Here is a 576,716-nt window from a genome sequence, read left to right on the forward strand (position 1 = left end):
AACTTGGTGGCTACAAATACCAGACAGATTTAGAAGGGGCATGGGGTTTTCTTCCTCCTTTCCATTGGAGGCCTTAAATTGGCTCTCAGATGTAGTCACAACTCCTTTTGGGGTTCATATCTGTTAACATTCCCCAGGCAGGCCTGGAACACATCTCCACATTATGTGTATTGAAATTGAATCACTCAGGCTTTTCTAGGTATCCTGACCTAACACAGCTAGACAAATATTTATTTATTTAGTAATCCCAGAAGGTAGAAGATAATCCAGCTATCAGAAAGCCATCTTAAGGAGCCAGCCAGTTGGGTCATTGTGGAAAGGAAGTCATAATAAGCACAGGGCCAAGTCAGGGAAGGCTTTATCTAACTTAGTAAAGGATTGTTTGAAAGCTGACCTTATATGTAAGCAGAAATGGTAAGTAACCTGCTCTGTGGTCACCTTTGGAGAATGATTTGAGGGTCATCAGGAAGGATCCTCCCACCCTTATTCCTTAGTAAGATCTTGTTTTACACCCAAACTATGTTCTTGGTTGTTCTGTTCCCCTAGACTAACCTTCCTTTTTTCTTTCAGCCTCATTAAATCTTAGTTATCTGCGGCGAGCCGCTTCTGACCAGCAGAATGACGAATCACCACACGCTAGATTCTTCTCGCATCACACTTTATTGGAGTACAGCTTGGTTTCAGGCGGATGGAAGGAAGACCCCGAGCCTTGTTTACTCTGGCTTTTTATAATGCACTATAACCCGTGGCAACCTGTGGTTGGCTGGTTAACTCGACAAGATATGTGCTGTTCACAATTTATTGGTTGCAATTCTGATCCTTCATTAGCATATTGGCTCGTCGTGGCGCATGTGTGGCACATAGCCTTTGGGCTACTCCCTGATAAGCGTTATCTGCGACATGGCAGAACAACGGCTTCCCACATCTCCCCCTTTTTGTTTTCTTAGACCCAGGAGCTGAACTCGAACAATGCCCGCACAAGCGCTCACCCCATGGGATGCTCGCTGAGCAAGGGTTGGTTCGAGAAGCTGGCTCATCACCCTCCCCGTCGTGCAATGTCCACACAGACCGCGGAGTGCAGGGGCTGATGTTCCTCGTGATTCCCATCAAAAGTGCAATGGTCATAAACCTTTTTGTGCAAGGGCAATCACTACGGGTCGTTCAAGATGGAGATCCAGGCGCCAGGGGAGTCGCCTTTACTAATGGCCACCAATGCCTGCGTGAACAACATCTTATCTCGCTTTGTCCGAGTTCGCAGACGACATATCAACCACAGGCACACCACAAGTCCCGCCATGCAACACACTGCAAACATCCCTACACCGACCCACTCCTTAAAGAAGGTAAAGGTAGAGGACAGCCAGGTAGTAAAGTCCCTGGGTATAGCCTAGTAGCATTTAAAGTCTTAATCTGTATCTTCTGGTTTAACAGCATCAATTCAGCCTCTCGGGACCAATTTCCTCTCAGGAAAGTGCCAATCTCCCTGCTCCGGTTCAGGGCATCTGAAACAGGAAGAGGCGTGATACAGAAATGTTCCAGCTTTTGTACACATCCTACTTGTAGGATGCTGTAAACATCCTCCACGGTTTCTTCCAGCAAGTCTACTCGCTGATTAAGTGATAAAATCCCATTCATCAGATGGTTATTAAATTTATTTTGATCCTCCAAGATCCGGGAGGTTTGGGAGACTATAGTATTTACCGCCTGTGCAGTTTGTACTTGATTAGCCATGGTCACTCCAGCGGTGACCGCTGCAGCAGCAGATATCGCGACCGCGGTGACTATGGCAGCTGTTACGCCAAAGTCTCGCTTTTCGCGCAGTAAATTCAAAAGAGGAAAATTATTGGGGTCTGCCTGGACTGGGATGGGCACAAAGGTAGGTACCCTGACCAATAAGGCAGTCTGCGCCACAGAGCCATTCCAACATTGTGATAGCCAGCATACACTGTCGTTACCACAGTCCTGACTATCATTAGTTAATAAAAACATAAATGGCGACTGTACACAAACCGAAGCTGCTGCTCTGGAATAATTATATAACCCAGATGCATAAGAGGTCACATTAAGCTTGTATCATGTCCCATTGGACGTTTTTGCCACTCCACTAACATTAAAAAGGGTGCCATTACTATCTTGTAACATAGCAAAAGGGGAAATGTCTGTACTTGCCCCTACTTGATTTCTCAATAGCCAAGAAAAGAAAGGCCACCCTTCATAGTACCAGACCGTCTTATTATCATCTGTCTCCTTTCTCCCTACATACGACTTTAAACCTGGGAAAAACTGAAATCCAGAGGTAAGCTGACACGTAGCATAAGTTTGTTCCTGGCAAGGGGTAAAAATTGGAGGCGTATTGACAATGGCAGCGCAGTAAGGAGCAATCCTGGTCCGGTTAGACTCAGTACAATTTTTCGTATTGTTCGGTAGGGGGACCACGCCCTCATGTTTCAAAAGTAAGGTGGTAACATTCACTGCATCCTGGCTAGAGCTCCCTGTACCAGAGCCAGAATGGTGACCCTGTGATATTTTGGTCAAGGCTTCATTTAGCATAGCCAGAGGGACCTGATTTCCCGTAAGTGGGTTATTCCAGGCAGTCAAGGTTTTTCGAGCTAAATGAATGCAGTCCACAGAGGCATTCCAACTAAAACAAAGGGTATTATTTAAAACAAAATTTGTAGCATTATATTGCACCCATTCATCGTCTAACGATACAGTGCAGGCTGTATTCATCTCACAACTGGTGGAATAAAATATTGGGAGCACTCTGCTATGGGAATGGACCGGTAGAGGAACTGGCCAGGACCGGCTAATTCCCCAAAACATCTTGTCCTCCGCCTTGAGTAGGGAAAGGCCCGTCAACACCATCCAGCCCAGCATCATCTCTTGAGCGCCCTGCATCACCCTTGGGATCCTCTTCCACGACTCTTGTTAATCTTGTTGGGACCCAAATTGGATCTTGATCCTGCGGAAAAACACAAAGAGATCCCCTGGACCGCGCAACAACGCGATCCGGGCCTTTCCATCGATTGGTCAATACATCTTTCCACATCACTATACCATGTTCCTTTTGTTCATGTATAGTATGGCGTTCAGCAGAAGTTTCTTTCTCATCATGTAAATTTAAAAAATTAAGAGTAAATAAGGCAAGCGACAATTTCTGCTTCGGGGTGCAATTCTCCGCTATTCCCCCTTTTTGTTTTAAAAGCAATTCTTTAAGCGTGCGATTAGTTCGCTCTATTATACCTTGGCCTTGTGGATTGTAAGGCAGGCCCGTAACATGTTCTATTTGCATTTTTTGACAAAAGAGAGCAAAGCTCTTGGAACTATAAGCTGGGCCGTTATCTGTCTTTAGTGTAGCAGGCTTGCCCCAGGCTGCCCAGGCTTCAAGGCAATGAGTAATAACATGTTGAACCCGTTCTCCAGAGAGACGGGTAGCATGTACCACCCCGGAATAGGTATCCACAGACACATGAACATACTGGAGCTTCCCAAAGGAGGGAACATGAGTGACATCCATCTGCCACAGCTCGTTTGGGGACAAACCTCTGGGATTTACACCAGTCTTTTGGGCCGGCAAAAATTGGGCACAAGTGGAACAAGACTTAATAATATGTCTGGCCTCGGCTCTAGTAATGAAAAACTTCTTTCTCAACACAGCAGATGATACATGATATAGCTCATGAAATTCTTGTGCTTGCTGCTTTTGATCCAAGGATAAGAAAACACGTGTTGCCATATCAACTTGTTCATTGGCTTTTGCCATTGGACCAGGCAACAGGGAATGAGCCCGTATATGGGTAACATAAAAGGGGTGTTGGCGGCGCAATATCTGAAACCTTATCCCGGCCAACAAGGATGCCACTGTGCTGGATGATCGAATATGGGGGGTCACTTCGAGATGTTTCACTGCATTAACCACATACAATGAATCAGAGATCAAATTAAAAGGTTCTTGAAATCGTTGAAAAACTTCCAAAACCACATGACATTCCACCACTTGGGGAGCATCAGGTCGATAGTCTATAACGACAGGATGCTGACCCTGAACCATATAAGCCCCTTTTCCGGATTTTGATCCGTCCGTATAAATGGTCAGGGCATCATTTAGTGGTCGCTCTACAGTGACCCTTGGAAAAATGACAGGTTGCTGGATAATGAATTTCAAAATTTCACTCTTGGGCAAATGGTTATCAATAATTCCAGAAAAGGTATACATAAGTATAGACCACTCAGAGGTAGTGGCAGTTAATATTTCTATTTGATCCTTAGTATAGGGGACTACAAGTTTCTCCGGCACTAGTGCAAAGACGGAAACACACTGTTTAATACCCAAAAAGGCAACCTCAGCAACCATAGATGGATAGTGAGACAGCGTCTTCATCCCCAGAGACTTGGTATGAATCCAAAGCAAAGGCCCACCTTGCCAAAGAACACCTGTTGGAAATCCTAAGGTTGGAAGAACACACATCCAAATAGGCAAGGCATTGTTATAACGCTGTAATTGTGCTTTCATAAGAGCCTGTTCCACCTTCTGAAGAGCTGTTTGGGCCTCGGGGGTCATCTGACGCGGGGAATTAAGATCAGGATTACCTTCCAATACAGCAAACAAAGGCTGTAATTCAAAGCGAGTCAGACTCAAATACGGTCGAAGCCAATTAATATCCCCAAGCAATTTCTGAAAATCATTCAAAGTTGTTAAATGATTAGTTCTAATTTCAATTTTCTGAGGTATTATTGTGGTCTTATTTATAACGGCTCCCAAAAAACTAATAGAATCTCCCTTTTGAATTTTTTCAGGGGCCAAATATAAACCTCTAGTCTCCAAATTCATTGATAAATCTCCTAAAACCTGCTCAAGCAGTGTCATGCTAGGGGCTGACAGCAAAACATCATCCATATAATGAATGATTTTAACACCCGAGAACTTCTCCCGTACTGGCTGTAAGGCAGTGTCAACATAGAGCTGGCACATGGTGGGGCTATTGGCCATACCCTGAGGAAGCACGACCCATTGATACCTTTTATCAGGTCTTTCATGATTAATTGAGGGTAATGTAAAGGCAAATCTCTCCTTGTCTTTCTTATTCAATGGGATAGAGAAAAAACAATCTTTTATATCAACAGCTATAACAGGCCACCCTTGCGGGATGGCTGTCAAGGCCGGTAGACCGCGCTGTATGGGTCCCATAACTTGCATTTGTTGATTTATTGCTCTCAAATCATGGAGCAAGCGCCACTTCCCCGACTTCTTTTTAATAACAAAAATAGGAGTATTCCAGGGTGATTGAGAGGGTTCCAAGTGTCCCAATTGTAATTGTTCCTCCACAAGTTGTGACGCTGCTTCCAATTTCTCCTTAGACAACGGCCACTGAGGAATCCACACGGGCATCGTGGTCTTCCATGTAATAGGAATCATAAACTCAGTGACCCCTGAGAAAAACCCAACCCCCTGCGATTGGGGTTTCCCTGAGCTTCTATAGGAGTAGCAATACCTTGTAAATTTCTTCCTATCCCTCTGCCCGGTATAAAACCAGACCTAAGCAGCATTTGCTGTGCAGTCTCGGAATAATCATTAGTAAGTTTTAATTTCATCTGGCTTTGCACATCCCTTCCCCACAGATTAAGTGGCAATCCTTCAACCACAAAGGGTTGAAATGTCCCCTTCTGATCTTCAAAATGCCAAGTCAGTGTTTTTGAGCTAATTTGGGGTGCTTTGGCATATCCTAAACCCTGTAAGGTCTGAGAGGAGGTCTGTAAAGGCCAGGATTTTGGCCAATAGGCGGCAGTAAGAATACTGCGGTCGGCTCCGGTATCAACCAGACCGGAAAATACCTTTCCTTCTATAATTAAATCCATCATAGGACGATCATCAAGAGACAATGATAAACAGGCCAGATCAACCCCAGTAGATCCAAATCCGTGATCTCCTCGGTCCTTGGAGCGAGCAGGGTATTTTTCATGAAGAGATGGCAACACCAACAATTGGGCAATTCGATCACCGGGATTTATAATAGCTACTCCTTTTGGGGATTGGCATATGACCTTAATTATCCCAGTATAATCAGAATCAATTACCCCGGGTAAGACTATGAGCCCTTTTAGAGCAGAGGAGGATCGGCCCAACACCAATCCGACCGTCCCTTTAGGTAGTGGTCCTTTCATATCGGTCTCCACGGGCTGTACACCCATAGTCATTGTTAGTACCATTCTGGAGGCGGCACGGAGGTCCAACCCTGCGGATCCTGACGTGGCTCGCCTCGGGGTTTGGGTGGTTGGAAACTCACATTCTCGTGGGCCCCAAAAATTTTCGGGCCCTGAGACCGGGGGCCCTTCATCCCGTTTTTTGAACTGGAGGCATAAGCATTCCCTGAGTCTGCAAACGCTGTAGCGGACGGGATGGGTTGTCCATTAATATCCTTAACGGATCTACATTCATTTGCCCAATGCTTCCCTTTTTTACATCTAGGACAGGTCCCTGGAATCTTTTGAAGTGGCATATTTGGTTTTTTGCTCATTTCTCTACATTGTCTCTTAATGTGTCCAGGCCTCCCACACTGGAAACAAACCCCTGATTTTCCAGAGGGCTTTGCATTATTGGTGGCAGCCATTACTGCTGCCGCTAACCCAGCATTAGATAAAGGCCCTCCAATTTCTCTACACATCTTCATCCATGCTTCCAAAGACTTTCCTTTAATAGGCGTTATTGCCCTGCGGCACTCCTTTGTGCTTTGTTCATAAAGTAACTGTTTTACTAGAGGCAAAGCATCATCTACACTTCCAAAAATCCTGCCCGCAGCTTCCATCATCCTAGCTACAAAATCAGAAAATGGCTCGGTGCTTCCCTGTATAATCTTAGTCAAATTCCCTGTAACTTCTCCTTTATTTGGGAGGGCACGCCACGCTTGCATGCCAATCTGGTTTATTTGGCCATAAACCTCTACCGGAAACACCGTCTGATTATTTAACCACTGGCCCTGTCCTAGCAGCATCTCGGCATTCCAGGCAGGTTGCCCATTGGCGGCATTCTCTCTCGCCTGGCTGTACGCCAAGTCAGCCACAATTGATTTCCAATCTAAATATTGCCCCATGGACAGGCAAGCACGAGCAATATCATGCCAATCTGTGGGCGTCAATGCATTTCGCGTAAGGCGCTGCAATAGCATCAAGGTATAATTAGCAGTAACCCCATATCCCCTGGCAGCCTCTGCAAGATCCTTAAGTATTCTATGATCCACCATCTCATAATATCTTTGACGCGTGGCTGGGTCTTCAAACACCGGAAAAGCTGTGGGTACCTGAGACCAGACTTCTCTGGGTATGAATGTACACTTTGAAGTCTGAGTACATGTTAAAGCTTTTGATTTAGCAGAAGCACAAAATGGCGGACGAGCACCCGCAGAGGCACAAAATGGCGGACGAGCACATGGGGAACTGCCATATCGTCCTCTTTCATATTCGGCAGCTGCTTCTTCCAGATCCGCCTCCTCCTTGGGATTCAACTCATCCTGAGACAAATAAAGCGCTTTAAATTCATCTAAAAGTGGATACAATCCTGGCGTTGCATCCGATTTTTCTATTTGTTTTTCTCTCTTTTTCCTAGGATTCTTAGGCCTATCTACCGTAGTCCCTATATTTTCACTTTCTGACGCACTATCTTGATATATGCTAAGAGCTTTACGGCCCATCTGTACAATATCCTCGCATTTCCCGTCTCTTAAACACGAATGTATCATCCTCCATAACGGAAACGTGCCTCGAGAGAGCTCCCCCATTTTATGACGATCAGCTAAGTCCTTCCCCAATTTTTCCCAAGATGGAACAGTCAGGCTTCCGGATACCGCAAACCATGGAGCGGCACCATCAATATCCTGCAATAACTTACTAATAGTTTTGTGCGAAAGCTTAAGTCCTCAGCTGTTCAAAAGAGCTTGAATGGGTTCATGAAATCCAGCAGACGGTTCCGTAGATAAACTGTTCCCCATAGTTCACTCTCCTAAACAAACAACTTACTAAAGTGGGAAAATCTCTGACCTGGAGACACACTCGGTCAGGCTGATGGACCCGCAGCTACACGCAGACAAAAAATGCGAGAACCACAAAAGGACAAAAGCGACAATAAAAATCTTGAGCATACCTGGACTACTCACCGACGGTCCACTCCGTGTGTCGAGTTCTGAATCGGTCACCCAGGCGGGGTGCGAAGTTCCCGGGTTTCGGCACCACTTGCGGCGAGCCGCTTCTGACCAGCAGAATGACGAATCACCACACGCTAGATTCTTCTCGCATCACACTTTATTGGAGTACAGCTTGGTTTCAGGCGGATGGAAGGAAGACCCCGAGCCTTGTTTACTCTGGCTTTTTATAATGCACTATAACCCGTGGCAACCTGTGGTTGGCTGGTTAACTCGACAAGATATGTGCTGTTCACAATTTATTGGTTGCAATTCTGATCCTTCATTAGCATATTGGCTCGTCGTGGCGCATGTGTGGCACATAGCCTTTGGGCTACTCCCTGATAAGCGTTATCTGCGACATGGCAGAACAACGGCTTCCCACAGTTATCATTCAAGGCCCTGCTCCTCCAAGAAGTTTCACTGGACGTTAGGTCTCAGTGCCCTCACTGTCAGACTGTCTGGGCATCCTAGGACTTCTTTGCATGTACTGACTGCCTTTATCAGTGATAAACAGTGATGCAACTAACACTGTATGGCTCTGTTGACATGTTTTCCTGAAGGATGTTATACACTATTGGAAGACAGGGAAAATGTCCAACATTTCCTCTGTATTCCCAACATTTCCTAGCACAATCTTCTGTACATTTTGGTCTTTAGTAAAGATTTGTTCAAAAATGGAGTCAAGCAATTGAACTTCGTAAAGCCTTCTGTGTCCACCTTACCTGGAAGGGACCTCTCCTTCCCCAGAGAACTATATTGCTTTGAGAGTTTACTATATTCCAGGGACAACTCTGGATAAAGAAAGTTTGGGTGGTAGGGTCTGATACAAATATGATCATGACCTGGGATTTACCTTCTCCACTGACCAAGCAAGAGTTGGTTTTGGCATGTGGGACCAGCCCAAACACATTTGGAATGCAGGTAGAGATGGTCTTTAGTGTCCTTAAATCCCTGTTTGGTCCCTTCTCCCTCTGAGATTCAGCACCCTCTTGCTTATGATCCCGCTACCCCCACCCCTATCCATTCCATTTAGTTGTGTTTACACAGTCCAAATACATGCAGGTTGCTATCATTTCCCTCCTCACACTTGCTCCAGTCCAGATTTAGTTTCTTTCACCGGTCTTCACCAATCATCCTGGCTGATTCTCCAGGATCATATTTCAAGATCTTCTCTAGGCCTCCCACTGCCAGTCTGCCCAGGTCAGGGTATTTTTCCTAATGACTAGAACCCTGGCTAGAGAACCAGATCTCCCTGTGCCCCAGTTGGACCTTGGGACAGTCCAGGCATCACCAGAATGACCTCTGCAACTCGCCACAAGTTAAGGCCAACCCCTGGCTCATTGGTTAGCAAGGCCAGACATCTCTCAGCCCTGGCGTTCTTCAGCTTCCTCCTACCTCAGAAACATGTCTTTCTTAGATTAATTTTTTCCCAGTTACATGATTTATTTTGTGAGTATCCAAGTAGAATCTCTTTTGGCTATTTCCTGTGCATATTCTGAAGCTTGTTCTCTCTGTATGCTGCCCATGTCTCTATTTCTGTTTCTCTGCTTTTTTTCTCCATGTCCCTTTCTGCTGTCTTCTCTCCTTTGTGAGGGTAAGTTACTCTCACTCATAGTAGTGTGAACTGTTCTAAAACTGATGGGAACTGTGGTTCTAAAGACCCCTTTCAAAAGTTCCAGACAAAAGGAGAATTGGTGCATCACTTTTAGGACTCTTTAGCAAAAGATCTCCACAGTATATCTGAGACCCCTTTGGCCAGGGGCTGGGCATTGCAGTGCCTGGGCTCTGGCCTTATTTTCTACCTTATTTCTACCTCATTTCTACCTTATTCTCTATTTTTAGCTAAAATAAGCATATTACCCCATCTTCGACCATTTTCTTACACTCTAGGCCAAGGTTTCATTGGCACTCTTGACGTTTTAGGCCAGATAATTCATTGGTGTGCATATGTGTATATAGGGGGGGCTGCCCTGTGCACTATAGGAAGTCTAGCAGCATCCTTTGCCTCTACTCATTAGGTGCCAATAGCACCCCCTACCCAGTTGCAGACTCTGACCCAGTTGTGACAATTTAAAATGTCTCCAGACATTACCAAATGTCCCCTGGGGGGCAAAAAACATCCCAGATTGAGGACCACTTCCCTAGGTTCCCTTGCCTTGGTCCCTAGACCCTGCCTGATATTCCCTTGTACTTCAGCCCTTTCCCCAGTCTCACTGGGAAGTCACCATCACTTGGCTAATAAAGTCATCAGGGAAGTAGCAAAAGGAGCAATAGACTTAGGAGAACTTTCTTTCCATTGCTCAGTCCACCACTTATCTATGTGACCCTGAACAAGTTGCTGAATCCTCAGTTTCCTCATCTATAAAATGGAAACAATAATACTCCCACACCACAGTTTTGTGAGGATTAAATATCTTTCTAAAATCATTATTGCTAACCATTGCTTTTACCATTCATGGCTTCAAAAAGTAATATGACAGTGAATGGAGCCCAGGGTAGAGCTGACAGCCTTTGACAGTGCTGCAACTCACAGTGGTATAGAAGAAGAATGCCACATATCTGGAAGGAAGAAGAATAGAAGCATTGGTTTGCAAAGCTAGTTGAGCGTCAGAATCATCTGGAAACATTTTTGAAAGGACAGAGTCTTGAACTGTACACTAGGTGTCCTGAATGCTGACATCTGGGTGTGGGACACAGGATCTGTACCAAACAAACTTCCCAGTGTATTCTCTTGACAAGCCATGTTTGGATACCACAGAGTTAGATGCTCTCTAATGTCCCTTCTAGCTCTGAAATTTGGTGATTGTACATTGCTATTTATCCTGGAAAATATTATACAAACTGGAATTGTACCTTCTGAGCATGATCTTAGGGAATTTTCATGGAATTTTTTTCAGAGACTGGAGTTGAAGAATGTCACCTTGTTCCAAGAGAATAAAGCAGCTTCTAGAGGCACGTTTGATCTTATAAGTAGGGAATAAGGAGGCAGCTCCATGAAGCTTCAATTGGCAGTTGTTTCCACTTCAGTAAAGAGCACAAATCTACAAACTGGCTGATGAATAAGCTTCAGTCAATGGTCCACAGACCAGAGTGCAGACTAGGCCAGAATAGAAGGTAAGATTTCCAGTGGCAAGAGTCCTGAAAATCTCTCTGACTGGCTGGAGAGGTGACTGCAACTTTGGTGCAGGAAGGTATGTAACCCCAAAGACAGGGTTCAGAAACCTCCAGGACAAAAACAGAAAGGGCCTTTCTGTTCAAGAAGACTAGGTAGTTTGATAGGGATTGCATTGAATCTGTAGATTGCTTTGGGTAGTATAGTCATTTTCACAATGTTGATTCTTCCAATCCAAGAACATGGTATATCTCTCCATCTGTTTGCATTGTCTTTGATTTCTTTCATCAGTCTCTTATAATTTTCTGCATACAGGTCTTTTGTCTCCTTAGGTAGGTAGGTTTATTCCTAGGTATTTTATTCTTTTTGTTGCAATGGTGAATGGGAGTGTTTCCTTAATTTCTCTTTCAGATTTTTCATCATTAATGTACAGGAATGCAAGAGATTTCTGTGCATTAATTTTGCATCCTGCTACTTTACCAAATTCATTGATTAGCTCTAGTGCTTTTCTGGTACGATTCTCTATGTATAGTATCATGTCACCTGCAAACAGTGACAGTTTTACTTCTTCTTTTCCGATTTGGATTCCTTTTATTTCTTTTTCTTCTGTGATTGCCATGGCTAAAACTTCCAGGACTATGTTCAATAATAGTGGTAGAGTGGGCAACCTTGTCTTGTTCCTGATCTTAGTGGAAATGGTTTCAGTTTTTCACCATTGAGAATGATGTTGGCTGTAGGTTTGTCATATATGGTGTTTATTATGTTGAGGTAGGTTCCTTCTATGCCCAGTTTTTTGAACCACCTCCTAGAGAAATGGAAAAAAAAAAAGCAAAATAAACAATGGGACTTAATGAAACTTAAAAGCTTTTGCACAGCAAAGGAAACCATAAACAAGACGAAAAGACAGCTCTCTGAATGGGAGAAAATATTTGCAAACAAAGCAACTGACAAAGGATTAATCTCCAAAATACACAAGCAGCTCATGCAGCTTAATGTCAAAGAAAGAAACAACCCAATCCAAAAATGGGCAGAAGACCACAGACATTTCCCAAAGAAGATATACAGATTGCCAACAAACACATGAAAGATTGCTCAACATCATTAATCATTAGAGAAATGCAAATCAAAACTACAATGAGGTATCACCTCATACCAGTCAGAATGACCATCATCAAAAAATCTAGAAATGATAAATGTTGGAAAGGGTGTGGAGAAAAGGGAACCCTCTTGCACTGTTGGTGGGAATGTAAATTGATACAGCCACTATGGAGAACAGTATGGAAGTTCCTTAAAAAACTAAAAATAGAACTACCATATGACCCAGCAATCCCACTACTGGGCATATACCCTGAGAAAACCGTAATTCAAAAAGAGTCATGTACCACAATGTTCATTGCAACACTATTTACAATAGCCAGGACATGGAAGCAACCTAAGTGTCCATCGACAGATGAATGGATAAAGAAGATGAGGCACATATATACAATGGAATATTACTCAGCCATAAAAAGAAACAAAATTGAGTTATTTGTAGTGAGGTGGATGGACCTAGAGTCTGTCTGTATGACAGACAGAGTGAGGTAAATCAGAAAGAGAAAACAAATACTGTATGCTAACACATATATATGGTATCTAAAAAAAAATGGTTCTCATGAACCTAGGGGCAGGACAGAAATAAAGACACAGATGTAGAGAATGGACTTGAGGACACAGGGAGGGGGAAGGGTAAGCTGAAACAAAGTGAGACAGTAACATTGACATATATACACTACCAAATGTAAAATAGATAGCTAGTGGGAAGCAGCTGCATAGCACAGGGAGATCAGCTTGATGCTTTGTGACCACCTAGAGGAGTGGGATAGGGAGGGTGGGAGGGAGACGCAAGAGGGAGGGGATATGGAGATATATGTATACATATAGCTGATTCACTTTTTTATACAGCAGAAACTAACACAACATTGTAAAGAAATTATACTCCAATAGAGATGTTAAAAAAAAAAAGCATCCTGACAAACCACATAACTGTGTACTTACTTTCTTGTTTTCTTCCTTCTTTACAAACCTGATGAATGATTGAGGAGCTGAACCACAAACAACAGGGTATTGGCTTTGAGTTGTAGTACAACAAAAGACATATTTGGTTTAAAAACTGTGAATCACTAAGTTGTACAGCTGAAATTTATATAATATTGTACATCAACTACACCTCAATAAAAATAAATAAAGCAATAAAAGAAAAGACTAGGTAGACTTTGGAAGTGAAAAAGGACATAGCCCAGAACCTGAGGTTCTGTGTCTCAGTGGCTTGCTTTAGCACTGACTCTTTCACCCCAGGAATTGCTGAGGTATAAGAAGAAAGAACTGGGATGTTATGTTCCATTAGCTATGTCAGACAGACCAACTTGTCTGAGTTACTCTTCGGTCAGAGTTCAATGTTATATAAAATTACCTGGATCTGTGTTGTTTTGTTTGCCCTTGGTTTCCTGGTAAAAACTCTTTGTGACAAATTCCAAACTTGTCTTCACTGACCTAAGGGAAAAGAAGGAATTTCCACACTGTATTAGTTTTCTATTGTTGTGTAACAAATTACCACAAATTCAGTGACTTAAAACAACTGTTTTAAGTAAAACACAAACTGATTATCCCACAGCTTCCATGGGTCAGGATCCAAGTACAGATTATCTGGGTCCTCTGTTCAGGGTATCACCAGGCTGACATCAAGGCTGCAGTTTCATTTGAGGCCTTGTGTCCTCTTCTAAGGTCACTGATTTTGGAAAGAATGTATTTCCTTGTGGTTGTAGGACTGAGGTCTCCATTTTCTTTCTGGCTGTTGGTTGGGGACCACTCTCAGTTACTATAAGTTGCCTCCCATGTCTTTGCCATGTGGCCTCCTCCACAGGCAGTTCACAACATAACTGTTTGCCTCTCCAAGACCAATAGGATAACCTATGCTGATTTGAATGTCTCTGACTTATTTTAAGTGCTCACTTGCTTAGGTCAGGCCCACTCAGGATAATCTCCCTAAAATAAAGTCAACTGATTAGGGACTTTAATTGAATCTGCAAAATCTCTTCACAGCAACACCTAAATTAATGTTTGACTGAATAAGTGGGAGATGTGTATACCAGGAGCGGGAAATCTTGGCAGACCATCTTAGAATTCAGCTTGCTTGGTCAAGAAGTGTGGCAACGGGGCCCAGAGAGAAAACTGTTCAGGGAATTAGGTGGATTGTGTGATTGTATTGTTAGGCAAGTCTCTTTAGCAACATGGCTCCTCTTGGAGAGGGGAGGAATGCCTTTGGTCATAATCTTTACCCCACCTCCTTGCTACCCTAAGTTGCTTATTTGGCTTACAGGGCAAATATTCCAGTCAGTTTTTTCCTCTTTTTTCAAGTTAGATTGGACTGTGATTTGAAACAGAATCAAGGGCAGTATGGTGTAGAAGAAAGACACTTCCTTTGACAAAGACTGCTCTAGCCCTTTGCAAGTGTTCTGTCCAAGTGACCCTAACCATGATTCAGCAAAGACAGATGAAAAAGGAGTCACACAGGCAAGAGGAAGCTCTATGGCTTCAGGCCACTGTGACTGAGTGCTTAGGGGTGTGAAGGTTGAAGGAAGTTGTCTCTTTGGGGGAAAAGTATAAACTCCTATTGGTGTGGAGACCTCAGAAGACCTAGAAGACAATTCATGAATTTGTGTGCATGTGGCAATAAGGGGGGAAGGAGGAGATGCAATACTGGCACACTGACCTGCTTCTCTTAGGAGCAATTGAATAAGTGGGATTTGTTGGGGTAAAACAGTAATAACATTTTTTTTAATTAATTAATTTATTTTGGCTGCATTGGATCTTCGTTGCTGCACATGGGCTTTCTCTAGTTGCGGCAAGCGGGGGCTACTCTTCATTGTGGTGCGCAGGCTTCTCGTTGCAGTGGCTTCTCCTGTTGCAGAGTACGGGCTCTAGGCACATGAGCTTCAGTAGTGTGGCACATGGGCTCAGTAGTTGTGGCTCATGGGCTCTAGAGCACAGGCTCAGTAGTTGTGGCACACGGGCTTAGTTGTTCTACTGCATGTGGGATCTTCCCGAACCAGGGCTCGAACCTGTGTCCCCTACATTGGCTGGCGGATTCTTAACCACTGCACCACCAGGGAAGTCTCAAAACAGTAATAACTTTTTTGACTACTTTCTATATGCAGGCACTATTCTAAGTGTTTACTTGTATTAACCCTCCCCCAAAGTTTTTGAAGTAGCTACTAATATTATCCCCGTTTTTTATAGATGAGGAAACTTGCACAGAGAAGTTAAATACAAATTATTCTAAATTCTAGTTAATAACATGCATGCTACAGTGTTTAGGAGCAAGTGTGCTGATGTCTGCAACCAGTAAAATATTAATGGTAGAATCTAGAGGTAGATATATGGGTATTCACTATAAAATTCTTTCAACTTTTGTATATGTTTGGAAATTTGAAAAAAGTGAATTGTCCAAGATCACACAGTTAGTAATGATGGAAACAGGATTCTAACACAAGTAATCTGGCTCAGAAGTATGTGCTCTTAACAACTATACTAAACTGCTTCTCAGAAGCTGGTTTTCCAAGGATTTGTAATGTATTGAATGCTTGAAATCAGGTTGCTCTCTCAAGTCATTTGTTCTTTATAAGCTTTGCTGTGGAAGCTACGGAACAGTGTAACAGTCTCTGATGCAAGGAGCTCAGAGTTTTTTTGGGGAGACAAGATGCACACACTTAAATCAACCTGAGAAGGGATAAAATGAGGGAGCAGAGCTCTGGAGGGAGACTAGGGGGAACTGAATTGAAGGCATTGATTTGGGCACTGGTGTTCTCCTCAAAGACAGGAGGAAAGAAAAGAGTGAGAACAAGGGTATAAAGTTTGAGATACCTGAGGTAGAGTGGAAGGAGTTTGGGTCTGATAAGACTATCTTGTAGGTACATATAGCAGATGAGATCATCTGCCAAGAAAGAATAGGTGAAGGCCAATGAGTTAAGGAAAGTGGACAAGAATTGAAACCATTGTTTTGGGGAGAGAACATAAAATGCCTAGAAAATGTGTTGGACAGTAGGGAGATCCCAGCTTGTATCAGAGGGCAAATATTTGCTATGGTTCTATATTTCTTCAGTCAAGTTCAATGTAATCTATTAGAAACAGGATAGAACAGGGCAGGAAGTGGGATAAGATTGGAAGAAAACAGGAAGGAGACCAAGGAGTCTAAGGTGACTTTGATATCTCCCTCTCCTTGAAAGTCCTCTGCTTGATGTTGCTATTCATGTAAGAATCTGACTGTTCCCTCCATCCTGTCATTGGTCTGCAAATCTTTCAAACCTGGATGCCAGCTCTGACAACCCTACCTCTCAGATAATAGTTCTCTGCTGCCTAGATTTTGCCCTTAAGGTTTAATTCTTTCAAAGCTCACCAAATCAAGTAGTTTTTATTCTAGCTCACCAAATCAAGTAGTTTTTATTCTGTGCTCATTTCCTTGACCACTTTTCTCTGTGCTTACCTTCTTTCTAAGAACTGTCTTCCCTAGATTTTCATGATGACATTCTCTTGGTTCTCCTTCTGCTTTCTGACTGTTCTTTCTCAGTCTCCTTGGTTGAACTATCCGACTTCTTCCTCTCATTTCTCACAATAACTGGGCCCAGGAGCCCTTTCTTGACCCTCTTCCATTCTTGCTCTAGAAGGTATCCCTCATATCTCTGACAAATCCTATTTACTCCCTTGGTTTAACAATGATCTCTTTCAAGATGAGTCTCAAATCTCTACCTCCAGACTTTACCTTTTTCTGGAGCTTCAGATATTCCATTGGTTGGTGAAACCTCCACTTAGATGTCCCTTACGTAGCTCAGATCAAACATGTCTTAAACAGCGAGTCACGTCTTCAAGTCTGTGAGTGTCTCTTTCCCCCATTATAGGTATGAGCTCCTGGAGGACAGAACTTGGGCTCCTTGGCTGTCTTTGTAGACTGGCGCTAAGCCAGCATCACAATGAGAGGGGATCTTTTCCTTGCACAAGCCTCAGCAAATGTGTCTTGATGGAGGAGTGAGTTAATAGCAGGTAGAAAAGAGGGCTGGGTGAGGGAGTGAGGATGGGCACTGCTGTGCTTTGTACATGGATGTGACTCATACACTTTAGGCACATTAGTCATTATGCCTCTTGGCATCCCTAGTCCCCCTACTCCAATGATTGCTCATACACATATGGACTCATGCCCAGACCATTCTCGTGTCTGCTTGGGAAGCACTCCACACACACAGTCTTCACATGCCACGTGCAACAGCATCAATTTAAATAACCTTCAGATTCAGGGAACAGAGTGGAAGGTTCTGGGAAGGCAGTGCATGCTTTAACTGCTCCATTGTCCTTCTTGGAGCACTCTTATCTCCAGTCCCAGGGGTTGACTGTGCCCTGGGACTGGGGCTGAGGGATTGTGGGCTTAACAAATTTGTTCCATACTTTCTGTCATTTTTTTAAAAGGATTTTTCATTTTCTGTGTAACACCCTATAGAGGCAGGCTAGGAAGACACTATTACCTTTGCTTTCTAGATTAGAAAACTTAGGCCTCACAAGGAGTGATTTGAGATAGAGGTGGACCTAGGAGTCTTGGGCTGCTCATTTCCAGCCCAAGGCACTTACCACTGCCCCACAAAGCTAAGCTCAATCAGTTCCTGGTGGCCCTGGTTCCTAATTCAGGTAAGCAGTCAGCAATTAAGGGGGACGCTGCTGGGGCCAGGCTGAGCTAAGATTCTTTTTGCTTTCCTTAGGAGATGTTGGGGCATTTGGAGAGCAGGGGCCTGTGAGTTTCTGTGAGAAGGGAAGGAGGGGTTAGGATTTGGGCCCAGGAATTCCCATCAGGAATGAAACACTTTCCACCTGCTAGCGCCTAAAGCGCCTAACTGTCATGGAATTTGCGTGCAGACAGTTAGATCGGACTTTGGAAAGAAAGGATGAAAAACGAGTTTCCTTCTTTCTGTTCACAGAGGCCAGCCAAGAGCCAGAGCTGGAGCCAGGTCTCTAGTCATGAACTAAACAACAGAACCAGTTATCGGTTTCAAGTCTGACTGCCTCCTCTTGTAAGGACTTTGGAACTTGGAGAGGCTCCCTGACCCTTTATAAACCAGCAGAAAGAAGTATGATTGTCAAGACCCCAGATAGAATGGCAGGTATGCTCAAAGGTGAAGTGGGAGGTTGAAAATGCTGCTTAGAATATATTTAATAATTTTATTATTTTAATTCTCTATGTAAAATTTTCTGGGAAAGACCAGATTTAGGGGTGTGGGAGAAGTGTGGGTTAAGTAGGCAATATCAAGGCACTGGGTGCCTTGGAATTCGGGGCTGGGAGCATAAAAAGATATAACTTCCTGGGGCCCAGGGAGCCCATAGCTAACCATCACAAGACTACCAGGAGACTAATCCTCTAGTCAAGTCTTAACAGGATGGGAGTTGAATATTTAACACGTGTCCCCGTCAAGACACCTGTCTTTGACTCTTGGCTCTTCCACCTAACTGTGGGACAAAAAAAAAATTTCTTGTCACTCCTCTGGGTCTTGATTGCCTTTTATGTTAAATGAGGATGATGTTCTATGAAACAGAAACAGACTCACAGACATAGAGAACAGACTTGTGATTGCCAAGGGGGAGGGGGTTGAGGGAGGGAAGGATTGAGAGTTTGGGATTAGCAGATGCAAACTATAATATATAGGGTGGATAAACAACAAGGTCCTACTGTATAGTACTGGGAACTATATTCAATATTCTGTGATAAACCATAATGGAAAAGAATATGAAATGGAATACACCTGTGTATAACTGAGTCACTTTGCTGTACAGCAGAAATTAACACAACATCGTAAATCAACTATACTTCAATAAAATAATTTTTTTTAAATGGGGATGATGTTAATCTACCTCACAGGGTCATTAAGAGGATTACAAAGCCACACAAAGCCTGGTGCAGATATGAGGGTCCAATGTCATTATTACCACATGGTCTGGCTTCTCCTACTTAACACCTCTAGGAGGGAATAAGGAAATCCCAGGATTAAGGGGGAAATATAAGTGAGTATATTTTAGTATGGGTGACCTCTAAAGAGGAGAAATGTATGGTTGGTGAGACTAGAGCTCTTCCAATTATATCTATTCCCCTGCGTATATGTTCCCCTTGTCCTCAGGGTGGAGGTGCCAAGTTGGGCCTTCAGTTTGGGCTATAACTCCCTTTTGGGTGTCATCCTCAGTTGCCTCTCTACCTGGTTGGAGTTTGAGAAGGCAAATAACACTAAGCTCAGGAGTTATAGTCCTATCAGAAGTCAATCAACTTTATATCGAAATGAAGATTGACTCTATAAACACTGGCTAGGCCAACAATCAGCCCAGCCAGAGAGGCAGCATAAAGTCAAGGAAGAGAATTTGACTAGGAGTCAAGCCAGAGATTCTGCTCTGGCTCTGCTCTTGACCAGCTGTGAGACCTTGCATGAGTCTGAGAGTTGTATGAGAGAGGGAGTATGTGAGAACCCCTTCTAGGCTGTAAAGCAGCATATAAGTAGAAGCAGTTAATACTATTGCTTATATTATGTAATGTAGGAAATCGTTATTTTTGTTATTCTACCCTCAAATGTGAGCTCTTTAGTTGCAAAGGGGACCCAACATGTTGGATTGATATATCCCATTTCCATTTATTAGATAAACAATTGAAAATGCAGAAACTATTGTTTTTATCATTATTATCACATTTGAAGAACAGGTTTATTCAATAGTGGAGGGAGACCTTAAAGATCTCTTCCCACATACAGGGTTTATTTGAGGGGTAATGGAAATGGTCTGGAATGAGAAGGAGTGATGGTTGTACAACACTGTGAATATACTAAAAAAAAAAAAACTGAAATCACTTTTAAATGGCAAATTTTTCTCAGTTTTTAAAATTACAACAATAAAAAATCCCTGCCCAGAAGTCATAAAGGCCATAAAGCCTAGATCTGAAGCAGTGAGAACAGACCCAGAGCAGATAAGTCAAACATTGCTTCTTACTCTGTGAATTGTGTACTTGTGAGAAATAGGGGAGTCTTTTGGGTGGTGTGTGTGTGAGAGAGAGGCAGACTACTTAGATATAAAAACAGTACATCCCAGAAATAGTTAAGATGCAGTAGTATTGATAATGGGTAAAGAAATGGTGTTCCCAGAACAATTTGAGGGATCTTGACTGGAGGATCCCTATTGGCTTCAGGGATTAGTAGCTCAAATTTACTTATCTGAGGGGTAAGGTAAATGCAAACTTAGATTGGCCAACCATTCTGATTTGCCCAGAATTGAGGGGTTTCCTGAGATGTGGCAACTTAATTTCTTTCTTTCTTTTTTCAATTTTCTAAAAGACTTTACCAGCTTTAGTGAGGTATGACTGCAAATAAAAATTGTATATATTAGCTTGTCCAATGTGATTTTTAAGGAGTATAATGTGATGATTTAATATATGTATACATTGTGAAATTATTACCACAACACATCCATCACCTCACATAGTTACCATTATTTTTGTGTGTGGTGAGAACACTTAAGATCCTCTCATAGCAAATTTCAAGTATACAATACAGTATTATTAACTATAGGGACACCTCATAGATATTACGGGATTCCAGACCACTGCAATAAATTGAATATCATAATAAAGTGAGTCACGTGACATTTTTGGCGTTCTAGTATATATAAAAGATATGTCTACACTATTCTGTAGTTTATTAAGTGTACAATAGCGCTCTGTCTTAAAAAACAATGTACATACCTTAATTTAAAAATACTTTATTACTAAAATAATTCTTGCATCGTCTCGTCATAACCTTTTTGCTGGTGGAGGGTCTTGCCTCCATGTTGATGGCTGCTGACTGGTCAGGGTGGTGGTTGCTGATGACTAGGGTGGCTGTGGCAATTTCTTAACATAAGACAACAATGAAGTTTGCTGAATCGATAATTGCTCTTCCTTTCATGAACGATCTCTCTGTAGCATGCAATGCTGTGTGACAGCATTTTACCCACAGTAGAATTTCTTTCAAAATGGGAGTCAATCCTCTCACACCCTGAAATTGATTTATCAACTAAGTTTATGAAATGTTCTAAATCCTCTGTTGTCATTTCCACCATCTTCACAGCACCTTCGCCAGGAGCAGATTCCATCTCAAGAAACCACTCTCTTTGCTCATCTATAAGAAGCAACTCTTCATCCATTAAAGTTTTACCATGAGATTGCAGCAATTCAGTCACATCTTCAGGCTCCACTTCTAATTCTAGTTCTCTTGCTATTTCCACCACATCAGCAGTGACTTCCTACCCTGAAGACTTGAACCCCTCAAAGTCATCCATGAGGGTTGGAATCAACTGCTTCCCAACTCCTGTTAATGTTGATATTTTGACCTCTTCCCATGAATCACGAATGTTCTTAATGGCATCTAAAATGGTGAATCCTTTCCAGGAGGTTTTCAATTGACTCCGCCCAGATCCATCAGTGGAATCACTATCTATGGCAGCTATAGCCTTACAAAGTGTACTTAAATAATAAGACCTGAGAGTCAAAATGACTCTTTGATCCATGGGCTGCATAATGGACAATGTGTTATCAGGCATGAAAATATAATCTCGTGGTACATCTCCATCAGAGCTCTTGAGTGATCAGGTGCAGTAATATTTTAAAAGGAATCTTTTTTTCTGACCAGTACGTCTCAACAGTGAGCTTAAAATACTCAGTAAACCGTGTTGTAAACAGATGTGAAGTCATCCAGGCTTTGTTGTTCCATTTATAAAGCACAGGCAGAGTATATTTAGCATAATTCTTAAGGGCCCTAGAATTTTCAGAATGGTAAATGAGCACCGGCTTCAACTTCAAGTCACCAGATGCATTAGCCCCCAACAAGAGTCAGCCTGTTGGGCTTCCCTGTGGCGCAGTGGTTGAGGGTCCGCCTGCCGATGTGGGGGACGGGGGTTCGTGCCCCGGTCCGAGAGGATCACACATGCTACGGTGTGGCTGGGCCCGTGAGCCATGGCCGCTGGCCTGTGCGTCCGGAGCCTGTGCTCTGCAACGGGAGAGGCCACAGAGGTAAGAGACCCGCGTACCGCAAAAAAAAAAAGAGTCAGCCTGTCCTCTGAGGCTTTGAAGCCCGGCACTGGCTTTCTCCTCTCTGGCTGTGAAAGTCCTAGATGGCATCTTCCTCCAATAGAAGTCTGTTTTGAAATTCTATTGTTTAGCATGCCCTCCTTTATTAATTATTTTAGCTACATCTGCTGGATATTTGGCTGCAGCTTCTACATTAGCACTTGCTGCTTCACCTTGCACTTTTATGTTATAGAGATGACTTCCTTCCTTAAACCTCATGAATCGACTTCTGCTTGCTTCAAACTTTTCTTCTGCAGCTTCCTTACCTCTCTCACCTTTTATAGAATTGAAGACAATTAGCACCCTGCTCTGGATTAAGCTTTGGCTTAAGAGAATGTTGTGGCTGGTTTGATCTTCTATCCAGACCATGACAACTTTCTCCAAATCAGAAATAAGGCTGTTTCACTTTCTTATCATTCGTGTGTTCACTGGCATAGCACTTTTAATTTCCTTCAAGAATTTTTCCTTTGAATTCACAACTTGGCTAACTGTTGCAAGAGGCCTAGTTTTGGCCTATCTTGGCTTTCGACATGCCTTCCTCAAGAAGCTTAATCATCTCTAGCTTCAGATTTAAACTGAGAGACAAACGAGTCTTGCTTTCACTTGAACACTTAGAGACCATTGTAAGGTTATTAACTGGCCTAATTTCAATATTGTTGCCTCTCAGGGAATAGGGAGGCCCAAGGTGAGGGAGAAAGATGGGGGAATGGACAGTCAGTTGAGCAGTCAGAACACACACAACATTTGTCAATTAAGTTCACCATCATATATGGGCATGTTCTGTGGTGCCCCAAAACAATTACAAGAGTAACATCAAAGATCACTGATCACAGATCACCATAAGAAATATAATAATGAAAATTTTCAAATATTGGGAGAATAAACAAAATGTGACACAGAGACACAAAGTGTGCAAATGCTTTTGGGAAAATGGTGCCACCAGACTTGCTCAACACAGGGTTACCATTAACCTTCAATCTGTGAAAAAAAGGAAAAAAAAACAATATCTGTGAAGCACAATAAAGTGAAGCACAAGAAAATGAGGTGTGCCTGGATTGTAATCATAGTGATTTTTACTACTTTTGTCTTTTAACCTTCACACCAGCTTTATAATTAATTAATCTGCTACCTTTACTATGTATTTACTTTCCCAGTGAGGTTCATTCTTTCATTATGTGTTCTTGTTAACCGAATTAGCACCCTTTCTTTTCAGTTTAAAGAAGTCCCTTCAACATTTTAGTGGTCATGAACTCCTTTAGCTTTTGCTTGTCTTAGAAACTCTATTTCTCCTTCGACTCTGAATGATAATTTTTCCAGGCACAGTAATCTTGGTTGGAAGCCTTTTTTTTCTTTTTCCAGCACTTTGAATATATTATGCCACTCCCTTCTGGACTGCAAATATTGTGCCGAAAATATCTGCTAGTAGTCTTATTGGGGTTCCATTGCATGTAACAAGTTGTTTTGCTGATTTTAACATTCTTTCCTCATCTTTAACTTTTGACATTTTAATTATAATGTGTCTTGGTGTGGGTCTCTTTGATTCATCTTTTTTGGAACTCTCTGGACCTCCTGCATCTGGATGTATGTTTATTTCCCCAAGTTGGGAAAGCATTCAACCACTATCTCTTCAAATAATATTTTTGTCCCTTTCTCTCTTTTCCTTCTGGGAGCCCTATAATGCAAATATTCGTCTATTTGATGTTGTCATATAAGTCTTTTAAGCAATCTTCACTTTTTTCCTTTCTCTTTTTCTTTTTGATGCTCTGATTAGGTGAGTTCTACTGCCTTGTCTTTGAGCGGAGTAATCCTTTCTTTTGCTTCATCTAGTCTGCTGTTGAACCCCACTAGTGTATTTTTTAGTTCAGTTATTTTATTCTTCAGTTCTTTGACTTTTACTTGGTACTTTATTATATTTTCCATCTCTTTGTTGAAGTTCTCACTGTTTTCATCCATTCTTCTCTGCAGTTCAGTGAACATCTTTGTTACCATTACTTTGAACTTTTTATCAGGTAAATTACTTATCTCCATTTTATTAATGTTTTTTCCTGATATTTTTATCTTATTCTTTCATTTGGAACATACTGCTATGTTTCTTCACTTTTCTTGACTCTCTGTGTGGGTTTCTATGCAGTAGATGAAACAACCCCCTCTGCCAGTCTTGAAGGAGTGTTCTCATGTAGAAGATGAAACTCTTTATTCAGCCCTGCCCAAGCCCTTTGTCGTCTCTCAGATCTCTGTGCTTGTCCAAGCATTAGATTATATTTTTAATAGCTTCCAGTAGTTGAGGATGTGCCAAGACCTGTCAGTGTCCCAAAGGGAGGATCTCAGCACCTAGATTCAGGCTAACTGGAAGCCAGACCCTCAGGCAGCGGCTTTTAGAAGTATGCAAATATATACAGTCCTGAGGGACCACAAGCATAAGACTCACTGGCTGCCAGAACCAGGTGATCTTGGAGATGTCCCCTGGGTGGCAGTCACAAAACTTGGGGCTCCAGAGAGGTGTATAAGTTCCTTTCTGGGAGATACTGGAAAGCTGGAGCAAGGCAGAGGGAAAGCGCAAAGATGGTGTCCACAGCTTATGTTCCTTGAAAACAGCTCCATAGGCCACTAAATATGCGCCACACTTGAAGACTACCATCAGTCCAAATCTCCAGGAGAAGCAAAGTGGCCTCCTTCACAGAAAGACTGGGTGGAGGGGGTGGGGCGTGCCTTAGTCCACTGTTTGTGCAGTGCCCTGGGTGTGGTAGCCTGCCAAGAACCACATCTCCGATTGCAACAGTTCTGTGAGACCCAGGAACACAAACCCCTCTGGCCACCAGAGCCCGATATTCAAGGAGTGTCCCGTGGGCATCAGCCGCAAAATGCTGGCATCAGATGCATATAAAACTTTCCTCCAGGAGACACTGGCTCTGTGGAGCATACCAGAGGGTTAGGGTAAAGATAGCATCCACCCTCTGAGGTCTCTGGGAAGAGTTACAGTCAGCCCCTAGATACATGTTTAATTAGAAGCCTACCACTCAGGCCACAGTCATGATGATTAGCTAATAGGTCTACTTCACAGAAAGATTGAGCTCTTGGGTCTGTTGCCTCTTGCTATGCCTGTGGGTGGTAACTGTTTAAGAATTCTTTCTCCATTGGTTACAGTCCTGAGGGACCCACAAGTGCAAGCCCCACTGGCCACCAGAGCCAGACAATGTATAGGTGTCCCCTGCTAGGAGTCAAAAAAACTGGGGTACCAGACAGGGGTATAAACTCCTTTCTGGGTGATACTGATTATTACAGTCCCATATGACCAGGAATGCAAGTTACCCTGGCCTCCAGAGCCAGGTGATCAAGAGGCATCCCCTGGGTGGCAGCCACAAAAGTTGGGGCACCATACATGTGTAAATGCTTCTTTCCAGGAGCACAGCAAAGGGAGAGTGTGAAGATGTCACCCATAAGTCTCCATCCCCAGAGAGTTTTCCAGCAGGATCCTAGTGTGTGCCAAATTACATGTCTGCCCCTCAGGCTGAAGTTTTAATGTAAGCAGGTGAGCCTCCTTCATTTTAAGTCTATGCATGATCAGCTCCCTCTGATCTGGTAGAGCTGGACTTTAGGGTGGGTGAGCCCAAGTGTTTGAACCCTTTAGGAGGCATTTCTCAGATCACTACCATCTTGTGGGTCTTGGAACACGAGCCTTGCTGGTTTTCAAAATTAGATGTTTTAGGGGCTTATCTCTCAAGTGCCTGTCTTAGAAGTTGGGGTGACTGATGTGAGGTTTGAACCCTTCACTCCTCAGGGAGAAGCTCCAGGTTTTGAGTTCTCTCTCAGTTATGGGTCACTGAGCCAGGGGTGGGGTTTATGGTGAGATTTTATCCCAGCCTCTCCTACCTGCTTTGATGTGGTTTCCTTCTCGTTTGCCCAATATGTAGTCATCACTCAGCCAGACTTTAGGATTTTTAAGAGGAAATTTTTCCATATGTAGCTGTAGACTCAGTGTGTTCATGGGAGGAAGTGAATTCAGGATCATCCTACATCACCACTTTGAACCGGAACCCCACCATGAGTATTGAGTTTGAGGTTAGAAACAAATTTTATCAAGTAAGCTAATTCACAAATACAGAACCCACAAATAATGAAGATCAACTGTACTATGAGAAACAATAATGGAGGGGGGCACTCTGACCTATCTGAAGAAGTAACATCTGAGCTGAGCTGGATGAGAGGGAGGGGTGAAAAAGAACATTCCAGTAGAGGGAACAGCATGTTCACAGGCTCTAAATCAGAGAGAAGTTAGGCCTGCTCTAGGGACAAAAAGGCCAGTGTGGTTTGATTATAGTGAACAAGGGAGAGAGAGTTAGGTGATAAGCCTGGAAAGAAAGGTAGGGGCCTATAAAAGACAAAATGCACTGGACAATTAAGGAGATAATTTTATACAATCTACTGCAATAAGAAGCATATTCGTAAATGAGGAACATCTCAAAAAAGGAAGGAAACAAGGTTTTTTATAAAAGAGGGAAGTCATTGAGGAAGGGTAGAGGTGGGTCTTAAAAGGATAGACGAGTTCTTACCTATCATTGCTTTCCAGGAGCACAGGGTTCAGATAAAATTCAACATCATCAGTTCCACCCTTTTGTTATAAATAAATAAATATCATTCATTGCTGAACCACTCAGAGGCAGCCACAGACCTCCTGAATGGGGTAAAACAGGGCCTGAGAAGTAGTCTCTCAGGCTATTTTATGCAATTTTGCATAATTTTATGCAAAATTGTTGAACCATCTGTTGAGGAGTGGTGGCAAAGATCAGTTGTTTTAGGATTCTAAAGATTAGGCATCCTTAAAGAGGTATATGTAAAATGAAAAAAAGAGAAATATTAATATAAAAGGTTGTATAAAGGAGTTGAATTCTTAGGGTAACCAGACCAGTAGATTCTAAGAGGCCAGTAGAGAAAGATCTCGGTTATACAGCACCACTCATTGAGTTTTTTGAAACTAGAATGTTGCTACTCTTGGTGATGTTGCCCACAATCTTAGTTACTTCTCATATAAGGGTGTACATGACTCAAACATTTCATTCAAATTCTTTAATGGTCCAGGCAGTGGCTTGTTCAGGGAGAAAATGGACCTATGCATTGTCTGCAGCAGTGATGTCTTCTTCCAAGTTTGTATCAAGTTACTAGGCTTTAGCTTGAAGATCTGCTTCAGATCTTAGATAAAAGGGCAAGCTGCAAGGCAAGCTACAGTTTCAATAGCAGTCTAAACTGTCAGGTTTTAGTTCTCAGTGTACCAAGCCAAGGGGAGGAAGAAAAATTAGAAAGTTAATTTGGAGGGTTGTAGTCAGATATTGAAGGAAGCTAGAAGAATTGAAAATTTGGTAAGGATTGACAATTAACATGATCCAGTCCAGTTTGCAGATAGGTGTCAAAACTGGTTTACCATGGTTGAGGAAAAGTCAATTAAATCTCCACCAGACAAGACAGAGTTTTCATAGTCATCAGTTGCTTGCAATTTACAAAGAGATGCAAAGTAGCTCAAAGACAATAAACAGGACCAGGAATTGATAACCCAGAAGGATTTGATAGTTTCCTATTGAAACACAAAATTTACCTCTACCATCTCCCCATTTTGCATGAAAGATAATCTCAGAGAAAGATTATTCTTGATCACACAAATAGGCTGTTCTCATTAGATTTGATCTAATTATTTACATAGTTGCAGAAAGAATAAGTTACTATTTAGGGCTTCTTAAACTGGCTTTGCTAGAAGTTTTCATAAGGAAACTCAGATTGGAATTTTAAAAGCCCTGAGTCTGGGAGGCCAAATCAAGAACTTCACCACCAGATTTCACCTTAGTACCTATAAATTTAGGCAAATTCCTCTCTTTCCAAGGTCTCCAAAATATCCCATTTTCCTGGTCTGCCAGGAAATGACTTTCCTTACTCACCTGGAAGACTGGGAACCCTGTAAACCAGGTACCAAACGAGTTTCCCCAAGAGAGCTGTGTAATCATTGGTTCCATAAAGTCAATCCAAGTTCCTAAAAAGCGTCTGGTCATATCTGATTCAGTGAGCATCATTCTCAAATATAGCATTTGGGCAAGGCCTTTGTTGTATGGGCAAGACCTTGGTTGCAATAAGCAATGTTTCCAATCACCTCGTGTTAAACAAGACAACAGATTCTTACTGAGCCTATGCAAATTATCATATTGCCATGAAAATTAAAATACTGAATAAAAGTTTCAGGATTCTGGAGTGTTTAAACAGGATGAATAAGATATCATTTATAAATATTTCCTTTCTGTTTACAAAAGCATAGTCTACTAAATTGTCATGTGTTATAGATAACTTAAGACAAAAGAAAAGAGGGTTCCTTATATATCTGGGAAAGAGAACATTAAAACATTAGTAGTATTCCAAACAAAACCCACAATCTGGGAGTTCCCTGGTTGCCTAGTGGTTAAGATTCTGGGCTTTCACTGCCATGGCCTGGGTTCAATCCCTGGTCAGGGAACTGAGATTCCACAAGCCGCACGGCATGGCAAAAAACCCCACAATAACCCACAATCATCCCTCATCTGTTCATTCAGATTTATGTATTTGTTCTTAGTCCATGTAATCTTGATTAGTGATCTCATAGACCCATCTGTTTTCTGACTGGAGTTCTGGAAATTCAAACTCAGTATATTGGTACATCTCAAAGTTGTTTAAATGATGCCATCAGAACTCTGTACCCAGTAGTACCTGGAATAGTCCTTTTCAAAGGAACTTTGAGACAGTCCTCTGTTGAAGATGAAGCACTCTGGCCTGTAGCTGATTGCAAATGCTTTCAGGGAAGCATCAAATTAAAACATTTTTTTAAAGTATCTGTAGATTACAAAAGACTTACATTAGCTGTGGTTTACTACTGATCATTCTCAAAAGTGAAAGATCTAATGAGAGTTCATTACAAAAATAAAATAACTGTCAAGGAAATTTGGTTGTTTCTGTGGCATGCAAAACAAGACAATAAAGTCAATCCCCCAAAAAGTTTAAAAACATCTATAAACATAATGATTAACACAATTTTCAAAGAAGAGTGTCTGTTGCATCTAAGTTATAAAAAAAATGGATTAACATAATCTTTACAAAGAAAAATTACTCAAACATAGTAATCCTAACATAACATGCATGAATATGTTAAGGATATTGTTGGAATATACCAAGAATATATGAAGAATATCAAGTAAAGAGTTTCTACAAGTCTAGAGTAGGTCCTAAACAGGCTTATATTAATAAAACTCCATGGCTAAGTGACATGAATCCCCAATTAACAATCATTGGCTTAGAAGATGCTATATTCAAATTAAATAAGCAAAGTTACAACCAAATTAACATTTTTAAAAAACTGAAATTATGACTGATAATACTATACTGTTGATTTCTATTATCAGGCAAAGCAACACTAGGACTCTGACAAATAGAAACATTTCATGGACAGCAAGGACATTGACGATTCTCTAGGAATTTCCCCTACAGCATACAATTTCTGAAATATTTAAATTAATAACATTTACCTATACCACTTTAACCTAGAGAAGGCTGAGGATCTCCTCTGATTTAACCACTCTTCTCATGCAACTCATCAATAGTAATATATCAAAGAAACCCAATTATTTCTAGCAATTCTATTTTACAAGATAAAAGAACAAATTCTTTTTTTCCCCCAGGGGCCCTTTGGGAAATCTGAAAGACAATTGTAGGTGCAAAAGATATCATTTAGGATTAGATTTGGGGAATCCAAAATATCAAAAGTTGTCAGGATATTTGAACACTTAAAATAGGATCATGGGTTACTGAAAAACAGTACTTGGATGCCTATTTGACCAACTAGACAATAAAAGATTTGGAAAGTAAACATAGGAGGTAACATGATTGTAAAGAACCATAGCTCTTTCCTAAGAAGGGAAATACTTTGCTTTCTTAAATAATCAAGGACATCAAAAAGTCAATATAAACCATAGAAGGTTACTCTAGCAAGACACAGAATCTTTGACTTCTAGGCAGATTACACAGAAAATAAAGAATAATCTTTTACAACCTCTTATTAAGAGCAGACCAATAATGGCTTCCCTGGTGGCACAGTGGTTAAGAATCCACCTGCCAATGCTGGTGACACGGGTTCGAGCCCTGGTCTGGGAAGATCCCACATGCCACAGAGCAACTAAGCCCATGCTCCACAACTACTGAGCCTGTGTTCTAGAGCCAGTGAGCCACAACTACTGAGTCCATGCACCACAACTACTGAAGCCCGCGTGCCTAGAGCCCGTGCTCCACGACAAGAGAAGCCACCACAGTGAGAAGCCTGTGCACCACAATGAAGAGTAGCCCCCACTCACTGCAACTAGAGTAAGCCTGCACGCAGCAACGATGACCCAACACAGCCAAAAAAAATTTTTTAATAAATAAATTTTTAAAAAAAGAGCAGACCAATAATCCAAGAAAAAATTGATGTTTTAACAGAGAGAAAATCCAATTCTACTTTTGCCTCAGTAAGATATTTAACACTAAAGCTCTTTTTGAAAATCTTATAAACAAGCACATCAAGCCTTAGCCAGCTTTGAACTCAACAAAATAAATTCCCTTTCCACAAACCTTCTACAACTGTCTATATCCATATACAACCCTTACATTACTTTTCAAAGTAGCAAAAACCAACACATTTATTAAATTTGCAAAGTATATATAGCCTCTCTGTAGTATGTATAAATAAGAAACAAAGGTATATAAACTTAAAATTATGCTTAGTAATTAATATTTCAGTATTCTATCTTGGAAATGATCTAAGGTATTTAATGAATATCCATTAATCAAGTCGATTTAGTATCAGTTCAAGGTTTTAAGTTACCTAAATATTTTGGAAATTATCTTCAAGCTAACATGCTACAAAACATAATTACTCTTGAAATAGAGTTTGTCAGAATAATGATTTGATTTGGCTAAACACAAATTTATAGTTTTCATAATCTTAAACACTTAATAGAAGTAATACTAGCTTATTTGATTAGTAAACTTATATAAATTTAGGAAGAACATACCCAAGTAGAATAATTATGTATGCTTGTAGCATATTCAACACTGATAAATAAGAAAAAGCATAGCTCTTTTTATTAAATCAAAATATTAAACTACTCTCATTTGCTATATTTATCTAAATTATGTGAACTTGAATTCTTAAAATATTTGAATTATTTTCTGTAAAAACACTTCTGTTTAGCATATTGAAAGTGTCTAATACAATACAATTCCTTAATTTCTGGGAATTCTAGGAACATTCAATTTATACAAGCACTTATTTATCTCTAAGCCAATCAGAATAGAGCTCCTTTAAGAGATTTTACAATCTAATTTGGTAATACCATCCAGAAGTAGAAAAATATTACATGATCACACAATGAAAGGTAAAGGCCTTTCTGAATTACATATAAACATACAGACAGACATAGATAGAAAGACAGCTTATTGCTTTAATTCTAAAATTTTGTCATGGGTCAAGTGTAAACACAGATTACAAAACTCCCTGATCCATATTAAACAGCCATTCTCTTCCTGATGGGCATGGAATTCTTAATTGATTTGAGCTCAAAATAGAAAGGACTAACCATCATCTTTCACCCAACAGAGATAAGATCTCTATAAACCATTACAGATGGTCCCGGACTTATGATGGTTCGACTTACGTTTTTTGGCGTTATGATGGTATGAAAACAATATGCATTCAGAAGAATCCATACTTTGAATTTTGATTTTTGATCTTTTCCTGAGTTAGCAATATGTGGTGCAATACCCTTTCATGTGCGGCACTGAGCCACAGCTCCCAGTCAGCCACACAATCACAAGGGTAAACAACTGATACACTTATAAGCATTCTGTTGTTCATTTTCAGTACAGTATTCAATAAATTACATGAGATATTCAACACTTTATTATAAAATAGGCTCTATTAGATGATTTTGCCCAAATGTAGTTTGTAAGTGTTCTGAGCATGTTTTTAAGGTAAGCTAAGCTATGATGTTTGGAAGGTTAGGTGTATTGAATGCATAATTGACTTACAATATTTTCAACTTACAGTGGGTTTATCAGAATATAACCCCATCATAAGTCAAGAGTTGTAATCCACTTACAGAGATCACTGAATGGTCAGACAATGAAACCAAAAGAAACCAGAGATCAAGCAAACACTCAAAAATAATCAAAATCAAATCCTTAGAGTGCTAACAGTAGACAAGAGTCTGAAACCGAGGATCTGGAGCTGGACTCACTGTTGGGTCCTCTGATCACCCACCAGTCAGGAGAGGAGCACAAGCAGTTCTGAGAGGCCTTGTTACCTGGGTGGAGTAAATATGAATCTGAAGGTGAGGTCCAATCCCATTCAAATCATGGCACCAAAACCCTGAAAGACAAAATGCAACAGACAATTAAGGAGATGATTTTATTCAGGCTATTGCAATAGGGAGAATGTTCATGAATGAGGACTATATCAAAATAAATGGAGAAAACTTGGGGTGGAGCTTATCTGAGTCATTTAGAAAGGGTTAAGGAGGGTCTTGTCTTATAATTTGTGAGGGTGGGGTGGTCCTTTGCTGTTAGTCATTTCTCCTAACACAAAAGAGTCACAAAAGGATAAGGGGTTTTCTAGAAGTATGGGGCTCAAGATAAACTTCAGCATCATCAGGCCAAACCATGCAGCACCTTGCTGACCATAGTAAGGCTGTTTGTCTTTATCCTTAGAACAAAGGGAAGTCATCGAGAGTTTATGTAGGACTATGGTGGAGTCACTTGACCTCAAACCGTCTGGCTCTATCCTCCTACTTGCAGAATATTCCTTCCCTCGATGTTTCCTGCCCGGGTCTTCACAAGATGCTAGATTCTGGGCTCCCTTTTGCTGTGATCCCTCTGCCTGACAGGATACCACATCATGATCTCCAGCTGACCCTTTCAGGCTTTCAGGCTTTCTCATTATTTTCCAGCCCTACTACTCATCTGGTCTCCCATCCCCTGCAGCAGAATCTCCCCCTAAGGCCTATTCCACCATGGTGAGTGTTCAAAGTTCAGGGATCACAAACTGGTCTATAGGAGCCAGACAGATAGTCTAAGTGAGAGAAGCACACAGGGTATAATGCAACTGATAAGGAAATGGGGGACTATGGCAAACTGGAAAGTACAGATCTTGCCCAAATGTGGTAGCCACTACTCAGTATAACTGAGTACTATTAAGCAGGCAACTTGCCCAGTGTTATGTGATCCTATTACTTTCAAGTTTCTGAATTTTTAAATGGGGGAAACAATTCAAATGTTCTAAAACACTGTTCAAGTCACAATGGGGTGTGAATGCTGGATTTGGCCTTCAGATTCCCACTTGGCAGCTAGTACCCTCATCAGGAGATCCTGTCCCTCTTAGCCTGCTCCCAGCCCCCACCCCAGCTGCCAATAGAGCTCTGAGCTCCTGTTCTGATGCCCTTGGCCCAAGAAGGAATTAACCTACAATCCCACTGCACTGAAAGCAAATCACCTGTCAATCCCCTCCTGGCCCATCAAAAACATTAGTATCCATATTTATATATTAAGCCTGCCCCATTCAGAGAAAAGATCTATCTGAATCTGCCACAGAGAGAGGGTACAATTCCAATACACAAATATGGGTGGAGGTTTCATCAGCGCTCCTGGCAGGGGCTGGAGTGTGGGGCAACCTGCTGACCACTGACCCTACAAAGACTGGGAAATGAGACATTTTCCAACTGAAGGGAGGTGATGCTCACCTCTTTCCCTCTTCAGTCTTCCTCTGGAGAAGTGAGCAAGAGGATGACAAGTAGAAATGGAAGGCAAGCCCTGTGATAACCTACCAGCCACAAGACAAACAGCCCCTGGCAAATTCAGGTCCTCTGATCCAACCTCTCCTGGGTCACTTTCCCCAAATTTATCCAAGGTCCCCACATTCTGAATGGAGAACATTGATACCTAGAGTGGCAACCTATCATGCCCTGGGTATTGTCAGACCTCAACACAATCAGGAACAATGCTCTAAGAAGAGTAGGTGGTGATTTTACTTACATATAAGGCAGCAAGGAAGAACCATTTCTTTTCATAGCAAACTCTTAAAGTAGAGAATCCTGAAAATAACCAAAGGGCAAATTCACAGAGCATGAATACAGCGCATGCACGCTCAAAATACACACTTATGCCCACAACCCACAAAAGAACATTCCACCACCCCTTCACCCTGTACGTACCTACAAACTAGCCTCAGCCAGTAACCCCCTCACCTTCACCCCCACCCCGGTCCTCAACACACATGAGATCCTTGGCATTGATATTTCAGGCACAAAACTTATTTCTGTTCAACATTAATAGCACCAGAGGAACTTTTAACTAGGAATTACACCTCTCTCCAAAGGAGTTTAACACTAGGCCCCAGGCTATTCTGTGAGCATGTGAAAAGCCTCAGGAGCTGCTTAGGGGGATTAGCAGAAATAATCTTTCCAGACTAATGGCTTTTCTGAGCCCCAGGTCTGATCTCCAAGCCTGGAACAGAGCTCATCAGGCCTCTTGAGTCAGTGTGACTCAAAACTCAGGGAAGGAGCAGGTAAATTGCTAGAAATTGGTTCTTTGTGCTCTCAGAGGCCTCACACAAGTGAAGACCCCAAGGTGGTCCTAGACACCTCAGGCATTTTCTGCACACAAACCACAGTGTGTGCTGCAGAGCAAGTCCTATGCAGAGGAAAAGTAAGTGGCCCCCTACCAGGGCAATCTGAGAAATGCCTTAAGAGGCCCCCTAACAACAGCAACTAAACCTAGCCCTCCCCTGAATGAGCACCTGGAATCCACCATTACTCATTCCTCCTGAAGCAGGGAAATCTCCCTGTTGAAATGTAAATATATCGTCCAATTAACAGCCCTTAACACACTAGCATGGAATCCTTTTCCAGATTTGGAGATAAAATAGCCTAGAGAACAGAAAGTAGAGTCCTAAAGCAATGGTAAATAGGTTTAGGTAAAGGTCAGCAGGGCTGGGAGGGAAGGGGCAGGTAAGAGGCCTGAAAAGCAGTAACTGTGATTCTCTTACAGGTTACAAAGTGCTTGGGCCTCACAATAACCCTGGTAAATTGTTTATCCATCCTCCTCTTATAGGCTTAAAGAGGTTAATTAATTTGCCCAAAGCTAATCAATGGCTAAACTCAACAGTACATCAGCTCATCACTTGAATTGAGCTCTATAAACATTTCCTGCACATCTGCTCCACTCAGGCAATATGCTGTTTGTCCAGGATACAGAGATGGTCAAGACATTGTCCTCACTCTCAAAGAGCTCAGTCTACTGTGGATGACAGTTGGAAGGTAGTGACAACAGAAGCAAATACCATGATAAGGGAAATAGTAGGCACTGTGAGGAGGAAGAGACAAGGCACCTGACCCAGATAGGGAGGTGGGATACCGCAAGGTCAAGGAACACTTCCTGCAAAAACTAAGACTTGAACCCAAATGTTCTCACTCCAAAACCCATACTCTCTCCATATCACTGATGATAAACATCATGATGCTTTGACACTCCAGTTTTCCCAGCCCACGGATAAGGTACGTGGATAAAGTATAGCATGTTCCAAGATCCCAGACCATCGTTCCCAAGTTCTAAGTCAGGTCCTCACAGCTATGGCTGTCAGATCAGCCAGGCTGCCAGCCCCTGCCCTCATAGTCAGGCCTCTGTGAGCTTCCCAAAACATTGATTTTCTTCCCCTTTAACTTGTGGGCCAGTGGGAAAGGGGGAGACCTGAGGAGTATAGGATATGGTTGAAGTTCACATTCTGCCTCATTGGAAATCAATCATTTGATCCTCATTGGGATGACCTAATTAAAAACAAAGGTATTTTTAAAAAAGGTATTGTTTATTATGTGCCAGACACTGTGCTAAGCTTTAAGCTTTTTGTAGACATTATCTCATTTCATCCTCCAACAGCCCTATACAGTAGGTAATATTAACACCTCCAATTTACAGATGAGAAAATGGAGAGTTGGAGAGATCACATGACTTGGCAGAGACTGGGATTCTAACACAGGCCTGTAATGTGGTTCACTACACTATTGTCCCTGAATTGTCATAATGCCCCCCTCTCCTGCCTTCCAGCCACTCACTCCATTCAGTCACTCATCGGCTTTTATTAAGCACCTCCTACATTTAAGGTACTACACTTGAATATGCTGTAATTAAGATTCTAAGATATGTAAGCCAAGGAATTTACCTTCCAAGAGTTCACAGAATATAAACTTGCTGATTTTTAAAACTGAAAGGTCATATTGCCCAACCCCTTCATCCTACAATGAGGAAATAAAAGCCCAGAGAGGACAAGTGAGTCACCCAAAGTCACATAGCTGGTTAGTGACTGAGCCAGGATGAAGATGAGTCTCCCTAAATCACAGGCACTCAAACTTTGTGCATCAGAAGGATCTTCTTTCAAATGCAGATTCCAGAGTCCCACCCCAGACTACACATTTTGAACCTTTGGAGATAGTACCTGGGAGTCTGCATTTAAAGAAGGGCTGCTTGGATGTAGAGAATGGACTTGAGGACACGGGGAGGGGGAAGGGTAAGCTGGGACGAAGTGAGAGAGTGGCATGGACATATATACACTACCAAATGTAAAACCGATAGCTAGTGGGAAGCAGCCACATAGCACAGGGAGATCAGCTCAGTGCTTTGTGACCACCTAGAGGGGTGGGATAGGGAGGGTGGGAGGGAGATGCAAGAGGGAGGGGATATGGGGATATATGTATACATATAGCTGATTCACTTTGTTGTACAGCAGAAACACACAACATTGTAAAGCAGTTATACTCCAATAAAGATGTTAAAAAGAAAGAAAGAAAGAAGGGCTGCTTGTCTTCCTTGGACCGCACATAGATAAACTGTTTCCTGTGTCCTGATGCATCCTTTGTATCACTGAATAAGAGCAAACTCATTTTTATTCCAAAGTAAGACAGAAGAGCTAGACCAGATCAAAAGCACAAAGTACTGTGGACACTATCTACTTGGAGAGGTAAGACCAATGCAAAGGAAACAACTGGGAAGGAATACATGACAGTAAAGAAAGAATTAGCAAAATACATAGCAAAGACAGGGTTATAGCAGTCAGAGAAGGAAAAGCTCTCTGTGAGCTGAGGTGATCAAGGGGGCCTTTTGGGAAGAGGTGGGACTTGAGTCCAGCATTGCAGGACAAGAAGGATTGGACAAACAGGGAGAAATACATTCCAGAGATGGGAAATACTTTGAGCAAAGGTACAAAGTGAGCACATGTATGTTGTATTCAGGAGACAGAGAAGAGGCCTGCTCAATTCTGGGGACGAAGTGGGGACCAAACACAGTCAGTGCCTGCTCTCATGGAGCGTACACGGGACAGGAGGATGGGGAGGGACAAGAAACAACCAAATAACCAAATGGCAATTTGAGGTAGTAATAGGTGCTATGAAGACAATAAACAGAGTGATATGGCTATAGGTGTTGGAGGAGCTATCAAAATAGTGAAGTGATGGAAAGCCTCTGAGGAGGTGTCACTTTTGCCACAAGCCAAATGAAGGTAGATGTAGGAGAGCAGTGAAGACTATGATAGGAAAAATGTTTGTTGAGACCATAACTGGAGACTCTGCACACTAGCTTTCATCTAAGCCCAGGTGAAAGACACATAGGGTAGCACTGAGCCTGTTTTGTTCTGTTTTTAATATACAGCAGGTTCTTATTAGTTATCCATTTTGTACATATTAGTGTATATATGTCAATCCCAATCTCCCAATTCATCACACCACCACCCCCTCCCCTGCCACTTGAGCCTGTTTTTTTTGATTTGTTCAAGATAGAGTGGGGTCCAGAAAAAGGGAGAATGTATTTCTGGGTCAGTGGATAAAATCAGGCTTGGAGGGGGGTCTAGCCTGGCAGAATGGGCTACATCTAAGGGCACACTTTTCTCTAACATTCCGGTCTGTCACTCAGCCCAAGTCTTCACACACTCTCCTCCTCCCCTCAAATACCTAGAAGTTCCCAAGCTGGTTCAGCTCTCTCAACTCAGTGGGAACCAGAGGTCCTACAGCCAAAGTGTGACCCACAGAAGTTGCCCAGTGCCCAGGGGCTCAGCCTAAACTGGCCCAAATGCATGAGCAGGCAGTCGTCTCCCTCCTTTTTTTGAGGCCAGGGTCTGTCACTCTAGAACCAGGGCCTGAGGCCCATGCTGGGAAAATGGCTCATTAAACTTAAGTGCATCTTCTTTTTACCTCCCTCCCCTTACCATCCCTCTACCTCCCAACCCCCACCCCAGGAACAGAACCCCTGCAGTGGTAGCCATGACCTCTGTTTACAAATAGTTTGTGGAAAAACCATAAGGTTGGTGATTTGTTTGCAGTGCTCCAACATCCCCTTTGTATGCCTTTCTCTTCCCTTGAGGGTGATCTCTCCCTGGCCAGGTGTCTAGTACCCTCATGGTCTCTCCTTTCAGCCCATCTCCTTCTCTCAGGAAACAATAGTAAAAGCCCATTAATATTAAAAATCGAAGTAACTAATGAGGCATTTGAATTTTGACAGAGTGGAATTGTAGGTCTTAGTAAATAGATGTGGAGTTTTTTTTTTTAATTAGGTACTTTACTGCATCCCTAAAAATGATATTAGGAAGACAGTGGCCTAGTCTGGCAATATGGAGTTAAACTCTGGTTCCCTAAGGCAGGAGCTAAAAGAAAGACAATGCAGGGGCAAGAAAGAGCCAAGACACAGATTTGTCATAACTTCAGGATGAGTTTATTTGTTTTTAACCATAATAATGATTAATATTATGGCAACACCCTGTATTGCGGGTATAAAAACACAATCCTCTCCCAAAATATGACTCAGCCTCTGTGCTCCCAGATACACTGAAATTCCTTGGAAGGCAGCTGCAGGCCTTTGTGGAGACTCCCATTCTTGCTTCTTTCACAGTTGGACAAACCAAAGACCCACAACCCTGCTGCTAGGTGCCCAGTCATAAGGAAAGAGGCACTGGGCCCACAGATCCCCACACAGTACAGTCAAGTATGTTTTGTTCAGACTGACAGTTCCCTACCCCCAACTACCACCCAAAACCAGCCTGCTTCCAGGCCTAACTCTGGGTTTAACAGCAATCCAAACACTTCATCCTGGACCTCTGAGTGGAGGGGCTTGGGAAAGGTCAGGGGGTTAACTGTTTGCCTTTATCCACAAAATTCCTACACTTCTAGAACCTTACCCCTGCCCTCTTCTTGCTTGGTAACTCTCTGTGATTATATCTTTTACACTAAGAAGTGAAAAATAACTCAGTCCCTCTACTCAGACCATACCCTTGGGTGTGGCTTTTCGGTTAAGTAACTGCTTCCTGGGAGGAGGAGAGATAGTAAGGAGGGGGTGGGGCAAGGGCTAGGAAGATCTTAGAAGCCCCAGTATTCTAATTAGCATCACTTTTGAGTGTGGGCTCCAAAGGTTTTCCTTTCCGTTTATCAAATTTATTGAAAGGGAAGCTAAGGCCCCAAAGAGGGTAGGAACTTGCTCAAGGTCACACCAAAAGTATAGAGTAGAGCTTGGGAATGGGAGCCAGGTCCTCTGCCTCCAGCCAAGTGCTCCATCCAAAAAGATGTGTGATTCTCCCCAGTGAGTCAGGGAAAAATGCAGTGAAACAGGGTTATCAGAGGAGAAGGTTGCAGCTCATGTGCTTTCATTCAGCCTCACAAAATGAACGGGAAAGAGAGACACAGAAAAGGCCTGAATGGATGCACTAGAAATCCTGAACTGTAGAGGAAAAGGGCAGTGTGATTACAGTCTCCTATTTTCAAAGATGCTGCTCCAGCATTGGGCCACTTCGAGTGTCCAGATGTCCTTCATTATCCTGGAGAGAGGGAAGGAGGGGAGTGAGAAAAGAGTGGAAAAGGAGACAAGGAGGGGAAGAAGTGGGGAAGAAAAGGAAGGAAAGAAGCTGAGGGAAAGATGTGGAAGAAAAAAGGTTGGCTGAAAGAATGTTTGAAAAAGAACAACATGCCATCCCAGGATGCTTTGGGACCCTAAGTTATAGGGCCCTTTCTCCTCTCTCCCTTTCTCCTCTCTCCTTTCCCTCATTCTGCACTGTCTTAGGTGCATGAACACACACACACACACACACACACACACACACACACACACACATTCATTCTCATTGGTCTCCCTTGGGCCTGCCCCTCTTTCTTTCCCAGACGTGCTGGCCCAGGCTCTGTAGCCTCGGGCTTCAACGGTTGTGAAGGAATTGCTGGGCCAGCCCAGCCTGTATGCTGCTTGACCCATGTATTTCACAGATGTTAGTTCCCTCTGCCATTCCCCAGGGGACTTGAACAGAGACAGTTTAGCAGGAAAATGTCTATACCAAATGGTCTCATTATATTCAAAAGAAAGATGCCACATTTCCTAACCTCCATTTACTACCAAAACAAAAAGGCCCCTTCCTGATGGCCCTAGAGACTACCCCCTTGGGGCAGGTCCACCTAGACAGTTGGGCTAAAACTACATCTACAGCTCTACAACCTGACAGCTGCCTTTGACCCATAGCAGTGGGGATTCACTGGCCCCAGAGGAGAAGGGGGTCAAAGACAACAATAAAACTGCTGAAGCAAGGCAAGACCCACTCTCCAGAACCAAACAGACTAACACCTGACTCATCTGGAGGTCACTTCTTTGGCAACCTCATATATCTGGAACAAAGCAGAGAATAAAGAAGTGAGAAGGGAAAAAAAGCCTCGAGGAAGTCAAAATAGATGTCAGCATCCATACAGTGAAGTTTTCAGGCTTTACTCATAAAACAATCTTTCTAGGAGCCAATTTACTTTACTTCAGACTAAATCCTTACAAGGATGTTTATTGTTTTCATAGCCACAACAAATGAGAGACACAGCAAATTGTGAGGAAGCAGAAATATTGATAATAGCAAAAGTGACAGTTGAATATAGATGTAGATGATGAATCAAGGTCTTCAGGTTTTGTCCTCTTAATAATACACCATGACTGACTCCTGTTGTCAGATGTCAAAGAGCAACTTGCTGAGTGATGAGAAATTTGTCAAGTCTTGCTGGCCAATCTTACCCAGCTATCCACTTTAGGGATAAAGTTAGTTGTCTCTAGACTGTCCTTTCAGCCTAACCATTTGCTTGAGGGTGATGAGTTATGATGATGACAGCTCAGCTAAGTTTCCTTCTTTAAAAAAAAAATCACTTCACCTAATAAATAAACCAGTAAATCAATAAATACAATGTTGTGTTAGTTTCAGGTGTACAGCGAAGTGATTCAGTTATACATATACGTACATAGATATATTTTTTCAAATTCTTTTCCCTTATACGTTATAAAATATTGAGTGTAGTTCCCTGTGGTATACAGTATGTCATTGTTTCTTATCTATTTTATATATAGATATATAAATATATATAGAGAGAGAATATATAGATATATCCTTTTCCCCCTTCCCCTTTGGTAACCATAAGTTTGTTTTCTATGTCTGTAGGTTTATTTCAATAAAAAAATTAAGTTTTTTAAAATAAAAATTATAAATAAATAAACTCCTTAAGCCCAGCTAAGGTAAACCCAAGCTCATTGTCAGAAATTATGGAGCTCAGAGGTGTGATTGCAGGACGTCTGGGATGGGACTCAGAGCATCAGGCTCTCTTTAGAAAAGGAGCTACCACCGACAGGACACAAGTCTCTTCCCTGGAATGGTCCTGCCAAATCATTGTAGCTGATTTGTAGCTTTCCACAGAGATTTCCTCTGGAAAGAGAGGTGCTGGGCTGAAGGCTGGACCAAGCAGCTCCACCTGCTCTACACTCCTCTGTCCATGTTGCTTTTAGCATTAGAATCTCGCCCAGGGCAGCTAGTATCAACAGTTCCTGGGTATGCTCTTTGCAGAATGGGCAAGATAACAAGATTACACTTTACTGTCACTTGAGTGGGTTTAGGTGTGAGACATGCAATATGGACCAGTGGAGAGGAGGAAGACATTAGAACCGGGTGAGAGGAGAACTAGGAGTCACCACCCTGACTACTGAGGCTGGATCCTGAGGGAGGAAGCAGTGGAACAGGACAACGCAACTTGGCTAAAGGGCATGTGGATATCTGGGGTCCATTAGGGACAGAATGTGGGGTCCCAGAGGGAAGGCAGGACCAGGAGCACCTCCCTCCCAATCACAGCCAGAGAACTTAGGTAGCAGGCCGCAACCCTCCAAATTAGACAGATGGTAGCATTGAATTCATTCACAGCTGAACCTCAGCCACTGGCAGGAGAGGACAGGAAAAAGCATTTAGCCTCCAGGGGAGGAACTTGGCCAGAGCCAGGTGGGGAATCAAGGTCCCAACCAAGTGGGCCTTAGTCCAAGCAGAGAACCAAAATCCAGGCAGATGAACCGAGCCACACAGTGGGGAATAGAAAAAGGCTGTCACAAGAGGGCTGCAAGGTACTTGGGACTTTCTTGTGGCTCACTCCAGTCACCAGTGGGCTGAGGCAGCTGAGGCGTCCCCATACCCCATTCAGGACTGGCTCAGTGCAGGGGCGGGGAACTGGGAAAGGCTGGGAAGGCAGAGGCTTGTAGTTTTCTTGAACAAAATAACAACTCCACCGTCAGGGTCATCCTTTGTGGGCCAGTAATTTACCTTGGACTCCTTAGCTTCCCTGATGATCCTTGCACCCACTTTAACAGCTTTATTGAGATATACTTCACATATCATACAATTCACCCATTTAAAATGTACAATTCAATGTGTTTTAATATATGCCCAGGGCTGTCCAACCATTGCCACAAATCTCCTGATTTTTTAATTAAATTTTTTATTTTAAGATAATTGTAGATTCACATATAGTTGTAAGAAATAACACAGAGGTCTCTTGTACACTTTATCCAGTTTCCCCCAACAGCAACACCTCGTAAAACTGTAGAACCATATCACAACCAGAACATTGACATTGATACAATCTACCCATCTTTTTCAGATTTCTCCAGTTTTACTTGTATTTATTTGTGTGTGTATGTGTGTGTTTCGTTCTATGCTATTTTATGACCTGTGTAGGTTTGTGTATCTACCACCAGAGTCCAGACACTGAATAGTTCCATTGCCACAAGGATTCCTCATGTTGCCCTCATCCCTCACACCTGCCTCACTCCCTCTTCCTTCCCTAAACCCTGGCCACCACTAATCTGTTCTCTATTTTTATAATTTTGTCATTGCAAGAATGTTATATAAACAGAATCATACAACATGCAACCATTTGAGAATGATTTTTTTTACTCAGCCTAACACCCTTGAGATTCATCCAAGTTGTTGCATGTTTCAATAGTTCATTCCTTTTTATCTTGCACTCACTTTTAAGTTAGGGAAATCTGCCAGTGGCTTAATACACTGAAGGAAAGGTCCTGGAGATGGCATTGCAGCCCAGTGAAGGAACTATAGAAGCAGAGGGCATGTGCCTCAGTGGAATTCTTCCTTCCTTGAAGACATGCCTGGAATCCTGAACTGAACATAATCATGTGGCTCCCTCTTTTAGTTGAAAAGTACACAGCCCTGTTCTTTAGCAATCAGCCACCAGCAATTGTCACCACAAGACATCTGGCATTTGGGGGTTCCACCCAGATCAGACTCCACTCTCTAGAGGAGAAGCCTCAGAGGTAAGAAATCTTTAGCAGAGCCCAACTATTGAGTGCTTAACATTCCAGAAACTGTCCACACACTGAGCAACAGTTACCTTTTGGGGAAGAAAAAAACATGGCAGAAGCCAAGGAGCCTCAGGAAAGCCAAAGACAAGAGCTGGAATTCTCGAAGTATTTTGAGGAAGATATTCTCCAGCAGTCTTCATGGTACTGATTTCGTATTTCTCTTCTTTCACTCATATTGAAACCCTAAAGACTTTCTGCTTCTTCAACTTCTATTGATTCCAGGATCATCAGAATGAGGCACCTGCTATGGTGTCTGTAATTTACTTTAAAATACTAAAGCAGAGACAGTGTGATGTTCTGTGTGATTAGTTTAAATATATACTCTATGTAGGGTTACCTTAATCAAGACCTCTCACTCAAAAGCCGCGCTCCAGAGATGGCTACTACAGCTATCTGCTTCAACTATCATTACTTCCTAGTAATACCAGAGGCTATGATAATTAGCATAATAAATGTTAGAAATAAGTTTTCATTGGAAAAAACAGAGGCATGTTAACTAATATTGAATACAATGGTTGTTAAAATTGGGTTCATATTGGTGAAATTAGTGGTATTCAAAATATGTGGACAGACTAGAATGTTTTGCTTGAACAGGGTATTAAAATCTAGTAGTCTCTACTTTTTAGGGAGGGTACTCTTTTTTTTTTTTTTTTTTTTTTTTGCGGTACGTGGGCCTCTCACTGTTGTGGCCTCTCCCATTGCAGAGCACAGGCTCCGGACGCACAGGCTCAGCGGCCATGGCTCATGGGCCCAGCCACTCTGCGGCATGTGGGATCTTCCCGGACCGGGGCACGAACCCGTGTCCCCTGCATCAACAGGCGGACTCTCAACCACTGCGCCACCAGGGAAGCCCCGGGAGGGTACTCTTGACCTGATTCCCAAAGGGTCCTGGGTCCTGCTGCTGTTTCCAGATAATTCTTGGTCCCCTGACCCCACTAAATGATTAATTGAATCTGTGGCTGGGATATTATCACATTTACCTCAGGTGAACCTTTCATACAAGAAGAACCAAAAAGGACAGAGATATGAAGTATCACTGAGCTTCTAGAACAGGTTTTATGACTGTTTTGTACCTGCTTGCTAATAAATATTTACATGTGTGGCAGATTTGGGTGTGATGCTTGCTTTTATTCTAAACCAGCAGCAAGGTTATGGGGAGGTAGCTAAACCCTTCACCTTCTTCCCACTATTGGTGACTACCGAGATCTACTCACAAAACCTAATAATTGTACAGGACCAAATTTGTTTACGTCGGTTCACCACAGGACCTTAAGAATACAAAGAGGGACTTCTCTGGTGGCGCAGTGGTTAAGAATCTGCCTGCCAATGCAGGGGACACGGGTTCAATCCCTGGTCCGGGAAGATCCCACATGACGCAGAACAACTAAGCCCGTGCACCACACTACTGAGCCTGTGCTGTAGAGCCCGCGAGCCACAACTACTGAGCCCGTGCACCTAGAGCCCGTACTCCGCAACAGGAGAAGCCACTGCAGTGAGAAGCCCGCGTACCACAACGACGAGTAGCCCCCGCTCGCCGCAACTAGAGAAAGTCCATGCACAGCAACGAAGACCCAACACAGCCATAAATAAATAAATGGGAAAATAAAGAATACAAAGAAGGAGCCCTGGGCTTTCCTGGTGGCGCAGTGGTTGAGAGTCCGCCTGCCGATGCAGGGGACACGGGTTCATGCCCCGGTCCGGGAGGATCCCACATGCCACGGAGCGGCTGGGCCCGTGAGCCATGGCCGCTGAGCCTGCGCATCTGCAGCCTGTGCTCCGCAACGAGAGAGGCCACAACAGTGAGAGGCTCACATACCGCAAAAAAAAAAAAAAAAAAGAAGAAGAAGAAGAAGAAGGAGCCCTTATGGTAGGACCTCCAGAAAGTTCTGAAAAATCCCAAGAGCCACAAAACTTCTGAAGGGAAGATACTGAACTCAGTAGCAAACAGCAGTCTTTGTCACGTGAGCAAACTAGGTATCTAGATGTCAGGTGAGGAGACCTGCAACTTGTGAGTCTGCATATTCATTGGGAAGGATGTTTCTGTGGCATAATTTCTCAAAGTGGATCTTCTTGAAAAGTCAGTATTTCAAATCCTTGAAACCGTGGAGTATGAATAAGCCTTTCACAGCCTTAGCTAACCCACACATCTTTAAAAATCTAAAATCTCTGAACAATGAGAGAATAAAAACTTCTCTGTATATTTAAGTGCCAAGCATGTTACACGCATTATCTCTTTTGATTCTTAAAAAAAAAAATCCTTCAAAGAAAGTGAAGTTCAGGGACATTAACATGACTTATCTGGAGTTCTATGGCCTGTAAGTGGCACAGTTGGGGTTCAATCCCCATCCGTCTGACTCTTTCTGCTCCACACCATGCTGCTTCTCATCCTTTAAAAAGATAATGGGTGGATAGAAGGGGGAAAGTCAAACAAGCAAGAAGCATGCATTCATAAAACAGTCCTCTATTGCTTCAAAGTCACTCTAACCCACCTCTCAAAAACTTCACTATAATCAACAATCATGGAAATAAAAAAGAATCAAAAGACCCAATAATGTAGAACCACAGGGTCCCTGGCATACATAACCCCGTATAACTGTGTTACTAACTCACTGTCAGAGCTTCAGATAAATATGTATAGTCATATTTTAGTCTCAAAATCACCTAAGAGGTAGCTTCAGTTATTGTTTCAATTTTACAGCAAGAGGCAGAATTGGAGAGGACTCACTGCCTTGCCTAAAGCCACACAGCCAAGGATGGAACCAGGAGTCAAACTCAGATCTGATTCTATATCCAGTACACTCCACTGCTTATCAATGCTTTACCTGATATTTCACACCTTCCACAAATTCACTCTTGGACTCAGAGAGAGCCTGAGACCCACCAGTTATTGTGTGTATCTAATTTTAAGACCATCAGCTGGCCCAGCCTCAAACCCTTGCTGGAGGGCAAGACATCTTGCCCCATGCAAGCAGCCAGTTGGCCCCAGTTATGGTTTAGGAAGCTAAGCAATTCCTGCTAGGATTTTCTCTTTCTCTCTTACTATTTTTTTCCAGGTTGGGGTCAGTAGGTTAAGCACCCTCTGCTTTGGAAATCTTCAAGGCACTTGAAAAGACAAAGCTTTTTATATCTCCAGAAGAGGAGACCCCTATCACATTAAGAGAAACCATGAGTGTTGGTCTCACCCTTGAACTATCTGGGCCTTGCTTGTCTCCCCAGCTCTCAGCTCTTCCATCCCCCACACTGCCATAACCATCCCCTAATCCACACTTGGTTCAGAAGAAAGTCAGAATTTTACAAATAGCTTCATGGTCATTGCTTTGAATTACACAACCCCTTGGGTAAACTATGAGATTACAAAATTTAGCTTTAAAAGCAGTTGTTTTATGGCCAGCCAAGTCATGATACTGTCATTTCATCTCACACCAGGGTGACCTCATCCTCCACTATGGGCCTGAAATGCTAATCAAGAAAGGCCTGGTTTTGGGGAGGTCCAGACAGTCAAGAGCCAATGAAGTTAACGCCCTGAAACGACAATTCGGTGCTCCATTCTTGGGGTGGTGTCAAGGGGGACAGGGGCAGGGGGTGATGAGGAAACATATGTCTCTGGATCCTGCGGCAGAGATTTTGAACAGTAGTATGGCTATGGGAGCTTGCCTGGGTGGCACTGTGATGACCTGTCCAGCTCCATGGCCCTTCTAAGGCCACCTAACCCTCACTGGTAGGTTTTTCCCCCATTTCTACAAAACCTGGACTCTGGGATTCATTCTGTCCTGAACCAGGGGGAAGTATAAGATATCTCCATCCATACCTTACCAGCTGAGGCTCAAGTGAGTGGCATTTGGCCCTGCTCTGAGCTCATAATTTCAGTTCCAGTAACAGGGGTCTTGTCCCTTCCTGTGTGTCCCTTCCTGCAGGTACGTGCTTTGTACCCAGTTCCTGCAATTGGGCTGCTGTCTTATTTCCTCTATATCCGAGGCCCTGTAGTTTCCCTAGGTCTCCAAATTCATCCAACACTGAGGGGAGAGGGTTTTTTTTTTTGCCAATCCTTCCAATGCCTACCCAACCTGGGTCCTTTATGGCAATTGAAGTACTTTGGAATTTTTAAATTTATACATTTCAATTTTAGATGTTATAAATTGGCTCCCTGGTAGGAAAGATTAAGGACTCCACATTCAGTTATGCTAGATGAATAAGTCCTAGAGAGCTACTCTACAGGGTAGCACCTATGGTTAATAATACTATATTGTATACTTAAAATTCTGTTAAGAGAGTAGATCTTATGTTAAGTGTTCCTATGACAAAAAAATAATAGCAATAATAATAAAGAAATCAAGAGGATAGGAAGACACTTTTGCAGGCGATGGATAGGTTTATTGCATAGATTGTAGTGATGGTTTCATGGGTATATATTTATCCCCAAACACACTAAAGTTGTATATATTTACATATGTACAGGTTTTTGTATGTCAATCATGCCTCAATATTTTTAAAAAATCAGCACTTATTCATTTCTGCTTATTTTCTCTTCCTTCACCTCCTTAATTCTGTTAGTCACGTTAATATTTTTACTTTTTCTGGATTTGTAACCTATTGGTAATGTGTCCCTGCCACTTGCAACTGCACTTGCTTGACACCAGCTTGCTCCCTAGACCTTATCTGAACCCCGCCACCAGGCTCCCAGGATGCTGGCTGTGCCCCCTTCAGGGCCACCTGTGACTGCCTGTTGCCTGGCTCCCTGGTCCTGTGACCACTGGCCTACAACCTCGTTCTACCTGGGCCTATTGGTGAAACCTCCCCTTGTCACCAACTCTGCTCCCCTTGGGTGTGTTTCTCCTTAGGCTCTGAGGCAATGCTGGCATCGCCAACCCCAGCCACCAGCAGGTCCTAGGCAGGTTCCTTCACTCTGGCCCTCACACTCTGCTCTGAGGTGGTGCAGACAGGGGCTGGGAGCTCCCCTGCACCCTAGGCTGCCCTGAGCCACATGTGCTGTGCAGGTACTATCCAGCCTCCCTTGAAGGGAATTTTTACCAGTAAATTAAAGAAAACCAGAGGAAATAGCATGCACCCCAAAGAACAGAAATCAAATGGCTTACAGAATAAGCATACAACTAATCACAGATTGGATTGGATGACAGTATATGAGGTCATGTAGATATCTTTTTATCCTCTACTCTCTCCCCCAAATCCCTTTTGGAAGGTTGTTTTGTTTTTTTCCAGGGATTTCCTACTCCCTACAGGAGAGGGGATCAGCCCTAGTCACAACCTCCTTAAAAAGAAGACAGTGAACTGATAAGTAGCTAATAATTCATGCCCAGGAGGAGAAAGACCCCATTTCAGCTTTCTGTGTCTCCTGCCACTGAGCAAGACTCTGGCCCCAACCTAAGCAGGCCATGATCCTGACAGCCTCCAGACCTTTACTCTTGCCCTCCTCCCAGCTGGATTGTCCCTCTCCCTCTACTCCATTTACCTGAACTATCATCCTATCACCTCCTCCAAGAAGCACATCTATGTTCTACTTCTCAAACTCTTGCTGCACTTAAAATCCACAGCCCACAGTTTACTACTTAACTCACCAAACTCTTAACCGCTGTTGCTTCATGGAAGCTAGATTAAGCGCCACAGTAGTGCCATAAGAATCCCCAGGACAACTTAGCATAAGCCTGAGCCTGTACTTGGGGCTCAGCAAAGACATATTGGAGATGCTTGTTCTAGAAACAAAATCAGAGGTTTCCATTCCTTTTGCATAACTGTCTAGAAAATGGAGTGCTCAGATGGAGCCATTAAAAAAAACTCTCTAGCATCCTGGGGAGCAGTTACAAAAGACACCACAGGTATTCCCAGGTCATTGAGCCAGAGTGTTAGAGCAGAAAGGAATCTTAATCATTTACTTCCAAACTTTTAAACCAGAGTATGCATACTCCTGGGGATCCATGGCAGTGTGCCAAGGGGGTCCACAGAGTCACAGGATAAACATGGCATGTTCTTAGAGTGTCAATTTTACTTGAGTATAAGAAATTTAAAAATTTTCTTTATCGGACTTCCCTGGTGGCACAGTGGTTGAGAATCTGCCTGCTAATGCAGGGGACACGGGTTCGAGCCCTGGTCTGGGAGGATCCCACATGCCGTGGAACAACTAGGCCCGTGAGCCACAACTACTGAGCCTGCGCGTCTGGAGCCAGTGCTCCACAACAAGAGAGGCCGCGATAGTGAGAGGCCCACGCACCACGATGAAGAGTGGTCCCGGCTTGCCACAACTAGAGAAAGCCCTTGCACAGAAACAAAGACCCAACACAGCAAAAATAAATAAATAAAATTAGTAAACTCCTACCCCCAACATCTTCTAAAAAAAAATTTCTTTATCAAAACAAATATGGCTATATCATGGAAGGGAATGCAAATTTTGAACACATTTTTAGGATAAAACATGACACTTCAAGCTCACTTTGACCTTGCAGTAGGCTGCTTTGGATTACCCCCATCCACCCCTCTCCTCCACCCATGCTCCTCTGCCATTAGGGTTACTTCAGTTAAGAAATAAACGAAAGTTTGAGAAGACGGATCTAGTCCAGCTCCCTCTTTTCATACTTAGGAAAACGGAGGCCCACAGATGAGAAATAATCTGGCCAAAGCCCCAGACAGTGAGTTGAGCGAGAGCTAGGACCACAATCCACCCCCCTCGGAATGTACATTTCTCCTTAGTGACTTGCTCAGGTGACCACTGACTGAACTACACTTCCTTGCTAACTCTGTTCCACGCTTTGTACCCTTCAACATTTTTTTTTAATTTGCCAAGGGTTCTGTAACCTGTGCTTGTGGCACCAGCAGCTCTGAGAGCAGGACAGAACTGTTAGTCCCTTTCTAAATCTTCAAATGCAGTGAATAATGCTCCATTTCCAAGAAATCAGAGTGTAACTGATGAGATTCAAATCCCTTGCAGAAACAAGATGAAGTCCATAGCTTTAGGGAGAAAGAGGAAAAGCAGGGAGGAGGTCCTGCTAATCAGAGGCCAGGAAGCAAAGATCTGATCTTAAGACTCTGCTTTGTTCCTTGGTTTATGTAAGAAAGAGATTCTATAAGGCCACCTCAACAAGGCTCCAAGGAAACTGGGCCCTCAGAGGAGTCCCCCAACTGGTTTTCCTATCTCCTGATGTGAATGAATGTGCCCTCAGGCTGTGCGACCAAAACAATCACCTTGGGTTTAAAAAAAGGGGGGGGCGGGGGGGGGCTTGCCTGGTGGCGCAGTGGTTGAGAGTCCGCCTGCTGATGCAGGGGACACGGGTTCGTGCCCCGTTCCGGGAAGATCCCACATGCCGCGGAGCAGCTGGGCCCGTGAGCCGAGGTCGCTGAGCCTGTGCGTCCAGAGCCTGTGCTCTGCAACGGGACATTCCACAACAGTGAGAGGCCTGCGTACCACAAAAAAAAAAGGAAATGACTTTAGATTCAAATGAACTCAGCTTCACAGCCATCATATATCTTCTTCATGCAAATTAACAGAGGCTGCCGGTAGATTCACATACTTAAATCCACTTACTCACACCGTAAACCCACAACTCTTGCTGTTACACAGACATATGGAAACTCTTCTGCATCCAGTCACAAACACAAACATAAGCACACATTTGTATTGAGAAAACCGGTACAGTCACGCTCTCTGCCCATATTTCTCCCCCAACATCCAGCCCCAGACACACACAGCCACCATTGTACCCACATTCACAGTCACATACACCAGGTTGAGAAGTGACCCAGATTGCCAGGGTTAGAGCCACATTCCACAGTGTCCCATTCTTCTCAGAGAACTAACAGATCATTTCACAAAGATGTCATCACCTGCCGACTAATGGCAAGTTACAGCCAGAATAAATGGTCCATTACCCACCCCCATTACAGGTAGGCCCAGAGAATAATGACAGCAGAGACAAAGGAGACTTGTGGCTCAGTGTCACTGCAGGAGACTGACCGGAAAGGTAAGAAGGGGGCTCATTCAAACCAAAGAGATTGCCTTTCCTCTCTGGACCCTAGAGTCGGGGGTGGGGAGATTGGAAGGTGGTCTGACTTTTTGCAGATTTTGCAAACTCTAGCTACAAATCACCTGGGCGGGGAGTGGGAGTGGTATTGCTCTTTTAACCTAGGTTTTCCCTGTCCAGAAGAGGATTGTGTCATGATATACTTTCTCTTTTGAACAAGGCCCCAACGCTCTTCAGAGTAGTGTAGTGACCAACAGCATGGTCTCTGGAGTTACTCTCCAGGTTTGAATTTTAGCCCCACCATATACAAGCTGTGTGACCTTAAGCAAGTTACTTAACCTCTCAAGCCCTCAGTTTTGTCATCTGTTAAAAATCGGAATGATAATATCTACCTTGTGGGGGTGTGATGTGAGTTAAATGTAAGGCAATCAGATAATGCCTGGTACTTAGGATGCTCAATAAATGAAACTCTACAGGTGAGCAATTTCCTGTTTCTCTCAGACCTCCACTCCCTCACTACCTGCTTGCCCACACAGAGGTGACAGTTTGGTGACCCCATTTCTGAGACAGGCCTTCTAAAACCCAGAGAGAACAAGACTGACCCAATATCACACAGAAAGAGTAATAGGATTGGAATTGATTGCTTTGGGGTGACTAGGCCAGTGTTCTCATTCAGTTCATTTCTCCCTTAGGAAAATATGAGCATAGTTTGAGGGAACCTGGGGAATAAATATGACTGGGGCCAGATAGGATGTAAATAATATTAAGAACAATGACCACTTAATATGTGCCAGGCACCGTATTAAGTATATTCTGTATATTATTTCACTTAAACCTCATAGCATCTCTATGAGGTTATGAGGACCATCATCATCTGCATTGTACAGAAGAGGAAACTGAGGCTCCAACACCTAGAATGGCTTTAAGCTGGGATTTGAACCCAGGTTGTCTGACACCGGAGATGGAATGTGCAACTGCTGCATTATACTGCTGCCTACAAGGAAAGCAGGAGAGGGGAGACAGGAACAAAAGACAAAGAAGAAATACAAATTCTTTTTGAAGTAAATAGATTGAGGCAGTGTAGTGTCATGGTTAGGTTCAAACTTAAGATCAAAAATTTATCCCTTAAGATCAGAGGTCCTACCTCTGCTACTAGTTATTGAATATCTCTGGACCTCAGTTTCCTCCTCTGCAAAATGGGAAGAAAACTACTCCTTAGAGCAGGTGTCCCCAAATGGTACTGGTCCGTGGCCCGTTAAGAACTGGGCTGCAGGGCTTCCCTGGTGGCTCAGTGGTTGAGAGTCCGCCTTCCGATGCAGGGGACACGGGTTCATGCCCCGGTCCGGGAAGATCCCACATGCCGCGGAGCGGCTGGGCCCGTGAGCCATGGCCGCTGAGCCTGCACGTCAGGAGCCTGTGCTCTGCAACGGGAGAGGCCACAACAGTGAGAGGCCCGCGTACCGCAAAAAAAAAAAAAAAAAGAACTGGGCTGCACAGCAGGAGGTGAGCGGTAGACGAGTGAGTGAAGCTTCATTTGTATTTACAGCCACTCTCCATTGCTCGCATTACCACTTGAGCTCCGCCTCCTGTCAGATTAGAGGCGGCATTAGACTTTCATAGGAGCGCGGGCCCTACTGTGAACTGCACATGCGAGAGATCTAGGTTGCGCGCTCCTTATGGGAATCTAATGCCTGATGATATGAGGTGGAGCTGAGGCAGTGGTGCTAGTGCTGGGGAGTGGCTGCAAATACAGGTTAACATTAGCAGAGAGGTTTGACTGCACAGAGACCATAATAAATCAATTGCTTGCAGACTCATGTCACTTGAGTAGCAAGTGACAAGCTGCATCTGGTGGCAGCATTTTTAGTGGCAAGTGAGTTGATGTACTTCAATTATACAGCTGCATCTGGTGGCAGGCTTTAAGTCAGAATCCAACACTTAATTTAGTCCGTGCCAGCTACATGTAAAAGAATGAAATTAGAACACTTCCTAACACCATATACAAAAATAAACTCAAAATGGATTAAAGACCTAAATATAAGGTTGGATACTATAAAACTCTTAAAGGAAAACATAGGCAGAACACTCTTTGACATAAATCACAGCAAGATCCTTTTTGAACCACCTCCTAGAGAAATGGAAATAAAAACAAAAATAAACAAATGGGACCTAATGAAACTTAAAAGATTTTGCACAACAAAGGAAACCATAAACAAGATGAAAAGACAACCCTCAGGGCTTCCCTGGTGGCGCAGTGGTTGAGAGTCCCCCTGCCGATGCAGGGGACACAGGTTCGTGCCCCGGTCCAGGAAGATCCCACATGCCACGGAGCGGCTGGGCCCGTGAGCCATGGCTGCTGAGTTTGCGCGTCCGCAGCCTGTGCTCCACAGAGGGAGAGGCCACAACAGTGAGAGGCCCATGTACCACCAAAAAAAAAAAAAAAAGACAACCCTCAGAATGGGAGAAAATATTTGCAAACAAAGCAACTGACAAAGGACTAATCTCCAAAATTTGCAAGCAGCACATGCAGCTCAATATCAAAAAACAAACAACCTAATCCAAAAATGGGCAGAAGACCTAAACAGACATTTCTCCAAAGAAGATATACAGATTGCCAACAAACACATGAAAGGATGCTCAACATCACTAATCATTAGAGAAATGCAAATCAAAATTCCATGAGGTATCACCTCACACCGGTCAGAATGGCCATCATCAAAAAATCTAGAAACAATAAATGCTGGAGAGGGTGTGGAGAAAAGGAACCCTCTTGCACTGTTGGTGGGAATGTAAATTGATACAGTCACTATGGAGAACAATATGGAGGTTCCTTAAAAAACTAAAAATAGAATGACCATATGACCCAGCAATCCCACTATTGGGCATATACCCTGAGAAAACCATAATTCAAAAAGAGTCATGTACCACAATGTTCATTGCAGCTCTATTTACAATAGCCAGGACATGGGAGCAACCTAAGTGTCCATCGACAGATGAATGGATAAAGAAGATGTGGCACATATATACAATGGAATGTTACTCAGCCAGAAAAAGAAACGAAATTGAGTTATTTGTAGTGAGGTGGATGGACCTAGAGTCTGTCATACAGAGTGAAGTAAGTCAGAAAGAGTAAAATAAATACCCTATGCTAACACATATATATGGAATCTAAAAAAAAAATTGTTCTAATAAACCTAGGGGCAGGAAGAATAAAGACAGAGATGTAGAGAATGGACTTGAGGACCCGGGGAGGGGGAAGGGTGAGCTGGGACGAAGTGAGAGAGTAGCATGGGCATATATACACTACCAAATGTAAAATAGATAGCTAGTGGGAAGCAGCTGCATTAGCACCGGGATATCAGCTCTGTGCTTTGTGACCACCTAGAGGGGTGCGATAGGGAGGGTGGGAGGGAGACGCAAGAGGGAGGAGATACGGGGATATATGTATATGTATAGCTGATTAACTTTGTTATAGAACAGAAACTAACACAGCATTGTAAAGTAATTATACTCCAATAAAGCTGTTTAAAAAATGAAATTTAGTCCGCGCGTGGCCCGCCCATTATTTTATTTACCACTTCCGTCCGCGCCTCTTTCCCACACTGCGCGCTTGTCTCAGTCACAGTCTTGGTAAGCCCACAAGCTAACCCTAGCCAAAATGAGTAAAAAATAGACGTCGCTGGAGGGATTCTTTGAAAAGGGGGAAAGACCAAATGATGAGACAGCAGAAGACTCTAAGACTGCCAACAAAAGGAAAGCTGCATTTAAAAGAAAATACGAAGAGTCCTACTTAAATTACGGGTCCGTTGCAACAGGTGATTCACATTCTCCAAGCCCACTTTGTATAATGTGAGACCAAGAACCCTGCATTAAAAGACAAGCCTTTGGAGTTTTTCCAAAGAAAAAACACGAAGAACAGAAGCAATTATTGAAGGCCACCACTTCATCAAATGTGTCTGCTCTGAGAGCATCATTCTTAGTGGCTAACCACATTGCTAAAGCTAGGAAGTCCTTTACTATTGGTGAAGAGTTGATCCTGCCTGCTGCTAAGGACTTTTGTCGTGAACTTTTAGAAGAGGCTACAGTTCAAAAGGTGGCACGTGTTCCTCTTTCGGCTAGCACCATAACTAGACGAATTGATGAAATAGCAGAGGATATTGAGGCACAATTGTTAGAGAGGATTAATGACTCACCGTGGTACGCAATCCAGGTTGACTAGTCTACTGATGTTGACAACAAGGCAACAATGCTTGTTTGTGTGATATATTTTTCAGGAGGATGTGCATGCGGATATGTTACGTGCACTTTTGTTGCCAACCAACACCACAGCTGGAGAGCTATTCAAGTCTTTGAATGAAAACATATCAGGAAAACTGAATTTGTCATTTTGTGTCAGTATACGCACGGACGGAGCAGCTGCCATGACTGGACGGCTTTCTGGTTTCACTACTCGGGTCAAAGAGGTCTCTTCTGAATGTGAGTCTACGCACTGTGTCATCCATAGGGAAATGCTGGCTAGACGAAAAATGTCACCTGAACTTAACGTTTTGCAGGATGTGATTAAAATTATTAACCACATTAAAGTACATGCTCTTAACTCACCTCTGTTTGCGCAGCTCTGTGAGGAAATGGACATATAAGAGCACACACGTCTTCTCTTTTACACAGAAGTGAGATGGCTTTCTAAAGGTAGATCACTGGCCAGAGTTTTTGAGTTATGAGAGCCGCTCCAGAGATTTCTTTTAAAAAAAACAGTCACCACTGGCAGCACATTTCAGTGACACAGAATGGGTCGCAAAATTTGCTTACTCGTGTGACATATTCAATCTGCTCAACGAACTCAATCTGTCACTTCAGGGGAGAATGACAACTGTGTTCAAGTGGGCAGATAAAGTGGCTGCATTCCAAGCCAAACTGGAATTATGGGGGCAACAAATGAACATTGGGATTTCTGACATGTTTCAAACATGAGCAGATATTTTGAAAGAGACTGAGCCAGGGCCTTCTTTCTCCCAGCTGGTGCATGATCACCTATCTCAGCTTTCAAAAGAGTTTGAGCATTACTTCCCAACAACAAAAGACCTCTGAACTGGGAAGGAATGGGTCCGCAACCCATTTGTGAATAAGCCGGGTAAATCAACTTTGTCCATGCTAGAAGAGGATCAACTGCTTGAGATCGCAAATGACGGTGGCCTTAAAAGTATGTTTGAGGCAACTTCAATTCTCCATACATTCTGGATTAAAGTCAAGGCGGAATATCCCAAGATTGCCGCAAAAGCAGTGAAAAGCCTGCTTCCATTTCCAGCATCCTATCTTTGTGAAGCAGGGTTTTCTGCAGTGACAGCAACCAAAACGAGATCACGGAACAGACTGGACATACGCAACACACCTCTGGTGTCACTGTCTCCCATCACCCCCAGATGGGACCATCTAGTTGCAGGAAAACAAGCTCAGGGCTCCCACTGATTCTGCATTATGGTGAGTTGTATAATTATTTCAGTATATATTACAGTGTAATAATAATAATAAAAATAAAGTGCACAATAAATGTAATGCACTTGAATCATCCCGAAACCATCTCTCCCCACCCCCGCCCGGTCCGTGGTAAAATTGTCTTCCACAAAACCGGTCCCTGGTGCCCAAAAGATTGGGGACCACTGCCTTAGAGAATTCCCTGGTGGTCCAGTGGTTAGGACTCCACGCTTTCACCGCCGAGGGCCCGGGTTCAATCCCTTGGGGAACTAAGGTCCCACAAGCTGCATGGTGTGGCCAAAAAACAAAACAAAACTCTTCCTTAGAGTTTTTATAAGGCTTAGGGAGATAATGCATGTAAAGCGCCCAGGGCAATGCTTAACCCAAAGTAAGTACTAAATAAACTGGAGCAAGTGATGGAGTTAACTGCACTTCCTGCTGGATTTGCCAAGCAATACAGCTCCTGCTGTCCGTTATCAGGGAAAATGTATTAGGAAGGAAAAAACATTTATAAGCTGTTGGGAAAACGAAGAACCAGGCAGAGCAACAATTCCAGACATCTTTTCCCCTCTCCAAGGTGTACTGTTGTGGCAGGGGGAGGGGGAGGTGAGCATCAGAAGTATTAGCTTCACCATCTCCTTCCTCAAGGAACAGATCCCAGCAGGTTGCCCTCAGCCTCTGGTCACTTACAGCCTGAGTCAGAACTCCCATTTTTTTAATGGAGTTTTATTTTTCCATGTCCTTTCCACATAGGTTGCTTAATTTTTCACATTAGCCCTGTGAGATATTGGGAAAGGAGGATGGAACCTCAGATGTGTTGAGTTATCTTCCGTGTGCTGGACAGAATGCTGGGCACTTTCCATCAGTTTTTTTCTCTTTTTTTTTTGCGGTACACGGGCCTCTCACTGTTGTGGCCTCTCCCATTGCGGAGCACAGGCTCCGGACGCGCAGGCTCAGCGGCCATGGCTCACAGGCCCAGCCGTTCCACAGCATGTGGGATCTTCCTGGACCGGGGCCCGAACCCGTGTCCCCTGCATCGGGGACAGTTATTTTATTTCATCTTCGTAATACCACTGTGAAGGGGTACAGTTATCTTCACTTTACAAGTGACATCCCGAATCCAGAGGGTCGCTTCTTTTTCTAGGTACATTTTCCTCTCATCCCATGCATCCAGCACAATGCTGCCCTGGGGTTGTGTCCTGCTGAGGATATTCGATAAACAAAAATATTCTGAAATCTCACTGTCCTTCACATGCCAATCTTTGCATAATCCCAAGGCCCATAAATTGAGAGTAAATTGCCCCTAGTGGAGCTGAGATTAAATGACGACTCTGCTCCTTATTAGCTATATGATTCTGTGCTAGTCACTTAACTTCACCTCTAAAATAGGGATAATGGTACCGCCTACTCCACAAGGTTGTGAAAATTAAATAACTTTCATGAAAGTGCTCTGTCAATTGGGATACTTCATGGAAACATTACTTAAACAGAATTATCAGTCAGCTTAATCTCAAAAGAGGGAGGCGCAAGAGGGAGGAGATATGGGGATATATGTATAGCTGATTCACTTTGTTATAAAGCAGAAACTGACACATCATTGTAAAGCAATTGTACTCCAACAAAAATGTTTTAAAAAATAAAAAGAACCCAAGAAGGGCAATGGGATGCTTATATCTCTAACATTTGGACAAGTAGGACTCCAGATATGCAACTGCAATTGGTGACTTTGGGAATATTGGGGGACAAAGAATGTAGAAATTCCCTGAAGCGACTGTTGAAGAAATGGGCTTTGACCATTATCAATGTGTAATTTATATAATCATAGAGACATCTAACTCCTTCACACCACATACTTCTCAAAGCAGTTTCATCAACATTATTTCCTTTGACATTCACCAAAACCCCCAGGAATTAGTCTTTACCAATTAAAATTTTTCCACTTGCTTCATTACTATTTTCCCCTTCCTGGAAGTGGCCCATCTGAATTTGCAAGATCTTCCCCATCTTCCCTTCAAGGCCCATCCATCACAAAGGCCACTTTGGTCCAGAACCCGGCTCTAAACCCCCAGATCAAACTTCTCTGTGCTTTCTGAATCCACACAGTACTATGCACCTTAAACTGCCTGCATTCTAGTCATTTATACACTTAGCTAACCTCTGCTCCACCTTCCCCACCTCTTCACTAAATCCACAAACTCTTTGAAGGGAAGAATGAAGAAGGAAAGAAGGATTTCTTTGTTGTTTCATGTCAGTCCCATTTTTTAAAGCTTTTATTATGGAAATTTCACGTTTGTGTGTTTATAGAGAGATTAGAGGACATATATAATGAACACCCATGTACCCATCACCCAGCTTCAATAATTAGTAACATGAACAATGTTATTTTCTCATCTAAACCTCCATTCCTCCTGCTTTCTCACTCTAGATTATTTTAAAGCAAATCGTTGATAGCCTGCCATTTCATCTGTAAATACTCCAATACAGACACCATCTTTTGCATTTCTGTCCTGTAGAGTCGGAAGATTACTTGCATCTGTGTTCCCCACTACTGGGTGCACACCAGAAGATGATTTCTGAGCACCTACCACGTGCCAGACCTTGTGCTTGGTTCTGGAGGTTCTGTCTGAGCTAGGGAGGCACACCAGAACCAAGCCACGATGTTCCAAACCAAGAACTGCTACAGTTCTGGAGACTGAGCACAGGGTGCCCGTGTGAGCTGAGGAGCAGGACCTCAAATTGCACTAACTGAATTGAGCTGAGTCAGTTTTCTCCTCTCCTGGAGACTGAATTCCAACTCGCCGCGAGACACGGGTTCTCCAGCAGGAGGCGCTGCAAAGGAGTGGCGGGGTTGGGGTGCTCGCTCTTTCAGTTTCTCCTGATGGAGCCGGAGCCAGGGAAGGTAGCCAGAGCCCCCATGCGGGTGCAAACTGCAGACAACGTAGTTTAATAGGCAGGCGAGCAGGACGCTGAGCGCGAGGCCCCAAGAGGGGCCCCAGGGTTCTGGTGCCGGGTAGGGGCGCGGGGCGCGAGGCAGGCCGGGCACCTGCTCCCCAGGTCTTCTCAACGCTGTCCGTTGCCCTGGCTGCCTCCAGTTCCCGCCCCAACTGCCGCTCTTCCTGATAGAATATCTCCGAGGAGGGCACAGGACAGAGCGAGGAAACACCTGTTTCCAACAAGAAAAGAGGTGGGGGAAAACCCCCACCAGACTTCCAATGGTCTCTCATCAAGCTTGCTCTCGAGAGCCTAGTAAAAGCGCGCCCAGAAAGCCAGAGGAGATCATTTTTCAAAAAGATCGCTTTCTATTTCTTACTCCCCCCCTCCTTTTCCTAAGCTGTAACGTCCCTTTTTAAAAAAATGCCTTCTTTCCTCCGTGGGGCTTCCCGCTCCTCCCAGGCCCCTTAAGGCCCCCAGCCTGGGTGCCTACAGGAACCACCTACACCCCCAATCCCACGCTTTGCAACTGCATGCGTTTCCGAATTCTTCACTTCCTCAGCCCCCTGCCGACCTACAGGTGGGGAGTGGGACTAGGGGGCAACAGAACAAAGAAACCAGGGAGCCACTGACCCAGGCCAGGCGCCCCTTCTGCAGCCTCCGACCGGCCGGGGAGCGAGAGGCTCACGAACGCGTGAACCCCCCAGCCTGGGTCTCACGCCACTTTCCAAAGGCGAGCAGCCGCAGGCCGCGTGGGAGGTGGGTGCTGCCCCAGCGCAACAGGCCTGAGTGGCAGTGGACGCCAACAGCCTCCACGCACTGGGCTCCGTTATTTCATCAGCAGTTTCAGAAAAACCTGCCAAAAGCAGTTATGCCTCACTGCAATGTGTAGCTTTTTCCTGCCATTTTTTCATAATAAAAGAGGGAGTGAAGCTCGCTCGCTCTCTCCCACTCCACCCCCCTCTCCTAAAAAGAGCCAAAAGGATACGAGGAGGAAAAAAAAAAAAAGAACCCACACACCAATCTCCGAGGGGATGCCATTGAGGTGTGGCTTGTATTTAAATATCCAATATGTCAATGTAAGGGGAGTGGGTATGTATATAAAGTGCCGTTTGCATCTGATAGCTCGACGAAGCCAGCTATGAGAGGCCTGGGGAGATGGATGCGGAGGGGAAGCGGCACTTTAACTGAGCGCAAGGTCAGGAGCGCGCTGCCCCACGCTCCCCGCCGCTGAGAAGTTCCTTGGACAAGAACAGACGTCGACTGCAGCTCGGCAGAGCGCGGAGCGAGCTAGCAAGCGAGCGCCGCCGAGTCGCCCGCGCCCGCGGCGGGGAGAGGCAGTTCGCGCCCCACGGCCCGGACTCGGCCCCGCGCACCCCGCCATGGCTGAGGTGGGGGGAGTCTTCTCTTCCTTGGACTGGGATCTGCACGGCTTCTCCTCGTCTCTGGGGAACGTGCCTTTAGCTGACTCCCCAGGTTTCCTGAACGAGCGTCTGGGCCAGATCGAAGGGAAGCTGCAGCGCGGCTCGCCCACCGACTTCGCCCACTTGAAGGGGATCCTGCGACGCCGCCAGCTCTACTGCCGCACCGGCTTCCACCTGGAGATCTTCCCCAACGGCACGGTGCACGGCACCCGCCACGACCACAGCCGCTTCGGTGAGGACGCGGCCGGGAGGGACGGGAGGCGAGCAGACGGCGCACTGGGGAGCCGACGGCTCGAGGCTCCGGCTTGGGGCCCGCGGACCGCCCCCCCCCCCCGCCCCTCGGCTCGGCGCCGTCTGAGCCCTTCGAGGCGGGAGGCCGACGGGGACGCGGGGCAGGCGGGACGCGACGGTGCGGACTTGAGCCGCGCAGCGGCGTCGGGGCGCCTGACACCCTCAGACACTCTCGGGAGGAGGCGGGGGCGCCTTGAGGTGCGGCTTCTCCTTTCCCCACTCCACCTTCCCTCCCCCGGGAGCTAGGGGATTGTTCTGGGACCTGGACGCTGCAGGTGGAGCTGGGAGAGGGGTAGGAGCATCCGCCGAGGAGGTCGGGGACCGTGGCTACAGCGTGAGGCTGAGCCTCCAGGGCAGCTGGGTTGTCGCGGCAGATTACCTGAAGCTGGAGCCTTCGTGGGCCGTGGATACGGCGTGTGGACGGTCCGCGCCCGAGTCGATTTTGGCCCGCGGGGACGCGGCAGCCGTGGCACCTGCCTACCTCTGTGTTGCTCTGCCCGCGTTGAGGTACAACCCAGACAGCACGCCGGGATCTGGGTATTAGAGAAACTAGGAAAGCCTCCCGGTGGCTACTGTGTAAGGGCACAAGCCCTGGGGCAGCTTTTGCCGGAGCTACCTCTGGACTCCTTGCCTCAGTGAGGAAACCGTTCTGGGCCCACTCCCAGCCCCCAAAACAGGTGTATTCTGGGCCCAGCGCAGAAGACACCCAGCCTCCATCCAGGATTTTCTCTGCCTGCCACTTTGCAGATTGTTCAAAGGGCACAGCTGCCTGTCTCACATACAGAACACAATTAGTATAAACCTTGACCTGGGACAGAGATCATTGGGTTTCTAAGCAAGTGTGTTCACTCCTCAATAATTTGGCCATTTTCAGTTTCAATTTCCTATCCTCTACTAAACTGTTATTTTGATGCTGTGACAGCTACCCTTCTTTGGGTCCCCGCATCTCCCAATGCCCTCTGCTTCCTCCCAAGGACCCTAGGGGCCAAAGACACCATCTAAGCCAGTGAGAGGCTTTGCCTACCATCAGGCGTGATACTCTTCCCTTCTTTTTCCCATCCTCCCTCACTTCCCCCAAACCTCCCTATCCTCCTATTCCCCGTGCCTTGCTAGAGCTGCACCCCAGTGCACCATAAAAAGTCTGGGGTGGATGGGGAGAGGGGCAGAGGCCTGTTCCTGGGCAAGTCTAAGTCTAGCAAACAACTTGGGGCCAGGGCTGGTCTTCCTTGCTGGGAGCAAGCAGGAACCCTAATGAGGTCTATGTCATCTTGGAAAAATGCACTTGGAGAGCTGGAGTACAGTAGGTTGTGTGTGGGATGGGGGTAATGGAGGAGTGCAGGTGTCTGTATAAACTTGCAGCAGGTCCTCAAAAGGGTGACAAGGTGGGGTGGGGTGAGGGGAGAGGGAGGGTTAACTTAGCTCCTTTCCCTTCCATCACTAGTGACTTTGCAGTCCCCTTTTGTTCCTCTTCAGAAGGAATGCGACTCCCACCCTAGCCTCAGAGCCTACCAAAACTCCCAGAAATGGCCTAAAGATATTGGGGTAGCTCATTCCTGAGATGTAGAATAAAAATTCTGAAATGATGGAGAAATGTGAGGTGGGGGCAGCAGAGGTGGAGAAACTGTGAGCTTGACTCCCAGCAGCTCCAAGTGTTCGTCTGATTCTGTGCCTAAACTGAGCCCAGTAACCTACAAGGTCAACATAAAGCAGTAATAGGCTCTTGGGATAAGTGGTCTTTAATTACCTCCCTAAGGACACATCTTGATTTCTTTTCATCTCCCAGGTCTGCTAAGGGTGTTAAGTTTAAGGAGAAACCAAAGGAAATAAAACTGGCGGGAGGAAGGGGTGTTTTCACTGCTGCTTAACTGTTTCATTTTGGGTTTTGCCTTAAGCGCATGCGCACACACACACATACTGACTGAGACCACCTCTGCATCACCTTTTCCCTTTCCTCCTTCCCTGGCTTCCTGGCAGTTCCGTGTATTTCCTGTAAAGGAAATGATAACTGGTCAAAGCTGTGTCTTTGTAACGTCCCCTGCCAACTTGCAAGCACACATTTACTCTTTCTCAGTTTAGCTTTTGGCAGAGAAAGAGGTGGCGTTTGAGTTTGCTAACTCTCTCCTCCCTCCACATTTGAGTTAATCAGCCAGGGTATTCAATAAATCGAAACTTTAACATTCCATAAGTGCTTTAGCAGTCAACATTCCAGCAGGGTAAAGTAGGCCAGACTTAAGATATAAAATATTATAGATTTCTGCTTGGGGGGAGGAGGTAGTCTCCAAAGGCCATGTAAAGTAAATAGCTATTTGTTGTAATTGGAGAGCAGGGCCCCCAAGGATTACCCTGGAATCCATGTGTTCGGAATGAGTCAGGCTGAGCCCAAGAGCAGCCTCGACTCCAAATAATAACCTGTTGGCACAGCCTATGCTCCCCTCCCCTCCCTCCCCTCCCCCACACCCCTCCCCCACCCCACCCCCATTCTGCAATGAGTAGCCAGGAGTATTTCAATCTCCGCCTGGCTGGCTGGTGGCATTTACATAAGGTTCACAGGGATCCTGACATTCCTGAGGGGCACCTGTGGGCTGGCAGAGCGGAGCTTGGGAGCCAGACTGGAGGAGAGGCCTCCCGCCAGGTGGGATGGAACAGGCTCGTGCAGCTGCTTTGGTTTGTGAGCGATATGGTTCTTATTTGGCAAGGTGCCAAAACAGCACTGTCTTGGCCCTGAAAGGCTGAAAGGATGGCTGAGGGCATTCGGGTGAGTTATGGAGCCAGATTAAATGACATACTAGGCCAGTCATCTAGCTAGGTTCTGAAGCAGTGGGACCCAGAACAGATCTGTTTTCACTGAAGCCGTGGGGCAAAAGGTGTAAGAAGAGAAGAGTCTGGAAACTGTCGAACACAGGCCAGAACCTGAGGTGGACAGGTCAAATGAGTCAGGGGAGAGGGAGGTACTGGGCTTTGAAGGGGGTGAAAGTACTGAGGACAAACTTTGTCTACTTAATACTTTGCTTCAACGTTTTGCTATTAACACCCCTCTCCAGCTGTAGTTGGGAAAATGTGAAAATGGCTTGTTTTCTCTCTCCCTTCATGCTGGCTGGAATTCAGGAGAAGGTTTAGGAATATCTGTTCCATCATCATGTGCCACTGGGTTCCCACAGATTGAATCCAGCTAATAGGAAAGTTGGCAAAGGGAAATGATGCCCAAAGACAGCTGGGCAGGGATGATTCCAGCTGTTGGAGACCCTGTTACTGGACACAACCCAAGTGACTTCCTCTATGATCTGTCCTTTGGCATCAGGGTTAACAGAGAGCTGGAGAAAAACGGTGGTGACTCAAATGGCCACACCTCTTGGGTTTCATGATTTGTTCTCATACCAGGTTTTGGATGGTGAGATCACAAGCTGCCCTCTGCTACTTAATGAGCTCAGGGTGGTCAGAGACATGAGATAGAGAATGAGGGAACTAAGACTCAGAAGCTCAGAAGTAAGCTGCCTAAGCAAAGAACCGAAGGCTTCAGCGGGTTGGTATCCCTCAAAGTTTAGCACCCAGAACTGAATCATGACCTGGCTTCTTGTTTCCTGGCCATACTGGCCACTCTCCTTTGAACACCCTCCTGTGTTTCCATAGCCCTCTTTAAACACAGTAGAACTAAAAACGGCACTCTTGTGATCTGAGGCAGAGCAGAATGGGGCAATCCCCTCCTTTATGCCAGTTACTAAATCTTGATCAATACAGCCTTAGATCACATTAGTTTTTTTTCTATTTTTTTACATTAGCTTTTAGCAATTTTTAATTTTTACATGACTAGCTTCACATTAGCTTTTTAATAATCTCGTGAATCAGCCATACTGAGGTTACCTTGTTCAATCAAATTCTGTACTCCATTGTTGTGCATGTTTTGCTAAGCCACGTCTCCCCATTCCAAAGCTGAGCAGACTTGCATTTAGTAAAAATGCATGAGGGCTTCCCTGGTGGCGCGGTGGTTGAGAGTCTGCCTGCCGATGCGGGGGACGCGGGTTCGTGCCCCGGTCCGGGAAGATCCCGCGTGCCGCGGAGCGGCTGGGCCCGTGAGCCATGGCCGCTGAGCCTGCACGTCCGGAGCCTGTGCTCCGCAATGGGAGAGGCCACGACAGTGAGAGGCCCGCGTACTGCAAAAAAAAAAAAAAAAAAAAAAAAGTCCCTAAAAATAAAATGCATGAAAACACAAAAGAACAGTCCATGTTTTCAAGAAAATATACGTGGTTGCCTGAAGGGGGGAGGAGAGGGGAAGAAGCTTATGGAAATAAAAAGAAAGAGATAGATAAATAAAAAAGCCTTTACGCAGACCAATTATGATAATAGGCCATGAAATAAGGAGTATGATTGACTCATACTGTACTTGAGGCTTGCCCTCCCCCAACAAAACCCCAAACACAAAACATCTTGGGTAACTGGTTTGGGGACCAAAGTGCAGGACTTTACATTTATTCTAATTAAAGCTTATTTTGTTGGAGTCAGCCCATTTTTCCATTCTCTTGAAATCTCTTCGGATTTTTATTGTCATCCTCTCAGGTGTATGTCTTCTGGAACTAGGGTAAACAGTCCCCCTATGTCCTTTTATAAGTCATTTATTAAAATGTTAAACAGGGCAGAACCAAAATCAGAACCCTGTGCAGTGTAACTAAAGGTTTTGGTCCACTAAATCAGTATCTGCTTAAGCCCTACTTGGCACCAGGTATTTTCCCTTCCCCTCTTACCATCTTGTGTCAATATCCTTTCCCAAAACTCTTTTTTTGTACTACAAGAGTTAGTAACAACCAGACTGAGACTAAAGCTTGGAGGATGTCAATGCTAGAGGACAAAGGCCACGTTCTGAGTGTTCTATACAATGGCAGCAGAAGAGCGTTACATTCTCCAAATAGGTCCGAGTGTGCCCTAAAAGATTCCATACGTGAATGCCCACCCACCAGCCCAAGTCACTGGGGCTCTTCAGGAGACTTCCCACTGGAGTTCTGAACCTGATTTCACAATTGCCCACTTAATTTTTTAAAGTGATCTTTAAGGAATCAGTCCCACTCCCTGTGAAGATTACATAGAATATTATTACCCTTAAGAATTACATTTTTGGATGAGAAAGACAGCCAGATATGAGCTCATTTCATACCTTTGGATGCCTGTGTGAGTCAATAGTATCACGTTTTGGTCTGTATGTTGAAAAACATGGTTAGAGAAAATCAAAGAGAAATCTAGTTGACCATTACATCTGTATCCAAATAATAGATGTGCTATCTTAGAACAAAACTGTGAAGTCTTCAGTATCACCAGGATTTCAGTTCTGTTTCTTTTTTCCCTCTTAGTAGTCAATTTCTTTTTTCCCCCGTACTGCTCCTGGGTAAATGAAAACTTTTTCAAATCCTCACCTATAACTTTGTCAGCTAGAGGGACATTTCTGAGTATCTTCCCTTTTCCCTTAAAGCTGCAACATCTCACATCAGTATTAAGTCTAATACTACCTGCCAACTCTTTGCCATAGATAAATTTAAAATCCTCAGGAGGTAAGGGGAGAATGACAGGCTTGTCAGCCTGAGGCTGCACTGGCCAAGAGTACTTTTGAGGAGAAAGCTCTCACCAGGCCAAGTTTTGCTTCCTGCCATAGGCTGGAGGAACAAACTTTGTGAGTGGCCTGTGTGGCCTTTGTTAGAGTCAGTTACAGGCAGTTGACAGCCTCATGTGGCTTTAAGGACATGGGAGCTAAGAGGCTGCAAAACAAGTTCAGCCTAGAGGACAGCAAGGTAATGCTGTGTGCTCTGGGGAGGAGGGAAGTGACTTTGGGAAGATACAGAAACCTGGCCACATTCTTTCATTTTGAAAGCTGCCCTCCCAGTTCTTGAAATGGTGGTATTTAACAGCAATAGTACCTTGTAATTATGGAGCTTCTGTAGCCAAACCCTTCTCATGGTCTTTTCCTTATAATATGCCTAAGAGTGTTGAACAGAGGCAGAGATTGTGTCCCCCATTTTACATATGGACAAGCCGAGGCCCAGAGAGACTCAGTGTCTTCTCTGAGGTTCCATTCTTGCTGCAAAAGATGGTTTCATCAGGTAATTCACCAAAGGCACACAGAGCTGGCCTCCAGTTGGGCATAAAGGACTAGTAGCTCATGTCACCTGAACAGTTTCCTCTTAGCTTGATATCAGTGATGGAAATGGCATTCACTTTTTTGCTCTAGGAATTCTGGAGTTTATCAGCCTGGCTGTGGGGCTGATCAGCATCCGGGGAGTGGACTCTGGCCTGTATTTAGGAATGAACGAGCGAGGAGAACTCTATGGGTCGGTAAGTTTAAGGTTTTTTGTCCTCGGAAGCTGTTACCACAAGTGTTTGGACAATGTAAGGCAAAACATTCATCTAGCACTTGAAAGCACTTTTGTCAACTTTAAAGGATTAGTGTCTTCTAGTCAGTTCTTGACTGCCCAGGAACTTGCTACATAACACTTTCACTCATTCAGCCTCCATCAAAACAGAAGGTTTTCTGTAGTACATTTGCTTTCACCTTCTCCATTAGAGGGCCAGCTCATCTGATAATAATAGGAAGCTGTACTGGTTTGTCAGTAGATGGTAAGGGTTTGGGGCATTAACTCTCCCAAGGAGCACATCTTATTTGTGATGAGTACCCAGAGGAGTAGCCAACTGGCTGGCACAAAAATAGGCAATGGTAAAGCTGGCCTTCAGATTGAGGATTCTGAGATTAACGACACAGTCCTTGATGTCCAGATTGCTTCAGCTGAATCCCAAAGGCCAAACAAAATAAACAAACAAATGAAGAGTGAGGGTTCCAGGGTCTGGTGACAGCCCTAAAGTCCCCAGCTGGAACTGGGTTGGCTGCAGTGCATGTTCACTATTTTGGAAGCCAGCCCAGAGCTGGGGAATGGTGACTTTGCTGATCTTAACCCTTTCAGAGGATCCCAACTCCTGGCTTTGGCTTTTGAGTCACAGAGCATACTTTCTGGCTGCGTGCACCCCATGAAATCAGAGCACATTCTTCCCTGACACCTAAGAGATAGGCCTGTCCCCAGCACTCAGTATCGGCAAAACCCCAGCAAGTAGTATGGTGGTTGGATCAAGTGTGAGAAGGGACAGAGGCAAGAGACCCAGGAGCTGCCAGCTTGAAGTAGCCAGATTTGGAGGAACTTTTCAAGGAGATCTTTTCTGAGCTTTCCAACTGACAGGCCTGAGACCCTTCATTAGGAGAGATCACAGCTCACCTCCCATGGAGCTTTATATAGATCTGAGGCCTTTGCCTGTCAGTTGACATAGTTGACTGCAATCTCAGTGGATTTGAACATCATTAGCCCTAAATAGGGAGAAAACTCAGGGGTGCCAGCAGGGCATTGGAAGGCCATAGCAGAAATTCTCAGGCTCAAAGTGCCAGGTGAGCCCATCTCTTTCAGTCTCCTGCCTTCAGAAAAAAATATCACTGGAAACATTTTTGCGTGGCTCACAAAAGAGGGTGAAAGTGATACCGACAGGGCTGTTTTGTGCTGTTTGGAAAGAAGATGCCTCAGGAATACCGGGAGATAGGACTGAAATATTCTAATATCAATGTGCTATTACTATTTTAGTTTCCCCACCAGCAAGCTGGGATGGGAGAAATAGTCATATAATGGGCTCTGCTTTATTTTCTTACCCTCACAGAAGAAACTCACACGTGAATGTGTTTTCCGGGAACAGTTTGAAGAAAACTGGTACAACACCTATGCCTCCACCTTGTACAAACACTCGGACTCGGAGAGACAGTATTATGTGGCCCTGAATAAAGACGGCTCACCCCGGGAGGGGTACAGGACTAAACGACACCAGAAATTCACTCACTTTTTACCCAGGCCAGTAGATCCTTCTAAGTTGCCCTCCATGTCCAGAGACCTTTTCCGCTATAGGTAACGGACCCCTAGTGTGACCTCTGTGACCTGTATACTCTGGGGCCACAGTTGTCTCTGGAAGCACTATATTCATAGCTTTTCAATCTTCTTTCCTATCAATTTAGATAACAGAGAAGCACTTACTGTTCAACTCGACCCAGCTGTTCCCTTGTTGTTCAAAGTGTATATCAAGGTTGGGTTATTTTGGGGAGGGATGTGGGGGGAGGGGGAGGTCTAGAGGGAATCTTGTATATACTTTTTTCTTTACTCATGTTCTTTCCCCTGAGGTGGCACAAGAAAGAATGGGGTCCCCGCCAAGGGCCAGAGGTGTCTTGCCCCACAATCTACCCAAATACCTTGACAGTGGGTAAATGAAAGACCAAGGAATCTGCCATAGATGCTACCTACAGAGCTTTGGAGAAGTCTCATTAAGAAAATCCTTGGGGCTACAGCCCTGCTGCAAGCCATCCCTGCACTGGCTCTGCAGATTTCTCATCTGTCCTGACATGCAGTTTCCCTGCCATTGGAAGTGGGAGATGGGGCAGGCTGTAAGAAAATGATATTAAAATGTAAGCATGGATACTGTGCATAAGGACAAACTATTTATGAAATGTATATGCTATTTATTTTATATATTTATTTATTTCAAAATAATTTTATTTTTAATGAGAGATGCTATGACTGGATTTTCATCAGAAAGAATAAGGTCCTACTGAAACAGGATAAATGAGTTAGTAAAGGCTTTTATTGGCAATAAAATTGTCTTTATATTGTAACCACTGTCTAATTCTATTCATTTGTACACTTAGAATTAGAAGGTTGGTTAGCTTCTTTCACTAATTAGAATCTCTTGATGTTGGCATCACACTGCCTAGGCTAGGTGACCCACTATCTATCTACAATATTAGCATTATCTAGGGGCCCTATCTGAAGTTCCTTCTGGTTCTATGACTTTAACTTTAGTGGTGAATCAAAGCTTCAGGAAGGCCCGGACCAACAGCCCTTATGGAAGCACCCATTTGTGCTTAGGACTAAGCATAGAGAAACCCTCCTTTGGGATTTGGTTAGGGCCCAAAGCCTGAAGGTCAGAAACCCTAATAATTGGTGGCTTCTTACTTAACATATGAAGATGACGGGATTCGAAAAAAACAACAATCAATAGGGAGAATGATTTTTTTTGAACCAGTCAACTTCCCTTCTGGAGGTGTTCTCCCACTCCCTCTCCAAACCCCCAGCCCCCTCCTTTGCCAGTGTTTCTCCTAGAGAGCAAAAGTTCTTAGAGTATATGGTCTCTTCACCAGCAGCAGCATCTGAGCACTTGTTAGAAATGTAAGAGATCAGGTCGTATCCCAGACCTGCCAAATCAGAATCACTGGGTGTGGGGCCCGACAATCTGCACGTTAACAAGCCTTCCAGAGGATTCCTATGCACAATAAAGTTTGAAATCTAGTGCCCTAAAAGAATGGTTTTCAAGAAGAATTCTTTTTGCATCTGAATTGTCTATAAAGAAAGTTTTAGGATAAGTTCAGTCCATAAAATAAGAGTGGCTGTAGTTGAAGTGGGGAAGGCATTCTTGGAGCTCCGTCTTCTCCAGAGCAGCCTCTGAGATATCTTGCTTTGAAATCCCTGGCCTCTTGACTGATATTTACTGAGGTGGGAGTATAGGGTTATTTACATTTTCAAAGCAAATGCTGTCTGGAAACAAGAACCAAAGGAATAAAAGTCTCATTGAGTACTCAGGCACCATGAAGTACTGGTGGGAGAAGTTTTTGGGTTTAGGATCGTTCCTCCTGGTGCTCCTCAGTCACATCCACTATTTCCCCAACTGATTGGTAAAACAAATAGCTTAGGTAGCGGCTCACTTAAAAATCAAAACCAAAAACTCTATAAAAGTTCATCCAAATCTAAGTACCCAACAGAGAAACCACACGTATGAGCATACACACATCAAAGAGCAAATACGACTGTATGATTGATTGATAGAAAGTGCTAAGTTGCACAGTGTATGTGATCACAGACTAGAATGCTTGCCCACGGAACCACCAAGGCAGAGATCACACAGGGCTGGGGTGAGCAGGGAAAGCTTCCTGAAAGGGATAATGCCTGCTGCGGAGAACCAACAGGCTGATGGCAATGTCTGTGTTGGGCTACAGGGAAGAACTACCACCTCTAGAGGTCTCTGGGAGGAGGGTAAAAATCAGCCGTGTGACATTTTTTATCACATTTTGAATGTGCATCACACCTTTATTTTAAAACCAAAATTTTACCTATATTCTCTATGGTCAGCTACCTAGAACTTCTGATACACAGCCCCAACTTCTGAGGGCTTGTGAGATAAGTGAGATCTGTTTTAACCAATAGGAAGCTGGCACTTCCCTGTGAGTAGGGCCAGTGTTACTCTAGTGAGGCAGTTGACATGGGCCTGGCAATGCCACGAGCACCATACTACACAGGGTAGGATTTACAATGAAAATGCCAATGTAATGAAAAGGCAAAGATTCCAAATCCTAGGGTCAGGCCTTACCTTTTTCCTCTGGGTAGAAGTAGAGGGGAAAAGAACAGAAGAAGGGTCCCAAGATGCAGAAGGGGTTCATAGGGGAGGCAGTCTTGTACTGAGCTTTAGGAATAACAATGAATGGGGCACATTGCCAGCAAATGTCAGTGGGCATCTGTTGTCACAGTCAAAAAGAGGGAAAAGATAAATTCTGGAAATTAAAATGTAAGAAACCTAGTACCACTAGAGCAATCAGCAACTGATTGACACTGTATCCCCAAAGTGCTAAAGTAATGGATTTTGTGCCAACCTAGAGGCAATTGTAGAGTAGTAAGCTCTGGACCTCTGGTTTTGAATGAAAACATGCACAGAGACTGTTTACTAGTCATCTTTTCATCCCCTCCCAGTGTTTAGGGTGTTCCTGGAACAAAACAAACACTTAGGAAATGGTTGCTGAATAAATGAATGCTGGTTGAAAGAAAGAATGAGTAAATGAATGAATGGACATAGACACCTTTAGCAAATATGTATATGATGCAAATGCCGGGCTAGAGAAAGCAAATGCATTACATACAAGCATCATCTGAACTATTAAGTTCCCAGTACACTTAAATATACACAATGACAAACTAGGCTGTATCTTAAGAAAGATACTCAGTTCCCTGTCGCTGGAAGTGTTTAAGCAGAGGCTAGACAAAGTCTTGAGAAGGATATTGCATCATTTGGATGGAACAGGGTGAATGCTAAATAAAAGTGACCGAATGTGGTGGCATTATTTACTAATTACATACTCCACGGGACCCCCAGATTTCTTCTGGGCACCTATCGTGTCCTAGGAGAAAGAGGATATAAGACCTAGGAGTGCTACACAACTGCTATTCCAGGCCAAGAAAAACACTGTACACCAGAGTTTCCAAACTTGGGGTTCACAAGGTCCTTAATGGTCCATGGAAGGCCCTTTGGACCTGAACTCCCAAAACAGTATGCAAAATTTTATGTGTGTGTACATTTGATCTTCCATTGGTTCTCAGAGGATCCCCCAACATGTTAGGAACCACTACCCTAGGAGTTTCCACAGCCTCAAAACATTTGGCATAAGAACTGGTGGCCACTGCGATCCTGTGTGAAACCTTGACAGAGTTTTAGTTTAGTTTTGTTTTTCTCAAAGACATAGATTTTATGTGTGAAATCTCTGACTCCTATCATCTAAGAGATAGCTGTAAGTTTGGCAACAGTGAGGTAGGAGTGAGGGGAGGGAAGAGCTGGGCTGGCTTCACTGCTCAGTGGTTCTGCACAAAGCTCAACCCAGGGCCAACCCTGACAGCAGTTCTGATGGCAACAAGACTCTCCTTCCCCTCCCTTCCAGCCCTCTTTTCACCCCTACTGCCACAGCCAAATGTTGTTCATGCTGAAAAAACAATCAGAGACTGAACCCACCAGGCCCAGACACAAGGAGCTTATCAGAACCATCAGAGCAGACTCCCTCCCCAGAGGACTTTAATCAAAGGCTTAAGATAATAAAAGAACCCAAGTTTATCTTACCTTCAAGTCACTGTGGTGCTCAGCCACTGAATCCCTGGCTACATAGTCAGAAATCCATCAGGCTTAGGGCTCTAGTGGGGCCTCAAGTCACACAGGCTTTGTCCAAGTTGCCTAAAGCAACTTGGTTTAGCCTTCCTCTCCCTGACTCTTCAGCTGACTTTCGGGGACTGCTGCTTTCCTTCTCTCTGGAGTAGTTGGAGCTGCATTGCCTTTTCCCAGCACTTCATGAACAGGGAGCTGCTGAGGAGGAATGTGGGATGTTAGGGAGAAAGCGATCAGTGAGGAAGGACACTTTCTTTTGGAAAGACACGTTCACGGTCAGTCATCTAACTAACTTCCTTGCTCAGCAGGAGGAACAGAACATAATTTAGTTTGTCATTCCTAGAGCTCCCTCTGTTCTCAAAAGAGAAAATGGAAGACCTTTCTAATAGGCCTCTACGCCAGGGCTCTGGTGTCAACTGCAGAGATACCCAACTCTTGCAACCCAGCACAGGCTGTTGCTCCTCTAAATCTCTTTCCAATTCCCAGACGAAGTATGGGCTCAGCTCTGTTCCTTATCGTTGCAATGTAGCACAAGACATGCAGATAACATGTTCTTCAGGTCCTGACATCAGACCAACCTTGTTTTATATCCAGATTCCTTTACTTCCTCTTTGACCCTGAACAAATTCATTAATTAATTCATTAATTCAACGAGTATTTGTTGAGCATATTTTCATCTTTAGAGACATAACAGTAAATAGGACAGGTGTAGTTCCTCTCCTCCTGATATGGTCTAGTCAGGAAGACAGACATAAACAAGTAAACCTACAAATTGTAACATGTGCCATAAAGAAAGAGTGCAAGGTGCTATGAGAGTATATAGCAAGGCAGGCATAACCTTTTAAGGGGATTAGGGGAAGGCTTCCTGAAAAAGTGATTCTTACAGTGAGACCTGAAGGGTGACTAGGAGGGTAGGAATAGCTTTCCAGGGATAGAGAACAAGAATATGTAAAAGTCCAGAGGCAGGAAGGAGTTAGGCATGATCAAAAAACTATGAGAATGTGATGTGGCTCAATTGTAGTAAGCCACAGGGTCTTCACCTGTAAGGTGAAAATAAAAACAGAACCTACCTCAAGGGCAATTGCTATGAAGACTAAATCAGATAATGTATTGAAAGTGTAAAGTGCTTAGCACAGTTCCTGGTGCATAGTAAGCGCTCAATAAATGTTTGCTATCGCTATTACATTTAGTTCATTATTTATTAGTAGCAGTATTAATTTGAAGAAATATCTCAGAAAGAACATATGCATCACTCCACCCCCTCTCCATATGTATGATTTTGCTGGGGTTTTACAAAGGACAGGTACCAGAAGGTAAGGTGGTACATGAGACAGCCATGCCATACACATGCCAACCTCTTACTAAGAACACATAATGAGAGTACCCACTTGGAAACTCCACTGTCTAATGTACCTAATGAAGCAAACCAACAGAATCTGTCAGCCCTCATCCAACTTCTATTTTAGTTATATTTTAGCAGTGCATCCTATGGTCACAGGAGACACCCTTCTGCAGGCTCCCATGACCGCACCATGAATAGACAGCCTCACCCGGGTCCCACATATCCAGAACCCTCCTTCTTCATTTCTCTTCCTTATAGTCATGCACTCTGAGCCCCATCCCAGTCCTCTTTAACATGCCACACACTAGACTCCTAGTAAACTCGTGGTGGCAGATGCATACTTGCCCTGTTTCCAATTTCCCTGTGTCCCACCAGTTGTAAATGTTCCAAGTTTCCAAAACCCATCATACCATCCTAACCTCACCTAACACTATATCCTATAGGTTTCTCCATGCTTGCCCCTTAAGCTATTATACCCACACCCAATAGATCCCACAATTCTTCTCCAATATAAACCCAGGGCACAGCCTCCTCAATGTACAATCTGAATGTCATGTATATATACAGGACAGAATAACTTGGAGAGCCCACATCCAAAGCTCCATCCAACTCAGTTTAAAGTGCCCACTTTCTCTGCTTCTGCTTCTGGATTGCCAACATTGCTAGGTAAAGCTATGAAAATTGGGTCATCAAATGACTCCACTACAAATACAGTCACATCAGTCTCAAACAGACCAGGCTTTTCCCACTTAACAGGCCTTTTATTCATTTAGTTTTGAGTCTGTCTGGCATTCACCGTAGCCTATCATAAAAATCCCTAACATCTAAACAGCTTTATATTGGCTTAGTATTAACCAAACTTTTCTTCTAAGCATCTGGTAAAATTGTCTAAAAATAGACTCTGGGCTCTGTTGGGACTTCCTAAATCAGAATTTCCAGCTGAAAGGCTTGGTTATCTATATCAATGTTTCTCAAACTTTTTGATCTGAGGAGCCCTTACAAACTTAAAAACTATGTAGGACCTCAAAGAGCTTTTATTTATTTGGATCATAGCTATTGGTATTTAACATATTAGAAATTAAAATTCAGCAATTTTAATTATCTAATAATTCATTTAAAATAACAAACCCATTAACATTAACATAAATTACATTTTTATGAAAAAAGTAACTCTATTCTCAAAAATTTAATGAGTGGAATTATTTTACATTTTTCCAAACCTCTTTGATGTCTGCCTTAATAGCAGACAGATGAATTCTTATATCTGCTTCTGCATTCAATTTGTTGCTATATGTTCTTGTGGCTGAAATATGGGGAGAAAATCTAGCCTCTCCTAGATCTGTAATTAGGAAAGAAAGGACCTCATGGACCCCCAAGAATCCTTAGACTACTCTTTGAGAATCACTGATCTGTATATTTAAGTCCCCAAGGAATTCTTATCAAGAAAATAGGTGGCAAACACTGCATTTTTCATGTGAGATATTACAAATCTCCATTCGTCTCTAGCTCTCAGCTCCAGACTGTTCCAGATCAGGCATTCTCCGGTCTCTCTCTGTAGATGAAACCTCCCTCATGTTTTACTAAGACCTAAGCCATCTAGTAGTGGCTTCCTAGCATTCATTTTTTGGTATTGTTTAGTTTGGCCTCTTTCTTTCTTCCTTTCTTTTTTTCTTTTATTGGCCATTTGTATATTTTCTTTTTTTAAATTTTCTTAATTTTTTTGGCTGCATTGGGCCTTAGTTGCGGCTCACAGGATATTTCGCTGTGGCACACGGGCTTCTCTCTACTTGTGGCGTGCGGGTTTTCTCTCTCTAGTTGTGGCGCAGGGCTCCAGAGCACGTGGGCTCTGTAGTTTGCGGCATGCGGGCTCTCTTGTTGAGGTGCGTGAGCTCAGTAGTTGTGGCATGCGGGCTTAGTTGTCCACGCATGTGGAATCTTAGTTCCCTGACCAGGGATTGAACCCACGTCCCCTGCATTGGAAGGTGGATTCTTAACCACTGGACCACCAGGGAAGTCCTGGCCTTTTAAAGAAAACAGTTTTTTGAATTTTTTATGGTGGTAAAATATATATAACAAAATTTGCCATTTAAACCATTTTCAAGTGTACAATTCAGGGCCATTAATTACATTCACAGTGTTATGTAACCATCATCACTTTCTATTTCCAAAATTTTTCATCACCCCAAACAAAAACTCTGAAACCTCATTACTTCCTCCTCCCAGCCTCTGGTGACCCCCTAATCTACTTTGTCTCTATGGATTTTCCTATTTTGAACATTTCATATAAATGGAATCATAGAATATGTGGTGTTTTGTGACTGGCTTCTTTCATGTAACATAATGTTTTGAAGGTTCATCCATATTGCAGCATGTGTTAATACTGCATTTCTTTTTATAGGAATAGAATTGCTAGGAATAGCATTGCTGAGTTATATGGTACTTCTATGGTCAACCAATTGAGAAACTGCCAACCAAACACTTTTTCAAAGAGGCTGTACCATTTTCCATTCCCACCAACAATGTAAGAGGGTTCCAATTTCTTCATATCTTCACTATCACTTGTTATTTTCCATCTTTTTTTATTGTAGCAATCCTAGTGGATGTGAAATGGCATCCCACTGTCGTTTTGATTTGCATTTTCCTGTTGAGCATCTTTTCATGTGCTTATTGGCCATTTGTATATTTTTCTTGGAGAAATGTCTATTCAGATTATCTGTCCATCTTTAATAGAGTTTTATGTCTTTTTATTATTGAATTATAAAATCTCTTTATATGTGGGGAACCTGGTGCTAAACCATTCGTAGACAACCTGCTTCTGGGTCAGGGTTTCGTATGTAGCAGAGCAGCTCCCTTGCCGCAATCTATTGAAAGTCAGCCCTCGACACAAGGGTTTGTAAAATAAATTTTTAAAAAGAGTATAAGATGAAATAGAAACAAATAAAAGACTTAAAAAGAAAAAAATGATTTCTTTATATATTCTGGACACAGTATATGGGATGAGGTAGAGACCCAACTTCATTCTTTTGCATGTGTATACTAAATGTCATGGCACCGTATGTTGAAAAGACTATTCTTTCCCCACTGGATAGTCTTGGCACTCTTGTGGATAATCAATTGACCATAGATGTATGGGTTTACTTCTCCATTCTCAATTCTATCCATATATGTATGTGTCTATCCTTATGCTAGTACCACACAATCAAAATTACTATAGATTTTTTGTAAGTTTTGAAATCATGATGTAGGAGTCCTCCACTTTGTTCTTCTTTTTCAAGACTGTTTTGGCTATTCTGGGCCCCTTGCAATTCCATATGAATTTTAGGATCAGCTTGTAAATTTTTTACAAAGAAACCATCTGGGATTTTGATAGAGATTGTGATGAATCTGTAGATCAATTTGGGGGGTGTTGCCATCTTAATAATATTAAATATTCCAGTCCCTGACCATGGGACGTCTTTCCATTTATTTAGGTCTCCTTTAATCTTTTTCAAGCAGGCTTTAGACTCATTTTTCCTTTCTTCCTCTTTCAGATAGTGTTCCTCCATCTCTGAAAGTTATGTCCTTCCTCTGCACGCTTGATTCCAACTCCTCCACATAGCCTTTCCCTTTCAATATGTCCAAATTTCTCTAGTTCTTAAAGAACTTCCTAAACGTACAAGTAAAGGATGGAATCATTAAGGAAAAAAATCAAGAAGTTTGTAAACTGCTAAATATAAAAATAATTAATAAAATTAAAAGCTTAAAAAAACTGGGGAAACATTTGCCACAAAATTTTAAAAAGTTATTATCATTAACATACTGACTATAGGACCCATACAAATATATAACAAAAACACTAAGCTTCCAATAGAATATGGGTAAAGAAAATATATAGACAATTCACAAAAGAAGATATACAACTTGTAAAAATCATAAGCAACATACTTCAACCTCACAAGTAACTAATGAAATGCAAAATAATGAAATATATTTTTCTTATGAAATTAAGAAAGTTTTTTAAAATATAATAATACTTAAAACCAGCAAGGGTGCAGAGAACTAGTTTCAATCATATACTGCTGTTGAGAAAATACTGATGATGCAACTTGATAATATAAATCCAGAACTTTACATTTTTCATGTTTTTTGACCCAGTAATTCTTCTAAAATGCAATCGATGTTCTTTGCAACATTATTTATAAAAGAAAAAGAAAACTAACTTTCCAACAATAGAAGAATAGCTATAAATTACAGTACATTATGTGATCAATCATTCTGCAGTCCATGATAAATATTTTAATGACATAGAGATATTCTCTCAGGATAATTTAAAGGGAAAAGCAGAATATGGAATTGTATTACACTATGATCTCAATTATGTAAATATACCATACATACATAATATGAATAGAAAAAATAATAGAGGTAAAGGAGACAAAATGTTGAGCGCTTGTCTCTGAGCAGTAGGTTTTTATGATCTTTATCTTCTATATTTTTCTAACTTTTCTACAGTGGGCATGTGTAATTATCTATAGTGCCTTGAGGCCATTACAGTATTTAATCAGTCCCCCATCAATGGGCATTTAGGTTGTTTCTAGTCTTCTGTCACTATGACCAACATTCAAGTGAATATAGTTAAACATATATCTTTGTGCACATATGTGAGTATATCTGTAAGACAAATTTCTAAAAGTGAAATGTTCTGGGACAAATGTGATGAGCATTTTAAATTTCAGTAGATAGTGCCAAATTATCCTTCAGTGAGGTTGTACCAATTTATACGACCACCAATAGTTTATGAGGGTGCCTGTTTCCCCATGATCTTGTCAACAAAATAAACAATTGTTTTATCTTTGCCAATGAAACATAGATGAAAACTGTATTTGTTTTAGCTCATTTGCATTTTATGACTGAGATTAAGCATCTTCCTATTTGTTTAAAAACCATTTGCATTTCTTCAAATGGGGAGACTGACACCCAAAGAGGGTAATATATTTAAAGGCACATACCTAATTAGTGACAGAATCAAAACTGGCTCCATAGTTTACTGAACATCAATCCTAGACTCTTTGTATCACATCATTTTGTTTTTACCTATACCACACATTACCATGTGATCGTATACTGCTCCAGTGTGCTGTCTTCATATCAAGATCATCAGCTCTATCTTTCCAAGCAGGTTGCAAGAAGTGCCATAAAAGAAAAAGAAGGGGCTTTGCAGGTGGCAGACTTGGATTTGAAACCCGTGTGTTCCACGTTCTTCTTCTGTGACCTTTGGCAAGGCTCAGTTTTCTCATCTATAAAAAGGTGGCAATAATACAGGACTAAATGACATTATGGGTGTAAATAACCTAGGATAGTGCCTGGCACAAAGATACTTCATAAACGGGACATAAACACACACATCATAGGCTTCTTAATGCCGGGATCCAGACCAGCAAGTTCTCTATAACTTTTTATCATATCCAACACAGTGCAGGGTACTGAGTAGGTGCTAACAAATTTTCTTTGACTTGACTTGACTTGACGGGGTGGGGGCTTACAGTGTAATAGTGTAATATGGTGATTGCACAGTAATGACTCAAATCCCTGAGGCTAACTGACAGAGAAAACAATCACGAGTCCCCACCCCAACGCCCGCCCCACACTCCCGACCCCGCACCCACACTGCTCCTCAAGGCAAATCTGGATGGGAAGGGCAGAACTCCTAGGCTAATGAGGCCGAGCCCTCTAGCAGTTTTGATCACTTTTAGTTTAGTGGCGAATGTACTATATGAGCTATATGGTGGGAAGCAACCTAAGGAAATGTAACATGGTCAGATTTGTGTTTTAATAAGAACGTTCTGACTGCAGTGTGGTAGATGGATTGTATGGGTGGGGAGACCAACCAAGAGGCTACTGCAGTTATCGCATCAGGAAGAGATCAGAGTTGGGGAGCTGGAGGTTGAAGGAAGGTATAGGAGAAAGAGGGGATGATGGATGGAGCCAAATCTCTAAGGAAGAGGGAGGAACTTGGCTCCATAGCACAGGTGGAAGAATTCATTTATTGACAGAAGGGAGACACTGAAACACGAGAGAAGGGAAAAGGAAAGGTAAGTTTTTGAAGGAGACTGGGTGGAAAGGTGGTCAAGAAGTTCTGACTTGATGCTCTTGTCATTCAAAGTGAACTGGGAGGCACCATCTCCTGAGCATGGAGAGGAAGGTAGTAGGCAGCTGATTAGGGACACAGAAGGGTTTCTAGACAGCTGAATTTAGAGATCATGACTTTGTTGTGGCTCCAGTCCATAGAGTTGTGGGCTTTTCTTTTTGAGAAAAAGTTATATGGTTATGGTGATTAGAATATCATGGGTTCCTGTCAAGAAAGTATTGATATCTTCTGTGGAGGAGTAGGAGTAGAAGGCATATTGCTGGACCTGAGGAATGAAGAGAATGATGAGGGGAACTGTAGGCAGCAAGTACAGACCACGCTTTCAAGAGGTTTAGCAGAAAAGAGAAGAAGGGAGATAGGGCCATGGCTTGAGGAAGAAGTAAATAAAAAACACTTTGTGTTTATTTTTAGGGTAGCAGAGACTTCGAGGTCTAAAAAAGATGCTATGTATGTACTCTAATGGAGGTCATATAAAGTAATGTTTAAGAGCACAGGCTCTGTACCCATCAGTGCCTGGGTTCAAATTCTGGCTTTGCCATTTTTATTTAAAATTAATTAAAGTCACTTAACCTCTTTGTGCCTCAATTTTCTCAATGGAAAAATGGGAAAAATTACGGTACCTACCTCAGGATTCTTGCAAGTAATAAATGAGATAATATTTCTAAAACACTTAGAACAGTAACTAGAGTATGGTAAGTACTTGATAAGTATTAGATTATTATTATTATTTAAGCAAAAGGCACATGCAGGACATGATTGGGTTTGTTTTGCTTTTGGCAACCCTTTTTCCTTATTGTAAAAGTGATAGATGTGCCCTTTTTTAAAAGTAGCTTTTCAAAATTATACAAGTATTTTTTTGCTACAGAAAAATCAGAAAATAAAGATTAGCAAAAAAATAAGAAAACAAAATTCCCTATCATCTTTAACATTCTGGTGTATATCACTCTGGACATTTTTCTATTCATTCAATAATGGTTTTCAAATTGTCTTTCAGTATGTGTGCCCGCATACAGCAAGGGGTCAGGCAAGTACTTTGGCTGAACTTTTGAGCTTTGTCTCTGTGGCAGCTAGGGTTAAATACCGTAATACACGTGCTTGCCTCACTTTCCTTAACCCCCTACACACACACACAGGGAAGGCCAGACTCGCTGTACTCTGCCTCAGCCCCTGATTCTGGGGGCCCAGCATATGAGAGACCTAAGCCCTCCATCTGCTTGAAAGGAGAGGGGCTCTCAGACACCTTCTGTGAGGCTCTGGTTCTAGAAATGACCACCTTCTGGTTCCCCTATGCAGAATGCAGATACTCTAGCTCTGATTGTCCTAGATCCGCTGTCCTCTTGCTCCTCAAAGTGTGGTCCCTGGACCAGAAGAATCAACATCACCTGATAGCTTGTTAGAAATGCAAATTCTTGGACCCTACCTCAGACCTACTGTATCAGAATCTAAAGTTTAATGAGCTCCCTGGGTGATTTGCACATACGTTAAAATTTGAGAAGCTCTGGACTAGCACAGGTCCTTTCAATTCTAGGAATGAAGATTTTCCTAAATGTTCTTGAACATTAGAAATTTCAAGAACTTTCCCACCAAAAGTTTTACCTTTCCGTAGGCCATTCTACTTCATGGAACAGGCTGAGCTTTGTGGATTAACAATAGGCCCAATGCTTTCCTCAGGATTCCAAGTGCATACCATTCAAACATTAAACATCTTTATGATCAAACTCAGTAGCCGGCAGATGGAACCAGGGAAAAGACTAAATAATTCTGATCCTAAGGGGGGATCCAATTTCTTCTAAGTACACAAGGTCAAACAATTTCCTCTCAGAAGAGAGGAAATTATGTTATCTAGCTAATGTGGGCCATGCAATCAGGGAATGAGTTCCCACCATCAGGTACAAAGGCATAGCTTCTGTGGGATGTTTCTGCCCCTGGTTTCTATACACCCTCCTAAGTTAGAAATGAGAAACTTCTATCAAGGGTCACTCACCCACTGATGTTGATTAAACAGGTAATAAATGAAGGGGGCCCTTGAGTAGAAAGCAATTTTTTCAGTGCAATGAACTATATAACTTATTTCTTTTTAAAAACCATGAACAGATAATATGACCTTATTCCATAAACATAATAGAGAATTACAAGATGTACTGCAGTTCTTTGTTATGGCCAATTAAGAAATAGGGACAGAAGTCAGGAAGAGGGGCTTCCCTGGTGGTGCAGTGGTTAAGAATCCGCCTGCCAACGCAGGGGACATGGGTTCGAGCCCTGGCCCAGGAAGATCCCACATGCCGCGGAGCAACTAAGCTCATGTGCCACAAGTACTGAGCCTGCGCTCTAGAGCCCGTGAGCCACAATTACTGAGCTCACGCACCACAACTACTGAAGCCCGCATGCCTAGAGCCCAGGCTCCGCAACAAGAGAAGCCCAAGCACTGCAATGGAGAGTAGCCCCTGCTCACTGCAACTAGAGAAAGCCCATGCACAGCAACAAAGACACAACGCAGCCAAAAATAAATAAATAAATTTACGTTAAAAAAAAAAAGAAGTCAGGAAGAGAGAAGGGCGACTAAAGAAGGGGAAGGAGAAAGACAAAGAGACCCAAAGAAAAAGGCAGAGAAACAGACATACATATACATTTAGGGACACAGAAACAGACATTGATGGTATTGACATTGCCATAATTTTCTCAGGTAATATATGACCACCAAGACATTCACACACCAATTCATCAAACTATCTCATACTTTTTCTGTGTCAGGTGCTGAGGATATTAAAGTGAGCAAAATAGACAGGGTTCTGCCCTTAAAGAGCTCACATATCTAGCAGGGGAGCAAGACATTAATCAAGTAATCACACAAATAACCATTTGATTAGTTTCTTGTTTCTGTTGTAACAAATCACCACTAATTTAGTGGCTTACAACAACACCTGTTTATTATCTTACAGTTCGGCAGGTAGGATAGAAGTCTGATGCAGGTCTCACTGGGCTAAAATCAAGGTGTTGGCAGAGCTGCATTCCCTTTTGGAAATTCTAGGTGAGAATTCTTCTCCTTGGCCTTTCCCAGCACCACCAGGAAAAAGGCCACACACATTCCTTGCCTCATGACCCTTTCCAACCACCTTCAAAGCCAGCAGCATTGCATCTCTCTGAACCTCTCGTTCCTTGTCACACCTGCCTGTAACTCTACCTCTGCCTCCCTCTTCCACTTTTAAGGACCCTTTTGATTACTTTGGACCCACCAGATAATCCAGGGGGTGCTCCCATTTCAAGATCAGTTGATTAGCAACCTTAATTCCTGTAATCTTAATTCTCCTTTGCCAAGTAACTTAACATTCACAGGTTCTGTGATTAGGAGGTGGATATCTTTGGGGGATCATTATTCAGCCTACCATGCCATTTAATTACAATTTGTGTATTCCAGAAACTATTGGCTTAAATGGGGCTTTGACCTTCTGTGCACAAGTACAGAAGCATGGCATTTCCTAGAACTACCCTGAGTTCTGTTCTTTGCTGCCTACATGTGTTTGTGTTTGCTGTTTCCTCTGAGATGCCCTTCTCCTCAATCTCTGCATGTCCATATTCTAGCTCTTTTAAGGCCTTGCTTGAATGGTACCTAGACTTTACCAGGTGGAAAAATGAAAAATAAACTTAGTTCAGAATAGTTCTATCTTTAGGATTCTCAATTGGTGCCTAATTGGACTTGTGAGGAAGCCACTGTATTAAAAATGAGTTCTGATATCTTAAAACAAGAATTTCAAAGTACTCACACTGGATTTTTCAGACACTTCTATTTGGATCACAGAAGGAAATGAAAGGATAAAGCTAAACCCTCTAGGCACCACCGAAGAGAGACAGAAGGAAGTGCCCTGAAAACAAGCTTGTTCAATGGCAAAAACAGAATCCTGCCTCTTCCAGTTAGTCATGTGACATTGAGTGAATAATTTAATTATTTTAAACCTATTTCCTCATCTGTAAAACACAATTATAAAAGTGACTAGTCATAGTGCCTGACACATAATAGGCATTCAATAAATATTGCTATGCGAGAGAAGATTCAGAGAGGTGAAGTAACTTGTCCAAGTTTATAAAAATAGAACCTGGCTCCCAAATTCTAGCATATTAAGATCATTTTGCTGTTTCTTAGTTCTTTGGAAATATGACTATTCATGATCCTTCTGGCACATCTCTATAACTCAAGAATAGTTAGTTGCCCCTATCCTGACAGATGTCACTACACTAACACAGAGCTTTCTGTTTTGTTCCCTTGTGAATACAGCAGCATTTCTCATTTGAAATAGAGGATTTTGAAGTACTTGGTACATCAATCTACCTCATCTGAGGAAGGCTGAATTATTCCATCCTTGGCTCTGAAGGACACTGAGATCCAGAAAGTAGAACAGTGCTTCCAGATCCTATTGGTCTAAACTGTGCTGAGTGTGGTGAAAGAAGAAACAAATAAAGATCCCATTGTACAGTTATCACACAGGAATTTGTTTCCGTCATCTTGGTTCACATACCCCTCTACTTCCTACAAACAGTTCCCAGTTATTCTGAAAATTCGCTTAACGTGGTCTGACAGATGATTGAAAAAAAATTGAATTGGAATACAAGTGTAATAGGAAGCATCTGAACAGAGTGGAATGAGAAGTGGAATAGAGGCTAGAAGACGTGGGTGCCCTTGGGCATCTCTTCCCCTCTCTGGACATTTGTTTTTCCCGACTATAAAGAGAGGGATAGGCTACAGGGTCTCTAAGACCCCTACCATCTTTAGCACCGTATGATTCTATAATTATAGAATTATAATTATAAATTATAATTCTAATGTATAATTTATAATAAAGTATAATTTATTATAATAAAGTATAATTTATAAATTACAATTCTATTATAGAATAATTATCCCATAATTATTCTATAATTATAGAATATTCTATAATTACAATTATAAATTATAATTCTAAATGATAATTTATAAATTATAATTCTATAATTCCCCTACACAGACACTGAGGTATTAGAATATAAAGGGGTGTGTGTGTGGTGAGGGGTGGGGAGATGATAGTTTGGAGAAAGAGAAAAAAATTGTAGGCAGGTACTTCATTTGAGCTTAGCACATACGGTGGAGTGTGCAAGATATGGGAAGAGAGGACAGAATCACTTGCTAATAGAAAAATAGTTTTACTTTGCTAAGGATAGGGTCCAAGCAAGCCTGTATCACTAAAGCCTTTGAAGGCCAACCTCTATGCTGTATATTATTGAAAACCTACCAAGAGCTGGTAATGAACGAACAATACCTCAAATGATTTATATTAACCATGTTTCTTTTTCTTTTTTGTTTGGTTTTGTTTTCATTGAAATGTATTCAGCGGGCCAGACACAAGCTTCTACCTGCTTTGCTACTGGCAGGTGGGGACAAGCAGCTACAGAAAAAAATGATCACTATTTCACTCTTCTATTAGTTTTTGTCACAAGATTTGACTATTATAAAACCTACATCTCAAAAACTATGCCATATGCGTTGTTATGTAAGAGTCAATATAAACAAATATTGCCTCCTACTCACTATAAACTTTGTCCAGACCAGACAATTTAAATATCGGCCTAATTTGGGCTTTACAGTTATGAACAATCAAACGGGAAGTTACCAATTATTTGCTTAAAAGCTGACTTTACAAAAGCGGATTTATATTTACCTTGGTGTTTTGTCATGTATAATATATAACCCAATCAGGTGACAAAGCTATAAGAATCAGATCCTTAAACATGTTTTTTCATTTTCTGCGGAGTTCCAGAAGCAGTAAGAAACACAGCTCTGAAAGTGCCCCTGGGCAAAAGATAAAGGAGGTTACAGCTTGTGGAAGTGGTAATTAGAGCCAATTACAACTTGACTTACCTGCTTTGTCATTAAAATGCTTGTCAGACCTCTCATTTTTCTAAGCAGAGGAAAAGAAAAGGTATAGCTTAGTAGGGGAGAGGGTTAGCTAAAGGGAAGGGATTTCTAATTGTTCACAAACTTACTGTGTAACTTTAGATAAACATTGCCTTTTGGCTTCAAACTGTGCTTTGCTCACAGCTAAACCCTAACTCTTGGAGCTGAAAAGGACCTCAAGAAATCACCTGGTCCAGCCTCCTGCCTTCAAGAAAGTAAGGTATTATTATAGTCCCATTTTCCAAATGAGACATGAAAGGCTCAGATAAATTGACTAGAATATGTCTTCTGCATCCTAAGTGCCAATAGATTTGATTTTGGTCTTTTAGCTTAACTGTCACGAGGAAAATGTAACTATTCTCCTCACTTTTCTCACAGATATGTTGTACACAGGCTAACACGTAATAAGCACAAAGCACTTTGAAAATAACAAGGGAAGATTATAAATATAACATTACCAACTGAGATACTAGCCCTTGGAATGGATGGGTCTCAAGGAAAAGTAACAGGAATGGATTTAGCCCTTTGAAGAGTTAGCTTGAGGAAAGATGTAGAATTACACTCGACTTAAATGGACCAAACTCACTTTCTGCAAATAATGTATACGGGTTAATTAGAGTAACGAAAAATTGTGAAAGAACATGAATGCCACTAATGCATTTATCACTGTTTGAGAGGGTAAACAAAGAGTAAGTGAACTTTTGCATGTAAAATCAGAAATCCTAAACAAATTGGGCTCCTTGGGGAAGGGTAAAAGGAAATAAGGTTTTTCTTACAATTTAAGAAGTTCACTATCCTATACAAGCTCTGATGACTGTGCCTTTTGTCCTTAAAATTGTCAGTAGTCTGGTCACTGAATGCCTAATTATCCATCTTCCTGTCTGCAATCTTTCTTCACCTAACCATTCAAATTACCCCTGCCCAAATCACTGTCTTTACCTGCTACTTTGAACACATCTGCTCCCTCACAAACCCTTGTTATCCTCCGTATTGAATTACTCATTCAGGATTTCAAGGTCCTCCATCAATCCACTCCAATCTAGTCTGTCTTTTCCGATCCTTCTCTAACCTTTGTTCTTTTTCTTTCAATACTACACTTTCTCCTCATATACCTGAAACAAATCCCGTCCTTGCATCTGATAAGTCATCTCTCGTCACCTTTCTTGAAAACCAGCACATATCTGATGTGAGAACTATAGGCAGGGGGCTGAGTCTACTTAATAGGTAGAAGTCTCTCAGTAGTTATCTGATATGATTACCCAAAGGAGATTGGAGCCAAGCTCCCCCTCCCTTAACGTGTTTCTATCAGGGAGGAGAAGTGAGGGCATAATGTTCAGGAATAGAATGCGGAAGAGTGCTGCTGGGTAGACTGCTTGGAAAATGTGGCAGTTCTGAGTATTAAAAGGAGTATTTTAGGATTTGTCTCACCCTTTCATTCCTTTAAAGCTTTATCTTTATTGTTTTTAATAAAGGTGTCAATTTATATGCTGCCTTCCTTGTCACACCTCCCTTGGTGAAGGTATGCAGTGGTCACTATCAGAAAGACAGATCCCTAGAGTGGGGGGAGGAAGAGTGATTTCCATAGTCAGCCAAGTAGGCACAATGGTTTCAGGAAGGTTATTCCAAAGAGAGGGTGGCAGTATATATTGTATAGAAATTTTATGGTAGTACGTACTCTAGGGAGTAAAACTAGGGGCTGCAAAGGCCATTCTCTTATTAGATCCAACATGAGTGATGTGTGCAGTTTGGTTACCTGGCAGATATTGAGCTTAGAAACAGTATATATTTTGGATTTTAAATTTTTATTCACTTCCATATAACCGCATATATAAAATGTTGCACAGACAAAAAGCATTTCTGGTCACTCCTTTGAGATTGGCAAAGATTACATACTTTTGAAAAAAAAAGTCAACGGTGGAAGAATTTTCATCTCTAAGGGTAGATTTTATTTGGAGATAGCCAAAAGTCACTTGAGATTAAGTCTGGTGAACTAAGGTGGGGAATAACCTGAACATAATTTTTAGTGAAATAAGCATGTAAAAGGATGACCTATTTTACTGTTAAAATATCTCACAACATGCCACCCTCAAAGGAAACAATTTTTACTGGGGTATGTAATTAATTGTCTTTAAAGTTTTGTTTAGGGTACAGAAATATGTATCTGATTTTATGATACTAGAGGGAGAATGGGCATAGCTAAGGGAAGACTACAAAATATTCACCTTCTTTGGAGGTCAGGTAACAAGGTTTCCATCAACCTGCTATTGCTCCGGGATAGTAAGCAGCTTTTGTATCAAGTGTGGAGTTGTAGCTCTGCTTGACTTAAATGAGTGACGCAGCAGTTGGGAAGCAGGAAATGGTACTGGATTACACACAGACAACCAAAACTAACACAAACACACATAGACTTCCTGGGATGTAAATTATTTTTGAGGTTTGAGATCTCCTTTTACAGAATTTAGTATATAACAGATTTAAAAACCAAACTTCTTGACCTCCCAATATTAAATAACTAAATGTGCAAAAGAACCACCATTAAATAGCACATAAAAAGCTATACATTTTCTATGAAACAGTATGTGCACAGATTTTCAAAGCTGTGAAAATGCAATAAAGAGCACAACACATTTTGGTCACTTTATTAAATGACATTAAATAGTTTAAGTTTCAACTACTAAACAGCACTTTGAATGGTGAAAACACAGATAGTATTATTGTCATACTTGAATGCTTTTCTTTAAAAACACAATTCCAGTCCTTATATATATTACAAAACAGCCTTAAAGGAAGAAGTGACATCTTTTCTACAGTACTTAAGATACTCAATACGGAACTGAAAAGCAGTCTAACAGAAACAAAGGCAAGTCTTCACAGCTGTATGATTTCAGCAGCCAAAGCTGGATGATGGACTGAAACATTACTATACAACTGGGACAAAACATATACAATATCACAATACTAAGCAAAAACGCTTTACACCCAAAGAAATAAAACAGGTTACAAAATGTGGAGAATTTAGCAGGCAAAACTGTATTACAAGCAACATTTTAAATCGTCATTTTTTTAAGCCATTGCAACTATTTAAAACATCTAAAACAAATATAAAAATGAGCCTTTTAGTATCTTATTGATGTGATTTTGTCTTTAAATATTTGTTAAAGCTTGATGTTATACTCAAAGTACATATTATGTAGCTAAAATGTCAAGTGAAGAAGAGTATGCAAAGTGGTCCAAGTTTTATCTCAAACTTTCTTATTTCCAAATCATTCTTCTATGTATTATCCTTTAAGTCATAGTTTCATTAATGATGAAAAAGGTTTAGAAGGTTGCCTAAAATTTTGACACCTACGTCTTTGAGCAAGCAATCAGACCATGATGAAAGTTCACAGGTCTAGTAAATCAGGTTTAAAGTATTCTGGACTTGTAGAAATACCAACTGATAACAGTTGGCCAAAGTATACTGTCTTCAAATATTTATCTCATAAATCTTGTCTCTTTCATTTCTTCTAAAGTAAAAACACCCCCCCCCCCACACCAACTGAATGAACTTGATTATATGGCTGGCATAATATCCAAATACATGGAATTTGTTAGTGATAACTCACCACGGGAAGGTGGAGGGTGGATCCACCAAACCTCAAAATTCTATATGACAAACTTAGTACTCTTGGATGTTTACCACTAGTTTTTCATGATCAAAGTGGAAATCTCTTAATCATCCTAACAATTCAAAACAGTTTTAGCTAATGTTAAACTCATTCCTCATTCTAATCCAGTGATAACTAGAGCAAATCCTCAACCCACCTTTCTCTTTTTTGGAATTCATTGGCCATTTCCACTACATGTTACGTCACCATCTCAAAAATAGTTTTGCCATGTTGAGTTGACTCTCATAGTCTTAACAATCTTTTTCTTTAAGAAACTCAAGCAACCAAATTGTACATGAATAAGCTTATAAGTCATTTTTACAGGCCTGGATTAAGAAAAATGACAATGTAATGACTTTCTAGTAAAACCTCATAAAAGGGCATTAGAGATGAATTAATTTTGATCAGAAAATTGCCTCACAGACCTAAACTAAAAAAAAAAAAATCGAGCTTTGAAACATAATTTATGTAAGAAAATGTAGTTGGGAAAAAAGAACATACTGATGAGAGAAAAGAAGAAGAGCATAGAAGCCAGTGAACCTTATCTTTAGGAGGAATTATTTCACAATACTGACAGTACTGGGAATTGTTTTAAAGCACATTCCTCATGTGAACTTAAAGTCAGCAATGGTTCTGCCATTTTGATGTTGTTTATAAAACAGGGTGTGAAGCTAACAACCACAACATCATCCTTAACCTCCTAAAATGCTAGAACTTGATTTTGTTAGTCCACATCCCACTGCCAGCAACAGGATGAAGCACTAGCACTGACACCAAGCAGTTAAGAGATGTGCTTTATATTAGTGCCAGGAGAGAGAAAATTCTTGTGTGGAAGATAATCCACAACCCTGAAATTTTACCAGTAATTATTTCAGCACGTATAACTGAAAATAAAAAATGGCAGAAAGACTACAGAAGAAAAAGGAATTCTCTTCTTAAGCTGTACTTAAGGCTGTTTATACAATGCTAAGATAACTGCAAGACTCCTCCAAGTTTTAGAGCAGTAGTATTTAATAATATTGCACACAATTCTGTGTCAAAGATAACCCTTAGTTTCTAATTTTCAGTCACAGATATGATAAAGTAGGAGCCTAGTTTCAGACTTCAGTCAAAAGAACATTAAAACCATTTCAATCACTTTAATCAAGAAATGGATTAATACAAAAGTATTTCGTAACTTGAGGAATCAACTCTAAGAACTCAGCTGTGTGTTTTTATATGTAAAGAATGAATATATAAATCTGTATTCTTTCATAAATCCATTAATTTATGACAATTTTATGGTCGCTAAAAGCAGGCATAAAAATTTAGAGAGGAAATCTGTGGAGTTGTTACTGTTATGGAAGGACTTGTTTTCACTGAAAACAATTTGAAAGATCTTCTGTACTCAGTGTGTGTAAGAAGATTCTAGGCAACATCACTGACAAATGTCAGGAAGAAATGGTATGCCCTATTAAAAAAATTTAAAACTAATATGGAAGATTGCCATTTAAGGGGAACAAACTATTTATACAGTTGAGTTCTGTTAAGTCATTGATTCCTAAAAAAATAAAAGATCTTTCTATGATTTTAGCAATCTTTTAATCTTTTAGTGCAAAATCACATTGATTTCCCTTGGGAAGGTCCCGGATTTTTGCTTCTCATTGGGGGTGGTGCACGCTGTAATGGTGGTGGCTGCATACCACCAGCCACTGACTGATACATTCCTCTCATATCAATCTGCTGGTAGTTAGAAGGATTCATGATTAAATTTGGAGGCTTTGGCATCATGAGGTGACCCAGTGTTGCTTGTTGATAAGTCATTTGCTGCTGTTGCTGCTGATTGTACTGCTGCTGGAGCCTTCGGTTCATAAGTATTCGCTGAACACAGCTGATTAACTAAAGAGAGAAAAGAGAGCTGTTACAAGTGCATGACCTGTCTCAAAGAGGCAGTATCAAGTTTTGAGTTAAAATCAATTTGTTAAGGGGGTACCATACCAAAAGGGAAACACATTATTGTTATCACCATTACTAATTTGATGGCATTCACAGGACCATTACTGTAGAAACTGGTTAGTAACACCATTTAGGGCTAAATTCTCTTAATGACTTGACTATTGTAGTGCAAGCAGCATTTAGGTTAGTTGCCATAGTAACCCATCCTGCACTGTGATTAGTCTCAAGTATTAGTTACAGCACTTTTTTGTCAAGTCTCCTTTCTTTGTCATTCTTTTGAATATTTCACCTGATGACAGACAAACAGTTTTAGTGACAAACACCCAAGGGAAAAGGCACTTGCAGTGGGAATAACTCCTACTTGGAATGGCTCAAATTTCCTAAGATAATTTAAAACCACATAATTCTACAGTGCTTTCTAAGTAAAATTCATGCCACAGAAAATGATTCCCTGGTGTCAAGAGTTGAAATTTCCCAGTGCAAGGCAGATAGATGGCTGGCAAAGACCATGCTAGGAAAGATGATCAAGGATCCTGGAATATGCTAGTCTTTTAAAGAATTACATAATTTAGTAGGAACCTGTGTCATGTATCATTTATAGCTCCACTTTTTATCTCAAATTAAATATATTAAAAAGTATACATATTTGTGGAAGTTGTTTTAAAATAGTAAATGTGGTAAAAAGTCTGGCAAAAATCCCTTTTTAGATGTCCAGAATATACAAAAATAAAATTATAGGGAAGAGAGTCTATGTAAACTTCAAGGACACCCATTTGGGAAGTTGTTGCTCCTTTGCAACAAAAGACATTACCTTTATTTGACATTACTAGGTTTTTGGATAAAGTTTCTCTGGGAATAACCAATGACCATCCATCCGTCCATATGAGGGAATGGTTATTGACACAGATGTCACACAAACCGATTATTATAAATTCAAGAAAATTAAACATAACCTAGAGATAGTCCAAATTCTTACCATCTGTTGTTTTGTCAATACGTCATTGTAGATTGCTTCTCTTCGTTTAACATCAAGCTCCTGGCTGGCTTGTCTACTTAATGCTAACGCCTGTACCTGGGCCTCTGAGAGATTCATGTTTTCCTTCCACTAAAAGAAAAGTTTCTATTTACTCCTTATTGCAGTAGAGTTGAGAAAAAATAATTAAGGTACTTAAAGATACTGAGGATTTTTTAAGTTTTTTTTTCCTTTTCCTTTACTCTTTTCTAAAGAAGACAATGATGTAAAAACTGGGTACTAAGTTGTCCACTATTGTACAAGGGTTACCTATGTCTGGAATAAAACTATTTGGATTTAATTCATGCAACTGGTAATTAAAGTACATTTATGTAAACAATGCACACATTTCTATGATTAACTGATTTCCAAATTCTTAGATTTTACATTTCTCTTTTGTGCCAACATCCAGGTAAAACTGAATTACATATAGCTTGGCACTATTATCCAGTTTATTAGTATTTTACTGTTGCAAATCAAGTTATAAGGATTACGCTCTTTTCCCCATGGAAGTAGTGAATCAAACAACAATTAAAAATTAAAACAAATGGGGGGGAGAACACAAACTGCAAGTTGGAATAAACAATTGCCAATTAACTTACTACAGCTGAAATTATATCTTCAAGAGGCTGAATCCTCACTGCTGTCACACTGTTTGTTGCTTCCACAACTTTTTCTCTTCCCTGATTAATGAGGTCCTAGAAGAATGCAAGAAATAACTTTATAAGGGCATGTAAAAGACAGCATAGTTTTAAAGTATAGGGATCCTTTCTCTTGCCAATTTATAGCATTCGGTCTTAAAACTCTTTAAATAATTGAAAAGAACAGCAAAATTCAGCATCAATAAAATGGAGTAAAACTCATCAGTGAGGGTCTTGTTAGGAAGATAAAAGTTTGGGTTCTATTGCACCAATATTTTAATAATTTAAATGACTCCATAAGCACATTTTAAAAAGAAAACCACAGATTAAATTATTAAATTATTGGTATATTAAAACCTAGTCCTTCTTATTTAAATCATAACTGATTCTAGTTTTCAATTACTTATTTCAAAATACTGTGCATTATCGTATACTTAATGTTGCATCTACACTGCATTAGAATATAAATCAATGTGTGTATTTATCCTGTTTATTCAAAATATTTTATAACTGAAGAAAGTGCTATTTCCCCAGCCAGTCAGCTGCTCTATTGTTCCTTAATTAAAATTATTCAAACTACATTAATTCAAGGCCTGATTCCCTTGTGCTCTGAACAAACCACATTTTATTATACTATGCTGGTTCAAAAAGGTCAACAAATAAAAGAAAATTTTCTTGGTCTCTTCAGAGGTAATCTTTTGGAGAATGTGATATTCCAGCATAGGGAACCTTCAACAACAGGGCATTTGAAATTGCCTTTAATTCAAGTTAAACTACTTTTGTACTTCACAACATACCTCCAGCTGTTGATTACTCATTGCTGACAGGGCTCCCAAATTGAAAGGAATATAAGGAGTTTGAGAGTTGAAACTGACAGGGGGTAAATTGGTCCCAGTTGGTATGTTGAAACGCATGGTCAGTCCCTAAAAACAAAAAATTATGCACTTTCCACATTGTGATTTAAAACTTGAAATTCTACATCACCTACTGGTTTAGAAAAAAATCCACATTCTCAGATCTAGGAAATTATTAACACTCTTTCACACACAAACAAAACACCCTTTTCACCCGAAACCAAGATCTTCTTACATAGAAAGCTTTAACCCCTAACGGTGTACTCTTTTTCTGATAATTCCCACAGAATGGGGCAACTCAGAGAATTCTGATGAGACTACTAAAATCACAACGTTAAAGAAGTTTGGTACAATGAGTTTAAAAAGGATTCAGGCATTAGGATAAGGTTTCCCATATGCTCAGGCATATTTTTGCTCAAGTGGGGGTGGTGTTTAAAACAGATGTGGAACTATTTTAAATAAAGTTGCTGCTGGAGATTGACACTAATGTCTAATAATGGAGTCTTTTTGTGTTCTGATAATCAGTCAAAACTTAGATTTCATGGTACACATGCTAAAAGCAACATTTACTCCTACCTCCAAACTCTAAGCTCCTATATGTCTGTTACTACTGTGAGGGTGTTGATGGAAGTTAAGTGATGCTAAATATATAGCTTCCCACTAATCTCAATTTAGCAAGTGCTAATCAGAAATGAGGTTACTACTCTTTAAGGGGAAAATATTTTCTTCTCTCCTCTCCTCCCACTCTATCACCAAAGGTACCGGAAAGCCCATAAACAGAGTCTCCTACTTGGAGACTCTGTTCCTGAAGATTCACTACATTACTACCTGTTCCAAATGTGACGTTTTTCTTCCCCCACTGTTCTTTTAAATGACTAACAAAAAAAAAAAAGCATTTCAAATGAACTACCTTCTTCTCTGCTTCATACTCAGCCCAAGCTGCTTTTCTCTCTTCTTCAGTCAACTCTTCTTCTTCTTTGTGGTCCAAAAGAGAATCATGTTCATGATATCCTACAATGTGTTCTTTATGTATTTGAAGAAGTTCTGCAAGTATGGTGTCCTGTTTAGAGGGGTTGAAATAATAATTATTTTCTCCCTCTGGATCATATCTCCATAGTTCTTTGGTCTACTGTTAGACTAGAAGCTAGAAACTGGCTGCTATACATATTTCTGATATATATGATAAATTACCTAGAAAACATTCACAATACATGCAACACCAGCCTCTTACGTAAGAATGTTATGTTTATATAGCATGTTTTAGGGGCTCAATTTTTTAATGACTACTTTTCATCTTTCAAGGTTTTTTCCTCCAACTCTTTTCTAACTTTTTCATATGCATTTTGTTTTGTGCTTTGTTCTGAGCTGATAAAAAAATGCTAACAGAAGTCTGCTTAACTCAGAGATTACACTGAATGAATGACTGTGCTAAAAATCATGGCTACTCCTGTTCATACATGTTTAACAACTTTATTTTCATAATCACTTCAGCTACCAACCACTATACTAACAAAAACTAAATTTAATCAAAACAGCTACAGAACTGGAACATACAATCCTTATATTTCAATTGTAAGAAGGTCAAATATAAATTACACTGTAAGGACACATGGTTCAAATTTAAACTGATATACACTGTTTATCAATTTATTATCATAGTGTCTTTTTTAAAAGTCATAATGTCTTAAGCCAGTCTTTTAAGGATAAAAAAACTAAAAGCTTAAAAATTGGGATCATTTATATACTCAGTAAGAACACCAAACTCCTGCTCTGTGTGATTATGATTATGAGAGAGACACACACAAACGGAGATTTGGGGGGCAGGGGGTTAAAGTGAACCATGGGTATGTTACTTGCTAATAAAAAATTAAAATATTCACAAGTTGTTTATTAAGAAATAAAAGATGAAAACCTGGATATATAAAAGGCAAATTAATTCACTTTACAAAAGGATTTTCCATAGCTTCTAACAGCAAGTTTCCTTAGAACACACTTTCTAAATTGAGTGTGAACTTAGTGAAAGAACGTAAATAATATTTGACTGGCCAAAGGAAGGTACAGCGAGGTATATAGCACATTAAATTTAAACTCAATCTGCATCTAATAATGCTTAATGCCTCCATAAGTTTAGCATAGACAAAGCCCACACTTGAAAAGAATTTTGTCTTTACATCTTCAACCATACCTAGAGTATAGCGTCCAACACAGGGTAGGGGCTCAAATGTTTGTTAAATAACTCAAGATGAAAAATTCAGCTCATGAGGCCCTAAGTTTTTTTCTGTACAAGAGCAAATGCTGACACCAATTCCAAACATTCTGATATTTGGCATCATGTTAACAAACTTTTTATCTTGCTACCTCAATAAATAATCACTTCATAATTTCACGAAAGAAAAGGAACTGATTTTTCTTAATGGATACAGCTGTAATTGAGATTTTATAATTCATTTTGAAGGCATGTGCTATTTCTTTCGTTGAAAACATTAAAAGACCATACAAGCAAGAGGGCTCAAGAAAGTCTACTGGTAGAACACATATATGTTAATAAGTTTATTCTTTTAAAATGTTAAGTAAACATTTCTCTCCTGCACCAGTGTAGAAGTCTTCCATCAAAGCTGACTTCTCTGGCCTATGACATATAGAACAGGTTTATCATCACTAGATAGATCTCCAAAGTTCAGAGTTACTGACCAGGCAGGCAGGGAGATAGGGCAGTCTGAATTAAATTCTGTTAAAAGATAATGCTTTCTTAGATGTGTGTCTCCCATGCTTACCCCCCAAGCATGACTCAGGAGAGAGGTATGTAATAAAACCAGATAACATTGACTAATATTTTTAGCAAGTGACCATGCCAAGTACAATTAGGAAAGTCAGCTGTTCTACAAAATACCAAATAAATTACAAGGTAGAAATGTTCTACAGATAGTCCCTAATTTTACTTCTGTCTGACAATAGGTGATGTTCTTAACCATAGTCAAAAATCACTTCATTTCTCTAAGACATCAACCTAAGGGAAAGACCAGGAGAACTGTGTGCTAGGAACTGAATTTATTTTTCAGCTGTGTGGTTTCTCCGTAATACTGGATAATAACTTAATCTAGTTATGACTATAAGTTAAACATGGATGAAATATTCTACCATCACATATGTAATAGGATGAGATAAGAATAGCAGGAATAAATGAAATACCCAATTATTTGGAAATAAACACTATGTCAATCAAGTGTAACGTTTATTTCTCAATTATAAATACAACGATCCATACATTAACTACTTTTTATGGTTAGAGAAAAACCTTTCCAGAAATGCATGTATGCAGTATGCATACATGCACACACATACACACAAACACACCCATATACACCCTTTCAAAAAGTGTCTGTGATTTCAGGGAGCTTTATCAAGTTAGTCCTTAGCATCCTGTAATTTCAAAGTCCAAACTTATCATCTTGAAATTGGTAGAAACTGATGTCCAGAGAGGCAAAGTAACCTTTTTCCAATCACAGAGCTAAGGACTAGCTGGGACTAGAAGATAAATGTCCTGACTCCTATCCAGTGATCATTCTATCACACTGTAAAGAATGACTGTTTTCTTGAGGTATAGTGCCCTCTATTTCCCAGATCTATTCTCTTAAAAAAAGAAAATTCCCGGGCTTCCCTGGTGGCGCAGTGGTTGAAAGTCTGCCTGGCGATGCAGGGGACGCAGGTTCGTGCCCCGGTCCGGGAGGATCCCACATGCTGCGGAGCGGCTGGGCCCGTAAGCCATGGCTGCTGAGTCTGCGCGTCAGAGCCTGTGCTCCACAACGGGAGAGGCCACAACAGTGAGAGGCCCGCGAACCGCAAAAAAAAAAAAAAAAAAAAAAAAAAGAAAAAAAAAAAAAGAAAATTCCCTAAAGGATTCCAGGGGAAGGAAAAACTTAAGTAGGTCTATTTTTTCTCTTTTTAACACCTTTGTTCTTTCTGAAGTTTTTAAAAACAAGTATGTGTTAATTTTTTAATAAAAGAAAATATAAAAACTGAAACAAACACAATTCTTAGACAAAAACTTGTGAAAGGCCAGTTCATGCTTAGCCTGAACCTGACATGAACTATTTTTACTATTTTCATCTTCAGGAGATATTCATTTCAGGAAATCCCATTCTAAAACCTTTAAATATCTTCTCCCCACCAATTCCAGATTTAAGATCTATGCTATCAAGTCAAACATGATTGCCTAATTTTATGGTCAGATTATGATAGAGGTTCAGCTTCTGCCCATGCAATAACTTTCATTTTGACCCACAGTCAACTAAAATGTCAACAAGTCAGAGGAAAAGTGCATGTGACTTAGCTTTTTATCATTAAAAAAATTTGGACCCTTTTCCTAAAACATTACCTCCCTGCTAACATCAAGCCAAAAAATCAATCATATTGCTACTACTGGCTACAGCACTCCCTTCTTTTCAAAGAATTTTTAAAAATTTTAATGGAAACGATGTTAATATCTATTATAAAAACTAGAGATAACTACTGGTAACATTTGTTGTATATCCCTCCACACATTTACACTTAACACACATGCGTGCACACATTTTCACATAAAAATGGGATTGTACTATATTTAAAACCTACCTTTCTGCCTTAATATCTTTCCATGAACATTATTTTACATTAAATACAAACTTTCATTGTTTTTAATGGCTGCAAGGTGTGAACATTATATAGATACACTTTATCATCTATTTAATTATTCTCTTCAGAGTTTATCAAGACATTTATGCCACTTCTAGTTTTTAATTATTACCAAATCTACAATGAAATAGGTTAATGGATAAATTTTAGGGACTTCCCTGGTGGCACAGTGGTTAAGAATCTGCCTGCCAATGCAGGGGACACAGGTTCAAGCCCTGGTCCGGGAAGATCCCACATGCCGCGGAGTAACTAAGCCCGTGAGCCTCTGCTCTAGAGCCCATGAGCCACAACTACTGAAGCCCACGCGCCTAGAGCCCGTGCTCCGCGACAAGAGAAGCCACCACAAAAAGAAGCCCGTGCACTGCAACGAAGAGTAGCCTCCACTCACCGCAACTAGAGAAAAGCCTGCCGCAGCAGCAAAGACCCAATGCAGCCAAAAATAAATTAATTAATTTAAAAAAATTTAATGTATTATTATATGAACCACTTGTTCATACAATAATATGCCGACAATACTCAAGGACTCAGACGAGTATGTTTACCACTATCTTCATTTTAACAAAGAAAAGACATTACATAAAAGTTAACTGACTTTTATAGGAACAAGATTCATTTATACATTTCAGAAGCATGAAAGCAGAAATCTTTCTTTCTTCCAGAGTGTTGTGTAAGACACAAATAACAGAAAGAAGATACAGGATTTCTGATACAAACTGTTTCTACATCTTTCCCATTTAAATTAATTGCAGCATACTGTCAATACAAGAAACTTGATGGGATTAAGAGGGCAAAGAAGTATTTGTAACAAGATCTTCAGAATATTTCTTTGGGAAAAAGTTTTGCAAAATCTAGAGCAAGTTATAAAAGTTAATAAAGAAAAATTTCATCCCAATATACAATATAATTGTGGAGAGGTTTTTTGTTTTTTCCCCTTGAAGCATGCATTTATATTAGTTGCTATAGTAACACTATTATTGAAAACAATACTGGAACAGAATCTATAATCACTAGGCCAACAGTCATCAAAATGAGGTTTAAATTACATCCAAATGTGTACCTTTACTTTTCTTTGTCTAAACTTTATTTTTCCTTAAATAAGTGAAAAAGCTTACAAGCTGGGAAAAGCATGGTCTATATTCTAGCTAACAACCTAAATTAGTTTGAGCTTCAAAATGACTAGTTCAATTAGTAAAATAAAATTAATGATAAACTACAAGTTTAAGTTAATCTATTTAGAAGTTTAAAGTATTTGGTAAGCTGACAAAAATTTCCATTTCATTAATTCTGAAATTCAACCTTGAAAATAAAATTTTTAAAAAACAATCAAGACTTTGCCTAGAGGTGGGAGCAAGGATTTGCCATGTTTCAAAATATTTTGCTTGCCATCACTTTGAACTTGAGTTTCATAATATCTGGAAATAAAATGTCACTAGAATACTTAAGTGTCACAGGACCCACTCAAAAAGCTATGAAAAAATTCCTTTTATTACTTAAATAAGTCTAGATTCTTAATAAACAAACAATATTCCTGGTCAAAAAAGTTTCTATTTTCAAATTTAAAGCCCCTTTCTTCCCAAACTACACAAGAAAAAAATGCAACATATTTGATGAGTAACTAGAGAGCTATTGAATGAAGTTCACATACCACCTCATATCAGATTTTTAGGTCAAGAGCACATAACCCTTGCCAAAGAGCATTTATAAATATATTCAGATTCTCAAATTGTAGGTATGAATAAGATAGTGACAACTACAGAACTTGTAACTTTCAAGGAAAGAAAAGGCAGGCCTGCCAAACTGACACTGGTGGAGGGTAAAAGCCAGAATCTCCTTTGATAAAAATGTTTTATACTCAATTTAACATTTAAAGAACTAGATACTATATTTAGCATTTAACCTTTAAAAACTGGTGATCCATTACAATTCTTATACATGACATATGCCATTCACTGCGAGGTAAAGAGTGTCATTCTGCATTTTATATGACTGTAGTAACTTTCTAGAGGTTGCAGCTTTCCAAGTAGAGCCTGAATTCAACTCAATTCTTATGCTATACAATCTAGAGTTCACATCATCTCTTTAATTTATTAACACTGTTACATCCTCTAACTCAACCATAGGTGTGCTCTAAAAAATATATGAAAATAAGAGGGAAAGCAGTTATTTAGCAGTTCAAATTACATTTAAAGAAAGAAAACATCAGGGACTTCCCTGGTGGTCCAGTGGCTAAGACTCCACGCTCCCAATGCAGGGGGCCTGGGTTCAATTCCTGGTCAGGGAACTAGATCCTACATGCTGCAACTAGGAGTCCGCATGCTGCAACTAAAGATCCCATGTGCCGCAACTAAGACCCGACCTGGTGCAACCAAATAAGTAATAAAGTAAATAAATAATGTTTTTAAAAAAAGTATGATTGATAAAAAAGAGAAAGAAAACATTAAAATATAAAATGGTTTTAAAAATGACATAAATAAGGCCATCTAATGATTCTTATATTGACCAAATCTCTCCCACAATTTATATTCTTTGAAGGGTCCAAAGTAATAAATTTGATGTAAAAAGCTCAGTCATGAAAACATTAGTAATTGAAGAGACAGAAGTGAGACATTCACCTACTTAATTCCCCTAAAAGCATCACAGCTTCAATTTTCCACTGTCCCTACTCCTGGAAGTTTTACAAGACACATTTGAACCAGCCAACCTCAGTTACGCACTTTAGGATATTAATACACAGATACTGTGGCACTCAAGTACCTATACTAATTCAGAATCACCGTCACTTCAACATATTAGTTATGTCCTCTGAACTCCCCTAAATGAAAATGGAAAAAACTGAAAGGACATATAGCCATGCTTACCATGTTTCTCTTGACAACAATTTTATGTATGACCAGACTGCATGAAATATAAACATCAGTATAATTTTGTGGGAATCAACTGATTTGATAACAAAAGAAGACCTGTACCAGCCTTTTGATTTTCAGAGGAAAGTTTACTGGCAGAATTTAAATGAAAGAATATATATATACATATATATGTATATAAATCACAGTGGTTAAAATCACAGGCTCTAGAGTACTGCTCCAACAGTACTCTGGGCAATGATAGAAACGTTCTGAGTCTGCACTATCCAATATGGTACCTACTGAGCACTTGAAATGTGACTAGTGTGACTGATGAACTAAAACTTTAATTTATTTAAATGTAAATAGCCACATGTAGCTAGTGGCTTTTGTACTGGGCCGTGCAGATCTAGAGTCTTACTGGGTTTAAATCCTAGCACTAACACTTATTAGCCCTATGTCCTTGAGCAAGTTATCTCTCTGGATCTAAGTTTCCTGGTCTGCAAAATGGGCCTAATAAGTATCTACTTCACAGGATTACTATGGAGACTAACTATTACACAGGAAGTATTTAGCAAAGTGCCTGGTTTACCAATGACCTCTGCATTGCTAAATCTAATGGTCACTTCTCAGACCTGATCCGATCCATCTACCAGTAGCATCTAACAGCATTTTATCACTTTCTTCACCAAAATATTTTCTTCTCTTGGACAGCTAACTGGGACCAAGAAAAGACTCTACTAGGTGTTAATTTACCACTTACTCTTACTTTCAACACCTTTTCTAAAGGTCTAAAGCAGACCCTCACTTTAAAAAACAATGTATTCCCATACAGAGAGTAGTTTTTACACCTTAACCAAGTCTTCCTATTGAAAAATTCATAAAACAAATTTGACAGGACAAATTATCTGATATCAGAATTGTCCTAGAAAATTCTAGATATATGGCCATCATAATTATAGAAGGACCAATAAGTTATTACTTGTCCTGAGAATGTACATATTTAAAAAAAAATTTAGCTGATGCTCATAGGATACCTCTCATTACCTAAATGAAAGCATGATAAGCCAAAGTAATTTATATATGTGAAGATCAGTTTGTTGGGTTGACCAAAAAGTTCCTTCGTTTTTTTTTTTTTGTTTTTTTTGCAGTACGCAGGCCTCTCACTGTTGTGGCCTCTCCCGTTGCGGAGCACAGCCTCCGGACGCGCAGGCTCAGCGGCCATGGCTCACGGGCCCAGCCGCTCTGCAGCATGTGGGATCTTCCCGGACCAGGGCACGAACCCGTGTCCTCTGCATCGGCAGGCGGATCCTCAACCACTGCGCCACCAGGAAAGCCCCCTTCGGTTTTTAAGTAAAAATAAAAGACATATTTTTCATTTTCAACAAGACCTTTATTGAACAACATAGTCACCGTTTTGTTCCACTACCTTCTGCCATTTTTCAGGCAACTTCATAATTCCATCTTCCCAAAACTTTGTCTTTTGAGCAAAGAACTGTTCCACGTGCCTTTTACAGTCTTCCAGGGAACTGAAATTTTTTCCATGAGAATTTTGTAAAGACTGAAATAAATGGAAATCCGAAGGTGCAATATCTGGTGAATACAGCAGGTGAATCAGAACTTCCCAGCCAAGTTGTAACAGTTTTTGCCTGGTCATCAAAAAATCATGCTGTTTTGCGTTATCCTGATAGAAGATAACACGTCTTCTGTTGACTAATTCCAGACGCTTTTCATCAAGTGCTGTTTTCAGTTGGTCTAACTGGGAGCAGTACTTGTTGGAATGAATCATTTGGTTTGCCAGAAGGAGCTCATAATAGAGGACTACCTTCCAATTCCACCATATACACAACATTACCTTCTCTGGATGAAGACGGGTCTTTGGTGTGGTTGGTGGTGGTTCATTTTGCTTGCCCCATGATCTCTTCCATTCCACATTATTGTACGGTATTTACTTTTCATCGCTCATCACAATTTGTTTTCAAAATGGAACGTTTTCGTTATGTTTAAGTAGAGAATCGCACACAAAAATATGGTGAAGAAAGTCTTTTTCACTTAACTTATGTAGAACACAAACATAAAAGCGATTAACATAACCAAGCTGGTGCAAAGATTTTCAACGCTTGATTTGGACATTTTGAGTATGTCAGCTATCTTCCGTATGGTATAACACTGATTGTTCTCAATTAAGGTCTCAATTTGATCACTATCAACTTCAACTAGTCTACTCGACCGTGGAGCATTGTACAGTGAGAAATCTCCAGCACGAAATTTCACAAACCACTTCTGACATGTTCGATCACTCACAGCATCTTCTCCATACACTACACAAATCTTTTTTGCGTTTCAGTTGCGTTTTTACCTTTCTTGAAATAATAAAGCATAATATGCTGAAAATGTTGCTTTTTTTCTTCCATCTTCAATATTAAAATGGCTACACAGGGACTTCCCTGGTGGCGCAGTGGTTAAGAATCCACCTGCCAATGCAAGGGACATGGGTTTGAGCCCTGGTCCGGGAAGATCCCACATGCCGTGGAGCAACTAAGCCCGTGCACCACAACTACTGAGCCTGCACTCTAGAGCCTACGAGCCACAAACACTGAGCCCGCACGCCACAACTACTGAAGTCTGTATGCTCTAGGGTCCGCGTGCTGCAACTACTGAAGCCCACGCGCCTAGAGCCCATGCTCTGCAACAAGAGAAGCCACTGCAATGAGAAGCCCGCCCACTGCAATGAAGAGGAGCCCCCGCTTGCCACAGCTAGAGAAAGCCCGCACGCAGCAGCGAAGAGCCAACACAGCCCAAAACAAATAAAATTTTAAAAATAAATAAATTAATTAAAACAAAACAAAACAAATGGCTACACAAAAATTCACCAATTTTGATAAGTTTTCTTTAAATGTGAGCTGATATGATAGCTGTCACTATACAATCTAACAAAATTGTTTCAAATGAAGTTAAAGACAACTAAGCACTACTAGAGCCATCTTATGGAAAACACTGAACCTTTTGGCCCACCCAATATTTTACCAGAGACTGAAGCACAAAGAGCAGTAAAATTAGTAAAAATTTTTGTCTATGTAAAGATAAAGTGTCTTGTTTGACTTTTTCCCCGTTCTCTCTTTTAAAGAATTTTTATCTTATTATATTTAATTGAGGTATAGCTGATATACAATATAAGTTTCAAGTGTGCAACATAGCGATTCACAATTTTTAAAGGTTATACTCCACTTTTACTTATTATAAAATATTGGCTATATTCTCTGTGCTATACAATACATCCTTGTAGCTTTATTTTATACATAGTAGTTTGTACCTCTTAATCCCTTACCCTTATCTTGCTCCTCCCCACATCCCTCTCCCCACTGGTAACCACTAGTTGGTTCTGTATATCTGTGAGTCTGTTTCTTTTTTGTTATATTCACTAGTTTGTTGTATTTTTTAGATTCCACATATAAGTGACATCATACAGTATTTGTCTTTCTCTGGCTGACTTATTTCAATAAGCATAATACCCTCCAAGTTCATCCACGTTGTTGCAAATGGCAAAATTTCATTCTTTTTTTATGGCTGAGTAGTTTTCCATTGTGCATATGTTACCACATCTCCTTTATCCACTCATCTGTTGAAGGACACTTAGGTTGCTTCCATATCTTGGCTATTGTAAGTAATGCTGCTATGAACATTGGGGTGCACATACCTTTTTGAATTAACATTTTCATTTCTTTCAGATATACACCCAGAAGTAGAATTGCTGTGTCATATGGTAGTACTATTTTTAGTTTTCTGAGAAACCTTTTTTGGAATTCTAAGTTTGCTCTTTAATAATTGGGTAATCTCTCAGAACCAATTCCCTTACTACAAAGGCAAAGGGGTAATACCACCTGTAACTAATAGGACCATTGTAAGGATAAAAAGAGATAATGGGGGCTTCCCTGGTGGCACAGTGGTTGAGAGTCCGCCTGCCAATGCAGGGGACACAGGTTCGTGCCCCGGTCCGGGAAGATCCCACGTGCCGCAGAGCAGCTGGGCCCGTGAGCCATGGCCACTGAGCCTGCGCGTCCGGAGCCTGTGCTCTGCAACGGGAGAGGCCACAGCAGTGAGAGGCCCGCGTACCGCAAAACAAACAAACAAAAATAAACATACTGTCTTTATGATAAGGGAAACAGACAACACAAGACTATATGGCAGAATTCTGGGACAGACCAAAGTCTAAAAGATGGGTCGATACCCTTTTTAGCCCAAGTTAGCTCTCTATTTTAGCATATCAAAACAGTTTTCTTAAGCTGGAGTCTGAATCCGAGTCACCTTTTTACAGATTTTTTTTTTTTTTTTTTTTGCAGTACGTGGGCCTCTCACTGCTGTGGCCTCTCCCGTTGCAGAGCACACACTCCGAACGCGCAGACTCAGCGGCCATGGCTCATGGGCCCAGCCACTCCGTGGCATGTGGGATCTTCCCTGACCGGGGCACTAACCCATGTCCCCTGCATCGGCAGGTGGACTCTCAACCACTGCGCCACCAGAGAAGCCCTTTACAGATTTTTTAAAATGCTAAACTGGGACTTCCCTGGTGGCGCGATGGTTAAGAATCTGCCTGCCAATGCAGGGGACACGGGCTCAATCCCTGGTCTGGGAAGATCCAACATGCCACAGAGCAACTAAGCCCATGTGCCACAACGACTGAGCCCACACGCCACAACTACTGAAGTCCACGTGCTGAAACTACTGAAGCTCGTGCGCCTAGAGCCCATGCTCTGCAACAAAAGAAGCCACAGCAATGAGAAGCCTGCGCAGCGAAACTAAGAGTAGCCCACGCTTGCCGCAGCTGGAGAAGCCCACGCGCAGCAATGAAGACGCAATGCAGCCTAAAATAATTACAACTAAAAAAAACAGACGGCTAAAACACTGTCATATAAAATAATGAGGAGGAGACCTTTAAGATGGTGGCGGAGTAAGATGTGGAGATCACCTTCCTCCACACAAATACATCAGAAATACATCTACATGTGGAACAACTCCTACAGAACACCTACTGAACACTGGCAGAAGACCTCAGACTTCCTGAAAGATATATACATTATTTTCCTTTTGCTCTATTTGTGAGTATGTGTATGCTTCTTTGTGTGATTTTGTCTGTACAGCTTTGCTTTTACCATTTGTCTGAGGGTACTGTCTGTCCTTTTTTTTTTTTTTAGTAAAGTTTTTAGCACTTGTTAGCATTGGTGGATTTGTTTCTTGGTTTGGTTGCTCTCTTCTTTCTTTCTCTTTTCTTATTTTTAATTACTTTTTTTAAAATTTTAATACTTTTTAATTTTAATAACTTTATTTCTTTTTATTTGATTATTTCTTTCTTCCTTTCTTTCTTTCTCCCTTTTCCTCTAAGCCATGTGGCTGACAGGGTCTTGGTGCTCTGGAGGGGTGTCAGGCCTGTGCCTCTGAAGTGCAAGAGCCGAGTTCAGGACACTGGTCCACCAGAGACCTCCCGTCTCCACGTAATATGAACTGGCGAAAGCTCTCCCAGAGATCTCCATCTCAACACTAAGACCCAGCTTCACTCAAAAACTAACAAGTTACAGTGCTGGGCACCCTATGCCAAACAACTAGCAAGACAGGAACACAACCCCACCCATTAGCAGAGAGGCTGCCGAAAATCATAATAAGGTCACAGACACCACAAAATACACCACTGGATGTGGTCCCGCCCACCAGAAAGACAAGATCCAGCCACATCCACCAGAACATAGGCACTACTCCGATCCACCAGGAAGCCTACAGAACCCACTGAACCAACCTTAGCTACGGGGGGCAGACACCAAAAACAACGGGAACTATGAACTTGCAGCCTGTGAAAAGGAGACCCCAAACACAGTGAGTTAAGAAAAATGAGATAACAGAGAAACACACAGAAGATGAAGAAGCAAGGTAAAAACCCACCACACCAAACAAATGAAGAGGAAACAAGGAGTCTACCTGAAAAACAATTCAGAGTAATGGTAGTAAAGATGGTCCAAACTCTTGGAAATAGAATGGAGAAAATACAAGAAATGTTTAACAAGGAACTAGAAGAACTAAAGAGCAAACAAACACTGATAAACAACACAATAAATGAAATTAAAAAACTCTAAAGGAATCAACAGCAGAATAACTGAGGCAGAAGAATGGATAAGTGACCTGGAAGATAAAACAGTGGAAATAACTACTGCAGAGCAGAATAAAGAATGAAAAGAATTGAGACAGTCTCAGAGACCTCTGGGACAATATTAAACACACCGGCATTCAAATTATAGGGGTCCCAGAAGAAGAGAAAAAGAAAGTGACTGAGAAAATATTACAAGAGATTATAGTTGAAAACTTCCCTAATAAGGGAAAAGAAATAGTCAATCAAGTCCAGGAAGTGCAGGCAGTCCCATACAGGATAAATCCAAGAAGAAACACACCAAGACAGATATCAATCAAACTATCAAAAATTAAATACAAAGAAAAACATTAAAAGGAGCAAACGAAAAACAACAGGTAACATACAAGGGAATGCCCATAAGGTTAACAGCTGATCTTTCAGCAGAAACTCTGCAAGCCAGAAGGGAGTGGCAAGGCATATTTAAAATAATGAAAGGGAAAAATCTACAAGATTACTCTACCCAGCAAGGATCTCATTCAGACTCAACTGAGAAATTAAAATCTTTACAGACAAGCAAAAGCTAAGAGAGTACAGCACCACCAAAGCAGCTTTACAACAAGTGCTAAAGGAACTTCTCTAGGCAGGAAACACAAGAGAAGGAAAAGATCTACAATAATAAACCCAAAACAATTAAGAAAATGGGAACAGGAACATACATATTGATAAATAGTTTAAATGTAAATGGATTAAATGCTCCAACCAAAAGACACAGACTGGTTGAATGGATACAAAAAAAGACCTGTATATATGCTGTCTACAAAAGACCCACTTCAGACCTAGGGACACATAAAGACAAAGTGAGGGGATGGAAAAAGATATTCCATGCAAATGGAAATCAAAATAAAGCTGGAGTAGCAATTCTCATATGAGACAAAATAGACTTTAAAATAAAGACTACTACAAAAGACAAAGAAGGACACTACATAATGATCAAGGGATCAATCCAAGAAGAAGATATAACAATTGTAAATATGCACCCAACATCGGATCACCTCAATACATAAGGCAAATGCTAACAGCCATATAAGGGGAAATCAAAAGTAACACAATCATAGTAGGGGACTTTAGCACCCCACTTTCACCAATGGACAGATCATCCAAAATGAAAATAAACAAGGATAAAAAGCTTTAAATGATACATTAAACAAAATGGACTTAACTAATATTTAGAGGATATTCCACCCAAAAACAAAAGAATACACTTTCTTCTCAAGTGCACATGGAACATTCTCCAGGATATATCATATCTTGGGTCACAAATCAAGTCTTGGTAAAGTTAAGAAAATTGAAATCGTATCAAGTATCTTTTTCAACCACAATGCTATGAGCCTAGATATCAATTACATGAAAAAATCTGTAAAGAATACAAACACATTCAGGCTAAACAATACACTACTTAATAACCAAGAGATCACTGAAGAAATCAAAGAGGAAATTAAAAAATACCTAGAAACAAATGACAATGAAAACACGACGACCCAACAGATATGGGATGCAGCAAAAGTTCTAAGAGGGAAATTTATAGCAATACAATCCTACCTCAATAAACAAGAAACAGCTCAAATAAACAACCTACGCTTACACCTAAAGCAATTACAGAAAGAAGAACAAAAAAACCCCCAAAGTTAGCAGAAGGAAGGAAATTATAAAGTCAGATCACAAATAAACTAAAAATAAATGAAGGAAACAACAGCAAAGATCAATAAAACTAAAAGCTGGTTCTTTAAGATAAACAAAATTGACAAACCATTAGACAGATTCATCAAGAAAAAAAGGGAGAAGACTCAAATCAATAGAATTAGAAATGAAAAAGGAGAAGTCACAACAGACGCTGCAGAAATAACAAAGGATCATGAGAGATTACTACAAGCAACTATATGTCAATAAAATGGACAACTGGGAGGAAATGGACAAATTCTTAGGAAAAAGCACAACTTTCCAAGACTGAACTAGGAAGAAATAGAAAATATAAACAGACCAATCACAAACACTGAAATTGAGACTGTGATTAAAAATCTTCCAACAAACAAAAGCCCAGTACCAGATGGCTTCACGGGTGAATTCTACCAAACATTTAGAGCTAACACCTATCCTTCTCAAACTCTTCCAAAATATAGCAGAGGGAGGAGCAGTCCCAAACTCATTTGCAGAGGCCACCATCACCCTGATACCAAAACCAGACAAAGATGTCACAAAGAAAGAAAACTACAGACCAATATCACTGATGAACATAGATACAAAAATCCTCAACAAAATACTAGCAAACAGAATCCAAGAGCACATTAAAAGGATCATACACCATGATCAAGTGGGGTTTAACCCCTAAGTGCAAGGATTCTTCAATATACACAAATCAATCATTGTGATACACCATACTAACCAATTGAAGGATAAAAACCATATGATCATCTCAATAGATGCAGAAAAAGCTTTCAAAAATATTCAACACCCATTTATGATAAAAACTCTCCAGAAAGTAGGCATTGAGGGAACTTACCTCAACATAATAAAGGCCATATATGACAAACCCACAGCCAACATCGTCCTCAATGGTGAAAAACTGAAACATTTCCACTAAGATCAGGAACAAGACAAGGTTGCCCACTCTCACCACTATTATTCAACATAGTTCTGGAAGTTTTAGCCATGGCAATTAGAGAAGAAAAAGAAATAAAAGGAATCCTAATTGGAAAAGAAGTAAAGCTGTCACTGTTTGCAGATGACATGATACTGTACATAGAAAAACCTAAAGACTCTACCAGAAAACTACTAGAGCTAATCAATGAATCTGGTAAAGTAGCAGGACACAAAATTAATGCACAAAAATCTGCATTCCTATACACTAATGATGAAAAATCTGAAAGAGAAATTAAGGAAACATTCCCATATACCACTGCAATAAAAAGAATAAAAAAACCTAGGAATAAATCTACCTAAGGAGAAAAAAGACCTGTATGCAGAAAACTATAAGACACTGATGAAAGAAATTAAAGATGATACAAACAAATGGAGAGATATACCATGTTCTTGGACTGGAAGAATCAACACTGTAAAAATGACTCTACTACCCAAAGCAGTCTACAGATTCAATGCAATCCCTATCAAACTACCAATGGCATTTTTCACAGAACTAGAACAAAATTTTCACAATTTGTATGGAAACACAAAAAACCCCAAATAGTGAAAGCGATCTTGAGAAAGAAAAACGGAGCTGGAGGAATCAGGCTCCCTGACTTCAGACTATACTAGAAAGCTACAGTAATCACGACAGCATGGTACTGGCACAAAAGCAGAAATATACATCAATGGAACAGGATAGAAAGCCCAGAGATAAACCCACGCACCTATGGTCAACTAATCTATGAGAAAGGAGGCAAGGATATACAATGGAGAAAGACAGCCTCTTCAATAAGTGGTGCTGGGAAAACTGGACAGCTACATGGAAAAGAATGAAATTAGAACATTCCCCAACACCATACACAAAAATAAACTCAAAATGGATTAAATACCTAAATGTAATACAAGACACTATAAAAGTCTTAGAGGTAAACATAGACAGAACATTCTATAACATATATCACAGCAAGATCCTTTTTGAACCATCTCCTAGAGAAACGTAAACAAAACAAAAATAAACAAATGGGACGTTAAGAACTTAAAAGCTTTTGCACAGCAAAGGAAACCATAAACAAGACAAAAAGACAACCCACTGAATAGGAGAAAATATTTGCAAATGAAGCAACTGACAAACGACTAATCTCCAAAATTTACAAGCAGCTCATGCAGCTCAATACCAAAAAAACAACTAACCCAATCCAAAAATGGGCAGAAGACCAAAACAGACATTTCTCCAAAGAAGATTTACAGATTGCCAAAAAGCACATGAAAGGATGCTCAACATCACTTATCATTAGAGAAATGCAAATCAAAACTACGATGAGGTATCACTTCACACCGGTCAGAATGGCCATCATCTAAAAGATCTACAAACAATAAATGCTGGAGAGGGTGTGGAGAAAAGGGAACCCTCTTGCACTGTTGGTAGGAATGTAAATTGATACAGCCACTATGGAGAATAGTATGGAGGTTCCTTAAAAAAACAAAATAGAACTACCATATGACCCAGCAATCCCACTATTGGGCATTATACCCTGATAAAACCATAATTCAAGAAGAGTCATGTACCACAATGTTCACTGCAGCAATATTTACAATATCCAGGAGATGGAAGCAACCTAGGTGTCCATCAACAGATGAATGGATAAAGAAGATGTGGCACATATATACAATGGAATATTACTCAGCCATAAAATGAAACGAAATTGAGTTATTTGTAGTGAGGTGGATGGACCTAGAGACTGTCATACAGAGTGAAGTAAGTCAGAAAGAGAAAAATAAATACCCTATGCTAACACATATATATGGAATCTTAAAAAAAAATGGTTCTGACGAACATAGGGGCAGGACAGGAATAAAGACACAGACAAAAGAATGGATTTGAGGACACAGGGAGGGGGAAGGGTAAGCTGGGACGAAGTGAGAAAGTGGCATGGACTTATATACACTACCAAATGTGAAATAGATAGCTAGTGGGAAGCAGCCACATGGCACAGGGTGATCAGCTCGGTGCTTTGTGACCACCTAGAAGGGTGGGATAGGGAGGGTTGGGAGGTAGACACAAGAGGGAGGAGATGCAGAAGGGAATAGATATGGGAACATATGTATAGCTGATTCACTTTGTTATAAAGCAGAAACTAACACACCATTGTAAAGCAGTTATACTCAAATAAAGATGTTAAAAATAAATAAAATAATGATAATAAAAAGGACATTTTTTTTAAAAAGCTAAACTGAATGCATAAATGCATGGTGACACTGTTCTAAGAACTTCAAATGAAATATCAAATTTGTCATAATAACTGTCTGAAGTACATACTATTTTTAACCCCCATGTTACTGATGAGATCTCTAAGATTGCGAATCAGAATGGGCTGCTGGTCCCCTCTCTGAAAATCAACCTGCAGAAAAACTACAGAAGGGAAAAGGAAACATGAAGTCCAGGAACTTATAGACACAGACATGTGTGTACAATATCACTGGGGTGACACAACGGGCATCATATGCCATATAAAGCACAGTTACGGGAAAAATAATTCAAATTAATAAGCATGATAGGTGTACTTAAGGAAATAAGGGAAGGCATTACCAATATGAAATTCAAATAAAAATTATCTTAAAAGTGTCAAAATGAAATATTTTGGATAAAAATAATCATTGAAATAAATAATGGATAGTATAAATAGCAGGAGAGGTACAGCTGAAGAATAACTTAGTAAAGGATAAAGAAATAGGAAATGCAAAAGAAAAGCTAAAAGATATGGAAGCTAAAAGCAGATGGGCAGGCATTCAGTAATAATAGTCTCAGAAGGAAATGAAAATAAAAATGGAGAGGATGAGATTTTTGAGGAGTAATGGACACCAATTTCCCAGAACAACAGATCAAGAAACTGAGGCACAGAAAAGTAAAATAACTTGATATGGTCAAGATTCAAACCCAGGTCATCTTGTCTGAGTGCTCTTGCCCTTAACCACCATGCTATACTGACTCAGGACTGAAGATCAATAAATTCAACATCAAAGATAATTAAGGAGGACTGGAATCAGCTTTGTCACTCTAGGATTTTGTGGTAACTAAAAGATGAAATCTATACTCTCCAGTATTACACACCTTGATAACATTTCAAATGCCTTTCCATAAACTCACAGCACTGATTAAAAAGGAAGTGTGAAGAAGTAAAGAAAAGGGAACTTGTGCACTGTTGGTGAAAATGTAAATTGGTGCAGCCACTATGGAGAACAGTATGGAGCTTCCTGAAAAAAATAAAAATAGAACTACCGTATGATCCAGCAATTCCACTCTTGGGTATTTATCCAAAGGAAACTAAAACACTGACTCAAAAAGATATCTGTGAGATTGGGATTGACATGTATACACTGATGTGTATAAAATGGATGACTAATAAGAACCTGCTGTATAAAAAAATAAACAAAATTCAAATATCCAAAAAGAAAAAGATATCTGCACCACTATGTTCAACGCAGCATTGCTTACAATAGCCAAGACATGGAAACAACCGACGTGTCATCCATGGATGAATGGATAAAGAAAATGTGGTACATACAATGGAATATTACTGAGCCATAAAAAAGGAAATCCTGCCATTTGTAACATGGATGGATGGTGAGGGCTTATGCTAAGTGAAGTAAGTCATACTGAGAAAGACAAATATCATATGATCTCACTTATATGTGGAATATAAAAAAGCTGAAATTATAGAAACAGAGTAGAGTGATGGTTTACAGGAGCTGGTGTGTGTGTGAGAGATGGAGAGATATCTGTCAAAGGGTACAAATTTCCAATTATAAGATAAGTAAGTTCTGGTGATATAATGTACAGGGTGTTGGCTATAGTTAATACTGTATTGTATATTTGAAAGTTGCTAGAGAACAGATCTTAAAAGTTCTCATCAAAAAAAAATTGTAACTATGTATGGTGATGGATGTTAACTCGACATTGTGGTGCAACATACATTTTGCAACATACACATATATCAAATCATTATGTTGTACATCTGAAACTAACATAATGTTATATGTCAATTATATCTGAATGGAAAAAAGTTGGATATAAAAAGAAGAAAGTGTCAAGTCCTAGCAAAGGAGACTGCCTCATTTTACTATTTTCACAAGTTTATTCACATAACATATTAATGGCAGCATAGTAGAGCGTAGTAGTTAAAGAGCATGGGGTCTGGAATCATTGCACTAAGATCAAATGCAGGTGACACCACTTCTCTCTGTCATAATTTTATCACCTATAAAATAGAAATAAACTCTACTGGCTTTGTAAGGTGGCTATAAGGATTACATGATTCAGTGCTAATAAAGTCCTTAATACAGTACCTGGCTGCTGGGAAAACTGGACAGCTACATGTAAAAGAATGAAATTAGAACATTCTCTAACACCATGCACAGAAATAAACTCAAAATGGATTAAAGGCCTAAATGTAAGATTGCATACTATAAAACTCTTCGAGGAAACCATAGGCAGGACACTCTTTGACATACATCACAGCAATATCTTTTTGGATCCGTCTCCTAGAGCAATGAAAATAAGAACAAAAATAAACAAATGGGACCTAATTAAACTTAAAAGCTTTTGCATAGCAAAGGAAACCATAAATAAAACAAAAGGACAATGTACGGAATGGGAGAAAATATTTGCAAATGAAGTGACTGACAAGGGATTAATCTCCAAAATATACAAACAGCTCATACAGCTCAATATCAAAAAGCCAAACAATCCAATCAAAACCTGGGCAGAAGACCTAAATAGAAACTTCTCCAAAGAAGAGATACAAGTGGCCAAAAAGCACATGAAAAGATGCTCAACACTGCTAATTATCAGAGAAATGGAAATCAAAACTACAATGAGGTATCACCTCACACTGGTCAGAATGGCCAACATCGAAATGTCTACAAATAATAAATGCTGGAGAGGGTGGTGGAGAAAAAGGAAGCCTCCTACATTGTTGATGGGAATGTAAATTGGTATAACCACTATGAAGAACAGGATGGAGGTTCCTTAAAAAACTAAAAGTAGAGCTACCACATGATCCTGCAGTCTCACTCCCAGGCATATATTCAGAGAAAACCACGGGCATATATCCAGAGAAAACCATAATTCAAAAAGGTACATGCACCCCAATGTTCACTGCAGCACTATTTACAATAGCCAAGACATGGAAGCAACCTAAATATCCATCGACAGATGAATGGATAAAGAAGACGTGACACACACACACACACACACACACACACATACACACTGGAATTATTACTCAGTCACAAAAAGGAATGAAATAATGCCATTTGCAGCAACATGGATGGACCTAGAGATTATCATACTAAGTTAACTAAGCCAGGCAGAGAAAGACAAATACCATATATCACTTATATGTGGAATCTAAAAAAATAAAAAAATGATACAAATGAACTTATTTACAAAACAGAAAGAAACTCATGGACTTAGAAAACAAACTTATGGTTACCAAAGGGGAAATGGGGGGGGGAGGGATAATTTATGACGTTGGGATTAACATATACACACAACTGTATATAAAATAGATAACCAACAAGGACCTACTGTATATCACAGGGAACTATACTCAATATTTTATAATAACCTATAAGGGAAAAGAATCTGAAAAGGAATATATAAGACTTATGGAAAAACCCGAAGGAACATTTTTGCCAACCCAAACATTTACATATATCTGAATCACTGTTCTGTACACCTGAAACTAACACAATATTGTAAATCAACTATACTTCAGTAAAAGTAAATAAAATCTCCGAAATGCACTCAATACACACATTTCAGAACCACATGCCTGTTTTTCTTCTCATAGCATTGGTTTAACTGTCACACTCTATATTTTATGTATTTACCTTGTTTATCATCTGTCTCTCCCCACCCCCACTGCAATGGAAGCTTCACAAGAGCAGGGATTTTTGTCTGCTTTATACATTGCTATAGCCCCAGGATCTTGAACAGTGACTGGCACACAGCAGGTACAGAATACATTTTTGTGAAGTGAATGAAAGTCGGTTTCCTCCCTCCCTCCCTCCTCTTCCTCTTACCCTATGAATAGAGGGTTTGAACTCTGTTTTCACTCCCTTCTTTTTTCATAATTTCCAAGAGCTAGAAATAACTTTCAGGATCTTTAAGACAGATTAAATGTCACACACACTCACCTTCTGCCTAATTCCTTAAAACTCCAGCCCAGGTCCAGGCATAAAATAGTTACCAGCTTGCTTCACATCCTTGTTTGGAATTAAGGAAACATAAATTAATTTGTTCTCACTTTCAACTAAATTAAGGGCAGAAGTCACAGGTTCAGAAACACTGCTTCTGATTTGGTAGCATGAAGACGTTTTCCTTAGTGGGTAGGAGGAGAAGGAATGCCTTTTAAAAATGCCAGCAGTCAGATAAAAATACCTTTGTCTTTGGTGAGTTAGGTAAAAATTGTGTTCAATCTATGTCCAAAATTTCCATGTTTAATTGACTTTGGAAGCAATAATAAAAGTCAAATTTTTATCAAAAAATACAGTACCTAGCATAAAAAGCACTCAAACATTAGCTACTGTTCATTATTTTTCTTAATTCAAAGATTTAGCTGATAATAATTAGAAAGGCGAATCATACTCCTATATACCTTGTACTCACAGCAGTGGTAGAGCTTGTTAAAAATACAGATTCCTAGGTCCCACATCAAGAAATTGATTCAGTAGGTCTTGGATGAAGCCAGGAATCTGCATTTTTTATCAAGCTGTCAGGTAAATATTAATGCAGGTTAGTCCAAGGCATGTCAACCATTGTCTTAGCTTGCAATTTTAGGACAAAAATTTATTTGTTCATTGTCACTTTTATTGACTATTTGCTATGTGCTAGGTATTATACCAGGAGCTGGGGATACAGTGATGAAGATATACTAATACAATCCCTGCCCGCATAGGCTAGTAAGAAGCATATAACCTAGAGAGAACAGATACATCTTTGGATTTGTATATAAAACCAAAAAGTTTCTACTACTTAATTCATTTATTCAATGAGCATTTACTAAATATAAACCTGGTATTTTCAATTTCAGAATTTCCATGATCCATAGTAGTAGCTATTTCTAGTGCTTCAAAAGGAGACACATTTCCTTAAGTCTATCTCCAACTGCCTCCACTCCCCCAACCCCTCTCCACCCCCGCAATGGAATCTCACATTCCACCCCCAACTCTGCCAGCAAGACAATTCATTTGTGTTGATGTTTCCATTAGCAGTGATTTGTAAAACAGCTTGCCTGAGTTAGGGAGGTTGCCATTTAGGGCCATCATTGGTACCCTGACCTCTTTAACCCAAATGTTCTCCCTAAAATACTTGTTGACTTTGGCTCCTTAGTTTTTCCTGTGTTATAAGGTGATACAATCAAAGTTAAGACACAAAACAGCACTGTTAAAAATCATGTCAGTCTATTAACATGTATTTATTTTGTAGTTTGAGAAAGCATACTAGAAGCAACCCTTCAGTTTTAAAAATTACTACACTGGTATCACAGCTGGCTGTGAGGCAGACAATTCCTTTAAAGTTTTATGTATTATTTAAGGGGGAAAATTCTTGAATGTTAGAAAAAGTAACAGTTTGTAGTCAAATGCATGCTAACATCACTGGAAGTGATTATCAATGTCTAGTAATTAAATATTATCATATTCCCTCTTCTTGATTATAATTGATCTCTAAGGGAGTTAAAGCCTCAAATACCTATCTCTTCTGCAGCCTAGCTGGGATTATTGCCTCTGGCCTCTAAATGATTTTAGTCTTCTACTGATCTGTCATATGTCAAGCTAAACCTTCTAAGGATCAGGACCTCATATGACTCCTCTGAAATTCCACAAATTTAAGTCTATACTGGTTTCAGAGAAATGAACCAAGTATAATGGCAATATTAATGACGATTATGGAAACAAAAATAGCAGCTAACATTTGAGCACTTACTATGTGCTAGGCAGTGTGCTCTACATGGATTATCTCTTCTGTGAGGTAGGTACTACTGTTTTCTTATCTTCTTAAGGGAAGTGGGGCTTGGAAAGCTTATGTGGCTTGTCTAAAATTACACCCAAAAAAGGGTGATTGGTAGGTTACTTGCAAAAGGGACAGGGCTTAAACCATTTGCTCATTTTACTGGGCATCAACCATCCCAGCAAATACTGAATAGGAGACTTTTACAACCTACAAAGAAATGGTAGAATTAAAACAATTTTTCTAGAGTTTAGCATGATTTCTGGTGGTCTGTTCTTATTCAGATGAATAATAATCATTTTTATGCCAGTGAATACAAATATAGAAACAATACTAAAACTTGTAGTAAATAATAAATGTACTAAACTTGTGATAAAAGAGGCAGAGAAGTAGGAGATAATGACATCAAACCTCAAATATGCTTCAATTATGAGCATAGCTCCTTAGAGGTACATGTCAACAAAAATTGGGTTCATGTGCCACCATGCGGTTAATATGCTATAGGTTATTAATACTCACCCGACAATTAAATGGGTCCTTTCGAACCTTTTGATTAGCTATTTTACACTTCACATCAAATTATTTTAATGGAGTATATTTCTCTCTAATGTTAAGAATGACAAAGGTAAAACCTTATACTACCATCTGCTGGCTAATAAAACTGCACAATAACACCTCTGTTCAGTAAACTATGCTATGAGGTATTAAAACTTGAATGAAGGATTAAAGACAAAGGGACAAAATTGTACACAACATCAGGGTAGAGGAAGTAAAGCCTCACTTTAGGTACTTTAATTTAAATCCCCATTTTGTTTTCCCTATAATTATCAACATGCAGTCCATATTTAAAAAGACATAGGTAGTAAATGCTGGAAAAGGGAAGTGCAAAAAAAATGTCTATGCCAATTTTACTGACTTTTGTTTTCTTACTAAAGGGTACAGAGCTTAGGCTGTATACCCACTGAAGCATATTATGAAACATGACCTTGACCAAGATTTTTATCTCTGATATCTATATAATTCATAAGTTTATTACCAGAAGAGGTACTTTCCCCTAACATAATTTACATAAACGTTAACAGAGGTCAGATATTACTTTAATATTAAAAAAACAAACAGTTAAGAATCAGTCACCAAACCTTTATCACTAGAAACTTGTGTTAAAGTATTTATCAGTTTAGGTCATGTTGAAGTTTCAAAATGTCTGAGGAACATTATTACCCTGAACAACTGAAGAAATGCATAGACATTTGGTACCCATGATACAGGAGACCCTAAAACCAATATATTTTAAAATACGGTTCCACAGAACTACAAGACCATTATATTTCAAAAAGGAAAAAGCAACAACACCAACAACAGCAAGAAACCAATGAGGGGATATAACAATATAATTCACGGGGTGTAGTGATGAATAGAGCTAAGATAGCTGATTGAATATAGAACTGAAGACATGAATTAAAGCTCCAATTCTCTTCCTTTTACATACCTGATTCATTTCAATTTTACTGCTTGCAAAAGTAAGTCAAATTCTAACACCGATTTTCAATGATATATGGATCAATATGGAACAATAAAAAATACAGTTAAATATCACTATAAAGGTGACTAAAAAGGCCATATAAAAGTGTTAATACTGCTTTATTCACTATGGATGAAAGAAAAGGAGCAAATACAGTTCTTGCCTTTAAAGAACTTCAGAGATAAAAAGACAAGAAAAAGTCAAGTGGTTAATAAACTGAGATAGTAAATCTAATTAGAAAGTGAAGAAGTAAAAGAAAGTAAACAAGAACAGAAATACAGAAGAGGAGTTATATAATAATGACTTTAAGAGGAAGTGATGAGGCAGAAAGAGATAATAATCACATATCAAGTAAGTTGAAAATGAATACTTTTTCAAAGGACAAAGAAAAGTTAACTCAAAAAGGCATGCAACTTAATCATTAATTAGATAATAGCAAGTTAAGGGGGAAGTGAAAATGTACCATTTTTAGCAGTCTTTCATCTTAAAAAATATGTATAAAAGGGCAGGTGTTTGCAATTGTACTATAACATAGTAGGAACCAACTTTGAAATGTCTTTAAATAAGAGCAGGTTCAAACACCAAGAAATCCTTCACTGCAAATATAAAAAACATCTACTTGTACCCATTTCAGAGAGAACTAATTTTCAAAATCCCATTAAAGGAAATGAAAATCAAATAGTATTGGGCAAAGTTAAATGAAATTCTAAATACAAGCCCAGGGAACAAAATTAACATTTATTGAGTACCTACATCATGCCTGGTACTTCTCTATCCCCATTGCTACCACCTTACTCCAGGCCTGCATTACCTCTCTCATGCGGATCATTTTAATAGCATATTAACAAGTATCTTATCCATTTTCTTTTCTCCAATCCATCCTGCACACTGACACCCAAAGTGATTTTTCTAAAATGAAAATTTGATGTTGGTCTTTTGTTTAAAATCATTAAATAGATCCCACAGCCTGTAACACAATGTCCAAGCTCTCTAACTTCTACGATCTGATTCCCATCTACCTTTCTAGTCTTTCTCTCGCCTCTTCCCATGCCCACCCTTATACTCTACACCCCTATCTCCTTACACGCCATTATTTATTTTTAACTACCTGAGGTTCCTAAAACTTGCAATGCTGTTTTATGCACATGTTTCTTTTTTTCTGCTCCTCCCCTTGAAGGGCCTTCATCTTTTGCCCTCATAGCGATGCATAGAGCTACCATGTCTATTTTCAACATTAGTTCAAGTCCCCTAATGTCAGCTCCCCATCCCCAACTTTTCCAAGAAAGAACTGAATATTCCTTCCTGTACAGGGTGCCTATACAGATTTCTATTACAGGACCCATAATTTTTATTGTTACGGTATGTTTATTTAGACTGTAGGCTCCTTGTGAGCAGGAACCTAGTCTTATTTACCAAAGTATCCTTACTAACCAGCACAATAATTGGCACATCACAGGTACCTACAAAGTTTTTAACCAATTAATAAATAACTAAGCTTCATTACTTAGGTTAAAGGTTTTTCACTGCCTACCAAAAGGTATAGTCTATCATCAGTGATTGAGTTCCATCATTTATTTCCTTGAAATGTCTGTTTCACTCCACAATCATCACCTTATTATATGTCCTCATCCTGCATTTTAATGCCACACTAATTTTCCAAAAGCCCACATTCATCATAAAAGAGCCCCATTCATGAACTTACAGTGAATACTATTTTACATCCAAATGCTTCCATTTACCTTTAATGTCTCTCCAAAAGCTGGTCCTACCTTTACCTATCCAATTTCAACTCATCATCTGGCCAATTTCTTCATCATACCTTGAGTCTGGTACATAAATTCTTACCCTTTCCTTTCACCCAAACTGTTTCATTCTATATTCACACCTTATTCTTACCTAATCCAATCAAATACTAACCATCACTTATGGGCCAGTCTGATTTTTTTCCATTAAAACTGTACCTGAATGCACCCCCTCCATTTTTTAACCATATGCTATAGCGAATACATTCAGTACCAGTCACATCAGCACTTCATTCTTTTGTTTTTAAGAATGTTACTTTTTTCTCTCCAAGTGGAGAGAAAAATTTACTCCTTCAGGTAAATCTCATATACATCCTATTGTATTTTCTTTTAGATCCCTAACAATTCTTAGTTACTATGATAGTAAGCCATCATTATATGGTACAGTGTTTTAAAAACTTTTTAAAACTAAAAAAGTCCTCTTTTTAAATAAAATATTATGTTGCAGCCCAATACATAAAATTGATAAAAGGAGAGGGACTCTGATCGAAATGAGATGCAGAGCTTGGAGTGCTGCCCATCTGGCCTTCCCCAACTTGCTTAGCCACATGGTAGCCCTGGAGCACCCCTGAAAATCTCCTGAGGATCTTTGGAATACAATTTGAAAACTACTGTGTTCAAGTTCTAGCTCTAACACTTATTGGCCATGTACCCTTGGGTAATCACAAACTCTCTAAGTTTCAATTTCCTGAGATAATGAGTATACGTGAGAAAGGCCTTTGTAAACTTTAAAGCTTTCTATAAATTTGAGGAATTTACAACTTCACAAGCCGTGAGCTAAACTGGTTATATTATACAATCTTAACAATAGTTACATCACCCAATGGTACCGACTGTGAAAGCATTCTATATTTTAAAATCCACCTTTATTTAAAATAAAATAAAGCATTCTAAATATCATCAAATTCTGGGAATCCCAAGTCCTCTGCCTTGTTTCTTGTACTTAGAATTAACTTTCTAATCTCCATTTGGGGGCAATAACGTATAATGATTAAGAGGACATGCTTTTGAGTTGGGCAGACTTGGTTTGAAAGCCAGCTTTACCACTAATTAGGTGTGTAAACTTGGATAAGTTACATAAACCTCCCCAAGCCTTAATTTCCTCATCTCAAAAATGAGAACAGCACTAACAGCTTTTCAGTTGCTGCTAGATTAAGGAAAATAACCTGAACTAATTATTTAGCACAGAGTATGAAACCCAGTAAGAAATCAGTAAGTTAACTATTATTTTCCTCTTGGGAAGAGGCATGGGAGAGTTGAAGCACTTTGCATTAAAGTAGCATTCAATATTCCTTTTCCTTTTTTTCATGGGCAAAGGGTCATAGCACCAAAACCAAAATACAGTAAGTAAAGTCTATAAATGAAAAAACATGACACTTTTGACAACTCAGAGTGCCAAGTTATAAAACAGATGGTTTCTTTCCAGATATCCTGTAACAATTAAACAGCATTTCTTTACTGCTGGATTTTTAAAATCTTCTTTAAAGCTTAGGTAATGTCTTGTTCTTCTTAATACACCTTCACAATACACCTCAAAGTCAGCAAACAATCAGTAAATGTTTATTAAATTAAACAGATTTCCTACAATCAGACATTTACCATATAACAAATAACTTCAAAGCAACTATCTCTCTCTTTTTTTTTTTTTTTTTTTTTTTTTTTGCAGTACGCGGGCCTCTCACTATTGTGGCCTCTCCCATTGTGGAGCACAGGCTCCGGACGCACAGGCTCAGCGGCTATGGCTCACGGGCCCAGCCGCTCCGCAGCATGTGGGATCTTCCCAGACCGGGGCACGAACCCGTGTCCCCTGCATTGGCAGGCGGACTCTCAACCACTGCGCCACCAGGGAAGCCCAACAATTATCTCTATTCAACTTGGAATGGTAGCTTCCTATGAGAAATATTACTAATCATGGGCTATTTCTCATGAAAATTGAAGTTTAAAGTTAAGTTTAATTTTAGGAAAGAGGCTAATTAAATATAAAATCAGTCTCAATTTGAAAAAGGAAACTTCACTATCTTTAAAATTATAAACATAAATGTGTGCAAGTCTTTAAAGAATACTCTTTGCCATACAAAATTAAGTACCTGATAGGAAAGGTGTTAGGGATATAAGAGTTAAATAAAACAAGGCAAGTATACACTACGAAGTTTTTATTTTAAAGTAGAGATATATGTACCAATATGGAAAGATGTTCAAGAAACATCTAGGTGAAAAGAGCAAGTTGTAAAAGAGTATGTATGGTATGAGCCCATTTGTGTTTGTCTGCTTTTAAAGATACACAAACAAATCTGTTTGCACACAGAAAATTTTCTGAAGACTATTCAAGACCCCTACTCACATTCTATAATAATATAATTAAGAAAGGAAGCCAAATCACTATCAATTTAGTATTTCATAACATGGAAAGTGAAATGACAATTCTTTAAAAAGTATTATAAAAACGATAGACTTTAACCTTCATGTGGCCCTAAGCCATTATCAAAGAGATTTGATAGAGACTGTCACAAAACCTCTTTCCTAAATGCTCTATCAGTAAACTTTAAATGGAAGAAAAGTTCATTGATTACAAAAACAAAATATTTGCTTATATAGACAAAGGACGTTTAAAAAATTTTCCCAAATGCTAAATATTCATGTTACTTTAATTGACTTATATACATTGAAAAATAATTAGAGAAATCACTGGTTTATATTAATGTTAGAAATATATTTATTTATATTACCTTTTGTTTTAATTAAATGTTCCAACCATATGAAGAACTAAGATACTGTTGAATTTTCTTTACAAATGACTGAAGTTTGGTAAAGTGACACTGTAACCCAGTAGTTGCTTTCCCAATTCTCTTAACAGCTACATGGAACATTAAGTGCTTAAATTTGAAACCAAGACAACAGGAACAGCACCTCCCCCAATAATCTCCCCCCAAAATTACATTTTAAATAATCAGAATAGGTTTAAATATATAAACTCTTTATTTAGATCAGAGAACATACAGTTTTCTCGCATGTTCAGTAGGGTCAAAATGGTATCTACCATATTAAATTTCTTTATTAATATTAAATACTGTTTTCTTATCCAAGAACAATGGACCAGAAGACAGATGTATTCCTATGGCTATAGGAATAGACTATTCCTGTCTCTGCCACTTATTAGGTAAAAACTGGGCAAGTCATCGAATGCCTCTAACCCTAAGTTTCCCCATCTATAAAATGAGAGGACTTTCACACTTGGAAATGTGAAAGTCCTACTTACTTTATGACAGTGAAAAATATCAAGTAGGAGACACTTTTATTTGCTGATTCTTAATTGCTATATGACAACAAAAAATGTTAAGGAAGAGACAATTAAATCTCATATATAATTATTAAAATTATGTATGCCCTCTACTGGAGATTATTAAAAGAGAACCATACTATTTCCTTTAAGGTTTCTACTCAGAAACCCTTTTCTGCAGGGCTGAATTTTTTATTGGCATAAAATATGTGTTTCAGATTACACTATCTTTTGTGGTGTTATGTGGAGAATTGACCTCTCATTTAAATACAGTTTTATTCTCTTTGAAAAATTCTGAAATATAGCCTTAGATGAATAACTTTCATAGTAGGAATAAAATTTCCTTGGTCCACGTTAGTTTCTTTTTTTAAGCTAACAATTTAAAGATGTTTACCTTTGGCAGCATGGGAGTATCCCTTTTCTTCTTCTTTTCTGAATTAGGGTCATCTAACAAGTCTGGCTCAAAGGTATAAAGTTCAGTAAGCTCATTCATGGTAAAATGACGTTCAACTTGCTGTTGATCAACAACTCGAAAAGACAGTGACTGCTTAGTTACTTGCCGATCATAAATCTTATCTTCCATGGTTCCCTTTGCAAAAAAGAATGAACAATATGCAAATAAATAAATTTTGTAAACATGAAACTTAAACACGAAGAAATATAGGTTATTGGTTACTACAAAACAGCAGAACTTCATAGTGATATACTGCCATGAAGCAAATTTTATGTACAATGCTGTTTAATTCATGAGAGATTTTTATGTTCAAAGTAGTTTACATTGGCAAAAAAGAAAAATTCTAAATTTTTCACCAATATGCATTCATTTGTTGCTTTAAATAATTCTGTACTTGGTGGAAGCAGGAGAGCAGTCAGATACCAAGGTAAACAGAATAAAAGAGTACATGAAATAAGATTTTAGGAGGTTACTGATGTAAGAATGCAAGAGAACAGTTTAATTCCTTTCCAATGGAATACAATAAGCTCTCAACAATCACTATAAACTGTCTTTATGTAATTTAAGTCTTACTTTCCATAACTTCAGGACAAAAAGTTAATAACTAAAATGCCAATATATTATATATGACATTCATATAGAAATATGATCAGTTCCACCCAATCTTTCAATATTAAAAAGAGAATGTAGGGCTTCCCTGGTGGCACAGTGGTTGAGAGTCCACCTGCCGATGCAGGGGACAAGGGTTTGTGCCCCGGTCCGGAAGGATCCCACATGCCGTGAAGCGGCTGGGCCTGTGAGCCATGACCACTGAGCCTCCGCGTCCGGAGCCTGTGCTCCACAACGGGAGAGGCCACAACAGTGAGAGGCCCGTGTACTGCAAAAAAAAAAAAAAAAAGAGAGAGAGAGAGAATGTAAATGATAAACCTACCTGAGCTAAGAACCTATATACATACACAGGTTTAGTTTGCCCAAAGCGATAAACTCTGAATATACTTTGGATGTCATAAGACGGATTCCAAGAAGCATCAAATATAATCACTCGATTAGCAGCTACCAGATTAATTCCAAGAGATCCTGCTTTGGTTGAAATGATAAACAAGCGCCCTCTGAAAATGAAAATACAAAATAAATGTTTAGTAATGAGTGCTACACATATATCTTATTTATGATATGACTTCTTTATTCTAAGGCAGTTTTATGAACAATCAAGAGTTCAGAGAATTCATTACTCACTCACTGAAAAATAGACATGTCTAAGGAGTCAGGTTGATGATTTACATGCACAAGAAGAATCTTACTGCAGTAAAACGAAACAGTCTATTTAGGAATAAAGATAAATATGGAAACCACATGTTTAAAATGTATTCAACGTATTTATAGATTTCTCAGTAAATGTAGAAAATTTATGTACAACTCAAAAAAATATATTCTGTTCACTACTGTTATGAGCACTAACTGCATCAAAATGAAGGGCACTGCCCAAGGAGCTGAGTGTAGTAGCGGAGACTGATATGCAATTACAATATAATGTAACAAATGTAAGAAGAGAAGTTAGATAGATGCTAGGTACTGAGGTAAGAAAAATATGATCAAGTAGACAGAGGGCACCAGGAAGAATGTATTCAAGAAAAAAAAAACTGATAGATAACCTGCTACGTTGGAACACAAGAATTTATATTTCTCGTTTTTCTAACATCTTTATTGGAATATAATAGCTTTACAAAGTTGTGTTAGTTGGTGCTGTGTAACAAAGTGAATCAGCTAAATGTACACATATATCTCCATATCCCCTCCCTCTTGCTTCTCCCTCCCACCCTCCCTATCCCACTCCTCTAGGTGGTCACAAAGCACCAAGGTGATCTCCTGGTGCTATACGGCTGCTTCCCACTAGCTATCTATTTTACATTTGGTAGTGTATATATGTCAAGGCCACTCGCTCACTTCGTCTCAGCTTACCCTTCCCCCTCCCCGTGTCCTCAAGTCCATTCTCTACATCTGCATCTTGATTCCTGCCATGTCACTAAGTTCATCAGTACTGTTTTCTACATTCCATATATATATCTTAGCATACAGTATTTGTTTTTCTCTTTCTGACTTACTTCACTCTGTATGACAGACTCTAGATCAATCCACCTCATTATAAATAACTCAATTTCATTTCTTTTGATGGCTGCTAACATTCCATTGTGTATATGCGCCACATCTTCTCTATCCATTCGTCTGTCGCTGGGCACTTATGTTGCTTCCATGTCCTGGCTACAGTAAACAGCGCTGAAATGAACATTGTGGTACATGACTCTTTTTGAATTATGGTTTTCTCAGGGTATATGCCTAGTAATGGGATTGTTGGGTCATACAGTAGTTCTACGTTTAGTTTCTTAAGGAACCTCCATACTGTTCTCCATAGTGGCTGTATCAATTTATATTCACACCAACAGTGCAAGAGGGTTCCCTTTTCTCCACACCCTCTCCAGCATTTACTGTTTGTAGATTTTTTGATGATGGCCATTCTGACTGGTGTGAGGTAATACCTCATTGTAGTTTTGACTTGCATTTCTCTAATGATTAGTGATGTTGAGCATCCTTTCATGTGCTTTTTGGCAATCTGTATATCTTCTTTGGAGAAATGGTTATTTAGGTCTTCTGCCCATTTTTGGATTGGGCTGTTTTTTTGATATTGAGCTGCATAAGCTGCTTATAAATTTTGGAGATTAGTCCTTTGTCAGTTGCTTCATTTGCAAATATTTTCTCCCATTCTGAGGGTTGACTTTTTGACTTGTTTATGGTTTCCTTTGATGTGCAAAGATTTTAAATTTCATTAGGTCCCATTTGTTTATTTCCATGTCTCTAGGAGGTGGGTCAAAAAGGATCTTGCTGTGATTTATGTCATACAGTGTTCTGCCTATGTTTTCCCCTAAGAGTTTTATAGTGTCTGGCCTTACATTTAGCTCTTTAATCCATGGTGAGTTTAATTTTTGTGTATGGTGATAGGAAGTGTTCTAATTTCATTCTTTTACATGTAGCTGTCCAGTTTTCCCCAAACCACTTATGGAAGAGGCTGTCTTTTCTCCATTGTATATTCTGGCCTCCTCTATCAAAGATAACGTGACCATATGTGCGTGGGTTTACCCCTGGGCTTTCTATCCTGTTCCATTGATCCATATGTCTGTTTTTGTGTCAGTACCATACTGTCTTGATTACTGTAGCTTTGTAGTACAGTCTGAAGTCAGAGAGCCTGATTCCTCCAGCTCCGTTTTTCTTTCTCAAGATTGTTTTGGCTATTCGGTGTCTTTTGTGTTTCCAAAAAAATTGTGAAATTTTTTGTTCTAGTTCTGTGAAAAATGCCATTGGTAGTCTGAAAGGGATTGCACAAATCTGTAGATTGCTTTGGATTATATACTCATTTTCACAATGTTGATTCTTCCAATCCAAGAACGTGGTATATCTCTCCATCTGTTTGTATCATCTTTAATTTCTTTCATCAGTGTCTTATAGTTTTCTGTCTTATAGTTTTCTGCTACAGGTCTTTTTTCTCCTTAGGTAGGTTTATTCCTAGGTGTTTTACTCTTTTGGTTGCAATGGTAAATGGGAATGTTTCCTTAATTTCACTTTCAGATATTTCATCATTAATGTATAGGAATGCCAGAGATTTCCGTGCATTAATTTTGTATCCTGCTACTTTACCAAATTCGTTGATTAGCTCTAGATTTCTGGTAGCATATTTCGGATTCTCTATGTATAGTATCATGTCATCCGCAAACACTGAACAGTTTTACTTCTTCTTTTCCGATTTGGATTCCTTTTATTTTTTTTTCTTCTCTGAACGCTGTGCCTAAAGCTTCCAAAACTATATTAAATAAAAGTGGTGAGGATGGGCAACTTTGTCTTGTTCCTGATCTTAGTGGAAATGGTTTCAGTTTTTCACCATTGAGAACGATGTTGGCCCTGGGTCTGTCATACATGGCCTTTACTATGTTGAGGTAGGATCCCTCTATGCCTACTTTCTGGAGAGTTTTTATGATAAATAGGTGTTGAATTTTGCAGAAAGCTTTTTCTGCATCTGTTGAGATGATCATATGGTTTTTATCCTTCAATTTGTTAATATGGTGTATCACAATGATTGAGTTGCATATATTGAAGAATCTTTGCATTCCTGGGATAAACCCCACTTGATCATGGTGTATGATCCTTTTAATGTGCTGCTGGAATCTGTTTGCTAGTATTTTGTTGAGAATTTTTGCATCTATGTTCATTAGCGATACTGGCCTGTAGTTTTCTTTTTTTGTGACGTCTTTGTCTGGTATTGGTATCAGGGTGATGATGGCCTCCTCAAACGCGTTTGGGAGTGTTCCTCCCTCTGCTATATTTTGGAAGAGTTTGAAAAGGATAGGTGTTATCTCTTCTCTAAATGTTTGAGAGAATTCGCCTGTGAAGCCATCTGGTCCTGGGCTTTTGTTTGTTGCAAGATTTTTAATCACAGTCTCAATTTCAGTGCTTGTGATTCGTCTGTTTATACTTCCTATTTCTTCCTGGGTCAGTCTCAGAAGGTTGTGCTTTCCTTAGAATTTGTCTGTTTCTTCCAGGTTGTCCATTTTATTGGCATATAGTTGCCTGCAGTAATCTCTCATGATCCTTCGTATTTCTGCAGTGTCATTGTGACTTCTCCTTTTGACTTCTAATCCTGTTGATTTGAGTCTTCTCCCTTTTTTTCTTGATGAGTCTGGCTAATGGTTTGTCAATCTGTTTAGCTTCTCAAACAACTACCTTTTAGTTTTATTTATCTTTGCTGCTGTTTCCTTCATTTCTTTTTCATTTATTTCTGATCTGATTTTTATGATTTCTTTCCTTCTGATAACTTTGGGTTTTTCTTGTTCTTCTTTCTCTAATTGCTTTAGGTGTACGGTTAGGTTATTTATTTGAGATGTTTCTTGTTTCTTGAGGTAGGATTGTATTGCTATAAACTTCACTCTTAGAACTGCTTTTGCTGCATCCCATAGGTGTTGGGTCAACGTGTTTTCATTGCCATTTGTTTCTAGGTACTTTCTGATTTCCTCTTTGATTTTTTCAGTGATCTCTTGGTTATTTAGTAGTGTACTGTTTAGCCTCCAGGCATTTGTATTTTTTCCAGTTTTTTCCCTATAATTGATACCTAATCTCATAGCGTGGTGGTTGGAAAAGATACTTTATATGATTTCAATTTTCTTAAATTTACCAAGGCTAGATTTGTGCCCCAAGATATGGTCTATCCTGGAGAATGTTCCATGCGCACTTGAGAAGAAAACGTATTCTGTTCTTTTGGGGTGGAATGTCCTATAAATATCAATTAAGTCCATCTTGTTTAATGTATCATTTAAAGCTTGTGTTTTGTTATTGATTTTCATTTTGGATGATCTATCCATTGGTGAAAGTGGGGTGTTAAAGTCCCCTACTATGATTGTGTTACTGTCGATTTCCCCTTTTATGTCCGTTAGCATCTGCCTTATGTATTGAGATGCTCCTATGCTGGGTGCATAAATATTTACAATTGTTATATCTTATTCTTGGATTGATCCCTTGATCATTATGTAGTGTCCTTTTTGTCTCTTGTAGTAGTCTTTATTTTAAAGTCTATTTTGTCTCATATGAGAATTGTTACTCCAGCTTTCTTGTGATTTCCATTTGCATGGAATATCTTTTTCCATACCCTCATTTTCAGTCTGTATGTGTCCCTAGGTCTGAAGTGGGTCTCTTGTAGATAGCATATATATGGGTCTTGTTTTTTAATCCATTCAGCCAGTCTATGTCCTTTGGTGGGAGCATTTAATCCATTTACATTTAAGATAATTACCAATATGTATGTTCCTATTACCATTTTCTTAATTGTTTTCGGTTTGTTATTGTAGGTCTTTTCCTTCTCTTATGTTTCCTGCCTAGGGAAGTTCCTTTAGCATTTGTTGTAAAGCTGGTTTGGTGGTGCTGAACTCTCTCAGCTTTTGCTTGTCTGTAAAGGTTTTAATTTCTCTGTCAAATCTGAATGAGATCCTTGCTGGGTAGAGTAATCCTGGTTGTAGGTTTTTCCCTCTCATCACTTTAAATATGTCCTGCCAGTCCCTTCTGGCTTGCAGAGTTTCTGCTGAAAGATCAGCTGTTAACCTTACAGGCATTCCCATTTATGTTATTTGTTGCTTTTCCCTTGCTGCTTTTAAGATTTTTTCTTTGTATTTAATTTTTTTTTTTTTTTGCAGTACGCGTGCCTCTCACTGCTGTGGCCTTTCCCGTTGCGGAGCACAGGATCCGGACGCGCAGGCTCAGCGGCCATGGCTCATGGGCCCAGCCGCTCCGCGGCATGTGGGATCTTCCCGGACCGGGGCACGAACCCGTGTCCCCTGCATCGGCAGGCGGACTCTCAACCACTGCGCCACCAGGGAAGCCCTGTATTTAATTTTTGATAGTTTGATTAATATGTGTCTTGGCGTATTTCTCCTTGGATTTATCCTGCATTGGACTCCCTGCACTTCCTCGACTTGATTGACAATTTCCTTTCCCATATTAGGGAAGTTTTCAACTATAATCTCGCCAAATATTTTCTCAGTCCCTTTCTTTTTCTCTTCTTCTTCTGGGACCCCTATAATTTGAATGTTGGTATATTTAATGTTATCCCAGAGGTCTCTGAGACTGTTCTCAATTCTTTTCATTCCTTTTTTCTTTTTCAATTTATTTATTTTTGGCTGCATCGGGTCTTCATTGCACTGTGTGGGCTTCTCATTGAGGTGGCTTCTCTTGTTGTGGAACACGGGCTCTAGGCACACAGGCTTCAGTAGTTGTGCCTTGCGGGCTCTAGAGCGCAGGCTCAGTAGTTGTGGCCCACGGGCTTAGTTGCTCCGTGGCCTGTGGGATCTTCCCAGACCAGGGCTCAACCCATGTCCCCTGCATTGGCAGGTGGATTCTTAACCGCTGCGCCAAAAGCAAAGCCCCATTCTTTTTTTCTTTATTCTGATCTGCAGTAGTTATTACCACTATTTTATCTTCCAGGTCACTTATCTGCTCTTCTGCCTCAGTTATCCTGCTATTGATTCCTTCTAGAGAATTTTTAATTTCATTTATTGTGTTGTTCATCATTGTTTGCTCTTTAGTTTTTCTACGTCCTTGTTAAACGTTTCTTGTATTTTCTCATTCTGTTTCCCAGATTTTGGATCATCCTTCCTATCATTACTCTGAATTCTTTTTCAGGTAGACTGCCTATTTCCTCTTCATTTGTTTGGTCTGGTGGGTTTTTACCTTGCTCCTTCACCTGATGCATATTTCTCTGTCATCTCTAACTAACTGTGTTTGGGGTCTCCTTTTTGAAGGCTGCAGGTGCATAGTTCCTGTTGTTTTTGGTGTCTGTCCCCAGTGGCTACGGTTGGTTCAGTGGCTTGTGTAGGCTGCCTGGTGGAGGGGACTGGTGCCTGTGTTCCGGTGAATGAGGCTGGATCTTGTCTTTCTGGTGGGCAGGACTGTGTCTGGTGGTGTGTTTTGGGGTGTCTGTGACCTTATTATGATTTTAGGCAGCCTCTCTGCTAATGGGTGGGGCTGTGTTCCTGTCTTTCTAGTTATTTGGAATGCGGTGTCCAGCACTGGAGCTTGCTGGTTGCTGAGTGGAGCTGGGTCTTAGCGTTGAGATGGAGATCTCTGGGAGAGCTCTCACCGATTCATATTATGTGGGGCTGGGAGGTCTCTTGTGGTCCAATGTCCTGAACTTGGCTCTCCCACCTCAGAGGCACAGGCCTGACACCCAGCCGGGGCACGAAGACCCTGTCAGCCACACAGCTTTTTTCTCTTTTCCTTTGTGCTTCGTCTAGTTTCACTTGCTCGTAGACTGTGGCGTGCAGAAGCCTTGCCCTGGGTGCTGCAGACCAGAGTTCCTAGTGCGAAAATCTGAACAGAAGTTCTTAATTTTAATGAAGCTCACCTTATCAATCTTTCCTTTTATTGTTAGTAGTTTGTGTGCCCTGTTTATGAAAAATTTCCCACTACAGATCAGGAGAATACTCCATGCTGTTTGCCTTCTAAAACCTTTATGTTTTAGCTTCAACACTGACATCTATGAGCTACTGTGAATTAGTTATCAGGAAAATACAGATTAAGACTATGAAGCCTTATTGCTACATATCTATGACAATGGCTTAAAGAAACAGACATCAGGGGCTTCCCTGGTGGCGCAGTGGTTGGGAGTCCACCTGCCGATGCGGGAGACACAGGTTCGTGCCCCAGACAGGGAGGATCCCACATGCCGCGGAGCAGCTGGGCCCATGAGCCATGGCCACTGAGCCTGCGCGTCCAGAGCCTGTGCTCCGCAATGGGAAAGGCCACAACAGTGAGAGGCCCACGTACCGCAAAAAAAAAAAAAAAAAAAAAAAAGGAAAGAAAAAACAGACATCATCAATTGATAGTGAGGACAGATAACAAATGAAACAGGTACTCTACTAGCTGGAGTGCAAATTGGTACTACCATTTTGGAAAAATGTTTTGGCAGTGTAAGCTAAAGCTGAATATGCACATACCTATTATGTAGCAATCCCACTTCTAGACATACATACACAACACAAGCACATGCATATGTTTACTCTAAGACAGATATAATTCTTTAAAAGTGTAATGTTGGGACTTCCAATTCTGGAAAGATGGAACAGACATGCTGTTCCCTATTCCTCACCATAAGTACAGCTAAAATGCCTGGATATTATATATAAAGTGAACATAAGATTTTTCTGAAAAGTGAGGAGAAGGAAGCATACTGGCTTGGGACCTAAGACAGAACATGGCAGTGAGTTCCACAGGCTTTCTTTTTGCCTCATATATTCCAGACTGAGTGTTGAAGAGCCCAGCAATCTGGAAATATCAGTGTGTGCTGTCAAAATAAATCTCCAAGAAAAGTCTTCTCTCTCTAGCAAAAGGACCAAATGAAAGGCAGACTAGTAAGACAGAGAGCTTTAAAACAACAACCGTTTGACTCCAGTCAAATGGTACAGAAAAAATGCAGTGTACCTCCACTCCTGTCACTAAAGGCTGAGTGGGAAGCCCAAACTTCTACCCTCATGTAGTTGTAACAAGGCATACTGCCAGACAGTGCTGTCAGATAAGTTTGAGTTAACCAAGTCCTCCCACCAGCCCAGCAGTGTCAGATAAGACCACACAGGGATCCAGGATATCCACCCCCACCCAGTGGTTATAAGAAAAATCCTCTCCCCCACTACTGGGTTGGTATCAAAGGAGGTCTATTGGAGAATCAGGAGTTATAACACAACCCATACAGAAGAACAAAATGGAAATTTTAGAACTGAAAAGTACAGTAACAAAAAACTCAATAGATAGGCTCAACAGTAGAATGTAGAGAAGATTCAATGAACTTTGAAAACAGAAGAACAGAAATGACCCAATCTGAATAACAAAAATCAAAAAAAAAAAAGAAAAGAAAGAAATAACAGAGACTCTGGGACCTATAGGACTATAATAAAGATCTAACAGTCTTGTCATCAGAGTCCTAAAAGGAGAAGAGAAAAAAAGAACAGGCTATAAAGGTATTCAAAGAAATAACAGCTGAAAATTACCAAAATTTAGCAAGAAACACAAACGTAGAAATTTAAGAAGCTGAATGAAACACAACGTAAAACCAAAGAAATCCATGCCAGGACACACCACAGTCAAACTTCTAAAATCTAAGATAAAGAAAAACTCTTGAAAGAAGTGAGAGAGAAACAAGACCTTAATGACAGGAGAAAAAGCCAATTTGAAAAACAGCAGGTTTTTTAAAAATTAAAATATATCTGACATAATAACTTTGTATAAAATTAAGGTATACAACATGTTAATTTCATACATTTATATATTGTAATATGATTGCCATTGTAGTGACAATTAGATTCCGAGGTTACATAATTATTTCTTTTTAGTGGTTGGAATAATTAAGTTCTAGCCTCTTAGCAAGTTTGATGATTATAATAAAATATTCTCTGTATCACTAATTAGTTCAGCCACTATGGAAAACAACATGGAGGTTCCTCAAAAAATTAAAAATAGAACTACCACATTATCCAGCAATTCCACTTCTGGGTATATATGCAAAAGAAATTAATACAGGATGTCAAAGAAATACCTGCACAGTCATGTTTACTGCAGCATTATTCACAACAGCCAAGATACCAAAACAACCTAAGTGCCCATCAGTGGATGAATGAATGAAAAAGATGTGGGATATATATACCATGGAATATTATTCAGCCAAGAAGGATATCTTGCCATATGTGACAACAGATAAACCATGAGTACATTATGCTAAGTGAGATAAGTGAGACAAAGACAAGGATTTTATGGTATCACTTACATGTAGAATCTAAAAAAGCCAAACTTGTAAAAATAGCCAGTTTTAAGAAATCATGGAGGCTAGGAGGAAGTGGCACATTTTTCAAGTGCTAAAAGAAGAGAACTGCCAACTCAGAATTCTATACCCAGTTAAGATATTCTTCAAAAATGATGGGAAAATCAACAAATTGTCAAATGAGGGTAATCAGAAAATTTGTTGCCAGTAGATCTGCCCTAAAAGAATGGCTAAAGGAAGTTCTCTTCTTTTTTTTTTTTAAAAAGGAAATTATAAAAGAAATATGAAACATTAGGAAGGAGGAAACAAAAATGAAAAGAACAAAAATTATGAGTGAATAAAATAGATTTTCCTTCTCTTAAGTTTTCTAAATTATATTTGATGGTTGAAGAAAAAATTATTATGGTTCCTAATCTATTTATGTAAAGAAAACATTTAAGATAATTATAAAGGGAAAAAAAGGAGCAAAGGTTTCTACACTTCAATCAAAATGGTAAAATGATGACACCGGTAGACTATGATCAGTTATGTACGTATAATACTTAGAACAACCACTATAAAAGTTATACAAAGATACACTAAAAAACATTATAGAGGAATCAAAATGGAATTCCAGAAATTGTAAAAGTAACCCACAGGAAGGGTAGGAAAAGAAATCAGAAGCAAAAGAAAACAGAATGAAATAGAACAAACTGAACAAAAACTAAAATGGCAGCCTCAGGCTCTGTATTAAATGTACATGGTTGTACACCTGAAACTAATATAATGTTATATGCCAATTATACCTCAGTAAAAAAAATTGTAAATGGTCTATATGCACCATTTAAAAGAAAGAGATTAACAGAATGGGTAAAAAAAAAAATAACGCAACCATACGCTGTCTACAAGAAACTCACTTCAAATATAACAAAATAGGTAGGTTGAAAGTAAAAGGATGAAAAAAGATATAACAAGTAAACATCAATCAAAATAAAGGAGTGGCTATATTAGCATGAAATAAAGTATGTTTCAGACCAAAGAAAATTATAAGTAATAGTGAGGGACATAAATGTGTATACAGTAAACAACAGAGCTGAAAATATGAGAAGTAAAAACCTTGAGAAACAGACAAATCCACAATTATAGTTGGAGGTTTCAAACCTCCTCTCTCAAAAATCAATAACCAACTGGACATAAAGAAGAATACAACCACCCCATTAAATAACAGGATCTGATCAACATTTATAGGAAACTCTGGTCAACAACTGCAAAAAATGCATTGTTTTCAAGGGCCCATGTATGATATACCAAGATGTTCTATATCTTGATCCATTAAGCAAAAAATAACAAAGTTAAAAACTGAAATCATAGAGTATATTCTCTGAACAGAACTGAATCAAACTAGAAATCAATAACAGAAAAATAACAGAAATCTCCAAATGCTTGGAAATTAACAGTATACTTCTAGCTATGACTCAAAATAGAAGTCTCAAAAGAAAAAATACACTGAACTGAATGGAAATGAAAATAAAACACATCAAAATTTGTATGCCAGCTAAAGCAGTGCTGAAAGGGAAATTTACAGCACTAAATGCTTATATTAGAAAAGAGGAAAAGTCTTAAATGAGTAATTTGAGGTTCCACCTCAAGGAAGTAGAAAACGAGCAAACTAAGTCAAAACAAGTTGAAACTGAAAACAGAAAGAAAAAATAGAGAAAATCAATTAAATAAAAAGCTGGTTCTTTGAAAAGATCAATAAAATTGACAAACCTCTAGCAAGACTGACAAAAACAAGAGAATACACAATTACCAATACCATGAATGAAACAGAAGCTATCACTATAGATCCTAAAGCCATCAAAAGGATAATAAGGGAATGCTATGAGCAGTTCTATACATAAATTTGAAATGAACCAATTCCTCAAAAAACACAAACTATCACAACTCATTCAATATGAAATAGATAATTTGAATAGTCCTATAACAATTAAGGAAATTGAATTAATGATTTAAAAACTCACAAAAAAAGAAATTTCCAAGGTCTGAAAGTTTCACTGGCAAATTCTACCAAAAATTTAAGATTAATTAACACAAATTCTACACATCTCTTTCAGAAAACAGAAGGGGGAACACTTCTCAACACATTTTATGAGGCCAATACCATCCTGATACCAAAATTAGACAAAGACAGTATAAAAACAACTGGATACAGACCAATATCTCATAAATATTCCCCAACAAAATATCAGCAAATAGAAGCCAGCACTATGTAAAAAGAATTATACATCATGACCAAATGGGTTTTATTCCAGGGATGCAAGGATGTTCAGCTTGAAAATCAAGCTATGTAATATACCATGTTAACAGGCTAAAGGAAAAAAAAATATTTATCAAATTAAATGAGAAAGAAAAAGCATGTGACAAAATTATACATCCATTCATAGTAAAAACTCTTAGCAAACTACGAATAGAGATGAATAGCAGGGAACTTCAACTTAATAAAGAGTATCTACAAAAAATCTACAGCTATATCACAGTTATCAACACTGAATGCTCTTCTCTTAAGATCAAGAAGGCAAGGATATCCACTCTCATCACTGCTATTCAACATGTTACTGAAGTTCTAGCCAGTGCAACAAGGCAAGAAAAGGAAACAAACTACATTCAGATCGGAAAGGAAGAAATAAAACTATCCTTACTTGCAGATGACATAATGGTCTAGGAGAAAATCTCAAGGAATCTATAAAACAAACTCCTAGAACAAATAAATGAGTTCAGCAAGATCACAGGTAAAACATCAACACAAAAATCAACTGCATTTCTACATACTACCAACGAACATGTGAAAAGTAAAATTAAAAATACAATATCACTTACAATTCCCCAAAAATGAAATATTTAAGTGTAAATCTAACAAAACATATATAGGACTTACATGCTGAAAATTATAAAACAGTGATTAAAAACATCAAAGATCTACATAAACAGAGATACTATGTTCATGGGAGACTCAATATAGTAAAGATATCAATTCTCCCCAAACTGATGACAGGTGTAATGCAATTTCTAATAATTCTTGCAAGATTTTTATAGATTAGACAAGAGGATTCTAAAGTTTATATATAAAGGCAAAGATATTAGACTAGCTAAAACAACTTGGAAAAAGTAGAATAAAGTGGGAGATATTGACTTGATACTAAGGCCTATTACATAGCTACAATAATCAAGACTATGTGGTAATGGCAGAAGGACAGATATATGGACCAATGGACTAGAACCAAAAAATAGTCCCACAGAAGTATAGCCAAATGATTTTTCACAAAAATGCAAAAGCAATTTGGTAGAGAAAGGATGGCTTTTTCAACAAATGGTGCTGGAGCAATTAGACATCCACAGGCAAAAAAAAAAGAAAGAAAAAGAAAAGTGAACTCAACCGAAATCTCACATCTTATACAAAAATTAATTTAAAATGTACCTTATACTTAAATATAAAAGGTAAAGCCATAAACCTTTTAGAAAATAACATAGGAGAAAATCTTCAGGACCTAGGGCTTAGGGAACAATTCTTAGACTTGACAACAAAAGCATGACTAAAACAAAAACTGACAAACTAGATTTCACCAAAATTAAAAAGTTTTGCTCTGTGAAAGACCTTGTGAAGGAAATGAAAAGACAACCCATAGACTGGGAGAAAATATTTGCAAACCACATATGAAAAATTACTCATACCTAAATTATACAAAGGATTTTCAACATTCAACAATAAAAAAGCAAACAATCCAGTTAGAAAATGGGCAAAAGATGTGAAGAAACATTTCACCAAAGAGCATATACAGATGATAAATAAACACATGAAAAAAATGTTCAAAATAACCAGCCACCAGGGAAATGCAAATTAAGACCACAAGATACCACTACACACCTATGAAAACAGCCAAGATAAAAAACAGTGATAAAATCAAACGTTGGTGAGGATGCAGAGAAACTTGATCTCTCACACTTTACTGAAGGGAAGGTAAAACGGTGCAGCCACTCTGTAAAACAGTTTGGTAGTTTCTTAAAAAATGAAATAATCACTTACCATGTAAACTAGAAATCGCACTCCTGGGCATTTATCCTAGAGAAATGAAAACTTAGGTCCACACAAAACCTGTACACAATGTTCATAGCAGCTTTATTTGTAATAGCCAAACCTGGAAATGAACAAAATGCCCTGCAGTAGACATTCAGTTTGTATTATACAAGCTGGTACATCCAATCCATTGAATACGACTATGTAGTAAAAAGGAATGAACTATTGATATACACAACAACTTGAATGAAACTAAAGGGCATTATGCTGAGTGAAAAAGGCCAATCTCAAATGGTCACATATACTATGATATAATTTATATAACAGTCTTGATATGACAATTATAAAGATGGAGAACAAATGAGTTATTGCCAGGAGTTAGGGATTGTGGCAACGTTGGTGGTCAGAATGGGTATGACTGTAAAAGGTCAGAAAGAGAGGATTCTCTGTGGTGATAGAATATTTCTGTACCTTGACTGCAGTCATGCTTACAGGAATCTCTACATATGTGATTAAAAAAAACATAGATATACACACACATTGAAACAGTGCCAATTTCTTGGTTTTGATATCATAGGTAAGATGTAACCATTAGGAGAAATTAGGTGAAAGGGTCACAGTACCTCTCTATACTGTCTCTGTAAGTTCCTTTGACTCTAAATAAAATAAACATATAAATAAATATAAATAAAATAAAGTAAAAAAAAAAGGGCCCTGAGACTGTTAAAACTGCTTCCTCGCCACATAAGACAACATTAAGTCACTATCTTAAAACTTATTTTAATGTGTCTTTCTAACTGGTTAACAATAAACAGAATTATATTCTATTTCTGAACATTACTGAGTCATGAGAAAACAGAAGATAGGTAGAAAAACAGACATAATCTCTCACATTTGTGAATTTAATCCAGACAAGTTTACAGATTTAGCTACTCAAGAGTAACCCCTCAAATCCATGGAGCGTGTGTGTGTGTGTGTGTGTGTGTGTGTGTGTGTGTGTGTGTGTGAGTGATATGTGTATGTGTGTGTATATATATATATACATGATGAATCTGAATCAGAGACACTTTCTGGCATATGTTTAGGAGGCTTAATTTGTTAGTGAAAAAGCCAAGCTGACAGCTCAACATCCACATTTCAATGTTGTTCCCTATTAGTTATCAAATATGACTATTATGGGACAAATCATATGCTATCACGATATTTACAAATTTGGGAAACTGAGCAAGCCAAACGTTTGGATTAAATTTGACAAATTAGACTAGGATAACTCAATAAAATTACTTCTTCACACTCATGCACAAATAATAATTGTTTAAAACATGGCAAACAAAATATAAAAATGTACTTATTCTTTAAAAAGTTATGTAATCATTTTTAAAGTAACTTTACTGTACTCGAACAATCCCTTTGTAAGCTCTCCCAGACTCTACAGATTTTAAATACCTAATAAGAATATACTCCTCCTATGGTCTAACTGGAATTTCCCTAGTTTTAACCCTAGGTGTAGTTCAGGACTCTGTTAGAATTAAAACACATTTTACACACAAAATATAATACCTTTCATACTTTAGAACATTTAGTAAGTCATATCTTAGCCATCTTTGCATTAAACTCACCCCATCTCTTCATCACTTTCTTAAAGGCAATGCTTTCAACGTGTATGTGTGTGTGCAAATGTTTATATGTATGTATACACATAAATTTTTCTCTTCCAAATGCAGTTCAAGTATGTAATTGCTGATAGTTAAAAGCAACATCAACATCACCTATATAACACAACCTCTACCTGCAGTTGTTTAAAGTATATTATTCAAATTATTAGAATAAGTAAAGAGATCAAGAATACCTCGTTAACCTTAAGACACTCTAACAGATGTATCACCAAAGATGATATTAAAATGGCCAATAAGCACATAAAATGATGCTTGACATCAACTAACATTAGGGAAATGCAAATTAAAATCACATGAGATTCCATTACATACCTATTAGAATGGGTAAATTTTTTTATTTTTAAATATGATAATACCAAGGACACAGAACAACTGAAACCCTCATAACATTGCTGGTGGGAATGCAAAATTGTACAACCACTTTGGAAAACAGTTTGGCAATTTCCTACAAAGCTAAACATAAATTTACCATATAACCCGGCAATTGCACTCCTGGATTTTCATTTCACTTGGATAAATATCTATGGTCACACAAAACTTATACATGAATGTTTAAAGCACCTTCAATTTTCATTTCAAAACCTGGAAACGATTCCAATGTCTCTCAAATGGAAATGGTTAAACAAACTACTCATTCACACAACGAATATGTCCATATAATGAAAACAAACCATACATCCATACAATGGACACAACCATACAAGGGAATACTACTCAACAATAAAAAGGAGCAAGCTATTGACATATGCAACAATGTGGATGAATCTCAAATGCATTTTGCCATGTGAAAAAAGTGAGACTGAAAAGGCTACAAATTGTATGATTCCATAAGTGAATTTCCTAAGGGGTGATGAAACCATTTTATATCTTGACTACATCTTGCATTTGTCAAAAATTATAGTAGTAGACACTAAAAAGAGTAAATTTTACTATATGTAGATTTAATATGATTTTTAAAAAACTATCTATCCATTCAGAAATGCTTCCTACCTCACATTAGTTTCATCATTAAATTCTTCAGCCCATTTTTTCCTTGATTGAGCAGTTGTAGAACCATCTAAACGGTAATAGTCTATGTTTCGGAGCCACTTCCCTTCACCTGAAAATTCAAAAAGAAAAGAAAAAAGAGACATATATTGTTATCCTAGTACTAAAAGGTTTTCTTTCTTGCTTGCCATTTAAAAGCTGGTCATAGGCCTTCCCTGGTGGCACAGTGGTTAAGAATCCACCTGCCAATGCAGGGGACACGGGTTTGAGCCCTGGTCCAGGAAGATCCCACATGCCGCAGAGAAACTAAGCCTGTGCACCACAACTATTGAGCCTGCGCTCCAGAGCCCATGAGCCACAACTCCTGAAGCCCGGGTGCCTAGAGCCCATGCTCTGCAACAAGAGAAGCCACCACAATGAGAAGCCCGTGCACCGCAATGAAGAGTAGCCCCCACTCACTGCAACTAGAGAAAGCCTGCGCACAGCAACAAAGACCCAACACAGCCAAAAATTTTTTAAAAATTAAAAAAAAAAAAGCTGGTCATATATAGTCAATTTGCATAGCAAGACAAATTTTTAAAATCAAGGGATAATTCATTGTATTACAAATAAATTCACTACAGATTTCCTTCCAACAGATATTGAATAGCAAAGGTACTTTTCAAAAGTATTTCATCTACATGTAAATGTCTGAAAATATTTCCTTGATTAGAATCCTATAAAACTTTCAAAAGTATGATTAAGCTGTATTATGCTCATGAAGCTTCTTTTTAATTAAATCTATAAATGACCAGGTTTCCCACCTAGTTATCAACAAGTTGATACTAAACAGATAAAAACCAGAGACATAGAACACGTTTATTCATTTACTGAACAAATATTTACAGAATGCCTATTTATGTGCCAAAAATATTCTATGATTTAGCCACAAATATCAGCATATGTTCCTATTTCATGACAATTACATATTTGTGAGCATGTATGTACAAGTAAAGAACTGTGATTTTATAAGTTAAACACTGATCAGACATGTCAACATTTGCACAGTGCGGTAAAATTTTACCCAAGCCTGACATTCATACTAAAACACCAATGGATAAAGTACTTATGACACTTTTATATTTTATCATACATAATTTCCACTCTAATTTTTTTTCTTTCTAATTCTGTAACTGCAAACATAATACTACTACTTCCACTCCAAGCAAAATTCATATCATCACACCCTAGAGTCTTAATATAAAACAAGTTGACAACACTGAGATTTATGTCTTTCAGCAAACTTTTTAGTTAAATTCAGTACGTTAGTTTAAAAGATGCTTCTTGGTAGTATGGTCATTTTAGTAATGGTAATTCTTCTGATCCAATGGCCATACTACCCAAAGCAATCTACAGACTTAATGCAATCCCCATCAAAATACTCAGGACATTTTTCACAGAACTAGAATAGATAATCCCTAAAATTCATATGGAACCACAGGACCCCAAATTGCCAAAGCAATCCTGAGAAAAAAAAGAACAAAACTGGAGGTATCACCCTTTCAGACTTCAGACTATACTACAAAGCTACACAGTAATCAAAACAGTGTGGTACTGGCAGAAAAACAGATGCATAGATCAATGGAACAGAATAGAGAGCCCAGAAATAAATCCACATACCTATGGTAAATTAATCTACAACAAGGGAAGCAAGAATATATATGGAGAAAAGTCAGTCTCTTTGGTAAGTGGGGCTGGGAAAACTGGACAGCTACATGTACAATGAGATTAGAACATTTCCTCACACTGTATAAAAAAATCAACTTTAAATGGATTAAAGACCTAAATGTAAGACCTGAAACCATACAACTTCTAGAAGAGAACACAGGCAGAACACTCTTTGACATAAAGTGTAAAAATATTTTCTTGGATCTATTTCCTAAGGCAAAATAAATAAAAGCAAAAATAAACAAATCAGACTTAGTTAAACTTAAAAGCTTTTGCACAGCAAAGGAAACCATTGACAAAACGAAAAGAAAACCCACAGAATGGGAGAAAATATTAGCAAACAATATGACCAACAAGGGGTTAATATCCAAAATATACACACAGTTCATACAACTAAATATCAACAAACAAACAACAGTATCAAAAAATGGGTGGAAGACCTGAACAGACATTTTTCCAAAGAGGACAAAGAGATGGCTGACAGGGACATGAAAAGATGTTCAACATAGCTAATTATTAGAGAAATGCATATCAAACTCACAATGAGATATCACCTCTCACCTGCCAGAATGGCTATCATCAAAAAATCTACAAATAACAAATGTTGGCGAGGATGTGAAGAAAAGGAAACCCTTTGTATACTGTTGGTGGGAATGTAAACTGGTGCAACCACTATGGAAAACAGTATGGAGGTTCCTCAAAAAACTAAAAATAGAACCACCATATCATCCAGCGATTCCACTCCTGGGTATATATCAGAAAACCTGAAAACACTAATTCAAACACATACAGGTAGACACATACATGTACACAGCAGTAGTCAAGATATGGAAGCAGCCCAAGTGTCCATCAATGGACAAATGGATAAAGAAGATGTGGCGCGTGCGCGCGCGCACACACACACACACACACACACACACACACACAGAGGAATATTACTCAGCCATAAGTAAAAGAATGAAATTCTGCCATTTTCAGCAACATGGATGGACCTAGGGAATATTATGCTTAGTGAAATAATTCAGAGAGAGAAAGACAGATACTGTATAATATCACTTATATGTAAAATATAAAAAATAACACATACAAAGGTATATTGCAAAACAGAAACAGACTCAGAGATATAGAAAACAAACTAGTGGTTACCAGTGGGGAGAAGCAAGAGAGGAGGCGTAAGGGAGGCATAAGGGATTAAAAGATACCAACTACTATGTATAAAATAAATAAGCGACAGGGGTATTGTATAGCACAGGGAATTACAGCCATTATTTTATAAAACTTTTAATGAAGTATAATCTGCAAAAATACTGAATCACTATGCTATACACCTGAAACTAATATAATATTATAAATCAACTATACTTCAATTAAAAAAATCTACTCCTTTGAGAATTTGGACTAAAACAAACAAACAAAACAGCAAAAGTAAGTATGTCTCATCAAGTCAAATTTTGTTTATGTCCTAAGGACTGTAATATCCTACAAGATTCAAATATTAAGGATTTCTGGAATAAATGATCTAGTTTTATTAATGATATTCCTACAAACAGGATGTGTTTCAATTGTTTTCCTTTTAAATAATATTAAAAGTTTAGGGCTTCCCTGGTGGCGCAGTGGTTGAGAGTCTGCCTGCTGATGCAGGGGACGCGGGTTTGTGCCCCAGTCTGGGAGGATCCCACGTGCCGCGGAGCAGCTGGGCCCGTGAGCCATGGCCGCTGAGCCTGCACGTCTGGAGCCTGTGCTCTGCAATGGGAGGGGCCACAGCGCTGAGAGCCCGCGTACCGCAAAAAAAAAAAAAAAAAACATTTAAAAGTCTTAGGATACATCTTAAAGTATATAAGAATAAATTATTCCTGAAAAAAATCTAAAACTAACGAATTAATAAAAATAAAACCCCCACATGATCATCTCAGTAGACACAAAGAAACCATTTGACAATGTTCAATACACATTCATGATAAGAAAAACACACTCAAAAAACTGGAAATACTGATACAAGGAACTTCCACAACATGATAAATGATATTTATGAAAAAAATACAAATAACACCATACAGAATGGTGAAAGATCAGATGCTTTCCCTCTAAGATTAGGAAAAAGAAAAGGATCTCTGGTTTTGTCACTTTATTTTTATTTTTTTTTTTTTGCGGTACGCGGGCCTCTCACTGTTGTGGCCTCTCCCATTGCGGAGCACAGGCTCCGGACGCGCAGGCTCAGTGGCCATGGCTCACGGGCCCAGCCGCTTTGCGGCATGTGGGATCTTCCCGGACCGGGGCACGAACCCGTGTCCCCTGCATCGGCAGGCAGACTCTCAACCACTGCACCACCAGGGAAGCCCTGGTTTTGTCACTTTAATTCAACACCATACTAAAGGTTCTAAGGACGGAAATGGTCAAGAAAAACAAATAAAAGTAATCCACATTGTAAAGGAAAAAGTAAATTATCTCTATCTGCAGATGACATGATCTTGTATAAGGAAAATCCTTTAAAAATCCACAAAACACTATTTGAACTAATAAATGAGTTATTATGAAAGACTTAATTTATACATTTGCAATGAAGAATCTAAAACTAAAAGAGCACAATTCCATTTACAATACTATCAAAAAGAATAAAATAAATTTAACATAAGAAATGCAAAATGCATACACTGAAAACTATAAAACATCAGTGAAAGAAATTAAAGACCTAAATAAATGGTAAAACATCCCATGTTCATAGATCAGAAGACTTAACATTGTTAAGAAGGCAATACTTCCTAAAATGAACTACAGATTCAATGCAATCACTATCAGAATCCAAGCTGACTTCTCTGTAAAATTTACAAGCTAATTCTAGAATTCATATGGAATTGCAAGGGACCCAGAATAGCCAAAAAAATCTTGAAGAGGAACAAAGTAGGAGGATGCACACTTTCAAAACTTATGTTCAAAGTAAAGGTAATCAAGACTGCTACTAGCATGAGGAATGACATACAGATCAATGGAATAAAACTCAGTCAAGAAATAAACCTGTCTCTTTGGTCAACTAATTTTTAGCAAGGGTACCATGAACAGTGAATGGGGAAAGAACAGTCTTCTCAACTGGTAGACTGAAGTTGGACCTTTACCTCATACCAAATGTAAAAATTAACTCAAAATGCATGAAAGAACTAACTGTAAGAGCTAAAACTATATAATTCTTTGAAGGAAACATAGGGGTAAATAGTCATAGACTTGGATTTGGCAATGGTTTCTTAGATATAACACTAAAGGCATAAGTAACAAAAGAAAAAAAATAAAATTGGTCTTCATCAAACTGAAAATCTTTTCCGCATCAAAGAATACTACCAAGAGAATGAAAAGACAACGAAAAGAATGAGAAAATATTTATAAGGCATGTATCTGATAAGGGCCTGGTATGCAGAAAAAATTTTTTTAATTAAAAATAATTTTTTTAAGTCTTTCAACTCAATAACAAAAAGACAAATGGGCAAAGGACCTGAATAAACATTTTTCCAAAGATATACAAATGGCCATGAAAAAATGGTCAACATTATTAGTCATTAGAGAAATACAAATCAAAATCAAAATGAGATACCATTTCACACTCACTAGGATGGCTATAATTCAACAACAGCAGCAACAAAAACAAGTGTTGGTGAAGATGTGGGGAAATCAGAACCCTTGAACACTACTTCTTGAGAATGTAAAATAGTGCAGCCAGTGTAGAAAAGAGTTTGGTGGATCCTCAATACATTAAACTTAGAATTGCCAAATGGCCCAATAATTCCATTCCTAACTAAATATTCAAAAGAATTAAAAACAGATGTTTAAAGAAATGAAAACTTGTATATGAATGTTCATAGCAGCACTATTCACAATAGCCAAAAGGAGAAAACAACTCAAATATCTATGAATTAATGAATAATCAAAATGTGGGTATTATCCATGAAATGGAATATTATTAGGCCACAAAAAGGAATACAGCACTGACACTTGCTACAACTTGGATGAACCTTAAAAACATGCTATGCGAATGAAGCCAGTCACAAAAGACCACATATTATATGACTCTGTTTATATGAAAGATCCAGAATAGGTCAATCATACAAACAAAGTAGATTAGTGATTGCTTAGGGGTAAAGAGGTAGAAAGGGGGTTAGCAGAGTGACAGCTAAAGGGTACAGGGTTTCTTTGGTGTTGATTAATATGTTCGAAAATTGACTATGGTGATAGTTACACAACTCTGAAAATGTACTAAAAACCATTTAATTGTACACTTTAAATGGGTAAACTGCATGATATGTGAATCATAACTCAATAATGCTGTTTAAAAAAACAAAAAAAATTTTGCTACAACTGCAGCAACAAACACCACATTTATATGGATAAGGACAAAAAGAAAGGACAGAAAAAATAGGTATATTAGGGTTGTGGGTCTGGGTAATATTGTTTTCTTCTATTGTTAAAATGTGTATACAATATGTTTAAATGAATGTTTTTAAAATTATGATATACAAATGTTAACTCACCCTTATAAATAAGAGGTTTATCTTTATCTTCTGTCTTCTCCCTACTAGCCAATTCAAGAAAATCTTCAATCAGGTCCAGAGATATGAGAGACTGGCTGAAAACAAGGCTAAAAAGACAAGTTAGTATTCATGGATTAGAAGATTCACAAACAACATGATTCTAATCTAAACCTCAGTAAATATCCAAAAGAATTAAAAATTAGAAATTTGTAGAAATTAAGAAGCTGATTCTAAAGTTTATATGGGTATGCCAAGTACATAGAGTAGCCAAAACAATTTTGAAAGGAAAAAAGTTGGAGGCCTAACTCTACATGATTTCAACACAAAGCTGGTGTAATCAAAATAGTGTAGTACTGAGGAGACCAACACAAATCAGTGGAACAGAATATAGTCCCGATATAAAGCTACACTATAGTTAATTGGTTTTTGACAAATAGGCAAAAGCAATTCAATGGAAAAAATTAGTATTTTTAACAATGGTCTTGGCAAAATTGGATATTCATATGCTAAAAAAATGAATTTCCACCTAAGCTTCAGCTGCACAAATAGGGAATAGAAGAATCTGATTTGACAAAAGTTCTTCTTAAAAAAAAAAGTCTTAGTTGACCACAAGTCAATATGAACCAATAGTGTTATTTGGATGTTGGAAAACTGCTCCATCAGACTGCAGGAATGGAAAGATAGGGTCCAGAATAAACAAGAACCAGCGTCACTATAATTCTGTGTTAATAAAAATTCAGCTGAAGTGTTTGTGACCATATTTTGAGATAAGTGCTAAAAAAATGAAGTATATTCAAGACCATGTCAGGACTGAAATTATGCCATATAAAGAACAGATAAAACAACTGAGAAGAAAAAGCTAAAAGTGACGAGAGATAAACCCACCATTATCTGAAGAGACAATTGAAATAGTAGTAGTGATGTCTGCAACCTACTTTGAAAGGCATCAGGAAAATAAGATGGATGATGGATAGATATGTAATAAATGAAGTATGATAAAATACAGAATATAGTATAGATTCTAGGTGACAGGTATATAGGTATTCACTCTAAAAATTCTTTCTACTTTTTGTTATGTTTGAAAATTTCCATAATGAAATGTTGGACAAATAAAGAATAGTGGTAATAATCACAATTCCAGAAATGCAGTTTTATAGTCTTAACGTTGATAACACCTATCAGTTGGGTTAATAACTAAAAATGATCATTATAATAGTATTTTTAAAAAGCAGTAGATATATTCTATTTTAGACCAGGGGAGAAATAGCTATAGGAAGAGTATAAACTAAAGGTAAGGATCCATTTTCTAACACTTTGAAGTATTCAACTATAGGGAGCCTTCTGAGATGCAAAATATTCTACCCAGGAGAGATCAGGAGAACATCCATGATGAACATGGTAGAAGAGATTCTTGAACTGGTTAGGAAATTAAAAGACTACTAAAATTTCCCCTATACTCATAAAATTCTTGTATGGTATCCAATAAAAATTAACTTTAAATTACAGAAGTTAATAGATAAAAAAGCATAAGCATGTCTAGAGCATTAATCTCTCTTGGTCTTTCAGGAACTCTGAGCTCAAATATCCACTTTCTACTTGACATCTCTCACGGACATCTAATAGGCCTTGGAAACTTAACAAAGCCAGAGCAGGACTCCTTACTACCTCTAATAAACTTACTTCTCCCTTAATCTTCTCCATTTTAGTAAATAACACCATAATCTACCAGCCACTTAGGGGGAAAGCCTGAGGGTCATCTTTGACTACTCTCTCCTTACTGCCTTGCATTCAATCTACCAAGTGCTGTTGTTTCTACTCCAAAACATACCCTTCATCTCCACTACTACTACTCCATTCCAAGCCAACATCACCCCTTATCTGAACCACTTGTTTCTGTATAAGTGGCAATATGTAACAAAAATAAGTTATAGTGAGTACTTATTAGATGCCAGGTGAAGGAGTTAATTAAAAAGGAATAAAACAGTTTGTGTCTTCAAACAACTCACTATCCAGCGAAAAGACACAAGTACATCAGAATGTGTTAAGTGTAGAGTAGAGGTATATTAAAAGGTGGTATGAAAATATAACAGAGCTACCTCTTTCCAGGAAAGTTAAAGAAACCAAATTTGACATTTTTTAAGATAGAAGATTGTTTTATTTTAGCCTTATGTTAACGTGCTTAAATTTTTTAACAAATAAATGGTTATATTAAAAGCATTATATTTTTAAAATATTTTATAACCAGAACTTGGGATCTTATAAAAGCCTAAACAGTAGGTCTGGTTCAAAACTCTGAAAGTATGTTTTTTAAATAATAAAATGAAGGATAAGATTGGGGGTTGGAATCCAGGGAAGGGAAAGGGGGCACAAATGCTAGAAGTAAAATAAACAGGAACAAAAAACAAAGGAGAAATAATAGAGTAGTCAAAGAGGTGAAATAAAGTTTGAGAGGTGTCCACTAGATTTGGAAATTAGAAGGTCATTAAGTGACTTTAGGGGGGAAAACTCAGTAAAGTAATAGGGTAGAAGCCACACCGCATGGATTGAAAAATGATTCTGAAAGTGATGAAATACAAACATCAACTAGAGACTTGGCTCAAGGAAATAAGTTCAAGATACTATAGCCAGAAGGGGAAAACAGCACTGAAGAAATAACCAGAATATGCACTCAGAAACAGTGACTTAGAAGGAAGATAGCTGTCACGACACTAACCATGAAATTACATCTTTAGAAAAGAAGAAAACAAAACAGATTGCTTTAAATAGTTTAAACAATAAAAATGTTATCAAAATGTTCATATAATAAAAATAGGAAAAGAACTTACACTTTATCCCCAATTTCCTCTGCCATTCGAAGAATTTCAAACAGAAGTACCATTTTTCCAGAATGCTCTAAAACCTCAGCATCAGCATCTGTAACAAAATCTTTGTACCAGTCTGGAGCTGGGCTGCTTGGATTAGAAGAGGAAGTAGCTTTACCTAAACAAAATAAATGAAACATAAATAAGTAGGCAAATAAGGGAAGAAGCTGAAAGACTCCAGAGAGGGATTAAGACAGAGATTAAGAGAAAGACATATAGACCAACCAACCCAGGGAGAGAGTGAGAAAGAAAGAGACTGGTAAGGATGTGGGAGATGGGTGCAAAACACACACACACACACACACACACACACACACACACACACACACACAGAAGGAGAGAGAGAAAAAAGACAACCCTAGGAAAGAAAGAGCTCTATACTCTGAAAGACACAGGAGGTAAGGTAGAGGGGACCCTGGAAGAGGGAGGTAAAGAGACAGAGAATCAGAAAGACACACAAAGGCACATATAAACATACACATATGTACACAGAGGAAGAAAGACATGGGGGAGGGGCACCAAGTGAGACAGTAAGCAAGAGACAGACCCTGAGAAAGTGCAAGTATGAGAAACAGAACGTGGGGGCAGGAGGGCTCAGAAAGACAGAGACCCAAAGAGATGAAGCCTCTCAGGTCCTGAGACAGTATAACCCCCAAAGCATACCCCAAGAGATAGGGACCAGGAGAGAAAGACCTAGAGACCCAAAGAGAGAGGAAGAGAGGAAAAGAAGAAGGGAAGGGAGTCTGACTCACGTAGAGATCAAGGGAGAAAAGATCTTAGGGGCAGGCAACATTTCACTGTGCTACTAGAATTCTGGAAAACTCAAACAAGGATTGATCCCGGCATCACCATATCATGTTAAATCATTTCGCTCTTACTTTCCCCACAAACTTTGATTATAAAAGGTGTAAACAGATTGCCAACAGACACATGAAAGAATATTCAACATCATTAATCATTAGAGAAATGCAAATCAAAACTACAATGAGGTATCATCTCACACTGGTTGGAATGGCCATCATCAAAAAATCTACAAAAAATAAATGCTGGAGAGGGTGTGGAGAAAAGGGAACCCTCTTGCACTGTTGGTGGGAATGTAAATTGATACAGCCACTATGGAGAACAGTTTGGACGCGCCTTAAAAAACTAAAAATAGAACTACCATATGACCCATTAATCCCACTACTGGGCATATACCCTGAGAAAACCATAATTCAAAATAGCCAGGACATGGAAGCAACCTAAGTGTCCATCAACAGATGAATGGATAAAGAAGATGTGGCACATATATACAATGGAATATTACTCAGCCATAAAAAGGAACAAAACTGAGTTATTTGTAGTGAGGTGGATGGACCTAGAGTCTGTCATACAGAGTGAAGTAAGTCAGAAAAAGAAAAACAAATACTGTATGCTAACACATATATATGGAATATTAAAAAAATGGTCATGAAGAACCTAGGGGCAAGATGGGAATAAAGACGCAGACCTACTAGAGAATGGACTTGAGGGTATGGGGAGGGGGAAGGGTAAACTGGGACAAAGTGAGAGAGTGCCATGGACATATATACACTACCAAACGTAAAACAGATAGCTAGTGGGAAGCAGCCACATAGCACAGGGAGATCAACTCAGTGTTTTGTGACCACCTAGAGGGGTGGGATAGGGAGGGTGGGAGGGAGGGAGATGCAAGAGGGAAGAGATATGGGGACATATGTACATGTATAACTGATTCACTTTGTTATAAAGCAGAAACTAACACACCATTGTAAAGCAATTATACTCCAATAAAGATGTTAAAAAAAAGGTGTAAGAAGAGAATAACAAAATAATCTATGAAAGATATAAACAGTTCAGTTTAAAATAAGGAATGTACAGGTTTAACCTGTTTCTGTATCTTCTCTCAATTGCCTTTTAATGCAAAGTACTTTAAATTTTTATATATTTTGTTATAAAATATTTTACATATTCAGAAAAGTATATAGAATATAAAGAACAGCAGTGTTCCCATATCCCACCTTCATCGAATTTTAAAACGCGTTAAATCTACTTCTGATGCAACTGAGGCCTAATATGTGACCCTAACCAATACTGTTCTCTTCTTTCCCCCCTTCTTTTGGAAAAGTAATAAAACCCTAAACTTTATATTTATGTTGTTTTTATATTTTCACTACATTTGTATTAGTAAACTGTAATTATGTATCATGTTTTTAAACTGTATGTAAATGGTACCATACTGTTTGCATAATTTTACAACCTACTTTTTCACTGAATGGAGTTTTTCATTTTCCACTCAAAGTGAGACTTATTCAATAATTCTAACTGCCATATAGTATTCCACTGCATGAATATACCATAATTTATTAGTTCTCCTGTTCATAGACATTTAGATTATTTCTCATTTTTGGCTACTGTGAAATAACTGCAATGAAGACTCAGTGTTGTATTTTTCTAGAATGTTGTCTACTTCATCTAAGTTTAAAATTTTCTGTTATAAAATTATGCTCATGACTCATAACATATTAAACATACCTACTTTATATTCTTATCAAATAGTTCTAATATCTGTGGTTCTTGACAATCTGATCATGTTGTTTGTTTTTTGTGCTAACTTTGTCAGGTTGACTGATAACTTATTTTGTTGCTAACCTTTCCTAATGTTGATTGCTTCTTTAGGTACTCTATAACTTTTTCTTGTCATTTCACTTTCAGTGTAGCTGTAATATGAGAGAATCCTCGGTAGCCTGGGTTGACATCATACAACTCCACAGTGATTCTGCATCTGCTTCTGTCAGATGCTCCAGGGGATCACCAACCCAGAATTACTTTTGAGGTTAGTATTTCAGCTTGAGATTTTTAGACTATGTAAATAATGTAAATTCAAACCATAAACCATGTGAGGGAAAGCCCATGATTATGAATCCAAGAAAACTATTTTTGAAACCCACAGCCCAGGGTGACACAGATAAGCTTCCTTGTCATCTCCTTATCATCTCCCTGGATTGATGGGAAATTTTTTTTCTATCCTATTCTTCTATGGAGTATGTACCTATGTTAAACAGATTCAGCTTAAATCTGAGTTCTAAGAACTCTCCACCTTATAGAGCGCTCAAGGCCTTGAATCTTACCCCTGAGTAGGTGAAAACCAAAGCTGCTACTCTCAAGACTAGCCTATCCCTAGAGCTTCCATAGCATACTTTCTTGAACTTACTGTTTATCAGTTCCTTTTTAGTCTGGGTCCTGGTGATTTCCATTACTTTTACAGAGCTCATTATGCATTTGTATTTAAACCACAATAAACTATTGCCTAAATGTACCGCACATTTTCACGATTCCATGCCTTTCCTTGAATGTCTTATATTATGTTCTCCCCCTCTTTTCTTGACCAACTTCCAGGCATATTTTACTATCCTTCAAGAGTCAACAAAAATTTCATCTTAGAAGAGCCTTCTTAAGAGGGTGAGCCTTGGCTGTTGTCTGGGAACTTGAATGGTAAACCGTTCCCTGTACTGATTTTAAACTTTCCCTGAGAAGAAGGGATTGCTGCACCTCATCTAGGCACCTAGAAAGAAAACACCTGTTTTCGTTCTGGGAGTCTGGAATTTGGTAAGAGCCAGGCAGAAAGTGCCTATGTCACCAGTCCCCAGTAAAAACCTTGGGTACTTAGTCTCTAATGAGCTCCTCTGGTAGACAACACTTCACATATGTAGCCATAACTTGCTGCTGCAGAAATTAGTACATCCTGTGTGACTCCACTGCGATAGGACTCTTGGAAGGTTATGCCTGGTTTCCTCTGGACTTTGACCAATATGTGCCTTTTCCCTTTCCTGATTTTGCTTTGTACTCTTCTGTTGTAATAAACCATAGTCCTGAATATGACTATATGCTGAGTCCTATGAATCACCAAACCAGGGGGTAGCTTTGAGGAATCCTGACACGTAGCTTATCAAGCATATGCTAACTAAAATTCCTTTCTACAATTAGTCAACTGGCAAATAATCAGTGCCTTTGGGAATTTTGCAGTTCCACAGACTGAACACAACTTCAGCAATGGTTACCCAATTTAATTAAGGTAATTTATATACGGTAAAAGTGTAAGCAATTATAAAAAAAGCTGGCAGATAGTACAAATGTGGCAGCTAAGTAAGAAGTGTAAAAGCTTAGCACAGGTGACAATTTCTGTGCAAATACAATACATTCATTCTAACTGTAATCCTGTTGGATATAATCACAACAGAGTAATCTCTAAAAAAATAAAAAGTGACCCAGAGGGCTTCCCTGGTGGCGCAGTGGTTGACAGTCCGCTGCCGATGCAGGGGACACAGGTTTGTGCCCCGGTCCGGGAAGATCCCACATGCCGCGGAGAGGCTAGGCCTGTGAGCCATGGCTGCTGAGCCTGCGCGTCCGGAGCCTGTGCTGCTCAACGGGAGAGGCCACAACAGTGAGAGGCCCGTGTACCGAAAAAAAAAAAAAAAAAAAAAGTGACCCAGAAAAATATGGGCTACTCCAGTTCATAAATATCCTGAATAAATAATTAAAACCTACAAATAGATATTTCATGCTGAATATTCTTACTTCATCATCGACATGGATTAATCATTCCTCCTGTTATAACTTTGTATTGTGTACGCATACATGACAAGTAACAGTGAATTAATAAATCAAAGCCACTTCTAAATATCCACTCTGGATATCAAAAAATGCTTACAAGGCACAAAGGAAATACAAACAAATAGAAAGCAACATTTTTACCCCTAATTTCTTCAAGCAATTTAAATATATATTTAAACAACGTATTTGCAGCAAGATACACTGTAGTTTTTTTTCTTATAATAACGAACTTTATTTTATACCAGAATTCTACTACACAAGAATATTGGGAGGAGTCATTGGAAATGCAGATTATTGTTAAATGCAACTTAAAAAATACTCTTCCCATCCCATTTAGGTAGCACAGATGTTTCTACGCTTACTAAACTCACTGGTGCTATTGGAAATGCAACATATTTGCCAGTCTAGTGAAGAACATTCCCCACCAGACCAAGCACCTCTGAAGACCAGGCCCCTTTGCTTTTCCTTTGATTTCTGGTGTCAGCATATTGATATGCACCAGGTATTTTTGAATCAATAGAATGACTGAAAGAATTAGGCTATAAATTCATCTATCAATCAATCAATCACCATCATCAATGTCTTCAAAATGTATCCCAAAGTAAAAGACCAGCAGAACCAAAGAATCAAAGATACTTCTTACCACCTCCTAAAACTGAAACTCTTTCCTGACTCCACCCCCTTTTCAGGCTACCACCTCACCCCTTAACTCTTCTTACCTTTTCTTAAATTGAAGTGCAGTTAATTTACTATGTTGTATTAGTTTCAGATGTACAGTAAAGTGATTCAGTTACATATATATATACTCTTTTTCTGATTCTTTTCCCTTATAGTTATTACAAAATATTGAGTATAGCTCCCAGTGTCATACAGTAGGTCCTTGTTGATCATCTATTTCATATATAGTAGTGTGTATATGTTAATCCCAAACTAATTTATCCCTCCTCCCCTTTCCCCTTTGGTAACCATAAGTTTGTTTTCTGTCTGTGGGTCTATTTCTGTTTTGTACATAAGTTCATTTGCATCATTTTTCTTTTTTGATCTTCCACATATAAATGATATCGTATGGTATTTGTCTTTCTCTTTCTGACTTACTTCACTTAGTATGATAATCTCTAAGTCCATCCATGTTGCTGCAAATGGCATTATTTCATTCTTTTCTATGGCTGAGTAATATTCCACTGTATACATATGTGTGTGTTTATGTATACACACACACACACATGCACGCACACATACACACACACACCCCACACATCTTCTTTATCCATTCATTTGTTGATGGACATTTAGGTTCCTTTCATGTCTTGGTTATTGTAAATAGTGCTGCAATGAACACTGGGGTGCATGTATCTTTTCAAATTATGTTTTTCTCTGGACATATGCCCAGGACTGGGATTGCAGGATCATATGGTATCTCTATTTTTTAGTTTTTTAAGGAACCTCCATCACCTCACACCAGTCAGAATGGCCATCATAAAAAAGTCTACAAATAATAAATGCTGGAGAGGGTGTGGAGAAAAAGGAACTCTCCTACACTATTGGTGGGAATGTAAATTCATACAGCAACCATGGAGAACAGTATGGAGATTCCTTAAAAAACTACACTGTAGGGCTTCCCTGGTGGTGCAGTGGTTAAGAATCCACCTGCCAATTCAGGGGACATGGGTTCAAGCCCTGGTCTGGGAAGATCCCACATGTTGCAAAGCAACTAAGCCCGTGCGCTATAACTACTGAGCCTGCACTCTAGAGCCCACAGGCCACAACTACTGAGCCCATGTGCCACAACTACTGAAGCCCACATGCCTAGAGCCTGTGCTCCGCAACAAGAGAAACCACCGCAACTAGAGCCCCGCCCACTGCAACTAGAGAAAGCCTGTGCGCAGCAATGAAGACCCAACACAAACAAAAATAAATAAATAAAATTTTAAAAGCCTACACTGTAGTTTTAGAAATAAAGGTAGAATATCATTAAAATATTATATGTATAAATAGTAGTACTAGTAGAATGGTAAACTCTGTAAGTGTATTTTGCACATTGATATAACCCAAGCTTCTTGAGCTGTCCCAGGCACATAGTAAGAACACAATAAACATTTGTTGAATGAATAAATATGGTATGTTAATGCTAATATTATGGTCCTATATAATATACCAAGATTCTATCACAAAAGATTATATCCATACAATAAATTATATACATTTTGTTTTTCAATTGCGTTACAATTAACATACAATATATTAGCTTCAGGTGCACTACATAGTGATTAGATGTTTTTATACAGTATGCAATGATAACCACAATAAGACCAGTTATCATCCATCACCATATTTTTCAATATTACTGACTACATTCCCTATGTGCACATTAAATGCCTGTGACTTATTAATTTTATAGCTGGAAGTTTGTACCACTTAACTCCCTTTACCTATTTCATCCATCCCCCCAAGATGCACCCCCTTCTGCCAACCACCAGTTTGCTCTAGATATCAACGAGTCTGCTCCTATTTAGTTTAGTTTGTTTGTTTTGTTTTTTACATTCCACATATAAGTTAAATCATACAGTCTTTGTTTTTCTTGGTCTGACATTTCACTTACCATAATACCCTGCAGGTTGATCCACGTTGCCATAAAGGCAAGATTTCATTCTTTCTTATGGCTGAGTAGTATTCCATTACACACACACACACACACACACACACCCCTTCTTTATCCATTCATCTACTGATGGACACTTATGTTGCTTCCATATCTTGGCTACTGTAAACAGTGCTGCAATGAACATGGGAGTACACATATATTTTCAAATTAGTGTGTTTGTATTTTTCAGATAAATACCCAGAAGTGGAAATGCTGCATCATATGGCATATGGTAGTTCTACTTTTAATTTTCTGAGGAACCTCCATGGTTTTCATAATAGCTGCAACAATTAACATTCCCACCAACAGTGCACAACAGTACCCTTTTCTCCACAACTTCACCAACACTTGTTGTTTCTTGCTTTTTGATAACAGCCATTCTGACAGGTGTGAGGTTGTATCTCACTGTGCTTTTGATTTGCATTCTGCTGATGATTAGTGATGTTGAAAGCCTTCCCATGTTCCTGTTGACCATCTGTATGTCTTTGGAAAAATGTCTATTCAGGTTCTCTGCCCAGTTTTTAATCTGGTTGTTTTTTGATATTGAGTTGTATGAGTTATTTATATATTTTGGATATCAACCCCTTATGGGATATATCACATGTAAATATATTCTTCATTTAGTCCCATTAAACAAATGGGACTACTTTGATGTAGTCCCATTTGTTTAATTTTACTTTTGTTGCCCTTGCCTGAGGAAACAGATTCAAAAAAAAATATTTCTAAGACCCATGTCAAATTCTCTTCTTCCATTTCTGATTTTATTTATTTGGGCTCTCTCTCGATGGGTCTGGCTAAATATTTGATTTTGTTTATCTTTTCAAAGAAACAACACTTATTAGTTTCATTGAATTTTCCTTTTTTTTAAAGACTCAACTTCAGTTATTTCCACTCTGATCTTCATTATTTCGTTCCTTTCACAAACTTTGGGTTTTGCCTGTACTTCTTCTTCTTGTTCCTTTAAATGTACGTTTACATGGTTTATTTGACATTTTTCTTATTTCTTCTAGTAGGCCTGTACCACTATGAATTTTCCTCTTAGAACTGCTTTTGCTGCATCCCATAGATTTTGTAATGGTGTTTCCATTTTCATTTGTCTCAAAGTATTTTTTTATTTCCTCTTTCATTCCTTCGTTGATCTATTGCTTGTTTAGTAGCATGATTTTTAGCCTCCCCATATTATTGCTTTTTCCAGTTTTTTCTTGTACTTGATTTCTAGTTTCATATCACTGTGATCTGAAAAGATGCTTGATATGATTCCAATCTTCTTAAATTTATTAAGACTTGTTTTGTGACCTAACATGTGATCTATCCTGGAGAATGTTCCATTTTGTGACCTAACATGATCTATCCTGGAGAATGTTTCATGTGCAATTGAAAAGAATATGTATTCTGCTGCTTTTGGATAAAATGTTCTATATTTATCTATTAAATGCATCCGGTCAAACACCAGATTTAAGGCCAGTGTTTCCTTACCGATTTAGTGTCTAGATGATCTATCCACTGATGTAAGTGGGGTATTAAAGTCCCCTATTATTACTGTATCACTGTCAATTTCTCCCTTTATTTCCATTGATACTTTCTTTATATATTTAGACACTCCTATGTTGGGTGCATGAATATTTACAAATGTTATATCCTCTTGTTTGGATTGACCCCATTAACACTATGGCATGCACTTCCTTGTCTTTTGTTATAGTTTTTGTTTTAAAGTCTATTTTGTCTGACATGAGTATTGCCACCCCAGCATTCTTTACTTTTCAATCTGCATGGAATATCTTTTTCTATCCCCTCACTTTCAGTTTATGTGTGTCTTTAGATCTGAGGTGAGTCTCCTACAGGCAGCATATAGATGGGTCATGCTTTTTTATCCATTCAGCTACCCTATGTCTTTTGATTGGAGCATTTAGTCCATTCACAATCAAAATAATTATTGGCAGGTATATACTTATTGCCATTTTTTTTACTTGTTTTCTGGTTGTGTTTTTAGTTCTTCTCTGTTCCAGTCTTTACTCTCTTCATTTCTTCCCTTATCGTTTGATGGATTCCTTTAGTTTTATGTTTGGATCCCTTTCTCTTTATTTTTTTGTGTATCCATTGTAGGTGTTTTTGATTTGTGGTTATGAGGTGTGTGTATGGCTATGTATGTATGTGTATATACATCAACCTGTATATATACCCAATTATTTTAAGCTGACAGTCACTTTAAGTTTGAAGGCATTCTAAAAGCACTATGTTTTGCTCTTTCCCTTCATCATGCCTCTGAAAATCCTGTTGTCACCATGGGCTGCTGCCATGCCTGGTATTACTAGTATTGTAAGAACAATCTGTACCCAGAGTCTTGCTTCTGCCAAGGTGACCCTAATGCCAAGATCCACATCTTTTACCTGGGGTAGAAGGCAGAAGTTCCCACTCTGTGGCTACATGGTGTCAAATGAGTATGAGCATTCTCCACTGGAGGCTGCCCATATTTCTGACAACAAGTACACGGTGAAAAGCTGTGGCAAAGATGGTTTTCACATCCAAACACATCTCCACCCCTTCTACATCATCCACATCAACAAGACATTCTCCTGTGCTGAGGCTGACAAGCTCTGGGTAGGTAGGTAGGGTGCCTCTGGAAAGCCCCAGGGCACAGTGGCCACAGTACACACTTGTCAAGTCATCATGTCCATCCCCACCAAGCTGAAGAACAAGGAGCATGTGGTTGAGGCCCCTATACAGGGCCAAGTTCAAGTTCCCTGGCCACCAGAAGATTCACATGTCCAAGAGTGGGGATTTACTAAGTTTAAAGTCAATGAATTTGAACATGTGGTGGCAGAAAAGTGACTTAACCCAGTTGGCTGTGGGGTTAAATACATCCTTAATCATGGCCCCTTGGACAAATGGCAGGCCCTGCACTCACAAGAGCCTTGGTGTTGCTGTCCATTCCTTGCTCATGCCCACCAATAAATCCTACTTTCCTGTCTGTCAATCAATCAAAAAAAGCACTCCATTTTCACTTGCCTGTCACATTTTATTTTTTGTTGTTATATTTTACTTCTTTTTATTTTGTGTATCCCTTAACTACTTACTTCAGTTACAGCTGATTTTTTTTACTACTTGTCTTTAAACCTTCATACTAGCTTTTTAAAGTGACTGATTCAATTCCTCTACTATATATTCTCCTTCACCAGTGATTTTTTTTCCTTTCATATATTTTCTTATTTTTAGTTGTGATCTTTTCTTTTCCCCTTAAAGATAACCCTTTAGTATTTCTTGTAAGGCCAGTTTATTGGTGATGAACTGCTTTCGTCTTTGCTTGTCTGAAAAACTCCTTATCTCCCCTTCAAGTCTGAATGATAACCTTGCCAGGTACAGTGTTCTTGACTGTAAGTTTTTATCCTCTCAGCACTTTAAATACATCATGGCACTCCTATCTGGCCCACAAAGTTTCTGCTTTAAAATTAGCTGATAGGCTTATGTGGTTTCGCTTGTATATGACTAGCTGTTTTTCTCTTGCTGTCTTTAAAATTCTCTTTTATTCTTAAATTTCTGCCATTTTAATTATGATGTATCTTGGTATGGGTCTCTTTGGGTTCATCTTGTTTAGGATCTCTATGCTTCCTGTACCTGGGTGTCTGTTTCCTTCCCTAGGTACGGATGTTTTCCACCATTATTTCTTCAAATAAGTTTTCTGTCCCTTTCTCTCTTCTCCTTCTGGGACCCCTACAATATAAATATTAGTATGGTTGAAGTTTCACAGAGGTCCCTTAAACTCTCATTTTTAAAAATTCTTCCTTCTTGTTGCTATTCTTATGGGGTGATTTCTACTATTTTATCTACCAGATTACTTATCCCTTCTGTATCATCTCATCTGCTTCTGATTCCCTCTAGTGTATTTTTTATTTCAGTTACTGTATTGAGTTCTGACTCTTTCTTACATTTTCTAAGTCTTTGTTAAAGTTCTCACTGAGTTCCTCCAATCGTTCCCTGAGTTTGGTGAGCATGCTTATGACTGTTTCTTTGAACTCTTTTATCAGGTAAACTACTTATCTGTTTCATTAGGGTTTATTTTTTCCCGGGGTTTTATTTTGTTATTTTGTTTGGACCATATTCCTCTATCTCGTTACTTTGATCTTCTTTTGTGTTTCTATAAATTAGGTGAAACAGCTACCTTCCCTGATCTTGAAGAATAGGCCTTGTGTGGGAACATTCCCTGTGTAGACTACTTGTGCCTAGAGACTTTGCCAGGCCAGATGGGGCTGCAGTGGGCACCAGTTGGGGTTAATCCCTGGGGACCACTATGCCTGAGGCTGCCTTGGTGGGACCACAGAACCTGGAGGAGGGCCCAGTCCAGAGGCAGCCCCCTGGGAAGTACTGCACCCAAGGCTGCCTTAGGAGGATAGCTGGAGCTGGAGAGGACCTGGTCCAGGGGCAGTCCCTGAAGAGTGCTGGGCCATAGGCTGCCTTGATGGGGCGGCTGGAGCTGGAGCAGATATGGGGCAGGAGGAGTCTGGGGAGGGAACTCCAAACAATAGTGATCACCAGTGCCTCCTACCCAGGCAAGGGCTCCAACAGTTCCCTGTCATTTTGGCAGAAACTCTAGGGTTAGGAAACAGATTTCCTTTACATATACTGTAGGTGCCTTTAAAGTTTTTTCACTGTGTCCCAGGGTGAGTGTGTCTGCATTTGGATCCCTCAGCAATCCATCTCCCTACTGTAGATCACTGCGAAAGAGGAGGGGTTCCCATGGATACCATGTCTCTGACTTTCCTACCAGTTTCTATGTGGTTCTTCTATTGGCAGCAACAGTTCATTCAGCCCCCAGATCTTCTTCAAGAGGATATGCATTGTGTTTAGGTATAGATCACTGTGCTCAGGGGAGGAGGTGAGCATAGGGTCTTCCTGTGCCGCAACCTATCCAAGTCCACTCTATGTTTGTTTTCAAATATAATGCTCACTGATAAAGCTTACTCTGAAAACACAGGCACACCTCAGAGATGTTGCAGGTTTGGTTCCAGACCATCACAATAAAGCGAATTATCACAATAAAGCGAGTCACACAATTTTTTTGGTTTCCCACTACATATAAAAGTCAGGTCTACACTATTCTGTAGTCTATTAAGTGTACAATAGCATTATGTCTTAAAAAAACAATGTACATACCTTAATTTAAAAATACTTTATTACTAAACAAATGCTTGCATCATCTCGCTGAAGCAAGTCATAATCTTTTTGCTGGTGAGGGGTCTTGCCTCCATGTTGCTGGCTGCTGACTGGTCAGGGTGGTGGCTGCTGATGACTGGGGTGGCTGTGGCAATTTCTTAACATAAGACAACAATGAAGTTTGCTGAATCGATAATGGCTCTTCCTTTCATGAACGATCTCTCCGTAGCATGCAATGCTGTGTGACAGCATTTTACCCACAGTAGAATTTCTTTCAAAATGGGAGTCAATCTTCTCACACCCTGCAATGGATTTATCAACTAAGTTTATGAAATGTCCTAAATCCTCTGTAGTCATTTCCACCATCTTCACAGCATCTTCGCCAGGAGCAGATTCCATCTCAAGAAACCACTCTCTTTGCTCATCCATAAGAAGCAACTCTTCATCCATTAAAGTTTTATCATGAGATTGCAGCAATTCAGTCACATCTTCAGGCTCTTCTAACTCTAGTTCTCTTGCTATTTCCACCACATCAGCAGTGACTTCCTACCCTGAAGACTTGAACCCCTCAAAGTAATCCATGAGGGTTGGAATTCACTTCTTCCGAACTCCTGTTAATGCTGATATTTTGACCTCTTCCCATGAATCATGAATGTTCTTAATGATACCTAGAATGGTGAACCTTTTCCATGAGGTTTTCAATTGACTCTTCCCAGATCCATCAGTGGAATCACTGTCTATGGCAGCTATAGCCTTACAAAGTGTACTTCTTAAATAATGAGACTTGAAAGTTGAAATGACTCCTTGATCCATAGGCTGCAGAATGGATGTTGTGTTAGCAGGCTTGAAAACAACATTAATCTTGTTTTACATCTCCATCAGAGCTCTTGGGTGACCAAGAGCAGTAACATTTTAGAATTACAGTCAATGAGCAGAAATATTTTGAAAGGAATCTTTTTTTTTCTGACCAGTCAGTCTTAACAGTGAGCTTAAAACACTCAGTAAACCATGCTGTAAACAGATGTGAGGCCATCCAGGCTTTGTTGTTCCATTTATAGAGCACAGGCAGAGCAGATTTAGCATAATTCTTAAGGGCCCTGGGATTTTCCAAATGGTAAATGAGCAGTGGCTTCAACTTGAAGTCACCAACTACATTAGCTCCTAATAAGAGACTTAGCCTGTTCTTTGAAGCTTCAAAGCTAGGCATCGACTTCTCTCCAGCTATGAAAGCCCTAGATGGCATCTTCTTCCAACAGAAGGCTGTTTTGTCTACACTGAAAACCTGTTGTTTAGTGTAGCCACCTTCATGAAATATCTTAGCTAGATCCTCTGGATGACGTGCTGCAGCTTCTACATCACCACATGCTGCTTCACCTTGCACTTTTATGTTATGGAGATGGCTTCTTTCCTTAAACCTCATGGAACCAACCTCCATTAGCTTCAAACTTTTCTTCTGCAGCTTCCCCACCTCTCTCAGCCTTCATACAACTGAAGAGAGCTAAGCCTTACTCTGGATTAGGCTTTGGCTTAAGAGAATGTTGTGGTTGGTTTGATCTTCTATCCAGACCACAACAACTTTCTCCATTATCAGAAATAAGGCTCTTTCACTTTCTTATCATTTGTGTGTTCACTGGAATAGCACTTTTAACTTCCTTCAAGAACTTTTCCTTTGAATTCACAACTTGGCTAACTGTTCGGCAAAGAGGCCTAGTTTTGGCCTATCTTGGCTTTTGACATGCCTTCTTCACTAAGCTTAATCATTTCTAGCTTTTGATTTAAAGTGAGAGACAAGCAAGTCTTCCTTTCACTTGAATACTTAGAGGCCACTGTAGTGTTAATTGGCCTGATTTCAATACTGTGTGTCTTAGGGGACAGGGAGGCCTGAAGAGAGGGAGAGAGACAGGGGAAAGGCCAGTCGGTGGATCAGTCAGAACCCACACAACACAAAATTTATCAATTAAGTTGCCTGTCTAACATGGGTGTAGTTCATGGCTCCCCAAAACAATTACAATAGTAACATCAAAGATGACTGATCACAGATCACCATAACAAACATAATAATAACAAAAAAGTTTCAAATACTGTGAGAATTACAAAATGTGACACACAGATATGGAGTGAACAACTGCTGTTGGAAAAATGGTGCTGATAGACTTGCTTAACACAGGGTTGCCACAAACCTTCAATTTGTGAAAAACACAGTATCTGTGAAGTGCAATAAAACAAGGTATGCTTATGCTGAAATAATAAATCAAATATTTTGAAGTAGTTAATATACAGTCATTTCCTCATCATAAGATGTCCTAATACGATACTAAACTAAAACACAGAGATGTGGATGCTGTAAGGTAAACTTAAATGACTTATTCAAGGTGTTGCTTCTCAAAAAGTTCAGAAAGCTACTGCAAAAGAATTAAGCATAAACTCTTTGAAGTGAAAGTGGAGTATGCAGTGAAAATCATAGCTCAGTTATAGCCATCTACTTATTTAATATCCATTTCAATTTCCAGGTGCAACATTTTGGCTCTCTAATACTTCCTATTTAGGTTTTCTTACATTTACTGTAAGAAAGTGATTTGCAAGGGGAATTCCCTCGCGATCCAGCAGTTAGGACTCGGAGCTTTCACTGCCGGGTCCCAGGCTGGATCTCTGGTCAGGGAACTAAGATCCCACAAGCCACGCAGCACGGCAAAAAAAAAAAAAAAAAAAAAAAAAAAAAAAAAAAAAAAAAAAAAAAAAAAAAAAAAAAAAAAAAAAGAAAAGGTGATTTATTTTTTAACACTTACATAGTACCAGGTATATATGATCATGTATTATGATCTACTCAGCCTTATATAGAGTTAATCTAGATGTAAAGAACAAAAATAGATTTTTATCATCTATTTGTTCTAGAAAATGTTTCTGATCAACTATACATGTAGATAGCTACAATAAATAAAAAATATATCCATCTATGAATGACTTCTATTTGACTGCACAGAGCTAAAATGAAACAAACACAATAGAAAAGTAGGCAAAGTTTGTCATTTGGAACCCACAGCCTTCCCTGTCTGCTTTTAAGTTCATAACAGGTAGCAACCTACTCTCTGCTCCAGTTCTTTTCAAATTTTTTCATATTATGGCATATATGGAAAGCAATAGAACTTATAATAGCACACCAGGAAAACTGGAAGATGCTATTCATTTCTGAAGGTGACCCAGCTGCATAAGACCCCATCTATAGTTCCAAGTGATGAACACATCAATACCTCAGCATACTTTTATGTAATCCATTTAGAGCACAGTATGAGATACGCTGGTTAGTCTACTCTCTCTTTTCTCTTAACCATAAGTTATGAGAAAAAAGAATATTTTAAGAAAATCATTCCCAGGAACACATAAACTTTAAGCTATTTATTTCTAATTATGAGATGAGAGACTGAGGAGAACTTAAGTGAAAATGCAGGTCAGGAGACCAGGGGAAGAGATAACAGGAGCTTCCCACTACCTTAAATTAAACTATAACCATTCCTTTACTATTCTTAGAAAAGCATACTTTAAATCTAGTTGGAAGATGAATGCTGATAATAAACTGCCTTTATGGGGTAACAGAAGAGAAAAACAAGAAAAGAAATTTTGTAGTTTAAGTTTTACTATTCCCCTGATTTCTTAGAGAAGTTAGCCAGGGTCTGTGGTTAGGCTGCCATCTGTCTATTCCAAGGAGATACTGAAGAGAGAAATGTTTATCAAGGAATCACCAAATTTGTTCAGCTGCAGGCCTGAGACCAGCTAAGCTTGTCTGTGCACAGGATCATTCACCTAGCTGGCATTCACATCTCTTCTCAGATGGTCTCTACTGCTTTGCTCCATGATTCGCAAATGCCACATATTTAGAGTTACTTACACTGTTCTGTTTTCAGATATTTGATATTTCAAATATTCAGATATCTGTTCCCAGCACGGGAGTTCCTAAACACCCAGTCAGGCTGCACTAGGAGCATACAGAGCCTGAACACTAAACCTTCAAATGTAGATATGAGTAAAGATAACTTTAGCCATTGGGAAGTTCAATGGAAGACTTTCACTGAGTATACACTCATGCACAAGAGAAAGAAAGAAAGAGAAAGCGAAACATATGACAAACTGTACCTGACACAGGGGAAAACTAGAGACAATAAATATAGATTATGAAGAATTAAAAAGGAAAAAGACTAAACCAATGAAACTAGTTTTACTGTATAAAATGAATTGTAATCATAGTTTATCATCTGAAATGCTGCCACTTATTTATATAGTAGTTAAGTGAAATTACCCTGGTGGGTTTGAAATGGGCTATATCTGGTGGGTTTTAAATGGGCTATATCTAGGTCTGAATCCCACTTCTACCAATCATTTATAAAAATAAAGATAACAGCATTGCGAGGCTGCTCAAGAATTAAGTTAGCTAACACATGGAGTGAAAATAATACAGAGTTTAGGAATATACATGTAAATAAATGTTAGTTTTTCTTTTTTCCCTTCCTCTTAAATACCAGAGAGAGCACAATGGCTTGCTTGTAATTCAACATTCATCAAATATTTGTTATTACTTGTATCTGATTATCCTAGATGCTTACCAATTGAGGAAAGATATTCCTTTGAGCCAACCAGTGAGGATAATTAATAACTGAAAAAAGCACTGACATTACAATGACATGATATTTTCTAAATCAATGTTCCATGATAAACATAACATTTATCAGACTCACTTTCTTCCAGCTTTAAAGAAACTGAGGGATTGTTTCCTGTTTCATCCACATTTCCTTCACCACCTCCTCGAGATCTTGAATTCCAGACTTTAATCACTTCAACATCATTGTCACTGCCACTTCCACTTGAGCTACTATCTTTTTTCCCCTTTTTCCCCTTTGTTTTCTTCTTTCTAAAAAAAAGGAACAAATTCAAAGTATTAGGAAAACACAGGAAAGATACAAGTGCCAATTATTAGAGGATGATCAGCAAGTAGGGATTTTAAACATGTCAACACAGGGCACAAAGGTATTCAATTTACTTTGTATAATCATCAGAGCTTAAACTCATGGAGGTTTCTTCAGAATCTGAAGCTATAAATTCATCCATACTGTCTTCATCAAAATATCCCTAGAGAAAAAAAAAGATGAATGTTTTAAGAATTTATATCAATTTATACTGGAAATTATAATAATGTTTATTTCATTTAAGGATAAGTTAATTGTTATGAGATAAGGAAGAACTGAAGAACTATCATAGATTAGAAAAAATAAAGGAGACGTCACAGATATGAATAATAAACAAAATGTGAAATCTTGGATTGAATCAAGGAAAAGAAAAAGGATGTAAGTACAAAAACTGATGAAATCCAATTAACATCTATTGTTTAGTTAATAGTACTAACCCAATGTTAATTTCTTAATTTTGACTATTTTACTATGGTTATGCAAGATGTTAATCTATAACAAAGGAGGCAAGAATATACAATGGAGAAAAGACAGCCTCTTCAATAAGTAGTGCTGGGAAAACTGTACAGATACATGTAAAAGAATGAAATTACAACACTCTCTAACACCATACACAAAAGATAAACTAAAAATGGATTAAAGACTTAAGTGTAAGGCCAGATACTATAAAAATTCTTAGAGGAAAACATAGGCAGAACACTCTGACATAAATCGCAGCAAGATCTTCTTTGACCCACCTCCTACAGTAATGAAAATAAAAACAAAAATAAACAAATGAGATCTAATGAAACTTAAAACCTTTTGCACAGCACAGGAAACCATACAAAAAACAGAAAGACAACCCACAAAATGGGAGAAAATATTTGCAAACGAAGAGACTGACAAGGGATTAATCCCCAAAATATACAAACAGCTCATGCAACTCAATATCAAAAAAACAAACAAACCAATCAAAAAATGCATGGAAGATCTAAATAGACATTTCTCCAAAGAACACATACAGATGGTCAAAAAGCATATGAATATATGTTCAACATCACTAATTATTAGATAAATGCAAATCAAAACTACAGTGAGGTATCGCCTCACACTAGTCAGAATGGCCATCATCAAAAAATCTACAAACAATAAAGACTGAAGAGGGTGTGGAGAAAAGGGAACCCCCTTCTACACTGTTGGTGGGAATGTAAACTGGTACAGCCACTATGGAGAACAGTATGGAGGTTCCTTAAAAAACTAAAAATAGAGCTACCATATGAGCCAGCAATCCCACTCCTGGGTATATACCCGAAGAAAACCATAATTCAAAAAGATACATGCATCCCAATGTTTACTGCAGCACTATTTACAATAGCCAGGACATGGAAGCAACCTAAACGTCCGTCGACAGACGAATGGAAAAAGAAGATGTGACACATATATACAATGGAATATTACTCAGCCATAAAAAAGAATGAAACAATGCCATTTGCAGCAACATGGACGGACCTAGATTGTCATACTGAGTAAAGTAAGTTAGAGGACATATATCACATGATATCACTTATATGTGGAATCTAAAAACAGGGTACAAATGAACTTATTTACAAAACAGAAATAGAGTTACAGATATAGAAAACAATCTTATGGTTACCATGGGGAAGGGTGGGGAGGGATAAATTGGGAGATTGGGATTGACATATACACACTACTATATATAAAATAGATAGCTAATAAGGACTTGCTGCATAGCACAGGGAACTCTACTCAGTACTCTGTAATGACCTATATGGTAAAAGAATCTAAAAAAGAGTGGATATCTGTATACATATAACTGATTCATTTTGCTGTACACCTGAAACTAATACAACATTGTAAATCAGCTATATTTCAATAAAATTTTTTAAAAAGATTAACATTTAACACTCCTTCCATAATCACAATGCATTCAAACATACAGTAATTAACTAGAAATAAAATAAGTTGAATTACTGTACCAAAAAGAAATAAATTTTTGAATATACAGTACGTCTATACAGATCAACCTTTTTCCTAAAGTTATCCTGCTTCCAACAGATACCTTTTGATCAACTTTAGGTTAGTTGATTTACCTTATTTTCTTTGCTAATGTAGTCCAGCTGCAAACACCAAGGATGAGTCCAGATTCTACTTAACATCTGAAAATCTTGGAAAAGTTTTGCACCTGCCTTTCCTCTTCCACCTTCACTGCTATTACCTACACCTGATCAAAAGAAAAAAAGAGTTAATGTTAAGACATAAGAATTCTCTAATTCATCCAAGGTGTTTCTAAATTAGGGCCTTAACTTTATCTGTGCCTCGGACTCCTTTGCCCATGTAGAGAATCTTATAGGCCCTCTTTCTCAGAAAATTTCAAAACATACAAAATAAACAGGATAACAAAAGAAACCCATTATACAGAAATTATCAAGATGTTTAAAAACAAACTTTTGATATAGTGGTATGTGTACCTTATTAATGCATTAAATAACAAACTATAGCAGTAATTTTAACAACTGCCTGAAATTCTGAAGCATTGATAAAGGTAAATTTGAGATATCGGTAATGACAATAATATATAGAAATATTTCTGATTTCTATTGGTAACAAAGTCACAATTAACACTAACACTACTTTGGTTTGTTGCCTATATTAATAATTGGAAAAATGCTGTATTTTTGATAGAGGTTAGTGAAAACGTAATTTTTTTCTTATTCAGGTTTTTCTTATTCAGGTCCTAGATTCTAACCATAGACCCTAGATTACAAACTTCGGCTTTAGATAAAGCCACTCTCTGTATACAGTATTTTTGCAACTCTCTCCAATTATTCTTACACCAAAAAAAACTACTTCTAAAACTTACGTTTTTCCTGTTGAAGAAAATAGATTTCTTTTGCCCAGAGTAATTTCAACAAAATTATATTTTTCATATGAAAATGAAGTGAAAATTAAATGAATGCACATTTCATTAATATGACAAAATCATCAAGAGGGTAAAACAGAAGAACAAAGCTGACTTTTTTTTTTACTAAATTTATTTTTGGCTGTATTGGGTCTCCGTTGCTGCGCATGGGCTTTCTCTAGTTGCGGCAAGCGGGGCCTACTCTTCATTGCAGTGCACAGGCTTCCATTGTGGCAGCTTCTCTTGCTGTGGAGAATGGGCTAGGCGCATGGGCTCCAACAGCTGTGGCACGTAGGCTCAGTAGTTGTGGCTCACGGGGTCTAGAGCGCAGGCTCAGTAGTTGTGGCGCATGGGCTTAGTTGCTCCATGGTATGCTGGACCTTCCCTGACCAGGGCTCGAACCCGTGTCCCCTGCATTGGCAGGTGGATTCTTAACCACTGCACCACCAGGGAAGACCAAAGCTGACTTTTTTAAAAAACAGCATTTAAGCAATAACATTTTTCTGTCCACAGCTTTAAAAGATGTAAATTCACTGATAATTAATGTCTTGTCTCCATGAGGGACAAGAGTATATTCAGTAATGATATGAAACATGAATAAAAATGCATAAAAGCCTGGTACTGATTATTTTGCCTGATAGAGGTATTTCCACTGTGTATGATAGAAATCATTGCTGTGAAAATGAGGTATCTAATTACTTGATATACAACTGTTCATAGCATTCCCTTATAATTCTTTTATTTCTGTAAGGTCAGTAGTAATGCTCTTTCATTCTTGATTTTAGTTATTTGTATCTGCTCTATTTATTACTTTGTAAGTACAACTAAAGAGTTATCAATTATCTTGATTATTTCAAAAAACCAAGTTTTGGTTTCAATAATTTTCTCTACTGTTTTCCTTTTCTCCTTTATACTTATTTCTGATTAGTCTTCATTATCTCCTTCTTTTTGCTTTGGGTTCAGTTTGCTCTTATTTTAGTTTCTTAAGGTAGAAAGTTAGTTATAAATTTGAGATCTTCTTTCTTGATATAGGCATTTACAGCCATAAACTTCCCTGGAAGCATTGCTTTACCTGCATCCCCTATTTTAGTATCTTATGTTTTCATTCTCATTTACCTCTAAATGTTTTCTAATTTCCTTTGTGATTTCTTCTTTTGACTCACTGGTTACTTAAGAGCATGTTATTTACACATATTTGTGAATTTTCTCACTTTCCTTCAGTTATTGGTTTGTAATTTCATTCTAATGTGGTTAAAGAAAATATTTTGTGTGAATTTTATCCTTTTATATTAAATGAGGCTTGTGTTATGCTCTAAAATATGGTCTATCTTGGAGAATGTTCCATGTGCACTCGAGAGGAATGTGTATTCTGCTCCTATTGGACAGACTGTTCTACAGATGCCAGTTAGGCCTAGTTGATTCATAAGTGTTTTTCAAGTCTTCTATTTCCTTGCTGATCTTCTGCCTAGCTGTTCTATCCAATATTGAAAGCCTTATGAGTTTTTTAAATTAATGTGAAGAAATGAGAGATTTCAAAAAAAAGTAAGCTAAACAACTACCATTTATTCTCCAAGAAAGGCTGATTAAAAAGTCAATTTTTATTTTGGTGGGTGGGAACTACTCTTGTATATACCATAAACATCTTCTATTATAAAAAAATTTCATAAGACTTTCAGGCCTAACTGGCTAGTGTAGAATGTTAAAGGGGAAAAACTGAAGTCTCCTCTACCTACAGTACTGATACGTGTTAGAGCTGTTATTCTTTGTGAGGAATGGGAACCACATAAAAAGAATATATTAATGTTAGCCAAATAAACATCCACAGAAAAATGTTCTCTATACAAAAGAGAATTGACAATTATTATTGAATCATTCTATCCTAAAAAAAAATGTTTTGACGCCAAATGGCTTTATTTGGAAATACAAGCACAAAAAAGGGCAAGTAAATACATAATGACAAGTGAGTCTTCCTTTCACTTGAACACTTAAGAAGCTGAGGTATGCCTGTATCTTGTTCTGGTTTTGATTTACATTTCCCTGATGGCCAATCATACTGAGCATCAGTTAGAGCAGTGATACTCAAGCAGAGGGTACATCAAAATCACCTAGAGGGCTTATAAAAATGCAGCTGCCTGAGCCCTACTCCAGAACCACTGACTCAACCTCTAATGTGTGGCACTTAGACCCATTCATTTTTAGAGACAAAAGGATATTACTGTTCTCTATTTTTAAAAGTACAGTTCAGTGGCATTAAGTATAACTGAAATGTTGTGCAACCATCAGCACTCTCCATTTCTAAGACTTTTTTCCATCATCCTAAACAGAAACTCTGTACCCATTAAATGAATCTGACTATTCCAGTCACCTCTAAGTGTAATCACACAGGATTTGTCCTTTTGTGTCTGGCTTATTTCATTTAACATGATGTCTTCAGGATCCGTTCATGTCAGGATTTCTTTCTAGACTGTAATATTCCATTGTTTGCATATATCATATTTTGTTCATCTATTCATTACTTGATGAAGACTTGGATTGCTTCCATCTTTTTGGCTATTATGAAATAATGCTATGTAAACATGAATGGGTAAGTATCTATTAGAGTTCTTGCTTTCAATTATTTTGAAAGTGGAATTCTACCTAGAAGTGGAATTGCTGGATCATATGGTAACTCTCTGTTTAACTCTTTGAGGAACTGCCACACTACTTTCTCCACAGGAGCTGTACCATTTTATATTCCTAGCAGCAATGCACCAGGGTTCTAATTTTTCCTTATCATTGCCAACACTTATTATCTTTCTTTATCTGATAGTCATCCTATTGGGTGTGAAGTGGTATCTCTTGGTTTCAATTTACGTTTCCTGAATAACTAATGACGATGTAGAGCATCTTTTAATGTGCTTATCAGTCATTTGTATATCTTTTTTGGAGAAATGTCTATTGAAAACTTTGCCCATTTTTGAATCGGCTTGTTTGGTTTTTTGTTGTTGTTGTTAGGTTGTAAGAGTTCTTTATATATTCTGGATATTATTCCCCTTTTAGGAAAGTGACTTACAAATATTTTCTTCCAATTTGTGGGCTGTCTTTTTATGTGCTCCATTTTTGCATTCCTTAAGACAGTGTATGGATTTTAATACTGATTTAAGCTTAAAATCAGGCTGTTTGAAAACTAAGTATTCACACTTGTAAAACCTAAAGTTGTTTACCGAAGGCAGAGGCTTACATGTAAATATAAACTTCTGACACTTGATAGTAAAAAGGAAGACTGCAGGATTGTACTTTTTAGAGAACAAAGGAAAATTAAGAGGATGTTAATTTTCTTGAAATTCATTAAATTTAGCCTCTCATGACTTTAATTCTGTAAATATTAAATATATTATAAATTATCACTACTAAAATTAACATCAAATTGTTGCTAGTATCAAAAGCAAAATTTATGTGAACTTTTAAAAGCCAAGTCAAATATAAAAAGAGTCAAATATAGAAACAAAAGAATTTCTGGAATATGTAACGGAAAAAATACCAAACATTTTAAATGCAAGTGAGATAGGTGAATGACATTTTGGGAGAAACACTTTGATGGTTTGTAGTGAGAATCAAGATAAAGTAACCTTTAATATAATCCATTTAGCCTTTTATGGAAGTTTTTTTAAGGGGGCTATTAACTCAGGTTAACTTTAAGGAAAATAAAACATCACATTTAGTAGGGGGAAAACCCAAGACATTCTCATGACTGAAAGCTTCATGGCATCAGATAATAATTTAGCAATTATACCTTTCTGAGTTTAGAAGCGTTGGCAATTAGTACTTTAGATATATACTCCTATCAAGTGAAGTCACAAAGAATGAGGTCCCTTTAATTCTTAAATACTGCATTGCTCTCAAAAAGAGTACATTTTAATATCTATACATGAGCTATTAACATTTTGCTGTTGGTTATTAGAGACAACTGATTCTTTAATAATTGAAAACATCTAGTACATTCCTCACAAAACAAAATTTCAAATGGAGAAAATATTAAATGACCAAATTTAGTACCCTTTATTACTCAGAGATTAATGAAAGATAGGTCTGTAATCCCTCTCTTTCTCTCTCTCATTGGAATTTCTACATTTGGTTACTTAATCATGTCTGCAATTTTTGTCATTCAAAACAGAATGGTACTGATACAATAAATCTAATAGCTTATGATTACTATACAAATGAAATTGTATGCCTTGCTGGAAATGACCTCCTTCCAAAAGTCAGTCAGAAAATTCTGTTTTTATAATACAGCAAAACAACATTTCTATAAAATACAAACATTCAAATCCTCTTTTCCCCAAAGCAGAACAACTGTTGAGGACTATCATCATTATTCTACTTTCTAAAATGCACTGCTGTCACAAAGAGTATTACTTTAACTATTGATAGGATATGAAGTATCATTCTAATATGTGTGTATACACCTCCACCCTCCATTATTTTTTGATCAACTATTGTATCCACAATGGCTGAAGGGTGCCTTCTAACCTGTAGCTCCTAAATAAATCTGGCACATCACCTGGGGAAAGGTACCAGAATAAAGTGACTAACAAGTAAAAAAAAATCAATCCAGATCAAACAGAAACTAAAGTTTTGCTCTGTGAACAGTGACAACCTTGGGCACACAGACACACACAAACACACGAGTTTACTGATGATGAAACAATATCTATTCGTTGTATTTTTAAAAAGCACATAGAAAATAGTACAAAATAAAGTTCTGCATAATGTCATCACCCAGAAAATAACCTATTATTAACATTTTTGTGTATTTTAGGCATTTGTGCATATTTTTACTGTAACATTGGGACATAATATGTGCGCTGCTTTGTATTTTGCCTTTTTTTCCCTTCAAACTTTGTCAATTTGATACCTAAGAAATGATTTCATAAATTTAATTTACAGGTTTTTTATTATTAATGTGGTTGGATATTTTTTAATAATACACCGGAATTTTATTTATCTTGGATATTAGTTTTTTTAATTAGAAATATTTTGTGCTTTTACAATATAAACATACCCATTTTATGCAAATGCAAAATTGCAAAAGAACAACTGACATGGTGAAATTATCAAGACAGCATTCTTCAGAAAAAGAATGCTTTAAGAGAGAAAACAATAAGCTAAGTGTATTTGTTACCTGTCAAGTGATCTAAGTAGTACTGATAGAGTTTGCACTGAATAGGAGTCATTCTCACAGCTAACACGTATTCATGTTTTGGAGGCAAGAACTTTGTTAATGCTGTATAATCTTTCCTCTGCAATTAATAAAAAGAGAATGAAAATTAGTTAAATATATGACAGTAACTAACTGTTCTAAGAATTATCATTGCTTGCAACTAAAAAAATGTACATAAATAAATAGGTACCAGACATATAAGAAAACATTTACTTAAACATATTTACCCTCTTTAATCACACAATGATCCCATATAATTGTAGTTAATGTATTTCATGTGACTATACAATATGACGCACTGGTAAAAAGATACTGCAACACACCAGGCAGGTTTTAAATTGAAGTGGCCATATTACCAAGTGAGCAATTTAGGTTTTCAAATGGTCTCCTCTATATAGAAAAAAAGAAAAGAAAAAAAGGTGGGGAGGGGATATAGTAGGTAGTGCTAGCAAAAAGACTTGCTTTAATCATACAGTAAAACCGTTGAATCAAAGTTTGATGCAGTCTGGGTTATCCTTTGGGTAAGATGTGCCAACATGCTGGAGGATAACACATAATGTCAGGGGGAATGTTTGCCCAACTGAGAGAACAAGCCAAGTATAGGCACCCTTGAAACCATTTAACATAGGAACAGGAAAGAAAGAACACTAATGTGCTAGATACAAATGACTACCTAAACAAGAAAAACGCTGCCTAAGTAGCAGCAGTAATACAGAAATACAGTACCTGCTAGTACCTCTGGCTAACCTGAACAAACAGGATGATTTCACCTTATGTAATGGTAGTATATTCAGTCAAAATGATAGCCTGTCTCATCTGTTGCATCTTTTTTGCTACCATTAATATCTAGTGTCTTAAGAAAAATACAGAACTAAGATAAAATGCAGACTGACCAACTGGTCAGTCTCTACATGCTTATCTACTCATTTTAACAAAGGTTTACTGAAGATCTGTGTGTAAACAACACTATTAGCCCATTAAGGTTACTGTATGTACTTGGAATTAATAAAACTGTTTCTTCAGGATTACATTAATATGGCTTCACTCATAATTCATAATTGCCTTTCCTAAAACCATTTCAAACAAATGAGGCTTGGAATACTATACTATAGAATTAGGTGAGCACAGAAATTTCTTAATCATAATAGCTGTGTTCCTTTTACATACTCCCTATCTTAAGGATGAGAAAATCTAAACATGAACATATTAACACATGAAGTTACACACCCAGCAAATGAATTAATCAATTATGTTCTAAACCTCTCAAGGCAATTTTTTTAAAGTTCAATGCTGCATAAACTTTGGAAGAGACTGCAAAGAGATTTAACTATAAAACTATTGATACATGCTGAAAGGAGAAAGAAAACACAAAGTTTGAATTCAGAAAACATTTTGAGATTGCAATATACCAAAGTAACAATATTTTATTACTGTGGAATGTACTTGTACCTGAACACATCCAGCTAACATTTCATAGAGAATGTGAGCACGTTTTTTCATTACTCTGACATCTACCATGGTAGAATCTGCACACTGACCATTTTGGATTGGATTTATAAATCGATTCCTGAACTCCTTAATGGATCCAAGCAAATTTTCTTTGATAAAGTTAACCATGCAATGATCTAAGAAAGAAGATATTAGTTCATTAACAACAGTAATGGCTAAAAGAACTGAGAACAATTCTCTGATAAAATGCTCATGTCTAAAAGGCATGCCATGGAAGCATTACAATTAAGCTACAAAGAAAGAACACCAAACTGAGTGTAGACTAATACTGGTTATCAGTACAATTTAGAACTGGATTACCTAAATCAGATGAGAAACTCAAATAAAACCCATCCCAAAATTCTAGACATCATTGTTTAAGAAAACACCAAAGAACATTTTATTTGAACTCACTAGTCTTTTTAATAGATACTGAGTATAAAACAACTGCTCTATAATTCTAACCATGATTTTATGGTCAGCAAGGGAATCTTGTGAAAAAAACATAGATACTGAATCAAAATAATAAAATCAGGTAATAAACGACTATATCAAATTTTGTATTAACTGATTTAGTTCCAGAAATCCTTAACAGAGTAATCAGTTGCCCTATACTATACAGGACCACAATGTGAAACAGGGCAACAGTCTATAAATGGGGCAACAGAAAAGCGGGAAACTGGAACAGACAAAAATAAAGATAAAATATAGATACATATTATAGATAAATATAAACAAGGACAAAGTGAGACAATAACCAGTATTACAAATAATAAAATAGAAAACAGTAATTATAAATACACCAAAAGAATATAAATAACATAAAAATAACAAAAAGCCATTAGAACAGATTACAATGGGAAATTTCAATTTGTTATTTGCTGAGTAACTCATGTTCCCTCTTTAGTGTTACCGCACACATATGAAAATAAGGCAAATTCACAAGTCACTTCCCTGGGTTCACATCATCTATCCTCAGCCTCAGCAAACTGTATCTTGACATCAATTCAACATAGCTCTCCTCCAATCTCCACCTTCCTAAAACTTTCATGCTTAGCATTTCTTTTCAATTTCCTATCAGTACCTCCTCCAAAACTGGATATATTTTATTACAATATCTCCTGAATAGTCACAAATGCATTTGTATTTTTTAAGCAATCATTAAGACTTCTGATACCTTGCATATACTTTAAATTCTATATTTGTATTTGAACACTCATAATGGCACACCTCTTGATTGTGGTTTACCATTTATATTTATAAAACATTCCACTTGATGGGCTTCCCTGGTGGTGCAGTGGTTGAGAGTCCGCCTGCCAATGCAGGGGACACGGGTTCGTGCCCCAGTCCGGGAGGATCCCACATGCCGTGGAGCAGCTGGGCCCGTGAGCTATGGCCACTGAGCCTGCGCGTCCAGAGCCTGTGCTCCACAATGCGAGAGGCCACAGCAGTGAGAGGCCCGCGTACCGCAAAAAAAAAAAAAAAACACAAAAAAACCCCATTCCACTTGAAATGAATGGTATACTTTCACAGTAGACTAAGAATGGCCTACGTAGTTCATGGTCAGAGACTATACTAGAATAAACTAAAGATAGGCAGATGGCGATGTGGCAAAAATATATCTGAGGCAATGCCAATACTCTATAGCATAACTACAGATATTGACTCACACTCAATTAGGTTATTTTGAAGTGGGGTTCCCGTTAAAATAATCCTCCTCCTTGATCGTATAGAATTCATAGCTTTTGAAACAGCAGATGCTTCATTTTTTAGAATATGGCCTTCATCACAGACAACAAAGTCAGGGCCTAGAAAAAACAACATTTAACATATAATAAAACTAAAAATATAATCCATTTAAGTTAAGTTAATCGTTTTACAGTGCTGCTCTTGTGGAAAGATAAAACAACATCCTGATAAGTTATATTTTATCTGTATATGGTTAATGTGGCTCTCACTAGTATTAATTTTATTAGAGTATTAAAGTACTACTATGGATGGTACTTAAGGTTCTCTGAGAGTACAAAAATAGGCAAGAATAGAAATAATCACACAGATGAAAAGATCCCAAGAGATCTGGGGTATCTGAAAAAAATAGTATCTTTTACAAATGAAAAACAGTATCTAAAGATACATTTCAGCACTAATGTATCAAGTTAAAACTATCAACTGATATGTTTATGTACAGCTGATTCACTTTGTTGTGGAGAAGCTAACACACCATTGTAAAGCAATTATACTCCAATAAAGATGTAAAAAAAATTTTTAAAAACCTGTCAACTGAGACTAAGAGCAATTTATATATACATGAAATGACAAATTTCAAAAGTTACATTTTAAGAAATAATATGTAAATCACAATAGGCCAAGTAGTATTTCCCATTTGACTTATTCCTAATAACTAATACCCATTGTTGGCGAAAAATTTAACTGATAAAGGACCGCTAAACCGATTGTTACATGGGTATTGGGGTTGGGGGGAAAACACTTTCCAAGCTGTAAAAGATCTCTTAGCTGAGAGTGACTCTTTCAAAAGAAATACATATTATTATTTTATGAAAATAACCATATGTATTCTTTGCTAAAGTATCCTATAAACACAATTTGCTTGCTGCTTAACGTACACACAAATTACTTAAATATTGATTTAAACAATAGCAGTTGTCAAATTATCCCCTATATGTTAGGCATTATAGAAAATGCATCTTCTACATGATTTCAAAAGTAACTGCTTCAGCATGCCTGATCAAATAACACAATTGCTATTCAGTATTTAGATGGGGCTACATGAACAGTAAGACATTTTTAAATTACTAATTGACTTTCTAAAAACTAAAATATGTATCTTGCTTTGTAAATTACCTTTTACACAAGTGATTTAAATGATTTCTACCACCTAATATTCAGTGTTCATGAGGGTGTGGTGAAGCAGGTACTCTCATATACTCTTTGTGGAAGTCTAAATTAGTATCAAACATTTTGGAAGACAATTTTACAGTATCTCTTAAAATGTAAAATATGTGCACCCTTGACCCAAATTTCAATTTCTAGGAATTTATGCTTAAGATATACTTCCACGAGTACCCCCAAGATACATAAAATATTCTCTGAAGTATTGTTTGTTTACGGTGGAAAATTGGAAACAACTTAGAAGATTGGCAAAGGGGGTTAATAAAACTATGCTATAATGGAATGTCACAGAACTAAAATTAATGATGTAGATTTCTATGTAATAACCTTGAAAGATATGCCAAATATGTTCTTTATATTATTAAACAAAAAGAAGAGTTTCAATATCTATATTATGATCCCATTTGTATTTAAACAACCACCTCAAACAGGGTGATTTTTATCTACATATACATATATGCAGTAAAGTAAAGGATTAATCTGGCCCAAAGAAAAGTTTAGCCTTTGCCTCCACCTCTAGGGAGGTAACCTAAACTCCTGGAATGTCTGACCTGATAAAAATATCTCTGTTCACCTGGATGGCTTGGGACACATTAGATAGTCTATGCTAACATGATGTGGGGTGAAGGGAGAGCAGCTTTGGTCATGTGGCATCTTCTCAACTTCTGGAGGAGCTAGAGACTAAGATCACCTACATGGGTGGTCAACCAAGTCTATGTGACCAAGCCCAAACTCTAGACACCAAGGCTCAGATGAGTGTGCCTGGTTGGCAATACTCCACGTGTATTGTCACACATCACTTCTGGGAGAAGTAAGTGCTGCCTGCATGATTCCACTAACAAACTGGGTGTGGAACTCTCCTGGGCCCTGTCCTATGTGCCTTTTCCTGTGGCAGATTCTAATCTGTATCCTTTCACTGTAATAAACCATAACCATGAGTATAAAGGCTTTTCTGAGTTCTGTGAGTCCTAGTGAATTACTGAACCTGAGAGTGGCCTTGGGAACATCCAAATATTGCAATATAAAATACATGCTTGCAAAAAAATATATAATTTAAAAATGGGCAGAGGATCTGAAGAGACATTTTTCCAAAGAAGACATACAAATGAGCAACAGGTACATAAAAAGCTCCTCAACATCACTAATCATCAGGAAAATGCAAGTTAAAACCACAATGAGATATCACCTCCCACCTATCAGAATGGCTATGATAAAACAAACAAAAAAAAACGAGAAATAACAAGTGTTGGTAAGGATGTGGAGAGAAGGGCACCCTTGTGCACTGTTGGTGAGAATATAAATTGTTACAGCCACTATGGAAAACAGTAAGGAGGTTCCTCAATAAACTAAAAATAGAACTACCATATGATCCAGCAATTCCACTACTGGGGATATAACTGGAAAAACTGAAAACAATAATTTGAAAAGATACACACCCCAAGGTTCACGGTGCCACTAATTGCAAGAGCCAAGATATGGAAGCAGACCAACTGTCGACAGATGAAAGGATAAAGAAGATGTCTCTCTCTCTCTCTCTCTCTCACAAACACACACACACACACACACACACACACAGAGAAATGTTACTCAGCTATAAAAAAGAATGAAATTCTGCCCTTTGCAGCAATATGAATGGATCTAGAGAATACTATGCTTAGTGATATAAGTCAAACAGAGAAAGACAAATACTGTATGATAACACTTACATGTGGAATCTAAAAAACAAAACAAACAAATGTATATAGCAAAACAGAAAATGACTCACAGATATGGAAAACAAACTAGTGGTTACCAGTGGGGAGAGAGAAGGGGGGAGGGGCAAGATAGGGATATGAGACTGAAAGATACAAACCACTATGTATAGAACACATAAGCAACAAGGATATATTGTATAGCACAGGGAATTATAGTCATTATCTTGTAATAATTTTTAATAGAGTATAATCTGTAAAAATAATGAATCACTATGCTGAACACCTGAAACTAACATAATGTTGTAAATGAAGTATACCTCAATTTTTTAAAAAAAACATTAAACTCTACATTACAAAGAATAAACTTTAATGTATGCAAATAAAATGAAGGAACTGACCTATGTAACTTTAGAAATGATGCTTGGAAATTATAAAGCTACAGACAAAAGCAATCATACATAAGCACTGTACTCTAGTTGGTAAATTTGTTTCTCACGAGGGTATAGGTTAATAATTCTAAAACTACTTTACATATAAGATGAGGCTGAATAAATAAGTAAATGGATAGTGGATGGTTGAAGCCAAGAGTCTCACTGTTGAAAAAGACAAGTAACAGAATAACAAAAAAAGACTAAAATGAACCCTATGATACTGAATTAGAGTCAAATATATCATTATGACATCAAGTTTATGTTTATACACACACACACACACACACACACACACACACACACACACAGATAGATTTGTGTATATACCTGGATTCGTAGACCTATCACCTAGTTCTGTCTGCTGAGTGAACCTAGAAGCAATGACACTGCACTAGCAACAAACACACCCAGTGCCCAGATCTTGGTTCGTAAACACCATTTTTCAGTGAAAGGAACCACGCATGGTTCCTTGTTGAAATGATGGACTCCGGGGCAAGGACAAATTAACATGATCCTAGAGCATACTACCAGAAAGTAATGAAGTGCTCAAAAAAATCAAAAGGATGAAACATCAAAGGGATATAGGAATCAATCTGAAAGAGCTCCCAGTGGACAAACTGGAACAATCTGAGCAACAAAATAAATAATACAGTGCTAGTTCTAACATATAAACTAATAATAGATGATTAATCTATCCTGATATAAATGACTGATTAAATAAATGGGTAAGAAATGACAAATCTTTCTTAAAGAAAAATTCCAAATTTAAGTGTAGCCCACTATAAGAGATGGAGCTTAATTTTTGCCCTCCCCCCACTTGGATGGGCTAGACTTAGTGACTGGCAAAGAACAGACACAGGTGAAAACAGTAACTCTACAGCAGAGAAACCTGGCAAACACTACCTTAACCAAGTGATGAAAATTAACATCACTAGTGATGTCATGTGGATCTAATTTACCCTTGATATAATGTGAGGAGAAGGATACTACACCTCTAGTACATTATTTCAAAAACCTATAACCCCAGTCTAATTACAAGAAAAACAACAGATACTAGTGAACATCCTACAGGATACTTTAACAGTACTCCACAAGACTGACAAGATAACAGAAAATAAAAGAAAGACTAGGAAACTGTCACAGACCAGAGGAGACTGTGGAGACATTACAATTAAATGCAATGTGGTACCCTGGATGAGATCCTGGAACAGAAGGTGAACAGTAATATTAAACTGGTAGAATTCAAATAGAGTTTGGAGTTTAGTTAATAATACACAAATTTCTTAGTTTTGACAAATCTGCCATGGCAATGTAAGATGAACAGTGCGGGATTTGGGTTCAAGGTAAATGGGAGTGTTCTTTACTATCATTCAACTTTTCTGTAAACAAAGAAAACACAAAACTTTCCAAAATAATTTTTTTAAATGTCACTAAATGACTTACATGGAAATAACAAACATTACTCTTCATGTTATGAGCTTTAATTTCTTTTTAATTCATTTCCTCATGATCACCATATTAAGCATCTGAAACTTGTTTAAACTGTTCCAAGGAAACCTTCTGAAAAACATGCTATTCACTAGCTCATAGCTCTCTGACAACAAAACAACCACAGGACTTCTAGACGACTATTTTAATCATGAGAAAATGATAAACTTATTATTAGGCCTTAACACTTACAATGGCAATTAGTTTGGTACATGCTAATTACATCATTATCTAAAAAAAAGAGGCAAAAGTGTACGAACTTTCAGTGATAAGATTTATAAGGTCTGAGGACCTAATGTATAAATAACATCGTAATAACATGGCAACTGAAAGCAATGTATTGTAACTGAAATCTGCTAAATGAGTAGAGCATAAATGTTCTAAACAAAAAAGAAAAAGAAAACTAAGTGAGGTAATGATGTGTAAACTCAAAGGGGGTTATTCTTTCACAGTGTATACATATATCAAATCATCACATTGTACACTTTAATTATGTTACAATTTTACTTCTCAATTAAACCTCAATAAAGCTGAAAAAATAAATTAAAAGTAGAATTATAAAGGGGCAAAGCCAAGGATTCTTGGATTAAATAATTCTAAATTATTTTGGCAGTGAAAAATTGGACTTTCTCAACAAACATCTAAAGCCTCAACAGGGCTTCCCTGGTGGCGCAGTGGTTGAGAGTCCGCCTGCCGATGCAGGAGACACGGGTTCGTGCCCCAGTCCGGGAAGATCCCACATGCCGGGGAGCGGCTGGGCCCGTGAGCCATGGCCACTGAGCCTGCGCGTCCGGAGCCTGTGCTCCGCAACGGGAGAGGCCACAACAGTGAGAGGCCTGCGTACCGCAAAAAAAAAAAAAAAAAAAAAAAAAAAAAAATCTTAAAGCCTCAACAGTGTCTTAAAGTAATTAGATATGACAAACTGAAGTTTGATAAGGAAAAAATATAGAATACAAACAACTAAATATTAATTGGTTCTGTGGATCGTACAACTTGCTGCTTTTACAAGTCGCAAGTAAGAATCAAATATTTGGATCTTGCATCATGAAGATTACTATTAGAAGGAATGACAACATTGCAAATATTAACCTTCCACAGTGATGACTATTTAAAAGACAGAAAAAATGCAGCCAATTCTTCTAATGACATAAAGTTGGGAAAGAAACGTAAAGAACTGTTTTCAGAGTATGGAGAGAGCTCTAGTAATCATCTAATATTCAGAAAGTCAGAAGAATCTGCGATTGTGACACAGGTACCTGGTGAATTTTTAATCATTTACAAGGTCTCCCCTGAAAACCTCAAACACTTCCAGACTTAGCAAATGAATTCTGAACATCTGGCAATATTAAGGGTGATTTCATCTTAATGAAATTATACTAAGAAACAAACAGAAGGCAAAAACCTGAATGATACACAAAAACCAGCTACTCAGTAGTTGGTCAATTAGTATTTGTTAAATATAAGCATATTTTTCATTCAACTTGTTTCTTTATCTCAGTGCCTGTTAATATCTTACCTGGATCAACCAAAGCTTTGTTAAATATTTCTTTAAGTTTCCTACTCTTCACATTCCTTCCTTGAGCAAGATTTCTGTACATCTCATAGCCTATGATCATAACACCACCATCTTCTTGCCATCTCTGCAGCATGTAGCTTCTCTCCTGAGGACGTTTCACAGTTGCTAATTCAGAGACCTTTTGTGAGGAAATAAAGATTTTTTAAGGTAGGAATGTATGAATACTAAATATCCCCACTGAAATATGCATCATTGGTAATTAAAAATCTTTTTATTTTACTATATGAATTTCATGCAGTTATTCTGATAATAGAAAACATTCTAAATATGATACCTCAAGCTTCTCATCATCTTTTAATCCCTCTTGCCACTTCTCAAATTCATTCATCCAATTCAAAGCAGTATTAAGAGGACAAACCACTAAAGCTGTGCTGAAATCCAATTTGTCGCACAAAAGAACCGTATGAAGAAAGCTTACCACCTACAAGAAAACAAATTAAGTTGCCACCTTCATTTAAATATCTGCAAAAAAAGTTAATAAATCGAGCAAACTTACAATAGCTGAGTTTTTGGATTTTGTTTTGTTTTAAACAATAAAGCAACCAACCAAAGGTCAACAGGGAAAGAGATAGGTACAATAAGGGACTTCAACTAGATGATATATAAGATCCTTCCAACTCTAAAGCTCCATGATTCTATGATCGGTAATAATAATATGAATATAAAAAGTAACCACACCAAAACAGCTACTAAGTCCCTAGTCCCCAGAGAACATCCCTACGATCTTCAGAAAATACCACTGCCCATTTAGAAGAGAATTATGTTACCGAGTATTTTTCTATGTAGTGTTCTGACTCACTGAATCTATAGTAATTGTCTTATGGCTTGAAATTTTATATATATATATAAACTAATTCCACATCTCTGCTACAACTCCTGCAGTCTTCCTGCAACTTCCTGCATTCAGAAATGTAGTATTTTAATAGTGAAAAATATATTATGTTCTCATTACTATAGGATCACAGACTGTTAAAAAGTCGGGAATTCCCTGGCGGTCCAGTGGTTAGGACTCAGTGCTTTCACTGCCAAGGGCGCGGGTTCAATCCCTGGTTGGGGAACTAAGATCCCGCAAAACCACGCAGCACGGCCAAAAAAAAAAAAAAACACAGTGTTGTAAAGGAACTCCATTTCCGCCTCAGACTCTTTGCAGTTTTACTGGCTATGCCTGTAACCCTACACATTCACTTCATTAGGATCTCTGCTCAAAGATCACTTCCTAAAAGATGCTTTCCCTCTCTATTCTTCCTTAACATTTATTATCTGAAAGTACATATTTCTTATTTTATTTGATTAAAATCTCTCTCCCCCACCAGAATATAAGCTTCTTGAGGGAGAAATCTTGTTATTCTTGTTCATTGCTTTATCTCCAGCTCCTACAACTGTGCTGGAACATAAAAGAATACATATTCTTAAATTAATGAATGCACAAGAACAGAACACCTTCATGTTCTTACCTGTAAAGTCTTACCAAGGCCCATGCAGTGGGCGAGAATGCATCCTGAACCTGGAGATTTCTTTGTTTTTTTTACAGACTCACAGCAGCAATCCCACATAAACTGAACACCTAAAAATGACAGCTTCGTTATGCTCAATGTAAAGGCTCAAGTTAAAAAAAAAAATCTTCCGTCGAGACTTCCCTGGTGGCACAGTGGTTACGAGTCACACTCCTAATGCATGGGGCCCCAGTTCGATCCCTAGTCAGGGAACTAGATCCTGCATGCATGCCACAACCAAAGTTTGCATGCCACAACTAAAGAGCCAAAGAGCCGCAACTAAGGAGCACGCCTGCCACAACTAACACCTGGCACAACCAAATAAATATATAAAATAAAATAAGATAAAATAAAATAAATCTTCCATCATAAACACATCAAAAACATAACCAAAACTTCTAAGAAATAGAATTTTTTAAAAAGAGAGATTAAAATCTCTTAAATGTAAATGAGATTTGTTTTACGCCCCCCCCCACACTAAGGTTAAATAGAAAAAAATGTGAACACAAGCACACAAGAGGGTAACTTTCACTCCTCTATCACAGAAGACCTTCTCCATTCCCTGGGATGGTCCAAAGAGACATATGAATAATCTAAAATAGAAACTTTATCCAAAGGGAGAATAGATTCCTATCAAATATACTTTCAGGTTTACTGAGTCAATCAGGAAAAAAAAAATCCAGGAGATAATTCATCATTTCTCCCTTTATTCAACATTAAAAACTGAACAATAAAGGGGCTTGCTACCTAAGGAGTAGGAACTATAGAACTTCCCTTATGAATTCATTCATATACACAATCAAAACTGACTTACTGATTCCACTCTGACAAAGCAGAGGATAGGGATAATTTGGTATCTTTCCAAAACCAATGTAGGAATATTATTAACAAACATACTTGAAAAAGCATTTCCTGAAGAAGGCTTTTAGCTAACTGTACCTCTCCCTACCCCACAGCTGCCTTTACCCAACCACTGTAGATTAGGTGAAATTCACTTGCTATATATACCCATTTGTGAGGGGCATACTTCCCCTTTCATAATACTCATTTTCTTTGCAATTGTCCAGTTTTGTTCTTCATTTGCTTATGCACTCCATAAGGGCAGGGATCATATCTGTTTTGCTCACCAGTAGAAGTAACTCCAGTACTTAGCAGAATGTGAGGCACACAGGGGACACCAAATATTGGTAAAATTTAACTAAAAATGCTTTAATCATCTAATAGTTTCTTACCATCTACTTGATGGGGTTTCAATTTGATAACCATATTTCTATGAACCTGCACTAAAGGTTCTTTGGTTTCTTCATCTTCATCTAAAACCAACTTGGTTGTTATTGGACACTTAGTGGGTGAAGCATCTTCAATTTCTATCACCTACAAGAAAGACAATTATAGTTAAGCTCAAAGAAATCTTTCAAGCAATGGTGGAGTATGAGGCTTACTAAGGGAAATTTTGCAAAATACAGACACATCTACTTCCATACCATACATCCAATATTCTGGTTCAGTAAGACCAGGACAGATCACAGGTTTATATGTTGTCCAAAATCAAAAACCTCCACAAGACTTAGAATCACTGTGGTAATGTCGCTGATTTAGCTCATTGGTTCTCACCTTGAACATCTCAACACGTTTTAGGTAGAGATGTGACAAAAGTAGCACTCTAAATTAATCCATGGCACCACCATTAAGATTTGGCTCCCCAAAAGGGATTTTTCTATTCTTCTACAGGACATGTGAAAATGTGCAAGGGCACTTATGATTATCACAATGACTGGTTAGGACTGGTATTTAATGTAGGCAGAGGGGAAGGTAAATATAAATGTTCTACAATGTGAAAGACAGTCCCAAACAAGAACTGTCCCACCCAAGATTCCAGAAGACTCCCATTGAAAAACACTGTAAATATGTGTTGTGAAAGGGAAAAACTTTCAGAAACACCGGTTTGAGAACCTCAGGCTCGAAAGCATGACAAGAACATATAATAATCTCTAAATGCAAAAGGGAAACAATTACCTCAAGTTTCTTATTTGAAAGAAAACTTAAATACATATAAATACATATGAATACATGTATCTGTATATATTTTTTGCTTTCTTATCCCAATGTCTATCCATTACATAGTATACTCAAGAACTATATAAGCTAGGTACAAGTGTTGCCATTTTACATATGAAAAAAAAATGAGAGACTGAGAAGTTAAATAACTTACACGAGGTCATACAACTATAAAGTATCACAACACTAAGATTTATACCCAAAGGGTTAGGCTCCAGAGTCCATGCTCTTAACCACTATGCATTACTACTTTAATAAATTAAATACTTGTATAAACAGGTTTATGGTTCCATGGCAATCAATAAAGATTCATGATTTTAAACTGTACACAATGTGCTGCTTAAGGATAAAATATTAGCTGGTATTCTTTCCCTTATTTAGAACCGTAACTAGAAACGAATGGATTATTTGATACTCACTACTGAAATTTTCAAACATAAGCAAAAGTAGACAGTAGCATAATGAACCCTGTTACCCATTATTCAACCTCAAAAATTATCAACTTCTGGCCAGTTCTGTTTCACTGACAGCCTCGCACCCATTCTACAACTCCTTTGATTCCATAACTGATTTTGAAGCAAACCCAAGCAAGCATGTTATTTCATCTGTAAGTGTTTTAGAATGTCTCTTTAAAATGACACTCTCGAGAGGTGCTCCCGCTCTCGGCTTGCATGTATCCCCAGGGTGTTTTGCCCTCCAGAGGGTACTTTTGGTCTCATGTCCCTTCTCTGTGCTGTGCCCATCTGAGAGGTCGGGAGAGAGGCAAGGAAACACCCAAGACTGTAGCCGAGGGGTGGGGAAGGGGGATGAGAAGGAAGAGGAGACGCTCCCCCTCACATCTGCCTGCAACGGTGGCAACCGGGCAGCGTTTTTCCCGGAGATGAAGCTCCCCAAGAAGTCAGCTTAGTATCCCAACCTTGGGGACTCTAGGATAAAAGAGACTGGATCCACAGATGGAGACTTTCTTACTGTCCTTCCGTCCCTGAAATTGCGTTACTGTGAGATTTTATAAACGTCCTGCACCAACTCACAGAACGTCTCAGGAACCTAAATGACCAATACACTTCAAACTCCCTGTCTGAGCCGTGTGAATGAAAGGCTCTTGGTGCTGCAGCCAGGAGTCAGTGCTGTGCCTCTGAGGTGGGAGAGCCAAATTCAGGACACTGGTCCACAAGAGACCTCCCAGCTACACGTAACATCAAATGGCGAAAATCTCCCAGAGATCTCCATCTCAACACCAGCATCCAGCTTCACTCAACGACCAGCAAGATACACTGCTGGACAACCTATGCCAAACAATTAGCAAGACAGGAACACAACCCCATCCATTAGAAGAAAGGCTGCCTAACATCATAATAAGTCCACAGACACCCCAAAACACACCACCAGACGTGGACCTGCCCACCAGAAACACAAGATCCAGCCTCATCCACCACAACATGGGCACTAGTCGCCTCCACCAGGAAGCCTACACAACCCACTGAACCAACCTTAGCCACTGGGGACAGAAGCCAAAAACAAGGGGAACTACGAAAATACAGCCTGCAAAAAGGAGACCCAAAACACAGTAAGATAAGCAAAAGAAGAAGACAGAAAAACACACAGCAGATGAAGGAACAAGATACAATCCCAACAGACCTAACAAATGAAGAGGAAATAGGCACTCTACCTGAAAAAGAATTCAGAATAATGATAGTTAAGATGATCCAAAATCTTGGAAAGAGAATGGACAAAATGAAAGAAACATTTCACAAGGACCTAGAAGAACTAAAGATGAAACAAAAAACAATGAACAACACAATAAATGAAATTAAAACTACTCTAGATGGGATCAATAGCAGAATAACTGAGGCAAAAGAATGGATAAGTGACCTGGAAGACAAAATAGTGGAAATAACTACTGCAGAGCAGAATAAAGAAAAAAGAATGAAAAGAACTGAGGACAGTTTCAGAGACCTCTGGGACAACATTAAACGCACCAACATTCGAATTATAGGGGTTCCAGAAGAAGAAGAGAAAAAGAAAGGGACTGAGAAAATATTTGAAGAGATTATAGTTGAACACTTCCCTAATATGGGAAAGGAAATAGTTAATCAAGTCCAGGAAGCACAGAGAGTCCCATGCAGGATAAATCCAAGGAGAAATACGCCAAGACACATATTAATCAAAGTGTCAAAAATTAAATACAAAGAAAACATATTAAAAGCAACAAGGGAAAAACAACAAATAACACACAACGGAATCCCCATAAGGTTAACAGCTGATCGTTCAGCAGAAACTCTGCAAGCCAGAAGGGAGTGTCAGGACATATTTAAAGTGATGAAGGAGAAAAACCTGCAACCAAGATTACTCTACCCAGCAAGGATCTCGTTCAGATTTGATGGAGAAATTAAAACATTTACAGACAAGCAAAAGCTGAGAGAGTTCAGCACCACCAAACCAGCTTTACAACAAATGCTAAAGGAACTTCTCTAGGCAAGAAACACAAGAGAAGGAAAAGACCTACAATAACGAACCCAAAACAATAAAGAAAATGGGAATAGGAACATACATATCGATAATTACCTTAAATGTAAATGGACTAAATGCTCCCACCAAAAGATAGAGATTGCCTGAATGGATACAAAAACAAGACCCATATATATGCTGTCTAAAAGAGACCCACTTCAGACCTACAGACACATACAGACTGAAAGCAAGGGGATGGAAAAACATATTCCATGCAAATGGAAACCAGAAGAAAACTGGAGTAGCAATTCTCATATCAGACAAAATAGACTTTAAAATAAAGACTATTAGAAGAGACAAAGAAGGACACGACAGAATGATCAAGGGATTGATCCAAGAAGAAGATATAACAATTGTAAATATTTATGCACGCAACATAGGAGCACCTCAATACATAAGGCAAATACTAAGAGTCATAAAAGGGGAAATTGACAGTAACACATTCAGAGTAGTGGACTTTAACACCCCACTTTCACCAATGGACAGATCATCCAAAATGAAAATAAACAAGTAAACACAAGCTTTAAATGATACATTAAACAAGATGGTTTTAATAGATATTAATAGGACATTCCATCCAAAATAACCAGAATATACATTTTTCTCAAGTGCTCATGGAACACTCTCCAGGATAGATCACACCTTGGGTCACAAAACAAGCCTTGGTAAATTTAAGAAAATTGAACTTGTATCAAGTATCTTTTCCGACCACAACACTATGAGACTAGATATCAATTACAGAAAAAGATCTGTAAAAAATACAAACACATGGAGGCTAAACAATACACTACTTAATAACGAAGTGATCACTGAAGAAATCAAAGAGGAAATCGAAAAATACCTAGAAACAAATGACAATGGAGACACGACGACCCAAAATCTATGGGATGCAGCAAAAGCAGTTCTAAGAGGGAAGTTTATAGCAATACATTCCTACCTTAAGAAACAGGAAACATCTCGAATAAACAACCTAACCTTGCACCTTAAGCAATTAGAGAAAGAAAAAGAAAAAAGCCCCAAAGTTAGCAGAAGGAAAGAAATCAGATCAGAAATAAATGAAAAAGAAATGAAGGAAATGATAGTAAAGATCAATGAAACTAAAAGCTGGTTCTTTGAGGAGATAAAAAAAATTGATACACCATTAGCCAGATTCATCACGAAAAAAAGGGAGAAGACTCAAATCAATAGAATTAGAAATGAAAAAGGAGAAGTAACAACTGACACTGCAGAAATACAAAAGATCATGAGAGATAACTACAAGCAACTCTATGCCAATAAAATGGACAACCTGGAAAAAAAGGACAAATTCTTAGAAATGCACAACCTGCCAAGACTGAATCAGGAAGAAATAGAAAATACGAACAGACCAATCACAAGCAAGGGCATTGAAACTGTGGTTAAAAATCTTCCAACAAACAAAAGCCCAGAACCAGATGGCTTCACAGGCGAATTCTATCAAACATTTAGAGAAGAGCTAACACCTATCCTTCTCAAACTCTTCCAAAACATAGCAGAGAGAGGAACACTCCCAAATTCATTCTACGAGGCCACCATCACCTTGATACCAAAACCAGTCAAGGATGTCACAAAGAAAGAAAACAACAGACCAATATCACTGATGAACATAGATGCAAAAATCCTCAACAAAATACTAGCAAACAGAATCGAACAGCACATTAAAAGGATCATACACCATGATCAAAGTGGGGTTTATTCCAGGATTGCAAGGATTCTTCAATATACGCAAATCAATCAATGTGATAAACCACATTAACAAATTGAAGGAGAAAAACCATATGATCATCTCAATAGATGCAGAGAAAGCTTTCGACAAAATTCAACACCCATTTATGACAAAAACCCTGCAGAAAGTAGGCACAGACGGAACTTTCCTCAACATAATAAAGGCCATATATGACAAACCCACAGCCAACATCGTACTCAATGGTGAAAAACTGAAAACATTTCCACTAAGATCAGGAACAAGACTAGGTTGCCCACTCTCACCACTCTTATTCAACATAGTATTGGAAGTTTTAGCCACAGCAATCAGAGAAGAAATGGAAATAAAAGGAATCCAAATTGGGAAAGAAGAAGTAAAACTGTCACTGTTTGCACATGACATGACACTATACATAGAGAATCCTAAAGATGCTACCAGAAAACTACTAGAGCTAATCAATGAATTTGGTAAAGTTGCAGGATAAAAAATTAATGCACAGAAATCTCTGGCACTCCTATATACTAATGATGAAAAATCAGAAAGTGAAATCAAGAAAACACTCCCATTTACCATTGCAACAAAAAGAATAAAATATCTGGGAATAAAACTACCTAAGAAGACAAAAGACCTGCATGCAGAAAATTATAAGACACTGATGAAAGAAATTAAAGATGATACAAATAGATGGAGAGATATACCATGCTCTTGGATTGGAAAATGACTCTACTACCCAAAGCAGTCTACAGATTCCATGCAATCCCTATCAAACTACCAGTGGCATCTTTCACAGAAGTAGAACAAAAAATTTCACAATTTGTATGGAAACACAAAAGACCCCAAATAGCCAAAGCAATCTTGAGAACGAAAAACGGAGCTGGAGGAATCAGGCCACCTGACTTCAGGCTATACTACAAAGCTACAGTAATCAAGACAGTATGGTACTGGCACAAAAACAGAACGATAGATCAATGGAACAGGATAGAAAGCCCAGAGATAAACCCACGCACATACGGTCACCTTATCTTTGATAAAGGAGGCAGGAATGTACAGTGGAGAAGGACAGCCTCTTCAATAAATGGTGCTCAGAAAACTAGACAGGTACATGTAAAAGTATGAGATTAGATCACTCCCTAACACCATACACGAAACTAAGCTCAAAATGGATTAAATACTTAATGTAAGGCCAGACACTATCAAACTCTTAGAGGAAAACATAGGCAGGACACTCTATGACATAAATCACAGCAAGATCCTTTTTGACCCACCTCCTAGGCAAATGGAAATAAAAACAAAAATAAACAAATGGGACCTAATGAATCTTCAAAGCTTTTGCACAGCAAAGGAAACCATAAACAAGACAAAAAGACAGCCCTCAGAATGGGAGAAAATATTTGCAAATGAAGCAACTGACAAAGGATTAATTGCAAAAATTTACAAGCAGCTCATGCAGCTCAATAACAGAAAAACAAACAACCCAATCCAAAAATGGGCAGAAGACCTAAACAGACATTTCTCCAAAGAAGATATACAGACTGCCAACAAACACATGAAAGAATGCTCAACATCATTAATCATTAGAGAAATGCAAATCAAAACTACAATGAGATATCATCTCACACCCGTCAGAATGGCCATCATCAAAAAATCTAGAAACAATAAATGCTGGAGAGGGTGTGGAGAAAAGGGAACACTCCTGCACTGCTGGTGGGAATGTGAATTGGTACAGCCACTATGGAGAACAGTATGGAGGTCCCTCAAAAAACTACAAATACAACTACCATATGACCCAGCAATCCCACTACTGGGCATATACCCTGAGAAAACCAAAATTCAAAAAGAGTCATGTATCAAAATGTTCATTGCAGCTCTATTTATGATAGCCCGGAGAAGGAGACAACCTAAGTGCCCATCATCGGATGAATGGGTAAATAAGATGTGGCACATATATACAATGGAATATTACTCAGCCATAAAAAGAAACGAAATTGAGCTATTTGTAATGAGGTGGATAGACCTAGAGTCTGTCATACAGAGTGAAGTAAGTCAGAAATAGAGAGACAAATACTGTATGCTAACATGTATATATGGAATTTAAGAAAAAAATGTCATGAAGAACCTAGGGGTAAGATAGGAATAAAGACACAGACCTACTGGAGAACGGACTTGAGGATATGGGGAGGGGGAAGAGTGAGCTGTGACAAAGCGAGAGAGAGGCATGGACATATACACACTACCAAACGTAAGGTAGATAGCTAGTGGGAAGCAGCCGCATAGCACAGGGATATCAGCTCGGGGCTTTGTGACCGCCTGGTGGAGTGGGATAGGGAGGGTGGGAGGGAGAGAGAAGCAAGAGGGAAGAGATATGGGAACATATGTATATGTATAACTGATTCACTTTGTTTTAAAGCAGAAATTAACACACCATTGTAAAGCAATTATACCCCAAGAAAGATGTTAAAAAGTATATCTGGAAACAAATGCTGGAGAGGGTGTGGAGAAAAGGTAACCCTCTTGCACTGTTGGTGGGAATGTAAATTGATACAGCCACTATGGAGAACAGTATGGAGGTTCCTTAAAAAACTACAAATAGAACTACCATATGACCCAGCAATCCCACTACTGGGTATATACCCTGAGAAAACCATAATTCAAAAAGAGTCATGTATCAAAATGTTCATTGCAGCTCTATTTACAATAGCCTGGAGATGGAAACAACCTAAGTGTCCATCATCGGATGAATGGATAAAGAAGATGTGGCACATATATACAATGGAATATTACTCAGTCATAAAAAGAAACGAAATTGAACTATTTGTAATGAGGTAGATAGACCTAGAGTCTGTCATGGAGAGTGAAGTAAGTCAGAAAGAGAAAGACAAATACCGTATGCTAACACATATATATGGAATTTAAGAAAAAATAAATGTCATGAAGAACCTAGGGGTAAGACAGGAATAAAGACACACAGACCTACTAGAGAATGGACTTGAGGATATGGGGAGGGGGGAAGGGTAAGCTGTGAGAAAACGAGAGAGAAGCATGGACATATATACACTACCAAACGTAAGGTAGATAGCTAGTGGGAAGCAGCTGCATAGCACAGGGAGATCAGCTGGGTGCTTTGTGACTGCCTGGAGGGGTGGGATAGGGAGGGTGGGAGGGAGGGAGATGCAAGAGGGAAGAGATATGGCAACATATGTATATGTATAACTGATTCACTTTGTTATAAAGCAGAAACTAACACACCATTGTAAAGCAATTATACTCCAATAAAGATGTAAAAAAATAAAATAAAATAAAAAAGTCAATAAATGAAGCTAAATAGTAGTCTTCTTAAAACAAAGGACACTCTCTTTTTAAAATCATAACTACTGTACCATTATTGCATGTAAAAAATGTTAAATAAGTCACAAATTTGTAATAAATCACCTGGATAGATACTTCACTTATATAAAACTGAAATTATATACAAATCAAGATGAATACTAGGATAAAGTGTGGTGGAGTATAAATAGCACAGGCCATCTAGATCCCAGCTCCATTTCAACAAGTTACTTAAACCCTCTTAGCTTCAGTTTCTCCATGTGCAAAGTAGGAAAGATTATAAACAACCCACATGGGGTTGTTACAGAAATTAGATAAGGCAAAGAATAAAAAATATTAGGCATAGACTAAGTATTCACTAAATTTTTATTGTTTTCTAGCTTGGATGTGTTCCAGCTTCATATTGCTGGGGCAAAGCCTTTAGCCAAAATGTAAAATTCTCTGAATGTCTTGTCCTATTTGCAAGGTGTGGTAGGCAGAATCCTAAAATGGCCTCCAAGTTTCCCACCCTCTGGTATAATCCCATCCCCTTTAGTGTGACTGAGATCTGTAACTATGATGAGATATCATCCCCATAATTGGGCCACTAATCAGCTGGGTTTGGTTTAATCAAAAGGGACATTCTCCTAGGTGAGCCAGACCTGATCAAGGTAAGCTTTTTAAAAGACTGAAGGGTAAGAGATGGTCTCTTCTGGTCTCCAAGACAAGCACACTGCCATACTGTGAGAAGTCTCTAGTAGCTAAGGACCTCACTGCTACAATCACAAGGAACTGGATTCTGCCAATATGTGAGCTAGAAAACAACAAAGTCTTAGATGAAAATTGCAGCTTTGGCTAACATCTTAATTTCAACTTGGTGAGACACTGAGCAGATGACCCAGTAGACCACGCTCAGCTAAGCCACTCTCAAATTCCTGACTTATAGAACTGTGAGATAATAACTTTGTCTTGTTTTAAGCTAAGCTTGTGGTATTTTTTAATGCACAGTAGTAAACTAATATACAAGGCTTTAAGAATTTTGAACCATATATTCATAAGTGATATTTTAGCTATTAAGCACTATCTTCAGGATTGGAGATTAGTGAATCTTCATCCTGAATGGAGGAGAAGACAACTTATAAAAAAACTGTCTACTTATTAGTGACTAAGTGCATGTGTTTATGCACTCAAGGTACAATTTAAGTAAAGTTTATATAACTAATAATAGTAATGAAATGGGAGAATTTAGGAGAAATGATAAATTAAGCTATAGCAAGGAATAATAAATAAGGACATGAAATGTATCCCATGTCTGAATTGAAAAAGGAAAAGAAAAAATGAAAGCAAAACCATTTAAGCAACATACTGAAAAGGCTGAGCCCCATTTCTGCTGATGGAGATTCAGGATCACAATGAATGATGGAGCACTAGGGACCAAATTTACCCTCCTGCTGTAATCAATTAGGAAAGTAGACAAAATATACAAAACTAACATTTTTGGACTTTGAATAACAGGCACCAGCAGGACACTGATACCTGAGAGAAGCAAAACCAATAAGGAGGGCCCTATTCCCCCTTGACTGCTGCCTGAAGGCACATTCCAGAATCGAGGGTATCCAAAGCAGAACACCGGAGTTGTGCTGAGCTGGGGAGACAGAAGTCAAGCTGAGATGGCTAGAAAAACTACAGAGAGAAACTACAGAGAACTACAGAGAGAAAAGGACTATACAAAAAGACCTCCAGAAATCAAAATGGGAGTCACTGTCTTAACTGAATATTAAAATGCACATGAGGAGTAAAACTCCACAAAGTCAGACAAAGTGTGACCAAGAAGTTGTGAGCTAAATAGTTCCCAATTATCATATAGGTCTGGAAGGCATTCAGTTTCAAACAAGGTAGAGTATACTCTTCATGCATAACACAGGGCATTCAGTAGAGACCAGAGAAAGGCCATCTTTAAAATGGTAGGAAAGTTTTATGGTATTTTTACTTACCCTTATCCCACTACCTCCTAGTGAGGTGATGGTCTTATTCTTGAAGCAGCAGCAGCAGCCTGGTTGACAGTTTCCTCCCTCAAAATAGAGGGAGCACAGCAGAAATTATTTGCAAATTATGGTATATATCTATTATAACCTGCCTGGGGATAACCAAATGAATGACATAAAACTCTTATCATTGTTTCACCTAAGTTGAAATTCTGATGGGAAAAAGCAGAAAAATATGCTTAAAAAAAAAAGCTACAAGGCAACTATAAACCCACAGTTGTCAGGGCCAAGACATTATAGGTGGAGACATATAACTGACCACCTAAGGCCCAGAGACGAAGCTAGGATGAGACTCTTGGAATTTAGGACATTCAAAACCAGCAAAATAGACAGAAGAATTATAAAACCAAGTGTATGCCCAGGTAAGAAACATGCTCAGAAAATACCTGAAAAGCCCTTAAGTTTTAACCTCAGAGTGATCCTTTAGCTTCATTGCAAGTCTTGTTAAGTACTGAAGGAGTGCCCCAGTACAGAGCCAATCTACAAAGACTGGAAAAGATCAGGCATTCAAGGAAATCTCTTTCAAAACATTAACAGAACATTAGTGAAAGGAAAAGAGCATTCAGTAATGATGCAAAACAATGAACAAACTTTGCAAAAATAAATGGGGAGAGTCTCATATCAATCAGACTATGACAACTAAAGAAAAAAAATACAGCAAATCCTTGGGAAGGAAGAGAACTTAATTTCCAGAGTTACTGCATTATAATAGCCAAATGCCCAATATGCAATTAAAAAAACCCCACAAACCAAACAATGAAACAGGAAAACATGGCTCATTCAAAAAAACAAAATAAGACAACAGAAACCATTCCTGAGAAGTCCCCAACAATGGACTTATTAGACAAAGACATTAAACTGTCTTAAAATATGTTCAAAAACCCAAAGGAAACTGGACAATCTAAAGGAAATCAGGAAAACAATGTAGGCACAAAATGGGACTATCAACAAAGCAGCAGAAATTATAAAAAGGAGTCTAAAGAACTGAAAAAGGCAACAAGTAAAATTCAAAAAGGATTCAGATATGAGCAGGCAGAAAATTATCAAACATGAAGATGTCAACTGAAATTATCAAGTCTAAGGAGCAGAAAGAAAAAAGAATTGAAAAAACTGAGAGACCAAGGGACTTGTAGGACATCATCAAGCAGATCAATATATACATTATGAGAGTCTAAGAAGGAGAAGAAAAATAGGGGCAGAAAGGTTATTTGAGGAAATAATGGCCAAAACTCCCCAAATTTGAGTAAAGACCAGGATCTAGAAATCCAAGAAGCACAACAAACTTGAAGTGAGATAAACTAAGAGACCCAGACTAAGCACTTTATAATCAGAACTTCAAAGTACAAAGAAAGAGAGAATCTTGAAAGTAGCAAAAGAGAAGTGACTTGTCACATACAGGGATCATAAATAACATGATCAGCTTATTTCTCATCAGAAACTTGAAGGCCAAAAGGCAGTGCAATAATATATTTTAAAGTATTGAAAGAAAACAACTGTCAGCTGAGAATTTTATATCAAACAAAAGTATCCTTCAAAATAGAGGGAGAAATCAAGACATTCCTTAACTGAGAGAATTCGTTAAAAATAGACCTACCCTACAAGAAATACTAAAGGGAAGCCTTCAGGTTGAAATGAAAAAAATGCTTTATACTCAAAGATGTATAAAAGAACTAGAGATGTATGGAAAAGATACACAGTCAAATATAAAACCCAGTATTATTGTAATTTTGGTTTGTAACTCCAGGTTTACTTTCTATAGGATTTAAAAGACAAAACCATAAAAAGTAATTATAAATATATGTTATTGTGGCATAAAATGTATAAAAACAAAATCTGTGACATGAATTATATACGGGGGGAATGGGGCTCTAAAAGACTACGATTTATGTGCATGACTGAGGTCAAGTTCATTCAATTTAAACTACATCATTATGATGTTAGGATCTTATATGTAATCCCATGTTAACCACAAAGAAAATATCTACATATGATTACACAAAAGAAAATGAGATGGGAATCAAAATGTGTCACTGCAAAAAATGAAATAAACAAACCAAAAAAAAGGGAAGCAATGGAGGAAATGATGAGCAAAAAAGCAGTAAGACATATAAAATATAGCATAATGGAAGAAGTAAATCCTTACTCATCAGTACTTACTGAAAATGTAACGGATTAAACTGCCAATCAAAAGGCACAGAATGCTAAAATTCATTAAAAAATGATCCAAATATTGGTTGTCTACAAAAGACTCACTTTAGATCAAAAGACACAAATAGGTTGAAAATGAAAGAATGGTAAAAGATATTCCATGTAAACAGCAACTAAGAAGGCTGGGATGGCTATATAAACATCAGACAAATAGACTTTAAGTCAAAAACAATTACAAAAGGCAATATATATATATATATATAAACAGATGAGTAAATTAATCAAAAAGATATAACAATCATAAACATAAATGCACCCAAAACAGAGTCCCACATTATATGAAGCAAACACTGACAGAATTGAAAGGAGAAATAGGCTGTTCTACAATAATAGTTTGGAGACATCACACCCTACTTTCAATAATGCATAGAACAAGCCAACTAAAGATCAACAGGGAAACACAGAACTTGAACAACCCTGTAAACCAATTAGCCCTAACACACAGAACACTCTGCTCAACAACAGCAGAGTACGAATTTTCTCAAGTGCACATGGAACTTCTCAAGGACAGACCACATGTTAGGGCACAAAACAAGCCTTAATAAATTTTAGAAGATTAAAATCATAAAAATCAACTATACTTCAATAAAAAATAAATAAAATGAAAGGTTTTACTGACCACTTAAAAATAAGTAAATAAATAAAATCATAAAAAACTATCTTCTCCAATCACAGTGGAATGAAACTAGAAATCAATAACAAAAGGACAATGGGAAAAATGCAAATATGCATAAATTAAACAAGATACTCTTAAATAACCAATAGGTCAAATAAGAAACCACAAGGGACATTAGAAAATACCTTCAGACAAATTAAAATGAAAACACAAAATACTAAAACCTGTGGGATTCAGCAAAAGAAGTGCTAAGTGGGGAATGTATAGTGGTAAACACACACATTAAAAAGGAAATAAGATCACAAATTGAGAACTTAACTTTACACCTTAAAGAAGTAGAAAAAGAGGAGCAAACTAAACCCAAGCTAGCAGGTGGAAGGAAATAATATGGATTAGAGCAGACAGAAATAAAACAGACACTAGAAAAAGAGAAAATCAACAAAATCAAAAGTTGGTTCTTTGAAAAGAATAAAATTCACAAATCTTTAGTTAGAATGAGTAAGACAAAAAGACAGAGGATTCAAATTATTAAAATCTGAAATAAAGGTGATGACATTACTAGCAATTTTACAGAAATAAAAATAATTATGAAAGAATACTATGAACAACTATACAACAAAATGGATAACATAGATGAAATGGAAAAATTCTTAGAAACACAAACCACCAGATCAGACCCATGAAAAAAACAAAATCTGAACAGACTGCTAAACTAGTTAAGAACACTGAATCAGTAATCAAACTTCCAACAAAGAACAAAGCCTAGGGCCAGATGGGCTTCCCTGGTGAATTTTACCAAACATTTAAAAAATAATGACAATTTTTCTCAAACTCTTCTAGAAAACTGAAGATGAGGGAATATTTTCTAATTCATTCAATGAGACCAGCATTACCCTGATTCAAAATTCAGACAAATAAACTATATGAAAGCTACAGATTCTCTATTAATATAGATTCAAAACTCCTCAACAAAGTACTAGCAAACCAAATTCAATAGCATATTAACAGGATTATACAAAATGGCAAAGAAAGAAACTGTCATGACAAAGGATTTGGCAATGATGTCTTAAATAAAACAACAATAGCACAGGCAATGAAAAAAAAATTGATAAACTGGACTTCATCAAAATTTCAAACTTTTATGCAAAGGATACTTATCAATAGAATTAAAGATAATCCACAAAATGGGGGAATATATTTGCAAATTACATGTATGATAAGAGACTGATATCCAGAATATATAAAGAACCCCTACAATACAACAATAACAAAAAAAGCACAATTTTAAAATGTGCTAAGGATTTCAATAGACATTTCTCCAAAAATATACAAATGGTCAATATGCACATGAAAAGATGATCAACATCATTAGTCATTAAGGAAATGCAAATCAAAACCACAATGAGGGCTTCCCTGGTGGCGCAGTGGTTGAGAGTTTGCCTGCCGATGCAGGGGACACGGGTTCGTGCCCCGGTCCGGGAGGATCCCACATGCCACAGAGTGGCTGGGCCCGTGAGCCATGGCCGCTGAGCCTGTGCGTCCGGAGCCTGTGCTCTGTGGCAGGAGAGGCCACAGCAGTGATAGGCCCGCATACCGCAAAAAAAAAAAAAAAAAAAAAAAAAAAAACATAATGAAATACCACTTCACAATCATTAGGTTGGCTATTACAAAAGACGGGAGGGGCAGAGAAGAAAGAAGAGAAAAGAAAGAAAAGAAATATTGTAAAGATGTAGAGAAATTGGAACCTGTATGCATTGCTGGTGGAAATATAAAATGGTGCAGCTGTTGTGGAAAACACTGTGGTGATTCCTCAAAAAATACATCAAGAATTACCATATCTTCCACCATTCCACTTCTGTATATATACCCAGAAGACTGGAAAGCAGGAACTTGAAGAGATACTTGTACATCCATGTTCAAAGCACCATTATTCACAATAGCCAAAAAGTGGAAGAAACCTAAGTATCCATCAACAGATAAATGAATAAACAAAATGTTGTATATGCATAGAATATACTGTTCATCCTTAAAAAGAAATTAAATTCTGATAGTTGATATAACATGAATGAATCTTGAAAACATTCTGCCATGTGAAATAAGACAGACAGAAAAGGACAAATACTGAATGATTCCACTCATATGAGGTACCTAGAATAGCCAAATTCATAGAGACAGAAAGTAGAAGAGGGGTTACAAGAGACTAGGGAGAAGGGGGAATGGGAATTTATTGTTAAATGGGTACACAGTTTCTGCTTAGGATGATAAAAAAGTCATGAAAAAGGATGGTGATGATGGTTACACAACATGTATTTCACTGAACTGTGTACTTAAAAATAGTTAAAATAGTAAGAAATTTTTTTAAAAAACCCAAAGAAGCACAAACAAAAATAGTCATGCCAATATGTAACAGGATACTCCAATTTAGTGAAAACGTTGGAACAACCTAACTGTACCTCAAAAGAAGATTTGGGGAGGGGAGGATTGACAGTGGTACATCCATTCAACAGATAAGCTGTTTCACAGTTAAGAGCAGACACAACCTAGGGAGGACAGAACACTCTCGAAACATTAAGTAAAAGGAAAAAAGGCAAGCTGAAGAAAAACACAAAAATACGTAGATGTGTGCATTCCATGGTATGTCAAAAGCAAATGTACACTTAAGATTGGTACATTTCACTCAAAATAAATTTTACATAAAAAGAAAAATTTTTAATAAATATGAATTCTAGCTAATGACATGCAAGCTAAAGCATTAAGGTTAAGTGAAATGATGTCTGCAATTGACATTGAAATGCATAAAAAATATAATGATCGATAGAGAGATTAGTAAATAAATAGCAATGTAACAAACCAAGTAGAGTAAAATGTTAACAGAAAATCTAGGACCTGAGTTTATGGGAAATCACTGGGAAATTCTGTAAACCTTGCAGTACGGTGGAACTTTTCATAGTAAAATGCTTGAAAAGAAAGATGGTGTGACTATACTATCATCACACAGAGTAGATTTCAGATGGTGAAAAATCACCAGAGGTAAAAGGGGACATTACTCATTGATAATGGGTCAATTCACAAGAAAGGAATAACAATCATACATGTACATGTACCTAATAACAAACTATAAGCAAAAAACTGAGAGAAGTGCAATGAGAAAATGACAAATTAACAATTATAGTTGGAGACCTCAACACTGCTCTCTCAATATGAGACAAAATATCATTAAGGATAAACAGGACCTGGGACTTCCCTGGTGGTCCAGTGGATAAGATTCCATGCTCCCAATGCAGGGGGCCTGGGTTCGACCCCTGGTCGGGGAAGTAGATCCCACATGCATGCTACAACTAAGAGTTCGCCTGCTGCAACTAAGACTCTGCATACCATAACTAAGAAGTCCACGTGCTGCAAATTGAGAGTCCGCATGCTGCAACTAGGAAAAAATAAAAAAGATCCCACATGCCACAACTGAGACCTGGTGCAGCCTAAATAAACACTTTTTTAAGTGTTAACTTAAAAAAAAAAAAAAAGGATACACAGGACCTGAATGTAATAAACCATCATAACCTAATTGAAATTTATAGAATATTTCACCCCACAATGGCAGAATATATACATGGAACGTTCAGAAAGATACATCATTTTCTGGGTCATAAGAAAAATAGGAAAGAGCTGAACAGAGTAAAAGGAAAACACAAAACATCAAAATTCATACACTGCAGCATTTAAAACAGTATGCAGAGTGGGGAACTTTATACCTTTAAATGTATATATTAAAAAAGGAGCAAGATCCAAAATTCACCTTAAGTAGCTGGTAAAAAAGCAAATTAAACCCAAAGAAAGAGTGATAACATAAAAATAGAATGGAAACCAATGAATTAGAAAAAGGTGAAAACAATAAAGGAAATTAAATCCAAAGCTGGTGTTTTTGAAAAGATAGTAAAATTGCTAAACCTCTAGAGAGACTAATCAAGAAAAAAAAAGACAAATTATCAATAACACAAATGAAAGATGAGATATCATGACAGTGCCTACAAAAAACAAAAAACTTAATAAGGGAATACTGTGAACAAATTTACATCAATAAATTAGACTACATAAATGAAATGGACAAATTCCTTAAAGACAAAATTGACCAAAACAGGCCTAAGGAGAAACAGATAAGTCTAAATAGCCCAACATTTATTAAAGTAACTGAATCTGTTTAAAATTTTCTAAAAACTCAGAAAACATCAGACCAATAGCTTCACTGGAGAATTCTATCAAACATTTAAGAATGAAATAATATCTATCTTACAAACATCCTTTTAAGAAGACAGAGGAGGGCTTCCCTAGTGGCACAGTGGTTGAGAGTCCGCCTGCCGATGCAGGGGACACGGGTTCGTGCCCCAGTCCAGGAAGATCCCACATGCCATGGAGCAGCTAGGCCCGTGAGCCATGGCCACTGAGCCTGCACATCCGGAGCCTGTGCTCCGCAATGGGAGAAGCCACAACAGTGAGAGGCCCGTGTACCACAAAAAAAAAAAAAAAAAAAAGAAGAGGAGATAGAGCACTTCCCTACTCATTTTACATGAGAACAGTATTACTGTGATAGCAAAAACAGAAAGATATTACAAGAAAAGGAATTTACAAACCAATATGTCTCCTTAACAGTGAGGTAAAACTCCTGTTAAAACAATATAGCAAAAGAAATACAACAATATATAAAAAGAGTAATATACCATAACCAAGCAAGGCTTATTCTAGCAATGCAAGACTAATTTTCTAGATCACCAGATACATTTAAAAGCATCTGACAGCTTCCTTGGTGGCACAGTGGGTATGAATCCGCCTGTCAATGCAGGGGACACAGGCTAAGCCCTGGTCTGGGACGATCCCACATGCTGCAGAGCAACTAAGCCCATGGGCCACAATTACTGAGCCTGCGCTCTAGGGCCCGCGAGCCACAACTACTGAGCCCACGTGCCCTAGACCTCGTGCTCCAGAACAAGAGAAGCCACCGCAATGAGAAGCCCGCACACCACAACAAAGAGTAGCCCCCGCTCACTGCAACTAGAGAAAGCCTGTACGCAGCAACGAAGACCCAACGCAGCCAAAAAGAAAGAAATAAATTTATAAAAAGAAAAGCACTTGAAAAAATTAAATATCCTTTTATAATTTAAAAACAGAAATGAACAATAAATTTGAAAGAAATTAATAAAATGGTTTCTGTGTATAGACAACATGACTGAATATGTAGAAAATCTTCAGGAATCTACAAAAAAAGCTACTAGAACTCGTAAGAGAATTTGGCAAGGTCATAGAACACAAGGTCTTTAAATCACTTAAAATTTCATTTACAATGACATCAAAAAGTATAAATTACTTAGGGATAAATTTAGCAAAATATGTGCTAGGTTTGTACAATGAAAAGCATAAAACATTGCTAAGAGAAATAAAAGGAGCACTAAATAAATGGAGAAATATACTATATTTATGTAACAGTAAACAAAATACCGTTAAGATGTCACTAATCTAAATATCCAACACAATCCCAATAAAAGTTCCAGGAAGATTCTTGTTAAAAATTGACAAGAGGATACTAAACCATATGCAAATAATTGAGTAGAGCCAAAACAACTATAAAAAGGTAGAACAGGGCTTCCCTCGTGGAGCAGTGGTTAAGAATCCGCCTGCCAAGGCAGGGGACACAGGTTTGAGCCCTGGTCCGGGAAGATCCCACACGCTGCGAAGCAACTAAGCCCATGCTCCACAACTACTGAGCCTGTGCTCTAGAGCCCGTGAGCCACGACTACGGAGCCCATGTGCCACAACTACTGAAGCCCGCACGCCTAGAGCCCCTGCTCCGCAATGAGAGAAGCCACCACAACGAGAAGCCTGTGTACTGCAACGAAGAGTAACCCCCGCTCACTGCAACTAGAGAAAGCCCGCGCACAGCAATGAAGACCCAACGCAGCCATAAATAAATAAATAAATAAATGAAATTTAAAAAAAATAAATAAAAAAGTAGAACAAAGTTGTAGAAGTTACAGTATCTGATTTCAAGACTTACTATAAGGTTACAGTAATCAAGACAGTGTGGTATTAGCTTAAGGATAAACATAAACGTAAGTATCCAAATGCAACACAATATGTAGTGAGACTTTCTTAGGATCCTGATTCACACCAACTATTTTCAAAACCACTATCATGTTTGTGAGGAAAATGAAATTATTTTGAATTTTAACTGGATATTTGATGATATTATGGAATTACTGTTAAAGTTTCAGTGTAATAATGGCACTATGGTAATGTTTAAAAAGTCCTTATCTTTCAACAATATATTCTGAACTATATATAAACAAAATGATATGATTTCTGAGACTTCTCCAAAATAATCTGAAGGCAAAAGAACAGATTAAACAAAACTGGCCACGTGTTAGTAATTATTGGAGCTGGGTAATGGATACATGGAGATTTATAACACTATTCCTTCTGCCTGTACCTGTGCTTAAAATTTTTTACAAGAAAAAGTTTATTCAAAAAATTGAAATGCTTTATGGATTTAAGCAATAACCTCTTAACAGTTTTCTACTCCAAATAAAACACAATCACTCTGGTGATCAAGAATCTCAACTCTTTTCTGTACCTAATTCATATAATCTAATGAAGATTTATAAGTTGCATAAAATATTGCTAATAGGAAAAAGTAACTGTAACTAAAAATCTGTGGTTGATTACAACATCCTATTCTTGAAATACTAAAGTATATCTATGAAGGTCATATATTAAAAAAAATCATAAATAAAAATTGGTTTACCTCTCTCAATTTCTCTCGCTCACGTTCCCGCTCAGCAATACGCTTTCGTCTCTCTTCCTCTTCCTTAAGAGCATTTTGTGTTTCTGTTCTCAGTTTATCATCTTTAAGAATCTTTCGAATTTTCTTTCTGCCTTTTCCAGGAGACTTGGAATCGTCATTTTCATCTTCTTCTTCTTCTTCTTCATCTTCTTCTTTATCATCTTCTTCAGAATTACTCTATGGAATTTAAATGATCAAAGGTTAATACTATAAAGTTTTCTAATTTGTCCACTTGAAATTCCAATTAACATACCAAGAAAAGGTGGAAGAAAGCGTACTGAAAAGCTTTAGAATTACACTTTGTAATATAGAAGAGTATTAATAAAACAACCCTAAAAAGGGGGCAACGGACTGAACAGACCTTTCTCCAAAGGAGACACAGAAATGTCCAATAAGTACATAAAAAGGTATTCAACATCACTTGTCATTAGGGAAATTTAAATCAAAACCACAAATGAGATACTAACTCACACCCATTAGCATGGCTATTAAAAAAAACAGAAAATAAAAAGTGTTGGTGAGGATGTAGAAAAACTGGAAGGCTGGTGCACTGGGAAAACAGTGTGACAGTTCCTCAAAAAGTTGAACACAGAATTACCATATGATCCAGCAATTCCACTTCTCAGATTATAACCAAAAGAATTAAAAGCAGGGACTCGCCTGCATTCACAGCAGCATTATTCAAAATAGCCAAAGGTATAAACAACCCAAACATCCATCAACAGATGAATGGATAAACACAAAGTGATATATACATACAATGGAATACTATCCAGCCTTAAAAAGAAAGGAAATTCTGACATATGCCACAACGTGGATAAACCGTGAAAACATTATGTCAATGAAAGAAGCCTGACAGAAAAGGACAAATACTGTGTGATTCCATTTGTATGAAATACCTAAAACAGGTAAATTCATAGACACAGAAATTAGAATTAGATGTTATGAGGGGCTGCAGATAGGTGGGAATCGGAGTTACCGTTTAAGTGGTACAGAGTTCCCAATTATGAATGTAATTAAGGCCACTGAATTTCACGTTAGAAATGGTTAAAAGGTTCATTAAAAAAATGAACTCCCCCCAAAAGAGAATAGGATTGACAAAACATTACAGAGAACTTGTACTCTAAATAATTCTGCTTATATATTGTACAAGAAACTTAAATTGACTGACTTCACTGGTAAAAGAAATTTAATCACATATGAGTCATTATGTTTTATGTCTTCAGACAGAATACTTCACATCAAGTCCTATTATTTCCTAAGAATGGAAATAATGAATTAGAACAGCTTAAAACTTCCATTAGATTCAGTTAAGGAAAAGAAAAATATTGATAATATATCAAAGTTAATACTTCTGCATATTTATACATTCAGTAAGTCAATTCTTCCACAAAATTTAAAATGTAAATAAATGAGTAGACAGGGCGAGAGAGAGTTATGGATACATACACACTAACAAATGTAGTAAGGTAGATAGCTAGTGGGAAGCAGCCGCATGGCACAGGGATATTGGCTCGGTGCTTTGTGACAGCCTGGAGGGGTGGGATGGGGGGGTGGGAGGGAGGGAGACGCAAGAGGGAAGACATATGGGAACATATGTATATGTATAACTGATTCACTTTGTTATAAAGCAGAAACTAACACACCATTGTAAAGCAATTATACCCCAATAAAGATTGGGGTATAATTAAGATTAAAAAAAGAAAATAAATAAATAAAAATAAATGAGTAGAATTTAACTAATGAATGGAATGCAGAAGATGTAATAACATATTTACAATAGTCTACTGTACCAGTTATAATTCCAAGAGCACACAGTAAATCTCATTATTTACTACCTTGTTTTCACTGGATGAATCTTCTTGAACCTTGATGCGTCGCCTTTTCTTTTTCTGTTTATAACTTCGCTGATTTTCTTCCAACTCTGCTTTCTTTGCAGACCTAAAGAATATTTAAAATGCAAAATAAAATACTTCATGATGAATTTCCTTAAGTAAATTATGAACTATTTTAGAACTGCTTTACCTGTGTGTACATTCCTAAAAAAGATAAAGGAAAAATCAAAGAGCCAAAAAAACCTTCACTAGGTTCAAAAAGGAGAACCCTTAATTTGAAATCCAGTGATCAAAAAAATAAAGTTAAAAAAAAATCAAACAGAAATCCAATCGACATTTTAATTTATTCAAGGGGGAGGTTTAGCATATGAGTAGTAAGATGGATGGAGGGCCTTTAGAAATATAAATCGTCAATATACACATGAAAAATATTCACCATCTCTTTAAATTAAAAAAAAACAGATTACAAAACTTAGATATGATTTTATTCATACCAGCTCACACAAATTAAAACAAAAACAGTAACAACAATTTGTGGTGAGAAATGTATTTTTGCGCTTAGGAATTGGTATACAAAGTTACATTAATCAAGACAGTACGTTCCTGGCATAAAGGATAGACATGCAGATCAATGGAAGAGAAATGAGAGTCCAGAAATAAAACTTTATGTTTATGGTCAATTGATTTTCCACAAGGAGGTCAAGACAATGCAATACGGAAAACAGTCTTTTCACAAACGGTGCTCAGACAACTGGGTATCTACATGCGAAAGGATGAATCTGGACCCCTATCTTACACCATACAGAAAAATTAACTCAAAATGGATTGTAGTTCCCTTAAGATATACGTTCTAGTTAATGGACTGCTCATTGTTTTATTGTTGAAAGAATGAGGAAATGGCTATTTACATACTCTGCTGGGAGAAGAAAAAACTGACTTCTGTAAGACAGCGTGAAAATATATATGAAAAGTCCTAAAATTGCAAAACTTTAACCCAACAATGTCACTTTTTGAAATTTACTCTAGGATTTAGGTATGAGGGAAGAGACAAGATGGCAGAGTAGAAGGACTTGAGCTCACCTCCTCTCACAGAAACATCAAAATCACAGCTAACTGCTGAACAACCATCAACAAGAAAAACTGGAAACTACCAAAAAAGATGTTCTACATCCAAAGACGCCACAATTGAGACAGGAGGAGGGGTGCTTTCACCACACAATCAAATCCCATACTGGCTGGGAGGGCGACCGGCAAACAGGAAAATAATTATATCACAGATGTTCTCTGACAGGAGTGAGACTTGTGAGCTCCACATCAAGCTCACCAGCCTGGGGATCTGACATCAGTAAGAGAAGACCCCAAAGCATCTGGCTTTGAAGGCCAGCGGGGCATGAGAGCAGGAGCTCCACAAGACTGGGGGAAACAGAGACTTCACTCTTGGAGGGCGCACACAAGGTTTCATGTGCACTGGGCCACAGGGCAAAGCAGTGACTCCATAGGAGACTGGATCAGATGAACCTGTGGGTCTTGGAAGGTCGCCTGGGGAGGTGGAGGTCAGCTATGGCTCACTGTGGGGGGCAAGGACAGTGGTGGTGGAGGCCCCAAGGAATATTCATCAGCAAGAGCTCTCCCAGAGGTCACCATTTTGGCAACAAGACCTGGCCCCACCCAACAGCCTGCAGGCTCCAGGGCTAGCATGCCTCAGGCCAAACAAACAACAGAGTGGGAACACAGCCCCACCCATCAGCAGATAGGCTGCCTAAAGTCCCCCTGAGCCCACAGCCGACTCTAAACACACCCCCTTGACATGGCCCTGCCCATCAGAGGGACAAGACCCAGCTCCACCCACCAGTGGGCAGGCACCAGTCCCTTCCAACAGGAAGCCTGCACAAGTCCCTGGATCAACCTCATCCACCAAAGGGCAGACACCAGAAGCAAGACAAACTATAATCCTGCAGTCTGCGGAACAGAGAACACTAACACAGACAGACAAAATGAGATGGCAGAGAAACATTTTCCAGACGAAGGAACAAGATAAAACCCCAGAAGAACAACTAAGTGAAGTGGAGATAGGCAATCTGCCTGAAAAAGAATTCAGTTAATGATAGTAAGGATGATCCAAGATCTCAGAAAAAGAATGGAGGCACAGATTGAGAAGATACAAGAAATAAGTTTAACAAAAAGCTAGGAGATTTAAAGAATGAGCAAACAGAGATGAACAACACAATAACTGAAATGAAAAATACACTAGAAGTAATCAATAGCAGAATAAGGACTTCCCTGGTGGCACAGTGGTTAAGAATCCACCTGCCAATGCAGGGGACATGGGTTCAAGCCCTGGTCTGGGAAGATCCCACATGCCGCGGAGCAACTAAGCCCATGCGCCACAACTACAGAGCCTGCACTCTAGAGCCCGTGAGCCACAGCTACTAAGCCCACACGTTGCAACTACTGAAGCCCACACACCTAGAGCCCATGCTCCGCAATGAGAGAAGCCACTGGAATGAGAAGGCCAAGCACCGCAACAAAGAGTAGCCCCCATTCACTGCAACTAGAGAAAGCCTGCGTGCAGCAACAGAGACCCAACACAGCCAAAAATAAATAAATAAATATATATATATTTTAAAAAATAGCAGAATAAATAAGGCAGAAGAATGAATGAGTAAGCTGGAAGACAGATTCCTGTAAATCACTGCTACAGAACAAAATGAAGAAAAAAGAATGAAAAGAAAGGAGGACAGTCTCAGAGACCTCAGGGAAAACATTAAATGCACCAACTTTCAAATTATAGGGGGCCCAGAAGGAGAAGAGAGAGAAAGGCCCTGAGAAAATATCTGAAGAGATAAGAGCTGAAAATTCCCCTAACGTGGGAAAGGAAACACTCAAGTCCAGGAAGTGCAGAGTCCAACACAGGATAAACCCAAGGAGGAACATGCCGAGACACATACTAATCAAACTGACAAAAATTAAAGACAAAGAGAAAATATTAAAGGCAACAAGGGAAAAGCAACAAAAAACATACAACGGAATCCCCATAATGTTATCAGCTGATTTTTCAGCAGTAACGCTGCAGGCCAGAAGGGAGTGGCATGATATATTTAAAGTAATGAAAGGGTAAAACCTACAACCAAGAATCCTTTACCCAGCAAGGCTCTCATTCACATTCAACAGAGAAATCAAAAGCTTTACAGACAAGCAAAAGCTAAGAGAATTCAATACAACAAAACCCACCTTTATAGCAAATGCTAAAGGAACTTCTCTAGGCAGAAAAGGCCACAACTAGAAACAAGAAAATTATGAATGGAAGAGCTCACTGGTAAAGGCAAACATACAGTGAAGGTAGGAAGTCAACCACACACAAATATGATGTCAAAATCAGCAATCGTGAGAAGAGTACAAATGCAGGATATTGGAAATGCTCTGGAAATTAAGAGACCAGCAACTTAAAACAATCTTGTATATATATGGACTGCTATATCAAAACCTCATGGTAACTGCAAACCAAAAATCTACAATAGATACACACACAAAAAAGAAAAAGCAATCCAAACACAACACTAAAGAGTGTCATCAAATCACAAGAGACACTGATAAAAGAAATCAAAAATGACAAAAACAGATGGAAAGATATACCATGTTCCTGGATTGGAAGAATGAATATTGTCAAAATGATTGTACTACCCTAGGCAATCTACAGGTTCAAGTCAATCCCTATCAAATTACCAATGTCATTTTTCACAGAACTAGAACAAAAAATTTTTAAAACTTATATGGAGACACAAAAGACCCTGAATAGCCAAAGCAATCCTGAGAAAGAAAAACAAAGCTGGAGGAATCAGGCTCCCTGACTTCAGACTATACTACAAAGCTAGAGTAATCAAAACAGTATGGTACTGGCACACAAACAGAAATATTGATCATTTGAACAGTATAGAAAGCCCAGAAATAAACCCATGCACCTATGGTCAATTAATCTACAACAAAGGAGGCAAAAATATACAATGGAGAAAAGACAATGTCTTCAATAAGTGGTGCTGGGAAAACTGGACAGTTACATGTAAAAGAATGAAATTACAACATTCTATAACACTGTACACAAAAATAAACTCAAAATGGATTAAAGACCTAAATGTAAGATCAGATACTATAAAACAGAGAAAAACATAGGCAGAACACTCTTCGACATAACTTGCAGCAATATCTTTTCAGATCCACCTCCTAGAATAATGAAAATAAAACCAAAATAAACAAATGGGATCTAATTAAACCTAAAAGCTTTAGCATAGTGAAGGAAACCACAAACAAAAGGAGAAGATAACCCACAGAATGAGAGAAAATATTTGCAAACAATGCGACTGACAAGGAATTAAACTCCAAAATATACAAATAGCTCATGCAGCTCAATAAAAATAACAAAAAATCCCAATCAAAAATATGGGCAGAAGATCTAAATAGACATTTTTCCAAAGAATACATACAGATGTCCAGAAAGCACATGAAAAGATGCTCATCATCACTAATTATTAGAGAAATGCAAATCAAAACTACAATGAGGTACCACCTCACACCATTCAGGATGGCCATCATTAAAAAGTCCACAAATAATAAATGCTGGAGAGGGTGTGCAGAAAAGGGAACCCTCTTACACTGGTGGTGGGAATGTAAATTGATGCAGCCGCTATGGAAAACAGTATGGAGTGTCCTCAAAAAACTAAAATTAGAGTTACCATATGATCTAGCAATTCCATTCCTGGGCATATACCCAGACAAAACTATAATTCGAAAAGATACATGCACCCCTATGTTCCTAGCAGCACTATTTACCATAGCCAAGACATGGAAACAACCTAAAATGTCCGTCTACAGATGAATGGATAAAGATGTGGTGTGTGTGTGTGTGTACATACACACACACACACACACACACACACATATACACACAATGGAATATTACTCAGTCATCAAAAAAGTGAAACAATGCCATTTGCAGCAACTTGGATGGACCTAGAGATTACCATACTAAGTGAAGTAAGTCACAAAGAGAAAGACAAATACCATATGATATCCCTTATATGTGGAATCTAGAATAGGACACAAATGAACATATCTATGAAACAGAAACAGACTCACAGACGTAGAGAACAGACTTGTGGCTGCCAAGGGGGAGTGAGGGGGTGAAGGAGGGAAGGACTTGGGAGTTTGTGATTAGCAGACACAAACTATTATATATAGGATGGATAAACAACAAGGTCCTACTTGAACTATACTCAAGTTCCACAGGGAACTATATTCAATATCCTGTGATAAACCATAATGGAAAATAATACAAAAAAGAATATAAATATGTATAACTGAATCACTTTGCTATATAGCAGAAATTAATACAACATTGTAAATCAACTATACATCAATAAAATACTTTTTTAAAAAGGAATAAAGTACTGTAACAAGCTACAGCCCTGGATAAACACTGAAAACATTATGCTAACTGAGAAAATCCATTCATAAAAAAGACACATATTTACGAATCTATTCATATGAAATGTTCAGAATAAGTAAATCCATACATAAATAGATTAGTTTTTGCCAGGGGATGAGAAGCAGGAAGAACGGGAAATGACGGCTAAGGGGTACAGGATTTCTTTCTGGGATGATGGAAATGTTCTGAAATTAGATAGTGGTAGTAGATGCACAACTTTGTGAATATTCTAAAAATCCCTGTATTCTACTCTTTAAAATAGTGAATTTTGTGCTATATGAATTCCATCTCAGTGCTTTAAAATTCTCATTGTATCCTATTGTTATTTTATATTTCCCTGAAGTACAGTACGTTACTATACTCCAGGCACAACCTGGTATTAATCTAAAACAACCTCAAATATTTTAAAATTTACAAGTGCAAACAGCTATGTAGATATACATATACACACTCACACAAACACAAATTGATAAGTTGATAGAAGTATCATATTATTCTGGAGGAAATAAAAAATTTCTTAGAATGGTTATTATCTAAAATACTATGCTAAGAAGGAAGCAAAATTTTAAATAACTTGTAATCTAGATCAGTAGCTATGTGTATTGAGAGAACAAACAAATCTTAATTACTATAATACTAGTAGTACTACAAACAGCAATAATTAGCATTCATGGAGCACTTACTAATTACCAAATAGGCACTATTATAAGTCCTTTACATGCACCATCTCATTTAATGCCTACAATAATCAATAAGGTAAATAATAATGTAATCCCCCATTTTACAGATGAGGAAACTGAAGCACAGAGTATTCATACAAACAGGAAGTAGTAAAGCCAGGAGTTAGAGTGCAGTAGTTTGTCTACAGAGCCTCTTACCTACTACAACTTCTCACCACAACAACGAAAAATTACAGTTAAGCGTGTTTTTGCACACTGAAAGTCCACCTAATTTAGAACATACAATTCAAGTATATATAGCATGTTTATACATACTATTTTTAAATTAATAATTAGTTTCAAATCAAAATGTTAAATATTTTACTTTATTAGTAACAGCAAACTTTCTACAAATAATTTGAAGCATGGTTATTCAGATTAATTCCTAAAATTTTAGATAATACTATATATTTACCGTGTTCTTGGCCGTTGTTCATCTTCAGATTCACTAACTTCTTCACTAACTCCTGATTCCTGAAAATCAGAATCTTCAGAATCTTCACTGCTCACTTGAATAAAAATATATATTAAAAGTTATTAAATACTTCCCAATAGAAATGCAATTTGTCAATAACTTCACATTAAAACTTAAGAGTATTATGAGAATAATATCTGTAGTACATATTATGTCATATAGATTAGACCAGTTAATGACACAAATGGTATTTATAAAAAAATCAAGTGAAATCCAACTATGGTTATAAAATTATGATTCTACATTAAAATATAAGTATTAATTATATACGAATTGACAAAATGAGAAATTGCCTGTCAATAAAAGAATTCTGGTTATTTAAAACAAGCAAAGTAGGCTGGCCAAGGTGGAATAAGGGCGATTACAGACCCTCTGCCATTTATGACAACTGAAAACTATAGACAGAATACATAAAATAACAACCTAAGAACTGAAAAGGAAACAAGAGCAGGCAGACTAGGGACTGAAATCAAAACCTGAATAATGATCCCCATAAAATTGTGGAGGGATGTGAATGTTATGTGTTTTATTTTTTCCTCCTTTCTTTCCTGGTTTTGACAGGAAGGCCGGCTGAATTCCAAAACTATGCAGAGGGTGCTGACAGCAAAACTCTGGGAGGACTGCATTTCTAGCCACAGCACTGGGAAAAGGAGCAGAGCCCTGCATATCACAAGAATATAAGGTGAATTCCCAATTTTATTTTTTCTCTCCAAAATTTTATTTTTCTGTACCAAAACTGCCACTAAGACACAGGCATCTGAAACCCCAGGAGAATACCCATATCTTTCTGGCCAGAGGAAGCCAGGCAGGGAAAATATAAGATGAGCCTGGACTATCTTGTGGTGCCAGAAAGTAAAGCAGTGCTCAAAAAATGATGGGGATATATTCAAAGGACACAGGATCCAACTTGAGAAGCTCCCAATAAGCAAAGCTGGAACAATGTGAGCAACAAAATGAACAACCAGATTATAACTCATAGAATAAGTATCTATCTATAAGTCCATATTAATATAAGCAATGCAATAAATAAATAAACAGGGGGAAACAACTCTTCCTAGAAGTAATGAAAGAAACTGAAAATCACCACTTACACATACATCACAGTAAAAACTGCTCAGGCAGTTGGATGCTAAAATTAGTGGGCATAAGTATGATGAGAAACAGGATATTTGCATTGTCTCAAAGTATCTCCCCACAAGATATTAAATATGAACAGAAAAATAGTTTTTCTTTTTACAGTGGAAAAATCCAGCAGACACCAACTTAAGCAACTTAAATCAGGTTAGCATTACCAGTAATAAGACATATTGTCATCATACACCCTTGGTATGATACACTGAGAAAGATTCAATATCACTTTTGTAGTACTGTTGTCAAAATGCCTAATAACCTAAATCTAACCATAAGACACTAGACAAAAATATATAGATGGACAGTCTAGAAAATAATTGATAATAGACTTCAAAAGCGTCAAGGTCATGAAAGAAAAGACAAAGGAACTGTCAGATTGGAATAGATTAAGGAGACAAGTGAATGCAATGTGGGATCCTAGAATGGATTCCAAAGTGGTAAAAGAACATCAGTGGGAAAAATAATGATACCCAAATAAAATCTATAGTTTACATCAGAGGTCAGAGGTCTGACGGTAAGTATTTTCAACTTTGTAGACTATATGGTCTCTGCTGCAACCACTCATCTCTACACAACTTTGCCACTGTAAACACATGAAAGCAGTAACTGAATAAGTATAACAGTGCCCCAATAAACCTTTACTTATAAAAAAAGGCAGAAGGTCAGATTTAGCCTACAGGTGTAGTCTGTCAAACCCTGGTTGAACTAATAGTATTGCATCAATGTTAATTTCCTGGTTTTGATTGTTGTGCTGTAATAAGTATAAGGTATTAAATTAGGGAAGCTGGGTGAAGGGTATATAGGAACTCCACACTATTTTTCTGACATTTCTATAAATCTAAAATTATTTCAAAATAAAATATTTTTAGAATATCATGAGCTGACCTCAGAATCAAAGGTCTATTCTATCTAAAAAAAAATAGGCAAGCATAAATAATATAAAGACTTGCTATGGGAGAAGAGGGGAATGAGGAATTACTGTTTAGTGAGTTTCAGCTTGGGATGATGAAAGAATTCTGGAGACAGATAGCGTTAATGGTTGCACAACAATGTGAATATATTAATGCTACTGAATTACTTCAAAAACTTAAAAATGGTTAAAATTTTATGTTATGTATATTTTTACCACAATAAAAAAAAACAATAGTAAAAAAGAACTGCTAAGCAACTGGGAATTTGGGAGAACACAGGTGTCCACATGCACGCACAAACTTATCCTGTAATTAAATACAATTTTAAGTCTAGTATTCATTTTTCATCAAACATTTTATTTTAAAAATTTTCAAACCTACCAAAAGTTTTAAAGAATTTTTGAATGTATCCTTTCTCCTATATTCACTTACTGTTAAGTTTAGCACATTTGCTTTATCTCTCCCTAAACATATACGCACCCTTTTTTGCACTGAACTATTTGAAATTAAGTGCTGATATCATGACAGTTAACCCTTAAGCATAAGGACACTGTCCTACATAACTAAATACCACTATAATGCATGAGAAAAATAACATCAATTTTAATATCTACTATAAAGGCAATCAATAACTACACTTTTGAAATTATCACCAAAATAACTTTTATAACTTTTTAAAAATTTAGGTGAAAACTGAAATCCACATACTACACTTGATTTAATATTATAATTCAGCTGTTAGCTTTTGATTTCTCCCCATTACCCAACATTAAGTTTCCAGACAATACAGGGACAACAGAGTTTGCAAAACTTGGAAAATCATGCAACTCCAAATGTAGTATCAATCACTATGATCATAACCTACATTAGAAAAATTAATATGATGGGATTTTAGTTTACTCCCTTCTACACAAACGAACCAAAAAAAAAAAAAAAAACAGCTGGGTAATAAGTTACCCACAGAAGAGGACAATGGAAACACAGGTCACAGAAAACTTGGGTTTCAATAAAGCATTTCAAATGTATTTGGCCCATTAAAGGACTCTATTCCTGAGCTAAGCCTCAGAGGCAAAATCAGTATTTCTCCTTTTGTTGAAGATGCACAGGAAATCATGTTGTTATGCTAAATCACTCAGTTCCTTTATAGAATGCTAAATCACTCAGTTCCTTTATAGAATCTGAAAGACCGGCTTGTACTCAGGCTGCAAAGAAATTTATGAGAAAAGCATTCACAAAATGAGGTACTATTATTTATTTGTCTACATGAAAATATCCATGAAATATTAAGTATATGTGTGGGTGGGGGGGTACCTTCCTCCTCTTCTTTAATGGATGGCTGCTGCTCTTTAGCTCTTAAATGTTCAGGATTCCAAGATGCTTTCCTTAGCCCTCTATTTGCACAACATTACAGCTCCACTGGGTAATCTCACTATTACACTTATACCAGAACAACCACACTTGACATCAACTATGGCAATATCCTTCAAATGGATTCAAAGCCTTCAGTCTCACAGAATAACAGGCAACTAATCTGAATGTATTACAACCTTGGTTGAAATCTTTCGATGGAAAAAATGAGTGGTTGTGCTGAAGTTGTGATTCTTGAGTGCTGGTAACGAATGTCCTGTGTCTTGAGGTGCCATACATGTTCATCAAGCTATCCACTTATGAAATGCACACTTTTCTGTATATATACCTTAAATAAAAAGTTTTTTAAAAAGTGGTTAAAAAAAAAAAAAAAAAAGTGGTGGCACTCCTCTGTGACTACACTAAAAACAAATTATACACTAAACTGGTAAACTGTATGGTTTGTGAATTATGTCTCAATATAGCTATGATATAAAAATAATTTTTAAAATTAAAAAAAAATTAAACCTTTCAATGGCTCTCCATCCTATAGAGCCTACTATACTTCTCAGACACTTCCAGAAATGCTTTCTTATTCCTAGTGGCAAAGAAGAGTTAATCTGCCCGACAGGAATTGGTTAGTAAAGTCTTCAGAATCTGCCCCAAAGAAGAAAAAACTTTCTTTAAACTTCTTGTTAGCCGAAATTCTCAGGAAAAGTTCACATTTAATTGCTCAATATATGTGATTACTTAATATAAGAATGCTCTCCACCAACTCTCAAGTAAAATGAACACACCAAAGATATGTACCACGTTTACTCTATAGCCTGATATACCCATGAGTCCACTGCCAAGTACTTCAGTTTGAGAAACACAGGCTTACAAAGGTCTCTGGTATCTGGTCTCTGTCTTACTGGCCCAGCCTAATTTCCTGCTGTTCCTTTCCCTACTCCCTCCTATACTCCAACTATACCACATTAATTGCATCCCCTCCACCATGTGCTAAACAATTTGCAGAGGCTTTTATAATTTTTTCCCTGCTTGTATTATACATCTTCACAATACATCTACCTGCTCCCCATTTAGAACTTGATCTGCTGGGTGAAACTCTTCACCTTTGTGAAGTCTTCTCTGATGATAACCCCTAGCCCCCAAGAAGCTAAAGAAATCCTCTCAGTGCCACACTTTATAATACCTCTGTTATACAAGACAACCCTCATGGTACTATAATTTCGTATAATATTAATGTCAATAATTCTTATTAAACCAATGACTGCCAAATCATATCAGAGATGCTCTTAAAACATATGGATACATAGGTCCCACCACCACCAATTATGCTGTAATTGGCTTGGGGTGCAGCCCTGCCATAGGTATATTTTTAAATCCAAGTTAACTGCATGTGTAGTCAGGTTGAAAACCATCACATAAGACAATGATTTCCTTATTCATTTTGTATCCTCGATGTTTACCATGATGCTGGAAACAGGTAAGTAACTCAGTGCAGAAGGTTTCAGACTTTTAATGTAATAAAAATTTAATCTGGCTAAAGTTTTACATATAAACTTGCATAAATCTATCCAAATTAATTGTATGTTCTATCTTTCCTCATTATTTCTTCCTGCACTTACAGGCAGTCTTAAATTTTCTACATAACTTTAATGCATATTTTATTTATTGTCATATTTCTTTGTCTTTTTAATCTAAATGTATATGACTACTAAAGGTCAAAAATATTCTTTGTGTCATCTCTCAAGTTTCTGGGTTATCTTCCCACTCTAAATTCTTTATTTCACTCTCAGAATAGTTGTTGTCAGTGTGCTGATACTCACCTAATATAGGTGGTCAATTGTTGGAGCCAATATACTTAAATTTCACAACTATACTTAGTTTATAAAACCAGTATGTTCCTTGCTATCAGAATTAAAATGTCTTACCCTTCCTTCTATTTCTGCCTTTGGCTTCTTTGTGCTCTTTAGGCTTCGTCTTTTTTTCTTCTCCAGATTCTCCATCACTCACAGTCAGCTTGTGCCTCAAAAGCCTATGTCTGTATCTTGGCTTCTTAGATTCTTCAGAATCTGAATCTGATTCAGAATTGACTTGATTTTTTGCTTCTAAATGGAGAAAACAAATCAGTAAAACCTTCAGCGTTTTTTCCTTTAAAATGTTGTAAAACTACATATTTTGTTTGTTGACAATTATCATGATTTATGGAACTGATCAGAGCTGTGTACTTATCTGTGTTGCATTGGTGATAACAGGCTATCTCATACATCAAACTTGATCTATTACTATTATTAAATATTGATTAAATATCACCAGTATACATTTATAGATTTTTTTAAAAGGTAAAAAAATTGTCCTTTAAAAATCATCTGTTTATTGGCAGTAACTGACAAAACTTGCACAATTATTACCAGATATTCAAACGGAGTAAAGGTAGTAAAGTTTTCAATATTTTAATAAACTTCAAATGCATGTGTTAAGAGATTTCATGGTCAGACAGTCTTCAAAGCCTGAATTGGTCAAATAATTATGACATCTCTTTGAGCTTCTCTTTGGGGAGCTCACCCTCATCTCCAGGGTTTTCTTCATTGTGTTTTCCACTTCTTTTTTTCCCTTCTTCTGATTCATCATCTGAAGATCCATCCTCATCGGAGGAAAGATTGGCTTTAATTTCTTCTAAAAGCATCTTCTTGGCAATTCTTGAGTAAAAAGACAATAAAAACTATATATTTGGTGGTGAAGTGTAACAAATTAAAAACAAAAAGAATTATGTGTATCAAAATAGAAATAAATGTGTCAATAGATATTTTATTATAAAGAAAAGGCTATCAAAACGATATTTTAACCTAAACTACCAACCAAAATTTCTGAAAATGCTCTTAGCACTGATTTTCTCCCAGTTCTATACAATTCTGCAATATAGTGAAAAATCTCAGGGACATTTCTACTAACTATTTTGACCAATTCTAACTTCATGCTGGATAACTTTCCAATCCTACACTTGCTCTGCTGCCACCATCCAACAACTACAATATCAAGACAGGCCCACAAAGGTAAATCAATTCATTCAGACAAATGGCATTCCAACACTGAACTCCACATGAGAGGATTTATTCAACAGCAAAACATATTCTTATAAAATCAGTGTGTAATAAACCACTTTATTGTGAAACAGTACCTCAAACTAGTGGATAATATTTTGGCCCTTAAATTTCAATTTGCTTCATAAATTCTTCTAACCAAATGAAAGAACACAACACATAAGTAGTGAAGCAATCAAAAATCCCTAATAATATTCAAACTAGGGCAGAGAAGGGGCAAGAGTGCTATTAACCACATACATAGTTAAAAGAACAAAAACTACCATAAATGAGTTTCCACTTTCCAAAGAAGTAGATAGTGCATTAGCCTCAAACATATCAAAATTTTTCAAGATGCTCCTCAAAGACCAATTTGCTAATGAAAAAATCAACTGCTAAAAGCATGAGAAAATAATTCTTTAATACCATCTTATGTTAAAATAAAATATATTCCTAAAAAATCTCCATATTTGCACTAAAGGAAGATATCTGAAGGTGTACAATAAAAGCAGTTTTTGTGCAAGACGAGGTGTTTTGCACCTTTTGATATAAATTCATAAATCACAGTTAACAAAGGAATACCTTACAGAAAGGCTCAAAAGTTGACATGATTCTTGGTTTTCCATGAACTAACTTCTATGTGGATAAACGTCTACTCTGCAATCAAGAATGACTCTAGCTCAGTCAAAAACTTGCGACTGGAATTATGAAATTTTTGTTATTTTTGGATTTGAAACTCCTCTTTTTATTTCTTAACAAGCACTCACATTTAAATCAAGAATACATTCAATGGTAGGAGATGCCAATGCATGTTAATGCCTTAACTTTATTTGATACATTGTTCATTGCTATTTATACTCAAAGATATATAGCGAAGGCACCTAAACAGACTGAAGCAAACAAAATAGCTAATCACTTCCATAAATGCTTATTATATGCCCTTTGGTACTTCCCCCCTAACCAGATAGATAAGGAATATTTACACAACGTGGAGAGTTACCAATTGCAAGAGGAAACCACAGATGAGTTAGCTTTTCTGAGGGTTTCCAACTTGATTTGCTAAAATTAGATCACTCCAATTAAAATCCTACTGGAGCTGGGGACTTCCCTGGTGTTCCAGTGGTTGGGACTTCGCCTTCCAATGCAGGGGGTGCGGGTTCAATCCCTGGTCAGGGAGCTAAGATCCCACATGCCTCATGGCCAAAAAAACCAAAACATAAAACAGAAGCAATAATGTAACAAATTCAATAAAAGACTTTAATAATGGTCCACATCAAAAATTTTAAAAATTAAAAAAAGACCCTACTCGAGTTGAGCAATAAAGTCTTCGTTGCTCTTAAACTTCTACATCAGTAGTTTGCTGACTTCGGTTGCACACGGTAAACATTTTAAAAATGGGGACTAATATAGGGTTGCCAACTTTTCATTTCATCAAGAAAAAAATTTAAACCCAAATATCATTTACTTTTATCATTTTATAAAATAAACAAACACACCCTCCACAAATTAGGAAACAGTTTCAAAATAAACAGTGGTTCTTTAAATTTATTAAAAGCATCTTTCTGGAAAAACTCTAAAATCATATTTAATACACACCACATTATCATTTCCCATGAACAAGGAAGAACTTTCTCAAGCCAGTTTGAGTAAAAACACTGTTTTGGAATGAATAAATGTGTGTGCGTGCTCGAGTGTGCATATAATGTGAAGCACTGGATAATAGGTTACAAATAGGAAAACATAGTTTACCTGCAGTTACAAGATCTTATATACCCATTTGGGTGGTACAATAATAGCCAACAAAAATACAATTATTAATTTAGTTACTCTAAAGTTTAGTTCAATCACCTGATTTCAGTTTGTATTTACAAGTTCAAAAAATGTCTTAAATTCTGTATAATCTGTAAAGACTTGGTTGTTAACTTTAACAAACCACATATTTCTTCTTTCAAACTCTAGACTCCTAATATGTCTACTAAATGGAAAGTCAAAATATGTAAACCTACAAATACTAAAGTTCTAGACTGTCATGAAGAACTATGAAATATATAAAACAATAAGATTCTATACCAACTTAAAATACTCACATAAGTCATGGAAAATAAAATGAGATCCACATAATGAAGAATTAATTGATTTATCAACAACCTTCAGTAAGACCATAATATATAGATCACAGATACTTTAGAAGCAAAAAAAATTTACAAACTTCAGAGAATGCCCATTTTTCTCCAAACTGACAGTTATACAGAGTGATAGAGACTCACTAAGATGTTTTAAATTTCCCCTCTAACACCTTTTGAGCAAAGGAAAGTCTAATGTACAGCCAAATACATTAAGCCCTAAAAAGAATAATAAAGTTAAATTATTTTGCATAAATTATGGCTGATGGCTCATGTCCAATATGTCAAAGACCTACTGTATCACACACCTAGCCTATCGCATAGCTGACACCTCAAAGTTAGAACTTAATTTGAAGGACCTAAGTAAGGGCTGAGGCTGACCTTCAACCTGAGTATTCAGCAAACATGTTGAGGTGAGATGTGTCCCATCTACAGAGCCTGCTGTGAGATGCTTTAAGGGAAACTCCACTACTTTAACTCTTGAGTCACAGGCCACAGAGACTTCAAGGACATCATCACTTGAGAACCAGCTGAGGCTGGCAAAGCATCATTTTGGAGGCCTCGGCTGGACCCGTGCTGGTATGCATGTGATGGATGTATAGTCATGATCCCTAGTTGACTCTGTTTCTGAGAAAATCATCCAAGCAACAAGGTACTGCCCCTGGAATCTCAAAGCTCAACATTGCATCTTGAGGCAGGTGTAGCATCCAAAGCAGTCACGACTCTATCAGAAGCATTAGAGGCACAGGCTGTGCCACTCTTGTGGCAGAAAATCTGGGCAGAGCTGGAAGTAATGGAGCCAGTCCTCCATTTTCCTGAAAGGGAGGGAAGGGAGAGGGGAAGAAAGCAAAACAATATGGGAGGGAGGGTAAAAACCCACAAACAAACAATGATCGGAACTGGTGCATGAAAGAATAAATAAAAGAACTGCAAAACTCGAACAAGCTAAGTCTTCTAAATCACATAATGAATACCAAGATACGATAATGCCTTATTACACCGTCCACCTTCGTCTACTAAAATAAAGCAAAACTAAAATAAGGAATGAGCCCAACAATGCAAAGACAAACAAGCAATCAGAGAGGGAGGGGGGGAGAGAGAGGGAGAGAGAGACAGAGAGAGAGAGAGAGAGACAGAGAGACAGACAGAGAGAGAGAGAGAGAGAGAGAGAGCACCAAGAAAGCCTTTAGTAATTCTGATCCTATCTAGAAAGGAAATCAGTAATGCCTCTTGTTTAAGCACTCAAACAGGAAAAGAAAGTAAACTGCCTCTTGCTGGTAGGTAAATCAAGAATTCAAAACACTGAGTTTCTAAGAAAGGAGTGATCAAGAGAAAGATCTCTTGCACCAGAGAAGAGATCTTGTAGAGAAACAGCCATTACAAAAGCAACACAAAATGTTAGAGCTAGAAGAAGGGACCTTAGAGTCCAACTCTGTCATTTTACAGATGAGGAAACAGGCTTAAAGAGGGGAAATAACTTGGCCAAAGAAACAAAGCTAGTTAGTGTCAAAGCCAGGAGTAGTACCTAAGATCCTGAACCCCAATCTGCTACTAATTTTATTATGCCAGTGCTATATTCTCTATTAATTCACTACTACTGTGCTAATGAGTGCTTGGGGCAATAGACTAAGGTCACATTCTTAAAGTTATCTGTATTTCACTGATTTAGAAATGAAAGAATTCAAGTTTTGATTAAAAAAAATTTTTTTGAAAGAGTTCTAAACATCTTTCGGCCAGTATGCACCATCTCTAAAATGTACTGACAGGTCATCTTGAATACATCCTACAATCTACTGCTTTATCTTTTAAGAGGTTCTGAAAACAGGCTTGAAGAAAATTGCTAAATGAAAAATACATTTTTAGAAGGCCAAAATACTGTGCATCCATACACACAGGTGACAAAATTTTAAATTTCTTTTTACATTCTGTGCACAATATCACAATAGTTAAAACAGAGAATTCTGAATAAGATTATAAGTTTCGAGATTAAAAAAAACTGTGTAAGTAAATGTAGTACTAAAACATCATACCATATATAAAAGGTTGATATGTAAAACAATTCAAATGACTACAGTCCAAAAATCGTTGAATATTTTTTGTGAGGAACACACGTTCTTCTAGTAGGGAGGGAGGCTTTGTTTTAACAAATGCTACATATTTCAGGTTGAGAATTAAAACATTTCGGGGACTTCCCTGGTGGTCCAGTGGTTAAGACTCTGCACTCCCAATGCAGGGGGCACAGGTTCAATCCCTGGTCAGGGAACTAAGATCCCACATGCCGCACAGCACGGCAAAAAAAAAAAAAAAAAAAAAAAATCAATCACATAATTACAATGGAATTCCTCATCTTCAAAATCTGTATTAGTGATTTTTTAACTTCTTGGTTCAAACTTATTATCTTTTTTTTTTTTTTTGACGGCGCCACTCAGCTTGCGGGATCAAACCTGGGCCTCCTGCAGTGGAAGCATGAAGTCCTAACCACTGGACCGCCAGGGATTTCCCCAAATTAGTACCTTGATATAAACCTTTCTATGAAAAACTATAACCAAGGCATAATGATCTGCACCTAAAGATAGTGCTATTCATGAAACAATGATGAAGTCACTAAATAACCAAAAAGCTGAACAACAGTATGAAACTATTTTTTAAGTCACATGTTCTACAATGTTTGCAGTTAATGAAAAACATCACTGTTTTCGTAAAATTAATATCAAATAACTTTTAAAAAAAATCTTAGGAGTACGAAAATAAAAGCTGTATGAAATCAAGAACCCACAGTTTATTAACAATTTATACATGGGCTCAAATTACAAAATGTGTATTCCCTGATTTTATGTAAAAATCTAAGTCAGCTTTAGAGGAAATTTTAACAAGAAAAAATTTATTAACATTGATATAAATTTAGAAAATTTGATCATACTAAATAGCTCAATATTTTTATAACTGAAAAGTAAAAACAAAGACTTATGTGTTTCAATTTTATTTTTAAAATTCAAAGTAAAAGGGCTTCCCTGGTGGCGCAGTGGTTGAGAGTACGCCTGCCGATGCAGGGGACACGGGTTCGTGCCCCAGTCCGGGAAGATCCCACATGCTGTGGAGCGGCTGGGCCCGTGAGCCATGGCCGCTGAGCCTGCGCGTCCAGAGCCTGTGCTCCGCAACGGGAGAGGCCACAACAGTGAGAGGCCCGCGTACCGCCAAAAAAAAAAAAAAAAAAAAATCAAACTAAAAGACAAAGACAATACAGTCAGAAAAATGAACCTTTTTTGCTAACACTAGAAAAATCCAAACTCTCCTTTTGGGTGGGGGTGCTTTTTCTCATCTAAAAGTCCCATTACAATATCACCAAAGAATAGAGAATAGGAACAGAAGGCTGAACATAATATTTATATCTTAAGCAGAGAGATCACCACTGATGACCATATTTCTTTCATTGCTGGGAATTCTAGCATAAAAGAGAGAGCTGGTGGCAACTGTAACCAGTTTAGATATCTAAAAATAGATCCTATCCAGTGTCTAGACACCTGTATTATACTTGAGTTACAATACTTACCTGCACTATAAAGACAAAATAAATTGAACAAGAATTACCTTAAAATTGCCAGACATTTAAAACCCTTACTCAAACATGAAACAAGTAAAATACTCATTTAAAAAGCTACCTTTGTTTTTCAAACCCAATAAAGGAGAACTAAAGCAATTTTGCTAACCAAATAGGACCATCATGAAAGAAAATTCACAGAAAAAAATTATTACAGATTCAGCAAATTTGTATAGAGAACATATAAAGTCATGTACAGAAAATGAACATTTGGAAAAGTGTTTAAAATAGAAACCAAAGTCATATGTCAAAGGAACGTGAGATATACTCATGCCATTAATCTTTGCTGAAATCAGGTAAACAACCATCAAATATCTTTATTAGCATGAACAATATCCAGGAATCATTAATCACTTCCAAAAATATGCTGGATTAACAGCACAGAGCCTGCATCAAAAAAATATGTATGACTTCCGGGAAGGTGGCGGAAGACTAAGACATGGAGATCATCTTCCTCCCCACAGATACACCAGAAATACATCTACATGTGGAACAACTCGTACAGAACACCTACTGAACGCTGGCAGAAGACCTCAGACCTCCCAAAAGGCAACAAAACCCCCATGTACCTGGGTAGGGAAAAAGAAAAAAGAATAAACAGAGACAAAAGGATAGGGAAGGGACCTGCACCAGTGGGAAGGAGCTGTGAAGGAGGAAAGGTTTCCACACACTAGGAAGCCCCTTCGTGGGCGGAGACTGCGGGTGGCGGAGGGGGAAAGCTTCGGAGCCAAGGGGGAGAGCACAGCAACAGGGTTACGGGGGGCAAAGCGGAGAGATTCCTGCACAGAGGATTGGTGTGGACCGGCACTCACCAGCCCGACCGGCTTCTCTGCTCACACGACGGAGCGGGCGTGGCTGCGAGCTGAGGCTCGGGCTTCGGTCAGAGCGCAGGGAGAGGACTGGGGTTGGCGGCATGAACACAGCCTGCAAGGGGTTAGTGCACCACGGCTGGCCGGGAGGGAGTCCTGGGAAAAGTCTGGACCTGCCAAAGAGGCAAGAGACTTTTTCTTCCCTCTGTGTTTCCTGGTGCGCGAGGAGAGGGGATTAAGAACGCTGCTTAAAGGAGCTCCAGAGACGGGCGCGAGCCGCGGCTAAAACGGCGGACCCCAGAGACGGGCATGAGACGCTAAGGCTGCTGCGGTCGCCACCAAGAAGCCTGGGTGCGAGCACAGGTCACTATCCACACCCCTCTTCCGGAGAGCCTGTGCAGCCCGTCACTGCCAGGTTCCCGGGATCCAGGGACAACTTACCCGCGAGAACGCAAGGCGAGCCTCAGGCTTGTGCAAGGTCACGCCAGCCTCTGCTGCCACAGGCCCGTCCCACACTCCATGCCCCTCCCTCCCCCCAGCCCGAGTGACCCAGAGCCCCCGAATCAGCGGCTCCTTTAACCCCGTCCTGTCTGAGCGAAAAACAGACGACTTCCAGTGACCTACACGCAGAGGCAGGGCCAAATCCAAAGCTGAGCACCTGGGAGCTGTGAGAACAAAGAAGAGAAAGGGAAATCTCTCCCAGCAGCCTCAGAAGCAGCGGATTAAAGCTCCACAATCAACTTGACGTACCCTGCATCTGTGGAATATATGAATGTCAGACAACAAATCATCCCAAATTGAGGAGGTGGACTTTGAGAGCAAGATTTATGATTTTTTCCCCTTCTCCTCTTTTAGTGAGTGTGTATGTGTATGCTTCTGCTTCTGTGTGAGATTTTGTTATGTATAGCTTTGCTTCCACCATTTGTCCTACAGTTCTATCCGTCCGTTTTTGTTTTTAATTTTTTTCTTAATAATTAATTTTAATAACTTTATTTTATTTTACTTTATCTTCTTTCTTTCCTTCTTTTTTCTTTCTATGCTTCCTTCCCTCCTTTAGACAGTAAAACATCCCAAATTGAGGAGGTGGACTTCGAGAGCAAGATTTATGATTTTTTCCCCTTTTCCTCTTTTTGTAAATGTGTATGTCTATGCTTCTGTATGAGATTTTATCTCTACAGTTTTGCTTCCACCATTTGTCCTAAAGTTCTATCTGTCCATTTTTGTTTTTTTTTTAATTTTTTTCTTAATAATTACTTTTAATTTAATAACTTTATTATATTTTACTTTATTATATTTTACTTTATCTTCTTTCTTTCTTTCTTTTTTCCTTCCTTCCCTCCTTGCTTCTTTCCTCCCACCGTCCCACTCCCTCCCTCCTTTCCTTCCTTCCTTCTTTTCTTTCTTTCTCCCTTCCTTCCTACCTTCCTTCCTTCCTTTCTTTCTTTCTTCCTAGTTCTACTAATTCTTTCTCTCTACTTTTTCTCCCTTTTATTCTGAGCCGTGTGGATGAAAGGCTCTTGGTGCTGCAGCCAGGAGTCAGTGCTCTGCCTCTGAGGTGGGACTCCAACTTCAGGACACTGGTCCACAAGAGACGTCCCAGCTCCACATAACATCAAATGGCGAAAATCTCCCAGATATCTCCATCTCAAAGCCAGCACCCAGCTTCACTCAACGACCAGCAATCTACAGTGCTGGACACCCTATGCCAAACAAATAGCAAAACAGGAAAACAACCCCACCCATTAGAAGAGAGGCTGCCTAACATCATAATAAGTCCTCAGACACCCCAAAACACACCACTGGACATGGACCTGCCCACCAGAGGGACAAGACCCAGCCTCATCCACCAGAACACAGGCACTAGTCCCCTCCACCAGGAAGCATACACTACCCACTGAACCAAACTTAGCCACTGGGGACAGAAACGAAAAACAAGGGGAACTACCAACTTGCAGCGTGGAAAAAGGAGACGTCCAAACACAGTAAGATAAGCAAAATGAGAAGACATAAAAACACACCGCAGTTGAAGGAGCAAGATAAAAACCAACCAGACCTAAGAAATGAAGAGGAAACAGGCACTCTACCTGAAAAAGAATTCAGAATGATAGTAAAGATGATCCAAAATCTTAGAAATAGAATAGACAAAATGCAAGAAACATTTCACAAGGACCTAGAAGACTAAAGATGAAACAAACTACAATGAACAACACAATAAATGAAATGAAAAATACTCTAGATGGGATCAATAGCAGAATAACTGAGGCAGAAGAATGGATAAGTGACGTGGAAGATAAAATAGTGGAAATAACTACTGCAGAGCAGAATAAAGAAAAAAGAATGAAAAGAACTGAGGACAGTCTCAGAGACCTCTGGGACAACATTAAATGCACCAACATTCGAATTATAGGGGTTCCAGAAGAAGAAGAGAAAAAGAAAGGGACTGAGAAAATATTTGAAGAGATTATAGTTGAAAATTTCCCTAATATGGGAAAGGAAATAGTTAATCAAGTCCAGGAAGCACAGAGAGAACCATACAGGATAAATCCAAGGAGAAATATGCCAAGACACATATTAATCAAACTGTCAAAACTTAAATACAAAGAAAACATATTAAAAGCAGCAAGGGAAAAATAACAAATAACACACAAGGGAATCCCCATAAGGTTAACAGCTGATCTTTCAGCAGAAACTCTGCAAGCCAGAAGGGACTGGCAGGACATATTTAAAGTGATGAAGGAGAAAAACCTGCAACCAAGATTACTCTACCCAGCAAGGATCTCGTTCAGATTTGATGGAGAAATTAAAACGCTTACAGACAATCAAAAGCTGAGAGAGTTCAGCACCACCAAACCAGCTTAACAACAAATGCTAAGGGAACTTCTCTAGGCAAGGAACACAAGAGAAGGATAAGACCTACAATAACGAACCCAAAACAATTAAGAAACTGGGAATAGGAACATACATATCGATAATTACCTTAAATGTAAATGGACTAAATGCTCCCACCAAAAGACACAGATTGGCTGAATGGATACAAAAAAAGACCCATATATATGCTGTCTAAAAGAGACCCACTTCAGACCTACAGACACATACAGACTAAAAGCAAGGGGATGGAAAAACATTCCATGCAAATGGAAACCAGAAAAAAGCTGGAGTAGCAATTCTCATATCAGACAAAATAGACTTTAAAATAAAGACTATTAGAAGAGACAAAGAAGGACACTACATAATGATCAAGGAATCGATCCAAAAAGAAGATATAACAATTGTAAATATTTATGCACCCAACATAGGAGCACCTCAATACATAAGGCAAATACTAAGAGTCATAAAAGGGGAAATCGACAGTAACACATTCACAGTAGTGGACTTTAACACCCCACTTTCACCAATGAACAGATCATAGAAAAAGAAAATAAATAAGGAATCACAAGCTTTAAATGATACATTAAACAAGATGGACTTAATTGATATTTATAAGACACTCTATCCAAAAACAACAGAATACACATTTGTCTCAAGTGCTCATGGAACACTCTCCAGGATAGATCATACCTTGGGTCACAAATCAAGCCTTGGTAAATTTAAGAAAATTGAAATTGTATCAACTACCTTTTCCGACCACAACGCTATGAGACTAGATATCAATTACAGGAAAAGATCTGTAAAAAATACCAACACATGGAGGCTAAACAATACACTACTTAATAACGAAGTGATCACTGAAGAAATCAAAGAGGAAATCAAAAAAATACCTAGAAACAAGTGACAATGGAGACATGACGACCCAAAACCTATGGGATGCAACAAAAGCACTTCTAAGAGGGAAGTTTATAGCAATACAAGCCCACCTTAAGAAACAGGAAACATTTCGAATAAACAACCTAACCTTGCACCTAAAGCAATAAGAGAAAGAACAAAAACACCCCAAAGTTAGCAGAAGGAAAGAAATCATAAAAATCAGATCAAAAATAAATGAAAAAGAAATGAAGGAAACGACAACAAAGATCAATAAAACTAAAAGCTGGTTCTCTGAGAAGATAAACAGAATAGATAAACCGTTAACCAGACTCATCAAGAAAAAAGGGAGAAGACTCAATAGAATTAAAAATGAAAAAGGAGAAGTAACAACTGACACTGCAGAAATACAAAAGATCATGAGAGATTACTACAAGCAACTCTATGCCAATGAAATGGACAACCTGGAAGAAACGGACAAATTCTTAGAAATGCACAACCTGCCAAGACTGAATTAGGAAGAAATAGAAAATATGAACAGACCAATCACAAGCACTGAAATTGAAACTGTGATTAAAAATCTTCCAACAAACAAAAGCCCAGGACCAGATGGATTCACAGGTGAATTCTATCAAACATTTAGAGAAGAGCTAACACCTATTCTTCTCAAACTCTTCCAAAATATAGCAGAGGGAGGAACACTCCCAAACTCATTCTATGAGGCCACCATCACCCTGATACCAAAACCAGACAAGGATGTCACAAAGAAAGAAAACTACAGGCCAATATCACTGATGAACATAGATGCAAAAATCCTCAACAAAATACTAGCAAACAGAATCCAACAGCACATTAAACGGATCATACACCATGATCAAGTGGGGTTTATTCCAGGAATGCAAGGATTCTTCAATATACGCAAATCAATCATTGTGATACACCATATTAACAAACTGAAGGATAAAAACCATATGATCATCTCAATAGATGCAGAGAAAGCTTTTGACAAAATTCAACATCCATTTATGATAAAAACCCTGCAGAAAGTAGGCACAGAGGGAACTTTCCTCAACATAATAAAGGACATATATGACAAACCCACCGCCAACATCATCCTCAATGGTGAAAAGCTGAAAGCATTTCCACTAAGATCAGGAACAAAACAAGGTTGCCCACTCTCACCACTCTTATTCAACAGTTTTGGAAGTTTTAGCCACAGCAATCAGAGAAGAAAAGGAAATAAAAGGAATCCAAATCGGAAAAGAAGAAGTAAATCTGTCACTATTTGTAGATGACATGATACTATACATAGAGAATCCTAAAGATGCTACCAGAAAACTAGTAGAGCTAATCAATGAATCTGGTAAAGTAGCAGGATACAAAATTAATGCACAGAAATCTCTGGCATTCCTATACACTAATGATGAAAAATCTGAAAGTGAAATCAAGAAAACACTCCCATTTACCACTGCAACAAAAAGAATAAAATATCTAGGAATAAACCTACCTAAGGAGACAAAAGACCTGTATGCAGAAAATTATAAGACACTGATGAAAGAAATTAAAGATGATACAAATAGATGGAGAGATATACCATGTTCTTGGATTGGAAGAATCAACATTGTGAAAATGACTCTACTACCCAAAGCAATCTACAGATTCAATGCAATCCCTATCAAACTACCACTGGCATTTTTCACAGAACTAGAACAAAAAATTTCACAATTTGTATCAAAACACAAAAGACCCCGAATAGCCAAAGCAATCTTGAGAACGAAAAACGGAGCTGGAGGAATCAGGCTCCCTGACTTCAGACTATACTCCAAAGCTACAGTAATCAAGACAGTATGGTACTGGCACAAAAACAGAAAGATAGATCAATGGAACAGGACAGAAAGCCTAGAGATAAACCCACGCACATATGGTCACCTTAACTTTGATAATGGAGGCAGGAATGTATAGCGGAGAAAGGACAGCCTCTTCAATAAGTGGTGCTGGAAAAACTGGACAGCTACATGTAAAAGTATGAGATTAGATCACTCCCTAACACCATACACAAAAATAAGCTCAAAATGGATTAAAGACCTAAATGTAAGGCCAGAAACGATCAAACTCTTAGAGGAAACCATAGGCAGAACACTCTATGACATAAATCACAGCAAGATTCTTTTTGACCCACCTCCTAGAGAAATGGAAATAAAAACAAATAAACAAATGGGACTTAATGAAACTTCAACGCTTTTGCACAGCAAGGGAAACCATAAACAAGACCAGAAGACAACCCTCAGAATGGGAGAAAATATTTGCAAATGAAGCAACTGACAAAGGATTAATCTCCAAAATTTATATGCAGCTCATGCAGCTTAATAACAAAAAAACAACCAACCCAATTCAAAAATGGGCAGAAGATCTAAATAGACATTTCTCCAAAGAAGATATACAGACTGACAACAAACACATGAAAGAATGCTCAACATCATTAATCATTAGAGAAATGCAAATCAAAACTACAATGAGATATCATCTCACACCTGTCAGAATGGCCATCATCAAAGAATCTAGAAACAATAAATGCTGGAGAGGGTGTGGAGATAAGGGAACCCTCTTGCACTGTTGGTGGGAATGTAAATTGATACAGCCACTGTGGAGAACAGTAAGGTGGTTCCTTAAAAAACTGCAACTAGAACTACCATATGACCCAGCAATCCCACTACTGGGCATATACCCTGAGAAAACCATAATTCAAAAAGAGTCATGTACCAAAATGTTCATTGCAGCTCTATTTACAATAGCCCAGAGATGGAAACAACCTAAGTGTCCATCATCAGATGAATGGATAAAGAAGATGTGGAACATATATACAATGGAATATTAGCCATAAAAAGAAACGAAATTGAGCTATTTATAATGAGTTGGATAGACCTAGAATCTGCCATACAGAGTGAAGTAAGTCAGAAAGAGAAAGACAAATACTGTATGCTAACACATATATATGGAATCTAAGAAAACATATGTCATGAAGGACCTAGGGGTAAAACAGGAATAAAGACACAGACCTACTAGAGAATGGACTTGAGGATATGGGGAGGGGCAAGGGTAAGCTGTGACAAAGCGAGAGAGAGGCATGGACATATATACACTACCAAACCTAAGGTAGATAGCTAGTGGGAAGCAGCCGCCTAGCACAGCGAGATCAGCTCCGTGCTTTGTGACCGCCTGGAGTGGTGGGATAGGGAGGGTGGGAGGGAGGGAGACGCAAGAGGTAAGAGATATGGGAACATATGTATATATATATATAGCTGATTCATTTTGTTTTAAAGCAGAAACTATCACACCATTGTAAAGCAATTATACTCCAATAAAGATGTTTAAAAAATTAAATTAAATTTAAAAAAAAAGAATACCTACACCGAGCTAGTAGGGAAAAAAAATAATCATTTGCATGTTTTCCAGTCTGAAAAGCAAAGTATTACCAAATGATAAAATACTTGGAAATTTTGAAGGCTACAGTGTAGTCCCACAATAATTAAACAGAACTTCTATTAACATTGGGTAATTTCTTTAAGCAATCTCTAAATCAAATTTTGCTTCAATGAAAAAAAAATCATTTAACCCCACTGAGAGAGAAATTATGAGAAAAATTATGCAGTATTTGTAGACCCAACTAAGCATTTTTCAACTACGAAGTAAATACATGTATCTGTGTGGCAGGAGAGGGTATCCATATAAAAACCTCAGCTTTTAAACAAAATTGGGATTAAAAAAAAAAATGCTGATTTAGAAAAAAATATAGCAATCTAGTTTTCTCCTCTTAAAAGCTCAGTTTTAAATATTTTCCATGCCCTGTGAAAAATACAAATGAAGAATATTCTTAAAATATTTCTTTTTTGGGAGAAATGGATTCTTCAGTGACTGTTTTAGTATGCAACCCCTAAAGCAAAGCCTGGTTTAATAATCCTCAACACTATCACTGTTGAACTTGAATACACTACCATCTTATAACTGAGGCTAATTCACAGTGCAGGTATTAAAATATAGGACATTAAATATCCTTTCAATGAAAGAAACAATTTCAAACATAACTAACAGGTATTTGAAAGGCAACATTAACATAATGGCACATTCAAATAAATGACTTTAAAATTACATGTATAATTTAAATAACCTGACAAACTGTTTGATATTATTATTCTCCCTTTCAAAAAGTACATAAAGTCTAAGCTATAAAATTTGAAGTAAATTCTCAGTTATACAAAATTGAAAGTATAAAGTTCGTCCACTATTTAATTTTTTCTAAAAAGCTCAGTCAAAAAATCGTAAAAGTTAACCTGTTATTCAACCTATAATTCTTGTCATTGTTTATTAAATAAATGCAATTAAATAGAAATTACTTTACAAGTTAGACCACTCTATCTCACAACAGCATACATTTACTTTCAAATACGAATGATACTACATAATAGACTAAATACATAATAGACTAAATACACTAAAATAACAGAAACTTATTTATTCACACCTACTGAAATATTCAGAACATGACTAAGTTCTTTAAATGACCTCAGAAGCTATTATAACTTTAAAACAGAAAAGATAAATAATGGTGAAATCTGTTGTAAAACTTTCACACACATATATAAGTAAATATGACATATATAAGTACATATGTTTTGGGAATTATTACTTCATCAATTTTAGAAATATCAAAACTTCTTTGGCTACAAACTAGCCTACGTATCTTGGTTCTATCAAATTCTTTCAACTCTCATGAAAAGATGGATTATAATTAAAATTAAATGCTTGAACAAGCAAAAAGTTTTTCAGAAATTTATTGCATCCAAATAGTTAACCATTTGCATTAATACACTATTTACCTCTCCATAAACATTAACACTGAAAATGTATTACAATACTGCTAAAAAGGCAAAGCATATGCAGTTTATACACAATTACACAATTGTGTACAAATTTATACACAATTACAACATGCTGTCTACCAAAATACATCCTACTCAAAAATGTGAAAGGTAAAAATAATTCCAAGACTTTATCATGATCTGAAAACAAATTTTTAAAAGTTGCTTAGTGCATATGCAAATATGCTCAAGTACGCTGTCTATACCAAAATAATTCAAGAAGGTATTTGTATCCCCATCATTAGATAACCCATGGGTATTAGATACCTCATTGGTATATTGGATATGAAACAAGTTATTAATGGCATATTTTATAAAAGCACACTAAACTGAATATAAAGAAAAACATGCTCAAGGTAAAATTCAATTCTTCTCAAAAGTACTCAACAGGGTTGTATTTTTTAATCACAAATGCAAGATGGAATTAAAGATACCTTTCAATAAAATAATTGCCAGTTACAGAGAGATATGATCAAGTAACTTAAAAAATAAAAATGATATTTATATTTTGACAAGCTCTAACACAAATAAAAAATTATCATACCTTAATGACACTCATTTGGTGTTTAAATATGAAATTAAGATTCTAACTCATAAGTAAATTAGGATATAGCATGTTTTAAGCATTATTAGCCTTTCAATAACATTTAAGGCCTTAAGATTTACAAGAAAGCAAATGATAGCATAAATAAATGAAGAGGAATTAAAGCATTTTAAAAGAGAATAAAATTTTAAATGCTTTCATAATCTCACTGTGATCATATCATATACTATATAAAATGCCTGATGAATAAAATGTATGCCTTCACCATTCCATTATGGACCCGACCCCGATCCCACAAAATAATTGGATATATATTTTTAATTAAAAAATAAGTAGGTAAAGCAGCATCTGAGTCTTTGTATCTGTGATTAAGCTCTATTCAAAAGTGCAAAATAAAATTGTTCATTCACCTTAATAAAAACGCCCTCCTGCTAATTAGGAGAATGCTGATCTTTGAAACAGAAAAATCTATCAGCACCAGCAAGATATAAAACAGCTAGAGTGACGGTTGGCCCCACAGTATTTACCAACTCAAAGTTAATTCCTTACAAAATTATGACACAAAAATTACATGTTTACTTTCATGTTTTCTTAATTATTAGAGTTTACTATTAGGAATAAATGGATGGTTAATACAGTACTATGTAGTAAAACCTCAAGTCTATTATAGATTTTTTGGTGCTAGAATTAATCAGAGAACATTTCATCCAACCTTTTTGTTTTAAAGAACAGAAAATTTTGGCAAAGAGTAGTTAAGTCACTTGCCCACGATCACACAGAAAGGTTAAAACTAGAAGTCAGATATTCTTATCCCCATTATTCCAAAATTCCATCCACTACACCACACTGTCTTCTTGTTGAAGATTATGAGTGTGGGGGATCCTGTAGTCCAGGAAGCATTTAAAAAATATGTAAAAACATTATGGTTATACTCTTTAATACCTTTGTTTTCTTTATTCCTCATTGCTAGAATATGGGTGTATCTTTATTTTTTTTCTTCTCCCAGCTATTCCTTAGTTAAGTCAATCTGTACAGGCTACACTGTTCCCATATAAACCTATTAAGTATTCAAATTAATACTATCATACTGTCTACTTCTATATTATTTGACAAACTGTTAAAATCTAAATCAGTCTAGATACTTTACAAATTCATACTTATTTTGAAAGCAATATCTTAATCTTAAACATCTTAGCAGTCTCTTTTTCACTTTGAACAGGTTTTAATGAATAGGACCACCACACTGGATGGCAATTTAAAACAATAATCAAATATTGAGAAGAGAGATGTCTGTTGTCACCAATTTATTGAGATATGATTTACTTTCACCAATAAAATAATCTGTCAAAATTAAAATATTCTCAAAAAACTATCACTAAATTACATGGAAACATAAAAATTGACAGTGCTGTATTTATAACACACCCTATGCTAGGTGTGTTACTATTTATATTTACTTTCTTTTAAGGTTTCTGAGTTTTAGCCCATTTTCTGGCCTTTCTTTCAAACTTGCAGGAAGACTGTGAGCGAGTCTTTCTAAGGCAGGCACTCCTGGTTTTTAAACCTGCTTGTGGTTCCCTTGCTGCTGTTTGTGCCCACACCTAGGGTGTGTTATAATCTTTTTAAAGTCCTTACAGATGGAATCATACCTATTCTCAGGATCATTGTCATCGTCGTCATCATCCACTGTGACAGGCATTGATTTAGATAAGGCTTCATCTCCTTGAAGGAACAAAAGTGTACTTAAAATTAGCTTTAAATTATCTTTATAAGTAAAACCATGTAAAATAAAACTGAAAGCCAAAAACTTTAAAACAACTAGTGAGTTCTAAACTATACTCTGGGATCCAAAACATGAATAAAAAGGATTTATAAGGAAAGTACAATGGGGAATTTAAGAAGTGCCAGCAGCAAAATAATAAATAGTTGGATGTTACATATTTCAAAGTTCCTTCCCAGAGCACAAGAATTTTAAAACTCATCCTTCGCAGTAACAAATCTTTTATCATTCACCACCATATTAGCATAAGTTTGTGGCTAAAATAAGCTTTGTAGTGATCCATTTTAAGTTTAAAGTTAACAAATGTCTAATTTTTCCTGTATCATTGAAGAACTTTTTAAAATGCTATTAATACTTGGTAGTACCAAATAATTTTAAAATATACCTGAATTTGTATGGTATCCAGGAGTAGAATCATCCAGAGATATATTCAAGTACAGTAAAACTTACTTCCTTACAAAAAGCAACGTTTCTATCCTTTGATTAAAACTATAAAGAGATTAAGATTTGTGCATTTCACTGTATGTAAATTTTGCCTCAAAAACAAACTTAAACATTGTACTCTAGTTAACACTATATACGCTGAAGTAACCAGGGAGAATTATGTTAATGTTTACCATTTACTTTCAAATGCATCAAAGATTTCAAGGGCATTACACTGAGTGAAAAAAGACAATTTCAAAAGGTTACACACTTCATGATTCCATCTCAAAATAACAAAATTACAGAGATGGAAATCAGATTAACAATTGCCACAGGTTAAGAATAGAGATATGCTAGGGAGTGTGCATAAGGGGTAGCACAAAGGAACTTGTGGTAATGAAAGTTCAGTATCTTGGTTGTCTGTGGTGGTTATATTTACAAAGCTACACGTGATACAAATTTTGCACAGAACTATACTTACACACACACACACACACACACACACACACACACAAATGAAGGAGTACATGTAAAACTGGTGAAATCTGAATAAATCTTCAGTTCCCTGGTTCTGAGATTGCACTATAATTATGAAAGATGTTACCAATGGAAGGAAATTAGTGAAAGGCATACAAAACCTCCCTGTACATTTTCTTGCAACTTCCTGTGAATTTATAATTATTTCAAAATAAACAGTTAAAAGGGGGGGAAAAGTTAGGTACACTGATGGATAGATAGGATATATAGATAAGTATGTGATAAAGCAAATACAGTACAATGTTAACTGTAGAAACTTTTCTGCATATTTAATATTTTTTCATAATAAAATACTGGGGGAAAATATTCGAGAAAAAATCCCATAAGGAACACAGACACCTACAGGTTCAGGATACAAATATGCTAAATATAGAAAGGCAATAATAAATCTCACAATATCTTAGCAAACTCACAATAAATACCTCATTCAAACAGACCAATATTCAAATGAAATATTACTAGTGATATTACCATTGTTCCTCTTTACTACACCTTTGAAAATGTTACCCATCCTTCAAAGTCAAGTTCAAATGCTACCCATTCTTTTAAGTCTTCCTCCAATATTTATATTAAGTGGCTCACTTGCTATTTATCACACAGCCCCATTTTAGTTTTATATCTTTCTTCTGGTATTTTTTTTAAAAAAATGACTTATCTATGTCTATCTTGCTCATTGGACTATAACCTCCTAGGATGGTGTTCTTCATCTTGGTTGGTCATGCCATGCCACAATTTCTAGGAAAATGTTGTACCCTGTAACAGGATACCCAACTATTGCTGAATAAATTGGAATCCTCTAAATTCATGGGAGCAGGGGAGGCTTTTTAAGAGCTCATAAAAACTGTCACCTAAATTAAGTTGGACATATTAGGAGAATAAATAAATTTAGCAACTACTATATTATGTTTTGAATACAAGTCCACAATCTCATACACAATTTGAAAATCCAAAAAGTTCTCAAAATTTAAAGTTTTGTAAGGTGGTGCCAAAGTTCATTTGGCAGCAAAATCTAATCTGAACTGTTTATTCCTCTTACATGTAAATGTTCATATGTTTTGCTGTGGAAATACTAATGTGTTTGATTATGGGGCCTCAGGACCTACTGGGGCTACTATATAATATATGATAACTACTCCATATTACCTTCCTAAAAACAAAAGAGTTGAAAATCCTGAAATACATTAAGCCCCAAGAATATCAGAGACTGCGGACCTGTAGTTAAAACAGCCATACAAGCAGAACTCCATCTAGGTATCTGATATAGCAGAGCATTAAAATGAGTATACCATGCATATCCCACTTGGTTTTCAAACCAACTCACTGGAGCTCCAAAAAAGGGATTTAAAGTTTTACTAAAAATCAAGATTCAAGTGCATTCCACTAAAATCCAACTGGGATAAATGGAAAATCACAACAAAAGGAAAGAAAGGAAAATTTTTTAACATTTTGCTTGTGCTGGGAAAACAGTTACATAAGAAATCTACTTTATATTTTAAAATTAATTTTAAGTGTCCCTGGTTAACTGATGGGTTTTACTGACTTAAAAAAAAGACAATATGACCAACAAGTGTACATTTATTATACAACTGATTTTTTTAAAGAACTGCCATAATGATAAATATTTTTAATTTTTTTGGGGGGGGGGCGTATTATTGACCGGTTGACCCAAACCCTAATTGTCCTAGTGCTCTATCTCATCAGGGTAGGGTAATCCACCTACTTTCTGGATTTCTTTCTTCCTCTATTTTGTTAGTGTTAAAAATGGAAATATCTTTTCATGTCATTAGAAAAAAAATTGATGAGCATAAGCAAAGGGTTTCAATAAATAAACTTAAATTTTTCTGAGGATTTCATAGGACACAAAGTTACTCTGCCCAATTTAAAAAGTCAGATGAATGGCAAAGCAGTTAAAACTTTCACACACATTATATCCATACCAAGCACTCATCTCCATTACTTGAATAAATATCTACTGAACTACTAGCACCAGTCTGATCTTCCTTCATAAATTACTTTTCATTACTCCAAATAAAAGCATTAAACATTGATAAATTTACCCAACACACTTGGTATAGCTGATACAGAATACTAACAATGCTGCAAATACCTCCCAATGATGACCAAAAAATGGAGAAAAGTTTCTAGTAAATCTCTATAAAGAATTTTTAAATGGTGTTTTCCTAAACAGTAAGTAACCTTGCGTTTGATTGACTTCAGAGAAAATTAAACAATGTAGTTACTCAAGAGGGAGAAAGTACAAATTTTCTATTTATTTTCTCATACCTGAAGATTGACAAAATCCAGTATGTGAAGACAGCACTAAATTTTCAGTCACAGGCTTTATTTTCTGCTCATCACTGCTCCCCTCACCTACAGAATTCTGATCATCATCTCCTATATCAGAAGAAGATGAGGAAGAAATGTCAGCCTGCTTCCTTTTAGTGCTTGTTCTTAAGGAGCTTCTCATTTTCTCCTTCATATTGCCTGCCTTCTTTTTAGCTGAAGCTCTTTGTTTCTTCAGCTTTTTATTATCTTCGGAACTCTCCTCAACATCAGAAGATGATGAGCCATTTTGTACTTCCTTGGTATTTCTCTTTGAATTTAAATTTCTTCTTTCCCTTAATTCGATTCTTTTTGGTCTCTTATCAGAAGAATCACAGCCATCTTCTTTCATGGAATATTTCTCAGTATCAGATGATGAACAATCTTGTCTCTTCCTTGAACTCTTTTCAGGTAAGTTGCACCTTTTCTTCTCTCGACTGGATGTTCCATTCTTACTCCTCTTATCTTCGGAAGAATCACAACTATCTCTTTTCCCTGGTAACTTCTCAGCATTATCAGATAATTCATCCTTCTTTTTAGAAGTTTTACCTTTTATTTTTTTACTCTTCTTTTCCCCATCAGTCGTGTCATTCTTATTTTGTTTTATGCCTTTAGGAAAATGACAAATTTCTTCTCCTTCGGGTAATTTCTCAGTGCTATCAGATGATGATTCATACTGTTGTTCCATCTTAATTACTTTTTTCTTCAAGTCTGTAGTTTTCTTTTCTTTTTCTTCAGTTCCCTTTTTGCTCTGCTTGTTATCATCTTCAGAGGATTCATCACTCTGTTCTTTCTTTGGGAACTTCTCAGCAACATGAGATAAGCCACCTTGTACTTTCTTACACATTTTGGTTTTCAGATACTTACTCTTTTCTTTAGTTTCAGCAACCTTTTTGTCTTCTGGAGAATTAAAACTCTCCTCTTTCCCAGAAGAAAGCTTATCAGCACCATCTGAGGAAACACTTGGCTGCTGCTTCTTAGAGAGTCGATCTCTCAATTCCATGAGAGTCTTGTCTTTATCAACTATGCCTTCTGCTGAAGAGAAATTCTCTCTCTCTTCTTTCCTTTCAGCATCATCAGATGATCCTTCCTGGGCAGTCCTCAAACTTTTCTGACCTTGATTATCCATTCCTTTTTTGCTGTGTTTTTCATCTTCAGAAGAATCATAATCTTCTTTATTTGGAACTCTTTTTGTTGTTGTTCTGGCAGCCCCAATTTTACTCATACTCTTTATCTCCTTTTCTAATTCTGAGTCATAATTAGAAGATTCAGACTGGTTTTGTCGTTTCTTTTTAGAAATTATAGACCTTTTAGCTGATTTGCCTTTTTTAATATCAAAATCTGAGCCAGAAGTAGAACTTTTTCGTTTCCTTTTTCCTTTATCATCTTTTCCTGTTTGAGTCTTTACATCATACAAAGTCTTCTCATGATTTGTATGAGGTTCATTAATATCAGTATCTGAAGAAGAACTGTGACTCATCCTGGATACTTCTTTGAGGATTGCTAGCATTTCATCAGAATCTGAATTTTGATCCACAGTCTCTGACTGCTTAGATTTAGGCAACTTATTAGGTTTAGGATTATCTATAGCACTGTCAGAAGAATTCCGCTTATCCTTTTTTCTCATTGAAACTGATAGTTTTTGTTTCTCCTTAACGGTGTCATTATTTTCTTCATCTGAATTAAATGTTGTAGGGTTGGTTTCTGTCTGTCGCCTCAAGGGTGTAGTCTTTACACGTGGGGATCTTCGAAGATCAGATTCTTCTGAAAGTAATGGAACTTCACTTTCAACCAAATGCTCATTATCATTCTTTTCCTGTTCAAGTCCACAGTTCTCCAGCTTGGGGTTCAGACAAGAGCTTCTATAGCTATCTTTATCTTGTGGAACTTCCTGACAATCAGCACCTTTAATTGGGGAACTAAAAAGGGAAACAGGGGTGAGTTTAACATATAATTCTTTTGTTACTTTAGCTGTTGTTTTTGATTTAATACCTCCTCTGTTGTCTTTTGAAGTAATATTTAATTTTACAGAACTCTCCAGTTCTTGCTCAGTTCCACTGTTGCCATCTCCCTGATAATCTGCTGAACTCTGAACTTCCATAGCAGTCTCAAGATTCTCAAAAATGTCTTCTGGAACTGAGGAAGGAACAGACACAATATCCATGTCTAAGTCTTCAGAAGTGTTAGCAGGTTCATACTGAGGTTCTTCTTTTTTATCAGATTTTTTATGTTCACCACTGGGATTTTTATTTGCTCTTTGTTCCTCTACTGCAACACTCTGATCCACACGTTCACTATCTACCTGCTTTCTTGACAGTTTAGCTTCTGATTTTGAAAAATCCTTCCTTTCCAAAGCACAGGGTTTTTCCCCTTTTCGTACTTTTGTTTCAGACTTAGCATCTATGACTTTATGCTCTTTGGTATTTTTCTCTTTGTTTACAGCATCCAAAGCTCGAATCTCTGAATTCAAATCTTCTTCTAACGCAAGATGAGCTTTCTTGATATCAGCCAACACAGATTTAAAAGCCTTAAGCTGACGTAACTTTGTAGCAGAATTGATTTCTGAATTATCCGTTGCCCGCTTCAAAAACTTAACGTAACTGGAGTTCATGTTGGCAGTAGTCTCAATCAGTTTCTTTGCCTTCTTAATCATCTCCTTGGGCACAATTAGTGCTGAATAAGAGTAGGTTACAGAACCAGAACATGAATCATCTAATTTCTTTTCTTCTCCATTACAATTTGAACTGTTTTTCTTTGGAGAAAATCTGGGTGTATGGTCATATACTTTACTACTCTTTTCATTGTCAACTTTTATCTTCTTCTTATTTTGTTGCAACAACTGTTCTAAGTTTTCAAATACGCTGTTACATGCTGTGACCAAATCCAACAAAGGCTCCGGGCGACAAATGTAGCAATGCCATTGGTTGTTTTCATCCATTATTGTAGACAGCTCCTTTCGACCAAGGTTGCGTAGAATGCATTTCTTGCAGAAGGCATTATGGCAAAAGTCACAACAAATCAAGTTTCCACCTTCTGCACACCATCTGAAATTATTTAAAGATTAAAATATTATTCTGAAATGAAACACATTTTAAACCTTTACAGTATTAAAGCAATTTAAAATTTCCTGGCAGCAATTTTAATAGCAAAGTAATTTTGGTTATTTACTTATTCTTTATTAGAAAATTAAAAGACATAAACCAAGGACTTCATGGAAAAGACAAACCTTTCACGAAAGATATCAATGATGATACTATAAAAAATAGATCTAGTAACAGACTATGTAAGAATTTCGCCTCAAAAAGCAGACAACACTGAATTTTAGTTCATCTTGATTTATTACCTACCTACACTGTTCATCCATTCCATCTGAGTCACGGCTAATATCATCACTCATGTAATATTTAAAGCAATTCTATTAAAACAGAAAAGGGAAGGGGGAAATTTATTCAAAACTGTTAACATTCATAAAGGAGAAAAACTTTACTTTTTAAGTCATTAAAAAAGTACAGGGAATGTGTGTGTGTGTGTGTGTGTGTGTGTGTGTGTGTGTTTTAGAGAATCAAAGCGATAACACTGTATTAGCCCTACTAGTACTTTCCAGACACAGGAATAGCTCAAGAAATTAATTCCTTGAAATATATTTCCATATCATCAAGTACCACTTTTCCTTACATAAAAGTTGATAAAAGATTTTGGTAAAGCAAATTTCTGATCTCATATGACTAGCTACCAAAGATCTACATAAAAATGTATTAGATGTTGCTATTAGTTAATAATAATTTACTAGTCATCATATATAAACAGCTACTATGTATAGAGCTGAGCAACAGCATCCTACATTAACCCATATTATCTTTAAATCTCAAATACCTACTGTGCAAGGTAGGAGGTACTACAGCCCAATTTGAGAGAAAAGGCTTTGGCTCATTAATACGTAACTAAATCTCCTAAAGTTATACAACTGAAAGAGGCAAAACTGGTATTCAAATCCAAGTCTGAATGACTTTAAATTCCTTTTCACTGGGACTGGAGAAAAGGGAAGGTTCCATGCCCACTGATGAAAACTACTGATTACTGAAATGGGCTAGGCACAACAGACTGGCCCTTAAAAAAAAAAATACCAATCACGTATGTAAGAAAAGAGAAAAGCAATGCACATTACAAATCCAACAATATAAAATTCAGCTGTCACAATTTAAAACTAGAAGCTACAACATGTACCCTAAACAGGCTCCTGGCTGAAATGAATTCAAGGAAAGGAGGACACAAATTACTAAAAGATGGAGTAAATTTAGTACATTTAAGGAGGTCTACATCTACCAAAAATTCATACAAGATCTAGAACTGGAACTCTAATTAAGGAAAGTCTGGTCTGCCCCTGCAATTCAAGGAGGCATTTTATTAGGAAGCAAACTAACAAAGGATTAATTTTAGCAGTAATATGAGTTGGGGAAATGATAACCTTGATATTATAGATATTTAAAATTAATTCCAAGGTATTACTTGTAAAAAAGCTTACACAGACTGTTAAAACTATCTTCAATACATATGAAACATTTTTAATTCTATTATCTCCAAATTATGTCAAAATCCTGCTCCACATGGAGAGTTCAGATTTGGGTAATTAGGTTATGTAAGAGGGAATGTTATAAAACATGTGTGTGCACACATATATACTCTGCAGTTTCCCAAGACACCACACTCTCCCTCACCTCTGAGCCTTTGAATACCATGTTGCCTCTGGCCTAGAATATGCTGAACCAATCCCACTTTGCCAAGCTAATTCCTATTTATATTTCAGGTACCACCTACATCATCTCCATTATAAAGCCCCCCACCACCCAACTCCAAATTACAAAGGCTTCCTGTGTGTTCCCAAAGTACACAGTAACTTCCCTATCATAGCACTTATTGGGCCTTTCATGTCTGTCTTCCCCACTACATTATATGTCCTCCAATGGCAGAGACCATTTCCATCTTCATCACTGTGCATCAAAAGTCTGACACATGTTAAGCATTCAAATATTTGTGGAATTAATTATCAACAGATCATTACATACCTTACAAATAAGTACTTGCAGTGAAGGATGTCTATAAATGGAATCTTTTTGAAAATGATTGACCTGTTGTCCACAAGCGGTACAGCTCACAATCCCATGAAGCCCATCTTCTAGGAGAAAGGAGTGACCATTATTCACACATATACACACATACAAAAAGATATATACTTTAGTCAGCATTTCCCAACATTCAAATTGAAAATTAAATACCTCATAATCCTTGAGAAAATGACATTTTGGACACAAATACAAAGGTTAATAATTTTACAGACTTACTAAAAAAATGACAACCTTGACAAATTGCAGAGCTAATTTGCTCCCTTTTACAGATACAAACCCTGTTTCTTACAACTTGATATAACATGAAGAGACTCCATAAAAAAAGTTCTAAAAATAGGGGTCAAGAGCTCTTTTTCATTTTGCTACTGCTTCACAAAGAAATTCAGGATCAGTTCTTAAAGAATGGGGAAGTGAAATATATGGAATAGATTCTTTTGTAACCCTGTACTTAAGTTAGGTATGCCATAAAGTTTTTATTCTCAAAATGGAATTGTCTACACAGATCCTTTCAATATTATGTGAAAACCTGCTAACTTTATATTACCAATTTCCTTCCTAAGATTCCCTTCAATACTATCCACAATCCCCATTAACCTGCCTTTTTTCTATGTCTATTCCATATCGGCACTATTATTTCCAAATAACGACAAATAAGATTTGCAGGTATATCTATCTTGACAGCAAAACTTCAGAATGGCTGAAGAGCCATTCTGTTTTGACAGAGCCCCATTCCACAGTTTCTGCAGAAAAACAGATGGAAGATAACCTACACAAGAATAAAGGGGACCTCTCCTGCCTCACTCTCGTCCATAGTTCTGCACGGTGCTTCACAATCTGAGCTGAACATTAGAATCAGCCAAAGAATCTTTTAAAAGCAGGGACAGCCATTCCCACCCCTAACCCACTGAATGGGGATCTCCTGGACACGTTTTTCTTTTTTAAGTTTTACAGATGACTCTGATGTGCAACCAAGACCTTGATCCAAATAAGATGGTAGATTATGATTCAAAAGAGGCCAATGAAAATGCCTGCATTCACCAAAAAAAAAAAAAAAGGTGAATGACTTAAAAAAAGAAAAACAAACTGTCTCTATCCCTAAATAAAAGACAAAACAATAAATACATTTCTCACCTTTTAATTTTGTGTTTTTCTTAGTTTTAAGATCCAAAGCACCATGGACCGAAGCATTATCACAAATATCTTTATTTGCAAAAGTTTAACCAAGGTATAAGGGCACCATGATACTCTTCCAGAAAATACAGAGAATTTGAAGACCTACTATATAAGCTGCTAATATTTTCCTTTAAATCATATTCTCCTCCATTAGTTTTGATCTTGAGTATTCATATATTCTGTATTTCTTTTAACATAAATAAATATACAGTGTGCTTTTTCATGTCAAATAATGATTGCATTCACATAAACAAGGTAACAAAAAGCTGGAGTTTGAATGCTCATCCACTGTTAGATAATATTAAGTATCTTCTATGTGCTTTTGCACATATATCACTCAAGAATTTTAAAAAACTAGGTGATCCATTGGAGACTTTCTCCCATATGTGCACAATGACTCATATAAAGGATATTCATTGCAGTGTTAATTAGCAAATTTGAAAAATTTGAAAATTAGAAATAATTTCACATTTGGAAAATGGATAGTGGTTTACTCATACAACTAAATTCTACAGAAGAGCGAAAAATAAAAAAACTAGATTGTACATTTACTGATATAAATAGATGTCAAAATCAATACTGGATGAGAAATGCTACAAAAGGATATATACAAGATACTACTTTGTATACTTTTAAATGAAAAATAAATGCTGTAAGAATAAAAATATGTAAAGAAAAATATAAAAACATGCATGGAAACACCACACATGCATACAAACGTCAAATAATCACAACCTGAGGTGTGAAAGGAAGGATATATAGATGAGAGTAGGACTAAACCAATTAGTTTAAGTGAGATCTTATTTAAGTGAGATCTGAAACAAATATTGTAAAATGCTCAAGTGTTACTTTAGTATACATACTTGTTTCTATGCATGCCATGTTTTAAATTTTTATTTTTAGCTATGAAATATCTTCACGATTATAATATATATAGTGTATAAATGGAAAAGAGGCATTTTCAATTCTGAGCTCAATACATTTTATCAGTTTTAAAGAAAGAACAAAATTATTCTGCCATATAGAAAAATTAGGTGTAAAATATGTTTTCTAACAATTAAACTAGGGAAAGGATATCAAAATAGGCTATGGTATTTAAAAAACAATGGCTCCTGAAATGATCAATATCTTTGTGTTTAATTTTGTTTCAAATCATTATAAGATTATTTTATGTATAAAGTTTACCTTCTTGACAGTTTCCTATATTAGACTTCAATTTTAGAACTAACTTTCCTAGGAAGTTTGAATATTAACTAGAAATTCAGTACCTCAGATCACTAGTTTATTCGTACATGTGTATATGAGTAAACATAGTTAAATTTCCTGTGTGATTTCCGACAGCTTAAAGATGTAGCAAATCATTAAGACAAAAATTAACATGAAAGATTTTAAGTGCTATTATATGGCTATAAACATACATTTTCCCTAAAGCACAATATAAACATTCTTACACAGAACACTCAATAAAATGTTCCAGAAACATATCAGCTCAGACCAAATACCAGCAGCATAGTAAAGTGTCACTAAAAACACCCTCCCCAATGACTGTGGTTCTTTTTTATTCTCCTTTTAGCTGTTATCCACATTTGAGACACTGACTGCTCCAGAGTCCCTCCCCAAAAGCCACCAATTAGATATTAATTTTGACACAGTACACTTAGTTATCTGTCTTCCCTAGAGGACCCATAATCAGAAATAAAAAGAAGGAAACTCTTACTACTGGTCCTTATCATCACCTTCTACTTGCAGATTCTCTTATTTTAAATACTGTTTAGCTTTGGTGAGCTCTGTTGTTGCAATGGCAGTTTCTCTACTATGAATTAGATTCTCAATGAATCTTCCTTATGCTTGAGAGGGGTAGAACACCCCCTTGTGGACAAAAGACTAAACAACATTTCCTTGATTTTCTCTAACAATCTAATGAATTATTGAATCTGAAAACCTATATATATATATATATATATACACATACACACACATATATACATATATGTGTATATACACATATATGTGTATATATACTATAAACACATATATATTTTACTAGTACCATCAAGATATCACATAGCACTGAAATTAAAATCTTCACAAAATTTCACCAAGAACTATGCTATAATTTCACAATGTACATGATAAATATTTAACAGACACGCTTCCATTACACTTCTATTTAGAAATTTAGTGTCATGTTCTATCTTTTAGAGATTCATTCTTCCTACAGTAATGGATTCTGACTCTCTTAATCTGCCCAAAAAATACATACAGGTACTATTTTAAACTCACACACAAACAAGTGGGACACATACTCCACTGTCGTAAATTTTTAAATGAATCCTCCTTATGCTAACTTTCTACAGATGATTAGCCAATGGTTGTGTGTATAAGTGAGGGTAGACATACAAAGGGAAAGGCGGCTCAGACAGATGGAGGGAAGGTTACTAGCTCTAGTTCCCATCTCCTTCCTACTCATCTCTGCACTGATATCCTTAGATCAATAGATCTCTGACTTGAACGCACATAAGAACAAACTGGGGCAGAGTCTTGACATCATCCTCAGAAATTCTAAATTGTTATGAGTGGAGTCAAGGGACTTGCATTTTTAATAAGCACCCCAGGTGACACTAATGCAGATGTCCATCACTCTGTGAAACAATGTTTTAGATATGTATAAAGTTACCTGAAGGCCACAGGCAAGATTTTATCCAAATCTAAAATTCTTTCGGGGTGAGAGGGAACACATGGTATTCTGGCATATAAGCATTACAGAACTAACATGTGTAAGAAGGAAATAGTAAGCTTCTTGAGATAACTTAATAGCCACTGAAGGCAAAGGCATTTTGATAAATGGTGTTTAACCTTTTCTGCTTCAGAGCTCAGAAAGAAACAGAAGTTATTTTTAAGTAGTGCTTTTAAAAAACAATGGGCAGAAAAGTGGAGGTATTTTTAGTAAGCACATCAGATTTTCCAATATGGTCATAAACAGCACTTTAAACTCATGTTTTCATTTTCACTTGTATTTACCTCCGCGTTTTTTGAGATTTTCAGTTTTCATTTTACTTCTGCTTCTAAATTCAGGCCCTTTAAAATCATCTTTGTCTTCATTCAGCACTGGCTCTGGTTGTACAATCACTGTACCTAGAATGATTTCATTTAAAAAACCATTACACATATTAAATGTGCAAGTGAAGTACAAGACTTCAGTTCAGATAAAGCCAACATTGCTGGTACATAGTTTTGTTTCTTTCAAGTTTTCAATATTTGTATAAGGACCTCTCAGGAATAAATAAAACAGGGAAATAGTAAAAGGGCCAGGTGTCAACAGATTACTTTTTGGAATATAGTTCATAAAAATGGGGGGGGGCAGTATTATGTACTGATTCATAACAGAAATGTGTGAATAAAGTATAAAGCCTTAGCCCAGTTCTGAATTTTATACTGCCTATCACAAAAGCTGTTCTGAATATGAACATCCATGCTAAGTTCCACAGTTTAAAAAATAAAAGGATCAGAAGAGAAAATTTTAAAAACACATCCTATTCTTCTCATAAGCCAAATCATAAATGCAGAAAAAGATTTTTAAGGGGTTGTTTTATATTGCTTTGGGGGAGGATAGTGGGGGACAATGTGAGAAGTTAATTCTGCTATTACTGCTATACCTATTCTGTGGCATTTACCAAATAATACATCCAAGTTTCAGTACCCTGCAAAGTCCTTAAAGAGTTTTAAACAAAGACTGCCTTAAGATACTTAAGCTCAAGTGCTATGACAATAAATTGCAGAATGAGATCAATTGTTGGTCCCTATGGAAATCTTTTAGAAAGAATGTACTTTCTTAGCTATAAAACATGTGAACTGAAGAGAGAGGTTGCTAATTTAAGTTTTCATTTTAATCTCTCAAGAGCAAATAAAGCAGGGGCATAGTAAAAAGGGTCCAGGTCTCACATTTACCTACATTGCTGGGCTTAGTAATTGGGCATTACTGACAACAATTAAGAAAGTACAGTCATCCCTCAGTATCCATGGGAGATTTGTTCCAGGACCCCTTGGATACCAAAATCCGTGGATGCTCAAGTCCCTTAAATAAAATGGCATAGTATTTGCATATAACCTACGTACATCGTCCTGTATACTTTAAATCATCTCTAGATTACTTATAATACCTAATACAATGTAAACACTATGTTAATAGTTGCCGGCCAACGACAAACTCAAGTTTTGCATTTTGGAACTTTCCAGAATTTTTCTCCCCAAATATTTCTGATCTGCAGTTGATTGAATATGCAGATGTGGAACCCACGGATACAGAGGGCCAACTGTAAAATCTGGTAGTTGTCAGGGGCTGTCTCCCTGAAACATGGGTCTATGTTATTTAGCGAGCAAGTTTTAGCAAGGTATAGCACCTACTTAAATGAACTTCTGAGTCTCTGAAAAAAGGGGGGAAATAGGGCACAGAGGATTGAGTTTTTACAAACTGGTAAATATAAATAATCTCCACACACAGAAAAAACCTTTATTCACAACAACCATTTCACATATATACTCTCAGAGAAGCCCTGGCATTTGAAAAAAGCTAAAGATTTATAGTTAACCAAAAAAAACCAGATTTCTTTCTGAAGATTCTTCTCTAAATGGAAGCAAAGCAGCAGAGTGGAAAGAGCACTCACTAGCTTTGGATTCAGGCAGACCTGGCTTCAAATCTTAGCTTCTCAATTTAAAGCTGAAAAAGTTCCTTGAGCTCTGTATTTGTTCTTTCATCTCTACAAATAGAAACAGTAACTACCTTACAGCATTGTTTTGAGGATTAAATAAGTTAACTTTTTAAGAGTCTGGTACTTACACATACTCAATATAGTATTATAACAATAATTATAATCAATCAAATTTAACCTTATGAAACAGGTCTATTTTTGGTTTGGTGGGAGACAATTACACTTAGTTCAGGTTCGTAACATCCCATACTAACTCTCTTCCACAATATCATTAAAACAAAGACTGGTATTCCTAGTTCTTAGCTCACCCAGTGGCCATCATAAGGACTCCCAGTGACAACCACTGAGAATGTAATAATCCAAAGTGAGTCACTGCCTATGGGACTCAGACTCCCATGTTAGTTGTTTCTGCCGTAGGCCACCAAAACCATTACATAAAATTGTCACAGATGATTTTCAAAGCCAAGTAAATGGTAGGCCCATCAATTTTCCTTCTATCTCTCTTCTTTCTCTCATTCATTTCTTTTCCTCATTTCATTTCTCATCTATTATAACTCCCAATTTGTCCTAGTAAAGCAATGTATTATTCTCCTAACTCATCATTTTTTTAAATTTCCATAATCAAAAAATGTGTCACATAAGCATAAGTAGAGAAAGAGAATAAAGTAGTAAACACTGCTGTAAATGATCTGTGAGAATAAATTTGAAAAATCTGCTAAGAGCCTTTAAACATATTATTCAATAAAGAAAAAAATCTGAACTGTTGATTTCTGAAACACTATGAAATTACCAAGACCCTTGTCATTCTCTCATCATGTAATCACACTGCTCTCAGACCTGGGCTATGAAAAGTCCAAGATTTTCATTTGGCTTCCCCCCTCCCACCCCTGCCCAGGCCCCAATCTAATCAATGCACTTTTAAGGTCAGAAATGGAACGGTTGAGAGGAAATGTAACAAGGCGTTTTTGAAAACATAATTACAAGAACTATACCTAAGTCAAATTTAATAGGTAACTTCAGCTTTGCGTCTTAGGGAATTTAAGAATGCAGTAAGACTAAACTAGACTTTAAATGTTTTCTAAAGAAGTTTTCAGAGTATTCATTATGTTTTTCTATAAAGCAAACACATTAAAATTTACTGAACCAAAACTTAATATACTAAACTTTTAAACCAACTTCCACATTCAAGTATAATTTGGAAAATAAAATCCCTTTTCTAAAACCCAATGGAAAGAGAAAATAAGTCTTTTTCTTATCAAACCTGACTGAATATTCTAAATTTTGAACCTCAGTAACACACATTATCATTACCATACTAATACATTTCCAGACCATCACTATCAAAATATTAGGTTTGGTCCTTCACACACAGCTTAAAGTAATCAAGTTCCAATTTTATAGTAACGACATTTAAAAATGCATTTCAACTTTAACTTCATATGAAAAATTAATACACTTTACCTTTTGGCAAGCTTTGCATAGTAATATCATTTTCTGAATTTTCATTAGAAGCATCTTCATTTACAGTTTCATCCAAAGGTTTTTCATCATCAGATTCTACATACTTTGTTACAATTGAAGGTTTCCTATGAGAGAATTAAGTCCACAGAATTATGGACATATCTGCTATTGGAAAAACACCCAAGTAACATAAATAACATGTTTAGATTAAGCAGTGGCTCTTAACCAGGGATACATATCAGAATCACCTAGGGAACCATACATCTCTATACCATATAACTGAATATTATGATTTAGTATGTCTTGGGAGGATCAGAGCATGTGCATTCTGAAAAAGCTATGAGGAAGATTTTAAAGGGAACTCCTATTTAAGAATCACTACTTTAGGGAATAAGTCAATAACAAGCAAGCTGTGATTATTAAGAGACATTTCCACTGGTTCAAAAAAGGAAAAGTCCAATAGAATAAATTGCAAACTTCTAATACAAACTACACTCCACAGTTATATTATGCATTACATTATGCTTTGAAGTAGTTTCAGTTGTTACGTACAATTCACTTTGACAATTTAACAGAGACAAGTATTTGAACCACTCTTTGATCTTCTTATAACTTCCTCATCACTATGATGGCTACCAGTCCCCATCCTAGACAATTTCATATAACCCTAAAAAACTCATATTGCCTCATGAGGCATTCAACATTTCATTTCCCCTTTTCTCCTTGTTTTTAAAGCATATATATTATCTGACAGAAATTATCTACATATTGCCAGGGCCACTAATATATAATAAATCCCCTCCTGGGAAATTTTTAATTAAAATTAAAAGTCAAGTGATGGATACAAGAGATTCATTATACTATACTGCCCTTTTAAAAATATATATGTTTGTATAAAATAGTTTACTGAGAACAGAGTGCTTTAAGTTTAGAAAAAAAGATTATTCTAAGAAAAAGAAAATAAAACAACCTGAAAAAGAAAGTAACTTTTTTCCCTTCAACATCAACCAACCTCTTTGATCGTGATGATCCTGATGATCTGGATTTTTCTGAAGAGCTAGCTCCCTAAATGCGAGAAATAAATACAAAGGTGAGTAAAACTCTCAGAGAAACATCCCTACAATTAACTGTTTCCCTGTACCAAGATGTCTAATATAATGATAGAATGAGATATAATTATTATGCCTAAAGTATTTTTCTAAAAGGAACTTCAAAAACTAATTCTAATTTACTCTCAAGTTTCCTTGATTTAAGATTAATTTTTTTCATTAAATTGTTACTGTTGAATTTTGAGGTACAGAAGATGATACACTGCTATATCATGATCTCGGCCTAAGCCAACAAAGACAAAACAAAGGTGCAGAGGTAATCAGATCCCAACAGGGGCAGAGAGTTTTAAGGATCTAAACATGTGTCACTTTCTCTATCCTAACATATGGCACAGAATACCTTCTACAATTTCCTTTGAGATACTAAATTTACCTTGGTTTTGCCAATATAATCAGTATATTTTATTGGATTCAATTTTTTACACTAGGTGGGAAGAATCCTAAAACTGTAGTGTAGGCTGGGGTATCAGATGAAGGACCTCAGGATGGGTTCCAATAATACTGCTTAAGAGACTCTAAAATATTCAGTTTTGAGAGATCTCAGAACCATGGGGTCATGTCCATAACAACCACCTTGGGTACCACTGTTGCAATATAATAACACTCAAATACCTATCTGTTAGCAAGCCTTCAGTTGTCTGACTTTAGCTATACAGCTGAAGCAAACCACAACAATAACAAAAAACAATGAACACCATCAAAAAGTGGACAACGACCCAAAATGAAGTACTGTAATAATACTTGGGTATAACAGTAAACTCAAACACATGCATGTATTAAATAAAAGCAACCTGATGACATACTCTAGTTGATTAGCATTAATTAATAAATATATTTTAAATGCTTCAAATTATTCTTACCTCTTCCTTGCTGTTTTCCATCATATCAGAGTTATTTCCAGAACCACTGACTTTATCTTAAAAGAGAAGAAGTAAAAACATTATTTATCTCTTTGGTGCATTATCAAATAGAACACCAATACCTACGATTCCATGAACCTATTTTTCAATCTATGTAGTATGGCAGTATTGGCAGTACTTTACTCACATTAAAATATAAGAGTTTTCTATCAACTATACTCCAATAAATTTTTTTTTAAAAATAATATTGCTTTGGGGGCTTCCCTGGTGGCGCAGTGGTTGAGAGTCCGCCTGCCGCTGCAGGGGACGTGGGTTCGTGCCCCGGTCCGGGAGGATCCCACATGCCGCAGAGCGGCTGGGCCCGTGAGCCATGGCCGCTGGGCCTGTGCGTCCGGAGCCTGTGCTCTGCAACGGGAGAGGCCACAACAGTGAGAGGCCCGCGTACCGCAAAAAAAAAAAAAAAAAAAAAAAAAAAAAAAAAATATTGCTTTGGTTAAAAAAGAGTTTTCTGAGTGGCATGGACATATATACACTACCAAACGTAAAACAGATAGCTAGTGGGAAGCAGCCAATAGCACAGGGAGATCAGCTCAGTGGTTTGTGAACACCTAGAGGGGTGGGACAGGGAGGGTGGGAGGGAGGGAGACGCAAGAGGGAAGAGATATGGGAACATATGTATATGTATAACTGATTCACTTTGTTATAAAGGAGAAACTAACTAACACACCATTGTAAAGCAATTATACTCCAATAAAGATGTTAAAAAGAAATTCATGTAAAAAACAAAAAAAAAGAGTTTTCTGATTAAAATCACTCTCTTTTGACACACTAATCCCTTCTGAAACAGCATTTCTGAAAAGAGCAGTTTGTAATCAAAATATTTCCTACTGTAATTGTTCAAGGTTTTTCTCTTAGAAGAAAATTTAAGTTCCATCTTCTACTAAAAATAAAATCACATTAATTGTATTTTCCTTTACCATAAGACACTAAAAAAAGAAAAACAACTTCCTAAAGGAAGCAGAGGGAAGGAAATAATAAAGATTAGAGTAGAAATTAATGAAACAGGGAATAGAAAACAATAGAGAAAAATCAACAAAACCAAAATAAGTTCTTTGGAAAGATGAATAAAACTGAAAAAAAAAACTTAGGCTAGATGCACCAAGAAAAAAAGGAGACAAGACTCAAATTACTAGAATGAAAAATTAAAGAGAGGATGTCACTACTTACCTTAAAGAAATAAAAGGATTATAAAGAAATATCATAAACAACTGTATGCCAACAAATTAGATAACCTAAATGAAATGGACAAATTCCTAAACACACACAAACTACTGAAGTTGACACAAGAATAAAGAGACAATGTAAATAGACCTATAACTGAAAAGACTGAATTGGTAATCAAAAAACTACCCACAAAGAAAAGCAAAGGTCCAGATGGTTTCACCACCAAATTACACCAAACATTCAAAAAAAAAAAAAAAGCATTAACACCAATTTTTCACAAACTCTTCTAGTAAAAAAGGAGGGAACACATCCCAACTCATTCAATGAGACCAGTATCGTACCAAACCAGAAAAGATACCACAAAAAGACCAACATCACTTATGAATACAGATGTAAAAGTCCTTAATAAAATACTAGCAAACTTCAAAAGAATGAAAGACATGTCTTTCTGCTACAGACTGCGAGAAAATACTTGCAAAAGACATATCTAATAAAGAACTATTATCTAAAATATATAAAAAACCCAAAACTCAACAATAATAATATAAACAACATGATTAAAAGCAGGCAAAAGATCTGAAGACATTTTACCAAATATATGCAAATGAAAAATGAGCATATGAAAAGATGCTCCACATCATATGTCATTCGGGAATCGGAAATTTAAAAAATAAGATAACACTATATACCTATTACAATAGACAAAATGCAGAACACTGACAACACAAAATGTTGGTAAGGATGTGGAGAAACAGGAACTCTCATTCACCGCTCAAAAAAATGCAAAATGGTCCAGCCACTTTTGGCAATATCTTACAAATTAACCAAACTCTTACATGATCCAGCAATCACACTCCTTGATATCTACCCAAATAAGTTGAAAATAAAGTCCACTCAGATGGACTGCACACAGATGGTTTTAAATATTTTTACTTATATAAACACCTTCGAGTTCCGGCAGAGAGCGCGGTGAGAATCACATCGCGGCCTTCTAGCCCGGGGCCCTCCGGGGCCCTCCAGGCCCTCCGGCCTCTGGTCGGCAGGTGAACTGGGGGGCCCCCGGGACAAGCTCAGGCTGTGTCTTACCGAGCCCCAGAGGCTTCGCCGCAGCCGCCCACTGGCAGGGCCCGAGCCTGGAAGCAGCAACAAACTGCTCCCACACCCCCGCATCCGCGACCTAATGGCGGCAGCCCCTCAAAGCCCAGATCCCGCCCACCGCCGGGTGTCTTGACCCCACGCTGCAGGGGTTAGGCAAGCCTCCGTCAGGTCACCGAGGACGTGGCACCTTTGGGTGTTGGGCGTGGCCGGGCGAGAAGAATGGCGGCCACTGGAACACTGCAGAGGGCCATTAGAGCCTCGAGGGCCCGGGAAGGGGGCTCTATGTGGACGCCAGCTCAGCCACCCTTAGGCCTTGGAGCCCGCGCATATCCGGGACCTGAGGTCATCGGGTGGTTGGTCATCGTTTTACCAAGACCTCGATGTCAGAAGATAGAAATGGTATTATAACGTACCACATGCGGCCAATAGGAAGTGCCAGCCACCCTTTGGGAAGATTTACTGGCCGTTTATAGAAGGCCTGTGTATATAATATGAAAAAGCTGCTCTCAACTTTCCCCCCAACCTTTGGAAAGAAAACTTTTCGCTACATATAGGCCTTCTAGATGTGAAGAGGTTGCCGACGTATGATAGAGCTAAAGTCACATGTCTTGTAAATGCCCATTTGTTTCTTTAAAAAAAAAACCGTAGAAAAGAAATGTCTTCTGGAAATGACTTTTTGAAATGGAGTTGTCTGACCACCTCTAGAGGTGACATCAGGAGCCACAGAGGTCCACGTTTGTTCAGTGTATTGGAGGACATGGAATGGAAGACGTTGAGGAGGAAGAAAAGAAGATTCTGTGCCAGACTGGTCACAGAAGACATTTGTATATTAGAACCATTGTTTTGTGTGTGCATTTTACTCCTTACTACTGTATGTGTAGTTGACCGTAAATACTTTTTTGAAATATCTAGTCTTTCTAGATCTTCTAAAGTGCCTGATATATTTTCAAAGTAGAGGTAGTAAAAAGACATTTTGTAAATATCTTTTTGTTAAAATTCGTATGAAATGTTGTTTTGTGGGGGGAGGGGTGGCCAAACCACCTTTTTGAACAGTACGCAGTATGCAGTGTTTGTGCACTGGTTCAAGGTCTGCGGGGAGAAGAAGCAAGTGCAAAGAGCTCTGTGCCAGTGTGTTTATAGTGAGGCGAGATTAACCATTGTCTTTTTTATGTTCCTGCATTTTGTTTCACTTTGCTGTGTATATAGTGCATATAATGGACAAATGAGTCCTAATTTACAACATCTAGTCTTTCTAGATGTTAAAGAGGTTGGCAGTGTATGACAAAAATAGTAAATAATACATTTTGTACATTTTGTGTTAAAATTTCTAGGAAAGATTGTCTTCTGAAAATTTGAGCATGATAGCCCTCTGGGTTGGTGGGGGGGGGAGAGAGAGAAGGGGGTTGGTCTTAGAATGGCTAGAATGCTGGTATTTTGAAGACAGTTTCAGATTATAACTGTTACATGTGTGCAGTTCATTCAGTACTGCTCTGTATATAGTGGACAAATTAAGTCCTTATTTGAAACATCTAGTCCATCTAGATGTTTAGAAGTGCCCAACGTATGTTAAATGTAGAGGTAGTAAAATATCACTTTGTAAACATCTTTTTGCTAAAATTCACAGGAAGTACTGTCTTTGGGAATGTTAAACCACCTGTCTGAGCAGTATACTATTGTCTATACTTGTTTAGTGGTTTGGAGGAGGGAGGGAAAGAATTGCAAAAGGTAATATGCTAGTGTGTTCATACCAGGACATTTTCAGACAAAACCATTTTTTGTATGTTCATTTTGTTTTGCTGTGTATATAGTGTATATAATGGACAAACTGAGTCCTAGTTTTGCAACATCTAGTCTCTAGATGTTAAAGGGGTTGCCAGTGTATGACAAAGTAGTAAAATTAGCACATTTTGTATACTTTATTGAAATTCATAGGAAAGCTTGTCTTCTGTAAGTGACTTTTGGATATGAATTTGTTCAGCCACCTCTAAGCATTACATATGCATGTACTTGTCCACTGGATTGGCGGTGGAGAGAAGGAAGTGAGGGAGGAAATGGTTCAGGCCAAAATGGTCATATTTAGAAGATACCTCAGATTATAACCATTGTTACATGTGTGCAATTTTATTTAACAGTGCTGTGTACATAGTGGACAAGTAAGTTCTTATATGAAATATCTATTCTTTCTAGATGTTTAGAAGTGCTTGATGTATTTAAAAGTAGTTTTAGTAGAATAATGCTTCTTGTAAATAGCTTTTAAAAACTGATGGGAAACACTGTCTTTGGAAATGGAATTCTTAAACCTCCTCTCTGAACAGTATACTCTGTGCTTGTTCATTGGGTTTAGGGAGGTGGGAGGGAAGACTGCAAAAGATGTTTTGCTAGCAGGTACTAGAACATTTCAACTTATCCATTGCTCTATATGTTACATGCATTTTGTTTAACTTTACTGTATATATTTTGTATATACTGGACCAATGGGTCCCAATTTTATAATATCTAGTCTCTAGATATTAAAGAGGTTGCCAATGTACGACAAAAGTAGAGTTAGTAAACTAACACATTTTGTACACTTTGTGTTAAAATTCATTGAAAGGCCGTCTTCTGAAAAGGGCCTTTCGAAGTGAAATTGTAAATTACATCTAAGTGACACCTGTGCCTGTACTTGCCCAATGTTGGATGGACGGCAGAAAGGAGGTACTGGGAGAAATGAAGTGTTCTAGATTAGAATGTTCCTATGTAGAAGACACTTTCAGACCTAACCATTGTTACATGTGTGTAGTTTATTCAACACTACTGTGTATACAGTGGACAAACTTTAGTCCTTATTTGAAACATCTAGTCTTTCTAGATGTTTAGAAGTGCACAAAGTATGTTAAAAGTAGAGGTAGTGAAGTAACATATTTTGTAGATATATCCTTTTGTTAAAATTCATATGAAATACTGTCTTTTAGAAATGGAGTGATCAAAATGATCAAACCACATCTCTGAGCAGTACACATTATTTTATTTGTGCTGGTTCAGGGAGAAAGAAGAAAGTGTAAAGGGCTTTATACCAAGACTAACCATTGTCTGGTGTGTCTCTGCATTTTGTTTTACTTGGCTGTGTACATAGTGTACATAAAGGACAGAGGGTCCAAATTTACAACATCTAGTCTTCCTAGATGTTAAAGAGGTTGCCAGTGTATGACAAAAATAGCCGATAAATACATTGTGTACACTTCGTGTTAAAATTCATAGGAAAGACTTCTGAAAACAACTGGAGGAAGTAAAATTGTTAAAATCCCCTCTAAGCATTACAGTTGCTTATTATTCTTGTCCACTGGGTTGATAGAGATGAGAAGGGGAAGCTTCTAGGCCAGAGTGTTCCTGTTTAGGAGACACTTTGTGACTATAGCCTTTGTGTGCAGTTTCTTCAGTGCTACTACGTGTATACATAGTGGACAAACTTAAATCTGTATTTGAAACATCTAATCTTTCTAGATGTGTAAAAGTACACAACATATGTTGAAAATAGAGAGTTAAAAGTAACACCTTTTAAGTTTTTTTTTCTGTTAATTCATAGGAATGGTTGTATTGTGGAGTGGAAATTGTTAAACTTGAGTCTTGTAGAGTAAGCTATTCACTGGGTGGTGGGGAGGCGGGAGTGGACAGGAAGGAAGTACAGAGAAGGGATCTGTGCCCATGAGTCTTTAGACAAGTTCAGATTGTCTAACCATTGTTCTATTTGTGTGTTTTAGTTAATATTGCTGTGTATCAAAGAATAAGCAAGTCCTAATGCCCAAAGTATATTAAAAGTAAAGGTAGTAAAATAACCCCTTAATAAATGCCCTTTTGTTGGTTTTTAGGAAGGGCTGTGTCTTCTGGGAGCATCTATGTTAATCCACCTCTTGGAGCTAGATATAGTCCTGTACTTAGTTGCTGATATGCTGGAGGAGGGGTAAGAGGAAGGGTGAAGGGAAGGGCTCTTAGCTATTATCTCCATATCTAGAAGACAGTTTTAGGTTATAACCATAGGTCTAAATGTGCATTTTTGTAAAGTACCAATGCTTACTATGGACAAGGTTCATTCATTATTTTGCAACATCTAGGCTTTTTAGGAGTCCTGAGGTGACAATGTATGATAAAAAGTAGAGCTAGTGAATTAACCAATTGTAAATATCTTTGTTATAATTGGTAAAAAAGTAGCATCTTGGACATGGAATTGTTAAACCATCTGAGAAATGTACACCAGGACTTGTTCATTAGGTTGGCAGCAGAGGGGCAGAAGGGAGTATAAAAGGGAGGGAAGTACGTGGATGTGTTCCTTTTTATATTTTGATGATAACCATTGATGTGTGTGCATCTCTTAGCTGTACTATATATAGGAATACATTGTTAAGTAATTCAGTGGAAACATACCTCCTTGCTAATACTTTAATAGTTTAGATCATATAATGAATCCTCTTAAAAGCATTATACTTTGGGTACGCTGTTGCTTTATGTCTCAATTTTAATTGAACGTTAAGGGAATGTAGTATTTTAATCATAACTCTGCCAATATCTTTATCTAGAGGCCTGTTGCCATTTTTGTCTTTTCTGAAGTTTTTGTCGCCAAAAAAGGATTACATTTTTTTCCTTCCAGATTGAGTTGGTGTAGTGTATTTTTGGTTATCAAAATACTCATAACTTTGAAATGGTAAATATTCATGATGTGTGAAAAAGCATGATACATAACTGTATGATCTTAATTACATAAAAATGGATGCTTAGTTGTGTTTAAATACACAAACGAGACCTAGAAGGACACATCAAATGGTAAACTGCTTGTGATGGAGGATGACTTTGTTTTTTGCTTCTTGTGTTCTTTGGTTTCCTGTTATGCACATGTTAACTTTTAAGAAATAAATGTTATTTTGAAAACCTTAAAAAAAAAAAAGAAAACACCTTCGTAAGTAGCTTTTTTCCCATAATTGTCAGAATTTGGAAGCAACCAAGATATCCTTCAAAAGGTGAATTGGATAAACTGTGTTACATCCAATCAATGGAATAATATTCAGCTCTAAAAAGAAATGAGCTACCAAGCCATGAGAAGACATGAAGGAACTTTAAATGTATTGTATATTACTATGTGAAAAAAGCCAATCTGAAAAGATTACATACTGTACGATTCCAACTATATGACGTTCTGGAAAAGACAAAACTATGGAGACAGAAAAAGATCAATGGTTGCCATGGATTTGGGGGCGGGGACAGGGGGAAGGATGGATAGATGGAACAGAGGATTTTTAGTGCACTTGAGACAGGAGGGAGGGTGGCAGGGCACAACCATTAAAAGAATGAGAGCCATTGAGGATACGACAAAAACTGGTTAGAACCAAGTAGGCCCAAGATGGTGGAAGATTCGACTTCCAGTAGACCTTAAGCCTTGTTATACACTCACTGTAATACATTAGCATGCTAAATGACACACCCACAAGGCACCATGACAGTTCCTAGGCTAATCATAAAAGGCCAAAAAGTAGGCAGTGACTCAATTCCTGGAAATCCCCGCCCCTTCCCCAAAATAGTTGGAATAAACCTCTTACTCATTAGCCTATGAAATTACCAAACCCATAAAAAATAAACACACCCCAGGGCCTCTCTACTTCTGAGGTGGCCCACACCTTATGGATTGTGTAGCTCCCAGGGCTGCTCTCTCACCTTCTGAGATGAATCGCATTCTGCCTACTGAATGTGTATCTCGCTCAATAAACCTACTTTCACTTCACTATGGCTCACTCTTGAATTCTTTCCTGCACGAAGCCAGGGACCTTCACTTGGCAGCACATCCCAGGAACTCACCCAAGACCTGGAACATGACCATCCTCTTGCACCCCATTTTCCTGCAACATCTTTACAAAGGAAGAGGAAGAAGGTGGTCTTCTCTCCTTTCCCACTTTTCCTTTGATTGTAAAAATGTAGCCAACTTAGTTCTCAGGGCACAGCCCTCTTGCCTGCCTGCTTGTATACTTCACATGCATCTTACATTAATAAATCTACTTCTTGCCTGTCACTTTGCCTCGCGCTGAATTCCTTCTGTGCTGAGACATAAAAATCTGAGCTTCACTGAGTCCTGAGACCAGGTGTGCAGTTTCAGCTTGGGAGGGTTTGAGTCCCCTCCTAAGCCAGAGGTTGCAGGTTCAAGTCCCATCTGAGGCACAACTGGGTTTTAGTCCCATCTGAGGTGCGATTGAGTTCAAGTCCCAATCTGAGGTGTACGGTTTCACAGTGAAACTAACCTGTATGATACTATAATGATAGATAGATGTCATTATACATTTGTCAAAATCCCCAGAATGTACAACATCAAGAGTGAAATCCAATGCAAGCTATGGGTTTTAATGACTTGTCACTCACTGTAGGTTCATCAACTGTAACAGATGTACAACTGTGGTGCAGGATGTTTACAGTGGGGGAGGCTGTGCATGTGTGTGGACACATAATAGGAAATTTCTGTACGTTCCACTCAATTTTTCTGTGTACCTAAAACTGCTCTAAAGAATATAATTTATTTTTTAAACTCTTAATAAAGGGAACTTCCACAACAAGCTACAAAATACCCACAGGTAACATCATACTTAATGGTAAAAGACTGAATGCTTTTGCTCTAAGATCAGAATACGAGAAGGAAATCCTCTCTTGCCACTTCCATTTAACATTGTAATGGAGATTCTAGCCAGAGCAAGTAAGCAAGAGTAAAGAAATAAAAGGCAGCCAGACTGAAAAGGAAGAAGTAAAACTGTCTTTGGAGACATTATCTTGAATAGAGAAAGTCTCAAGAAATCCATTAAAAATATTACAACTAGTAAATGAGTTCAGAAAGGTTGAAGGATGTGAGAACAATATACAGAAGTCAACTGTATTTCTGTACACTTGCAAAGAATGATCTGAAAATAAAGAAAACAATCCATTTATAATACCATCAAAAAGAATAAAATGCTTAGGAATAAATTTAACAAGAGAAGTTAAAAACTTATACTCTGAAAACTACAAAACATCATTGAAAGAAATTAAAGACTTAAATCAGTGGTAAAACACTGCATGGTCATGAAATAGAAGACAACATTAAGATGGCAATACTCCACAAATTGATCTACAATTTTTTAAAAAAGGCAATCCCTGTCAGAATCTCACTTGACTTCTTTGTAGAAATTGACAAGCTCATTCTAAAATTCATGTAGAATTAAAATGGACCCAGAATAGTCAAAACAACCTTCAAAAGGAAAAACAAAATAGGAAGACTCGCACTTCAAGATTCTAAAACTTAGTGTAAAACAACTATAATCAGTACAGTGTACTACAGGCAAAAGAACAGATATAAAAATCAGTCGAAAAATCAAAGTTCAGAAATAAACCCATATATCTATGGTCAACTGATTTCCAACAGCATGCCAAGACCATTCAAAAGGGAGAGAATAGTCTTTTCAACAAACAGTATGGCACAACTGTGTATCCACACGCAAAAAGTTAAGTTGGAGACCTGCCTTACACCACATACAAAAATTAACTCTAAATGCATCATTAAAAACCTAAACATAAGAGCCTAAACTATAAAACTCTTTGAAGAAAATATTGGGGTAAATCTTTGTGACCCCAGATTTAGAAATAGATCCTTAGACATGACACCGTAAGTATGAGCAACAAGAATAAAAATAGATACGCTGGACTTTATCAAAACTAAAAACATCTGTGCTTCAAAGGACATCATCAAGAAAATTAAAGAAATACATACATATACACAACAGAATGCTATTCAGCCTTAAAAGGGAAGAAAATTTTGATACATGCTACAACACTGATTAACCTTGAAGACATTATGCCAAGTAAAATAAGCCAGACACAAAAGGACAAATACCGTATGACCCCACTTATATGAGGTTCCTAAAGTAGTCATATTCATAGAGAAAGAACATAGAATAGTGGTTGCCAGGGACTGGGGGTAAAGGGGATTGGGAAGTTAGTGATTTTAATGGGTACAGAGTTTCAGGTAGAGAAGATGAAAAAGTTCTGGAGATGGATGGTAGTGATGGTTACACAACAGTGTGAATGTACTTAATGCCATAGAACTGTATACTTAAAATTGGTTAAAATAGTAAATTTTATATTGTGTAATTTTATCATAATAAAAGTCTAGAATATATAAAGAATTCTTACAAATCAATGATAAAAAGATAAACACCCAATTAAAAATGAGCAAAGAATCTAAATAGATAATTCTCTAAGGAATATATACAAATAAGCACATGAAGAGATGCTCAACATCATTAACCATTAGGCAAAATGAAAACCAAAACCATAATAAGACACGACTTCACATGTACTACGATGGCTAAAATTAAAAAGATAACAACTACTGTTGGCAAGGATGCAGAGAAATCAGAATCCTCATACACTGCTGGGGGGAATGTGCAATGGTGTAGCCACTTTGGGAAACAGTTTGATATTTCCTCAAAGGATTTAACAGAGTTACCATATAACTCAGCAATTCCACTCCTAAGAGAAATGAAAATATATGGCCACACACAAACTTGTTCACAAATGTTTATAGTAGCATTATTCATAATAGCCAAAAGGTAGAAACAAGATGTTATTGTCCATCAACAAATCAAACAAATGTGGTATATCCATATAAAGGAATGTTATTTGGTCATAAAAAGAAATGAAGTACTAATATGCACTACAACATAAATACACCTTAAACACATTATACTAAGTGAAAGAAGCCAGTCACAAAGAACCACATGTAATAGAATGCCATTCATAAGAAAGTCTGAAATAGGGAAATCTATAAAGACAAGAAAGTAGATTAGTGGTTGCTTAAGGCTGGGGGTAGGGGGTGATATCTAAAGAGTACAGAGTTTCTTTTTCAAGTGATAATAACATTATAAAATTTACTGTGGTGACGGCTTCATGTATTTGTGAACATACTAAAAACTACTGAATTGTACACTTTAAACTGGTGAATTGTATCGTAAGTAAATTATATATCAATAATGGTGTTAAAAGTTTTAGTAGTCATTAGGGAAATGCAAATTAAAACCACACTGAGATATCATTATGTATCTATCAGAATGTCTAAATTTTTTTTAAAATAGTGGTAAAACCAAATGCTGGAGAGGATGCAGAGAAATTGATCCTTCTTACATTGCTGTGAGAATATAAAATGGTATAGCCACTCTGGAAAACAATTTAGGAGTGTCCTTAAAAAAAAACAAAACATGCAACCATCCTATGACACACCAACTGCACTCCTGGGTATTTGTCCCAGAGAAATGAAAACTTATGTTGACACAAAAACCTGTACACTAATGTTTACCAGCAGCTTTATTTGTAACAGCCCAAATCTGGGATCATCCCAGATGTCCCTTAATGGGTAAATGGTTAAACTGTGGTACATCCATACCATAGAAAACTACACATTGCAATAAAAAGGAGAGAACTATTGACACATGCAACAACCTGGCTGAATCCCAAGGGAATTATGCTAAGTGAAAAAACCCAATCCCCAAATGTCATATACTATAGGATTCCATTTATAGAACATGTTTAAAATGAAAAACAATTTAGAAATGGAGGACAAATTAGTGATTTCCAGGTGTTAGGCACAGGTAGGAGTAGGGGTAGGGAGTTGAGCATGATTATAAAAGGGCAAGAGAAGGAATCTGCATGTTGACTGTGGTGGTGGATACATGAATCAACTCAAGGTAATCAAACTGTATAGGACTTAACAAAAACACAAAAGTACAAGTAAAACTGAGGAAATCTAAATCAGATTGGTAGATATCAATAACATGGTTAGCTGACAATATGTTATACTTCTGTAGAATGTTGCTATTGTGAGAAACTGGGAAAAGTGTGTAAGAGCTGTGTGTGTGTTACAACTGCATATGAATCTACATCCATCTCAATAAAAATACTTTAGGGAAAAAACTCAGAAAACTAGGGGAGGGGAACTTCCTCTACTTGACAGACTATTTACAAAAATCTTATACAGTAACCATCATACTTAATGGTGAAAGAGCTGAACGCTTTCCTACTAACATCAGAAACACCAAGATGTCTGATATCATCATTCTTCTTCAACGTAATAATGGAAAATACAGAAAGTCCTACCCAGCATGAGGCAAGAAAAGGAATTAAAAGGCAAAGAGATGGAATGGAAGAAATAAACATGACCCTATTTGCAGACAACCAGATTAGGTAGAAAATTTCAATAAATCTAAAAGATGAAAAAGAAGCTACCTAGAGCAAGTTCACAGGATACAAGGTCGACATAAAAAACATAACTGAATTCCTGCAATGAACAATTGGAATCTGAAATTTAAAAACCAGGGAATGTAAAATAGCACCACAAAAATGAAGTAAGAAGGTAAAAATGTATCAAAGTATGTGCAAGATTAGTATATGGCTAACTACAAAACACTGGGCCAACTGAGAGTTTCTATCAACATTTTTTTCTCTATCATTAAACATTCCTATTCTTTACATGTATTTGGTGGATAACTACACAGATTTATTGGGGAAAGGATCTGAAGAGCAAGTGTTCTGCACACTTTTTATTTTTCAATGTTTTCTATTCTCATTTTGGATAATTTCTATTAGACTATCATCAAATTTACTGACACTACTACAGCTATCTCTAATCTCCTGTTAAGTACAAACAATGATTTGTTATTCAGAAATTTATTTTTCAGTTCTAGAATTTCAAATTGGTTCTTTTTTACATTTTCTATGTTTGTACTGAGATTTCTTACCTGTCCATTCAACATAAATGTATTTGCTTTATTATACTAAAGCATAGTTGCAATAGCTGCTTTAATATTGTTTGCTAATTTTAACATTTGAGACATATGTGGATTGTCTCTACTGCTTGCCTTTCCTTTTGAACATGAGTCACAATTTCCTCTTTTTATTTCAGATTGGGCACTGGACATTTTTAAAGATACAGTGAAAACACTGCATGCTGTTACAGTTGTTATTTTTGTTAAAAGTGGATAGTCAACTTACCTGAAATCAAACCCCAAAATATAAACCCTCTAGTGTAAGCTGCTGAAAGCTTTATTCTGTTCTTTTAGCCCTAACTGGGCTACCTAGAATCTGGGCTGCACTTGTGAATCAACCAGATATGGCAAGAGTTTTTGCAGGTTCCAGAGCTCCCAAACTGTAGCTCTCTTCTAGGTGGGATCTCCCCTCTCATTTTACTAAACCTACTGTGGTCTCCCTAAATTCCTTTATGCCTCATCAAGAATGCAGGTTTCCATTCAACTCTTTTAAATGAAAAATAATTAACTTAATATATTAGTTTTAGGTGCACAACATAGTGATTCAATATTTTATAGGTTACAAAATGACCACCCCTACAAGTCTAGTTATCATCTGTCACCATACTAAGTTATTACAATATTGATAACTATTAATTTTTCTTTAAATGTTTGATAGAATTCACCTATGAAGCCAACTGCTCTTCAACTGTTGTTTGTTGGAAGTTTTTTGATCACTAATTGAATTTCATTAGTAATCAGTCTGTTCAGATTTTGTATTTCTCCATGATTCAGTCTTGAAAATTGTTAAGTTTCTAGGAATTTATCCATTTCTTTGATGTTGTCCAATTTGTTGGCACAATAGTCTCTTAGGATTCATTGCATTGATGTCGTATAAGTTGTTACTTTTCCTCTTTCCTTTCTCATTTTATTTATTTGGACTCTCTTTTTTTCATGATGAGTCTGACTTAAGGTTTTTCAATTTTGTTTACATTTTCAAAAAGAAAACTAGCTCATAGTTTCATTGATCTTTTCTATTATTTTTTAGTCTCTATTTCATTTATTTCTGCCCTGATCTTTATGGTTTATTTCCTTCTACTAACTTTGGGTTTTGTTTGCTCTTCTTTTTCTAGCTCCTTTATATGTAAGAAAAGCATGATCCTCAAAAGGAAATCTATAAATTAGACTTCCTCAAAATTTAAAACTTTCACTCTGCAAAAGACCCTGTTAAGAGGAAGAAGACGAGCTATCAGTTGCATTATTTCCAATCTGACCTTTATTATTTCCTTCCTTTTACTAAGTCAGGCCTCGTTCTGTTCTTCTTTTTCTAGACCCTTTAAATGTAAAGCTACATTTTTTTTAATTTGAGATTTTTCTTTTTTCTTGAAGTTGGCCTGTATCACTATAATCTTCCCTCTTGGAACTGCTTTTGCTGCATCCCATAGATTCTGGAAAGTTGTGTTTCCATTTTCATGTGTCTCAAGGTATTTTTTAATTTCCTCTTTGACTTCTTCGTTGATACATTGGTTTTGTAGCATTTTGTTTAGTACCCCTGCTTTCTTTTCGTTTCCTTTTTCATTGAATACCTTTTTCAATCCCTTCAGTATCACTCTGTTTGTCTTTAGATCTGAAGTGAGTCTCTTGTAGGCAGCATATAAATGGGTCTTGCTTTTTAATCCATTCAGCCATCTCTATTTTGATTGGAGCATTTAGTCAATTTATATTTAAAGTGGTTATTGATAAGGATTTACTTATTGCCATTTTGTTAATTATTTTCTGCTTGTTTTTATTGTTATTCTCTATTCCTTTCTTCTCTTGGTTTCTTCCCTTGTAGTTTTTTTTTTAATATTTTATTAATTTATTTTTTGGCTGCCTTGGGTCTTAGCTGCGGCACATGGGCTTCTCTCTAGTTGTGGCGTGTGGGCTCTCTAGTTGCGGCACACAGGCTCAGTAGTTGCAGCACGCAGACTTAGCTGCCCCGTGGCATGTGGCATCTTAGTTCCCTGACCAGGGATCAAACCCACGTCCCCTGTGTTGGAAGGCAGATTCTTAAACACTGGACCACCAGGGAAGTCTCTTCCCTTGTAGTTTGATGATTTTCTTTATGTTTGGGCTCCTTTATTTTTTGTTTATCTATTGTAGGTTTTGGGTTTGCAGCTACCATCAGGTTGATACGTGCGCACACATACACACACACCGATTTAATTTAGGCTGACAGTTGCTTAAGTTCAAATATATTCTGAAAGTACTACATTTTTACTACCCCCCCAACATTTTGTTTCTGACATGATATTTTACAACTTTATACTTTGTGTATCCCTTAGCTACTTATTGTAGTTATAGTTGATTTTACTACTTTTTGTCTTTTAACCTTCCTACTAGCTTTGTAAGTGGCTGATTTACTATATATTTACCTTTACCAGTGAGAATTTTTTCTTTCATATATTTTCTTATAACTATTGCCTTTTCTTTTCCACCTAAGAATACGTTTTAACATTTCATGTAAGGCCATTTTAGTGGTGCTGAACTCCTTTAGGTTTTGCTTGTCTGGGAAACTCCATCTCTCCTTCAATTCTGAATGATAACCTTGCCAGGTAGAGTATTCTTGGTTGGAAGTTTCTTTACTTTCAGTACTTTAAATATATCATGCCACCCCCTTCTGGCTTGCAGAGTTTCTGCTGAAAAATCAGCTAATAATTTTATGGGATTTTCCTTGTATATGATTAGTTGTTTTTCTCCTGCTGCCCATAAAATTCTCACTTTATCTTTTGCCATTTTACTTACATGTTTGGTGTGGATCTCCTTGGGTTCACCTTGTTTGGGACTCTGTGATTCTTGTACCTAGATGTCTGTTTCCTCTCCCAGACTAGGGAAGTTTTCAGACATTATTTCTTTAAGTAAATTTTTTGTCCCTTTCTCTCTCTCTTCTCCATCTGAGACCCCTACCCCTACTATGAGAATATTAGTACTCCTGATGTCCCAGAGATCTTTTTTTTTTTTTGCAGTACGCGGGCCTCTCACTGTTGTGGCCTCGAGCACAGGCTCTGGACGCGCAGGCTCGGTGGCCATGGCTCACAGGCCCAGCCGCTCCGCGGCATGTGGGATCCTCACGGACTGGGGCACGAACCCATGTCCCCTGCATCAGCAGGCAGACTCTCAACCACTGAGCCACCAGGGAAGCCCCCCAGAGATCCCTTAAACTCTCATTTTCTAAAATTCTTCTTTTTTCCTGTTCTGATTGGGTGGTTTCCACTATTCTGTCTTCCAAATCACTGATGTGTTCTACTGTATCAACTACTCTGCTGTTAATTTCCTCTACTGTATTTTCCAATATTGTGTTCTTCAGTTCTGACTGTTTCTTTTTTACATTTTCTCTTTGTTGAAGTTCTCACTGTGTTCCTCCATTCTTCTACCTAGTTTGGTAAGCATCTTTATGACCATTTCTTTGAATTCTTTATCAGGCAAATTACTTATTTCTACTTCATTAAGATTTTTTTCTGCAGTTTTACCTTGTTCTTTCACTTGAAACATATTCCTCTGTCCCCATTTTGTTTGACTTTGTGTTTCTTTCTATACATCAGGCAAAACAGGTACCTCTCCCGGTCTTGAAGGCATAAGCTCAGTTAAGAGCATCCCCTGTGTAGTCTGCATGTGCCAGGCAGCTTTGGCAAGCCGGCTGGAGCCTAATAAGTCATGAGCCGGGGGGTCCTGGGGCACTGTATACTCAGGCTGCCTTGGTAGGACGCCTATAGCTTGTGTGGGCCAGAGGTATGCTGAGGTGGCCTTGGAAGGCCAGCTAGAGAACGTGGACTATGTTCCCACTTGTGCTATCAAGGTAAAGGAGGAACACAAAAAATGGTGCTCTCTAGCACCTTCAACATTGGAGATAGTTCCAGCAGTTCTCTGCCCATTCAGCAGACACTCTAGGGTTAGTAAGTGGATTTCCTTCATGTACAGTCTAGATCCCCTTTAAACCACGGTTTTTTCTCTCTGCCCCAGGGGAGGCAGGTCTGTACACAGGCCCCTTAGTGATATCCCTCGCCACGGCAGTATACCACACTGAAGTGGGGCTCCCATCAATACTCTCTCTCTGTGTCTCCTACCAATCTCTATGTGGTCCTTGTATCATTTGTTGTGGAGAAGCTGTTTAATCAGACCTCAGTTCTTCTGCAAGAGGCATCACTCTTTACGTAGCTGTAGATTCGGTGTGTCTGTGGGGAGGGGTGAGATCAGGGTCTTCCTACACCACCACCTTGGACCAAATGCTGAGTTTTATGCTGGTTCAACCTTAGTCGCAAGAAGGCTATCAGAAGTAGTGGGGTTGCAAGCTCAAACAGCATATCCAGAAGGACAGAGCTATCCAAGTCTTAAATTCCACTGATGGAGCTAACTGGCACCTTTCCTAAGGAAAAAAGGCTTAACAATTGGGAATTCAGCCATTAATACTTCTTTCTTCCATGGGTTGACCCTACTCCAATTTGTGTCTGCTTTGTGTCACTGTTCAGTTTCCTCACATCATTGTGTTCAGTGTTTTGGCCAGAATTAATAATTGGTATCTGTGAGAGATATCTGTTTATCCATACAGAGCTACTCTGCCACTACCAGAAGCAGAACTCCCCAACTAACTACTGAATGTAGAACTGTGACACTATGATTTCATTCTAAAGACAAAAGGAACTTTAAACAAATATTTAACACTAGTTAGGTTTCTTTATTGTGATGATTTGGTTTGCAAATTTGAAACCACGTGGATACAATGAAGACTGATCAACTGAGTACATAAACTGAGGATAATGGGAGCCACCTTTCTGTTGCAGTAAGAAGTTAAAATACAAAAAGAGGAAGACTAGAATGATGTCTGTAGTCCAAAGTAAAATTAAAAGTATCAATATCAGTGCATGAAAACATAACACATATACTGGCTTTCTCTGCTAAAGGGCCTGGAAGCAGACATCCTGGCGGCAATAAGCACATCATACACCCAGATATTGCTTTCTAAATACCATATCCCACTAAAAGGAATCAGAACTCCTTGGAGAAATAACTGATTCCAGGGCTGGGGAAGGGACAGTGCAAAGTAAATAATGAACATCTTGTGAGAGCAGAAAGTAAGAAAGTGCTCAAGGTTGATGAAGACTTGTGAAAAGGTCTGCAGGAGCCATACAAAAGGGGTTCCCACTAGCCAATACTAGTACAATTTGGATATTAAAATAATGACAGTAAGAAAATGTTCATGGAAAAAGAAAAAAATTAGTATATACTAATATAAACAAATGAATACAGAGCGTAGAAATGTAAACTTCTCCCTTATAGTAATATGCCAACTAAAACATAGGAGGAATGATAGATCAGAACATCATGATTTTGAACCCATCATAGTAACATATCATTGAGCCACAAGAATCGTGAATGGATGTGGTGTAGGCAGAATTTCTAGGAATGGTCCCCAAGATTTCATGATCCCGAATCTTGAGAACCTGTGAACGTGAGGAAATAACACTCCCATGGTTTTGCTATGTAAAATGGCACAGTTGACCTTAAAAATGGGAGCTCATTGGGAAGTGATGAGAAGGAGGGGGTCTAGTCTAATCACATGAGACCTTTAAAGTAGAAAACTGACTCCAGCTCGTGCAGAAGGTGCAGAGAAGCAAAAGGATAAGTCAGAGAAATTCAAAGCATGAGGAAGACACATGTTTTTGATGTCTTTGTAGATGGAGGGGGCCATGTGAGAGGAAATTAAGGAGCTGAGAGGATCCTGGCCAATAGTCAGCAAGAAATGGGGACCTCAGGCCTACAACCACAATGAACTGAATTCTGCCAACAACCTGAATGAGCATGGAAATGGATTTTTCCACAGAGTCTCCAGAAAGGAACATAGTCTTACTGTCACTTTGACTTAGACCTTGTGATTCCCTTAGCAGAGCTCATCAAAATCTACCTAGACTCCAAACCTACAGAACTATGAGATAATAAATTTGGGTTGGGACTTCCCTGGTGGTACAGTGGTTAAGAATCCACCTGCCAATGTGGGGGATGCAGGTTTGATCCCTGTTCCAGGAAGACCCCACATGCTGCAGAGCAACTAAGCCCATGTGCCACAACTACTCAACCTGCGCTCTAGAGTCCGCAAGCCACAACAACTGAGCCCACATGCCACAACTAGTGAAGCCCGCACACCCAGAGTCCTAGAGTCCGTGCTCCGCAACAAGGGAAGCCACTGCGATGAGAAGCCTGCACACCACAACGAAGAGTAGACCCCGCTTGCCACAACTGGAGAAAGCCCACGTGCAGCAACGAAGACCCAATGCAGCCATAAATAAATAAATAATCTGGGTTGTTTTAAGATGCCAAGTTTGTGGTAATTTGCAGTAAGAAACCATAAAAGCTCACTTCTGATGATGAAAAGAATACCTAAGGGGGCTTCCCTGGTGGCGCAGTGGTTGAGGGTCTGCCTGCCGATGCAGGGGACACGGGTTTGTGCCCCGGTCTGGGAGGATCCCACATGCCGTGGAGCGGCTGGGCCTGTGAGCCATGGCCACTGAGCCTGCGCGTCCGGAGCCTGTGCTCCGCAACAGGAGAGGCCACAGCAGTGACAGGCCTGCGTGCCGCAAAAAAAAAAGAAAAAAAAAAAACCTAAGTTAATTTCAAAGTAATCTTCAACAAATTAGTTACAAAGGAATAAATCATACCTTTGCAGTGGCTTAACTTAGAAAAACAACCATAACCAAATAACCTAAGTTAACATCACCAATAAACGGGGAGATTACATCACGTGCCTTGTGATATGATGTACGGACAAGAACATAATGCCACTTACATGGCAATCCTGCCAAAAATTAAAACTCCCAATCTAATTATAACTGATCAGACAAATCCACATTGAGAGACAACCACCAAAATAATACATCTGTACATTTGAAAAATGTTATGGTTCCAGCTTGTTTCAGATATGAAAAGGCTAAAGACCAAATAACTATTTACAATGTGGCATCTTCAACTGGATGCTGTACTTGCAGGGGGCGGAAGTTACCTATGAAAACACTGTTGGGGCAATTTATGAATTAAGACTACGGACTGTGGATTAGATAAAAGTACATATTTCATTTTATTCACCTATTTATCCCTCCCATTGTTATTTGTAACTTCCTGTATTTTGGTGTCACCATTTCGAATTATTTTCCTTCTCATTTAAGAAAACCCTTTACTATTTCCTCTAGTGTCGGTGTGCTGACATCAAGTTCTCACTTTTTATCTTTACTCCACCTTCACTTTTCAAAGATGTTTTCACTGAGAAAACTTTGACGCTGGCAATTATTTTCATTTCTCACTTTAAATAAATCATTTCTTCATCATCCAGCTTCTAAAATTCCTGCCGTCAAATGAGCTATCAGTGTTACTGTTGTTCAGAAACATTCAACATTCAAAAAGCAAAGACATTTTTCCTCTGGCTGCTCCTAAGATTGTTCTCTTTGTTTTCGTTCTTTAGGAGTTTAATTATGATATTCATAGTTGTAGTTTTCTATTTATCCTGCGTGGGGTTCATAGTGTTTCATGAATCTACAGCTTGATGTCTTTCTTCACTTTTATAAAATGCTCAGCGAGGGACTTCTCTGGTGGTCTGGTGGTAAAGAACCCACCTTACAATGCAGGGGATGCAGGTTCGATCCCTGGTCAGGGAGCTAAGACCCCACATGCCATGGGGCAACTAAGCCTGTGCGCCACAACTACTGAGCTTGCGCACCTCAACAAGAGAGCTGCGCACCTCAACAAGAGAGCCTGCGCACCTCAACAAGAGAGCCTGCATGCTGCAAACTACAGAGCCCTGGAGTCTGCGCGCCACAACTAGAGAAGAGAAAATCCTCACGCCACAGCTAGAAAGAAGCCTGAGCACCACAATGAAAGAGACGGCACACAACTAAGTCCCAACACAGCCAAAAATAAATAAAATAAGTAAATAATAAATAAATCCTTAAACAAAAAAAAGAAAATGCTCAGTGAATATCTCATCTCATCAAACTCAGCTTCTGACCCACTCTCTCTTTTCTCCTTCTGGTAATCTAATTACACATATGGCTGAACTTTTCACTGTGATCTACCACTCTTCACCCTTTTTGTACATATTGTGTTTGTGTGCAAGTACGTGTGAGTGTGTGTGTGTGTGTGTGTGTATTCACCTCTTATATATGTGGCTACCCTTAAAAACCTCAAAACAAATGATGGTAATCATCATATATGATACAAGATACTTTTAAAAAGGAAAAATGGAGGTAGAGAGGAGATGTTGTTTTTCATTAAAAAAAATTTATGTACCAAATCTACTCAAAGAAGTTATCAAACAATATAAAAATGTAACTCATAATACATGAATAACTTCTAGGATAATATATTTCTGTACTATTCCTACAACTTCTAATACTATCTATTTTAAACAGATAACCTCATCACCCACCTCTATAAAACATTTCTATTACACACAAAACCCTACGTATATGCTTCTCTAAGCACCTATAACCATAAAACCTTATACTTTTTACTTATCTGAATTAAAATCTCAAGTATCAGATATTATCTAACTACTAGATACACAGGGGCTATTAAAGACTTTAATAACTGCACCTGCTCAAAAATAAATGGAAAATAGACTAGAAGATGTTACACATCCTTTTTCAATTTACCTGTGCTTTGGTTCATCACAAGTCTTGGAGGAGAACTTGTTTCTTCAGATTCTTCTGATGAGTGTGCCAGAAAGTCATGAAGCTTCTGCACCAATGTATTCAACTTGCTTTCACTGTCAAAATAAAAATTTTAAGAATATCCTAACTTACCAGGTCATATATTAAATTAAATATAAAGTTTAACAAACTGAAAATATATCTACACTGTAAGTGGTCTGAAAGAATGCATACTTAAAATAAGAATTAAAGAAAATGAATTTTCTTTATTTCACTGAGGATATGAAAACATGAGTAACAAAATCTACCTGTACACTTATCTACAATCAAAGTATAATTCAAGGACTGTGATAAACCATAATGGAAAAGAATATGAAAAAGAATGTATATATATGCATATATGTATACCTGAATCACTTTGCTGTACACCTGAAACTAACACATTGTTAATCAATGATGCTCCAATATAAAATTATTTTTTTTTAAAAAAGTATAATTCAAGAACTGTGATAAACCATAATAGAAAAGAAAATGAAAAAGAATGCATCTATATACATATATGTATAACTGAATCACTTTGCTGTACAACAGAAATTAACACAAGACTGTAAAATAACTATACTTAAATAAAATAAATTAAAAAGTACTAATCAAGGAAAATGCTGGTAGTATGAGATTTTGCTTTACATCATTTAAAATAATAATCCAGTAATTTATCAAATATATTTCCTGAGCACTTAGTCTCTGGAAGCCTTCAGTAGTTCTTTTGTTTATTATTCTACTTTCTGCTTAGAACAGAATAAATGTATAAATGACCAACACTAAGATGAATAGAACAGGACCTAGAAGAGCTCACAGATTCCCATGGAAATATTTATATAACTAAATTATCATAGCATATCCTACTAAGTTACATAATAAGTGTATCTGTAATCCAACAAACAAGGTTATAAAAAGTTAAAAGTTTAGGGCTTCCCTGGTGGCGCAGGGGTTGAGAGGCCGCCTGCCGATGCAGGAGACACAGGTTCGTGCCCCGGTCCGGGAAGATCCCACATGCCGCGGAGCGGCTGGGCCCGTGAGCCATGGCTGCTGAGCCTGTGCGTCTGGAGCCTGTGCTCCACAACGGGAGAGGCCACAACAGTGAGAGGCCCGTGTACCGCAAAAAAAAATAATAATAATAATAAATAATAAAATAATCCTTTTATAAAATATATACCCTTTTAATAATGTAAAGAATTCTTACAATTAAACAGTAAAACGGCAAATCCAATTTGAAATGGGTTTTAAAGAACTTAGATATACAACAACTCAACAACAAAACACCAAACAACCCAACTGAAAAACGGGCAAAAGACCTAAATAGACATTTCTCTAAAGAAGACATACAGATGGCCAGCAGGCACATGAAAAGATGCTCAACATCGCTAATTATTAGAGAAATGTAAATCAAAACTACAATGCAGTACCACCTCATACCAGTCAGCATGGCCACCATTAAAAAGTCTACAAATAACAAATGATGGAGAGGGTGTGGAGAAAAGGGAACCCTCCTACACTGTTGGTAGGAATATAAGTTGGTGTAGCCACTGTGGAAAACAGTATGGAGGTTCCTCAGAAAGCTAAAATAGAATTACCATATGATCCAGCAATCCTACTCTTGGGCATATATCCAGACAAAACTATAATTCAAAAAGATACATGCACCCCTATGTTCATAGCAGCACTATTCAGAACAGCCAAAACATGGAAACAACCTAAATGTCCACCGACAGATGAATGGATAAAGAAGATGTGGTACATATATACAATGAAATACTACTTAGCCATAAAAAGAACAAAATCATGCCATTTGCAGCAACACGCATGCAACTATAGATCACCATACTAAGTAACTCAGGAAGAGAAAGACAAATACCACATGATATCACATATGTGGAATCTAAAATATGACATAAATGAACCTATGTATGAAACAAAAACAGAATCACAGACATAGAGAGCAGACTAGTGGTTGTCAAGGGGGAGGGGGTTGGGGGAGGGATAGCGTGGGAGGTTGGGGGTAGCAGATGTAAGATTTTATATATAGAATGAATAAATAACAAGGTCCTACTGTATAGCACAGAGAACTATATTCAATATCCTATGATAGACCATAATGGGAAAGAATATTTTTAAAAAAGAATGTATATATATTCATAACTGAATCACTTTGCTGTGCAGCAGAAATCAACACAACTTTGTAAGTCAACTATACCTCGATAAAAAACAGAAGTTAGATATACAATTCTAAGAATATACACAAATAGGAAGCACATGAAAAAATGCTCAAGATTATTAATCATTAGAGCAAAATACAAATCAAAACCACAATGAGATACTATTTTACACTCTTTAGAATGGATATGATCATAATTTTTTAAAAAATAAGGGTTGGCAAGGATGGAAAGAAATTGGAACTTACGTACACTGCTGGTGGGAATGTAAAATGGGACAGTCAGTATAAAAAAGATTTTAGTAGTAATTCAAAAAGTTAAACACAGAGTTACCAAATAACCCAGCAATTCGACTCCTAGATATATACCCAAGAGAATGAAAACATATGCCCACACTCAAAAAACAACACAAAAGTTCATAGCAGCAATATTCATAACAGCCAAAAAGTGAAAAGTACCCAAATATCCATCAACTGATGAAGAGACAATGGGATATTATACCCCAATTAAAAGGAATGAACTATTCATCTATACTAAGCACGGATGAACATTGGAAACTTTGTGCTAAACAATGCAGACACAGGGCTTCCCTGGTGGTGCAGTGGTTGAGAGTCCGCCTGCCGATGCAGGGGACAGGGGTTCGTGCCCCGGTCCAGGAAGATCCCACATGCCGCAAAGCGGCTGGGCCCGTGAGCCATGGCCACTGAGCCTGCGCGTCTGGAGCCTGTACTCCGCAACGGGAGAGGCCACAACAGTGAGAGGCTTGCGTACTGAAAAAAAAAAATGCAGACACAAATTCCTACATATTGGATGATTCCATTTATATATGTAAAATGCCCAAGTAGGCAAATCCACAGAGGCAGAAAGTAGATTAGTGGGTGCCAGGGGATAAAGGAAGGGGGAAATTGGGTGGTATAAGTTATCTTTTGGGGGCAATGAAAATATTCTAGAATTAGAAAGTGGTGACAATTGTACAATATTGTGAATTTAGTAAAAACTTTAAAAACTAAATCATATACAAATGGTTTAAATGGTTAATTTTATTTTATGTGAATTTCACCTCAACGGAAAATGCAAAATAGAGGAAGGAATTCAAGAATGTATGTAAGTAGGGCTTCCCTGGTGACGCAGTGTTTGAGAGTCCGCCTGCCGATGCAGGGGACACGGGTTGGTGCCCCGGTCCGGGAAGATCCCACATGCCGCGGAGCGGATGGGCCCGTGAGCCATGGCCGCTGAGCCTGCGTGTCCGGAGCCTGTGCTCCGCAACGGGAGAGGCCACAATGAGAGGCCCGCGTACCGCAAAAAAAAAAAAAAAAAAGAATGTATGTAAGTAATAAAACTTTACATAAGAAATAAAACTTCTGCATGCAACCTCCAAAAACATAACCAAAATTTAATAGGCAAACTCATCTGAAAATAAAGAGATAAAGATTCTTATTATACTAAATAATACTGGGAATCCCTGGCAGTCAAGTGGTTAGGACTCCATGCTTCCACTGCAGAGGGCACGGGTTTGACCCCTGGTGGGGGAACTAAGATCCCGCATGCCATGTGGCATGGCCAAAAAATAATAACAATACTAAATTCCTAGTAGATAAATGAATAAAAGACAAAAAATTTTTTAAAAAGGGAATATAACTGTGTAACCAAAAAAAATGGGAGAAAAAGCACACCGACCTCACTAATCATCAAAAGAATGCACATTAAAACATTAGGGGCTTCCTTGGTGGCACAGTGGTTGAGAGTCTACCTGCCGATGCAGGGAACACGGGTTCGTGCCCCGGTCCGGGAAGATCCCACATGCCACGGAGCGGCTAGGCCCCTGAGCCATGGCCACTGAGCCTGTACGTCCGGAGCCTGTGCTCCGCAAAGGGAGAGGCCACAACAGTGAGAGGCCCGCATACCACAAAAAAAAAAAAAAAAAAAAACATTAGGAAACAGGTAACATCTCAGTCAGGCCTTCATGGGCCAGATACCACCCTGATTCAAGCAGGGTGCTGGGCACCAAACCCAGTGGCCCCTCTGTACCATTTTTCTACGTTTGGTTAGGAAGATCCCAAGATATTTAGTGAACGAAAAAGAAATGAAATTAACAGGCATACTGCAACTAGACATTGTGTGTGGGATTTTGGTTGTTTTGGTGGAGAGGGTTGTTTTAAATAATCTTAAAACAAACTTGACTCTAGAATATAGGTACCAAGAGGGTATGGTTTCTTTTTGCCATAACCTTCCTTTGGAAATGAGCCAAATGTACAAAAAAATTATCATCAAGTCACTCAGTATCCTTAATCTTCAATTAGAGAATGGAACCAGAGGAAAAGATGCTACATGTCAACCAATGGCACACAATATTCCTGGTAACCAAAATCTAAAATTAAGAATGGACGATGTCATTCTACATCGTTTCATCAACAGATTACCAAACAGCAAAAGCGCTGTACTTTAGAAATGAAAGAGTACAGCAAACCAGCATAATGATTATCGCACTCATTCCTAGAATTCACAGCAATCCAACCACAAAGCCAGCTATCACATGAATTCATACTGTAGCTGAACAAGGTCAAGACTATGGATAAATCAATGCAGCCCATTAACAGTACCTCAATATGCAAAAATTAAAACAAGAGGATACAATCAGAATTTTTTTGTTCTCTGAAGGACAGCAGTCTTAGGAATGAACATATTTGTGTAATATTATACATTATGAGACCAGCTATAAGTCCAATGGTGAAAAAAAATTGATACTTAAAAAATTTGCCCACTCATTTGAAAAATCCTCTCTAAGGGCAGATGTGATATTTGGAAAGAGCCAAATGTCATTTAGAGTCAAGTATGGTGAATAATGAAAGATTATCAGGTGCATTAAAAATAGTTTTTGCCAAAATTCAAAGTATTCCTGAAGACTTAATTTCTTGCATGTCTTCTAAATTGGTTACAAAAGGAGAGTTCTTGAAGTATCCTCAGGAATGACATCATCATTGGTTTCAGTATGGCCTCCAAGGGTGACTATTTAGAAGGGAAATATTCATTCATTTATAAAAGCTCTGATGTCAGCTTTTAAAATCTGCCTCATTTCTAGAGTCATACATTGGAGATGGTCCTTGGAATTGAGTCTTATTTGTGGAAATGATATTTTAAACACACCAAATAAACTGTTTAAAAGACAACACTTATCAACCCTTTTGTAAATTGAAGGATCTTTTCCTAAGGCAAAACTGCACACATTAACTTATCAGTTTTATAATTGTGAACTATACTAAGTTATTTTTATTAAATCCAGACGTGGCTGTCACTCTCTTCCTCCTCCACCAAAATGTGAAGCTTACTCCACCAGTACTATACACTACTTAATTCTAGGTTCTAGGTACAAGTCCTTAAAATGATCCTTAAGAGTAGTTAAAAATCTTGATTGAAGAAGAATCTGATCAGCCTTCATACTCACAAACACACAATTACAACATGGGCTTGATGTAAATGACCAATGACATCTAATCTACCTATCTTCAAGAGGACCAAAAAATTCTAAATTCCTAATGTAAGCTAACCATATCATAAATGACTAGATTTCAGACAAGTCTTAAGTACTAATGTCAGTGTTTTTAACTATGGGCCATTTTCTTCACCCTGAATGTTTTACAACATTTCTTCCATGAGAAATGTGGAGTTCTAAAAATTACTAGTGTTTCACCTCTTTTGCATTATTTGTAGAAGTATATGTGTAAAGGAGCTAGCCTTTTTTAAATTAAACTTTTCATTTTGAGATAATCGTAGATTCACATGCAGTTGTAAGAAAGATCCTGTGTATGCATTACCCAGTCTTCCACAATGGTAACATCCTAAACTATTTTTCGGGAATTCCCTGGTTGGCCAGTGGTTAGGACACAGCGCTTTCACTACTGTGGGCCTAAGTTCAATCCCTGTTTGGGGAACTAATATCCCACGAGCCTCACGGCATGGCCAAACAAAAACAAAACAAAAACTATTTTTCATTTTCCCCCATTCGTCTACCTGCTCACACAGATGGGTGGCTGTCTTCTAGCAATGGACCATATAGAGTCTAAAATTTGGACATGTGTTCATGAGTATACTGACCAAAAATGGTCTTTTTTATAAACAAATCATTGGTAATTAACTTTACATTTTTGTTCACTTAACAACTGTTTAAAATAGCATATTATAAAAAAAATAGCATATTATAATCCAAACTGGAAAAGAAGAGTAAACTTATCTTTGTCCACAGATGACATCTTACATGTACAAAACCTTAAAGATACCACAAAAAATTCTTAACAGTTAATACACAAATTCAGTAAAGTTGGTGGATACAAAATTCACACACAAAAATCAGCTGCATTTTTCCAAACTAACAATGAACAATCCAAAAAGGAAATTAAAAAAACAATGCCATTTGCAATAGCATCAAGAAGAATTAAGTATTTAAGAATAAATTTAACCAAGGAGTTGGAAGACTTACGGAAAGCTGCAAAACAGGAAAACTTTCACTGCTGAAAGAAATTAAAGACACAAATAAATATTGTTAAGATGACAATACTACCCAAAGTGATCTAGAGATTCAATTCAACTCCTATCAAGATTCCAAGTTTTTTCACAGACACAGTAAATTCCATCCTAAAATTCATGATGAATCTCAAGGAATCTTGAACAGCCAAAACAGTTGTGAAATACAACAAAATTAAAGAACTCACAATTCCTGACTTCAAAACTAACTGCAAAAGCAACAAGGATTTACTGTATAACACAGAGAACTACATTCAATATCATGTAATAACCTATAATGGAAAATAATCTGAATATATATATATATATATATATAAATATATATATACTGAACTACCTTCCTGTAAACCTGAAACTAACACAATATGGTAAATCAACTATACTTAAATGAAAAAAACAAAACTAACTGCAGAGCTAAAATAATCAAAACAGTATGGTACTGGCAAAAGGACAAGCATATAGAACAATGGAATAGAGAACCCAGAAATAAAGCCTTGCATATATGTTGTCAACTGATTTTCAAGAAGGGTATCAACAACATTCAATGGGAAAACGACAGTCTTTTCAACATGGGGTGTTGGAAAAAATGAATAACCAAATGCAAAAGAATAAAGTGGATGCCTGCTTCACACCACATACAAAAATTAACTCAAGATGCATCAAAGACCTAAAAATAGTAGCTAAAACTATGAAACTCTTTAAAGAAAATAGAGGGGGAATCTTCATGACATTGGATTTCGTCATGCTTTCTTGAATATGATACCAAAAGCACAGACAACAACAAAAAATAAACTGGATTTCATCAAAATGAAAAACTTTTGTGCATCAAAGGTCACTATCAAGAGAAGAAAAGACAATCCACAAAATGGGAGAAAGTATTTCTGAATCATATATCTGAAATGGTATTGATAACCAGAAAACATAAAGAAGTCCTATAACTCAACTCCAAAAAAACCAAACAACCAAATACAAAACTGGGCAAAGGCACAGCAATCAGATAAGAAAAAGAAATAAAACGTATCTGAATTGTAAGAGAGAGGTAAAATTGTGATTACATGCAGATGACATGATACTCTATACAAATATTCCTAAAGAGGCCACAAAAAAAACTATTAGAACTAATAAATGAATTGAGCAAGGTAGAAAGATACAAGATTAATATACAGATAGCTATTGCATTTCTGGGGACTTCCATGGTGGTCCAGTGGCTAAGACTCTGCTCCCAATGCAGGGGACCCTGGTTTGATCCCTGGTCAGGGAACTAGATCCCACATGCAACTAAAAAGATCCCGCATGCCGCAATTAAAGATCCTGCATGCCACAATGAAGATCTCGCACACAGCAATGAAGATCCCACGTGCTACAACTAAGACCCAATGCAGCCAAATAAATAATATTTTTAAAAAAAGAAAAACGAAATCTGTTGCACTTCTTTACACTAACAATGAAATATCAGAAAGAGAAAGTAAAAAAAATCCGATTTAAAATAGCATCCAAGGAGTTCCCAAGCGATCCAGTGGTTAGGACTCAGTGCTTTCACTGCCATGGCCTGGGTTCAATCGCTGTTCTGAAACTAAGATCCTGCAAACTGAACGGTGCAGCCAAAGAAATAAACAAAACTTAAGATAATTTTTAAAAATAAATAATACGATACAACAGCATACAAAAAAATAAAATACCTAGGAAAAAACCCTAGGAGGTGAAAGACCTATACCCTGAGAACTATAAAACATGGAAAAAGGAAACTGAGAACTAGGAAAAAGGAAACTGAAGTTGACTCAAAGAAATGGAAAGATATTCCATGCTCTTGGTTTGGAAGAATAAATATTGGTAAAATGGCCATACTATCCAAAGCAATCTACAGATTTAATACGATCCTTATAAAATTACCCATGACATTCTTCACAGGACTAGACCACATAATCCTAAAAGTAACAGGGAACCACAAAAGACCTGGAATTGCCAAAGCAATCCTAAGGGAAAAGAACAAAGCTGGAGGCATAACTCTCCCAAATTTCAAACAATACTATAAAGCTACAGTAATAAAAACGGTGTGGTATTGGCACAAAAACAGACATACAGATCAATGTGACACAATAGAGAGCCCAGAAATAAACCCACACACCTAGGGTCAATCAACCTTCAACAAAGGAGGTAAGAATATACAATGGAGAAAAGACAGTCTCTTCAACAAGCTGTGTTGGGAAAGCTGGACAACCTCATGTAAATCAATGAAGTTAGAACATTCCCTCGTACCATATACAACAAAAAAACGTAAAATAAAGACCTAAACATGAGACACACCATAAAACTCCTAGAAGAGAGCATAGGTAAAACATTCTCTGACATAAATCATACCAATGTTTTCTTAGGTCAGTCTGCCAAGGCAATAGAAATAAAAACAAAAATAATAAAATGCGACCTAATCAAACTTAAAACCTTTTACACAACAAAGGAAACCATGAACAAAGTAAAAAGAAAACCTATGGACTCAGAAAAAATATGTGCATGTGATGTGACCAACAAGGAATTAATGTCAAAAACATACAAACTGCTCATACAACTCAATAGAAAAAATACAAAAACATCCAATCAAAAAATGAGAAGACCTAAACAGACATTTCTCCAAAAAAGAAATGAACAGGCACATGAAAAGATGCTCAATGTTGCTAATTATTAGAGAAAAGCAAATCAAAACTACAATGAGGTATCACCTCACACCAGTCAGAATGGCCATCAGCAAAAGTCTACAAATAGTAAATGCTGGAGAGGATGTGGAGAAAAAGGAACTTTCCTATACTGATGGTGCGAATGTAAACTGGTGCAGCCACTATAAAAAACAGTACGGAGGTTCCTTCAAAAACGAAAACTACAGTTACCATACAATCCAGCAATCCCACTCCTGGGCATATATCTAGAAAAGACAAAAACTCTAATTCAAAAACATACATGCAGCACAATGTTCATAAAAGGACGATTTACGATAGCCAAGACATGGAAGCAACCTAATTGTCCATCAACAGATGAATGGATAAAGAACATGTGGTATATATACACAATGGTATATTACTCAGCCATAAAAAAGGAATGAAATAATGCCATTTGCAGCAACATGGATGGAGTTACAGATTATCATATGGAGACAGAAAAAGGCTAATATTATATAGTACTATGTGTGAAATCTAAAAAATAATACAAATGAATCTAAATATAAATAGAAACAAACTCACAGACGTAGAAAACAAACTTATGGTTACCAAAGGGTAATGGGGAGGGATAAATTAGGAGTATGGGATTATGAGATACATACCACTATATATAAAACAAACAACAAGGATTTACTGTATAGTACAGGGAACAATACTGAATATCTTGTAATAACCTATAATGGAAAAGAATCTGAAAAATAATACATATATACATACACATGTACACATATGGGGTTGGCCAAAGAGTTCGTTCTGTTTTTTGCATAAGATGGCTCTAGTAGCACTGTCATCTTTAACTTCATTCGAAACAATTTTGTTAGACTGTATTGTGACAGCTGTCATATCAGCATGCATTTAAAAAAAGACTTACTAAAATTAGTGAATTTTTGTGTAGCCATTTTAATATCGAACATGGATTAAAAAAGTAACATTTTTTGCATAATATGCTTTATTATTTCAAGAAAGCTAAAAGTGCAACTGAAATGCACAAAAAGATATGTTCCGTGTATGGAGAAGGTGCTGTGACTGATCAAATGTGTCAAAAGTGATTTACAAAGTTTCGTGCTAGAGATTTCTTGCTGGATGATGCTCCACGATCGGGTAGGCCAGTTGAAGTTGATAGCAATCAAGACACTAATTGAGAACAATCAACATTATACCACGTGGGAGATAGGCAACATACTCAAAACGTCCAAATCAAGCGCTGAAAATCATTTGCACCAGCTTGGTTATGTGAATTGCTTTGATGTTTGGGTTCCACATAACTTAAGCAAAAAAAAACCTTCTTGATGGTGTTTCCACATGCGATTCTCTACTTAAACGTAATGAAAATGTTCCATTTTTAAAATAAATTGTGACCGGCGATGAAAAGTAGATACTGTACAACAATGTGGAACAGAAGAGATTGTGGGGCAAGCGAAATGAACCACCACTAGCCATACCAAAGGTCAGTCTTCATCCAAAGAAGGTGATGTGTATATGGTGGGATTGGAAGGGAGTCCTCTATTATGACCTCCTTCCGGAAAACTAAACGATTAATTCCAACAAGTTCTGCTCCCAATTAGACCAACTGAAAGTGGCACTCGACGAAAAGCACCCAGAATTAGTCAACAGCAAACGCATAATCTTCCATCAGGATAACGCAAGCCAGCATGTTTCTTTGATGACCAGGCAAAAACTGTTACAGCTTGTCTGGGAAGTTCTGATTCATCTGTTGCATTCACCGGATATTGAATCTTCAGATTTCCATTTATTTCGGTCTTTACAAAATTCTCTTAATGGAAATAATTTCAGTTCCCTGAAAGACTGTAAAAGGCACATGGAACAGTTCTTTGCTCAAAAAGATAAAAAGTTTTGGGAAGATGGAATTATGAAGTTGCCTGAAAAATGGCAGACGGTAGTGGAACAAAACAGTGACTACGTTGTTCAATACAGTTCTCGGTGAAAATGAAAAATGTGTCTTTTATTTTTACTTAAAAACTGAAGGAACATTTTGGGCAACCCATTATATACACACATATATATATGTATGTATATGTAAAACTGAATCACATTTCTGTACACCTGAAAGTAGCACAATATTTTAAATCAACATACTTCAATAAAAAATAAAAATATGCAGTTCAACAAAAAAAAATTTAATGGGCAAAGGACTTGAATAGACATTTCTCCAAAGAAGACATACAAATATCCAATAAACACACAAAAGGATGTTCTACATCACTAGTCATTAGGGAAATACAAATTAGAACCATAATGAGATAACACTTCACACCCGTTAAGAGGCTATTAACCCACACCCACACACACAAAAAAGAGTAAAGAAAATAACACGTGTTGGTGAGGATGTGGAGAAACTGGAACCCTGAGTGTGATGCTGTTAGGAATATAAAATGGTGCACCCACTGTGGAAAAACAGTATAGCAGTACCTCAAAAAGATAAACATAGAACTGCCATATGATCCAGTAATTCTACTTCTAAGTATATACCAAAAGAAATGAAAGCTGGGACACAAACAGATACTTATACATCAATGTTCATAACAGCATTATTCACAAGTGGCAAAAAGGGAAAACAACCAATACATCCATCAACAACAGATGAAAGGATAAGTAAAATTTAATATACTGGATGGGCCAAAAAGTGCCTTCGGTTTTTTAAGGAAAAATAAAAGACACATTTTTCATTTTCACCTAGAACTTTATTGAACGTAGTCACCATTTTGTTCCACTACCTTCTGACATTTTTCAGGCAACCTTATAATTCCATCTTCCCAAAACTTTTTATCTTTTTGAGCAAAGAACTGTTCCACGTGTCTTTTACAGTCTTCCAGAGAACTGAATTTTTTTCCATTAAGAGAATTTACGTAAAGATCGAAATAAATGGAAATCCAAAGGTGCAATATCTGGTGAATGCAGCAGATGAATCAGAACTTCCCAGACAAGCTGTAACAGTTTTTGTCTGGTAATCAAAGAAACATGCTGGCTTGCGTTATTCTGATGGAAGATTATGCGTTTTCTGTTGACTAATTCTGGACGCTTTTTGTCGAGTGCCGCTTTCAGTTGGTCTAACTGGAAGCAGAACTTGTTGGAATTAATTGTTTGGTTTTCTGGAAGGAGGTCATAATAGAGGACTCCCTTCCAATTCCACCATATACACAACATCACCTTCTTTGGATGAAGACTGACCTTTGATGTGGTTGGTGGTGGTTCATTTCGCTTGCCCCGCAACCTCTTCCGTTCCACATTACTATACAGTATCTACTTTTCATGGTCTGTCACAATTTGTTTTAAAAATGGAACATTTTTGTTACGTTTAAGTAGAGAATCGCACGTGGAAACAGTCAAGGTTTTTTTTTTTTGCTTAAGTTATGTGGAACCCAAACATCAAAGCAATTCACATAACCAAGCTGGTGCAAATGATTTTCAATGCTTGATTTGGACATTTTGAGTATGTTGGCTATCTCCCATGTGGTGAAACGTTGATTGTTCTCAATTAATGTCTCGATTTGATTGCTGTCAACTTCAACTGGACTACCTGACTGGGGAGCATCATCCAGCAAGAAATCTCTAGCACGAAACTTCACAAACCACTTCTGACACATTCGATCAGTCACAGCACCTTCTCCATACACTGAACATATCTTTTTGTGCATTTCAGTTGCATTTTTACCTTTCTTGAAATAATAAAGCATATTACGCCAAAAATGTTGCTTTTTTTATCCATGTTCAATATTAAAATGGCTACCAAAAAATTCACCAATTTTGAGACCTTTTTTTGAATGCATTCTAATATGACAGCTGTCACAATACAGTCTAACAAAATTGTTTCGAATGAAGTTAAAGACAACTAAGTGCTACTAGAGCCATCTTATGGAAAAAACTGAACAAACCTTTGGGCCAACCCAATACACATGGTATAAAAAGAATGATATTCGCTAAAAAAGAATGGAATTCTGATACATGCTACACCACAGATGAACTTTGAAAACATTATACTAGCTAAAATAAGCCAGGCACCACAGAAGGAGAAACATTGTATAACTCCACTTAGATGAGGGTCCTAGAGTAGTCAAATGCACAGAGACAGAAAGCACAATACAGGGCTGGAGGGGGGAGGGAATGCAGAGTTATTGTTTAATGGGTACAGAGTTTCTGTTTTGGAGATGATGAAAAAGATCTGGAAATGGAGAGTGTCGATGGTTACAAAGGACTGCCAATGTAGTTAATGCCACTGAATTGTACCCTTAAAAATGATTAAAAGAGTAAATTTTTAAAAGATATTTGATATATCAGGCAAATATTAAAAGAAAGCTCATGCTGTATGTGGCCACTAAAGCTATGAATGAAGACATGTACAAACTGCAGTACTGTTTGTACTAGAGAAAATTTGAAAATAACCTAATTATCCATAAAAAACAGGATAGACAGATTATACATTCACATGACGGATGACCATATATGAATTAAATGAATGAACTAGAGCCATATGTATCAATATAGATACATCAGAAAATAGTTCAAATGGAACTTAAGCTTTAGCTACAATATTCTAATAACTTAAAGTCTGAAGGAAACGTAATTAATTTTAACTAGCATATTATTTTAATAATAAAGCAACTTAGCTTGCAGGAAGTACCTGAGGAGTCCTGAGCGGAGCTAGTTTGCACCTCCTGGCGCAGGAGAATGGGGGTCAGGGGTTAGAAGGGGTAAGGCAAAGCACCCCTCCCAGGACCAAGTGCCCTGCTTCCCACACAAGACACTGTTCCCAAGGCCAACCATGGCTACCTTTCAGCAGCTAATAGGGAGATGGCTTTGATGAATATATGAAGGAAGAGTAAAGACTTTGAGGAATACATGAAGGCAAGAGGAGTGGGATTGGCACTGTGAAAAATGGATGCAGTGGCCAAGCCAGACTGTGTCATCACTTCTGACAGCAAATATCTCACCATAAAAACTGAAAGCACCTTGAAAACACAGTTTTCTTGAAAACTGGAAGTTCGAAGAAACTACAGCTGTTGGTAGAAAAACTCAGATTGTCTTCAACTGACAGTGCATTATGAACAATGTAACCTGTACTAGGATTATGAAAAGGTATCATAAAAATTGCAACATCACTTTAGAGAGGAACTAGCTTGTTAAACAATCTCAGTTCAATGGGCAAATCTTCACAATACTTCTTTTTTTCATTACTATATTCTATTATCTCTATCACACACAATTTGCATGCAACTATTTCCAAGCATTGACTTAATTAAGATCATCCCAACATAGAAAATCCTAAAGATGCCACCAAAAAACACTACTAGAGCTCATTAATTTGGTGAAGATGTTGGATACAAAATCAATATACAGTAATCCGTTGCATTTCATAAAATAACAGTGAACTATCAGAAAGGGAGATTAAGAAAACAATCCCATTTACCATCACATAACAAAGAATAAAACACGTAGAAATAAATCTCACTAAGGAGGTAAAAAACCTATACTCAGAAAACTGTAAGACACTGATGAAAGAAAATGAACATGACAACAAACAGATGGAAAGATATACCATGTTCATGGGTTGGAAGAATTAATATTGTTAAAATGACCATACTACCCAAGACAATCTAGAGATCCAATGAAATCCCTACCAAAATACCAATGGCATTTTTCACAGAACTAGAACAAATAATTCTAAAATTTGTATGTAAATACAAAAGACCCGGAATAGCCAAAGCAATCTTCAGAAAGAAGAACAGAGCTGGAGGTATCACACTCCCTGACTTAAAACTATACTACAAAGCTACAGCAATCAAAACATTATGGTAACAGCACAGAAACAGACACATTGATCAGTGGAACAGAATAAAGAGCCCAGAAGTAAACCCATGCACTTATGATCAATTAATCTACCACAAAAGAGACAAGAATATACAATGGAAAAAAGAGAGTCTCTTCAGTAAGTGGTGCAAGAAAACTGGACAGTTACATGTAAAAGAACAGAATCAGAACATATTCTCACAACATATACAAAAAAAAAAAACGTAAAATGGATTAAAAACCTAAATATAACAGTGGAAAACATAAAACTCCTAGAAGACAGAAGATTCTTTGACATAAATCATAGCAATTTTTTTTGGATCTGTCTCTTAAGGCAAAGGAAGCAAAAGCAAAAATAAACAAATGGGACCTAATTAAACTTAAAAGCTTTTGCACGACAAAGGAAACCATCAAAAAAATGAAAAGACAACTTACAGAATGGGAGAAAATATTTTCAAATGATATGACTGATAAGGGGTAAATATCCAAAATATATAAACAGCTCATATAACTCAATATTAGAAAAAGACCCCAAAAAGATAAAAAATGGGTAGGAAACCTGAATAGACATTTTTCCAAAGATATACAGATGAAAAACAGGAACATTAAAAGATGCTCAACATAACTAGTCATCAGAGAAATGCAAATCAAAACCACAGTGAGGGACTTCCCTGGTGGTGCAGTGGTTAAGAATCTGCCTGCCAATGCAAAGGACACAGGTTCAATCCCTGGTCTGGGAAGATCCCACATGCTATGGAGCAGCTAAGCCTGACAGCCACAACTACTGAGCCTGCACTCTAGAGCACATGAGCCACAACTACTGAGCCCACAAGCCACAACTACTGAAACACACGTTCTTAGAGCCCGTGCTCTGCAACAAGAGAAGCCACGACAATCAGAAGCCCATGCACCGCAATGAAGAGTAGCCCCCACTTGCCGCAACTAGAGAAAGCCCACATGCAGCAACGAAGACCCAACGCAGCCACAAATAATTTTTTAAAAAAAAAACCCACAATGAGATGTCACCTCATACCTGTAGAATGGCTATCATGAAAACATCTACAAATAACCCATGTTGGAGAGGACATGCAGAAGAAAGGGGACCCTAGTACACTGTTGGTGGGAATGTAAATTGGTGTAGCCACTATAAAAAGCAGTATGGAGATCCCGCAGAAAACTAAATGTAGAACTGCCATATCATCCAGCAATTCCAATCCTGGGTATATATCCAAAGAAAACAAAAACACGAATTTGAAAGGATACATGTACCCCAGTGTTCAAAGCAGTATTACTTACAATAGCCAAGATACGGAAGCAACCGAATTTCCATAAACAGATGAATGGATAAGGAAGATGTGGTATATATACACAATGGAATACTACTCAGCCATAAAAAATGAAGATTTTGCCATGTGCAAAAACATGGATGGACCTGGAGAGTATTATGCTTAGTGACATAACTCAGAGAAAGACAAACACTTCATGTTGTCACTTATATGTAGAATCCAAAAAATAAAATGAACGAATGCAACAAAACAGAAACAGTTTCACAGACATAGAGAACAAATTAGTAGTTACCAGATGGAAAGGGGAGGAGCAAAATAGGAATAGGGGATTAAGAAGTAGAAACTACTATACATAAAATAATTAAGCTACAAGGGTATATTGTACAGCACAAGGAATACAGCCAATATTTTATAATAACTTTAAATGGAGTATAATCTATAAAAATATTGTATCATTATGTTGTACACCTGACATTAATATTGTAAATCAACTATACTTCAATTAAAAAATTAGAATCAGAGATCAGATCAAGATGGCAGAGGAGTAGAATGTGGAGCTCACCTTCTCCCACAAATACATCAAAAAAAAAAACATCTACCTGTGGAACAATTCTCACAAAACATCTACCAAACACTGGCAGAAGGCCTCAGACTTCCAAAAAGGTAAGAAAATCTCCATGTAACTGGGTAGGGCGAAAGAAGAAAGCAGAAAAGAAGAGAGAAAGGAATTGGGACAGGACCTGTGCCCCTGGGAGGGAACTGTGAAAGAGGAAAGGTCTCTGAAGACTAGGAAGCTCCCTCACTGGTGGGGAGATCAGACAGGACAAAGGGCGAGATTCAGAGCCTCGAAGAATAACACAGCAACTGGTTTACAGAGGGCAAAGCAAAGAGAGACCTGCACAGACAGTGCTGCCCAGCACTCCCCAGCCTGAGATGCTCATCCACTGGGGAAGGTGGGGACTGGGCGCTGAACCTCGGGATTTGGAGGTCAGACCCAGAGGAAAGGACTGGGGTTGGCTGCATGGAGACAGCCTGAAGGGGCTAGGGTGTGGTGTGGAAGGTCTGGGCCCACCAGAGAGGCAAGGGGACATTGTTGGGGGGCATGCCGCCATAGGAGCATCCTTCTCCACACACACTCTCAGGCACTGCCTACATGAGCTCTGGGGGCGGGCATGAGCTGCCGCTGCCATTTCAGACTCCAGAGGCAGGCACAGACCACTGCCACTGTTGATGGTCCCACGACTGGGAGCCAACCACTGCCCCCGCCTTACTTGGAGCGTGCACAAGCCACACACCTGCACACCCCCTATCAAGGGGATAATGGCCAGCAAACACTGAGGAAAGAGACTGCAAGGATCCAAATCAAAAACAGCCCTCACGCCAAAAATCATTAAACCCATACGACCTATGCAGGAATGCTCCCGCATATAAATAGGGCTCCAAGACTACAGGATATAATTGTTTCTCCTAAACTCACAGAGTAAGATAAACATAAGCAAAGTGAAGAAGCAGAGGAACAACTCCCAGTTAAAAAACCAAGAGAATTCCCCTGAAGAAACAAACAATGAAACAGACCTTTTCCGTCTAACAGACACCGACTTCAAAAAGGAGGTAATGAAAATACTGAAGGAATTAAGAAAGGTTATTGGCAGAAATGCAGATTATTGTAAAAAGGAACTAGAAACTATAAGGAGGAGACAAGAAAAATTAGAAAATTCATTTGCCAAGACGAAAGCTGATCTAAAGGCAATAAATAGCAGAATGAATAATGCAGAAAAAAGAATAAGCGATCTGGAAGATAGAATAATGGAATTTACTGAAGCAAAACAGCAGACAGAAAACCAAATGAAAAATAAAAGAAAGCAGTATGAGACCTAGGGGATAATACATAGCATCCCAATCTACTAATAGGGATTCCAGAAGGAGAAGAAAGAGAAAAGGGAACTGAAAATGTATTTGAATAAATTACAGCTGAAAAGTTCCCAAGCCTAAAGAAGGAAAAACATATCCAGATACAGGAAGCACAGAGAGTCCCAAACAAGATGAACCCAAGCAGACCTACACCAAGACATATTATAATAAAGATATTAAAAGTTAAAGATAAAGAGAGAATTCTAAAGGCAGCAAGAGAAAAACAAAGAATTAATTAAAAGGGAAGCCCCATAAGGCTATCAGCTGATTGCTCAACAGAAACACCACAGGCCAGAAGGCAGTGGAAAAATATATCCAAAGTCTTGAAAGGGAAAAATCTGTAACCTAGAATACTCTACCCAGCAAGATTATCATTTAGAATAGTAGGAGAAATAAAGAACTTCTCAGAAAAGCAAAAACTAAAAGAATACAGCAATACTAAACCTATCCTAAAAGAAATATTGATAGATCTTCTCTAAATATTAAAGAAGCAAGAAGATATAGGAAGGAGGAATTCAAAATTTGAAAGTAAATCACTTTAATTAGCCAGTAAACAGATCAAAAAGAGAAAGAGAAAAAAAAAAACCTATTTGTGAAATTGATAATAAACACCAGGAACAGCAAAAGGATAAACACGAAGATGTAAAAAAGGACATCAAAATCACAAAATGTGGGGAAGGAGAGTAAGAAAATGCAGCTCCTTTTGGTTTTTTTGTTTGTTTGTTTTTGTTTCTTTTCTGTTTTTTTTTTTTTTTTTTGCGGTACGTGGGCCTGTCACTGCTGTGGCCTCTCCCGTTGCGGAGCACAGGCTCCGGACGCACAGGCCCAGCAGCCATGGCCCACAAGCCCAGCTGCTCCGCAGCATGTGGAATCCTCCCAGACCGGGGCACGAACCCGCATCCCCTGCACCAGCAGGCAGACTCTCAACCACTGCGCCACCAGGGAAGCCCATGTTTTTTTTTTAAGAATGTGTTTGAGGGCTTCCCTGGTGGCGCAGTGGTTGAGAGTCTGCCTGCCGCTGCAGGGGACATGGGTTCGTGCCCCGGTCCGGGAAGATCCCACATGCCGCGGCAGCGGCTGGGCCCGTGAGCCATGGCCGCTGAGCCTGCGCGTCCGGAGCCTGTGCTCCACAACGGGAGAGGCCGCAGCAGTGAGAGGCCCGCGTATCGCAAAAAAAAAAAAAAAAGAATGTGTTTGAGCCTATATATCTAAAGCAAGTAGACAGAGGAAGGGGTTAAGATACTTGAAAAACAGAAAAAACACAAATTAAAAACACACAATACATTCACAAAAACCAAAAAGGAGAACACACAAGCATAAAATAAAAGGAAATCATCAAATCACAAAAAGAAAATGAAAGGATCAGGGAAGAAACAAAGAATCAACTGGGAAACAAGGTTTAATATGGCAATAAATACATATGTATCAATAATTACCTTAAATGTCAATGCTCCGATCAAAAGACATAGAGCGGCAGACTGGATAAAGAAACAAGAGCCTACAATATGCTGCCTCCAAGAGACCCACCTTATGGCAAAGGACACACATAGATTGAAAGTGAGGGGATGGAAAAAGATATTTCATGGAAATGGAAATGAAGAGAAAGTGAGCGTTGCAATACTCATATCAGATAAAATATAGTTTAAAGCAAAGGCTGTAAAGAAAGATAAGGACGGACACTATATAACGATAAAAGGATCAAAACAAGAGGAGGATTTTACACTCATCAACATATATGCACCTAATATAGGAGCACCCAAATACATAAAACAAATACTAACAGACATCAAGGGAGAAATTGATGGGAATACAATAATGGTAGGAGACTTTAACACCCCACTCACATCGATGGACAGATCTTCTAGACAGAAAATCAATAAGGCAACAGAGATGCTAAATGATACAATAGAACACTTAGACTTAATTGACATTTTCAGGACATTACATCCAAAAAAAAAAAAAGACAGAATACACATTCTTTTCAAGTGCACATGAACATTCTCTAGGATTGACCACATGCTACGGCACAAAACTAACCTCAACAAATTTAAGACTATAGAAATTATTTCAAGCAACTTCTCTGACCACAAAGGCATGAAACTAGAAATCAACCAAAGGAAAAGAAATAGGAAGTTCATAGCGATACAAGCCTTCCTCAAAAAAACAAGAAAAACAATGTTTTTTTGTGACATAATAAATTCACTGCATTACTCCTAAGTGCATGTGTTTTTTTAGGTTTAAAATTATCATATGTGTTTATAATGCATTATAAAATATACAGTTCATTTATTTCTTAGTATCTGTAATTTCACTTATAAATTAACTAGTAATTCACAATTGGCTTTTCACTAATCCAACAGATTTTCTACACTTCCTTTATTTACCACAAGTTTAGTATTCATTTAAGTGTTTAAAATCTTCTAACTTATGTCCTTATTCAAGTAAAATTATAAGAAATCCTTTTAACAGCTGCCCAATATTAACTATGTAAGCATATAATATAAAGCCTAATTCCCTATAAACTTTTTATGCCTTAATTTTACTCCCAAATGTGATAAAGGTCCATAGAGGTTTCTACTATGCCAATGAATATCAACCACTGGAAGATCAAGTGTTAGGGTAAAAGGTGGAATTTTTCTTAGTGAGTCTACGCTGCCTTGGGTTTCCTTACATAACCATGACAAATTTTAACATGCATTTTATACACGCTGGCCTGATTTAAACCTCATGAAACCTCCCTCCTTATTACAGAGAACTGAGGCTCAGAAAGGCACTTATTTGCTAAATACAGTAAGGGAATTAAATAATTTGCACTTGCATTGGAAAATCAGGAATTCTATCTCTAACCAAAGCCCACCCTATACCACATCCCTTAAGAAAACTCAAGGCACAGTGACTAATATAACTTAATGAACAGAAAAGTAGTTATCACACTAGTAGATAATCCTCAAAAGTCAGAACACTTCAAAGGACTAAGGATAAACTAAGATGTCCACAAAGTGCCTTCAGTTACTACAGCATACTTTTCCAAAGTTTTTCATCTTTGTTCATTGCTATCTTTGTTATTTTGAATACACTCATTGATTTTTTCTTTAATTTTTAATAAAAACACTATATGAACACTTTAAATTACCTAAGTTCTCTAGTTTTACTGTGCATGCTTAATCCACTGAGCTTACCACACTACCCTTACTTGGATGCAGCAGTAACTAAACATAAGGTGTTAACAATAAGAAAAACAAATCATCTTAAAATCAATTCCTAAAACTTCCAACTGAAATTGGAACCTGATCCTCACAAAGACCAAGACCTGAAGGATGTAACAAACAAAGGAGAGCACCCCCAAAAAGCCACAGATAGCTATGTCATCTCACATAGGTTCATTTATTTTAAAAAGTCAAAAACAAACCAAAAAACTAACCAGTCAGCTACAAAAGGTAAGGAGCTTAGAAGTCCTCACACCTATTCTCACAACAAGAAAAAAGATAAAAAAGTTGAAAATCAGCAAGTTATCTTAGATCCATTAGAGAACTGAGGTCACAGGACAAATCACCAAAAAGAAAAAAAAAAGGAGAGACAGGCAGATACAGAGAATCACATTTTATCTGAAGTGCAAACACTTCAATAGTAACTGACGAATTATTGGAGGCCAAATACAGATTAGCTTGAGTGTTAAAAAATTCTGGGGTCCCAGCTGGGAAGGGGGGCACACTTTCCTGGGTTTTACCTCCAGGAGTGCCACAAGCTTTTCAGGTATTCATGAGGAAGATCTGAGGGGGAAAAAATCCTCTTGTGCCTTGAGCAGGAGGAGGGAAAAGTAAACATATTAAAACTCACCCAGAGCATTCTCTTTTTAACAAAGTCATGCTCTCAAGGTAAACTACTTTACCAGAGCATTACGTACCTGGAGGAAGAGCAATTAGACAACCTCAGCCTCCTCGAGGTTTCCTGTCTCACCTAAGTAGTGTTGGGGGGGGAAAGGCTAAGAAATATTTCTGAAGGTCACAGCCCAGGGACCACTTAAAAAAAAAAGATGTAATTCATAAGATTACAGATCACTTTCCCTCTCCAACTCCTGGGATCCAATATGGTAACACTGAATTATAAATGAGAAAGCTACAAGATACAGACTCTGTTTGAGAAGGAATTCTTGGGCTTCCCTGGTGGCTCAGTGGTTGAGAGTCCGCCTGCCGATGCAGGGGACACGGGTTCGTGCCCCGGTCCAGGAAGATCCCACATGCCGCGGAGCGGCTGGGCCTGTGAGCCATGGCCGCTGAGCCTGCGTGCCCGGAGCCTGTGCTCCGCGACAGGAGAGGCCACAACAGTGAGAGGCCCACGTACCGCAACAAAAAAAAAAAAACAACAACAACAAAAAAAAGGAATTCTTAAGGAAACCCAAAGACAAAAGGGAAGAAAAAAAAAAAAACTAGGACAAGGGAACTAGAAGAAATAATGTGTTTAATGTGTGCTGTAGCACCTACAGCTACAGCACACATTAAACACAGCCCCATTCCTAGCCAGATTAGCATAAAATCTCATACTAAAAGTCTGATTTCCTATTACCAGAAATATCACATAGAGCTTTCAAAAAAATTAAAAGTCCTGCTAAAAGGCAAGAAAAAACACAATCTAAAGACACAAAGAGAGCATGAGAACCAGACTCAGAGAAGACACAGATTTTTGGAATTATCAGACAGGGAAATTTAAAATAACTATGACTAGAATGATAAGGACTCAATAGATAAAGCAGGCAGTGTGCAAGAATAATTGGGTACTGTAAGCAGAGAGATGAAAACTCAAATAAATAAAATAAAATGCTATAAATCCAACACACTGTAAAAGAAATAAAGAATGCCTTTGATGGGTTCATCAACAGAATGGACATAGTCAAGGAAAGGATCAATGAGACTGAAGAGGAAAGAATCAGTGAGGCTGAGGACATGTCAATAGAAACTTTCCAAACTGAAATGCAAAGAGAAAAAAGAACAAATAAAAGGGAACAGAAAAACTATAACTGTAGAATAATTACAAAAGTTGTAACATACATGTCATGGGAATACAAAGGAGAAGGAAAAGAGAAGAAATGTTTGAAATAAAAGAATGGTGGAAATACTTCCAAAATCAATGACAGATACCACAGAAGCAGGATACCAAGCAGGGTAAATAGCAAATATCTACACCTAGCTATGTCATATGCAAACAGCAGAAAACCAAAGACAGAGAGAAAAATCTTTTAAAAAGCCAGGAGAAAAAAAAACAAAACATCTTATCTATAGAGGAACAAGGATAAGCATTCCATCTTATGTATTGTCAGAAACTATGCAAGCAGGAAGACAGTAGAATGAATTATTTAAAGTGTTGGGGAAAAAAAAAACCCACCAAGCTAGAATAATGTACCCAGCAAAATGATTCTTCAAAGGTAAAAGAAAAATACTTTCTCAGACAAACAAAAACCAAAGGCATTTGTTGCCAGCAGACTTTCCTTGCAAGAAATGTTGAAAGAAGTTCTTTAGAGAGAAAAAAATTATATGGGACTTCTGTGGTGGTCCAGTGGTTAAGACTCCACACTCCCAATGCAGGGGGCACGGGTTTGATCCCTAGTCAGGGAACTAAGATTCTGCATGCTGCAGGGCATGGTCAAAAAATAATAATAAAAAAAATTATATAAGGCAGAAACATGCATCTACATAAAGTAAGGAAGAGTGTTAGAGAAGGAATAAATGAGGGTAAAATAACATCTTTTATGTTTCTTATTCTTTTTTTTTTTTTTTTTTGTGGTACGCGGGCCTCTCACTGTTGCAGCCTCTCCCATTGCAGAGCACAGGCTCCAGATGCGCAGGCTCAGTGGCCATGGCTCATGGGCCTAGCCGCTCCGGGGCATGTGGGATCTTCCCAGACCGGGGCACGAACCTGTGTCCCCTGCATTGGCAGGCGGACTCTCAACCACTGCACCACCAGGGAAGCCCCTATGTTTCTTATTCTTAACTGACCTAATAGTTAACTGTCCAAACTAATAATAGCAAAAATGCATTGGATGATTATAGCTTATGGATAAGGAGAGGAATTGGGAATACTATTATAAGCTATCTACAGTACTTGTGAAGTGGTACAGTGTCATTTAAAAATGGACTTAGACTAGTTATAAATGCATATTGCAAACTATAAGGTAACCAATAAAATGTCTAAAGAAGTATAATTTATAAGTTAAAAGAGGAAGGAAAATGAAATCATATAAATGTTCAATTAAAAGCAAAGGCAGGATAGCTGATTCACTTTGTTATACAGCAGAAACTAACACAACATTGTAAAGCAATTATACTCTAATAAAGATGTTAAAAAAAACAAAACAAAACAAAGGCAGGGACTTCCCTGGCGGTCCAGTGGTTGAGGCTTTGCCTTTCAACGCAAGGGGTGTGGATTTGATCCCTGGTCCTCCCAGCCGAAAACCAAAACATAAAACAGAAGCAACATTGTAACAAATTCAATAAAGACTTAAAAAAAAAAAAAGGCAAAGGGACTTCCCTGGTGGACCAGTGGTTAAGAATCCGCCTTCCAATGCAGGTGACGTGGGTTCGATCCCTGGTCAGGAAACTAAGATCCCACATGCCACGGGGCAACTAAGCCCCCGCGCTGCAACTACTGAGCCCATGCGCCACAACTAGAGAGAAGCCCGCACACAGCAACTAGAGAGAAGCCCGTGCGCCGCAACAGAAGATCCCACATGCCACAACAAAGATCCTGCAACTAAGACCTGATGCAGCCAAAAATAAAATAAATAAATAAAATAAATATTTTTTAAAAAGACAAAAAAGGAGAAGATAAAAAACAAGTACAATGAAGAGAAAAGTTACAAACATGGTAGATATCAAACCAACTATATCAAAATTCACTTAAAATGTGAATAATCTAAGTACACCAACTAAGAGAGTGTGTCAGAGTGTGAGGTGGATACAGTCAGATGTCAGAGAGGACTAAAACCAAGACCCAAATATATGCTGTCTACAAGAAATCCACTTTAAATATAAAGACAATGATTATAAGTAAAGGGAAGCCAAGGGAAATGGGGAGTTGTTGTTTATAGGGTGTAGAGTTTGTGTTATTTTTTCTTTTAAAATATTTATTTATTTATTTGGCTGTGCCAGGTCTTAGTTGCGGCATGCGGGATCTTTTTAGCTGTGGCATGTGAACTCTTAGTTGCAGCATGTAGGATCTGGTTCCCTGACCAGGGATCGAACCCAGGCCCCCTGCACTGGGAACGTGGAGTCTTAGCCACTGGACCACCAGGGAAGTCCCCAGAGTTTCAGTTTTCCAAGATGAAAAGGTTCTGGAGATTGGTTGCACAACAATATAAAAATGTACTTAAAATTATTGAAATGTACACCTTAAAAAGGTTTATATTATGTTATTTTATCACAATTTTTTTTAAAAAGTAAAGGGATTTCTATTCAAGTCCTTTGTACACTTTCTGAGTTGTCCTTTTGGTGCTGAGTTGCAAAACTTCTTTATATATTCTGGATATTAAATCTTTATCAGATATATGATTTGCATACATTTTCTTCTATTTCTGTGGGTTGTCTTCACTCTCTTGATAGTGTCCTTTAACACACACATTTTTTATTTTAATGAAGTCTGTATTATCTATATTTTTCTTTTCTTGCCTGTGTTGTTTCCATCTTATTTAGAGACCACTGACAAATCCAAGGTCCTTATGTTTTCTCCTAAGAGTTTTATACTTTTAGCTCTGAAATTTAGGTATTTTTAGTTGTATATGGTGTAAAGTATGGGTCCAACCTTCTTTCACATGTAGATATCCAATTGACACAGCACCATTTATTAAAGAGACTATCAAGATGGGTACAGAGTTTTTTGTTGGGGTTGATCAAAGAGTTTTGGGTACACATGGTGGTGACTGTTACATATTGTGAATGTACTTAATGCCACTGAACTGCACATTTACAAATGGTTAAAGTGATAAATATTATGTTATGTATATTTTACCACAGTAAAAATAAACAAAAGATACTACTTCATACCCACCAGAATGGGTATAATTTAAAAGATGGTCAACAGGAGGTATCAGTGAGGATGTGGAAAAATTGGAACCCTCATACACTGCTGATGTGAACATAAAATAGCACACTTTGGGTATTCCCAGGTGGTGCAGTGGTTGAGAGTCCGCCTGCCGATGCAGGGGACGAGGGTTTGTGCCTGGGTCTGGAAAGATCGCACATGCTGCGGAGCGGCTGGGCCCGTGAGCCATGGCCGCTGAGCCTGTGCGTCCGGAGCCTGTGCTCCGCAACGGGAGAGGCCACAACAGTGAGACGCCCGCGTACCGCAAAAAAAAAAAAAAAAAAGCACAGTTTACTATTTGTAAAATAATACAAAACTGAAAAACAGTTTTGACAGTTGCACAAAAAGTTAAACATAGAGTTTCCATATGACCCAGGATTCCAAAAAGAAATGAAAATAAATGCCCACACAAAAATTTATACACAAATGTTCACAGCAGCAATGATTCATAATAACCAAAAAGTAGAAACAAACCAAATATCCATGAAATGATGAATGTATATTTTTCAGCAATAAAAAGGAGTAAAGTTCTGAGTCATCCTACAACATGGATGTACCCTGAAAATATGCTAAATGAATGTAGCCAATCACAAAAGATCACATACTGTATGATTCCTTTTACAGGAAATGTTCAAAACATGCAAATCCATAGAGATAGAAAATAAAATAGTGGTTGTCAGGATCTGGGGTAGGGATATGGGGGGAAATGAGGAGTAACCACTAATTGGTATAGGCTTTCTTGTTGGAGTGATGAATATTCTGTTGATGGCTGTACAGATTTGTGAGTATACTAAAACCACAAAATTGTACCCTTTAAATGGATAGACTGTGGTATGTGATTTACATCCGTAAAGTTGTTAATTTTTAGAAAATGACTTGGACATTAGCTGAGTTGTTCAGAGATCTTTTGACAGCAATTGCACTAGAATTTAGACCTTTCATACAATTTCTACCCTGAACAAGAGTTGGGGAAAAACTGACTCAAACTAAAAGTTTTAACAAGATCTGAGGATATTACTTGAATATCTTTAGCTTTAAAAGCAGTGAATAGGAAGTAATCGATCTGCTATACTGCTTGAATTTTTTGGTTCAGCACAGATTATAAAACTACGGAATAGAAACAGAAATTAAAATAAATCTGTTATCTATATCTTTTAAAAACTCATCTGTCAAACTAGATAGCTACTTTGGTGCTTTGGAGGCCAAGTAGCAGTGAACACTGATTGACGATATTAAAAATGAGGTAGAAAAAGCACAAGTTTCTTCTACCCAGGATCTCACCGTAGGATATCAAGCCTTTCATGAAGCTCTGCTTCTGAAAAATTCCACATTCAGTATTAAAAAAAAGAATCAAGGGCTTCCCTGGTGGCGCGGTGGTTGAGAGTCCGCCTGCCAATGCAGGGGACATGGGTTCGTGTCCCGGTCCGGGAAGATGCCACATGCTGTGGAGCGGCTAGGCCCGTGAGCCATGGCCACTGAGCCTGCGCGTCCGGAGCCTGTGCTCCGCAACGGGAGAGGCCACAACAGAGGCCCGCGTACCGGAGAAAAAAAAAAAAAGAATCAAGTGTCCACACTTCATTTTCACAAGAGCACAAGGTTTTACAATATGGTTTTACAATTTCTGTTATCTACAATAAGACTTTTCCAGCCTTCAACTCTACCTGAATCTTATTATTGTAATATTCTTTCTATTTAACATTAATTGTTTAACAGTAATTTTATAGTGGGACATAGGAAGGATCAATGTACCACACAGTCTGGTATAAAACTTGTGCCGCAAATAAGGGAAGTTAAATGGTATCTACTCTCTAAATTCTTCAGAGATTCCTCTAGGTATCCTCTAAAAGACCTAGACTTTTTAAAGCCACATGCTTCTCTTGACCCTTGGGAAATGTTATTAACATCTTATACTTAAAGAATTTCTGGGAATACAACAAATTTTTGTTCCTTTACAAAAAGAAGAAAAGGGAGGGGAACAAAAAAAATACTGAAACAGGAAATAACACTGGTATCTCTTTTACATCATCTCAAAAAATCATTCAGGCCTCTTAGCCATCTAAGGACATAAAAATTAAGTATATGAGATGACAGGGCATATCCAGCATGGGCACCATAGAATAATCATCTTAGAAGATAAATTTTATTTTTCTGAAAACAGAATCCAAAATTTACCACAACAAACAAGGCACTACTAAAATGTAAGATCTTTTCTTTGAGTCCCAAAACAAGAATATATATTAAAAGTTAGTCTTTCATAAAAAGTATACTGAATACAAAGAGCCACTAAAAATCTCTTGAGTACCATTGAACATTTCTCTAAAAGCAAAAAGGAGGCAATCTCTTTTTTCACAAAAACTTGGATCTAACTTATTTGAGTTAAAAAGCAGAACAGTCGTTCTAAATTTTGTAGAAAACATCCCTTTATAGAAATAAACAGAATCCAAAAGGAGTTGATCAGAAGCGAACTAATTATATAAAAAATGCTTAGATATTAAAGTTATATAAAGATTAGCATGAAGAAAGGACTCAACTAAGAAGAAACAAGAGAAAATCAGTAAGTTCTACATTCTGATAGATGAGTAGAAAATAACCAAACAAACCTGTTCAACATCAACTCTAATCCTCCTATCTCAAGACAACTAGCGCTCCTAGTCTGTGTGTACTCATCCTAACATTTGAGTATCTTGTGCTGTATGTGTAACCTAACTCTATGACAGTCTTACCACCCAAAACTACAAATCATTCCTTGTCCTTCTGGTTAAACTTCCTCATTCATTTCTTTCAGTTGATGGATCCAATCCTGGAAATTTTAAACTAATACCAGCTATCAGAATGGTATTATTGTAAATAATAAATGGTAAATATCGTATCTTCTTTAACTATTAAATGATTTTCTTATCATTCTGCAAGACTAAATAAAAGAGATTCAGAAAAGGCTAACATCCTGAGTTTCTAATTTTCCAGTCCGACTTTAACATCTGAAAGTCATATCAATCTCTTTCTTTCAGTGGGCTGATGCCTCAGTGGAAAGATGAGCCATAATCCAGAAGTTATAATATAAGCAAATCAGATATTTGTTAATTTAAGAGATATAACTTTGTTGAGATATAACTCTCTAATTGTTCAAGCTTTTTGGAAAATCCTTGAAAGCATCTGTAAAGCATTAAAATTTCAAAACAAAGACAATTCAGGTCAGCTTCACAAATATCACTTGCCTGAAAAACTTCCATTTAAACTCTTCCCAAACTGACCTAAGAGTTTTAACCGTAAGTCAGTCAGATTTCACTTTTTATTCATGAGGAGTAAGATTCACTTATTCATTTTACAGTATTTACCAAATGCTGAATATATTGTGAGTACGTAGTATTGCAATAAAAAATAAATACATAATACCTGACCCTAAGGAACTCACAATCTAATGGTAAAGAAAGGCTGTTAAGTATCCCAGGAATAATCTAGGGAAGAAAGGGGAACCATCCTTATAACTGTGAATTTCCTAACGCTTTTAAATCTCTCATACATGTAATTTTTTTCATCTAATTTTTATACAGCTTCCTTTAGGGTTAAAACTCTTAACCTTATTTCCAACACCTGCTAACCTCCATTTTAAAAAGCAAAGTTTGCTAGAGAATCAGGAATTTCCTGAAGAATACCTTGGGAAAGCAAACACTGAACCACGGATATTCCCTGTATTAAAAGAGAAAGGTGTAATGGTTTTATACAGAATCAAAGAGAATAAGAATCAGTTGAGGATGAGAAATATGCATAAATATTTGAAAAACTTAGATTTATTCATTTCGAGGCACATCTATCTAAATTCAATATATTCTATTCACTTTAACACAAAAATTAATAAGTGCAAGTATTATATCACTATCTTTATTTTCTAACAAAAGCATACTAAGTTCCCTCAAAAAAAGAAACCTTTGGAAAGTTTTTATTGGGATGAAGTACATTTTAGCTCAAAGGGAATGAACTTAGATTTAAATAGGTTAAAAAACAAACTATCCTCTGATGAAGCAGAAATGCAATTTTACTTTGCCCATTGTAAGAAAATCAATTTTCTTCTACAACTTGAATCAGAGTGAATCTATATACCTATATACTGTAATGCAAAGAGTACTGAAATCCAATTTAAGTAAGATTCTCATTTCTCTTTTGGTAAAGAGGAAAGGGGAGAAAAACAAAATCTAGGTTTTCTGAGAGAAGACAAAGTCACATAATTCCTATATCTATAGCTAAGCATTCAGGGCTTTAACGAAGCCCATCTACAAGCCATTGAGCTAATCATTTAATTTGTGGACTCCTACTCAATTTTGAGGGAGTTATAAAAAGCAAATCTCTCCAGATAAAAATAAAGCTTACGTCCCTAATCAATAAAAACGGAATCAGATAAAGTCTGCAATGCAATCACTAGCTAAATGGAGTTTTGATAACTGCTGATCAAGGTCTGAGATAGTATTAATGTTTTTACAAGAGCAACAAAACCATCATTCCAAGGGAAAAAGATATATAAACAGATTAGATAATCTTTGAAAATACAGTGTTTGGTTAATCTTTAGAATCTAGTGAACTCAATGCTCCAGGTAATAGAAACCTGAGGGGGAAGGTATGAAAAATCAGAATCAACTTATAAGTAACTTCTCTACTTTTTGATATGTACATCAGAGCTACTCATACCTCTTTTCATGAAATTGATACCTAATCAGTTCTGTCTCCAGCTATTAAGTGCATCCACTCTGAAAAATAGAAAAGGAGGAGATAAAGCAACTCAATTTTGTTAAGCGCTTACACTATGCTATACAGCTCATAAAGATTTTCATTTAGGTATTACTGTCTCCACAGCATAGATAAAAAAACAACGCAAAAGTTGGGTAACTTTCCAAAGGTTACAAAGAGAACTGGATTTGAACCCAAATCTAGCCATACATGAGGTAATTCCAAATGAAAGCAAGTTGAGACCGGAGCTCCAACAGTCTGAATTTTATTCCAAAGGACTGGAGAATAATCCATTTTCCACTATTTCTTTTCCCCAAGAGTAGAACACATCAAATGCAAATGGTCTTCTTACTGAAGTTAAATGACAATCCCTAATTCTTGGAAAACTTCCTGTAATACTGGAAAAACAACAGGTATAGAATAATATAGTTGGGTCCATTTGTATCTTAAGGAAAGCCTGATATTTAATATCTAGAATGGCAACAATTACAGCTCATTTACTCTCCCTTGCCTATAATAATATTCCAGATGTGGAAGTTTTAGCTGATTGTTGCTAAGGACTCCCTCCACATCCTCCTTCCCTAATAAGTCCACTATAGAAAGTGCAATATAAAGAAAAGTGTGAAGTACAAAATAAAATGTCAGCTAAAATCCCACCATGCAGAGATAATCATAGGGGAAAATATTAGCACACATTTTCATTGTTTTTAACAAAATCGAATGGTTACTTTACTGCTTTGTAACCTCTTCCCTCTGTTAATACACAGTGAATATTTTCCTGCATCACTATTTTCCTAAAACAATTTTTAATGGCAGTATAGTATTCCATCATGTAAAGATGCCAGAAGTTTTTTCTCAAGCTAACAGCACTTAAAGACAGATATGCTTTTGTTGCAGGAATTGCAGCTGCCTCCTAATAGGATCTGTAGCATGGCTGCTAAATTTTAAAATCAATTTTTATTTATTCAGAACATAAATAGTGCAGAAAAAAAGGGCTATGTGCACTGACTATTACAAAAGATTCACAAAGAGAAATAAGCTGACACACTTAAAGAATTACCAATGCTTGCTTCAGCTGTTAACTTATAGTTGTTACAAAACCACATTGGCCAGGGTGAACAACTATAGAATAAGAAAATTCTCAAACTGCCACTGGAAGTGTAAATTAGTAAAACCATTATGGAGATCAATTTGGCAATCATCTTACAATAAAAAATAAAATTGACCTCCTAAAGAAACTCCAGCATATATGCAAAGGAGACACATTTAAGAATGTTCTAACACTTTTTAATAGCACCAAATTAGAAAAAATTCTAAATACCCACCAACGATAGACAGATGAATTGTAATATACACATTCAACTCAAAACTAATGAAATGAAAAGTGAGCATTCCAGATCAGTTTGTTCAACAGAGATATATAGCGTAAGCCACGAATATAATTTAAAATTTTCTAGAAACATTTTGAAAAAAGAAAAAGCAGGTGAAATTAATTTTAATCTTATTTAACCCAATATATGCAAATTATCATTTCAATATGTAATTAATATAAAATAATTAGTAATAAGATATTTTACATTTTTTTGTACTAAGTCTTTGAAATCCTCTGAGCAAATACACTTCCAGCACATCTTAATTCACACTGGCCACATTTCAGGTGCTCAACAGCCACAGATAGTTAATGGCTATTATATTGAACAGTGCAGATCTAAAGTTACCTCAAAATCCCCAAAACAATACTGAACCGAAAAAGGAAGTTGCAAAATCATATGTATTATATGGCATCACTTAAATAAACTTATAAAACTAAAAAACTTCTAAATTATGTCTCTGGGAACTTCCCTGGTGGCACAGTGATTAAGAATCCGCCTGCCAGTGCAGGGGACACAGGTTCTAGCCCTGGTCCGAGAAGATCCCACATGCCGCGGAGCAATTAAGCCCGTGCACTACAACTACTGAGCCTGCACTCTAGAGCCCATGGGCCACAACTACTGAGCCCGTGGGCTACAACTACTGAAGCCCGTGTGCCTAGAGTCCATGCTCCACAACAAGAGAAGCCACCGGAATGAGAAGCCTGTGCACCGTAACGAAGAGTAGCCCCCACTCACCGCAACTAGAGAAAGCCCACGTGCAGCAACAAAGACCCAATGCAGCCAAAAATAAAATAAATAATTTTTTTAAAAATCTGTATTGGGGGCTTCCCTGGTGGTGCAGTGGTTGAGAGTCCGCCTGCCGATGCAGGGGACACAGGTTCGTGCCCTAGTCCGGGAAGATCCCGCATGCCGCGGAGCAGCTGGGCCCGTGAGCCATGGCTGCTGAGCCTGCGCGTCCGGAGCCTGTACTACGCAACGGGAGAGGCCACAACAGTGAGAGGCCCGCGTACCGCAAAGAAAAAAAAATCTGTATTGGGACATTCCTGTTGGCACAGTGGTTAAGAATCCGCCTGCCAAGACAGGGGACACAAGTTCGAGCCCTGGTCCGGGAAGATCCCACATGCCGCGGAGCAACTAAACCCATGTGCCACAACTACTGAGCCTGCGTTCCAGAGCCCGCGGGCCACAACTACTGAGCCCATGTGCCACAACTACTGAAGCTGTATGCCTAGAGCCCGTGCTCTACAACAAGAGAAGCCACCGCAACGAGAAGCCCACGCACCGTAACGAAGAGTAGCCCCTGCTCGCAGCAAGTAGAGAAAGCCTGCGCACAGCAACAAAGACCCAACGCAACCAAAAAAAAAAAAAATCTGTATTGATAGTTCATAAGTGTGCATGTATAAGCTATCTCCATATTTGTTGCCAGAAAAATATGTTTATACAATTCACTAAATATCTTCTTGTCTTGTGTTATTAGCTTAGTTTTATTCTAAAAGCACTTAAGGGCAGAACCTAGCTATTTCTGGCTTTATTAGACTCAGTACCAACAGTACCTACTTCGGCAAATAAACACTATTCAGAATTTGTCAGAAAACATCAAACTTTCCAAAACAATGAAGAAACAATGGAGGACTGAACAAATTCCAGTCTACTGTTTTGAATACAAAGATATAAGTGCTCTAATGCAGGTAAAAAGATGCAAGTTTGAGTAATAAAGCATCAACATTTGAATAAGACCCACATTTTACCTTATGTATAGTGATCTCTGCGTAACATTCAGAATTTTTTAATTGCAATAACAGTCACCATGTTCACATGGGCCAAATCAGTAATTCCCAGTAGGAACTTCAAGAAATGTTTCATTCTATTTGGCACACTGATTAAATACAGTTCATTTCATCAATATGCCACACCCCATCCCCACCCAAACGCAGAGTCTTCAAATGGAGAAAGGAGGCAAAGAACGTGGCAAGATCAAGAAAGCAGGGGACTTCCCTGGTGGTGCAGTTGTTAAGAATCCGTCTGCCAATGCAGGGGACACAGGTTCGAGCCCTGGTCCAGGAAGATCCCACATGCCACGGAGCAACTAAGCCCGTGCGTCACAACTACTGAGCCTGCACTCTAGAGCCCACAAGCCACAACTACTGGGCCCATGCAGTGCAACTACTGAAGCCCGCGTGCCTAGAGCCCATGCTCTGCAATAAGAGAAGCCACCACAATGAGAAGCCTGTGCACCACAACGAAGAGTAGCCCCCACTCGCCGCAACTAGAGAAAGCCTGCACGCAGCAATGAAGACCCAACACAACCAAAAAAAAATAAATAAGTAAATAATAGTTGCCTATGTGCAGCAAATTCAAGTTTCGCTTTCTGGTACTTTTTACCCCAAATATTTTCAATCGAGTTTGGTTAAATCCACGGATGCAGAATCCAGTATATTTGGCATAGTTGAGCAGACTCAAATATCTGTCATGCCCATGCTCAAAACATTCAGGGGCTTCCCATGTTTATAAATAAGGATAAAGTGCAAATGCCTAAGCAAGAGAGACTGCCCTGGTGGTCCAGTGGGTAACACTCCATGCTCCCAATGCAGGGGATCCGGGTTAGATCCCTGGTCAGGGAACTAGATCCCCCATGCATGCCGCAACTAAGAGCCCACATGCTGCAACTAAACATGCCGCAATGAACATCCCACGTGCGACAACTAAGACCTGGCACAGCCAAAATAAATACATATTTTTTAAAATCCTAAGCAAGAATTTGAAGGTCTCTGCAAAATAATTCACAGATGACCTTCCAATCTCATCTGACCACAACTCTAAGCTCAAAGAAGGTTCTCTTTCCCCTCTTCACCCACTGAATATCGTTTTACTTCTCTTTAAGAACAACACATTCTGCTTATAGTTCCTCGTTTAAAACTCAAGAGTACTCCCTACTGGAGTGTAAACACCTCAAAGGAGGAAACTGGTCTGAGTTCACCTCTTTTTCCCATGTGAGAAATAACAAATTTCCTTGAACAGAGGAATACTAAATGTTTATTAAGATAAAGATAATGCCTGCTCAGGGATTCCTTAAGAGAAAAGAGTGTTGATTTGTTGAGCATTTTTTAAAAGCCCTGAAGTCATTTAGTACAATCAAATATTTTCCCTTCTATCTCTAAATTGAAATATTCAATAAGCTGTGTTGGATGCTCTACAGGCAGCCTTCGAAAGAAATGCATTATTTCATATACTTAACAGTAACAGGTCCAGTCACTGTAATATGAAACATTTAGTTCTCTATTTTTAGGAGATACTCAGAGAACACAATGAAAATTCATAAATAGGGTGTTTTGATTTTGAATGTTGGGGGTATCTGAGGAAAGGGGAAAGGCAAGAAAAATAAGAGGTGGGCAAATTCTCTCTAACTCTACAGAAATTAACCAAGCCTAGCTTCAAAATCTCTAAAGTGGGCTGATAATATTAGTATTAAAAGTAAAACCATTTTTAAAATATACTAGGGACTTCCCTGGTGGTCCAGTGGCTAAGAGTCCACTTCCAATGCAGCAGACAGGGATTCGAGCCCTGGTCGGGGAACTAAGAGCCCACATGCCACGGGGCAGCTGAGCCTGAGCACTCTAGAGCCCGCGTGCTGCTACTGAGCCCATGTGCCCAGGAGCCCGCACGCCAAAACTAGAGAGGAGCCCGCATGCCACAATGAAGAGCCCATGCACCACAACTAAAGATCCTGCATGCCACAACGAAGATCCTACATGCCACAACTAAAGACCCGACACAGCCAAATAAATAAATATTTTTACAAAATAATAATAAAATATAGTAAAAGCAAAGATGTGCCTCCTGATAAAATGTGCTCAAAAAGGCGTATCACTTCATACTATGCCTAGCAAAATACATAAACACAAGGAAACACCAGACAAACCCAAATTAACTGGCCTGTGTTCTTCAAAAAACGGAAGGCAAAAAAAAAAGGCACGGTGAACTGCTCCAGATTAAAGAAGATTAAACAGACATGAAAATAAAATGCAATGCATATTCCAGAACTGGATCCTGGACCAGAAAACATGATATTTTAGTCTTTCACTATGAAGGACATTATGAATTAATTGGCAAAATGTAAATAAGGTCTGTAGATTAGAAACAATACTGTATCAAGGTTAATTTCTAAATTTGCTAACTATATTGACGTTATATAAGACAATATTCCCATTTTGGGGAAACTTTTTTTTTTTTTTTTTGGGCTGCGTTGGGTCTTCGTTGCTGTGCAGGCTTTCTCTAGTTGAGACAAGCAGTGGCTACTCTTCATTGCGGTGCACAGGCTTCAGTGGTTTCTCTTGTTGCAGAGCACGTGCTCTAGGCGCATGGGCTTCAGTAGTTGTGGCACACAGGCTTAGTAGTTGCTACGCGGCACGTGGGAACTTCCCGGACCAGGGCTTGAATCCATGTTCCCTGCACTGTCAGTCGGATTCGTAACCACCACGCCACCAAGGGAGGTCCCTGGGGAAACTTTTAATTTTGAAATATAGTAAAAAGGAGATATTCTTTTTCCTTTTTTTGGCCACACCACACACAGCATGTGGAATCTTATTTCCCAGACCAGGGATCTAACCCCCTCCTGCTGCAGTGGAAGTGCAGAGTCTTAACCACTGGCCTGCCAGGGGAGTCCCAGGAGATAATTATTCTTTATCTCCCTGAAGGTAGGATCAGGTTCACCTCCTGAGGTTACAGTTATAAAAAACATTCACAAAAAATCATTCAATAAAATAGTACATGAGATGAATGAGACATCGACTAGAAACTTAAGGAAGTATCTTTGATCTGTTGAGAGACTTTTTTTTAACATCTTTATTGGAGTATAATTGCTTTACAATGCTGTGCTAGTTTCTGCATTATAACGAAGTGAATCAGCTATACATATACATATATCCTGATATCTCATCCCTCTTGCGTCTCCCTCCCTCCCACCCTCCCTATCCCACCCCTCTAGGAGGTCACAAAGCACCGAGCTGATTTCCCTTTACTATGCGGCAGCTTCCCACTAGCTATCAATTATACATTTGGTAGTGTATATATGTCCATGCCACTCTCACTTTCTCCCAGCTTTCCCTTCCCCCTCCCCATGTACTCAAGTCCATTCTCTACTATGTCTGCATACTATTCCCGTCCCCCACTAGGTTCTTCATAACAATTTTTTTTTTTAGGTTTCATATATATGTTACCATACGGTATTAGTCTTTCTCTTTCTGACTTACTTCACTCTGTATGACAGACTCTAGGTCCATCCACCTCACTACAAATAACTCAATTTCGTTTCTTTTTATGGCTGAGTAATATTGCATTGAATATATGTGCCACATCTTCTTTAACCATTCATCACTCGATGGACACTCAGGTTGCTTCCATGTCCTGGCTATTGTAAACAGAGCTGCAATGAACATTGTGGTACATGACTCTTTTTGAATTATGCTTTGCTCAGAGTATACGCCCAGTACTGGGATTGCTGGGTCGTTTGGTAGTTCTATTTTTAGTTTTTTAAGGAACTTCCATACTGTTCTCCATAGTGGCTGTATCAATTTACATCCCCACCAACAGTGCAAGAGGGTTCCATTTTCTCCACACCCTCTCCAGCATTTATTGTTTGTAGATTTTTCGATGATGGCCATTCTCACTGGTGTAAGGCGATACCTTATTGTAATTTTGATCAGCAATTCTCTAATGATTAGTGATGTTGAGCAGCTTTTCATGTGTTTGTTTGCAATCTGTATTTCTTTGGAGAAATGTCTATTTAGGTCTTTTGCCCATTTTTGGAGCATGCTGTTTGTTTTTTAGATATTAAGCTTCATGAGCTGCTTGTAAATTCTGGAGATTAATCCTTTGTCAGTTGCCTCATTTGCAAATATTTTTTCCCATTCTGAGGGTTGTCTTTTCATCTTGTTTATGGTTTCCTTTTCTGTGCAAAAGCTTTTAAGTTTTGTGAAGTCCCATTTGTTTATTTTTGTTTTTATTTCCATTTCTCTAGGAAGTGGGTCAGAAAGGAACTTGCTGTGATTTATGTCATAGAGTGTTCTGCCTATGTTTTCCTCTAAGAGTTTGATAGTGTCTGGCCTTACATTTAGGTCTTTCATCCATTTTGAGTTTATTTTTGTGTATGGAGTTACGGAGTGTTCTAATTTCATTCTTTTACATGTAGCTGTCCAGTTTTCCGAGCACCACTTACTGAAGACGCTGTCTTTTCTCCACTGTATATTCTTGCCCCCTTTATCAAAGATAAGGTGACCATATGTGTGTGGGTTTATCTCTGGGCTTTCTATCTTGTTCCACTGATCTATATCTCTGTTTTTGTGTCAGTACTCATACTGTCGTGAGTACAGTAGCTCTGTAGTATAGTCTGAAGTCACAGACACTGATTCCTCCAGCTCCATTTTTCTTTCTCAAGATTGCTTTGGCTATTCGGAGTCTTTTGTGTTTCCATACAAATTGTGAAATTTTTTGTTCTAGTTCTGTGAAAAATGCCAGTGGTAGTTTGATAGGGATTGCATTGAATCTGTAGATTGCTTTGGGTAGTAGAGTCATTTTCACAATGTTGACTCTTCCAATCTAAGAACATGGTATATCTCTCCATCTATTTGTATCATCTTTAATTTCTTTCATCCATGTCTTATAGCTTTCTGCATACAGGTCTTTTGTCTCCTTAGGTAGGTTTATTCCTAGGTATTTTACTCTTTTTGTTCCAATGGTAAATGGGAGTGTTCCCTTACTTTCTCTTTCAGATTTTTCATCATTAGTGTATAGGAATGCAAGAGGTTTGTGTGCATTAATTTTGTATGTTGCTACTTTACCAAATTCATTGATTAGCTCTAGTACTTTTCTAGTAAGCATCATTAGGATTCTATATGTATAGTATCATGTCATCTACAAACAGTGACAGCTTTATTTCTTCTTTACCAATTTGGATTCCTTTTATTTCTTTTTCTGCTCTGATTGCTGTGGCTAAAACTTCTAAAACTATGTTGAATAATAGTGGTGAGAGTGAACAACCTTGTCTTGTTCCTGATCTTAGTTGAAATGGTTTCAGTTCTTCACCACTGAGGATGGTGTTAGCTGTGGGTTAGTCATATATGGGTTTATTATGTTGAGGTAAGATCCCTCTATGCCTACTTTCTGCAGAGTTTTTATCATAAATGGGTGTTGAATTTTGTCGAAAGCTTTTTCTACATCTATTGAGATGATCATATGGTTTTTATTCTTCAATTTGTTAATAAGTGTATCACATTGATTGATTTGCATATATTGAAGAATCCTTGCATTCCTGAGAGAAACCTCACTTGATCATGGTGTATGATCCTTTTAATGTGCTGTTCGATTCGGTTTGCTAGTATTCTGTTGAGGTTTTTTGTATCTATGTTCATCAGTGTTAGTGGCCTGTAGTTTTCTTTCTTTGTTACATCTTTGTCTGGTTTTGGTATCAGGGTGATGGTGGCTCGTAGAATGAGTTTGGGAGTGTTCCTCCCTCTGCTATATTTTGGAAGAGCTTGAGAAGAACAGGTGTGAGCTCTTCTCTAAATGTTTGCTAGAATTCGCCTGTGAAGCCATCTGGTTGTGGGCTTTTGTTTGCTGGAAGATTTTTAATCAGAATGTCAATTTCAGTGCGTGTGATTGGTCTATTTATATTTTCTATTTCTTGCTGGTTCAGTCCCGGAAGGTTGTGCTTTCCTAAGAATGTGTCCATTTCTTCCAGGTTGTCCATTTTATTGGCATATCACTGCTTGTGGTAATCTCTCATGATCCTTTGTATTTCTGCAGTGTCAGTGGTTACTTCTTTTTCATTTCTAATTCTATTCATCTGAGTCTCCCTTTTTTTCTTGATGAGTCTGGCTAATGGTTTATAAATTTTGTTTCTCGGGCTTCCCTGGTGACGCAGTGGTTGAGAATCTGCCTGCCAATGCAGGGGACACAGGTTCGAGCCCTGGTCTGGGAAGATCTCACATGCCGCAGAGCAACTACGCCCGTGCACCACAGCTACTGAGCCTGCACTCTAGAGCTCACGAGCCACAACTACTGAGCCCATGTGCCACAACTACTGAAGCCCGCGCGCCTAGAGACCGTGCTCCGCAACAAGCGAAGCTACCGCAATGAGAAGCCTGCGCACTGCAACGAAGAGTAGCCCCCGCTCGCCACAGCTAGAGAAAGCCCGTGCGCATCAACGAAGACCCAATGCAGCCAAAAATAAAATTAATTAAATAAATAAATTTATAAATTTTGTTTCTCTTCTCAAAGAATCAGCTTTTAGTTTTACTGATCTTTGCTATTGTTTCCTTCATTTCTTTTTCATTTATTTCTGATCTGATCTTTATGATTTCTTTCCTTCTTCTAACTTTGGGGTTTTTTTGTTCTCTTTGTCTAATTGCTTTAGGTGTAAGGTCAGGTTGTTTACTTAATATGTTTCTTGTTTCTTAAGGTAGGACCATATTGCTATAAACGTCCCTCTTAGAACAGCTTTTGCTGCATCCCATAGGTTTTGGGTCGTCCTGTTTTCACTGTTATTTGTTTCTAGGTATTTTTTGATTTCGTCTGATTTCTTCAGTGAACTCTTGGTTATTAAGTAGTGTGTTGTTTAGCCTACATGTGTTTGTATTTTTTACAGACTTTTTCCTGTTATTGATATCTAGCCTCACAATGTTGTGGTTGGAAAAGATACTTGACACGATTTCAATTTTCTTAAATTTACCAAAGCTTGATTTGTGACCCAAGATATGATCTATCCTGGAGAATGTTCCATGAGCACTTAAGAAGAAAGTGTATTCTGTTGTTTTTGAATGGAATGTGCTATAAATATCAATTAAGTCCATCTTGTTTAATGTATCATTTAAAGCTTGGGTTTCCTTATTTATTTTCATTTTAGATGATCTATCTGTCCATTGGTGAAAGTGGGGTGTTAAAGTCCCCTACTATGATTGTTACTGTCGATTTCCCCTATTATGGCTGTTAGCATTTGCCTTATGTATTGAGGTGCTCCTATGTTGGGTGCATAAATATTTACAATTGTTATATCTTCTTCTTGGATCGATCCCTTGATCATTATGTAGTGTCCTTCTTTGTCTCTTCTAATAGTCTTTATTTTAAACTCTATTGTGTCTGATATGAGAATTGCTACTCCAGCTTTCTTTTGATTTACATATGCATGGAATATCTTTTTCCATCTTCTCACTTTCAGTTTGTATGTGTCCCTAGCTCTGAAGTGGGTCTCTTTTAGCCAGCATATATAGGGGTCTTGTTGTTGTATCCATTAAGCCAGTCTGTCTTTTGGTTGGAGCGTTTAATCCATTTACATTTAAGGTAATTATCGATATGTATGTTCCTATTCCCATTTTTGTAATTGTTTTGTGTTTGTAATTGTAGGTCTTTTCCTTCTCTTGTGTTTCCTGCCTAGGGAAGTTCCTTTGGCATTTGTTGTAAAGCTGGTTTGGTGGTGCTGAATTCTCTTAGCTTTTGCCTGTCTGTAAAGGTTTTAATTTCTCCATCGAATCTGAATGAGATCCCTGCTAGATAGTGTAGTCTTGGTTGCAGGTTTTTCCCTTTCATCACTTTAAATATGTCCTGCCACTCCCTTCTGGCTTGCAGAGTTTCTGCTGAAAGATCAGATGTTAACCTTTTTGGCATTCCCTTGTATGTTATTTGTTGTTTTTCCCTTGCTGCTTTTCATACTTTTTAATAGTTTTGATAGTTTGATTAATATGTGTCTTGGTGTGTTTCTCCTTGGATTTATCCTGTATGGGACTCCCTGAACTTCCTCTACTTGACTATTTCCTTTTGCATATTAGGGAAGTTTTCAACTATAATCTCTTGAAATATTTTCTCAGTCCCTTTCTTTTTCTCTTCTTCTTCTGGGACCCCTATAATTCGAATGTTGGTGTATTTAATATTGTCCCACAGGTCTCTGAGACTGTCCTCAATTCTTTTCATTCTTTTTTCTTTATTCTGCTCTGCATTAATTATTTCCACTATTTTAGCTTCCAGGTCATGTATCCATTCTTCTGTCTCAGTTATTCTGCTATTGATTCCTTCTAGAGAATTTTTAATTTCATTTATTGTGTTGTTCAACATTGTTTGTTTGCTCTTTAGTTCTTCAAGGTCCTTGTTAAACATTTCCTGCATTTTCTCTATTCTATTTCCAAGATTTTCGATCATCTGTACTATCATTACTCTGAAGCTTTTTTCAGGTAGACTGCTTATTTCCTCTTCATTTGTTTGGTGTGGTGGGTTTTTACCTTGCTCCTTCATCTGCTCTGTGTTTTTCTGTCTTCTCATTTTGCTTAATTTACTGTGTTTGGGGTCTCCTTTTCACAGGCTGCAGGTTTGTAGTTCGTGTTGCTTTTGGTGTCTGCCGCCAGTGGCTAAGGTTGATGCAGTGGGTTGTGTAGGCTGCCTGGTGGAGGAGACTGGTGCCTGTGTTCTGGTGGATAAGGCTGGATCTTGCCTTTCTGGTGGGCAGGTCTGCATCTGGTGCTGTGTTTTGGGGTGTCTGTGACCTTATTATGATTTTAGTCAGGCTTTCTGCTAGTGGGTGGGGTTGTGTTCCTGTCTTGCTAGTTGTTTGGCATAGGGTGTGCAGTAATGTAGCTTGCTGGTCATTGAGTGGAGCTGGGTCTTGGTGTTCAGATGGAGATCTCTGGGAGATTTTTGCCATTTGATATTATGTGGCACTGGGAGGTCTCTAGTGGACCAATGTCCTGAACTCGGCTCTCCCACCTCAGAGGCACAGGCCTGACACCCGACCAGAGCACCAAGATCCTGTCATCCACATGGCTCAGAATAAAAGGGAGAAAAAAAAGAAAGAAAGAAAGAAAAATAAAATAAAGTTATTAAAATTTTAAATAAAAAATTAATAAAAATTTTAAAAATTTAAAAGAAAAAAAGAGAAAGAGAGCAACCAAACCAAAAAACAAATCCACCAATGATAACAAGAGCTAAAAACTACACTAAGCAAGAAAAAAAATGGGGGGGGCCAACAGAACCCTAGGACAAATGGTAAAAGCAAAGCTATACAGACAAAATTACACACAGAAGCATATACATACACACTCACAAAAATAGAAAAAGGAAAAAATATATATATCGTTGCTCCCAATGTCAACCGCCTCAATTTGGGATGATTCGTTGTCTATTCAGGTATTCCACAGATGCAGGGTACATCAAGTTGATTGTGGAGATTTAATCCACTGCTCCTGAGGCTGCTGGGGGAGATTTCCCTTTCTCTTCTTTGTTCGCACAGCTCCTGGGATTCAGCTTTGGATTTGGCCCCGCCTTTGCATGTAGTTCGCTGGAGGGCGTGTGTTTTTCCCCGCTCAGACAGGACGGGGTTAAAGTAGCAGCTGATTAGAGGGCTCTGGCTCACTCAAGCCCGGGGTAGCGAGAGGTACGGAATGCAGGGTGAGCCTGCGGAGGCAGAGGGCAGCGTGATGTTTCAACAGCCTGAGGCGCACCGTGTGTTCTCCCGGGGAAGTTGTCCCTGGATCACAGGACCCTGGCAGTGGCGGGCTATACAGGCTCCCTGGAGGGGAGGTGTGGATAATGACCTGTGCTGGCACACAGGCTTCTTGGTGGCTGCAGCAGCAGCCTTAGCGTTTCATGCCCGTCTCTGGTGTCTCTCTGATAGCCATGGCTCATGCCCGTCTCTGGAGCTCATTTAGGTGGTTCTCTGAATCCCCTCTTGTCATGCACCCCGAAACAATTGTCTCTTGCCTCTTCAGCAGTTCTAGACTTTATCCCAGACTCCCTCCAGACTAGCTGTGGCACACTAGCCCCTTCAGGCTGTGTTCACACAGCCAAGCCCTGTCCTCTCCCTGGGATCCGACCTCCAAAGCCCGAGCCTCAGCTCCCAGCCCTGACCCGCCCCGGAGGGGGAGCAGACAAGCCTCTCAGGCTGGTGAGTCCTGTTCAGCACCAATCCTCTGTGCAGGGATCTCTCCGCTTTGCCCTCTGCACCCCTGTTGCTGCGCTCTCCTCCGTGGCTCCGAAGCTTCCCCGCCACCACCCCGTCTCCACCAGTGCAGGGGCTTCCTAGTGTGTAGAAACTTTTCCTCCTTCACAGCTCCCTCCCAGTGGTGCAGGTCCCATCCCTATTCTTTTGTCTCTATTTTTTCTTTTTTCTTTTGCCCTACCCAGGTATGTGGGGAGTTTCTTGCCTTTTGGGAGGTCTGAGGTCTTCTGCCAGAGTTCAGTAGGTGTTTTGTGGGAGTTGTTCCACATGTAGATGTATTTCTGATGTATTTGTGGGGAGGAAGGTGATCTCCACCTCTTACTCTTCCACCATCTTGAAGGTTTCATGGATAGACATTTTTTAAGTATCATTTATAAAAACACCAAAACATCTTTTTTTGTTGTTGTGGGGGAACAGAGTTACTAGCCAAAATGTAAATTAGTACTGATTTTTTTAAGTATAGTGTAAAGTATAATGTAAGCTCCATGGGGAGCCTTAATTTAATTTGTCTTGTTCACCTAAGCAGTACTTAGAACAGTTCTTGGCAATGGTAATAGTAATTAGTAACAACTAATATTTGAGTAATTATTATGTCACACTTACCTAAGTGTTTTGTGTCCATTTAACTCATTTAGTCTTCACACAACCCAAGAAATGTTTGGTGAATGAATCAATACTTTTTGCAGTATGACAATTACAGTCAGTTCTGCAATAATATAACATGAGTTCCTAAAAATCACCAGGTAATGCAAAATTGTGCAATGAACACCATAGGATTCACGGGAAAAACGGGGTTAAAAGCACAACACTGAAAAAACTTCATCAGTGACACATTTTTTTTAAAAAGACAGAAACCTAATAGAAATGGTAGCACAATTTTACACAGTTTACACATATTAAGTGATTAAGAAATACACAAGCACAACAATAAATATGGCACGTTACCTTGAAAAAGACCTGAAGTTTGCTTGTGGAAGTGGGCATCAGAAGGGTTGCAGCTCATGAATTACTGTGAAGTGATGGAAGGAGAGTTATCTGAAATCGGATGAAAAATTGTAACAATAGGTGTGGATGGGTGTGGCTCATAACACAAGGGGTGAACTGAGGTATGTGGTAGATATCTGAGGTATGTGCCTATATATGCGTGTATTTTAATGTAACTCAGTTCAGCTGGATGCAGTTTCCTGCATTCACCCAAGGCAAACTTTCTATAAAGGGCCAGATAGTAAATATTTTAGGCTTTGTGGGCCACTAGGTCTCTGTTGCAACTATTCAACTCTGAGACTGTGCTACAAAAGCAGCCACAGGACAAAGTAAACAAATGGGCTTGGGTGTGTTCCAACAAAACTTTATTTACAAAAATAGGGCACTGTTTGGTGGCCATAGTTTGCTGAGCCCTGAACTTGCAGACAAAATCCTAAATAAGCAAATGCAAATTTTGTCTTATGCTCAAATTGTCCCCCGATACATCCATCTTGTTGGAACAAATTCACTTTTCAAAACAAGTTTTATAGCAGAACTAAGTTTAGAATGCTATCAAGTAAACCAAAAAATAACTGATATAATTCAAATAAGCAAAATAAATCCAGTATTACTCAAAGATAAACTATTTTTGATTTTGGATTTTATAAATCAAATGTCACCCAAAAGTCAACTGACAAATGACCAAAATAAAGACAACTAATGGTACATTTTGAACACTCACAGTCATTCAAAATCTGTGCATTAAATTCTACACAATCTTCAAGGAAAATGGGTTATGCTTTTGATAGCTCTTCTGAATTAAAATTATCGGGCTCAGTCACAAGGGCACATGTGGCTTTTACAAGATCATCGAGCAATCAAAGTTAACATATGAACTGCACTGTAAGATAAATAAGTTCTGAAGATATGATGTACAGCATACATCATGGTGACTATAGTTAACAATACTGTATTATATCCTTGAAAGTTGCTAGAGAGTAGATCTTAAAAGTTCTCTCCACAACAATAACAAAAAAAGGTAATTATTGTGACAGTCATTTCAAAATATATACACATATCAAATCATCACACTGTACACCTTAAACTTACACAATGCTATATGTCAATTATATCTCAATAAAGCTGGAAAAATACTAATTGCACATGGTTATACAATATTTGCCCAGGAACTGAGTTAAAAAGTCTAAGCTGACCTCCTTTCAATTAGAAAACACTAATATATACAACATTTCTTTGCTCAAGCTGCCATAACTCACATCTGAAATCCTCCCCCAGTCTTCTTTGTTAAAAGTAGATGCATCCTCCAAGGGTCACATCCAAATGCTACCTCTCTATAAAGCCTTCCCTGGACCCCATCAGAAATGTCCTCCTACTCTAAACTCCCACAGCAAGTCACTTTTTACCCAACACAGCATGTAGCACTTTATATCCTGCTTCGAATTTATTTGTGAACATGTCTTATTTCCTCTGCTGTGTGGAAAATAAGCCTAATCTTTAGCCATACTAATCCCTCTGCTGGATTGCCCTTTTTCACAGCCAACCCTTAACTGCTAACTTACCTTCAAGACCCAATACAGATACCACCTCCTCTGCAAAACTTTCCTAAACATCCCCCAAATTAGGCTTTCATTCATTCTGATCCCTAGCACAACTAATATACCTCCATTTTAGCACTGCTTTGTAACTGCTTATTTACTTACTATTTCCCTCCTTAGATTAAGAATGCTCTAAGGAGGCAGGAATTTTGTCTTTTACCCTTTGCATACGCTAGTACGATGCCTGGCACCTAGTTGGTACTCAAGTATTTGATCAACTAATAAAGCATTCCTCCAAAATATGGAATATAGGCTATATACACACGAACACCACTACCATACCAATAAATTTCTTAAACAAATATTTTATTTAACAGTTCACAAGAAAGCTGGACTACCGATACCAAGAATGGCTACTTCAAGCCAAAACTCAGAGACAAAGTCTCAGAGACAGGATCTGAAAACAGTGGCTAGAGAGCAAAATTCACAGAACCTTTTCCCAGGGCAAAAATCACAATCAGCTAGAATATACGTCTTTTCAGAAGTATCATCTCCAATCATAAAAGAGCAGAAATACACTGCATATAGTAATCTTTCAAAACAGAACATATCCTGAGCCGTAATAATTATTAACGAACTTCCCAGCAAAGTTTTTCTGTTCTAATAAATGTCTGTGTATGTGACAGTATATGAGATTATATTAGCAACAAAACATCTGTATCCTAACCATGTACGCTTCAAGGCAAAAAAGATATGCATACATTGAATAAAGAAACTTTCCCTCATCACTTCTTCTCCCTACCCCCAAAAAGGCAAACAAAGTCAAAAAATGATCGACACTAACATAACCAGGATTATGTTTTTAATAACTTTGTAGACTATCTAGTACAAGTTCATTCTGTAAATGACAAAGCAGAGGCCTAGAAAGATGAATGATTTGTCCACAACAATCAGTTGAGCAACAGAGCTGTAACTAGAACACCCAGGTTTGCCTCGAGTTAAGCATTCATTCCTCTACAACCTGCAGTTCTCAAACTTCTAGTCTCAGGACCTCTTTACACTCCTAAAACACTTAAAAATTAACAAAGACCCCCAAAGAGCTTTTAGTTTACTGTCTTTTAAGAACCGCTGTTATAACCATGTTATCTCCTCCAGAACTGCAGGCTTTATCAGTATCTTTTAAACTTACTCCTATTTTACAGATGAAGAGCTATGGAGATTAGTCATCCTGCATGTCAGCTATCAAGCCAATAAGACAAGCATTAGGATACATGTACAGAGAGATCCTACTTAGACACTCCTTTTACTGCCCTGCTATATTCAACATTCCTAAAGGAAGAGCTATACATCATTTTCCAATGGCTTAACCCATTTTAACAGCTTATGCCAATGTCCAAGAGAACATTCAAGCTCTGGAGGAAAAAGACTTCATGTAAACCCAAGAATTGCCTGTATTCTGTCACCCAATCCGTAAATTTATTCAGATTTCAAAAGTGAAATAGGCACATAAATACACACAATTTCTTACAGAAAAAAATATTTCACACACCTAAATCTATATACAAATACCTTTAAGTACTACATTTATCTTATCCCTAGAAATACAATATAAAAGTGAAGGCTCATGGTCAACTATACCAAGGGTTGCCAATAATGAGAACTGGCCTGATCACAATTAAAATCACAAATGTCTTTCTTCTCATCCCCACCAATAACATAACGAAACAGCTGGCATTTGAATATTTTCAAAACCCTTTGTAAAATTTGCATGTACTCCGCTGCCACAGGCCTGGCTTAATAACTTCCACACAGTGGGAATGAACATATTTCACAGATATCATTTTTCAAAAACAGATTAGTATGCAACTGATTGTGAACTACCACAATAACAGACACTTTCTAAGACATTTTCCAAACATCTCTCAAGTAGGACCACTTCTACCTTTTAAAATTTAAGACCAATAACTGGTTATATTGCTTTCAGCTTTTCAAGTAATCAATTGCCATAAGGATTAGAATGACAAGTTCCATCAAATCTCCAAGATCTTTATATAAAAATAAATGAGGAGGCGTCCCTGGTGGCGCAGCGGTTGAGAGTCCGCCTGCCGATGCAGGGGACACGGGTTCGTGCCCCGGTCCGGGAAGATCCCACATGCCGCGGAGCGGCTGGGCCCGTGAGCCCTGGCCGCTGAGCCTGCACGTCCAGAGCCTGTGCTCCACGACGGGAGAGGCCACAACAGTGAGAGGCCCACGTACCGCAAAAAATAAATAAATAAATAAATGAGGGCTTCCCTGGTGGAGCAGTGGTTGAGAGTCCGCCTGCCAACGCAGGGGACACGGGTTCGTGCCCGGGTCTGGGAAGGTCCCACATGCCACGGAGCGGCTGGGCCCGTGAGCCATGGCCGCTGAGCCTGTGCGTCCGGAGGCTGTGCTCCGCAACGGAAGAGGCCACAACAGTGAGAGGCCCGCATACCGCAAAAAAAAAAAATAATAATAAATAAATAAATGAAAGTTTACCTGTCAATCAGAGGCTGATCTTTCAGGCCAAAAAACTGAAGAAATAATCTTATTTAAAACAAAATAAATAACAAAAAACTGTTTAAAAACAATAACAGGGCTTCCCTGGTGGCGCAGTGGTTGAGAGTCCGCCTGCCGATGCAGGGGACACGGGTTTGTGCCCCAGTCCGGGAAGATCCCACATGCCGCGTGGAGCGGCTGGGCCCGTGAGCCATGGCTGCTGAGCCAGCGCGTCCAGAGCCTGTGCTCTGCGACGGGAGAGGCCACAACAGTGAGAGGGCCGCGTACCACAAAAAAAAAAAAATAACAAAAATAACAAAACCTGTGAAAACTGAGCCACTGATTTTTCAGTGTATATTTGTCCCTCAGTATCTGAGGGGAGTTGGTTCCAGGACCCACCACAGATACCAAAATCTGAAGATGCTCAAGTCCCATAGTCAGCCCTCCATATCAGCAGTTCCGCATCCTCGGATTCAATCAACCACAGATTGAAATCCTTTGTACTGAGTGGAGGAACACAGAGCCAACTGTATGATTTAGTCAAATCATCAATTTATTTTCCTCCCTCTTGCCTTTTGGCTATTTTTTTTTACCACAGAATCCTAGGAATGTTCTTTTTTTATAAATGTAAGTAAAAATTAGAAACTAATCTTTGCTCCTATTTTTAAGTGCTGGACAGAAGATCTGATAAAGAAAAAATCTGGAACAATTGTGTAAAATAAAATTAATGACAATTCATAGAATTGTTCATATTATTTCTGCCTCACATTAGAAGAGAATCAAGAGTGATTTGGTATTGTGGGTTCAACTCACTCAAGCATTACCTGTCAGATTATCCTTTAACTACAATTATGGTTTGAGATGAATGACACTTCAGACTGAGACAGCTCTTCTGAACACCCACTTGGAGCACTTTCATAGTAAATAATCAGCATCACACTTTTTAAAATTAATTCTTCACATTTATACATGTGTTCTTTGCAAGGGGGTTTTCACGTAGCTTAAGATTCTCCTGGAATTAAATGCTTCAGTTATCTTACTATCTCATATGAACATAAAAGACAAAATACAAAGACAAAACACCTACAAACTCAAAAGACCTACAACAAATGACAACAGTATCTAACATGAACTTCTTCCATTGTAATACTTGGGCTAAATTAAAATGGTCATAATCACATTATATCTGGCAGCTCAAGGAGATATTAATGCCTGTGGTTAAGAACATAAGCTCTGGAGTCAAGACTGGGTTCAATTCCAGCTCCACCAATTACAAACTATATAACTTTGATCAAGTTCTTTGATCTCTCTATGCCTCAGTTTCCTCCTTATCTGTAAAAAGGGGAACACCAAGTACCTACCCATAGAGTTGTTCTGAGAATTAATCACGATTACACAGGTAAAAGTCAACAGTAAGCACTCAATTTTAGTTATGATTATTACTTTTACCACTAAGATCAACAAAAATTCAAGGCTCATAAGGAAAACTGACCCTGGCATAAAGTGAATAATTCTATTCAGAAAGTCTATACATAATTAATTTGCTCACCCTAAAGAAAGGGAGAAAATCCAAGTTCAAGCTACAGTTTTAGAGGCAGACTTTGTGAGATTTAGTAAAACCTAGAGGTCATATTTAACTGTAAGGTACACCCTTCATGTACAGGAACATGGGCACCTGATAATAACTAACCAACAAGTTGTACTGGGTACCTCTTATGTGCCCAATACCCCTTACGTAAAGGCTTATTGCACTTTGACCAATTAACACAAATTCAAAAACCAAGGCCACAATCCTTACACAACTAGGGATCTACAATCTAAGAACTAAAGTGCATTTTTTTTCCTCAAAGGAAGGAAAACATCTTCCATCTACTGCTTGTTAATGCAGAAAAATAGACACAATAAATATCATAGGTTCATTCCCAAATTCTATACACTAGGTAAAGTGCTCTAAAAACATATATACCTATATACTATTAAGATGATGTGTATATATACACACACACACACACACGCATATACACCATCCTAATAGTTACTCAAAAGCATATTTTGCCAACTACGAATGCAATTCTGATCTATGATCCCTGTAATTTTACTCTGCCACTAGGCACCAAGGATACATCTCAGAGCAGAAAAATTACTTAATTCACAAGGGATGAAAAGTCAAATGTCAAACTGTCTGAAAAGCAAGCCAGCCACCTGTGTAAAAGTGGTATACATTTCTTATTAACAACCCATTATTTTTAGACACTATCAAGAGGCAAATCAGAAGCACAAGAGAAAAGCAGCCTCAACCTAATATAAACGTGCTTGATTGGTAAGAGGTGGCCTGCCAGGCACTACTTCCTTGCAATAGATCTTACTTCCCATCAACCCATGTTAACGTGCTCCCCACCCCTCTTGGAATATATAAATAAATAAACAAAAATAAGGTCTAATTACTTTTGCTCAAAATTTGCCCATAAATTGGAGAAACATCTAAGGACTGCCTTACCACCCATTTAAAGCTGGACTACACAAAAAGTAGTATACTTGGGTCCTCTGGAAGCAAAACCCTGCGTTAGTATCCCTTTGCCTAGAGGTAAATCCAAGGATACCCCTCAGGGTCTGGGATAGATAAGGAATACTGGCAAGACCCACCCGTTCACCCCACAAAATGGGCTTGTCCCCAGGGGCTGCAGGAAAAAAAAATAAAATTCCGCAAGGATGGGGTACTTCCCGTCTTCAGCAGTCCAAACGCCACTAAGTCGTCCCAGGATCTCACATCCTCCCGACCGCCCCTCCCCCTCTTCCCACCCCTCACCCCCACCCCTTCGTCCCCTAGCAGTCTCTAGGCCCAAAGATTAGGAAGAAAGACCGGGATACCAAAAACTGCCTCCCACTTCAGGGTCTCAATTCCACAAGCACCAAAGAATAAACAGAGGAGACCAACTAAGCTCCGCGGTTCGGGGAGGCTGGAGAAAGCGCCCGACACGCCAGGCCGCGCCCCCCACCCCCACCCCGGGTTGGAGCCTACCGCCGAAACCCCGAAACCCTCCTCACCTAAGGAGAAAACGATGCCTCTTTCCGCTCAGCAAAACACAGGCCTAACCCACCAAGCCAAAGCTTTCCCAAACACCCGGCTCAGAAGGCGCGTAGGCCGAAACCACTGGGATCCGTGAGACGGGGTTGTGTTTTACCTCATGGGCTCAGCAGTCATGTTTTCGCTTCAACGCCTTGTCGGCTTCAGCGACCGTAGGGCGCCACTCTGCGCTCCCCGGTGCCCAGTTACGATAGAAATGCACTGGACTCTTAGTCGTCACTACAGCTGGCGCCGGATCCTCCCCACAGCTCAAAGGCCGCCACCGCTGCCACCTCCGCAGGAGCCGCGGAAACAAAGCGACGCCGCCGCCGCCGCCATTTTGTTGGGCCGAGGCTCAGGCAGCAGAATTGGCGCGTCCTCCCTCTTCCTCCTTCCATCATCCATTGGCTGCCTTCTCCGCAGCGCAGATGCCTATTGGGTACAGAAATTCACCTTCTTTGGGGGCCTGTTGCTAAGGCGGTCTACGTCATTTGATCCCCTCCACCTTTTCATAGGGGGTCCAATTCAGTCCCATTGACCTGAAAGTACTAGTGACGTATTTTGACTTTATTCTGAAAATGCTTTTTAACCCGTCCTCTTTTCTTTGACATATTGACAAAACAAGAACAGCAATTTACATTTATTGAGAGTTTACTATATACCCAGCACTATACTAATCCTTTATCCAGATTGTCTCATGTAATCCTTATACCCTTTGAGTCAGACAGCCGCTTGTTACCTACATTTTCTAGACGAGGAAACCAAAACACAAAGTCACACAGTAGTGGAGCCAAGATTCCGATCAGACACCACACTCTTAACCACTAATCTACGTGGCCATCCTATACATTTTCTTTCCTATATTCCAGGTTATCATCAAGTTCTTTACTTTCCTAGATGATTTATATATAATATTAATCATTCCAGCATGCTTACATATATATATATATTATAAATATAAAACATAAGACCAACTTGAGATCTGCACACAATTTTTTCAATATTGAATAAATTGCCGCTTGGAACACACACGTGGACCATTTCCCCAGTCTGATGTGATGTTTGGCTCACAAACTAACCAATCTAGGTCTATTTCCACCTCATTACAGAGGTTTGGCTGTATCATCTCTAAAAGGCTTTCCAGGGAATTCCCTGGCCATCCAGTGGTTAGGGCTCTGCGCTTTCGCTGCCGAGGGCCAGGGTTCGATCCCTGGTCGAGGAACTAAGATCCCACAAGCTGTGCAGCGTGGCCAGAGTAAATAAATAAAAATAGAATAAAAGCCTGTCCAGTTTTCACGTTCTATAATTTGTCTATTGGTAATCTCTGCAAGTCACAAATCAGTTCTCTAAAATCAAATAGTTTCAAGTTTTATTTCTAAATTTATTCTGCCATAAATAAAGTTCATTCTGCTCGCTTTTTCCTGAAATCTGCAAGAGCTCCTGTTGTGTTTAGGTGACAAGGTTGCTACTTTCTACTGGAATAGCAAGCGATGAGCATTTTTTGAATGGAACACTTTGATAATCTGATAGACTTGGGCAACTTTTTAATCAAGAGAAGCCTGTACACATTTCAAGTCATCTTTCAGATACTGAAGTACCATTGCAAACTGTAGAAACCAGCCTTCTGTATCTGGAATACTGATTTTCTTCTTGTCTTTTATACATTAAATATTACTTAAACATACAATTTACAGAAGTTATGTTTTCCTGGTTAGTAAATGCAGTTAATTTGAAAGGAGATCCACTCCGTTAGAAGACATCACACAACTTTCAAACGAGCTCTTGGGGACAAGACTCAACACTAAGCAGATTTAAATGGCAAATTCCACAAATAGAAAAACATCTTAATAACAAAATTATAATCACACAATTTTAAAAGTATAAAATAACTCACTATTTGTGAATCATAAAGAATATCTTTGCTATTAAAGGATGACTAACAAAGTTTTACTGATGTATTTATAGGGGGATCACTTTCAACATATAATTTTCAAAGACTTTCCTTCAGATGTATTTTAGAAAAAATTCACTGGTACACATCACTTTCACATTTTTCATCAAGTTGCCACAGAAATCAACACAGACCCCTTTCTTGGACTCTTGAACATAAATGTGTGATTTGTGAATCTACTTATTTGCTTTGGAAGAAAGACAAGGTAAATTACCTTTAAAGTGCAAGTTAGAAGAAAAAGTACTCTCATAATTTTAAATAAACAGCATCACAAATTCTGACTATCTTATGTCAAAATCATAATGCTTTGGTGATAATCATGAAATTTTTGAACGTATATATCCTTTAATCCAGAAATTTAACTTCTAGGAATTTATCTAACAGATAAACTCTACATGTGAAAGATGAGTTATTCACAAGACTATTCATTGCAACATTGTAACATCAAAGATTTAGAAACAACATAGATGTTCCTCAATAGAGGACTGGTGAAATAAACTATGCTATCCATATAACATAATACCACATAAGTCCTTAATATAAAAATTTTTCAAAAATCACTTGTGTTTCTATGCACTAGCAACAACCAATCCAAAAAGGAAATTAAGAAAACAATCTCATTTTCTATGGCATCAAAAGGGATAAAATACTTAGGAATAAACTTAACAAAGGCTGTGAAAGACTTGCACACTGAAGTCTATAAAGCATTGCTAAAATAAATCAGAGAAAGACAAAAAGAATGGAAAGACATCTCATGCTCATGGACTGCAAGACTGACTGTTGTTAAAATGTCCTACTAGCTAAAAAGACCTACAGATTTAATGAAATCTGTATTAAAATCCCAGTGGCATTCTTTGAAGAAATAGAAAAAAAATCCCAAAATTAACATGGAAGCTCAAGGGACCTTAATATCCAACTCAGTCTTGAAAAAGAAGAGCAAAATTGGAGACCATACTCTTCCCGATTTCAAAATATACTACCAAGCAACAGTAATCAAGATTGTGTGGTATTGGCATAATATATAGAAAATGGAACAGAAAAGAGAGCCCAGAAATAAACCCTTACATATATGGCCAAATGATTTTCAGCTAAGGTGCCAAGACTACACAATGGGGAAAGGATAGTCTCTTCAATAAATGGTGTTGGGAAAATAGGATATCCAGCTGCAAAAGAGTGAAGTAGTACCCTTAACTTACACTATATATAAAGATTACCTCAAAATGGCTTAAAGACCTAAACCTGTAACATTCTTAGAAGAAAACATAGGGGGAAAGCTTTAGGTCATTTAATTTGGCAACTGGTTTCTTGGATGTGACAGCAAAAGCACAAGCAATGAAACTAAAAAAGATAAATGGGACTATATCAGATTTTAAAACTTATGCACATCAAAGGAAACTATCAACAGTGTAAAAAGGCAACTTACAGAATGGGAGAAAATATTTGCAAATCCTATATGTGATAAGGGGTTAATATACAGAATATATAAGGAACTTCTACAATTAGCAGCAATGACAAATAAAGAATAAAAAATGGACAAAGGAATTGAATACGCAGTTCTCTAAAGAAGATATACGAATGGCCAACAAACATATGAAAAGATGCTCAACGCCACTAATCATAAGAGAAATTCAAATCAAAATCTCAATGAGGTATTATTTCAGGCTGTTGGAATGACTATCATCAGAAAGACAAGAGATAAGAAATGCTGGCAAGGGATTTCCCTGGTGGCACAGTGGTTAAGAATCTGCCTGCCAATGCAGGGGACATGGGTTCGAGCCCTTGTCTGGGAAGATCCCACATGCCACGGAGCAACTAAGCCCATGTGCCACAACTACTGAGCCTGCATGCCACAACTACTGAAGCCTGCGTGCCTAGAGCCAATGCTCTGCAACAAGAGAAGCCACCACAATGAGGAGCCCGTGCACCACAATGAAGAGTAGCCCCCGCTCGCGGCAACTAGAGAACGCCCGTGTACAGCAACAAAGACCCAAGGCAACCAAAAATAAATAAATAAATAATTTTTTTTAAAAAAAAGAAATGCTGGCAAGGACACGGTAAAAAGGGAATCCTTGTGCATTGTTGCTGGGAATATAAAATGGTGAAGCTGCTATTGAAAACAGTATGGAGGTTCCTCAAAAAGTTAACGAGAATTACCATATGATCCAACAATCCCACTTCTGGGTATATAACCAAGAGAACTGAAAGCAGGATCTTGAAGAGATAATTGCCCACTGATGTTCATTGTAGCATTATTCACAATAGTCAGGAGGTGGAAGCAACCCAAATGTCGATTGGCAGATGAACGAATAAAGAAAATGGAATATTATGCAGCCTTAACAAAGAAGGAAATCCTTTCGTATGCTACAACATGGATGAACATTGAGGATATTATGCTAAGCAAAATGTTACTCACAAAAGGACAAATACTGTATGGTTCCACTCATATGAAGTATTTTAAATAGTCAAAATCCTATAAATGGAAAGTAGAAAGTGGTTGACAAGGGCTGGGGCAATGGGTAAAGGAGAGGACATTAGTTTTTAATGGGTATAAAGTTTCAGTTTTTCAAGATTAAATAGTCCTAGAGATCACAACAATCTAAATATACATAACACTGCTGAACTGTACACTTAAAATGGTTAAAATGGTAAATTTAATATTACATGCTTTTTTACCAAAAAAAAAATTTTTTTTTTTTTTGTGGTACACGGGCCTCTCACTGTTGGAGCCTCTCTCGTTGCAGAGCACAGGCTCCAGACGCACAGGCTCAGCGGCCATGGCTCACGGGTCCAGCCGTTTGGGCTGGTGGGATCTTCCTGGACCGGGGCATGACCCCGTGTCCCCTGCATCAGCAGGCGGACTCTCAACCACTGCGCCACCAAGGAAGCCCTAAAAACTTTTTTAAAAAGGCAGGTATAGATGTACATATATGAGCTATTTTTCTAGTTATATTGTTAAATGAAAAAACAAAGCAAGTTGCATAACACTGTATTTTAATATTTGTGTTGGGGAGAGAAGAAGAGCAAGAGTAAGAGCCAGAGTGAGAATGAGAAAGAGAGAAGATAAGAAATAAAATAACTCTGAAAGAATGGAAATTATATTTAATAATAGTGATTACCTGGAGAAGATAACCTGGGAGTGGGGGGACCAGGGCAGGAGGAAACTTCACTACACTATATACTCTTTGCACCTTTTATATTTTATAAATACATGTGGGCGTATTTCCTGTTCAAAAAATGAATGTGAATTTAAAATTAAGACAGTTTGATATTGGTGAAAGAACAGACAAATAGATCAATGGAAGAACAGAGAGGCCAGAAATAATCCCACACAAACAGAGTCAATTGATCTGCGGCAAAGGACCAAAGGCAATTCAACAGGGAAAGGACGGTCTTCAACAAATGGTACTAGCAAAAGACACTACTAAGATAATGAAATGATTAGCCACAGATTGGGAGAAAAATCTTTGCAAAACATATCTGATAAAGGACTGATGTCCAAAATACACAAAGAACTCTTACAACTCAACAATAAGAAAACAAAAGCCCAGTTTTAAGATTGGGTTCTTCTTGGGCAAAAGAACCAAAGACACACCTCATCAAAGAAGTTATACTGAGAGCAAATAAGCTTATGAAAAAATGCTCAACATCACATGTCACTGGGGAATTGCAAATTAAAAGAACAATGATATACCACTACACAACTATTAGAATGGCTAATCCAAAGCACTGACAACAACAAACGCCAATGAGAACGTGGAACAACAGGAACTCTCATTCACTGCTGGTAGGAATGGAAAATGGTACAGACACTTTGGAAAGTTTCTTACCAAACCTAAGGCTAAACATACTTTTACCATATGAGCCCACACTTGCAGGAATGAATGCACGAATGAATTGGAAAATGACATCCACACCAAAACCTGCATACAGATGTTTATACCAACTTTATTCATAGTTTCCAAAACCTGGAAGCAACCAAGATGTCCTTCAGTAGGTGAATGGATAAATAAACTGTGGTGCAGCCAGACAGTGGTATGTTATTCAGTCCTAAAAGAAATTAGATATCAAGCCATGAAAATACATGGAGGAAACTTAAATGCCTATTACTAAGGGAAAGAAGCCAATCTAAAAAGCTATATGCTGTATGATTCCAACTATCTGATATTCTGAAAAAGGCAAATCTATGGAGACAATAAAAAGAGCAGTGGTTGTCAGGGGTTGTTGGGGGAAGGATCGATGAAGAAGAGCACAGAGGATTTTTACAGCAGTGAAACTATTTTGTATGGTACTATAATAGTAGATACTTGTCGTTATACATTTGTCCAAACCCACAGAATGTACAACACCAAGAGTGAACCCTAATGTAACCTATGGATTCTGGGTGATAATGATGTATCAATGTAGGTTCATCAATTGTCACAAATATACCACACTAATTTAAGTAATTAATAATAGGGGAGGGACTTCCCTCGTGATCCAGTGGTTAAGAATCCGCCTTCCAATGCAGGGGACATGGGTTCGATCCCTGGTCAGGGAACTAAGATCCCACATACCACGGGGCAACTAAGCCTGCACACCACAACTACTGAGTTCACGCGTCTCAACAAGAGAGCCCAAGTGCTGCAACAAAAATATCCTGCGTGCCGCAGCTAAGACCTGACACAGGGGCTTCGCTGATGGTGCAGTGGTTAAGAGTCCACCTGCCAATGCAGGGGACACGGGTTCCAGCCCTGGTCCGGGAAGATCCCACATGATGTGGAGCAACTAAGCCCCTGCTCCACAACTACTGAGCCTGCACTCTAGAGCCCATGTGCCCAAAGCCCGTGCTCCACAACAAGAGAAGCCACTGAAATGAGAAGCCCACACACCGCAACAAAGAGTAGCCCCCACTCGCTGAAACTAGAGAAAGCTCACGTGCAGCAACGAAGAACCAATGCAGCCAATAAATAAATAAATAAAATAATAGAGAAAACTGGAGGGGTGGTTAGGCGGCATATGAGAAAGATCTGTACTCCCTGCTCAATTTTCCTGTAAAACTAAAACTTCTCGAAAAATAAAGTCCATTTAAAATGAATATAATTAAAAATCATAAAATAATTCACTTTTCCTCATAGGTCTGTTTAGGTTTTTTAACATAAAAGATATATTAAAACGACCTCTCTATTCACTTTATGAAAATTATGGGGGAGAACAGAATATTTAAAAGTAAACCAGGTACAAACTTCCAGTTATAAAATAAATAAGTCATGGGGATATAATGTACACCATGGTGACTATAGTTGATAATACTGCGTTGCATATTTGAAACTTGCTAAGAATAAATCTTAAAAGTTCTCATCACATGAAAAGAAATGGTAATACATATGTTGATGAAGGTTAACTAGACTTATTGTGGTGATCATTTTGCAACATCCACAAATATTTAATCATTATATTGTACACCTGAAACTAATATAATATCATATGTCAATTATACCTCAATTTTGAAAAGTACACCAAACGAGATTAATCTTATAGCTCCAAATGAAATAATGTTTCCTTCTCATAAACCAGTGGTAGTTTAATAAATTATGCAATATTTTTGAAGAGTCTAAACCTAAGGCAACCTAATAATTTGTTGCTATTTTCAAAAAGCCAATATTTCATTTGTTGATTTTCTCTGTTGTTTTTCTATTCTCTATTTTGTGTACCTCCATTCTAATCTAATCTTTAGTATTTCCTTCCGTCTGCTAGCTTTGGGTGTAATTTCTTCTACATATCTTCTATACCTATAGTTTCTTCTTTCCTAGTTGAGCTGTAATGTTAGGTTATTGATTCGAGATTTTTTTCTTTTCAATGTAGACATTTACAGGTATAATTTTCCCTGAGCAATGCTTTCACTACATTCTGTGCTTTTGTATGATATATTCTTGTTTTCACTCATCTCAAAATATTTTCTAATTTCCTTTGTGGTTTCTTCTTTGACCTATTGATTGTTTAAGATTATACTGTTTAATTTCCACATATTTATGAATTTTCCAAATTTTCTTGTTATTGATTTCTGGTTGTGTTCCACTGTAATCATGGAAGATATTTAGTATGATTTTAGTCTTTTAAAATTTACTGATTCTTGTTTGTGGCCTAATATATAGTCTAACCTGGAGAATGTTGCATGTGCATATGATAAAAGTATGAATTCTGCCTTTGTTAGGTGAAGTGTTCTGTGTAAGTCTGTCAGTCTAGTTGGTTTATAGTGTTGTCCAAGGACTCTGTTTCCTTAATGATCTCCTTTCTGCTTGTTCTACTCATTATTAAAAGTGGAGTACTGAAGTCTCCAACTATTATTGTAGAATTGTTTACTATTTCTCCCATCAAGTCTATCAATATTTTCTTCATATATTTTGGGGCAATATTGTTAGGTGTATATGTTTATAATTATCATATTCTCTTGATGGATTGACCCTTTTATCAATATATAATGTCTTTATTGCCTTTTGTAACAATTTTTGACTTAAAGTCTATTTTTTCTGATATTAGTATAGCTACCCCAGCTCTCTTTGGTTACTATTTACATGGAATATCTTTTTCCATCCTTTCATTTTTTATCTATTTGTGTCTACATCTAAAGTGAGTCTCTTCTCACAGATATAGAGAACAAACAGGTGGTTACCAGTGGGGAGAAAGAAGAGGGGAGGGACAATACAGGGTTAGGGGATTAAGAGGTACAAACTGTTAGGTATAAAATAAGCTACAGGGGACTTCCCTGGTGGCATAGTGGTTAAGAATCCGCCTGCCAATGCAGGAGCCATGGGTCTGGGAAGATCCCACATGCCACGGAGCAACTAAGCCCGTGTGCCACAACTACTGAGCCTGTGCTCTAGAGCCCACAAGCCACAACTACTGAGCCCACACACCAAAACTACTGAAGTCTGCATGCCTAGAGCCTGTGCTCCACAACAAGAGAAGCCACTGCAATGAGAAGCTTGCACACTGCAATGAAGAGGAGCCCCCGCTCACCGCAACTAGAGAAAGCCTGCGTGCAGCAGCAGAGACCCAATGCAGCCAAAACTAAATAATAAAATTAAATAAATAATAATAAATAAATAAATTAAATAAGCGACAAAGATATATTGTACAACACGGGGAATATAGCAAACATTTTACAAGAGCTATAAATGGAGTATAACCTTTGAAAATTGTGAATCACTGTATTGTACACCTGTAACTTATATAATATTGTACAGCAACTATACTTCAATAAAGAAAATAGAAAAAAATGAAAGTGAGTCTCTTGTAGACAGCCTATAGTTGGATGGTGAGGTTTTTTAAAAATCCATTTTGCCGTTCTCTATCTTCTTATTGGAGAATTTAACCCATTTACATTTAAGTAATTAGTGATAAGGAAGGACTTACTTTTGCTATTTGATTTCTATGTCATATATACTCTGTTCTTTGGTTCCTCCATTACTGCTTACTTTTGTGTTTAATTGATTTTTTGGAGTGTATTCCTTTCTGTTAGTCTTATTGAGCATCTCTTCAAAGTGAAAAATCATTTTTGTCTTGGTACTTTCAAAATTCTTTGTCTCTCTTGGTGTGGATCTCCGTGTTTATTTTACTTAGAGTTCGATGAGCTTCTTGATGTGTAGACTCATGTCTTCCATCAAATTTGGGAAGGTTTCAGCCATTATTTCTTCATTTTTTCTTTCTGTCTTTTCTCTCTCTACTCTTCTGCTGGGACTCTCATTATTTGTATATTGGTGTGTTTGATGCTGTCCCGCAGGTCTCTTAGGTTCTGTTAAGTTTCTTCATTCTTTTTTTTTTCCTGCTTCTCCAATTGGATAATTGTAATCAACTCATCTTCATGCTCACTATTTATTTCTTCTGTCTGCTCAAATATGTTTTTGAAGCCCTCTAGTAAACTTTTTTCACTAATGTATCTTTCAGATCAAGAATTTCTATTTTTTATATCTCTTTTTTCTCCCCATGAGTAATGTGTTTTACTTTTATCCAGCTTTATTGAGATATCATTGACAGATAACATTGTGTAAGTTTAAGGTGCACAACATGATGATTTCATACACATATATATTGTGAAATGTTTACCACAATAGGGTTACTTAACACATCCTTTACTTCACATAATTACCATTCTGTTGTTATTCTCTTTCTTTATTGATATCCTCTGTTTGGTGATACATAGTTTACCTGGTTTCCTTTATTTTTGGGGTATGATTTCCTTTAGCTCTCTGAACATATTTTAAATAGCTGATTTAAAATCTTTTTCTAGTAAGTCCAATGTCTGGGCTTCCTGAGGTATAGTTTCTGTTAATTTCTATGTTTCCACTGTGAATGAGCTATATTTTCTTATTCCTTCATGTGCTGCATCATTTTTTGTTGAAAACTGGACATTTTGAATATTATAATGTGGTAACTCTGGAAATCATATTCTCCTCCTTTCCCATTAGTTGTTGTTTCTGCATGTTGTAGGTTATAGTTTTTGCTTAGTGAACTTCCTAAACTATATGTGTAAAGACTGTATTCTTTGTCATATGTTGACACTGAAGTCTCTGTTTCACTAGCTTAGTGGTCATCTAGTGATATGAGAGTGATTTCCTTAAACACCTGGAGGCAAAAAACAAAACAAAAACCCTCTTTCAATCTTTGCAGATTGGCCCTGTCTTGGTACAGTCCTTCAACACTTAGCCAGTCTGTTCACAACTCTGCCTTAGTTTTCACTTCCTGCTTGCACTGAGCATAAAGATTAGTCAGAGGTAAAAGCTTGGAGAACTATTAAGTCTATTCTGAGCATGCATCCTGTTAAGTCTATTCTGAGCATGCATTCTGTTTCCCAAAGTAAGTCTCTTCTCAGCTTTTGCTCCCAGACTTTTGACACATCTATTGATTGCCACAACAGCAATGTTTTGCCTCAGGCAACAGTGGCTTGTTCATTTGTCTTTTAACATTTTTGAGGATAGCTGCTTTTCGGTCCTGAATGATTTCTGAGCTGGGCAAACTGAGGTAAGTCTCTTGTGTCATTTCTTAGGGAACCCACAGACAGGTCAAAACAGACAAACACAATTTCTTGGAAACAAGGTCTGCTCTGCTCTCTTTGGGACCAGCTACCCAAACTGGAAACACAGAATGCCATCTTCAAAACTCTGCCACACCAACATGGGGAGACAGGGCGAGGCTAAAACACCACAAAGTTCTCCTACCATGCTTAAGTTTCCTTTTTCTAAAGGCAACTTTTTCTGATTTAGCATTCACTTTGTTGTTTCAAACCTTTGCCTATTTTCCAGAGTTACAACAGAGTTGATTCTGGCAGTCTTTACATCTTTTTCAGTGTTTCTGCGGAGGGATGGGCCCTCTGAACTGTTTACTCTGTCATTTTTCTATCTTAGCTATTTTTTTGTTTGTTTTGTTTTGTTTTTTGATTGTTACGCAACATTTTATTTTTAATTAATTTTTATTAGAGTGTAGTTGATTTACAATGTTGTGTTAGTTTCTGCTGTACAGCAAAGTGAATCAGTTATACATATATCCACTCTTTTTTAGATTCTGTTCCCATATAGGTCATTACAGAGTATTGAGTAGAGTTCCCTGTGCTATAAAGTAGGTTCTTATTAGTTATCTATTTTATATATAGTAGTGTGCATATGTCAATCCCAATCTCCCAATTTATCCCTCCCCTCCCCCCTTTCCCCTTGGTAACTGTAAGTTTGTCTTCTACATCTGTGATTCTATTTCTGATTTGTAAATAGGTTCATTTGTACCTTTTATTTGCTTCCACATATAAGTGATATCATGTGATATTTGTCTTTCTCTGACTTACTTCACTCAGTATGACAGTCTCTAGGTCCATCCATGTCACTGCAAATGCCATTATTTCGTCCTTTTTATGGCTGAGTAATATTTATCTTAGCTATTTTTGGCCCTTCACATTTCCATATAAACTTCAACCTTCACACACACACACAAATATGCTATAATTTTTATTGGAGTTGATATGAAAATTGAGAGCTTTACAACATTAAATTGTATTTTTTGAGAAAGTTTAGCATATTTCATTTTTGATGTTACTTAGTGTTATAATTGTAGGAAGTAACTTGTAAAGGGTTATTATTGTTCAAGGTTCATACACATTTCAACTGAAAGAATTCTTTTATTTCCTTAAAAGTTTAAAAAAAATTTTTAAGAATTTTTATTGGAGTATAGCTGAACATTGAATTTTAAAATCTGTGAACAGGGGCTTCCCTGGGCGCAGTGGTTGAGAGTCCGCCTGCCGACGCAGGGTTGAGAGTCCGCCTGCCGACGCAGGGGACACGGGTTCGTGCCCCGGTCTGGGAAGATCCCACATGCCGCAGAGCGGCTGGGCCCATGAGCCATGGCCGCTGAGCCTGCGTGTCCGGAGCCTGTGCTCTGCAACGGGAGAGACCACAACAGTGAGAGGCCCGTGTGACACACACACACAAAAAAAACTATGAACAGGGTATATCCCTTATTTGTGTTATTTATTTATTTATTTTAGCCATGCCACGTGGCATGTGGGATCTGGGTTCCCTGACCAGGGATCAAACCTGTGCCCCCTGCAGTGGAAGTGCGGAGTCTTAACCACTGGACTGCCAGGGAAGTTCCTATTTGTGTTCTTTAATTTCTCTCAACAATGTTTTGTAGTTTCCAGTCAATATGTCTTGCACATCTTTTATTACATTTATTCCTGATACTATCTTAATTTGAATTAACATTTGATAGAACTAGCTAGTCACTATCAGGGAATTCCATCTTACTTTCTTCTGCTAAGCTGTTGGAACTTGAATCTGTCAATAATATGTATGATACTAGAGCAAAATGGTTGTACTAATATTTTAGTATTTTGTATATTATCAAAACATTGGTATTTTATTAAAATCTGAGATAAAATTGTCATAGTCATCTACATGTCCTCAAATGTTGTTACACCTGCAAAAGGACCAGGACCTAGGATTAAGGATCGCTTGTATGTCTGGCTTTCCAAATAGAATGAATAAGGAAGAAAATCTTGATTAAAAGAGGTGAGGAGGGGTCAGACTTGTGAGAATGAATTTGACCTTTGAGGGAAAGAAAGAGAGGTAAGAGGAGGAAATCTAACCATGGAGGAAGAGAAGCATTTGGGTTTCAGGGGTCCTGGAAACCTGCCTCCATCTTTTTTCTTTTTTACCTCAAATTTCACTATCTTCTCTTTTGCTTTCTTTCTTTTTTTTTTTTTTAAAGTTTTTGGCTGCGTTGGGTCTTCATTGCTGCATATGGGCTTTCTCTAGTTGCGGCCAGTGGGGGCTACTCTTTGTTGCGGTGTATGGGCTTGTCATTGCAGTGTCTTCTCTTTTGCGGAGCACAGGCCCTAGGCGTACGGGCTTCAGCAGTTGCAGCAAGCAGGCTCAGTAGTTCTGGTGTGTGAGCTCTTGCAGGTTCAGTAGTTGTGGTGCACAGGCTTAGTTGCTCCGCAGCATGTGGGACCTTCCCGGGCCAGGGATTGAACCCGTGACCCCTGCATTGGCAGGCGAATTCTTAACCACTGTGCCACCAGGAAGTCCCTATCTTCTCTTTCTGTTTCCATAAAGTTTCTCTACCTCAATTCTAAGAAGACTATGGAAGACCTTTGGAATTAGACGAAGGCCCAAATTGGTTCTATGGGATATACAAATGACTAAGAAATAAGAGAAAAGATGTTCAGAGTTACTAATAACTTGAGAATTGGTCATTAAAATGAGATCCCTCAGAAGACTTTGTAAAACAGGCAGAGGGATAAGAATGGTAAGAATATTTTTAAAGTAGTGCATTTTTGTTCATTTAGAAATTGTCACATACCATGTAACCCTTTGGGTATGATTTGGGATGTAAATGACTCTGACTTGAGATTTTCTTAAAAGTACTAAAATGATACTATACTGATAAGAGTAATTTGGCATTTCAGTACTTTAAAAATGTATCTTGTGAACTAATCAATCATCCTTTAAAATTTCATTTCCCATCACAGAAACCTCTCCTTTCCCCTCCCACCCAACCTCAAGAGAGTGATCAAACCCTCCTCTGTATCCATGATATAAAACATATTTTCTCACTAGGATTGCATTTGTTTACATGTTTGTTTCCACCACAAGACTGCAACTTGAGAGTAAAGACTTTTTTCTTTATTCAATCAGTGAAAATTTACTGAGTGTGTACTATGCATGCATTTTAGAAAAGGAGTTTACAGAGATGAGTAAGACAATGTCTCTGTTCCCAAGAAATTTACAGTTTATGGGAGGGACAGGGCAATTACAAGATAGGATAACAGAGATGCACCGAAGAAGAGAGGAAGGGTATAAAACCCAAACTGGGAGGTCAGGAAAGCTTCCAGAAACTATAATATTCAAGCTGTGTTTGGAGGGAGAGAAAATATTGCATTTATTTTATTTGATTATCATAAAAAGAACTTCAGACCCAAGGTTCTCTAGGTACAACTGCTAGCCACAGAGCCACAGCCAGGCATTATAAACTGGAAGGTTCAGACCAAATGCATCATTTCTGAGTCTGGGTATTTGGTGGAGCCAACACATCTTAGTTTGTTTTTCTTTTTTTCAGCTGGAAGTCATTATTTATAAAGCACTCATAGGAATATACTCATCACTAATTCTGAAGGTAGGGTTTATCTGCATGTTCTTAAATTGTCACCCAAAGAGCCTGAAGACCATACTCCAACATTCCCACCATGAGTCATACTCTATTCAGCTGTAATCATTTTCAGGACAATGATCAAATACAAAGTGGTGTCAGTAAGGATATGCTAATATGGGGTTGGTGCCAAAGCAATAGTATTTGTCTTAATTTTGAGTTGTGGTAAAATATACATAAAATATACTTTCTCTACCATTTTTAAACGTATAGTTCAGTACTGTTAAGTTCATTCACACTGTTGTGCAACCAACCTCCAAAATTATTTTCATCTTGCAAAACTGAAACTCTAATTATAAGCAACAACTCCCCATTCCCCTTTCCCTAAGTCCCTGCAATCTAGATATCAGGAAGCAATCAAGACAGACTAACTATGGTTTCCATTTCTCCAGGGAGTAATTTGTATCCTGAAGTGAAACCTAATCCATAGGAAATTTGCAGCTAAATAGGAAACCTGTAGGAATTTCCTTGGAATAACCTTCAGTAAATTGCTTCACCTCTCTAGGGCAGGTTTTCTTTAGCAGTCAAAACGAAGGGAGTGATTAAATGGTATCTAAGGTCCCTTTGGTTTTGACTTTCTATAATATTAGCATACTATTACAGTTATTCATCTCATCCTTGCTCAAAATTGGGCAGAACCCACTTAAATCAAGATCTGATATTAACATAATTGTTTCAAGTGTATTCTTTCTAAAAAAACATTTCAATGCATATTATTAAACAATTTTCAGCTATAATGGCTTCCACAAGCATTTCATAGCTTCTTCCGAAATCTGACTACAAAACACCCTGCATTTCAATTGATCTAATTCAACACCAAAGCTGAATATCATAAATGATATCCATTCAAAATTGAAATACATCTTTAATATTTTACATCATAGAACAGTAGTGCTGAAAGGAACACTGAGGTGGTTTAATCCAATGCACTCACATTAGAATAGAGAAACAGGTCCAGAGGGGTTCACTGATTTGCCTATGGTCACATAGCTAGACAGAAACAAAGTAAGGACTAAAAGCTGTTTAAAAGCCAGATTTCTTTACTTCCTGTTCAGTGTTTCTACTCCATATTTGCAAATTTACTGCTGCCCAGTCTTATATAACTTGATAATCTGTCTGGGTAACTGTTTCAAATTAATTAGTGCCAAAAGGGAATTACCTAGTCACAGCATTCACTGACTAGGGCAAAATGTAATGAACCATTAAAAACAGTCATTCATTTACTTATCTTGGTTGTTTTGACTAATCTAATGGGTGACAGCATTAATGAAGGATAATGTATGGAATCCTGGAAGAATGTATCTCAGTCCAGAAATACCTAAGTAAATTGGCCTATCAAATTCACTGTCATTAGGACAATAAGAAATTTAACTATAATTTCAAAATGGTATGTTCTAATATTACAATTCTAGTTTAGTGTTTTAAATTCACCTCTCCTTAGTTGTTAACCAGAAACTCAGAATTTAGATTGTAAAAGTTTATTGATATGATCAAAAAGCAAACAGCCAGACATTTGGTTATCTTTGTCACTACAATGTGTCATTTTAAATAGTATTTTTAAATGCATAACAAATAATATTTAAACAATTGCTAGAAAAGTTAATTAAGAGTCTACTTAAGGCACTTCAGATGAAAGCTAATTTCAACATTTCCACAAAAGTAACACTATTCTAAGTGTAGTAAATCTGCTTTCTACAGATTTTAGCCAGAATGCAACTTCTCTCCTTAAAGAAGAAGAATGTGCTCTTAAGAGACAAAACAAATACAAAAAAACTGTCATTCTTTCAATGTTCATTGCAAATTATCTGGAGCTATACATTTTACATGGCAGTAATATTCCCCCGGTAAGTATGTACAAATCAGGGTATATTCATACAAGTCTCATAAGAATCACAGCATAAATTTACTTGGCCTGAGACAAGTACAAGAACAGCAGATAAGGAATCCAGAATCATACAATTTACAGTGGAGTAACAAAAACAGGCTCCACTAGAGAGTAAATATCCCCTCACCCACCAAATCTACTAACAAAAACAAAAACAAAACCCCCACATATAACATTTCTTCTTAGGCAATTATATCCATCTCTTTCTTCAAACCTCTATTATATAAGACTTCCAGACCACGTGGGAGAGTTATTAGATGGTAAATAGTAGCAGGCAGTCACAGTATTATTTTAATGTAATAATACTTCTAAGATTTATTAAACATTTTTTTCATTATCAGAATTCTCATATTTCCATTAACAGTGGCATTTCTGGATACTCTTTATAACTATGGGGGAGGTTATAGCTAGATCTAATGATAACCATCAACTTCCATTCTTCACAGAAATTTGGTTAGCACATACGGTTACTTTCACTGACACAAAAAAAAGATAAAACTCAAAACTTCTACAAATGATTACTTTGTTCTCCACTTAAAGTGAGAAAATGAAGGCTAAAATAATAGCAAAAACCAGAACAGTTTTCAAGAAACATTTCCTTTCTATTCACAGGCAACAGCTTAATATTTCATGATTTTATTTTCCCAATCTAGGGGAGTCCTTTTCCTAAACACAAGCGTTAATGAAATATGTTGCAACTGTAATACAGATATCAACTTAACCAGATGAACCTAGCTTTTTCTCTTAGGTACAAATGAAATAAGTGATGAGCTCTAATTTGCAGAAACGTTTTAGACCATTTAAAATTTACACTGATTTTAGCACTAAGCTACATTTTTATTAGAAAGGCGCCCACCTTAAATAAAAGAAAACTAGGGAGACAGAATGAGCCTGAAATATTTCCAAATACAGGTAGTTAATACCACACTCATGCAGAAATCATAATCCTGCATTTAGAGATATTTCTTAATGTCTACAGCTACCAAGAAGCATAGTTTGCACTGCATTTCAGGAGGAAAGATGGAGGAGGACTGGCTAGTCTTTTTTTCTAAAGTCTAGACATGTACTCTGAAGAATGGTGTTCCATTTTCAGAAGACACATAGCACATATGATTTCTCTGCCCAAAAGGAAAGATGTGCAAAGTATACACATCCATGCAAAGATGGAAAAGTTAAGAATGGATTCTTGATGTTGTTATCAGAACTGCCCGCCACACCTTTGGATAAGATAATAAAAAATCAGATGGTCAAAAGTTAACTAAAGCAGTTTTGAACCTTGTTGTAACTAAAATGAAGTAGTAGCTTTAAAATTTTTTAAAAATATTTAATTCCACTAAATTAAATATTCCACAAAGTTTACTGGGAAGGGAAGGTTAAGAGGAGAATCATATCCAAATACTTCATGATTTTGATGGAAAATTGCTTCTTAAGGCACTATACATCTTCTTTGGTTAAATGATTAACTATTTTAATCACTTGAAAAAAAGAGGTAATACAAAATACACAAATTGCATTCTTCTTTTCACACACACGTTTTTCATTTTTCAATTTCCATTACTCCAGTGTCTACATATCTCTGGAATCCTTTTTAACTCATCAGAAAGCTGAAACAAAAATATATACCAATCTATTAGTCTCTGAAAGAAAAGTAGTCTTTACTTCTAATAAATACCTTGATTTTTTTCAGATCAAAGAACGTTTGGGTACATGTATAATAAACTTTGAGCATCAATCACAAAAAGTGAGAAACACTGAGATATTGAGGTAGTCTTAGGAGAAAAGGAAATAGAAATAACTTCGAATTAAAATATCTCCTGGAGACACCAATTAATAACTGAATCAACCACGGTGATCAAATACGTAACAGAAGTCCCAGCTTCTGGGGAGCAGAAGATTACCCTTGTATCTCAGCTAGTATTCTATAGGGGATAAATTATTTTAAAATGTACATACACAGAAGAATAAAAGTATAAAGCTAGAGGATTATAAGTCAAGGATCAAAGTTCTAGTAGGTTTTGGTCTTAAAATTAAGTAAGTCTGCAGAAAATGCAAAAGAAGATTAAGTTGTTCACTAATCAAAATGCATTTAGGAATGTGACAATATAATGAACTGATCAGGAAGTGTTTCAAAATTACCTACTAAAAACTTGTGTTAAAAATACGAAGAATGAATGTGTCTCAAAAATATCACTTGATATACTTTACCTTTAGTGTTCATAGTCGTTTATACAACAGGACAATGTTGTATTAAAAGAATAGGAATTATAGTAAATGGCACTCAGATTATAAAACTAACTTACAACATTCCCCATTGTGTACTGGTACATTTATTTTGGCTAGTAACAGAATAAAAGCAAGAACTTATAACCAGGAGAATAATGTCTTCCCTGAGCCTTAGAGATCTCTATGAACATTACAAGCCAATTAGACCTTCTTAAACACTCTTTCTTATTATACACTCTACAAACTGGATTCTAATCAAATGTTCTGTTTATGCCAGCTAAAGAGCCTGAAAAGTAGAGTGAGAAGTTTTAAAAAACATTAGAAAAATAATTCTGTCATCAAAAACACGTAAAGTATGCAGATAAGGAACTGTATGAGTAGACAGGGTATAAAATGTCCTAATCATTATGTGTTTGATAGATTTCTAGGTTAAATTAGGAGATGTCAGAATAACCCTGAATGATGTTCCTGAGAAATCACATGCTATTGTTCATTGTATCATAATTATTTTAATTTCTATATGCAACATACCTAAATTAAAGCCTACCTCTTTGTTTTAGAAGCCAGAGTAATTTGGCAATACAGTCAAAAATACTATAAAGCAACATCAACTCTAATCATTGTAAGTATAGATAATCACTATATAAATGAAAAATAATACCTATATGGATATCCATGATATTTAGATCTGAAAATAGAGAGCATCCAACTGAAGAATAATACAACGAGTCCAATACCAGCCACACACATTACTGCAGAAAAATAAAAGGACAGTAAAATGAGCATGTTAAGCATAATAAAGAGCAAGAGCATAACTTGTAGGCTATACTTCCAAGAGTAAAAAGCAAGGGCTTTAATTTACTGGTAAATCTAAACTGTACAACAAAGTTCATCCCCATTCTTATATCTTCAGCAGTCTGCCTTCTCCTTTAATTTGCTCCATTACAATATAATAGAATAGTTCCATTTACATACTTGTGTAATTTAGTTGTATGAAATAATGAATTTCATTAAAGCCATCACAGTCAAGAATTTAGTGTTAAATACACTGTTTTATGACTGACAAGAAAATAACTCAGTTATTAAACTTCTTTTAAATCCTTAGTATGATCTTATTTATTATTGATAAATATTCACTTAAAGACATCTGGCAATATCATTGTGAAAGCCTTACTTGAAAGTATTTTATTCATTCACTGGTAACTACACTGCTTGTATGAGGAACTCCTTCAACATGGATTCCTCATTTGAATTATGAGGGGAAAAAACCCGCCCAGATTCCTAGTCCTAAATTCATAGCTCTCTCCATTAATCCCACATGCTCTGGTTTAGCATAGCAGCTACCAACCTTAACTCTAGATGCTGACCCTACAATGCTCAAGTATGATTCCCATAACATGAGGCTCTTTGAGTCCCTGGACTAAGACTGGCTAAGAAGCATAGAGGGAGGGGTGTGGGAAAGCATGTGTGCTACAGCAATGGAAGCTCCAGGGAAACTGGAGCTCCATATTTATTGGCCGATACCAAAAACAACTTTTAGTTTTGTTATACTTAGAGAATAATTCTTTTTCCTTTTAAAATTTTCACACAATATGATTAGGGGCCAAAATGTAAATGTTAAATATATTATATCTGAGTATTAACACATGCTCTTTGGAGAAGTCTTTTTTTTTCCCTAATCAAATGCACACATACATGTATATATACAGTTTCACTCTGAATATATACTTGTACTCTACTTTTTTCACGTATCTAAGAATGCTTCAGGTAGTTCTTGGTACATAATAGGCACTAAAGAAATATATATTATTACTATTTGTGACTATTTCATTAAGTTAGAATCTTAGAAGTAAATCAAATTGTGACTATTTTAATATATGTCACCAAAATGTTTTACAATTTAAATTCATGCCAGCCGTGTAGTACCCAGATGGCCTTTCCCCAATAATGAATACTGAAATAGGCAATTTTTCAAAAGTCAGGAATGAAAGGATGTATATTGACTAGATAAAAAATTGTTACATTAGTTCTATTTTTCTAATATGTAAAAATTCATTTCAATTCAGCAAAATACATATCTCCCAAATTTAAAATCCAATGTCATCATCTTTTTTCTAGAAGAAAAAGTAAATAGATTTATTAACCTAGGTTAATTTTGATGACATTTAACTCTTTAACCATAAAAAGAAAACTCTTAGACTGATTTCATGTAAAACTCTTAGACATAAATTACATTGTTTGCATTTCTTTGTAACAAATATCAGTGTGTGAATATTCTAATATATAAAAAGTCTATGCAAACCAATAGGAAAAGGAATAAGACTCTAATACATAAATGGCAAAAGACATTTTACAGAAGGGAAAACACAAACAGCTAATAAACATCTAAGAAAATACTCAACTATACTAATAACCAAAGAAGTACAAAATAATGTATTTCCCCCTTATCTGATTAGCAAATATACACATACACATTTTTAATGAGGTTATCTAATGTTGATAAAGTTACAGTGAAACAAGCATTTTGAAATACCACTGGTAGGAATCTAAATTATTAAAATATTTGGGGAAAGAATTTGGCATCGTCAGCTTAAAACATCAAGATAATTGAAAATACTCATACACAGGACCCAGTCATTCTACTTTAAGGAATTAATATGAAAGAGGATAAAGTTTAATATGCACCATAATAGTCACTAAGTAAGTATTATAATGAAAGTTAGGAAAAAAGTAAACACTTAACAAAATCAGATAGGTTAAGTAAATTACAGTATAGACTATAAATTAAAAATTATGTATGGGAAAGTATTAGTGAAATATTTTAACTCTGGTTAAAAAGGGGTGGTATAAGATTCAAAGTATTATACATACAGTTGAAAAGATGTTTTTATAAATGGAAGGAACTTATATTACATTAAAATTATTAGCTTTTCAATGGTGGAATAATGGGTAACTCTCCCCCGAAATGTTTCATTCTCCTATTTTCCCCCACATTTTCTACAATGAGCACATATTATTTTTATAATCATAAAGAAGTAAAATAATATAACTAAGAGGGGAAGTGATTAAAAGGACATTCTTTTTTCTGTATTAAAGGCAGAATTGCTACATTTTGGCATATGATATGACTTACTCTTTCGCTTTCCAATATCCATGTCAGATGTAGCAGCTTCACATAAAAGCACCATCCCTAAGGTAACCCCACCATCTTAGAAAAATTGTTTAAGGAGAAATTCACACAGACAAAAATAACATACAACTTTAATATTTCTAGAATAATATAGAATGAATAAATATATGAACCTTCTACTCTCAATTACAATAAATTATAACTACATAATCTGGTGTCTACATAGTATGACAATTATTTACTATGAAGATATAATAAAAATTAAGGTTAGAAAATTACTTTATTTGCACAAATAAAAACTGATATTTTAAACAAATGTCTGATATCAGTATTTAAAACTGATATTTAAACTCATAGATGAAATATGAGTTTTCCTCTAAAATTGTACTTTGAAATAAACTTCTGGAACATTCTTCCAACTATTGTGCCAATCTCATACACATTTTAAAAAATTAAATAGCCATTTTGAATACACAAAAAAGAACACACTTGAAACGTACACCATTTAAAGAATAGCAACTGGGCTTCCCTGGTGGCGCGGTGGTTGAGAGTCCACCTGCCGATGCAGGGGACACGGGTTCATGCCCCGGTCCGGGAGGATCCCACATGCCGTGGAGCGGCTGGGCCCATGAGCCATGGCTGCTGAGCCTGCGCGTCCAGAGCCTGTGCTCCGCAACGGGAGAGGCCACAACAGTGAGAGGCCCGTGTACCACCAAAAAAAAAAAAAAAGAATAGCAACTAATTTTTATTTGAAAAATAACTTATCAAAAATTTCCAGAATTTCAATAATTAACCTTTAAAGCACAAATTACTACTAAACTACCTAAACTGTCCTATTCTAATAAAAAGAGAAAATCCTGCGAGCTATAACCTCACTTTTATTCAGCTTAATATAGAAGCTATATAAATACAAAATAGACTTACTCGTGCAAAAGGTAACACATGGCATGGCAGAACAGTAAAATAAGAAAAATCACATTTTGAAACAAATAGAATGTGTTCTAGTAGAAAAGAGAGACTCACCCTGCAGTTTGGTGAATACAAACAGCAGTTTAAAATGCTCATATTAATTATGCATATACACATGCACATTGTATGCTACCTCATGTGGGTATAATTAAACAGAAAGGGGCATAAACTCATTCATGTTTTTTGTTTTTCAGCCAAGTTGTCTTCTCCAGTGATTAGTTTTTTTCTTACTGGGGTTCTTTGTATGCATGTAAGCATAAAGACTGATCATTTCTATAGGCTTTGGCTATAGGTACTCTGATTAATGGTTGAGACTTTTGTTTTTGGAATGGTTTGCTTCTGTATCATGGTCTATGAGCTTTCCATCTTACAGTATACCACCAAGGTCCAGCTATCAAGAGCTATGATGCACTTCCATATGTATTGTTTCATTTCATTTATAGACTCTTTAAACTTTTACTATTATACTTTTACTGCCTATTATAGGGAGGCACTATTAGTTGGAGTCACAAAGTTAGAGGAAATACAGACCATTCCTTAGACAAGTTTACACTCTAGTGGGGGGATACAAGCAATAAATAATAAAAAATTACATAATCATGATGACATGTTACCCTGAGAGAACTAAATAGAAAAGAGAGGAGGTGGTATTCCATAACATACAGGAACTAGGCTACTAAACGAGCTACTAGGGGGACTTCCCTGCTGGTGCAGTGGTTAAGAATCTGCCTGCCAATGCAGGGGACACAGGTTTGATCCCTGGTCCGGGAAGATCCCACATGCCACGGAGCAACTAAGCCCGTGCTCCACAACTACTGAGCCTGTGCTCTAGAGCTCATGCACCACAACTACTGAAGCCCACATGCCCTAGATCCCGCGACCCACAACTACTGAGCCCACGTGCCACAACTACTGAGCCCATGTGCTGCAACTACTGAAGCCCGCACACTTAGAGCCTGTGCTCCACAACAAGAGAAGCCACAACAACGAGAAGCCCCTGCACCGCAATGAAGAGTAGCCTCTGCTCACCGCAACTAGAGAAAGCCTGCATGCAGCAACAAAGACCCAACGCAGCCAAAAATAAATTGAAAAAAATTAATTAAAAAAATTAAATAAAAGAAATAAATGAGCTAGTAGGTTTGGGGTTCAAAATGGCAGAGTAGGAGGATGTGAGCTCACCTCCCCCAACAAACATATCAAAAATACATCTAAATGTGGAATAATTCTCATGGAAACATAACTAGACACTGGCAGAAGAAATCCTATACAACCAAAACTGAAAGGAAGATCTCCACTTAACCGGGTAGGTCAGGAAAAAAAAAGGCGTTGGGTCAGGACCTACTCCTCCTGGAGGGATCTGTAAGGAAGAGAAGGTCCGCATGGGTGGACCCTCACCCTGGGGAGTAAGCAGGTCATGTCACAGTCTGGGCATCCCAGTCCTTGCCTGCTAGGAAATTTGCTGGGACAGACAAAAGGGCTACAGAAGCTTAGATTCTACTTGCAAGGAGCACACGAGTGATGGCTTGCTAACCATCAGGGCAGAGTGAGCCCTGCACTGATATCTGTCACCACACCACAATCCCAACCTGAAGGGGCGGACACCCCAGCTGTGCTCACTCCACCCTACAGCCTGGCGCGAGATCTGGGCAAAGACTTGGTCTAGCTACGCAGAGACAGACCAGGTTGCCTAGGGTGGTACCACAAGAACATGCAGCAGCTAAGCGCTGAAATCTCAGGAAGACAGGTCCTGGGAGAGGACTCATCTAGCTATACAAAGACTGCCTGGAGGGCCTGGGGTGTGGTCCAGGTGTACACAGTCGTTCCTATCGCAGTGGCACCTAGGCTCTGCCAACTCCACACCCTAGCTTAGCTCTAGATATGGGGCAGACAGGTCTTGGGAGAAGACTGCCACAGAGGCAGCCCAGTTCTCTCATGGCAGTGCAGCCCCCTCAATTCCTGCAGCCACAATGCTCCAACCCCCACAGCCTTGCACTAGATCTGGGACAAACACAACAAAGGGACGCAACCTTGTACTGCTTCTGAGCCGAACTGTGGATAGCTACACAGGCAGCACATAAGTCCTCTGTGACTGCATAGGCCTCACTTGCTTTAGCAGTCACCTCCAATGGGGCAGGGCACGCATTCAAGGGCAGTGGAGCCTGATTAAACCCGACCCTCAGGGCTTCTATTCCAAGAACTGGGGAGCAGACCCTGCCCCTAACAGGGTAGGGATAGCCATGGAGCAGAGAGGAAGCCCAACTCATATCCTGCATAGTCTCTAGATACTCCAACACCAACCAAAACCCCCATCAAGGGAATAATGACCAGCACACCCTGAAGAAAGACGTGGCTGGTATCCACACCAAAACCACCCTCGCAGCAAAAACGTTGGACACACACAGTCTACACCGGGATGCTCCCACTTAAAAACACCCCTTTAAGACCACAGAAGATAACTGTTTCTCCTGAAATCATAGAGACAGAGAATGTTAAGTAAAATGAAAAGGCAGAAGAACTACTCCCAATTAAAGAACAAGAGAGGGCTTCCCTGATGGTGCAGTGGTTGAGAGTCCGCCTGTCGATGCAGGGGACATGGGTTCGTGCCCCGGTCCGGGAAGATCCCACATGCCGCGGAACGGCTAGGCCCCTGAGCCATGGCCGCTGAACCTGTGCGTCTGGAGCCTGTGCTCCACAATGGGAGAGGCCACAACAGTGAGAGGCCCGTGTACAGCAAAAAAATAAAATAAAATAAAATAATAATAAACCAGTACATAGATTTAAAAAACAATTTAAAAAATTTTAAAAGTGACTGTAACTACAATAAACAGTAAAAGGTTAAGCATGAAGATGTAAAACAGGACATCAAAATCACAGAATGTGGGGGAGGGGAGTATATGCATATAAATGAATATATATATATATATATATATATATATATATATATATATATATGGTAGGCTGAAAGGTTCGTTCGGTTTTTTCCGTAAGATGGCTCTAGTAGCACTTAGTTGTCTTTATTCATTTGAAACAATTTTGTTAGACTGTATGTGACAGCTGTCATATCAGCATGCATTTAAAAAAAACTAATCAAAATTGGTGAATTTTTGTGTAGCCATTTTAATAATGAAGATGGGGGGAAATAGCAACATTTTCAGCATATTATGCTTTATTATTTCAAGAAAGGTAAAAACGCAACTGAAATGCAAAAAACGGTTTGTGCAGTGTATGGAGAAGGTGCTGTGAGTGATCGAACATGTCAAAAGTTGTTTGCGGGGCTTCCCTGGTGGTGCAGTGGTTAAGAATCCACCTGCCAATGCAGGGGACATGGGTTCAAGCCCTGGTCTGGGAAGATCCCACATGCCATGGAGCAACTAAGCCTGTGTACCACAACTACTGAGCCTGTGCTCTAGAGCCCACAAGCCACAACTTACTGAGCCCGTGCTCCCTAGAGCCCGTGCTCTGCAATAAGAGAAGCCATCTCAATGAGAAGCACGTGCAGCGCAAGGAAGAGTAGCCCCCACTCGCTGCCACTAGAGAAAGCCCGTGTGCAGCAACGAACACCCAATGCAGCCAAAAATAAAATAAATAAATTTATAAAAACAAAAAAAGTGATTTGCAAAGTTTCGTGCTGGAGATTTATCGCTGGACGATGTGCCACGGTCGGGTAGACCAGTTTAAGTTGATAGCAATCAAATCGAGACATTAATTGAGAACAATCAACGTTATACCACGTGGGAGATAGCCAACATACTCAAAATATCCAAAACAAGTGCTGAAAATCATTTGCACCAGCTTAGTTATATGAATCGCTTTTATGTTTGGGTTCCACATAAGTTAAGCAAAAAAAAACCTTCTTGACCGTATTTCCACATGTGATCCTCTACTGAAAAGTAACGAAAACGTTCCGTCTTTAAGACAAATTGTGACAGGCAATGAAAAGTGGACACTGTACAACAATGTGGAACAGAAGAGATCTTGGGTCAAGCGAAATGATCCACCACCAACCACAGCTCCCAATTAGACCAACTGAAAGCGGAACTTGATGAAAAGCGTCCAGAATTAGTCAACAGAAAACGCATAATCTTCCATCAGGATAACGCTAGACCGCATGTTTCTTTGATGACCAGGCAAAAAGTGTTACAACTTGGCTGGGAAGTTCTGATTCATCCTCCTTATTCACCAGACATTGCACCTTCGGATTTCCATTTATTTCAGTCTTTACAAAATTCTCTTAATGGAAAAATTTTCAATTCCCTGGAAGACTGTAAAAGGAACCTGGAACAGTTCTTTGCTCAAAAAGATAAAAAGTTTTGGGAGGATGGAATTATGAAGTTGCCTGAAAAATGGCAGAAAGTAGTGGAACAAAAGGGTGAAGATTTTGTTCAATAAAGTTCTTGGTGAAAATGAAAAATGTCTTTTATTTTTACTTAAAAACCGAAGGCACTTTTTGGCCAACCCAATATATATGAATCTATGTACGAAACAGAAACAGACTCATAGACATAGAAAACAAACTTATGATTATGAAAGGGGAGAGGGAGGGAGGGACAAATTAGGGTTATGGGATTAACAAACACAAACTACTATACATAAAATAGATAAGCAGCAAGGATTTACTGTATAGCACAGGGAATTATATTCAATATCTTGTAATAACCTATAATGGAATATAATCTGAAAAAAACTGAATCAGTATGTTGTACACCTGAAACTAACACAAATATTGTAAATCAACTACACTTCAATAAAAAAATAAAAGAGCCAGTAGAAGAAAGTACATTATATATGATGAAGGCAAAAATATTTGTATAAAAGGAAGCATAAGTATAGAATTGTGGAAAAATGTTTGTTACTTTATTATTGTCCAAGCTATATTTAAACAATTTCTTTGCCTACTGAATTAGCAGTTTAAAAAAATAATACATAACGATGGTTAGGACTTGCCAGGGAAAGCAGGGCACATATATATTTCTGGCAGCAAACCTCCCTACCCCACCGCCTTTTTTTTTTGGCCTCACTGCGTGCTATGTGGGATCTTAGTTCCCTGACCAGGGATTCAACCCACACCCCCTGCACTGGAAGCACAGAATCTTAACCACTGGACCACCAGGGAAGTCCCTCCTACCCTTAAATTTAAGCAATAGCCTTTCGGAAAACAATTTGGACAAAACACGAAGAGCAATAGACAGATTTACACACTCTGTTTCATACTTCTGGAAATTCAGAGATATGCCAATTATTATTATTATTTTTGGCTGTGCCGTGTGTCTTGCAGGATCTTATTTCCCTGACCAGGGATCGAACCTGGGCCCCCAGCAGTGAAAGCCTGGAATCCTAACCACTGGACCACCAGGGAATGCTGTCAATTATTTTTATACCCAAGAAAACATTCTTTCCAATATTCACCAATAGGAGAATAATTGAATTATGATATATCTATTATAAAGACATTGATAATGATGACTATTTTTCCTTTTCCTTGCCAATATTTTCTTATTGCTCTGTAATTCTCATGCACTTTTGTAACTTTGAAGGCCATATACAATTTATTAAATGCTTATAATACATTAAAAAACCAAACTGTGTGTGAAGTATGTCTATAACTATAAAAAATGGAACTCCTCTTAGTCATCTAGATGATGGGATGACAAGGCAGGGCAAATGACATTACCACCAAGTCACTGGGCAGATTCTCTAACAGCCTGGGCTACAATTGATTCCTGTATGTCAATGTTAGGACCCCTTGGCTGAGAAGCACAACTCTAGGAACATTACATTTATTCCCCTTGTTGATTTGCTCCGCAGAGTCACTGCTTATGCATTCAGGTGGGTAAACTATGATCAGTAATACTAAGAAATGTAGACTGCTACCTATCTGATATCACTGTTACCTATTCTTCAGCTTACAGAGACATCAATTTTCAGATGTGAGAAAGTAAAAATCTACCCTGCCATTCAAGAGGATGGGCCAACACACATATAAAGTAGCTGCACAGTTTACAGGAAATAATATTTCTCCCTAGGGCATGCTGCAGCTGTAAAATGTCAAAATAAACCCTGTCTTTGAGTAACTACAGTTTTCTTACTCAATGAGGAACCTTGTTCTCTAAAATCGTAGACTGATTCAAATTATATCAGTAAGACGGAAACATTCCATTCTTGACTGGAGGATCTAAGTTACTCAATTTACAAGTACAATTTCTAAGTAGCCTCAATTTACAACCAAAGTACAGAGCTTTAAAAAAGGCGTTTCTGGGTTTCCCTGGTGGTGCAGTGGTTAAGAATCCACCTGCCAAGGCAGGGGACACGGGTTCGAGCCCTGGTCTGGGAAGATCCCACATGCTGCGGAGCAACTAAGCCCACGAGCCACAACTACTGAGCCCGTGTGCCACAACTACTGAAGCCCACATGCCTAGAGCCTGTGCTCTGCAACAAGAGAAGCCACCGCAACAAGAAGCCCGCCCACTGCAACAAAGAGTAGCCCCACTTGCCACAACTAGAGAAAGCCCACATGCAGCAATGAAGACCCAATGCAGACAAAAATAAATAAATAAATTTAATTTTAAAAAAAAGGAGTTTCTGAAGACAAATTCCCAAATTTATCTGAACGGTGTAGTTTCCAGGAAACAGAACCCTGGGTTCACTTCACAGTCCAGACCTGATTCTGATCCCTTTACACTTAGCCTGGCTTTGCTTTGAGCTCATCAAAACATTGCTTCATTTACATTTCATCTAAGCTCCACCTTTCCTTAAATCCTATAACAACTCTATCTTTCCTTAGGTAAGATATCCCATGGTCCCTCTGATTTGTAGTCTCCTTTGTAGCAATGATCCAATAAACTTGGCTTTATCAGACTTGCAGGTTTGTCCCTGGTGGTCTTTAGCTGATCAGGCTAAGACAGATGACACAGTAATATGATTCCAAAGATATTATGACTTGCACTAATAAGAGAGCAGCCTCAACCAAATGCTGTAGAATGTGAGAAAACAGACAAATTAAAATGTGGCACCAAGAACTTATTGTAAAGAGGATACTAAACAGAAGAACAATGTGTGTTTCAGCTACAAACTGGGCTTGGCTGCTTCCATGGATATAATTCTGGGGGAAAAAAGGACAAAATTTAATCTTTAAATATACAGTAAATTTTGGTGATTTAATCCTAAAATTGACTACTTTCAAACACTATGAAATTAATAATTTACCTGATGTATGTAAGCATTGGATCTGTAGCATTCATCAGTAAAAAGTTTGATTAAAATGAAAGCTATTTCTGTGTTATTTATTATTATTTGTACTTATATTTATTTGTACTTATTCACTGTACTTATACTGTGTTTTCAACAACAGAATATATGAGAAAACTAGTTTTTCAGTGTAGAAGACCATGAGGTACAATAAAATAAACTCCATGAAAACAGGGACTATGTTTTTCTTATCACTATACCTAGTAATACCTAGTACAGTGCCTAGAAAGGATAGATGCTCAAGTACTTAATCGTCTATTATTCTATTTAGTTGAAGGCTTTCATTCTTAGCCACGTTACTCAAAAGAACTACCAAATGGGATAAGGAACTTCCCACTTCTAAGAGTACTGCACAGTTTTTTAGCAATTGAAGCTCATTAATACAAAGAGATTGAAAAGTCAAAACTAAATCTAGTTCCTTCATACACTGGCACTGATCTCACAGGATAATAATAATTAAGGTTAACTTTGGTATAAGATGAAAAGAAATCCTGGACTTTCCCTTACCACATGTCCTGTGTGGGGATTCTTATGAGCATATGGTGGTCCTCTTATATGGTTCCACATTTGACCAGATGTCATAGCAAGCACAAAACACTAGGAAACAAAAAGTAATGAAATACTCATATAACATGGTGTAGCTGTTCCCACCTTGATTAGACTCATAGGTGTATGAAAAGTGCACCCTCTCAAGTAATATATGAAATAAATTTTTTCAGATAAATGATAAAAGATAAAAGGCTTATATTTCATCACAAGGATCACAAGAATCAATAATATTTACTTTGAAAGGAAAACACTGTTTTAACATTATAAATAAACTGACACAAGTTTAAAATTGAATATTGAAAACCGTTTTAGAAGAATATTTTCAAAAGAACTGGAGATTTTCGTAGGGGTGACAGTCTTTCAGGTTGAATAAAAACTGGGTACAATGAGTTCCTTCAAGCTCTGGCCATCCTAATGAGATAATGGAGGAAACAAACTGATTTTAAGGTATAAAATAAAAATTATCATATCTTTTCCCACAGGCAAGAAATAAACAAAATGCCACCTAACAATGTAATATTAGGAGTTTTATTCAAGCAATTTTTCTTCTAAAATTCACTTACCAGAGCCGCAAAAGCCCATCCAGTTTTATTAAAAAGAAATTCCATATTGCTTCTTCGAAGATACACAAGTCCACCAATAACAGCCAAAAGCAATCCCAACATAAGGGGGCCAGCATAATTTGGGGGTCTAATTACTCTAATCTAATGGAAAGGAGAGAAAAACACTTTAAAGTATGAATTTTATCCTTTAATTATACAGTTCAAAATACTTTGAAATGAAAGCAATCAAAATTAGTTGGTCATTTTCAAGAAAAACTACACTTTTTCTTTTCATCCTAATGAAAAAGTCTACAATGTACCCGAAAATGGGATGGATACAATATTCTCTTTAACCACAACATAACATCTTTTATTTATCTATTTATTTATTTTTGCTTTTTTTTTTTTTTTCTCATGGCACGCGGGCCTCTCACCTTTGTGGCCTCTCCCGCCGCGGAGCACTGGCTCCGGACGTGCAGGCCCAGCGGCCATGGCCCACGGGCCCAGCCGCTCCGTGGCACGTGGGATCCTCCTGGACCGGGGCACGAACCCGCGTCCCCTGCATCGGCAGGCAGACTCCCAACCACTGCGCCACCAGGGAAGCCCTATTTTTGCTTTTTGAAAGCCATTTTTTTTTCACAACATAACATCTTTTAGATTAAGAAGAATTTGCCAAGTACAACTAGATAGTCCATGGACTTAAGGACAAAAGAGTGGTTTCCATGCTGAATTGACTACATAATAGAGGATGTTTTGTAATGTCATTCTTTCATCAGGATGATTCTCTTAAATGCTACTTATGAAGGGACTGACAAACTATCACTACCTCAGTGATATGGGGACAAGACCAATTAGGACCTCCCAGAAAGATTCAAAGTGGATAATGACAAAGTAACTTTCTACTGTACAAAGCAAGGAAACTTACATTGACATCAGTCCTGTCAGCAATCCACCGGGCAATCTGCTCAGCTGAAAATCCACGCACCTGCAACTCATATGTATCACCCCGTTTGGGTTTCCCTTTTGCAGGAAAGTTGATGAAAGTTGGAGCTGAATTCATGTTTAGCTGAATAAAAAGTATTGCGTTAAAATATAAATTACCAAGAAAATAATCTTAACAGCAAATATTATCTTGAAATTTAGGCATTTTACAAAGATGAGGAAGCCCAGGTTTAAGTAGGTTAAGTGATTTGCCTAAGGAAAGTGGTAAGTGATGGAGACAGGATTCAAACCGAAGGCTGCTTGTGACCTTAACTAGTACACTTTACTTACCAAATATAAATTCCTAGCTAAGAAACCAACATTTTACTCCTTTAGAATGGAAAATTTCCCATACTGCAATCACTTTAATCTGTTCAGAGATTATGCAAAACATAATACGTTTATGAGAACTAAAATTGTCTCATGTAGCTTAGGTAAGCTCCAAATAGAGCACACTCTCTATTTTTTTTGGCCGTGACATGTGGCACACGTGGGACCTTAGTTCCCTGACCAGGGATGGAACCTGCACCCCCTGCAGTGGAAGTGCAGTGTCTTAACCACTGGACTGCCAGGGAAGTCCCTAGAGCACATTCTCAATTTGGAGGAAACAAGATCAGGATAAGAGAGTGCTCTATTGTAGTGAAAACCAATACGAAATGATAACCAATACGAGAAATAGTCAATTCTAAAAGGTTCATAAATGTTTAGTGATAAGCATCACGTTTCTCTGTTCTCTGTCATGAGACCATGGTACTCTTAAGAAGATAACACTGGAATTGCTAAGGTAAAGAATCTATGACCTACTCATCCGCATTATATCTTTCCTGACGTGATATAACTATACTTGTGGAAAATAAAAAGTCTAAGTCCAGGGAAAAGATGTTGACCAATGAATGCAAGCATTCAGGTCCCCTCAGCAGGTAATCCTTTAATGGAGATTGGCTTGTATAAAACAATTATAACTTAAGACATCAACCAATAAAATAACCCACTCCCTTGCTTTGATTCTATACTTATTACAGTAACCCTTCTAACAGTAATATTTTTAGATATTCTCATAAGGGGAGAGGGTATACCAATAGTGGACATGATTATTTTGGTCTCCTTGGCAGTAAAATATGGTGAATTGGTGAATTAAAAGATTAGGTCTTTGGTTACCAATGTCCATGGATTTTTATGGTTTGGTGAGTATATACAAAGTCTGCAGAGCTAGATAAATTCTGGCTACACTGTTAAAAATTCAATTTGAGTCTGCAAAACTTAAGAACCACACCCTGGATAGTGTTCACGCCACCAAACTGCTGCCCAAACTTTAGGCCAAACTCTTCAGTATTTGTTTAGCTATACAGCAGTTCCCACTTGTCTGCAGTTTCACTTTCCAGAGTTTCAGTTACCCATGGGCAACTTCAGTCTGAAAATACTAAACGGAAAATTCCAGAAATAAACAATTCAAAAATTTTAAATTGCAGCCATTCTGAGCAGTGTGATGAAATCTCTCACCATACCGCCCAGGATATGAATCATCCCTTTGTCCAGCATATCCCACCCATTAGTCACTTAGTGTTGGTTATCAGATCAACTGTCGTGGTACCACAATGTTTATGTTCAAGTAACCCTTATTTTACTTAATAATGGCCCCAAACACAAGAGTAGTGATGCTGGCAATTCAGATATCCCAAAGAGAAGCTGTAAAGTGCTTCCTTTAAGTGAAAAGGTGAAAGTTCTCAACTTAATAAGGAAAGAAAAAAAATCATATGCTGAGGTTGCTAAGACCTATGGTAAGAGTGAATCTTCATGAAATTGTGAAGAAGGAAGATAAATTCATGCTGACTTTGCTGTTCCACCTCAACTGCAAAAATTACAGCCACAGTAAGTGATAAGTGCTTAATTAAGATAGAAAAGGTAAGATGGAAAAGATAAATTTGTACAACAAAATATTTTGAGAGAGACCACATTCACATAAATTTATTACAGTATATTGTTTTAATTCTTCCATTTTATTATTATTGTTGCTAATCTCTTACTGTACTAATTTATAAATTAAACTTTATCATAGGTATGTATTCATGTATAAGAAAAAATACAGTTACATATAGGGTTCGGTATTGTCTGCAGTTTCAGGGTCTTAGAATGTATCCCCTGTAGATAGAGGGGACTATTGTACCTCCTTTGGATTTAAAAAATATATATGCATCTAAAAGAACTAGGTAATATATGAAATCCATTTCCCTTATGAAATTAAAAATAAAAAATTACAGGGTTATGAGGATCAACTCCAGTCCATTCTGGCAGCCACTATTACCATTTCTAGACCTTTCTGAATTTATTCATATACATGTGTATGTACCAACAGAAAACATATAATATTGCTTTGTGTGTGCTTTATTTTAACACAAATGATATCACATTAACTGTAATATTCTGCAATTTGCTTTTTATTATTCAACCATGTTTGAGAGATCTATCCATGAGAGTATGTATATATATATATTGACCTCACTCTCACAGTTTATTAAGTAATTATGCTATTGTTGGTATTTTAGTTCTTTTTTTCCAATTAAAAATGATGTTGTAATGAACAGCCATGTACATATCTCCCTGTATACATCTGAGAGTGTTTCTCTAGAAATGGAATAATTAGTTCATAGGGCAGAAACAACTTAAATTAAAATGGATAGGGCTTCCCTGGTGGCGCAGTGGTTGAGAGTCCGCCTGCCGATGCAGGGGACACGGGTTCATGCCCCGGTCCGGGAAGATCCCACATGCCGCGGGGTGGCTGGGCCCGTGAGCCATGGCCGCTGAGCCTGCGCGTCCGGAGCCTGTGCTCCGCAACGGGAGAGGCCACAACAGTGAGAGGCCCGTGTACCGCAAAAAAAAAAAAAAAAAAAAAAAAAAAAAAAAAAATGGATAGAGCCAACTCGCCTTCAGAAGTGGCTGTACCAATTTACACTCCTACCCAGAGACATAGGAAGGTATCTGTTTCCCCACATTCTTGCCAAAAGCTGATCTAATGGATGAATATTGTGTATCACCATTATTGTAATTTGTATTTCCATGATTACTAGTATAACATCTTTATACCAAATCAGCTTTGTAAAAATATCTTGTAGGCTACAGACACAATCAACAGAGTGAAAAAGCAATCAATGGAATGGGAGAAATATCTACAAATCATATGTCTGATAAGGGGCTAATATCCAGAATACATAAAGAAATCCTACAACTAAAAAACAAACAAACTGATTAAAAACTGGGCAAAGGATATGGATAGACACTTCTCAAAAAAGATATACAAATTGCCAACAAGCACATGAAAAGATGTTCTACATCACTAATCATTAAAGAATTACAAGTCAAAACCACAATGCGACACCATCTCACACTCATTAGGACAACTACTATCAAAAAATCAAAAATAATGCAAAATGGTACAGACACTATGGAAAACAATATGGAAGCTACTAAAAAAAATAATAAATGGAACTACCATATGACCTAGGAATTCTACTAAACAACTGAAAGCAGGGTCTTGAAGAGATATTTGTATACCTATGCTGATAGCAGCATTATTCACAATAGCATCTAAAACAACTGAAAGCAGGGTCTTGAAGAGATATTTGTATACCTATGCTGATAGCAGCATTATTCACAATAGCCAAAAGGTGGAAGCAACCCAAGTGTCCATCAACAGATGAATGGATAAATAAAACGTGGTATATACATTCAGTGCAACATTATTCAGCCTTAAGAAGCAAGGAAATTTTGATGCATGCTACAACATGGATAAACTTTGAGGACATTATCCTAAGTGAAATAAGCCAGTCACAAAAAGACAAATACTGTATGATTCCACTTATATGAGGTACTGACAGTAGTCAAATTCATAGAGACAAAGTAGAATGATAGTTGCCAGGGGCTGGAGGAAGAGGGAATAAGGAATTATTTAATGTGTAAAGAGTTTCAGTTTTACGAGGTGAAAAGAGTTCTGGAGGTTGGTTGTACAACAACCTGAATGTACTGAACACTACTGAACCACATTTAAGAATGGTTAAGATAGTACATTTCATGTTATGCCTATTTTCTCACAATTTAAAATATTTTTAAAGTCTTGTATGCTTTGAAAATCCTTAGATGTTAAAGAACCAAAATAAGATGTACTGTTTTTGGTAGGTACCACTTTTCATCCATGCTTAGCTTTTGTATACTGTGGCATATGACATTGTTCTTTGGAGAAAGGTTTGAATTTCTTCCACAGATGGACACACTGCCATCCTTATACCACTAACTCTAAATATAGCTCTAAAATGGACATTGATATTAAAAGGTATTTGACATAGAAGAAAATTGGTTTTGTATTTTTACAAATCACTAACAGAAATTCTTTATGTGTATCTTGTTCAAATAAATGGAATTACAATTTTTAATTTCCAAAACAGTCCTTGCTTTAATAGTAGAGAATGAGAAAGCAGTTCTTAAACTTTAGAAATTGTTTCCTTTGGTCTAAAAAGGCCTAAATGCACTAACCTTTAGGCTATAGCATGTTTTATGAATATACTGATTTTGATTTATGGAGCTGTGTGAGACTAGAATATGACCAGCATGATGACATACTGTAAAATGGAACATTAATCCATCCGTTTGACATTTACTGAACATCTATTATGTGCTTAGCACTAATAGCTACAGGATGTTGGCTCTGCCCATAAGTAAGTATATTCTAAGAGGGACTGTCAAACAACTCTAGGGTTAATTCTACTATAAGATAGAATCTGGATATATATATATATATATATATATATATATATATATATATATAAAAGAAATATAAGGAAAGTAGTGTGACAATACAAAAAAAGGGTTGACTCACATTTGAGGATTTGAAAAGGCTTCAGGGGAATATCTGAAATGAGGCTTAAAGGGTAAACAGAACTTTGAAAGTGGAGAGAAAGGGAGCAAGAGAGAAAAGATACTTTATGTTGTAGGAAATGATCAACAATGTTGAAATAAAACAAAGACATAATATTAATATGGGAAAGGTGGTTATGTGTTTGGAGTAAAGAGGGCATGAAGTGAGGAGGACTAAGGAATTTTGGCTTTAGTCTATATGCCACTATTTCCAAAAGTGTGTTCCATAGAATACAACTAAAATGCTCCATTAAGTAGTCCAATACGTGGGGAAATTCTGCATATTACAGCTCACTATTAGAATGGAAGGAATAACACATTTCAGCATGTTGAAGTCTATGAGAAGTCCTGTGTTGGAAAACAGTTTCTCATGTTTATGCATGTCTTGCGAGCAGAGGCACTGACTGCCTTTGTTCTGGATGATCTTCTCAAGGATGTTTGTACAGCCTTAGAAGATAGTAACAGAGTCTCCCTCCAAAGCAATGGGCATGCATGCTTACTAGCCTTTATAGAAGATTTGGGTTCCCAAAGCTTAGAGTTCCTCTTCCATAATGCAACCCACTCATTTTCCTTGCATTGTCCTATGGGAAGTGGGGCTTAGGGAACCAGTGCAATGAAGTGTTGATACTTTGGATTTTGTTGTTGTGAGTAATAAAGTCCTTTAACTCCAACCCAGGAGTGTCATGTCATCTGTGAGCATCTATGAAACTGTGGCAGGGTCACTTGTTAGCTTGCAAGTAGAATAAAACCTCAAGACCCTTCATAGTTCTTGATACCCTGAAGTAAAAAATAAAATTTAATTTTGTTTAAATTAAGGTTTCCCAAATTTTATTTTCCCCCAAGTTTTCTTATTAATACCCTCTAGGAAAAAACCTCTAGGAACTGTTACAGCAGGCAATATCGAGAGAGTATTATATGGATGGTAAGTTCAAATGAAAGAAGATGAAGGCCTTGGAAGTAAAGGATGATGGATGTTGTAGAAAAAGAGGAATGACAAAAAAGTGTCACCAATGATACAGAACCCAAGAGGACCGGGTTTGAGTAGAAGTGGGAGAGACAGGAGTTTTATTTGGGACATAATGAATTTTTGGATTGGGAAGTCATTCATATAAAGGTGTACAACAAGAAGTTATACCCAAATCTTTCCTTTCCTGTTTTATACAATTGTTGAGTAAAAATATGTCCAAATATATGAGTTAGACAGATTTATAAACAGACAAAACTCAATCTATGTCCTTGAATCTACTGATTGCATCTATGTCCCCTTATATGCAAAGGAGAAAGAACTACTACAGGGCTTCCCTGGTGGCGCAGTGGTTAAGAATCTGCCTGCCAAGGCAGGGGACACGGGTTCGAGCTCTGGTCCGGGAAGATCCCACATGCCGCAGAGCAACTAAGCCCGTGCGCCACAACTACTGAGCCTGCACTCTAGAGCCCATGAGCCACAACTACGGAGCCCACGAGCCACAACTACTGAAGTCCGCGCACCTAGAGCCTGTGCTCCGCAACAAGAAAAGCCACCGCAATGAGAAGCCCACATACCGCAACGAAGAGTAGCCCCCGCTTGCCACAACCAGAGAAAGCCCGCGCGTAGCAACAAAGACCCAACACAGCCAAAAATAAATTAAAAAAAAAAACTAGTACAGATGCTGAAGTTAAAAATACAGTTGAAAGTTATGATTTCCAGTTCTGCATGTAAGGAGCTTGGAAGTCGCTACTCTCATATTAACAAGTAAAAACCTGAACAAACTGAAAAGCAGACAACTCTTCTGGGATTCCCTAAGAGAGAGGAAGACACAGGGCAAACGACTGCCCCCAAGATTGGAGAGACAGACAGGCAAATACAGGGAGTCACGGCTTATCTGAGCAGAGACCAACAAGTGAAAACCGCCTCAGGAACATTGCCAGAGTAGGAAAACCTGATCTGTAACTGACAAATTACTGGAGGCTCAGTGTGGACAACTCTGAGAGTTAAAAACTCCAAAAGCACACAGTTTTGGGGAGGGGGTAAAAATATTGTGAGATTTACCTCCAGGAGCTTGACTAGGTTCCCACAGTAAATACTGGAGAAAAATCACCTCATGCTACTGTCAGGGTGAGGGGAAAATAAAACATTTTGAAATACCCCAGAGAACTCTGCTCTTCTTAACAAGGTCTGTCCTCAGAGGAGACTAGTTAACCACAGCCTAACCTGCTGGGGTATTATCAGAGCCTAACTGACCTGGAAGAAGGGAAATACCGAACTCTAGTTCACTCCAGCCATCCTGTTCTCTAAGAGGGGAGGAAAAAAACTGAGAAACTCTTTTGAAGCTCACAGTCCAGAGGCATATGCTCACTAAAAGACTGAGATCTAATTATAGGGCTATAAAACATCCCTCTCCCCTTACACCACATTACTAAAGGCCACTTTACAGCAGTTCCTTTCATCTAGTACATCATGTCTGGCTATGAAGAAAAAAATTACAAGGGATACCAAAAGTCAAAAAAACACAATTTGAAGAAACAGAGCAAGTATCAGAACCAGACTTGGAAGGGATGTTGGAATTATCATACCAGGAATTTTAAACAAAACTGACTAATATACTAATATCTCTAATGGATAAAGTAGACAACATGCAAGAACAGATGGTTAATGTAAGCAGAGAGATGGAAATCCTAAAAAGAACCAAAAAGAAATGTTGACGATGAAAACCACTGTAACAGAAATGAAGAATGCCTTTAATGGACTTAGTACACTGGACATGTCTGAGGAATCGCTGAGCTAGAAGATCTATCAATAGAATCCTCAAAAACTGAAAAGCAAAGAGAACAAAGACAAAAAAAAGGAAACTAAAACAGAACAGAATATCCAAGGACTGTGGGCCAATTACAAAAGGTGTAACATACACATAATGGGAATACCAGAAGAAAGAGAAAGGAATAGAAGAAATATTTAATGACTAAGAATAACCCAAAATAACGTCAGACTCCAAATCACAGATCCAGGAAGCTCTAAGAACATGAAACAGGATGAATGCCAATAAAACTATGCCCAGGCATATAATTTAACTCAAATAAACCAAAGATAAAAAAAAAACTCTGGGGCTTCCCTGGTGGTGCAGTGGTTGAGAATCTGCCTACTAATGCAGGGGACACGGGTTCGAGCCCTGGTCTGGGAGGATCCCACAGGCTGCAGAGCAACTAGGCCCATGAGCCACAACTACTGAGCCTGCGCGTCTGGAGCCTGTGCTCCGCAACAAGAGAGGCCGCAATAGTGAGAGGCCCGCGCACCGCGATGGAAAGTGGCCCCCACTTGCCACAACTAGAGAAAGCCCTCGCACAGAAACGAAGACCCAACACAACAAAAATAAATAAATAAGTTAATAAACTCCTACCCCCAACATCTAAGAAAAAAAAAAAAAAACTCTGAAAGAAGTCAGAGGAATCTCTCTTCCTCTTACCTATAGAGGAAGAGAGATAAGAATTACACCCAATGTTTCTTCAGAAACCATGCAAACAAGACGAGAGCGGAGTGAAATATTTAAAGTGTTGAGAGGAAAAAACAACACCAACTTAGAGAATCCTGTACCCTGTGAAATTATTCTTCAAAAGTGAAGGAGAAATAAAGACTTTTTCAGACAAAGAAAAATTGAGGGAATTCCAGGCAGGAAATGTTAAAAGAAGTTCTTTAGAGAAAAGGAAAATAAGGTAGGTTGGAAACTTGGATCTACATATATTAAGGGAGGGACTGAAGAGGGAATAAGTGAAGGTAAAATAAAAACTTTTGTTTTTCTTATTCTTAATTAATCTAACACATAACAGTTTGTTCAAAATAACACCAGCAATATATTCAATTGTGTGTGTGTGTGTGTGCCTATATATAAGTGAAATGAATAACAGAAATGACACAAGGGATGGAAGGGGGGGATTAGGATTATTTTGTTATTATAAGGTATTCTTGATACCCATGAAGTGGTATAGTGTTATTTGAAAGTGGGCTTTGATTAGCTGTAAATGTATTCTGCCAACTCTAGGGCAACAACTAAGAAAAGCAAAAAAAAAAAGTATAACTAATATACTAAAAAAGGAGAGAAAAATGGAATCATATAAAATGATCAATTAAAGCCACAAAAGGCAGAAAAAGATTGGAGGACAAAAATAGGAACAAAGGGCAAAAAACAGAAAACAGTCATGAATATGGCAGATGGTAATCCAACTATATCAATAATCAACTTGAATATCAATGGTCTAAATGCACCAATTAAAAGATAGAAATTGTTAGAGTGGTTCAAAAAACAAGACCCAAGTATATGTTGTCTTCAAGAAACCCACATTAAAATAGACACATATATAGATTAAAAGTAAATAGATGGAGGAAACATACCATGCTGTATCTTCTGAGTCATTATCATCATCATCAAAGAAGAAAGCAAAGCTAGAACATGGAGGATCATCAAGCTCTAAACAAAATTCTGATCATAGCAATGGATCATTTAACTCGAAAGTTCTATCAGGACACTCTAGATATAAGTTTGGTGTTCTTGCTAAGATTTTGAATTACGTGAAGACATGGCATTAGCAACGAGATACATATCCTCTTACTAAAATTTTGGATGAAACACAACATTTAGATATTGGACTCAAGCAGAAACAACGGCTAATGACTGAGGCAACAGTCAGTAATCCCAAAACTGAAGTAATAGATGGAAAGTATGCCTTCAAGCCCAAGTACAACTTGAAAGATAAGAAGGTCCTACTTAGGCTCTTAAATAAGCATGATCAGCAAGGCTTAGGAGGAATTCTTTTAGAAGACTTTGGGGAAGGACTGCCCAATTCCCAGAAAGCAGTTAAGGATTTAGGGGACCAGATACCATTTGTAAACTTTCCTGATAAGAAGAAAATTCTTTTCTTCAATGATAAGAGCTGTCAGTTTTCTGTGGATGAGAAGTTTCAGAAACTGTGAAGGAGTGTCACCGTGGATTCAATGGATGAGGAGAAAACTGAAGAATACCTAAAGTGACAGGGTATTTCTTCCATGCAGGAATCTGGACCAAAGAAAGTGGCCCCTATTCAGAGAAGGAAAAAGCCTGCTTCACAGAAAAAGCGATGGTTTAAGCCTCACAATGAGCACTTGGCCTGGGTGCTGAAGGACTACTCTGACATCGCTCCTGGCAAGTAGTGAACAGTTTTGTCTGAGAGCAAAGAGTTACAAAGTCAAGATCTTCCTTGTTGATGCTGGGATCTGAAGACTGACTGTCTTCCCATTCTAGTTCTTAGGACCGAGGAGAGGAGCAGTTCAGTTTACAGAACTAGTGCAAATTACCATACTCGAAGCTTATTTTCATTAATGCGCTAATGAGAAATGTGATGTCCCCGTTAACCTCCTGTTACTTCTTGGGGGAAAGGCAGTCAGCATGGCATGCAGGTGTCTTTGCTATTTATCTCTACTTCTAAGTGGTTCCTGGTTCCATTTTCCCTCTTTTATTACCTTAGAACAAGTTTGCTGATAGTCTTGAATGCAATATTTGTTTATTTCAAAAGAACATATTTATAATAAAATCATTGTAGAAGGAAAAAAAGTAACTGGAGGAAATATACGATGCTAACACTAATCAAAAGAAAGCAAGAGTAGTTATATTCATTTCAGATAGAGCAGACTTCAAAACAAGGAAAGATATTAGGGATAAAAAAGGGCATTACATGATGAAAAAGGGGTCAATTCTCCAAGAGGAGATACAATCCTTAACATGTATGTGCTTAACAACATAGTGTCAAACTATGTGAGGCAAAAACCAATAGAACTGCAAGAAGAAATAGATAAATCTACTATCGTAGTTGGAGACTTCAAGACCCAATGGACAGATCCAGCAGGCAAAAAATCAGTAAGGACATAGCTGAACTCAATAATACCATCTAAACAACTGGATATAACTGACATCTATAGACTTCATCCAAAACAACAGAATTTGCCAAGTAAGACCACATTATGGGCCATAAAACACACCATAACAAATTTAAAGAACAGAAATCACACAATGTCTGCCCTCAGACCACAATGGAATTAAACTGGACACCAATAACAGAAAGATAACTGGAAAATTCCAAAATACATGGAAACTAAACAGCACAATTCTAATTAACACATGGGTCAAAGAAGAAATCTCAAGAAAACTTAAAAAGTATTTTGAATTAAATGAAAATGGAAACAGAACTTATCCAAATCTGTGGAATACAGCAAAAGCAATGGTTACAGGGAGATTTACAACACTGAATGCATATACGGCAAAAAAAGAAAGGTCTAAACTCAATAATTTAAGTTTCCATCTTAAGAAACCAACAAAAGAGCAAATTAAATCCAAAGGTAAATGAAGAGAAATAATAAAAATTAGAGAAGAAAGTAATGAAACTGAAGGTAGAAAAGCAATAGAGAAAAAATCAATGAAACCAAAAGCTTGTTCTTTGAAAAGATCAGTAAAATCAATAAGCCTCTAGGCCAAGCTAACTAAGAAAAAAGAGAGAAGACACAAATTACTAATATCAGAAATGAAAGAGGGGGGACTTCCCTGGTGGCACAGTGGCTAAGAATCCACCTGCCAATGCAGGGGACACGGGTTCAAGCCCTGGTCCGGGAAGATCCCACATGCCACGGAGCAACTAAGCCCGTGTGCCACAACTACTCTAGAGCCTGTGAGCCACAACTACTGAAGCCCACGTGCTTAGAGCCCGTGCTCTGCAACAAAAGAAGCCACCGCAATGAGAAGCCCATGCACTGCAACGAAGACCCAACACAGCCAGAAATAAATAAATAATTTATTTTTAAAAAAATAAAGTGGTAATTTTTTATTATATTTTACCACAATAAAAAATACATAAAAGTTACTTGATTTCTACCCAATTTCCATATTCTAATAGGCTAGTATTGACCACTACATTTCATGTTTAGCTTAAGTTTAGCTTTTATCTCATTAACTACTCTAGATCTTAGGTAAGACAAATCTTATTTAACTTCTTGCAGCCATTGAAATAAAGGTATTCCACATTAGCCATATGTTATCTATTTCTATTTAATAGAATAAACCAAATAGCTTACCATCTGAAATACATCAGAGCCTTCATCAAAATCCACCATAGCAAAAAATATCCTGTTGGTAAATGCACTGGAATATCGCCAGGAGTTTGCCAGGATCTGGAATTCTTCATCAGCTTGCCTGGATGCAATCGGATTTGTGAAGATAACATATAAAACATTTTTTAAAGCAATCTAATGCAAGTCAGGCTCTGCTGACAACGTTAGGACAAACCTTAGGACAAACCTTGGAAAACACTGCCACTGTTTTGGCATAAGAGAAGCCTTATACCAAGTGTTGGGGATTTCACCATGAAGTAGTGATTACTTGACTCTGCTTCATACTTTGTGCCTACTCCTTATCTCAAAGCTCCTTCAACATTCGCTGGAAGAAAGTCTAACTAGATTGTTTCTACACCAATTTTTTTTTTAAACATCTTTATTGGGGTATAATTGCTTTACAGTGGTGTGTTAGTTTCTGCTTTATAACAAAGTGAATCAGCTATACATATACATATGTTCCCATATGTCTTCCCAATTTTTTAATACCCTAAATTACTTCTAAGAGTTCAAAGACAAGGTTGAAGTACTTCTCAGAGAAATTAGACTATAATATTAATCTATTTAAGAAATCTAAAGTACAAAATGCTACTTAGTAAGAATACAGTCTGATGAATTATTACAGTGAAAAAGAAGAAGAATCTAAGGAATTGAGATTAATTGAAACCTCAGGCCATATTTTACCTTTCCCTGATCTCCCATATGCTTTCAGTTTTTAAGATCTGACAATTTTTCATTTCTGATTATCTTTTAACTCTATCCTTCCCCATTTATTTTCATTGTTATCATCTAAAGTCAGATCCTTAATATCTGAAATTAGAACATTAAAACCCTAACTCTACTTTCTCCTCCTCCAATCCTTCTTACATTGCAATATATATCAGTCTTCCTAAATGACTACTTTCTTGATACTCCTCCTCTTCTCAGAAACCATTGTTGCTTTTCTATTACCTTCAGAACAGTCTCCAAGCTCTTTCACTGGTTATTCAAAGTTCTTTATCATCTATTTCCAAATAATGCATCTAGCTTTTACATAGCCTTACTACTACTCAACCTCAAACATGATCTCTTAATTCCAGCACTTTACGCCTATCTCTGTACCCTTGCACACATCATTGCTTCTAATCAGAATATCCTACTGCTATGTAAATCTGATCCATCTGTCTAGCCCTAGTACAAGTCCTATCTTCTCCATTAGGCCAACCCTAACCACTCCTCTTATATGTCCTTCCTGAAATTTTATAGCATTTATTATGTACAGAATTCATTTGGTACTTAATCATAAATTGTCTTATATTGCCAGCTAAATTTTCATATGTGGAACTGATTTCCCTAGCCGGATGATAAGGATAGCATATCTTTCTTATACTTTTCATCCTGATAGCACCAAATATATAGTATTACACACATTGCTGTTGCTTAGTTTTAATTATTTGAATGAGTTTAGGAAAATGTGCTAATTTACAATTTGGTCTTGTAAAAAGTAAGACAGTATTAAAAACTTTAGTTATTAAGAACTCCATTAATTTGCATTTAATACAGAATTATGAAGGACTTTGTTCATTCCCTGACATTTTTGTATACTCATGATTGCTAGTGAGTAAACTGACTGAATTATAGAGTAATTCCAGAGTTTAAGTTTATTCACAGTTAATACCTACTATTGTTTTTCCTTCTTCTACTTACTTTTAATTTATACTCAGCATAACAGCCATCCCTAAAAAAAAAAAAAAAAGCACTCTGGTACCAAATCCCTTGACTATCTCCTACCTCTGGGGAGAAAATCCTTTAAAAAGAGTTAGAAAGGCTTGGGGTAGCATAACACACTATTCTGAAAGAAGGCTGTCTATTCCTTCACATGGGCTCAGGCTATCAGAATTTGAAAAGCCTCCAAGATTTTACTAAGTTAGTTTTTCACAGGGTAACTTTGTCGTTTCATTTAAAGTGAATTCCCAGATCACAATACTGATCTAAAAAATAAGTAAATAAACAACAAAAAGCAAAAGCGATTTTATTTTTTAGTATCCACTATTTTTAATTATCTATAGTGCTTTTGTTTAAAGAAATGTCTTTTTTCCTAAGATCATTCAGAAATAGTAAAATAAAATCAACAAACCATTGTTTGATGAAATTTTAAGTGAGATTAGTCTCGATTTCTAAGGTTTAAAATTACTACAAAATAATCTAGAAAAAAGAAACACCTCTAAATCATGCATCTTTGTTTTCTAAAAAAGTTCTCTTGTAATCCCAAATTTTGGATGTAGCCACCATTATTGCATTAATAAATATCTATAGCTTTGGGTAGACCAGTTAACATATTGGAACCTGTTTCTTCCAAAAATGAGAGAATATTTGCTTTACGTACCTTCTGGGGTTGTTGTGATAAAACAAGAGTATGAAGTTGAAAGCACACACAAATAATAAAACACTACATCAATGCTATTGACATGCATTTATATAAGTTGATACCAATTTATAAGATGATTGTTAGATTTTTTTATGTTATTTCTAGGATGGTTACCATGAAACTTTATCCTTGCTCTTTGTCCCTCCCCCAATAATATGGACCATCAAGAAAAGACTATAAAAGAGTAGTACTATTATGTGTTACTACAGACACTCTAAGTAACGTATATACATTAATTGTTTATGTACCCACTGAACTAATTTCATTCTTCTGGGGTTGAGATATGGTTAAAATCTTATGAGTTATTTAATTTTTAAAGTGTAGTTGAAAGGTCATACTTGCACACGACACATTGTCTATGAAGTTGGAGAGCAGTGAACATGACAATAACGGAGTAGTTTCTCGGTGGGGCTTTAACAAGGCGACGGAACTTGTCTCCATTCATTCTTATTACAGGCCTTTTATTGGTCCATTCCATCAGTTGACTAACCTTTTCAGATAACACCATCTAAAAAAAAGACAAAGACAGCATGCCATTAATACTCTCAACTTGGCATTTAAAATTTCTTTTAGCTAGAGAACTTACTTAAAACTAAGACTAATAAGCAGAGGTACATAAAAAATGTGAAAGAACTAAAAATTAAATTTAGTACTTGTGCCTGATGATGATAATTATTCTTAAAATTACATTATTTCGGGCTTCCCTGGTGGCGCAGTGGTTGAGAGTCCGCCTGCCGATGCAGGGGACACGGGTTCGTGCCCCGGTCTGGGAGGATCCCACGTGCCGCGGAGCGGCTGGGCCCGTGGGCCATGGCCGCTGAGCCTGCGCGTCCGGAGCCTGTCCTCCGCAATGGGAGAGGCCACAACAGTGAGAGGCCCGCGTAACGCATAAAAAAAAAAAAAAAAAAAAAAAAAAAAAAAAAAAAAAAAATTACATTATTTCATGATGAGATTTAAATGTATATTGCAATACTACATTTTTTTGTGAATTACTTATTTCCTAATAAATAAAATAAGATAAAATCAAAAAACCTTTCATTGGCTAAAGATTCCAAAGAAAGTGAGAAAAGCCACTCTACCTGATTTTAAGGTTTATTATATAGCTACATAAAAGGATAGATACATATAGATCAATGGAACAGAAACAAGAGCCAGAAACAGACGTACACAAGTATAGCCAACTGATATTTCACAAAGGTGCAAAATCAACTCAGTACAGAAAGGACGGCCTTTTCAATAAATGGTGCTGAAGCAACTGGACATCCATAGTCAAAAATATGAACCTCAAACTAAACTTCACACCTTATACAAAAATTAATTAAAGGGGCTTCCCTGGTGGTGCAGTGGTTAAGAATCCACCTGCCAATGCAGGGGACACGGGTTCGAGCCCTGGTCCAGGAAGATCCCACATACCGAGGAGCAACTAAGCCCGTGTGCCACAACTACTGAGCTTGCACTCTATAGCCCAAGAGCCACAACTACTGAGCTTGCCTGCCACAACTACTGAAGCCCTCGTGCCTAAAGCCTGTGCTCCACAACAAGAGAAAGCCACCACAATGAGAAGCCGGCTCACCGCAACAAAGAGTAGCCCCTGCTCGCCACAACTAGAGAAAAAGCCTGCACAAAGCAACGAAGACCCAACACAGCCAAAAATACATACATAAAATAAAATAAATAAATTTATTTTAAAAATTAATTAAAAATGGATCACATACCTAAATGTAAAAATGAAAACTATTTAAAAATTAGGAAAAAAATATGGGAGAAAATGTTCAGGGGTAGGCAAAGAGTTCTTAGACCTGACACCAAAAGCACGATTCATAAAAAAGGAAAAAAAAAGGTAAACTGGACCTCATCAAAATTAAAAACTTTTGCTCTGTGAAAGACCCTGTTATGAGGATGTGAAGACAAGCTACAGAGTGGGAGAAAATATTTACAAACCACACATCTAAAAAGGATTAGTAGCTAGAATATATTTTCTAAAACTATCAAAACTCAACAGTAAAACAAACAAAATAGGCAAGACATGAAAAGATTTCATCGAAGATGATCTACCGATGACAAAGAAACACACAAAAAGATGTTCAACATCATCAGCTGTTACAGAAATGCAAATTAAGAGCACAATGAGCTATCACTACACACCCGTTACTAAAATAAAATATAGCGACAGTACCAAATTCTGGTGAGGATGTAGAGAAACTGGGTCTCTCATACATTTTTGGTGGGAATGTACCATGGTACAGTCACTCTGGAAAACAGTTTGGCAGTTTCTTTAAAAAATTAAGCAAGCACACCATTGTAAAGCAATTATACTCCAACAAAGATGTTAAAAAAAATTAAGTAAAATATACACTAACCATACAATCCAGCAACTGCACTCCCAAACATTTATCTCGGAGAAATGAAAATTTACGTCTACACAAAGAAAGAGCTACATTTTGTTTGTTTCTTTTTAAAAGCCAGTCATCATGAGGCAATGGAAGAGAAGCATGGTTAGTCAATGAGAATTTCAGTTTGAAATAAACGCAATCATATTCATTTATCTTTCCCCTCACCTCTACCCTTATGTTCAAACTTTGCAAGAGTAGTAAGAAGATGGGAAAAGATAAAAAAAGAAGTGCAGAAGAATCTCAATGCAGAGTTAATGCTAATTTATGGTTTTGTTCTTCTTTACAGGGATATGTTTGTAAAGGGCTGGGAAATCATGGAGTGGTTCACTATTCAGAAGCATTTGACCAATTACATTTCCCATTACTTACACTGAAGTTTGGCCAGGGCACTGGCATTCAAACTTTAAAAATAGTTCCTTCTCATTAAATTCAATCATCAAAGAACAGATGTTAGGATGTGCCTTTTCAGTTGGGAAGTGGATCAGGAACCTAATAGAAAGATAGCACTCTTTGAAAGATAGGTGTCAGTAATGCAAATGAGTTGCCTCAGACTTAGGCTAAGAAAAATAATCCCTGGAACCAATAAGAATAGCTTCTATGGCTTTAGTCATCCCAACAAAATTCTCAAAGAATGCACGTCTAGTGGGTTTAGTGGGTTTTAATTGAATGACCCTAAATGGTTTTCCTAGGTGGTCAAGGACCCAGGACACAAGCATATTAATCCCCCCACCCCTGCTAGATGTTTCACAACACTTTTTACCTGTGTTATAGCACTTATCATTCTAAGACAATTTGATATCTGTTTCCTTCTCTAGATTATTAGCTACTAGAGAGCAGACACACATAGTACTTTACCATATAGTAGGCATTCAGTTAGTGTGTACTGAATTTCTATTTAACAGAACCTAGCTGGGAATGGACTCACTTGCATCATTAACATATAAGGAAAAAAAGACGATTGCACACATAAACACTTAATAGAAATGGGATTTTTTTTTTAATTTCAGGAAGGCAACAATAACATGGATTCTAAAAATGCATGATTTACCTTTAAAGCATGCCTGAATTCAGGCAATACTGAAAAAAATTTTACTTCCTGAGTACACTTCTACGAACAATAGAGAAAGATGGCATAAAAAATAGTTTTGTAGCAGATATAAAGTAATTCCAGTAAGAGCCACAAAATGAATATGCTACACATGGAAAAATGAATATAGTCTCTAATAAGCCCACAGAGAAATATATACACTCGCAGAAGACTGGTATAACAAATAATTAACAAGACTTGTGGAACAATGAATGCTACTAAGGAAACAGGTTGTTGGGGGAGGGATAAATTAGGAATTTGGGATTAACATATACACAGTACTATATATAAAATAGATAACCAACAAGGACCTACTGTATAGCACAGGGAACTATACTCAATATTTTGTAATAACCTACAAGGGAAAAGAATCTGAAAAAGAATACATATGTGTATAACTGAATCACTGTGCTGTACATCTAAAACTAACACAACATTGTACATCAACTATACTTCAACTTTAAAAAAAGGAAACAGGTTGGTGGTAAAGGCAGTGGAAGAGAGTGAACTAGAAGGCAGATAGGACAAGGAACAAGGGGTGGAGGCTAGTTCATCTTTAGCAGTAGAATTAGTTACCAAAAATTGTCAAGAATAGGGATATTTGATTTAAAATAAGGCTGTATAAATTAAACTCAGTTTTTCTAAAAAATGAATTCTTATTATTTGATACAGACTTAATGATCCTCTTGGCTAAGAGAACAATATTAGTTCACAGAAAATATGCATTCTATATTCTAAAGCAGTCATTAATTTTGTTATATTTTCAAATTAAATTTGACAGTTACCAGCAAATTCAAACATAATTTGCCTATTTTATTCACCATGGCTACAGATACTATTTCGGGCTCTTTTAGAAAAAAAAAAAGTAAAGCAGTAACAGGTATAGTTTCATATAGTCTATCTCTATTCAACCACATAGATATATGTTCATTCCAATAAAACAAATGTATGTGCTTTGAATTAGTGGTAAACATGTGGAGTCTTCTTAAACAAAGTCTTGAATAGGTCTATGTAAAAAATGTATTATATTCCTCTTCTTGTTTATTAACAGACTGGAAAGACCAGATTTCTGGCTATACAATCCCCAAATAACTTATCAAGTAGAAGAAATTAGTTCAAAGGAATTACAAATTCTCTTTAAAGCTCTTATAAATGGGATTATTACCTCAAAAGACTGCTTATTACCGAGGCAATTAATTAGGTTACTTTCTCAGTTCATTTTTTTTTAAATGAACTAGTTTTAAACTTCTACAATAAAAGTACATGAACATAGCTTGGGACATGATAATTAGAAGCTATAATCCTTATTCACAATGACCTAATCTTTTAACATTTTAATATATATTAAAGTAAGCCCATCTTGATTTTATGGAGAAAAGAGCAGTTACTATTTGGAATGCTTAGTACGTATGTGTCAGGCAGCAACTTCTCTCCTTATAGAATGAGTATTTAATTCAATCCTCAGAACAACACTATGAGGTTAAATACTCTATTTTTAGTTCATTTAAATGTTGAGTAAACAGGATCAGAGAGGTTAAGCAACTTGGCCAAAGTGCCATAGTAAGACACAGAGCTAGGATTCAAACAGATCATTCTAAACCAAGGTTTCTCAGCAGCAGGGTAACTGACATCTTGGGCCAGATAATTCTTTTGTGGGGAGCTGTCCTGCACATTGCATGTTGAGCAGCATCCCTGACCTCTACCTATTAGATGCCAGTAGCATCACCAGCTGCCAATAACCAAAAATGTCTCCAGACATTGCCAGATAACCCTTGGGAAGTAAAATTCCCCACTCCCTCTTGAGAACCACTGTTCTAAACTGAAAAGGATTTTCACAGTCCGATTTAAGCTTTTATAATCTTATTATGTATTCAAAACTATTTTTATTAATTACCGATCGGAACACAATGTAAAAGAAAGACTTGGTGATAAAGTAAATCAAAACTTCCCAGAGCAAGCCCTTAGCATAATGGATAATACACTTACTAGGTCCATGTTTCTCAAAGTGTGGCTAGTATAAAGGAGCCTGTTAAAAGTGCAGACTTCTAGGTTTCATCCTCCAGTAAATTTGATTCAGTAGATCTACATAAGCCTTACTCAAAGGATGCTGATTAGCAGGGTTAGCTGATAAAAAAGACCAAGCAGCATGCCTGAGTGAGCCACATACTGTCTCCAATACCCAAAACTGTCCAATAAGGTGCTGGGTTTCCTGTTTGGTTTAGTGGGCCAAAGAGACAGCCATTTTTCCATGACCACAACAGGAATTGAGTATTATAAATCCACTGCCTTAGTCCCAAGGAACTTTGCTTTGTGAGCAGGCCCTTGGACTTTGTCGGGTTTATCAGCTACTGCTCCTGGCTACCTCTGTAATATGAGAGCACCACCACCAAGGTCATTGAGACTGAGGCTTTTACTTGCCAACAAGGCATCATCCATATAGTGAAAGCTTTAAACATGGAAGGGTAGAGGAACTTATGCTAAATCCTGACTCACCAACTGGTAGCAAATGGCACGGGACCTTAGGTACCCCTAGAGAATACTATAAACATATATAAGAGATCTTGCTACCTGAAAATGAACTGACCTTGATCCTCAAATATCAGTAAGATGGCACAGAAGGTGTTAGTGATGTCTAAGACTGCATACCACTTGTCATCAGTCTGTGTAATAGATTCAGTTGCAGTTGCAATGTCTGGAACAGCCTGGGCTATGGGAGCAACAATTGAAATCAGTTGGTAATAATCTGCTATAAGGCTTCAGTTCCTGTTAGTCTTTTTTCACTGGCCATTGAGGGCTGTTGTGAGATATTGCATCACTTACCACCTCTGATGCCTTTAAATCTTTAATCAAGGCTGTGATTTCCCTTTCTCTTCCTAGGGGGCTCTTTAGCTTCTGGTGGATTCCAGGAATACAGAATTTTAACATGTACCTCAAGTGATTCCTTTTTTTAAAATTTATTTATTTTATTTATTTTTGGCTGCATTGGGTCTTTGTTGCTGTGGGCAGGCTTTCCCTAGTTGTGGTGAGCGGGGGCCACGTGCATGGGCTTCTCATTGCGGTGGCTTCTCTTGCTGCAGAGCACGGGTTCTAGGTGCACGGACTTCAGTAGTCGTGGTGCGCGGGCTCAGTAGTTGTGGCTCGCAGGCTCTAGAGTGCAGGCTCAGTAGTTGTGGCACACAGGCTTAGTTGCTCCATGGCACGTGGGATCTTCCCAGATCAGGGATCAAACCCATGTCCCCTGCGTTGGTAGGTGGATTCTTAACCACTGCGCCACCAGGGGAGTTCCCCAAGTGATTCTTTATACACTGAAGTTTGAGTACTACTGCTCTACATTTTAATTCTTAAGGGTAAGGACTACGTCTTATATAATTTCTATGCAATTACACAGGGAAAATAAATAAACATTAAGCAATTCAAATTATACACAACAGGAAATAATACACCATTCCTAAAAATAAACCACCACCTGCTCTTCCTGAAATGGTTGAAGAATGTGATATATTCTAGATAACTCAAATATAACACCTTATCTAGGAATAAACCTACCTAAGGAGACAAAAGATCTGTAAGTGGAAAATTATAAGACACTGATGAAAGAAATTAAAGATGACACAAATAGATGGAGAGATATACCATGTTCTTGGATTGGAAGAATCAACATTGTGAAAATGACTCTAATACCCAAAGCAATCTACAGATTCAATGCAATCCCTATCAAACCACCACTGGCATTTTTCACAGAAATAGAACAAAAAAATTCACAATTTTATGGAAACGCAAAAGACCCCAAATAGTCAAAGCATCTTGAGAAAGAAAAACGGAGCTGGAGGAAGCAGGTTCCCTGACTTCAGACTATACTACAAAGCTACAGTAATCAAGACAGTATGGCACTGGCACAAAAACAGAAATATAGATCAATGGAACAGGATAGAAAGCCCAGAGATAAACCCACGCACATATGGTCACCTTATCTTTGATAAAGGAGGCAAGAATATACAGTGGAGAAAAGACAGCCTCTTCAATAAGTGGTGCTGGGAAAACTGGACAGCTACATGGAAAAGTGTGAAATTAGAACACTCCCTAACACCATACACAAAAATACACTCAAAATGGATTAAAGACCTAAATGTAAGGCCAGACACTACCAAACTCTTAGAGGAAAACATAGGCAGAACACTCTATGACATAAATCACAGCAAGATCCTTTTTGACCCACCTCCTAGAGAAATGGAAATAAAAACAAAAGTAAACAAATGGGACTTAATAAAACTTAAAAGCTTTTGCACAGCAAAAGAAACCATAAAGAAGACCAAAAGACAACCCTCAGAATGGGAGAAAATATTTGCAAATGAAGCAACTGACAAAGGATTAATCTCCAGAATTTACAAGCAGCTCATGCAGCTCAATATCAAAAAAACAAACAACCGAATCCAAAAATGGGTAGAAGACCTAAATAGACATTTCTCCAAAGAAGATATACAGATTGCCAACAAACACATGAAAGAATGCTCAACATCATTAATCATTAGAGAAATGCAAATCAAAACTACAATGAGATATCATCTCACACCCGTCAGAATGGCCATCATCAAAGAATCTAGAAACAATAAATGCTGGAGAGGGTGTGGAGAAAAGGGAACCCTCTTGCACTGTTGGTGGGAATGTAAATTGATACAGCCACTATGGAGAACAGTACAGAGGTTCCTTAAAAAACTAAAAATAGAACTACCATATGACCCAGCAATCTCATTACTGGGCATATACCCTAAGAAAACCATAATTCAAGAAGAGTCATGTACCACAATGTTCATTGCAGCACTATTTACAATAGCCAGGACATGGAAGCAACCTAAGTGTCCATCAACAGATGAATGGATAAAGAAGATGTGGCACATATATACAATGGACTATTACTCAGCCATAAAAAGAAACAAAATTGAGTTATTTGTACTGAGGTGGATGGACCTAGAGTCTGTCATACAAAGTAAGTCAGAAAGAGAAAAACAAATACCGTATGCTAACACATATATATGAAATCTAAGGGAAAAAAAAAGGTCATGAAGAACCTAGGGGCAAGACGGGAACAAAGACACAGACCTACTAGAGAATGGACTTGAAGATATGGGGAGAGGGAAGGGTAAGCTGGGACAAAGTGAGAGAGTGGCACGGACATATATACACTATGAAACTTAAAATAGATAGCTAGTGGGAAGCAGCCGCATAGCACAGGGAGATCAGCTCGGTGCTTTGTGACCACCTAGAGGGGTGGGATAGGGAGGGTGGGAGGGAGGGAAATGCAAGGGGGAAGAGATATGGGAACATATGTATATGTATAACTGATTCACTTTGTTATAAAGCAGAAACTAACACACCATTGTAAAGCAATTATACTCCAATAAAGATGTTAAATATATATATATATATATATATATATAAAACACCTTAATAATTCCTAGACACTTCTTTCACTAGTCCTCTTTTGTCTCTTCTGTTATATGATTTTATAAAGGAATTTCTCTTTTTTCACATTTGAGTTAAAAGTTTTCTTGATCGGAGTAAATCGCTAGTACTGAAGAACCTTCTTCCTTAGGATGCCTCTTATCCGTTGTCAAGAGCCCATTGTTTGGGTACTGAACGCTATGCCTTAGAAATAAAAATTTTGTTTCTCTATAGGCTCTACACTAAGTCCCACTATTCGCTCTCTAAATATTCCTTTATCTTCCAAAGTCATAACCTTCAAAAGTAAAGGATTAATATATCACCTGTGACCTTCAGGTCCTTCTATTTACTATTTAATACTTTAAAGTTGTTAGTAGGAAAGATATTTTCCAGGGACTATAGTACATAAAGGTAGGAGGTTTATCAAGTGAGCTCAACTCAAAAAAGTAATTGATTTGGAAACAACTCCTACTGCAAATACTTTTTCCACTACGGTTTTAAAAAAACATTTGAGAAAATATACCCATCCAGTTTTAAAATTTGCACTGGATATATTTATTTAAAACAAAATAAAAGTTTACTATGAAAAAACATTAAATTTATAAGCAAAGACTTTCACAATCAATTGGTATCTCCCCTTCTTGGAGTACATTACTCTACTTTCGACTATTTAAATAAAACAAAAAGCAGAGTAATAATATTCACAATTAAAATATAATACTTACCAACAAAGTTAAGTAAGCTTAAAGTCTTTCTCTTCTCTTGAAGCATTTAAATTATTATGGCCACAAAATAATCCCACTAACAGGAAGTCAATTAATATCTCTAATTCTGTTAGTAATAATCAAGTACGATGAAAATTTTAGGACTACAAGGGATTAAGAGGACCAAGAAAGTGCAGTAACACAACACTGCACTAATTTAACTTTATTCTACTTGCTTGCATAATATGTATCCCAATTAGCTCTAGCAAAATAGATTAAGCCTTAACAACTACAAATTTTCTTATTATCACTAAATATCACTCAGCAAAGATAGCATATAGCAGTCAGTGGTCCCCAACCTTTTCGGCACCGGGGACTGGTTTTGTGGAACAGTTTTTCCATGGACGGGGTGGCGGGGGATGGTTTCGGGATGATTCAAGTGCATTACATTTATTGTGCACTTTATTTCTATTATTATTACATTGTAATATATAATGAAATAATTATACAGCTCACCGTAATGCAGAATCAGTGGGAGCCCTGAGCTTGTTTTCCCTTGCCGCTCACTGATAGGGTTTTGATGAGTTTGCAAGCAATTGATTTATTATGGTCTCCGTACAGTCAAAGCTCTCTGCTAATGATAATCTGTATTTGCAGAGCATCAACGCCTCACCTCCACCTCAGATCATCAGGCATTAGATTCTCATAAAGTGTGCGCAACCTAGCTCCCTTGCATGCGCGGTTCACAGTAGGGTTCGCACTCCTATGAGAATCTAATGCCCCCGCTGATCTGACAGGAGGTGGAGCTCTGGCGGTAATGTGAGCAATCAGGAGCGGCTGTATTTCGCTCGCCCGCCCGGCGGCCCTCCGCTCAGTCCCTGCTGTGAGTCCCGGTTCCTAACAGTCCACGGACCGGTACCAGTCTGTGGCCCGGGGATTGGGGACCCCTGGTATATAGGAATCCACTATAATTTAAATCTAAATTCTGATGCTGCCATTAAGATTACTTTTGAATTTCAGAAGTAATAAAGCTAAGCATCAACAGTCTGAATTCCTCTAAAATGCACCTCCCTTTCCCCCAAAACTTATTTCATTATATCTGTGTTCTAGACCATCAGGGTTTATTCATAAAAATTCTTCATATTTTTAGCTTTTTAATAATCCACTAGCCTACAAATGTTAGTTTAAAAAATTCCTGGTTAAGGAATAAATTTTCAACTCCATCCTTAAATTACAAGTGAGACTGAACAGACCTGGAAACATAATTGGCAGATAATGACTGAAGGAGAAAGACAGTGAACAGAGAAGAGAGTATCTGTAATCCTTAAATGCTATCTGCTCCATTCTCAGTTCACATACTTCTTGCACAGGGCTAAAATATAGCACTGTCCCCTGTCCTTGATGTTTATTTTTGGAGGATGTCTCAATTTGTTTGTTTTGCAATGCTACTGAGCCTTTTGTTCTTGGTAATAAGGTATTTTCTAAGTAATTGCTGGGGTTTTGCGCATGTGATACTTTCATGCATCACTTCTCAAAGCAATGTCAAAGAATACAGAAGTTTTTTCCAATAATTGCCTGCCTTGTCAAAATATGCAGATAATTTTATTTTCTGAATAATCTTCATAAAAACAATATAAAAAGATCAATTGAAAAATATTTTATACTGCAGAGGAACACAATCTTATTTTATTTTCTATCAATAATATTCATCTAATGTCTTCTACATACCAGGTACTGCATTAGGCACTTTACAGCCCTCATCTCCTTTAATTCTCACAATACAAAAGAAGATAGGCATTTTCCCATTCTACTGATAAGGAAAATGAGACTCAGAGTAACTTGCTAAAGATCACTTGGGTTGCATTAACATATATGATCTTTAAAATTTTACACAATTTTTTGAAAACTGAGCTAACGGGAGGAAAACTATCTGCCACCCTAGCACTATTAAGACCATTTTTTAATGTTTCAGGATGCTTTGTGCATTCATTCTTTTCCAGGGAATTCCCTGGCAGTCTGGTGGTTTGGACTCAGGGCTTTCACTCACAGGGCCCAGGTTCGATCCCTGGTCAGGGAACTAATATCCCACAAGCCACACAGTGTGGCCAAAGAAAAGAAAAAAAAAGACACTCTTTTCCATATTATTTTTCTATTACAGATTCCCAGAAGTAGATCAAGAAATATGGATAATTTTTTACAAGTGAAGAATTGCCAATTATTATTTTTTTTAAATATTTATTTTCGCTGTACCGTGTCTTAGTTGCAGCATGCAGGATCTTCCTTGCATCATGTGGGATCTTTAGTTGTGGCATGCGGACTCTTAGTTGCGGCATGCATGCGGGATCTAGTTCCCCGACCAGGGATCGAACTCAGGCCCCCTCCATTGGGAGCTCAGAGTCTTACCCACTGGACCACCAGGGAAGTCTTGAAATATGGATAATTTTGTCAAAGACCATGCCTTTTCATTTTTATCATGCTGCCTCCCTAAAATGACACCAGTTGCAAGAATAAGCAACTTTCTTTCTACCAGAGGGGGAAATAATTCACCATAAAAATAAAATAAGTCACTGCAAAATAAGCCTTTGTGGCCTAGCAGAGAGCATACGATTTGGAGTCAGACAAGGGGTAGAATCCCAGCTCAGCCTCTACAGCTGTGCTTCTTTAGGCAAACCCCCAACATCTCTCTTGCTCAGTGTCAGTTTCCTCACCTTTCAAAAAGGGCTAATACACTGCAGGGTTACCGTGAGGATTAGAGATAATGCATGTAAACCATAGTGCATGACATGTAGAAGGCATTGAATAAATATTAGAGAATAAGTCAATGTTCCAGTGAAAACACTGTTACAAGTGTAAGTAATCCGATAAGTAGGGTAGCATTTCATTTAACAACAGACAACTATGAAGAACTTGAGTGATTTTTAATTATATTCATTTAGGAGAGTTGTCTTTTTTTGTTGTTCTTCTCTATTTTTTTAAATAAATTTATTTATTTTATTTATTTATTTTTGGCTGCATTGGGTCTTCATTGCTGCACGCAGGCTTTCTCTAGTTGTGGCAAGCAGGGGCTACTCTCCGTTGCAGTGCTTGGGCTTCTCATTTCGGTAGTTTCTCTTGTTGCAGAGCACGGGCTCTAGGCACACAGGCTCAGTAGTTGCAGCTCTCAGGCTCTAGAGCTCAGGCTCAGTAGTTGTGGTCCACAGGCTTAGTTGCTCCGCGGCATGTGGGATCTTCCCGGACCAGAGCTCAAACCTGTGTCCCCTGCATTGGCAGGCAGATTCTTAACCACTGCTCCTCCAGGGAAGCCCTCTATTTTTTTTTAATTGAAGTGTAGTTGATTTACAAAGTTGTGCTAATTACTGCTGTACAGCAAAGTGACTCAGTTATACAGGAGAGGTGTCTTTTTAAACATAATACTTAGATTATAAGATCATACATTATCCTATCATTTAAAGCCAAATCTACTATGGTGGATAGACCTGGGATTTTTTAAAAATAATGTTTTCAAAAATTGTAAGCATTTTGCAACAGAACGTCTATATTTTTAAACTGTCTCTAAGTAGTATCACAGTAATCTCATTATTAAAAAGTCCAAAACATGCTCAGTTACAGGGGAAAGGTATAAAAACGAAACCAACTTTACCAGCCTATGTTTATTCCTTGTTTACTGATGAGAAAATCCAATTTTAGATTGTGAAACCTAAACAAACCCTCAAGTGAAAGAACAGATTGCTGACTTTATATGTACACAGTTAATTAATTAATTAATTAGATGTTTATTGACAGATACTGCTAGGTGTGAAAAAAATTAATTTAAAAGTGTCTGTATTCATAACCAATATTTTATAATAACTATAAATGGAGCATAATCTTTAAAAATGGTGAATAGCCATGTTGTACACTTGAAACTCATATAATATTGTAAATCAACTATACCTCAGTTAAACAAAAGTGTCTGTATTCAAGATGCTCACAGTCTAATGCGAAAGACTGGTATATAAACAATGACAATACAATGTGCTGAATTCATCTCAATTCACCTAGGGGAACCAGGAAAAGCTTAGTTGAGAAGGAAGGTAATGTTTGAACTAAGAGTTGAAGAGTAGGAACCCTCAGGTGAATGAGGGAGTGGGGTGAGGGAGAAGAAGGGAGATACTCCAGCAAGTATAGATACTTGCAAGAGAGTATAGAAAGATCAAGGCAGGAATTCCCTGGCAGTTCAGTGGTTAGGACTCGGCACTCTCACTGCCGGGGCAAGGGTTCAATCCCTGGTGGGAGAACTAAGATCCCGCAAGCCATGCGGCCAGTAGAGGGCGGAGCTTGAATTGAGATGAGCCTGGAAAAAGCAGACCAGGGACAGACTACAGAAGTCCTTTTATACTTTGCAAAATAGGTTATTTTAACCTTTCGGTTGTCAGTTTTTTACCTTAGCATCTCTGGCAACACTATGAAGGATGAGTTCAAGGATGACCAGTTAGGCAGTTATGGCAAGAGATTTGCAAGAGCGATAAGGGTCTTGAACAGTGGCATGATGGGAAGGGAGTTAGAATCTGATTCCTTAAAAACATTTTTTTATTGAGATAAAATTCACGTATCATAAAATCCACCGTGTTAACAATTTTAAAGTACATAAAACATTATTAATCATTAGAGAAATACAAATCAAAGCTACAATGAGATATCATCTCACACTGGTCAGAATGGCCATCATCAAAAAATTTACAAACAATAATTGCTAGAGAGGGTGTGGAGAAAAGGGAACCCTCTTGCATTGTTGGTGGGAATGTAAATTGATACAGCCACTATGAAGAACAGTATGGAGGTTCCTTAAAAAACTAAAAATAGAACTACCATATGACCCAGCAATCCCACTACTGGGCATATACCCTGAGAAAACCACAATTCAAAAAGACTCATGTACCACAATGTTCACTGCAGCACTATTTACAATAGCCAGGACATGGAAGCAATCTAAGTGTCCACCAACAGATGAATGGATAAAGAAGATGTGGCACATATATACAATGGAATATTACTCAGCCATAAAAAAGAAACGAAATTGAGTTATTTGTAGTGAGGTGGATGGACCTAGAGTCTGTCATACAGAGTGAAGTAAGTCAGAAAGAGAAAAACAAATACCGTATGCTAACACATATATATGGAATCTAAAAAAACCAAAAAGGTCATGAAGAACCTAGGGGCAAGACGGGAACAAAGACACAGACCTCCTAGAGAATGGACTTGAGGACACGGGGAGGGGGAAGGGTAAGCTGGGACAAAGTGAGAGAGTGGCATGGACATATATACGCTACCAAACGTAAAACAGATAGCTAGTGGGAAACAGCCACATAGCACAGGGAGATCAGCTTGGTGCTTTGTGACCACCTAGAGGGGTGGGATAGGGAGGGTGGGAGGGAGGGAGATGCAAGAGGGAAGAGATATGGGGACATATGTATAACTGATTCACTTTGGTATAAAGCAGAAACTAACACACCATTGTAAAGCAATTATACTCCAATAAAGATGTTTAAAAAATAAAAAATCAAGTACATAATTCATTGCTAATTCCTTTTGAAAGTAATCTATCCCCTGCTAGGCTCTTCTGCTTCTAGTTTAGTGAGAGGTTAAATGAATAAATAATTTAACTGGTAGAAATACTAGTTTTTAACATTTTTCACTGTTTTATTAAAAAATGGTGGTTGTAGAAATTTAGACAATACCAACATATAAGGTAAAAAGTTACAGTGTTCCCCTAATGAACAATCCCAACTACCCAGAGATATCCATTGTTGTATATCCTTACAAAGGTTTCTCTCTCTATATATATATACACTTATATATATATATATATATATATATTAACATAAAAGGCCTCTAGAATATAAAACTATGTATTGCTTTACATCTTGTTTTCCATGTAAAAATGGCTTGGAACCCTCCTAAAAAAGCACATAGATTTCTAGTTCCAGTGTATGAGCCTGCTCATTTCACCATTACTTTGAAAATTGTATATTTTTAATTTTACTTTTTGCCAATCTATTAATTAACTCGTTTTAATATGCTAGCTTATTTTTTTCTTATGGAATAGTACACATATTCAAAAACAGAGAAGATAGGTTCTCTTAAATTCAGCTCAAGTTGACAAGCATCGGAGATGTTTAAATGGCATTTTAAAAGTGCCTGTACAGGTATCGTGTACTAGAAGGAGGCACAGAATGTACGGGAAATAGCATAAGACTGACTGACCTAGGATTTCAGTCCTTGTTCTGCAACAGTTAACTGTGCAAGTTTAGGACTTGGGTTTCCTCATTTATAAAATTAGAGAGCTTAAAGAATCGCTAGTAATCTGTAAAGCTCTAAGAGCATACGGCTCTACACATGTTTCAAAACAACAATGTTAAAATTCCTCAGCTTGGATTGCTTAATGGTGAGTAAAGAATACTGTATCTCCTCCACTTGCCAAAGTCAGTAAATTCCACGAGGAGGAATCTTAGTTTTGTTCACTTATATACACTAAGCTTCTCACAACAGCGCCTGGCGCGCTTGATATTTGGTAAATCATTGAAAATGGTTTAAGAGCTTCACTCCGGTAACTTGTTTTGAATCAATTATTTGGACAATGAAATAAATTTGGCATAGCTCCGCTCTTCTGTTTACTCCTCTCATTCCTGAAGTGAAAATGCTACAAAATATATAGTTCTCACACGTCTAAAAGGGAGTTACATCTACTGACAGAAGAAAGACTCAGATATTCTACCCCTTGGACCTAAAGTCGAACTTCCCGCCACCACCTGATGGGGCCCATACTCAAAGAAGTGTCAAAACTCGTAGCTATGTACATCCACAGGCCTATAGAAGCCAGCTTGTCACCTACTCCACCCCACTCTCAGACTCTACAGTCCCAGAAGACAAGGTATTACAGTTTCTTCTCTCGCGAACCCCACAATTCCAAAAACGGCGGAATTGGAGCCGCCAAAGGTACAGAATCGGCGGGGAAAAGGGATCGGGAAGGACAAAACAGACCCTCTCAAGCCCCACTCGTTGGGAGAAGCCCGTGTTGCTGGAAACAGCGTCCTCACCTCCTTCTTTCTCTGGGCAGAGGCTGAGGGAACCCCGTAAACGAGCAGCAGTGCCACCGCTACGGTCGCAGAGACGCACCAAAGCCACCAACGCGCTGCCATGTTCGCTTCTCTCCTTCCTAGAAGGGAAACTTTCCTGGGGCTGGGTCTGAGGGTTGGGCGTGAGAACAGACAAACCAGCCCCCTCGCGCCTCCTCATTGGTCCAGCTCAACCCTACCCGTAGTCCCCTCACATTACGTCAGGGCGCTGTACAGCCAGACGCCCGCTAAAAGACGTTTCACTTCTAATTGGTCTCTGTTAGCCAATAGAAAAATGACAATCTGGAGGTTTTACATTGGTCCGCTAAGGATGAGGGACCGCCCCTTTCATTAAACGTAAAGATGGCGGGCTTAGCGGTTCTTCAAATACGCGTGCGCAGTTATGAAGCATTGCGGTTTTTCAGCGTCCAAGCTGGCTTAGGGTTGTTAACGACAGAAACTTTTTCCCGGAGACTCTTTAGAATTCTTTGAACACCTCTTTCGTGTAATATTCTAGAAAAATTGGACCTAGCCACGTGATTGATAGGAGCTATCCAAGTCCCTTATTTGGCCTCCAAAGTATTTCAAATAAAAAAATAAAAAGAAAGTTGGGGCTTCCCTGGTGGCAGTGGTTAAGAATCCGCCTGCCAGTGAAGAGAACACGGGTTCGAGCCCTGGCCAGGGAAGATCCCACATGCCGTGGAGCAACTAAGCCCGTGTGCCACAACTACTGAGCCTGAGCTCTTGAGCCCGCAAGCCACAAATACTGAAGCCTGCGCACTTAGAGCCCGTGCCCTGCAACAAGAGAAGCCAGGACAATGAGAAGCCCGCGCACCGCAGCGAAGAGTAGCCCAGGCTCACCGCAACTAGCGAAAGCCCGCACACAGCAAGGAAGACCCAACACAGCCAAAAAATAGGTAAAAGCAGGAAAGCAAAAACAGTGTTACTGAGGGATATTTTCAAAAGTGAATGAACAAGAGCTTGTTGAATACCTTGTGTGTCCCAGGAACTGTGCCACATGTGCTGAACACAACAGACATCAAAAGTTATATTCTAAAGTGTTTATTCATGGCAAACCTTTAGGTTTATTAGGTAGGCACCAACAAGTACTTAAATTTCTGTTATAGACAGCAAAAATTTTTTTTTTACTTGCCGTTCTTTTGTTTGAGGGATGGACGCAGCACTAAGGTTGTAAGAAAGCACTTCTGTCTTTTTAAAGTTTTTGTGTCATAATCGGTTTTCTTAAATATCCAGTTCCCTTATCTAAAAAATAATAAAAATCCTACATAGCAGAACTTTCCACTTTTTTGGCCCAGTTCTGTTTACCATTGTGGGTTGTAAAACTGGGATAATGGAGAAGAATAATATACTCAAGAGGAAAACCACCAACAAAACCAATTGCATGTAATTTGGATTTATTTTGATGCTGTGGAATATCATATGACCATTCTTTTAGGCCCTGCTGAGAAACACACGGAGAGGAAAATAATTTCATTAAGTTGGAGAGACAAGGAGATGGGTATGGAAGGGAAAATAGTTGCTTCTGAAGAGATGTGATCTAGAGATATGTAAAAAATTAAAACGTTTACAGACACTCGTAGTAAGAAAACTTTTTAAAAAGGACACTGAGACATGCCATATGATTCCATTTATATGACATTCTAGAAAGGTAGAGAACAGATCAGTGACTATCAGGGGCTGGAGGTGGGGAGAGGGACTGACTACAAAGGGGCCACACAAGGAGATTTTTTGTGAGGATACAGCCTTTCTCTCCTTAATTATTGGGGTGGTTACACACTGTATGTATTTGTCAAAACTCAGAAGACTACACTAAAAAAGAGTGAATTTTACTGCATGTAAATTTAACAAATAAAAAATTAAGATAAGTTTTTTAAGTACACAAAAATCTCACCTATCATTTTGGCAAAAATTCAATACGTGATGTCATTGAGTCTGTGGGGAAACAGGCACCCTCATACATTGCTGGTGGGAATGAAAAATGGAGGATAACTTAATATCTAATGCATTTATCCTTTGATTCAGCAATCCCACTTCTAGGAATCTACTCCAACAATAAGAAAATATATGCTCACAAATTTGTTCATTTCAGCACTATTTGTAATTGAAATATTCTCAAAACCACCTAAATGTTCAAATATAGGAGAATGATTGAATATACTATGGTACATAAATACCATGGAGTATTTCACAGCTGTAAAGAAAAGGAATGAGGAAGAACTCTGTAAATGATATGGATTTTCAAATCTATTGTTAAAGTGAAAAAACCAAGTGCAAAAGTACATACATATTATGCTACATTTGTGTAAAATAGAAGAGGAAATAAGAAAATATATATGTTTGCCCATTTTGCAAAAGGAAACACAAAAAGCTTAAATCAGAAACTAATGAAATTGGTTACCTACAGAAGGTGGAGAAAATGGAGTAGAAAAGTTATGAGAGGGAATGACACTTCTCTAAGTACACCAGTTTTGTATAGTTTTGACTTTTGAAATAATGTTAATATTTTAAAAATAAAATATAAAAGCAAATCATATGGTTTTGCAAGATGAAAAAAGTTCTGGAGATGGATGGTGGTGATAGTTGTACAACAATGTGAATGTACTTAATACCACTGAACTATACACTTTAAAATGGTTAAAATAGTAAATTTTATGTTATGTATATTTTACCACAATTTAAAAAATAAGTTAAACATTTAAAAATCACATCAGTAAGAATGGGTTAAAAAACTGAAATTGAATACAAACAGAAAAAAGGGAGCACAACTCTATTTCAAATGAAAAAAAACCACACTAAAAAAAAATAATCTGAAAAATTTATGAACACAGTACCTTGATTACATACCATTAGTCTAAAGAAAAAAACACAACTACAAGCAAATCTTAAACTCTACTAGGTAGATTTGTTTTTCATAGTGATATGAGCAAAGCAATTCTGAAAATATATTGTGTATAATGTAATATGTAAAAACACTGATGTTGAGAGCCAGGATTCTCACTGTGTAAGAAGGGAGATACAAATATGAAATGAGGGAAAGTAAAAAAGAACTTTTGGGGGTTGGACTGGAATTGGAAGTATTTGTATAAATTTATCATTCATGATATATATTCCTAGCTCTATTCACAGGAAGGACTAGAAGCAATGACACTCCAATATCAATGAGCAAACCTAGTGCCAAATCTAGGTTGCTAAATGCCATCCCTGAAATAAATTGGGGCTCCTTAGGGAAATGGTTGATTCCAGTGCTGGGGCAGGGAAAGTACAAGGTGAGCCTTGTGTCAGAAAATAAAGATGTGCTCAAAAAAATGATGGCGATGTCAAAAAAATACATATAAGCCAGCTTGAAGGGAATCTTACTGACCACATCTGAGACTATTGAGCATTAAAATAAATCATGATAGCAATGGATTATAACCTATGGAATCCATGGATCCACACTGATAGTGAACAAATAAATAGGGGAGAAGATCAAACTCCTCTTTATAGTAGAACACTCAGTATTAAATATGGAAGGAATGATAGAGTTAGAAAATCACCATTTTGCAACTTTCATACTAATAATTCTTTTAGGCAAAAATCATCAATGGATACAAAAACTAGTGGGTGGAAGTTTGATAAAGAACAGGATATATACATAGTCTGAATGTATTCCTCACGTTACTTATTAATGACAAAGGGAAAAACAGTAACTTTATACTATAGGAACTTGGAGGTCACCCTTTTGATCAAATGATTAAAGTTGGCATTATCAATAATGGGACAAGCTAATATTATAAGCTTCCTGATAAGATGCCCTAAGAAGACATATCTGTCATGTAGTATTCCTGTCAGAAGTGCATTAACTGAATCTAATTAGGAGAAAACGTCAAGCACACAAAATTTGACGGAACTTTTACAAAATAACTGGCCTGTACTCTTCAAATATATTACAGAGCACAGACCTGTGGAGTCAGAAGGTCCGTTACCAGTTGTCACTTACAATTGCCTAATCTTGATTCTGCACCTCACTTCCTTCATACGTAAGCTTGAGAGTATAAAGTTTACCTTAGTAAGAAAAAAATTAGTGCCGTGAAAGACAAAGAAAGGCCGAGGAACTGTTTGATTTTCTAGGAGACTAAAGACATAACTTAAATGTAATGAGGTGGCTGGACCTAGAGTCTGTCATACAGAGTGAAGTAAGTCTGAAAGAGAAAAACAAATACCTTATGCTAACACATATATATGGAATCTAAAAAAAACAAAAAGGTTCTGAAGAGCCTAGGGGCAGGACAGGAATAAAGACGCAGACGTAGAGAATGCACTTGAGGACACGGGGAGGAGAAAGGGTAAGCTGGGACGAAGTGAGAGAGTGGCATGGACAAATATACACTACCAAATGTAAAACCGATAGCTAGTGGGAAGCAGCCGCATAGCACAGGGAGATCAGCTCGGTGGTTTGTGAGCACCTAGAGGGGTGGGATAGAGAGGGTGGGAGGGAGACGCAAGAGGGAGGAGACATGAGGATGTGTGTATATGTATAGCTGATTCACTTTGTTATAAAGCAGAAGCTAACACACCACTGTGGAGCAATTATACTCCAATAAAGATGTTTTAAAAAAAAGACATAATTAAATTCAATACAGGGAACTGGATTGAATTTTGGATAGAGATATTGGGGTAATTGGTGAAATTGGAATATGAGCTGTACTGTCTCAATATTAAAATTTCTGAATTTAATAACTGTACTGTGGTTATGTAAGAGAATAGCTTACTCTTAGGAAATGAACCCTGAAGTATTAACAGGTAAAAACACATGACGTATGCAAGTTATTCTCAAATGGTTCAGAAAAAAAGAGATGCATTTATATATACATCTTTTATGTACATGTATTTAATCACACACACAAAGAAAACATGTGGCAAAATATTACCAAGTGGTGTACCTTGGTAATGGGTGTACAGGAAGTCTCTCTCCCCCAATATTTTATTATGAAAATATCCAAATATACAAAGTGAAAGAATTGTACTCTGAACACACACCGCTAAGATTCTACAATCAACAATTTGTTAAATTTGCTTTATCACATATTTATCTACATACTAATAATTCTTTTTACTGTTCTTGCAAGTTTCCTCATAACTTGAAATCATTTCAAAATTAAAAGTTAAACGAATTAGTAGGTAGTAATAGGAAAAAAAGTAAAGAAATGAAGGAAGTTTGGAGGGAACAGAAAGTACTGCTAGTGTGGAGCGAGATACAAGCTCAGTCTTCTAAAACACTATCTTGAAGCTGGTGCCTTTGATGTCTCAGTCTGAGATCAATGTCTCAGCTCTCCTCTATAGATCCCTAAACCTGGCTTCGAGGCCAGGGATTCTCTCATTGTTACGTAAATATCTTGGTACGTCATTTACAAAGTGTAAAACTTCGTTTCCCACAAGGCGTTTATCCTTCCGTGCTGTAAAGAGGACAAATTCTATAGGTTTTTTACAGGTCTCGCGAGATTCATCAAATCTCTTTAACGAGCTCAGCAGGAAGCCATTTTGTTTCTCAGGGCGCTTTGCAAGGGTACTAGAGGTGAAATTGCAAGAAGTCGGCAACTGCAGTTGCCGCCGTTCTGTCTTCAGCTTCACGATGTTTCCCTTGGCCAAAAACGCACTAAGTCGTCTCGGAGGTGAGCAAAAATTGTGAACACATCTTTTCCAACTGCCTTTATCCGTTGTCTTCGTGGTCTTTCGTGCCCCTTCCTTCCATGTGCATCTCGACTTTATTATTCTAAATGCTCTGTCTCCCACCTCACCCCAAGTAATTGGGGAAATGTTCTTAGCATTAGCCTAATCGCTCAGCGTTTCTGTTTGGGTTCCCAGCTTTCTTTTGTTACTGGAGTCATAACCCAGCTCTGCTTTTTTTTTTTTTTTTTTCGGTAGCCTACGATTTCAAGGGAGACACTTGGTGAACACTTCTCATTCCTTAAGTAATTCCATAAACTTTAGCTTTGGGGACACGTTTACCCGCAAATGGAAGAGCCTCTTCTCCAATTCTTGGTTTCATTGCAGGGAAACAACCTAAATGGTAGCACTGCAGCTTTTATGTTATTTGTGGATTATTAACTAAATAATTGTGGTCATTTTTTTCTTACCTAAAAGTTAGGCAGGTACAGGGAAATTTTGAGACCAGCATTATGTACTAAGAATGCACTAGATTGGAGAGATAAAAGTCATTTCCATACTTGATTTGCACTGAAGGTGACCTTGAGTAACGTGAGCAGTTTTACAATGAAAGTGACCTTAAACAACTACCGTTTAGCTTCTTTAGCCATCTTTTTATTTTCTGTTTATGGAGTCATTAGAAGTATTACTAGATTGTGTTCTAAATGCTCAAGCACCTTTGACAATAACCAAAAAATAGTTGTCTGACCGGTTTTTCATATTCCAAAAGCCACGTCTATTATCTCTTTCACTTTGGGCAAATGATTTAACCTCTCTCAACTTCATTTTCCTCCTTTGTAAAATAGGGGCTTAGTAAATAATACCTACCTCGTAGAGTTGTTGAGGATTATATGAGATTACCAATAAGTGGTAACTGAACCATTTCTTGTCACAGAGAAGAGGTCCAAAGAAATCCACTTGGGTGACCTGAGTGTTGAGGTCATGAGGTGTTCCAGAATTGCTTGCTTGGTAATCTTATTTTCTTTGCTTTTTGAGCAGGTAGGGCCTTGTACCTCAGGAAAGGGGTTTGGGGGTTGTTATTTTCAATGTGGAATTCACATGCTCACTTTTTAACTGCTCTAGAGCAGATTATATTGGGAAATGTTTGTAAATTTGCTCATCCCAAGTGTGACTAAAGGTGAAAAAAACTAAGGCACTTAAGCGAAGAAACCATTAAATGGTCAAATAACTATCCTGAAATAACCCATTGTATCACATTATATCAAATAACCCATTGTATCACAAAACCCATTATATTCATAAGTGCTAGTGAATGGGCAACATTGCTGTTTCTTTAATACGTTTTTCATTACATACCTTTTGAGGCTCTAAAACAATAAGGACCTGCTACTTAGATTGGAGAGGAAGAAAAAAGCAGCTGGAAATATGCATTTTCCAGTCTTGGCTCTTTCCCAAGCCCCCCAAGTACCTCCAGAGGCAGGTTGAAACTCTTTCTACTAAAATAGCAGTAATAGCACAGCTTTCATGTTGTCATTCTGCTCAACAGCTTTTATCTCTACCAAAAAAGTGGCCCTCCATGAACCTTTCTAGTTTTACCTCCTGTTACTAATTTATTTACCTTGTCCTTCAAACGTAATTTGTTTTCTAGGACACTGGGTTTTCTGTCTCCGCTTTTTTCAGATTCGCCTTTCCCATGCCTATATAACCAAATCCTACCTGCTATTCAAAGTGCTTAGCTAACATTCTGCTTCCTTGTATTATAGTGGTTTGTGTCTTTGTATCTAATAGCCTGGCTACATAACCAAATCCTACCTGCTATTCAAAGTGCTTAGGTAACATTGTACTTCCTTTTATTGTAATGGTTTGTGTCTTTGTATCTAATAGCCTCCCCTAGAGTGGAAGTTACCCAAGAACAGGGTCTGTGTCTTACACATTTCCATATACCCCATTTCTTTTAGCATGGTGCTATAGTCATTAGTAACTTTTTTAAAAAGTCGAGATTACTCTAGTTTTTGGAGGTTTTGGGGTAATTTTAAAGTCATAAACATTTAGCGTGCTTTAATGATTTTGAGTTTATTTACCCCTTTATGTTGTAAGTTGTTGAGCACTGCTGAGTAAACTTTAGTGAAATTCAAAGTAATAAATACTCAAATTAATGAAGTAGGAGCTAAGTTCAGAGGTTATACAAATACCAATTTGTCATGGATGTTACTGACATCACTTTTTCTTGGTTTTTCCCCTCAACATTTTATTGTGGAAAGTTCCAGACATATCGAAAAGTTGGAAGAATTGTATAATAAATACCCACATACCCACCACATAGATTCAACTAACATTTTGCTGTATTTGTTATATCACATATTTGTCCATCTGTCAATCTTATTTGTGAAGCATTTCAAAGTATTCTACTTTGCTTTTAGCTGCAATATGTTTTAACATTTTATTATACTGCATAATACTGTAGAGTTAACGTCCTTGGCTTTTGTGTGTGGCAATATCAATTACACATGTTCTCTTTTCCTGATAATTGATAGATATGCTCCCGTATTCTCTTTTCTTTCCCCCTTTAAGTTCGAAGCATTCCGCAAACAATGGCAAGGCAGAGCCACCAGAAGCGGGCACCTGATTTCCATGACAAATATGGTAATGCTGTATTAGCAAGTGGAGCCACTTTCTGTGTTGCTGTATGGGCATATGTAAGTACTGTTGATTGATAACCTGTTTTAGATGTTTTTTATTCCCATTTATCTCATGTATTCAAAATGTTTTCACACAGTATACATTTCTAGTTAGGAGGGGCTTTAGAGATTTTCTAACGTAATTACCTACCTAGTGCAGGAATTTCTTCCTCAACATTGAGCATTCATCCGTCATCTGTTCTTAACATTTCCGATAACAAGTTGCTTAGTGGATCAAAAGGCAGTCTTTTCCATATTGTGTAGCTGGTTGAAAAGATCTTATGTTGAGTTAAAATCTGCCTCCTTCATATTTTACCCATCATTTCATTGCAATACAGAAATTCTGATCACATTTCCATGTATCAGCTGTTAGATATTAGAAGATTCCTATCATGTCTCCTGGATCTTCTCTTTCATATTAAACATTCTTAGTTCTGTTGATCATTTTTTTGTTATATGATTTCCAGGGTTTTCACCATCTTGGTCACCTTTCTTTGCTTAATCAACCTTTCTTCTATAGAAGAACTGAGTACAGCATTTCTGATGGATGACATATAAAGTGACTTGCTTTTAATATTTTAGTTTTTTACATCTTCATTTACCAATCTACTTACCAGTCACTGTACTTGCTGGTTAAAAATAGGAGTCTTGAAGTTATAATAAATATATAAACTGATTTTAAAAGATATGAAACAACCCTTGCCTTAATAATCAAAGACTTTATTAATAGGCCTTTTTCATTCTTATTTTGATCTTCCTGAAATCAGATATATTATTAAAATAAGTGTGTGTACTTAATTGGAAGAGTAAACAGATGTTGAACAAATGTGTGATCGGGGGCACTTTTGGAAGTGAAGTGCTACTTGAAGAAGGGATATTATAAAAGTCCTCTTTGGCAGTATTTAGGTAGTCGTGGTTGAGTGCAACAATGTTTTTGAGGATGTAGTATAGAAATGTGATATACAAATTTGAATTAATTAAATGAAATTTAAAATGTAGTTGCTGAGTCACACTAGCTACATCTTAGTTGCTCAATAGCTGTATGTACCTAGTGGCTAACTGTATTAGTGCAGATATAGAACATTTCCTTCATCTCTGGAAGTTCTACTGAACAGCACTGCTCTAGAGAATTAGGACAGCAATTAGGTTTGGCCTACTTGGAGGGCACTGTATCCCAGGTGACTTTCTGTGTGTTTTTAACCTACAGTGCAGAATACCTTTGCCACTTTAGGAAGTACTCTCCAAGGGAGAGTGGGCTCTGGTTTAAACATATAACTGACAGCATTTTAATTCTTACAGACAGCAACACAAATTGGAATAGAATGGAACCTGTCCCCTGTTGGCAGAGTCACCCCAAAGGAATGGAGAGAACAGTGATCATCCCAGCTGGTTTAATACTGAATTGTTTCAAAATCAACTCATAATTGATGCCAAGTAAAAGCATTATGTACCCATTAAAATATGGCGTGATTGAAGAAATAAAGTACATTTGAAAACCTCATTGTAGATTTGTTTGTTTCTTTTGTAAATGAAACCAAGCTTGATCATTTTTATTTATTTAACCTTTGTGTTAATATTAAAGTCAAAACACTGTACAACTTCTTGAATAGCTTTTCTCTGTTAGGTAGTGTGAAAGGAAAGTTTGGCTGTCACCTAGGAGTCAACTTTATAATAGGCTGAAATTACAGTTTATGAATAACTGATCACAGTTATTTTAGGGCATCTATGAGTTTAAAATTTGGTGTCCATATCTTGGTTATACCTACTACTTTCAGCCTCTCATATATGTTTGTATTTAGAATTGGCGTTAAGTCCTTTGTACTCCTGCCAAGAGAACTTAGGGTGTCACCAGACCCATAGGAAGAGTGGTCCTATCAAATGAACTCCTAGGATGTCTGAAGACTAGCTAGCTCCTTGGCTCCCTTGGTACATTTATCTTAGAGCTCTATTTTTATTTTTTGTGGTACGCGGGTCTCTCACTGTTGTGGCCTCTCCCGCTGCGGAGCACAGGCTCTGGACGCGCAGGCTCAGCAGCCATGGCTCACGGGCCTAGCCACTCTGCGGCATGTGGGATCTTCCCGGACCGGGGCACGAACCCGTGTCCCCTGCATCAGCAGGCGGACTCTCAACCACTGCACCACCAGGGAAGTCCGAGCTCTATATTTTTCAGCATATTTATTTGAGATGTTTATGAGGTTATTAAAGAAAGGATCTGTTTTACTTATCTAACTACTAGTGACCTCTGCTGTTGGCTTTCTGTAACGATACCAGTTTTTGGATTAGTGGATTATCCTGAACTCACTATGACATTGGATTTTATGTGTAAGATATTAACTGAAGAAAACATAGTATCTACACCATGTGCTTCTTTATTTCCTCAGCCAAAGGCTCTGAAGTAAGCCTCAAGTAGTGGCTTTTTAATAGTGCTCAAGCAGAAAATTGAAATTTCAGTCGAGTAACCTATCTATATTGGCTAAATTTGAGATTTCTAAAATTCACTTACCTGATACTGTAGGTTATCAGGTAAGTGGCTTTTAGGACTCTCCAAATTTTCCTGATGTAGATAAGGATTTATACTTAGCCAAACATTTGAAGAATGTTTACTCAATAGGTGAAATACTAGAATTGCTCTTATGGCAATGTGTCCTGTTTTCTCATTAATGTACCAAAGCCAGTAATTTCATGACTTTTTAAAGTAGGAATAAGGATTTGAATGTCATTGCAGCACAGTACGTTGCAAGATTAGTAACTACATAGTAGTGGCACCATTTGGTAAAATTTGAACACTTTATATCATATTTAGAATGTTAAAAGAGGGCTAAAGTATTCAAATGCACGTAACCCTCCAACATGATTAAGCAAAATAAACATGTCTTTAAGAAAGTTTCAACCTTCTGTTTTTGTTCCTGAGTTGGCACTGAGAATTTCTAATGACTGGAGGTAATTTTCAGTATGATTTATACCACTTCTGTCAGATAAGTAGTAATTGTCAGCTATTCTGATAGGCAAAAATAAATAGTATGGGGGCTTTTCTGGTGGTGCAGTGGTTGAGAGTCCACCTGCCGATGCAGGGGACACGGGTTCATGCCCCGGTCCGGAAGGATCCCACATGCTGTGGAGCGGCTAGGCCCGTGAGCCATTGCTGCTGAGCCTGCGCGTCCAGAGCTTGTGCTCCGCAGCGGGAGAGGCCACAACAGTGAGAGGCCTGCGTACCAAAAAAAAAAAAAATAATAATAATAGTATGACTTTTTAAAAAAATAAATTTATTTTTTGGCTGTTTTGGGGTCTTTGTTGCTGCACGTGGGCTTTCTCTTGTTGCGGCGAGCGGGAGCTACTCTCCGTTGCAGTGCTCGTTGCTGTGCGCAGGCTTCTCATTGCGGTCGCTACACTCTTGTTGCGGAGCACGGGCTCTAGGCGTGAGGGCTTCAGTACTTGTGGCACATGGGCTCAATAGTTGTGGCTTGCGGGCTCTAGAGCGCAGGCTCAGTAGCTGTGGCGCACAGGCTTAGTTGCTCCGCGTCATGTGGGATCTTCCCAGACCAGGGCTCAAACCTGTGTCCCCTGCATTGGCAGGCAGATTCGTAACCACTGCTCCACCAGGAAGTCCTAGTATGACATTTTAAAATGTCTATTTGTCAGCATACGTGTTGCCTTCTGTGATAAAATCGTGGTGGTAGTCAGCATCTTTGAAAATACTTACAAAACTTAGTTTTATGATTAATCTTGTCCTGATGAGTAGTTATAAAACTACCACAGCCACTACCAGAAATGAAGCTGTGGTTTAAGTCAAAGTTATTTTGTGTCATCACAATATTCTGACCTTGCAGCTTGCTTAGTGTACTCAAAGTTTTCATCCTGTGTGAAGGTTGTCAAATTAGTCTCCCTGTAAAAATCTGTATGTTTGAAGAATTTAGATAAGTGACTTAATTTAGAAGCATTGCCAATCCTTCAAATGTTATTTATTGGGGGAGTTATGAAGTATTTTTTAAAAAGGGTGAATGTTGTAACTGCCATTCTTAATTTGACTCAAGCTATTTTAGTGCATGTGTTCTGTTCTTTTAAATTCATTAAACTTAGAACTAGGTATCATGGTAGTTGTAGAGGCACAGATGTTGTGTTCTCACCCTCATGACTATTAACTTTATTGGTGATATTAATAAGCATTTCATAAGCATTTGGGGGTACCTACTATCTGCTCAATGCCAGGAAACCTGATATACTTCTTGAAGACATTCCCTTCTATTTGAAAGCTCAGTTTAATATAGTAGTAATTTAAAAAGTGTTGGTATGCTCATGCATTGATACGGGAGATTAGGGATGCTTCATTTAGAGATACGAAGTGGTTTATTTATTTTTATTTATTTATTTATTTTTTGTGGTAAGCGGGCCTTTCACTGTTGTGGCCTCTCCCGTTGCGGAGCACAGGCTTCGGATGCGCAGGCTCAGTGGCCATGGCTCACGGGCCCAGCCGCTCCGCGGCATGTGGGATCCTTCCGGACCGGGGCATGAACCCGTGTCCCCTGCATCGGCAGGTGGACTCTCAACCACTGTGCCACCGGGGAAGCCCGGTTTATTTTTTTTAATTATCCAGGTTCTATTTTTTTTCTAAATAAATATTTATTTATTTATTTGGTTGCACCAGGTCTTAGTTGTGGCAGGCGGGCTCCTTAGTTGTGGCTCACAGGCTCCTTAGTTGAGGATCACCAACTCCTTAGTTATGGCTTGCTGGCTTCTTAGTTGTGGCTGGTGGGCTCCTTAGTTGCAGCACACAGGATCCTTAATTGTGGCATGCGAACTCTTAGTTGCAGCATGCATGTGGGATCTCGTTCCCTGACCGGGGATTGAGCCCAGGCCCCCTGCATTGGAAGCTCAGTCTTATCCACTCCACCACCAGGGAGGTCCCTGAAGTGTTTTCTTTTCCTTTTTTTTTTTTTTTTTACATCTTTATTGGAGTATAATTGCTTTACATTGTTGTGTTAGTTTCTGCTGTACAGCAAAGTGAATCAGTTATATGTATACATATATCCCCATATCCCTTGCCTCTTGCATCTCCCTCCCACCCTCCCTATCCCACCGAGCTGATCTGTGTGATGTGGCTGCTCCCCACTAGCTATCTATTTTACATTTGGTAGTGTATATATGTCAATGCCACTGTCTCACCCTGAAGTGTTTTAAAGTCAGGGAAAGGCCCAGTGATAAAGAATGTAGAGGATGTTGCTGCTCATAATGATAAACTTTACCTAAAAACTAGAGAGCCTAGTAGATTTGATATTCTTCTGATAAAGCTTTATTTCTGGTTTCTGCCTTTCAGTGAATTTCTTTGAAAGCTTAACACAGTGTTAATGTTGAAGTTAGAAAACAACTTGCTAATAATTGGAAGCCCACTTAAAACGCATCTTAATTTCATGTGATGTGAGTTAAGATTTTAAATTTGGGGCTGAATTTATATCTTAACAGTTAAGGCTATGCACATTGACTGACAACTACAATTGAATGTCCAGGAAGGCAAGGAGTCCTGAAGTGAATTTTTATGTGGATGGGTGTAAAGCGGCAAAGAATAATTCTTTCTGAAATACTTAATTGTAGGCCTAAAATTTAAATCTATGGGCAGTGTTTCCTGTCAAGGCTTATTAGGGATTTCAAACAGGTAGGATGAAAATTATTAAACATATAAATATGCATACTGTGTGCCACTTTTCCAAGTCTTTTACAGTTTTACAATAATATTTGCACTTTGCTTACTGAGTTCTGCAACGTTATTTGACTTGATACTCTATGGTAACTGGGTTGAAATGGTTCCAGTTGAAAATATAAATAATCCTATGATTATTTTCCTCCTACATCTTACGATAGATATTTAATGAAAGGAAGTATGAAAAGACCACATCTTACTTCAAAATTAGTGAGATGGAGCCCCTCCCTCTTACTGTTAATGTTTACAGTTTTAAAAATTCTAGGATTTTGCTGCTTTTTAAAATGACAAATTGGAACAGGAATAAAAAATACACTTTTTTCTGAAATGCTTTCTGTACTGCTTATTTATTGCATTGTATTACTACATGTTAGGCATCTCAATTCTGTCTAAACTCAGGATGATAGATACTTTAATATTCTTTGCATCCTTGGAATCCTGTAAGTTTTTAAGATCATGGACAAGTGAATAAATAAATGGGGAAGTGTTTGAGAGCTTTAAATGGCGATGTGAAGGTAGTGTGAGGTGAGATCCCTGCCCCAACTCAAATACACTCATACATAAAGATTATGAATTTAAAAACATGAATTAAAAAAAATTGAGATCATTATTTTGGGGGGGATAGCTTTCCATTTATTTGTATCTTCAATTTCTTTCATCAATGTCTTGTAGTTTTCAGTGTACAAGGTCTTTCACCTCCTTAGTTAAGTTTATTCCTAAGTGTTTTATTTTTTCATACAGCAGGTTCTTATTAATTATCTATTTTATCCATATTAGTGTATATATGTCAATCCCAATCTCCCACATCCCACCGCCGCCCCCCCCACCACTTTCCCCCCTTGGTGTCCATACGTTTGTTCCCTACATCTGTGTCTCTATTTCTGCCCTGCAAACCAGTTCATCTGTACAATTTTTCTAGGTCTAAGTGCTTTATTTTTTTATGCTATTGATTTTGTATCCTGCAACTGTACTGAATTAGGGTGCCAAAAATACACAATGGGGAATGGATAGTCTCTTTAACAAATGATGTTGGAAAACTAGGTAGCCACACACAAAAGAATGAAATTGTGCCTTTATCTTACAGCACAAATGGATTAAAGACTTAAATGTAAGACTTCAAACTATAAAACTCCTAGAAGAAAACATAGGGGAAAAACTTCATGACATTGGTCTTGACATTGATTTCATGGATATGACACCAAAAGCATAGGTAACAAAAGCAAAAATAAACAAGTGGGACTACATCAAACTAAAAGGTTTCTACACACCAAAGGAAACAACAGAGCGAAAAGGCAATCTAAGGAATAGGAGAAAATATTTGCAAACTATATATCTGATAAGGGGTTATGCTCCCAAAAATATAAAGAATTCCCACAACTCCACAGTAAAAGTAATAACTCAATTTAAAAATGGGCTAAGGGGGCTTCCCTAGTGGCACAGTGGTTAGGAATCCGCCTGCCAATGTAGGGGACACGGGTTCGAGCCCTCGTCCGGGGAGATCCCACATGCAGCGGAGCAACTAAGCCCATGTGCCACAACTACTGAGCCCGCGTGCCTAGAGCCTGTGCTCCGCAATAAGAGAAGCCATCGCAATGAGAAGCCTGCGCAGCTCAACAAAGAGTAGCCCCCGCTTGCCACATCTAGGGAAAGCCTGCGCACAGCAGCAAAGACCCAATGCAGCCAAAAATAAATAAATTAAAAAAAAAATGGGCTAAGGACTTGATTAGATATTTCTTAAAGATACACAAATGGCAAACATATATATTTATATGGAATTTAAGAAAAAAATGTCATGAAGAACCTAGGGGTAAGACAGGAATAAAGACACAGACCTACTAGAGAATGGACTTGAGGATATGGGGAGGGGGAAGGGTAAGCTGTGACAAAGCGAGAGAGAGGCATGGACATATATACACTACCAAACATAAGGTAGATAGCTAGTGGGAAGCAGCCGCATAGCACAGGGAGATCAGCTTGGTGCTTTGTGACCGCCTGGAGGGGTGGGATAGGGAGGGTGGGAGGGAGGGAGACGCAAGAGGGAAGAGATATGGGAACATATGTATATGTATAACTGATTCACTTTGTTATAAAGCAGAAACTAACACACCATTGTAAAGCAATTATACTCTAATAAAGATGTAAAAAAAAGATAATCAGCCTCACTAATCATCAGGTAAATGCAAATCAAAACCACAAACCTCAAACATGTTAGAATGGTTATGAACAACAACAACAAAAAAGCAAGTGTTGGCAAAGATGTGGAGAAATTGGTACTCTTGTACACTGTTGGTGCAGCTGCTAAGGAAAACAGTATGGAAGTTCTTCAAGAAATTAAAAATAGAACTACCATATGATTCAGCAAACCCACTTCTGGGTACTTATCCAAAAGAACTGAAGAGACATTAGCACTCACATGATCACTGCAGCACTATTCATAACAGCGGGGATGTGGAAAGCACCTAAATGTCCATCAGACAAATGGCTAACGAATACGCATATACATACAGTGCAATGTTATTCAGCCTTAAAAAAGAAGGAAATCCCGCAGTATGTGGCAACATAGATGAACTTTTAGAACATTATGCTAACTGAATAAGCTAGTCATAGAATGACATATACTGCATGGTTCCACTTAGATGAGGTATCTAAAATAGTCAAACTCATAGAAGCAGAAAATAGAATGGTGGTTGCCAGCGGCAGAGGGTAGGGGGAAATGGGGAATTGCTAACCAATGGGTATAAAGTTTCAGTTATGCAAGATGAATAAGTTCTAGACATCTGCTGTACAATCTGCTAGGAAATAAAGTAGCTTTTCCTTGAATGCTAACCATCATGTAAGTTCACTAGTTTCCTCAAAAGTAAATGGTGTGCTCTGCTTCCGTTTCTGGTTTTGCTCCAGTGTTTGGGTTTTCTCCGTGGCCGCCTAAGACGAACCAATTCTTCGGGAAAGCAAAACCCAAGGCTCCGCCGCCCAGCTTGACTGACTGCACTGGCACTGTGGACAGCAGGGCAGAATCCACTGACAAGATTTGTCGGCTGGATGCTGAGTTGGAACAGACCCCTCAGTGTCCCCCGCATCTGTTTTGCAGAAAAGCTTTAGCCTTCTGGGCCTTCCAAGTTTACCTAAGTGGTATTCTCACTCAGAATCTAATGTCACTCCTCCAAGCCTCAGCCACCGATTTTTTTTTAAACTTTTGATGCACATCTGTTCACCTTTCTGTTGGAGAAACACGGAAGTGAAGCAAAGCGAATTCCATTTTGCGCGAATGAGCGCGGTTTCCCACGACCTCACCGGAGAGCGCGCAGAGATCATTTTTCAATTGAGGGATATGGGTAAATTCATCTGGAGTCAGGCTACACAGTCTAACAGGAGCACGTTAATGTCATGCTATGAGAGGCTGAACTATCCAGAAGAAGATTATAAGTAGGTCTAAGGTCCTTCTTGGCTTCAGGTTAGGAAACTGCAGTTTTGGTGGTGGTGGTGGGGGGGTTGTTTTGTCTTTGGTGAGCGGGGAAGAGGACTCTCTACAGCGCCAAAAAGGAAGATTTTCGCTGGCGGCTGTGTGTCGGGCCAGGCGCTGCAGGGAGAGGGAGAAGCTTGACTCTAGTCTGGGCGTTTCCCCTTTCACGTGACGCGTCCCCCACCGCCTCTCCGGCTGCTTCCGGCCGGGGCATCACCCGGAAGTGGGGGGGGGGGAAGGTGGGGTAAAAGCGGCGGCCGGGCGGCTCCGGGAAGAAGCGGAGGGAGGAGTTGGCGACGCCGCGGCTGTCGCGGTTGCCGCCGCCGTCGCCGCCATCGCCGCCGCGGCTACTGTGACTTCTCCTGGTGTGTGAGATCGGAGCCTATGCGCCTGGATTTGTCGCCGCCACCGGCTGCGTAGCTCCGGAGGTTTAACCACAGGACAGAAAAAACAGGTAAGTCCTATGTCGGCTTCCCGTCGTCCCCTTCTACAGAAGGGGTGTTCTGTACTGTCAGTCTGTACTACCGAGTGTGGCGAGAAGGTGATTTTAATCTGGGGGAGTTTCCAAACTCTCACTGCTTCACAACTCAGGTATTCACTACACTCTTGTTTTACCTCTCATAACAGGGAATAGAGGAGGGAAGATTGGGTCCTGACCCCTGTCGCTTTCTTGTCCCCTCCTGAGGAAGTGTCCTGATCATCCATAGCCCATGTTACCTAATTAATTGAAGGTACAAGAAGGTCTGTGCCCGATTTTGGAGGTCACATGGACTGATCACCATTATTAATGAAATAATGTAAAGAAATTAGATATTTTGCTTCTTGTCTCGCTCTGGGAGCATGAAGTAAACTGAGAGAGCACTCTTGTTTCCATTTCATTTTGTTTATTCTGACCCCTTCCCAGTAAAGTTACTCTCCATCCTTGTTGCACCCTGTGGCATCTTTTTCTTTGACACTTTTTCTTGTAGACGTTGAAGTTATTTATCCTAAGCACCGGCAACTCTTTCATCGTTTCGCAGGTTAATATTATTCAGCATCTGGTTTTTGTTTTAATTACACCCTCTTCATCTACAGTGGTATGACTTTGTATTGAGACTTAAGATGTGCAGAACAATGAATTAGGTGATATTGAGGTGTGGGGGGTGGTAGGGGGGTATACACAAGAAATAAGATGAAGTCCCTAGCCTCAAGAGAGTTTGCATTCAAGTTGAGTTCAGTTATGAAGACAATGGATTCTAGCAGCCCCACTTACTGAATAACTACATTGCTTATCTCATCCTTTTTAAAGGATATTTTGAACTGAGATTTTATTTTTTAATCTTTCAAACTTTCTTGTTTCTACAGTCATGACATGAGAGGGTTTTTTTCCTTTTTGTACTGAAGGGTCTCACAATGTAGTAGGAAAGATAGATACACCCTTTTAATCTCAGTAATGTATATTAGAAACAGAAAGTGTTATGAGAGTGTAGGGAAGGGAGCTTTTGAGCTGGGCCTTGAAAAATGGATAGGATTTAGCTTTGCAGGAATGGAGGTAGGGGGCGACAGCCCAGGTACATGAAATAATGTGAGCAAAGGCTTGGGGGGCTGGAAAGATGCCTCCAGCAATACATTGTACATCAACATCTTTAACACAGCCACATCTTCCAAAATGTCACTGTTTAAAAGAAAAAAATATAGAATTCAAAACTGGTAAGCTTACAACCATATCCGACTACCCTCCAGCCAATAAAAAAGCTTATATATAGGAAGAAAACCCATGAAGTGACAAAAGCAGTGTTAATGTGTGAGATTTAATTCCGATGTAAACTCAAATGTAAAAGAGAAAAAGTAAAGCTTGCTATATTTTAATTCTGACTGAGTGTCGTGTCTTAAATATAATTTGGAATCTTTTTTAAAAAATTGCTGAGAATGAATAACAACACTGTGTGAAGTCAGAAGGCATTCCAGTTTTTCCCCAAGGAATTTCTGTATTTCCTTGTCTCCTACAAAATGATTTCTCTACTGGCCTTCTTAACCTGATAGAAACTATTTTTTTACAATCATAGTCTTAGATCTTGATTCTTGACCTTTAGGTAGCATTAGATTAAACACTAATTCCTCCAAAGGATAGGTTAACACCCCTGGTCTCTAATGCAGAAGGTTGTTTTTCTTTGAAAAATGCATGCAGAAGTGGTAAAATTTGTTTGAAAGTGAGAGTGAGAGAGCAAGCAAAAATAACCCTAACTAACATACCACAACCTTTACTTCTGGGAGGGATCTAAGGCAACACATTCCTTTTTATAAATTCCTCATTATAACTGCTTTTATCTACATGTTTAAAAATGCTTGGCAAACTTTAATCAAGACTTCTGACATCCCAATGAGTGAAAATAATTTTCTTTGGCCAGTTGGGAAAGTAAATTGTGAGGAGAGGTTTGTCTGACATGATACAGGCACTGGCATAAATGAGAATAATATTTGGGAGTTTTGTCTCAAAATTCCTTCTACTTATCTTTGTTAAAGGGAAGTTCAGCTTTTAAAGGTTTTACAGTTTTGTTTTTAAACAGAAGTCTTTCTTAGGACATAAATCACAGTGAGAGTGGGGGGTGGGAGAGGCAGGCAACAGTTGGCCTATTTCAGTTCAGTCTATTGTCCCAGCAACCATGTGTTTCATTTATAAATCACAGTGTTCAGGTTGATTTCACATGATATAACTTGCTTACTTACTTGCTGAGATAGTATGGCAGAAATAGTGTCACAATACTTTTAGAATGTGTTCCATTAAAGTGAAAGGGTAGGATGTTTCTGGTTTCATAAATATGTTTCTAGTTTCTCCAGCACTATTAGAAAATGGATTTCCTAGGACTTGCCTGATGGTGCAGTGGTTAAGAATCTGCCTGCCAATGCAGGAGACACAGGTTCGAGCCCTGGTCCAGGAAGATCCCACATGCCAAGGAGCAACTAAGCCTGTGAGCCACAACTATGGAGCCTGTGCTCTACAGCCCGTGAGCCACAACTACTGAGCCTGCGTGCCACAACTACTGAAGCCCGTGCACCTAAAGCCTGTGTTCTGCAACAAGAGAAGCCACCTCAATGAGAAGCCGGTGCACCACAATGAAGAGTAGCCCCTGCTCGCTGCAACTAGAGAAAGCAGGCGTGCAGCAATGAAGACCGAACGCAGCCAAAAATAAATTAAAAAAGAAAAAAGAAAATTGATTTCCTCATCTTTGTGGGCTCATATTTGTGTGGGATATTGGTAGATTGCATCAGTTTTCACAGATATTTCTATCCTTGAAGGAAATGAGGATAAAATGAGCCAATTAACTGTGCTTTGGCCTGTGTTTTCCATTTATATTTATAATTATACAGGTATGGCTGAAGGATTAAATTTTTTTTACCTGTTTTTACTTTATAATTCTCTAGTGTAGAAGTCCACTTTTCCAGACCTATAATCAGGAGAACGTTTAACAATTTACTAATTGGAATAAATGGGTTATTCCACATCTTAGGGAAATTGTTTTAGGCTGACCATTTACCTTAGTTGATTTTGTTTGTAAAAAAGTTCAAGTGTTTTGTTTTATGCTCTAGTAATTGCTCCTGATCTGCTTGTGCATTTATGTCACAACCAAAGCAGATAGGGAGCAAATAATGCTGGAATTACTTCCTTCCCCTACTCCCACCTGAGTTTGCAGAACACTGTATATTTCTTATAATTTTGGAGAAATGGTTTCTGATCTCTTGAACGTTCACCTGAAGCGTGCTGCCCACCACTCAGGAGAGGAGGGCATTAAAAGGGCTTCTGTTAAGACCTGAAACAGTGTCAACAGAGGTTGAAGAACAGAGAGGAAGAATTCCACAGCAGAGAGCCTGCTAAACAAAATTCTCAGGACTACTTAGGATAAATTTGTAGCTGATCTCTGGGGTCATGAGAATACTTAAGAGTTGATCCTTGGACTTCCCTGGTGGCACAGTGGTTAAGAATCCGCCTGCCAATGCAGGGGACATGGGTTCGATCCCTGGTCGGGGAATATCCCACATGCCGCAGAGCAACTGAGCTAGTGTGCCACAACTACTGAGCCTGTGCTCTAGAGCCCGTGAACCACAACTACTGAGCCCTCACGCCACAACTACTGAAGCCCGTGTGCCCTAGAGCCCGTGTGCCCTAGAGCCCACGTGCCGCAACTACTGAGCCCACGGGCTGCAACTACTGAAGTGTGCGCACTTAGAGCCCGTGTTCCACAACAAGAGAATCCACCGCAGTGAGAAGCCCCTGCACTGCAACGAAGAGTAGACCCCGCTTGCCACAACTAGAGAAAGCCTGCACGCAGCAACGAAGACCCAGCACAACCAAAAAATAAATTAAAAAAAAAAAGAGTTGATCCTTGAGCTAACAAAAGCTTAGAGAGCTTAGTTGTTACAGAGTTCCACGCGTAATTTCTTTTTTTTTGTTTCCATGTGTAGTTTCCTTTGTTGTTGATCCTTGCACTGAAAATGGTAGTGGAAAAAGGTGTCTAATTTTTTCGCGATGATAAAGTTATTTGTGCTAAGAATTCTAATTGAATTATTAAATTAATCATTAATCTAATAGTATTAAATTAAAATAGAAAGTATATTGTATTGATTATTGGTAAATATATTAATAATATCAAAGCACTAATATTAATATTAAATTATTATTAATTTCAATTAATTGAATTTTATATTAATTATAATTATGCTTAATATAATTATAACTATATATAAATATAATATATATAATATATAAAATATGTTTAATATATAGTTATAATTTTAATTTTATTATAATTAATAAAATTAGCTAATTTCATTTTGGCCAATAAATGCTTTCTCTTATTTTACTATACCATTTCACTGTTAGTTCTAAATATCACTTTTTAGTTCAAATTTATAGCCACAGTATCTTGGTATTAAGTACTAATCACAAATGTAAGTACTTTTTTATGTATTAACAATCAGATTGGTGTCATATGTCATTAAGTATTGTGCATCAAAAGCGAAGTATTTTGTCTTACTTCTCTGTTTCTAGCTAGGTGATAACAGGATTAATTTTAGTCATAAAAACCTTCCTAGCCTTCAGAGAGTTTTAAAGCCTTAAATTCATCATATAATGATGGATAAAGGAATAAATTAATATTTGACCTTGAGTGTCAGGGTATGATTCATATGATCATATGATTCATATGATTCATATGTCAGGGTATGAGGATGTGGAGAAAAGGGAACCCTCATACACTGTTGGTGGGAATGTAAATTTGTGCAGCCACTGTGAAGAGCAGTATGGAGGTTTCTCAAAAATCTAAAAATAGAACTACCATATGACCCAGCAGTTCTACTCCTGGGTATATACCTGAAAAAAACCAAAAGATACATGTACTGCAATGTTCATAACAGTGTTATTTACAATTGCTGAGATATTGAAGCAACCTAAGTGTCCATCAACAGATGACTGTTTAAAGCAGCTGTCTGTATGTATCTATATTTCTATAGATACATACAGACAGCTGCTTTATCTAGATATAGATATATATACACACACTCATACACACACACACACACACACACACACACACACACACACACGTACAATGGAATATTACTCAGCCATAAAAAGGAATGAAAATTTTACCATTCACAACAACATGGATGGACTTGGAGGGTATTACGCTAAGTGAAATAAGTCAGACAGAGAAAGACAAATACTGTATGATATCACTTATATGTGGAATCTAAAAAATTCAACAAACTAATGAATATAACAAAACAGAAAAAGACTCACAGACATAGAGAACAAACTAGTGGTTACCAGTGAGAAGAGGGAAGAGGGGAGGGGCAAGATAGGGGTATGAGATTAAGAGCTACAAACTACTATGTATGAAATAAATAAGCTACAAGGATATTTTGTACAACTCAAGGAATATAGCCACTATTTCATAATAACTATAAGGGAATATGACCTTTAAAAATTGTAACACCTGAAACCTATATAATATTGTAAATCAACTATACCTCAATAAAAAAAAAAAGATTGCTTAAGAGTTTGTCCGCTGTGTTTATTATAAAACTAACCCGTTAATTCCTGTTTCTTAACTTTAGGGCAAATGGTAAGTCATGGGATTTTGAATCTTACATTTTTTGGAGGGGGGTGCACATAAGTAAAGGAGACCAGAACTGTTGCTTTGTCTGGTATGAAAAAAAATAAATCTGGTACTTTGTCTATTGTTTGCAGTTTGGTAAGTGTTGACATATTCTTTCATAGGGCCAAATTTTATTCCTAGACCTAGCAAGTGGCTAAACTGAGATTTAAAGGCAGTCAGTCTGGCTTTAGAACCTATGCTCTTATCTAACATAAAGGAACTATATTTTTTTTTTTTTTTTTTTTTTTTTATAGTCATAGCTTTTTATTCTCTGTGCCCCCGTCACACCCCCGCCCCATTAACCTAAGGAGGCCCGGGGGTGCAATTTTTTTTTCTCACTGTTGTGGCCTCTCCCGTTGTGGAGCACAGGCTCCGGACGCGCTAGCTCAGCGGCCGTGGCTCACGGGCCCAGCCGCTCCGCGGCATGTGGGATCCTCCCGGACGGGGGCACGAACCCGCGTCCCCTGAATCGGCAGGCGGACTCTCAACCACTGCGCCACCAGGGAAGCCCGGAACTATATTTTTTAAAAAAATACATAGGGCTTCCCTGGTGGCACAGTGGTTGAGAGTCTGCCTGCCGATGCAGGGGACACAGATTCGTGCCCTGGTACGGAAAGATCCCACATGCCGCAGAGTGGCTGGGCCCGTGAACCATGGCCGCTGAGGCTGCGCGTCTGGAGCCTGTGCTCCGCAATGGGAGAGGCCACAACAGTGAGAGGCCCGCATACCGCAAAAAAAAACAAAACAAACAAACAAAAAAAACATAGACATTTGAGCAAAATTAGGTCTATTGGAATTAAGTTCCTTGTTTGTCCTAAAGAGGGAAACACTCATTTATCTTATTTGAAAGTATGAATGAGCAAATTGATTTGATGATTAAAAATTAAAGTATCATTACCTCAAAATTTCCTTGGTACTTACAAACGAAGTTCAAAAGTAAAGACCATAGTTTTGTTTTTAGCTAATTACATTTTTTAAGGATAAGCTAAATGACCTAATACTTAAAATGGTGTTAGTCTTATTTGTATTCTCAGAGTCCCAGGAAAAGAAATGGACTATGCGTTTTTTCATCTTTACAATAAACACATCTTTGCACTTGGCCAGACTTTGATATTTACAACATGCTTAGAACTTAAACTGTACTAAGAGAACATATAATAAAAGTTAATAAGTAAGCATAAATTGGGACATTGCTGGTTACATTTTCTGGATTATTGGATATTATTCTCTTGATATTTTCAAGGCATAACGTCACCATTTTATTGTGATCTACTGTTTTGGGGAGGCAGTATAATATAGGGTTAAGAGTGGGGCCTCAGGCCCACACTGCCAGGGTTAGAACCCCAGCTCCTCTGTTTACTGCTTATATGACCCTGAGCTGGTCTCTTTCCTTTTGTGCCTCAGTTCCTTCAGATTTCCAAAATGGCAGCAATAACGGTGGGATTTCAATGAATTAATACATATAGAGCCCTAAGAGCAGTGTGTACTATATAGTGATTCACAATTTTTAAAGGTTATACTCCATTTATGGTTATTATAAAGTATTGGCTATATTCCTTGAGTTGTACAATGTATCCTTGTAGCTTATTTATTTCATACATAGTAGTTTGTAGCTCTTAATCTCCTACCTCTGTGTTGTCCCTCCCCCCTTCCCTCTCCCCACTGGTAACCACTAGTTTGTTCTCTATATCTGTGAGTCTCCTTCTGTTTTGTTATATTCACTAGTTTGTTGTATTTTTTAGATTCCACATATAAGTGATATAATACAGTATTTGTCTTTCTCTGTCTGACTATGTCACCAAGCATAATACCCTCCAAGTCCATCCATGTTGTTGCAAATGACAAAATTTCATTCTTTTGTATGGCTGAGTAATGTTCCGTTTTGTGTGTGTGTGTGTGTGTGTGTGTGTGTGTACACCACATCTTTATCCATTCCTCTGTTTATGGACACTTAGGTTGCTTTCATATCTTGGCAATTGTAAAATAATGGTGCTGTGAACTTTGGGGTGCATATAACTTTTCGAATGTGTTTTTGTTCTTAGTAGATACATACCCAGTAATGGAAGTGCTGGGTCATATGGTAGTTCTATTTTTAGTTTTTTGAGCCACCTCGATAATGTTTTCCACAGTGTATTCAGCTTTTTAAAATTGCGGCATATATATTGGTGATTAAAAGCACAGACTCTAGACTATGCTTGGCTTCGAATTTTGATTGTGTCCCTTAATAGCTGTGTGACCCTGGGAACGTTTCTTTCCCTCTCTGTGTCTCAATTTCATTATCTGTAAAATGGAGGTAATAATAGTACATATGCCGTTGGGTTGTGAAGATTAAAATAGTAAAAAGTATTAGGTATTATTATATATTAATATTTACTGACATAGAAAAATGTTCATTATAGTGTTGTTGATCAATAATCAATAAACATTCTATAATAGTAATAGAGTTTTATTTGATCCAAACTGAGGGCTATAGCCCAGAGACAGCCTCTCAGATAACTCTGAGGAACTGCTCCAGAGAAGCATCATTTTCAGCATGGTTTTATATCTTGTCAGAATAAAGAACATCAAACAAATCAGGGATACATTCCTTCAAGGTTTCAAAAAAAAACCAAAAAACCAAAACACCAGAACAGATCAGCATGTACACAACTAGTCAGTATGGCATTGGCACCTGAAAAGGAGGCTTATCATTGAATGAGTACCAGCATTGCTGTCCAGGAAGGGAGGCATTTAATCTTTATTTTTAATATAGACATTCTTTACTTCCGGTCAGTGTGCTCTTTTCTTTAATAATCAAAGCAGATGTACAATGTATGTTTGATAGGCCACAAACAGGCTGTTTTAGTTAGCATAAGATTCGAGTTAAATCATATATAAGTCAGAATGACTTCCCCATACCTCGGTATGTGGACATTTCTTTCATCAGTGTTGAATGAAAAGGAGCATGTTATAAAATAGAATAGCATATCATTTTTATTTAAAATGTGTGCTTATACATACATACACATAACCTCATAAACTTACACGTACACACATGTATACATCCCTACCTCAGAATTTTAACATTTGTTGTTTCTTGTTGGTGGACTAATTTATTGTTTATTTTTATATTTGCTTGTCTATATTTTCTCTTTTTATCCAGTTGATATTTATTTCTTATTTTTTAAAAAAATATTTATTTATTTTGGCTGCGCCTGGTCTTAGTTGTGACACATGGACTCTTAGTTGTGGCATGCGTACTTCTTAGTTGAGGCATGCGGACTCTTAGTTGTGGCATGCGAACTCTTAGTTGTGGCATGCATGCGGGATCTAGTTCCCTGACCAGGGATTGAACCGAGGCTCCCTGCATTGTGAATGCGGAGTCTTACCCACTAGACCACCAGGGAAGTCCCTTCCTTTTATTTTAAAGGAAGGAAAAAGACACAATTAAAGCATCTCTTCTGTGAAGTCTTCACTGAACTCCCTTCCTTCATCTCTGAGCCCCTTGAAAGCAGAGCCCATGTCATATTCATTCATCTTTGTATCCCCAGCTGGGCCTAGCGCAGAATCTAAAAAGATACTGGGCACTTAGCAATGTTTGTAAGGTTAAGAGGAGATGGAATTATGTAACAAGAACTTTACATATGTTATCTGATATACTCCTTTCAACAGTCCCATGAGTAAGAGTTATCTGTATTGTTCTGATGAGGAAACTGAGCATCAGAGAGATCAAACAATTTGCTGGAGGTCACAGAGCTAATAAATAACAGAATTTGGATTCAAGTCCAAGTCTGTCTGAAGCCAAAGATGTATGTCCAGTTAAAGAATTGCCTAATGAATATACCTTTTGTCTTCAAAAAATCTATTCATATATATATATATATTTATATATATATATATATATATATATATAAATTTTTTTGGCTGCATCAGGTCTTAGTTGCAGCATGCGGGCTCTTTGTTGTGGTGCACAGGCTTCTCTCTAGTTGTGGTGCATGGGTTCCAGAACACGTGGGCTCTGTTGTTGTGGCACATGGGCTCTCTAGTTGTGGCACGCAGGCTCAGTAGTTGCGATACGTGGGCTTAGCTGCCCCGCGGCATGTGGCATCTTAGTTCCCTGACCAGGGATTGAACCTGCATCCCCTGCATTGGAAGGCTGATTCTTAACCACTGGACCACCAGGGAAGTCCCTCCAATAAAATAATTTTTGAAAGATTTCTTTGTAAACAGAAATGAGCTATATGAATGTAAAGTTATATTATTCTTATTTCCTGCTATAATCCTACCTGTACCCTCGATTCTGACTTGGCAAACCTGCTTTCCTGCTCCCATGTAAGACTTTTTCCTCTCTATTCAACTGGTGCTTTAGTTCTCCATATATGTCTTTTTATATTGCCCAAGTTCTACCCACTTTTTAGGAACTTGGCTTATAATTATGATATGAAGCTTTTCAGATTGATCCAGCCGTTTCCATCAAACTCAGTATTGGATTTGCATGTTGAAGAGATTGATTTGCGAGTATCTAGCCAGGTATTTGTTTCGCACCAAAGTATGGCAGTATCATCTTTGAACATAGATACTTATACTTTTCCTAATTTGATCTGTTCACTTTTCTCTGTGCTGTGTTCAACTTTAATGTCCCACATTCATAGCCATACCTTTTTCAAAAGGAGGTGTTGTCAGAATTAGTTTTTAGCTGAAAGATGTTAGTAAGTTCAGTCTGTGTCTTATGTATATGCATGTGTGTGTTTGTGCACATGAACCCTTGATCAGAAGTAGAAAAAAAGGGCAGGTAAGGCAAGAGAAGGAGTGCTTTAATAATTTATTTCAAAGACCCAACAGCATACACTAAACCAAAATTTAGGATTTAGTTATAGCTTGACTCCCCATGGCTTTTTAAGAATTAAGAAGGTGAACCCCCTTTAAATTATTAACTAACTAAAGGAAGCATCCACTTTGTGAAAACTGCATGTTTTAAATGGGGAAAAAATAGCTCTTTGTAGTAAAGAATATTTTTTTAGTCTACCAGAACCAACTTTCTAAAGATTTCAGCCTATTTTATTTTATTTTTTGAACATAAATCGCTCAATTAATTATTATTATTTATATTTTATATTGGAGTAGAGTTGATTAAAAATGTTGTGTTAGGGCTTCCCTGGTGGCACAGTGGTTGAGAGTCCGCCTGCCGATGCAGGCCACGCGGGTTTGTGCCCGGGTCCGGGAAGATCCCACATGCTGTGGAGCAGCTGGGCCCGTGAGCCATGGCCGCTGAGCCTGTGCGTCTGGAGCCTTGCTCCGCAACAGGAGAGGCCGCAACAGTGAGAGGCCCGCGTACCGCAAAAAAAAAAAAAATGTTGTGTTAGTTTCAGGTGTACAACAAAGTGATTCAGTTATATATATACATGTATCTATTCTTTTTCAAATTCTTTTCCTATTTAGGTTATTATATAGTATTAAGTAGAGTTCCCTGTGCTGTACAGTAGGTCCTTGTTGGTTATCTATTTTTAATATAGCAGTGTGTACATGTCAGTCTCAAACTCCCAATCTATCCCATCCTTCAACCCTTCCCTCCTGGTAGCCATAAGTTCATTCTCTAAGTCTGTTTCTGTTTTGTAAATAAGTTCATTTGTATCATTTCTTTTTAGATTCTGCATATAAGCGATATCATACAATATTTCTCTTTCTCTGTCTGACTTCACTCAGTATGACAATCTCTAGGTCCATCCATGTTGCTGCAAATGGCATTATTTCATTTTTATTATGTGTACCACATCTTCTTTATCCATTGCTCTGTCGATGGACATTTAGGTTGTTTCCATGTCTAGGCTATTGTAAACAGCACTGCAAAGAACATTGGCGTGCATGTATCCTTTTGAACCACGTTTTTCTTCAGATATATGCCCAGGAGTGGGATTGCAGGATCATATGGTAGCTCTATTTTTAGTTTTTTAAGGAACCTCCATACTGTTCTCCATAGTGGCTGTACCAATTTACATTCCCACCAACAGTTCAGGAGGGTTCCCTTTTCTCCACACCCTCTCCAGCATTTATTGTTTGTAGACTTTTTGATGATGGCCATTTTGACTGGTGTGAAGTGATACCTCATTTTAGTTTTGATTTGCATTTCTCTAATAATAATTAGCGATGTTGAACATCTTTTCATGTGCCTCTTAGCCATCCATATGTCTTTTTTGGAGAAAAGTCTATTTAGGTCTTCTGCTCAGTTTTTTTTTTTTTTTTTTTTAATTTATTTATTTATTTTTGGCAGTGTTGGGTCGTCGTTTCTGTGCGAGGGCTTTCTCTAGTTGCGGCGAGCGGGGTCCACTCTTCATCGCGGTGCGCGGTGCGCAGGCCTTTCACTGTCTCGGCCTCTCTTGTTGCGGAGCACAGGCTTCAGACGCGCAGGCTCAGTAGTTGTGGCTCACGGGCCCAGTTGCTCCGCGGCATGTGGGATCTTCCCAGACCGGGGCTCGAACCCGTGTTCCCTGCATTGGCAGGCAGGTTCTCAACCACGAGCGCCACCAGGGAAGCCCTTCTGCTCAGTTTTTGATTGGCTTGTTTGTTTTTTTGATATTGAGCTTCCTGAGCTGTTTGTAAGTTTTGGAGATTAATCCCTTTTCTGCAGCATCATTTGCAAATATTTTGGCCCTTTCTGTGGATTGTCTTTTTTAAAATATTTATTTATTTATTTGGTTGCGTCGGGTCTTAGTTGTGGCATACGAGATCTTCATTTCGGCATGTAGGATCTTTCATTATGGCGTGTGGGCTCTTAATTAGGTGCACAGGCTTCTCCCTAGTTGTGGCGTGCAGGCTCCAGAGCACACGGGCTCAGTAGTTGTGGCACGTGGGCTCTCTAGTTGTTGTGTGTGGGCTCTGTAGTTGTGGTGCACGGGCTCTAGAGCATGCGGGCTCAGTACTTGTGGCATGTGGGCTTAGTTGCCCCGCAGCATGTGGGATCTTAGTTCCCCGACCAAGGATCAAACCCACATCCCCTGCATTGGAAGGCGGATTCTTAACCACTGGACCACCAGGGAAGTCCCTGTGGGTTGTCTTTTCATTTTGTTTATGGTTTCCTTTGCTGTGCAAAAGCTTTTGAGTTTGATTAAGTCCCATTTGTTTACTTTTGTTTTTATTTCACTTACTCTAGGAGATGGATCGAAAAAGATATTGCTGTGATATATGTCAAAGAGTATTCTGCCTATGTTTTCCTCTAAGAGCTTTATGGTATCTGGTCTTAATATTTAGGTCTTTAATCCATTTTGAGTTTATTTTTGTGTATGGTGTTAAAGAATGTTCTAATTTCATGTTTTTTACATGTAGCTGTCCAGTTTTCCCAGCACCATTTATTGAAGAGACTGTCTTTTCTCCATTGTATAGTCATTGCCTCCTTTGTCATAGATTAGGTGACCATAGGTGAGTGGGTTTACATCTGGGCTTTCTATCCTGTTCCATTGACCTATATTTCTGTTTTTGTGCCAGTACCATACTGTTTTGATGACTGAAGATTTGTAGTGTAGTCTGAAGTCAAGGAGCCTTATTCCTCCAGCTCTGTTTTTCTTTCTCACGATTGCTTTGGCTATTCGGGGTTTTTGTGTCTCCATTATAAATTTAAGATTTTTTTGTTCTATTTCTGTGAAAAATGCCATTGGTAATTTGATAGAGATTGCATTGAATCTGTAGATTGCCTTGGGTAGTATAGTCATTTTGATAATATTGATTCTTCCTATCCAAGAACATGGTATACCTTTTCATCTCTTTGTGTCATCTTCGACTTCTTTCATCAGCATTTTATAGTTTTGGGGTTATAGGTCTTTTGTCTCCTTAGGTAGGTTTATTCCTAGGTATTTTATTCTTTTTGATGCAGTGGTAAATGGGATTATTTCTTGAATTTCTCAGCCTATTTTAGAATCTTTGTTTTGTGAGATGACAAAGTTCATCCTAGTGCTTCCTAACAAAGCACAGAATCACAGAACTAAGGAATGAATTCTGAAAAAAACATCTTCTTGACAATCGTAATGAATTTGCGCTTCAATTTCTAAAAATAGTAACTATTGTTGATGGCTATTTGTCTTGATTTCTGTTCAACAACTGTACATTGAGTTTAAAATAACATTTTTTCTCAGCAATTCAGTGGATTTGATATAGCCATCAGTATTAGGGCTTCTGCTTGTGATAACAAAGCACTTGAAAATTGCCAGTTAAAAACTCTTAAGGATGTGAAGTGATGTAGGCCTTCTCTGAATTTGTTCTCATTCATCTATATAAAAATACCTGGCTAGGGCTTCCCTGGTGGCACAGTGGTTGGAGGTCCGCCTGCTGATGCGGGGGACGCGGGTTCGTGCCCCGGTCCAGGAGGATCCCACATGCCGCGGAGCGACTGGGCCTGTGGGCCATGGCCGCTGGGCCTGCGCGTCCGGACCCTGTGCTCGGCAGCGGGAGAGGCCACAACAGTGAGAGGCCCACGTACCGCACAAAAAACAAAACAAAACAAAACAAAAAAACCTGGCTAAACAGTTGTCCTTGACAATTTTGAATTGCTAGTTCCTTTTTATAAACTGAACTCCCATATATTTCCAGTACATAATTTTTCATCCTTATCTATTCTGATAGTGATTCAACTTGGAACAAGAGGCGTGTTATCATATTTTCACCTTTGTTAACCAGAGTCTGTAAAACAGGACATTAAAGGAATTGAGAAGTTGGGTGTGGATGGGGATATAGATCTGGGCTATCTTTATGGAGTATTTAATTACTTCATGATGAAAATTGTTCTTTGGACCTTGATCTGATAAAAACAAAATTTATGAGAAATATGGATGTTAGGAAAAGTCAGAATATTCTGAAAAATAGATATGTATTTTTTTTAGGTTTTAGTTATACCACATGAATGTTTCAACTATAAAAATTAAGACAAAATACTTTTTCTATCAACATATTAGCTGCTTTAAAAAAAAAAGTACTGGCACAATTGATTATATTCTTACCTGATAGGGGAGATATCTTTGCTTAATCAGCAAAGTGGGTCACCGAGTTATACCACATATGCTGAGTATTACAGTATTCTCCAACATGAGTTGAATGCTGGCATGTATGGGGTTGGTGGTATAAATCTACTCGGTACTTTTTTGGTTTGGCTGATTAAATAGTGTTAATGAAGACAGAGTTATAGTCTTCATCTCTGTGGGAGGCATTTGTCCTTTGGAGTCATTAGCTATACCTCTAACTCTGCTGCACAGTTATCTGAATGCAGTCTGTTAGTTAAGAGGGAGGGTAGTCCAGAGAAAAAATATCTCAGTAAAAAACCATCATCAATGGATAAAGCAGCTGTGGTATATATATACAATGGAACATTACTCAGCCATAAAAAAGAATGAAATTTTGCCATTTTCAACAACATGGATGGATTTGGAGGGCATTATACTAAGTGAAATACATCACAGAAAGACAGTTACTGCATGATATCACTTATATGTGGAATCTAAAAAATACAACAAACTAGTAAATATAGAAAAAACAGAAACAGACTCACAGATATAGAGAACAAACAAGTGGTTACCAGTGAGTGGGAGGGGCAATATAACGGTGGGGGAGTGGGAGGTACAAATTATTGGGTATAAGATCTGCTCAGGGATGTATTGTACAACATGAGGAATATAGCCAATATTTTGTAATAACTGTAATTGGAAAGTAACCTTTAAAATTTGTATAAAAATTAAAAAATATATATTTTGGTTAAAACAAAACAAACAAAAACCCCATTATCAATGCCAAAGCCCTTGTTCTGCTTATAGAAGAGTCTATAATATCCAGGCTTTCAAAGACATCATACGTATTTTCATTGTATCACTCAACAGTGGAGGCTGCACTTAGAAACTTATTCCTTCGGATTTCTGGAATATTCTACCCATAATGTCTCTCCGATTTCAACTCTAGATCCCTTTTTGCCTTTATCTCCAGACTCTTTTGTCTCAAAACTTTTCAGTCTCAGAGAACCAAAGGAAAACCTTGGCTCACTATATACATTTGTAGAAAGTAATAGAGCTTTTTTTTTTTCCATCTCTGTAAAGTGATTTTAACAAATGCCTCTAGAGTTATAGATTTTTGGTTTTGGAATTAAAACATAACAACTTTTGAGGGTTTAACAGGATATTCTATATTGAGTAGAGAAGTTTTAGGTGAGCCTCTGGGAATCCCATGATATTGAGCCTCCAAGTGCAACCCATGGTCTTTTGTGATCTAAAGTACCTTTTATTGATCATCGTTGAGAAATGAGGCATTTTGCAGAAGTTAATTTTCCAGATAGCTGAAGTCTACCCTTTAAATATCATTATAAAAGTAATACATGGGGTTAAACATGGTCAACTGACTACACATGTTTAGCTCTTGTCCTTCTCAAACTCCACTAATATGTCAGTAAACAACTTTTTTTTTTTTTTTTTTTTTTTTTGCGGTACGCGGGCCTCTCACTGTTGTGGCCTCTCCCGTTGTGGAGCACAGGCTCTGGACGCGCAGGTTCAGCGGCCATGGCTCACGGGCCTAGCCGCTCCACGGCATGTGGAATCTTCCCAGACCGGGGCACGAACCCGTGTCCCCTGCATCGGCAGGCGGACTCTCAACCACTGTGCCACCAGGGAAGCCCAGTAAACAACTTTTAAAAGGCTTAAACCTGCAAGGACAAATAGAACAGGAGAGGGACATCAGCACAGGTGTGGTTTGAACACATCATTGGAAGGTAGGAAGCAGAGGAAGGGGGGGCCCTGCCTGCAGAAGGATATCAATGAGAAGTGAGTTCTTTTATCACACAGTACTCATGAGAGGCTTAGAACTTGAAGGTAGGTGTTTTTTCCTAAAAAGTAAGGAGGTGATCCAGGGCTAAAAATAAGGGAAATGTTTTAAAAACTGACAGAATGGGGTTGGACCCCTCAGGTCTCTTCCATTTTCTGCTGCAGTAAGGTGATCCACCTGCCTGCCCCCCACCTCCACCTGCCCTGGGTGGTAGGAGACCAGGAGGAGAGTCTCTGGCCTAAGTGAACCTGAAAGGCTCTGAGCTCTCAGATGATGGGCAGAGTGGAGGGCACTGAAACACAGGGCTGAGAACAGGGTGATTGAGTGGAAGGCTGCAGACTGAATGGTCAGCCCCTTCCCCTCACCTTGCTCCAAACATAGTGTCCTGGTATATGCTTCCCAGGCAGGAGATTGGAGAATTCTTCTCTTGAAAAACAAATGACCCTAGAGAAAAGAATTCCAGACACTAACATGTCCGTGTTCTAGAGTCAAAAAGACAGCTAGCTGCTAAAAGCATGGGCTCTAGAACTAGACTTCTTGAGTTTGAATTCAGGCTTAGCTACTTAGTAGCTACATGACCTTGCTAAAGTTACTTAACCTATTTGTGCCTCTGTGTTCCCATCTGTAAGATGGGGGTAATTGTAGTGTTTACCTCAAGGTTGTTGTAAGGGTTCAATTAGTTAATACATGCAAAGTACTACTCATAGTAACCACTCAATAAATGTTAGCTGCGGAAAGAGGTGGTACCCAGGGACTTCCCTAGCTGCCAAAGGTAGTTCTAGAATTTAGATGATATCCCATGGTGACCAGCGGCCTTTTTTACTTAGGGTGGAAGATAGGTTCTGAACAGAGGCTTTGACCCCACAGAAGGTACCTTACCCTGGTCTCTCTCCCTCATCCTTAACTCTTTCTTTTAGGAACACTTTTGAGCTATAAGGCTGGCTCAGCATTGAGCTCTTCTAATTCATTTATTCAGTAAATGTTTATTGGGTCCCTGCTCTGTGCCAAGGACTGTTCAAGCTGCTGGAGCGACAGCAGTGAAGTAGGTCGATAATAATAGTAGCATTTACTGAGTGCTTATTGTGTGCTAGGTTTTGCTAAGTTCTTTATATAAAGTCATTTAATTCTCATAATGACCCTATGAAACAAATGCCATTACTATCCCTGTCTTACAGATAAGGAAACTGAGGCAGAGAGCTTCAGTAATATGCCCGAGGTCACACAGCTAGGAAGGCGCAGAGATTGGAATCATATCCAGTCAGTCTGGCTCTCGAGTCTGTCTTTTTAACCATTATGCCTCCCTACTCTCATGGAGCTTTCATTTTGGAAGGAGAAGACAGTAAATAAGTAAACAGAGAAAATAGATATCAAATAGCAATAAGTGGTATGATGAAATATAAAACAAGAAGATTGTGATCCAGAGGGACTGGCAGAGGGTAGCTTTTGACAAAGTGGTCTATGTTTATGAGCATCAGATGAGATAAGTTACAGTTCTCTAAGAACTGATTACTTAGAGTATTGGCGTCTCTGCAGATTTGCAAAATGCTCTTGCCATGATTTGATTCCTAATGCTACTTACACATTTTAATATTGCTAATAAAAAATAATAGCAGTTCATATGCACTGATGGCTTACTGTGCATGGGACTATACTAAGCAATTTGCATAGATTGCCTCATTTTAACCTCATAGTGATGTTATAATTATTCATATTTTCAGCCATGGAAAACTGAAGCTTAAAGAGACAAAGTGACAGGCCCAGGGCTTAAAATGTGGCAAGTAGCAGAGCTAGGATTAAAACTAAGGTAGCCTGATTCCAGAGCTCTTGTTCTTAAATACTTACCATTTTATAGAAGAAGTGATATGTCCAAGGTAACTCTTTTTTTTTTTTTTTGGTAACTTTTTTTAATAAACAAGAATAGCTAAGTTTTATAGAGATTCAAAATACTATTCTAAGCATTACTGGGTCTTCACAATATCAAAGAGGCTTATGCATATTTTGGAGCTTTGAGATAGGATAAGTAACACATTTTGAGTGAATAAGCTTCTAGTGCTATATGATTTTAGCACCCCAGTTGGAAATTTTATTCACATGAATTAATATGCATAAGTTATTTCAGCACAAAGCCAGAGCCAGGGTTTGACACCAAGCCATTTGACTTGAGGTGTAGAGCTGTTACCCACTCCACTGCAAAGTAAAAGATAGTATATAGCTTATCTTTGTTCAATGTACGTTGAGAAATCAATCTAGTGAAATTACATTTAACAATCCCCAAGGAATGTTTGTTAAATTATTTGTAATTTCCTAAAACTTTTATATATCTCAAAGTAAAAGCTGAATAAAGAGAGTTTGTCTTCATGGATTTGGAAACAGTGTAAGGGAATGGTCTGGAGTGAGAGCTCTCAGGTCAGATTGTCTGGTGGTTTTCTCTCATCTTCACTCCTTGATTTACTGACTCAAACATGAACTTGAACAGGCAACTTTGCCCTCCAAGCCTCAGTTCCCTTAATTGTGAAAGAAGCATAGTATAGTTTCTTCCTTATAAGTATGAAGACTAAATGAGAAAACCTTTCTGTAAAATGCTGGGCAATGTCCCTTTTGGCTGGCTACCTCTCATCTTGGAAATGGACCCTCATTCATCATCCATGGGTCCAAAGTGAAGCTTTGGCTCCATTACCTTGGTTTCACCGCTGCCAAACAGTGTCCGTGAGCTTTAGAACAGAGACTTCCCTGACATATTGTTGCTCGATGGCAGTTTTTTCTTTTTATTATGGTAAAATTATATAACAAAACTTACCATTTTTAAGTGTACAGTTTGGTGACATTAAGTACATTCACATTGTTATGCAACCAACCATCACCACCATCCATCTCTGGACCTTTTTTTATCTTCCCAAGCTAAAACTCTGTACAGATTAAACAGAATTGATGGCAGCTTTTATTCGTTCTCAGCTTTATGTCCGAGGCTGCTAGTTAGGAGAAATGTTACTCTATATAAGGAAAGACATAAACAAAGAAATGTGATTAAAAATCTGTATTAGCCCCAAAGTATAATCCATAAATGAAAAAATGGGTACATGGACTTTATTAAAATCAAAAACTTCTGTGAAACAAAATGAAAAGTCAAGTCACAGACTGGCATAAAATATTTGCAAAAAATTATATCCAGAATAAAAATTTAAAACCCTTAAATATCAACAATGAGAAAATAAACAATCCAGTGGGCAAAAGATCTGAATAGACACTTCACCTAGAAGATACGCAAATAGCAAATAAAGGAAATGCAAATTAGTCAGGTGCAAATTAAAACCATTAGAGAAATGCAAATTAAAACCACAGTGGTGATTGTAACCAATGTACCAATCTGATTCAGGATGTTGATAGTTGGGGGAGGTTGTATGTGGGGGCGAAAGGAGTAATTGGGAAATCTCTGTACTTTTCATTCAGTTTTGCTCTGAATCTAAAAATGCTCTGAGAAGTAAAGTAAAAAAGAAAAAAATCACAATGAGATACTCTGATACACCTATTAGAATGTCAAAACAAAAAACTGGCAATACCAAATGTTAGCAAGACAGAGCAATTGGAACTTTCATACATTGCTGGTGAGAATGAAAAATGGTATAGCCACTTTGGAAGACAGTTTGTTAGTTTCCTACAAAATTAAACATATTTTTACCATATTGCTCAGCAATCTTACTTCTAGGTATCTATCCAAGAGAAATAAAACTTATGTTCGTACAAAAACCTGTTACATGAATATTTATAGCAGCATTATTCAGCGTTAATCACTCCAAATTGGAAACAACCCAGTTATTTCAACTGATGGATAAACAGATTGTTGTATATCCACACTGTGGAATATTACTTTATGACCAAAAAAGGAACTACCTGTTGATTCATGCAATAACATAGGTGAATCTTAAAATGCATTTAGCTAAGTGAAAGAAGCCAGACTTAAAAAGGCTACATAATGTATGATTCCATTTATATGACAATCTGAAAAAGCAAAACTATAGGAAGGGACGGAGATCAGTGGGTGCCAGGGTTTGGGCGTGTAGGGAAGCGTTAGTTTATAAAGGAGCAGCACGAGGGAAGTTTGGAAGTAATGGGATGGTTCTCTCTCCCTCCCACCCCCGCCCTTTCTTGCCTGCTCTCACCAAATTAATAGACATGCTGTTGGTTAGTGTTAATATTTGTTCTGATCTGTCAGCTTTCACAGGCAGAAATAAAGGGAACTAATTATCCTTTTAAGACCTATATTATCAACTTGGTAGCATATAAAGTACAATTCAATTAATGAAAGTAAATGTAACTTCATTAACTCTCGTATCATATGGAAAGTCATAGAAATGCCCTTTTCAGTTAAAAATGGGGAATCATATATTAACAAAACAAAACAAACAAAAAAACCTTTTCACTTTGCTGGAATTTGCTGGTCATACCAGAAAAAGTTTTACTACTGCTAGGTCATTCAGTAGACAGTTTGTGCAAGTTAATGATAAATTTTGTGAGCATATCTACTTGAGCTTCTTGGACTCTCACAGAAAAGCATTTATCTTGCGCTCTAGGCAGCCGAAGATGGAAGGTGCTAACAAGAGATAAGTACTTTTCTTTCAAAAGTATCCTGAAATTTTAAATGTTATAGAGAACAAGATTTTAACATACATTTTCAGAAGGCTCATTCAGTTTTGGTGCCTCTTTTTCTAATAAACTTAAATCTTCTCATAAACATCAGGTATCATATGACCCTTGTGAAACAGCTTGCTAGAACTAGATATATCCCAGGATTCTAACAGGATTGGATTAACCAAAGTGGAATTTGAACTTTTTTGAGGAATATACATGGGCAGCAAGCTGAATTTTCTAATTCCTAGGATTTATGGGTTTGATCCCACATAGGTTGCCAGTCACTCTCTTTCAGTAAACAACATATTCACTGTAGAAAACTTCATAAAGTACAGCAAAACATCATAACACTGTCAGAATTACTACTCTCCAAGATAACTTTATATAGTCTTCCAAACTTTTTCCTATGCAAACATACACACTTTTGTCTGTCTCCTTCGAAAACAACAAAAAAGACTTATTCAGTATATTGACTGTCTTTGTATGTCAGGAAATTTAAATTTCATAGCTGTATAGTATTCCATTGAATACATGGGTCATCATTTATTTTACCAATCCTCATTTTTTGAGTCATTTAACTTGTATCCACTTTTTTGTGATGAATATTCTTGTGTTTATATCTTTGATTGTCTCTCCATTTATTTCCTTACAATATATTCCTGAAAGCAGTACTGCCGGGTCAGGGAGTGGTAGTTGTTTTAAGCTTATTTTTTTATAGCAAAAGTAATATATATGTTCATAGTAATAAAAAGTCACAAGGTACAAAAATTACAATGCTCAGAATCCCAACCCCTCCTCAGAGAAAGTATTAGCACTTTCTTGCGTATTCTTCTAGAAATTTTCAGTGCATTTTCAAGCCTATGTAATACCTATCTCTTTTTATTTCTCTTTACACACATGGGATTATACTATACATATACTATTTTGCACCTTGCAATTTTCATTGAACAGATCTTGTACATCTTGTATGAAGAAATATAGACCTACCTCATTTTATAAAATGGTTATATGATGTTTCATTTTGTGGATATGCTGTGGTTTATTTAATTAGTTCCTTTTTGATTAGCATTTAGGTTGTTTTCAGTTCTGTGCTATAATAAACAGTGCTTCAGTGAATATCCTTGTATATGTATATTTATGAGCCTGTCTTCTAGATAAAATTCCTAGAAGTGGAATTGCTAGATCAAAGGGCATGTACATTCTAGATTTTGGTAAATAGTGCCAAACTGCCCTCCAGAAAAGTTGCACACATTTATACTTTCACTAACAGCATATAAAAGTGTTCAGTACTTTTAGAGACTTTTGATATATACTACCAAATTGTCCTCCAGAAAAATATCATTTCATGCTTCCACTAGCAGTGTAGGAGTGTCAGTCTAACCACACTTACAACAGATACTGTTAAGATTCTTTTTAAGCTTTGTCAGTCTGTTATGTGATTGCCCTTTTATGTTTATGTCCCATAACTAGTGAGAATTTTTTGACCATTTCTATTTCTTTGTTTGTGAGTTGCCTGTTTATTTCCATTGTGCATTTTTCTTTTGGGTGTTCACCTTTTTATTACAGATATGGAAGAGGCCTTTGCCTGTCATATATATTGCTAGTCCTCTTTTACAGTTTTTTAAATCTTTTATCTGTTTGTATTTTTCCCTATACATAAGCTTTTGATTTTTTATGTATCATGCTTAGAAAGGCCTTCTCTATCCCAAAATTATACTCATTATTGCTTATGCTTTCTTCCAGTACCTTTTGTACTTTATATATATATATTTTTTAAATTAATTAATTAGTTTAGCTTCACTTTTGGCTGCATCGTGTCTTCGTTGCTGTGCGTGGGCCTTCACTAGCTGTGGCGAGCAGGTGCCACTCTTCGTTGCGGAGCATGGGCTCTAGGCGTGCAGGCTTCAATAGTTGTGGCATGCAGGCTCAGTAGTTGTGGCTTGTGGGCTCCAGGGCACAGGCTCAGTAGTTATGGTGCACGGACTCAGCCGCTCTGCGGCATGTGGGATCTTCCCAGACCAGAGATTGAACCCGTGTCCCCTGCACTGGCAGGCAATTCTTAACCACTGTGCCACCAGTGAAGTCCCCATACTTTATATTTAAATCCTTAATTCATATAGAATTTGTTTTAGTTTAAGTATATTATACAGGGAACTAACTTTATTTTTTTTTCAAAATGAGTAACTGGTTGTCCCAAAGCCATTTGTTAAGTGAACCACTGTTTCCTCACCTACTTGAAATGCTGTCACTATTTTATGTATAGTGATATAGAGAGTTGTGTATATATAGACACCCTCCTTATCACTCTTTCAAAATTTGTGTGTCCTCAAATATTTATTTTTTCATGTGAACCTTAGGATCATTGTGTCAGGTTCTCCCTACCTCAAAATTCCACCAACTCTATTAAATTTATAGACTAATTTGGGTAGAATTAACCTCTTTTAACAGTATCTTCCTACACATTTCTTATTAAGTTTATTACTGAATATTTGAAATATTTTTTCAGGGAGATGTAGAGTGCTATATGAATGGGATGTTTTACCATTCTATTTTCTAGTTGATTATTGTCAGTGTATAAGCAATTGATTTTGATATATTTAACTGCCAGTCTTATTAAACTCACTAATACCTGTCTGTAGTAACTCAACCTTAATAAACTCTGTAGTTAGAGTGGAATTTCAGGAAAGCAAACATATTACCTAATACACATACATTTTCTATAAAATGTATAAATTTATATAAATATCTCTGCTTATTTTACTTGCTTTTTTCATTAGATCCAAATAACAACTCTATGATATAGGTTAAGTAGCTATTCATTCCCATATTATTTAGGACTATGTTTATCAATGTATATAGTCTCTGTCTTTACTGCATTAGAATCTTCAGAGGTATTTGTTAAAAATGCAGATTCTTTGATATCATTTCTCTCCTAATGAATAAGATCTTTGGGTGTAGAGCTTGCAAATCAAGAATGTAAAAATTCTCCCCTAGATAATTCTTAAGTACATTGAAGTGTGGGAACCATTGGAGCAAAAACTGTGGCTCTGAGAGCAATTAAATGACTTCCCCAAATTCATGTAGGAAATTTATTCTTGGCCACAGGTTTCCTGACTTCAGGTCTAGTGTTCACCACATGTCTGTGTGTTCTGTCTGCGTGATTCCTAAAATAATAATAAAGTTTTCATTTGTATCCTTATGATATAATTCAGGAATAAGTTATTTTCACTTCTTTCTAGTTGTGTTAAAAGTTCTGTTGACTGGACATGAGAGCTAGCATCACATGCTCTCTAATCTAAATATAAAATATCTTTATATTAGATACCTTAAAGGTTATGAGAATATTAGAATAAATTACTATATTCCTTTGCTTATCAATTAAGTATATTGCACTAAGAGAATTTGTTTCTCTGGGAACAATGTCAACCTATAAGTCTCAGGATGGAAATGATGTGACAGGGTAGAGATCCAGGTCTTTCAGCCTTTTGAGTAGAAAGAATGGTCAGAAAAGTGATTTATCAGTTTTACCATTTTTAGGCAGGTTGAAATGACTGTAATGTTTTAATTATCAAGGCAGTATAACCTCTAAAGTTATTTTGCCCAAGGCAGATTTATTGGTGTTATATGTTGTTGAGCCTAAAAATAGAAAGAGATTCTCTCAAAATCAAACTACCATATTATCTCCTAATGTCAAAATTTTCATTTAATATGCAACCCTCTGTAACTGCTCATTCATAGGGTTTTATAAGTAATTTATATGCATCTCATTTCTAATTTGATAGACTTTCTATACTATTAGGTTTGAAGAAAACTTAATTCATTTTGCTTATGGAAATTTTACAAATTTCTTTGTCCCAAATCCATCCCTAAAGTCAGATTATTAGAACGTGCTGTTTGTTTTCCTTGTTATCCCAAAGATTCTCAACCAGTTTGGGAACTAGTTTGTTCCTATTTTTCTGAGAGTACGTATAATTTCCTGATCACAGTTGGATTTTTCTAGTCTTTTAAAACTTATTGTAGTGAGATTTATTGTTGTTGTTTATTTTAAACTCTCCTTCTGTGATTGAAGAAACCTATATCTCAGTTTTTCTTTTTTGCTTCTCTTTCTAATTTAAGATTAAAGAATTATATTCTGTTCATTATTTTCACGCCCAGCACTAAAATAATTCCTTTTCCCACACTTCTCTGTCAGCCCTCTCATACTCCTGTTTTCCTCACTTCCTTTATTTTCTACAATCTCCTTTTTCTTCATCACCCTTACTTAACCTTTGCTTGTCTTTAAAACAGGAACTGTATGTGACCTGCTTCCTCTTGTGTTTGGGAAAAAGCTATCTGCAGATGTCTAAGGCTCTGGAAAAAAAATAGATGCATCCAGTTCAAGCAAAGGCAGTATGTTTGGCCAATTGTAGCTTTTTCTTTATTATTTTTTTCTGAATACTAAAGTAATACATGCTTATTTTAATGAAATTATAATAATACAGAAGGATATAAAGTAAAAAAGGAGAAATTCATCCCCCCAAAGGGTAATCACTTTTAATGGTTTGTCTCTTTCTAGACCTTTTTCTCTTCATGCATGTGCTTCCATGTCATTGTATACAGATGTAGCTTATTCTCTTTAACTGCTATGTAGTCTTCTATAGTATGAATGCATCATAATTTATCTATTTCTTTATTGATGAATGTTTAGAGAGTCTCCAAGTTTTAACTCTTTTAAGTATGCTTACCCTATACCTTTAAACATCTGTGTAAACATTTTCATAGGTTACAGTCTTTTAAGTAAAATTGCTGGGTTAAGGGTTATATATACATGTGATATCTTGATAGGCATTGAAGAATTGCCCTCCAAAAAAAGGCCATAGTGATTTACACTTGATTGACAGGATGGTAAAATATTTTTCTGCATCCTTGACCATATTGAATAGATACATTGGTCTTTTAAGTTTTTGCCACCATGATAAGCAAAAAACATGATGTCACTCTTTTAGTTTATATCTAATTTGTATTCACCAAATTTGTATTTTTAGCTAGTTTAAACATCTTTTCATTTAACAACTAAATTGTATGTTAAATAAAAAAGGTTGTAAGCATACACTATAATCGTTCAGCAAGAAAAAAAATGTACATATTAGAAGAAAGCATGTAATCTTCCCTCTTTTCTTGCATATGCTTGGAATAAAGTAATGAATGTATGAATTGGTCATCTTTTCAGGTGTATATAAAGAAATCCCAACTTGTAGATTTCAGCATGTGTTGGGCTAATAAACCAAGTGTCTCTTTCCTAGGCTGCTCTCTCACCTGTTATCTCCCTGAACAGGCCGCCTCTCAAGTCTGTCAGTGAGAATGACTTAGCTTTGTGGATAATTATGTTCTTCGTGATAGTGGGCTAATTTTTTTGACTTTATAAATCTTTTTTAACCTGATTGATTAGCTCACTACTATTTAACATCAACCTGCCATAAGAACTCTTTATTTATTTTGTGCTTATAGGCCAAAGTCCCTGTAGGCATAAGCACTAAATTGATCAGAATTACACAATAAATCACAGAGTCATATGGAAGCAGAAGTGTAATTTGCCAAATTATCTCAGTAGGTCAACACTGAAATGATAAGTTGTGAGTCACTAGGATATGTTATCTTCAATGAAACTTCAAAAACTGGGCAGATTCTTCTCTCCAGTGATTACAGTACAACACTGCCTTCACATGAGTAATTTTATTTGCTGACCTTTATTAAGACTTCTATTAAGATGCTATATTGTTATATTTCTAAGGCTACAAATTATATTTTTTTCAAAAGAACAGATATAGATTTAATTCTGATGTTTACTGTCCATCAAGAGGTGTGATTTAAAATAACTTTACAGGTATAGTAAGATGGACTGCAGGTAAGAGTCTTTTTTTCTTAAAGGTTTATTGAGTTATCATTGACATACAACATTGTATAAGTTTAAGGTAGACAGCATAATGAGCTGACTTACATATATTGCAAAATGATTACTACAATAAGTTTAATTAACATCCATCACCTCTTATAGATACAAGAAAAAAAGAAAAAAAATTTTTTTCCTTGTGATGAGAAGTTTTAGGATTGACTCTTAGCAACTTTCAAATATATCATACAGCAGTGTTAACTATAGTCATCATATTGTACATTGCATCCCTAGTACTTATTTATCTTATAACTGGAAGTTGTACATTTTGACCACCTTCATTCAATTTCCCTACCCCTTACCCCCTGTCTCTGGTAACCACAACTCTTATCTCTTTTTCTGAGTTTTTTTTTTTTTAAGATTCCACGTACAGTATTTGTCTTCCTCTGTCTGACTTATTTCACTTAGCATAATGCCCCCAAGGTCCATTCATGTTGTCACAAATGACAGGATTTCCTTATTTTTTATGGCTGAATAGTATTCCATCGTATATATATGTGTGTGTGTGTGTGTGTATACATCTCACATTTTCTTTATCCATTTATCTGTTGATAGACATTTAAGTTGTTTCCATGACTTGGCTATTATAAATAATGCTGCAATGAACATGGAAGTGCACATCTCTCTTTGACATAGTGATTTCATTTCCTCTGGATATACACCCGGAAGTGGATTTGCTAGATCATATGGTAATTCTATTTTTAACTTTTTGAGAAACTTCCATACTGTTTTCATATAGTGGCTGTACCAGTTTACATTCTTACCAGCAATGCACAAGGGTTCCCTTTTCTCTACGTCCTCGCCAAGATTTATTATCTCTTGTCTTTTTGATGACGAGTTATACTCTTGTAACCTCAAGATACGTTGATGGGTAGTTCCAACCGCCATATGTTCATATATGTTAAAGCTTTTTTTTTTTTTTTGCGGTATGCAGGCCTCTCACTGTTGTGGCCTCTCCTGTTGTGGAGCACAGGCTCCAGACGCGCAGGCTCAGCGGCCATGGCTCACGGGCCCAGCCGCTCCACGGCATGTGGGATCTTCCCGGACCGGGGCACGAACCCATGTCCCCTGCATCGGCAGGCGGACTCTCAACCACTGTGCCACCAGGGAAGCCCCATATATGTTAAAGCTTTTATCCTTTAGATTTTGCATTTCAATCATAGACATATTTGTCAAAAAAGATGAAGTAATCACTTATACTTGCATGTATTGATAAGAAAATAGTTTTGTTTTATAAATCCCAAAAGACATGGGTTTTTTATTCCCACATCCTCTAGTTTAATGCCTGTGCAGTGTAAAAATTAAGTAAATGCTGAGTGAATCAGCTTTATTATAAAAGCATAAATATTAGCTATTAAAATTTGTCAGCATGTTTCAAGAACTTTCAAAGTGCTTTTTTTCCCTTTAGAATATCCTCCCATCCACACACAAACACAGAAAAATGTCAAATAATCATTACACAAGAGAAGAAAAATGAGTGGTTAAGAAATGTATGAAAAGATCATCAACCTCGTTTAATAATCTAAGAAACACATAAAAAATAAAATATTTTTACCTGCCATATTGCTAAACATTAAAAAGAATACTTGGTTATACAATTATCTGTTTGAGTCCTTGCTTTCTATTCTTTTGGGTATATACCTAGAAGTAGAATTGCTGGATCACACGGTAATTCTATGTTTAACTTTTTGGGGAACTGCCAAACTTTTCCACAGTGAGTGTACCATTTTACATTCCTACCAACAAGTGTTCCAATTTCTCCACATTTTCACCAATGCTTGTTATTTTTTGTGTTTTATTTATTTATTTATTTTTATTATAGTCATCCTCAATAGATTTGATGTGGTAGCTCCTTGGGGTTTTGACTTACATTTCCCTAATGGCTAGTGATGTTGAAATCTTTTCATGTATTTGTTGGCCCTTTATCTTCTTTGGAAAAATGTCTGTTCAAGTCATCTGCCCATTTTTCAACTAGGTTTTTTGTTGTTGAGTTGTACCATTTGTTTATATATTCTGGATATTCAGTCTCTTATCAGATAAATATTTTGTAAATATTTCTCTCATTCTGTGGGTTGTCTTTTCACTCTCTTGATAGCATCCTTTGATGCATAAAAGTTTTTCATTTTGATGAAGTCCAGTTTACCTATTTTTCCTTTTGTTATTTGTGCTTTTGCTGTCATATCCAAGAAATCATTGCCAAATCCATGTCATGGAACTTTTCTACTGCGTTTTCTATTAAGAATTTTATAGTTTTTGCTCTTAAGTTTAGGTCTTTCAATCCATCTTTAGTTAATTTTACTGTATGATGTAAGTGACTTTATTCTTATGCATGTAGATATCCAGTTTTCCCAGCACATTTGTTGAAGAGACTGTCCTTTCCCCATTGAGTGGTCTTGACACCCTTGTTAGAGATCATTTGACCTTATATGGGAGGGTTTATTTCTGGGCTTTTATTCTATTCCATTGGTCTATATGTCCATCTTTATGCCAGTACCACACTGTTTTTTTTAAATTTAATTTTATTTATTTTTTTATACAGCAGGTTCTTATTAGTTATCCATTTTATACATATTAGTGTATATATGTCAATCCCAATCTCCCAATTCATCACACCACCACCGCCCACCCCGCACTTGCTGCTTTCTCCCATTGGTGTCCGTACGTTTGTTCTCTACATCTGTGTCGCAATTTCTGCCCTGCAAACCAGTTCATCTGTACCATTTTTCTAGGTTCCACATATATGCGTTAATATATGATATTTGTTTTTCTCTTTCTGACTTACTTCACTCTGTATGACAGTTTCTAGATTCATCCATGTCTCTACAAATGATCCAATTTCATTCCTTTTTATGGCTGAATAATATTCCCTTGTATATATGTATCACATCTTCTTTATCCATTCATCTGTCGATGGGCATTTAGGTTACTTCCATGACCTGGCTATTGTAAATAGTGCTGCAGTGAACACTGGGGTGCATGTGTGTTTTTGAATTATGTTTTTCTTTGGGTATATGCCCAGTAGTGGGATTGCTGGGTCATATGGTAATTCTATTTTTAGTTTTTTAAGGAACCTTCATACTGTTCTCCATAGTGGCTCTGTCAATTTACATTCCCACCAACAGTGCAAGAGGGTTCCCTTTTCTCCACACCCTCTCCAGCATTTGTTGTTTGTAGATTTTCTGATGATGCCCATTCTAACTGGTGTGATATGAGGTGTTACCACATTGTAGTTTTAATTTACATTTCTCTAATATTTAGTTATGTTGAGCAGCTATTCCTGTGCTTCTTGGCCATCTGTATCTCTTCTTTGGAGAAATGTCTATTTAGGTCTTCTGCCCATTTTTGGATTGGGTTGTTTGTTTTTTTAATATTGAGCTGCATGAGGTGTTTATATATTTTGGAGATTAATCCTTGTCGGTGGATTCATTTGCAAATATTTTCTCCCATTCTGAGGGTTGTCTTTTCGTCTTGTTTGTAGTTTCCTTTGCTTTGTGAAAGCTTTGAAGTTTCATTAGGTCCCATTTGTTTATTTCTGTTTTTATTTCTGTTACTCTAGAAGGTGGATCAAAAAAGAACTTGCTGTGATTTATGTCAAAGAGTGTTCTTGCTATGTTTTCCTCTAAGAGTTTTATAGTGTCCGGTCTTACATTTAGGTCTCTAATCCATTTTGAGTTTATTTTTGTGTATGGTGTTACGGAGTGTTCTAATTTCATTCTTTTACATGTAGCTGTCCAGTTTTCCCGGGACCACTTACTGAAGAGACTGTCTTTTCTCCATTGTATATCCCTGCCTCCTTTGTCATAGATTAGTTGACCATAGATACATGGGTTTATCTCTGGGCGTTCTGTCCTGTTCCATTGATCTATATTTCTGTTTTTGTGCCAGTACCATATTGTCTAGATTACTGTAGCTTTGTAGTATTGTCTCAAGTCAGGGAGTTTGATTCCTCCAGCTCCGTTTTTTTCCTGCAAGACTGCTTTGGTTGTTCAGGGTCTTTTGTGTTTCCATACAAATTTTAAGATTTTTTGTGCTAGTTTTGTAAAAAATGCCATTGATAATTTAATAGGGATTGCATTGAATCTGTATATTGCTTTGGGTAGTAGAGTCATTTTCACAATATTGATTCTTCCAATCGAAGAACATGGTATATCTCTCCATTGGTCTGTATTATCTTTAATTAATTTCATCAGTGTCTTATAGTTTTCTGCATATAGGTCTTTTGTCTCCCTAGGTAGGTTTATTCCTAGGTATTTTGTTCTTTGTGTTGCAGTGGTAAATGGGAGTGTTTCCTTAATTTCTCTTTCAGATTTTTCATCATTAGTGAATAGGAATGCAAGAGATTTCTGTGCATTAATTTTGTATCCTGCAACTTTACCAAATTCATTCATTAGCTCTAGTAGTTTTCTGGTGGCATCCTTAGGATTCTCTGTGTATAGTATCATGTCATTTGCAAACAGTGACAGTTTTACTTCTTCTTTTCCAATTTGTATTCCTTTTATTTCTTTTTCTTCTCTGGTTGCCATGGCTAGGACTTCCAAAACTGTGTTGAATAATAGTGGCAAGAGTGGTCATCCTTGTCTTGTTCCTGATCTTAGAGGAAATGGTTTCAGGTTTTCACCATTGAGAATGATGTTTGCTGTGGATTTGTCGTATATGGCCTTTATTATGTTGAGGTAGGTTCCCTCTCTGCCCACTTTCTGGAGAGTTTTTATCCTAAATGGGTGTTGACTTTTGTCAAAAGCTTTTTCTGCATCTATTGAGATGATCATATGGTTTTTCTTCTTCAAATTGTTAATATGGTTTATCACATTGATTGATTTGCATATATTGAAGAATCCTTGCATCACTGGGATAAATCCAACTTGATCATGGTGTATGGTCCTTTTAATGTGTTGTTGGATTCTGTTTGCTAGTATTTTGTTGAGGGTTTTTGCATCTATATTCATCAGTGATATTGGTCAGTAATTTTCTTTTTTGTAGTATCTTTGTCTTATTTGGGTATCAGGCTGATGGTGGCCTCATAGAATGAGTTTGGGAGTGTTCCTTCCTCTGCAATTTTTGGGAAGAATTTGAGAAGGATGGGTGTTAGTTCTTCTCTAAATACTTGATAGAATTCACCTGTGAAGCTATCTGGTCCTGGACTTTTGTTTGTTGGAAGATTTTTAATCACAGTTTCAATTTCATTACTTGTGATTGGTCTGTTCATGTTTTCTCTTTCTTCCTGGTTCAGTCTTGGAAGGTTATACCTTTCTAAGAATTTGTCCATTTCTTCCAGGTTGTCCATTATACTGGCATAGAGTTGCTTGTAGTAGTCTCTTAGGATGCTTTGTATTTCTGTGCTGTCTGTTGTAACTTCTCCTTTTTCATTTCTAAATTTATTGATATAAATCCTCTCCCTCTTTTTCTTGATGAGCCTGGCTAATGATGTATCAGTTTTGTTTATCTTCTCAAGGAACCAGCTTTTAGTTTTATTGATGTTTGCTATTGTTTTCTTTGTTTCTATTTCATTTATTTCTGCTCTGATCTTTATGATTTATTTCCTTCTGCTAACTTTGGGTTTTGTTTGTTCTTCTTTCCCTAGTTCCTTTAGGTGTAATGTTAGATTGTTTATTTGAGATTTTTCTTGTTTCTTGAGGTAGGCTTGTATAGCTATAAACTTCCCTCTTAGAACTGCTTTTGCTGTATCCCATAGGTTTTGGATCGTCGTGTTTTCATTGTCATTTGTCTCTAGGTATTTTTTGATTTCCTCTTTGATTTCTTCAGTGATGTCTTGGTTACTTAGTAACGTATTGTGTAGCCTCCATGTGTTTGTGTTTTTTACGTTTTTCCCCCTGTAATTGATTTCTAATCTCATAGCATTGTGGTCGGAAAAGTTGCTTTATATGAGTTCAGTTTTCTTAAATTTCTTGGGCTTGATTTGTGACCCAAGATGTGATCTATCCTGGAGAATGTTCCATGCGCACTTGAGAAGAAAGTATAATCTTTTGTTTTTGGATGGAATGTCCTATAAATATTAATTAAATCTATCTGGTCTATTGTGTCATTTAAATCTTGTGTTTCCTTATTAATATTCTGTCTGGATGATCTGTCCATTGGTGTAAGTGAGGTGTTAAAGTCCCCCACTATTACTGTGTTACTGTAGATTTCCTCTGTTATAGCTATTAGCAGTTGTCTTATGTATTGAGGTCCTCCTATGTTGGGTGCCTATATGTTTATAACTGTTATATCTTCTTCTTGGATTGATCCCTTGATCATTATGTAGTGTCCTTCCTTGTCTCTTGTAACATTCTGTATTTTAAAGTCTATTTTATCTGATATGAGTATTGCTACTCCAGCTTTCTTTTGATTTCCATTTGCATGGAATATCTTTTTCATTGCCTCATTTTCAGTCTATGTGTCCCTAGGTCTCTTGTAGACAGCATATATATGGGTCTTGTTTTTGTATCCTTTCAGCGAGCCTGTGTCTTTTGGTTGGAGCATTTAATCCATTCACGTTTAAGGTAATTATCAATATGTCTGTTCCTATTACCATTTTCTTAATCATTTTCGGTTTGTTTTTGTAGGTCCTTTTCTTCTCTTGTGTTTCCCACTTAGGGAAGTTCCTTTAGCATTTGTTGTAGAGCTGAATTGGTGGTGCTGAATTCTCTTAGCTTTTGCTTGTCTGTAAAGCTTTTGATTTCTCCATCAAATCTGAATGAGATCCTTGCTGGGTAGGGTAATCTTGGTTGTAGGTTCTTCCCTTTCATCACTTTAAATATGTCATGCCACTCCCTTCTAGCTTGTAGAGTTTCTTCTGAGAAATCAGCTGTTAACCTTATGGGAATTCCCTTGTATGTTATTTGTCGTTTTTCCATTGCTGCTTTCAATAATTTTTCTTTGTCTATAATTTTTGCCAATCTGATTACTATGTGTCTCAGTGTGTTTCTCCTTGGATTTATCCTGTATGGTACTGTCTGCACTTCCTGGACTTGAGTGGCTATTTCCTTTCCCATGTTAGGGAAGTTTTTGACTATAATGTCTTCAAATATTTTCTTGGGTCCTTTCTCTCTTCTCCTTCTGGGACTCCTATAATGCAAATGTTGTTGCATTTAATGTTGTCCCAGAGGTGTCTTAGGCTGTCTTCATTTCTTTTCATTCTTTTTTCTTTATTCTGTTCTGCAGCACTGAATTCCACCATTCTGTCTTCCAGGTCACTTATCCGTTCTTCTGCCTCATTTATTCTGCTCCTAATTCCTTCTAGTGTATTTTTCATTTCAGTTATTGTATTGTTCATCTCTGTTTGTTTGTTCTTTAATTCTTCTAAGTCTTTGTTAAACATTTCTTGAATCTTCTCGATCTTTGCCTCCATTCTTTTTCGGAGGTCCTGGATCATCTTCACTATCATTATTCTGAATTCTTTTTCTGGAACGTTGCCTGTCTCCACTTCATTTAGTTGTTTTTCTGGGGTTTTATCTTGTTCCTTCATCTGGTACATAGCCCTCTGCATTTTCATCTTGTCTGTCTTTCTGTGAATGTGGTTATTGTTCCACAGGCTGCAGGACTGTAGTTCTTGCTTCTGCTCACTGCATTGTTTTGATTACTGTAGCATTGTAATATGTTTTGAAACCAGGAAGTATGAGACTTCTAATTTTTTTCTTTTTCCAGATTGTTTGGCTACTTAGGTTCCCTTGAGATTCCATATTAATTTTAGGATGAGTTTTTCTATTTCTGTAAAAATACCTTTGGGTTTTTATAGGGATTGCATTCAATCTGTAGGTTGTCTTAGATAGTATTGGCATCTTAACAATATTATGTCTTCCAGTCTGTGAACACAGGATGTCTTTCTATTTTTTGGTATCTTCTTTAATTTCTTTTATCAATGTTTTGTAGTTTTTGGTATGCCAGTCTTTCATCTCATTGGTTAAGTTTATTCATATGTATTTTATGAAGAAACGTGCATTTCAAAATGCAAGCATAGTTCACAGAGTGAAGTTTAAATATGTAATGTATAACTCTAAAAATAAGATGGACATAACAGTTTTTGGTTACATACGATTGGGGGAATAGTGTCAAGAGGATTACTTGACAGAAAGGTAACTCAGAGAAAAGTTCCAGGCACACTGATTTTTGCATGTTGATTTTGTACCCTGGAACATTGCTGAATTCTTTTTAATATTTGTTATTTATTTATTTGGCTGTACTGCATTGTAGCTGCAGCACACAGGATCCTTGCCGCCACATGTGAGCTCTTTGCTGCGGCATGCAGGATCTTTTAGTTGTGGCGTGCAGGGTCCCCAGCTGTGGCATGTGGGATCTCTAGTTGCGGCATGCAGGATCCTCAGCTGTGGCATGAGGGATCTTCAGTTGTGGCATGCGGGCTCCTAGTTGCAGCATGTGGGCTCCTAGTTGCGGCAGGCAAGATCCGGTTCCCTGACCAGGGATCGAATATGGGCCCCCTGCATTGGGAGTGCGGAGTTCCAACCAGTGCACCACCGGGGAAGTCACTGCTGAATTCTTTATTAACTCTAACTTTTTTTTTTTTTGGTGTGGGGTCTTTAGGGATATAAGATCATGTCATCTGTGAACAGAGATCATTTTCCTTTTCCTTTTCCAATTTGGATGCCTTTTTTTCTTTTTCCTGCCTATTTACGCTGGCTAGGATTTCTAGTGCTATGTGAAACAGAAGTGGCTGGGGTCAGCATCCTTGTCTTAATCCTGTCCTTAGAGAAAAAGTTTGCCGGTGTTTTACCATTTAAGTATGACGTTAGTTGTGGAGTTTTCACAAATACCCTTTATCAGATTGAAGTAGTTTCCTTCAGTTTTCCATTTTCTGAGCTTTTTTTTTTTTTAATCATGAAAGTGTGTTGAACATATCAAATGCTTCTTCTGCATCGATTGAGATACTTGTGTTTGTTGTCCTTTATTCTAATACCATGGTATATATCACTGATTGATTTTTGTATGTTGAACCAACCTTGCATTTGCATGATAAATTCTACTTGGTTATGGTGTATAATCCTTTTTATATGTTGCTGGATTTGGATTACGACCATTTTTCTGAGGATTTTTCTGTCTGCATTCTTGCAGATGTTGGTCTGTAGTTTTCATTACTTGTGGTTCCTTTATCTGACTTTTGTATCAGGCTAACTTTAGCTCATAGACTTAGTTAGGAAGTTCCCTCTTCTCCTATTTTCTAAAAGCGTTTGTGAAAGATGTGTATTATTTCTTCCTTAAATGTTTGGTAGACTTTACTAAAGAAGCTGTGGTGAGCCTGGAGTTTTTCTGAGGAAAGTTGTGTTTTGTTTTTACTGTAATTTTGATTCCTTTAATAGATTAGGACATTTAAGGTTGTTTTTTTCTTCTTGGATGAGCTTGTGTCTTTCAATGAAGTGGTCCATTTCATTTAAATGTTGAGTTTATTGACATAAAGTTGTTTACACTACTACCTTATTGTCTTTCTAATGTCTGTAGAATCTGTAATGATGTCACCTCTCCTGTTTCTGATAATGGTAATTTGTGTTGTCTCTCTTATTTTTCCTTATAAGTCTGGAAAGAGATTTATCAATTTTACTGATATTCTCAAAGAACCAGCATTTACTTCTATTTGTTTTCTCTGTTGTTTTTCTGCTTTTTCTTTTATTGATTTTTGTAGTCTTTATTATTTCTTTTCTTCTGCTTACTTTGGGTTTAATTGCTCTTCTTTTTCTAGATTTTGGATGTGGTACCTGAGGTCATTGATTTGAAACCTTTCTTCTTTTCTCATATAAACATTTAGTACCATAACATTTCCCGTGACTACTGCTTTACTGTCATACTACGAATTCTGCTATGTCACATTTTAATTCTGTTCAAAATAGTTTTTAATTTCCTTTTTGATTTCATCTTTGACCCATAGGTTATTTAGAAGTGTGTAGTTGGCTTCCAAAGAATTGTGGGTTTTCCAGAGATCTTTCTATTTTTTTATTTCTACTATAATTCCATTGTGGCCAGAGAACCTACTTTCTTTGACTTGCATCCTTTTGAATTTAGTGAAACTTATTCTGTAACTCAGAATTTGGTCTATCTTAGTTAATGTTCTATCTGCACTTGAGAAGAAAGTGTAATCTGCTGATGTTAGGTGGACTATTCTGTGCTTGTCAGTCTAGTGAAATTGGTTGGTAGTGTTGATCAAATCTACTCTGTCCTTGCTGGCTTTCTGCCTGCTTTTTTTATCAGTCATTTAGAGAGGGGTATTTAGATGTCTGACTATGCTTGCAGGTTTTTCTATTTCTCCTTGCAGTTCTTTCACTTTTTGCTTCATGAATTTTGAAGCTCTGTCATTAACTACATAAACATTTAGAATTATTATGTCTTCTTCATTAATTGGCCCCTTTATCGTTATGAAATGCCTTTCTTTATCTCTGCTTTATAGTCTTTGCTCTGAAATATACTTATGTATTAATATAGCCTCTTAGCTTTCTTTTGAATAGAGTTAGCATGGTATGTCAATTTGTCTCATTAATTGTGATGATAATTTGTATTGTTTCTTTAAAAGATTTATTTACTATAAGGTTAATTAAGGAGTCTTTTATACTTATTTATTGCTAATTGGTAAGTATTTTGTAGGGTGGTACTTTGCAATAATGTAAGTGTCCTCTTTCTCATCAAGCTTTTTTTCACTAGTATTAGCATTCATGAATGATTTCTTCCTCAATCAGTTATTACCGTGATTGAGGTAATAATGGTGCCAAATGGTGATTTTCTAACTTCATTGTTTTGTCTATGTCTCTTGGCATTCTGAGAGGTAGAGCTTTCCTTTCTGAAGTGTTTGTAAACATATTGAATTAAAATATGTGTCACCACTAACACAAAATGTAGGAGAGGTGTGGTACACAGAATGATAGCCCCACAGAGATGTCTATGTCTGAATCCCTGAAACCTCTGACTTCCTTACAAGGAAAAAATGACTTTGCAGATGCGATAGAGTCGACCTTGAGGTGGAAGCATCCAGGATTATCTGGTTGGGTCCAATACGATCACAAAAGTCCTTGTAAAGTAAAAGAGTGTCAGGAGAGTCAGAGAATGAGATGTGCAGGTAGAAGCAGAGGTCAGAGTTGTGCAGTTGGGGGCTGGATTCAAGGAATGTAGGCAGCTGAAAAATCAGAGAGGTGGATTCTCCCCTAGAGCCTCCAGGTAAGATACAGCCTGTCAATACCTTGATCCTTTGTTTTCCCTTGGCTACAAGGTGATATCCTTTAGTTCCTATTATTTCCTGTATGTTGGAAGTTAGCTCTAAAACCTTGATTAGATACATGTTAAAGATTTTTGTTGAAAATGTTTCATAGGTGGTGCATAATATTCATGATACTAATTTTTAAAAATTTTTTTATTGGAGTATATTGATTTACAATGTTCTGTTAGTTTCAGGTGTACAGCAGAGTGAATCAGTTATATATGTACATATATCCACTCTTTTTAAGATTCTTTTCCCATATAGCCCATTACAGAGTATTGAGTAGAGTTCCTTGTGCTATACAGTAGGTCCTTATTAGCTATCTATTTTATATATAGTAGTGTGTATATGTCAATCCCAATCTCCCAATTTATCCCTCCCCTCGCTTACCCCTGGTAATCATGAGTTTGTTTTCTACATCTGTAATTCTTGTTTCTGTTTTGTAGATAAGTTCATTTGTACCCTTTTTTTTAGATTCCACATATAAGCGATATCATATGATAATTGTCTTTCTCTGTCTGATTTACTTCACTCAGTATGATAATCTCTAGGTCCATCCATGTTGCTGCAGATGGCGTTATCATAATACTAATACTGATCACTGAGTCAAGATGGACTTTGCTCCCTTCACTCCACTTCACCCAGTGAGACCTATTTTGGGTTACTGACCTCCAGAATTGTAAGATAATACATTTGCATTTGTGGCAATTTGTTATAGCAGCAATAGGAAACTGATAAAAGGGAGATGTTAAATGGAGTTAACATGTTTTAAAAGTTTTTCCACTATCCAGGCAGAGATAAAAGTTCTAATTTAAGATAGACTGTAATAAATAAAGAAGACATGTTGTAATCTCTAGGGTACTAAAAGAGTGATGTTTAAAAACTATAACAAGCTATTACATGGGAAAAGGGGAATAATGAAAGGCATTTGATTAATGCAAAATAAAGCAAGGAAGGAGAAAAAGCCTCAGAGAATACTTGGGCCAAATAGGATAGGCATAAACCCCAAAATATTAGTAATTTTATTAATTTTATTAAATGCAAATGCACCCAATATTACAGTTCAGAGCAGAGCTTGTAAGAAGGATTAAAAAAAAACAGCTAGGGCTTCCCTGGTGACACAGTGGTTAAGAATCCACCTGCCAATGCAGGGGACATGGGTTTGAGCCCTGGTCGGGGAAGATCCCACGTGCCATGGAGCAAGTAAGCCTGTGTACCACAACTACTGAGCTTGTGCTCTAGAGACCGCGAACCACAACTACTGAGCCTGTGGCCACAACTGCTGAAGCCCACGCCCCTAGAGTCCATGCTCCGCAACAAGAGAAGCCACCTCAGTGAGAAGCCCACACACTGCAATGAAGAGTAGCCCCTGCTCACTGCAACTAGAGAAAGCCCATGCTCAGCAATGAAGACCCAATGAAGCCAAAAATAAAAAAATTAAATAAATAAATTAAAAAACAACTAAGTGCTATTCCCAGATATAACATACAACTATATGTCATTCATAGAAAAGTTGAAAATAAATGTATTAAAAATATTTTATGCAGATACTTCCGAAAGATAACTGGTGTGGCCATACTACTGGAGAGGAGAATAATTCATAATAATGAAACGATTAATTCAACAGATAGACATAATATTCCTAACTTTTTATGTAGGTAATTGCATAGCCTAAAAATGTATGAGACAAAAAATGGAGAACTAAAAGGGGAAATAGGTCCGTAATTGTAGTTGGAGATTTTAATACACCTCTCTCAATAACTGATATAACAGCCTTTCCACAAGGAAAACTTGAGGTCCAAGTGGCTTCTCTGGTGAATTTTTCCAGTTAGTAAAGAGCTAACACCAATCTAACACCAATCTTTAATAGAGAACTGAAAAATAATACTCTCCAACTCTTTTTATGGAATAAGTGTAACCTTTATAACAAAATCTGACAAGAACATTACATGTAAGGAAAATCTCTTTCAATAAGTGGTAGCAGGTCAATTCAGTATCCATATGGGGGAAAATGAGCCTTGTCTCCTACCTCATACTGTATACAAAATGTAGTTCCATGTGGATCATAGACGTAACTTTAAAAGATAAAATAATGACTCTAGAACAGCACTGTCCAATAGAAATAAAATGTGAGCCACACATGTAATTTAAATTTTCCTAATAGCCACAATAAAAAAAGGAAATGGGAAATTAATTTTAATTATATATTTTAGTTAATATATACAAGTTATTGTCTTTTTAAAAAATTATTTATTTAAATTTATTTAATTTTGGCTGCATTAGGTCTTCGTTGCTGCATGTGGGCTTTCTAGTTGTGGCGAGCAGGGGCTACTCTTTGCTGCACTGCATGGGCTTCTCGTTGCGGTGGCTTCTCTTGTTGCAGAGCACGGGCTCTAGGCCCACGGGCTTCAGTAGTTGTGACTCGCAGGCTTTAGAGCGCAGGCTCAGTAGTTGTGGCACATGGGCTTAGTTGCTCCGTGACATGTGGGATCTTCCTGGACCAGGGCTCGAACCCATGTCCCCTGCATTGGCAGGTGGATTCTTAACCACTGCACCACCAGGGAAGTACAGTGATACTAATATTGATCACTGAGCTAAGGTGGACTTGCTCCTTTGAGTTTTCATTTAGCAGTCAAGGGAAAAGTAAAGAATATTTGGAAAATATCTTAGAATGTTAGTAGTTTCCCACCATTTTTGGTCTTCTGACCAAGAAGAAATCACTTTCCCCCTTTCAGCTTTCTTATCTCGCAGGAGAATTCAGAGTTGGCTTGTCTATCCATCCAGTCAATTGACCATCCACCCAACAACAAAAAAATGTTTATTGAACAACTGCTTTGGGTATCTCTTTCTCTCTCTGGGTGTCTCTCCTTCCAGTCGGTTTTCTCCCCAGTTCATATTTGGAATATTTGAAATAGATTGTTTTCATCTAAGTAAGAGGGAAAAAAATTGAGGCACATGTTTATGCTGTAGCCTTATCTGCCACTCGTTGGAGTCCCTATGGAGAAGCAAAAATGTGATTATCTTTGGATCAGTGTTTGGGTAAGTATATGTGATTTTGGCTCATGCCGTTAATCTCTGAGTTTTTATTGTATAGTAATAATACTTACTATGTAACTATAAGTTAACACTTATATAGCAATAACTAGTACTAGGTTGCTGTTTATGTACATTTGCCTAGTTTAAAATAGGCATAATTTCCTATTTAAATTTTCCTGAGATTTCATTGGTCCTAAATATATTACAAATTATTTTATTCTTGTGTGGGAGACATTTATATAAATGCTTAGGTGAGTTGAGGACAAGTATTTGAATAAATAACTTCACTGCGTGACATGCAGGATCTTGAACCTGTGCCCCCTGCAGTGGAAGCTCAGAGTCTTAACCACTAGACTACCAGGGAAGTCCCTGAATAAGTAACTTTTAATGATAAGAGTTCAGTTCCTCTGCTATTACTTTCCAAAGTAGATAGAACAAACAAGTTGTTCAGGGTGATTGAGTAATATGTTCCTAGGGTCTAGATATTGCCCACATCATCTTTACTGGTCAGTCTACTTTGTTATAGTAATTGTGGCTAGTATTGCTTCATTATTATTTGGCTATTCATTTATAGTGCTGAAAGCACAATATTGTACCCTTTAGTATACTCTACCCCTTTAGTATACTCTTACTAGCTTTAGGAAAAAAGTTAGAGAAATGTGCTTAAATCTGAAAGGTAAGTTTCCGAAGAACTGATGTAAATGAAATTCACAACAATTCCTCTTTTATATCCACTTCAAAAATAAGCACATGTTGAGCCAAGAACATTTACATGGTTTTTTTTTGGCGGTGCCACGCAGCTTTCAGGATCTCTGTTCCCCGACCAGGGATTGAACCCGGCCCACCCCAGTGAAAAAGCACCATGTTCTAACCACGGGACCACCAGGGAATTCCTACATCTTCTTATCCTGATCCCTTTGAACTCATTCCAAGTTCTTGTGCTAACCTGTTAAACTAATCATACCTAAAATAGAGCTGAAAACATACTGGTTCACATTTAAAGTATATATTGTAACAAGTTCTTGCCATAAAATCCAAATATAGAAGAAATTGTCAAGAAAAATTGTAAGAATACATTGTAAATGAAATAAAGTAACAGTGAAATGGCTAATAACGAAAGGTTATGGCTTTCCATCTATCTCATATTTTAGCTTTAATTCACTAATTCTTTATTGAAATTTCTGAGATGTAGAAAAGTGTATTACCACTTCACACCCATTAGGATAGCTATTATTTTTTAAAAAACAGAAAATAATAACAAGTGTTGGTGAGGATGTAGAGAAATTGAAACCCTTGTGCATTGTTGGTAGGAATGAAAAATGGTACAGTTGCTATGGAAAACAGTATGGTGATTCCTAAAAAAATTAAATGTGGAATTACCAAATGATCCAGAAATTCCAAGTCTAAGTATATACCCAAAAGAATTAAAAGCAGGGACTTAAACAGATATTTGTATAACAGTGGTTATAACAGCATTATTCAGGGTAGCACAAAGATAGAAGCGACCCAAAGGTGTATTAGAAGATGAGTAGATAAACAAAATATGGTATATACATACAATGCAATATTATTCAGCCTTAAGAAGGAATAACATTCCGGGCTTCCCTGATGGTGCAGTGGTTAAGAATCCACCTGCCAATGCAGGAGACACGGGTTTGAGCCCTGGTCTGGGAAGATCCCACATGCTGTGGAGCAACTAAACCTGTGCACCTCAACTACTGAGTCTGTGCTCTAGAGCCCTCGAGCCACAGCTTCTGAGCCCACGTGCCACAACTACTGAAGCCTGCGTGCCTAGAGCCCGTGGTCTGCAACAAGAGAAGCCTGCACACCACAGCAAAGAATAACCCCAACTCGCCACAACTAGAGGAAACCCATGTGCAGCAACGAAGACCCAACTCAGCCAATAAATAAATAAATAAATTTATAAAAGGAAAAACAAATAAAAGGCCATATACACATGTATGCATACACACACACACACGGACACACACACTTTTTTTTTTAAAAAAAGAAGGAATAACATTCTGACATGTGATACAACATGGGTAAACCTTTAAGATATTATGCTAAGTGAAATACACCAGACAAGAAAGGACAAATGATTCTACTTATATGAGGAACCTAGAGTAGTCAAACTCGTAGAGTCAGAAAGTAGAATGATGGTTACTAGGGGTTGGGTAGAGGTGAAATGGGTAATTAGTGTTTAATGAGTATAGTTTCAGTTTAGGAAGATGAGCAAGTTCTGGAGGTGGATGGTGGTGATGGTCGCACAACAGTGTGAATGTACTTAATGCTACTAAACTGTACACTTTAAAAATGGTTAAAACGGCCCTGGCTCATATCTGGCTCCAGCCCTCTAATTCTAAAGGAATTAGAAAAAGAACAAACAAAGCCCAAAGTCAGCAGAAGGAAGCTAATAATAAAGATGAGAGTGAAAATAAATAAAATAAAGACCAAAGAAACAACAAAAGATCAGTGAAACCAAGAACAAAGCTGGACATACCATACTCCCTAACTTCAGACAATACTACAAAGCTACAGTAATCCAAACAGTATGGTACTGGCACAAAACAGACAAGCAGATCAATGGAACAGAATAGAGAGCCCAGAAATAAATCCAGTTATATGGTCAGTTAATCTATGGCAAAGGAGGCAGGAATATACAATGGGGAAAAGATAGTTTCTTCAGTAAATGGTGTTGGGAAAACTGGACAGCTACATAAAGGAGAATGAAACTCGAACATTTCCTTACACCATATACAAAAATAAACTCAAAATGGATTAAAGACCTAAATGTAAGATCTAAAACCATAAAACTCCTAAAAGAAAGTATAGGCAGTATTCTCTTTGACATTGGTCTTATGAATAGTTTTTGTATCTCTCTTCTCAGGCAAGGGAAACAAAAGCAAAAATTTAAAGATGGGAGCTAATCAAACTTAAAAACTTTTGCACAGAGAAGGAAACCATCAACAAAATGAAGAGACAGCCTTGAATGGGAGAAGACATTTGCAAACAATATGTCTGATAAGGGGTCAAATCCAAAATATATAAAGAACTCATACAAATCAATATTTTAAAAAATCAATTCAATTAAAAAATGGGCAGAGGACTTGAATAGTCATTTTTCCCAAAGAAGACATACAGATGGCCAACAGACATATGAAAAGATGCTTAGCATCACTAACCATCAGGGAAATGCATATCAAAACCACAGTGAGATACCACCTCACACCTGTCATAATGGCTATCATCAAAAAGACAAGAAATAACAAGTATTGGCTAGGATGTGGAGAAAAGGGAACCCTCGTGCACTGCTGGTGGAAATGTAAATTGGTACAGCCACTATGGAAAACAATATAAAAGTTCCTCAGAACATTAAAAACAGGACTACCATGTGATCCAGCAGTGCCACTTCTAGGTGTTTATCCAAAGAAAATGAAAACACCAATATTAAAAGATATATATATATATATATATATATATATAGACCATATATATATGGACCTGGGTATTATGCTTAGTGAAATAACTCAGAGAGAAAGACAAATATTACATATTTTTACTTATATGTGGAATCCAAAAAATAAAGCACATGAACAAATAGAAACAGATGCACAGATATAGAGAACAAACTAGTGTTTACCAGAGGGGAAAAGGGTGGGATGAGGGGCAAAATAGCTGAAGGGAATTAAGAGGTACAAACTACTAGCTATAAAATAAATAGGTTACAAAGATGTAATGCACAGCACAGGGAACACAGTCAATATTTTATGACAATTTTTTATGGAATATATTCTGTGAAAATACTGAATTACTATGTTGTATACCTGAAGCTAATGTAATACTGTAAGTCAACTATACTTTAATTTAAAAAATAGTTAAAATGATTAATTTTATGTTATGTGTATTTTACACACACACCCCCCACACACAAACTTTTACAAAGTACCTGCCTTTCTCAGGAAATAATAGTCTTCCTAAGCCCATAAATACTTTTAGAGGAAGAAGAAATGTCCTATAAAACTATGTGAGGAGAATCATCTCTGAATTCTACTGAGGATTCTGAATGGAAACAACTTAAAAAATAGCATAAAGTATTGGACATAGCCATTGTAATAGGCCATTGCAACATTTCATGGCTTTATAGGACAAACAGGAAATTCAATGAAGGGAATAAAATTCATTAAAGTGTAAATTTCAGTGATGTCCTTGTTAGGGATACACATTCTCAATCCAACTATTTATAAAAGTTGGCTTATGACAGGTTTTAGTCAAGGCTGAAAATGTAAATTATCAGGGCCCTTTAAAACAAAATGAAATCAGGTATTTTTTCCTCTTTGTTCTGTGGTATATTCTAGAGTCTTCCTTCGTAGAAGATGGAAACATGGTAGAAACCCTCCTGAACCATCCAGTGGTTGGTCAGTTGAAGAAAGGAGCCATAATAACTATATGTAGCCTATTCATTTTGTAAAAACCTAGAACATATATTCATTCATTCTCCAATATTTATATGTAGGGCCAAGGCCTTTTCCTTGTATATGGGCCCTTTGAAATTCCTCCTTTTCTTTCTTGTATAAACCACATCCATATTGTTTCATTCCAGGTTTCCAGATTTCCAATTTCTAGTTTGCTTTCATGAAAGTAGAGAATAGAATTTTTAGATTTTTATGATTTCTCTCCCCCCATTCTGTTAAAGTTGCTTATGTGCAGCCATTTCAGCAGTTTACTGCTCACCTTTATTGAATCTTTCTAAAGCATTCACCTTTGTTTTCACAGAAATAGTAACTCTCTTTTATACTCATGTTTCATCCGTTTACATAATATTTAATTAAATCACACGATTAAAAGAAGTTCAGTGGGCATAAAGAGGCTTGGGAGCAAACACAGATGAAACTAAGTATGTCAACACACTACTGGTGGGACAAAGAGTGCACTTAAGCATGCTGTGGGCATCTGAATATTTGGGTGATAGAATGGAGACCATTAGTTAACCCATTGGTGGTGGGTTTAGAGAACTTCTTGCAGAGTGAAAATTTGCTTTTTCTTACTTAATGTATCCTGAATATTTTCCCCATGAGTAAATGGAGATCTACATCATTGTTTTTAATGGCCACATGGTATTTATTATACATGTATTATGCTGAGTTTTTGCTTGCAAACAACATAAAGCAGTTCACCTCACTTACCCAGGCAAGGAATTTATTGGTAGGCTATGAAGATTGTTTATAGAGTCAACAGGAAAGATGGTCAGCCAGGCTTGGAAAAATGGGCAGGAACCCAGAGAGGCTAAAACAGCCAAGATCACACCCCCCATGTACAGTCTGGTGAGGACCTCTCCAGTGGCACTGGCTTTCTCAGGACTTTTGCCACCACCACTGCTGGCATCTTGACTCTGTTGCTGAAGCTGCTGCGAATTCTCTTTAACTCTCACTGCGTATTTGTGTCACTTTCTCAGAATTCAAAAACCTGGGCAGAGGTATCTGCCCAGCCAGATCTAGAATCACTTAGCATCTTACCTTGAAGGATGAAGGGAAAGGGAATACCTCCTCTTTCCACTTTGGCTTTAGTAGTGGCGGTGGGTCCTACTGCCTATTACCAAGACGCTCACTCACAGCAGGGGATTTCCTTAACCTAAGCTGTGTGTTTGGATGCTGGGTAGCCAAAAAATATGACAACTATCTGTAAAAGTGTGGATCTACTGGAGTTTATTTAACCAGTGCCCTACTGTAAAAAATGTAGGTTGTTTCCTGTTTTGTTGTTTTAAGCTATGTGGTAATAGACACGTTTTACTAATCTAGTAGGGGGAAAACATTGTATTTTAGTCGTTTTAATTTATAACTTTAAATGTAAAGTTTTATGTTTATTGGAATTTTGGATTTCTTATTTTGTCAATTGACATATATATTACATATATGGACTTTTTTGAGATATAATTTACATGTCATAAAATTCAGTATAATTTTATGTAATTCAGGGGTTTTTAGTGTATTCGCAGACTTGTGCAACCATTACTACTATCTAATTCCAGAACATCTCATCACCCCAGAAGGAAACTCCATATGCATATATATTTTTGTAATTTGCTTACGTGGGTTTTTTATGGCACATGACATTTAAAAAATGCATAAAAATTAAATTTAAAGATCTTTTCCTTTATCGTTTCTGCTTTTGGCTTAGGCTTAGAAAGGCCTTCTCCATCCCAGTTTTGTTGTTGCTGTTTTTGTTAATCATCCACTTTTATAGCATTAAACATTTTTTTTTTACATTTCAGTCTTTAACTCATTTAGAATTAATTTTGGAGTAAGATGGGATTTAAACGTGTTTACCTCACATGGTTAGCACATTATGGCAACACCACTTATTTATTTCCCCACTGATTTGAAATACTTCCCTTATTATATACTAAATTCTTTTTTTTAACATCTTTATTGGAGTATAATTGCTTTACACTGGTGTGTTAGTTTCTGCTTTATAACAAAGTGAATCAGCTATATGTACACATATATCCCCATATCTCCTCCCTCTTGTGTCTCCCTCCAACCCTCCCTATCCCACCCCTCTAGGTGGTCACAAAGCACGGAGCGGATCTCCCTGTGCTATGCAACTAAATTCTTTTTTTTTTTTTTTTTTTTTTGCGGTACTTGGGCCTCTCACTGTTGTGGCCTCTCCCGTTGCGGAGCGCAGGTGCAGAGGCCATGGCTCACGGGCCCAGCCACTCCGCGGCATGTGGGATCTTCCCAGACAGGGGCACGAACCCGTGTCCCTTGCATCGGCAGGCGGACTCTCAACCACTGTGCCACCAGGGAAGCCCTGGCTGGTTTTCTTTTATACGTTTTGCAAACATTGCCCTATTAAGTCAATCCCTTTGAGGCTATTGTTAGCTCTAGACTTCAGCTTGAATTGGCTGTATGAGCAGAGGTAAGTCTGAGTGTTAGCTTCCTTAATTTTAAAAGGAGGCAAGTACCTCATTTATATTGCAGGATTGTTGTGAAATTATGTATATGAAATGCTATAGGAATCTGAAATATCTGTAGTTATCACAAGGACAGCTCTTTTGTAAGAAGCGGTGATTAGTCAAGGAGTCACAAAAGTGGCCAGCAAAGCACATAGCCTTTTCCTAATTTGAGTGTGCTGGTCTTTTTTGACCTTACTAATATGTCTGAAGTACTGACTCCTAATCTTTTGGGAATGGTCAAACGAAAAGAACAATTATGTTTTGAAACATACACTAGTCTACTCCAGCTGTTTCATCTGAAATCTTAGTCTTCTGTTTGTATAGTGACAGTTGTGTGATGAAAGAGGTTAGACACTCAGTATTTTGAAAACAAGTTAAGGAATAAGATCATTGTTCATTTTAAAGGTTCACACAATTTAAATGAGATGTTTTATGTAAAATAATAAAGAAGCTAATGCTTTCCCCTTTTGTTTTCAATTCAGAGGTGGTAGATTTTAAATAAAAGCAAATGGGTAGGAAAAAACTAAAAAAATTAAAACTTTTAAAAAATTAAATTGATTTGGAAATATATATACTCTGAAGGCAACTAGTTGAGTGTTTGCATAGCTAGAAATTATTAATTTGCTTGACAAAACAGGGGTGTTTTTATAGCCCTGGTGTAATAGACTGGGTGATTTTTGTCTCTTTATATGTTTGAGTTTATCATTGGTCTCACTTATTGAATTATTTCAATTTTGGTAACTTATCTCTTAATTTCTGCACATTCCCTATATATTTTTCTTCTTTATTTCCCCCTAAGGTGGACTGTGTTTCTTAAAAATCTTTTTTCCTCTATCTTTATCGAGGTATAATTGACAAATAGAAATAGTATATATTTAAGTTGTAAAACGTGATATTTTGATGTACATATACATTGTGATATGATTACTGCAATCAAGCTCATGAACATATCCATCACCTTACATAGTTACCATTTTTTGTTGCTGTTGAGGACAATTAACATCTCTTTTAGCAAGTTTTAAGTAAACAATTATTAACTGTAGTCATCATGCGTACGTTAGATTTCCAGAGTTTATTCATCCTGCATAATTGAAACTCTGTACCCTTTAACCAACACTTCCCCATTTCCCCCACTCCTCAGGCCCTGATAACCATCCTTCTAGTCTCTAAGAGTTCAACTTTAGATTCCACATATAAGTGAGATCATGCAGTTTTTGTCTTTCCATGTCTGGCTTATTTCACTTAGCATAATGTCCTCCAGGTTCATTCGTTTATTTTCCTTTCAAAAATTCTTACAGTGAAATAACTAAGGTCTACAAAGAGTATAGGGAACCCTATAACATATTTGTGCATCCACTACTCAGCCTAAGAAATTAAACATTACATACATAGTTGAAGTTTCCATTTATGTTCCAGTTGCATCTTTTCCTCCCTCGCCAAACTCCTGAATTTGGAGTTTATTATTCCCATGCATATTTTTATATTTTATATATATTTTATATTTTTAAATTTTATTTTACTACTACATATGTTTGCATACAAAAAAAACATATGGTATTTTACATTTTTAGAATTTTGTATCCTTCTGAAACTTTTTATTTCCTCAACTATGTTTGTGAGATTTATCCATGTTGCTACCTGTAGCCCTAGTTTGGAGTTTCTCAACCTCTGTTTTGTTGACATTTGGGGCCAGATATTCTTTGCTGTGAGGAGCTTTGTTGTCCATTATAGGATGTTTAGTGATATCCCAGTAGCACTTTCCCCTCCACCCCACACCCCACATTGTGATAACCAAAAATGTCTCCAGACGTTGCCTGATATTCCTTTCATGGTGAAATCTCCCCTCCTCCCAGTAAGAACCACAATTTTATTTATTTTTTAAATTTTTATTTTATTTTTTTATACAGCAGGTTCTTATTAGTTATCTATTTTATATATATTAGTCTATATATGTCAACTCCAATCTCCCAATTCATCCCACCACCATCACCCCCTCCTGCCACTTCCCCCCATGGTGTCCACATGTTTGTTCTCTACATCTCTGTCTCTATTTGTGCCCTGCAAACTAGTTCATCTGTACCATTTTTCTAGGTTCCACATATAGGCGTTAATATACGATATTTGCTTTTCTCTTTCTGACTTAATTCACTCTGTATGACCATCTCTAGATCCATCCACGTCTCTACAAATGACCCAATTTTGTTCCTTTTTATGGCCGAGTAATATTCCATTGTATATATGCACTGCATCTTCTTTATCCATTCGTCTATCGATGGGCATTTAGGTTGCTTCCATGACCTGGTTATTGTAAATAGTGCTGCAATGAACATTGGGGTGTATGTGTCTTTTTGAATTATGGTTTTCTCAGGGTATATGCCCAGTAGTGGGATTGCTGGGTCATATGGTAATTATATTTTTAGTTTTTTAAGGAACCTCCATACTGTTCTCCATAGTGGCTGTGTCAATTTATATTCCCACCAACAGTGCAAGGGGGTTCCCTTTTCTCCACACCCTCTCCAGCATTTGTTGTTTGTAGATTTTCTGATGATGCCCATTCTAACTGGTGTGAGGTGATACCTCATTGTAGGTTTGATTTGCATTTCTCTAATAATTAGTGATGTTGAGCAGCTTTTCATGTGCTTCTTGGCCATCTGTATGTCTCCTTTGGAGAAATGTCTATTTAGGTCTTCTGCCCAGTTTTAGATTGGGTTGTTTGTTTTTTAATATTGAGCTGCATGAGCTGTTTATATATTTTGGAGATTGATCCTTTGTCTGTTGATTCATTTGCAAATATTTTCTCCCATACTGAGGGTTGTCTTTTCGTCTTGTTTATGGTTTCCTTTGCTGTGCAAAAGCTTTGAAGTTTCATTAGGTCCCATTTGTTTATTTTTGTTTTTACTTCCATTACTCTAGGAGGTGGATCCAAAAAGATCTTGCTGCAATTTATGTCAAAGAGTGTTCTTCCTATGTTTTCCTCTAAGAGTTGTATAGTGTCGGATCTTACATTTAGGTCTCTAATCCATTTTGAGTTTATTTTTGTGTATGGTGTTAGGTAGTGTTCTAATTTCATTCTTTTACATGGAGTTGTCCTGTTTTCCCAGCATCACTTATTGAAAAGACTGTCTTTTCTCCATTGTATATCCCTGCCTCCTTTGTCATAGATTAGTTGAGCATAGGTGCGTGGGTTTATCTCTGGGCATTCTATCCTGTTCCATTGATCCATATTTCGGTTTTTGTGCCGGTACCATATTGTCTTGGTTACTGTAGCTTTTGTAGTATCATCTGAAGTCAGGGAATCTGATTCCTCCAGCTCCGTTTTTTTTCTCTCAAGACTGCCTTGGCTATTCGGGGTCTTTTGTGTCTGAATACAAATTTTAAGATTTTTTGTTGTAGTTCTGAAAAAAATGCCACTGGTAATTTGATAGGGATTGCATTGAATCTGTAGATTGCTTTGGGTAGTATAGTCATTTTCACAATATTGATTCTTCCAATCCAAGTACATGGTATATCTCTCCATCTGTTTGTGTCATCTTTGATCTCTTTCATCAGTGTCTTACAGTTTTCTGAGTACAGGTGTTTTACCTCTTTAGGTAGGTTTATTCCTAGGTATTTTATTCTTTTTGTTGCAATGGTGGATGGGATTGTTTCCTTAATTTCTCTTTCTGATCTTTAGTTGCTAGTGTATAGGAATGCAAGAGATTTCTGTGCATTAATTTTGTATCCTGCAACTTTACCAAATTCATTGTTTAGCTCTAATAATTTTCTGATAGCATCTTTAGGATTTTCTATGTATAATATCATGTCATCTGCAAACAGTGACAGTTTTACTTCTTCTTTTCCAATTTATATTCCTTTTATTTCTTTTTCTTCTCTGATTGCCGTGGCTAGGACTTCCAAAACTATGTTGAATAATAGTGGCAAGAGTGGACGACCTTGTTTTGTTCCTAATCTTAGAGGAAATGGTTTCAGTTTTTCACCATTGAGAGTGATGTTTGCTGTGGGTTTGTCATATATGGCCTTTATTATGTTGAGGTAGGTTCCCTCTCTGCCCACTTTCTGGAGAGCTTTTATCCTAAATGGGTGTTGAATTTTGTCAAAAGCTTTTTCTGCATCTATTGAGATGATCATATGGTTTTTGTTCTTCAATTTGTTAATATGGTGTATCTCATTGGTTGATTTGCATAGATTGAAGAATCCTTGCATCCGTGGGATAGATCCCACTTGATCATGGGGTATGATCCTTTTAATCTGTTGTTGAATTCTGTTTGCTAGTTTCTTTTGTTGTTGTTTTTTTTTTTTTTTGCGGTACGCGGGCCTCTCACTGCTGTGGCCTCTCCCGTTGCGGAGCACAGGCTCCGGATGCGCAGGCTCAGCGGCCATGGCCCATGGTCTCAGCCGCTCCACGGCATGTGGAATCCTCCCAGTCCAGGGCACGAACCTGTGTCCCCTGCATCGGCAGGTAAACCCTCAACCACTGCGCCATCAGGGAAGCCCCTGTTTGCTAGTATTTTGTTGAGGATTTTTTCATCTATATTCATCAGTGATATTGGTCTGTAATTTTCTGTTTTTGTAGTATCTTTGGTTTTGGTATCAGGGTGATGGTGGCCTCATAGAATGAGTTTGGGAAAGTTCCTTCCTCTGCAATTTTTTGGAAGAGTTTGAGAAGGATGGGTGTTAGCTCTTCTCTAAATGTTTGATTGAATTCACCTGTGAAGTCATCTGGTCCTGGACTTCTGTTTGTTGGAAGATTTTTAATCAAAGTTCCAGTTCCATTACTTGTGATCGGTCTGTTCATATTTTCTCTTTCTTCCTGGTTCAGTCTTGGAAGGTTATACCTTTCTGAGAATTTGTCTGTTTCTTCCAGGTTGTCCATTATATTGGCATAGAGTTGCTTGTAGTAGTCTCTTAGGATGCTTTCTATTTCTGCAATTTTTGTTGAAACTTCTCCTGTTTCATTTCTAATTTTATTGATATGAGTCCTCTCCCTCTATTTCTTGATGAGTCTGGCTAAAGGTTTATCAGTTTTGTTTATTTTCTCAAAGAACCATCTTTTAGTTTTATTGATCTTTGCTATTGTTTTGTTTCTATTTTATTTATTTCTGCTCTGATCTTTATGATTTCTTTCCTTCTACTAACTTTGGGTTTTGTTTGTTCTTCTTTCTCTACTTCATTTAGGTGTAAGGTTAGATTGTTTATTTGAGATTTTTCTTGTTTCTTGAGGTAGGCTTCTATTGCTATAAACTTCCCTCTTACAACTGCTTTTGCTGCATCCCATAGGTTTTGAATCGTCGTGATTTCATTGTCATTTGTCTCTGGGTGTTTTTTGATTTCCTCTTTGATTTCTTCAGTGATCTCTTGGTTATTTAGTAACGTATTGTGTAGCCTCCATGTGTTTGTGTTTTTACGTTTTTTCCCTGTAATGAATTTCTAATCTCATAGCATTGTGTTTGGAAAAGATGCTTGATATGATTTCAATTTTCTTAAATTTACTGAGGTCTCATCTGTGACCCAAGATGTGATCAATCCTGGAGAATGTTCTGTGTGCATGTGAGAAGAAACTGTAATCTGTTGTTTTTGGATGGAATGTCCTATAAATATCAATTAAATCTATCTGGTCTAATGTGTCATTTAATGCTTGTGTTTCCTTATTAATTTTCTGTTTGGATGATCTGTCCACTGGTGTAAATGAGGTGTTAAAGTCCCCCACTATTATTGTGTCACTGTTGATTTTATTTTATGGCTGTTATCAGTTGCCTTATGTATTGAGGTGCTCCTATGTTGGGTGCATATATATTTATAATTGTTATATCTTCTTCTTGGATTGATATCTTGATTATTATGTAGTGTCCTTCCTTGTCTCTTGTAACATTCTCTATTTTAAAGTCTAATTTATGTGATATGAGTATTGCTGCTCCAGTTTTCTTTTGATTTCCATTTGCATGGAATATCTTTTTCCATCCCCTCACTTTCAGTCTGTCTGTGTCCCTGGGTCTGAAGTGCGTCTCTTGTAGACAGCATATATATGGGTCTTGTTTTTGTATCCATTCAATGAGCCTGTGTCTTTTGGCTGGAGCATTTAATCCATTCACGTTTAAGGTAGTTATCAATATGTATGTTCCTATTACCATTTTCTTAATTGTTATGGGTTTGGTTTTGTAAGTCCTTTTCTTTCTTGTGTTTACCACTTAGAGAAGTTCCCTTAGCATTAGTTGTAGAGGTGGTTTGGTGGTGCTGAATTCTCTTAGCTTTTGCTTGTTTGTAACTCTTTTGATTTCTCCGTCGAATCTGAATGAGATCCTTGCTGGGCAGAGTAATCTTGGTTGTAGGTTCTCCTCTTTCATCACTTTAAATATATCATGCCACTCTCTTCTGGTTTGTGGAGTTTCTGCTGAGAAATCACCTGTTAACCTTATGGGATTCCCTGGTATGTTAGTTGTCGTTTTTCTCTTGTTGCTTTCAATAATTTTTCTTCGTCTTTATTTTTTGTCAATTTGATTACTGTGTGTCTTGGCGTGTTTCTCCTTGGGTTTATCCTGCCTGGTACTCTCTGTGCTTCCTGGACTTGGGTGGCTCTTTCCTTTCCCATGTTAGGAAAGTTTTTGCCTATAATCTCTTCAAATATTTTCTTGGGTCCTTTCTCTCTCTCTTCTTCTTCTGGGACCCCTATAATGCAAATGATGTTTTGTTTAATGTTGTCCAAGAGGTCTCTTAGGCTGTCTTCATTTCTTTTCGTTCTTTTGTCTTTATTCTGTTCTGCGGCAGTGAATTCCACCATTCTATCTTCCAGGTCACTTATCTGTTCTTCTGCCTCAGTTATTCTGCTATTGATTCTTTCTAGTGTAGCTTTCATTTCAGGTATTGTATTGTTCATCTGTTTGTTTGTTCTTCAATTCTTCTAGGTCTTTGTTAAACATTTCTTGCATCTTCTCAATCTTTGCATCGATTCTTTTTCGGAGGTCCTGGATCATCTTCACTATCATTATTCTGAATTCTTTTTCTGGAACGTTGCCTATCTCTACTTCATTTAGTTGTTTTTCTGGGATTTTATCTTGTTCCTTCAACTGGTACGTAGCTCTCTACCTTTTCATTTTGTCTATCTTTCTGTGAATGTGGTCTTGTTCCACAGGCTGCAGGATTGTAGTTCTTGCTTCTGCTGTCTGCCCTCTGGTGGATGAATCTATCTGAGAGGCTTGTGCAAGCTTCCTGTTGGGAGATACTGGTGATAGGTAGAGCTGGGTGTTGCTCTGGTGGGCAGAGCTGGGTAAAACTTTAATCCGTTTGGCTGCTGATGGGTGGGGCTAGGTTCCCTCCCTGTTGGTTGTTTGGCCTGAGGGGACCCAACACTGGAGCCTACCTGGTTCTTTGGTGGGACTAATGTTGGACTCTGGGAGGGCTCACGCCAAGGAGTACTTCCCAGAACTTCTGCTGCTGGTGTCTTTGTCCTCACGGTGAGCCACAACCATCCCCTGCCTCTGCAGGAGACCCTTCAGCACTAGTAGGTAGGTCTGGTTCAGTCTCCTATGGGGTCACTGCTCCTTCCCCTGGGTCCCAATGTGCACACTACTTTGTGTGTGCCCTCCAAGAATGGAGTGTCTGTTTCCCCCAGTCCTGTCAAAGTCCTGCAATCAAATCCCGCTAGCCTTCAAAGTCTGATTGTCTAGGAATTACTCCTCCCGTTGCCAGACCCCCAGGTTGGGAAGCCTGACGTGGGGCTCAGAACCTTTACTCCAGTGGGTGGACTTCTGTGGGATGTGTTCTCCAGTTTGTGAGTCACCACCCAGCAGTTATGGGATTTGATTTTATTATGATTGCACCCCTCCTACCGTCTCATTGTGGCTTATCCTTTGTCTTTGCATGTGGGGCATCCTTTTTGGTGAGTTCCAGTGTCTTCCTGTCGATGATTTTTCAGTTAGTTGTGATTCTGGTGCTCTTGCAAGAGGGAGTGAGTGCATGTCCTTCTACTCCACCATCTTGAGCCAGTCCTCTGAGAACCACTATTTTAGTTCATTCATTTTAAGTACTGTGTCATGCTCCATGATGTATATATCCCACTTATTTTTTCATTTTCCAGTTGATAGACTTCAGATTATTTCCAAAGTGTTGGGTTTTTGTTGTTGTTTTGGTTTTGGTTTTTTTTGCAATGGGCATTCTTGTTCATGTGTCCTTGTACACATGTGAGATTTTCTCTAGGGTAATATGCCTAGGAGTGAAAATGTTGAGTTCTAGTATATGCATATCTTGAACTCTTCCAGATATTACCAAACAGGTTCCATAATGGTTGTACTAATTTATGTTCTCACCAGCTGAATATGGGAGATCCTGTTGCTCCACATTCTCATTAACACTTGGTATTGTCATATTTTGAAAGTTCTGTTTACCTGATGGGAGTAAATGATATCATTGTGGTTTTAATTTGCATTTTCTTGATTACTGTAGTGATCAAAAATTATCCATGTAGAGCTGTATCCAAAAAAAGAATTAAATTTTACCATATAATATATTAAGAATCCAGAAACGTTTCTCAAATTATGAGGCCTCATTATTTTAGGGTGATTTAAAAATAATGTTTGAGGGCTTCCCTGTGGCACTGGTTGAGAATCTGCCTGCCAATGTAGAGAACGTGGGTTCAATCCCTGGTCCGGGAAGATCCCATGTGCCACGGAGCAACTAAGCCCGAGCACCACAGCTACTGAGCCTGCACTCTAGAGCCCGTGAGCCACAACTGCTGAGCCTGCGTGCTGCAACTACTGAAGCCTGAACGCCTAGAGCCTGTGCTCTGCTACAACAGAAGCCACCGCAATGAGAAGCCTGCAGGCTGCAACGAAGAGTAGCCCCCGCTCGCCACCACTAGAGAGAGGCTGCATGCAGCAACAAAGACCCAACACAGCCAAAAATCAATTAATAAAATAAATAAATTTAAAATACTAATAAAAAATAAAAATAATGTTTGAGCTTCTTTGATCAGCTTTAAGAAGTGGTTTTGTGCAGTCAGACTTCGTATGTGTCATGTTTGTACTCAACTTACGCAGTTTCTGTTTCCAAATCAGAGATGGTGATCTAGTCATAATACTGTACTTCCTCTTAGAAAATGTTATTACTGATGATGATTACCATCTGTGTTTAGGGAGTGGCTCAAAATACTTTAATAACTGGAAGTTATTTCCCTCAGTGTTGTTGGATGCTCTTTTTCTCAGAGTCACCTCATTGCTAATAGCTGCATGCCAGATTTGTTTCTCTGATATTGTCATCTCCCATAAACATACATTTTTTTCCACACCGTATGAAATTATTTACACTCTTACTTTGTTTTCTTAGTCATTTTGCTAAATGCAGTGGGAGATTACAAAAACTGTTCTTGACTTTGTACCTATCATTGAGACATTTAAGATTCAAAAGATGGTTATACATATATTATAAAATCAATTAGAGTTGTGTGTGTTATATTTTATATAGAAAAAAATATATATATAAATAATATATGTAAAATAGAGTAGTATGAGGGGAATGGAATTCCTCTGAGGTTTTGAGTGTAAGGTCCAATTTAAGTATAGTTTTGAAGAAAAAGTACAGGCAAATTATGAGGGCAGAAGAAATACATATTATTCATAGTTGATTTGACATGTTTAAATTAGGATGTAGTGGGAAAAGTAGCTGTATTAATGTAATTTTCATTCATGCTCAGAATTTCTTTCCTCCCTAATACATATTTCCAGGGTGAATTATCCACTCACTTTAAAAGTGCCTTTCAGGGGCTTCCCTGGTGGCGCAGTGGTTGAGAGTCCGTCTGCCGATGCAGGGGACACAGGTTCGTGCCCCAGTCCGGGAGGATCCCACATACTGCGGAGCGGCTAGGCCCGTGAGCCATGGCCGCTGGGCCTGCGCGCTCAGAGCTTGTGCTCCGCAATGGGAGAGGCCACAACAGTAAGAGGCCCGCATACAGCCAAAAAAAAAGTGCCTTTCTGCTTAACTAGTCTTTTTCAGTTCCTCAGTAAGCCTGAGAGATGCTCCAATACTTTGGTCTGGAGCATACCCGATAATAAAACTGTTTTTCAGTTTTACATTCCTAACTAACCAGGTAAACTAGCCTTCATCTGTTGAGTGTATTGTATTCCAAAAGTTTGTTACCAATTCTGTTTTTTGAACTTGACAGTTTCTTATAAAACAATTTAGTCAATTTTGGTAATGTACCTGAGTCAACCCTCAAAAGCCCCATTTTGACCCATAACATATTTGAGCCATATAGGTACTAAGTCTGAATGTTCTGACCTTGAGGCAGGCAGCCATGTGCTACAAGAGGAAAGAGGAAGCAACTCCTTTTTTAGGCACAGGGCTAACAGTAGACAAAATATTGATAGGATCTGTTTGTTTTAGACATTATCACCTTCCCTTTTCATACTCATTACTGCTTCCCAGTGACCCTCTCCCTAGTTGGAGCCCCTAATGCCTTCATGCTTGCCTTAAGTACCCTGCCTTGGACTTTTCACCTAGGCCCGTGAGTTCTTACATCCCAAGGATCCTTTGCTCACAATTACCTGCCTTTCCTGTCCCATTTGGGCTTCTGTTCTATTGTAGTAACTGATCATACCTAGATATTAGGAGGTGTAATGCCAGCTATCAGCCCCTTAACCTATCAAAGAGGAGTTTGTATTTTAAAAAGAGGATACAACGTCTATTAAGACAACTGACCTAGATTCTTCAAAAAGTTACTTGGGGGAAAAGAGATAAAGGAGAGAGGCTGTTTTAGATTAAATGAGTCAAAGGAGACACAACCAAATGCAGAGTGTGAACCTTGTCTGGATCCTGGTTTGGAAAAAAATAAAAGCTGTAAGGGATATTCTTAGGACATTTAGGACAATTTAAATAGAGAATTTATATTAAAGGATGTACAATGATTAATTTTCTTAGCTGTGATCATAGTATTGTGGTTTTATAGGAGTCCTTATTGTTTGGATATGCGTGCTGAAGTATTATGATCTCTAAAACTTAAAAATAGTTTAGGAAAAATAGAGCAAGTATAGCAAAATGTTAACAATTGTTGAATTCATGCAGAGGGTATACAGATAGATGTTCATTGTATTATTCACCTTTTATGTGTGGTTGAAAATTTTCATAGTAAAGATTTGGAAAACAGGGAAGCTGTTTATTAGTATAATATTCTTTAGATTGTAAAATTTCATGCAATGGAGAATTCAGGCAATATGGAGAACTTCATTTTTTACTACTTCTTCCCTATTCCACTTATCATTCATTCAAAGATTCACATATTGTCCTATTGACAGCAGCTGCTCTGGCTAGAGGAAGGAAGAGTTTCTCAGGGCAACAACAGCTTATTTTTACATATAGATTGTAAGTCATAGATTACCAGAATGTGAAAATCTTTGGCAGTGTGGTTCATTAGAATCATTATTTTTTTTGACTTTGAATAAAGGCTGTTTCAAGTCATTAAAATCAAAAGTTAGACAAAATGTATTCTTTTATATTGAATATATATTGTAAGTCTTTCTATGTAAAAATAGACAGTAATTTAGTAGTAATTTCATAAGAAGAATCAGTGGACATAACTGAATTGTTAAGTGTTGCATTTGGAATAACTTTAGCTCTAACTTTAAAAGTAAATAACAAAAATAGACTAATAATTATGAGTCTATTTCAGATCAAATCACACTATAAGTTACAGTTGTTCCATAATTAATGCCATTTGAAGTTAAGACTGAGACTGATGCACCTAGGGATGAATTTTTCTTTCAACTTTTCTAAGATTTTTACATTTTAAAAATGGATATGGAAAACAGTATGGAGGTTCTTGAAAAAAAATTAAAAAACAGAACTATCATGTGATCCAGCAATTCCACTTCTGGGTATTTATCCAAGGGAAATGAAATCACTATCGCAAAGATATTTGCACCCCTGTATTCATTGAAGCATTATTTACAATAGCCAAGACATGGAAATAACCAATGTCCATTGATAGATGAATAGATAAAGAAAGTGTGATATACATATACACATTCTTCAGCCGTAAAAATGAAGGAAATCCTGCCACTTGTGACAATATGGATGGACCTTGAGGGCATTATGCTAAGTGAAATAAGTCAGACAGAGACAGACAAATACTGTATGAGTTCACTTATACGTGGAATCTGAAAAAACCTGAACTCATAGACACAGAGAACAGATTGATGGGTTGGTTACCAGAGGTGGGGGGTAGGGAGTGGGCAAAATGGATGAAGGTCGTTAAAAAGTGTAAACTTCCAGTTATAAGGTAAATAATTCCTGAGGATATAATGTACAGCATGGTGACTATAATTAACAATATTGTATATTTGAAGGCTGCTAAGAGAGTAGATCTTAAAAGTTCTCATCACAGGAAAAAAAAATGTAACTATGTATAGTGATGGATGTTAACTAAACTTATGGTGGTAATTTTGCAATATATACATATATCAAATCATTATATTGTATACCTAAAACTAATACAATATTATATGTCAATTATATCTCAATAAAATGGCAGTTTCATGTGATTCAAACTAATTATCAGTGAAAAAAACAAAGATTCCTGCCTTCATGGAATTTTCATTTTAGTGGGAAGTGTATTGCAGTGTAACAAATTATTCCAAAATTTAGTGGCTTAAAGCAACCAACAATTATTATCTCACAGTTTCTGTGGGTCATGAATTTGGGAGTGGTTTAGCTGGGTGGTTCTGGCTCAAGGTCTGTTGTGAGGTTGTAAGTCTATATGTTAGCTGAGGCTACAGGCATCTAAAGACAACTGATTCTGAAGGATCAGCTTTCAAGGCAGTTAACTCACCTGGTAGGAGGCCTTATGTCTTTGCTGGTTATTGACAGGAGGCCTCAATTTCTCACCATGTGAACCTCTCCAAAAGGCTGCTTGAGTATCCTCATGCCATGGCGGGTAGCTTCCCCTAGATGGGGTGATTCAAGAGAGAGGACAAGGAGGAAGCCACAGTGACTTGTTTCCCCTCCTGCAGTGCCTTTTATGGCCAATCTTGGAAGTCACACTTTGTCACTTCCACTATTGACTTGGAAGCAAGTCACTGAGTCCAGGCCACACTCAAAGAGAAAGGAGTTAAATTCCACCTCTTGAAGGAAAGGAGTAGCAAAGAATTTGTGAACATATTTTAAAACCACCACAGGAAGACAGGTAATATGCAATAAACATAGTAAGTAAATTATGGAGTTTATTAGAAGGTTATAAGTTCTATGAAAATAAGAAAAAATAGAGCAAAGGTAATGGGAATCAGAGTATCTGTGTGTGGAAGGGGTGTGGGATGCAATTTTCAACAGGGTGGTCATTGAAAGACTCATTAGTAAGGTTAGATTTGAGTAGACTTGAAAGAGATGAGGAAGTTAGCTAAGCAAATATCTAAGAGAAGAAAGTCCTAAATCAAGGGAATAGCTAACCCAAAGGCCCTGTGGTGGGGGTAAAATGAGGTGAGAGAAAAGAATGTTAGCCATATTTTATTAGTAGGGTATTTTCAGCTGGGGAGGTGGGAAAGTTGAGGAAGGATAATTTATTTTTTTTTAACTTAAAGTTTTTTGTTGTTTTTCGGTTTTTAAGTTTTTATTTTATATTGGAGCATAGTTGATTAACAATGTTGTATTAGTTTCAGGTCTACAGCTAAGTGATTGAGTTATACATATACATGTGTATATTCTTTTTCAAACTGTTTTCCCATTTAGGTTATTACAGTGTTTTGAGCAGAGTTCCCTGTGCTATACAGTAGGTACTTCTTGGTTATCTTTTTTTTTTTTTGCGGTATGCAGGCCTCTCACTGTTGTGGCCTCTCCCGTTGCAGAGCACAGGCCCCAGACGCGCAGGCTCAGTGGCCATGGCTCACAGGCCTAGCCGCTCCGCGGCATGTGGGATCTTCCCAGACCAGGGCACAAACCTGTGTCCCTTGCATCGGCAGGTGGACTCTCAACCACTGCGTCACCAGGGAAGCCCAGTTATCTATTTTAAATATAGTATTGTGTACATGTCAGCCCCAAACTTCCAATCTATCCCCCCCACCCTTCCCTCCTGGTAACCATAAGTTCGTTCTCTAAGTCTGTGAGTCTATTTCTGTTTTGTAAATAAGTTCATTTGTATCTTTTTTTTTAGATTCTGCATATAAGCAATATCATGTGATATTTATCTTTCTCTGTTTGACTTCACTTAGTATGATAATCTCTAGGTCTATCCATGTTGCTGCAAATGGCATTATTTCATTCTTTTTTATGGCTGAGTAGTATTCCATTGTATATATGTACTACATCTTCTTTATCCATTCCTCTGTTGATGGACATTTAAGTTGTTTCCATGTCTTGGCTATTGTAAACAGCACTGCAGTGAACATTGGAGTGCATGTCAGAGGAAGGATTATTTCCATGGCTGAAATTAACAAGTTCATTGTTTCTAATAGGAATATAAAGAAGAAATCAAAATGGATCCAAGTATGAGTGTGAATTCTGTCACCATCTCTGTTGAGGGGATGACATGTAGTTCCTGTGTTTGGACCATTGAACAGTGCATTGGAAAACTGAACGGTGTACATCACATTAAAGTAAGTTACTCCTTGGAAATCAGTGAAGTCAAATGCTGTTGACTGGAATTCTTCTGGGAAATTACTTCTAACACTGAGACAGATGCAGACACACTGACACGTACGACATAAAGACTATCACACTTTTAACCTTGAAGCTGAATAAGTTTTCTTCAGCCCATTAACTTATTTTTTTGTTAAAAAATAAATAATACATTTTTAAAATTTAAAAACATCTGAAGATGGAATCTGGATGTTATGTTTGTATATTTATCAATATATATTTTATAAGTATATAGATGCTGATATAATTTTTATTACTCTTAATCTCATGTTGATCTAAAATATATGTTCTCAGAGAAAGGATTGTGAGGTTTCTTTCTCTTTTATAGCATGACAGTTACTATGTTTAGTAATAATGTAGTCTTCTCTAAGAGCATGAATACAAAGTGTAACTAATTTTCTAAACATTTTCACTTCAATGTTATTTAATCAATAAATCATTTTATTTAAAAGAATACGTTACAATTAATTACATTAAGTGACATTACCAAACAGTTTTAGAGTGGTTAGCTCTAGAACAAGGAATGAAAGAAACACTTAACCATTATGTGTCTGTGTATTTTCTCTTCACATTTCTTAAATCACAAATAAAAAATAACAAGATACTGCAGTGAAAATACAATTAGTTTCTTGCAAATAAATTAAAAGTGTGTATGGTCTGGGGAAAACTGAAGCCCAGCTCACCGGCTTACAAAGGGGGTGTGATATAAAACTGGTGCCTCCACCCATATCACTCCCCTCTTCGATTCTGTTCTTCCCCAGAGCCATAAGCTTCCCACACACCCTAGATTACTGCTGAGGAGTGAGCTGACACCATCCTGTTTGAGTGAGGCCTGGCATGATGCGCTCAGGTTTAGGGCAAGGGGAAGGCCGTAGGTGAAACTGGAAGATGGGGAACTAAAGACGTGCACCCACTGCCTCTGCTCTCTGAGTATTCAACCACATCACCCTCCCTCCAAAAGGAAGCTAATGTGAGACAGTGACTCTGGAAGGAACCTAGCGGTACGTTGGAGTGCAACAGACCAAATGGTTTCTACAGCTGAATCAATCCAGCCAGAGAACATGAAGGAGAGAAGGGAGGGCACAATTGTCCCTCTAGGTCTGGAGACTTTGGGTCACCCAGGATGCAGTCCCCTTTAAGAAAACTGCCTTCCAGAGCCAGGCCCCTAAGTTGGCAAATTCTGAAATGAAAGAGAGAGGTATCACCTGTTAGAGCCCTATGCTGCTGCTCCAAGCATTGGGTTTGCAGATATAAGAGGGGATAACCCGAAGCTAATGGCCTGGGTAACTAAAGAATGAAACTAGATGGGCTAGGCACGGGCATGCTGAACATTTATCTAATTCCTCCCTGAGAGCTGTCCAGGCCTAGGAGCTGCCCTGAGCACTCGTCTTTGCTGGGCTTAGACTTAGGGCAAGGGGAGGGCAGAAAAATGGAGATTAAAATAAAAATATAAAGAGCAGAAAACCCGAAGCATGGCCCAAGGGAACCTTTCTGCGGGGATAGGTTTCTCAGGGCCTGCATTTTCTCCTGATCCATAAAAACTCTGAGCTTTTATCAAAGAGGATAGAAACTCTCTGTTGGGGAGGGAGGACAACAGGAGATCAGGGAGATCCTGCTGGCTTTCCTGGGGCAAAGCAGGGGGAAAGGGAGCCTCTCCATTTCCCAGAGACAAACTGCCAAAAAAGACTGTGTAGAAGCCTCCCTGGGCAGAGCCCAGGACTGAGAAAGGAGGTAGGGATTTGAGTTCACTTCAGTTTTTAATTGCAAAAATAAAATTGACTTTTGTTAGACTATCTTAACACATTCCTGCTATAATTCGTCTCAGAATCCTACTTAGTGGAAAAGAGTGGTTTATTTGTATATTCTAATTTTTCTGCAATGAACATGAATTGTTAATATAATTGTTATAAATAAATAAGAAAACCTAAACTTTGTTTAGCGCCTTCTAAACACAAAAGCCAAAAGTACCAAAGTCAACACAAAACTACCCCAAAGGGAACAAAATGATACTGTGCCCCCTCATATCCTGTAAAAAATGTATTTGAATGTGTCCTGTGCTCATTTTTTTGACATAGACATAGTATGTTAAAGCTGCAAGGGATCTTAGATATGACTTAAGTCGTCTAGCCCCCTCATTTTACAGATCAACAGATTGAAGCCCAGATAAGGAAGTGACCTGTGCTAAGTTACACAGCTACCTAATACCAAACAAAACTAGAACTCAAGTTCCATGATTCCTGGGCCAGTATGTTTTGTGGTCATACAGTGTCTACAGATGCAGTTTAATTTGTATATGGTTCTCAAACTTGTGATCTCCAATTTATTCTTTCACATAACTTCTAAAAATAAAGGAACCTGGTATTTTCATCATAAAGGTGCTTCCTACCACCAAATTGCTGTTTTAGCTCTGTATCACTAGTCTCTATAAATTCTCCTCAGAATAGTTCTAGTATTTTTAGTATGAGACACCTTGAATTATATTTTATTTGTCATTACCTTTTTAATGTTTTTATTTCCATGTTTGTAAAAATGTCTTTGATTTTAAAGCCTTTGGGGTTAAAAAAATGTTTTGATTAAGTCCAGCTTTCTCAGCCTCAGCACTATTGACATTTTGGGCTGGATAATTCTTTGTTTTGGGGGGCTGTTCTGTGCTTTCTATGATGTTTAGCAGCATCCCTGGCCTCTACCCACCAGATGCCAGTAGCCTCTCCTCCCACTTGTGACAACCAAAAATGTCTCCAGACATTGCCAGTGTCTCCTAGGGGCGAAATTGCCCTCAGTTGAGGATCACTTCTGTAGTCCCTTCTCAGAGAACCTACTGTACACCCTTTGTCTGTTCAGTTAATATTTGATGATGGTGAATTGATATATCAAACAGGCTCATGTGCCCCTTTCTCTTCATATTAGCTTCTTATGGTTCTTTTTTTGCCAGTTAGAGGTATAGTGAACAGTGATTCTCAAACCATACCATGAGAATCACCTGGAGGGCTTGTAAAACATAAATTGCTGGTTCCATGCCCAGAGTTTCTGTTTTAGTAAATCTGCTTTTAGCAGTTTTGCTTTTTAAAAACTGCCATGTAAATGGAATCATACATTATATAGCCTTTTGAGTCTGGCTTCTTTCACTTAGCATTATGCATTTGAGATTTGTCCATGTTCTTGCATGTATCACTGGTTCTTTCCTTTTCATTGCTGAGGAGTATTCCGTTGTGTGGATGTACCAAAGTTTGTTTACCCATTCACCTTTTGAGAGACATTAGATTGTTTATACTTTCTTTTGTGATTATGAAAAGCAGTGCTCTGAATGTTCACATCCAAGTCTTTGTGTGGACATAAGTTTTAATTTCTCTTGGGCAAATTACCAGGATTTGATTTGTTCCATCATATGATAAGTGTATGTTTAACTTTTTGAGACACTGACAATTGATTTACCACAGTGGCTATACTATTTTATCTTCCCACCAGCAATGTTTGAGGATTCCACTTTTCTCACATTCTCTCCAACACTTTGTATTAACAGTCTTTTTAGTTATAGACATTCTAGTGAGTATGTAGTGGTATCTCACTAATTCACATTCCCTTAATAGCTAATGATATTGAGCATCTTTTCATGTGTTCATTAGGCATTTGTATACCTTTATTGGTAAAGTGTCTGTCAAACCTTTTGTGAAATTTTTAGCTTGGTGTTTCGTTTTCTTATTATTCAATTTTGATTGTTTTCTATGTATTCTGAATTGTCTTCTCTTAGATATGTGTTTTGCAAATAATTTTTCCAGTCTGTGGCTTGTCTTTTTAATCTCTTAAAAGTATCTTTCCCAGGGCTTCCCTGGTGGCGCAGTGGTTGAGAGTCCGCCTACTGGTGCAGGGGACATGGGTTCATGCCCGGGTCCGGGAGGATCCCACGTGCCGCGGAGCGGCTGGGCCCGTGAGCCGTGGCCGCTGAGCCTGCACGTTCTGAGCCTGTGCTCTGCAACGGGAGAGGCCACAACAGTGAGAGGCCCGCGTACCTCAAAAAAAAAAAAAAAAGTATCTTTCCCAGAGCAGCAGTTTTTACTTTTGATGAATTCCACTTTACCTACTTTTTTTCCTTTATGGAGCATGCTTTTGGTGTCATATCTAAGAAATCTTGGCCTCACCCAGGATCACAAAGATTTTTCTCCTATGTCTTCTAAAAGTTCTTTCATTTTAGGTTTTGCATTTAGATCTATTATCCATTTTGAATTAATGTGAATACATTATGAGGTATGGGTTGAGGTTAATTTTTTTTAATATGGATGTCCAGTTTTCCAACTTTTCAACTTTTGTTGAAAAGTTTATTCTTTCTCCATTGAATTGCCTTTGCACCTTTGTTGAAAATCAATTTGCCATGTATTTATGGGTATATTTCTGTATGCTCTGTTCTATTCCATTGATCTGTATGTCTGTCCTTTGGCCAATAAATACCACAGAGTCTTGATTATTGTAGCTTTATAATAAATCTTTTCTTTATTTTGGAGCAGAGAAAGATTTATTGCAGGGCCAAGCAAGGAGAATGGGTGGCTCATGATTGAAAAACCTCCTTAAGTTCCTAATGGTTTTCAGGGGGAAGTTTTTAATAGGAAAAATTTGGGGTGAGGGCTGCAGGGTGTGCGACTTTCTTCTGATTGGTGGGTGGTGAGGTAACAGGATGGTGCTCCAGGAATCTCGTATTCAGCCTGAAGTTAGCATCCTCCACCTGGGTGGAGGCCTTAGTTCCTGGTCTCAGGACTTAATGAAGCTCAGGTTCTTTACGTCTTGTCACAGAAAGATTTCAGTGAGAGATAAAGTGATAGGTAAGAAATGGATTTACTTAGAGAGATACACATTCCACAGACAGAATGCGGTCTGTCTCAAAAGGTGAGAGCAGCCTATGATAAATCTTAAAATCAGGTAGTGTAATTTCTCAACTTTGTTCTTTTTCAAAATTGTTTTGGCTGTTCTATTTTCTTTCCGTTTACATATACATTTTAGAATCAGTATATAGGTTTCTACAAAAATATTTGCTGAGATTTTGATTGCGATTGTGTTGATTCTGTAGATCCATTTGGATAGAATTAACATCTTAATATTGTGTATTCAACCCTGTGCACGTGCTATATCTCTCTATTTAGGTATTCCTTGATTTCTTTTATCAGGGATCTATAATTTTCAGTCTTCATATTCTGCATATATTTTGTTAGGCTTATATTCAAGTATTTTCTGTTTTTAGATGATGTTTAAATGGTACTTTGTTTTTTTTTTTTGTTTTTTTTTTTTTTGCGGTACGCGGGCCTCTCACCGTTGTGGCCTCTCCCATTGTGGAGCACAGGCTCCAGACATGCAGGCTCAGTGGCCATGGCTAACGGGCCTAGCCGCTCTGCGGCATGTGGGATCTTCCCGGACCGGGGCATGAACCCGTGTCCCCTGCATCGGCAGGCGGACTCTCAACCACTGCGCCACCAGGGAAGCCCCGGTACTTTTTTTTTTAATTTAAATTTCAGTTGTTCATTACAAACATACAGAAATGCAGTTGGTTTTTGTATGTTGACTTTGTGTCCTGAACTTTGCTAAACTGACATTAAGTCTATTAGCTCTTTTTGTAGATTCTTTGGGATTTTCTACATAAGCAGTTATGTCATCAGGGCATAAAAATAGTTTTATTTCTTGCTTTCTAGTCTGTATGTCTTTTATTTCTTTTCTGTCTAGAACCTCCATTACAATTTGGAATAGGAGTGGTAACAGTGAACATCTACGTCTTGTTACTGATCGTAGGGGGAAAACATTCAGTCCTTCACCATTAAGTATTGTGTTAGTAGAGGGTTTTTGTAGATGCCCTGTATCAGGTTAAGGAAATTCCTTTCTCTTCCTGGTTTTCTGAGAGCTTTTATTTGTAATCATGAATAGATGTTGCATTTTTTCAAGTGCTTTTTCTGCATCTCGATATGATATTATTTTTCTTCTTTAAGGCTGTTAATATGGTGAATTACATTGATTGATTTTCAAATGTTATACTAGCCATGCATTCCCAGGATAAGCCCCACTTGGTCAAAGAATACTTTTAATGAAAAATTTCAAACATACACAAAAGTGAAGACCTAGTACAAGGAACCTCCCTGTACCTGTCACCCTTGCTACTTATTTTCATGATATCCTTGCTACTTATTTTCATGACATTCTCATCATTTGAATTTGATAATGTATTTTGCTGATGCTTTTAAGAGTTTATCTGGACCTTCCTACCTGTTGTACTATTTGACTAGTGGATTGGAATTTCCTAGTATATCTCCATGCCGTTTCCAAGCCTTTTTGCTGCCCCCTGCCCATCGTTTTCCTTGTCACTCTTCAGGATTCTCAGCACTGTTTGGAGCACAGAACTCTTTCCCATGCTTCATTCACTTTGGTTCCCCACCTGTTCTCTCCTATTTCTCTGCAACTTGTATCTAAGGGCCCAAAGAAATTAACAATATCTCCTTGCCAAATGATTGGGGATTTCTACTATAATGATGGTAATATATGAATGGTTTTTCTTAAATATTTTACTGTGAATTGCTGACTCTTCAGCATGTTTATTTTCACTGCCAGGGCTTAATAAGTTAATGTGTAATTTTAACTGGCTTGTGTCTTCATTTGTATAATGTACTTATTATTTTAATATATTTAAGTTTTCAGCATCATTAAAACAACTTTATATTGGCAGTGGTTCTATAATATTTACCAGAAGTTTTCTATAAATTTGCTTTTATACAATATTCATTATAGTGATGATGGAAAGTTAATGCAACTTTGGAATTTGATCAGCTTGCATCAGTCCTAAAATGCTTTTCTTTTGACTAGTTCATATCCACATGTAAAAGATAAATTTTAGACACACTGCCCAGAGTAGATGTTAATATTCTAAAGGGAGCTTTGTCTAACTGGACATCAGATTTAGTGCAGGATTTTAAATTAGGAATCTGATGGATTCTTTCTAATAATCAGAAGCTCATTATATATTTTAAGTGCATGAATCATTAAATTTGAACCAGAATATTTTTTTTACTTTTTATTTTATATTGGAGTATAGTTGATTAACAATGTTGTGTTAGTTTCAGATGTATAGCAAAGTGATTCAGTTATACATATACATGTATCTATTCTTTTTCAAATTCTTTAGGTTTTACATAATATTAAGCAGAGTTCCCTGGGCTATACAGTAGGTCCTTGTGGGTTACTCATTTAAAATATAGCAGTGTGTACATGTCAGTCCCAAACTCCCTAACTATCCATCCTCCCCACCCTTACCCCCAGTAACCATAAGTTCCATTCTCTCAGTCTGTAAGTCTGTTTCTGTTTTGTCAATAAGTTCATTTTTATCATTCTTTTTTAGAATCCACAGACAAGTGATATTATACAATGTTTCTCTTTCTCTGTCTGACTTACTTTACTCAGTATGACAATCTCTAGGTCCATCCATGTTGCTGCAAATGGCACTATTTCATTCTTTTTAATAGCTGAGTAATATTCCATTGTATATATGTACCATATCTTCTTTTTCCATTCCTCTGTCAATGGACGTTTAGGTTGCTTCCATGTCTTGTCCATCGTAAACAGTGCTACAATGAACATTGGGGAGCATGTATCCTTTCAGACCATGTTTTTCTCCAGATATATGCCCAGGAGTGGGATTGCTGGATCATATGGTAGCTCTATTTTTAGTTTTTCTAAAGAACCTCCATACTGTTCTCCATAGTGGCTGTACCAATTTACATTCCCACCAACAGTGTAGGAGGGTTCCCTTCTCTTCACACCCTCTCCAGCATTTACTGTTTGTTGATTTTTTGATGATAGCCATTCTGACTGGTGTAAGGTGGTATTTCATTGTAGTTTTGATTTGCATTTCTCTAATAATTAGCGATATTGAATATCTTTTCATGTGCCTCTTGGCCATCTTGTATGTCGTCTTTGGAGAGATATCTGTTTAGGTCTCCTGCCCATTTTTTGATTGGATTGCATTTCTGTACACTAACAATGAAAGATCCAAAAGAGAAATTCAAGAAACAATCCCATTTGCCATCTCATCAAAGAGAATAAAATACCTAGGAATAAACCTACCTAAGGAGACAAAACACCTGTACTCTTAAAACTACAAGACACTGATGAAAGAAATTGAAGATAACACAAACAGATGGAAAGATATATCATGTTCTTGGATTGGAAGAATCAATATTGTCAAAATGGCTATACTGTCCAGAGCAATCTACAGATTCATTGAAATCCCTATCAAATTACCAATGGCATTTTTCACAGAACTAGAACAAAAAATCTTAAAATTTGTATGGAGACACAAAAGGCCCCAAATAGCCAAAGCAATCTTGAGAAAGAAAAACGGAGCCAGAGGAATCAGGCTCCCTGACTTCAGACTATACTACAAGGCCACAGTCATCAAAACAACATGGTACTGGCACAAAAATAGAAATATAGATCAAAGGAACAGGGTAGAAAGCCCAGAAATAAACCCACACACTTATGGTCAATTAATCTATGACAAAGGAGGCAAGACCATACAATGGAGGAAAGACAGTCTCTTCAATAAATGGTGCTGGCAAAACTGGACAGCTACATGTAAAAAAAAAGAAATTAGAGCATTCTTTAACACCATGCACAAAAATAAACTCAAGATGGATATAGACCTAAGTATGAGACCAGACACTATAAAACTCTTAGAGGAAAACATAGGCCAAACCCTCTCTGACATAAATAACAGCAATATCTTTTTTGATCTCTCTCCAAGAGTAATGGAAATAAAAACAGAAATAAACAAATGGGACCTAATTAAACTCAAAAGCTTTTTCACAGCAAAGGAAACCATAAACAAAACAAAAAGACAGCCCACAGAATGGGAGAAAATATTTGCAAATGATGTGACCGACAAGGGATTAATTTCCAGAATTTACAAACAGCTCATACGGCTTAATTTCATGGAACCAGAATATTTTGTGTATCTCCAGATCAAATACTTTTGATCTGTCTTTTAATATTAATCGAAACATTAATCTTTTACCTGTTTATTCTTCAGAGATTTCAAAATGGGTTTTAGCTTTTCTGTGAAGTACAGGATTCATGCTTTCTTGTCCTTACAGTATTCTTTTTTATTTTTCTTGGCTGTGCCGCGCGGCATGTGGGATCTTAGTTCCCCGACCAGGGATCGAACCCGTGCCCCCTGCCTTGGAAGTGTGGAGTCTTAACCACTGGACCCCCAGGGAAGTCCCCTCCTTATGGTATTCTCGTCTGTGATTCAGACGTCTCATGAGATCTTGAGCAGATTGGCTTCAGTTTGTCTTGTTTTTATTACAAAAAGTTGGCTAATTGGCGCATAGTGATTCTTACCACATGTGACGTGTGGTGCCAATATGTGGGCAGTTCTTTTCTATATCTGAAACTCTTGGTGATTTTTTGCATGTCTGAGTTTCATATTCATCTTGGCCAGAGAGCACAAAGTAAACTTTGTATCCATTTTACATGTATGGGAGGGAGGAAAGCAGTGTTTCTCATTTGCTTACTAAACTACACACTCTGGTCAGTTAAGACTATGTTGATGGTTGTGGCAGGAAAAGCTTTCTTTACACAGTGTAATATGCCTTCTGCTAAGTTTTCTGTCCTGTAGGCATCCATGTGAATACTTGGATATGAATTTTTCCCTTTCACATTCTCCAAAAGTAGGATTTTCCTTTGTATTTACCATCTACCTTGGCATAACTACACTTCAGAGGCTTCCTCATTGCCTCCTCCCCTCCTCCCCCCAAGGATGCTCCTGCCTTTAATTTGCTTTGGGGAGAGAGCCAAGTTGGAAAAGCTGAGAGATGACAGGTAACTTTTATTAACTATACTGCAGGTTTTCTCAAATGTGTTTATATTTAAAATACATTTATAAAAACATTTTGTAATTTTTTTCACTAATTGTAACTGTCCGAAAATCAAATGGATGGTTTTTCAATTTGCTAATTAGAAAAGAGGATGGCAAAGTAGTTCTGCAACCCGCAGTCCCAAACTTTAAAAATGAATAATTTAAAAAAAAAAATGAATAATTTAATTTCAGTGAATAATAAATATGGCACTTCCACTTGATTTATCCTCAAATGAAACCAATTAAACTTCCTCCGCTTGATCTAACATGGCTGGTGCTGAAGGCCAGAATAGAAGCTAAATCTTACTAATTAAGTGTCTGTGCTGATTGAAGTAAAGCTGTTTTAACCATCCAGAAACTAGTTCACAAAGTTTCTCCAAGTGATTTAGGTTCTTATTGTCTACTGACAACTAATGCGTTTTCCAAAACCCCCAACTCTCTGACAAACTATTTTTGATTATTAATTTTTTGCCAGCATATCTATGTATAACTAAAGGACTAGATTCTGTTTTGACATTTGCAAGTACATTCCTGTATAAATTTTCCCCAAAGACTGTTGCACCCCACTCATATGTAAGGCTTCTATGTTTACCGCATCTTCCCAGAATTCACCACTGCTTAATATGACCTATTTAAGGTCAGAAAAATGCAATTAAATTGGATTAAGTTGTAAAGGAAGAGTAGCAGAAATATAATATGAAAGCACTTTGTGTTATCAACAGTGATTTATATGGGTCGCAGTGACAGATACTTAAGGCTATACTTTCCAGGGCACAGTCATAATTTGTTTGCTGAAAATGAAAGGAAACACACTTTTTCTGCCTTTTCCAGCTCTGCCTCTCCTTCTTTAGTCAAAAGCCCACATGATATAGAGTATACTAGTGATCTTTCCTCTTTTCTCATTCCTTTAAAAAATATTTTACTGAGTGTTGTCTTCTAGGCCCAGAGACAGATTTATAGTGATGTTAATGAAGTTTAGGTTTCAGAGCCTCTCACTGGCATTGACCAGTTCTGAGACCCTGGAAGGAGTCTTAGTGTGTTCACATGGTTATCTGTTTTTGCAAAAGTAAAACATTTTGACCACAGTCCTTTAATTAAGTCCACAAAAGGTGGATTCACCTCTTTCTAGGCACCATATAGAAAATTGTCCTTGGGACTTCCCTGGCAGTCCAGTGGTTAGGAATCTGTGCTTCCACTGCAGGGGGCCACAGGTTCATTCCCTGGTCAGGGAACTAGGATTCCTCATGCCCTGCAGCATGGCCAAAAAGAAAAAAAAAAAGAAAGAAAATTGTCCTTGTCCAAACATAATTTATAGTCATAATGCAGCCTAACATGTTAATATATAAATATTGATCACTTTTCAAGGACTGTTAAGGTTTGAAATTTCTGGATCATAGTTTGTGAGATTATAATTAAGACCAATGTGCAGTCAGTTTAGAAACCAGATTTGAATAGGACATTGTTTCGACTAAGTCAAGGAGCTCTTGTAGTGTTTGGAATAAAACTCTGATATGAAGTAATGTAATTGTGATGTTAAATTGAGTGGGGTTGCTTTATTTAAAAAATGTTACAGCGGAACAGATTAGAGCTTTAACAGAATTCAGGGAAACTGAATAGTCAAGAAGTCTCTAATTTTGGAAAAGTAGAATGAATATGATTATATGTCTTTGCAGTTTCAGTGTTTAAATACATTTTGGGAATTGTGTCTTAAATTGTGAAGTTTATAAATGAGTGTAATACTCTTGTTCTGCCAGTGTCAAGACTGTAGACTTTAAAGGGATTAACCTGAAGGTTTATTTAATCACCCCAGTGGTCTGTTCAGGGGAAAAATATAATGGGCAGATAATGTGAAGGTCTTTCTCTGGGATTGTCTGGCCTTTTGAAAGTGGTAATGTAAAATAAATTTAATTAGATATAAGTACTGAATGGCTCTAAAGGTTAATGCCTTATTAACAAATTACTTTGTCCTTGAAATTTAACTGCATTTTGAGTACTTTTTCCCTTTACTCAGTTAAAGGCTGCAGTCCATTTTCCTAATACAGACTATCCTTTAAAAAAATGACCACCTAGGGAATTCCCTGGTGGTCCAGTGGTTAGGACTTGGCACTTTCACTGCAGAGGGCCAGGGTTCAATCCCTAGTCAGGGAACTAAGATCCCACAAGCTGCACAACATCGCCAAAAAACCCCTTAAAAGTAACTTTAAAAAAAAATTATTGGAAAAATAACACATGTCCAGAGTAAAATCCCCTTCCCAAAAGAAACCAGTTATCAGTTTAGTATGTATAGATTCTTCCAGAAATAGACTCTGAATATAAAATGATTTACATGTATATATCTATATGTGTGTGTTTATACAGTTGACCCTTGAACAACACGGGTGTGAACTGCACAGGTCCACTTATACATGGATATTTTTCAAAAAATATGAACTGTGGTACTACATGATCGATGGTTGGTTGAATCCGAGGGTGTGGAACTGAGGATACAGAGGGCCAACTGTAATAGCCTCAGGGAATTCCCCCAATTGCTTGTTGTTTAAGGGTCAACTGTATATGTGTGTGTGTTTGTGTATCCCCTTTTTATATAAATGGAAGCATACTATATACATACTGTTCTATACTTTGCTTTATTCACTTAGCAAATACATCTTAGATACTGTTCCCTATCAGCGTATAGAAATCAATCTTAAAAAAAAAAAAAAAAAGAAATCAATCTTTTTGTTTCTATTTGGAACTTTCTCCCCCTAACTTTTGCTATGGCAAATGATGATAGTACACTGAACACTTCTTTTTTCAAACACCATGTTAGAGTAATATAGGCATTTTGCCTTATATAAATTCTTAGGTAATACTCGTCCATCCATGAAGATGCAGACAGTTATTCAAAGAGGCTTATGTTTCTGATTTAGTTGAACTTTATCCCAAGGATCAAAGAAATGTCAAATCCAAGGTAGAAACTAGCAGTGGAGGAATGATGTAAAGAGGGACTTTCACTATTTCCTTTCTTTGTATTTAAATTGTTATAATGAATAATCATGCATTGGTTGTATAATTTTTTAAAAAATTAACATATTTATTTTGGCTGCGCCAGGTCTTAGTTGCAGCACGCGGGATTTTTAGTTGCGGCATGCATGCGGGATCTAGTTCCCTGACCAGGGATCGAACCTGGATCCCCTGCATTGGGAGCGAGGAGTCTTACCCACGGACCACTGGGGAAGTCCCAGTTGTATAATTTTTGAAGCAAAATAAAATTATATTAGCAATGAAAATTCTGACAAAGCACTCAGTTTACAGAAAAACAATGCTACAACTTAAACTAACAAAATCTCCACATCTTTTTCATTTTAAAGCATTTGGCTTTTAAAATTTTAGATTGGTTTTGGGCTATTTTCTTAGTCTCTTAAGAAATTGTCTTTTGCTAGTTCATACATTGATTTAATAATTTTAAGTGGTAACCTTTATTTAGGTTGGTCAAATAGGATAAATATTAATATAACTTGATGGCTTACTCTTATCTTACTTTAATTTTCAGTATGCTATATTGAAGCATCAAAGTAGAGTGTTAATATATATATATATTATTTTTTCAACAAACAATAATAGAATTTGTATTCAGACATATGTAATATAAATAAGATTCCTATTATGTATTTTATATAGTTTTTAGTTGTCAAAATTGTGGGAGGAGAATCAAGCATATTAGAAAGTCAAGATTATTGTAAATCATTTTACTTTTCTGACTTTAGTCTGAAAAATGACAGAATCCTTTCAAGCTCTCAAAAACCTCTGAATCACTCTATGTTGAGTTGTTATGAAAATGTTAGAAAGTGGGCTTTAAACCCTTTGAAGGCTCCCCCACTGGCTGAGTAGCATGCTAATCTGAATTTATGATGACATATAAATTAATTCCTGGGAGGATAAAAAGGAATTTCAGTGTGCTGAAACTTTAGCAAAGGACCTTTCCCAAAGTGGCTTTTGAAAATGGAGAAATGTTAGAATGTAGTAATTGTCAAATCCTGCTAAAAACCCAAAGAAATATATTCTCTAAATTATTTTTTATTTAAACTGGTATGAGAGTAGACATGAAATGTGTGGGGCGAAAGTAAACATAGAACTAAAATTTGGTTCATACACTAGAAATATTTCATACTTTTCAGGTGTTTTTATTTATGTCACACATTGCTCAAAGCATAGGCATAGAATTTTAGTTTTTCAAGGAAATTGAAGATCATCTAGCCTCACCACTTATAGATGGAAAGAACATGGATTTTGGAGTTAAATCGACCTACGTTTGAATCCTAGCTCTTTCATTTTCTTGCTGGATTTCTTGGGCAATTTATTCAATTTCCTAGCCTTCAGATAGGAAATTGGATCACTTTTTATAATCTGTAATTATAAAAGTATACAGAAAACACAGGCAGATAAAGTATACGGTGCTTGACTTGCAAGGTTTAGACATTTCAGCAGACAAAGAGCTCCATTAAAATAATGGATCTTTACAATTCCTATGGACAATGAGCACCCTTTACACCACTGTTAATGCTATTGAGGCCACAGAGTACGTTTGATTTGTTCTCTTCAACTCCTACCTTCATCTAAATATAGTGAACGGTCCTCCATCTTGAGTCCTTCATAGGAGCCACATTCATAACTTGTAGACTGTTAGATGTTTATTTTCAGAGGAATTATTGATAGAATAGAAAAATAGTTTCTCTGGGGAAAAAAAAACAGAGCAACAGCATTGATTCCTAATGAAAGATTCTGAGAAAGAGAAGCTGTTGAAACTTTCGAGCACTGTGGGGAATAGGCGAAAGTGGTTTACATTGGTGGGGATCATGTGAAAGGAGAGTGGCACAGACCCAGAATCAGACAGACTGCTGCCAGCAATTTCTGGCTCTACAGAGTCTGTGCCTGCTTTTGCTCACCATTGGACCCCTAGCAAGCTAGCACGGTGCTGGGAACATAATAGGTACTCAGTAAATATTTGTTAAATAAATAAATGCTATTTTAGCTTCCTGCCCAAGGATTTGGCATCCAGAACAGTATTGTGATAATCACTATGTGAATTTCCTCTTAAAAGAAGCAAAGGTGCTGCCTGTTTTTGTTTCCTTTGAGACCTTAGGCTTGAAAAGTCTCTTTGATATCTAAAATTCAGAGGAAAAGTTGAGTGCTGTTATCCCAAAGGGGAACATTTTTGTGCTAGGTGTGGTCGATCCATCTTTAAAACACACAAATGGAAGCTACTAAATAAGGAAGTGTTTTCTGGTTTGCAGCATGAAAACAACATAGGGTAATACAATTTTTTTGTGTAGTATTTTATATACATAGTTTCCTTATTTTTTTATGTCTTTTATAAATAGAAGACAGGCTATAGCAGTAGAAAGTATAGCAAACCATGTAGTGACAAAGTGATTTTTGCTTTAAAAATCAGCTTTAAGAACAGTTTCTCATAGCTAGTGGGAAGCAGCCACATAGCACAGGGAGATCAGCTCTGTGCTTTGTGAGCACCTAGAGGGGTGGGGTAGGGAGGGTGGGATGGAGACGCAAGAGGGAGGAGATATGGGGATATATGTATATGTATAGCTGATTCACTTTGTTATAAAGCAGAAACTAACACAACAATGTAAAGCAATTATACTCCAATAAAGATGTTAAAAAAAAAACTTTCTCATTGCGTATGTTGGTAAATTGAAATTGTGAGGGGAGGATAAGCTCAAAACCAGGTCTTGTTTAAAAGATACCAGATACAATGTATTTAAACATAAAGGGGAAAAAAATCCCCTTCCCTTTTTAAAAGTTTGGCGATTTATCATAAAAAGTATAGTAGTACATAGAGTAGTACTGTCCAATGGAATATTCTGTAATGATGAAAATGTTCTGTATCTACTTTGTCCCATATGGCAGCTACATTGGCCACTGAACGGTAGAAATGTGGCTAATGCAATTGAGGAACTGAATTTTTAATCTCTTAATTTTTTTGTTTTTAAAATTATACCAAAATATTGACTTCTTTTTGGTATATAGTTCTATCAGTTTTGTTTGTTTGTTTTTAGGTTTGGTAAATTTTAACACATGTATAGATTCTTTTAACTACCCCCACAGCCAGGACAGCACAGTTCCATCACTCACGTCACTCCAAAATGATTCTTCACTAAATGCAAATATAACTATATCATTCCCCTGCTTAACTTTTCCATGGCTCTCTATTACCTACAGGATAAATTACAGACTATTATTGGCATACAAGAGGCCGCATAATAAAGCAGTTGCCTAATTCTGCAAGCCTGTCATCTTTCTCTACTTTTGTGTTTCCATTTGTCATAAATTCTCTGCTTCATGTATCCTTGCTGATTTCTGGTTTTCCTTTAACACTCAGGTATTATCTCCTCTAAGAAACCTTTTTTGACACATATTCCCAGGAATGAATGGGTGTCCGTTTTCTCTATCCTCTATTCTAGTATTGCTCCTTGTGACTGTGTCATGATCAGCTTTGTATCATGAGAATCTCAGTTACTGGCACATATAATAAGTGCTTGATAGGAACTTACCTGGTGGTGCAGTGGTTAAGAATCTGCCTGCCAGTGCAGGGGACTCGGGTTTGATCCCTGGTCCGGGAAGATCCCACATGCTACAGAGCAACTAAGCCCATGCTCCACAACTACTGAGCCTGTGCCCTAGAGTCCGCGAGCCACAACTACTGAGCCTGCGTGCCACAACTACTGAAACCCTTGCACCTAGAGCCTGTGCTCCGCAACAAGAGAAGCCACCACAGTGAGAAGCCCGCTCATCGCAACAAAGAGTAGCCCCCACTTGCTGCAACTAGAGGAAGCCCGTGCACAGCAACGAAGACCCAATGCAGCCAAAAATAAATAAATGCTTGATATTCATTGTTCAGTGTTTACTTTTATATGACTTGCTGCTGCAAAGAACTACTTTCCTGTCTATTTACTCATATCATCCTTATAACAACCCTGGAAGATAATAGGGCACATTTCTTCATTTTTCAGATGGTAGAACTAATGAGTGTGGTTGACTAATAAGTGGCGAATTGACACTGGAGCTCAAACCTTCTGACTCCCAATCCAGTTTGTGTGTGTGTGTGTGACTACTTCATAAATCTTTGTAACCTGTTAGCAAAAGAGATGCAGGGTAAGATGTCCCGGTAGTAGTTAAATTTATATACAGTTGCTGAGCTTTAAGAATACAATCATTGTTTTTATAATCAAATCAGGCAGAACAATAAAGATGTTCTTATTTTGAACAAAAATAATACTAGACTGTAGTGACTTAGAAGGTTATAGAAATATTTGCTGCAAAACCCTATGAATGTTGCCAGCATGTTTATACCTTTTCTTGCCAACAAAGGTGTCTTAATTGAACATTTTAAAACTTTAAACTTAATATCAAATTTGTTGTCTGTAGCTGATCCTGTTTCCTATATTAACTTTTGAATTGGTAGAGTGTGGAGTGTTGGAATAAGTTGTGAAAGGAGATGGAAGAAAGAGTACTTTGTTCTCTGTTATGAAATTCTAGGGCACGTTTTGTCTATGTACGTTTCAAATGCCTGATCAGTACATGAGTCATGTATACCTACATAGAGCTTTACCATTCCTGTAGGTACACAAGACATTTTGTGTTTCTTTCCAAAGAGAATAGTAAAGATAAGAACTATTAGAGAACCTCCATTTGAATTGTTTCGTTCTTTTTTTTAATATGGTTTTTATTCTTCAATTTGTTAATATGGTGTATCACATTGATTGATTTGCGTATATTGAAGAATCCTTGCATCCCGGGGATAAATCCCACTTGATCATGGTGTATGATCCTTTTAATGTGTTGTTGGATTCTGTTTGCTAGTATTCTGTTGAGGATGTTTGCATCTATATTCATCAGTGATATTGGACTGTAATTTTCTTTTTCTGTAGTATCTATGTCTGGTTTTGGTATCAGGGTGATGGTGGCCTCATAGAATGAGTTTGGGAGTGTTCCTTCTTCTGCAAGTTTTTGGAAGAGTTTGAGAAGGATGGGTGTTAGCTCTTCTCTAAATGCTTGATAGAATTCACCTGTGTAGCTATCTGGTCCTGGACTTTTGTTTGTTGGGGAGATTTTTATTTACAGTTTCAATTTCATTACTTGTGATTGGTCTGTTCATATTTTCTCTTTCTTCCTGGTTCAGTCTTGGAAGGTTACACCTTTCTAAGAATTTGTCCATTTCTTCCAGGTTGTCCATTATACTGGCATAGAGTTGCTTGTAGTAGTCTCTTAGGATGCTTTGTATTTCTGTGCTGTCTGTTGTAACTTCTCCTTTTTCATTTCTAATTTTATTGATTTGAGTCCTCTCCCTCTTTTTCTTGATGAGTCTGGCAAATGGTTTATCAATTTTGTTTATCTTCTCAAAGAGCCAGCTTTTACTTTTATTGATGTTTGCTATTGTTTTCTTTGTTTCTATTTCATTTATTTCTGCTCTGATCTTTATGATTTATTTCCTTCTGCTAACTTTGGATTTTGTTTGTTCTTCTTTCTCTACTTCCTTTAGGTATAAGGTTAGATTGTTTATTTGAGATTTTTCTTGTTTCTTGAGGTAGGCTTGTAGAGCTATAAACTTCCCTCTTACAACTGCTTTTGCTGCATCCCATAGGTTTTGGATTGTCGTGTTTTCATTGTCATTTGTCTCTAGGTATTTTTTCATTTCCTCTTTGATTTCTTCAGTGATCGCTTGGTTATTTAGTAACATATTGTTTAACCTCCATGTGTTTGTGTTTTTTTCCCTGTAATTGATTTCTAATCTCATAGTGTTGGGGTGAGAAAAGATGCTTGATATGATTTCAATTTTCTTAAATTTACTGATCTATCCTGGAGAATGTTCCATGTGCACTTGAGAAGAAATCTGCTGTTTTTGAATGGAATGCCCTATAAATATCAGTTAAATCTATCTGGTCTATTGTGTCATTTAAAGCTTGTGTTTCCTTATTAATTTTCTGTTTGGATGATCTGTCCATTGGTGTAAGTGAGGTGTTAAAGTCCCCCACTATTATTGTGTCACTGTTGATTTCCTCTTTTATAGCTGTTAGCAGTTGCCTTATGTATTGAGGTGCTCCTATGTTGGGTGCATATATATTTATAATTGTTATATCTTCTTCTTGGATTGATACCTTGATTATTATGTAGTGTCCTTCCTTGTCTCTTGTAACATTCTCTATTTTAAAGTCTAATTTATGTGATATGAGTATTGCTACTCCAGCTTTCTTTTGATTTCCATTTGCATGGAATATCTTTTTCCATCCCCTCACTTTCAGTCTGTATGTGTCCCTAGGTCTGAAGTGGGTCTCTTGTAGACAGCATATATATGGGTCTTGTTTTTGTATCCATTCATCAAGCCTGTGTCTTTTGGTTGGAGCATTTAATACCTTCATGTTTAAGGTAATTATCAGTATGTATGTTCCTATTACCATTTTCTTAATCGTTTTGGGTTTGTTTTTGTAGGTTCTTTTCTTCTCTTGTGTTTTGCGCTTAGAGAAGTTCCTTTAGCATTTGTCGTAGAGCTGGTTTAGTGGTGCTGAATTCTCTTAGCTTTTGCTTGTCTGTAAAGCTTTTGATTTCTCCATTGAATCTGAATGAGATCCTTGCTGGGTAGAGTAATCTTGGTTGTAGGTTTTTCCCTTTCATCACTTTAAGTATATCATGCCATTCCCTTCTGGCTTGTAGAGTTTCTGCTGAGAAATCAGCTGTTGTCCTTATGGGAGTTCCCTTGTATGTTATTTGTCATTTTCCCCTTGCTACTTTCAATAATTTTTCTTTGTCTTTAACTTTTGATAGTTTGGTTACTATGTGTCTCCGCATGTTTCTCTTTGGGTTTATCCTGTATGGGACTGTCTGTGCTTCCTGGCCTTGGGTGGCTCTTTCCTTTCCCATGTTAGGAATGTTTTTGACTATAATCTCTTCAAATATTTTCTTGGGTCCTTTCTCTCTCTCTTCTCCTTTTGGGACCCCTATAATGCAAATGTTGTTGCGTTTAATGTTGTCCCAGAAGTCTCTTAGGCTGTCTTCATTTCTTTTGATTCTTTTCTCTTTATTTTGTTCTGCAGCAGTGAATTCCACCCTTCTGTCTTCCAGGTCACTTATCCATTCTTCTGCCTCAGTCATTCTGCTATTGATTCCTTCTAGTGTATTTTTCATTTCAATTATTGTATTGTTCATCTCTGTTTGTTTGTTTTTTAATTCTTCTAGGTTTTTGTTAAACACTTCTTGCATCTTCTCGATCTTTGCCTCCATTCTTTTTTGAGGTCCTGGATCATCTTCACTATCATTATTCTGAATTCTTTTTCTAGAAGGTTGCCTATCTCCACTTCATTTAGTTGTTTTTCTGGGGTTTTATCTTGTTCCTTCGTCTGGTAAATAGCCCTCTGCCTTTTCATCTTGTCTGTCTATTTGTTTCATTCTTGTCGGTGGTGAGATGATTGATATTTTTAAGTTCCATGTCATGTAATTTAATTAAACTGACTTCTGAAATTTCCTTCTGAAAGGTTTCACTGGAAGAAAAAAATGCAGCCATTATTTATGACCCTAAACTGCAGACTCCAAAGACCCTACAGGAAGCCATTGATGACATGGGCTTTGATGCTGTTCTGCACAATCCTAAGCCGCTCCCTGTTTTAACTGAGACCTTGTTTCTGACTGTTACTGCTTCACTGGCTCCGCCATGGGAGCATATCCAAAGCACATTGCTCAAGACGAAGGGTGTGACAGACATTAAAATTTCCCCTCAGCAGAGAACTGCAGTGGTGGTGATAATCCCTTCTATAGTGAATGCCAGTCAGATAGTAGAGCTGGTTCCGGCTCTCAGTTTAGATCCAGGAACTCTGGAGAAAACGTCAGGAATCTGCGAAGATTTCAGTATGGCTCAAGCAGGCGAAGTCATGCTGAAGATGAAGGTGGAAGGGATGACCTGCCATTCATGTACTAGCACCATTGAAGGAAAAATTGGGAAACTGCAAGGTGTTCAGCGAATTAAAGGTAGTATGCCTGATGTTATTTGTTTGATTGATTTGCGAGGCTTAGTTTTCTGTTTTGGCCTTTTTAACTTTTGCTTTTTTCTTAAGCATGGGTTTTGAATATGTGGGACTAGAATGTTACTGCTTCATTGAAGTCTGAGGTACAGTGTATTCCCAGCATTAATGTTGGTAAAGTTAATGGTTATAAATAAAAGTTATGTGAATCTTGAACTAGCATAAAAGGCAGCCAGGGTGGTGATTCATGAAGTTCAGGGTTCTTAACACAACATGCCTAGGGTCATCTTGACCTCTAATATGTTTCTATTTAGGCATGCAGAAACTTGGAGACCACAAATGTAGTGGTCACATCTTTTACTTTCTTACTATTCCATATCATTAACATTTTCTGAAAAGAACAGAATTATTTTAAGAAAGGATAATGAGAACAATGAGAGAAACAGTTATATATGGTATTGATTTGGTCGACAGAATGTTTTCTGAAGTGGCCCAGGAATGACTGAAGTAAATAATTATTTTCCTTTTTATTAACTAGTTTCCCTGGACAATCAAGAAGCTACTGTTGTTTATCAACCTCATCTTATCACAGCAGAGGAAATAAAAAAGCAGATTGAAGCTGTGGGCTTTCCAGCATTCATCAAAAAACAGCCCAAGTACCTCAAACTGGGAGCTATTGATATAGAACGTCTAAAGAACACACCAGTCAAATCCTCAGAAGGATCACAGCAAAGGAGTCCATCATATACCAATTCAACAGTCATTTTCATCATAGATGGCATGCACTGTAAATCATGTGTGTCAAATATTGAAAGTGCTTTATCTACACTCCAATATGTAAGCAGTGTAGTCGTTTCTTTAGAGAATAGAACTGCCACAGTCAAGTACAAGGCAAGTTTAGTCACTCCAGAAACTCTGAGAAAAGCAATAGAGGCCATATCACCAGGGCAATATAGAGTTAGTAGTACAAATGAAATTGAGAGTACTTCAAACTCTCCCTCCAGCTCATCTCTTCAAAAGAGTCCTTTGAACATAGTTAGCCAGCCTCTGACTCAAGAAACCGTGATAAACATTGATGGCATGACTTGTAATTCTTGTGTGCAGTCTATTGAGGGTGTCATATTAAAAAAGGCAGGTGTAAAATCCATACGAGTATCACTTGCAAATGGCAAAGGGACTGTTGAGTATGATCCTTTACTAACCTCTCCAGAAACCTTGAGAGAAGCAATAGAAGACATGGGATTTGATGCTTCCTTGTCAGGTAATATCATTTTTTTCTTTGATTCCTTTAATGTTCTTTTATTAACACTTTGCTGGTTCTTTTGGCTTTTATCAACGAGAAATGAGTAATAGGCACTGCTATTCCACTTTTTGGAAATAAGACATATGGAAGTAGTCAGCAGTGTATACAAGGATGCATAAGGATGTTTGCCTAATTATTTATAATATTTAAAAACTAGAAACATTAAATAAAGCATGATACCTTCATATGATGAATTGCTAAGCAGCCATAAAAAATTATGGTATTGAAGATACTTAATGCCACGGGAAAGTGTCTGAGATATTTTGTTAACTGAAAAAAAAGCAAGCAAAAAAGCTGTATGTTCAGTATGATCAAAATTTTATAAACACATGTATAAGGATTTATACCATGTATACGTTATTTATGTATATGAATGAATAAAATTCCTGGTAGGACATGAACTAAATTTTAACAGTAGTTATTTGTGAGTGTAGTTATTTGTGAGTGGTAGGATAAAGGTTATATTTTGGTTTCAATTTGCTTTCTTATGTATTTTAAGTTTGTGTGTGTGTGTGTGACAAGGATGTATGTATGTATTTTTGTATATATAATATAGGAGAAGCAAATGTTATTTTAAAAAGAAAAAAGTAGAAATAAATAATAGAATTTTAACTGTAGTTTTGAATTTAGGCATTCAAATGAACCTGACTCTAGAACTGGCCCAAAGTCTTCCTGTTTCCTGGCAGCACTTACTTTGAACTAAAACCAAAGACGTATATCCAATGGAATTTGCCCATGTGAACTTGTTTTAAACTAGAATTGAACCTTGCCTTGAATTAAACTGGAAATTCCCTAAATGAAACTTCTTGCTGTAAATAACAATGGAAAAGTTGAATAACTAATTTCTAGACAATGTCATTAACCTTTGCTCTTCTGGTCAGAATGAAAGATATCAAATAGCAGTGTTCTCTTTTCAAGCTCACTAAAACTGAGAAGCATAAAAAATTAGTCACATGCTCAAACTATTATGGTAGATAAGTGTCAGTGGAAAAGGACCCAGAGATGTAAACATTCTTAATTTTCATGTTCATGACAAATGTTAGAAATTATAGAACTGTCACTTCTTAAAGTCAAGATGTAGTTCACATACCATAAATTCACCCTTTTAAAGTACACAATCCAGTGGTTATTAGTATATTCATAGGAATTTGCAGCCATTACCATTATGTAATTTTAGAACATTTTTATCAGCCTCCCAAAGAAACCTCATACTGGTTAGCAGTCACTCCCCATTTCCCCTTCACCTCCCCCTAGCCCAGCCCCTTTTATCTACTGTTCTGTTTTCTGGCTTTATGAATTTGACAACTCTAAGTACCATATAAGTGGAGTCAGAATATTTGTCCCTTTGTATTTAACATATTTCACTTAGCATAATGTTTTCAAGATAACAAACGTTCATCCATGTTTGTGATATGTATCAGTACTTCATTCCTTTTTACTGCTGAATAGTATACCATTGTATGCATATACCTCATTTTGTCTCTCCATTCATTAGTTGATGGAGATTTGGGTTGTTTCCACTCCTTGGCTATCATGAATAATGTTGTGATGAGCATTTGTTACAAGTTTTTGCATGAATATATTATTTTATTTCTCCTGGGTATATACTAGGAGTGGAATTTCTAGGTCATATGGTGAATATGTTTAACTTTTTCAGTAACTGCCAAGCTGTTTTCCAAAATGGCTGCACCATTTTATATTCTCACTTAGAAGTCTCACTTTGATAAAGAAGATCTCAAAAGACCAAGATTCTTGTGCCTTAAAAAAGATACACACACACACGTGCGCGAATATGCGTGCACACTGGAATACTACTCAGCCATAAGAAATGAAATAATGTAATTTGCAGCAACATGGATGGACCTAGAGATTATCATACTAAGTGAAGTGAGTCAAAGACAAATATCATATGATATCATTTTTATGTGGAATCTAAAAAAAATGATTCAAATGAACTTATTTACAAAACAGAAACAGACTCACAGACATAGAAAACAAACTTATGGCTACCAAAGGGGAAATGGGGGGAGAGATAAATTAGGAATTTGGGATTAACAGATACACACTACTGTATATAAAATAGATAAACAACAAGGACCCTTGTATAGCACAGGGAACTATATTCAATATCTTGTAATACCCTATAATGGAAAAGAATCTGAAAAAGATGATATATATCTGAAAAAGAATATATATATATCTGGTTGATAACAAATGACTGCATTGTGTGTTTCTACTAGAGATCAGAGTTTAAGATGCCACCAGAATTGTGGCTACCCATTTTCTGAATGCCAGTGTCAGTGCTGATCCAGGCTTCACAGTCTGCCACTCTGACCTGTTCCTAGAGGTACAGGGATCAGTGCATTTCGCCTTCATGTTATACCAGTCCTGGGTGGGCCATAAATGTTAAAGGAGGTAGTGAGAAAAATGGGAGGTGTTTTTTTATCATGACCATCAATCTCATCATTCTCTTAAAAAGACATAGTATATGAAGTTGTCTTCACTAACCAATTAAAGCAAACACAATACTCAAATTCCTTTTCCTTTTTTGTAACTTTTTTATCTTTAATTTCAAACTTACAGAAAAGCTACAAGAATAGTACAAAGAATTCCTGTTTAACAATTTTACTCAGATTCCACAGTTGTTAATATTTTGCCACATTTGTTTTATCATTCTCTTTCTCTGTCGACAGACATATATTCAAACACACATTACCCACACACGTATATACCATTTTATGAATCATTTGAGAGTAAGTTGCAGACATGATGTTTATAATTGTTTTTAAGCCATTTTCTGATTATGTATTTATTCTTCATATTACTTTAGACTGAACCTGCCAGTTTTGAGGATCAGATTGGAAACCCTTTCTTGAAATTTTTGGAATCTTTTCTGATTGTTGCCTCAAGTGCAGGAGAGTCAGCCTTCCTTTTGAATTCATTTAAGCATAAGTAGTGTGGCTACAGCTTATAGAAAAGCTAATTTAAAGAAACTAGCCATTTAATTCATTGTGGCTTTTTAACACCTGTACTGCCTCTGTGGCAGATGGAAGGTTTTGCTCTTCTTGCCACACTCACTGGGGTAAAGGTCACAATTTTATGAATCTTTGTTGAGAAGTCATGCCAATGTAGCTAAAAGGGATCACCTTGGGGCTTCCCTGGTGGCGCAGTGGTTAAGAATCCGCCTGCCAGTGCAGGGGACATGGGTTCGAGCCCTGGTCCGGGAAGATCCCACATGCCGCAGAGCAACTAAGCCCGTGGGCCACAACTATTGAGCCTGCGCTCTAGAGCCCGTGAGCCACAACCACAACAAGAGAAGCCACCGCAATGAGAAGCCCACGCACAGCAACGAAGAGTAGCCCCCGCTCGCCGCAACTAGAGAAAGCCCACGCACAGCAACAAAGACCCAATGCAGCCAAAAAAAAAAAAGGGGGGGGTCACCACTATGACTTATTTTAATTTAATACTGTACTTCTAGAGTGTGAAAATTGTAGATGGTATTTAGGTTACTTCTGGTACCTGAAAGAACTAAATTACTCTGGAACAAGACTTAAAGTAATTGGTAGTATAAACTTTTTTTTCATTGTCCAAGTTCAAATTTAAGTCTTGATATTAATAATTATGAGAGAATGAATAAGCTCCTGGCTAGATTAAAATAATGTTTTTTTTCAAAGCCAAAGCTATTTCCTTTGGGCAAATGAGCCTCCTTTTTGAATTTTTGGTACTATTTGGTAAATTTTTCCTCTTTGTTCTAAATAATACTCTCGTAATCTTAATGAATATCATTTTCTGAACTGATCCACTTAAGACCAGAGACTGACTCATTTCAGAATTGGGAGAATCTTGTCCTTTGCTATTCAGAGTGTCCTTTGCTCTACTCAGACTGACAGTACTGCCGTCACCTCGAAGCTTGTTGGAAAAGTAGAGTCTCAGGCCCCACCCTAAATATACTAAATCACAACCTGCATTTTAACAAGATCTCCCAGGTGATGGTATGTGTGTTAAAATTTAAGAGCCATTATTATAACTGATTTGAGAAGTCTAGATCATTATTCATTAGGGAAATGCTAAGGCTTTTGTTAAAGTTTCTTCAAAAGATGCCCTTCTTCAGCACCCTAAAAACCAACTCTGCTATGCAAGCTTTCCTCTGTCGGCTAGCCAAACAGACCTGAACCAGTTTTTTGCCCAAGGGGAAGAAATAACAAGTTAGGTTAGTGGAAATTTCCACATCACTTCTTTTCCTCCTTATCTGTGCAGGAGAGTAGAAACTCTAGCTTTTTTGCATGTATTGATACATGGATGTGCAAAAGGGAATACTTTCTCCCTTCTTGGGAGGTGATTAATACTGCAGTGGATAAAGTAAAACAGAATAGCAACTTTCCTGAGACTGCAGGGGAGCTTCTTGGATGACAGAAGCTTTCCACTGTTTCACAGTCCATAAACATTCTATGGAAAGAGTCTCTGAACACTCCTTTGCGAAAAATGAATATTACTGCTGACTTACTCTTTGCCTCTTCTTCCATTGTCCACAAAGGCATTTTAATTTTAAAAATACGATATATTGGTGTTAAAAGTTCGAACATACAGAAGTGTCTGTAGAGGAAATTTGTTCATCTGTCTGTTATTCTGTTCCTGCTTTAACCCCATTCCCCAGAAGGAGCCACCATTAATAGTTTGGTATGTACCCTCCTAGGCTTTCTTTTGCAGGTTCTCATATATACACTCTAACAATTTTTAAATGACATTATACTTCAATGCTGTTTTGCCAACTACTTTTGGTTCCACTTACTATATCACGAATTGCTTTACTGCCAGTATGTAAATTGTTAACATAATGATAAAAATTCATGATAAAAATAAGAGCTATCTATTAACAAACCATTGTCTACTTGGGTTTGGGGTAGAGATAATGGCTTGAAGATATTGATGTATAGTTTTGTTTATTCAGTTAGTTCAGATTTTCCCGAGAATTGGGACGGGCAGTGTTGAACTTGGAAGTCACTTCCTAGAAAGTGTAGAGATAACATTGCACTGGGCTTTGGTCCATTACAATTTTAAAGGAGTGGATTGACAGTGCCAGGTGGTGTGGATTGTGATGAGTGACAAGGATGCAGCTGGAGAATACCTCAAATGAAAAGAATCTTTTCCTGTCCACCAGATACAAATGAGCCACTGGTAGTAATAGCTCAGTCCTCATCGGAAATGCCACTTTTGACCTCAACTAATGAATTTCATACCAAAATGATGACACCAATTCATGACAAAGAGGAGGCAAAGACTTCATCTAAGTGTTACATACAGGTCACTGGTATGACTTGTGCTTCCTGTGTAGCAAACATTGAACGGAATTTAAGACGAGAAGAAGGTAAGACACTCTTAAAACCTGTTATTTTATGTACTAGTTTGAGGACTCTGTCCTTTTTGTCCTCTTATGTGTTTTGTAACCATGTTTATGACTCTTGCCAAGGCCTCATAAAGACTATCAGTGATTTTCAGGACAACCTTGACTTCCTGACAACCAGTTTTTGTTAGTGTTTTGTTCCCTTAGATATAGTTCCTGTCTTGTTTACCTCATGGCCACATTTTAATATCAATGAAGTTTGTAGTCAAATAGCAAAAGGAAATACATAAGATTACTATTCTTTATGGACCTTGGCTGCAATGGATGTTAAGAAACATGAATTTTCTGATAAAGTTATGCTTAAAACTAACAACTACAATCCATAAGTTTCAATATTACTATATCCAGGCCAAGCACTGGACCAAAGCCAAGTTTGTTTAGAATTGTTCTCTTCCAACAATTTGATCACTGATCTTTGCTTACAGTAAAAGTGTTCAAAAGTTACTTAATATTGTGTACAAGTTGTCATTTTAGGTTACAAATTCTTAGAGTAGCTATAATATATATATATTTAATTTTTGAATTTTATTTTATTTTTTTATACAGCAGGTGCTTATTAGTTATCCATTTTATACATATTAGTGTATATATGTCAATCCCAATCTCTCAATTCATCACACCACCACCCCCTCACCACTTTCCGTCCTTGGTGTCCATACGTTGTTCTCTGCATCTGTGTCTCAACTTCTGCCCTGCAAACTGGTTCATCTGCACCATTTTTCTAGGTTCCACATATATGCATTAATATACGATATTTGTTTTTCTCTTTCTGACTTACTTCACTGTGCTTGACAGCCTCTACATCCATCCACGTCTCTACAAATGACCCGATTTCATTCCTTTTTATGGCTGAGTAATATTCCCTTGTATATATGTACCACATCTTCTTTATCCATTCGTCTATCGATGGGCATTTAGGTTGCTTCCATGACCTGGCTATTGTAAACAGTGCTGCAATGAACATTGGGGTGCATGTGTCTTTTTGAATTATGGTTTTCTTTGCGTATATGCCCAGTAGTGGGATTGCTGGGTCATATGGTAATTCTATTTTTAGTTTTTTAAGGAACCTCCATATTGTTCTCCATAGTGGCTCTATCAATTTACATTCCCACCAACAGTGCAAGAGGGTTCCCTTTTCTCCACAGCCTCTCCAGCATTTATTGTTTGTAGATTTTTTGATGATGGCCATTCTGACTGGTGTGAGGTGTTACCTCATTGTAGTTTTGATTTACATTTCTCTAATGATTAGTGATACTGAACATCCTCTCATGTGTTTGTTGGCCATCTGTATATCTTCTTTGGAGAAATGTCTATTTAGGTCTTCTGCCCATTTTTGGATTGGGTTCTTTGTTTTTCTTGATTTTTTTTTTTTTTTTTTTTTTTTTGCGGTACGCGGACCTCTCACTGCTGCGGCCTCTTCTGTTGTGGAGCACAGGCTCTGGACGTGCAGGCTCAGTGGCCATGGCTCATGGGCCTAGCCACTCCGCGGCATGTGGGATCCTCCCAGACCGGGGCACGAACCTGTGTCCCCTGCATTGGCAGGCGGACTCTCAACCACTGCGCCACCAGGGAAGCCCTGTTTTTCTTGATACTGAGCTGCATGAGCTGCTTGTATATTTCGGAGATTAATCCTTTGTCACTTGCTTTGTTTGCAAATATTTTCTCCCATTCTGAGGGTTGTCTTTGTGTCTTGTTTGTAGTTTCCTTTGATTTGCAAAAGCTTTTAACTATCATTCGGTCCCATTTGTTTATTTTTGTTTTTATTTCCATTACTCTAAGAGGTGGATCAAAGAATATCTTGCTGCGATTTATGTCAAAGAGTGTTCTTCCTATGTTTTCCTCTAAGAGTTTTATAGTGTCCGGTCTTACATTTAGGTCTTTAATCCATTTTGAGTTTATTTTTGTGTATGGTGTTGGGGAGTGTTCTAGTTTCATTCTTTTACATGTAGCTGTCCAGTTTTCCCAGCACCAATTATTGAAGACACTGTCTTTTCTCCACTGTATATCCTTGTCTCCTTTGTCATAGATTAGTTAACCATAGGTGTGTGGGTTTATCTCTGGGCTTTCTATCCTGTTCCATTGATCTATATTTCTATTTTTGTGCCAGCACCATATTGTCTTGATTACTGTCCCTTTATAGTATAGTCTGAAGTCAAGGAGCCTGATTCCTCCAGCTCCGTTTTTTTCCCACAAGACTACTTTGGCTATAAGGGGTCTTTTGTGTCTCCATACAAATTTTAAGATTTTTTGTTCTAGTTCTGTAAAATAAATGCTATTGGTAATTTGATAGGGATTGCATTGAATCTGTAGATTGCTTTGGGTAGTATAGTCATTTTCACAATATTGATTCTTCCAATCCAAGAACATGGTGTATCTGTCCATCTGTTTGTATCATCTTTAATTTCTTTCATCACTGTCTTATAGTTTTCTGCATACAGGTCTTTTGTTTCCCTAGGTAGGTTTATTCCTAGGTATTCTATTCTTTTTCTTGCAATGGTAAATGGGAGTGTTTCCTCAATTTATCTTTCTGATCTTTTGTTGTTAGTGTATAGGAATGCAAGAGATTTCTGTCCATTAATTTTGTATCCTGCTACTTTACCAAATTCATTGTTTAGCTCTAGTAGTTTTCTGGTAGCATCTTTAGGATTCTCTATGTAGAGTATCATGTCATTGGCAAACAGTGACAGTTTTACTTCTCCTTTTCCAATTTATATTCCTTTTATTTCTTTTTCTTCTCTGATTGCCGTGGCTAGGACTTCCAAAACTGTGTTGAATAATAGTGGCAAGAGCGGTCATCCTTCTCTTGTTCCTGATCTTAGAGGAAATGGTTGCAGTTTTTCACCATTGAGAATGATGTTTGCTGTGGGTTTGTCATATATGGCCTTTATTATGTTGAGGTAGGTTCCCTCTATGCCCACTTTCTGGAGTGTTTTTATCCTAAATAGGTGTTGAATTTTGTCAAAAGCTTTTTCTGCATCCATTGAGATGATCCTATGGTTTTTATTTTTCAATTTGTTAATATGGTGTATCACATTGATTGATTTGCATATATTGAAGAATCCTTGCATCCCTGAGATAAATCCCACTCAATCATGGTGTGTGATCCTTTTAATGTGTTGTTGGATTCTGTTTGCTAGTATTTTGTTGAGGATGTTTGCATGTATATTCATGAGTGATACTGGTGTGTAATTTTCTTTTTTTGTAGCATCTTTGTCTGATTTTGGTATCAGGGTGATGGTGGCCTCATAGAATGAGTTTGGGAATGTTCCTTCCCCTGTACATTTTTGGAAAAGTTTGAGAAGGATGGGTGTTAACTCTTCTCTAAATGTTTGATAAATTCATCTGTGTAGCCATCTGGTCCTGAACTTTTGTTTTTTGGAAGATTTTTAGTCACAGTTTCAATTTCATTACTTGTGATTGGTCTGTTCGTATTTTCTCTTTCTTCCTGGTTCAGTCTTGGACAAATTTTTAGAAAGGTATAACCTTCCATTTCTTCCAGGTCGTCCATTTTATTGGCACAGAGTTGCTTGTAGTAGTCTCTCAGGATGCTTTGTATTTCTGTGATGTCTCTTGTAACTTTTCGTTTTTCATTTCTAATTTTATTGATTTGAGTCCTCTCCCTCTTTTTCTTGATGAGTCTGGCTAATGGTTTATCAGTTTTGTTTAACTTTTCAGAGAGCCAGCTTTTACTTTTATTGATCTTTGCTGTTGTTTTCTTTGTTTCTGTTTCATTTATTTCTGCTCTGATCTTTATGATTCCTTTCCTTCTGCTAACTTTGGATTTTGTTTGTTCTTCTTTCCCTAGTTCCTTTAGGTGTAAGGTTAGATTGTTTATTTGAGATTTTTCTTGTTTATTGAGGTAGGCTTGTATAGCTATAAACTTCCCTTGTAGAACTACTTTTGCTGCATCCCATAGGTTTTGGGTCGTCGTGTTTTCATTGTCATTTGTCTCTAGGTATTTTTTGGTTTCCTCTTTGATTTCTTCAGTGATCTCTTAGTTAGTAACATATTGTTTACCCTCCATGTGTTTGTATTTTTTACGTTTTTTTCCCTCTAATTCATTTCTAATCTCATAGGGTGGTAGTCAGAAAAGATACTTGATATGATTTCAGTTTTCTTAAATTTACTGAGGCTTGATTTGTGATCCGACATGTGATCAATCTTGGAGTATGTTCCATGTGCACTTGAGAAGAAAGTGTAATCTGCTGTTTTTGGATGCAATGTCCTATAAATATCAATTAAATATATCTGGTATATTGTGTCATTTAAAGTTTCTGTTTCCTTATTAATTTTCTGTTTGGATGATCTGTCCATTGGTGTAAGTGAGGTGTTAAATTCCCCCACTATTAGTATATTACTGTCAATTTCCTCTTTTTTGGCTGTTAGCAGTTGCCTTATGTATTGAGGTGTTCCTATGTTGGGTGCATATATATTTATAATTGTTGTCTTCTCCTTGGTTTGATTTCTTGATCATTATGTAGTGTCCTTCCTTGTCTCTTGTAACATTTCTTTACTTTAAAGTCTATTTTATGTGATATGAGTATTGCTACTCCAGCTTTCTTTTGATTTCCATTTGCATGGAATATCTTTTTCCATCCCCTCACTTTCAGTCTGTATGTGTCCCTAGGTCTTAAGTGGGTCTCTTGTAGACAGCATATGTATGGGTCTTGTTTTTGTATCCATTCAATGAACCTGTGTCTTTTGGTTGGAGCATTTAATCCATTCACGTTTAAGGTAATTATCAATATGTATGTTCCTTTTACCATTTTCTTAATCGTTTTGAGTTTGTTTTTGTAGGTCCTTTTCTTCTCTTATAGTTCCCACTTAGAGAATTTCCTTTAGCATTTGTTGTAGAGCTGGTTTGGTGGTGCTGAATTCTCTTAACTTTTGCTTCTCTGTAAAGCTTTTGATTTCTCCATCCAATCTGAATGAGATCCTTGCTGGGTAGAGTAATCTTGGTTGTAGGTTCTTCCCTTTCATCACTTTAAGTATATCATGCCACTCCCTTCTGGCTTGTAGAGTTTCTGCTGAGAAATCAGCTGTTAACCTTATGGGAGTTCCCTTGTATGTTATTTCTTGTTTTCCCCTTGCTGCTTTCAATAATTTTTCTTTGTCTTTAACTTTTGATAGTTTGATTACTATGTGTCTCGGCGTGTTTCTCTTTGGGTTTATCCTATATGGGACTGTCTGTGCTTCCTGGACTTGGGTGGCTCTTTCCTTTCCCATGTTAGGAATGTTTTTGACTATAATCTCTTCAAATATTTTCTTGGGTCCTTCTCTCTTTCTTCTCCTTCTGAGACCTGTATAATGCAAATGTTGTTGAGCTTAATGTTATCCCAGAGGTCTCTTAGGCTTCTTCATTTCTTTTCATTCTTTTTTCTTTATTCTGTTCCATGGCAGTTTTTTCCATCATTCTGTCCTCCAGGTCACTTATCTGTTCTTCTGCCTCAGTTATTCTGCTATTGATTCCTTCTAGTGTAATTTTCATTTCAGTTATTGTATTGTTCATCTTTGTTTGTTTGTTCTTTAATTCTTCTAGGTGTTTGTTCTTTAATTCTTCTAGGTATATGTTAAACATTTCTTGTGTCTTCTCGATCTGTGCCTCCATTCTTTTTCCAAGATCCTGGATCATCTTCACTATCATTATTCTGAATTCTGTTTCTGGAAGGTTGCCTATCTCCACTTCATTTAGTTGTTTTTCTGGGATTTTATCTTGTTCCTTCATCTAGTACATAGTCCTCTGCCTTTTCATCTTGTCTGTGTTTCTGTGAATGTGGTTTTTGTTCCACAGGCTGCAGGATTGTAGTTCTTCTTGCTTCTGTTGTCTGCCCTCTGGTGGATGAGGCTATCTAAGAGGCTTGAGCAAGTTTCCTGATGGGAGGGAGTGGTAGAGCTGGGTGCTGCTCTGGTGGGCAGAGCTCAGTTAAACTTTAATTCCCTTGTCTGCTGATGGGTGGGGCTTCGTTCCCTCCCTGTTGGTTGTTTGGCCTGAGGCGACCCAACCCTTGAGCCTACTGGACTCTTTGGTGGGAGCAATGGCGGACTCTGCTAGGGCTCACACCAAGCAGCACTTCCCAGAACTTCTGCTGCCAGTGTCCTTGTCCTCACTGTGAGACACAGCCACGCCCTGCCTCTGCAGGAGACCCTTCAACAGTAGCAGGTAGGTCTGGTTCAGTCTCCTATGGGTTCACTGCTCCTTCCCCTGGGTCCTGATGCATACACTATTTTGTGTGTGCCCTCCAAGGGTGGAGTCTCTGTTTCCCCCAGTCCTGTCAAAGTCCTGCAATCAAATCCCGCCAGCCTTCAAAGTCTGATTCTCAAGGAATTCCTCTTCCCATTGCCGGACCCCCAGGATGGGAAGCCTGACGTGGGGCTCAGAACCTTCACTCCAGTGGATGGACTTCTGTGGTATAAGTGTTCTCTAGTTTGTGAGTCACCCACCCAGCAGTTATAGGATTTGATTTTATTGTGATTGCGCCCCTCCTACTGTCTCATTGTGGATTCTCCTTTGTCTTTGGATGTGGGGTATCTTTTTGGTGAGTTCCCGTGTCTTCCTGTTGATGATTGTTCAGCAGTTAGTTGTGATTCTGGTGCTTTCACAGGAGGGAGTGAGGGCAGGTCCTTCTTGTCCACCATCTTCAAGCCATTCTACAATATTGTTTTTTTAATCCGTCACACTCAGATGTTTTAGCTTAAATTTTTGCACTCACATCAATGGACTTCGCAGTATGCATAGTAGATTTGTTAACTGTAGAGATACGTGAGTATGTTTAATGAGCCTGAAGTCATAGGTTTGGTACTCAAACAGCCCTCGCCCAAGATGTCTTAATGATACATGCTGTTAGTCAGAAGGGCTGAATAAATATGATTATTATAAGCTTATCCCCACTATTGGGGAAATAACTCAAAGTATATACTGTGATAATGGAATTCTGTAGCCAGTGGAATCACCTTATATGTAAAGGCCAGAACATTATTGTAACAAAATGTATGTTATACACTAGAGTCATCTTCAGTTCAATATTATCTTGTTTGCATTCTGTCATTTCTGCGTCCTTCATTTCAGCCTCCATTATATCTAATTATAATGCAGTCAGGGCTAAATTACACTTTGAGTGATTAAAAAAGAACAGGAGGGAAGTTGCAAGCAAATGAAAGCAAAAAGTTTTCAAGGGGTCTGTTTAATTTTAGAACAAACTCTTTTGGGGCAGTTCAGAAATAGCCTTTCTCATGAGACAAGCAATGCCTGTTAAAAATTACAGTTATAGATCTTTTTTCTTCTTTAATCCATTAAGCTGATACTTCCAGTTACCTTCTACTACCCCTTTACTTTCTCCTAACCCAGTTAGGCATACCGTTGCCCTAGCTGGGGTCACTACATTCACTTTTGTTTTTTTAATTAAGTGACACTGGTCTTCCCTCAGTTTCATCTGCATTATATTTTTAAAAATGAATTGATAAGAGTTCTAATTATATTTTGAAGTAAGAATTTTAAAATTTTTCCATAATTTATATAAGTATGAAACATGTTTTTGAAACTTGAAAAACCAGATTTTCTCTTTCTCTTTGGCTGTAGATTACATTCAACTGAAGCAAGAAGATTTTTTTCCTACTTTCTCTATACCCTTCTCTTATTACTGATACTTTCCTGTGATCTGATCTTCTGAATTATTTGGTACCCACAAAACCCAGTGTGTAACTATTATTTTTTTCCAAAGAAAAGAATAGTATTTTATTTTATTTTTAACCACTTTTATACAGAAAACTTAGTTTATATTAGATACTTTGTCTCCTTATTAAAAACTATTATTAAATTAATATTTGGATATTTTTTCTTTTTTTCAAAACCCAGATCTAACCTATGGACTGTTGATCCCTATTCCCTGTCCGGTAGCCACCAAGGGTTGCTGATTCCTAGAAAGAACTGCTGTTTCTGCTTCACGTTATTAATTTTCTTCCTGGCAGTTACAGCAATAGCTGGCCTAGAGAAGTGGGATGGTTGTTAACAAAATGCTTATACCAGAGAACAGCATGACTGCCATAAAATGAACTTTTTTGTTAAGTTGTGTGGCACTTTTTTTTTCCTTAGGAATAAGAGCATTTTAGATTAGTGTGTGTCAGACAATAAAACTTGAGAAAGAAATTACTGTTATTTGGCAATATTGTAATGTGTATGTTGGTATATTCTTGGGTTCTTTGCTACAACTGCAGTCATTTCCTAAGTACACGAGTTCCTTTCTCTAGGACTCTGTCTTACGAGTTTCTAAAAATACTTTATATTTACATGATAAGGTCTCAATGGATTACAATTCATGGGCATTATTTGGATCCCAATTCAAGCAAACAAACAAAGAGTGTTAAACAGTTGTAAGACAGTTGTGGAAATGTGAACATTGCCTGGATATTTGATGATATTGAGGAATTATTTTAGGTTTGATAATGGTATTATGGTTCTTTTTTAAAGAAAAGTCTTATCTTTTAGTGATATGTATTTAAATATTTACATATGATACGAAATCTGGGATTTGCTTCAAAATAATCAAGGTAAAGGGCAGACAGTGAGTGGGTAGGAATATATATGAAACAAGAGCAGCCCAGTGTTACTGATAATTACTGAAGCTGAGAGATGGGTACATCAAGTTTATTATGTTGTTTTCTCTTTTGTGTGTGTGTGTATGTATTTGAAAATTTCCATACTAAAAAGTTTTTTAAAATGAAGCCTTCTTTTAAAATAGTTTTATTTGATTTTGGCTCAATACTGTATAAAAGTTAAGAAATAAATTTCTTCAGATTCACTTAATCCTTTCACAGTTAAATAAAAAAAAAACTATTATAAGATTATTATTTTTATGAGAAATGTTATCTGAATTGTTTTTCTTATCAATATTCCTAGGAATATATTCTGTACTTGTGGCTCTGATGGCTGGGAAGGCAGAAGTGAGATATAACCCTGCTGTCATACAACCCCCGATGATAGCCGAGTTAATCCGAGAGCTTGGATTTGGAGCCACTGTGATAGAAAATGCTGATGAAGGGGATGGTGTTTTGGAACTTGTTGTAAGTAAGACGTTTTGTGTGGTTAATAGAATTTGCAGGAAAAACTTGGCAAGAATTCAGAAAAGAGTTTTTTTTTGCCTATGCCACACGTGGCATGTGGGATCTTAGTTCCCTGACCAGGAATCGAACCTGCGCCCCCTGCATTGGAAGCACAGAGTCTTAACCACTGGACTACCAGGGAAGTCCTATTATAGTATTTTTATAATAGCAAAAGATAGGAAACAAACTAAATGTCGGTCATTGGAGACTGATATATACATCCATACCATGGGATACTAAGCAGCTATTACAAAGAATGGGTTGGTTTGTACTTTTTAAAGACTTCTAAAAATTAATAGCTTTATTGAAATATAATTTACATACCATAAAACTCACCCTTTTAAAGTGTACAATTCAGTTGTTTTTAATATATTCTCAGAGTTGTACAACTAATCACCACTATCAAATTTCAAAACATTTTCATCACCCCAAAAAAGAAACCCCATACCTATTAGCAGTCAGTCCTCATTCTTGATATTAATCATTTGAGTCTTCCTTTTTTTTTTTCCTTCATCACTCCAGCCAAAAGTTTGTCAATTTTGTCAATCTTTTCAAGTAACCAACTTTTGGTTTTGTTGATTTTCTCTATTCTCTCTTTTGTTAATTTTCACTCTAAACTTTGTTATTTCCTTCCATCTGTTTGCTTTAGGTTTAGTTTGTTTTACTTTTTCTAGTGTCTTAAGGTAGAAAGTTAGGTTATTTATTTGAGATCTTTCTTACTTTAAAATATTGGCACTTATAAATTTCACTATAGGCACTGATTTCATTTCAGTTATTGTACTTTTCAACTCCAAACTTCCATTGGGCCTTTCTAATAATCTCTCTGTCTTTATTGATACTCTCTGTTTGGTGGGATATTGTCTCATACTTTCCTTTAATTCTTTAGACATCATTTCCTTTAGTTCAGTGAATATATTTAAAATAGCTGATTCAAGATCTTTGCCTAGTAAATCCAATGTCTGGGCTTCATCAGGGAAAGTTTTTTCCTGTGTATAGGCCATACTTTCTTGTTTCATTGTATGTCTGACAGTTTTTGTTGAAAATATAATGTAGTAACTCTGGAAATAAGATTCTTCCCCTCTCCTCAGGGTTTGTTATTTGTTGCTGTTTGTCATTGTTATTGTTTGTTCAGTGACTTCTGAACTAATTCTATAAAGTCTGTGTTCTTTGTTGTGTGTGGCCACTGAAATCTCTGTTTGGTTAGCTCAGTTGTCAGCTAATGATCAGACAGTGATTGCCTTAAATATCTGGAACCAATAAGTCTCCCAGTCTTTGCTAAAGAGCTCTTTGTAAATGTTGGGGCATGCCTTGAACACTCAGCCATGCAGCTGTCAGTTTTGCCTTACCCTTCGACTCCTGCTTCTATGGAGCCTAAAGGTCAGCCTGAGGTGAGAATTTAGGGCCATTTCAGTTCTTTTTTGAACATACACACAGCCCTGGACATGTGCATAACCCTATGCATGTGCATGGCCTTCTAGATTCCTAGGAATATGTTGCAGCGCTTATGGACGTCTTGCTTCCTGGCTTTCCTTTTTAGTCTTTTTTGTTAGTCTGTTGTTTGCTCCAACTGTTATCCATTGGCTCAGGCAGCCACAAGGTTAAATAATTTCCTCTAATTGTTTCTGACAAATTCTCCTGGGGAAAAGGCTTTTTGTATTCACTGGATCATCAGGACAAACAGACATCTTTGCAAGTGGGATATTTCAGAGAACCATCAGACAGGCCAAATAATGACAGTTGTCTGGGAATGAGGCTTTGAAGGTACTCCAGTCCTTTTCTGTCCTCTCTGGTAGCTTTCCTGATGCTGTTTTTCACCATGATTGTGGCCTATCGGTCTTCATGGCTACCCCAGAACTGGAGGAGAGGGGATGGGAATATGGCAAACTGTAATGCCATATAGCTTGATATTTTATTGGAATTTATCTGATTTTCTTGAATAAATGCTTCCTGCATTGCTGTAAGCTTTTGTTTAATTTTCAGATTTCTTTTTTAATCAGTTTTTTAAATTGAGGTGTGGATGATTTACAATATTAGTTTCAGGTGTACAGCATAGTGATTCAAAATTCTTACAGATTATATATACTCCATTTAAAGTTATTGTAAAATATTGGCTGTATATCCTGTTCTGTACAATATATCCTCATAGCTTATTTATTTTGTACATAGTAGTTTGTACCTTTTAATCCCTACCCCTATCTTGCCCCAACCCCTTTCCCTTTCCCCATTGGTAACCACTAGCTTGTTCTCTATGTGTAGGTTTCTGTTTATTATATTCATTTCTTTGTTTTATTGTTTAGATTCCACATATAGATGATAAGCAGTATTTGTCTTTCTCTGTCTGACTTATTTCACTAAGTATAATACCCTCCAAGTCTATCCATGTTGTTGCAAATGGCAAAATTTCATTCTTTTTTATAGCTGAGTAGTATTCCATCGTGTGTGTGTGTGTGTGTGTGTGTGTGTGTGTGTGTATCACATCTACTTTATCCATTCATCTATTGATGGAACTTAGGTTGCTTCCATATCTTGGCTATTATAAATAATGCTGCTATGAGCATTGAGGTACATGTATCGTTTTAATTAGTGTTTTTGCTTTCTTTGGATATATACACAGGAGTGGAACTGCTGGGTCATATGGTAGTTCTATTTTCAGTTTTTTGAGGAACACCCATACCATTTTCTATAGTGGCTGCAGCAATTTACATTCCCACCAACAGTGTACAAGGGTTCCCTTTTTTCCAACTTTTCTGAAAAAGGTGGTTCCAACAAGTTTTGCCAGTTTTCTAATTGCTTTTGTGGAGGAGAGAATTTTCAGAAATCCTCACTCCACTATTAATGGTATTCTTTTGGTGGATATTTTTGAATAAGTACTTTGGAATTTGTTGTGTACTCTTTTTGGTTACTTCCCATAATCTTTCAGTGGTTGGTTTTTGAAACTTTTGTCCAGTTATATCATTGCTCTTTGGGGAAAGGATTTGCTGAGCTTCTCACACAGTCATTCCAGAAGTCCTGCCCCTCCATTTTAAAATTTAATACCCAACTAAAGTATAACCTCACTCAAGACATAGGGCAAAATACATTTTTGGACAAAGGTAGAACACTTTTGTTATCCATTAACCTTCACTAGAAGTAATACTAAAGGATATATATATATATATATATATATATATATATATATATATATACACACACACACACATACATACTTATATACATTAGCAGGGTGAAAAAAATCTAGAGGGAAGCAAGACATTGAATACAAGAAGCAATGATAGTTGTCAAATCCTCTATCACTGAGTAATAACAGGAAGACGGAGACTTAATGAGATCCTTAATGTTGCAGCTGGGACCATATCTTTGTTCGATGTGATATAAAAACAGTGATCTAATGATCATAATCTAAAGCATATTAATAGTGCAGATAAGATCTTGTGTGTTAATCCCTTGTTACAAGAGTTCTTTTAGTTTAAAGTAACAACACACATTTAATGGAGGAAAAAAGTATATTTCTGAATAACAAAACCTTTGTCTTTAACAGGTGAGAGGAATGACATGTGCCTCCTGTGTACATAAAATAGAGTCTACCCTCACAAAACATGGAGGGATCTTCTACTGCTCTGTGGCCCTGGCAACCAACAAAGCACATATTAAATATGATCCAGAAATTATTGGTCCCAGAGATATTATTCATACAATTGAAGTAAGTGCCAAGACTTTGCATTTCTGTGTTCTTACCTATCTAGTCAGCACTACCTTGAATCACTTCTGGTTTGTATCAGATAGAGATGATGAGAAAAATCTGATTCCTTTGTTTACCTCTATAGACAACGTCTGTCTCAAAATTTAATGTAAGAGTGTCTGCCTTTTTCTTTTTTTTTTTTTTTTTTGGTCTTCGTCAGGAGGAATTAGGTAAAGGCACATTGGCACTATTAATCAGGAGCAGACTTAAGGCAGAACCACAGATCATTTAAAAATATTTAGAAAATGTAAGCAAAGTACAATTTGTTATGAGTAAAATTCATGTTAATCACTAAGAAAGTGAAGCACCCTGCTAGATGCTGTATTGTTTGTTAGGTCAAAGCAAATGGTATCATAGTTAAAGTAAGAAATTTAAAAGACCAAACCTTTTTCTCTGTGACAAATTCATCCTGCAGTCTTCAGTAAATCTTAAGTGGTAATACATGTTAAAGTGCTTTAGAAGTTTCACTGTGGTCTAGCATTGGTGTTCTAATGATCTAAAAAGCATATTAATCATTCAGGTAAGATCCTGTTAATGTAGATAGTAATACCATTAACATCTTTGTGAAGCTAGCATTATTGAGTATCTACTATGTGCCAGTTACCAAAATTGCAAAGCTTCAACTCTTGATTTAATTCTCACAACAGTGCTGTCATCTTCATTTTGGAAGTGAGGAAGCTCAGGTTATGAGATGTTACTTCCTCAAAGTCACATAGGTAGTAAGTGTCATAGCTGGGATTTGAGCCTAATTTTTCTGACTCCAATGCTCATGCTTGCTCTTTTCACTGTGTTATACTGCCAAGAAACGTAAGATGGCAGCATTTTCCCTAGCAGTTTGAAATATAGTGTATGTTACTGTCTATGTTCATATGAGTCTTACTTAGGTGTAATTTTCTTTCAGTACTTTATTTTATTGCGGAAAATTTTCGTTCGTGTTCTTTTTTCGGGTACAACAAGAATAAGGACTGCATATGCAAACCCTTGAATAATATATTTAGTATGGTGCTAGCTTTTGTGGCCTAATATTCAGTTTTCTGTACTTTCAGGGGATGGATGGATCAATGACTTGATAGATGTCAAAGCTAAAATTAAAAATAAAGTGATTAATATACATCAGTACTAGTAAGATGCTTGTCTAAGTGTACGATTTATGATTTTACTGCTGAATTCTCTTCTTTTTATTGGAGTATAGTTGCTTTACAATGTTGTGTTAGTTTCTGCTGTACAGCAAAGTGAATCAGTTATACATATATCCACTCTCTTTTTTTTTTTGCGGTACGCGGGCCTCTCACTGTTGTGGCCTCTCCCGTTGTGGAGCACAGGCTCCGGATGCGCAGGCTCAGTGGCCATGGCTCACAGACCTAGCCGCTCCGCGGCATGTGGGATCTTCCCGGACCAGGGCATGAACCCATGTCTCCTGCATCGGCAGGCAGACTCTCAACCACTGCGCCACCAGGGAAGCCCTCCACTCTTTTTTAGATTCTATTCCCATATAGATCATTACAGAATATTGAGTAGAGTTCCCTGTGCTATACAGTAGGTTCTTATTAGTTATCTGTTTTATACATAGTAGTGTATATATCTCAATTCTGTCTTTATTAGGTCATCATACACTCTGTCGGCCTGACCAAGTAATAGATTCTGCTTTTTTCCAAAATTACTTATTGGAGGCTTTAGTTGACTTCTTGATATAAGAACCTCTACTGAGGACAACTGCACTTGAGTTAAATCAGTAGTTTGAGAACAGTAGGATAGACATCAAATAGAGTTGAGAAAATACTCATTTCTTTGATGAAAGATTAGAAACAAAGGTAATTAAGAGAAGGAAGCACATCTTCATCTTTATATTCCCCAGAATGACTTGCACTTAGTAATTGAATTGAGTTGTTCTTAATGACAATACCACAGCTTAGAATTTCTGTAGGTAATATTTATACATTCAGTGAAATAATTGTTTTCTCATGAATTTCCTTAGAGCTTAGGTTTTGAAGCTTCTTTGGTCAAGAAGGACCGGTCAGCAAGCCACCTAGACCATAAGCGAGAGATAAGACAGTAAGTACTTTTGGAATGTCAGTGAAAAACAGATTTTGATTCCTCTTTACAAATTTAATAAACTGTTAGCATGTCAGTTTTTCAATATCATCCTTACACTGGGTGGGAATTGGTCACAAGTTATATTTCCTTATAGTACATAGAATCTTTAACCATTACCTATTTACTCAAATGATTTTTCTTTTCTATATTAGATGGCGACGGGCCTTTCTTGTAAGCCTGTTTTTCTGTATTCCTGTAATGGGGCTGATGATATATATGATGGTTATGGACCACCACCTTGCAACTCTTCACCATAATCAGAACATGAGCCAAGAAGAAATGATTAGCATTCATTCTTCTACGTTCCTGGAGCGCCAGATCCTGCCAGGATTGTCCATCATGAATTTGCTATCTTTTTTATTGTGTGTACCTGTACAGGCAAGTGAAATGTTAGCAAGTATATTTGTTAATAATGAAAAATAGCCAAAATGTGATAGATGAGGCTATTTTCAATCGTACAACAAATATTGGCCAGAAGTACGATCATTTTATGCTGGATGCTTTACAAAAATAATCTTAAACTGAGTGGTTAAAGTAGATAATAATAAATTCCATTTTAACCCCGAAGGATACTGTTTAATGGCAAAGCAGAGAATAAGAGTTCAATTCATCTTCAGTTATGAATTTGGTATTCATATCTGCTATTGTATGTAACTTTATATTTAAAGTTATTATAATAATAAAATGTTATACTTTATTTTATTTTTATTGTCTTTTTTTAACTTTTTATTTTATATTGGAGTACAATAGATTAATAATGTTGTGTTAGTTTCAGGTGTACAACAAAGTGATTCGGTTATACATATGCATGTAGGAAGTCTGGGATTGACATGTACATGCTGCTATATTTAAAATGGATAATGGCCAACAAGGACCTACTGTATAGCACAGGGAACTGCTCAATATTCTTTTTTTTAACTTTTTATTTTATATTGGAGTGTAGCCGATAAACAATGTTGTGATAGTTTCAGGTGCACAGCAAAGTGACTCAGCCATACATATACATGTATCCATTCTCCCCCAGATTCCCCTTCCATCCAGGCTGCCACATAACATTGTCTGCTCAATATTCTGTAACAACCTAAGTTGGAAAAGAATTGATAAAATGTTATATTTTATTTCTTTATATTTATATTTTATATTAAATGCATTAAAATTCTCTTTATATAAATTATATTAAATATATTTTATTTTAATATATTTATTATTAATTTATTCTGTAAAATAATCATAATAGTTATATTATTTCTCCATGGCACTTAAGTTCATTACTCTCTGTATGTTTTTTTTTTAATTTTATTTTATTTCTTTTTTTGTACAGCAGGTTCTTATTAATTATCCATTTTATACATATTAGTGTATATATGTCAATCCCAATCTCCCAATTCATCATCCTCCCCTGGCCCCCACTTTCCCCCTTGGTGTCCATACGTTTGTTCTCTACATCTGTGTCTCCATTTCTGCCTTGCAAACCGGTTCATCTGTACCATTTTTCTAGATTCCACATATATGCGTTAATATATGATATTTGTTTTGCTTTTTATGACTTACTTCACTCTGTTTGACAGTCTCTAGGTCCATCCACATCTCTACAAATAATCCAATTTCATTCTCTTTTATGGCTGAGTAATATTCCATTGTATATATGTACCACATCTTCTTTACCCATTCGTCTGTCAGTGGCCATTTAGGTTGCTTCCATGACCTGGCTATTGTAAATAGTGCTGCAATGAACATTGGGTGCATGTGTCTTTTTGAATTATGGTTTTCTCTGGGTATATGCCCAGTAGTGGGATTGCTGGGTCATATGGTAATTCTATTTTGTTTCTTGAGGAACCTCAATACTGTTCTCCATAGTGGCTGTATCAATTTACATTCCCACCAACAGTGCAAGAGGGTTCCCTTTTCTCCACAGCCGCTCCAGCATTTATTGTTTGTAGATTTTCTGATGATGGCTATTCTGACCGCTGTGAGGTGATACCTCATTGTAGTTTTGATTTGCATTTCTCAAATAATTAGTGATGTTGAAAATCTTTTCATGTGTTTCTTGGCCATCTGTATGTCTTCTTTGGACTTTTCAACTCTTCTTTTGAGATAAACTTTTACTGTGGAACACTTCCATCTAATAGATCTATTCCTTTTTCTGATCCTTATAAAAAGCAGTAAGTATTCTTAAAACATCTTAGTATGTTTCTCTATACTAATGAACAATAAGCTTTTCGGTTATGTTTCCTAACGAAAACAGTGGACAGATCCAATAGCTTGTGATAGGTTGAATTTGAGAAGAGGGAGGTGAGTTTTATATAAAAAATCATTGTCAAAATAATGTAATTCTTTTCCTGGTTCTTGTTTTTGCTGGCTTCAAAAAGAAGAATCCGAGAACCACTTGACTTTCTTTATATTATGGAATATCCATTGGATCATAGCAGAGAGCTGCCAAGGGCTTGTACAGCAATTTGAATCCACCCTCCCCCACACGCACACACACACTTATCTGCTAAAATACAAGCACTATTGTTTCAGCTTAAAAAAAAAAAAAACTCTCCTTAGGGGAATTCCCCATGGCCCAGGTTCGATCCCTGATTGGGGAACTAAGATCCTGCAGGCCGCATGGTGCAGCCAAAAAAAATAATCTCTCCTTAGTTGTTTATGGATTAAATAAAAGCCAAAGGAAATTAACATTGATACTACATCTTAGTTATTGAGGTATATATGTGAATTTCAGCTTTTTTTAAAAGCACTAATCACTGTTTCTATATTACAGTTTTTTGGAGGCTGGCACTTCTACATTCAGGCCTACAAAGCACTGAAACATAAAACTGCAAATATGGACGTACTGATTGTGCTGGCAACTACCATTGCATTTGCTTATTCTTTGGTTATTCTTCTGGTTGCAATGTATGAGAGAGCCAAAGTGAACCCTGTTACTTTCTTTGACACACCTCCTATGCTATTTGTGTTTATTGCACTAGGCCGGTGGCTGGAACATGTAGCAAAGGTAAAGTAAGAAAGGGTGACATTTATTAAAATCTTGGGTGGGTAAATGACCGTAATATTTTCTAGACCAATTATTGGAAATATACATTGATTTATGTAGTTAACGATGTACTAAAAGAAGTATTTTTGTTTTGGCAGTATTTTAGGTTAAATATTCCTTTAGAAGATTTACCAAATTTATGGAATTAATACTTTAGATAATACAGTGTGTCCTTGTTTATTTTAAGAGACATTTAAGAGTACTTATTTTACTTATATCACATTATTAATGGAAAAATTGATGCGACCACAGATTTAAAATAATGATGGAAAAAAATTCACCCACAATCCCATGGTATAACGGAAATCACTTTCTAATCCTGTTCTACATACGTTTATATTTTACGGTGTGGCAAACATGGTATCCATACCACTTTGTGCCCTTAACACTTTAAAGTTTTTTCCCCATTTTTGCAGTCTAGATAATTACTCAGTGTTTCTGAATAATATTCTCTCAAATCAATGTGCTATAATTTACTAAACCATTCTGATTTTATTCTCAATTAGATTGTTTCCAGAGTTTAATTTTAGGTAATCCTGCATTAAACATGGTTAATAGTTATTTCTACTGAATTACTATCTTAGGATAAATTACAAAGGATATGATTAAAGGGCATAAATCTTTCTATGGCTCATTCTACTAATCTTAACAATTTTTGCCATCAAGGGTATGTTAGTGAAGTAGTTTTACTACAACTTCATCAGCACTGACTCCTATCTAAATTTTTGCTAAGTTAGTAGGCATTAAATGGTATCATAGAGTTGCTTTAGTTTGCATTTCTTCCATTAATAGCAGAGGTAAACATTTTCTACACAGCAGGTATTATATTTCTTCTTAAATGAATTGCCTATTTATGTCCTTTGCTCATGTACCTATTGGGTTCTGATGTTTTTCTTATTAATTTACATTATTTATTTATAAATTATACCTAATAATACATTTTATATTTTGTGTACTTCATATTTTCAAAGTGAAACATTTTCTGATTTGAATTAATTAACATTCCTAAAGTTGTCTTTTAAGTAAATGTTAAAGATTATGCCTTTATTTTACATAAGACTTTTTCTTTCTTAGCATTGTTAACGTATGTGTTTTAATTTATAGGGCAAAACATCAGAGGCTCTTGCCAAACTAATTTCACTACAAGCTACAGAAGCAACTATTGTAACTCTCGACTCTGATAATATCGTCTTGAGGTATTTACCTTCATTATTCTTCCTTCTCTTTTTAACTTCTTAGGAAAAATATCAAATATACACAGAAGTAGAGAGAAAGGTATAATGAACTCACATAATCTATCTCCCAGATTTAACAATTATTCACATTTTGCCACACTTTACTTCGTCTATACAATCTATTTTTCTTTCTGTTGTTGCAGTAGAATTTTAAAGTAAATCCCAGTTATATGGTTATATGGTTATATGGTTTTACTGCAGATATTCCTGTTGTATTTCTAAAAAAGGACATAGTCTAATATAATCATAATGCCCATACTGCATCTAACAAAATGAACAATTATTCTTTAATGTGATCTAATACACAGTCCATATTAACATTTCTCCTGTTGTCTCCAAACTGTTTTAAGTTTCTTTGTTTGAAATGGAATTCAGAAAAGGTCCATGTGTCACTGCATTTGACTGATATGTTTGTTTGTTTTAAGTTTTGAGTTTTTTGTTTTGTTTTGGCTGTGTTGGGTCTTCATTGCTGTGTGCGGGCTGTCTCTGGTTTCAGCGAGCGGGGGCTACTCTTCGCTGCAGTGCACGGGCTTCTCATGGTGGTGGCTTCTCTTGTTGCAGAGCACGGGCTCTAGGTGCACAGGCTTCAGTAGTTGTGGTGCATGGGCTCGGTAGTTGTGGCTCATGGGCTCTAGAGCGCAGGCTCAGTAGTTGTGGCGCATGGGCCTAGTTGCTCCACAGCATGTGCAATCTTCCTGGACCAGGGATTGAACCCGTGTCCCCTGCATTGTTAGGCAGATTCTTAACCACTGCGCCACCAGGGAAGCCCCTGTTTGGTTTTTTTTTGATTTTTAAATTGAGTTATAGTTCATGTACAATAGTATATAAGTTACAAGTGTACAATGTAGTGATTCACAATTTTTAAAGGTTATACTCCATTTATAGCTATTATAAAATATTGGCCATATTCCCCATGTTGTACAATATATCCTTGTCGCTTATTTATTTTATACATAGTAGTTTGTACCTCTTAATCCTCTACCCTATATTGTTCTTCACCGTTCCCTTTTCCCACCGGTAACCACTAGTTATTTCTCTACATCTGTGAGTCTGCTTCTTTTTTGTTGTACTTACTAGTTTGTTGTATTTTTTAGATTGCACATATAAGTGACATCATACAGTATCTGTCTTTCTCCTGACATGTTTGTTTTAATGTAGAATAGCTCCTCTCTCCAGTTCTCCCTCCCTTGTTCCTCCCTGCTCCTCCCTCTCCATACATTTGACTTGGTAAAGAAACATCTATCAGTAGTCCTTTAGAAAATCCCACAGTCCAAATTTGTCTCTGTTTCTGTCTGGAATCATTTAACTTGTTCTATAACTCCTATATTACCTGTAAACTGGAAGTTAGAGCTAAAGACTTGATTAGATTTCATTCTTTTGTATTTCTCATTCCTTTCCTCATAAAATTATTTAGGCAAATGTATACAATAAATTAGTTGTTTTGTTCAGTAAAACCCATTACATTCTTTCTAAAGCTTTCAATGACTATTCAATAAATATTTAGAGTGCTTCTTTGTGCTAGCTACTGAGCTATTCCCCAACAGTGAAAAAGACTGACACTGTAGTTCCTAACTTAAATGTTGGCTTTAACTTCCATTGGTAGCAATTATGGGGCCATAAGCTTGATGTCAACTAAAAAGCTTGCATGGAAAGATCAGGGGGAGAAGCATACTGTCATGGTGCTTTTTATTTTAACTCATATCCAGTGAAGAGCAAGTGGATGTGGAACTTGTACAACGTGGAGACATCATTAAAGTGGTTCCAGGAGGCAAATTTCCAGTGGATGGGCGTGTTATTGAAGGACATTCTATGGTAGATGAGTCCCTCATCACAGGTATGTTCTTTCAGAGGATCATGACATGAAAGTGAAGTGAATCCAAAGTGTTAATTAAAAATAGGCATGAAAGAAGTCCAAAAGATGGTGTACTAGGAGGATGCAGAATTCGCATCTCCTCACAACTAGGGCACCTACCAGGCACCAGTGGGGAACCACAGACACCTAACGGGATGGGAGGAACCCCCAGCCACTGGGTAGGACATGGGGCATGGGGGGAGTGAAGGGGGAGGAGAAGTGGAGGTGGGATGGGACTGGCGCCCCTGAGGGGCAAGGATCCCACACCCGAAGGAGGAAATTAGGGAACCACTGGGTGGACAGAGGATCAAAAGGGAGCATGGCCAGGCTTCCCCTGCTCACTTGGGCCCTGGAACCTCCTGAGATCCCGGGCCTGATTCTCTACCCACCTAGGTCCCCTCCAGCCATGCAGGTCCTGAGGGAGTGGGAGGGAAGGGGAAGCAAAAGTAAAGTCCGGACCTCTGGGACTGGCACCCCTGAGGGGTGGCTGGGGGAGGGGAGGCGTTCCTACACCCAGTGGGACCCACCCACGGTTAGGAGTCCATCAGGAACAGGGGAGACCCTGGGGGAGGCGGTGGGGGAGGGGCAAGAAGGAACGAAAGGGAAGGGGCCAGTGCTTTCCCTGTCCACTTAGGCACCGGGGCACCTGTTGGGCTCCCAGGCCTAATCCTCTGCCCTTGGAGCCTCCCTCCTGCCACACAGAGCCCAAGCCCTGCCCTACACCCCCACCCAGGGCCCTACCTCTACACTCGGAGACCCCCTCCAATGAGCTGGGCCTAAACTCCACCCACACACCCTCACCCAGGGCCCTACCTCCAAACTCGGGAACTCAACACTCCAGAGGCCCTCATTTCCACGTGCTGCCTGTCCCCTTTAGCGCAGGTCCTAAGCAGAGGCCCCTCCCCATGCTTGAATGTCTCCCCGTCTAGGCCCCACCCCACGCTCAAATGTCACTTCCCCACCCGCCTAGGTCCTGCCACACCCTAAACCCTGCCCCTGCCTAAGTTCCACCCCCCCTAAACTCCACCCCCATAGCCAAGTCTTTTTTTTTTCTTTTATTTTTGTAATTTTATTTTATTCTTTATACTTTGTTAGTGATCTCTCCTTTTGGCTTCTTCCTTGCCCCCCACCTTGGTTTTTTTTCTTTTTTCTGTTGTGGTTTTATTTTACCTTGTTGCAGTTGTTTCAATTATAATTTTATTTTTCCTAATACAATATTTATCTTTCTAATTTTATTTTATTTTTTATTCGTTGATATTGTACTGCTCCTTTTTTTCTTTCTTTCTACCTTTTTTTTTCTTTTTTTACCACACCACAAAGCTTGTGGGATCTTGGTTCTGAGGCTGGAGGTTTGGCCTGAGCTCCTGTGGTGGGAGCTCAGAGTCCAAGCCACTGGACTAACAGACAACCTCAGACCCCAGGGAATATCAATTGGAGTGAGGCCTCTCGGAGGTCCTCATATCAGCACCAAGACCCAGCTCTATCCAACTGCCTGCAAACTCCAGTGCTGGATGTCTCAGGCCAAACTACCAGTAAGACAGGAATACACCACCACCCATCAAAGAAAAAAAAGTGAAATGACAAAAAACTATGTTACAGATGAAGGAGCAAGGTAAAAAACTACAAGACCAAATAGATGAAGATGAAATAGGCAATCTACCTGGAAAAGAATTCAGACAAATGATAGTAAAGATGATCCAAAATATTGGAAACAGAATGAAGAAAATACAAGAAACATTTAACAAGGATCAAGAAGAGCTAAAGAGGAAACAGACAGTGATGAACAACACAGTTACTGAAATTAAAAATACTCTAGAAGGAATCAGTAACAGAATAACTGAGGCAGCAGAACGGATAAGTGACCTGGAAGATAAAATGGTGGAACTAACTGACAGGGAGCAGAATGAAGAAAACAGAATAAAAAGAATTGAGGACAGTCTCAGAGGCTTTGGGGACAACATTAAATGCACTAACATTTGGATTATACGGGTCCCTGAAGAAGAAGAGATAAAGAAAGGATCTGAGAAAATACTTGAAGAGATTATAGTCGAAAACTTCCCTAACATGGGAAAGGAAATAGTCAATCAAGTCCAGGAAGCACTGAGAGTACCATGCAGGATAAACACAAAGAGAAACATGCTGAGACACATTAAATAACTATCAAAAATTAAATACAAAGAAAAATGTTAAAAGCAGCAAGGAAAAAGCAACAAATAATGTATAAGGGAATCCCCATAAGGTTTACAGCTGATTTTTTGGCAGAAACTCTGCAAGCCACAAGGAAGTGGCAGGACATATTCAACGTGATGAAAGGGGAAAAACTACAACCGAGATTACTCTACCCAGCAAAGATCTCATTCATTTTTTTTCTTTTGTTTTTGCGATATGCGGGCGTCTCACTGTTATGGCCTCCCTCTTCCGGAGCACAGGCTCTGGACACAGACTCAGTAACCATGGCTCACGGGCCCAGCCGCTCAATGGCATGTGGAATCTTCCCGGACCAGGGCACGAAGCGTGTCCCCTGCATCGGCAGGCGGACTCTCAAACCACTGTGCGACCAGGGAAGCCCCCTCATTCAGTTTTGATGGATTAATTAAAACCTTTACACATAAGCAAAAGTACAGAGAATTCAGCACCACCAAACCAGCTTTACAACAAATGCTAAAGGAACTTCTCTAGGCAGGCAAAAAAAGAGAAGGAAAAGACCTACAAAAACAAACCCAAAACAATTAAGAAAATGGGAATAAGAACATACATATCAATAATTACCTTAAATGTAAATGGATTAAATGCACCAACCAAAAGACATAGACTGGCTGAATGGATACAGAAACAGGACCCATATATATGCTGTCTACAAGAGACCCACTTCAGACCTAGCGACACATACAGACTGAAAGTGAGGGGATGGAAAAAGATATTCCATGCAAATGGAAATCAAAAGAAAGCTGGAGTAGCAATTCTCATATCAGACAAAATAGACTTTAAAATAAAGACTATTACAAGAGAGAAAGAAGGACACTACATAATGATCAAGGGATCAATCCAAGAAGAATATGTAACAATTGTAAATATTTATGCACCCAACATAGGAGCACCTCAATGCATAAGGCAAATGCTAACAGCCATAAAAGGGGAAATCGACAATAACACAATCATAGTAGGGGACTTCAACACCCCACTTTCACCAATGGACAGATCATCCAAAATGAAAATAAATAAGGAAACACAAGCTTTAAATGATACATCAAACAAGATGGACTTAATTGATATTTATAGGATATTCCATCCAAAAACAGCAGATTACACTTTCTTCTCAAGTGCTCATGGAACATTCTCCAGGATAGATCATATCTTGGGGCACAAATCAAGCCTTGGTAAGTTGAAGAAAATTGAAATCGTATCAAGTACCTTTTCTGACCACAGTGCTGTGAGACTAGATATCAATTACAGGGAAAACAATGTGAAAAATACAAACACATGGAGGCTAAACAATACACAAGTAAATAACGAAGAGATCACTGAAGAAATCAAAGAGGAAATCAAAAAATACCTGGAAACAAATGACAATGAAAACACGACAACCCAAAATCTATGGGATGCAGCAAAAGCAGTTCTAAGAGGGAAGTTTATAGCAATACAGTCCTACCTCAAAAGAAAGAAAAATCTCAAATAAACAAACTAACCTTACATCTAAAGCAATTAGAGAAAGAAGAACAAAAAAACCCTGAAAGTTAGTAGAAGGAAATAAATCTTAAATATCAGATCAGAAATAAATGAAAAAGAAATGAAGGAAACAGTAGCAAAGATCAGTAAAACTAAAAGCTGGTTCTTTGAGAAGATAAACAAAATTGATAAAACATTAGCCAGACTCATCAAGAAAAAAAAGGAGAAGACTCAAATCAACAGAATTAGAAATGAAACAGGAGAAGTAAAAACTGATACTGCAAAAATACAGTGGATCATGAGAGTTTACCACAAGCAAGTCTATGCCAATAAAATGGGCAACCTGGAAGAAATGGACACATTCTTAGAAAAGCACAACCTTCTGACACTGAACCAGGAAGAAGCAGAAAATATAAACAGACACATCATAAGCACTGAAATTGAAACTATGATTAAAAATCTTCCAATAAGCAAAAGCCCAGGGCCAGGTGGCTTCATAGGTGAATTCTATCAAGCATTTAGGGAAGAGCTAACACCTATCCTTCTCAAACTCTTCCAAAATACAACAGAGAGGGGAAGACTCCCAAACTCATTCTATGAGGCCACCATCACCCTGATAGCAAAACCAGACAAAGATGTCACAAAAGAAACTACAGCCCGATATCTCTGATGAACATAGATGCAAAAATCCTCAACAAAATACTACCAAACAGAATCCAACTGCACATTAAAAGGATCATACACCATGATCAAGTGGGGTTTATCCCAGGAATGCACGGATTCTTCAATATACGCATATCAATCATTGTGATACACCATATTAACAAATTGAAGGAGAAAAACCATATGATCATCTCAATAGATGCAGAAAAAACTTTTGACAAGATTCAACACCCGTTTATGATAGAAACTCTCCAGAAAGTAGGCATATAGGGAACCTACCTCAACATAATAAAGGCCATATATGACAAACCCACAGCCAACATCATTCTCAGTTGTGAAAAACTGAAACCATTACCCCTAAGATAGGAACAAGAAAAAGTTGTCCACTCTCACCACTACTATTCAACAAAGTTTTGGAAGTTTTAGCCACGGCAATCAGAGAAGAAAAAGAAATAAAAGAAATATAAATTGGAGAAGAAGTAAAACTGTCCCTGTTTGCTGATGACATGATACTCTACGTAGAGAACCCTAAAGATGCTACCAGAGAACTACTAGAGCTAATCAATGAATTTGGTAGAGTTGCATGATAAAAAATTAATGCCCAGAAATCTCTTGCATTCCTATACACTAATGATGAAAAATCTGAAAGAGAAGTTAAGGAAACACTCCCATTTACCATTGCAACAAAGAGAATAACATACGAGGAATAAACCTAAGGAGACAAAAGACCTGTATACAGAAAACTATGAGACACTGATTAAAGAAATTAAAGATGATACAAACATATGGAGAGATATACTATGTTCTTGGATCAACATTGAATCAACATTGTGAAAATGACTATACTACCCAAAGCAATCTACAGATTCAGTATAATCCCTATCAAACTACCAATGAAATTTTTCACAGAACTAGAACAAAAAATTGCCCAATTTGTATAGAAACACAAAAGACCCTGAATAGCCAAAACAATCTTGAGAAAGAAAAACGGAGCTGGAGGAATCAGGCTCCCAGACTTCAGACTATGTTACAAAGCTACAGGAATCAAGGCAGTATGGTACTGGCACAAAAACATAAATATAGATCAATGGAACAGGATAGAAATCCCAGATATAAACCCACACACCTATGGTCACCTTATCTTTGATAAAGGGTGCAAGAATATACAATGGAGAAAGGACAGCCTCTTCAATAAGTGGTGCTGAGAAAACTGGACAGCTACATGTAAAAGAATGAAATTACAACATTCCCTAACACCATACACAAAAAATAAACTGAAAATGGATTAAAGACCTAAATGTAAGGCCAGTCACTATTAAACTCTTAGAGGAAAACAGAGGCAGAACACTCTGTCACATAAATCACATCAAAATCCTTTTTTAACCCACCTCCTAGAGAAATGGAATTAAAAACAAAAATTTACCTAGAGACACATACAGACTGAAAGTAAGGGGATGGAAAAAGATATTCCATGCAAATGGAAACCAAAAGAAAGGTGGAGTAGCAATTCTCATATCAGACAAAATAGACTTTAAAATAAGGACTATTAAAAGGGATAAAGAAGGACACTACATAATGATCAAGGGATCGATCCAAGAAGAAGATATAACAATTGTAAATATTTATGCACCCAACATAGGAGCACCTCAATACGTAAGGCAAATACTAACAGCCATAAAAGGGGAAATTGACAGTAACACATTCATAGTAGGGGACTTTAACACCCCACTTTCACCCATGGACAGATCATCCAAAATGAAAATAAATAAGGAAACACAAGCTTTAAATGATACATTAAACAAGATGGACTTAATTGATATTTATAGGACACTCCATCCAAAAACAACAGAATACACATTTTTCTCAAGTGCTCATGGAACATTCTCCAGGATAGATCATATCTTGGGTCACAAATCAAGCCTTGGTAAATTTAAGAAAATTGAAATTGTATCAAGTATCTTTTCTGACCACAACGCCATGAGACTAGATATCAATTACAGGAAAAGATCTGTAAAATATACAAACACATGGAGGCTAAACAATACACTACTTAATAATGAAATGTTCACTGAAGAAATCAAAAAGGAAATAAAAAAATACCTAGAAACAAATGACAATGGAGACACAACGACCCAAAACCTATGGGATGCAGCAAAAGCAGTTCTAAGGGGGAAGTTTATAGCAATACAAGCCCACCTTAAGAAGCAGGAAACATCTCGAATAAACAACCTAACCTTGCACCTCAAGCAATTAGAGAAAGAAGAACAAAAAAGCCCCAAAGCTAGCAGAGGGAAAGATATCATAAAAATCAGATCAGAAATAAATGAAAAAGAAATGAAGGAAACGATAGCAAAGATCAATAAAACTAAAAGCTGGTTCTTTGAGAAGATAAACAAAATAGATAAACCACTAGCCAGACTCATCAAGAAAAAAAGGGAGAAGACTCAAATCAATAGAATTAGAAATGAGAAAGGAGAAATAACAACTGACACTGCAGAAATACAAAAAATCATGAGAGATTACTACAAGCAACTCTATGCCAATAAAATGGACAATCTGGAAGAAATGGACAAATTGTTAGAAATGCACAACCTGCCAAGACTGAATCAGGAAGAAATAGAAAATATGAACAGACCAATCACAAGCACTGAAATTGAAACTGTGATTAAAAATCTTCCAACAAACAAAAGCCCAGGACCAGATGGCTTCACAGGTGAATTCTATCAAACGTTTAGAGAAGAGCTAACACCTATCCTTCTCAAACTCTTCCAAAATATAGCAGAGGGAGGAACACTCCCAAATTCCTTCTACGAGGCCACCATCACCTTGATACCAAAACCAGACAAGGATGTCACAAAGAAAGAAAACTACAGGCCAATATCACTGATGAACATAGATGCAAAAATCCTCAACAAAATACTAGCAAACAGAATCCAACAGCACATTAAAAGGATCATACACCATGATCAAGTGGGGTTTATTCCAGGAATGCAAGGATTCTTCAATATACGCAAATCTATCAATGTGATAAACCATATTAACAAATTGAAGGAGTAAAACCATATGATCATTTCAGTAGATGCAGAGAAAGCTTTCGACAAAATTCAACACCCATTTATGATAAAAACCCTCCAGAAAGTAGGCATAGAGGGAACTTTCCTCAACATAATAAAGGCCATATATGACAAGCCCACAGCAAACATCATCCTCAATGGTGAAAAACTGAAAGCATTTCCACTAAGATCAGGAACAAGACAAGGTTGCCCACTCTCACCACTCTTATTCAACATAGTTTTGGAAGTTTTAGCCACAGCAATCAGAGAAGAAAAGGAAATAAAAGGAATCCAAATCGGAAAAGAAGAAGTAAAGCTGTCACTGTTTGCAGATGACATGATACTATACATAGAGAATCCTAAAGATGCTACCAGAAAACTACTAGAGCTAATCAATGAATTTGGTAAAGTAGCAGGATACAAAATTAATGCACAGAAATCTCTGGCATTCCTATATACTAATGATGAAAAATCTGAAAGTGAAATGAAGAAAACACTCCCATTTACCATTGCAACAAAAAGAATAAAATATCTAGGAATAAACCTACCTAAGGATACGAAAGACCTGTATGCAGAAAATTATAAGACACTGATGAAAGACATTAAAGATGATACAAATAGATGGAGAGATATACCATGTTCTTGGATGGGAAGAATCAACATTGTGAAAATGACTCTACTACCCAAAGCAATCTACAGATTCAATGCAATCCCTATCAAACTACCACTGGCATTTTTCACAGAACTAGAACAAAAAATTTCGCAATTTGTATGGAAACACAAAAGACCCCGAATAGCCAAAGCAATCTTGAGAACGAAAAAAGGAGCTGGAGGAATCAGGCTCCCTGACTTCAGACTATACTACAAAGCAACAGTAATCAAGACAGTATGGTACTGGCACAAAAACAGAAAGATCAGTGGAACAGGATAGAAAGCCCAGAGATAAACCCACGCACATATGGACACCTTATCTTTGATAAAGGAGGCAGGAATGTACAGTGGAGAAAGGACAGCCTCTTCAATAAATGGTGCTGGGAAAACTGGACAGGTACATGTAAAAGTATGAGATTAGATCCCTCCCTAACACCATACACAAAAATAAGCTCAAAATGGATTAAAGACCTAAATGTAAGGCCAGAAACTATCAAACTCTTAGAGGAAAACATAGGAAGAACACTCTATGACATAAATCACAGCAAGATCCTTTCTGACCCACCTCCTAGAGTAATGGAAATAAAAACAAAAATAAACAAATGGGACCTAATGAAACTTCAAAGCTTTTGCACAGCAAAGGAAACCATAATCATGACCAAAAGACAACCCTCAGAATGGGAGAAAACATTTGCAAATGAAGCAAATGACAAAGGATTAATCTCCAAAATTTACAAGCAGCTCATGCAGCTCAATAACAAAAAACAAACAACCCCATCCAAAAATGGGCAGAAGACCTAAACAGACATTTCTCCAAAGAAGATATACAGACTGACAACAAACACATGAAAGAATGCTCAACATCATTAACCATTAGAGAAATGCAAATCAAAACTACAATGAGATATCATCTCACACCAGTCAGAATGGCCATCATCAAAAAATCTAGAAACAATAAATGCTGGAGAGGGTGTGGAGAAAAGGGAACACTCTTGCACTGCTGGTGGGAATGTGAATTGGTTCAGCCACTATGGAGAACAGTATGGAGGTTCCTTAAAAAACTACAAATAGAATTACTATATGACCCAGCAATCCCACTACTGGGCATATACCCTGAGAAAACCAAAATTCAAAAAGAGTCATGTACCAAAATGTTCATTGCAGCTCTATTTACAATAGCCCGGAGATGGAAAGAACCTAAGCGCCCATCATCGGACGAATGGATAAAGAAGATGTGGCACATATACACAATGGAATATTACTCAGCCTTAAAAAGAAATGAAATTGAGTTATTTGTAATGAGATGGATAGACCTAGAGTCTGTCATACAGAGTGAAGTAAGTCAGAAAGAAAAAGACAAATACCGTATGCTAACACATATATATGGAATTTAAGGAAAAAAATGTCATGAAGAACCTAGGGATAAGACAGGAATAGAGGCGCAGACCTACTGGAGAACGGACTTGAGGATATGGGGAGGGGGAAGGGTGAGTTTTGACAGGGCGAGAGAGAGTCATGGACATATACACACTAACAAACGTAGTAAGGTAGATAGCTAGGGGGAAGCAGCCGCAAGGCACAGGGATATTAGCTCGGGGCTTTGGGACAGCCTGGAGGGGTGGGATGGGGAGAGTGGGAGGGAGGGAGACGCAAGAGGGAAGACACATGGGAGCATATGTATATGTATAGCTGATTCACTTTGTTATAAAGCAGAAGCTGACACACTATTGTAAAGCAATTATACCTAAATAAAGATGTTAAAAAAAAAAAAAGTTACTTAAAAACAAAAACTTAAAAATGGGACCTAATGAAACTTAAAAGCTTTTGCACAGCAAAGGAAACCATAAACAAGACGAAAAGACAACCCTCAGAATGGAAAAAATATTTGCAACGAAGCAACCTTCAAAGGATTAATCTCCAAAATATACAAGCAGCTCAATATCAAAAAAACAAAGAACCCAATCCAAAACTGGGCAGAAGACCTAAATAGACATTTCTCTAAAGAAGATATACAGATTGCCAACAAACACATGAAAGGATGCTCAACATCACTAATCTTTAGAGAATTACTGATCAAAACTAAAATGAGATATCATCTCACACCGGTCAGAATGGCCATCATCAAAAAATCTAGAAACAATAAATGCTGGAGAGGGTGTGGAAAAAAGGGAACACTCTTGCCCTGTTGGTGGGAATGTAAATTGATACAGCCACTATGGAGAACAGTATGGAGGTTTCTTTAAAAACTACAAATAGAAGTATCATACGACCCAGAAATCCCACTACTGGGCCTATACCCTGAGAAAACTATAATTCATAAAGAGTCATGTACCAATATGTTCATTGCAGCTCTACTTACAATAGCCATGACATGGAAGCAACCTAAGTGTCCGTCATCAGATGAATGGATAAAGAAGATGTGGCACATATATGCAATGGAATATTACTCAGCCATAAAAAGAAATGAAATTGAGATATTTGTAGTGAGGTGGATGGAACTAGAGTCTGTCATACAGAGTGAAGTAAGTCAGAAAATGCAAAACAAATACCGTATGCTAACACATATATTTGAAATGTAAGAAAAAAACAAAAGGTCATGAAGAACCTAGGGGTAAGACGGGAATAAAGACACAGACCTACTAGAGAATGGACTTGAGGATATGGGGAGGGGGAAGGGTAAGCTGTGACAAAGTGAGAGAGTGGCATGGACATATATACACTATCAAACATAAAATAGATAGCTAGTGGGAAGCAGCCGCATAATACAGGGAGATCAGCTTGGTGGTTTGTGGCACCTAGGGGGGTGGGATAGAGAGGGTGGGAGGGAGGGAGATGCAAGAGGGAAGAGATATGGGAACATATGTATATGTATAACTTATTCACTTTGTTATAAAGCAGAAACTAACACACCATTGTAAAGCAATTATACTCCAATAAAGATGTTAAAAAAAAAGTACAATGAGGTATCACCTCATACCGGTCAGAATGGCCATCATCAAAAAATCTGCAAACAATAAATGCTGGAGAGGGTGTGGAGAAAAGGGAACCCTCTTGCACTGTTGGTGGGAATGTAAATTGATACAGCTACTATGGAGAACAGTATGGAGGTTCCTTAAAAAACTAAAAAGAGAACTACCATATGACCCAGCAATCCCACTACTGAGCATATACCTCAGAAAACCATAATTCAAAAAGTCATGTACCATAATGTTCATTGCAGCACTATTTACAATAGCCAGGACATGGAAGCAACCTAAGTGTCCATCATCAGATGAATGGATAAAGAAGATGTGGCACATATATACAATGGAATATTACTCAGCCATAAAAAGAAACAAAATTGAGTTATTTGTAATGAGGTGGATGGACCTAGAGTCTGTCATACAGAGTGAAGTAAGTCAGAAAATGCAAAACAAATACATATGCTAACACATATATATGGAATCTAAAAAAAAAAAGGGTCTGATGAACCTAGGGGCAGGACAGGAAGAAAGACACAGACATAGAGAATGGAGTTGAGGACACGGGGAAGGGGAAGGGTAAGCTGGGAGGAAGTGAGAGAGTAGCATTGACATATATACACTACCAAATGTAAGATAGATAGCTGGTGTGAAGCAGCTGCATGGCACAGGGAGATCAACTCAGTGCTTTGTGAACACCTAGAGATGTGGGATAAGGAGGGCGGGAGGGAGATGCAAGAGGGAGGGAATATGGGGATATACATATGCTTATAGCTGATTCATTTTGTTATACAGCAGAAACTAACACAACACTGTAAAGCAATTATACTCCAATAAAGATGTTTAAAAAAATAGACATGAAATGTGAAGAGCTTTTTGTAGAAACTATGGACCGAGTAAATAATGAGCGAAGAGAATATGAGTTTTTTAAAGAATGTATTAAATCAGTTTCTGCAGATTTTCTTTGTGGTTTTATTTATGCTACTGAAGGCTCTTTTCACTGAGGATTGTTAATTACTAGAATGTATAACCAGAGGAAGTTGTCACATTCTGCTGTAGAGCCCAGTAGACTTTGGTAAATTTTCCTGAGCAAATACCTTTTGGGTCTTCCTGCCCTAAAAACTGGTCTAGCCTGAGCTGGGATAGGACTCCAGGTTTTCCACATCAGGGACAGCTCTAAAGAGAATAAGCCTGGAGTAATTTTAGAGATCTTAGATAACTAAGGCCAATACAGAGCAGAACCAAAATAACACCTTTCCTACCTCAGTCCTTACGATAGTGGCTCAGTTTATGAATTGTGTGGAAATAATTTAGGATTCTGTGTTTCTCAGTAGGGGTGCTATTGCTAGTTTGGATGGGACAGTTCTTAGTTCTGACTGACTATCCTACACACGGTACATTTAATATCCGTGACCCTGACCTACTAAATTGGAGTAGCAGTACCCATGCTCCACCTGTAGTTATTACAGCCAAGAACTCTCTCCTACATTTATAAAGGCTCCTTGGGAACAGGTTGAGAAGCAATGATCTAAGACTAGGGTGGAAGTCCAAAAGTACCTGCCAATAAGAGTTAACACATTAGGTTTTTCCAGTTTAAGATATATATCCCTGGGTTTGGCCCAGAACTGACATAAGGAAAGAGAGAGGGCAACCTTCACCTAGGCATTTGTCCAGATTCTATTTCAGGAAATAAGAATCTCCTTTCTAGATATTGACAATTGACAAATAACTGTATATTTCAAGATAGTATTTATTTATGCTCCCTAAATGTATCTTTACTCCTTATATAGGGGAGGCAATGCCTGTGGCTAAGAAGTCTGGCAGCACAGTGATTGCTGGTTCCATTAACCAGAATGGGTCACTCCTTATCCGTGCAACCCATGTTGGAGCAGACACAACCCTTTCTCAAATTGTCAGACTTGTAGAGGAGGCACAAACATCAAAGGTAAATTAACTCCCTAGGAGAAACAAAGTATTTTCATGAAAGCCCACTCAGTATAAATCTTGATCTAGTTTTTATGTGTTCCTTTGATTAATTCTAGCTGTATTAATATGGAGTTTATTAAAATATTTGTGCTCAATACCAAATATGCTCTGTATTCATTATCAAAAAAGGAGACTTTGATATACGTATCTTTTTTTTTTTTAATTCTAGGCTCCTATCCAGCAGTTTGCAGACAAACTCAGTGGCTACTTTGTTCCTTTTATTGTCATTGTTTCCATTGCTACCCTTTTGGTTTGGATTATAATTGGATTTCTGAATTTTGAAATCGTGGAAACCTACTTTCCTGTGAGTGACTTATAACACCTTTTTCATATGTAAAACTGTGTGAATCTTTTGCATAAGTAAGTAATTGGAAAATAACTAATAATTACTGGTATCTTTAACAGACTGGAGTGAGAGGATGATAAGAATAACATTTGCATTTCTGTAAATATAAAAGAAAACATAAAAGGTTTTTTTCATTATGACTTGTGATTTTCCAAAAGCAAGTACAGGCATACCTCGTTTTATTGCACTTTGCTTTATCGTGCTTTGCAGATATTGTGTTTTTTACAAATTGAAGGTTTGTGGCAACTCTGCGTCGAGCAAGTCTATCGACGCCATTTTTCCAACAGCATTATTTTTTAATTAAGGTATGTACATGTTTCTTGCGACATAATGATGTTACACATTTAGTAGACTACGGTATAGTGTAAACATAACTTTTACATTCATTGGGAAACCAAAGAATTCTTGTGACTCACTTTATTTCGGTGGTCTGGAACTGAACCCACAATATCTCCGAGGTATGCCTATAGTGACCTTTCACATTTTATACTTAGTCTGAGTCCCAGCATGATTTTGCTTTCATAAAGGACAATGGATATATTGAGGAAAACCTTGGGATCTCAGCTCTGCCACATACCATCAGTGTGATCTTAGGTCAACTTGATTTCTCTTTGAGCTTCGGTTTCCTCACCTCTCAAGTGAGATTTTAATAATGCTCATCCAACATAACTTGCAGTTGTAAAAGTTAGAAAAGATGATATATATTAGACACACTTTGTAATTTATTAAGTGCTTTATAAATATAATATTAGTGTCTGCTTTTCTCTAGTTCTATGATGTTCTCTAACATATGGGACCTGGACTGTACCTCATGTTAGAGATAAAACCTTTAAGTCACTGAATTTCTCTTATCTTCAGTTTTGTCATCTGTAATATAGTGATAATAATACCTAAATTTCAGGGTTGGAATTAGTGTAGGTGAAAACATACACTTATGACATATATGAAAGCATAAGCTTAGATGTCTATGAAAATCTCTTCCAACTCTGTCTCTCTCTATATATATAACTCTTAGATGATCACTTAGTTTAAGTATTTGAGAACTTAGTAAGAACATAGCACTGTAAAACCATTATTTCTAAGAAAGTCTTACTTTGTTGTGTTTCTTTCTTTTAAAAATGCCATGCTGTACACTGTTTCATGCTGTTTTTCCCTTCAATTAAAGAACAGGTAGAATCATAACATCTATGTATCTATTACATGATATGGTCATTAGTATAATATTAAAAAGTTTCTTTAAATGATTCATATTGGTGGAGTACTCATTGAACAAGAGGATTGCTGGGAAGTATTTTGGAACGTGTCTCCTTCAGGAATTTTTCTCATGAGTTCAGGGAGTCCTTAGGAGATTTCTCCTAATACTATCGATCACACTTAACCACAGAAGCAAATACTCAATGTCACTAAGAGCTATACTACCAGATATACTCAGTTCACATTGTTTTGTCCAAAAGAATTTTATTGAAATGTGGTGAAGCAACCTTTGCAAACTGGGTGATTTTTTTCATTGTCTTTAAAGAATAGTGTGAAAGACAGCTTTATGGTGTTAGTGTACAGAAGTACAGAATTATTTTTGTTCAGGATCAAATATGTTGAGAATTGGGTCGTATGTTTGCAGCTATATTTGAAAGTCCCTAATAAAACACTTATTCTCTCAATATGGGGGGGGGAGTTGACTTTTATTATGTTCCTTATATTCACTCCATAGTTTGTAACTCTGGAATCAGCAAAATTGAAATCTTGATTTTAGGACTGTAACTTGTTTACCAGTTATGTCAACAATATCTTATATTCATAAAAGAAAAAAAGTGTTTTCTTACTAATAGCTAAAACGTATGTTGGTAGCTAAGCAGGATTATGTGTGACTCCAAAATTTTGGTTTTATTTAAATAGAGTTAAGCTTTGTTCCTTTTGTTTTATCCAGCTCTGAATCAGTAATCAAAATTCATGCGTTTCTTCTCAAGGGCTACAACAGAAGTATCTCCCGAACAGAAACAATAATACGCTTTGCTTTCCAAGCCTCAATCACAGTTCTGTGCATTGCATGCCCCTGTTCACTGGGATTGGCCACTCCAACTGCCGTGATGGTGGGTACCGGAGTAGGCGCTCAAAATGGCATACTAATCAAAGGTGGTGAGCCATTGGAGATGGCTCATAAGGTAAGATACTTCCCAGAACTAAGTTGTCTCATTCAAACTGGCAATAGCACCCGTATTGAAAAATAGAGTCTTAAATTATTTCTACATAGCCCATAAGCTGAGCCTCTTCTGGCACTATCGTGAGGGTTGAGGTAGGAAAGGTGTCAGTTTGGTTCTGCTCTGGATTGGCCTTAGTTATATGAGACCTCTAAAACTACTCCAGACCTATTCTCTTTAGAGTAGACCCTGGTGTGGAAAACCTGGAGTCCTATCCCAGCTCAGATTAGACTGGTCTCTAGGGCAGGAAGACACCATAGATATTTGCTCAGGCAATTTGCCCAAGTCTATCAGGCTTCTAATAACCCGTTTGTGTGTGGCTCCATGTTTGTGCTGTTCGCCATTATATAGGGCTTGCTGTTCCTCTGCCTTTGCTGCCACCAGCTGACAGTTTGCAACTATGACTTGAGGAATATAATCCTGTCCCTGATCTCTCTCCTATTAGAATTGCCATCACAATCTCAATCAAGGCTATTTGACTTAAACTAAAATGATGTTCCTTCTAGTATGTTCTTATTATGAGGATATAAACTATAAAGAGATGCATGTAGTAAACACAGAACACAACTTAGAACAGATTTGGAACCTCATCTAGCCAGTGAATACAGGCTACTAATTTTTATAGTAATTTTAAATTTTGATATGATTTCAAACTTAAATAAAAGTTGAAAGAATGGTATAAAGAACTCCCATATACCCTTTACTGCAGATATGAAGCCCCTTTCCTAAGAACAAGGGCAATCTCTTACATAACCACAGTACAAAGATCAAAATCAAGAAGTTGATATTAATACTCTTTTTTAATCTGTTGTCCATATTCCAGTTTCCTCAGCTGACTCCATAATCCTTTATAGCTGTTTTTAATTTCATCCAGAATCATGCTTTGTACTTAATTGTCATATCTCTTTTCATCTCAGTTCCTCAAGCTATTCATTTCTCAAGTTTCATTATCCGAGTTTACTGTGAGGTGACTGTTCTTTAGTTCCAGACTCTTCCTTTTTCCTACCTGGTCTGAGTTTCCCTCGTTGGTTCCCTGAGCTGTCTCTTCTCAGGGCAGGCTTCTCATCTAGACCCAATAAAGTCAAAGCAACACAGAAGGTCTTATCTGGTGCACACTTCAACTTAATTACTTACTTATAATCATTTGCCTACTGCCCAGATTTCCCCTACAGATCTATTCATTAGTACTGAAAGCCTTTCTCTTTCCCTAGAAGCACTAGAGGCATCTCTTAATTACCTATTAACAGTCAACTCTTAACAAGTAGTTCTAGTTATTTAACATATGTCCACAGTACGTTGAACATTTGCAAGGGAGGGCTATTAGGTGTAACTAAGGATATTTCTTCCCTTTTTCTCCCTTCTTTTTATTCTCCCAAAGACAGTTTATTTAGTCCAATTAAATCAGAGGTCAGCTTTTACGAAACAAGATAGTAATGTGTTTGTCAAAGTAAACCTTTTTCTCATTTCTGGAAAGCTGATATTAAGAATTATCAAGCCATATAGGTGCATTGTATTTTGATTTTCTTACAGGTAAAGGTAGTGGTATTTGATAAAACTGGAACCATAACCCATGGAACCCCAGTAGTGAATCAAGTAAAGGTTCTAGTGGAAAGTAACAGAATGTCATGCAATAAGATCCTGGCCATTGTGGGAACTGCTGAAAGTAACAGTGAACACCCTCTAGGAGCAGCAATAACCAAATACTGCAAGCAGGTACAATTTTTCCCTTGTTTATTCATGATTTACATATATATAGTTGGTATGAAGCTAGAGAGACTCATGTTTTCTCATTTTATTTTGTATGTCTTAATCTCTTCATGCAGGAAAGTATAAAGATGAAAACAAAAATTAACTATAACCCTACCACACAGATAACCCCAGTCAACTAAAAAATTAATATAGAAGTAATACATATTTATGGTAGGAAAATTCAGATAGTTCAGCATTACATAACGAAAAAGGAAAACCTCATTCCCTGCCCCCTTCCATAATTCCTCTCTCCAAAGTTTAACAAGTATTAACCTGTTAACAGTCTTTTTAAATAACAGCTTTATTGAGGTAAAATTCACATACCATAAAGTTCACCCTTGTAAAGTTACAATTCAATAATTTTTAGTATATTCACAAAAGTGTGCATCTGTTAACCATTTTTAGTTCATATACCAGCATTTATTATTTTTTAAACTTTACATAGAAAGGTGATACAATGACCAATCTTTGGTACCTTTTAAAAAGACTTTATTAAATGATTTTTCCATATCAGGACATATAGATCTGCCTCATTGTTTTTAATGACTATATTGTATTCTATTGTATGATTGGTTTTTTGGCCCTTACAGTGTACAGTTAACATCCTTGTCAGCTTTTGCACATTTATCTCTAATGTTCAATGCCTATCAATGCAACTGCTAGATCAAAGGATACATGCTGTTAAATTCTGATGAATATTACCAATGCTCAAATGACAAATATTATCAACACCCACACAAAAAGGTGTACCAGTTTATATTTTCACGAGAAGTTGAATGCCCATTTCCCCACATTCTCACCAACAGTTTATTTTTTCCAATTCAATAAGTAAAAAATATTTATTCATTGATGGTTTACTTTGCATTTTTTAATTATGAATAAGGTTGAGCATCTTTTCACATGTGTATTGGCCATTTGAATTTCTTTTTCTATACCCTGTTTGCTTGTATCCTTTGCCTATTTTTTCATAAGATTGTTTACCTTTTTCTCATTGATTTGTATAAGTTCTTTGTAAATTATCTCACATAGTTTTTCAGTTAGAACATGGCAGTTTCACCACTGGTGTTGCCATTTCTTTATTTGTTCTTTCCTTTTTACCTATTAACTATTACTGACCTGGCTTCTTTACACCCAAATCAAATAACAGAGAGGATGAAGATATAAAGAGACAGGAAACAGTGATGGTCACCAGAATTCTTTGGCTCACTAAGGACACAGAATCATACTAGAGAGACCCTCTGGTAACTGAAGGCCCTGTTCTTTGTTACCCTTTTCCCTGTACTGAATAGAAAATCTGACTTGAAAATAGAATTAAATATGTAACTTGTAATTCTCTACTGGAAAGGACAGAGAAAATTGATAAACCTTCCACATTTTCTTTCCTTAAAGTTGGTATAAATCTTATAAAGTGGGATTTAAAATAAGTATTGTGAGCGTCTCCTCTAACTTTGAACATTATATGCAATGCTCTGTTCCTTCGTCCTTATCAAAAACCCACTGTCAAATAGGCAATGATAAGTGATAGTTTTATTCTAAACATTCAGAATTAACCAGGCATGTAGATTGTGTCTAAACATTTAGAATTAACCAGCAGTAATCTTTGATCTTGCTAATGAGGACCTTGGATTATTAGAACAGCAGAGGAAATCCTTCTGTTTCTATCCGTTAGGAGCTGGACACTGAAACCTTGGGTACCTGCATAGATTTCCAGGTTGTGCCAGGCTGTGGTATTAGCTGTAAAGTCACCAATATTGAAGGCTTGCTACACAAGGATAACTGGAAGATAGAGGAAAATAATATTAAAAATGCATCCCTGGTTCAAATAGATACAAGTAATGAGCAGTCATCAACTTCATCTTCCATGATTATTGATGCCCAGCTCTCAAGTAAGCTAATTTTCTTTGTAGTACCAATTATGGGACAGTTATTAACAGATGTCTAACTTTATAATCTGAACTGTTATATAAGAAACAAGATTGGTGTCATGGTTTCATTTTCGTAAATCAGTTTCACTGTAGGCCTTCTAATTATTTTACTCAGTTACCCAAGAACATTTTTCAGCTGTGCTCCTTGATTACAGTAGAGGGTGATAAAGTCTAGCCTTAGCTGATCTTCCATCTTTTAGTTCAGCTTTCTTTCTTTTATTTCTCACCACAGCTGCTCCAAACCTTTTGTATCCTTCACAAGCTCCTGTGGCCTTCCCGCTAGTTCCCTAAGTAAATTGTCCTGCTTATTTTTCACACAGAAATTTAAGGTTCTCAGACATGTGTTCTTTCAGGTTTTTTTGCTCAGAATGTTTCCTTTTTCAGGGAAAGAAGTATCCCTCATCTTGCCTAATGAATCCCCTCATCTTTGCCCTAGATCCCACCCTCTCTTGATTCCTCAGGAACCTCATGCTCTGTTATGTCCCCTTGTTTCTTTTTTTTCCAACACACTGTTGTAGCTCCTTCTCCTAAACATATAAACATTTCTTCCATCAAAATCACTGTATTCCCATCTAGATTTTATCCTACCTGTCTTTCTTTTCCTTAATATCCAAGCTTCTAGAAAGAGTAGTCTAGGCTGGCTGAATCCACTTCTTCACTGCACAGTTTGGCTTCTGCCCCATCCATACTAGTGAAACTGTTTTAAGTCCACTGGCGATCTCATTTAGCCCCCTCTCCAGTGGTCACTTTTTTTTTTGGCGATAAGTGGGCCTTTCACTGTTCTGGCCTCTCCTGTTGCAGAGCACAGGCTCCGGACGCGCAGGCTCAACGGTGGCTCATGAGCCTAGCCGCTCCGTGGCATGTGGGATCTTCCCAGACTGGGGCATGAACCCATGTCCCCTGCATCGGCAGGCGGACTCTCAAACACTGCGCCACCAGGGAAGCCCTCCAGTGGTCACTTTTCAGTCTTCATTGCTGTATGACCTCGCTAAGGCATTTGACAATGTTGACCATTTCTTCTTTCCTAAAATGTTTTTCTCCCTTGATTCCGTGACCCTGCTTTCTCTAGATTCTCCTCTCACCTACCTGGCTGTTCTTTCTAATCCTCTTCTGATTCCTCTTTTCTCCTGCTCTCACATGTTGGGTGTCCTCAGAGTTTTGTTCTTTGTCTTTTGTTCATTTTACATACTTTCTCTGTACAGTCTTTTTTTTTTAATTTTATTTATTTTTTGGCTGTGTTGGGTCTTCGTTGCTGTGCACTGGCTTTCTCTAGTTGCAGCAACCGGGGGCTACTCTTTGTTGTGGTACACAGGCTTCTCATTGCGGTGGCTTCTCTTTGCTGCAGAGCACGGGCTCTAGGCATGTGAGCTTCAGTAGGTGTGGCACGTGGGCTCAGTAGTTGTGGCTCGTGGGCTCCAGAGGGCAGGCTCAGTAGTTGTGGCGCACGGGCTTAGTTGCTCCATGGCATGTGGGATCTTCCCGGACCAGGGCTCAAACCCATGTCCCCTGCATTGGCAGGCGGATTCCCAACCACTGCACCACCAGGGAAGCCCTCTCTGTACAGTCTTGTTCATGCTTATCACTTATTCTACCACCTGTAGGTTTCCACTGCCCCTCTAAAATCCATATCTGCAGCCAAGGCCAGTTTCCCGAGTTTCCTGTTGGTCTATCCATCTGACCAAAAACATGCTATACATACCTAAGTGTGCCAGCACGCCCCCCCTACCCATCTGTTCTTGAGTAATTTTTCTAACATGCAAACCTGAGTATATCACTTTCTGACTAATACCTTTTATTGCAGTGGTTTATAACCTATTTTTGAATCATGAACCTTTGGAGGAAGGTGGTAAAAGCTATGCCCACCACTCAGAAAACTTCTGTTTTGGATGTTTGTATGTATCCAAAAGCCCCTCCATGGAAATCTGTTAAGGACCCTGGCTTTACAGGCTCTCCATCTCCGACAGAACAGAGTCCAGTCTCTGTGGATTTTGTTCAAGATCTGTTCCCCATGATACATCTCCTGCCTGCCTGCACCACCCATCTTGTCTTTTTCCACTGTCACCCACGTACACTGTGTTTTGTCCATATGGAACTACTTAGAGTTTCTCCTTACATCGTGTCGTTTCATGCTCATTAGATCACCTCATTTGCTATTTTCTCATCTTTGAAGACTTAGCTCACATCTCTCTTTAGTGAAGCCTTCACTGACTGACATACATAGGCAGAGATATTTGCTCTTCTTTTTTAGTCATAACTGTACTTAATCTCTAGATGTGCTAGGCACACTGCATGAGAATTCTTTATTTGCCTGCCTGTTTCTACTAAACTGTGATTTCTTTATTATCTGTCTGTGAACTCACAGTATCAAGCACACTGACACACAGTAATTTCATTCACCTGACAGGTTTTATTAAGCACTGTTCAAGACACCAAAGAATCAGCAGTGAGCAGAATAGACGAAGTCCCTATGTCATGGAGTTTACATTCCTGGTGGGAGAACACAAGACAGTGAGCAAATAAATAAGCAAATATAGTCTGTCTGATGGAGATAGTGCTGTGAAGAAAATGAAGAAGGGCAAGAGATATAAGGAATGCTGGGAGTAGCAGGTCCTGTTGATATAGGCTGGTCAGGGTAGGCCTCATTGAGAAGATGGTGTTTGAGCAGAAACCTGAGGAGGGGGAGGGAAAAAGTTATGTGAATATCTGTGATGAGAGCATTCCAGGAAGGAGGAATGTTAAGTACAAAAGCCTTGAGTCAGGAGTGTGCTTGACTAGTTTAAGGAACAAAGTGGCCAGAACAGAGTAAATGAATGGGAAGGAGGTAAGGGATGAGGTAAGGACATCGAAAGGACTTTGGTTTTTACCCTGAGATGGAAAGCCGTTGGAGAGTTTTGAACATAGGAATGACAGAAGCTGACTTAATGTTTAAAAAGTATTATTTGGGCTGCTCTGGGAAAAATACACTGTTGCAGGGGGTAGGGGGAAGGTCAGAAGCAGGGAGATAAGTTAGTGGGCTATTGCCATAATCCAGGTGAAAGATAAGGGTGACTTGGACCAGTGTAATAACAGTAGAGGCTGTTAAGAAGTGGTCAAATTCTGGACATATCTTTTTTTTTTTTGGCTGCGTGACATGTCTTGTGGGATTTTAGTCCCTGACCAGGAATCGAACCCGTGCTCCCTGCAACAGAAGCTTGGAGTCCTAACCACTGGACCACCAGGGAATTCCCCTGGATGTGAGCTGGCTGACAGATCTCACAGATTGGAAATGGGGAATTAGGCCAAAGTTTGTGGCCTAAGCAATTTAGAAGGATGGAGTTACCATTTAAACAAGATGGAGAAGATCACAGGAGGGGCAATATTGAGGAAAAGTGATCAAGAGATCAGTTTTTGATATGTTAAGTTTGAGTGCCTGTTAGGTATTCAAGTGGAGATGTCGTATAAATGGAACTATCAAGGAGGCAGGTGGCTGCACAAGTCTGGAGTTCCAAGGAAACAAACTGTGTTGGAGATGTAGACTTGGGAGTCATCCACTTATAGATCTGTGCTGGCCAATATGGTAGTCACTTAGTTACGTGTGACTATTTAAATTTAAATTAATTTAAATTTAATTTAATTTAAAATTCAGCCCTTCAGCCATACTAGTCACATTTCAGTGCTCAATAGCCGCATGTTGTTAGTGGCTACTGTATTAAACAGAGCAGATGTACAACATTTCCATCATCACAAGAAAGTTCTGTTGGACAGCGCTGATATAGATGGTATTTAAAGCCATGAGACTGGATAAAATCATCAAGGAGTTGGGAATTCCCCTGTGGTCCAGTGGTTAGGGCTTGGCGCTTTCACTGCCATGGGCCTGGGTTCCATCCCTGGTCGAGGAACTAAGCTACCACAAGCCGCGAGGTGCGGCCAAAAGAAAAAATAATCATCAAGGAGTGAGAGTAGATAGAGGGGGAATGAGATTAAACCTGAAGAGGTTTAAGGACTGAGCCCTGCAACACTACAAATTAAGAGGTCAGGGAGATGAGGAAGGATCAGCAAAGAAGACAGAAGAAGTGGTAAGTGAGGAGGTAGCTCATAAGAATGTGGTGATCTAGAAGCCAAATGAAGAAAGTATTTCAAGGCGGGAATGATCAACTGTGTTAAAATGCTACTAATAGGGCAAGTAAGATGAGGACGAAGAATTACCCATTAGATTTATTAAAGATCACTGGTGTACTGTATGAACAATTCTTTGGAGTAACAGAGACAAAAGCTGTATTTGAGTGGGTTCACAAGAGAATGGGAAGGTATGAATTGGAGGGCAGCCGATAGAGACAACACTTTTGAGAAGTTTTGCTATGACCAGAAGCAGAGAAATGGGGTAGTAGCTAGAGAGGTAAATGAGATCAAGAGAAGGTTGTTTCATTTTCTTTTTTAAAGATAGGACTATGTACAACAGAAGTAGAAAATATGATTATGCAGGAGAGAGAGGGGAGAATTGTTGGAGAGACGTTCTAAAATAGGCAAAGGGGGACTTCCCTGGTGGGCCAGTGGTTAAGACTCCGCACTCCCGATGCAGGGGGTCTGGGCTCGATCCCTGGTCAGGGAACTAGATCCCGCATGCTGCAACTAAGAGCCCTCATGCCACAACTAAAGATCCTGCATGCTGCAACTAAAGATTCTGTGTGCTGCAACGAAGATCCTGTGTGCTGCAACTAAGACCCGGCACAGCCGAATAAATAAATATAAAATAGACAAAGGAGGGGGGTCTAGTATGCAAGTGGAGAAGTTGCCCTTAAATAGGAGTAGGGGCCATTTATAATAACAGAAGAGAGGCTAGATCAGTATGTACACAGGCACAGGCAGTTGGGTAGATGTGGCAATAAGAGCTTGTGGAAGTTCTCTTCTGATTGCTTTTATTTTCTTCCTGAAGTAAGAAGCAGAGTCATCATCTGGTATGAGAATGGGAGAAGAGAAGGTATAAAGTAGCCATCTAGAAGGAATGGAGAATGAATGGACTAGGGAAATGTAGTAGAATAGCCAGGCATCACTAAGGGCCCACTTAAAGTTAGTGGTCACACATTTAAAATGAGACATCAGTATGGTTGTGTGTTCTTGTCCAACACTGATGGTTGTACTGATGCACAATAAATATTTTTAATTTAATTCAGTTGCTATGGAAGATCATAAGGAAGTGTCACATGGAAAGCGTCACCAAGAAAGTAACGTTTGAACTGGCTCTTAAAGAATATATATGATGCAGTTTGGTATTTGAAGAGGGGGGGGATGAGGACCTCCAGGTGGTCCTCACTCCTCATGTGCAAAGGCCCAGAGGCATGGAAGAGCAGAGTATGTTCCTTGAACATTTGGAAATTACTGTTGTAGGCTGTTTTCTACCAAAAAACCAACGTAGTGACTGTGCAAGATTAGAGAGGAAGACTGTCCCTAAAGGGTTGTTATAAATATTAAACAAGTTCACTAAATGTCATTTCTGTACTTTCTTCAGATGCTCAGCAGTACAAAGTTCTTATTGGTAACCGGGAGTGGATGATTAGAAATGGTCTTGTCATTAATAACGATGTAAACGATTCCATGACTGAACATGAGAGAAAAGGTCGGACTGCTGTATTGGTAGCAGTTGATGGTAAGGTTTTCCTTAAGTACACTATGACTCAGTGTCATGATTTCACTTGTTTTCTGTGTATTTTTGAGAGACATCTGAACTATGAGGGTTATTCAAAAGCAGCCAGAATGCAAAGTAAAAATGTCAGCAATACATAATTGTTACTGATTAATTTAAAATTCTCTTGCATTTGCCTGGCTTTGTTATTTTCCTCCGTAGCCTGTGGTTTTAAAAAAAGCTAATCAAGGATTTTTTTTTAAACCTAAAAATATTATAGCAAAGTAAAAGAATATTCATAATCTCATCATCTAAACACAATGTCAGTTTTAATTGACATTTCTGGATATATATTCATACACATCACACAGAATTACAATATTAGTACATATACTGTTTATAAATGGGTGCATTTTATTGTATGTAAATTTTACCTCAAAGTTGAATAAAAATTTAAAATTCCTTGTACACATACTGTTTTATTTTGTCTTATTTTATTTAATAGTAAATATTTCCAATCGTATTTTAATGTGGCACCATTTGTCATACTTATACACTATGACTAACTTAATCATTCCCCTGTTGGAAATTTAAGCTACTCCTAATATTTTATTGTTGTAAGTAACACCACAGTAAACATCTTTGAGGTTTTAGGTATTTTGTTAAATTATTTCTTAGGGTACATTTCTAGCTGTGAGATTAATTAGTCAACATTTATAATCCTTGCTAAGTATGAAGGCATTATCTTACTATGGCCTTTTTAGGCCCAGGAAGAAGCAGAAAATGCCATTTATTTTTGTTTTTAAAATAGCTACTTGTAGTGATTTTTTTCCCAGTATAAAATGCCAGTTTTGTTTCCATCCACCCCTTCACCTTAAAAAGGGTGAAGTATGAGTTTTCAGTTTCATTTGCCTTTAAATTAGCTAAAGTGTTTGGGGCTATTGGCCAATACTTCTCTAAAGAAAGAAAATAAGTATTTTAGTATCCAGTAAAGTCTCTTCAGTTTCCTATCATTACCTTCATTAGTAAGCCCTACCTCACTCTGAAATTTTCACAACCAAGTATGGAGGCTTGTTGCAGGGTTTGTGGTATAAAGTCTATGTGGTCTTGGAGATATTTTGAGTTAAGCCAAGTCCTGAACAACTTCACTTAACAAAATTCATTTCTTTCTGAAATTTTAAGTCAGAATATTATTCTGCTTTCACCGTATTCCAAATTCTATCTTCTGGTGCTCCTATATTAGATGAGCTGTGCGGCTTGGTAGCTATCGCTGATACAGTGAAGCCTGAAGCAGAATTGGCAGTCCATATTCTGAAATCTATGGGCTTAGAAGTAGTTCTGATGACTGGAGACAACAGTAAAACAGCTAGATCTATTGCTTCTCAGGTAATGGGTTTACTTAGTTGTTGGGGTGGGAGTATGTGGTAACTTCTCATTCTTCACATACGTTTCCTTTCTTGCCTTCAGCTGCTAAAGAAGTCATTTAACTATTATTTTCATTATCCCCGAGTAGCCATATCTGGTTCCTTAAAGAAAAATTGGCATACTATGCGGGAAGGACTTTGGGTTTTGCCTGGAACTGTTATAAGTAAAAAGCTATTTGCTTAGTTCATGGGATGCTTGAGTGACATTGTACACAGTTTCTGTTGATGCTTCCTTTGAAATGTTGCTGATAGTCTCCACCGGTGCTGCCAGCCTAAGCCAGGCTCTCATCCTCTCATGCCTAAAGTACAGCAGTAGCTCCACGCACGTTCCTCTCTAGTCCATCCTGGATACCACTGATAGAACCATCTTCCATAGCATTCTTCTGCTACTCACCCCCACATTTGCCTTCCCTCTAAAACTTTTCTCATATTAGTCTTTTCTATTTTGCAATGCCTTCTCCCCTCTTCTATTAAATAATAAAGATAATATATAAATACATTCTTGTATAAAAAATACAGAAGGCTGTAAAGAAGAACGTTTAAGTCACCAGTTTCCCAAGCCTCCCTGTCCAGCCCTACCCCCTTACACTTTTTCATATGCTTATATGTTCATATACAGATGTATAGTTCTGGTACTTTGAACATAAATTGGATCATTTTTGTACAACTTGTTCAGCAGTTTGCTTTCTTTCAGATAGCAATATATATGCCTTGGAGCTTTGTCCATGTCTGAACATATAAACTTATTTCATTCTTTCTACATTATTGCGTTGAATTCCATAGTACGGATGCGTCACAATGTACTTAACCATTCCTCTAATAAAAAAAATAATTTATGTGGTTTTGAAAATTTTGTTTTACAAATAAGGCAGTAATATACATCCTTGGACATACTTATTTTTATGCATGCACAGGTATGTCCAAAATATAGCTAGGGGTGGAATTGCTGAACCAAATGACATGCACACTTTGATAGATGCTGCCAAATACCCTCCAAAAAGACAGTACCAACTTACACACCCACCAACAGTATATAAGAGAGCTCATTTCCCCATATCCTTACTATCCCTGGATGTTATTAGTCTCTTACAATTTGGACATTTGGTAGGTGGAAACTGATGGCTTATCATTGCCGAGTTATATTTCAGGTACTCAGTAATATTTCTTGAAATGAATGGAGTTTATTTTTGCCCATGTAGGTTGGCATTACTAAGGTGTTTGCTGAAGTTCTACCTTCCCACAAGGTTGCTAAGGTGAAGCAACTCCAAGAGGAGGGGAACCGGGTAGCAATGGTAGGAGATGGAATCAATGACTCCCCAGCTCTGGCAATGGCTAATGTTGGAATTGCCATTGGCACAGGCACAGATGTAGCCATTGAAGCAGCCGATGTGGTTTTGATACGGGTAAGTCCTATGGTCTGACCTTTGAGGAGTGTGAGACTGCTCTACATGGTCAGGGATAGTGTCGTATATTGAACAAAATGATTGTGCCCTTTGAATTCCCATGCTCCTAGCCATTGAGACTGGGAGAGTTCAAGATGGAAGTATGAGAAGTCTTAGTAATTACTTCCAGACTTTCTCATTTCAGCGAAGCAAATGAGAATGACAAGCTTCTAAAGTGAAGCATTAGATTTGGGAATATACGTATGATACTCTTATCTTCAACAAATACTTGCTGAGGTTATTTTAGTGGGATTTAGTCCCTGTACCAGCATACAACCCTAAAAGTATTTTCAGAACCTGAGAAAAATTCCTGAAAACCCCCTTCCAAGACAGCCTCAAATTTTTAGCAATATCTCAGATTTGTAGTTAATTCACATATTACCGCAAGGTACACATCATCTTCGGTATACATAGTATCAAATACAAGTTACTGGTCAAGTTACAGTCTCTTGCTAATATCACAAATATTTCTGTTCTCAGAATGATCTTCTGGATGTAGTGGCAAGTATTGATTTATCAAGGAAGACAGTCAAGAGGATTCGGATAAATTTTGTCTTTGCTCTAATTTATAATCTGATTGGAATTCCCATAGCTGCTGGTATGTGACAGTTAACTTGTATTGCTTTTTTCATGAAGTCGTTAGAGGCCTACCGTATTGGAAGTTTTAGTCTTCTTATTATTAGTTTTGAGCTCAGTTTTGTATGTAGCCTGCTGGTATGGTGAGAGGTAATATTAAAATCAATAATTTAAATTTTCAGCATGTTCATTATGGCCTAGAATGTATAAGCCTTCTGATAGGTTTATTATATTGTTACCTTACCTTTACCTTCAACTTTGTATTTTGAAATTTTCAAATGTACAAAAACAAGGAGAAAAATGATACAATAAAACAAAATACCCTTCACCGAAATTCACCAGTTAATAATATTTTGCCACATTGCTTCATCTTTTTCTCCATATACTCTCACATACATATGTACTTATTTGCTTACTCATTTAGTTTTTGCTGAAGAGAATAAATTTAGCTTTAATCTCACTACCTGAATACAACTACTGTTGGTATTTTAGTATACATCTTTCTGGTCTTTTTTACTCTGTATTGGTTTTTGTCTTGTTTCATTGTTGTAATTATAGCATGCAGAGAATTTTCTTAATGTTCTAATAGCCAACATTTTTTTTTAAAGTTTGGGAACCAGATGTGAGAAAGAGAGAGAAATTGAACAAAGGAATACGACCAAGAAAAGGCAGTTTAGAATTATTTAATAAGCATCCGATCATCCCCATTACTTAGGGGCTTGGTAGATGTTAGTATTAGTAATAACATAAGAAAAATAGTTATCACTTTCTTCTTGTTCTCTCTGGTTTTAGAGCCAAAGAAGGACATGAGATAACATGAGAACAATTACAAAACTGTTTATCAACAGGGACACACAGATGGAGAGGACAAAGAGTAAAAGAACAAAGTCCAGAGAGATTAATTCATGGAGCAAGTTATTTTTAAAAAATTATACAAGTAATATACGGTCACTGTATAAAAAGTAGAAAAAATACAGATAAGCACATAAAAATTATAAGTACAGTAAGTCTATCTCATCCCCATCATATGAACAAATTTTAAAATGTCTGTCAAAACCAAGTGTGGATGAGTTTGTAGAATATGAACTCTCATACACTATTGGAGGGTTTGTGATCTGGTACAGCCACTTTGGAGAGCAACTGAGAAATATCTACCTAAAGTTGAAGGTGCGCCTATGTTATAATCTAGCTGTTTCACCTCTAGGTATATACCCTAGGGAATTCTCAAACACATGCACAGGGCGGCATGTACAAGAATGTTCACAGCAACACTCTATTAGTGAAAAATTGGCAACGACATAAATCTCTACCAACAAGAGGATAAATTGCTGAATAAATATCAAAGAAGGAAATTATTTGTATATATGTATTAGGAACACAGTGGTAATCTGTTTAGTACTGTTTGGTCTAACTAATCCAAAATTGTTTTCTAGGAGTTTTTATGCCCGTTGGTTTGGTTTTGCAGCCCTGGATGGGATCTGCTGCAATGGCTGCTTCATCTGTTTCAGTAGTACTTTCTTCACTCCTCCTTAAACTGTAAGTATGATAGCTCGCTCACGCTTCTCTTTTATATTCCTTTCATCACCCACAGTCAGTCTTGCTAGGTTTTATTCTTGTGTTGGTCAATGATAAGCCCAAACTGTTCTTAATAATAAATGTTAACTACGTAATTATCACCTTATGTAGTATATACAGAGCAACCACAAGCACTGAGTGGGGTAAAATCTAGTACACTGGCTCTCAGAAGTAGGATTTCTGATCATGTGACCTCACACAACTCCTTTTGACCACCTTTATACATTTCAAACCAGGTTAATCTCTTTTCATTTTTGAATGTAACAAGCGGATAGTTCGCGTTTGATTATTTCAAACTAGTATACTTTTGCATCTTTTCAGTTACAGGAAACCAACTTATGAGAATTATGAAGTACATGCCCGAGGCCAGATGGGACAGAAAAGTCCTTCAGAAATAAGTGTTCATGTTGGAATAGATGATACCTCAAGAAATTCTCCTAAACTGGGTTTGCTGGACCGGATTGTTAATTACAGCAGAGCCTCCATAAACTCACTGCTGTCTGATAAACGATCACTGAACAGTGTTGGTACTAGTGAACCTGACAAGCACTCACTCCTGGTGGGAGACTGCAGGGAAGATGACGACAGTGCGTTGTAACAGGCCACAGAGAGTGCTGCTAGATGATGTTGTTCTGCACTGACACAGCATTCATGGTCACCTTAGCTTTTTAAAATATTGCAGGGCTTTATGTTGGTCTCATGCTCTTATGTTAGGGAATCTATTTGAATTGCATTTGTCTAATGGCAAAAATATCTTTTTCAGGGCATCAGCTTGGAACCTAGCTTTATTGAAAATGAATTTCCAGTATTTTTTGTTTTCACTAGCAACAGATAAGGTAGACCAGGGAGGTTTACAAGTCCTACAACTGAAGATTGCTGAATTGCTGCTAAGGTCATAGATAATTTTTATTTGATCCAAAAAAAAAAGTTCAAGAAAAGATCATTGAAAATTTGAAGATTTGAGCGCATAATCTTGAGGAGATTCTCGAGCCCTCCTCCCTGCCAGATTGGGGAGCAATGGCTTTCAAAGCACTGTATAAAGAATCCTGTTTTAGAAGCAAAATAGTAGAAACTGTTTAAAAATAGACAGGCCTATTTATTACAGGCTTTCTTTCCCCCTTCTTCTCCCTGCATCTTTGTCTTTGCCGTTGCTTTCTTTTTTTTTTTTTTACAGCTTTATTGGAGTATAATTGCTTTACAATGGTGTGTTAGTTTCTGCTTTATAGCAAAGTGAATCAGTTATACATATACATATGTTCCCATATGTCTTCCCTCTTGCGTCTCCCTCCCTCCCACCCTCCCTATCCGACCCCTCTAGGTGGTCACAAAGCCGTCGCTTTCTTAGATGCCCCAATGTGTTTTCTTTTATTATGTTCTTTCAAGTGAGCTAAGTGTAGGTAATTTCTCATTGACAAAAATAACTGACAACTTTTCCTGTAACTTGTTTCTTTATCTTGTAGCTCAAAAGACCTTCAGGACCTATATGGTTCCCTGCTTCCCACCTTTCCATTGTTGTAAAAAATACATCAGATTCCTCCTTCAGTGACTCCCTAGCTCTGTGCAAGCTTTCAGTTCACTCTTGCTGGGTTCAGCTATAAGTTGTTCTTAGTATCATCTATCAGCCTCAGTTCAGAAACTTAAGATTTTGAGCCACTTCTACAATTGATTTTTTTCCAGAGATTGACACTACCATGTTTAACATGTACCGGTCATATAAAATTACCTGGATTCACTAAATTTGTCCTTTTCTGGAGAGAATGCAAGACATTAGCTGATATTTATAATTTAATAGATTTTAATTGTCTTTTATTGTTTTAGATAATCTCTCAAAATGACTTTAAAATAATGCTATTACACAAAGCCGCTTTTACCAAGAAATACAGTAAATCGTAATACAGAAACGAGAATTTCCCTAGGTTGTGATACCTTTTAGCTAAATCTATATTTTTCTCTAGTTTAAAACATTTGCACTTGCTAGTTAGTGTGGTTGGCATATTCACGGGCTTGTTCTCATCAACATATAAATTTAGAAATCCCCCTGTGAGTGCCTGGGAGTTAATACACTGGTCAGAGATCTGGTACTTGTATCACTATTTAAATTAACTTGTTAACTGCAAGGTGGATTTCAGATGCAGAATATGTAAGTGAAGAAAACTCATACATAAATTCCTAACATCTATTCCCATTGTCATATGTAAAGCTGCTAGCACAATTCCTAGCACATAGGATTTGTGCTCAGTAAATGTTAGTTCTTATTTCCCCTTGAGGTCAGTGATAAATATCAAAAATCGCTTTTACAGAGCAGAGTCTAAAATCAGGTGGGAGTGGGGGATGGGGTTCTTCTCTCCTTTCCAACTTCCTTTTTCTCTTGTTCTTTCATACGCACTCAAAAAAGTTTACAACATAATTCCATGCTGACTTTTCAGATTTGGAAAAGATTTCATTTTTATCTCAGCTATCTTAAAGACAGAGCTGAAACTTGATGAAGGTGCTATTAATCTAGAAAAGCAAACCAATTTTAATGAAATATGAATGAGTTTGTAGGTCTAGGCTCTTTTAGACCAATGCCTGTGCCATCTTCCATGCTTTCAATTTGAATTTTAATATTTGTTTTTTATTTTAATTCCAGTGGCCCATCATACCACAACTTGTTTCTTCTAGAAGAAATAGCTAATACGGCAAAGGTATAATATAGACTTTTGAAAAAGAAACACTTTTCTGTGTGTCTCTCTCTCCCTCCCTCCCTTCCTCCCCCCTCCCCCTTCCCCTCACTTTCACTCTTCTATCTCTCTGAAGCACTTGAACATAGCCAGTTACTACTTTTATTATTCTGTGTGTGTTAGAGTTGTCCACTTGGCCTCACATGCCAAGGGATCCACATGTCATAGGGCAATGAGAAGAGCAGCCTATATAATCTGGGAAAAATCAAGGATGTAATTTCAGCCCTTAGTACAGGAACAGAAAACATGCTGTTTATAAAGAATCCTGCTTTAAATATCTATAGCCATCTTTGAATTCTCTACCACAAGTCTCTTGCAATTCTGAACTCCCATTAGCTTCATAGAGCAGCTGTAGTCACCAGGAGAGAGACATATGGAGGGGATCAAAAACACTGCTTTCAGTTAGTAACTAGTGAGAACAAATTTTATAAATGTGTGTGTATGCATCTGTGTTTATTCATATAATACACATATACATATATTACCCATATAGAAGGAAAATGGATTTATATTTGAATTTGATATTAGAATATTTGAAGTTCTTTATTTGTTGTTCCTTTGTCACTCTTTTGTATTCACTCAGCAACCACGCCCTCAGTCTGAAGATAACAAGGATGTTTTAATATCCAGTGCTGGTTCAGACTCAACTAAGGGGCACCTTTTATCTTAAATATCCAAAGATGCCTTTTAAATTTCAACGGTTAAAACATAACTGTTTAGTGTTATAGTCTAAAGAAGTATGGTTGTCAGTTGTGAAAATAGAAATGTTATTTTTCATAGTTTAGTATCAACGTTTTAGGTGTTAGATTTGATGCCTTGTGAACAAATAATTTTATATTGTGCTTCAAATTTTTAAAAGTTATTCTTTTATTGAATGTATTCTTTGTTCAAAATGCTTAAATAGCATTGTAGGCAAGATGTTTCCAAACATTTAAGTGTGCATATCTTTTATGTACACAGCTGAAAATCAAGAATGTATGTTCATTGAGAATTTTTTCCACTACTTATGGATCTTGCTTTAAAATTATTTTTCTTAGTATTTATTTTACTCTATTTTATTATTTTCTTTGGCTGAGGCATCTGGTTACTGGTTGTTTTAATAAGGTAAAAACATTCCTGGAATCACTCCTTTTGGATATTTTTGTTTCTTTTCTCTATTTTAAAAATATTATTTTACCAAATATAAAAAATGCAGATTCGTGCCAAATTATTAGCTATTTTTACACTAACTTTCTGTAGTCCTTCTGAAAGTTTATCTGGTATGAGTAACCAGATAAAACACAAAAGCATGAATTCTTGTTCTTCAATTAAAAGAGCTTCTCTAATGGCACTGATAGTAAATGCCTTTTGTAGCCAAAACCAGGCGTCTCAAACTTATGCTTTTAGTTAAAGAAGTGTTTAACTAACCATTGTTGAACATTGATTGTTTGATACCCAAAACAGCAGTGGACGATGTTGTGCAATAATCATCTACTATAGTCAAGATATTCAGTAGTTTGTTTTTCCATAAGCATGTAATTGAATATATATCTGCCAAGGATGTGCCTTCAACTTTATAATTATAGTATTGTAAAAAAAATGATTTTTTTGTCAGTGTCTCTTTTGTTAAACCATCCAACTCCTCTACCAGCAGTTCCAAACTACCCTGTGTTTTTAGGTGTTGTGTTCTGTTTTATTTTGTTTTTTTTAAAATCAAGGGTGGGGCAGGATTGGAGGCAGCACCACACATTCACTAAGAGTGGGAGGGAAGAAATCTATTTTCCTTCAGACTTCACCTGCTGGATCTTTTAGTGCGGATGAGAAACAAAGGAATATAATTGTCCTCCTTTCCTTTATAGTCTATAATACGTTCTTTATAGATTGTCTACCCCAAATGAGCTAAATGGAGGCAAGAGCTTTTCTTGCCTTTGGGGAGCCATATACAGTGTGTATGAGGATCCCACCCAAAATTCATCCCCATACCCAAACACTGCTTCAAGTTAAGGAAAGGGTTTTAAACCTATTTGTAAGGAAAAATGAAGTTTTACTTCCCTCCCAAACTTTGGGATTATTCAGGGTATTGAAATAGGATTAGAAATGGAAGTATAATAGTAAAATCACTGAGCTTTCCACTTAGCTGGCCAGCCTCCCTTTCCTATTGGCGCCTTGACTAATCTCTGAGAAGGACGTACAGTGATGGTGACATCCCAGGTGAGGTTTCAAAACCTTCAAGACAAAAACTAAACAAAAAGCCAGAAACCTTCCAGTTGGGGAAGGCTTTAAAGGCCTTGCTAAGATTCAAATAGAGATGAGAGAGGTGAGGCTGCCTCTTTCATAAATTTCACCTCAGGCCAGCCAGCCCTACTTGCTTAACAGCTTCATTTTCATAGATGTGACCACTAGTTGTGGAAATGAGTTATGAGTAAGGTATGAAAGGCAAGGCTCTTGAGGACAAGGTTTAAGTGAAATTGCTAGTATAAATAGGATCTCATGCAATTTAAGAAATCTGAAAACTTCCATGCAGGCAGTTCTCTCTGTGGAGAAGTTTGAAATAGGCTGAGTCGTCTTTGGCACATTGTACCTGTTGTCCTCGAATGGCCCCCAGCTTTTCATTGTCAGCGCCCTTCCCCCAGCCCCCAGGCCTGTCTGTAAACTGAAGTGCTGCCATTACTTCAACATTACTTGCTTCACCCTCACCCAATCAAAACTTCAATTTCTTCATTGCAGTTATTATCACCACATAATAAAAAAACTGAGATTAATCCATCCTAAAGTACCAGTGACCTTTAGATCTAGCCAGAAGTACTAGCAATTACTTGAAAAGATTATTTTTTAAATCCAAATAACTTTATAACTATTGAAATGAAAAACAACAGGCCATGCGGAAGAGGTTATTTGGTAGAGCCCAGGATCAGCCCTCCTAAGCTCTTCCTTCTTGCAGCTTTTTACCTTCTACTGTCGCATCCTCCATTTCTTTAGAAGCACCGCATCTCCGTAGTGATGGAAAGAGCAATGATTTTGGAGCCCACCAGACCTATCTGCAAAATTCCAGTTCTGCCACATACCAACTGGCGACTATATTAGTTTCCTATTGCTGCTGTAACAGATTACAACAAACTTCATATCCTTTTCTTAAATTTAATTTTTATTTTATATTGGAGTATAGTTGGTTTACAGTGTTGTATTAGTTTCAGGTGTACAGTAAAGTGATTCAGTTACACATATACATGTATCCATTCCTTTTAAGATTCTTTTCCATTGTAAATTATTAGAGAGTATTAAGTATATTTTTCTGTGCTATACAGTAGGGCCTTGTTGGTTATCTGTTTTATATGTAGTAATGTGTATATGTTAATCTCATATTCCTGATTTATCCCTCCCCTGCCCTTTCCACTTTGGTAACCATAAATTGGTTTTCTATGTCTCCCCTGCCCTTTCCTCTTTGGTAACCAAAAATTGGTTTTCTATGTCTGTGGGTCTGTTTCTGTTTTGTAAATAAGTTCATTTGTATCATTTTTTTAAGATTCCACATATAAGTGATATCATATGATACTTTTCCTTCTCTGTCTGGTTTACTCCACTCAGTATGATAATCTCTAGGCCCATCGATGTTGCTGCAAATGGCATTATTTCATTCTTTTTTTTATCAGTATGTAAGTATTGGGCTGATAAAAACAACTTAAGATTTTAAAGACTTTTTCAGTTGTTTGCATATGTACATATACACATAGATGTTTGCATATTATATACACACACACATACATTATATGTTATATATTGGTTTAAACTCCAGTTAATATAAACTCCTTCCAGCTTTGCTAGCTAATTCTTTTTTATTTTTGAATTTTATTTATTTTTTATACAGCAGGTTCTTATTAGTTATCCATTTTATACATATTAGTGTATATATGTCAATCCCAATCTCCCAATTCATCACACCACCACCACCACCACCTGCCACTTTCCCCCCTTGGTGTCCATATGTTTGTTCTCTACACCTGTGTCTCAATTTCTGCTCTGCAAACCGGTTCATCTGTACCATTTTTCTAGGTTCCACATATATGCGTTAATATACGATATTTGCTTTTCTCTTTCTGACTTACTTCACTCTGTATGACAGTCTCTAGATGGGTGATCCCTTCTTGAGACGTGTGTTTCAATTGCTATGGAAAGAGTTGCACTAATTTTTCCTATAGAATCTTACAGTGCCTATTAACCATTGAAAGGAAGAGGTGGAAGGTCATTCTTCCAGCCTCATATAACAATAGAGGTATGTCTACAATCTACAAAGTAATAATAGCATCATTTGTTTATCATGACACAGTTCCATTAGGCAAAATATATCGCAGGAAAAGATCCCAAAGCAGCTTTGGTACTATGAGTTTAAGTAGGGCAATTGCAACAAGAGTACCCTCAAACTTCTTGACTATAATTTCGAACTATTAGGGCTATTTGTAGACATCAAGGAAGCAACAGCAGATTGATTGGCTTAGTGTCCAGCAATCATGGATGCGGCAGCATAAATGATCATAGCATTGAGTTTAGCGTGGTGATTACACATCAAAGTATCATACCAATGTTGAGAGAAGAAATATGGAATATGTAACTAAATGCATACTTATTTTCAGCTAGATCTTATTTTTCATTTTTTTTCCCCAAAGGTCAAAGTTTATTTGTGTATTATTTTTTTAATTTTTGAATGTTATTTAATTTATTTTTTTATACAGCAGGTTCTTTTTAGTTATCCATTTTATACACATTAGTGTATATATGTCGATCCCAATCTCCCACTTCATCACACCACCACCACCACCACCCCGCCACCACTTTCCCCCCTTGGTGTCCAAGCATTTGTTCTCTACATCTGACCACAGTGCTCAGACACAGCTAGGATCTAGATGAAGAGGAAGCGCACCAGTTCCAGTGAGGAAAACGGGGAAGAGAGGGCTCCCTACCAATCCACATGTACAATTCCAGGCATTGGCTGGAGTTGCTGCCAACAAAGGGCTGGAACCAGCTGAGCAGCCCCAAGAGCTCCCAGGGAGCAAAGAAATCTGGAGGAGCTTGTGATGGGAAAAAGGTGAAATCTTCTCACTGAAAACCTGTTTGTTTCGCAACACATGCCAAGCAGGATTTGAAACTCCCTCAGTTATTTCTAGATCTTGGCTATTGTGAATAGCGCTGCAATGAACGTGGGGGTGCAGATATTTCTTCCCATAATTCCTTGTGTATTGCTGGGATGCAGTCAAGGGTCAAAGAAAACAACATACCTGTGAGAAGCTCTTGGTACATGTTCCTGCTGCTCATCATTCTGTAGTCGATTTCTCTAAAATAAAAAAAACTGCTCTCGTGAATCTTAAAAACCTCAAGATGGGACTTCCCTGGTGGTGCAGTGGTTGAGAGCCCCCCTGCCGATGCAGGGGACACGGGTTCGTGCCCCCGTCCGGGAAGATCCCACATGCCGCGGAGCGGCTAGGCCCATGAGCCGTGGCCTCTGAGCCTGCACGTCTGGAGCCTGTGCTCCGTAACGGGCGAGGCCACAACAGTGAGAGGCCCGCGAACCGCAAATAAATAAATAAATAAATAAATAAAAACCTCAAGATGATTACTGAGATCTTAGGACATGTGACCAAAAGCAGAAAACATTTTCTTCCTCTTCGGATCTCATCTCTTTTTTTTTTTTTTTTTTGCATCCCAGCAATATATAAGGAATTATGGAAAGAAATCCTTTCCCAGAATGGTAGCAAGAGATAGATGGCATTATTAGAGACTGAGGGCTCAAGAAAATAATGTTTTCTTAAAGTAATTCATTCACAAATTCCACCATAGACAGTGGTATTATTACGTGGAGGTGGCATAGCATTTCTTTTCGTATCACCCAACAAGCCTTATTCCCTACTGCTTACACCTTTCTACTTGTACCCAATGACCTAAGAGCCTCTAAGAATTTGGGATCTGAAGAAATATCTGCACCCCCATGTTCACTGCAGCACTATTCACAATAGCCAAGATCTACAAATAACCTAAGTGTCCAACAGCAGATGAATTGTTAAAGAAAATGTGGTATGTATACGCATGGAATAAAACTCAGCCATAAATAATAGGGAGATCTTGCCACTTGCAACAACATGGATAGACATTGAGGGCTTTATGCTAAGTGGAATAAGTCAGACAGAGACAGACAAGTACTGTATGAGCTCGCTTATATGTGGAATCTAACAAAAACAAACTAATAGAAACAGAGATCAGATTTGTGGTTGCCAGAGGCAGGGGGTGGGGGGAGAGGAATCGGGCGAAGGTGGTCAAAAGGTACAAACTTCCAGTTATAAGTTCTGGGGATCTAATGTACAGCATGGTGACTATAGCTAAAAGTACTGTTTTGTATATTTGAAAGTTGCTAAGAGAGAGGTCTGAACAGTTCTCATCACAAGGAAAAAAAAAATTGTAACTATGTGAGGTGATGGATATTAGCTAAATTTATTGTGGTAATCATTTTGCAGCATAGACAAATATCACATCATTGTGTTGTACACCTTAATCTTACACAATGTTATATGTCAATTATATCACAATAAAACTGGAAAAAGAAAAGAATTTGGGATCCCCAAGTACATCCTAAATTAGGTGCTGCTATGACTGCTGGGCAGAATATGCTGTGCAAAGTATCATAGTGCTTTAAAAATGCACTTCTGCTCTCAGTCTAATAAACTCTCTAAGATAACATATGTAAGTTTAGAGCTAATTTTCATTTTGACCACCACAGTGATTCTTTTTTTTTTTAAAGCATTTATTGTATGTTTGTTTCCATTTCTTTATAGCAGGTTGGATATTTTTTTTAAATTGAGTTATTTGTAATGAGATGGATAGACCTCGAGTCTGTCATACAGAGTGAAGTAAGTCAGAAAGAAAAAGACAAATACCGTATGCTAACACATATATATGGAATTTAAGGGGAAAAAATGTCATGAAGAACCTAGGGGTAAGACAGGAATAAAGACACAGACCTACTGGAGAACGGACTTGAGGATAAGGGGAGGGGGAAGGGTGAGCTTTGACAGGGCGAGAGAGAGTCATGGACATATACACACTAACAAACGTAAGGTAGATAGCTAGTGGGAAGCAGCCGCATGGCACAGGGATATCGGCTCGGTGCTTTGTGACAGCCTGGAGGGGTGGGATAGGGAGAGTGGGAGGGAGGGAGACGCAAGAGGGAAGACATATGGGAACATATGTATATGTATAACTGATTCTCTTTGTTATAAAGCAGAAACTAACACACCATTGTAAAGCAATTATACCCCAATAAAGATATTAAAAAAATTTTTTTTTTTTGCTGCATTGGATCTTTGTTGCTGCGTGCAGGCTTTCTCTAGTTGTGGTGAGCGGGGGTTACTCTTCATTGCAGAGCACGGGTTCTAGGTGCACGGGCTTCAGTAGTTGTGACACGTGGGCTCAGTAGTTGTGGTGCACGAGCTTAGCTGCTCCGCGGCATGTGGGATCTTCCTGGACCAGGGCTCGAACCTGTGTCCCCTACATTGGCAGGTGGATTCTTAACCACTGTGCCACCAGGGAAACCCCGCAGTGATTCTTTTTTATTTTTTTTAGTATCTTTATTGGCACATAATTGCTTTATAACATTGTGTTAGTTTCTGCTCTACAACAAAGTGAATCAGCTCTATGTATACATATATCCCCATATCCCCTCCCTCTTGAGCCTCCCTCCCACCCTCCTTATCCCACCCCTCTAGGTGGTCACAAAGCACCGAACTGATCTCCCTGTGCTATGCATCAGCTTCCCACTAGCCATCCATTTTACATTTGGTAGTGTATATATGTCAATGCTACTCTCTCACTCTGTCCCACTTCCCCTTGCCCCACTGTGTCCTCAGGTCCGTTCTGTACATCCCGCAGTGATTCTTGATTGGGTTTCACCACACCTCAGAAGTACCAAGAGTAAGCAGTTAGAAGGATGGAGGAGAATCCTAGATAGCACTCTGAGCCCACATCACCCACAGTCCCTGCAGTAGCACTTGGGGAGAAGACGTCAAGATCTCTGTTTGCATCACCTGTGCTGAGGTGGTAACAGCACTGGATTGGAGGTGAAGAGACCTGGACTTGTTTTATTTATTTATTTATTGAAGTATAGTTGATTTACATCATTGCGTTAGTTTCTGGAGTACAGCAAAGGGAGTCAGTTATACATGTGTGTATATATATATATATATATATATATATATATATATATATATATATATATATTCTTTTTAATATTCTTTTCCATTACAGGTTATTACAAGATATTGAATATAGTTCCCTGTGCTATACAGTAGAACCTTGTTGTTCATCTATTTTATATATAGCAGTTTGTATCTGCTAATCCCAAACTCCTAATTTATCCCTCCCCCTTCCCCTTTGATCACCCTAAGGTTGCTTTCTATGTCTGTGAGTTTCTTTCTGTTTCGTAAATAAGTTCATTTGTATCATTTTTTTAGATTCCACATATAAGTGATATCATATGATATTTGTCTTTCTCTGTCTGACTTACTTCACTTAGTATGATAATCTCTAGGTCCATCCATGTTGCTGCAAATGACATTATTTCATTTTTTTTATGGCTGACTAGTATTTCATTGTATATGTATATATATATATATATATATATATATATGTATATATATATATATCACATCTTCTTCATCCATTCATCTGTTGATGGACATTTAGGTTGTTTCCATGTCTTGGCTATTGTGAATAGTGCTGCTATGAACATTGGGGTGCATGTATATTTTTGAATTAGAGTTTTCTCCAGATATATGCCCAGGAGTGGGATTGCAGGATCATATGGTAATTCTAGTTTCAGCTTTTTAAAGGAACCTCCATACTGTTCTCCATAGTGGCTGCACCAATTTACATTCCCAACAGTGTAGGAAGGAGGGTTCTCTTTTCTCCACACCAAGAGGCCTGGATTTGAATCTCAATCATGCATAACCATTTACTAGCTGAGTGCAAAGTCGTGCTACTTGTCTGGGCCTCCTTCCTCTTCTGTAAAACTTCACAGAGAATTATGTGACAGGATAGTAAATTGGAAAGTGCTAAGTAATTCCAAGGTGTCTTTTCTGGACATCAAGCCCAAAGACCCCTCAGACTAGAGCATGCACTGTGGATCACCTCCTCTCTCATCTCCCCTATCCTCAGCTGAATTTTCAAATAATAGCACTGTCAAGAAACTTCCAAGAGTAGAAATAAAAACATCCACTCTTCCCAATTTCACAGAGAAAGCATAGAATATTAACAAAATAATAGTAATAACAAGCTATGAACACTTTAATTTGTGGCAAACTTTCAATCAAGACTGTTAAAGTGCCTTTCTGAAGATGATGTGGAGTGTTATTTGAAGGAGTGTCATACTCTCAGGTTCTGTGTGAGTCATGAAACCATGTTTTCTAAAAACCCTCACCAGGACTTTCTCCACATGTTACAGGGAAATGTCCTTTAGTCCCTACCCCCTTATACAAGCTTAGGAATGTCTCTGAAGGACACGGTGGTGAAACACAATGTGGTCATCAGCCTTGGAAAAGAACCTCAAGGGTCCTCCTGAGGTATGATAACCCTTGTAAATGTGACAAGATTTGTCTTCTGTTCTCGGAGTTACACGTATCTCCTGCTGGGAAATGTCTTGATTTGGGCGCTGACATATTTGCACTGAGTCTCAGGTCCCCAAGTTGCACTCTGTATTAGGTGGACCCCCACGAGACAGTGACGTCCGAGACTGCTGTTCCCTGCTGGGCCAGTCCTACCTTTCAGGGTCCAGGCGTCGTTGGGGGGAAATTTTACATTATGAAGCAGGTGGCTTGAGGTGCGTGCATGTGTGTCACTCTCTGCTTAGCCTAGGAGACCTTGGCAGGGTTGTGAGCTGATTGTTTCTGCAGTGATACACAGGGTAAGTAGAGATTGACTTGATAACTGAGGGCTGGGGCTGGTTCCATTTTCCTCAGCAATTATTTGGTGCAGGGGTAAACTGAGGAAGAGGCCATGGGAATTTTTTGACATAGAGGCCAAACTCAGATAAGCAGGCAATGAGAGTTGTTCACAGACTGTGGTCCCTGGACCAGTAACATAAACACCACCCGGGAACTTGGGAAAAATTCAAATTCTTGGGCCCCTCTCCAGACCAAATGAATCTAAAACTCTGGCGGTGGGGCCCAGCAATCTATGTTTTGAAATGCCTTTCAGGTGATTCAGACTCATGTTCAAACTTGAGAACTACTGGATTAAGGGCTTCTCATCTCTGGCTGCACACCTGAGGCATTTGTTTAAAATACAGATTCTGGAGTGGGGCCCAGGAAATCCCTGTTTTTAATCCCTATGTGATACTGTTGCTCATGCAGGATTGAGAACCACAAGTGCATTCTATCCATAGGAACAAGTTTCTCAGACTGTGCTGAGTTTTTGTCATGGGCCTTCCAGTCCATTGTCTAGACTATAGGTTGTAGTTTTAGGATTAGATGGCATTTTCTGGCTTAGGGCCTGTCTCTGTAATGGAATCAAGGCCTAGGCAGAGAGTGATGCCTGTGTTTCTTGGTAGGGAAGCTAGAGTGCCTCTGCCTATTGGTCCCCTCTCTCCTCCCTTAAAGGTCTAGAAGAAGCAGTTTGCCCTATAGAGTTCCTGTATAGAGGCCTAGAAGAAGAGGCTCTGCAGAAAATAGTGACCCGGGACAGTGGTTGCCAAAATACAGCTACTGTAGTCCATGAATATTCTGCATTTCAAACTAGACATCTCTAGTCCCTTCAATTCTTTCATCATCTCCCCATTACTCCCAGCTCCCCTAGTCACATACTCTTATGACCTCAGATCAGGCACTTCTTTTGCTTTTATTTCTCCATTTTAGAAAATGGGACTAATACCTGTCATCATCCAAAAGTGTGAAGGGGGCAGGCAGGGCTGAGAGAAGGACCAATGAGCTAAACTACCCACATTTGACAATGTGTTAAATGCACAAGACAATGATACCACCTCCATTACACAGTGAAATTTTTGTGGGGAAATGTCTGTACTCATCGTACTTATTTTAAAACTGGTTTAAAAGTAGTTTGAAAGGTTTCAGAGGCAAAAATTATTTCATTCATGTAAATATTGAATCCTGGAGCAGCAGTGAGATAATATGAACTTCTGTTTGCAGTTAAGTCAGTCCATTATTTTACATCTTCTCTTGGCTTCCTGTCATAATAGGGGTATATAGAAACAGGGTAATGTTTACATACATGTGGGCAAAAGTATGTTGGGCACGGGCAAATATGGTTACATTAATTGAGGGTCTATGTGCTAAACATTTTACTTATATCACCGTATTTAATCCTTTCAATAATCTTGTGAGATTCTTACTGCCTTTTACAGAAAAGACTGAGCTTATGTGATCTGACTTCCCAAAGGAGACACAATGTCAGGCAGGATTTGAACTCAGGTATGTCTGATTTGAGGGAGCTTTTGTTCTTTTACAATCACCAGACTTGCTGTCATTTACGTAAGCTTCACAGTAATGCTGCTGTTTAAGAAGCCAGCCAGGCTGCAGTGACCTCTTTCTGATAGGTTTAGATGCAGGGGAGGTATACGATTTGTTCCAGATGATTCACTGAGCTAAGACTAAAATCTAAGTTTTCTGACCATCTGCCAAACTGGAAAGTGCATCTTATGTCCGAAAGATAAGCAGTCCCTTCTTGCTACTGCAATGCCAACACTGACCAAGAAATCAAGAAAGGACCTAGGATGTCCCTATTACTCTCTGGGTTCTGAAATAGGGTCTTGACATTTCACATTGACAAAAGAAGGCCCTTGGAGATTCGCCCAAAAGGCAAGCATGATATGGGGGTCACATTATCAGATATATATCACATATAACCAGAGTTGGGAGGTCAGCCTTCCTTTGGGCTATACTTTGGTCCAAACTTTTTAAAGCTTCAGCTCTGGATTTCAAAATATTTTATATATATATATATATATATATATACACACACACACACACACACACACACATATATATATACACACACACAACAAAGTGAAGGGGGGAGAAAGGAGCAATCATAAATATAATTATTTTATTTATTGAAAAAATATTTGTATGGCTCTTACTCTGTGCCAGGTGCTGGTAATTGCCATATATTAACTCATTTAATCTTTAACAACTTTATGCTGAAGGTACAATTATTATCCTAATTTTACAGGTGAAGAAATTGAGACTGAGAAATTAAATATTTACCGAAGTCCAGGGGGAGAAAGGAGCAACATGTTATACCACATGCTATTGTGTGTGTGTATATATATATATATATATATATATATATATATATATAATAGAATAGAATACAAATAAAATAAAGATGAGCTGCAGGAGTACAGAAGAAGGTGAAACCAATTCCAAGGATGGGAGTTAGGGAAGGCATCATAGAGTTGGTAGGAACTAAGCTCTGTCTTGAGTCTTGGGTAAGATTTCAACAAGCCCAGCTGAGGCAGAAGGGCAGGAGAGAAACATCAAATAAGCACAGAAGTACTTTCTTATGGCTGCTGTTCAGATAGCTGACGACAGTCATGTGATGCTCTGAGTCTGTCTATTTCCTGTTCCCTCAGCTGTTTAGCTTCTCATTTAGTGTTTAAGAGCTTGGGCGCTGGGTTTGGATCCTTGTTCTGTCACTCATTACCAGGGCTACATTATGACTTTCATGGGCCCTAGGTGCCTTTACCTTGTGGGCCCCTTCCATTAAAGAAAAAACCTACAGAAAATTAGACTTTCCCACACTTGGTATAAAGACAAATAATATTATATATGAAAACATTTCCTTCAACCTGAAAGTTCATTTTTTTAATCTGATCTTTTTTTTTTTGTGGTACGCGGGCCTCTCGCTGCTGTGGCCTCTCCTGTTGTGGAGCACAGGCTCCAGGTGCGCAGGCTCAGCGGCCATGGCTCACGGGGCCAGCCACTCTGCGGCATGTGAGATCTTCCCCGACCGGGGCACGAACCCGTGTCCCCTGCATCGGCAGGTGGACTCTCAACCACTGTGCCACCAGGGAAGCCCTTTTCATCTGATTTTAAAAAGACAATAAAACACTTGTGTGGACCCCTGAACGCATTTTGGGCCCTAGACACTATATCTACTGGGCCTAATTGATGTCAGCCTTGTTCATTATAATCTTGGGATACATACTTAAATTCTCAGAGACTCAGATTCCTCATCCACAAGATGGGAATAATGATATAACACCTATATCACAGGTTTGTGATAAGGATTAAGTGACATCTTACATGACAAAAGTTAGCACACAATAAATGGCACTAATAACTATTAGTTATACATATGTAGGGTGACCATGTAATTTATCATTCAAACCGGAGTACTTTTTTTTTTGGCTGCGCTAGGTCGTCATTGCTGCCCGCGGGCTTTCTCTAGTTGCGGCGAGCGGGGGCTACTCTTCGTTGCAGTGCCCGGGTTTATCATTGCGGTGGCTTCTCGTCGTGTAGCACGGGTTCTAGGGCGCGCAGGCTCAGTAATTGTGGTGCACGGGCTTAGTTGCTCCACAGCATGTGGGATCTTCCCGGACCAGGGATTGAAGCCATGTCCCCTGCATTGGCAGGCAGATTCTTAACCACTGCGCCACCAGGGAAGTACCCCAGAATACTTTTTTTTTTTACATCTTTATTGGAATATAATTCCTTTACAATGGTGTGTTAGTTTCTGCTTTACAACAAAGTGAATCACTTATGTATATACATATGTTCCCATATCTCTTCCCTCTTGCGTCTCCCCAACTCCCACCCTCCCCATCCCACCCCTCCAGGCAGTCACAAAGCACAGAACTGATCTCCCTGTGCTATGCGGCTGCTTCCCACTAACTACCTTAAGTCTGGTAGTGTATATACGTCCATGCCTCTCTCTTGCTTTGTCACAGCTTACCCTTTCCCCTCCTCATATCCTCAAGTCCATTCTCTAGTACGTCTGTGTCTTTATTCCTGTCTTACCTCTAGGCTCTTCATGACATTGTTTTTTCTTAAATTCCGTATATATGTGTTAGCATATGGCATTTGTCTTTTTCTTTCTGACTTACTTCACTCTGTATGACAGACTCTAGGTCTATCCACCTCATTACAAATAGCTCAATTTCGTTTTTTTTATGGCTGAGTAATATTCCATTGTATATATGTGCCACATCTTCTTTATCCATTCATCCGATGATGGACACTAAAGTTGTTTCCATCTCCGGGCTATTGTAAATAGAGCTGCAATGAACATTTTGGTACATGACTCTTTCTGAATTATGGTTTTCTCAGGGTATATGCCCAGCAGTGGGATTGCTGGGTCATATGGTAGTTCTATTTGTAGTTTTTTAAGGAACCATCCTACTGTGCTCCACAGTGGCTGTATCAATTTACATTCCCACCAACAGTGCAAGAGGGTTCCCTTTTCTCCACACACTCTCCAGCATTTATTGTTTCTAGAATTTTTGATGATGGCCATTCTGACTGGTGTGAGATGATATCTCATTGTAGTTTTGATTTGCATTTCTCTAATGATTAGTGATGTTTAGCATTCTTTCATGTGTTTGTTGGCAGTCCGTGTATCTTCTTTAGAGAAATGTCTATTTAGGTCTTCTGCCCATTTTTGGACTGGGTTGTTTGTTTTTTGTTATCAAGCTGCATGAGCTGCTTATAAATTTTGGAGATTAATCCTTTGTCAGTTGCTTCATTTGCAAATATTTCCTCCCATTCTGAGGGTTGTCTTTTGGTCTTGTTTATGGTTTCCTTTGCTGTGCAAAAGCTTTGAAGATTCATTAGGTCCCATTTGTTTATTTTTGTTTTTATTTCCATTTCTCTAGGAGGTGGGTCAAAAAGGATCTTGCTGTGATTTATGTCATAGAGTGTTCTGCCTATGTTTTCCTCTAAGAGTTTGATAGTTTCTGGCCTTACACAGGAGAAGCTGATAACAAAGGAGGAGGGCTGAGGAATTGGGGTGAGGAGACTTACATTTTTACTGTGCATCATTTTGTGCTGTTTGAATTTTAAATATCTGCATGTACCACCTATTGGAAAAAATTTTTTTAACTTTTTTCAGTAAAGAATTTGCTATCTAGGCAATCCATGCCATATAATATTTTAGGAAAAGATGGTCTAGGTTGAAGTGATGTAGATCAAACCTTATTTGCTTATAAAAGTTTTCAAAATAAGTGTTTGTGTTCTAAACTGAAAGCCTGATGCCAATTTTTTTTTAATTAAAATGATTACAAATATCATTTTTAATCAAATGCTATGCTTTAGACTAACCTTTACAAATATTGTAAAAATACATCCTGAAATTTTAAATCTAGTTCCAATGAAAAATATTCTAACCCAATGTAAGACTAGCATGTCTTGACTTTTGGTTCATAAAATATGGTCAGCATAGATATATTTTTCTAATATAGAAATTAAGTAGGACAGCACAGTGACAATATCATAAAATTGTATTACATAGTATACAGACATCTAGTTTACTGTAGAAATTTCTTTTTTAATTGAAGTATAGTTGAATTACAATGTTGTCTTAGTTTCAGGTATACAGCAAAGTGATTGTTTATATATATATATTTTTTCAGATTCCTTTCCACTATAAGATATTATGAGATGTTGAATATAGTTCCCTGTGCTACACAGTAGGACCTTTGATGTTTATCTATTTTATATAAAGTAGTGTGTATTTGTTAATCCCAAGCTCCTAATTTATGTCTCTCCCTCCTTCCCCTTTGGTAACCGTATGTCTGTTTTCTATGTCTAGGCTCTGTTTCTGTAAATAAGTTCATTTGTACCTTTTTCTTAGATTCCACATATGAG

At 37.8% G+C, this 576,716-nt stretch overlaps 5 protein-coding genes, 1 non-coding gene and 4 pseudogenes across 7 annotated transcripts; 6 read left to right on the plus strand and 4 right to left on the minus strand.

Moving 5' to 3' along the window:
- Nucleotides 1-6,197: 6,197 nt before the first annotated feature.
- On the minus strand, nucleotides 6,198-23,057 carry LOC136142154 (tigger transposable element-derived protein 1-like; annotated as a pseudogene).
- A 38,639-nt stretch (nucleotides 23,058-61,696) lies between these two features.
- Nucleotides 61,697-70,242, plus strand: FGF16 (fibroblast growth factor 16). The gene is made up of 3 exons (XM_065901080.1): nucleotides 61,697-62,178; nucleotides 68,446-68,549; nucleotides 69,909-70,242. The coding sequence occupies exons 1-3, from the start codon at nucleotides 61,905-61,907 to the stop codon at nucleotides 70,152-70,154; spliced, it is 624 nt and encodes a 207-aa protein (XP_065757152.1). The 5' UTR covers nucleotides 61,697-61,904; the 3' UTR covers nucleotides 70,155-70,242.
- A 22,606-nt stretch (nucleotides 70,243-92,848) lies between these two features.
- On the minus strand, nucleotides 92,849-336,047 carry ATRX (ATRX chromatin remodeler). Of its 2 annotated transcripts, XM_065900087.1 has the most exons (35): nucleotides 335,806-336,047; nucleotides 283,011-283,123; nucleotides 261,236-261,291; nucleotides 260,279-260,331; nucleotides 259,267-259,391; nucleotides 256,118-256,231; nucleotides 251,864-251,973; nucleotides 250,148-250,215; nucleotides 246,762-249,844; nucleotides 243,388-243,460; nucleotides 225,493-225,626; nucleotides 224,859-225,035; nucleotides 219,473-219,566; nucleotides 212,863-212,965; nucleotides 210,986-211,201; nucleotides 190,967-191,108; nucleotides 189,696-189,805; nucleotides 188,516-188,662; nucleotides 188,182-188,359; nucleotides 181,813-181,950; nucleotides 180,104-180,279; nucleotides 178,616-178,733; nucleotides 172,646-172,776; nucleotides 170,630-170,718; nucleotides 170,328-170,500; nucleotides 153,165-153,318; nucleotides 150,340-150,446; nucleotides 144,122-144,230; nucleotides 127,997-128,174; nucleotides 127,006-127,200; nucleotides 96,602-96,751; nucleotides 95,635-95,760; nucleotides 94,799-94,894; nucleotides 94,161-94,289; nucleotides 92,849-93,127 (listed from the first exon to the last, which is right to left on the minus strand). In XM_065900087.1, exons 1-35 carry the CDS (start codon nucleotides 335,823-335,825, stop codon nucleotides 92,849-92,851), a joined length of 7,464 nt encoding a protein of 2,487 aa, XP_065756159.1. In that variant the 5' UTR covers nucleotides 335,826-336,047. The 2 variants fall into 2 exon arrangements, with proteins under 2 accessions (XP_065756159.1, XP_065756160.1); XM_065900088.1 differs by lacking the exons at nucleotides 256,118-256,231; nucleotides 335,806-336,047 and having other exon boundaries at nucleotides 283,011-283,116.
- Nucleotides 158,197-163,404, plus strand: LOC136142708 (large ribosomal subunit protein uL16-like; annotated as a pseudogene).
- LOC136142709 (tigger transposable element-derived protein 1-like) lies at nucleotides 165,659-169,449 on the minus strand (annotated as a pseudogene).
- TRNAG-CCC (transfer RNA glycine (anticodon CCC)) lies at nucleotides 230,321-230,393 on the plus strand. The gene has a single exon. It is a non-coding gene; the product is annotated as a tRNA-Gly (tRNA).
- A 19,007-nt stretch (nucleotides 336,048-355,054) lies between the features above and the next one.
- MAGT1 (magnesium transporter 1) lies at nucleotides 355,055-399,124 on the minus strand. Its single transcript, XM_065900196.1, has 9 exons — nucleotides 398,948-399,124; nucleotides 382,587-382,756; nucleotides 379,806-379,923; nucleotides 367,776-367,916; nucleotides 366,872-367,012; nucleotides 366,267-366,356; nucleotides 365,550-365,613; nucleotides 357,549-357,623; nucleotides 355,055-355,167 (listed from the first exon to the last, which is right to left on the minus strand). The coding sequence occupies exons 1-9, from the start codon at nucleotides 399,047-399,049 to the stop codon at nucleotides 355,055-355,057; spliced, it is 1,014 nt and encodes a 337-aa protein (XP_065756268.1). The 5' UTR covers nucleotides 399,050-399,124.
- On the plus strand, nucleotides 377,085-377,894 carry LOC136142710 (general transcription factor IIE subunit 2 pseudogene; annotated as a pseudogene).
- A 5,353-nt stretch (nucleotides 399,125-404,477) lies between the features above and the next one.
- COX7B (cytochrome c oxidase subunit 7B) lies at nucleotides 404,478-408,811 on the plus strand. Its single transcript, XM_065900821.1, has 3 exons — nucleotides 404,478-404,637; nucleotides 407,204-407,328; nucleotides 408,610-408,811. The coding sequence occupies exons 1-3, from the start codon at nucleotides 404,598-404,600 to the stop codon at nucleotides 408,685-408,687; spliced, it is 243 nt and encodes an 80-aa protein (XP_065756893.1). The 5' UTR covers nucleotides 404,478-404,597; the 3' UTR covers nucleotides 408,688-408,811.
- Nucleotides 408,812-479,544: 70,733 nt separating this feature from the next.
- ATP7A (ATPase copper transporting alpha) lies at nucleotides 479,545-558,758 on the plus strand. The gene is made up of 22 exons (XM_065900624.1): nucleotides 479,545-479,664; nucleotides 500,111-500,600; nucleotides 501,132-501,854; nucleotides 507,055-507,261; nucleotides 516,191-516,354; nucleotides 519,932-520,093; nucleotides 522,108-522,184; nucleotides 522,379-522,604; nucleotides 524,991-525,224; nucleotides 526,368-526,459; nucleotides 528,205-528,332; nucleotides 541,134-541,288; nucleotides 541,499-541,633; nucleotides 543,640-543,834; nucleotides 545,401-545,583; nucleotides 547,289-547,505; nucleotides 553,030-553,167; nucleotides 554,387-554,529; nucleotides 555,767-555,970; nucleotides 556,490-556,607; nucleotides 558,019-558,121; nucleotides 558,482-558,758. Exons 1-22 carry the CDS (start codon nucleotides 479,545-479,547, stop codon nucleotides 558,756-558,758), a joined length of 4,491 nt encoding a protein of 1,496 aa, XP_065756696.1.
- The last annotated feature ends 17,958 nt before the right edge of the window (nucleotides 558,759-576,716 follow it).

This window comes from Phocoena phocoena, chromosome X (genome assembly GCF_963924675.1).
Source record: "Phocoena phocoena chromosome X, mPhoPho1.1, whole genome shotgun sequence".
NCBI classification, from domain to species: domain Eukaryota; kingdom Metazoa; phylum Chordata; class Mammalia; order Artiodactyla; family Phocoenidae; genus Phocoena; species Phocoena phocoena.

Coding starts and splice junctions, on each gene's coding strand:
- MAGT1 (XM_065900196.1), bottom strand. CDS start 399,049: ATGGCAGCGCGTTGGTGGCTTTGGTGCGTCTCTGCGACCGTAGCGGTG. Junction 382,757..398,947: donor CTGCCCAGAGAAAGAAGGAG/GTGAGGACGCTG, acceptor TCTTTTTTTTAG/ATGGTGTTATCTGAAAAGGT. Junction 367,013..367,775: donor CTGACAGGACTGATGTCAAT/GTAAGTTTCCTT, acceptor CCTTTCCATTAG/ATTAGAGTAATTAGACCCCC.
- ATP7A (XM_065900624.1), top strand. CDS start 479,545: ATGGATCCAAGTATGAGTGTGAATTCTGTCACCATCTCTGTTGAGGGG. Junction 500,601..501,131: donor AGGTGTTCAGCGAATTAAAG/GTAGTATGCCTG, acceptor TTTATTAACTAG/TTTCCCTGGACAATCAAGAA. Junction 558,122..558,481: donor TCTTCACTCCTCCTTAAACT/GTAAGTATGATA, acceptor GCATCTTTTCAG/TTACAGGAAACCAACTTATG.
- ATRX (XM_065900087.1), bottom strand. CDS start 335,825: ATGACTGCTGAGCCCATGAG. Junction 144,231..150,339: donor TAAACCTCTTATTTATAAGG/GTGAGTTAACAT, acceptor TTGAATTTTCAG/GTGAAGGGAAGTGGCTCCGA. Junction 128,175..144,121: donor AATGATGAAACTAATGTGAG/GTAGGAAGCATT, acceptor TTTCATTTTCAG/AGGGCGCTTGTTTATCATTT.
- COX7B (XM_065900821.1), top strand. CDS start 404,598: ATGTTTCCCTTGGCCAAAAACGCACTAAGTCGTCTCGGAG. Junction 404,638..407,203: donor CGCACTAAGTCGTCTCGGAG/GTGAGCAAAAAT, acceptor TCCCCCTTTAAG/TTCGAAGCATTCCGCAAACA. Junction 407,329..408,609: donor GTGTTGCTGTATGGGCATAT/GTAAGTACTGTT, acceptor TAATTCTTACAG/ACAGCAACACAAATTGGAAT.
- FGF16 (XM_065901080.1), top strand. CDS start 61,905: ATGGCTGAGGTGGGGGGAGTCTTCTCTTCCTTGGACTGGGATCTGCAC. Junction 62,179..68,445: donor CCACGACCACAGCCGCTTCG/GTGAGGACGCGG, acceptor TTTTTGCTCTAG/GAATTCTGGAGTTTATCAGC. Junction 68,550..69,908: donor GAGGAGAACTCTATGGGTCG/GTAAGTTTAAGG, acceptor TTACCCTCACAG/AAGAAACTCACACGTGAATG.